The following is a 576,716-nucleotide window of genomic DNA, read 5'->3' as shown; positions in this document are numbered from 1 at the left end:
AAACAAGTGTATGTACTCTGGTCAAAAGTGTTTATTATTTCTTCAATATACTATTTTTTTCTCTCTCATAAGAACTGAATAATTTATTAGATTGGTCAGGATCGAGCCATGTGAGCTTTGTTGATACACCAATGTAGTATTCAAGCAGAACCTAAAGTGCATAGGATCAATAAAGTATTTTTCGTTAGTACAAGATGCAATACATTATAGTAATATTTAATTGATGCTTATGATATGAATACATGCGATGACACCATAAAAGCCTTTCTTAATTTCCTTGCCCTAGTTCTGTCGCTTTAATGGTTATAAGATCGAAGAGCATTAACTTCCAGGCATTTAGATTCTAATACAATGTCTATTAATCCAAACACAAAGAATAAATACGGTAATGAACAATTCATTGTGCAAGGAAGCCATTAGCTAAGCTTATATATATAAACTCTGTATTAATTTTTGATCTGTGACACCTCTTTTTATTACAGATGGAAATGGTAGACCGGCGACGCTGATCCAATGATTCGTTTTTACTTATGGATAATTATATTTTTCATCTGGTAAGTAAATCATCATCTACTTCTAAAATCAATGTTGAAATAATATTTTGAGTTGTTTTTGCTTGAAGAAGAATAATCAAACAAAATACTTATGCTTTTGACTTCCGTTATGTAACTGTAGGTTTAATAAGTTTTTGGTGAAACCAGAAGTATAGCTCGACAAGATGATCACTGGAGCAACCGGTCGACAATGTTGCCAATAGAAAATAACTAAAGGACGCACATAACCTAGCTGAAAGTGGCTAATCCTAGCTTGAAATACAACTAAATTTATAACTAACAGCAGGGTTGTTTTGTTTAAATAATTGATTTTGTTTAAAACGCATTTTATATAAGTTTTTAACGTTTTGTTTTAAACAGGTATACTATTAAGACTAATTTTAAACATGTTTATTTTTATTTTATTTTATTTTTGTAAAAAATCATCCAGAGAAAGAAAATTGTCAAAAAGTGACCCCATTCACAAGGTTGTTTTCTTCCCGTGGGAATGTTTTGATTTCTCGTGGCTACAGTAGGTCAATGTGGTGATCTACAATTTATTTGGTCTCCTTTCTCCCCTTGTTTCTAACGTTTATTGTATTGTTCAAATGCTTATCAGTTAACTTGCGAGAAAGTGTCCTAATTGAAGATTGGCCTACTTGTAGAAATGATGTTGGAAAATAAAAAGAAGTATCTTGGAAACAAGTTTTTGTGTTGTATTCAGAAAACAAAACAAAGCGCGATATTTCTTATCACATCATTGCCGAAAGTCAGTCTTATTATATCCGCAACCCAGTGGCGTAACTAAAGGCTTAAAGGCTCCCCTGCAGACAGCGTGGAGTGGGGCTCTGTCTCTACGTCCACCTTCACGATTTGGAGCCCCCTAATGGCTTGGGTCCCTCGTAATGCGAGATCTGTGGGGCCCCTAGAACATTATTCTTTACTTGACAAAGGAACCAAACATATTTCTCAAAGCTTTGCACATATTAAACGATAAACACCAATGCAAATTCTCTCAGGTAGTAACGAGTTATTTCTGATATGTTCGGAAGGCGATGTGCTTGGTGCTGAAACTTATCTCTATTGTGTATATGTTAATTACTTAAAATAATGAATGAATAAAGGAAAGCCCCTTAGACCGACCACAATATTTGTAGCCTCTACATTCCTAATACAACACTTCCCCGAAGAAAGGAAGCAACCCTTTAAACGGGTAGACGAAAAAAAAGTACTTGGTGCTGAATTAACACAGAAGTAACACGCAAAAGTAATAGTCATTTTGTGTTGCTTCAACACCTCATTTTTTTACAGTGAAGGAAAAAATTTACATTAATGAACAACGCACTAAATCTGACTCTGGACAAACAAGAGTTACCGAAACCAGATTGGCCGTACCTTAACGCGTAGGCGAGAATGATGCAAGTTAGATAACATACGTAATTTACTATTGTGTGGCAATGAAAATACTGTACAAGCAGAAGAGTTACAAAACTAGCTGGCCATATTTCATGTCAGTTCATATCTTTCGAAACGAGATTTTGGTTAATAAAGATGTTCAACTACTACCAAGAAGAATTGGCTAAAATTTGGTAGTGACAGATGTGGAATTAACCGAAAGTGTAGCTAATAGCTAAACCATAATTTTACAAGCTCATTAGTGTATGGAAATGGCTAGATTTAACCATAAAATGCTACTAGCCCATCACATAACACAAGTACTAATAATTGGTTTCGAGAAAATTTTCAAAAGTTTACATTATCTTTTATTGTTTTCTTTTAGTGAGTTAGTAGTTCGTGTGTGTTGTAATATTGTCTATATGTGTATTGTATGTTAATTTTATATAACTGTTTTTTTTTTTAAAAAAACTTTTCCTTTTGAGTTATGGGTTGAATAAATTTTTTTTTAAAAAAAAGTTAAAAAGACCTGAGATAGGCTACAAGAACTCAGGTCCGAAAGCCCACCCCCTAAATAGGGAAGGATAAACAGAAAGAGAAGAGAGAGAGAGAGAGAGAGAGAGAGAGAGAGAAAATAATGAGAGAGATTAATGATAGCATTGGACAGTTGCATCTGCCAATAAGTCCAAAATAATTGGCAAAGGCATGAGTATAGTGGTGGAAAAAGATCAAAAGATCACATAACCAAAATAAAGAAAACAATAGCTAGAAATGATTCGTTTCCCAACTGTCCTAAGCAAATGCAATACAGTGTGTTAGTTTAATCCTTTAATTGGCAAGCATTGATAGCATTACCATTAACATATTTAGTTTGCTTTTATGGTTGAGCTATGTTTTCCTGATCATAATTTCATAATTTTTAAAGTATTTTTGTACTTTGGTTACAAAATACAGAGTGTTTATTTCAAAGCAACATTGCCATAAAATAGGTCTTATGTGTTGCTACTGAGCAGCATTGCCCTATTACGGTAAAATATCATAAGAATATTTTCAGTGATTAGCAGCAGTTTCGTTGAAATATCTTCCTACAGAGCAAGAACCCACAAATAAAAATATTAAAAAGAGAGCTTTCGCTGAACATAGGAGAAAGAGCTTCTACAATATGAAATTTGACTGTCCCCTGTTGACGAAGATTAGAAATAACTAAACAAGCGACCCGCAAATCTTATATATAAAAGAGAACGTACAAAATCCTTTGTTCCCTCATCACGCTAATACGGCTGAACCAATTTCTTTTATTTTTGGGGGGTTATTAGGATTTGGACCCTAGATGGTTTTTATCATATCACTTTAATTTTTAATTACCAGTGTCTTGAGATAATTGACCATTCAAGTGTCCATAACGTACAAATCCTTTGTTAGTTATTCATCATAGGTAAAAATAAACGTATTTATATGCAACCCGCATGACCGTGTCACTCGGCGGGTTAACATAAATGACAGGCGCTATAATGTTAACATTTACTGCAATCACTTGAAAGCGAAAAAGTAAAAATTATCTAAGTAACAAAGTTTATTGCGTTCCGGGGTGACCGCAGCGAAGCGGGGCGGGTTAACATAAATGACAGGCGATATAATGTTAACATTTAATGCAATCTTCTATGGTTTTTATCATATCACTTGAAAGCGAAAAAGTAAAAATTATCTAAGTAACAAAGTTTATTGCGTTCCGGGGTGACCGCAGCGAAGCGGGGTGAACGCTGCTAGTCATATATATGAATATTGTAAATGCCTATTAAATGATCACTGCCCAGACAACACGTACCTGTACGGCACATGTGCACTTTCCATGCATAAGCCGTACATGTGCACATGTTCATTTGTGTGGATAATGCATACATACATAACCCGTGCTTAAGCCGTACATGTGAATTTGCGTGGATGAAGCACACATACAGAACCCGGGCAAGCGCTCATGTGCATTTGCGTGGATGAAGCACACGCACAAAACCCGTGATTAAGTCGTCCATGTGCACAAGTGCACTTGCATGGATGAAACACACGCACACAACCCGTGACTAAGAAGTGCAAGTGCACATGTGCATTTCCATGGATGAAACACACATTTATATAATCCGTGTATAAGCCGTTATATGCACATGTGCATTTGTGTGGATGCTGCACACGTACATAACCAGTGATTAAGAAGTGAATATAGACATGTGCACTTGCATGGATGAAGCACACATTAATATAACCCGTGCTTAAGCCGTTATGTGCACAAGTGCATTTGCGTAGATGAAACACACGCACATAACCCGTGATTAAGAAGTGCACATGCACATGTGCATTTGCATGGATGAAACACACATTTATATAACCCGTGCATAAGCCGTGATATCCACATGTGCATTTGCGTGGATGAAGCACACGCACATAACCCATGATTAAGTCATGCATGTGCACATGTGCACTTGCATGGATGAAGCACACATTTATATAGCCCGTGCTTAAGCAGTTTAGTGCATATGTGCATTTGCGTAGAATAGGCACACGTACATAACCAGTGATTAGGAAGTGCATGTGCACATGTGCATTAGCATGGATGAAGCACACATTTATATAACCCGTACCTAAGCAGTTATGTGCACATGTGCATTTGCGTAGATGAAACACACGCACATAACCCGAGATTAAGAAGTGCATGTGCACATGTGCATTAGCATGGATGAAGCACACATTTATATAACCCGTACCTAAGCAGTTATGTGCACATGTGCATTTGCGTAGATGAAACACACGCACATAACCCGAGATTAAGAAGTGCACGTGCACATGTGCATTAGCATGGATGAAGCACACATTTATATAACCCGTACCTAAGCCAATATGTGCACATGTGCATTTGCGTAGATGAAACACACGCACATAACCCGTGATTAAGGAGTGCACGTGCACATGTGCATTTCCATGGATGAATCACACATTTATATAATCCGTGCATAAGCCGTTATATGCACATGTGCATTTGCGTAGAATAGGCACACGTACATAACCAGTGATTAAAAAGTGCATGTAGACATGTTTACTTGCATGGATGAAGCACACATTTATATAACCCGTGCTTAAGCCGTTAAGTTCACATGTGCATTTGCGTAGATGAAACACACGCACATAACTCGTGATTAAGAAGTGCACATGCACATGTGTATTTGCATGGATGAAACACACATTTATATAACCCGTGCATAAGCCGTGATATCCACATGTGCATTTGCTTGGATGAAGCACACATTTATATAGCCCGTGCTTAAGCAGTTTCGTGCATATGTGCATTTGCGTAGCATAGGCACACGTACATAACCAGTGATTAAGAAGTGCATGTGCACATGTGCATTAGCATGGATGAAGCACACAATTATATAACCCGTACCTAAGCCAATATGTGCACATGTGCATTTGCGTAGAATAGACACACACACATATTCCGTGATTAAGAAGTGCACGTGCACATGTGCATTAGCATGGATGAAGCACACATTTGTATAACCCGTACCTAAGCCGTTATGTGCACATATGCATTTGCGTAGATGATACACACGCACATAACCCGTGATTAAGGAGTGCACGTGCACATGTGCATTTCCATGGATGAATCACACATTTATATAATCCGTGCATAAGCCGTTATATGCACATGTGCATTTGCGTAGAATAGGCACACGTACATAACCAGTGATTAAAAAGTGCATGTAGACATGTTTACTTGCATGGATGAAGCACACATTTATATAACCCGTGCTTAAGCCGTTAAGTTCACATGTGCATTTGCGTAGATGAAACACACGCACATAACTCGTGATTAAGAAGTGCACATGCACATGTGTATTTGCATGAATGAAACACACATTTATATAACCCGTGCATAAGCCGTGATATCCACATGTGCATTTGCTTGGATGAAGCACACATTTATATAGCCCGTGCTTAAGCAGTTTCGTGCATATGTGCATTTGCGTAGCATAGGCACACGTACATAACCAGTGATTAAGAAGTGCACGTGCACATGTGCATTAGCATAGATGAAGCACACATTTATATAACCCGTACCTAAACCGTTATGTGCACATATGCATTTGCGTAGATGAAACACACGCACATAACCCGTGATTAAGGAGTGCACGTGCACATGTGCATTTCCATGGATGAATCACACATTTATATAATCCGTGCATAAGCCGTTATATGCACATGTGCATTTGCGTAGAATAGGCACACGTACATAACCAGTGATTAAAAAGTGCATGTAGACATGTTTACTTGCATGGATGAAGCACACATTTATATAACCCGTGCTTAAGCCGTTAAGTTCACATGTGCATTTGCGTAGATGAAACACACGCACATAACCCGTGATTAAGTAGTACACGTGCACACGTGCATTTCCATGTATGAAAAACGCATTTATATAACACGTGCTTAAGCCGTTATATGCGCGTGTGCATTTGCATAGAGTAGGCACACGTACATAACCAATGATTAAGAAGTGCATGTACACATGTGCACTTGCATGGATGAAGCACACATTTATATAACCCGTGCTTAAGCTGTTATGTGCACATGTGCATTTGCGTAGATGAAACACACGGACATAACCCGTGATTTAGAAGTGCACGTGCACATATACATTTGCATGGATGAAACACACACTTATATATCCCGTGCTTAAGCCGTTATGTACACATGTGCATTTGCGTAGATGAAGCACACGCTCATAACCCGTGATTAAGAAGTGCACGTGAAAATGTGCATTTGCATGGATGAAAAACGCATTAATTTAACGTGTGCTTAAGCCGTTATGTGCACATGTGCATTTGCGTAGATGAAACACACGGACATAACCCGTGATTTAGAAGTGCACGTGCACATATACATTTGCATGGATGAAATACACATTTATATATCCCGTGCTTAAGCCGTTATGTACACATGTGCATTTGCGTAGATGAAGCACACGCTCATAACCCGTGATTAAGAAGTGCACGTGAAAATGTGCATTTGCATGGATGAAAAACGCATTAATTTAACGTGTGCTTAAGCCGTTATGTGCACGTGCGCATTTGCGTGGATGAAACACACGCACATAACCCGTGATTTAGCTGTGCACGTGCAGAGATACATTTGCATGGATGAAATACACATTTATATAACCCGTGCATAAGCCGTGATATCCACATGTGTATTTGCGTGGATGAAGCACATGCACATAACCCGTGATTAAGAAGTGCATATGCACATGTGCATTGTCAGGGATGAAGCACACATTTGTATAATTCGTGGTTAAGCCGTTATGTGCACATGTAGATTTGCGTAAATGAAGCACACGCACATAACCCGTGATTAAGGAGTGCACGTGCACATGTGCATTTGCATGGATGAAAAACGCATTAATATAACACGTGCTTAAGCCGTTATGTGCATATGTGCATTTGCGTGGATAATGCACACGCACATAACCCGTGATTAAGAAGTGCATATGCACATGTGCATTAGCATGGATGAAGCACACATTTATATAACCTGTGCTTAAGTCGTTATGTACACATGTGCATTTGCATGGATGCAGCGCACGTGCATAAGCCTTGCATGTGCATGAGTGCATTTGCGTGGATGAAGCACACATTTAAATAACCCGTTCTTAAGCCGTTGTGTGCACATGTGCATTTCCACAGCTACTGCACATGTGTATGACACATTCACAATACCGTGCAAGTGTATTTAGTTTCATTCTCCTAATATTTACAACATTAAATATGGCTATAATAGTATTTTTAATTGAAAGTTCAATTTTTAAAAAGTTATTATATTACTCATTCTAAATAAACAATATAATGTAAATTGCATTTTTCGAAAGCTTAAGTACATTCGAATAAATATTCAATCAGATAAGTGTAAACACTATAAATAGGCTCTCTCAGTAGCATAAAGAATTTGCAGTGTTCGCTTTGATGAAATAAATGACGTGAGAACCGGATAGACATGTGTCTGATTATATACATACAAAAAGATATGTAAATATAATAATCTTAATAAGATTATTATTGTTTGCATGTAAAATATTATTTTTCTCTATTCGTTATCAAATTAATTTTTATTTCGAATCGCGCATACGCACTTGTTGGAGCTGTGTTGTGTATTAGCCATGCGCGCTCATTTGTTTGTGTGGTCGGGTTGGGTACGAGCTGTGGTGTGGTGGTGTTTGTTCCATGTTGTTGAAGGCGAAGAATTCAACATTGTATTATAATCAGGTGAGTGATGAAATTAATTTTAGTGTGAATTTGTAACATTTAATAAAGCACCAGTTTAAACAATAAAACAGGCGTTAATGTTGCCGTATACACGCATCCTGTTCTTCACAAGCAGTATTTATTAGTTGACATTTTATGTTTTTGGAGGGGACAGATGAATAGAATAGAATATTTTTATTGTCGTTAAACAACATTTGTTGCAATAGACAACGTCAAGAGAGTATACAAAATATATATTGAATATATATTTTGAATATATAGGTATATAACTAGTCACTTTTTATTTTTTAATTCTTTCTCAAATTCTAAAATGCTATACACAGCTGTTTCAATGAGCCAAGATTTACAGTGTTTCTCAGTTTCTATTACACATACCACGAATTTCTGTAGGTAGAAGATTATACATCTTCATCGCAGTGTATTTATAACTCGTTTGTGTTTTACTTAACCTGAAATATGGTGTATCGAGGTCATCTCCGTATCTTGTGTTATAGCAATGAATTTTATTTCGGGTACTTGATATTTTCCAAGTTTTCTTTAATATACATGAGACAGCTATGGATATACATTGAAGGCACTGTCATGATTTGCATCTCTTTAAAGAAAGGTCTGCAAGAGTCATTATCACGTAGTCCCTTTAACATGAAATAAATTATGCATACATAACCCTACATTTATGAGGGTGAGGTGAGGTGATTTTGAGTTTAACGTCCCGTTCAGCAGCGAGGCTATATGAGACGTGGACCTACTGATCAACGTGGAATCCGAACCACATGAGCTCCCGCCGGGACTCGAACCCGGGTCTCCCACGCCAATCCTACATTTGAAAGGAGGTAGTGTTCCAAGGGCAGAACCTCCGTGATAATTTACAATCACAAGCAAGGTATGCTAGTATCATTACCAAATCCAGAATGGGAATTAGGGGTAATAGTTAAAATAGAACCTGATAGTATGCATGTATTTTTCTTGAGCCATCTTTTAAGAAAGGTATAAAGGCATTACTCGAGCAAACGGTTCTATCAAATTTACACGCATTTATTGCATTTTCCGGTTTCTTTTTGCAGAAAATGTACTAAATGAGGAGCTAGTGCATAAACCACGAACCAACTTGTCTAGGTGGCCACTAACAAGCACGAATGCTATCTAACCGAATCAGGGCAGGAGCGCAGCAGGAGGCCCGAACGGAGCAAAGGGGTGCGTCCGTAGGGAGCAGGCGGGTCAGCAACAAGGGCATACGCATAAAAGGGGTTGGTGAAAACATACATAAAATATCTGCAATAATTTTTACCTTCAAAAACACTTATATAATAGTAGTAATTCTTAACTTCAAAATGGTTTCACTGCTTTCCCGCGTACAAATAGTCTGCTCTGAAGGACAAATAGGAGAAATTCGTCTGCTCTGAATTTTTACTTTTCTACATTTCGCACAGTAGATTGTAGGTTTCAACGTACCATGACGCTTGTAAAACTATAATACGACGCTCTTTATCACACAATTCTTCGTATTAAAATCGTATGCTTACATTACATCTATCGCAGTCGTCCATTGCTAACACGAACGGAACATTCCCGCCGTTTATTTTCACCTTCGCATTCTTGTATTCTTCCGCTTCAGTAAATAGTTACATGTAGAATACGTTCACTACCATTGAAAATGTATTTCAATATGATATCCACTGACAGAAATTACTTATATTTACACTCTGCTTCTTTTACGAAAAGTATTTCACCTCGTATTTTACCTATAAATTTCGTTTTCGGTAGAACCGTCTGCTCGAGTGAGCCCATACAAGCATTCTGAAGACCTTACTGCAACATGCAATATTTAAAAAGAATATCTGAATATAGCTCGAATTGATACAGGATATGGCTTAAGGGCAACTCTTTACTGTAGGTCACACATGTAACATCTCCACTGTGACTTACTTCACAAAATATAACTCTGCGAGGGAAGGGGGTTAGAAGACTTATGGTAACTCTTTACTTTGGGTCGCTAGTAGTAGGGCGGGTCAGAAGCCCCGCAGGGCTTGTTATGTTCTGTTCTCAAAATTAGTTGAAGAAATAGTAGTAGTAATAGTAGGGCAGATTAGACGCGACTAAAGTCACTCTCACTAGCTTGGCTCAAACAATGGAGCACAATGATAAAAAAAAAAAAAAAGTTTGTTTAATATGAAATGTCTTACAAATTAGAAAGTATGTCTTCGTATATATTTTATTACGCTCTTGTAACTTTTAAAACAATAGACACGAAGCACTAAAATTTTGCACCCTTAAAATATCGGCAAGGAACAGAATTTGACATTGTAGCTTATACCACCGGACTAACAGTGTTACCAACCCAACATAAAGTTACATTTTTGATGTGGCACTACGTCAGCTTATTATAAATTTCAAATATACATAAAAAATGAAAACATTCAATTCTGCATTTTTTGTTCAGTGTTGCAAACTAAAGATGCTACGATGTCACAATAAATCCGAAAACATCCCAATTTTGGTGGTCTGTAGAACCGTAACAATGGAAGTGAAATGGGTGGGGCAGTGCACATCGGAAGTTCGTTACTGTAGAATTCTATGATCAGGATATGACGTCTTTCTAATAAACAATTAAAAGCAATTAAAAATTTGACCATTTTCTAAGGGCTTTATTTCGAAAAAGTGTTGAGATAAGTATCGTTGATTATTTTATGCCGTTTACAGCAATTTGATATATTAAACCGTTCCGGAGATATAATGATTGTTGTTAAATTTGACAATACATATGACGTAGTTGCAAGAGTTTTAAAATGAGCGTTGCTTGTCTTAGTTTCTTTGACACTTAACCAATAGCTTTTGGCAGCCGTTACTAATACAGGTTCTTGCGATTTCATGATTTTTAGCAGTATTGCCAACTTTAACATTATTTATGATATTTCCCGAACGATTAGAAATATACAATTGCTGTAAACGGCATTATGATCTTCAGATACTTTTGGAAAGAATCTACGTAATTAGATGTGATACTTATCTCAGCACTTTTTCGAAATAAAGCCCTTTGAAAGAAGTCAAATATTTAATTCCCTGTAACTTTGTTTCTGTTCATTAGAAATGTGCCATATCCTGATCGCAGTATTCTGCAGTAACGTACTTCCGACATGCATTGCCCCATCCGTTTCACTTGCGTTGTTACTGTTGTGGGGGTTTCCATGGCGTTTTTTTTTTTGTGACACTGTAGCGTCCTTAGTTTGCAACACTGAACAATAAGTACGGTATTGTGTTTTTATTTTGTATATGGGTTTCAAAATTGTAATTACCTGAGGTAGTGCTATTTGAAAAAAAAACTTTATGTTGGGTTGGTAACACTGTTAGACTGGTGGTATTAGCTAGTATGTCAAATTGTCACCCTGCCGGTATTTTAAGGGTGAAAAATTTCAGCGCTTCTTGTCTATTAGTTTAAAAGTTAACAAGAAATGAACCACCCTATATCTACCAGGGAGTACAAATTAGTTCAGTTACAAAAGATGTCTCTGGCTGTTTCATAGTGACAGTTTCTTTCGGTGGTTTCAGAGAGGTTAGACATCTGTCAATACTTTTCAGTTTATAATGCTTTGTGTTTCATGCAAAATCCCGGTTTGTCACTGTGTTGAATATGGGAACGTCTGTGTTAACTGAGCAGCATTTGCGGGAGGTGTTAAGTTTTCTGCTTTAATTGAAAGAAAAGTGCAGCAGAAGCGCATCGAATGCTTGTAGAACTTTATGGTAACAATGGTCCAACTGATAAATCATGTAGGGATTGGTTTCGACGTTTCAAGAATGGTGATCTCAACGTTGAAGACAAGCCTCACTCTGGACAGCCCTGACAAGTCGAATACAAATAATTAGATTGATTACTCGATGAAGATCCGACTCAAACGCAAGAGGAACTTGCAGAATCATTAGGAGTTACGCAACAAGTAGTTTCCGTATAACTGAAATCCATGGGAATGATTCAAAAGCAAGGCAGTTGAGTGCCTTATGAACTGAAACCGAGAGCCGTTGAAAGGCGATTTTTCACTTGTGATTCAAAGACAACAAAAAAAGGGTTCTTACATCGGATTGTTACTGGGGATTTTATATCGCATGTCAATCGCTGCCGTTGACCTCAACATCAATGCCAAAGCCAAATATTCATGGTTTCTAAGGTAATGCTGTCTATCTGGTGGGACCAAAAGGGTGTTGTCTACTATGAGCTGCTACAACCTGCGATTTCATTACGGATGATTGGTATAGGCTACAATTGATTCGTTTGAGCCACACATTACGAGAAAAACGGCCGGAATACGAGCAATGATATGGACAAGTTATTCTTCTGCATAAGAATGCTAGGCCTCATGTCGCAAAAGTTGAGAAAACTTACTTAGAAACCTTCAAGTGGGATATTTTACCGCACCCGCCGTATTTCCCGGACATTGCTCCTTCTGGTTACTGGTTGTTCCGACGGATGCAGCACGATTTGGCAGGTCACCGGTTTACTTCTTTCGCAGGAATCGAAAATTGGCTCCTAACTTCGATCCCTTAAAGGACGAGATTTTTTTTTTTTTTTTTTTTTTTTTTTACATGGAAGGCGAGAATTGCCTGAGAGGTGGGAAAGGGTAGTAGCCAACGGTGGACAATACTTTGATTAATATGTTTATTCATTTTGTTTTGAAATAAATGCATTTTTAATACCCCCCCCCAAAAAAGGGAAAAAAACGAACTAATTTGTACTCGCAATATATACATATAATATATTGGGAAAATGTATAGTATATTCTTTGGTGATTGTTAGATACATTGTTTTTTCGTTCCCTAAATTTTATGTTCTGGTGAAATCATTAAATTTTGATGTTCAAACATTAAAAGGTATGGAATACCGTTAAATGTTCATGTATTGAACATGCGCTTTTCAATATGACAGGGTATGAAAAATTGTTGAATGTCATCTTCCATGTATTGAACATGCGTTTGTCGTAACAATTTTGTATATCTAATACATTATTCTGTATTCTTCAGGATGTTGCAAGTTGACAAATTCTGTTGTTCAGCTGTTGGAAATGGTATCTGATCTCAATGAGAAGATAACAAGAATAGAAACAAAAGTAGAGTTCGTTCTTGGAGGAAAGTCTTCATCAGATGAAAACTGTGATGAAGGATTTGCAGTACTATCGGGTCTCCCACTTACAACAGATGCTAGTTTTAAAGAGTTCGATGCAAACATTGGGGACAATTCTAAATTTCAACGGAAATGTGTAAGTGTCTTTTAAAATTGTTTAAACTTATTATTTTTTAAAAAAATGTTTGTGCATACTTACAACATTTAGATCTTTTGCTAGCTGTATCTAACCCATCCAAATATAAGAAATTGTTTCATGGCATATTCGTTACGGGATGTACGCAAACCTGGACCCATAAAGTGGAGGTGATCTATATATCTGCGGAAAGCTTAGGTCAAGGTTTGATCAAAACCAATCACCAAAAATGGGGTAGTCTCACGCATTTCGTTAGGGGTCGCTACATAACTAATTTCGGTAAAAACCTATAATTGACATTTTGAAATGTTTCGCAGTATCTCTGGATGTCTAGTTAAATAATGTTTTGATTGCTTATTATAGGTCGCCATTTCAAGGAATTTCGTGGATTTTCACCATTCTGTCCTGTCTAGAAGGATATGGAGCTTCTAGTAACTCAGAATTTCGATTGTCTTTCATTGACTTTCAGTGGAAATTCTGAAAGTTCCAGAAATTCTTGATAAGTTTTCAAATGTTATCAAATGGGTTTCTTTTTCTCACTTTTGATGTTCATATTTTAGGATTTATGTTTACTAATGAATGTATAATTTCATATATATCAACATAGTCATATGCACATTTTTTCTAGCATCTGCAAAGAAATTATATCCTGAGTGTTCGGAGGAGCAAATCAGGGAAGCGATAAGCGATTGACTGCACCACGCCAAAACAAGGAGGTCACGAAGGTACGTATCACCTCTGATGTTTGGTTTTCATGTATTCCTAAGCCTTTATTTTAACATTTACATACAATTTTACAGCAGTTTTCAAAATAAGAACGGTTAACAAGTGGTCTCCAAGCTTTACATTCTCACTATGATCTACATCAGAAGTCGGCAGCAGGGCGGACATTTTTGCATACTTCGGAGGTAGCGGGCAAGGAGGTGCGGAACTGTGCTTTTACCTTGAAGTATGTGCGAGTAGCTAATGGAGTGTAAAATGTGTTTGCTCTCGTAGGTAATTTATAAGCAGTAAAAAAAAAAAAAAAAAAAAAAAAAATCTGACGCAGTCATTTTTTCAACTTTATTCTCTATAATTTATACGCACCTATTCTCAACGTGTATATTAACGCTCTCCAGTGGCGTTCTCATTTCCAAAGGCGACACTAGAACAAAACTGGGCGATTCGGGGGTGTTTGAGATTTCATGATCTTTAAAACTTTTTCCTTATTGTGGGAAAACGATTATGTATTTTACAAACTATTAGAAGTTTATAGACTTTTTTAATAAGTTATATATGACACAAACAAACTTTTTTCTTTTTTTTAAAGGTTAATATCGACGGAAAAGAGAGGAACATTTCATTTTTTTTTTTCGTCTTGTACAGTGTTCAACATAAATATCGGAACTCGACTACAGTCTTAAGATTTTATTTTATGCAACACATTTGAAATCAATGTTCTGCAGGTTGCTACATAATCAATCTAACCTTAAACTAACGCCTGATAGGCAGGTAACCAGCGAAATATTGATTTGAAATGCATAAAATAAAGTATTGTACTATTATAGAGTTGCGATATTTATGTGGAACACTGTACCATCTGATGATAAAAAGAAATTGACTCATTGATAGTAAAAGAAATGTTTAAGTATCTTACTAGTATTGTTTAAATTCAAAATTTACATTATGTTAGTTAAAAAAAAACTTTACGTCAGGATTGCAACGCTGAGTTAGGAAGGAGGATAATCCGATGTCCCGTCATTGCACTATGCGAGTTGCAGGCACCCAGACAGAGAATATGGATTTTGCCGATCGCTTATCTAGGATATAGGGTGTTTCTTTTTCTTACACAAATTTGCCACGTTGTTTTCGAATGTTTTGGGTTAAATTTTAAGCAGTACGTAGTCTTCCAGTGTCTCAGTATCTAGTAACATGACTTGAAATATGAATATCTAAATAAATTTATTAATAATGCTGTTGTACTTGATAGCATTAAGATTTATAAACTTGTTTCACTGTGAGTCATATAAGTCATGGGCAACTGACGGGAAGTCCGTCGGATCTGAACCCCCATAACTTTTAATTTGTATGAAAATAAATATAATTTCAAGGGCAGATACGTAACTTATTTGCATTTCATACTCTAAACCATCCTCGGACGCTCCCAGAGAGGAATACAGAGTGCACTACTGTATATACTTGTATCTTGAATAACGTGGTAGAGATCAGCCAGTTATATACAATTGATAATATGGAAAAGGCAACGTTTTTCATTGGTTGTTCATGCCACAGAAATAAATCTTTTTCAGCTTGCTTGCTTCTCAGAATATTGTTTCTTACTTTCAACCCACTTCCTCTAGCTTAGGTAACAGCAAAACTTCCATTTGTGCTAGATCGTTATGCGTTCCCTCACAGCTTTCGTCTTCATTTTGAACTTTTCAGAAGGCATTCGAAGTGTAGGATTCGATCATCCGTGAACATTCACCTCAATTTCTCTACCAAATTCACTTCTCATAGTTCTTACTGCATCCAGTCTTCAGTTTACTCTCATCCTTCACTGTCCGTACGAATGAGCACGTGGTGAACAAGCGTGCTCATACATTTACTCCTGTTGTAGTAGTAACTCAGTTTTATGTGTACTTAAACCCACACTTGTCAATGTCATTCAAGGTCAGTGCATTTAGTATCATTTACTCATGAGATATTCTACCCGTGTTTTCAACACACGTTTGCACAGGATTGCCACCTGTCGATAAAAAGTCAGCCTCGTTTTCAAATTGCTAATTTAAATACTCTTACTGGAATTGATTCAATACCCTAAGAAATCTTATTTCAGAGATGCAGATGGTGGTGATTTATTGAGCTTAAATGATAGTCTTTAGCTTTGTTTCTGGAGAAAATGGTATGGCATGTACAGGTATAATTTGGATGCAGCATATTTAAATTCTTAATCTCAAACTATGCTAAGAATATTACTGTGATTTAGTTTAAATAGATTGATTTAGTGTCTGCACTTACTGTATTACTTTTAAACCTTCTCTTTACAGGATGCAGAGGACTGAGGCCAAGGAATTATCGGAGAAAGTAAATTAAAAGAAAAAAAACTACAACCATCTTGTAGATTACTTTTTATATTTAATAAGAAATAAATGTATAGATATACATAATCAGTTGTTATCAATGTTGTAATACCTACTATTTCCATAAAATTACAGCGGAGTTGCACCAAGTTACGGTTAATAGAATATATAAACATTTTTGCACTTGGATTTTTTTAAAATCTAATTTAACTTATGATTGAGTTTACGCCACTTTGCTTTATCATGCATATATTTTAAATCTGAAATAGCTCCATGAAGGCTTTTGATAAAATCATATTATGTAAAAGCTATGTTTACAAACCAAGCATTGTATTAAAAGAAAAAAAATATATGCAAACTACAACTGTTTATAAGTTCAGAACCTAATTATTCAGGCAAGTACGAGTTTTTTTCTTTCTTAATATTTTCAGTATCGTATATAGGGCTCGGAAGTTAAAGACAGTTTTTCCCAAGTGCCCGAAGGTAAGGAACATCATAATATATGTTCATTTTGGGTCATTTTAGGCCAGGAAATGCTTAGTTTTAAGACATATTTAGCTTATTGGTCCCCATTACCCTTGAAGTCTTAACAGCTGGTTTTGGTACTTGACCTTTTTTCAACTAGTTTTGCTGCCCATTCTCAATTAGAAACTCTTAAACATAGTTTTCTGTAGTAATCTAAATAAATTTCATTCATCTCTGACAATAGGAACCCTTGAATGACTGAAGCAGGTATAGTAGGTATGACCAGACAGTAGATGCTTGCGAAGATTGCCCTCCAAAGTAGTTCAAAATGAACAACAGCAGAAACAAGGCGATGAAAATGCAAATTAAAAGTTCTTTTTTTTTTTTTTTTTTTTTTGCTGTGCAACATATCACCAGAATTTTGTATTATTTAAATATTATACACATTAAGTGTATCATTATTGATTTTATCACATTTTAAGTACTTTTTCCAAATTTTAGATCATTTTCTGAATATGTTTAGGCTTTTTAAATATATTTTTAGGTAAGGTCTTCAACTTCCAGGCCCTAATGGTACGATACTCAATATGCTGCATAGCAAAATGAAAAGTCTACAATAATATATGTGTAGGAACAAAGAAAAATATTGTCTAAATGCTCGTGACAGTGGTTTGTTAATATATACGCTACTGATAAACAGTTTCGACAGAGTACCATATTGTCTCGTCTTCAGGTGACGAGAATATGCTGTAGCTGCCGTTTGAGGGGGGGGATTGGAATCTAGAACTTTGAGATTACTGGCCTGGAACGTTAATAATGCAGTAGAGTAGTGCACGAGTCAGTAATTTTGGGTAAGTATATAATTGCTTTTTCGTTAGATGTAACTCTAAGTTACTTTTCAAGAAGACGTTTACAATGTTGTATTTGAACTGCGTAAGGCACCAAATATATAAACTCCTTTTTTTTCGTTGCATCTCTAATATGCTTTTACATCATCTCTACACTACGAGGAAATCACCTGTGTCCTACATGAAAATCATCTGGGTACTGAATATAAATCATTTCTGTCCTACATGAAAATCCTTTGGGTACTGCGTGTAAATCACCTCCGTCCTACATGTAAATCACATGTGCACTACATGTATATCTAATACGTGCTACGTGTAAATCACTTGTGCATGGCGCAGGTACTGCGCACGTGAAGATGTTGAATAGGACCTGTGACGCTTATGTGCATCACATGTACAGGCGTGCATTTATACAGGTGATGCACATGTTGCATTCATACAATTGTGCATGTACTACGACCAATTCACCTGGCTACTGCGTGTAAATCAACTGTGTGGAAGGTGTAAATCACTTGTGCAGGACGTGTGCATGGCACAGGTATTGCGCACGTGAAGATGTTGAATTGGACCTGTGACGCTTATGTGCATCACATGTACAGGCGTGAATTTATACAGGTGATGCACATGTTGCATTCGTACAATTGTGCATGTACTACGACGAATTCACCTGGCTACTGCGTGTAAATCAAATGTGCGGAAGGTGTAAATCACTTGTGCAGGACGTGTGCATGGCACAGGTATTGCGCAAGTGAAGATGTTGAACAGGACCTGTGACGCTTATGTGCATCACATGTACAGGCGTGCATTTATACAGATCATGCACATGTTGCATTGGTACAATTGTACATTTACTACGTGTAAATCATCTCTGTCCTACATGTAAATCACATATGCACTACATGTATATCTAATACGTGCTACGTGTAAATCAACTGTGCGGAAGGTGTAAATCACTTGTACAGGACGTGTGCATGGCACAGGTACTGCGCACGTGAAGATGTTGAATAGGACCTGTGACGCTTGTGTGCCTCACATGTACAGGCGTGCATTTATACAGGTGATGCACATGTTGCATTCGTACAATTGTTCGTGTACTACGACGAAATCACTTGTGTACTACGTGTAAATCAACTGTGCGGAAGGTGTAAATCACTTGTGCAGGACGTGTGCATGGCACAGGTATTGCGCACGTGAAGATGTTGAATAGGACCTGTAACGCTTATGTGCATCACATGTACAGGCGTGAATTTATACAGATGATGCACATGTTGCATCCGTGCAATTGTACATGTACTACGTGTAAATCACCTCTGTCCTACATGTAAATCACATGTGCACTACATGTATATCTAATACGTGCTACGTGTAAATCAACTGTGCGGAAGGTGTAAATCACTTGTACAGGACGTGTGCATGGCACAGGTACTACGCACGTGAAGATGTTGAATAGGACCTGTGAGGCTTGTGTGCCTCACATGTACAGGCGTGCATTTATACAGGTGATGCACATGTTGCATTCGTACAATTGTTCGTGTAGTTCGACGAAATCACCTGTGTACTACGTGTAAATCAACTGTGCGGAAGGTGTAAATCACTTGTGCAGGACGTGTGCATGGCACAGGTATTGCGCACGTGAAGATGTTGAATAGGACCTGTGACGCTTATGTGCATCACATGTACAGGCGTGAATTTATACAGATGATGCACATGTTGCATCCGTGCAATTGTACATGTACTACGTGTAAATCACCTCTGTCCTACATGTAAATCACATGTGCACTACATGTATATCCAATACGTGCTACGTGTAAATCAACTGTGCGGAAGGTGTAAATCACTTGTGCAGGACGTATGCATGGCACAGGTACTGCGCACGTGAAGATGTTGAATAGGACCTGTGACGCTTGTGTGCCTCACATGTACAGGCGTGCATTTATACAGGTGATGCACATGTTGCATTCGTGCAATTGTACATTTACTACATGTACATCACCTGTGTGCTACGTGTAAATCACCTCTGTCCTACATGTAAATCGAATACGTGCTACGTGTAAATCAACTGTGTGGAAGGTGTAAATTACTTGTGCAGGACGTGTGCACTGTACATGTACTGTGAACGTGAAGATGTTGAATAGGACCCGTGACGCTTATGTGCATCACATGTACAAGCGTGCATTTATACAGGTGATGCACATAATGCATCCGTGCAATTGTACATGTACTACGTGTAAATCACCTCTGTCCTACATGTAAATCGAATACGTGCTACGTGTAAATCAACTGTGTGGAAGGTGTAAATCACTTGTGCAGGACGTGTGCACTGTACATGTACTGTGCACGTGAAGATGTTGAATAGGACCTGTGACGCTTATGTGCATCACATGTACAAGCGTGCATTTATACAGATGATGCACATGTTGCATCCGTGCAATTGTACATTTACTACGTGTAAATCACCTGTGTGCTACGTGTAAATCACCTCTGTCCTACATGTAAATCACCTATGTGCTACGTGTAAATCCCGTCTTTCCTACATATAAATCATCTGGGTACTATGTGTAAATCACCTGTGTGCTACGTGTAAATCACCGCTGTCCTACATGTAAATCACCTGTGCACTACATGTAAAGCGAGTACGTGCTACTTGTAAATCACCTGCGCGGTAGGTGTATATCACTTGTGCAGGACGTGTACGTGTGCATTGCACATGTGCTGTGCACGTGAAGATGTTGAATAGGACTTGTGATGTATATGTGCATCACATGTACAGGCGTGCATTTATACAGATGATGCACATGTTGCATCCGTGCAATTGTACATGTACTATACGGATACTGTACGTGCACTGTGCTGTCTGGGTGAAGTTATAATTCGTGCGGATAACGCAATAGAATGCGATGTTGCTTGAGAGCAACAGTTCCAAATAAAGGGTTAATAACTCCCCGCAATATCAACACCTCAGATGTTAAGTCATTGTTGTCGATCATAGTGGTTCTGTGGTTTGTGCGGACATGCGTTGTCGTCCATGAACACAAAAGTTTGGGCTCACTGCACCACGGAAAGGGTACACATATCCTATCAGGATCTCGTTACAATACCGTTCTCTAGTAACGAACCTGGCTGCAAAGATGTGCAGGGGTATACATCAGTTGCTCATGATGGCCGCCCGTGTACTTGTATGTACTTGGGTCAACCAGTGTAAATTTTGTGCGTTACTTAAAGACAGAAGAAAGCTACAGAGAAAGATTTGTATTACCTGTTAACGTCTAGCTTATGTTTCGTCTACTTCACGGATAAATCACAAGAATTGATGAAGCACTCATTGTTTGTTTAGGTCTAACTTATCCTGGCTGGTAGGGATGTGCACGAGACAAGATTTAAGACTGTCTCGTCTTGAAGATGTGCTGTGAAAGTGATGTCTCGGCTCGAAAAATGTATATTTCTCTATTGGAATAGCTGTGTCTCGACTCGGATTTTGTCACGAAAATTCTGTCTCGACTCGTCTCATGCGCATCCCTACTGCCTGGAGTATAAGATATAAAATACAACTGACTGTGGTACGTCACCTCTGTATTTCTCGCTTTACCCAATTTGACCAATCATAAACCAAAGCACTTGATATAACAGTCCTTTGTGGGTCTGAGCCGCTCCAACGCCATCTGTTAGCGATCGGTTTAACTATGCCCAGCCTACCAACTAACATGTGGTCGGTCAGCACGCTATATCGCCTTATCTCTAACAAGTGTGTCAGGAACTTTCTACATTTACTGGCCGTCACGTCTTTTATTCACATCACTCCCCAGTTTGCCTCACGACGCTGAAAATTGGGAAGCACCGTCCGGGAATAGAACCCATAACCGCTCGGACGTGAGCTCAACTCTCTAACCGCTAGGCTACTCTGTCCTCCAATTTTGACCAATCACATCAACACAATATTGGCTATTATCCTTTGTCAAATAATAATAATAATTAATAATAATAATAATAATAATAATAATAATAATAATAATAATAATAATAATAATAATAATAAAGGAATAATAGTATTTTATACTATGTATGGTATTTGACTTTGATGTTCAAAATTTTTGTAGCAACCTCGAAGGTGATACTGAGAAGCTCTTTAGCTTTGTGGATGATTACAGTAAGGAGAGACCTCCCACCAGAAATGGTAAGTACTGTATTGCGCTCTTCATTATTTAAACAAATGGCACGGTAATTTCAGTGGTAGAAAGTCACACGGCACACATCGAGTTCATAGGCGAGAAAGGCCCACAGACTTTCAAGTTAGAGGAGACTCGTTGGAACTGTACCATCTCGTGGGGATTTGCTGACCTCCAGGTTCGAATATTATGAGTGTTCACATCGTCACTTTAATGAAATATCGATGCATCACCGAGGACGACGCTTCATCGTCATGCAGCAACATTGCATTTGCGAAGTTGGCACGTAAACCGTAGTCTGTAAGTTTTTAAAGCTTATAGCAGCTACAAATAATAAGGACGTAATTGTAAGCGTCTTCTTGGAATCCTCCACACAGACGGTTGCAGTTGCACTGTAACTGCAGATTCAGTCTTTGCAAAATGTAAAACACAAAAAGCTTTCTGCTTACTAGTCGCCATCTTGACTACTGGTACTATCTAACGGCAGACAGAGTAAACAGTGCATGCGCATGCGTGCGTACAAAATTGTTTGAGCTGCTCTTTCGTTGAGTTGAGTTGATTTTGAGTTTATCGTCCCTTTTCAACAGCGAGGCTATATCAGACGTGGGCCTACTGATTAACGTGGAATCCGAACCACATGAGCTCCCGCCTGCTCTATTGTTATAAATGCAAGTTAATTGTAATAAACACTACACAGCCTTAAAACTCCGATATTCATTTTGAAATACCCTGTATTTTAGTTTGTAATGGAGGATAGATTATTCATAAGTTGTCTTCGAGATCTTTCGCCTCTCTTCATTGCACTATTTTTCTCTATAATTCTCTGTTTCTTTCTTTTTCCTTTATTTTCACTTACTTGCATTTTACCATCCAGCTTCTTTTGTCTACAGACATAACTACGGAATATTATACAAAATATTTTATTTTATTTACCATTATTCATTGTGTTTACAGCTTGCTAAAATCGCTTTCAAACGCTTTCTTTGGTTGCATATTCATAAGTTGTAATGTTGATGCTAGCTTACCAGAGATAACAGACATTTTTCATTTTTAAGGGCGTAATAATTCATTTTATATAATCCTCTGACAAAAAAATCGAATTTCATTTTTGTGTGTGCGTGTGTGTGTACGAGGGAGGGGACAAAAATAACTTGAATCATACTCCTGCCATCATATACTTGTAGTACGAGGTTGCGCCACTAGAGCGCTGTGGTTATGCCGCCATGTTAGGAATATTTGATATTGAGGTATCTGGGATCCTCGTTAAAGGATTATTTATGTTTGTCATAGACCAGTCATGGGCGAATGGGGGCAAATGTGGCTCCCTGAAATATTCTATCCAGGGCGCGACATAGTTCCTAATCTGACGAATGAAAAGGAGAATAGAGTTACTTCGAATAATTTGTATTAGAAACAGACTAACAGATGAGATCAAAGAAAAAGTGTATTTCAGTTCGAACAAAATTATGAGCAACTTCAAACATTAGTAACAAGGACTTAGCACCGCAAGAATTTTGTAAAATGTACCATTGTATTTTTAATAAATTAGATTGACCAGCCTAAAGTTTTTTCACCTTTTCTTTGGCTCTGTTCTAAAACAAATTTGCCCATAACTATTATAGAGAACGAATAGAATAAATGAAACGAGAAAAACCAAGAAAGTGAGAGAGAGAGAGAAAAGGCTATTGGGTAGGCTAGAAGAAATAGGGCAAAGTTTAAAGAAATATGTTAGCCTTGTTCCATGAAAGCTTGGGGTCCAAGTGTTCGTTTCTGAGTTTCTTCTAGAAAGACATCGTCCTAGTGCTCCTCTGAAGTTCCCGGACTTTTAAGTTCGACAGGTACACTCATGTCCAAAATGATTGCTGCATATCTATAACTGTCTTCTTGTAAGAATATAATTTGATAATGATTTTTGCAGGGTACTTTTAATACTGATACTATGTGTACAATCGGGAAATGTATATCTGTGGTAAATTTCATAGGAAAAGAATTATAAATACAAAGATTGGAATGAGTAAAATAAAATGTTGCTAATGGACAAGAAAGTTTTATTTTTGTTTTATTGTTCTTATTTACTGCTCTTTTGACATGAAATTTGCCACATACAGCTCTTTGCCGATTATACACATACTAACATTATAAGATATACGAGGCGAATTTTTTTAAAAATCAAATTCTATTCCTACAAGAACATATTTATAGACATGCGACAATAATTTTGGACATAAGTGTACGTGAGGGAGCTTAGTGCATGACCAACTTACTGGAACATTTGGTTTCTACAGAAGTTCCAGTTACCTTCTAGGAAAGTTTCATTTGACTTCTAGGAAAGTGAATTCTAGAGAAGTTCCGGTTGGACAGAGCTACTACAGTCTTCGGCCCACTGATTCCTGCCAACAGATTCGAGTCTTGAAGTTCAGTGGGTTACAAAGATTTTTTTTCCAACTTCCATTGCTTAAAATCTCTTCCTTGTTTGTTGACAATGTGCTGATTATGACTAAATATACACATGTTCGAGTTCCCTAAGGATTGTTATAATCATCATCATCATGTGTATTCTGCCATTATTAGCAGGTCACTTGCCGCAACTGAGAACCTTCCGTGCTCCACGATCATCCACTGACCTCTTCGTCTTCACGTACGATTTTTCTGTTTTGATATCATCCATCAATTGTGACCTTCTTCACCTTCTCCCTCTCTTTCCTGTCATCACACCCTCTAAAACATCCCTCATGATACAATTCCTTCTTAGCCAATGTTTCAACCAGTTTTTCTTCCTCTTCTCAATAATATTTAAAACTGTTCTTTTCTCCTTCACCGTTTTCCATTCTACTCAACTAATTCTCTCCATTCTTCTCCACGCCCACATTTCGAAAATTTCCAGTCTTTTTTTTATCCTTTTCGTGTAATGTCCATGTTTCTGCCCCATACAGTACAATATTCCACACGACGTCTTTTTCTCAATTCTTTTTTCAAGATTCCACAAAACAGGCTGTTCTTCTTCCTAAGGCTTGTTTCACCATTTCCATTCTTGCTTTTATTTCATGTTCACACTTCATATCATTACTAAATAATACTACCTAGGTATCGAAAACCAGCGACCTGTTCTATTTTCTTCGCTCCTATTTCTATACTTGATACCGATCACTGCGTTCCAATACTTTTGTCTTTCTAACACTTAGTTTCATCCCATACTCTTCACAGTCCTTCTTCAATTTTTCTAACATTTTATTGATTTTCTTTCCAAATTCGGCCACAACTGCCATATCATCTACAAATCGTATTCCGTATACACCTAATCATACTACCTCCTACCGAAATGCCGTCTTCATTACATAGTCTCCTGTTTACTGTCTCTTCTAGATATATATTAAACAATCTTGGTGAGAGACAGTATCCCTGTTTTACTCGCCTCCCAACTCTCCTCTGTCATTTCCTTCGCTATTCTAACAGTTAATATTGGTTCATATATACGTTTCTTATGAACAGTGTTTCTTCCAGACATTTTTTTAAAGAGAGGCACTGCCCCATGGAGGAGACCAAAATAATACATCTATAATATAATAATAAATAGAATAGTATCAGCAGTGCCCCCGGAATACTAAGTGTGTCCCCCCCCCGCAACACTTTTTCTGAAAGAACGGCTACTCATGAATCTTTGATCTTTCCATTCCAACCCAACCTTCTTTGGAACTCCCAACAACAATTCGTAACTAATGCGATCAAAAGCCTTTTCTAGATCAATAAATACAACATACACCTCTTTCCCTTTCTCTATTATTATTAGGTCAGTAGAAAATATTATTTGACATTTGTTTACCTGTGTAACTATTTACCAAATGTATGTGTTAGTAGACAATGAAAAGAAAAGTATACACAATTCCTCTTGACAAGTGTCTGTATGTTTGAGATGCAAGCATAACAAATATGTGTAATTAGGTCATTGATTCTGTTCTGAGGTGAGTACACATACATTAGATATCCCAAAATAATAATGCTTGGAATTAGAAATGGATATATTTACAATACCTTTACCAATCTATTAACTTATAACTCGTAAACAAATTACAGTAACCACATGCAGTTACCTCTGAATTTTAAAGTAAATGTCGGAAAATAATTTTGTCACAGTGTATCTTGTTAGGTTCTCTCCCTAAATGTAAAGAGAACTGAATCCATGATATTTCTCTCGTTTGCTGTATAAACCTCACTGTCGGTGCATAAAATAACAAAGAAAGTTAATGAAATGACAAAGAAAGTTAATGAAATTGTAAAAGATTGATAAAATTGATTTAAAAAGTTAATGAAATGATAAAGAAATTTAAGAAAATGATAAAGGAAGTTAATGAAATGATAAAGAAATTTAAGAAAATGATAAAGGAAGTTAATGAAATGATAAAGAAACTTATAAAATAGTAATGAAACTTATAAAATGGTGAGGGAAATTTAAATGTAAGTTAACAAAATGATAAATAAAGTTAATAAAATGGTAAAAGAACTTAATAAATAATAAAAGAAGTAAATTAAGTGATAAAAGAAGTTAGTAAAATAGTAAAATAACTTAATAACGTGATAAAAATAAGTAAATAAAATGGTAAAATAAGTTAATGAAATAGTAAAAGAAGTTAATGCAATGATAAATAAAGTTAATAAAATGGTAAAATAAGATTTAAAATAGTAAAATAAGTTAATGAAATTATAAATAAAGTTAATAAAATGATAAAAGAAGTTAATAAAATGGTAAAATAAGTTTAAAAATAGTAAAATAAGTTAATGAAATTATAAATAAAGTTAATAAAATGATAAAGGAAGTTAATAAAATAGTAAAGGAAGTTCTTTAAACTGTAAGAAAGTCGATAAAACAGTAAATGGTTATTTATGGGCAGCACTCTTTACCACGTTTGTTATATCTCATCATTTTTGTAAAATGTTAAAGTAAATTGATAACTTTTTTTTTCTATTTAGGTCAACCTGTAACAGTGTACTTGCAGATTACAGTGTATCAACTGGCCGAAATTAACGAAAAGAATATGGTAAGTTTCCACAATCAATTAACATATTCGAGTAAACAGTTAGATCTTATAATAATGATTTTCTTTGAAGAATTCCTTGTACTCGTATTGTTCTCTGGTTTCTTCAACCCTAATTGTAAAGTATAGATAAACATAATAATAGTTTAGTATTGAGAACAAATTTTGTATGCGGAGAAGTAGAAGCGGCAATTCATTTAGAAAATTATAGATGAAATGTTCATTGAGTTTTAACCCATTCTGTTCTTATAACATCCATGGGGATATCATAGAAACATATCCTTTATTAATGGTTGTATTTATCCTGAAGATGATGAAATTTGTTAGTGGATGTAAGGCAAGACTTAGTTCTACTATTTCTCCTTAGGTGGCAGCACCTTACTGACAGAAAAGACAAAAGAAATTTATAGTCTCAGTAGATGACAGATCTAAGGAAGCATTCAATTACAACACACACAAATGTTTGTTTTGACGATAAACAATTAGCAACTTCGAGATCGGAAAAGAAGAAAACCATTTCTTTGATCTTCGATCAGTGTTGCCAACCTAAAGCAGTATAAAATCCCCTCAGAACATCAGAATTTTCTCTGTTCTGTCCAAAAGTTCCACAATGCATATAATTGTTTTGTCAGTAATGTGAAGGGTCTCCTCACACGCACACAATAATTATGAGCTATATATTCCGGATAGTCTTTTTAACAGTAAATGAAACCGCTATTACAGCACACACATAGAAAAATGGCACTTGAAACGTAAGGGGTTCATATTCCTGTTCAACACGCAGGTTATATGAAATTTAGGCTTATTGTTTTTATTATGGAATGCGAACTATATGTAGTCCAATGGTGGCTCTTATGAAAATCACATCGTTCAAATTTCAACACTACATTCTAAGAGAAGAAAATTTACCTAATATTGAATATAGTTGTTCTCGGACAATCATCCAGATGAATTCTACGTCGTCCAACGTTTTTGAGAACCGACAACATTGTTCTCATTTTCAGGGTAAAGTATGAGAGAGCAAAAGCAGAAATCTTTTTTATACAGGTGTTGGCAGGAAGAGAGCGTAATTTGATTGGTTAATGGCGACGACTAATAATTATCAGTCTGTGCCTTCAACTGTGATTGCCTAGATGACTGGATTGTTTAGAAGTCCTGATAGGTCGTTATGTATACGTTTTCTTCCAATGAGGGAAGGAATCACGACACCAGAAAGCTTCAGTTCTCATTTCAATTATCTGATGTTTTCATTATTGTATTCAACGATTTAAGGCATTAGCGTTCTCCCCTCAGATTGTAGAAATACAATTGCAATATTTAACGATGTGACTTCCTCAAAAGTTGCCATTGATACAATCCTATCACACGAAGCTATGACTTGTAAATGGAATCTTGCATAAAGGAACTGTGATCTTAATTTTCAATTTCTTGTTAACATGGTGACAAGATACAATGCTTGTAGTGGTTATTGGTTTTTGTGACGGACAGCACCTCTTTCCAGACCAACCACTTAGAGGTCTGCACGGGATCAGTCCGAGCCCGCGTGCCGGACTCGGGACTACAAAGCATATGTCGCTTCGGGCCCATGCCGGACTCGATAAGTTAATTTTTAAATAAACAATCATATTTCTCTGGCCTTTTTGGACCTAACTATGTAAATATACTATACAACGATACATATTGCACCGTTCTTTCTGGAGAACTTTTAAAACACAACTGCAAAATTAAACATCTAATTCCTGTAAACAAAAATGCAATTTTACCTAACGTATTAAGTTTCTGTAATTCGGGATTTATTTCCGGCTTATTTGATTATAACACAAGCTCGGGCCGGGCTCGGACCTACATGCTAAAACATGTTTCGGCCGCGGGTCAGGCCTCACATTATAAATTCACGGGCAGGGAAGGACCCGGGCTAAAAATTCCAACCCGTGCCGACCTCTAAACCATCCAACAATCTCCTCTGCGGAACTATCTATGAATGATTCGTATAGTAACGGTCTGTAAAATAGCTTTGCACTATTAATACATATTTCTATTGAAGTACCGGTAATGTATGACTTGTAAACCATTGCATTTATACGTACAGTATCCTCAAAAAATTTTCGCTAAACACTAACATGTAGACGTGAATGTAGACATTTTTGTACGTCCAAAAATATCACTTTTTAACATCTATTGTGCAAGTCATTTGAAGGTTGTATTACTTTCAGTGATATAATGTACCATTACAAATAATGGAATTTTTGTTTGAGGGGTCCAATAATTTTGGAACCCACTGTACTATTTGATTTTCTAAATATAACTTCGATCCGTGTAGTATATTCTATTTGTCCCTAATTCGAACCAAAATTAATGTGGAATCTTTGAATAATCTAGTAGAAAATATATTTTGGGGAATAATATCTTTATTTATACATTATTTTATTATGAGTCCCGTATATGGACATTTCAGATGGATGAGTATTGAAATTATCATCTTAATGCTATACGAAAACATAGGTCCGCAATTGGCCAGAAATTCTTGAAATTATCCACGGCACAATAATTTAGACCCCCTTCGTCCCTCTGAGATGCCCATATCCTACCAAGATCCGGTTTTATCGTTTTTGCTATTTTTCATTCGCTTTATAATTTTCCACCGCCAAATCTCTCTGTTCTGATTGAACTATTTTCTGACGCTCTCATATCAAGGCGTGATAATCCTTATTCTCAACCCGGGCAAGCACCAAGCCACAGCACGTATTTTCAGCTCTTCAAATTTTGGGATATTTAGCAGAAAAAGCAGCAAAAAAACTGGTAAAACTAGATTTATTTAAGAAATGAACAATTGAGGAAGCAGAAGGGAGCCCGAAATAGTTAATTTCAGCAGCAAAACAGTGAAAACAGTCAGAGAATATTAATATAGAATTCGATTCCGAAGACGCCATGTTTGTCGATATGAATAATTGTGGACAGGAGCAGCATTAAAGTGCTTGGATTTTAGTGTTGCGAATCTTTAAGATCTAAGTGTCGGTATTTTAAAATATTTAAATTTCCCTTTCACCCCTCCCAAAGTTCAGTTTACGGTTGCGGCAGCCTGTCCATTTATATATTTGGGTAGTGTATATATTTGTATATGTAGTGCATGTGATTTTTTAACATGGCGGTATATAATTTTACTGTAGTTACGGTAATTATTATTATGGTAGTGTAAACGTAAAAAAGGGGACTCTCATTTACTCCTGAATTGACTCAAGCTTCCAACCGAAATGGGTTGAACGATTATTCGTTAGGGTTCTTCCCCGTCAGGAAAGGGACCCTTACCATTAGCAGTTTTGATATGTCCTTTCATTGACATTAATAGTATCCTGAAAACATTATTTAGTTGGTAGAAGGGCTACTTGGCTCTAATTATTTCGCTTTTTAGATCATAGAGCCGATTGAATGAAATTCAAAAATCTCGCTTGGTTCATATATAGTTAAATGATGTGATAATGTGTATTAGTATGTATCAGTATTTGCTTTCTTGGATATGTGGAATGCAATGTGCATGTGTATAATTGAGTATGTAGATTTTTAGGAGTAAGGTGTGAATGAAAGTATGACATATTTATTGATGGTCAGTGTATTGTTGTTTGTTTACTTATCTCTTTGGTCCGTCATAATAAGTACGTTACTCCTCAGTGAAGAATTTCATATGGCTTATATTTAACGATAATAGTGCAAAAACATGATTAACAGTGCAAAGAATATTCAGTCGTGAACAGGTTGTTTCCGTACTACTAGCGTCACCGCGTCCGAATTCAATATTCTTCGTTCCTAGTGTTCTGTTACTCTAATACTTAGTGATCTGGTTTATACGAAATTGACCTTTCCTTTACAATTAACTATGAGTAAATATTAGTTTAGAGCCATAAGAATGGATTTCTAGGTAACTCACATTGCAAGCTACCTTTCTGGAAAAGCACGATCATTTATATAACTTAATAATCAGAATATTAATAATAATAAACTTTACATTCCCACTTAACTCGAAGTTTTGTCTATATGGCATTATTTTTGTCGCCAGGGTGCATTTACGAATCATCTTTATCCATTGCTTTCTGTGAGCAATTGCATTGTTGACAGTTTTGTGATATATAGTTGCATGCTTTTCAGAACATTGAACTTTCATTGCATACAGGATAATTTCGAAGCCGTGAAGTGAATTATACTGTAGTTTGTTACGAAAGAAATTCATATCCAATTCATATAGGATCACACGTGTTAATTAATGGATTACGGTAATTGCTGATCTTAGTGTAGTTAGTTAGATTGCTTTGAAGTCTTGGGCTTATCGAGAAAGTATAGGGTGTCTAAAAATAAATCGACGTCGTAGAGAAAAGTAAATATATATAAAAGAATAAATCAGAAATTATACTATTGATATGTAAATGTGTATAGTAAAGAGTATGATTAAATAGTAGGACGCCCATGTGTATATGTGCCCAGTGGTAAAGTTTGCCACGAAGTATACATTATATATATATATATATATATATATATATATATATATATATATATATATATATATATATATATATATATATATATATATATATATATATTTCTTAGTTCATTAATTCTCACGTAAGGATTTTATATGCGAGTGGTGCGATACGTAAAAACGATGGATGGTATTTTCACTTAGTGGCTTGACATTTCCATAGTAAATATACCGATTAATTGATCAACCGGCCTGACAGTACAAACAATAGCAATATAGCAAGCGATCCCAGATATTTCGCAGTTAATCACGTAACAGAATAGCTGTTTGCAGAATTGGTACAGTTTAAATATATGCATTTGGATTGCATCTATGATAATACTCTGCAACTTTGAATTTTTTCACGTCACCCGACTAAACCCGGTTCATTATTGCTTGTAGAGGTGGCGAAGTGGACAGGAACAAATAATCTAGTAAATCTATTACAGCAGACTCTTATAATACCGTACCAAGGCGTCTAACCCCAATACCCATGAATTTTCACTTCTTTTATTTCTAGTATATAGTGTTTGAAATTAGTTGACGCATCAACGCTTGCAACCTTGCGGATTGGTAGCTACTAATAATATTTGTCGGACAACTTCCTAGTACAAAATCTATTTTTTATTTATATTTTTCGTATTTGGCAAGTCTCTGTTAGGATTCGTTTTGTTTCGTCGACTTTACTCTAGTTTTCCATACTTTCCTCGGAACTCTTCTCAGTTTCTGAGGAATCGGAAAATTTTTTATATAGAAATTCTAAATCAGAGACCACACCAACTTTCCGGTAGTGCCGGGGTCACCCAGGTCTCAGCGGGATACAACGCAAAGCGAGATTTCCATAAAGCCATTATCTTTGTAGAAATTTCGCTCTAGACACGGACTAGCTGTGGGTTTGGAGATATTTATTATCTTGGGCTACGCATTTTAGTAGGCCACTTTTTCCGGCATATAAAAGTATATTTGGCTGTGAAAAGTTTGTATGTTTCAATTCGACCACTTATCTTTGTAGTTTTAGTGTCCTAGCTTATTTCTTTGGCGTCGCTTCTCTCTCTCTCTCCTCTATCTATTCCTCTATTCTCTTCTTCAAGATCATTTTTAATTTTTAACCTCCCCCCCCCCCGCGAGTTTTGAACTTGACATATATCAATCATTTAAAATGTATCATTTGAACCTGAGTTACCAACTGAGACGTAGCGAGACATGATTCGTAGAGGTATTCATTGATGTGAAGTATGAAGTAAATGTTTTCCACCATATTGACAGACTGCAATAGCGAGCGATAGTCCGGTCTACGATTGATTTTTCTTTCGTTTCCTTCCATCATTATCCGTATAAAACCTTCCGTCAAATTATTAGCTATTCGTATATTTGTTTCCATTGGTAACGCTGAAGGTAATGGTTGTGGTTCTTTGGGCCCAAGAGTATTATCAATATCTTTAGCTTCATTTAAATCTATATTTTTTGTGTTTACGTGCCTGCCTTGTACATCAAATGATCACTATTCTAAATAGAATACTTGAAAATGTGAATTTTATCGTTATGCGAGGGAAATTGCGTATATATATATATATATATATATATATATATATATATATATATATATATATATATATATATATATATATATATATATGTGTGTGTGTGTGTGTGTGTGTGTGTGTGTGTTGAGATATGAATATGTGTGGGATGTGAATATAAAATTGAAGTACAGATGGTGATCAGAAAAATGGAAAGACCTGAACGAAATTGCAACTTACCAGATTAATATGGTGTCGGGCCACCTTTCGCCTTCAGAACAGCCTTGATGTGACGTGGGATGGAGGCATAGAGGTCGTGAATGGTAGCAAGTGGAATTTTACACCATTCCTCGTGCAGGGCTTCGGCCAGTTCTGTGAGAGAGGATGGAGGTGGAAATCGTCGCCGGAGTCGTGTTTCCAAGACGGACCACAGATGTTCAATTATGTTGAGATCTGGGGAATGGGCGGGCCAGGGGAGGTGTTGAACTTCATCCCGATGTTCCTCAAGCCACGCTGCAACAACGCCAGCTGTGTGAATGGGTGCATTATAATCCTGGAAGATGGCGTCATTGTCCGGGAAAAACATCCGGACCATAGGATGCAAATGGTCTCCTAAAATTGCGACATAATCGTTGGCAGTGATTCGTCCGCTAAGTGTGACCACAGGACCCAATCAAAACCATGATATGGCGGCCCACAGCATCACCGAGCCGCCGCCATGTTTCACATTTGGGCGGAGACACTGCAGATCATAAGCTTCTTTGGGCGTTCTCCACACATAAACACGGCTCGTGCTTGGGAATAGGGTGAGGGATGACTCATCCGACCTTATCACACGTTTCCAGTCCTCAACGGTCCAATGGCATTGTCGCGGCACCATTTGCGGCGTGCGAAAGCGTTATGGTCCCTGATGAGCGGTTTGGCCCGTGCAACACGACCCCATAAGTTCATGTCATGTAATTCGTGGCGGACTGTGATTGTCGAAACAGGGTGGGGGAGGTGCTGATTGAGTTCCTCCGTCACTTGCTCCGCAGTGGCACGACGGTTCTGTGTGACAATGCGCTTTAATACCCGGCGTGACCTGTCACTAGTGATTTTCTTTCGCACAATGTTCCGCTTCCCCGATGTGGTTTTCCCGTGTGTTGTGTAGGCCGTCATCACCTTCGACACTGTCCCACGCGACACACCTAACACAGTAGCCACTGCCGTCCCACTCACTTCACATAACCGCACACCAACAATTGTCCTCTTTGAAAATTTGAGAGGTCTCCCATTTTACACTACCTCCGTCTGCTGCAGCCACTGGATACTGCTGTTCCACTGCGCCTGACGAAGTATGGATACCGACCTAACACACCACGACCAGCGGTCCGGTGCTGCGGGCGCTACGACACCACTGCCAACCCATATATCTGACGTGTTGCCAACTATAGGTGTTTCCATTTTTCTGATCACCATCTGTAAAATGTATAATGTTGAAGTGAGTAGTTAATTATGTATAAAGGGTCTTATTACATTGCCCCGAACAGTCCTTGGTTGCCACGGTTCCGAAATATCCGATAAATATAAAATGTAAATGTTAGAAAATACCGCCGCATGTTGGATATTCTTTTCAATCTGTGTAACACTCTTGAGCAACATACGTAAGAATAAACATTAGCTGTATTACACTAACTGAATGCAGCATGGGTTTAAGGCAGGTCAACGTAACCCTAATGTATTACTAAATCTATCCTCAGACCAGTAAACTGAAATCCTACTGTATAATTACATTCTGATTCCATTCCTTCTGTACAAATCCTAAAACTCAACCAGTGTTTCCACCTTTGTAATCGTGCTCTCACCGACGAAGATCCTCCTAAACTTGAGAAATTCTCGTTTTATATATATATATATACATGTGCGAATTTAACCATAAATGTGCTTATCCTAAGGTATAAGGCAAGAGTAATTTAAACCTGGTCAATGAACTAATTAATCAATTGGAATGACCAGAGAAGCAAAATAGTCGCCGTGATAGTAGAGACGAAATTTTGTCCTTGTAATCCAAAAGTGGGAGAAACGTAGTCATAAGTATACCTACAGACAGAATATATGTTGGTTACGATTAGTAACCTAATCTCGTATGTGTATACAAAAAATTAAAGTAAGGTGAAATGTTTGGACACCAGAAAAGGGAGCTTTGATATTTTGTGATATTAACGCTCATCGCTAACTACGAGACAGGACTCGTAAATTTACTCAAAATCTTTATGTATGAGAAAGGACTCATTCAACCCTCATATAAAGTTTTTTTCTCTATTTCTTCATTCAGTTATGATCTTGTAAACCATAAGTACCATATGTTCCAAAACTTTAAGTGAAAATATATATATATATATTCACATGTAGATTGATACATTCATATGTATGTTGATTGCATGTTCATAATAATTTGTGTCTAATTCTAAAATAAATGTAATATATGTTCACCAAATTGTAGTTAGATGGTTTCTTTTAAAACTATTATTACCCATGTTAATACGCTGTCCTGTATGTATGTGAGTGTGTGTGAATGAACAGCTAATTTAGTCTTAAGTAGTAGGATTTAATATTGATTTACTGTGATAGTATTCATAATAGTAAGTGTGTAATAGCATCTCATGTGTGTTAGTGTATGAGGAAGGTTATAAAAAATAACCGATTCTAAAATAGTTTAAATCGGCTCTAGGAGAAAAGCCAAAATAACAGGATGAGCCAGGCTAAAGACAGTCTTCTCAGAAATCTTGAAACTTCTATTTGTGGAATATATATTACTTTAATTTTTTTCCTTAGCTGATTCAAATGCATGTTCGATTTCCATTTTGGAAGTTCAAATAGTGGATACAGATTATTCAACATCTGGAAACAATAGACAAACAATTAAATTAAAACTTCTCGTCACTTGGGCTGGGTTAGGGCAACTCCCACTTGCGTAGTTGCCAGGATCCAGGTCAGGGTCGTATGAGGGAATAAAACATACCGTTTTCTTTCACAATTATTTAACTTAATGTTTAGGTTATGTTAGCTTTCGCCAATTATAACAGCCCAAATATTACGGTAGTTGAAGAAAGAGAAAAAAATCAGTTCAAGCATGCGCAACGAGTTTATCAAAAAAATTTCAGGTTCTTGTTTAGTGGCTAGTCGAAACGAAAGAAGACTCAACGTCGTTAACTTAAATTGAATGCAGAAAAAAAAATATCAAACTTACATATGCTTAACTCTATGAGCAGTATTCGAAATTATAGAATTGAAATTTTGTCGTGATTGTTTATTTGTGCCAATCAGTCAACAGTTACATTGTAACAAGTATCAGGAACAACAGAATAATGTTTGTTAAATATTTGCCTACATCGCAGTATGTTCAAACAATTACGATATTATGTTATTACATTGACTTAATATAAACATTGTATCAATTCTCACATTTTAATATCTTTTATAATACATATTCAGTTCTTGATCACTCAAAACTAACGGTCCATATGCTCTAATTATTCATTTAACAAAATGACATTATCATTACTAAAATTATTACTAAATAGACGTTCACTATTTATAACCCTGTAATTCATTTGAATGAGGCGACAACATAAGCCCTACATGACTGCTACTACATTCTCATTGTACTTTAGGACAAGTAAGTAGCATATATCAACCGCACGTAACACTTCTACAAAAAAAACTACTATTAATGAGATGAGATATTTACAAATGAAAAAAATGTTCTACTTCTAATTCTCTACGACAGGGTATACATATCTTATGAGAGATTGGAACGTCATTATCAACATTATTATCACTTTTGACTTCACAATATAATGTCATTAATTTTCTAGAGCAATAAACACATGATAAATTTCAGATTGTGTGTAAGAACGACAAATTGAATAAGCGTAAGTACGTATATGTTTATAAAGAAAGTTGAACATCAGTCAGCTATGTTGACTTCCGATGAGGCAAATATGTAAGAAATTCCATAACGCGTTGATGGCATCTTTAAACTAAATATGTGCCCAAGACAGGGTCTTGCACGAAAGCATATTCGAACAATATTTTAAATATAAAAAAACTACAGCTGGAGGTTAGCTGAAATCTGCACAGATCAAGTATGCACTCGCATATCATGAGACAACAACAATGAAAACGGTACATTTACTATCCTAATTTACCAAAATCCTTTCACATTTAAGATCCAAGATATATACGAAATCTTGTTCAGAATATAATTTCTTAACCTACATAAAGCCCTAACCTACGCAATTGAAATACATGTTTTATATATATATATATATATATATATATATATATATATATATATATATATATATATATATATATATATATATATATATATATATATATATATATATATATATATATATCGCGAAACAAAATAACAGGACATTATTTAACAGTAATCACACAATCAGATTTCCTAACCTAACAATCGAAGTAGATGCATATTATGGGACACGTTCAATTTGAATCTTACCTAACCTAAACAACTTAAACACATTATTAATGGGGCACACGTTCAAAATGACATCTTAGAGTGAAAAATCTTACTTAATCTAACAGTTAAAAAGAAATATCTCACAAGGAAAATATTAGAGAAACCTTAATATCAAGTGGTGCGCTCAAAGTAAAGTTCACCAACAATTTTCAATGTTGATCACATATGCTTATGATATCTTTTTATTGAGTGGAAACGAGATGAGCTGTCTAAACGCGTAACGCCTTTCGTTTTAACTATACATATTTATTTCGAAGCACTCCATTTGGTGAATTCGTGATTCTGTTTATAATCGGAACAAGAAGAAAATAAAATAAAATGGATTAATATTACCAAGTTAGTGGGGGTTCCTACAAAATAGTCCTCTCGGTCCTTGTCACCTGGATCTCTGGCTTCACAGGACAGGATAGGTTAGCAAACCTATTTATTCACACGTCGAAACTGATCTCCTCGGGTATTAGTCCCACGTCCTATTAAATATGGGACCTTGGTTCTAGTATCCGATGAAATGAACTTCAACAACTATACTTCCTGCCCATTACTTCATATCACTCGTAATGGCGGAAGTAACACTCGATGGCTTTTGGCCAAAACTTGTTTTAATGAATTTTTACTTCGGTCAGACTCCTCAGTGTTCCTTTTCTTCCAAAATAACTCAGGTTAAGACCAATTAGCAATTTATACTAGGTTGACTTCCGAAAGTTTATACTTTTGATTACGAAATTTCTAAGTTTGAGGAGCTGACCTAAGCCATCGTTCTTTTTACACTGTATAACGGCGTTTCACTGCGTCATCATTCTCGCATCACCAGACCTTAATAAACGTGTTTTCGATATAAGATATGTGACTATGACTGAAATAATATTTATAGTCATTATACATCAATACCGACATTTAGCCTCCGAAATAAACTAATTTAGGTCTTAAATTTAATATTCTAATCCTGTGGATTCTAAATATGATAAAATTTTCTTCTCACCTATATCCGCTCGGTGTTGTTGATACAATTTCTAGGACAACCAGTAATTTTCAACCCGCCTATGGTAGCCATCTTGCTTAACAGCGATTGCTTGACAGCGATTCGAATGCCCTCTCGTAGCGATAGCCAAAATGAATAACAAATGAACGCCAGTTTGATTAATAAATGAATGCTGTATAACAGCATAATTACACCAGATATTAGGTAACTTTTAAACTGAAATTTAGTAGTATTTAGTATATTTATGCTAGTTGTCCTAAGAATACTTCACAGTCTGCAAATAGACTGTTGCATGAGTTGAAATAAATCGGTAATAACTGGGTTTTAAAAAAAAATAGAATTTTTCGAATTAAATTTTCAGATGTGTTTACGTGCATATCTCATATTAAAATTTTGAGTACATTTATCCTTCTGTGCCATGTCTTTTGCTAACAATTGGAACGAATTAACATTAAAATTAATATAAACTCACATAACAAAACTGGGCACAGTAATACTATACGGAAACCAACTTCAACCGGTAAACATTGCAATACAGGAGCCAACTTAAACACAATGTAAACAACCGGTAATAATCGGTCTGTTACAGGAACATGTGTCTCTTTCGGATCACTTCAGAATTGATCCTCAAGTAATAGCATTCGAATATGAATTACCTCTTAATAACTATTAGAGTTTCTTCACCATATTCCCATATTTATCTAGTAATTCCTTTTCCTCTAAATTCGTCTACTCTTCCTCTTCTCTCCTACCTTCTTCTTCTCCTTTCTCACTCTTTCTTTTCCTATTCCTAATAAAATTGAAGAGGGGTCGTGACTGGGAGTTGTCGATATAGACACGGTCATGAAAATTGCTTTGATGTTTCTCTTCGGAAGTCCGATATGAATTAGTAAATCCTGTAACAAGTATCTGAAGCTAGAATATTAAAATTTATTTATTTTAATTTTATATTTTGACTGAATTATCAAAATTATAAGATTACAATTCAAAAGATTAGCGACACAGCATTCTACCTTTCCCATTCATGACGTTTTCTCTTCAGTGGCCAGAAGCTTTCCGGGAGTCCTATGTGATCAATGCGTTATTTAATTTTTGTTTCTTCTTTGTAATTTTTCAATAACTTATCTAAAATATATCATTAAAGTTGTTAACTTACATAATTTTTCTGTCTTTTTCTAAAAGTGCTGGAAATCTAGTAAAATATTTAGTAACTGTGAACTTTTAAATATTCATAACAGTAATAATAATCTTTCTTACTCAGAATATGAAGCTGAATTTATATTTCTACCTTCATTGGCAAGACTTTGGTGTTACAACTCCTTTAAAGAAAATAGGTCTTTCATATGAGGACATGAAGAATTTCTGGCGGCCTAGAATTGTTGTATTAAATATGGAGACAATGGCTACTAAATCTGGAATTCACGACATGATTTATTTTTTCATCACAAAGGACCACTGGGTTGAATACTTGTACGGGTAAGTTAATTCATTTTAATTTCATACTTCGTTAGATTAATGTTCATTGGAAACTTTAGATGCACGTGAAATGTAATAAATAAAAGTGAAATAACAAATGATAAACATTATTCTTTATAGACATCTTAACCCCTTACCGCCTGCCGTGCCATATATGACACATTCCCTTTTTTTCACTTTAGCTTTTGTGTAATTTATCAAAGGCGCCAATTGACTGTTTCGTCTACTGTGTGAGATATTGACGTGTATGAATAAGAGATTTTGGTGTCATCTGGAATGTTCTTTGTGAGTTGTATTAGGCGGGGAAACATTGGCATGTGGTTTTTGTGAAGCAGTGGATTTTTATCAGTGAATATATATATATATATATATATATATATATATATATATATATATATATATATATATATATATATATATATATATATATATATATATATATATATTGCGAAACATTGTACGCACTTTTCCAAACAAAAAATATTACATTCAAAATAACTACTTTGAGATGTATTTCCAACAATACAATCTTCGTTTTGTATATTCGTATCGAGGAATGTGAAAAAAACAACGTATGTGCCATATATGTCACACCATGCGTTTACAGGTACTTTTATGTTCTTGAAGTGCGGAAATGACAACTACTATAGTCGTTCTGCAATTCTGTTACAGCAATGGATCCAGGGTTTTTTTTTATGATGGACGTTCATCAGTAGCTGTTAGAGAACTTCCAAATGGTGAAGACAGTGAATTATCAGATTTATCCGAAGATGAATCAGCACTAGATCCAAGAAATACCAATATTTTGTTATTGAACTTAGATGAAGATTCTGTTGCTCCTTCCTCTGAGAGGATCGTCATACCCAATTCCGATGATGCAATGAATTCAGACGTTGATGAAGTCCCTCTCTGTCTCATAAATAATTTTCGGGATAGGAGGTCTACGTCATAGAGCAATTTGAAAAGCACCAAGCGGAGACCTAGAAACATGGAAAAGTCCCAAGAAGATGTAAAATTTCAAGGACCTCAGAACTTACCTGAAGAAATAAAACAGCTATAAACGCCTATTGAATATTTCAAGTACTCTTTCATTGATGAGATTCTTCATTACGCAGTTGAACAGTCAAAGCTATATCCAACGCAAGTTCGGCCAACAAAAATGACTACAAATAAACTTGACAGCTTATTGTGTGGTTTTCTACATGCCAATCATTCAACTTGCAGCTACTAGACATTACTGGAACGGAAGGCTTGGTCATGATGAGGTAAATCAGGTAATGAGTTGTGATCGGTTTGAAGAGACCAAACAATTTATTCACTTCAATGCCAATTCAACTTTTATTCCTGCAGGAGAACTTGCCCGTGGCATACTTTATAAGATTAGGCCTTTTCTTGAACAGATACGAGAACGTCTGGGAGAAGTCTCCAAAGAAGAATTCTTGGCAGTGGATGAGCAAATCACTCCCATAAAGTGTAGATCATCGATAAAACAATATAACGCAAAGAAACCTCATAAATGGGGTTATAAAGCATTTGTTCTGAGTGGAATTTCAGGTTTCAGTTTATGTTTTCGAAATATTTACTGGGGCTTAAAGTAATACTATTCCTACTGCAGCTCTATACTTAGGCGATAGTAGTAACATTGATGTTTGGTTGACTCAGTCTGTACCTCGAAATATAATCCACAAAATATTCTTCGCAATTGGTTTACAAGTGTAACCTTAGAATTGTATCCCTGCGCACTTATAGGAAAGTTTACCTTACTGCATAGTGTGTCATATATGGCACGTACTTATTTATCGTTGTAATTAAGTGGAAACTCTAAAAATTCAAGTTCCCATATGTGGATTTTCAATACTGATTATTTTTTTTAACTAAAAGAAAAAATCATGCGGAAAGGGGTTAATGTATTCAAAATACATTGTGTATCAAAAAGAACTTTACAACTTTGAAAACTCATATTGGTTTATTTATTTATCTTACAGACATGATTTTGGTGTCATTTTGTAGCAAAATATTTCAAGTTTTGACTCACGTAGTACTCTAGTTCAGAAATAAGCTACCGCAAGCGCTAGCGGCGGTTGCAGCAAAGATGACTGCTTTCACTGATTACACAGGGCCGCATAGGTTCTGTTGTTTTTATAATTTTGGGTGTTTTATATGCATTTGAACATGCTGAAACCGAAACTGGCACTAGTTTTCTCATATCACGTAAGAATTTCTCACAATTCACGATTTATATATGTTGATTGCGGTATGCATGTTTAAGCGTAATTCAATTGATTGACGCTAGATGTCACAAGTACGTGATGAAATTGTTCAGGCAGTAATAAAAATGAATATGTTTTAAATGTAAGGAAGTTTAATTTAATTAAATTAACTAAAATTTTGTCTGCATGAATATTTAAAATATTTCTATATCAAACCTTGTTATCTCACTTCAAATAAATTTCATATTTAATTACCGCAAATCTTAGATGTGCTCTAATAGTATGAAATGTTAATATCGTAAGTTAGTTCTCTTTTGTAGTTCGTTGAATATTGTGTTGCCATGGCACCTCGTGGTTGTAAGAATAGATCATTTATTTTGTTCAATCTGTGGTGAATTTGTTCCACACAAACAGACAGAAAATTTGATTTTGTAAGAAGGGCATATTTCGCATACTTCCGTATGGAACTTGGAGATCAAGATAAATAGTGGACTCCACACAATCTGTGTACATCTTGTGTGGAATCGGAACGGAACTGGAGAACTGGAAAGCGGTCATCTATGCCATTCGCAGTACCAATGGTGTGGAGAGGACCCAAAAACCACAGCAACGATTGCTACTTCTGTTCCTATGAAATTGTAGGACACAATACTCGAAACAAGACAAATATAGTGTATCCCAATATTCCTTCTGCAATGAGACATGTGCTGCACGGCCTAGACTTGCCTGTTCCGACACCTCCAAGTCTTGAGTTTGTAAGTGATCCTATTGTGTTCGTACAGTGATTCAGTGGAAAATAGTGAAATAGAAGATGAAGTTTACAACCCCCCTAGCTGATCTCGTGACCCTATACCACTCACTCAACGCCAGCTCAATGATCTAGTTAGAGACATAAATCTGTCTAATGAATCTGCTGAACTTCTTGGTTCCAGACTTAATGAAAATAACTTGCTGGCTTGTGAAACATTTTCCTGGTACAGATATCGGGAAAAAGAATTTGTGTAGTATTTCTCAAAAGAAGGTTCTGTCGTGTTTTGTTGTGATGCGTCAGGTTTGTTGATCAAGTTAAATTTCCCTTGCCTTTCTAATGATTGGAGATTATTCATTGACTCGAATAAAACAAGTGTAAAATTTGTTCTGTTATATAATGGAAATAAGTTGCCTTCAGTTCCTATTGCTCATTCTGTGTGTATTGCTCCCTTTTGTTCACGCAACGGTTTGATAGTATTTGTAATGCCACGCTATCGATAGTGATCATTATGACAGGCGATAGGTGACATTTACTAAAGCCCTTGAGTCGCCACTAGAAACATTGTTCTAGAAAGATATACTTCAACGCATCCAGATTCGTTGAACGAGTTGACCTTACCCCAGAGAGCAGACATAAGAATGTACAGACCTTTTGTGTATAAGGGTAGTTGGTTTAAAGGATTATGACATGAAACATGAACTCTCTATATGCAAAACATGAACTCTCTATATGCAAACATACTTAACTTCTGAAAACAAACAACAAAGTAGTTTCAAATTTTATGGTTTATATTTGGTTTCCAAAATAGTAAGGTCCAATAATGATCAATTACAATAACTAAAACTTTTCCTGAACTGACAAACGTATTTCAAACTATGTCATAATTTCATTATTTTCCATCATCGTCATTAATCTTCAACTTTAGATGTTGGTCATGATCATAAATAATTGGTTAGACTTCTTTCTTCGATGACTTTTCAGATGTATTGACTTCAGTTAGTTAACTTTCATGAATTATAAATTAAAATAATTGTGTTTGTTATCTTGTAGCTTAATATATATAAAACAATTATTGAGTTGTTTAGATTCCTTAATTATTTTATCATTTCACTTATTTATACATTCATTTCTTCGTACGTAGCTCCATTATTTATTTATAAATTACTTATTATTTTCTTATCTTATTCTTCATATTACTCACTTTTCATATTACTTATTTTTATCATCGCTACAGATTACAATTACACAATTAGACTTGCACTTCCTTTCATGAAAATTCATAAAATCCATATTTATAAAAAGATCTCATCGTTTCAGAAGGTTTGGCGTTTCTTCTCCAATCAACAATTAACTTAATCGTCATTTCATGACTAAAATTATAAGTAACGTCAGACACAAACATCTATGTTTTCTACGAAATATTGATATCAAAATTTAGACATTTTTATTACTAGTAAACACAATTAAATGTCCCACATTTGAGAATTATTAGTATTAGTTTACGTATACAGAAATTTAGATTTGGCTTCAAGATTTAACTTAATGCATTATGAAGAACATTTGGGAGAAATCTGTGGCAGGATAATCCTGCCGGAATTAGCTGGTTATTCCTGTTTCATTATTACTCTCACTTATGCCAACAAATAAATATTAATCTAATTTGTTATAATTATTTTATAACGTTTAAAACGTATTCTAAATACTTATTCAGATTCGTATCCCTTTTGTGACTTCAGAAACATAATCAAAATCTAAGAAATTGGATTTAGAATTCACTTGCTAAATTACCTTCTTACTTGTAGAAGATTTCATATATATTCTATCTTAATAATTACAATTTTTTCTTCTTTTAGCAAATGTACATTGGCACCAAAATTATTTCACATTGCCAATCACTAGTCTGTAACCTTCGGTGCAGGTTCAGATTTCCTCAACTAAAACAAAATATAATTAAACTAACAAATAACATTGAAACATAAATAATAAACATAACTGTGCAAGTTAAATATACATATAAGCACCATTAAACATCAGTGACCTGAAAAATTGTGATGTAAAAGCGAAAGCTGGAGCATCACAGTTTTCCGCCACTGCCAAAAAAATTTTATCTGTCGATAAAATTTTACGTGAATAAGTTATTTGAACTCCAATTTCATAAATATGAACAAACACATAACATCTCATCACAGCACTATTTCTGCTTAGTTTCACTACTATATAGAGTCCAAGATTTTGCAATGATAAATTTTAAATTCATTATTTACAGATATATTTACAATATTATACACATATCCACTAAATTTAATTAGTATTTACACAAATTCAAAACTTCATTATGTTTGGATGAATCTTTTTTTTTCGAAAGTTTAGGTTTGCTTCTTCGTATGTCTTTAACTTCTTTCTTTTCTTTCTTACCATTTTCTTTTTATTCCAATACTCTGCGATACAAAGCATCTCAATTTGTTCCATCCTTGTTTTCTCTTTTCGCTTCATTTCTACATTTCTTGATTCTTTCTTTTTTCTCTTCCTTATTTTTTATTTTCTTAGTCTCTGTTGTTTTATATGCATTTCGGACTCCTTCCGAAATCTCATATGCTTATACCTATGTTTCTTTTTCACTTCCTTCCAAAATTCGTGAATTTTCAAAATCTGATTGGTCGATAGTCGTCTCCGTGTGTCCTTTCTTCCATTGATCATCCTTCTGATACATTTCTTTTTCCTTCTTTTCCAAGCAAAAAGAATCCTAGAATTTCTCGTTATCTGAAACTTGGGAAAACCATATGTATATCTGATACCTGTAGATGCACTATCGTGATCTCTCTGTTTCAGTTCATTATTGGACGAGTAATTTTCTTTGGATTTTTCTTCCATTACATATTCCTTTCCTGGTATTTGACCTATTTTATTCATTTCACATTCGCTTTTAGTCACAGGTGTGGTTTTTTGATAATTCTCTATTTTATCTTCTTTGCCACATTCTTCGATTTCGGCTTCTTTGGGTTCCATTTCTTTGTTATCATCTTTCCCACGTCCTTCCATTTCGCCTTCTTTGACTCCCATTTCTTTCATTCCAGATTGGATTTCTTCGACTACCGTTGACGGGAAAGTATATAGTTGTCTAAATTCCTTTCTCATTTCTCTCCTGAATTCACTTGCTTCCTTTATCATCTCTTTAGTGGAAACTTGCACTTCGCACTTTAATTGAAGTAATTCTCTTAATATTATGTCAATTTTTTCTTCAATCCCTATTATTTGTTTAGTCTGTTTTGATGAAGTTCCGAGTTTCTCCACATCTGTACTCTTCTGCTCACATTCTCTTTTTTTCTCACTACCTGATTCCACTTTCTCATTACTCTGTTTCTCATTTTTGTCTTGTTCACCATAACTAGATTCACTTAATCGTTCATGATTCGTATTACCACTATTATTAAGAGTATCTGTTACAATGTCCTTATCGCACGTAGAAAGTTTATGGTAGTTGACACTATTCACTTTAATATTCATTTCAGTTCTTAGCGTCATTGCTTACATATCAAATACATTCATAACCCGTTAGGATTTCCATAACAGCTTTATACTCCCAATAGTTCACTTCAGCATTGTTACAGCGTTATTTATCACTTCGTAGCAAGTCTCTCTTCTTATTGTCGTCTCTCAGGGCTACGGTGTTCCTCTTTCACATATCCTGGCTGGGTCGCCATTTTGTATTGCTCCTTTTTGTTCACGCAACGGTTTGATAGTATTTGTAATGCCACGCTATCGATAGTGATCATTATGACAGGCGATAGGTGACATTTACTAAAGCCCTTGAGTCGCCACTAGAAACATTGTTCTAGAAAGATATACTTCAACGCATCCAGATTCGTTGAACGAGTTGACCTTACCCCAGAGAGCAGACATAAGAATGTACAGACCTTTTGTGTATAAGGGTAGTTGGTTTAAAGGATTATGACATGAAACATGAACTCTCTATATGCAAAACATGAACTCTCTATATGCAAACATACTTAACTTCTGAAAACAAACAACAAAGTAGTTTCAAATTTTATGGTTTATATTTGGTTTCCAAAATAGTAAGGTCCAATAATGATCAATTACAATAACTAAAACTTTTCCTGAACTGACAAACGTATTTCAAACTATGTCATAATTTCATTATTTTCCATCATCGTCATTAATCTTCAACTTTAGATGTTGGTCATGATCATAAATAATTGGTTAGACTTCTTTCTTCGATGACTTTTCAGATGTATTGACTTCAGTTAGTTAACTTTCATGAATTATAAATTAAAATAATTGTGTTTGTTATCTTGTAGCTTAATATATATAAAACAATTATTGAGTTGTTTAGATTCCTTAATTATTTTATCATTTCACTTATTTATACATTCATTTCTTCGTACGTAGCTCCATTATTTATTTATAAATTACTTATTATTTTCTTATCTTATTCTTCATATTACTCACTTTTCATATTACTTATTTTTATCATCGCTACAGATTACAATTACACAATTAGACTTGCACTTCCTTTCATGAAAATTCATAAAATCCATATTTATAAAAAGATCTCATCGTTTCAGAAGGTTTGGCGTTTCTTCTCCAATCAACAATTAACTTAATCGTCATTTCATGACTAAAATTATAAGTAACGTCAGACACAAACATCTATGTTTTCTACGAAATATTGATATCAAAATTTAGACATTTTTATTACTAGTAAACACAATTAAATGTCCCACATTTGAGAATTATTAGTATTAGTTTACGTATACAGAAATTTAGATTTGGCTTCAAGATTTAACTTAATGCATTATGAAGAACATTTGGGAGAAATCTGTGGCAGGATAATCCTGCCGGAATTAGCTGGTTATTCCTGTTTCATTATTACTCTCACTTATGCCAACAAATAAATATTAATCTAATTTGTTATAATTATTTTATAACGTTTAAAACGTATTCTAAATACTTATTCAGATTCGTATCCCTTTTGTGACTTCAGAAACATAATCAAAATCTAAGAAATTGGATTTAGAATTCACTTGCTAAATTACCTTCTTACTTGTAGAAGATTTCATATATATTCTATCTTAATAATTACAATTTTTTCTTCTTTTAGCAAATGTACATTGGCACCAAAATTATTTCACATTGCCAATCACTAGTCTGTAACCTTCGGTGCAGGTTCAGATTTCCTGACCGAGGGAACGTGAGCTGGGGTTAGACCGTCGTGAGACAGGTTAGTTTTACCCTACTGATGCGCGATCGTCGCCAATTTTGTATTGCTCCCTTTTGTTCACGCAACGGTTTGATAGTATTTGTAATGCCACGCTATCGATAGTGATCATTATGACAGGCGATAGGTGACATTTACTAAAGCCCTTGAGTCGCCACTAGAAACATTGTTCTAGAAAGATATACTTCAACGCATCCAGATTCGTTGAACGAGTTGACCTTACCCCAGAGAGCAGACATAAGAATGTACAGACCTTTTGTGTATAAGGGTAGTTGGTTTAAAGGATTATGACATGAAACATGAACTCTCTATATGCAAAACATGAACTCTCTATATGCAAACATACTTAACTTCTGAAAACAAACAACAAAGTAGTTTCAAATTTTATGGTTTATATTTGGTTTCCAAAATAGTAAGGTCCAATAATGATCAATTACAATAACTAAAACTTTTCCTGAACTGACAAACGTATTTCAAACTATGTCATAATTTCATTATTTTCCATCATCGTCATTAATCTTCAACTTTAGATGTTGGTCATGATCATAAATAATTGGTTAGACTTCTTTCTTCGATGACTTTTCAGATGTATTGACTTCAGTTAGTTAACTTTCATGAATTATAAATTAAAATAATTGTGTTTGTTATCTTGTAGCTTAATATATATAAAACAATTATTGAGTTGTTTAGATTCCTTAATTATTTTATCATTTCACTTATTTATACATTCATTTCTTCGTACGTAGCTCCATTATTTATTTATAAATTACTTATTATTTTCTTATCTTATTCTTCATATTACTCACTTTTCATATTACTTATTTTTATCATCGCTACAGATTACAATTACACAATTAGACTTGCACTTCCTTTCATGAAAATTCATAAAATCCATATTTATAAAAAGATCTCATCGTTTCAGAAGGTTTGGCGTTTCTTCTCCAATCAACAATTAACTTAATCGTCATTTCATGACTAAAATTATAAGTAACGTCAGACACAAACATCTATGTTTTCTACGAAATATTGATATCAAAATTTAGACATTTTTATTACTAGTAAACACAATTAAATGTCCCACATTTGAGAATTATTAGTATTAGTTTACGTATACAGAAATTTAGATTTGGCTTCAAGATTTAACTTAATGCATTATGAAGAACATTTGGGAGAAATCTGTGGCAGGATAATCCTGCCGGAATTAGCTGGTTATTCCTGTTTCATTATTACTCTCACTTATGCCAACAAATAAATATTAATCTAATTTGTTATAATTATTTTATAACGTTTAAAACGCATTCTAAATACTTATTCAGATTCGTATCCCTTTTGTGACTTCAGAAACATAATCAAAATCTAAGAAATTGGATTTAGAATTCACTTGCTAAATTACCTTCTTACTTGTAGAAGATTTCATATATATTCTATCTTAATAATTACAATTTTTTCTTCTTTTAGCAAATGTACATTGGCACCAAAATTATTTCACATTGCCAATCACTAGTCTGTAACCTTCGGTGCAGGTTCAGATTTCCTCAACTAAAACAAAATATAATTAAACTAACAAATAACATTGAAACATAAATAATAAACATAACTGTGCAAGTTAAATATACATATAAGCACCATTAAACATCAGTGACCTGAAAAATTGTGATGTAAAAGCGAAAGCTGGAGCATCACATGTGTCACTGAAAAAAACATATGACAATGTGCAATTTATTCTTAATAAAATTAAATACGATGTACATGGTTCGGTGGTGCGTGGAGATTTGAAGATTTTGAGCATTGTACTTGGGCAATATGGTGGGTATACAAAAATACCATGTTACATCTGCGAGTGGGATAGTAGGGCACGAAATGACCACTGGGGAAGGAAACAGTGACCATTACGGAAAACACTGAACGCGGGATAAAAAAACATTATTCAACAAAATTTAGTCAGTCCTGAGAAAGTTATACTTCCTCCCCTTCACATAAAATTAGGATTGATGAAAAAATTTGTTAAGGCATTCCACAAGGAAGGCGAATGTTTCAAGTTCATATGCAACAAATTTCCTGCACTTTCATGTGCCAAAGTGAAAAAAGGTGTCTTCGTTGGCCCAGACATTAGGAAGTTAATGAAGGATAAAAACTTCGAGGCAACAATGACTAATGCTGAAAGGGATGCTTGGATAGCATTTAAAAGCGTGGTGGTAAGCTTCCTGGGGAACCACAAAAGTGCTGATTACAGAGAAGTTGTTGAAAATATGTTAGTTAAATTTCAAGAACTGGGTTGCAACATGAATCTCAAGTTGCATTTTTTGCATTCTCATCTTGATTACTTTCCACCAAATCTCGAAGATTAAGTGAGAAACAAGGCGAACTGTTCCACCAAGAAATGAGGGATATGGAGAAAAGGTATCAGGCATTTTGAAGTGTTAGTATGATGGATCACTACTGTTGCACATTGCACAGAGAAACTTCAGAAGAAAATCACAAGAAAATTAGGAAAGCTTATAAGAGAGAGCGTGCTAAAAAATGTGAAGAATAAGTATGTTATATGACTGTGTTGATTTCCATTTTACAACATATATATTTGTGTATATATATATATATATATATATCCATATTATATATATATATATATATATATATATATATATATATATATATATATATATATATATATATATATATATATATATATATATATATAGTAATCTGTATGTGTAGAGAATCTCGTATTCTTTTCTTTGTCTGTCTGCATTCACATTAAACAAAACATGTTCAGATATTTAGTATAATAAGCTCTTTAGTCTGATAGAAGATAAGAAATAAGATATAATAAAGCTGTATTGAATACGAAAGAAGGCCCAAATTTTGACATTGATTTGTAAGAAAACCTCACGTGACAGGGAAAAATGAATTCATTATTCGTAATCAGCTAGGAACAAAGAATTAAGTCCACATATTAATCAAAAAACAACATGAACTTTTTTTCAATTTGCAGCCCTGTGTTATGAACGTGCTAGCTGTGTGTTTTCGTTTGAAGAATCCAAGTCTGCGACAACTGTGCAACGTAATTTTCGTACAAAGTATGCTAAAGACCAGGGCTGGATTAAAGAGGGACTGTAGCCCCGTGCCTCTAGATGGATAGGGGTATCTATTCTGATCAAAATGTCAACTGGATATCTAAAAAAGAATCATAAAGATACAATCATAATCGTAAAATTAAATATGAGCAAAAATATGAAACATACATCCCTTCACTTTCCTACTATGCTGCCACAGAATAGTATTAGACGAAGTCAGCAAGGGTCACATATTTTTTCTAATCCCGGGCCTTCAAATGGTTTAATGCGGTCCTGGTAAAGACCCTTTACCAGTGGCATAAGTGTATTATTAAAACTTGGATATTCGGTAAGGTACAAAAAGTCTTCCGGTCGTCCCTGTACATCTGAAAACATTGTAGAGCAAGTGAGACTTCAGATGGGATGTGTGCTGCATCACAAATGGAACCCACATCGAACCTCTTTAGGTATAAAGTAAAAAGTTCATGTATTTTGTTGCAAAATGACACCAAAACCATGTCTGTAAGCTAAATAAACAAATCAGTATGAGTTTTCAAAGTTGTAAAATTCTTTTTGATACACCTTGTATGGTTATATAGGGTTGGTATATACGTAATATGTCAAACGGCTAGAGATGAAAGTGGAATACGAAAATGTTTAGAGGACAAATCGAATGGAACGTTCTTCATGTTCTACATGGCTCCCTATTATAGGTGCTCTGAGGTCACAAAAATTTTAAATAGGAATACGCTCCAAACGAAGAACTCTTTTCTACAAAAGTTGCTTGTTTTTCATGACCTGGAGAGACGCATTCTCATTTAAAATTTTCGGTGACCTTTCACTGTCTCATTGTGCGGAAAGCACAACGCTTGATTCTATGTCCTTCGTCACATATTATTATGTCATTTTTTGTTTATCTTTTTAATTTTCAGTCGTTTGTGATTATATACGTAAGTACTAAACATTTTATCTGTCTGAAAAAGAACATGGTAATTTCCTACATGGTGTTCCACACGATTTTTTTCTTACAGGATTTATTTTTGCACTATTTTTTCAATGATGTGTCTGAGGACATACCTGGTCATTTTAAATTTAATGGTAGTCGCCTAAGGCTCCATGATAGGGGCTCTGTGGTGAAGTACAACGCTCCATTCGATGCACTCTGTAACATTTTCTTACTTCATTTTTTTTTATTATTCTTTATGCCCAGCCGTACTTCGCGTTTCATCTTAAGTATCCGATTCTTTAAACAAAGCGTATTTGACTTTTACCCGTGAGAAATACAATATCACACCTGTAAATTTCAAGTCATAATTTTCTTCAAAGTAGGTCTTTGATAAGTGCACACATTTGTTCCAATGTTCCTTCCATTGTTGGAAGCAATTTTGTAAATTCTCTTATAGTATTGCTAGCACGTACCGGTACCAAGTCGTGTTACGCATAATTTCTTCCTTACTCTGAAAGAAGCTACCTTTCAGTGGAAATTAGCGCCTGAAGAAAACCTAAAAGTCACAGAGACTCATGTTCAGTGAGTAGGGATCTTGATGCGCCTGAGGGATTTGGTGTTTGACCAAAACCTCTTGAACTTGATTATAATCTGTGCTGGAGCATGGTCATGATGGACCTTCCGAGTTACAGAACTCCAATGTACCAGTTTCTTGCGACAAACTGCACCCCGAAGACAGCAAAAGACCTTCTGGGTAGTAATGTTAAGTAACTCTTTGACTCTCTGGAGCATACTCCTAATGCACTACATCATTGTGGTCAAAAAGCACAGTTAGCATGACTTTGATTTTGTTCTTGGCCCTTTGAAGCTTCTGAGGACGAAAGGAATCTTCAAGAAACTGGATCATACTCAGAAATCCACGTTTCGTCTCCAGTAAATTGATTTCAGAAAGGAAAAGAAATCCTTAATTCGAACATTCCAGTAAATCTATTGCCACTTCAAACTTCAATTGTCGCTGCTCTCCTTTTGTTCAACTGTGAAACGCAACAATAATACCAGCAACATAAACAGAACAAACACCACTGTGCACTTAAAAATAAATTTCTAACACAAATAAATTTCCAATAAATTTCTAACTTTATAACACGCTGACCGTGAGAATGGATTCATAAATATCCTAGTCAATAACCATTCGTCATATCTCGAACGGGAGATAGATTAAAAACATTCTAGATTGAGTTGTTTCTTTATCAACCTGTTTTCGAAATTTGAAGAAGAGAATGAGTATTTCTTGGATTAAGTAAGTCATCTTCTGAAATTCACATATTTAATTCACACTTAACAGATCACCGAAATGTGGTCACCTGTTCAATAATGGATTTGACCTTGCTGACAAATGAATTTTGTGGTAATGTAGCACGCACTCTGGTACTGCGTAAGAACAAACCTAGATAATCACTGAGTTGTGAGAGTTGGTGCATGGTTGGGAAAACTCCAAGAATTATCAGTGTTCGGCGAATATCAGATCGTCATTATGATTATGATTATTTTGATTTTTTGTAGAAGAAGAGTGGAGTCGTGGATGTTATTCAATCACCTAAATGGCTGCACTACTGTGGTACTCGACAGTATCTCTAGCAAAAGTGTATCAAAACTGGTGTTAACGAGGTAAGTGAAAAACTACGCCAACAAAACTTAAAAAAAAATACAAAAACAAACATTGGGATGAGCGACGTATTGAGCTGTTAATATGAGCTTACAGGCGTAGCGCAATGAAGCAGTTTACGAACCAACATAAATCGAAAACATATTCTGTATAAACATGCGCAATACATCCACACTTGCGACCTATTTCAAAAGGTTTCCAATGTCAGTCGTTCGTGAACTTGGTTTAGCAACACCGACGGCTCGATTGGTGCAACGAACATCCGAATTGGACGACAGAAGACTAGGAAAAAATCTACTGGTCTGCTAAGTCAAAATGCATACTCCACTCAGTGGACAGATGCGTACGGGTTTGCGCAAACCTATGAGGAACTACAGTTTTCGTATAAGGCGTCAACAGTGCAAACCGGTGGATGCGCTTTGTATATGGTGTAAGGTATGTTTACATAGCAAGAACTAGGTCCCCTGGTGGTTGAAGATGAACGTATAACTGGTTTCCAGTATTGCGATCTCATAGCAAAGTAGGTACGTTCCTCCACTTCTTTCTTTTATGGCAATGGTATCTCCCATGACGATAACGCACCTAGTCTTGCATATATCAGAAATTCATTATTCTAATAAGATATTACAAAGTGTGGTAACTATTCATGTTATATTTGTTTTACATATAAATCATCTAGGTCTGTATTTAAGCAACCTCCTGGACAGATATTAAATTCAGAGGAACCCAAACAGGTTAAGCTCCTGCAATAATTTTACAGTAGGAGCAACTTCTTACAAAATCGCTGAGTGAAAACTAAATGCCATCAGTTTTAAATAGTTGTACAGTGTATAAAAACACGTATTCTGCGATAGTAACTTTAAAAGCATCATACATCTATGAGGTGTGAGTACGAGTTTTATTGATATGTGTTACTTGCTTCTGTTTGTCTCCCTCCGTATGTTCTATGTATAGAGTGTTCCCTTAATACTTAATTTATACTGGGATAAGGCTAAATGATATAAGGTATGTTCTCATGTCAAGATAACATTTAATTTTCCTCCCGCGCCAATGATGATACTAGTATGATTAGAATGTAATCTCTGCTCCTTGTCAAAAGCATGTTTTTCACTCTTCATAGAGACGCGATATTTTAAAACCATTTTGTCTTATTTCAGAGTTATTTTGGTTCTTCCTTGTCCTTTTGATTTTGAATATTACCCATTTGATATTCAAATATGTGATATGAATCTAACAATGCGTAAGTACAATATATTTTATTTATTTGGGAAATACAATTAAAATTAATCTTATTACTTAGAAGCCATTCACAACATTTATTTAAGAGGCCTAATCACTGCGAAATTAAAATACCGCTAATTTTACAGTAATTATGTGAATCTTCAAATAGATAAAAGATAATCGAAATGTGAAACAAGAGCGCGCTAGACAATATTATTTTGCATGAGGTACCGTTATCACGAGTCACCTAGTAGCTTTTCGTTTACAGCCATTTAGAAACGCAAAAACAAATGCCGATTTTTTTTAAATGACTGGATTTCGAAAGTAGATAAGTGAGTCGTGATAACAGTATCTCATGTAAAATAATATTGTGTAACGAGCTCTTGTTCCAGTTTTCTATTATCTTTTATCTGTTTGAAGATATCACATAATTACTGTAAAATTAGCGGTATTTTAATTTCGCCATAATGGACCCTCTTAAATCATGCTGTCACTTTATCAATAATCCGTATAATTAATTATTTTCTTGTATAGCTTAATCTCATCACCAAACAGAAGATACTTTGAGAATATGATTCACGTGAGAGATCATTTTATAAATTATAGTAAATACCTGAGATATCCAGATCTTACTTCAAACATAAATGGCTTTGCCTATATGAGTACGTAATAAAGTCTTTATGACCAGTGGCGTATTTAGGATTTTGTTTCGGGAGAGAGCTATGCACAACACGTGAACAACCACTTATACAAACTCCGCCAGAAAAATGTATACACTGTTTTAAAAAAGAAAGCCTATACCGCAGTGAGGGGTGACTTTGAACAAAAATGGAGAAAATCTTAGGGTTCAGTGTTTGACACAGATGAACCTGTTACAAGAAAATAAAAGTTAACTGGTGCATTTTGTGTTTAGTATTTTCTTGTAACAGGTTAATCTATGCCAAATACCGAATCGGGTACCCTACCGAATCCTAAGATTTCCTCAATTTTTGTTCAAAGTCACCCCATCGGTCGCAGTCACTCTTCACTACGGTATATCATATTTCTTAATTACATTTAATTATTGTTCAAATATGTGTTACAAACCTTCAAGTAAACATATGTGTACATTAAATATTCAAAATGTTGGCCGTTGGCGGCCAAACACCTAACAGAGTGACGAGCGGTTGCTGCACGACTTGTTGCGTAGGCGTTCTTCCCGATCTTCCTCTGTGAATATCCCAAATCGTTCTATGCGCCTCAAACTTGTCAACAATGCGTTTGATTGTTAGGCGCTTGGTGGTTGCAGTACCAAACTCCCCTCTCCACTGACGCTGCATTGCGATGGCATTCCCAAACCTGATAAAACACTTTAAAACGTACTTACGTTACTCGAACATCAAGCGTGCTCTTGCCATTTTCTTATCTCACTAATTGTGCTGACAGTATTAACATATGTTGAGCGAAAAACGTACTACAACATAATTTTAACTGAAAACAACGGACAATGCCGGTATCTGTTGGGCGAAAAACCATACTACAACATACTTATTTTTCATAACAAATTGTCAATGCCAGTATCCTGATACAGAAAGGCAAGTAGTATATACATTTTTGTGACAGACTCTGTATTTTCGTTTTGGATGCTGACAAATTTTAATGAAGTTGTACACATAACAAATTTATTTCAGGGGGCTTGAGCCTAAATACGCTACTGTTTATGACCATTTAGGTAAGATACTATTAACTTTAATAAGCGGAAGGTTAAACAAAAAAAAAAAAATGACAAATTTTGAAGTGTGATTTGTGATTTGTTTTCGATAGTTTACATCTCTAAAATAAGGTGCTTATTGACACGTATTTATTAAGAATTTTTCTTTCATTTGGTATCATGAATACTGCTTAAGGCTTGGTTCTATTACGAGTTGAAATCCTATGCATAAAACCAATTTATAAGAAGCAGTGCATGTTTAAACGACACAGCTTTATTCATTGTAAGTATTAGGCTATTTATTTATTTTTGATTATTTATTTATTTATTTTGTATGTAGGTGTAGATGACGTGAATCTTGCACAGCTGAAATGGTCTAACAATAAGCCAGTGACATTTGACAAAGACAATAATCGAGGAACATCCGAACAGCTTCCAACATATAATGTTCAGCTTTGCCCTTTACCGGAGCCATTTATCCGCTATGGAAATGCTGGTAATTATGCACAGAATACATATTTTATTTCTAGTAAATTAATTTATCGATATTACTATGGTTTTTCCTATTATCATTAAATTAATTTCTCTCTTTCAACTTACAGTGAGTTATTAAATATATTGAACTACCGTATATGCTGGCGCATAAGGGGCACTTACTTCGTTTCAGAATAAGGCTCAAAATTGAATAAGTCTTAGACTAGTTTTAGACGGAAACATTTATTGTAGCATTTCTCGTAGTTGGTGTGCTGCCAAAAATTTCATATAATAATCTATGGCATCAAAAGTATGTGGTGTTTTTAAACGGTAGCATTTTGATAAGCATCTGTTGTAACGTAGCAAACAAATCACTGGAGAAGAGCACAATTATGGCTCCGAAATTAAGCGAAAGCTATAGTAATTGTAACAACAATTCTCGCCATATTAAAAAACGAAAATCACAAAGAAGTATGTGCGCAAAGGGCATTCCTACTCCAACTCATTTTTCTTTATTACAATTCAATTTCCCACACAAAACAAAGAGCACGGATATTTGGCATAAAATCTTTCGCTTCTTTTTAACACACCATGGCGCTGCAATCGGACCAGAAATGCTAGGGAAAATGCTACGGAATAGAGCAGGTTCTATCGACAAGAAATTCCATAGGATATGCCATGGCATGGGAAATGCTATAGCATTTGCTACTTTACACGATAGGATATCGATGATACGATTTTTGCTACGATAAATGCTTCCGTCTAAAACTAGCCTTATACACTGATTTTGAGATTTTGATTATTTCAGTTTCATTCACTGGTGGATCCAGCGAAGGGTGGTGGGTGACCGTCCTCCCCCTCCTGCACTACTTTATTCTGATTTGATGAAGTCCTTATTTTCAGTCATACATTAACCGTCCACTAGATGATCCGCTCCTTGCAACCTTGTGTGTCATATTTTCGAAAGCAAAAACCCATATACAGTATATGTACTGTACATGATTCCTGGGTCTGAAAAAGGACAACGCATATGCCAAGTGCAACCGAGCGCGTCTATAGGTTGCGGATAATGAACCAATCCTCAGATATCGGGATTAGCTGCAAAATAAACATGCATCCATATTGAAAAAGCAGTCGCAAATAGTTACGGCTAAGGGAAACAACCTCAACAAAAATACCTGCTCCTCCAGGTTGAGGGGTTGAAATCAGGTTGGTAACCGGTTGTAAAAAGAATTGTCAAATCAAATATAGATCGAAAAGGGAATAGAAGTTAGAAAAATACTAGGGCGTACTCCAGAAGAATGCGAGTACCGACCGCCTTAAGGCCGTGAGAAGTGAGCAAGAGCTAGCCCTTAACAGTGGATGGAAGGGGCTAAAGAAGCGAGTCCAGAAATAGTAGATCAGAGTAGAAACGCGGAACATCGAGACCTTGACAGGTTTGGATTCACGTGTTACCCAAAACGCTGTAAGAGAAAGAGTACGCATAGTATACATCCAGAAGACTAAACGAAAGGGTTCACGATTAAAGCAAATAGAAAATGGATACAAGCCTATATACAACAGAAAAATTACATTAGGATTGTCTTGGATAAGAATATGAAGAAGGAATTGGTGGACATGAAGTGAGAAAGAGACAGAATTATAAAAGCCAAGCCCGTGCTAGGAGAAAGAGAAGCCTTGAATGTCAGTGCCTATGCCCACAAGTTGGGTTAGATGAGGAAACAAATAAAGAATTTTGGCTAGTACTCTCCAGAATTGTTCGTTATATGAAAAGCATATCTTAGTAGGAGATCTAAATGGGCGTATAGGACGATCAAGATCATGATATGAAAGAACACATGGATGATTGGAAGACAGGAATGATGAACGTGAAAACATATTAGAAGTGGCAGAAGCATATCACCTTGCTATTCTGAATATCTTCTGTAAGAAGAAAGAACACATTATTATATATAAAAGTGGAATCTCAAGGTCTTAGATCAACTACATCTTACGGAGGAGAGGAAACATGCGTCACGCAAAGGCCTGCAAAGTAATGCCAGGTGATAGTTTAACGGAGCAAAACCGCCTCGTACTAGGCGATATTTGCATAAGGGAAAAAGTAGGAGGATTACGACAAATTATTCCTGTTCAAATGAAGTGATGAAAACTAAATAGCAGAAGTGCCAAAAAATCGAAAGGAAACTACCACATCGCAAGTACTGCAAATGAAGGAAGAAGAGGGGCACGTGGAAGAGGAATTGACAAGATTACCAGGACTACTCAAGGAAACAGCAAGAAAAGTTTTGAAAGAAACAAAAGGGCAAGGTGTCATTAATAAACATGGTAGTGAAATCAAGAAGTCCAAGTATCTATGAAGAAGAAAAAGTAACGATACAAGAAGTAATAGAATTCGAAAAATCAAGAAGACCTGAAAGATTACAAGGAAACAAAGAAAAACGCGAAGAAGGCAGATAGTGTATCAAAAGTCAAGGCTTATGATGGGTTATTCAACAATTTGGAAACAAAAGAGGGAGAAAAACTACTTACAAGTTACAAACTTTCAAAGGTAAGAGAGAAGGAAAATAACGTATGTGTGCTGCATCAAAGATGAAAATAACGAAGTTTTGACAAGTGAAGAGATCCAGAATCTTCTTAATGAAAATAAATGCGAGAATCTATTCATGAATCAGAGAGTTGTTCGGTCTGTGACTACGGTAGCAGTGGAAAATGCCATTGAAAAGGTGAAATCTGGTAAAGCCCTAGGACTGGATAATATCCGTACCAAAGCAAGAAAAGTTTAGATAAAGAAGCAGTGCAGTGGTTTATTCGACTTGAGTATTGGAAACAGGAAATATGCCCAAAGAACAGAGAAGTAGCTACGTTGTACCGGTTTTCAAAAACAAAGGAGATTTGTAAGAACGATGTAACCATAGGGGACTAAAGCTTATGAACCATGCTTCGAAGCTCTGGGGAATAATGATAGAAGCAAAATTCAGGGAAGAGATCGAAATAACATAGAACCAAGTTGATTTTATGGAAGGACGTCGACAACGGATTCAATATTGGACGAGCTCGCACTTAGAGTACTGATGGAAATGTTAGAAAATACCAAAAGAATCTAGTTTTCATCGACCTCGAGAAAGCGCGTAATATAGTGCCAAGGGATCTTATTTGGTGCGCACTGAAGAAAAGGTGTGTCCCAAACATTTACATGTGAATAATCCAAGATATGTATGATGGATGTTGAGCAAGAGTGAGGAGCACGTTGGAATAACAGAAAAGTGCACAGTTAAGGTGGAACTTCATCAGGGATGAAGTCTGTCCATACCTTTTTGCAGTTATGATGGACGAGCTTACACGGAATGCCCAAAAGTTAGCACTTTGGAATATGCTATTCGAGGACGACATCGTGTTCGTGAGTGACCAACACAACATTGCAAGAGAAATTGGAAACCTAGAGAGGAGCACTGGAGTGAAAAGGGCTTAGAACTAATAAAATCAAGATTGAATGTTTAGATTTCCGTTCAGCAAAAATGTAATCGAAAATAGAAGAATAAGACCATTCGGTTCATTGCTACAGGGTACAAGTTCACTGTAGTGATAATCACAATCCGCCGCGATTCATATTACGTGGATTTACGAGGTCGGGTTATATGGGTGAAACCACTGATAAGGAGCCATAACGTTTAGCACGACGCCAATGGTGCGCGAACATGGAACTAGGACCGCAGATAACTGGAAACATGTGAAATGGCAGGTGACTCAACGTTCATCTTTTTTTTTTTTTTTTTTTTTTCAAATTACGAGCCCTGTTTATGATAATGCGCGACACACCATTCCAGGAAGGTAATGCGCTCCCTCACACACCTGGAGCTATTGTGCCGTTGTTTGAGGAACATTGGGATGCATTTGAGCATCTCTCCTAGCTTACCCTATCTTCTGCAGACTTGAACATAATTGGATATTTGTGACCTGTTTTGAAGACACGAATTGGACATAGACCTCCGCCTACATTTTATCTCACGGAGCTGGGATGTACACTGCACAAGAATGATGTAATTAATATTCCACTTGAAGCCAATAACAACCTCGATGACTCCATTTTAGATCATATCAATGTTATTCTGAGGATGAGATGGTAGTTAAAGGCCATATTGCTCTTCTAAGTTGCATTTTTTAAGATGTTTTCTTAAATTGATAAGTATACAAAGTCTGTCCGAAAAGTAAAGTCCAGTAATGTGCAAATCCTTGGTCTTAATCTCGTGGACGATAGTTTTTCGCATATTCAACATGTTGGACACTAAACGAACACTCATTCAACGGTGTGTTTGCAAAAGTTGTTTCACACGAGTTCCATTTTCGTTGTTTGAGGAGGTTGACGGGCATCCAGTGCGGGCGTCGTAATCGACCTCTTTATAGCCTACCAAAAACTTCTTGTATCATTTGTAGACTTGCCTTTGTGATAAACACTCATCTCCGATGTCCTGATGAACCATTGGAAAAGTTTCCGCTACAGACTTGCCGAGTTCCACACAAAACTTGATCACGTAGCTTTGTTCTAGTGAGCGACAAGTACAAGAGACAGAACGAAGATTTATGAAAGCGCCTGTCTATCACCTCCGAGAACTCGGACACAACTCAGCAAAAACTTGCACGGTATTTAACTTACACTACTATCGGTCCGAGCGGATAGAGCACGCTGCAATGTACAGTCGCTTCAGAATATAATGTATGGCATTACTCTCCGGGTAGACCTTGTATGTATGTATACTTCCAGTTTGAATATAGTCTATAGTATTTACGCATGATATACCGCATAAATAAATCTGTGTACCACTTCAGCTCTTTTAGTGAGGTGAAGCGATACACATCTTTCTTCCATATTATTTGCTATATATATATATATATATATATATATATATATATATATATATATATATATATATATATATATATATATATATATATATGTACGAATGAACATGTAACGAGTGGTTATGACAGCTTACTCTAAAATCAATCGAAGGTGTCCAAAATTTCCAGAATATAATAGTATAACTCGATAAGCTATTAATATATTCTTTCACAATTTAAAACTGTATCACTCTACCCCCGTTTACGATATTAATTTTTCCACGTTCTCGTGTCGTACAAGTTTTGTCTCTTTTTCTCACAACTTTGGAAATTGGAATTGATTCCCTTGTTCTCTGAAAGCCCAATATAAGATTTGTTAAGTTAAGTTGAATTTCAGTTTAGCGTCCCTTTTCAGCAGCGAGGCTATATGAGACGTGGACCTACAGATTAACGTGGAATCCGAACCACATTAGTTCCCACCGGGAATCGAACCCGGGTCTCCCGCGCCAAAGGCGCGTACGCTAACCGCTTAGCCACAGAGGAGCTCTAATTTGTACCGAGCTCTAATATAAGCTAGCAGTTAGCACTCTTGAGCGATTCCTGGTTTGAATCCACTGGTGTGCCATCCTTGCTCAGACTTTTCCAAAGTTTTCCTCAATTTTATCAGCAAAAAATACCCGAATGGTACCTTTAACTACAGACTCTAACTAACAAGGAAACTTCTGGAGAAATCACTCGCCTGCAGAGAAACAAAGCATGGCATTTGAAAGACTAATTCTACTAATTACGACAAGCTAACCAAATTCCTGTACGATTGAGAACTCTTCGAGAGATTCAACTTGGAAGTTTATGTGAAAAATGAGTATATGAATATTTAAACGCGTTAAGTACAACATTACTCGCAACGAATATTGACGTACAAATTGAAATATATCGGGAGTAACAGAAGAAAAAACTGTTTTGCAATAACTAACAGTTTTGCTTGTTAAAATTAGTCATTCTACTGTCCACAATAATGAAAGGTTAGAGATGAAAATTAATCACTGTTGTTCTTGTGTTCTATGAAGAAATTACGCGGGCCAGTCTTCCTTGCACCATGAACATTTTATATATGTGCAATTGCGTTGCATCCGTCAAGGCAACAGTTCGTATAACAAACGCGAAAAGCAAATTCGACAGGTGATTCAAAAGGTATATAATTTGTTATACGTACGAACTCTTCTCTACCGTACAGGAATTTTATTAGCTTGTTGTAATCAGCATGAACTGGTCTTTCGAATGTCACGCTTAGTTTCTCTGCAGGCGAGTGCTTTCTCCTGAACTTCCCTTGTAAGTGTAACTTCCTTCTCCTTCCTTCCCCATTGTTATTAAGTTTGTTCACGTAATACATACTGTTTTCCTTTTCCAGGCAATTTCTCCAGATTAACAACTAGAATTATACTTACAAGGCAACTTCCAAATTACATCCTGTCAGCCTATGTTCCCAGTTCAATATTTGTAGTTGTATCCTGGTGCAGCTTCTTGGTTTTGCCTGAAGTAGTTCCAGGAAGAGGTATTATGATAGTAACAAGCCTTCTGTCGCTTATAACCATGTTTCAGTCCAACAGGTAGGAACAAATTATATTTATTATTATACTCTTTGACCGAGGCAGGTTATTTTTAATGTAGACCAAATTTAAATTTTGGGGAAGATTGCTTATTGATCTAAATATTCATGTCTTTGTGTATTGAAGGGAACAGACAAAAGATGTGCCAGTCAGGCATACACACACACACACAACAATAATAAAAGGAAAGGGATGCAACAAGAAAAGAGAGAAAGAAGACAATAACCGGTTTGAATATATCACCTCCATCAACGAACCTAACTTTTGATCCTCTGTATTCTACCCAAATTTAATGGTAATCCATCAAGTAACTCTTTAGGATATTTTGTGTCTCGGACGGACCGACATACAGTTTCTGACTCCCGGACGGACCGACACACATTTCTTGTCTTCCAGACGGACCGACACACACTTCTTGTCTCCTAGACGGACCTACACACATTTTTTGTCTCCCAGACGGAACAACACACATTTTTTGTCTCCCAGACGGACCAACACACATTTTTTTTGTCACCCAGACGGACCAACACACATTTTTTTGTCTCCCAGACGGACCAACACACATTTTGTCTCCCAGATGGACCGACAAAAACTTTTTGTCTCCCAGACGGACCGATACACATTTTGCGATACGCATACACGTGTTGCAATCTCTAAAAGCTAGATGTTTTCCGAGCAAATAGAACTGAACAGTTCATAAATAGTACAAATTAACTCTTTATTTAGTAAATTGTCGATCTTCAATTGTTTCTTTCGTAAAAACTAGTTATCACTCTTTCCTGTACGAGCTAGAGCCTCGCTATTTCAAGTGTGTCCCTGTTGGCGCTGCTGTCGATGTGTTTTCCCCGTACCTCCCTCGAAAGAGGAGGGGCAAGTTGCTGTGGCCGACAACCTTCAGTAGTGGGTGCGGACATGGTTGCCACACTAATTATTTCACCAACTTCGCTGCGCTTACTGTCTTGTTAGCCATTCTAAGTAGCCTACGATCTTCACTCCTCAAGACCAAACAACTGAAACAAATTGGCAACAGAGGTCATTCACTTCTTCCCCCAAAGCAAAGGGAAGATTACCTCCGTGAGAGGGCAATGGGTGGGTGGCAGAAGTATGTTTCACATATTTTCCGAGGGCATACTCGAAATAGAAAGTCTCTAGCTATGGAGATTTGTTCCCAATTTATTGACGAACAATAGGGCAGATCGGGGTTGATTGACGAACTGCATATAATTCCTTCATTAATTAGCATAATGAGCTGTTGCTGCTGTCATAAAAGAGCGATCTATGGATGCAGCTGCCACCTTCATATGGAATTTGTAACTTGCGGATTATGGCGTCTATTAGATAAAGAGTGTTCTTGCCAGTCTGAAATATTTTTTTTTTTTTTTTTAGTTCTCCGTTAAATCACAGAATCGTCAGTAATTGGAGTACAGAGGTAAGTAATATAGCATTAGTCAGATCTGAAATTTGTTTTTATGGATATTCAAACAATAAAACGTACATGCCAAACAATTGCTGAGTAATTACGACTTTGTTGCGCAACATGGACTTGCGGTTAGTTGGCGTATAGCATTTGGGGTTGGTTGGCAAGTGCGCCAAACAACCCCGTGTGGAATTTTATTTTATTTTACTTTTATTGTTACATTGTTTCTTTTATTGTTATGTTGTTTACAGTTCTATCAATCTTTTACTTCTATGTTATAGAATAGCATGCACGTATTGGATTACTGTCAAAATTTAGAAATCGAGATAAGACTGTATGCCGGACTCTGCATTTTCTGAATAGGCCTAATTCTCAGGGTCAAGAATATTTTGTATGTGGTCTTTTGTTACAAAAATAGAGGCCTAGCTATTGCTTTTTCTTTCTTTGTGGAAAGTAGGAAATAACTGCATTTCTAGATAATTCAGCTAAAACATATCTTAGTTTCTCTTAGCTACCTTGTAAACAGCGGGAAATAAACTACGTTTCTTGATAGTTCAGTTATTTTAATTACATTTTGAAACAATATGAAGAATTAACTAACCTACACCAAATCATATTAAAACTGATGCGGTTTGATAATCTTGTAGCTTTCAATGTCATGACAACCAAGCTAGAATGAAAGAAAGAAGTTTTCATATTTCATAATGCTGATTCTTTTAAATGTTGTGAATAAAAGTTATTCCAAACTTCAAATAGCCTACTTCATTGCAATATATATAAAATAGAATTTAGAAAAATAACGTTTATTTATAATAAATCCAATTTTTGTTTGTGTTTTGCTCCTATTTAAAAAGTATGCCAACTAGCCTCACAATATCAGCCAACCAGCCCCTTACTAGGGTTCAGTTGGCATACTCCATTTTAAAAGAAAGAAAATTTTATTTCTCGAAAAAACTGTAAGCAACAAAACAAAAATAAAAATTGAATTTATTAGAGGAAACATTGGTCTGTCCGTACACATCCATTACATTGCAATACAGTGCACCATCTGTTCATAAAAAAAAATTTTAAAAAATGAAAAGTTCGCCAACCGGCCCCGGTTTCCCCTATATGTAGCATGGTACATCATTTTTTGTAGGTAAGTTGTACAAACTGTGAGAAACGAAAATATTACATTTTAAATAAGATATGTACCACTATAGAAGCCTTGAAGCAGACAAAATATTTGTTACAGTGGAACCTGAAGACGTAAAAGTGATATTTCTCTTTATTTTTTGCAGTACTGAAACACCTCCATCAGTGCATATACAGTCTTTAGATCTGTGGATAGTTACATGTATAATATTTGTATTTGCCACATTAGTTGAATACGCAGTGCTGTTACTTCAATCAAAATTTGAGAAGAAACCGGAGACGAAAGCTGTAAGAATAACAGCACATAACGCTTTCACTACGCTTTATCCACGTCAACAAATGGAAACAGTTAAGTATAAGCAAGGATGTTATAAATAGAGGATGTGCCCATCTTCATCCTATTAAATCGATGAAGCCAAAAAAAAACCGAGCATCGGCACGTCTTATTGGCTACTCTCGTATCTGCCATCGTCTGATTGGCTGCTTTCGTTTCCGCTATGATTGTTGGCTCAAAACATTGCAATCTTATTGGGCGGAGTGGGCAGAGTAGGGGTGGCGAAACTGTGACGTATGGCTTCAAGATTTTGTTGTAAGGGCAGATCCTCTATTTTATAAGATCCTTGAGTATAAGACTATTCTACTTATCACTGCACTTCTTTCAACCGCCAAAATTAAGACAAAATTGTAGAAATTAAATTATTAAACTTACTGAAATGTCCGTTATCCGGAAATAGAAGTTAGGTTTATGGGAAATATTTAAAATCCTTCTTTCTCTTAGGCTACCAATTTTAATGAATCTGAAATGATTTTTTTAAAAGAAAAACAACATAATATCGCTTCTTCTTACCCAGTGTTTCTTCCAGACATTTAAAGGGGGTACTGCTTCCCCGGAACTCTGAAAGTGCCCCCCGGAGGAGATCAAAATTATACGTCTATAATATAATAATAAAATGGTATGATACCAACAATGCCCCTCCGATTACTAAGTGTGTCCCCCCGGAACATTTTTTTTTTTTTAAGAAACACTGTTCTCACCTATGCAGATCAAGGATGAATTTGGACTTAAACGGCAACGATATTGTCATTATTCATCTCAGTGACCTCGAAAACTATGATTGGATACTAATATCTGTCCTTTTCGATTACTTTTACATGCCATTTCCTCCTCTCACTCTCCATACCGATAAGAAATAAATTGGACATTATCATTTTTTTTTTTTTTTACATTATTTTTACATGTCATACCCTTCTTCATAACTTCCCGTCCCGTTGCGGAAAATGAGATAAAAACTAAGTTAGGTCGATTCATGTACCAAAAATCACAAGATTGGATGCAACGATCTAGAAGTTACATTACATTCATTTTCATCATTCATTATTACATTCATATCTATTTAAGTAAATTGTTCCTATAGAGTATAGGCAAACATTCTTATATTCATAAGGGCCGTTCAACAAATAACCGGAAAAGTTATATAAAAAAAATACAAAACTTCACCAAGTTTGTGCTTCTTTATTTTTTGGTGGTGCCCTACAACTATTATCAAATGGGCCTGGCACGCCTGCCTCGCGAATGGAATGCTGCAAATCAGTGAAACAAGATGGCGGTACCCTTGCATATTTTCACCGACGTGGAGTAGCGGAGTGCCATTAGATTTCTGTTATGTGAAGGGTTGAAACCAATCGAAATTCACCATCGGATGGTAGTGCAATATGATGAAAGTTGTTCGAGTCGAACACAAAGTATACGAGTGGGCAGATAAGTTCAAACAGGATGTAACAAGTGTTGAAGATTCGGCATGCTCAAGACGCTCTGTCTGTGCAGTCACGGAGGAAAACATTGCGGGAGTTGATGAGTTGGTGTTCGACTCAAACAACCTTCACCATATTGCACTACCATCCGATGGTGAATTTCGATTGGTTTCAACCAAAATCTAATGAAATCTCTGCTGCTTCAAGTTAGTGCAAACCTGCAGGGATGCACCACTAATTCCCAGTATCCCTTCGCGACGCAGGCGTGCCAGGCCCATCTGATAATAGTTTTAGGATACCACCAAGAAATAACAAGGAAGCATGAACTTTCTTAAAGTTTTGTAATTTTAACACAACTTTTCCGGTTATTTATTGAATGGGCTTGCAGTTCTGTTTAGTGTAACTACTTTTTTTTTTTTTTTTTTTGTACAAGTAAAATTTTTATTTCGTAAGAATGGTATTTCAGACCCTCTCTTTGTTCTCCAGCATTTCTACTATTCTCAAATTCAATTTTAATATCGTTTTCTTTTTACAACTATTTTTTTTAAGTGTTTTAGGTGGGGGGAGGATCATAGTATTTGCGACTACAATATCCTAGTGCTAAACTTTCAAATCAGAAGGAAAGTAAAATGTCATTATTTTATTGGAGTTGAGTATATAAAAACCGTTTCTTTTTTTTTAATATTTATTTTTGTCTGTAATATATAGAAAGGGTGTCCCATAAAGAATGCGGCTTTTGAAATGCTCACCATTTCTGGTCTAGTAAGTTGGGAATACTGAACCTTACATGATTTTCACTTGTTGTCTTTATCAAGGATGTTATAAAATAGAGGATCTGCCCATACGTATCTTCATCATATGGACTTACTGAAGCCTAAAAAACATCTGATCATCGTCTGAGCCGGCACGTCTGATTGGCTACTCTCGTTTCCGTCATGATTGTTGGCTCGAAACATTGCGATCTTAGTGACGCGGAGTGGGCATAGTAGGTGTGGCGAAGCTGTGACGTATGGCTTCAAGATTTTCTTGTATGGGCAGATCCTCTATTTTATAATATCCTTGGTCTTTATAGTTAACTAGTTACGGAGCGCCGAATAGCGCATGATTGTCGTCTATTTTTTGTACAGGTAGGAATTCTACTAACCATAAAGATAGATGAAAGTCGTGTAATGTTCAGTGCTGCCAACCCACTAGACCAAAAATGGCGGGCATTTCAAAAGTTTTTTCTATAGACTTTTAATTAAATTAAGCAGGCTTTCTCAACCTATTTCATTATCACTATTACACAATACTAAAGAAGTGATCTGTCGTAGCAGCTTATGAAATTAGTAACTTATGATCGAAGCTCAAGATTCACTACTACACTTACTTGTACGTAAATTGACTGTAAAATGCCTGCAGATATTATCTACTACCAATACTAAAGAAAACACATGACACTACTTATATTGTAAATTACACTCTCAGCTTCTACATCATATTTCCACTTTATTTCTCCATTAAAATCCGACTTGGTCTCTGTTATGACCATTACAACTAATACATAAACACCTCACATTAAGTGAATAACCTCTGAATCATGACCTCTTTTTTTATCAAATCCTCTTGCCAGCGAGCCCCCATAAATAATTTCCAGTTTGTAATAAGTTTCTTGATTAATTATTGTTGCTTACTGCTTATAGTTTTACATCAGTGCACCCTTCGTTTTGCATTCTACGTTAATCTGCAGTTTTTGTTTTGTTTGAATGTTTCTTGTGTTTTAATTTCTGTTTGTATTTTATTTATTTATTTATTTATTTATTGTATTTTAATCTGGTATTTGAATGTTTCTTGTATTTCAATCTGTAGTTATTATTGTATTCGAATGTTTTTTGTATTTTAATCTGCAGGTTTTGTTTCAATGTTGTTTTTTTTTTTTGTATTTTAATCTGTAGTTTTTCGATGTGTTTGAATGTTTTTTTTTTTTTTTTGTATTTTAATCTGCAGTTTATGCTGTATTTGAATGTTTCTTCTATTTTAATCTGCAGTTTTTTTATTGTATTTGAAATCTTTTTTTTTAATTTTAAGTTGCGGTTTTTGTTGTATTTGAATGTTTCTTGGTTTTTAATTTCAGTTTCTATTTGAATATTCCTTGTATTTTAATCTGTTTTTTTTTTTTTTTTTTTTTGTATTTGTAGGTTTTCTGTCTTTTAATCTGCAGTTTTTGTTTTATTTGAATATTTCTTGTGTTTTCATTTGGAGCTTTCTTGTGTATTAAAGTTCCTTATATTTTAATCTGCACTTTTTTTTTTTATTTATACAGTACTTTTCTAGTATTTGAGTCTGCAGTTTTTCACCAGTTTAATTGCTCTTCTCGAATTGTTCTTTAATAATTTAAAATTTTGTTTTGTATGTTTTGCTGCCTTTGACAATAAGTATAGAAATAAAAAATATATATATTAAAAGTAATCTTTAAATATATATGTTTCACTAATAGATCCTAATTGCATTTACCTTTTTCGCCTCTGTTCGCGACGCCCAGGTTGAGAAACCCTGAATTAAGATATAAATCAAACGTTCTATATTTAATTAAAAATAGCACAAATATAAAATATGAATACATAAACAAAACGTCTTGTATAAAAAATGTTAAATATAATGAATGGCATAGTCAAGTTTATCAATTTTATATATATATGTGTGTGTATATACAAGATATTCTACATGATTCATTATTTCATATTTATTTCAGCCTCCAAGACGAAAAGTTCAAATAAATGCACGTGTAACTTCAAAACTTCATTCTTGTATGAAAAGAGTTCGTTTTGCCGTTGGATATCGTTGCAAATCATCAAAATGGAATAGCATAGATCGTATATCATTTATTCTTTTTCCTGTGTGTTTTGTAATTTGTTCGGTAGCCTATTGGGCAATAAATCTCTCTAGACGATCCAACATTCTTGCACTAAATATGTGTACGTAATACTGAAAGAAATTTGGAATACATTATGTAAATAAAGTGATTCATAACAAAAATGTTTTTTTTGTGTGTGTGTGTGTGTGCGTGTGTGTGATTATTCTGTATCATAAGTGAAGGCTTGGTATAGATATACCACATTGACTTGAACACCTACTATCCATTTCATAAAGATAGGCCCCTGACTTGGCGGTGCTGCCGTGACGTCCAGTCAAAACTTATATTACATTGTCGTACCTCGTTGGAATTGTTGGAATGTTGTCTTTTCAATACTTAAGACATACAAATTTTCTTTGTACTGTGTAGTGAGAAAAAAATAGAAATTAATGAAAAAGTGTGTATTTTTTCGTACTTTTTTGGTAAATCAATGTTTATAGGACTATATCTCGGAAAGGAGATAACATGAAATAATTTCCTGTGCACCATATGTAGATGCATATGTTACCTGTAAGTTCTGAAAATTTCATCACTCAACACGTAGTAATTTTCTTGTTATTCAGTAAAAAGTGAGACATCATTATCTCTGAATTGCTGCGGTGTATTAACAATCTTAAAAAACTTTTAGAAAGATCTTAAAGTAGCTTTTTCAACCAAACTGTTTTGACTTGTTTTAAAAGATAAATAACCACAAATATGACATTATGATTTTCTCAGCTTTGCGCCCTTCGCTATCGCAGTTTATACGGAGTGCTACGTTGCCACATTTTCCTGGCGCGTATACACTCTCAGACGGACGGGTATTTAAACTTGTCACGCACACTGTCCGGCACTTTTTAGAGATATTTTTAAAATTTTATCTCCACAGATTTTAAACCAATTTCTTAGAAATTAACAGGATATACAGAAAATGTGCCAAATGTTCAAAATTAGAAAAGCAAACTCTTATTTTGTTTGGATTTGCATGTGATGGTCTTCGAAAATTTGTTGCTTTTTATCAGTTTTTCACTTACTGCACGCAGTACAAAATACACTTGCACAGAAACAAATACAAGCATAAACTTTATTATATGATACAACCTTAGTTGATATGTAATATTGAGTTTACACTTCACAGAAAATCTGTTCCACCACTTGACAGACATACTAATAGCTCTTGCGTAGTTGATTTGTAAAACCGCGTAAAGCTGGCTTCCGTACAAGGCTTATGTGAATAATTAGTGTAAAAATTTCCTTGTTTTTAATTAAAGTAAAACTCTTTCATTTAGAAAACAAAGATTTTTGTTTTAGTATTTTTTTCTTTTTCTCAATCTGCTGTTTTGCGTATTGATTCATAACTTTTACTACTATTCCTGGGAGAAGCTCATGTAGTTTGGATTCCACGTTAATCAGTAGGTCGACGTCTCATATAGCCTCACTGCTGAACAAGACGTTCAACTCAAAATCAATTCAACTTTTTTTTTTTTTTTTTTTTACTATAAAACTTCATCGGTAAAAACAGCTGAAACACTTTATATGCGGAATACTCTGTAGATAGCCCAGCATTTTGATCAATTTCCGGGATACCACTAAACAGGGGTATGCATTTACTTGAATTTTATCGCTCCAAGCTACATCAGAATCTGTCTTTGAATAGGAACGACACTTTTTTTCTCTCTTTCCCGGCGCAGCCTCAGGTTCACTTGAAACAGAGTTACTATCTTGTTCACTCCCAAATACGCCACTGAGCACAGAATAATCAATGTCATTACTATTCATTACTAACTCATAACCGTCTGAGTCGGAGTCATTCATCAGTTCTGCAATTTCATTATCCCTAAAAATTTTGTCTCTTCTTTTTGTAATACCACCGCTCGTAAAGGAATATCCATATATATATATATATATATATATATATATATATATATATATATATATATATATATATATATATATATATATATATATATATATATATAATAATCAAAAGCCACGACATATACTAAGGAAAATATAAATGCCTATTCGTCCGTCTCATTGCAATGAACCCATATGGTGTGAGTGCATGTCTAAGTTTTTGACGCCTACGAATTGAAGGGAAGTGTTGAAGACGTAATCAGTGCAACGTGATTAGACCCAAATACAGCCCTCGTCACCTACTCATTGCTTTGGTTTTTTTTTTTTTTTTTCGTTGAAAGAAAACAAAGGACCCATTCTGTGTTATTGTACATTCGGCAGTGGAATTGATCGCAGAACTTAGGTGAACACGTGATTGCCAAGGATACATTTCTTTTTAACCTTTAACATGTTCGTAAGCTGGAAAGTGTGTATACTGATACAGGATCTTGAGGTAGAAATGGAGCCATTGTTAATAAGTATACAGGAAGATAACAGGAGAAGCGATGAGTCAACAAACCCATTACGAAAGTGAATGAAGTAAATAGATGAGTTTTCGGATGTTTTACTTCAACGTTTTATTTCGATTAAATTGAGATGTGTAATGCATTATTATTATTTTTATGATGTTGTGAAAGGTTATAATAAATACTTTTTCCTATTACATTCTTATGAAGTAAGCTTCGCGCTACAAACTTCCTGAACGCGACAACACTGCACGACAGCGTTGCCGCACTTCCACTTACTGTATGCTGTTTCTTCATATAAGCGCGGGGAATTTAAAGATTGGGCTGCAACATGGCTCACCGCTTAACGCAGAGAATATGTTGAAGTAAAAAAAAAAAAATTAAAAAAATAAATACTCTACCAACTAAACCTTTTTATGTTAATAGTTTCAAATATTTGGAACACTAGACTTCCAAATTTTCGAACAGTGTTTTGTACGTTTCTCTAACTACCATGGTAAAGGAGATCAGAGCGTCGTGCATTTGTTTTAATTACACAAAAAGTATCAAGTGATGAAAATTGAACTTTTCACAACTTACAGTTAATGGATGCATCTACATATTGTGCACAGGAAATTATTTCACGTGATCTCTTTTCTGAGATATAGTCCTCTAAACATTGATCTACCAAAAAAGTACGAAAAAATACGCACTTTTTCATTAATTTTTATTTTTTTCTCACTACATAGTACAGAGAAAATTTTTATGTGTTAAGTATTGAAAAGACAACATTTCAGCAATTCCAACGAGGTACGACAATGCAATATAAGTTTTGACTGAACGTCACGGCAGCACCACGAAGTCAGGGGCCTATCTTTATGAAATGGATAGTAGTCTTCCGTTCCAGGTGCTGCTATCGGCTGAAGGAATTCCATTCCGTTTCGCTAAGGCTCTCTCGCTTAGCAACAGCTGAACCCTTATTGGCTCAATGCGTGGGTGTGTCGAGGGTCTGAGCTTTAGTTCGTATTTTTGCCACGGCTCAAAGACATTTTGGCAGCACTTTAGTTGTAGTAAAAGGCCATATTTTGCTATTTTTGCAAGAAATTGTGAATAAATGCCATCTATTTGTAATCTTTGGCCGTATTTGTCATTTTTATGGTTGCTTCTTTAAGTTTTGCTTGCCTTTCTACCGGAAATATAAGTGGCATTGCTTGCCCATATCGTGAAATGCACTCTTTCACCAGTGAAATGTGGAATTCAACGCTCCTCATCAGAGCGGATTAATCATTGTAAACCACCAAATACATGGAAATGAATGAATTCAAATGTTCTTACCTTTTTCAATTATGATTCTGACACATCCAGATAAATGCTTGAAGGTCAATTTCAGGCCTCAAACACATCTTAACACATAGATTTATGGAATATTTTATATATACAGGATGTTTCAAAACAACCCGACAACGTTTGGGAGGTGATTCCTGACAAAAAGTATAGACCAATCTGGATGCACAATGCTTCCTTTCGGAATTAAGGCTGCCAAAAACATGAAGAAATGAACTTTAAAGGCCCATAGCTCCAGAACTATGGGATCTACCGTAGTCGGGTCAAAACTTCACTTAGGAACTAGTATGTGCCCTATCCAAATATCCAAATTTCAGAGTCCTGCGGCACTTCCATAACAATTTTTATAGAGGTAGTTGGTGAGTACTTCAAATTAAATACCCGTAGCCGAACTACCTCTACAAAAATTGTTGCGTGAGTATCGCAGAATTCTGAAACGTGTAATTTTGGATAGCGCACATAGTAGTTCCTAAGTGAAGTCTTGATCCGACTACGAAGGTATCATAGTTTTGAGCTATGGGCCTTTGAAGTTCATTTTTCCATATTTTTGCTAGCCTATAACTCCGAAAGGAAGCATTTGTGCATCCAGGTTGGTCTATACTTTTTGTCTTATCTTGGTGTCAGGAATCACCTCCCAAACGTTGTCGGTGTTGTTTTGAAACACCCTGTATATATATTTCATTGATGCCAACATAATTGTCTATGAGCGAGGAGTAAACGACTGAGTCTTCAATAAACTTAAAATTAATGCTAATTGTTAAATTTTGTTACTATAAAATGCATGTTAGTGTCAAAATGATTTATGGAGTGACTTCTGAATTTCAAAAAGCAAGTGTCAAGGAAAGAATTGACTCTGGTATTAAGATTTAAAAAAAAAATCAATAACAGAATTAACGGAAGAACGTCCAACTTCCAAATCGTTCCACGACAGATGAATGAAGTTTATCTACTTTAATTACGTTCAGTAGAAGATTATGACACACAAGTGTGACAGAAATATTAAAGTCCCCACAAAGTGCACTTATTTTCATCAATACTTCCAACATTCTTTCAATCAAGGAAAATGCGTGTTTGATAAACGTAGACGATCGCAAATTTTGATTAATTCACTCATACATTGGAAAAATTGACTGATATACACTGATGTCACTGTTTTCATTTTTTTCTAACTTTGAAAAAAATGTTATTAATATAGTGTGGGAAATTCAAGAGCAAAATGGGAATTTCTCCTCCTCAAGATGGGATTTTATAACGTTTCAGGTTGGCATCACTGAATAGTGAACTATCTACTGTATGGCATGAATGCCTTATTAAGTGTCAGACTAAGGTGTGCCTAATATGAACTGAATTTTTTTATAGTTCATTAGGATAAGTTGCCCATTGTGGTGCTTTTGTGTTGGACACACGTACTTGAGCAAAGTCACTCTGTTTACTCGTGCACCACTAGCAGATGTAATTTTCCGACCAACAGTACGCTACACTTCAACCCGGAGCAGTAGGTCTGAAGGCCACACAAGTGTGTTTGTGCTGGTGCGTTTGATCCTTCTACATTTGCAGATATAATGTGGTCTCTTGAACAGAGAATTAAAACTGTGTTACTCTTTAGTGCTACGAATCGTTCATACAGTGCAACAGCACGGTTGTTGCATGAACAAAAAGTGCGCAACCCGATTAGTGTTTCTTCTGTATGCCATTTATTACTCCCCAAAGCCATGAAACTCTAGTGCTGCTACGGAGGAGACACAGATACAAGTGCTGGCGGAACAGACTGTGCATCCTCAACAGTCCATAACAACGGTGGCTCAAACGTGCGATGTCACGCAAAATGACCCACAGAATCTTAAAATAACAAACCTTCCATCCATACAAACTACGTATGGTCCAGGAGTTAAGTAAACATGATCCCGATATGCGTATTGAGTTTTGTGAACAGATGTGTGAGACATTGGCGCGTGAGACCATTGTGCTGACAAACAGGTGTTTCAGCGATAAGAGTACGTTATGAGCCAATGTCTAGGTCAACAGACATAACTGCCGATACTGGTATGACACAAATCCTCATGAATTTCGTGAAGGCAACACGCAACATCCACAGTAGCTGAATGTATGGGTATTCTTCGGTAATTACATAATCGAGCCCCTCTTCATCGATAAAATATTAACAGGTGAGAAGTACCTGGCGATGCTGCAAGAGTTTATTGTACCGTAGATTGTGGAGGTAGTGGAAGAGAATCCGCAAAAATTTGGAGATATTTCGCCTGTTCTTCAGCATGATGGCTGTCCTACCCATGTTCACCGCCTTTTACGTGACTATTGAGACAGTGTGTTTCCGCGACGATGGATTGGTCGTCGCGGCACCATTGAATGGCCAACACGTTCGCCAGATCTTGCTTCAACCGACTTTTTTTGCCGGGGCTATTTGAAGACTATGGTGTTCCGCATACAGCCCAACAGCATTACGAAGTTGTGTCAACGCATAGTTGATGTCTGTCATTCCATACCGATAATGACTTTGATCCGTGTTCGAAAGGGGTTCGTCCAACGTTTACATTACTACCAGGAGGTAAGAGGTGCACACTTCGAGCATCTCCTGCAGGAATGTGGTATGTCCCAAACGGTACCATGTTTGTCCCTGCTTACAGCTTTCCAATGTCTCATCGGCCGTACTTTATGGATGGCGGCCATGTTGGCTAGAGATATGCTAGCGACATGCAGTTTCCAGAACTAGTCTATACACGTGATTACCTTTCAAACGAGATACTACACGATGCGGGTTTGGTATTTAAAACTTTGGAGTTATCCCCTGTAACCCCCTTGGGCCTCATGCGGGATCTTATCAACATAATGTTGTATTTTATGTTTTTTGAAGTTTACAAAAGGTTTCATGTTTCTATTTGCCTTGGTTTCTTTAGGAGATGAGCCTTAGTGTTGGAAAATGAAATCTTTAAGTTTTACGGCCAACGTAAACCGGTTAGGCTACAGAAGACGGTGATGATGAGAGATGAATGAAATGGTGGAATGAAGAAAGTGGGAGGAAACGGGAGAACACCGAGAAAAACCACGAGCACGGTGTTTATCCACCACAAAGTCCACACGGCGCGAGCTGGGATCGAACCAGGGACCCCAAGCACCGGAGGTGAACACTACCGATGAGCCACCGGGCCCCCCTGGGCCTTAGTGTTATTCGTGGAATGCACTGTATATATTTGTAATGACTCATTACAAACTTTCAGCGGTCCCCAGCAAGATGTGGTTCGTAGCCGAGACTTAATAATAAAAAGATACCCTACCAATAAAAAAGTGATTCTGTAGGTCGTTCTGATTGAGTATCTGAATTTCCTGAAGATTTCCGATGCGGCTTTACAGTTGTTTGTGGTTAAGGCAATAATGGAAGACTTTCTCTAGATAAAGTGGACTAAAAAGGCTGACGTCACTACAGCTTACTATGAAAAGAACACGATAAAGTCACTTAACTGCCCCGATGTCCCATCCTTGTATGGCAACGACACACTTTGTGTTGTCATTCAAGTACAAGGAGTCCAGTCATACGGCTAGGTCAACGTTGATGTACAGTCAGCGACAAGTTCTTTTCGTTTGATTAAATTAGTTTTGCAAATAACTTCAGAATAGAAGGACAATTTGAGCAGTTTTCAGTAAATTAAAAAAAAAAATCTGTATGTTCCAGCCATATCAACGTTATTGCCAAAATACATTTTCCAAACGCAAAGAACTTTTGTTGCTGACTGTACAGGCAGGCGATTGCATGTGAAAGGGGAATTCATGCAATCCATTTTACAGATATACCTGTGAAATCTCCTCATGCCTTCTCCATGGGTTTTTCCGGGTTGCCGTCATTGAAATAAGCTTTGAAGAAACGACAGGCGTTCGAACTCGATGGTCTTTCAAACGGAATCGATTTCTCGAAATGTTCAAGCCAGTCTGCTTCACTGGAAACTCGGGCCGCGGTGACTCAGTAGTAGAGCGTTCACCTCTGGTGGATGGGGTCCCTGGTTTGATCCAGCTCGCGCCAAGTGGAATTTGTAGTGGACAAACACCGTGTGCTTGGGTTTCCTCGGGGTTTTTTCCGTTTCCTCCCACTTTATTCATTCCACCATTCCATTCATTTCTCATTGTCTCCTTTAAGGTAGCCAGCATAACCGTAGGATGTACAATTAAAATATTTCATTTCATTTCGTTTCAAATGCAGAGCGATAGCTAATAGACAGCAGCGGCGTAGCGTAAGGGAACGCCGGTATGCCCGGCATCATCTGTTGATAAGAAAAAATGCGTATTTCATTATATATAAATTGTTTGCTTGTTATTATCACAATTATTTCCACTGCAATGTTCTGGATGCCCTCTCTTGCCTTACATTGACAAGTTGAACCTACGCATGCGCGTCACTCAGATGCACATTTTCTGTCTTTTCTCTTGTCATATGCTATGTTCCTTGGGCATTCAGGCCAACTGCAAGCAAAGTTCCGGACTCAAGATTACAAATTTCTAGGGGCGACTTTTTAAAGAACGAGATTGAAGTATGATATGCGGAGAAAGAAGCTGCCCACGAGAAAGAAATAAAGGGAACTATATGGAAACAATGTTCATACACCAGCGGAGCCTAGTTTTCTTGTCACACGGTAGTGGTAAGAAGGAGCTGAGGTTTTCGTCTGCTTTCTGTCGAATGCGCATGCCCAACTACTACTCTCTTCATCCCTTGCAACTCTACATTTTGCTTTAGATATACGCTGGCGTATTCAAGTATTTCCAACTCTATATATCTTGAACTAAGTTATAGTTTCTGTACAGAACTTACGAGCGCTAACATCAAGGAGATAGAACAAAACAGAAATGGTTAATTCAATGCCTTTTTGAAGCATGCCGGTTATGTAAATAATAGACTGGAATAGTGGTGACGTCAATTCCTCTCCGTTACCATGGTGATCGTCATTTTGTTTTCTATACAAACGTGAGTGTGTAAATGAGGTGTTGTGTAAACAATGGCTGTGAAATTATTTAAAATTTTTAAATACTTTGAGAACGAAGTAAAGTTGGTGGAAAAAGGCGAAAATGCTTTTGAATCAAATCACTTGTCTTCCGTAATGTTATGGTAGTGAATTTAAATATTTTAAAGGCAGAATGAAGGCAAACGTGAAGAACTGAAGTAGAGGTAAGTTTGTATCCATTATTTGTTAATATAAATGCTTCGATATATTGCACAGAAGGGAAGCAAACCTTATGTAAAGATCGTGTTGATTTGTCTGTATCATATAATATTACAATTGTGTGTTCTGATCGAATCATATTTGCTCATTTATTTCCCTTAGTAATTTTACGTTTACGATTAAGAATTTTATGTTGCCTACAGAATATCGAAAATCTTTAGTAAAGAATTCTAGGATATTGCTTGTTCCATTTCTGCTCAATTACATTAATGTTTACAATCAAATACATAACATATCATCATTTATGCGTTATTTCTCAGCCTTCGCTCGTGTTTGTATAGAAAATAAAATGGCGATCACCATGGCAACGAAAAGGATGTGACGTCACACTATTTCAGTCTATAGTATAAAATAGTTATGCTTTAATCGTAATTGTAATCCTAATTAAAGGCAAACTATTAATCTTCATAAATATATAGTATGTCCAGTGGCGTGGCCAGAAACTCTTTGAGGGAGCTCACACACACAAGCATAAATATAAAGCATTCTGTAGAATCACGGTCACCAATCTGGTAGACCAAGAAAGCCAGTACTCCTCGCCCCTCGTAAGGATTGCTTGGGGCCTTCAGTCACTGGCACATATCCCGGGGAGATGAGGAGGACATGTCCCCTCCAATCTTGGAACAGGGCGGCTGTTCCCCCAACTATCCGATTTGAAATTGTGATGATTTGTATCCAACTGCCACAAAGGAAAGCAAGATGAAATTGACGTCCCTTGACTTATTTTATTTTTAAAAAGAATCGTATTCTTTAATATTTCATTGTCATTAATTATTGTTAGTTTCTTTGCAGCTACTTGTTTAATTCCTGTAACGATTCCTATAATGCTATTGTGATTATCATAATTTTGCTTAAATAAGAGTATTGTTACGTCATACATAGTTGATTTTCTTTCATAGTTTTGGGGAAGTCATTATTTATATTATTACAAAACAAGTGTCCTAAAATTTTAATGTGGATCATTGTGGATGAGTAAATAGAAACATATCAATTATAAATATGCATGTATTCAGATTTCAGAATGTGTTCACGGTACTGATACGTATTAATTTCATTTACATCGCCTGGTATATAAAATACAACAATTCACCTCAGAAATCAGATTAATCTACCGTAATATGAATCTCATCTCCCCTCCCCCCGAATGAGCCTCAAATATGCCCTCCTCCCTCAAATCTGCCTTCCTCCCAATGTTGAAGACAACTCTGCTCCTCTGATCCTCCACAGCATTGTTTTTCAACTTCATAAATATTTTGAACATTGCTTTAAAAAATGGGAACGGTCTTATCCGTTCCCCGAACGTTGAAAACAGATTTGCGCCCCTGCCTTCAGTATCTGGATATCTGACAACGAAATACATACTCAGAAACAGGCCCCCAGAGCTGGTTTAAGTGTTTTCTATTTACATCTTCAAATGATATACGTATACACTCAGGCCCATATTCACGAATGGGCGTCTGAGTTTCGGACTCAATATGACAAATTTCTAGAGGTGACTTTTTAAAGAACGAAATTAAAGTATGGTATGCGGAGAAAGAAGGTGCCCACGAGAAAGAAATAAAGGGGACTATATGGAAACAATGTTCATACAACAGCGGAGCCGAGTTTTCTTGTCGCACGGTAGTGGTAAGAAGGAGCTGAGATAATTGCTTATTGGCTTCTAACGTAATCCACGCATTTGCTTCTGTATACCCCACTAGACCACCAATTAGGGGGCCTTCCCCCTAAATTTTTTAATAACCCTATATTTCCCATCGGTATAGCTATGTATTGCCGATTTTAGTAGTATTGTATCGCACAAGTGACTAACTTTGGCATCCCCATTTCGGAATACCACGCTATACGCTACTGATAGACAGGGCTTCTACATAAGAGCAGAACGGCTGGTAACGTTACAATATTTCTTAAGCAAGTACAAGTAACAAGTTTGTTACCATAAACATAAAACAATCTTACAAGGAACGGAAATGAACCTGTCATCCGGACATCCGAATCAAACCTAGTCCATTCGATAATCATAACAAAGATATGTTCATGCACCCAAAGAAAAAAAAAATCCATGGGCAACAGAGTAAATCCCTGGGGTCGATTAATCCTGTTAGTATAAGCTAGTATAAGTTATAAAATCGCAGACTCGCGCTAAAATAACTATTGCATCAACATTGTTCATTGGAAAGTCATGGTTTATTGTTCATTCTCTTCAGCATGAAACAGGCTTTCCAGAGGTGCTATGTATTGGGGACCATAACGTACTTGAACAAGCAAAATTGGGAGAAATCTCTCCTATCAACTTTGGATCTCTCTGGAGTAGCACCAAGTAAAAACACACAATCCAAATGTATCTCCAAAATACTATAGGGGTTAAGAAATAAGTGTATTAAGTTTTGTGTTGTTAGATGGAATAGATATGAGGGAAAAGGTTGAATACCAATACACGTTTATTGAATGGACCAGGTTTGATCTGGATGTCCGGATGACAGGTTCATGTCGTTTCCTTGTTAGTATCCTGTCGTCTTGATAGCGCAATAATCGTTACCTGATTTTGTTAGTTCAGAAAGAAACGTTAAATAATCCTGTCATCCTTGAACTGATACTTGCTTCAACTTTACGGCACTACATTAGAGTTAAAATTGCGGAAACTACTTCAAACAATGAGTAACATACAATGTAGTACGTTCACATGATGATAATAAGTGTATATATCTGTTTATATTTTCTTTATTAAAGTTATACAAATATCACTGACATGGGAATTGATTTTGAAGGAATGCACACAAGTATTTAACAGAATTAATTGACACAAAATATAAGAAAAATCTGGTACGATAAATACAAAACTAGAATGGATTTGAAATATTATGTACGAATGACTGCTCAGAATTAAAAGGAAAAAAAACTTATACAGTAAAACATCGTTAATCCGGACTAATTGGGGAAAGTTGACCTGATTAACGAAACCTGATTAACTGAACAAACCTAAAAGAACAGTAGAAAGTGGATTAAAACTGTTTATAGCAAACAAAACAAGTTTATTATGGTGTATTTAAAGGGCATAGGCCTAGATACGAGGGTAAGTCAACTGAAAACCATAAAAGTAGAAATAAAAATCCGCATATGGCGCCAGTGAGCTGTAAGTTAGCATGTCTGTTTACGATAGTATGCCGGATGTCTCCTAGGTGGCAGCAGCCGGCAGATGCACAAACACCGGCGCAACAACAGTTCCAAAATGGCAGCCCCACTAGCCACATGCACCAGCGAGGAGCAGCGTTCTGTGATTCGGTTTTTGCGAAGTGAAAGTGTGAAACCGATTGACATTTTTAGTCATGGATCGGCACATCATATTGTGAATGATGTTCTCCAGTTTCATAAGGTGCAAGTTGGGTGCCCCGACAACTGACTCCTGAGCTGAAACAGCGACGTGTTGATGAGTGCGAAGACCTTTTGTGGCGTGCTGAACGTGACGGTAATGCCTTCCTGTCACGAATCGTCACTGGTGACGAAACATGGGTGCATTACCATCAGCCTGTAACAAAGCGAGCGAGCAAGGAGTGGCGGCAGGAAGTTCCACTCCGATGAAGAGGTACGCAACGCGGTGCACGAGTGGTTGCGCCGTCGCCCAAAAGACTTTTTTTCTGCAGGTATTCAGGCTCTTCTGAAGCACTGGCGGACTTGCATTGAACGAGGAGGGGACTATGTTGAAAAGTGATTTACTTCTGTACCCTGTGTGACCAATAAATAATATTTTTAAAAAAATAATTATGGTTTTCATTTGACTCCCCCTCGTACATACACCACTACTGTATTGTAGAATACTGTTTTCGTTAAAAATGGTCAAATGCAGTACAGTATTCTTAATCGTCACGAAGCTATCTGACAAATGTAATTGTTAACTTCTAGATGCATTTAAAACCTTACTTTTTTTTTTAGACTACACGAAATTAAGATTCATAGGGGTCCGGATTAACCTTGGTTTATTGTACTTAGCATTTTCATCGAAACTGTGAATGATAACTTATTTCTTTCTAAAACTGTATTAGACAGGTGTACTTGGTAAATAACTCTCATACATCTCTGAAAAAATATTTTGTTCAATATTCATATTTAAAAAAGAACATAACAAAAATGTAATACGACAAGGAGCCCGAAAATACCTTTCCCCAGACGACTGTCGACAGAGGTGAGGTTACAAGACCAAAAATAGCATGTGACATTAAAGATCAGACGTACACTTATTTTTTCATGTAAGTACCACGTATATTGAAATGTTTGTCATACCAGTCTACAAGCTTCAAAAACCTTTCAAGGAAAAATTCAGGGCTCTGCATACGAAAGAAGCGTCGAACAGCTTCTGTGACTTCAGCATTGCTTCCAAAACACCTGCCGCCGAGAGTTTTCTTCAGTTAGAAGCAGATGGAAGACACTGGGTGCGAGATCAGGACTGTATGGTGGATGGGCAGTGACTGGATTGGCAACAACATCTGTTTTGACATCACATTATGAATTTCTGCTCCCGATACTCCACGTGCCCATTCATAGCGGACAACCGCTCGTACTTCCTCTTTTTACCACGACGTCGAAACGCGCATTCTCTGCATAGCTACCACGCTCAGACTCAGAGACTCGTCTCCGCTTTGCGCAGGCGCTCTGACGGCCCCATCTGGAGGAACGCAGGAGAACGATACACACTTGTGTCTGGGAGTGTTGCGCGTGCAACCGTTGTCTTGTTTTACCAATTGCTGTTCGCTTTCCTGGGGTAAACGAGATGGGAAACTTATTTTCGGATTCCTCCTCGTCCTTATTTACGAGTAACAGAAACAAGTGACTATTTCATTCGAAACCTTTATAAACAAAGCCCTCTGCCTCCTCTGTATCGCAACAATGAGTGTCACCATTATTTGAATCTTCAGTTTTATTTACACATTCTACCCACCGCCTAAAAGCGCAAATACAAATACAGTGAAGAGGCAGTTTACAAACCTTGCTGGGGTAACAGAAAACAATAGTTGTTATAAATAATTATCGATTTATATGAACATAAATATTTACCTGTTATTCATAACATCATAAAAACATGTTTACGTGAATTTTAACCCTACTTTTCTTTGCACCCTCGATGCACACAATAAGTGGGGTGCCTATTTCTTGTTACAAAAGGCGATCTAATTGTGTTCACCCGGCCTATTTCTTGTGTTCACCTTCGCAGGTAAATTTCCGTACTTTAAGAAGTCAATCTTATCTGGATTTAAAACTTTCGTTTTCATTACGGAAATTTATGTGAATTTAGTGAGTTACCAAAATAAGACTTTATCTGTACCTATCGCTCTGTTTTGTTAGGCATTATTGAGTGTATCCTATCCTAACATTCTTATATTGTCTCAAAAGTGTAGCAAGAAACTTATTGGTCAACCATGATATTGCTACCATTAACCTAATGCATGCAATTTTCCATTACCAGCCATCTGTTTAAGTTACGCAATATCCGGTGTAACGTTTTCTACTTGGTAAAAAAAGGAATGAGAGTTAAAGTTACTGTGGATAAAATAAATACAATTTTGAATAATTTTACGTGTCCAAAAAATGGTAGATTCGCCCTATTTTCAGACAATCGTTCACTCTACAAATAAGTTTATGCAAATTCGAGATTCACGTAAGTCACTCTCTTACACCAGAAAATGAAAGATCCACCCCATTTCATTCCTCAAACATTCAACCTAGAATTGCTCCCTTTAGACTACAGGATAATGATAATATCCTACGATAGAAATTAGTGAAGAAAAAAAAAAAAAGTTCAAGGAATGGCAATCCTCTTAAGAACAATCCTGGGAAAAGCTCGGTCAGACAAGTATTCGAATTCAATTCACTAACGTATTAGAATAAAACAGAAAGTTACCAGTAAAGTAGTCAAACTTAATTCAGATTTAAAATGTTCCCTGAAAACATTGAAATAAAACACAAAAGTCTTCTGATCACTTGCACTGCTAATAGCTCGAACTTCGATCTCTCGCTTTAAGGGCGGAAGTCTTACCGAAGCGCGCACAAGACATTGAGTGGCAATGTTTCTAAACTTATTAAGCCATTGATAACACTATTAATTTCCTCTGCTGCAGTTAGTTCAGTCAGTTCAGAACACCTGCCAGGTGACCGAGACTCGAGTCTTTGCCAGTTCACCGAACAGATTATATTTTTTTTTTACTTTTCCGTTGCATATACGAGGGTGATTCAGAAAGTAATGCCTCCAAGCATGGCCAAGAATATTGCAAACACTCTGAACTGTTTATCATTCATGCATTCATGTTTAAGGTATAGAATATCACTTGTTTCACCTTCCTATCTCTTCTCGTTCAAGAGTAATGGAGCAATCCATGGCATTCAGTGGTGACATTCGGTTGAAAGAGCGCGCTGTCATTGAATTTCTCACTGCGGAAGGTAGTGCGTCCAGGAACATTCATCGTCGGCGACGGGTCGTAAATACGGTATTACGATCCGGAAACAAAGCGTCAGTGAATGGAGTACCGCCGCACCTCCTCTCCTCCGTCAAAAAATTCGAAGTTGTCCCATCTCTAGGCAAAGTGTTGTTGACATTTTGCCTCATCCTGCCTATAGTCCGGATCTTGCGCCCTGCGACTTTTGATTATTCCCCAAACTTAAGGATCACTTTACGAGCCAACACTACCGCTGTGATGCAGAGATGAAAGCAGTAGTTCGACAATGGTGTCACCAGCACCCACAACCATTCTTCGATGACGGCATGAAAAAGCTTGTTTCGCGTTGGCGCAAGTGTGTTGCCCGTAATGGGGACTATGCTGAAAAATGACGCCACTATTTGTAGCTGACATTACACGCTTTCCAATGATAGCTGCATCGGTGCCATCTGTCAAACACAAATATAGGTATCACCTTGGAAGCAATACTTTCTGAATCACTCTGGTATATTAGTATTATGTGAAAATAAAGTAACGTATTCATCCTAACTTGTTTTTGATATACATCCAGATGGATGAAGAAGTAACGTTTCATCTTTACTACTTACTGTGATTGGCAAACTGTTTTTCATCGACATAAGTAGATATCAAAAATAGATCTTATAAAATTAGTTTAGAACACATATGTATGTAGGTAAGAAACGCTGAGCTTTCGAGCCATAAGTGGCTTATTCTCATAGTATGGAGAAGAAAATCTACAAAGCAAAAGCGTCTATTGTGCTGCCAAAATGTCTTGAGCCGTGGCAAAAATGCGAACTAAAGCTCACACCCCGACACACCCACGCGTTGAGCCAGTAAGGGTTCAGCAGCTGCTAAGCGAGAGAGCCTTAGCGAAAGAGAGTGGAATTTTACCAGCTGATAGCAGCGCCTGAAACGGAAGACTAGGTGTCAAGTCAATGTGGTATATTTACAGTCGCTTGATTTATTATTAATGGTGTTCAGCGTCCCTCTTGAGCAATGAGATTACATGTTACGTGGACCCACAGCTTAAGGTGAGTGGAAGCACATGAGATCCCACTAAGGAACTAAACCAAGATTATACGCCAAATAATGTTAAACCATTTACACGCGAGAGAGCCCTAAGACGCTCGGTCATGTGCCATTAGTCAGTCTATTAAGAAAGAAAAAAAAAAAACTATCCAGGACCGTTAGGAAAACATAAAAGAGACTACGAAGAGGGAATACGGTCCGACCGATGAAGGAATAGCGACAGCAAAACATCAAACACAGAGTATTTCAAAAAGAATGATCTAATTTTGAAAGTTCATATGTATTGATAAAAACATACTACAAAAATAGGACAAATTGAAAAATACTCACAAAATCTTCATGTTTTAGCTATGCTATTACAAATGTTCTATGTGCCCACCAGAAGCAGCAGGAACAACATCTAGATGATAGCTAAATTCGTCATAAACTTAGGTCAGCGAGGCAAAATTGGACTCTTTACCTTTGCACAAGCACCCTGTTTCTTCAAATTGGCGATATCAATGACGAATATTTTGGGGTGCACGCGGATCAATGCCGAAACACCGTCGAGAAGCACGCTGGACCGAAATCACTAACTCCGCCTTTGCAGCACACAAAACGCTTTCTGTTGAGCGGATGCCATCTTACTTCTGCCTGACAGCAAACTGAGGAGACGCACTGACTGACATCTAACAACGATTTTCTGTAACTCTAGGGCACGCCCATTCAAACAATACTCATTTCCTTGCGGGCATGTTCCATGTTCCGTAATTATTACCGTCCAAAATCAGGTCATTCTTTTTGAAACACGGTGCTTGCGGGCATGTTCCATGTTCCGTAATTATTACCGTCCAAAATCAGGTCATTCTTTTTGAAACACGGTGTATAATATTAAATATAAAATAACTAATGCAACTCGATTCTCAAACATGAATATTTAATTTGTGTGATTTATTGAAGTAACTGTTTGTGGTTCGTATAGCTAAAAGTTGTCAAGCTACCCTGCCTTCAATATTAACTTTTCCATCCATTGGTCTGTTTGTGCCTCTAAAAGAACTGTTTTTCAATCCAAGTTTCTTACGATCTTTTTGCTGTATTTCACATCAAGGATCGCCTTTCGATATATACATAAATAAATAGCTTATCACTTTAAAATGTAATTTAAGTTATATATGTAGTACATTAAATAAAATTAAAATCCTTGCCTGGTGTACTTTCAACTTTAAAAACAAATTACAATTAAAAACAAAGAAGAAAACTTATATTTCGTCCAGTTACATTTCGTTTCACCTTCATTTTCTTACAAAATATTCTGGTGACGTCTGATTATTTCTTTCAACAGCCAGCGACAGAAGTTTCGCTCTCAATTCAAAACAATACATTTGGGGAAAATTCAAAATTTTCAACGTCGGAAACGAACGCAGAAACGTTAACGAACAATATTAGGGCTTACTTTCTCAGTTTTCCAAAACAAGATACATGGATACATTTCGAACAAATCTTAGTCCATCCTCATAGCATAGTGCATGAAACACAAGCTAAGTCAACTTAATGTATTATGAGCATCCACAATGTATTACCAAAATATAGCAGCTTCCTAGCGTTCTGTCTGACAAGTTTCCCGACTAGCTCCAAGCACCATAGTTGAAATATGAATATACCATGCAAGCAGAAGCTTGGAGCAGTATAATACAGCAAGAAGGCGCTATTTAACGATTGGAGAAAGTAGTACAGGTAACTCATGAATAATTCTTGCGCTCTCTGTTCTGTTTTCTGTAACTTTCGTTCTTTACAAGACAGTATTCTTCTTTGTAAATGATGCAAATGCATGAACTACTCGATTTTGTAACACGTAAAGAGTGAAAAAGTGATTGACTGGACTAGGACTCGAACCCGGAACCTTCGGCATAAGGTGTCGATGCGTTAACTACAACGTCACCCAGTCCGCTCCCCAGAACAGCCATCCACTCTCTCACTCTCGAAGTCGGTGCCCTCCACTCGGACCACGTGGGTTGTACCACAGACCCCCTACTGAGATTGGACAATCATGTGTCCTTATACCCCAACACCTTATGACGGTTGTGATTTCATATATCGTCGTTGTGCCTCGAAGAACCGCTATGTGACATTTTTTTTTGTCGAAAATGAGTTATGTCGTGCAAATAAACCTGAAAGCAGTCAGGCAGCGTCTCTTTTAATGTGAGAAGTGAATATTCAATTGTTTCGCCACAATAATGAAAAATTAATAGATTGAAATTAGAGGTTTCAGGTTGTCATCACGTACGTACTGATTAATGTATACAAATCCTCTATGTGCTTATAAAGGCGCAAAAGGTGTTACGTAAACACAAAAATAGTAATATAATACTTTTGAAGCAAGCTACAACAATTTCCAGTGCATAGTATACACTGAACCAATTTAATTATATTTTTCAAGTGTTTCCGTGTACTGTATTTGGCAAAATTTTAAGAGTTCGAAATGTTTTTTGCTTCTCCTCAAAAGTTGTTGTTTTAACACATAGTGATTCTTCGAGGCGCAGCGACAATACACTAATGAAACGAGAAAACAACCTTCTTTTAATTTTACACACCAAATCCTCTATAGGTGCGAATCCCTGGTCCGAGTTCCTGTCCAGTCAGTCACTTTTTCACTCCTTGTAAGTCGTTATGTAATTCCCACCTATAGAGGATTTAGTGTGAAAAAAAAAAAGGTCGTTTCCTCCTTTCATTAGGACTCGATTTTAATGCATTGATTTCTGAAAGTTAGTCCCACGGTTCTGCGCTGTATGCAAATATAATGTAATTTTTAACGTCCCACGATTCTGTCTTTGTAATCTTTAACGTCCAATGATTACACCTTTTAGGCTAAAGGAGTCAGATCATTAATTAGGAAAAAATTGTTGGAATAACAATGTGGGAGGAAATGGAAGAACCCCGAGAAAATCCATGGACACGAAAACTGTCCACCACAAAGTTACATGGTCTGAAAACCTGGGAACAAATCAAGGACTCCACCATACATTAGATGATAGCGCTCTGCCATATAATCCATCATGCCATCCCGCCTACTTTCTTATCAGGGTGTCTACTAAAATTTCAAAATAAAATTTCGTAACCTTTTCTTTGCCAAACCATAAAATTTCGTAACATTCTCAAGAGTGAATTTGGGTACGAATTAGAGCGAACTTTCGTGCAAGCGATAGAAACGTGCGATTTGGTAGCGTATAAAGCCGACCATAGACATTTTTGGTAGTGAATTTCGATGTTTTATAGAACACAATTTTCTAGTATGTACTTATATTTGTACACATACCAAAAAAGACCCAAAAGCTCAATTTTGTGACCTTTTCTTGACTTTCATGACAGTTATCTGATTCCGTGACTTTCGTGACCGATAGACACCCTGTTTATGTAAAGGAGACGATGAGAAATGAGTGGTAAAAGGATAGGGCATAACACATCCCGAACGGGATTCGAACCCACGATACATACATACACAAGAAACATGCAAGATACTTCAATCGCAGGCTGGTCTGGTAATTGCAGTATGCGATATGTTTCCTTTTAGGGTTCCCAAGGCTCTGTATGGGTATGAAATCAATTTCGAACTCTGGAGCGAATTCGCGCCATGCTAATTCTAATCCTATTCTAAATATATATAAAACTACACAAACTGAAATAATATAACGGGTACATCCGCCTGACGTGGAAAGTTGAAATTTGACGTGAATGTAGCTTTTCGGGACTAACTCACAGAAAAATTGCTAAAAGTGAATATTTTTTAATTTTTAGGGAGTCTAAAGGGGGCATGAAGAAATTCCCCATGCTATTTAAATAGGCCTTTTTATGGACCCATAATATCATGTTTCAAGTACTTGGAATTGGAATAAAAACTTGAAATTCGGTATGCTTGTACGTTTTCGTTAGCATTACCTAAAAAAAATCACCAAAAATAAAAATTCCCAACTGTAGAATGGTTTTATGGAGAACTGAAAAAAATCTTCCCATGTTATTTATATAGGACGTCTTCTACACCCCAAAATATTTAGGTACTTCCGGAGGATTAAAATGATGAAATTTGGAATAATTGTAGCTTCTGGGACTAATCCACAGAAAAGAGTGCCAAAAGTCAATATTTTTAGTTTTTAAGGGGCCTAAAGAGAGGATGAAGAAATTCCCATGTTATTTGAATGGGCATTTTCTTGGGATATAAAATATTATCTTTTAGATAGTTGAAATACGAAAAAAAAAAAAATGAAATTTGGTAGAATTGTGGGTTTAAGTGCGAGGCCGTGGCCGAGCAAACGCGGGGGACTGGGGGGCGGAGCCCCCAGCTAGCCTTAAAATATATACTGTACTTAAATTATCAAATTCAAAATTTAAATTTCTGATTATGAATTCCGAGTTCGACGGTTTGGGTCGGCCATCACTGTTCTCTCTCTTTTTATAAAACAGAGGTACATTACCATCTATTTTCTTCTGGTTTCTCTTTTGTGTTCATTGATAAATTGGTGAATGGGTTAATTAAAACTTATACTTACACAATCAGACTCGGATTTTTAAGTTCAAATACCTCCCATTTGTGTGTGTGCGCTTTATTTTAACAACCCAAATTTTCTAACGGAGACAAATAATTAATGAAAGTAAAAGACCCATGAACGAATTGGTGAAATGAGGATGTGGAAGAAAGGGAGAATCCTGTAAAAACTCATGGATACGATGTTATTCGCCACAAACACGTGGGATCGAACCAACGATCTCTTTGCATCAAAAGTGCGTGATCTACTACTGAACCACTGTGTTTCCTCCTCTTCCCCTACAATTTGCTCCATCATGATGGTGTACGTCCCCATCAGGGAACATGTACCGAAGATTTGCACACTAACTACTCGGATCATATGAGAACATATAATTATATATATATATATATATAATTATATATATATATAAAAAAGAGGAAGAAAAAACTTTTGTCGCTGACTGTGCGGAAACGACTAGAGTAGTAAATGAAGTAACCATAATAAGAACCAATATAAATGCATATAAAAATGGCAGTGATCAGGGCTCGAAAAATCCCGGGCGCCAGGTCACCTGATTTTCAGGACTGGTGTCTTAGGTCAGAACAGATTTTTCCGAGGAGTGGCAGTGATTGAACTTTACCTTTTTTTTACCTGTTCACGTAAACAAGTGGCAGACAAAAGGCAATGATCATGCCCTTGCATGTTGCTGTTGGAAATGGAAATCCACGAGACACTTGCGAGGAAATCCTCTCCCACACGCAGGACACGCAAACGGTTTTTGGCCCGTGTGACGTCGCAGATGATCTTGCAACGAAATTTTTTGCGTAAACGTCTTGCCACATATTGTACACGCATAGGGCCTGATGCCTGAATGAATCCTTAAGTGAGGTCCTAAATTCTTCTTATACCGAAAGCTTTTCAAACACAACGGACACTGGTAGGGCTTCTCCTTTTTAACATCTGTACGATTGAGTTTTTGCAGCTCCGACAGCCGTATACTATCACCACCACCAGGGTCCACTAGGGACAATGATGAACGGTTGATACCCAATGAACGTTTCGTCTGCTGCACTAGTATCTCACTTTGGTTTTGTTTCACTGACACACCACTTAACATCTCACTATTTCTCACCGGATTCTGGGAAGACCTGGAAAGTAATAATATTGAAAACAGACATGATCAACATTTTTTTACATCAATACACTCGCTACAAATGAAATGAAAGTGAAACGGTGACAAAACTACTAAAATTTATGTAAAAAAAAAAATATATATTTAACAGGGTGTCTACTGAGTTTCATTTTCAAAATTCCAGTATTTTTCCCGTATATTCAGCAAAATTCCAGTATCTAATACAATGATTTTTTAAAAAGTTCTTTAGGAATAATCACTCTGTTGATGATTTCAGGTTTGTAATTGTTTTACCATCAGAAGAATATTTTATTTTTAATAAATTTAGTTAACCTTGATTTTTTGAAATACAATGTTTTTTTAAACATTTTTTTAAAGGACCACCCAACTCCTCTCACAGCCATTGCTTTAAATGTCTAATTACAAAACGTATACAACTCTTGCTTTGGAAAAATTTACAATCTCAATGGCAGTGGCGGCGGTTGGACGTTAAAAGTGGGAGGGGGGGGCAAGATATGATCTGAATATTTGTATTTCAATCTTAGTTTCTCTGGTTGTTTCTAACACTTTGTTTAACGAAAGGTTGCATAACCAATAGGATAGTATCTTTTTCAATTAAAATACCGTATATCGTATTTTATATTCTATTAAGTAAATTGACAAGAGCAACGTAAGTGGGTACTAGTCCTTTGTACTCTTAAACAACGAAGGTGTAAGAACAGATTTGATTCCTTGCTCGTGAACATCTTAAAATTCTGTCTGGAAAATTGTGTGATCAGATTATTTAATAATAAATTTGCAAAACAAATAAATAGAAAGGATAATATTAATCATTAATGAATAATAAGGCTTGTTTTGCAAAAGTTATATTGAGACTGGGGATTAATGAACAACTCATATTTTTAATTCCATACATGCTATTAAATGTATGTTATTACTCTTAGAAAATTAAATACTTTAAATACTATGCTAGGACTTTAAAGTAGTATTTGCTTTTGCAGCTTCCCGAAACATGTTCGTTTCCATTACGTGCAGTTTTCACTTTTTTGGAACACATCAAAACACAACAATACTTAGAATCACTCCACACTCCAGTTATACAAAATAAACCCAAACCTAGAGTTGAGTTCACTAAATTTAATTGTCTATACACTCGCACACACTGGCGTCTCTGGCATGTAAAATTTGGGGGTCGGACATCAAAGAAAGTGATTTAAATGGTACTACCTAGCCCAACCTGTTTATTAACTTCGATTCCATTTGTTACCTTTCTGCTTACCTTCACGGACCCCCTAAGGTATATCAAGAACTCGATTACAAACGTTGCACAGCCTGAATATTATATTCCAAATAAATATATTTATTATTATTGATATGATATTCTGTCGTTAATAAATAAATTAAATTAGAATAAAATATTGAATATTTTGTACTTCAAAATATTGGGGGGACGCGTCCCCCTCGTCCCCCGCCAGAGACGCCCGTGTTTGCACACCCCTAAACACACCACTTCAACATATATTACACTGCAAAACAATGAAAAAGGTAGAAGTTCTTTCTTATTACTCTCTATTTAATCAATATTATTTTTACTACATAGAAGAAAATATATTTTAGGAACTGTCAATTTTTGTGTAATTAAAGAATAACTTGTGAAATACTTTTCTTTTTTCTCCGAAATGTTCTCTCAATTAGTTTCAAAGCGGCTGACTTACATATCAACCCCTTGTAAGAAGAAGTGAAAATATGCTGGAATTGTTGTGCTCCAATAGGTTAATTTTTGGGTTATTTTCCGCCGCAATTAAAACGCAATTCCTGTAGCTTTCTTAACTCCACGGGAAGACAGCCAATATGTACTCACGCAATGGCAAATATTATATGATACCATTTTTTCTATGAAACAGTAATACATACAAAAACTTCACATTTCCAAATGAAACTATATACATTAACGGGTTACTTCAAAAAAGTTGGGGGGCCCCCCTAATCGCCGCCCATGCTCAATGGATACAAAATTGTTTCTAAGACTATTAAAACAATTACCAAAAAGTATTGTTTATAAATTATAAGTTTCATTATTTTTCCAGTATGTGGATCAAAATTCCAGTATATTTCCAGTATAAAAATTAAATTCCAGTATTTCCAGTAACAGTAGACACCCGTTTTAGTATCTTGTAAACAATAATTTTCTGGTGTTATTTAGTTCCTCCCCCAAATCACTTGGTTGTGACTCTGACCCACTTGGTAGTGATTACGGTTCGTTATTTATAATTGTGATGACTATAAATACAGTGTGGACATATGGCATAGAAACTATAGTGCATAAAACACAAACGCACTTATGCTAGGAGGCCACTATAAAACACGAATGCTATCTAACTGAGTCAGGACAAGAGTGCAGCAGGGAGTCCGAGCGGGTGCGTCCGTAGAGAGCAAGCGCGTCAGCGATGGTGGGTATACGCACAAACGAGGTCATATACAATGGCACAATATAAGTCATAGTATCTGGTCCGGAGCCATCGACATGTCTGAAGGAGATACTAAATGCCATCCTAATTTTCTTGCATATTATTGACATACGAGTATATGGCATTAAGAAAAAAGAAAAGAAAAAAGATAAAGAAAAGAAGATACAATTGCGGTTATTGTTAACAATAATTAATCTTCTACCGTAAACAGAATTTGTTATTGTAACATCAAACTCCATAATCAGTCAATTTAAAGAGGTTCCCCTCTAAATGATAGATGCTTTTGTTTCTACGTCAATAAACCAGCTTTCAACCTATGACGTCATTAATGGAGTGAAAGAAACAAGGGAAGCTGGAAAGGAAGTTTCTTTCATTATAGTTAGTCAGCTACATAAGATATCGATTAGTAGTCATGAAAAATATGTACAAGGGAAATTTTATGAAGGACCGCCGGTCTATAATCAACGTTTTCTGAAAACACATGTGCCTAAGAAGGCAATAACTATTTGCCGAAATGTTTACATTTAGATAATCTTGAGTACTTTTAGGGTAAGTATTTTTTAATGAGTCTTTAATGTTCTACTTTACTGTCCAGCTATTACACCCTATACACTGAAAGAAATTAATAAGAAATATATTACATTATTTAAAATATATATATATATATATTGTAATGACAAGAGGTTACGACCTATACACTTAAAAAAGAAAAAGAAAAAGAAAAGAAAAACCGTAAGAAAACGAAACAACAACTAGAAATTAACCGACATCTTTCATTTAACATCCTACACTTATGCCGCGTATAGGTCAATCCACACGAAGTGATCCAGTGAGGATGCCTGACCATTTTGAATTTTTATTTTTGGATCAAAAGATCCAATACATTTCAGGCAAATATTTTTTTTTTGTACGTCCCATATCTGGAGAACAACATATAATGCAGCCAAACCCAAAACCCAAACTATTATATAACTAGTATAGTGTGCTTATATATATATATATATATATATATATATATATATATATATATATATATAAAACTCGATTTAGAAGCCGTTCAAAAATTTTGTGGTCCCTAATCTAAAAAATCCAAAATATTTCATTCAATCAATTATTTTCTTGTACGCCCATATCTGAAGAATAACATATAATGTAGCCAAACTCAAACTATCACTTAACTCAGTATGATGTGCTTATTCCGTAAAAAATACGAAAACTCGATACAGGGGCCGTTCAAAAATGTTGTGGACCCTGATCCAAAAAATTCTATATATTTCATTCAACCAAACATTTTCTTGTATGTCTTATATCTGGAGAACTACATATAGTGCAGCCAAACCCAATCACTTAATTGACTATGATGTACTTATTCCGTAAAAAAAATACGAAAACTCGATTCAGAGGCCGTTCAAAAATTTTGTGGCCCCTGATGAAAAAAAAAAAAATCCAATATATTTCATTGAATCAAAAATTTTCTTGTACGCCCCATATTTGGAGAACTACATATTATGTAATCACACCCAAAGTATCACTTAACTCAGTATGATGTAGTGATTCCGTAAAAAGTACGGAATCTCGATTTAGTTATACGCGTAACAATAACATTTTCATCCTAGTCCGTTTGTGAGTGACGGCAATTTTTGTCGCGCAGCGTGTGCCAGTTAGTGATTTTGCAGACATTAGTGTACATTTGTATATCTTAGAACTGGATTATTCAAAAACACTGCATTTCCTTCACGATTTTCTCTTCTTCAATTTTCTCTCTTAGCATGAAATGCCTCAACTGAACCCTAATTGAGATAATTATTTTTCAATATACAGGGTTTTCATAAAGTCTGGACGGATTTAATTCGCTTATAATTTACATAAAAATGCTCATATTGAAATCAAATAAAGTGCAAACGGTAGCGGAAGGATTAAATTTTTACCTGTAATCTGCACCAGCTCAGTTCATTCACCGCCACACCTCCAACTGGGCGCAGAACCGATTAATGATCCATACAGTGCGTTTAAATGTAACTTCTATTTTTGCACATTAGACACAATTATCTGTTCCCTGAATGAAAGATTTCAACAACTGAAGCAGCACAGCGAAATATTTGGGTTTTTGTATGACATCCATCCAATAACGGACAAAGAGTATTTACTAAAGTGTGGACCACTATTTACGCTGAGAGTGAATTCCAGCGCCGCCTACGCGAATTTGTGGACGTAAATGGCGCCCAGTTGGAGGTGTGGCGGTGAATGAACTGAGCTGGTGCAGATTACAGGTAAAAATTTAATCCTTCCGCTACCGTTTGCACTTTATTTGATTTCAATATGAGCATTTTTATGTAAATTATAAGCGAATTAAATCCGTCCAGACTTTATGAAAACCCTGTATATCTTTACTTCCGAATTTACTAGGTGAAATTTAGTATTAGAAATGAACAAATACCACATTTTCGACCTGAAGTTTATATGTATAATGAAGGGTTGAAATATCAAAGTTGATTTTTCTTATTATTATAAGTATGTATGGTCCTATATTTATGGTTAATAGTTAGAGTAAGAACATTAATAAATACTTCCTACGATCTCCGTGAATTTTTAAAATTTGAAATCTTGTAGTTATTGCAAAACTTGAAGTATGATACCTCTAGTGGATCACGGAATAAAATTTTCATTTACGGGTATTTATAGAATATGCATCTATATACAGACAGCCATAGTAAAAATTTTAACTTTGATATTCAGCTTTAAACACAATTATGAATTTCCAAAAATTGCACGGAAAACTCATGCTTACGCCACTTTCAACCATTTGTTTTTGAACTAAATACTTTACGAGTTTGAATCATAGCCCACACTGTTTTAATTTATTATTTCTATTTTAATGTTGAATGATTTACACATGAAGAATAAAACGCGAGTCACCCATCATTCAAATAAAAAAAGTTAATTTTGAAAATTAGAATAGGTAAAATTGGTAGCCAATCATCAGAAATAAAAATAACGCATTAAAAATAGTAAGAAATAAAAACTGCATAAATAAAAATAGAACAGATTGGGGAATAATAATAATAATAATAATAATAATAATAATAATAATAATAATAATAATAATAATAAATTAAATTAAATAATGAAGTTTTTTTGTTGACGTGGAAATCACCGGGTTTAACATGCCAATTTGTAATAAATAAAAAAAAAATGCGCAATGATTTATTATCTTTTCTTGGCTAAACTGTAAATAAGCAGGAACTTGCAGTATTGACATTCCGATCAAGAAACTTCGGTTTGTACTGTTCTAGCACCAAAATGGAAAAACTTTCTTTTTAATATATTTAATTTATTCTAGCTTAGCTATTAGCTTAAAAATTAATTTTAAATGTAAACAAACAAATGTCTTTAATCCATGAACCGTATAATTTCAGATCCCGTATTCAATTAACAGGAATTACGGTTTCCAAAAAGAAAATTCATGCATGTAAATTTAGTATTTTCATGGACAGTTCATAACTGTATTAAATATTACAGGAAAATAGCTCGCATTACATTTTATCAATCTTCTTTCCGAAATCCTTAGATTTCTATAAAAATCGTGCCCTTCCCCCCCCCCCACACACACAAAAGTTGTTACCAATTGAGCTCTGCACCTTCTAAGGTCGATCCTGCCACGAGAAAACACACGGACATAACGTTGTCTATTAAAAATTCCTATGCTCTGGAATAGAACTACAGACCCTTTTACCAGAAGTGGGCGGTTTAGCACTAAGCCACCATACCAAGGAAAACTCTTATAGGAAACAAGGTCCCGGTGGGCCACTGGTAGAGTGTTCATCTCTAGTGCATGGGGTCCCTCTTTTGATCCCAGCTCGCGCCAAGTGAACTTTGTGGTGAACAAACACCGTAAGCATAGGTTTCCTCGGGGTTCTCCCGTTTCCTCCCACTTTCTTCATTCCACTATTTTATTCAGTTCTCATCATCACCGTCTCCTTTAGTCTACATGGCATAAGCGTGGGACGTAAAACTTAAGAGATTTCATTTCATTTCTTATAGAAAGCACACGGACAGAATGTTGCCGACCATAATGTCACATGATACCGGACAGAACCAGAACTTCTGTACAACACAGATGAGCGCTCTACCATTCAGCTACTACGCTCTCGTGCGCAGAACAAAAACTACCTGTGTCTTACAACTAAAGTTAGATATTTACACGTAAATTAAATACTAAGTACAATTTTACTTAAACACTTACCTTTTTTCTTGTACTGCAGTATTACAATGTTGTTCTTTGGTTAGTTGAGCATTCTGGTATGTGTCACCGCATCCAGCACGTACACGGTCATTTCTAATCGTATCTCTATAGTCCACTTTACTTGGTTCCGAACCTTCATCACATGAACTATCAGAAACTAAAATAATCTCGTCCTCCTCCTCACGTAGCCTTGTCTCGACCAAATCACTAGGTACAGTTGACGATGATGTATTTTCTATGGATCTAGTTTTTTCTGAACCGAAATTACGTACATTGTGTCTACTTCTATTATGATTATCATTATTATTTACAGATGATATTTCATAACTTGTATTCAATTCTTTGACCGGAGAGGAAACTTCCCTTTTAACAATAGGACAGTTCGTATCCAGTTGTTTTGTTGTGACTATCAAATCAACACACTTTGGTATTCTTGATAAGATATGTTTTAAATCATTGGACTCCTGAACACGTTTGGTCATACTTCCATTCTCTATATCGTGTTTATTATGCTCGCTAGCAGTTCTTGTCGATGATACAGCACTAAAATTATTATCATTACTTCTTACCGAAGTACTGTCACTTATTTCCGTACTTTGGGTACAATTCACACTACTTACAGGTTCGGTGGTCTTTCGAGTAGATTTCAAATTATTTTCTTCTTCAGGTTCTACCTTAATATTTGGTCTCAAAGTTAGCTTATTACAATTTTCGATCTCTGCAAAAAGTTTAGTGCTCAGTGAAGCTCTCTCCGCAAGCAACGAAGTTCCCTTTTCCTGAAAGAAAGAATGAGATATTGAAATTACGAAAATACATTGTTAAAAGAAACATGACTTCTTGTGCAACATTATACTTCAAAATATTTACTAATGGATACCGCAGGATACGTAACATATAATCAAAATGTTCAAACTCACTTCTTGAATCGTTTGCAATCTTTTTTATATTAGTGTATTATGTCGGTTATCAATGTAACCTTTATCGTCAATTATCAACTAAAAGCGTGACTCATTTGCTGGAGAAATTATCCCTCAAAAGCTCAAATAATCGGCATAAGTACAATAAAATCTAAGAGAACTTCATATAAAAATCTGGAAGACAATAGGTGGAAACCAGAATCTCTATTTCCAACTGCTAAGCGATTCTTTACCAATTGAGATAACGACGATAAGTTTGTTTTTCCTGTGGTTTAGCGCCTTATTCCTCCAATTCTACTTGACGTTACTTCTTGACAATTTGCAGAGTAAAATCAATCGCCCAGCCAGGAAGTTTACAGTTCGAGACCCCCGCCCCACAGTAAAAACAACATATTTATCTGTGTAATTTCATCTAAACCTGTAGTTTTCATTATCTTCAAAATTAAAAGAATCAACCACCCATTTTTCTCCTGAAAATATACAGGATTTCTCAAAAGTCCCCTGCCATAGGGTAACTGTTATTTTTAGAGCTACAACAAAATGTAAGGGAGGAAACCGTCTCCAAATTTGACGTTTTTAATCTAAAATGAAGTTTTTTTTTTTTTTTTTTAAATCGGACGAGCCATTTGAGCTATACATTCTTTATGCACCCAGTTTAAATGAAAATGCCACGTTGCCATTTATCTAGGGCTAGGGGAGGGAAGGACGGGACGAGAGGTGGACAAATTTTGTTAAGAGTATGGTGAATCAGGGTATATGTTTGAAATAGGGGCTGGCCATCAACACGTTTGCATAACAGACAGTAATTTCCTTCACTTATGTTGTACACGTAAATGGCAACGTGGCATTTTCATTTAACATTGGACGCACAAAGAGTGTACAACCCAAACGGCTATATATATATAAAAATCTTTCACTTTAGATTGAAAACATCATATTTGGAGACAGTTTTCCCTCTTACATTTTGTTGTAGCTCTGATAACAATAGAATAACCCCTATGTCAGGGGACTTTTGAGACACCCTGTATATGCAAGTTAAAAGGGAGGGGATATAGTTCTGTAAGCCAGCTCTCATGGATAGGAAAAAGTTTATTGTATAAGAACTGATTTTGTATGATAATCTGTATACTTGCCAACTGTACCGGATTCGGATTCAAGCCTTGTCATGCACAACCATGGTGTTGTATAAGGAAGCCAAACACTGAAACTCAAGACATTCTCGGTCGGTAATTTGATTGGTAAGAACAGTTTTCTCTTCTTTTTTAAGGGATATTTCTACTTTTGTTTTACAATTATAGGGCCAGTAAGGGTAATTGTGAGACAGACTTCACAACTTTTCCACGTTACTCAGCTTACATTAGTTTTGAAAGCAGTTAACCTAGGCAGCAGTTTATGGTGTCAATAGAGTAACAATTTGCTGCCAATAAATATCCTGTCATGTCATAAGTTGATGAGTAAATGTTAAATTAGTGCTGTCTCATAATTTCCCTCCAAAAGGGTAATTATGAGACATCTGTTGTCGCCAGGTTTCTGTATGTGATAACAAGGTATGAAAGAGTCCAATTGTGAGACTTCGTTATTTTGTATTTATTACATAAAGATACACAAATATTTGGCTGAGTTACAAGAAAACAGATAAGAAAGAAGCTGGAAGTAGCCACTGATGTTATTCTAACATTTTTGTGAGGTGACTATGATAGGCCCACAAGCTAAAAGCCTATATTAGATAGTTTCAGGTTACAAAACAGGTTTATGAAACAAATTTAGACCAAGTTCTGGGCTGTTCACTAAAAACAACTTAGGCTACTTCTATTTCTGTATGTTTTAGTATATTGATATGCAGCCTAGACTATTTTCAACAAAATAATGTAGGTCTACAAGTTACTACGAAACAAGATTATAGGACTACCTAAACTACAGAATAGAGGTTTTTTGAAACTTAACACATTAGGAGACAAAGACAGATTCCAATTATTTCTCAAATACAATAATCTAGCATGCCTCTCATAATTACCCTCCATATAAGCAAAATGTGATATAAATGATAAAAAATTGTAACTGAAACGGAAGCTCAAGGGACAAATTCAACTTAAGCTATAACTGCTGACTTACCAGGCTTCAACCAACACCCACTGATTTCACAACAGTGATATTACTGCACGAGTAGATATAAAAGTTAATGATAGGATTTTAAAACTCAAAACAAATACTTTTGAACGAGTTTGTTATTTAAAAAAAAAAAAAAAAAAATCCAAACCTTTGTAAACTGAAATTTAAAAATGCAGACAGAACACTCTGAAGGATTTTACTAAATGCCTGTGCTCTTAATTTGTATTTACTCTACAGTGGATGAAGATCAGTGAGGGATATCTCATAATTACCCTCCACAGGCAGTGTCTCATAATGACCGTCACTGACCCTAATCGGTAATTGTTTTTGCTTTGCAGATACACATAAGTGATAAGTTTTCTTAATTCGCATAATGTGCCATACGTGCCAAATGTATTACCTCTAAAATGTTGTGAAAACAAAAATCAAATAAAATACAAACTTACTAAAAGCATAAGGAACTCATAATACACTTACCGCAGGAAGTGCTTCATTGCCCATCGTCAATTCTGTTAATGATATCAATTGGTTAAGCATGCTTTCTGATTTATGGCATGTATCCCGAAAATCCTGAAACTCGGTTAGCTTTTCCACACAAGGATAACAAATATATTTTGGTAGATTATCATGCTCTGATACCTGAAAAAAGAAATAATAATAATGATTATCGTTCATGCCAGTTGTATAGGTCAACTAACATTATTCACCCATGTTCAAGGATAGTGTAAAATCTAGTGCATGGTAAAATTAGAAATAAAAACACGATAGGTACATTATTACTTATTTAAAAAGAAATATGGCGGCCAAGATATGTTCATAGCAAAATATTACAATTCATTAATTTTCAGAAGAGGATAGGTGTAAGTACTGATTTACTGAATTCTGACTTCAAGTGCTGAAGTTATCCACAACAAAACTCAATATACAGTATTCATTGCAGCGTGTGTTGAAAAACTAAGATTCTTTCATTCATCAGTTTCTCTAGAAAATTTTGTAAAATATTTGCACTTATGAAAACTATCACGTAGTTAAGTATTGAGCCTTTTGCTCATAAGATGGTGTTAGTGCTCAAAATCTCAAAGAATATCAATTCTGTTAAATTTCAAAGTTGGTCATCAGTTTCTAGCAAAATTTTGAAAATTTACTGGGAAGAAATGGATTTCGTTAAAAACATGGAACTATTTGGCAAGCACAAGGAACTGCTTGGCGCAAGGTTACCGCATGGTTGGATTGTGAGATAAAAAAAATAATACTGGAATAATACAGTTTGCGAAATAATACAGAGATAAGGAAAAAAATTTGAAACTGTGCGCAAGTTATAAACTAATAAATCTTAACAACAAATTGAAGGAAGTGTGGTAAGCAAGTAACAGCGAAGCAATGTGGAGAAAGCTAAAATTTTCAATGTAACGGTGTCGCATGATGAAAGGCGCTAATGACGGAAGACAGCAACGAACGGAACACTTTTTGAGGATACTCGGGTTCATTCGAGCAGACGGTTCTACCAAACAAAAAAATTACATGTAAAATACGATGTGAAACTTTTTTTTTTTTTGTGAATGAATGAGAGTGTGAATGTAAGTAATTACTGTTAGTTCACAGCATAGTGAAATAAATTTTGAATGAAAGTATTGTACGTGTGTGCTCTTCCACTATCCTCGTTTATGCAAATACCCTCCGTCGCTAAGGCGCCTGCTCCCTACGGACGAACTCCCTCGTTACCACTAAAGCCCCCTTGCTGCGTTCCTGCTCTGACTCGGTTAAATAGCATACGTGCTTTTTTAGTGGTCACCTAGTACAAATTGGTTCGTGTTTTATGTACTGTAGCTTTTATCCCGTACGTCCACACTGTATTTATATTGAGCCCTCCCGAAGTCAATCTCGAAGTAGTAATGGAGTACTCAGTTAGTTCATGCTCTGCTTAAAGAAATACAAAATTCTATCCTAACATAAAAGTGTAAAAAATATGTTTTATAATTTGGTAGAACCGTCTGCTCGAGTAATGAGTCGTGCTGCATGCTCATTTATCTCTTGCTTAACATATCCTAACCTTATGGTTTATGTCGAAAATCAGGTGGAAAAACAAATTCGAATACTCTTTCACCTTTGACATGCCCTAGTTCGGATCCCAGGTATCCTGTCCTTCACTTCTTGAAGTTTAACATACCAAGATTATTCTCCGATAAACAGTGATCTGAGTGATAAAGTTACATAAATCAAATGAAATGAAATGAAATCTTTAAGTTTTACGTCCCACGCTTATGCCGGTTAGACTAAAGGAGAAGGTGATGATGAGAGATGAGTGAAATGGTGGAATGAAGTGGGAGGAAACGGGAGAACCCCGAGAAAACCCACGAGCACGGTGTTTGTCCACTATAAAGTCCACACGGCGCGAGCTGGGATCGAACCAGGGACCCCAAGCACCGGAGGTGAACGCTCTACCACTGAGCCACCGCGCCCCCACTTACATAAATGAAGTTGGAGGTAATGGGTAAACCCCGAAAAAACACACGCACACAGTTCGTCCAGCACAAAGCCCACTTGATGTGAGCTGAGGTAGAACCAGGGAACCTATGAATAATGATGAACCCTCTACTATCGAACAACAGCAACTCGTATTCCGTCCTTCATACTCTAGGACAGCGTTTCCCAACCAGTGTGCCGCGGCACACTGGTGTGCCGCGATTGGGCCGCTGGTGTGCCGCGAAAAAATCGAAACAAATTATTAATTCTATACGAACCAAATTGCAAGACAGGGGAAAATGTATATTTATATTTCACATTACTATGAACCTCTACTATAAATCTACAATTTTAAATTTCATACTGTGTTACTTTTCTGTACATTTTTAATGTTGAAAAACGTATTTATCATTGTCATGACCATTATTACTTCTTTATTGTTGCAGACTATTTCGTAACTTGAAATTTTAACATATCATTCAATAAATTCAACAAAGCAAGCATGCATACAAATTACCTACATTTGTGTTTTAGAAGTATAGGAGATTTGTTTATTTGTTCGTTATTTAGTGATCTTCCCTTTTAGTTAGAGGTTAGACACAGTTTTCGAAAGAGAAAGTGGATTTTTAAAAACCCGAGTCCTCTATTTCATTGCTATTGTTTTCTATTTTAAAATTAGAATGAAAAATAAGTATAATGATTTAGCACGGGGGAAAATCAGTGATCGAGCTTTCTTCTCTGTAAGAAGGAAATTAGTAATCACATTAAAATACCACGGTAATTATATATATATATATATATATATATATATATATATATATATATATATATATATATATGGGTGATTCCACGAAAAAGGGAAATTTTCTGTCACGGGCATTTCTTCAAACTACTACTAGAAAGAATCGCCTCATTTTTATTTTGTTTGGTAGTAACGGTCACAAAGTAGGTATGCCATGTATAACAGTTTGCAAATATAACACGAAACATACGTAAAAAATTAATTATTACCCAATTTCTCAACACCGTGGGCTGTCACAGACTACAGTTGACTGATTTTAATCAATAAATTACAACTGAAGTCGCAAATCAAACATCATTTAATGGTAATTAAATGGAAGAGAACACTTCAATGTTTCGGTTTTGTGGAAAGTAAAACTTTATAACGATTATTTTCGAAAGCTTGACTATGCTTCGTTTCTGTCACCTCTATTTCGTCTCAACTCCATGGCAATAGAAAAAATTATCATTGCTCTCAACAGATAGCATGGTCGTCCACATTGGCAACACCCACAAGAAGACAAGGCAGATATGTTTGACTGAAGAATAGAAAAAGTTGTGTGCATGTGTTAAAAGCTATAGGAAAAATATTTTTGTGTGTGGAAAGCAGGTGCGTATATTAATTGATTCTCAACACCATGGTATTTATTACTAATTGTATTTGTATGGTATATACCTTCTTTCCCTTGAGGAACCTACGCCTTAACGTAGGAAATTCGTACACAATTACTCACATGTACTGGTTAAAAAGTGGGCCGGTAAATATAAATTATATTCGATTTTCTCAACTCCATGGTTCTCAACTCCGTGTCCACCTGAAAACTAAGGAATCCACGGTGTTGAGACAAGTTCACGGAGTTGATAATCCTATAGTGTTTGTTATGCTCATGCTCTTCCAAATATTTGTTCTTTCAATATATTGATAGAAATAAAGCTCGTTTATGGTCTAGTGACTAGTATGCTCGCCTTTCGTGCGTGGGTCTGGGTTTGTTTCCCGGTAGAAGCTCAAAAATTAATGGTGTTTACTTCGCACAGTGAGGCAATTGAAAAACTCACTTGAGCAGAGATGTACTGAAACCTGATCGCGCAGACCATCGCAACGGTCGTAGGAGCCGAAACGCTGACCACGTGTCATTCACACTCAAAGGCCGGCTGGTGGGTCCCATTCCATTTAAGGAGTGTTTCGCGGAAGTTTAGATTTGGGGCTGTAAGGTCCCTGTAGGTAAAACTTCAGTCAAGTCAAGATGGATGGTATCTGTTTTTAACTTATTGACGTCTCAATCTTATGATCAGCTAATTGTTTTCTTTTCAGGGTCTGTCAAAGAGTCTGAGGGCAATGTACGGACAGTCAATTTTATAACGCGGATCGGGAGGAATTTCTCCTGGCCTACTAAACCTGACGTTTAAAAAGCGTTGGCAGTTGTCATTCTGTGTAGAGTAGAACAGCCCTTCCCTGTTTCCTCAAGACATTTCCTTCATTGGAGTGGAAAATGAGGGCTACTTAACAAAGAACATCGAATTATCCAAAGAAAACAAATGATGAGTGCCTTACACTGTCATTTAGTGTGCATTATACAGGGCGTTTCAAAACAATACCGACAACGTTTGGGAGGTGATTCCTAACACCAACGGTATTGCACTTTCGACGTGTTGACTTGATCACACAGAGAAGACAGACGGTTTACATAAGCTCATAAAACAGATGAAGTAGACAATAGACAGGTTTAGTGACTACTTCATCTGTTTCGTAAGCTTATGTGAAAAGTTTGTCCTCTCCATATGATAGTCAACATATTGAAAGCGCAATAATTTTTCAATATTCGATAAGTGTATGTGTATTTCTTTTTTTTCTTATTTACGTCACATATTCATATATATATATATATACAGTGGCGGATCCAGGATATGATCAAGGGAGGGGCTAAACCATAATTTGCCGTTTTATCCAGTGTAAAGCAGAATTAAAGCTCATTTTATCCAGTGTAAACCTGAGCGTCAAGGGGGGGGGGCTATAGCCCCCCTTGGATCCGCCCTAGTATATATATATATATATATATATATATATATATATATATATATATATATATATATATATATATATATATATATATATATATACTCAATTTTGGAACCTTCATTAGATATATTTTCATATGTTTGCAGTATTTTTGTATAACAAATTACGTGTCATCTAGTTTGTTAAATTTTATTCAACATAAGGAGAATAATTCTAACTTACAAAAACTATTGGAAAATTATTTCAATTTTTATGTAAATTATAAGCTTAATCACTTATAAACCAAAACTTATCACCCAGATGTATCACGTTTCTCAACTCCACAGCAATTTTCAACTCCGTGTTAACTAATCTCAACTCCGTGACTTATGGTCTCAACTCCGTGGGTGCTGAAAAGTTTATTATTTTTTATTTACTACACCAATAACGATTCAGCTCTGCTGAACACCTAATTAAGATGTACTTAGTAGTAGTAAGTGCATGTGATATTTTTATCGAAATAGGCGACAATCAACGGAACAAAAATTTTCCAAGTGAAAATTTCCCTTTTTCGTGGAATCACCCATATATATATATATATATATATATATATATATATATATATATATATATATATATATATATATATATATATATATATATATATGGGTGTGCCGCGAGAATTCAAGTTACACCTGTAGTGTGCCGCAAGTTGAAAAAGGTTGGGAAACGCTGCTCTAGGAGCTGCATCACTACGAAAACACAAGTTTAACCCAACCCATGTCGCATGCCCACTACAAGCACTACTGTATCTGAGTCATGTCATGACAGAGAGAAACTAAAGACCCTACATGTGGTGAGTCCGTACGGAGTAGGTGCGTTAGCGATTGTGGATAAGCGAACAAAGGAATTTCCATTTTCCAATTACGGTTTGTTTTCATGGTTGACATTTTCTGTCTCCGTAAGGACACTAACTCCCGCCCGATGTCAACGCCAATTCGACCCCAGGTACTAATTGTAACACGAAGTAGATATAAATGAATACCAATATTTAGAGTGAACAACTTGAAACTTAAAGACAGGAACTTCGTGTAAGCATACAAGTGGAATGAAATGTTTGTGTAAAATACATACAAGCAAAGATAAACAGTTCAATGTCTTCTGTACAATTTCTTTTCGCTGACCGTCTTCACAAAATATATGCAACTTCATTTTACTGTTTACTAACGACTTCAAGCAAAATCTGCATAATGTTCCTAGATTTTCTCGTAATTCTAACACAGACGTTGTCATAATCACAATTTTTAAGTTCCCGAAGGCACATTTATATATAATACTTTTTCACTTTTTGTCAATCGTAGAACTTCAATTTTTATTCTAAATAAAACAAAACTTATCTCCACGCAAAGTGATTTTAGATATTAGATAATGTAAACAACTAAACACATCCCCATCTTCTTCTATTCTTCATCTTCTTCTTCCGTTCCACTTCCACTTCTGGGGGAGGAGACGACCCCCCTCCTATGTTCCAGCAGCGACGCCTTGAATGTAGGAGCAGCAATATATATTCCATCTAGAACAACAACATTTAAGTTACCCATCAATACAACAATATTTGAAGGAGAAGCATTTGCCAACCGGCAAGCATTATTATATATTAAAAAATATAAAATAATAAAAAAATCTGTTATTTGCTCAGATTCGTTAAGTGTGCTAACAGCATTGAACTCTATTTACTGGAACAACTCTACAACCTGGAGCATTCTGAATATTAAATATTTATATCTTAACATGACTGAAAATAATTATAAAATTTATTTCACTTTTATTAAGGCTCATGTTAATATTGAAATAAATAGTAATATAGATAATGCGGCGAAAACAGCATGTATAGGAGGAAAACCAACGCATATAAAATTATCATCCAGAAATTATTTTAATCTTATTAAAGAATATCATAAGGATGAGTTAAACAAATGGTATGATAAACAACAACCACTGCCTGGTGAATTTTATTGGTTAATTACTACTCCTCTTCAAAATTCAATGAAACAAAATATTAAAACATGGACTCGTCGAGAACTTATAATTTACTACCGCCTTATTCTTGGAACAGCGTTATCACCTCTAAAACTATTTCAAATAAGGAAAAAACCCACATATCATTGTTGGTGTGATAAAGGAATAGGAACTATTAACCGTATCATTTTTGAGTGTGAATTGTTTCAATTTCTACGTCCTCAGCTATTAAAACAATTATATTCTTATCTTGGATATGCACCTTTTTCCTATAAATACATATCGGCAACTAACAACTGGCTACCAATCAAAGCACTAGTACATTTTTTCGTAAAATCTGGTATAAATATTTAAAAAAAATCACTACATAATATTTACTAATGGATTATATGAAATACAGTGAAGCAATATGCAACAACAAGAATTCTAGAAAACCTTTTTATTCATCTTTTTACTAATCCAGATATCAATTACGACACAGGAAATCCTAATAAAAATTGCATTCACAGTGAAAATAGATCAACAGAAACAGTAATTCAAAATGGGAAATATATTACTTTATTGAAAATTTATGCAATTTGTTGTTTATAAATACTTTTTGGAAAATGAATAACGAATTTATTTCACATTTATAGCACACACTGGTGAAAAACCTGGTGCGCCCATAGAACACTGATAATAGTGTAAAAGACAAGACAGACAAGACGCCTTGAACATGGGGTGTAGTAAGAAAGGTAAGTGCAAGTGTAATTTACGGAGAAGGTTAGCTTAGATTAGGAAGTCATGTAGCGCAGGTAAAGATAATGGGGGCTGCTGTCAGTGATTAAAGATCAAGTTTATTAAGAAGAAGAAGCTGAAGGAGATGATAAATCACTGTGGAATTATTAATGGATAGAATGGTGCACACCGGCATTGGACCACAACCAAGTAACTTCTTTCGTTAGAAGAGATATTCTTAGTTAAAAAAAATATATAATTTTAAATTATAGACACGAAGAACACTGGGACATTAACAAAAGAGTCAAGTCGGCCAAGTCAATAAAATAATCTTGTGCAAGAATTGATTACTTAATAAATTGATAAAAATTAATGAGCAATAAACTGCGAAATTTTCTCAAGGAAGAACCAATTTGCCTGATTCCCAATAAATTAATGTAAATTGTCTTATGTATACCTTATAAAGGAGGATTTTTGTAAGAAAGTCACCAAGATCGAAAGTCACAATCAGGAAAAGAAAATGTCAAAGATAGGGAAAGCTTAAAATCGGGAGAGAAGTTCAGACAGAGAAAGAGGGCTGCAGGCCGGTAGCCAGCCCAGAAATGTAGGAATGCTGGTAGAATTTATAAATAATCGAACCATATCATATTTTATCATCATATTACAGTTCATTTTGAAAGCCTACCGTCAAAATTTTAGGGGGTCCGTAAAAATTTAGAGAGGCCGTCCCCTTGAATCTCTTGGAAACGGGCCTGGAGGGCTAATGATACAGATGGACAGAGCCAAAAGTCAGAGAAAAGTGGGAAGTGTAAGATGTAAATGAAAAGAGTAGAAAAAAGATAGGGAATGTATGTAAATGTAAATGTAAAAAAAATGTCAGTGTACTATAGGTATATAGAAGTCCCATTCAACTCTTCCTCATCTCGCACAAGAGCATCACATGAAGAGTTCACTAAGGTGGACACTGCCGAACTGCCTGGTAATTTTATCCTTATACTGAAATGAACCCTTTATGCAATTAGAATTAGTATGTCGCAGCAATAATAGCCAAGTCCTCTATTACACAGGAATTGATAAAAGATGAGGAAATTCTATTAGACTTGAAAATTATTTGCATTAAATAAAAACGAGGTCATGACACAGCAAGACTAAGATTGCGGGAGGTGAAAACCCATGTTAATAGAAATTGTCATAGAGTAAAACCATTGTATGATAAGAAATATTGAATCCAACAGAAAATAACGAAAAAACAGAACTTTTATTAAACAAAAAAATCTGTACTAAAACTGGAGTTCGAGACAAGACCGTTTACCCTGACGCCATCTTGCCCCGATTCTCCCCTTCGGTATCTTCTTGAGGCCGGGAGAGTAATGTTCCCGGAAGTACGAACGTAATAAACAGTTCTGATTGGTTGACGTTATCCATTTCTTGCCATGTAGCATTCAAATAGCAGAAATCAAACGCTTGCTGCTGTAGGCCTTCGAGGTCAAGCGTGCTACCGCTATGTGCTAGTAACGAATATAGCTTTTGACGTGGATTCAAACCTGGCCCAAGGAAGTTTTTTTTAATTTTTTAAAATTTTCATAACACTTTTTTATTGAAATAAGATGAAAATAATACTCAAAAAAGTGATTTCTTACTTTTGTGCAGATAAGTAGTAGTAGTAAAAGTAGTAGTAGTAGTAATAGTATGTAACGCCCCATTGTAAACGATTCTACAATTGTATTATTAGTACAAGTTATTACTTACCTCTTGTAATCCTCTTGTATTTGGCAACCCTGCCGAAGCATCATGTTCGCGGGTTCGCGCAAGGGATTCTGGGTACACGAAGAAAAACATGAAGACATCATGGTATGATTAAGTTGGTGCGCGTTGATAAACTATGTCAAATCTCTAATTTACAGCCGCCATCGTCACGTTTAATATTGTGTGTGCTTCACTTTATGCCTCAAGGAACTGTTTCACAGGTTTTGGCAAGTGTGCCACTATTTAGCATAGTATGAAATTCCGAATGTAGTTGGGATATACATATTAGCCCAGGCTGCCACGTGAAGCATCTTTGTGTAGGTGCATGTTTTAAGTTGGCTCTGTTTGGTTGCTTCTGCATATTCGAATATCTAGTGAATAACATTCTCAGAGTGGACTGCTCACCATGTTTTTCAGTGAGCCATATTTTTGCTAGTAGTCAGAAATGATGTATCTAATGTCTAACTAAATTTCTTAGCAGCGGGCTCCCCCAACTCATTCGCAATGTCCGTGAAGCGCATCAGAAGTAAGTACTTTCCTCATCAGTCCTATTCAGAAATATCCGTGCCTTTATGTAGTATGGAAACATCAGGAGTTTATGGTAAATTTGCCAGTGAAAATATGACATTCCGGAAGTGGAATCCAGAACATTGTCATCATTGTGATTTATTCGAGTGGCAAGTACGGATACAGGTTTATCACTCGTTCCTGCTAATTTTGCTTGTGCTGTTTAGCCATTTAATCGTACGTAATCTGGCGACTTATGTGATCCAGTTCTCCCGAGTGACGATTTAAGAAGTCAAGAATTTAGCATTCTCCCAAGAAGTTGGAATGGAACTTTGTACATAGGCTTACAGTTTGAAGTGTCTATCCATAAGAGTTAATATCTACACGTTTAAGTTTCATCAGTACACTATTTGTGTCTCTTACGAAGCGTTCAATTAATATGTCCTCAGTAAGATGTTATAGTAGCGCCACTTATTAGTTAAATCTCCGTGGACATTCATAATATATATACTGTATCTTCATGGTCTGTTATATTGTCCAGTGAACGTCATGGATTGTCAGCATCAGGATCGGTGTGTTTACTTTTGGCGACGGTGCCCCCCAGCTCTGGCCTGTCCAGATCGGGTTGTGTGCAAGACGAGGAATTCTCTTCATGTCTTATCTTCTAGACGTTATAGCTTAAGGGAAGTTCTCCACAACAGTGATCGGTTATTCTGTCTCAGTTTCTGTGCATCGTATGCGTTTTGAATATCAGTTAGTGTGTATTTCTTTTGTGTCCAGTTGGAAATGTGTTCCGTTAATAGTGCAAGTGCATTTATGAAAGGTATAGCAGTCTCTGCTTGTTTACACCTGTCAGAAGGGTAAGTACCCTGTGTTGTGAGTGCCCGCCTTCGTAGCAGGCTGACCATAATTCTGCTTTGTACAGAATTATCTTTTCTGTTGCTGATTCATTGGAATCGTAATTGCATAGCGCCCGTATGTGGATTTGCTGATGCCCACCTTAAGAATGTAATTTCGACGATTGTCTGTTTGCACTAATCAATGCTGTAGTAAGCTGTAGGAACACCACTACTTATATGATCGCCTAGTTAACTGCTGTGTATTGAATTTATCACTGTCGGAAGCAGGAGTGTGCTTTCAGTATTTAGGAGACACCTGGCCGTCTAGCACAAGTTGGTTCAATATGTTATCCTTTTGTTTCTCCACTTAAAGCTAGTGTGACTTTTACTTTTATCAGCTTATATGGATCACGTTACCGTCGCTTTCTTTCAAGTTTTGTCCAAATATGCCACTACTTGACGATTACATGGGTTTGTTAGTCATAGCATCACGTCTGTAGAATTATGATGCTCACTTGTATCTAGCATCCTGATCAACACTGGCGTTCAGCAATACATTGTCGGTTTTACTTATAATGTCTAATATTTACATTTGTTTAATTTGTCCACCCTTTTATTTTCACTAATGTCCTCATTCATTTGGGACGAATCACTTGTCTTATGTTTACATACTATGTAGCGAGAACCCATCTAGCATGATGTTTCTTTGGGGTTCCTTACTGTTATGGTGGTTACTAGTAAGTGCATCATATTATACTTCTGAGTATTACATAATTAGTGTAAACCCGACTAGTCGTGGTAAGTAAGTCTACGTTTGCTCGAGCCATTTATCCTATTATCTGTTACTGTCATATTACTCGTTATGCAATTTTATAAATATATATATATATATATATATATATATATATATATATATATGTGTGTATATGTTCCAATATTTTGTTTTATGTGAGTGTTGAAACCCATATCATTATTTTCAATTGCAGTATAGCAATATGATGGGTGTGAATTTATTCAGTTAAATAACTGAGCAAGTCATTAAGTATAACAATGCAGGGTTATCTCAGAAAGCAATCACAATGGTATCTTCAATATAATTTTGGTGTAATAATTGGTGAGCTCCCTTATCCTAAATCTGTGAATGTTCTTAAGTCAAATAAAATGTTGCAACACCCTACCATAAGTGTTATGTTTTGCGAAATTAACTCTGCAGCCTTGTATTTCAGCTCTGGCATTCTCATAAGCTTCAAATAGGTAAGGAAATCACAGCACAAGGGAAGGGCTGTGTTCTGTGCATTGTCTCGCACATGTTGGATTCGTTTTACCGTTGTACTAAAAGTTTGTTTGTTTTTTTTTCTTTTTCTCGTTCTTTTATTAACGCATTGATTTAGCGCAATCTCATGCAGTGTTAGCATCTTTTGCTATTCTCTCCTGTGTTCTAAGTAGATCACAGGTGGCGACCCCTTACCATATATTTATCCTCTCAGTGCTCAGGCACTGGGCAATCAAGCTTAGCTGTAGCCTGCCAGGGATTGGGCCCTCTGGGGCGCTACAGCGGTTTGTTTGTTTTTGGCGACCTGATCGCCAGGATATCAGCTGGTACCTTTTGATTTTTCTTGTGTTCTAGTGATTTCTATTTTTATTTCTCTATATAGAATTTTGTTGGCATCGTATTGCAATCTTGTTTATCAGTATCTTGTACATTTTGTATACTTCTTAGCTTCCGAAGATGGATACCGTCATCTTTGAATTTTCCTAAAAAAAAAAAAAAAAAAGTCTTGCTGTCTTAAGTTAACTTTCATCGTAGGTGAGGTGCAGCGCTCTTTATTGACATTGTCGGATTGGGTTGGGGACCCGCATCATATATCAGTGAAGTAAAAGTCAATTGAGTGTCTAACGTCAAATAAACTATTTTTTCAGTGTATCCTTTTAATCTTAGTGCATGTGTTAAACTGTTAGTGCCAGAATGAACAAGTCTAAGAGGAAAGCTCGTCAGTGTGGCCATTCAGGCACTTTATTAGAGTGTACTTCCTGTAATACTTGGTACTGCAAGCGGTGTTCAGGATTAAGTGAAGAAGCTTTCGCCGAGAAAGGCAAGCCCAATGTTTTGTGGGATTGTAATTCTTGTTTGGTACAATCTCCCAATTTAGTAGATAATACTATTGAAATAGATGATTTAAACACTGGATCTTTGGTAGAGAAGAGTCAAAGTGGAAGTAGTAGTGAAGTCGGTGTTGCTTCTAATTTTTCGGATCTTTTAGCGCAGCTCACTACCCAAATAAACTCTATAAAAGTGGTTGTGACAGAAGAAGCCGTGCAGCTGAAGTCAAAGGTGATTGAAGAGACCACGCAGCTAAGGTTGCATGTAGCCAACGAAACCTCCCAATTGAAGGAAGAGGTTTCGCAGGTTAAAGCGACAGTGATTAGTGAAATCTCTGAAGTCGTAGAAAAGGAAATGTCTGAGCTGAAGGACACTGTGGATCGTCACATTAAAGAGCAGGATGCTCGTATTGCAACCTTGAGTAACCAATTGGAAAATAATACGGCGGAATTGAATCATCAATTGGAAATGGTGAACGAGAATTTAGCCTCTCAAGAAGAAACCTTGCTTAATTGCCTAAGGGACAATAGTATGTGTAAGCGTCAATTGGAAGCCTTGTCTACCCAAGTGAAAGAAATCCATCAGACCAGCAACTCCTGTCTAGGACTGCGGGACGAACTCGAAGCCTTGAAGGAGAAGGTTGATAGCCTTTTTGACCAAGATTACGACGAAGAAGTGGAAGAGCAAAGTAACCAGCTCAATTCTGATGTTGTTAGTGTGGAGCGTAGACACTTCACAGACTTTGAAAGATTTTTAGGTCTTGTTAAGCCTAGCACTTGTGAAGGTAGTAGCCAATCTGAAATTCCAGTGGTTGTTTCTAGTCCTTTGATTGGAACTACTTCAGTAACCACTACTTCTTGTCTTCGCCCTGCCAAAGTCAATCTGTCCCAGGTACAGCATTTCTTTAACAATGCTAGTTGTGTTTCCACTGCTTCTGCTCATGGTATGCCGTATAGTCATTGCACTCATTCCCAGCCTGGTCATGACAAAGGTTTGAACGGTCGGAAAGCTGATGGTTTTCCTAGTTATGAGCGAAATAATTTATTCAACCCTTTTCTTTCTCAAAATCTTAAATCACGAAATGACTTGCCTTGTGTCTCGTCGGTCAGTGTTGGTCATGGTGACTCTGCTTACCCAAGAACTTCCACATTGGAACCAGATGTCCCTTCATTCTTATCTAATGGTTGTCCACTGTCTAGCATTAATGGTAATAATAATAATGGTCATGGTCTAAAATCTTTGCGTTTGTCAGACTTAAGTCATTTCCCTGAATTTACAGGTAATGTGTTGGAAATTTCCCCACTTGATTTCTTGCAACAATTAGAACAGAATTTTAAGTTGTTGAATCTTGATCCCGAATACCAAGTGTTAGTCGCTATGAGAGCTATGAAAGATTCTGCTGCTTGTTGGATTTCGCAGGTCTCAGATCAAATTCATTCATATCATGACTTTAAGCGTCTTTTCTTGTCCCAGTATCTAAATCCAAAGGTTTGTAGGGCTCAGTGGAGATATTTGTTGTCCACCAAGTATAACCCCAGCATTCACGGAAAAGCTTCTGAGTTTGTGTGGAAACTTTCTAAAGGTTTAAGGATGCTTAAGAATAACATGTCACAAATAGAGTTAGTAGATTATCTAATTGACACATTACCCCCAGAGTATCAATTCACCTTAAGTCAAGTAGAAATAACTTCTGTTTCTGAGCTCGCCGAGCGCTTAATGAGACTTGAAGTTCCCGACAAAACCAAGTTACTAAACAGTCCTCTAGTGTCTTTAGAGTCACTTAGTTTTAAGCGTAAAGCAGGTAATGATAACGACACTCCTGGTAAGAGTAAGAAACGAAATGTACATTTTGATGTTAACCTTGCTACTACTATGATCAATGAAAATAATAATGAACAAGGTAGTTCTGGTGCTAGTTCTAGTTCTGAAAATAAAGTAACCACTAAAGAGAAATGGGCTCAAGTGGGATATGCCAATGTAAAGGATTACTTAGGCAATAATCCTCCTGGTAATAGCAACAACAACAGTAATAACAATAATGTTAATTTTAGACGTAATAATCGAAGAAGATTTGGTTTTGGTAATCGTAACAATAACAATAGTAGCAACAATTTCAACAATAGACAGAGTAATTTTAACAACAGGCAGGCTAATCGTAACATTAGAAGAGTAAACGTTAGAAATAGAAATTCCAGTAGAAATGCTAATAATCAATCAGGAAATTCTTGTGAACAGGCTGACCCTATTACTTCTTGTTGTAATTGTAGTCATTGTCCTAACTTTAGAAATAACCACGAAAGTATGGGTGTAAATTCACAAACTGTCTCTGAGCCTTATGCTCAATGTAATGCAACTTTAAATTAACAGGGCAGACTCCTGATCGGTCGCCTGGAGCCCGCCAAGATTGTAGTCAGCGACCAGACGCTATATTATCTAACAGAACTAATGGTACCTGGTTTACTCAGTCTCCTCTTCAAGTTTTCTTTATTTTAAATGAAAATTCTCATGATAGTGTTAATGAAAATAGTGCTTTCGTAAAGTCACCTTACCTGTCAGGCCAAATAGCCGGTCTATCTCTATCTTGTATAATCGATAGTGGTTGTGAGGCTAACCTTTTGAGTTATGATAATTGGAAAAGGATTGTAGAAGTGTTACCTACCGCCAAGCTAGTGCCAGCTAAGCATGTAACTTTGCAAGCGTTCGTGGGTGATAATAAACACCGAGTTAAAGGTCAGAAGACTTTATACCTGGAATTTTCTGGTCATGTTCTCGAAGTTCCTTTCTTCATTGTGGAAGGTATGAAGTCAGACGTTCTCCTAGGAACTCCTTTCTTGAGTAAATACAGCTGTGTTGTGGACTTTGCTAACCGCATTCTTTCCTTCAAAGACTTAGATGGCAAGCCAGCCAAATTGAACCTGAATTCCCTATGGATAAGTTCAGTGGAACCGGAACCTTTAATACAAGAAGTGAACCAAGAAGATGATTATTTGATACCGATAAGCGAAATTCGAGATACCATCCTGTCCAGAACTGACCTAACCGAGGACGTTAAATCCAGATTAGTGGATCTGTTAACTCGTTACAGGGAGTTATTCTCCGAGCGGCCTAGACCAGTAAAAATAAAGCCTCTGAAGATCGAGCTCACTGATAATGAGCCAGTGGTGTGCAAGCCATACCCGATAGCCTACTCAATGCGAGAACCATTTAGAAAACTCTTGCAGAAATGGCTGGAATGGGGAGTAATTGAAGAAAGATTGTCACCTTATTTAAACCCTGTGCACTGTGTCTACAAGGCAGACAAGCAGTCTATTAGGCCCACATTGGATTTAAGATGTCTGAATAGGAAGGTAATATCTGCTAATGTGCGTGTGGAGCCCATACAGGATATTTTAGCTCGCCTTAAAGGTTCTATGGTGTTTTCCTCATTTGATTGTAAAGATGGATATTATTGTCTACCCTTAGAAGAAGAATCTTATGAGAAGACAGCTTTCTTATTTGAAGGAAGACAATATTGTTTTCGTTACCTTGTGATGGGACTGAAATCTGCTACAAGTCTGTTTCAGTTCGTTATGAATAGTATCTTCGACCTGTCCACAAAACATTTTGTCTCTTGTTATTTAGACGACCTTCTTTGTTTTTCACCTTCTATAGAACAGCATCTTAAGCATTTAGAATTTATTCTATATACGCTAAACAAGTTAAATTTCTCTTTAAATTTTCGTAAATGTAAATTTCTGTTTCCCGAACTGTTATTCCTAGGACATATCATATCTGGCCGAGAAGTTAAAGTCAACTCCAAGCTGAATGAAACTATTAGAAATTTTCCTGTGCCAAGAACTCGTAAGCAGTTACGTCAATTTTTGGGCATAGCCAATTGGCGTCGCAAATTCATTAACAATTACGCCGAATTAACCGAAAATTTAGTGCATCTTCTACGCAAGGAAGTGAAATTTCAGTTCGGCCCAAGACAGCTGAAAGCTTTTGAACTATTAAAGCAAGAGTTAATTTCTCCTCCTGCCTTAGCATTGCCTGACATGGGTAAAACTTTTCACATCTTTTCAGATTCCTCTACCATAGCCATTGGCGGATATATTGGTCAGTACGAAGGTGACGAATTTAGAGTTATCTCTTATGCCAGTAGACGTATTAAGCCCACTGAAATGTCCTTGTCTATTTTCCAGACAGAATTATTAGCAGTCGTATTTCTGTGTGAGAGATTAGCAGACTATATTCTGTGCATTCGTAGAGTGTACAGGGGGCAGTCTCGCACATGTTGGATTCGTTTTACCGTTGTACTAAAAGTTTGTTTGTTTTTTTCTTTTTCTCGTTCTTTTATTAACGCATTGATTTAGCGCAATCTCATGCAGTGTTAGCATCTTTTGCTATTCTCTCCTGTGTTCTAAGTAGATCACAGGTGGCGACCCCTTACCATATATTTATCCTCTCAGTGCTCAGGCACTGGACAATCAAGCTTAGCTGTAGCCTGCCAGGGATTGGGCCCTCTGGGGCGCTACAAGTAGTAGTAGTACCAGTAGAAATAGGATTAGTAGTAGTAGTAGGAACGAGTTAGAAACTCCGTAGGGCTCGTTTTTCTCCACCTTGACCCCCATTATATAAATTTTGTGACCAACTTAAAACAGCTGGCTAGGATAGCGCTTAAAATAGATAGCTAGAGTAGCGCGCGAGAAAACGAACTTTCGGGAGCATTACTCTCCCGAGCGGGTCGCATTTTCACCGATCCCAAGAGGTTCATTCAATACATGGCTGAAGTAGCACTCTTATTGGCCACGTTCCGATGACGTCACAAAGTATCAAGTTCAACCTGCGAGTATGCTTCTTGCTTTCGTTTTACTGTTTAGAGTGAGAGAGAGAGTGTGTGTGTGCGTGTGTGTGTTTAAAAAAAAGAGAGAGGAGATTTTCAATATTATTACTTCTGAAATACATTGCATTATAATTCTTGATTTATGTTTACTTTTTACGCGGTACAAATATATTATCCTTAAATAAGTATCCTGACGCTGGCGTCCCGGGCAGTTGCCTGGTATGCTCAACCTTTGGTGTTTGTGCTTGATTCTGTGTAGCCGTAGTATGTGGCAATTGTGCTGTGTCTCATGATAACACTTTTTAACTCGTTTTACTACAGATCTTATAGGTCATAGAATTTGTCGTTATGTTGAAAACCTGTTTTGCAGGGGAATTTTATTTATAGTTAGTAAATTTAGTACATGTAATATAGAACTGGTATCGTATTAATACAGGAGGATCAATTTCTTAATCATACAGTGTTGTAACCTCGACGAGTTAACAGTACTGCCAATAATTTGATACGCAAGTGTAATAAACTGTGAGCGAAGTGAGCAGGAATTTTTATTCTTGCCATGTTTGGAAATGAAGACCACGAAAACTTAGGGCTCCATTTATATAATTTGCTTCTCTTTTACTAAAAACTTCGGGCTCCCCCTAATATACCGAAACGTTCTGAACCCGTAGGCAATGCCTACCTTGCCTACCCTATTGCTACGCCACCGGGAGGACCCCAAACAAACGTGGAAGTAGATGAAACTTTTCTCGCACGTAGGAAGTATGACAGAGGCCGCAAATTAAAAGAGAAAACAGTTATCGTATTCGGTATATATGGTAACGAAACCAAACGAGCCTCAATTTCAAAGTGACCAATAACCAAAAACGGTATTATGGCCATATATGAATATATATATATATATATATATATATATATATATATATATATATATATATATATATATATATATATATATATATATATATATATATATATATATATATATATATATAAAACGAGAAGCAAATCAATCATCTCCGAGTTCGCTCCTCATGACCTCACACAGTATGAGTAACGTGAGATGTACTTTTAAAAATGTGACAAGTATTTGTTAAAAGGTGCTGAATTTGGTACAATTGTATCAAGTGTGGCAACACTGTCTTCTAATCAATCTGGGGGCATTTTCGCGGATCCCAAGAGCTTCAGATATCCTCTGATCTGATTGGCCGATACAGATACGACATCACAAGTCATGACATATATATATATAGCACAAAGTAAACGCTAGCTGCTGTCATCACAAGAAGAGATGAAACTCACACAGGAAGAAACCACACACACACACTGGTGGAACCTAACACACAGGTGAAAACCAAACACAACCAAGAAAAAACTCTAAACTCCGGCCCTTCTCAGGATCACAAGGAACAATCAGGCACCAACAGAACCCAAGACGGCAAGTCCCAATCAGAAGACAAGAAGCAAGCACCAAACAACCAATCAGAAGCCAGAAATCATTCACCAAGGAACCCAGCAAAGAAAGGACCAGAAAACAAGAATACAGCTGCCACTACAACAGCTACAAATTCTAACCAATCAGAAGCAAGCACCAAAACAAACGCCAGCCAATCAAACAGTTCCAGAGGCAAAACAGAAGACGAAGAAGAAGACTCCTATATTTACATGCGTAATTAAAGGCTATCCCATAAACAAAGAAATAAAGGATCTTGATGCTGAATTACACAATCAGAACATCAGTTTCAGTAACCTCATCAGAATCCGGTCAGAGACTAGACCCACAAAATTAGTGAGGCTTTTCTCAACTAGTCCAGACGATGTGAATAAACTAATCGCATATGGCTTAAAATCTGGAGGAAGAACATACAAAGTGGAGCAATCAAGAAGCCAGCCGCGTCCCACGCCCTGCTGGAATTGCTACGAATACGGTCACATGAAATACCAATGCCCCAACAAGAGAAGATGCCATAGATGTGGAAACACACATGAAACCAGCTGCAACCTCCCAATAAACAACAACTTTTGTGCCACTTGCAGAATACAAGGACATCGAACCGGAAGTAGCAACTGTCCCGAAAGGCCAAAAACTTCTCAAACTACAAGAATGAAGCTCATCTTTGAAGACAGACCCACAAAGACCGGCTCTTTTCAGGGACAGAACACAATTCAAGAAGAATCAGACAGCGCAGCAGAACAAGAAAAAACCGGAAAACCACTAACCTCAGAAGAAATAGAAGAAGCAATTGACCGGGTCACTCACAAAATAATAAAATGGGTCACATCCATCTTAACGATAACAACACCTCCAGAACAGGCAACCAAGCTCACAGATACAATAGCCATAGCCACCAAGAAGATATTCAACCTGTCAGTAAACGCACTGTCCACGACCACAGGGCAGCTGTACGTAACAAATCCAAAGACAGTTGCAAAGAAGTTACATAGCAGGGGGACCGGCAGAAGACCAAAAGAAAAAGCCAAGGAGGGAAGATAGCCAGCCGTCACCCGCAAACCGATGATGACTCACAGCACCGACAATGGACAACGATTTGAAAATTGCATGTTAAAAAAATAACAGATGCCCCACTAACAATACACCTCCCCATTACAGACAACACAGATATGTATCACTAATAATTCAGATAGGTTTTTAATTTAACAGATAAGACATTAAGATAGGATTGTAATGTAACAGACAAACTAATAGATTATTAGTACAGACATGTTTACATGGATTTTTGCCACCCCTTCTCAGTGTGGTTTTGCCATGTAAATAGCCTAATGCATGCAGCATGACCGATACTGGGGTTTTTCCCCCTGGTTTCCAGGTTTTTATCCCTCTATCGAATCACAAGATGTGAAAAAAACTTCTCGCGCTTTCCTATCTTCTTTTTCTTACCCTTCTTTCTTTCTATCTACACAGTTAACAGATTCGCGTGTAAATGTCTCCGTATAGATAGAAACCGCGCAACACACCCACCGACACATGCTTTAGGTTTACTAACGCATGCAGGAGGAGCACGTAGATATAGGTTGGTGCTTCACTCACGGGGCGAGCTTTCTTGCTAAGGGGCCCTCTGTATTCTAGCTTTTCTGTTTGTTTCTGCTAGCTGCTGTCGGCCCTGGTGGCCGAGTGAGCTAGCGTAACATGTTAGTAAGGAAAATCGTTTTTGGCGTGGGTTCAAACACAGCCTCCTGCCTAAGGAAATTTTTTTATTTTAATTTTTTTATAACACTTCTTTTGTTAAAATAATATTCAGCGACTGATTTAACGATTATTTTTTTAAAAAAAGCTTTCATTAAAATAAGTTTGCCGTTGTACTATACAGATCCATAGCAAAAGTAGTAGTAGTAATAGTAGGTGACGTCTTGGGTACGTGGCCAATAAGAATGCTACTTCAGCCATGTTTTGGCTTAACCTCTTGGGATCGGCGAAAATGTAATCTGGGGTAGAATGTCCTCCGCTCTTTCCCTTTCTTTGGTTGTCTGAGTTCAAAATTGTAACCTATGGCGGGAGGCGTAAACATAGTGTTACCCGTAGCACTATGTTTCTGAGTTGATACATAGAATAAAGGAAGAACAAAATACTTCCTTATTATATTATTTTAGTTCTTATTAATATGAAAAATCTTAGAAGTATCCTACTATTCTAAGAAGTATAAAAAATAAAAAAGGGAAAGGTAGAAAAAAGATAATAATGTTTAAGCCGTGTCAAAATACAATGAGAAAATGAAAATGAAATATTTGAGTTTTACGTCCCACGGTTATGCCGGTTAGGCTAAAGGAGACGGTGATGATGAAAAATGAATGAAATGGTGGAATGAAGAAAGTGGGAGGAAACGGGAGAACCCCGAGAAAACCCACGCACACGGTGTTTGTCCACCACAAAGTTCACTTGGTGGGAGCAGGGTTTGAACTCAAAATGCAATGCGAGTTTGTAGTCATTCATTCTACTTACACCTCCACGGATACTTCATTGGATCAGCTTCCTACATTTTACCATACATTGAGATTTTTAGGCGTAGCGCGTCCCTTCGAGCCTTAAAAGAAGAATTTTTCTTTTATTTCTGTATATGAGTAGGGAGCTTTTGCGTTGCTTTGGTGTGCAAAATTTTACAAGAACTTATGTGGAATGTGGCCCCTAGTTGATCCGTATTGCAAGAGATAATATATGACTGAACAGTGTATAAAACAATCGGAGGTGAATGGTTGCCTGAGGATTTCGTGGTTTTCGATAAAATATACATACTTGCGATTTATTGAATATCGCAATGAAAGTACAGTGAATTAGTAAACATTACCACTAATATGATAGAGTAGTTGCTGAATCTGTGGTAAATATAACAGGTAAAGTTTGAAATATGGTCATACCGCCCCCCCTTTTGTTTTTGTATTTACATATAAAATTGTATGTTTACTTGACTACGTTCATGATACAATTTAATTATCAAAAGTTTGATGTGAGTAAAATTTAATTTCTTTAAACCCACTTTATTTGGCATCTGATCACGCGTAGTTTAGTCACTAATACTCTTGTGGCGCGAATAGTCCCAGGTTCGATTCCCGGTTGAGCCATTCTGTCATAAAAGTGTAATTTTTTCAGTCCAGCTATTCTGAGTAAGGTTTGCTTCATTTACACGAGGCCAATACCGCAATAGCACCTTTTGTTTTCAGGGCGCTTTCATCGTTTCTGTTTTTTTCTTCCTTCGTATTTCCCGCGGGGAGTGTGATCGCCGATGGATGTCATCCCTCATACGTTAGGGTTAATATGACCATAGCTATCGTAACCTCAAAAATTTAATCCTGATCCTAATCCGGTCGGTATCCCCGTACTGGTTTAATTTTGGCGCACCACTATAAAGAATTGTTGAAAAATTATAATTCTTTTACTCATTTCGGTTATACTTAAGGAGCCGCGCTTCCCATTTAGGAAAGAACGAGAAACGCCATACTTTTAGGAATTATTCATTAAGTATCTAGCATGTTAAAAAGTAGGTAACAGAGTGAGTTCTAATTAGTTAATTAGTGATTCGAAATCAAAGAAGATGTGTGTGTATTCCGCTCTCGTTGTGTTTTGAAGTTTGTTTTGCCCTTGTACATAATGTATGAGTATGTGTGGGGGCAATTGAATGCATATCGCATGTTCCGTGCACGTGGATACTTCTTACTGTTGCACTAGCTACAAAATTGATTCTATTTGATATACAAGTGGTAATAAAACACATCAGAAACCCAGATCTCGCTGTATTCTCACTCCATATTGGAGTGTGAATACAAAATGATCTTTGTTTCTTATGTGTTGTATTACCACTTGTACATCAAATAGAATCAATTTTCTAGGTAGTGCAACAGTAAGAAGTATCCTCGTGCACCGGAGATAAGAAGTAGCTGTTCTTAAGAATTACCTCTAACCGAGTTAGGGTAGGGCAAAGCTCATGGGCTCATGCAGGTTTGCGTCCGAAGAGAGCAGGCGCGGAAGCGAGGATAGTGAAATAAAGTGGGTTTTGGCACTACATTCAAATGAGAACGATCAGTTATATGAGTGTAGATATTCTTTTATAAGCATGCTCTCTTCTCTAACGTAAAGGAAACCTTATTAGGTAGTTATACTCAGGTAGAGAATGCTTTTGGTTCCCTTGTGGGTCAGACGAGAACTACAAGCGTATCACGTATAGCACTCTTTACGCTTAGGTTACTACAGTTGTAATCCTATCCACTTGCCTTACATATTCCTCTTTCTTTATAGAGTAATGGTTTCTTGGGTAATGGTATATACATTTTCAATTATTTCTCTCCTCAAAAATGAACTACCACTAGAATACCAAAAATAATGTATGCTTCAGTAGTATGTAATTCTCCAAAGAGAAGCACTGCACTCTGTACACACATCTCAACAGCTTCCCATGTTTAGCCATTTTCTTTTAAGACGCTGAGTTACAGTAGTTGTCACACTCGAATCTTGAGGAATTAATTCTCTGTGTTATACAGAAGACGTGATAGACCCAGATTCTTAAACTGCTCGTGTTTAAAACCTTTTAGCAGATTAGGAATGAATCCGCATGATGTGCATCATGATCACAAAATATATTGTTTTCTTTGAGAGTAGTAAAAGGTATACTAGCGTAGAGTATCATTTAGAGTGTACAGATTTTGTACTATAAGTGCCAACCAAATTTCCAGTTTTATTACGTAATAGAGAAATAATTTAAGAACATAGATGTTATTATTTTTTGTATTACCTGTTTACATCTCTTTACGGGTTCTAATGTTATAACGAAATTTGTTATTTAATATATATTTTCTGTAGCTTTGTCTTCTTTTCAGCTACTTGTAGTCGTTCCGTCATGGGGGATGGAAGTGGTGGAGGAGAACGAGTGATTCTTGCTACTGGAGGCTATGATCATACTATCAAGTTATGGCAGGCGCATACCGGCGTATGTCAACGAACTGTGCAGCACACAGATTCAGTATCCTTGATTGATAATATTAAGATCTCTCTGAGTAACATAAAAATTGACATTGACACTGGTATAGTAATCGCATAGGCTAAATATATGAGGGATATTTATTATAAAGTAGAAAGAATACAGTAACACACAAGAGGTCTGGCGAGTGAATTAGTCTTTTTTGTACGATCCAAAGTTACATACTTATGCCATCGATGTACTAAATGTGGGTGAAAGTTCTGTAACTGGCTTGTCCAGGGAGTCTTTCGCTTTAGAAATAACATCTTCGTTATCGAAACTCCTTTTATGCAGAGATTTCTATAATTCTTGAAAAGGGAGAAGTCGATTGTCACCTTCGCATTTGCACTCGAGCAAATGAAAGGGTGCATATTATATCGGTTGCTCATATGGCGCGTGGAGTATTAATGGTGGTTTCGTTTATGGAATTAATAATCAGAATTTGTAAATGTTTCTTATATTAAGAAAAACTGATGTACAGATAATACTTACAAGTAAGGGGAAAAAAGGCTAGATGCTCAACTTAAGGTCCATTGCGCCAGCCGTACTTCTTTACTCGTGTGGTCTAAATAATTACTGTATAACACCGAACGTAACTCTCTCTGCACTAGAAGTTCCATGACTGTCTTCCGGTTGTAGCCTCTGCCGATCCTTGCTCCATTTGGCCTTGGCCTTCGGTGCAGCTGCTGCTGTTGTACTGGAGATTACTGGAAACGAAGAAGACTACTCTTACTCTCTTTCGTGATTCTATAGCCCCTTGGCCGATCTCTGTGCTGCCATCTGCCGGAAAAAGCTGAGGAACTCTCCAAAGACAATCAAGAAAAGACAAGACGATGTGGTGGCTGTCTACCACACGATAGATGCGATAAGGAATGAATGAATAATTGTATTTTACTGAAAACGTCAATATCGAGGCTATTTGTCCACGTGACGTGTGATAAGATTTGATTTGATTTTCAGTTCAACGTCTCTTTCAGCAGCGAGGCCTTATGAGACGTGAACCTACAGCTTAACGTGGGATCCGAACTACTTGAGCTCCCGCCGGGAATCGAACTCGGGTCTCCGATGCCAAATGCGCGTACCCTAACTGCTTAGCCACGAGGGAGCCCCATGCGATAAGAAAAACAATATATACACAGGGTGGTTCCAAAGTCCCGTACCACCCCTTTTAAAATCCGCATGAATGTATTTATATTGAACTTGATATAGGAAATATACAACAGGGCTAGAGGCACATCTTTTGAATGATAGTTCGCGGACGGCCGCCACATTGAATTTCATTTTTTTTTTTCAAACGATAGGTGGGTCATGTGATACATGACCTTAGGCTACAATTTGCTCAGAATGCCAAATATGAAATCAGATTTCAAGTATCTTTATTTGGTGAAGAGTTATGGACAACGAGAATTGATGTTTATCTGTTACACAATGTGCTCCACATGTGACACAGAGTGACGTTGTGGATAACGCTGATTGAATCGGCTACTACTGCACGGGCACCTCTCCCATCTCACAATTTGACGATCTGGATGCATTTCTGGATGTTATTAACGGCATGGTTCATCACCTGCAAAAAGAGGAACAGTCACTTATAAAGAGGAATAACTTCTCACCTAATACAGATACGTGAAACATGATTTCAGATTTGACATCCTGAGCAAATTCTAGCGTAAGGTAATGTATCATATGACCTACCTATTGTTTGAAACTAAAAATTGAAATTCAAGATGGCGGCCGTTCACGAACCATCATCCAAAAGGTGTGCCCCTAGTCCTATTGTATATTTCCTACATCAAGTTCAATATAAATACATCCATACGGATTTTGAAACGGGTGGTAAGGGACTTTCGAAACATCCTATATATATATATATATATATATAATTTACGTAAACAATATGAAAACTTTAACGTATTATGATAGAGGCAAAGTCCGGAAATATTTATTAAAACTGCATTTATGTCAGCTACCCCAAAAACTAATCAAATTATAATTCAGGTGTGAGTTTGTGGGTAAAAATATATTGCTAACCTCTTTTCAGAAAACTAACTGTCTTTGTAGAGCTATATTCCGTTGCTTACCTTTTCCTTTATATCATAATTCATGTAATTCCCGTAGTCTTTCAAATATTTTTTTTCTTGTGCCTATATACTTCTCTTTTTATGTACTGAACTCTTTCTATCATATGAAACTAGCGATTGAGAACACTGGTAAATAAAATTCAACTGTGATTTAAAAAAATGAATTAAGTGTTTCTATTAGTTTTTGAGCTGCTGAACTTGGAGCTTGAACCCTTAGTTTAGAAAAATGTCAGTAATAGTGAAACAAACGAAAAGAATAAAGTTTGATTGATTGGTTGTCTCTATAGCCTTGTTGTAACAACGAGATATGAAAAGTAACAGAGGTATGAAAAGTACTATAGAATGAAAACTGTGACGTAACATAGTATTAGTCCTTCTAAAAATTACTTTTTAAAAAAAGAAAGAAAATTTTAGAGTTTCACTTAAAAAGGAAGCTTCTGCTCCTACCCTAATTACTTTAGATTCATGGCTCGTGCATCATTAACCTTGTAATGATTCGTGCTTTCAAATGATAGTCGCATCATACACATGCTTCGCAATCCATAAATTCGAGGTATTTCTGAGAAAATGGCACTGTATTCAGTCCAAGTGCAGTTGGGGAACATGACATGTAATAGCGAGGACGTCAGATCTTATACGGGCTGTATGAGTAACAGTTGAGTACGGAATAAGTAAGACACAAAACCTCAGCGCATCCAGATGTGTGGACTACTCCATCTGTGAAATCGTGCAGGCACAGGCTTTCTAAGGACCAGTATTAAAAATGTACCGTCGTTACACGGATTCGGGCAAAACCACCGCTGCCAGGTCAACTGTCATAGTGTACGACATATTGATGACAGGGGTGTCGGCTAGCTTGGATGGTCAGAGCGGATAGAGAGGCCACAGTGCAGAAGATCATTCATCAATTAATGCTGGACATGAACGACGTGTGAGCAACCATACCATCCAGAATCACCATCTCGTCATGGGGTATAGAACCAGGCATCTCATCAGCCCTTGCCACTTCAGCTTAACACCCGCCACAAGGCACAATAACACATGGGCAAAGGAACACCACCATTGGACACTTGCAGTATGTAAAAAAAGAGGTATACCAGTTAGTACACGCCGATCGGCAGGTACAAGTGCGTCCTTAACCACATGAAACAATGGGTCCCTTTAGCCAACAGAATACAGTTCAAGCCGGTGGTGGTTGCATGAACTCCGTTTACGTGGGATGAAATGGAATCCCAGCTATATCTGACAACGTTCCTCACCGATGAACGTTACAGGAACCCGCTGAAAGATCATCTTCACACTTTTGTTTACTTTGAACACACTGCAGGCGACTTGTACCAACAGCAAGACAATCCTCGAGACTGTAGTTTCTCAGTTGCGGCTTACTGGTTCGATGAGTATTCCACGGATGAAGATGCTTGCCTGGCCCCTGGAAATATATAAACTGGAGATCTGTAAGTCGGGATTTAGAAAACCTGGAAAAGTCAGGGAATTCGTGCTCGCCAAGTAAGTGGGAACATAACCTGATGAAAATATATGTAAAATTTATATAATACAATATAGAACTGACATATATAAAATACTACCTAGTTTATTCTCGTCCACCTTAGTAATGTTTCTCCATTGCTGATGTTTTATTGAAATTGTTCAATATACTCACATCATACGCCCCTCAGATTTACTGGATAGAAATCCAGGTAGCTATGCGAGAAATGCAGTTTCAGAGACATGTTGCATCCATGCTTTTCATATCTGTTCAGTAAATTGTCTCCTTAATTCATGAATCGTAACACATGCGTGTGGTATTATTCGACAACCTGAGGACAGTGACGTACTAGTTACGAACCTACGATAATTAGGATACGACCAGGAATGTATTTTTTTACATTTCAAAATGTAGTAATGTATTTTGAAAAGAATGCTGTTTCCACACCTACTAACTGTACCGTACTTCAATGAAATTGACAGAGACATAGTTCAAAACATGTGATAATGTTTGAGTTCTTGGTGTAGATATATCACACTGGGGATCCACTAGCGCGCCCAGATTCCTAACAGTATTTTTTTTTCGGGAAATTTCCCGAATTTTTCCAGATCATCTCAATTTATGGATCGTGAGATATGTGAGAATTGTACATATTTAAAACGATTAAAATAATGTTGTTTTGTACTCCCGGCTTTTTTTACTTCGAAGATCTAACCAAAATTTGATTCAGTGGCACAGTGGTAGAACACTCACCTGCAGTGGCGTATTTGTGATTTTGTTTCGGGAGGGGGGCTTTGGCTGTAAATGAAAATTCTGCTAGATATTTTATTTACTTTACTATAGTAAGTAAGATTTCGGGGAGCTTAAGCCCGGAAGCCCCCCCCCCCTTAAATACGCCACTGCTCAGCTGTCATGTAAAGGATCCCATAGGCGGTAGACATCTTGGATTTTCTCGAGATTCTTTTGTTTCCTCCCACAGTTTCATTCCACCAATTCTTCCATAATGATTCACTTTCATCAGTCATCAATCTCTATTAGACTATCAGGTGAATAATCGAGAAACATAGACATTTCATTTTCCTTTCAAAGTTTCACGTTTAAATTTAGTTATAAGTTTGTTTTTAATGAGGTGGTGCAGGTTCCTACATGCCTTTACGACAACATTTTAGATCCAATGCAGCCACTTAAGGTTTATCCGAAAATTCCTATATGTTTTGTGTGTGTCACAGGTTTCACCAAAATAATAATAATAAAATAACATTCTAATACAGGAACTAACTAAAAGTTTTATGTGGTTTCAGTTTCTAACCCTTTTTTAAATTCCTTAACCTTTCCACAGCAAGTGAATGCGCTCGATGTGACTCCGGATAAGCAACTAATAGCAGCTGCAGGTAAAGAGACTCTCCATTTTTGTTAGATGCTTAAATAAAAATAACATCTGACTAAACAAACACTTTATTAACAATCTATATTACAATTTCGGTAATAATATGCCATTGCCTTCATCAAAGACAATGTGTCCTGATGAAGGCAATGAGATATTCCCGAAATTGCATCATATATTAGATAACTTTTTTGAATAAGCCAGTGAGATAATGCTAAAATTGTAACAAAGATTATTAATAACTGTTTGCGTAGTCAGATTTTATTTTTTATTTAAGTTTATACTTAGTTCTAGAGCAAGAATAAGCAATATTAATGGTAGAATCTACTAAAGTTCTTTCGTTCTTTATTTTTTAAGATGCATTTTTATTCGTAAATTGTATCGGAAAGAAGTGTCAAAAGATTTATATATTTTTAAAAATTCTTTTGTAGGATATCAACACATCCGCATGTATGATTTAACGAATAACAACCCGAATCCTGTTATAAACTACGAAGGCGTTCCCAAGAATGTTACTGCTGTGGGGTTCCAAGAGGAAGGGAAGTGGATGTTTACTGGAGGAGAGGATTGCAGTGCACGAATATGGGATCTCAGGTGGGATACACTTCCTATATATTATGTAATGATTTTAAAAAAATGTACCATAATTATAAAAAAAAAAAAAAAAATTGTCTTTGAAATTAAAATTAAACCACTTAGCACATTGACTTGGGGCCTAGATGGTGCCTAGATCAGCTAGGTGAGGCGTGATCAGCATATAGGCTCCAATCGCAGTTATTTGTGGGTTTTTAGGCTGGGATTCAGTATCTCTTAACTCAAACAATTTTCAATAATTACGACATGATGCTTGATCAACATCGAAATTCTGTGGCTTCACCATGGTTCGAATCCGAAATCACTTGGCTGCACGAAAGCAGTATCTTTTACACTATAGAATCAGAATTATGAGGTGACATGGATTTCATACGGTAGCATCCCTTCTTGCACGCAAGCTTTGTGCAGAAAGGAAATTATCTCATGTTTTGAAAATGAAGACGATTTATTAATACCAGATATTTTTTTTTTTTTTTTGCGAATACTTAATATTGTAAGGTTTCACGTGCTAGTGTTTATAAACAATCACACGTGCTCCTGTTTGTAAACATCAATCACATGTATTTACGTTGGAGTACTACGCCTCACGTTGGATTACTACAAGAAGCAGACGACGGCTACAAGTCATATGACGACATGAGAGCAGCAGCAGCACCGCCGCTGGGAGTGCCTATATAGTGAAGAGGATTCGACGGACAGTCACCAGTCTTCGATTGGTCTCTCCTCCTCTAGCTTGTCTGGAGCTGTAGGAGAAACTCAACGTCAAAGCCTCTAGTATGCTGCCGGACACTTGGCTTTTCTTCCACCTGACTTGGCTTGCTCGGAGCTTTGTTGGAATTCCAACCACAGTTGCTTAGTCTGTTTCGGGCTCCGTGACTCTTAACCACCACACTGCTTGCTGCGGAGCTTTGGGGTTTCCTACACTACTCTACCTAGGTTGCCCAAAGTTCTGTAGAGATCCTGATTCAAAGCTGCAAGGTCTTGGGCTACCTTTTTTACTACGCATTAGTAAAAATTGTGTTGTAGATTTCTGTAAATACTGTTGTTCTTAGAGGATTTTTATAATAAACGGTAGTGGAAGTCGATTCCGGATTCTGATTTACTCTACCTACCCCTTCAAAGGGAAGAACTTTTACAATATAATATCGACTTTTTATTTATTTTTTCTTTTTAACTAAAGTTACTTTGAAACATCTTTTAGTTAGGATTATTTTCCCCTTTTGTTTTGTGACTGTTTTCCATCTTGTGCAATAAGGGAGAAAGAAAGAACTAAAAAGTACGATTCATGAGAGTGTGGTTACTTTCAGGAGAGTTGTTGTTGAACATGCTTTTAAAGGTGAGGTTAATTTATGTCCTTGTCGCTTTAACAAATTTTAAGCTGTGAAATAAACCTAATTTGTAAGTCTTAAAGAACAATCACAAAAGGGTCTTTCCTAGTAAGATAGTGAAATCGGCCCTTGATCCAAATTGGGTCGCTGTTGATTCAAAAGATTACCCTTGACCTAAAAGTACCTCAAAAGCAATTTTAACCTCCTCCTCTTACCGAATTATCGTATCATACATGCTCAAAATTGAATATTTTTTTTAAAAATTTTGGTGGAGGTGGTCGAAAAACTTAGAAAGTTTTACAGATTGTAGATACTATCTAGATGTAAATGTGCAAATTTTTTTTTCAAAACCATCGATGCGTATTTTCTTTTGCGTGTTGAAAATTTCAAACAAAATGTAGAAAAAAATGGGGGAGACACGTCGCTGATTTTTTGGGAGTGATTAAGGAAAGTGAATGATGATGGAAGAATTGGTGGAATGAGAATATGGGAGGTCCCGAGACACGATTACGATGTTGTCCACCACAAACTAACTTAACTGGAATCGAACCAGGGACTTGCCGCGTCAGAGGTAAGCGCTCTAGAGACCTAGACGCAGATGGGAGGACAATATTAAGATGGTTTTCGCAGAAATAGGAATACAAAGTAGAAACTGGATCCAGTTGGGTAAGGAAAGAAGTCTATGGAGAGCTTTTATAAATGCAGCATTCAACCTTCGAGTTCCACAGGCCATAGAGTTAATTAATTAGAGGGTGAAGTCACTTCTTACCTTACTAATTTTATTCCTAGTCGATAGCATAATTACGAATCCTCAAACAAAGTATATGGATTCCTAATTAAAATAGAATGTAATTTTTTGAAATTTATCTTGGAAAATTATTGGGATCAAAGATGATCTAAGTTTTCTGAATACTAGTTTTGAAGTGCTAGGACACATGAAGATCCAGTAGTAAATTACCTTTAAAAGTAACAAGGACATAGAAATCACTACTGCAGCCTGACAGTTTTGATCTTGGGTTATCAGTTCAAATATCCTGTTACTTCTTTTGTTGAACGGGTATTTTATAAACACTTACCTCTAAGCGTACTAAAGTTTTGTAGAAGTTACAAATTGTTTCAGTTCGTCAGTTTATTGTTGTCAATTCCTCAGTATCAATGGAAAACTATTTGAATCAGTAGTTTTAAAATGATCATGAATCAGAAAAGTAAAATAGTGAGAAAATAAATAAATAAAAAACTTTAATTTTTGAAAATTCTGATAGACATGAAATGATCGACCTGCGTTTGAAAAAGTAGAGTTTTCTTGTCATTGTACGAAGTGAACAACTTGGTCTTCCAAAATAAATAAATAAAAAGTTGGACTAAAGCAAAATCGCCATTTTCTGACTCATAACCTTTTTAAAACTACTGATTCATTTAATCTGCTGATTCCATTCGAACTGCAAATTCAGGTGCTTTTTTCAATAGTTCTGAAGATTATTCTATCTATTATCTGCGGAATCACAATATTTTACGTCTTGAGAACTTTAGATTGATTAAACTAAGTTTAGATTTAGTGAGGAGGTTGACAGTCGTTCGACAAAACTGTTTCGACGTCCGTCAGTAATTTTAACAAAATCATAGACTCTCACGTTGGGGTTCTGGCGACCTCCCTAATTATCACAGAGTCATGATTCATACACCATTGGAAAGCTTATGGACCGCAGATTCCAATGAGGGAATATTTATGCAATTCCCGCCATATTCGTAGAAGAAGAAGGAGAGGAAACAAAACTGTTCTGAAAATGTAAATTAATCAAATTCCCCTCCCCCTTTTCCTCCCCATATAAGCAACAAGTACACATACAGATTATTATCATGTAGTGGCCTACTTTATTGTTTCACATATCAATTTTTGTGAGTGTACCTCCAAGGTGGGCATATCCCCCAAAAATACCTGTTGAAAGAAAAACAAAAAACGATCTTTACCTTGCTCCCCATCCCGCTGTGGGACCCCCACATACGTAAAATGCTCACCGGCAGAAAGCTACATCCTTCAGAAATACATAGGTTTAAAAATCAAACATCGTGCCTTAATTAGGGGCTGAGTTATTGAGGTTTAAATCCCGGACGCAGCAGATACGTCAGTGGGCGGTTAAAGGTTAAAGCTTTCTACAATTTTTTAGGACTGTTATAAGTAAGTTGTTAACTATCCTGATACTTTGTTTAATGTGTTGTTTCTAGATCTCGAAATCTTCAGTGCCAGAGGATATTCCAAGTGTCGGCGCCTGTGAACTGCGTATATTTACATCCAAATCAGGCCGAGTTAGTTGTTGGTGATCAGAGCGGAGTGATACACTTGTGGGATCTTAAGACCGATCACAACGAACAGCTGGTATGCAAACTAGTGTCCGTTTCTCGAAATTTGTATTTGCAGTCGAGTACAATTTTATGTTATTGTTAGTATATATGTATGTATGTATATATCCTGGATATCATATTCCTATTATTCTGTGTTATATTTCTTAATTGTATTATTTCATTTTTTGAAGGTATTGTTTATAACCAGGGTGTCTACTGAGTTTCATTTTCAAAATTCCAGTATATTCAGTATAACTACCAGCAAACTTCCAGGACCTAATACAACGAATTTTTAAAGTTCTTTAGGGATAATCGCCCTCTTGATGATTTCAGGTTTGTAATTATTTTACCATCAAAAGAATATTTTTTAAATAAATATAATTAGCCTTGATTTTTTGAAATACAATGATTTTTTTAAACATTTTTTAAAGGACCTCCCAACTCCCCTCACAGCCCTCCACTCCACCCATTGCTTTAAATGTCTAATTACAAAATGTACACAACTCTTGCTTTGGAAAATTTTACGGTCTCAGTGGATACAAAATTGTTTCTAAGACCATTAAAAGAATTACAAAAAACAAGTATTCTTGACAAATGATCAGTTTCACGATTTTTCCAGTATGTGGATCAAAATTCCAGTTACATTTCCAGTATTAAAATTAAATTCCAGTATTTCCAGTATCAGTAGACACCCTGATAACGTACTGTTATCGAAGCAGAAGCGAATGCACTAGGGGGCAAAAAATTCGATAGGACAGCGTGTCAGGATTGTAAGAGCACTTAGATGTACAGTATACAGCAGGGGTACAGTATACCTTTTTCATATTCATATTTCAAGACAAAAATGTTTTTGAACACCCATGTTTTGTCACTGTGATATTGGCAGCTTATGCTGCTTTTGTTGTCTTTTCAGCTGGGTCGTATTTTCCGATAATTAAATCCAGTCAGGATTGCCATTACTAACCACTTCATATTATTCTTCCATTACCTTCTCGGTATGTGGGGCCACAGTAGCTCAGTGGTCCAGTGCTTACCTTTGGTGTGAGAAATTCCTAATTCAATCCTCGGCTACGCAAGTTTGTGGTAGACAACATAAGTGTCGGTGTGTTTTCTCGTGGTTGTCCCGTGGGACGTAAAACGACAATTCAATTTATTTTTCTGCTTAGCAGAGTTCTTCCCACCTACTTTCCAGTCAACAACAAATTTTCATAATATTAAAAGTAATCAAATCAATACAATAAGAAGAACAGATAATAAAACATTTAAATATGTAGAAACTGCTATCTTTCTCGGAGTTAAAATATTTAATAACTTCAAGTGAGAACCACATATAGAACATGTAAGAAGTAAGTTAAGCAAACTGTGTTATGCAGTTAGATATATAAGAAATACGATTAATGTAAAGACAGATAAGTGTATATATTACTCAAATTTTTATTCTATTTTATATTAAAATATGGTTTGGTGTTCTGGGAAAATACACCTAAAATATGGTCATCCTTAGGCTACAGAAGAAAGTGGTAAGGATACTTGCAGGAGAAGAATGGAACTCTCCTTGCAGAAATGTTTTTAAGGAACTTGAAATAATGACTCTTCCCTCAATGTATTTGTTCGAAATATTAATATATTTAAAAAAAAATATAGTAGTGAATTTATTGTTAAGAAAGACATTCACTTGCAGACACAGAACATCAGTTACTCACAAAAGTACTCTATCCTGTATAAAAAATCAAGTCCCTGTGAACAGCTTTAGAATCAAGCTTAATAGGTACTTGATAGAACAATTCTTTTACTCTGTGGAAGAATATTTTCAAAATATTTTCAATTCATATTCGTAAAATTAAATGTATAATAAGATAAATTAGTGAATCTAGAAGAATCCATATGTAATTATTGTACATTGACAATAAATTGACATGTCAAATTCCGTTGTATGACGATGAACAGATGCAATAAATTATGATTATGAACCCCTTACCAACATTATGGGGCACATTGTCATTCGTCTTTGTCCCTATATAATTTGAGTGCTAGTTACAGAAGAACTAAATATCTATTTTTAATTAAATCATGTTCCAGTAGTAGTCTTTTAATATTTATGTTTCTTTTGTAGATTCCTGAAGCAGAAGCGTCGATTCAGGATATAGCGATTGACCCAGAGGGGTCGTATATGGCTGCCGTAAATAACAAGGGTCACTGCTATATTTGGAGTCTTTCCGGTGGAATCGGCGAAGAACCTACAAAGCTGAATCCAAAGCACAAAATTGAAGCGCATAAACGTTACGCTTTAAAATGCAGATTCAGTCCTGATTCGACGTAAGTTTATTCGTAAATTCTATCCATGAAACGGCAAAACAGCGTTTTACTATATTATTATATATGAAAGCTTATGTAATAATGAAATGTTCTTAAACTTCCCTGATTCCAGTTCATTCCATGTGTTCTTAAGAATTTTTTGTTCTGGAAGCTACGATTGCTTGAGCAAAAAAGGAATACTGGTGATTCCTGTTAATATGAGCTTTCCAATATTTTCTCTCGTAGTTTTTGTAATCCTTAAATGTTTCATTTTACATACTCCCGGAGAAAGTGTGCAAATGCTTCTAGACGAAACCTTCAGAATATTATTGAAATTCAGATTTATAGAAAATCCCATACATAGTAATCATTAAAGACCAGAAGTTATGGCAAAATAAAACACCAGAAATGACAGGCAAAATGGCAAAATAAATTACCAAAATTGCTGTAAAAATTGCAAAATAAATTTCAAAAATGTGGTAGAAATGAGCATATTCGTATTACTTTTAAGACTTCGCCTTACGAGGGAAGGACACGAAATCACTCAGAGATAATTGCACCAAATTTGGTGTAGGAGTAGGTAATGGGAATAGAAAAGAACGTGTGGAATCATTCGTTTTGCAGGCATTCGGAATCAGAAATAATGGGCCTTACAGTTCAGGAGAAGTATGGCCTCTCAATCAATGTTGATGAAACAGAACCTTTCCTCGCTGTTACGACCAATGCAAAAGAAGTTAAATGAAGTAGAATGAAAACAGAAAAGATGAGCTGAACAGAAAATGCGCCAATGTCTGACCTCAGTCGCACCAGGAGAATGCCGAGATATCTGTTTCAGACATCTGTCTCATCTGTTTCAGACAACGTGTGTGATTTTCTTTAGCATATTTAGTTTTTGAATACAGTTCCTGGTACTGTGTATGCCTGTTTTACTTTTTAATGCGTCTGTTAACAATTGTTTCATTATGTCAAGAAACAGTATATAACTCACTGTACGGTATATTAAGGTTAACTACGGTATTTTCTAATCTTGTTGAGACCAATTTGGAAGATAACTTTACAAACATGGCATGTGTGTAGACAGTCAAGACGTTCTGTCTCATGTGTGCTAGGCAACAGAAGTGAAACGCTCGTGTTCATTTTGTGTTCACACTATTAAAGTGCAGTGTTTGTGAAACCGGTGTGAGTTATATTTGGAGACTTGAACGCGGTTGCTACGAGGCTGTTTCTGTCCAATACATTTTGCTGCTTTCTAGTGGTGATTAGACCAAATTCAAATATCTCCTTTATCCTTTGCATTAACATATGTGTGTTAATGAACAATCTTGTATGTATTCAAACTGTTATTTTTATAATGGCCGTTCACAGTTGTTCCCATTTTAAACATCGCTAATCCCGAAATATGTATTTAAATTTGCTTCACAAACACACAATAATTTAATTTTGGTGGGCGCCACGTCGTAGATATCAAACACAAGTACTAATGAAATCAGTTAATATTGGCGGGTTCAAACGTTTAATACTTGTGTACTGACAGCGTCTTATCATTTCGGTCCCTTCCCTGAAAAACTTCTGGCGACGCCCATGATTAATTTCTGTATATATTTTCTTTATTTTTAAAATAATATAATTTCATTAAGCTAACTAGTGATGCATACCCAATTGGTAACGGCAAGGGCAGGACAGTTGATAGAATTAGGATCCCGGCATTCGTCTGGTGGGACTGGAGGCGGACATTGGCGCATTTTCTGTTTAGCTCTTTTTTTTCTTTTTCATTTTACTTTATTTAACTTCTTCTGCATTGGTCACAACAACAAATAAAGGCTCCGTCTCATCAATATCTGATTGACAGGCCATACTTCAGAACTGTAGGGTCCATTATTTATGATTCCGAACGCCTGCGAAACGAATGGTTCCACACTTTCTTTTCTATTCCCATTACCTATTCCTACACCAAGTTTTGTGCAATTATCTCTGAGTGACATCACGTCCTTCCCTTGTTAGTTAAACTAATAACTACGCAGATTATTAAAATTAGAAGCAAAATAATGATGAATAAAATAATCATTTGCAAGTATTACTAATTTAATTCCTGATCTTGAAATTATGAGAAAACAGGATATATATCAAATTAAAAGAAGAGGTACATAGTACATAAATATTAGCAGTTTTTGTAGCACAGGAAAAGTTTAACAGAAATAAGCTTATGTGTGCGTCTATGAAAAAGAAATATCTAACAAATGATCAGAGATAAGCCTATCTTAGCTATCGGGAAAGCAGTCCTGGTACACAGCACATAGTTCACTTCTTGTTACATGAAAACTTTTTTTTTTCTTTTTTAAATTTTTAACTGTAAGGTTATATCGCGTGTCTGCTAAGATTCGTTTGAGACGCGAAAACGACCTTTCAGCATCTATTGATGTGAGACGAGCATATTTAAAGCACGCGAAAAAAATGGGCTTCAAACCCATATCAACTGTGCTCTCACCATCCAAAACTTTAGCATAGTGAGAGAGGAACAGTAACTGACAGAACAGCACCAACAAACAAACAAAATTCCTTTAACTGGAGAAATCATTTGTCATCGCAGCATCTGCTATCTTTTATTCTTTCCAGGAATTTGTGGGACTCAGTTGGTCAATAATTCAGCCCCTAGGGCGAAGCAGCTAGAAACCTTAAATTCCTTATCTCACTGAAAAGAACTCCCTCGTGGCTAAGCGATTAGCGTATGCGCCTTTGGCGTGGGAGATCCGGGTTCGATTCCCGGCGGAAGCTCATGTGTTTTGGATTCCACGTTAATCAGTAGGTCCATGTCTCATATAGCCTCGCTGCTGTAACTAAAATAAACTCAACTCACAGTGTGACAATTCGTTCTGCTCTATCAGTGTTAGCAACATCACATGCATTTCCCAATGCAAGGAAAAATTAAAAAGAAGAGGCAGTCAGGAAATGGAAAATATGGCAATTAATTTAAGAAATTGCATTTATCAAAGTTTAAAGAAAAATGGAAAAATATGGCATTTTGCCATAACTTCCACTCTTTAGTAATCATTCTGATGAAATTCAGAAAAATCGTTTGAAAAATCGACATGAAGATAGGAGAAAGAAAAAAAAATAACTTCTGTGAAACGAGATTTCTTTTTAATTTTGCATTTTTCGATTTGAAGCTTTAAAGTTCAGATCTAAGTTTCTGTACATTTTTATAAGCAGAAATTTTTTATTTATGACGTGTAGTATTATGAAAATGTAACTATAATAGAACTAGAATACGCTTAGTAAGTGTTAAATTGTTATTTTCAAGTACTATAGTGTTTCTGAATGATCAGCAAGCTTTCGATTCCAATTTTTGTTTCTTTTACGGACTAAGAAAGATTGGTTTTTAAAGTGAAGGCAAGAAAATCGGAATGCGCGAAAGGTTAATAACTTGATGTAAAATTGTACATGTCTTCATTTCTTTAAGGTTTTAACTGCCACAATGATTTTTTTTTTTTACTAAAACAATTGATTACATAGTGTGTTGCCAGATATTGTATTATGGATAATTCTGTTTAACGTTTATTACAAGTTTAAGTTTCTTAATTGCGGAAAGAAGTCAAATAAAGTGTTTTCAGATATTATACGAAGGATGATCACTCCATAGCAGAACATGCCGCGATCCGCGATATGATCACAGGAAATTTGCCGCACCTGTACAGAAAAATTGCCAGAAAAAAAAAAAGAAAAAGAAAACGAACAGAAAAGTATGAAAACATGAAAACATGCCTGCTGTGTGTAGATGTCTTAAATGCACAGACGACTCGCATAAATATAGTTTGAACTGATTTTTACGTCGCGTAAAACATATTTTTCACATGTGTTTCTTCTGCGGAAATTTTTTTACTTACAAAAGCTCATCGCAGAAAGACAAAGAAAGTTTTGCCATCGGGGCTGATCAGAAAGTAAAGTTCCAACGCTTGCAGTGAAACGTGTATACATTATTTCATACAATCAATACAGCCAATAGATAGTACATACATTAGTTATTTTTCGACATAGTCTTCACATTGGTTGAGGCACTTATCACATCGAGGGATCAGTTTGAAGATTCCCTCCTGTTAAAGTTATGTCCTAGCGTGTTCAACCATGGTGTCACGAAGTGTTTCACCTCCTCGTCTGACGCAAAGCGACGGCTTCCTATGTGCTCCTTCAAGTGCGGGAACAGGTGAAACTCACTTGGAGCGAGGTCCGGGTTGTAGGAAGGGTCTTGGATCAGCTGCTCGTCTGTGACGTTTTCTCTACCAGCTGCAAATTTTTGACACCATTCTGCGACATGTTGACGAGACATCACAGTCTCTACGTAAACCTCTTCCAGCTGTCGGTGAATTTCAGCTGAGATTAAATGTTTCGCCCACAGAAATCGAATAACTGAGCGCACTTCTTCGCCAGATCAGTTTTCCAAACGAGTCGCCATTTGTGTTTACATACAGCTAGGACCATAGGTGGCAAGTGGCTAAAACTGCACAGTTGCTGACTGCATGTATTAAAATTACCACCCACTCCTCATTTCTCTATAACAGACGAAACTTCAGAAATATCGGCCTTGTAATCTTAGTTTCTGATCCTCCTTCGTATTATGAAAAATTCTGTTTAACGTTGATTATAAGTGTAATTCTTAATTGCGGGGACTAGTCATTATGCATTGATTTTTAAAGCAAATCTTGATTAAAAGTGTTTTGCGAAAGTTTCATTAGGTCCACACCACATCAGGTTTACGATGGGACGTTAATTGTGAGCATGCGCGGAGCGTAAATTTCTTGGGGAAACCAAGATTGCTATCACATGTACACTCTTCCCCACGCGCTTTCTAAAAATATCAAACCCCCTATTTTACAGACTCCCTTTTCTGATATTTTGTCAATATTAGGAAGCTCGTGGGAGGAAATGTATAAAGAAGCGTAATTTAAGTGTCCAGTCTTATTTAGAAGGAAACTGACATGTTTCTTAATTTATTTGATAGGCTTCTTGTAACTACCTCAGCAGACCAAACGGCACGGATATGGAAAACAGCGGACTTTTCGTTAGTTCAGGAATTGAAACACGAGTTGCAGAGATGGGTATGGAACGTGGCGTTCAGTGCTGATTCTCAGTATATTATAACAGGTTAGTAGGTAGCCATTTTCACTTGTTATGCAAGCCACCTCATTAAAAGTTGTGCCCTGTGTAGAAATGTGCTTTGACGTAACTGTTCATTGCCGAAACAGAATTGAATGACTTCTACTTACGTTTCAGGAACTGCATTAATCTATATGATATGCAAAAGTCGTAATTTTTAATCCTGCAATTAGGGGAGCATTCCGACGACTATTAGTTCCAAAAAGATGGCGCATCACCCTATTTGTACAGGAAATCAGATGTTTCTTCAATGAGGATCTGTCGTACGCTGGATTGGTCCGTGCTACTGACAACGTTCAATCATATCAAAACTGGTCACCCAGGTCGTCCTACTTTACTTCGTGCAATTTTTCTTGTGAGGGCATGGGAAGGATACCAATGCCACAAGCTATGTCAGGTTGCAATGTCGTATACAGAGTGATTATAATTAAAATCCCACTTTCAAAATGCTGTAGAAAAAGATCCATTGGTCAGAATGACTTCAAATTTGAGGTGAGGTGAGGTGATTTTGAGTTTTACGTCCCGTTCAGCAGCGAGGCTATATGAGACGTGGACCTACTGATTAACGTGGAATCCGAACCACATGAGCTCCTGCCGGGAATCGAACCCGGGTCTCCCACGCCAAAGGCGCGTACGCTAACCGCTTAGCCACGAAGGAGCTCTGACTTCAAATTTGAGCTGAACATATTTGGAGAAGGGACAAACTACGGCATAAGTAAAAAGTTCCATACTGTATTAATAGATGGCGTTGTAAGCGGCATACCGAAAGTGGATTCGGTAACAAGTGCTATTTTTAATCGAAATACGGCGGCTTTGGCATGAGTTGCACATTAAACCAACTGTACTGTTCAGTGTGCATGATTGTTTAGGTTTTGTGACGAAAGAAATAACTTCCAAGTCATTCAACAGTTGTGGTACTGTTAGTGAAAGCCCATCCACTATGGCAAGGTCGTACCACATTGGATGGGAAAAATCGGTTTTTAATTGTCCTTGGGCTAAAAACCGCATAAAAAGCACATACTGATTCGGTGGATGGGCTTTCACTAATAGTGCCACAACTGTTGAATAACTTGCAAGTCATTTTTTTTTTTTTTCGTCACAAGACCGAAACCATCATGCACATTCAACAGTACAGTTGGTTCAATGTGCAACTCATGCCAAAGCTGTCGTATTTCGATTCAAATGTCATTTGTAACTGAATCCACTTTAGTTATGCCATTTATTGATACACTTTGGAACTTTTTTTTCTTATGCCATACCGTTTCCCATTTCTTCAAGTATATTCAGTTCAAATTTGAAGTCATTCTATTTTTTTTTTTTTTTTACAGCATTTTGAAAATGGGACTTTATTTATAATCACCCTGTATTTACTTCCATCGAATCCGTATATATAGACATGCTAGTCGATGTATGACAAAAATTTGACTGTCTTCCGGATATGAATCGCGTAACACGATGCTTCCATATTATATATGTAGTATTTCTTATACACCGCATAAATTTTGAGATTTTTCCAATGCATTTTTCAAATATAAATAGTTTCCTTATGGTGTTTGTGTAGAATTGTTTCATTAATTTATATTTTCTTTGTATTAAAAATTTCAAACGTCAAGCCACTTAATATATAATTTAGTGCTAGAAGCAGCTTGTAAATTTAAAAGTTAATACAAAATTGCGACAAGCACTTGATATATTTTACATCTTTAAGGAGTACAATTTCTACAAAAAGAAGAGATCAGATAATGAAACTAGCATTTTCCTATCTACCTTTTGTTGATACTTGACACACACCCTGCCGCAAATGGCTTAATTATGAGCGGTTCTTGATTTTAAAGGAATGTAAGAATAGAATTGATGTGATGCTCATATGCATCTGGTAAATTAAGATTGCTGCTCTACGAAGAAAGTAAATGTCGACTGAAAGCAGGAAATTCGTGTTACTATTCAGTTCAAAATCTTTTGTTCTGTTGAGAAATTTGAAGCTTAAAATGTATAAAACGATAATCATGCCTGTTGCCTATGGTTGCGAAACGTGGTCGCTTACTCTGAGGGAAGAACACAGGCTGAAAATATGTGAGAATAAAATCCTGAAACGAATATTCGGACCCAAGGGAAACGGGAATGGGGAATAGCGGAAACTTCATAACGAGGAACTGCATAATTTATACCATTTATCAAACATTGTTAGGGTCATCAAATCTAGGAGGCTTAGGTAGGCAGGTCATGTAGCCAGAATGGAAAAGAGTAGGAACGCTTTGAAAATTTTGACTGGCAATCCAATCAGAAAACGACCATTAGGAAGACCTAGGCGCAAATAGGAGGAGAATATTAAGATGGATCTAGGAATACAAAGTAGAAACTGGATCCAGTTGGCTAAGTATAGAAATCAATGGAGAGCTTTTGTGAACGCGGCATTGAACCTCTGGGTCCTATAAGCCATAGAATTAGTTAGCTGTCGGAATTGATAGTATTGTAAGGTGATTAGCTTCATTTGAGGCTAAATTTGTGTTACGTAGGTTGGACCCAAAGCAGCCAACATTGCGGAGGATATCAGTGTCACGTATGTATAGTAGCTTCTGTTATCAAACTAGCTCTGCAGTTGTGTTTAATTTATGTTTGCTCTGAAAGTGAAGTGACAGTACTGAGAAAATAACGATAAAATGTGTAACGTGTATAACTTAATATTTGAAATGTAATTTTTGTTTTCATGTAATAAATTTATTTATTTATTTATGTATATTTAATGTGTATTTATACACATATTTATGTATAAATGTATGTATATTTACACAAGATGCTTACAAGATCAAGAGAAGAGTTTCATGTAGTTATTTGGAATTGAATATGCGTAACATTGGCAAACAAAACTGAGCCAGTCCAAAAATGTTTTATTAGGCTACTATGGCATAAAATGAATAGAGATTACTACTCACGTAGTTATGAATATTGGAAATAATTTTCAGGATTAGAGGCATTAAGTGACAGGAGAACACTTATGGAAAGAGATTGTATTCAGGAAATACTAGACAATAGATATCATAGTGAATACTGCTTGCGTAATATAGTTATAAGGATACCAATATATAATACGAGAAATGGATCAATATTAATGCCTTTGAATCCAAAATGTGTAATTTTAAGAATTACCAATTCTTTTAATTTATTTTTATCAGTACAGAAGCATGAATTTTCGAGTTTGACAAATATTATTTGTAGTATCTTTCACGATGTATCTGTTTTGAGACTAAAAATGTTTGGTATTAATTTCACAAGGAATTATTAATCGATGCTATTTTATTTTATCATTATGTTTTATTGTTTCAGTAGGTAGGTTACATTGTATCCAATGTGTGTTTATTTTTGTCTGATAAGGTGCTGTATTTTTGCCGTTAGGCCGTTCATAGCACAGAAATAAATATTATTATTTCATTTCCAGCATCTTCTGATGGCACGGCTCGATTGTGGAATGTGGAAACAGCGACTGTAGAACGAGAATACAACGGACATCAGAAAGCAATCACCGCTCTCGCTTTCAGGGATGAAATTTTGTGAGAGTGAAGGATATTATATTTAGAAAACGATCGGTAGAACAAAAGGACAGAAAATAAATACATTCCTATTGAGAATATGGACATATAGTAGTGATGATGTTGATATTAATGATTGATAAATTTATTTTATCATGGATATGACTGAAGAAAATGTTAATAATAATCCTGACATAGTGTTTATTTGTACTTCGGAAAGCGAATGAGCAGTTAATGTTTTCATTATTAAGAAAGTTTTCCTATTTTCGTGTTTATGAATATAAGTATGCTTACATTTGTTAATGTACTACGATATGTAATGTCAGACATTTATGGAACCAAAGCCGAAGATCCAAGCAGAAATGCAAAAATTAAGCCTAAGTCCTGTTGCTTCTGCTGATGATATGTTATTATTTTGTACATATATTTCTGCTGTGTTGAATGTACGTATATTTAATAAGTTAAAGACAATTTGTGTATTTTTCTTTATTTGAAACTAACATATGCTCCTGCGTGTTACGTGGACAACATTTATAATTTCTTCCTCTCCCTGCGTCGCTTAAACCCCTTATACCCCCCTTAGGGGCTGCATTTCGAAAAAATCCCGTTATTATCTACAAAGTTAAAGGTAAGAAATTAGCACACGCGTAATAGTTGGCGAACGATTACAGCCTAAAGTGCAAGAAGAACATTTATGCAAAATTTCAAAATTCTACGCGTGATAGTTTCAGTTTGTAGCGAATGGCAAAAAATCATTCAAGTCTTCGTATTCCTTTAGGGGCCTCATTTTGCAAAATACTGTCTCGTCTGCAGCGTAAAAATTAAGGCGAAGATCCGTACGAAATTTCAAGATACTTTAACTCGCTAAGTTTTGCAGATCTCTCTCGCGAAGAAAGAAGAAAAAAAAAAAAAAACTTTATTCCTCTCCCCGCTTAGGGGCCCCATTTCGCAAAATAATGTTTTATCTTCAGCTTAAAAGCTCAAAGGAAACATTTGCACCAAATTTTAAGATTTAAACCTCAATAGTTTCAAAGATTAAAAAATAATTAAAATTTATAAAAAATCAAGCCCCTTGTCTTTCTTCAGGGGTCGCATTTCAAAAAGCCTTACCTTATCTGCGGGTTAAGGTGAAAGGAGGACATTAATGTAAAATTTCAAGTCACTATGCCTAATAGTTTTTAAAATCTAGCAAATGAAATAATAAATAATTTAAGCCCCATTACTCTCCCTTAGAGGCCCCATTTCAAAAAGTCCCGTCTTAATTTCAGTCTAGAGTGCAAGAAAAAAAAAATATACAAAAACTCAAAATTTTACGCCTGATAGTTTCGGAGATTTGACGAACGGCAAAAATAATAATTCAAATCCCATTATCCTCCCTTAGGGATCACATTTCGAAAAATCCCATCTTATCTACAGTCTAAGGAGAACATTTATACAAAATTTGAAGATTCTAAGCATAATAGTGTCTGAGATCTGTTGATGAATGAATCAGTAAGTCCGTCAGTGGGTTTACTCTTTTATAGAAATAGATTAAGATAAAGAAAAAGGATGTGTTGTTTATTGAAAGCTAAAGAAAGAGAGAGAGTATCATTTTGGAGTAAATGGTGTTAATAAGACACAAAGAGTGGACGACTGGACCAGGACTCGAACCCAGGATCTCCGGCATACCGTGCCGATGCCTTAACAACTACGCCACCCAGTCAGTTTCCTCCTTTTGCTAATATATGTGAAGTTATAACCGTCGAAAAAGGTGTTCTCAATATATGAACACTGGATTGTCCAAGCACACAGCAGCTAGGCTGTGGTACAATCAGCGACAAAAGTTCTTTCCGTTTGGTAAAATTTATTTTGGGAATAACTGTGGAATTGTAGTCCGGTCGGTAAAACGTTCATTTCTGGCGGAAAACTATACGTCACGACATGGGCTGTGTGGTGGGTGGTTTTTTCCCGTGGTTCTCTGGTTTCCTTCCCTATTTTGCATTCCTTTCGTTCTTACATCATTAACTTGGTAATTACTATCGTTAAACTAATCAGTTAGTTAATGTTTTCTTCTAATTGTTCAGATCTTTTTTTTTTTTTCTCTTCAGCCATAGGTTGGTGGGTTACATGGAAATTTTTTAAAACTTTTCTCTCCCTTGGGAGAGCTATTTTATGATAAGGCCTCATTGCATCTAGATATTCTATTCTTGGTCTTCCTCTTCCTGGTTTTCCTTCTGCCTTTCCCTCTATCAGTACAGTGATCCAATCGGAGTACCTAGTAAGATGGCCAAGCATGTTGTCTCTTCTTTTTCCTATTATCTTCATGATCTGTCGTCCTTTATTAGCTTGCTTCCTTTAGTACGTCTTCATTCCTTTTCCTTTTGGTCCATGCTATGTGCAGCACCACATTTCAAATGCTTCCAGCTTGGATATTTCAGCTTTTCTTAATGTTCACGTCTCTGATCCGTAAAGCGCCACGCTCTATACCAGGGTCTTTAATATAAATGGTTTACGAATGTCCAGCGTCACATTTCTTGATGTTAGTAGTCCTCTTTTCCTATCGAATGCTTGTTTAGTCTGCGCTATTCTGGAACTTACGTCTTTGTTACTTCTCCCGTCTTAAGATATTAGACTTCATAAATAGGAGAACGTCTTTATGTGTTCGATTTTCTCTCCATCTAGCCATACGTTTGCCCCTTCCTGACCTGCTCTTGTGCACTTTGTGACTTTGGTTTTCTTCTTATTTATCTTCATTTTGCATGTTTTTTCCCAGTTGTCCGTTCAAAAGATATTAACAAGAAATCAAAAACTTCACATTTTTGAATTCAGCTGCACTTCATAATTCCCATACAACTATTCTTGGTAAAAAGCAGCATGTCTGAAAAGAATACGTGTGTTAACTAAAGAAGAAAAATAAGATCAAATCTTTATTTTATTGAAAAGACGAAAGGAAAAAATATAATTTTGTTTTGAAAATATCACATGAAACATTAATTAGGACGTCACATGAAAACATTATTATATATGTACTCACTGACACAGATCCGTGTCAAATACAGAATAATAATTGTAGTCATTTATTTATTTATTTACAAGCGTTGGAACACAATTTCACACACACGCAATATGTATTTGTTGTACTAGGCATATGCAACTATACTTTTTTTTTCCTTTTTTAATATGAAAAGAAAATGCTGTAGGGTAAACGGCGTTAGCAGTCAGCCATTTAAGGATGAATTGTTTTTGTAAAAATTTTTACATGTACAATATCTTAATAGTGCGTAATTGAAAAAAATGAAGACTGGAGGGTACATATGTAATATCTTCCAGCTGCGAGATTGAATTACCCAGTCTGGAAGAATTTTTCGTTATTACACGTAAAAATTCATTAGTCAGCCTGCCTTGTTGCTCCACAATATTGTGTTCTGTATATTGAAAAACAATCTATATATTATATTTATACAGTGAAAAAAAAGTTATTACATCTAAAAGTAATAAAAGTGGTTTAACCTTCTTATAAATGAATTGTCTCTCTCAATTAATATGAGAGGCATTCAGTTGTAGCTTGTTATTACCACAATATTAAGTACACATTTAATCGCTTTCAAAATTGACATCCTCGAAACACACACATACAGTTGTTCTACCGCTCCTGCAATTGTGGAAACATATCGACGAAAGACTTCTTTTGGTGTCTTCCGAAGTTCAGCCTTCGCGTTAGGTTTGATCTCTTCTACGTTGGCGAAATGAAAAAGGTCCATTTTTAGCTTTGGAAAGAGCCAAATATCCGATGGCGTTAAACTGTTTTTAAGGCTATCAAACTCTCTGAAATCAGATTTTCCCCAATTTGCACATGAACTTAATAATTACGCGTTGCTCGATCTGTGAAATTTCGCCGACTGATTACTACACACACTTCCTTTCAGCTACACTACTCGTACACTGCCTGTTATGACCTGTTCACATTTGTCAAGTTCATAATTAGCCAACGTAAGGACTGCACTGTATAAGATTCACTGCGATTGCATCACAAATGTCAAAACTACATCATTTCGGGAACGTTTTGACTGCCCCTCGTATATAACTTTGCACACACATATCATCATCATCATCATAGGTATTCTGCCCTTATTGGCAGGTCATTTGCCGCAGCTAAGCTTCCATGTTCACCTCTTGGTCTTCACGTATGATCTCTGTTTTTATATCATCCATTAATTGTACACACTTGTGGCAAGTCACCGTGCTCGTGGGTTTTCTCGGGGTTCTCCCGTTTCCTCCCACTTTCTTCATTCCACCATTTCACTCATCTCTCATCATCACCGTCTCCTTTAGCCTAACCGGGATAACCGTGCGACGTAAAACTTAATGGTTGCATTTCATTTCATTTACATGTGGCAAGTCTTATGTGCGAAAATTCTTTCTTCTTCAACCCGACGAAATGTCAAGAGAATAAGTACTGAGGCTGGTTATAGAAAGTCTATTTATCCAAGTTATTTGTTTCCTAAAAACCTACGATAGCATGGCCAACTAATGGAGGATGGCTGACCACACGCATTTACCCTTTACTGAAAATACAATCTTTATATAATATTCGAACTGAAAAAAAGATTGAAATAGTACATGTTATTAAAACATGTTAAACTAATCATGTATTTTGTGGGTATAAACACTAGTCTGATACATATATGCACAAATTAACATGGCAAAAGAAAGTTCATTTTAATGCGTAAAACATTCGTCTAGTGTATATAAGTAAAAACAGTAACAACTAATATAACACCGAATTGTTTACAGGTAAAAACAAAATGAAGTTCAGATTTAAAACCTAATCGACTGGCGCCTGGGGATCAAATCTGAGTCTCCGGTTCGCCGTGTTAATGTATTCAATATAATGATTTAATTGGTAAATTCTTTATTAAGCCGAAGACCCAGGTGTGATTCCCGCTCCAGATGTACATTTCACTCTGAATTTCAATAATTTTTAAAAGGAACGTAAATACTACAGAAACTATAATGATACGTGGTAATTAACTGTTAATTGCAAAGAGACTTATGCCTAACGAAATCGTATGATACTATACTTATATCTTATTTCTGTTTTGAATAGGCTTCCGCTTAATAGAACTTTTTCCATAATGTAACTTAAATGTAACACCAATTATAGACTGGTGGAGTCAGATAACTGTTATTCATGGTGTACTAGTCATAAAATCCTTTTAAGTAATTTGCTGGTTCAGCGAAAAGTTTAACATCGTTTTTCAGCAGCAAGGCAATATAAAAATAGACGTGTTTTAACCCTTTTAATTTTTTTTTTTTTTAAAGGTAAATTATAGACTTTCAGTCAAGGAGCTACAGCATCATCCCTATCTACCCTAGGATCATGGTTCATACCTCATTCTCTTCAGAATAGAACATACTTTCAAACGGTACCATTCACATTTCCATATCATGTCCCTAAGGCGGGAAATTTTGAGAGAAATCGGGATTTTATTCTGAAAAAAAAATTGAGTCCCTCTGGAGCCCGCCCTTTGTGTTAACACACAACCTCAAAATCAATTGAAAAATACTAAGAGGCGTACTAAATGTATACACAAAATTTCAAGCTTCTATCTTGAATAGTAAGGGGGAGGAGGAATATTTACCAATAAGCCCACCATGCACCTTACCACGCCATGCCGTGAGATTACCTCAAAGGATCCGGATGTAATATACAAAAAAAATTCCTGAGACATTCCTATTTATCCTAGGGTCATGTTTTGTACCTCATTCTCTTCAGAATAAAACAGCCTTCCAAACGGTACCATTCACATGTCTCAATCATGTATCTGAGGCGGGAAAATAGGCGATAAAGGGATTTTGTGTTTAAAAAAATGTCCTTTTGTTTAGACCCCCGTATATTAACGCAAGATCTTTAAAAAATATGAAAAATATTAAGGAGTGCACTGAATGTGTATGCAAAATTTTGGTCTTTTAGGTGCATAAGTAAGCTCGTCAAAAAATAATAAAAATAGGCATAACAAAAAAAAAAAAAAAATATTTTTAAAAGTAATGACGTCATGATTCCCTATGTTTCAACGCAGAAAGCCCGTGGAGCATGGAAGTTTCTCAGTTGTGGCAAGAGACACCTACCAATAATGGCAGAATACCTATGATGATGATGGATGTGAAGATTTTCAATACGAATGTGGATAGACGCCAAATTAAACACCAGTAACTATCTGAACTGATGGAAACTTTTTTTTAAAAAGATGAAATAAAATAAAATAAAATGATGCATTATAAGGCTAAGGAAAAATATAACAGTCTCGAGAATACTATATTATGGAAGTTGACGAAGTGTGCAGCTTGTAATAAACTTATTTGTGCATTATTTTTGGTGTACCCGGCTCAGACAATTTAATCCCTTTTTATTTTGAAAGGCTGCTATTTTTAAACAAATAGTGTATTTAATCATTGTACGTTCTCGCAACGGAGTAGCAGCAACGAGCAGACGAAGCAGCTAGTGGTCTTGGCAATCAACTGCAGCCAATTACAGTCGTACTTGTGCTTACGTCACTATGGTAAGTGGGACTCACGTGAACAGTGAGAATAAGGAGAAAACTGCGTGACGTAGCCATCATTGGGCGCCAACTCATTCAGCTGGAAGGAGGACTACACACTCCCTGCGACGATTAATCAGTATAATATGTAGAATTGCAAATATCCACTTATATTTTAGTAAATAGTAAACATCCACATTTATTTATAGTCAAAGTATTATCCGTTCTTGTGAAGCAATGTAAGTATAGTACTAACATCAAATATAAGCTTTATTCATGTGTATCATTGACGTTATTCTGACCCCGATACTCTCGCCTCATGGTTGTATATGGTACGAAATACGTATTAATGTTAGCAATTATTGTGATCAGTTGTTTTTCGATCAAACCAGTGGCGTAGGGAAGGGGGACCCAGAGCCCCCCCTTCCCCCAAAGAGGTCCGACAATGTACTTTGATGTTTGTAATTTTTTATACATTTTTATGTTTATATATATTTTTTTTGTTTGTAATTTTTCTATATGTAACTATAACAGCACTTGTCCCCCCCCCCCTCCCAAACACACATCCTGGCTACGCTACTGGATCAAACGATGCTGAAATTTTGTCCTATTCGTAAGTTTAAGGTTGTTATTTGAATTTTCGCCTATGTATGGTTACGGGTGAAAGACGCTACTGCTGTGTGATAACTTGTTTCATCGTTAACGCTCGGGTGAAAGGTTCGATTAATGACTATCTAATGTAATGTTCGCTCTACCTGGATTACTATCCTATGGAGTGAACATCACAAGCTAGTGAAGAGAACTACTCTGAGGGGAGGGGGGTATTAGCATTGTTTTACTTCCGTTTTACACAGCCTTAATGCTGAAAAAAAGATGTTAAATTTCATCAGTTAGTCAACTAAAGTTTTTTTTTTTTTTTCCTGAGGACTTTTCTATGACAGGAAGCTGTTCGAATATGCCTCGCAAAACTTAATTTTTTGTTATCTAATAATAAATAAACAAAAAAGGAAAATCCTGTACATTGGTCATACGTTTAGTGTCAACACTAAATAGAAACACGCACATCACACAATGTGTCTCCAGAGAACGTCGTCACACTTTATAAACAGTATAGGATAACATTCATGAATCTTAACGAAACAAGAATCGTTAATGATATCCTAATATGCCAACAAATAATAGGAAAATAGAGTAACATTAATACAAAACACAATATAGTATTTCATAATAATCCACATCGTACATAAAATTTATTTCTCTATAGGATTAAGAAGAAACTATACAAAATATAATCTAGAAAAAAAGGGCACTTCAAAAGCAATAAAGAATACAATCTTTTACTATCTCAAAACTAACAACTTTGTTTCTTTACGTATCTTGCACAAACACATTAAAAAAATAATGGCCCAAAGTTTACCGTAGCTGAATGCTATTGTAGAGTTGTGTACAACATGCTGTTTTTTTTTTTTTTTTTTTTTTAAATCTATGGTAAGTTAAGAAAATAATTACAGTAGAGTTCCGACAACTCGGCCTAATGTGAACCGAAGGGTGGCAGAAGTTGTGAAAATGCCGAGTTATAGGGAATAGGGTTAAAAAAAAAAAAAAAAAGAGTACGAATGTTTTCTCAGAAAATACGGTACTGTACTTGTATGTATGGTTGCTTGAGAATGCAACAGAAAATAAACTGCCCAAATACTCTTAAACACAGGAAAAGTATGTACAGGGTTTTCATAAAGTCTGGACGGATTTAATTTGCTTATAATTTTCATAAAAATGCTCATAATAAAATCAAATAAAGTGCAAACGGTAGCGGAAGGATTAAATTTTTAGTTGGCAACACTGTTAGATAAGCGGCAACTCTGAACACGTTGAGAGAGGGAGAGGGAGGGCAAGGCCAATTCTGGTGTGTCGAAAGTTCACCAAAGAGTTCAAAAAGCCGGCACCGACTGAGAGTGCAATCCGAAAGTGGCATGCTAAGTTCTTGGAGACAGGAAGCATCCTGGACCGTCCTCGAAGTGGGAGGCCGCCAACATCGCCTGCAACAGTGAGCAGAGTAAGGGTGAGCAGCGCCGCCTACGCGAATGTGTGGACGTAAATGGCGCCCAGTTGGAGGTGTGGCGGTGAATGAACTGAGCTGGTGCACATTACAGGTAAAAATTTAATCCTTCCGCTACCGTTCGCACTTTATTTGATTTCAATATGAGCATTTTTATGTAAATTATAAGCGAATTAAATCCGTCCATACGTTATGATGGCATAGATCATTTCCTATACATGAAAATGAAATTACTGAATACGCACTGTACGGTAATTTACCTGATAAGATAGACCTCAGAAAATACCCGGCAATGACCTTGAGCGGGTCTTCGCGCGGTTTTTTGGCCCTGCCAGGGTGTAACTAAGTTATCCGGACTGCCAGGTTATCAAGTACCGAGTTTTCGGAATTCTACTGTATACTTTTAATGATTTGTACACCGCGAAATTAGGTCTATACTTGAATTATAGCAATTCAATAACAAACGGTAATGTTGAAATGTATAGTTTTTTTTTTTTTTTTTTTTTTTTTTTTTTTTAATAGCTATCCACTTTTCTTTTTGAACAGCCCTGTTTTCTAGGCATTAAAAAATATGAATCTACTTTGGCCATTTGAGATCCTTATTTTAGCATTTTAAGATGAGAGAATATGGCCTTTAAACAAGGTCGGGTAGCCACTTTTTTAACAAGGTCATACAATTTAAGATCACAGAAGAAAAAAAAAACTATGAATGTCACAAAAGTGTAAGAATAGATAACAGCTACATCTGTGGGCAGTTTTCGGTACTTTTTTTTTTTGGTTGAAAGTTGCAAAAGAGTTGGTCTCCATTTTACATTATTATTACGAGGGGGTACTGTAAAGTTTTAATTATCACCAGGAAGTTATTAAGATATGATGATGAAGTTTTGTCAGTGTTACGTGTGGTTCTTATGTGCATGATGTTAAAGAAATTAGCTCCTAAGTATTGTTGTCTTTTTTTTACAGGGTGTGCCAAAAGTGACCAAAGTGCACGATGGATAAGATTATGAGGCTCGCAGTGTGATAAAATTTCCTGCATTTCAAGGGTAATAAATTCACGACGAGACGAAGGCTGTGTATCGTGATGATTGTCCATCTTATGACACTATTGTAAAGTGGAAAAGGAAATTCCAAACTGGTCGTATGTCCCTCACAGACGACCCAAAACCTGGAACACCATCCCTGACGGACGATGTGGCCACTGTGAAGAAAGTAGAGTGTTTTATCGTCTAAGACAAACGCGTACCTATCCAAACAATTATAAACCAGACCGGTCTCAGTTATGGTCGTGTGTGGAAAATTATCCATGACGAACCGTACATGTTTAAGGCATCTGCGTATTGTCGACAAAGTAAGGACGTGTGGCTTCCAGCTATTGCAGCATCCGACTTAATCTTCCGAATTCGCACACAGTTACTTTTTCTTGTTTCCCACAAATGAACAATCCGTTGCGTAGTCGCCATTTTGAAAACACAGACGACGTCGTTTTTGAGGTGAAATAGTGATTTAAAGCACAATGTGAAGACTTCTAAAATGACGGTATTCGTCAAGTGAAAGAATTCTGGGAGAAATGTCTAAATCTGGGTGGTGACTGCATAGACAGGGGTTAATAACTACAAATCATAACATTCCCTGTATCCTGATTTTTTTTTACTATGATAATTAAAACTTTACGATACCCCTTCGTATTTAAAAAAAATCCAGTTGTGTTACACAGGACTTCAGATATTACAATGTTGTTTTTTAAACGAAACATTTAATCATACAAGCACAAAACATCATGGAAGTAATCATGTTATCTACAAAACTGTATTCCATCCGAATACAATTTCTTACATGTTTAAAATAGATAAAAATACTTCAAGAGCAGTTTTCTTTAAGTTGCAAAGAATATGATTTTATTTAAATAACAGAGAATTGTATTTCATTATAAAATTACTAATATAAAAAATAAACAATTTACATAAAAGTACACCAAACCCAATAACAATCATGTAGGTATCCTCGATTACGTTAATCTACAGTAAGCTTCAAAGGCAAATCTCCCTGTGATTAGCATTCGTTCCCTAATGACTTACAAATACATACACAAATCGCATTGAACTTTATTACAACTTAATATAAGAAGTGATTTGATTTCACTTGCTGTGCTATGCGGGGGAAAGAGCGAGCGGGAGACGGCCCCGGGCGCCGAAGTAAGTGGGCGCAAAATTCGGGAGGATAAAATTACTTGGAATATTTTAGGTCAACAGCAGTATTTTTCAATCTAATATTTAATTTGAACAGGGTCAGATTTATACTTTTTGTGTCCCTAGACACTTCCTAAAAGCGCACCACCCGGCTATTTATACCCGAATCACTGGGGAGGGGGAACTTACTTCATCGCTATTCTTGAGGAAGATTTTGATGCCCGCAATTTAATCACTTTTACTACAGTTTCGCGGCTGGTCTGTCGACCTCACTCACTTATATGTACGGGGGCGCTGATTTTCCATGGCACTGCACTGTTTGACTTATTATTCTACAGCATCTAGAAATTACATACAAGTATATTTATGAAAAAAGAATTCACTTTTCAACACTACTGCGTTTGCGACTTTTAACTTCCTCATTAAGTTGTTTACTCTTGGACTTAAATGTTTCATTTAGAAAGCATAAACAGAATCGTTGTGGATTAATAGCTTTATTATTTTTAAGCAACATCCTGCTCAAAGAAAATACGGAACTTCATTATGGAGAACACCAGAACTTCTAGAATACTCTTTATTTGAACAGGAATAAAGTTGAATAGAAGCTTTTCTTTGATGAATGGTTTCGGTGTTCACAAAGAACTATTATTGGTCAAAGGTAAAAATCTGAAATAGGGTTTTGTAGAAATCTCAGGTTGCGGATTAGACTACATTATAGAATTAATTACATATGATAAGATTCATCTGTGAAGTAAATTTCGAAGTCTAATTTTTCTTACACAACACATTATGGGACACAACACATATTTGTAATGAAAATCAAAACTTACACATTACCGGTACACAGCAAAAAATGAGGTGCTAAAATAACACAAAATGACTACCACTTTAGCGTGTTATTTGTGTGATAGTTTAACACCGAGGACATCGTCTTCCGAGCGTTTCAACAGTTACACGAGTAGCAGTTCTGTCATCTGTTGTTCTTATGTTCTACCATATAATAACAGATACGAACAGTAGATGGTAGCAATGCTATTCATGGAACCCCTGTTGTCAGACAATTCAAAGGTTTACAAAACTATTTTCGTGACAGATTACAGAAAACATGGTACGTTATTCGTTATTTGGCGTAAATGCCAAATATACTGTGTGAAGCTTTGATCATAGCAAACAATAAAATCCAATGCAAATCCTCAATGCCAGTCACTAGTTATTTCTAATATGCTCGGATGGCGATGTCCTCGGTGTTAAACTAACACACAAATAACACGCTAAAGTGGTAGTCATTTTGTGTTATTTTAACGCCTCATTTTTTGCTGTGTAACTGTAAGTTGTTCTATGTTGTTTATTGCATGATTTTTCTCGTTTTCCAAACTCAATGCGAAGATGAACTTAAGATTTGGAAAATGCTTTGTCCTAGACTTCACTCTTATTTAGAATTGTAAGAACGCTGCTCATGTTGTATACAGCTGAGAAATAAGACCTACTAGTGGCTAGCACGTGCGCTTCGATTCTCGGTGAAAAGCGACCTTAAACTTCAACAGTTGATAAATAATATATAATGTCACATGTTACTCATTACATACTACTATTTGTCAGATATAAAAAAGTCTTAGGAAGCTAATCTACTTTGAACTATATTTCGTATGTACTCAGGCGCTATACTCACAAAATTTTTACTTAAAAACACTTATAAACAAAATAAGGTTTCATAAGGTATAAAATCAAATTGGACGTATACTTAAAAGAAATGGAATGGTAAATGGTATAGCAAAGAAAATGTTTCACAATCGTGGGAGTCTTCTGCTCAAGAGGAAAAGACAAATGTGCTTGGGAAAGAATTATACATTACAGGTACACAAAAATACATAATTCTCTTTTTTTTTTAAAAAAAAAAAATCATTCACACATTATATGTACATAAAATATTAGGCCAAAATTTGTTTTGAAACGCACGGAATACACATCTATCCAAGACTCACTTCTAAGCTCAGAGAACTAACTACAGAGTTTAGACGTGTGTCTTTAAAAAAATATATTAGGCCACTTTTGACTCCCCTGTTCCAATATGATACAATGTTCTGTTTAGGGATGGACAAAACCGGTTTTATAAAAATTAGAAACCGAAAAAACCACTTTTCTCCAAACTTGTTTTGCTTTTTTTTAAAACCGGTTTGGTTTTAAGAAAACCAAACAGGTTTTGAGAAAACGTTTTTCAGTTTTCGAAAACCGGTTTCGATTTTTCTATATATATATATATATAAAAGTTTTTTGTGTCCTCCACTAATTCTGTTATCCAACTTGGAGATTGCATTATCCAATTTCAACAGGTTTACCGTTTCTAATCTATTTCTTTTCAAAATTTCTATCAACTATTTACAACTAATCTTAATAAGCATTCAAATGAAGACGGCATGCTTTGGACCATCTGTTGATTTGTACCATGGGAATTAATTTTACGTCCTATTCTATATTTACTGTTATGTGACCGATATTATCTTCTGTTTCTCTGTAATTTCTTCTTCAGCTCTCGATTCTAGGACCTGGTTATCTACGACTACAACTGTCTCACTTTCACTCCTAGAAACATCACTACTTTCTTTTTCTAGTTCGGTTGCAGATATATCGCTGTCTATTTTTATGTTTGAGATACCACTGTCAACAGCCGTTTCAGATTGAAGTTTCGTTAGCCGTGCACGCTCCTTTGCCTTCTCACGATTTGTTTTTATTAAAATTCTGTGGCCTTCGCAATCTCTGTTCTCCGAATAGCACTTCACTTTGCAACAGGCTCTGCACAGTTTCTGCAAACATTTCAAGCCCTGGAAAAAAAAAATATTTAAGAAGTCAATAATGTTTTAGTAGAAATGAACTCTCACCACATGTGTGAAAAATATAAATAAAAATGCATTCCCAAAAAATGCATGGATCCACTTACGAGCTGCATTCAAGTTACAATACCTCCAATTATTTTTCTCAGGACTGATAACACATAAACACGTACTGTTGGTTTTAAAATACGGGACCACTTGTTGTCAATGCGTCACAGAGATGGCAACACCGAACGGTACACAGAACTCTAGCGGGAGCGGTGAGAATGATGAATGTTTTTTATCCTTACGAAAATGGAGAACGTCTAAGTATCAAAAACAGTTATCAGTCTCACCGCTGTACAAGTGTTACAACTATTGCATTTTAACACAAAGAGTGAAAAAGAGACTGGCTGGACTGGTGAGACTCGAACCCGAAACTTTCTGCATAAGGTGTCGATGCGTTAACTACAACATCATTCAGTCCGCTCCCCAGAACAGCCATCCACTCTCTCACTCTCGAAGTCGGTGCTCTCCACTCGGACCACGTGGGCTGTACCACAGACCCCTGCTGTGATTGGACAATCCTGTGTTCTTATACTCAGCACCTTATGACGGTTGTGATTTTATATATACTAATGACAGGAGGAAACAACCTTCTTTCTATTTTACACACCAAATCCTCTACAGATGCTAATCCCAACTTTTTTCACTTTTTGTGTTAGAATTCGTACCTATAGAGGATTTGAAAAAAATGAAAAAAAATGAAATCTTTGAGTTTTACGTCCCACGGTTATGCCGGTTAGGCTAAAGGAGACGGTGATGATGAGTGATGAATGAAATGGTGGAATGAAGAAAGTGGGAGGAAACGGGAGAACCCCGAGAAAACCCGCGCACACGGTGTTTGTCCACCACAAAGTTCACTTGGCGGGGGCTGGGATCGAACCCGGGACCCCAAGCACCAGAGGTGAACGCTCTACCACTGAGCCACCGCGGCCCCTATAGAGGATTTGGTGTGTAAAATAAGAAAATGGCTGTTTCCTCTTTTTGTAAGTATATATTGCATTTTAGTTACAACTATTGCATGTTTATAAAGCCTCCTCTTTTCTTTTGAAATTTTTCCAGCTATACTTGCTGCTTTTCGCAATTTCGTCAGTCATTTTTGACTGTTTATTTTGCTATTAATTCCACGCTTTACTATGCAGAGTATTAAGAGAAACAAAATTATCTGCAAAGCACAATTAGAAATCGAAATAAACATTTTCAACTCTTTATTACACTAGAACTAAAAATCCCAAAATCAATTTGGACAATGGCAATCTTGACAAGAACTGAGATTGTGCGATCAACAATTTCATTCAAAAATTGTGTCAGAGACAGTGATGTCAACAATACCTAGAAATTATTTTCACATACATGCTCAAAGGTACTACGTAAAAGAACTGGTCTTGGGCCTTGGGAACAGATAAATTGTTACATTCTGCGTAGTGTTTTTTCAACAAGTGATATGGCTCTTTTTCAGTTTGTGTTTTAATAACTGTTTGTAAAGTGAATTCACGATTATTAGTGCGTGGACTATCCAGCTTGCACATTATGAACGATATTATTATTATTACTTCAGTAAAGATGTTCGAAAGATTCGAACGACGAGATATTTCGAATAGTGTGAACCGAGCTTGCACAACCAGCACCTGCATACCCAGCAAAAAATTGAAGATACGTTTATGATTTTTGATCATTGTGGCAGATCAATAAACATTTTTGATTGCTTCTGTGTTACATTATTCGTGCCGTTTTGAACCAATAATGGAGAGTTTGTTGTATATTTGAGTGTTAAGAAGTTACGTTGGCCAACTACATATTCTTCAAATAGAATAACTTACGTTACAGTGAGGTACTAGAAACCAACAAACATACAGGCGAGTTCTCGGACTTCTGTGTTTAGCGTTCATCCAGTGAGAGGAAGAAAACAAGAGCCGCTCTTGAAATATACTGAGTGCTCATTGAAGTGCGACCACTCTTCCACACAAGAAGGCGTGGCCAGCAGCCGAACTGATAATATGACCATCCCAACTTGGAGTATTGCAGAGAAAGAACACACTCAAGGCTACATGTTGGCAGACAGCACACTACAATGGGAGGTAGGCAGGATTTATCTGCATTTCACAAGGACATGATTGTGGGCATCCGAGCAACAGGTATGTCAATACCCAGACAGGAACACTTGGATGCACCCGTTCCAGTGTAGTGAAGGTGTACAAGGAGTTGCGAGGAAATGAGGTAACGGCCTTCAAGAGACGGAACTACAGGGGCGTACGAAAGATCACACCGCAACGCGAGCGTCGAGTCAAACGGTTAGTGACAACAAACTGAACCATCAGTGTCCAGGAATTACGTGACCAATACAATAGAAGATGCAGAACACCCATATCCCACACAACTATGCGGCATATACTGGCACGCATGAAGTTCCACAGCAGACGACCCACTCCTCACGACCAGTCACTGCCGACTTGGTGGTGATTGGGTACGGGAGTACCTTAACTGGACTGCGAATGAAAGGAAAGGGTGTGTTTGTCCGATAAATTACGGTTTGTGCTACACCACTCGAACGGGTGCCAACAGCAGGAAGCTATTGATCCCTCGTGCATGGTGCGTACTGTACAGACAGATGGGAGTGGCTATGGTTCGTGAATGCTTCTGTTGGCATGAATTGAAACCGTTGGTGTGCATGGACTACAGTGTGACATCCGTTGTGTATCTGCAGGTGTTACAAAAAAACACGTACACTCTACAATGCAACACTTCTACCCACACGGAGTTGCAGTATATGGATTGACCCCATAACTCACCGGATCTTAATCGTATCGAACATTATGCGATGTTGTGAAACGAGCTCTTCGCGCCATGACTCCTGCACCGACATCAGTGGGCTCATTGTGGGATGTTATCAGGAATATATAGTGTCAGATCCCGGTGGAGACATATCAGCAACTTGCAAAATACACGCGACGCCGTGTCCAGACCGTCCTTCGAGCAAAAGGTGGACCAATAAAGTATTGAGTACGTGGTCGCAATTTAGTGAGCAATAGATGGTAATGTAACATATAAGTATTTGAAGCAACTCTAGCTGAATATATAGCTTTACACTCAATACCAGTAATCAATATAGACCAAAGGTATCCATTTTCATAGTATTAACATATAACACACACGTATCGAAAACAATAACTCAGGACACATTCTGATTGCAATTTTCAATAATTTTGACTACAATTTATAAACAAACACTAATCACAAAATTGTATGTTAAGTATTGATGAAACACTTTCTGCCCAACTTGCCATTAATTGTAGACTGAATATAAAGTCCGTGCTAAGTGTCAAAAATGGGAAAGTTCGGTTGAATGTAAAAATGTGGCCTGCGTACCTAACAATACTCAGTGAAAAACTGGCTTTCTAGTCATCACTGTGGAAGTAGTTCAAATAATCCCCAGAAGAACACGTGTGCCTATATGTCTCATCAGTTCTAAAGTAACATCTTGGCTGTTTACTTAATATGTTCGTTTTGGCACTTACCACGGATTTTATATTAGGTCTACAATGGTAGCAATGGCAACTTTACAGCTCAAGAGTAAAAAGTAGTCATAGCATTATGTTAAGGTGTGGGAAACCCTGGTTTGATTCCCGGCGGGAGCTCATGTGATTCGGATTCCACGTTAATCAGTAGGTCCACGTTTTATATAGTCTCGCTGCTGAAAGGGACGTTAAACTCAAAATCAACATTATGTTAATAATAATAATATATGATACGTTTTATTTATTTCCTACTATCCAAATCTCTCAACATATCCACCTCATTCTTTATGAGATTCTCTCTTGGGCTCTTAGTTCCCAGGTAGTACGAAAACCACTTGGCATAACAGCCTATTTGAGGGCCTAAGTCGCTCCAACGCCATCTGTCACCGACTGGTTGAACTACGTCCAGCTTAGCGACGAGCACGTAGTCAACGCGCTGTGTCGTCGTGTCACTAACCAACGTATCGGGCGCTTACGTCTTTTATTCACGTGACTCCCCAATTTGCCTCACGACGCTCAGTGCACGCCGAAAGTTGGGGAATCGAACCCGGGACCACGTGCACGTGAGTCCAACGCTCTAATCACTAGACTACCGTGCCCCACCCAGGGAGTCCAGTGACTATTTTACGTATGTCATTCTGCGTTATCTCAGTCTTTCTCTTTTTCTGACAATTAGATACAGAAATCTTTTTCACAACAACACTATAATGGCAAGACTTACCAAAGGATTCGGGCAGTTGACACACTTCTCCACTCCTTCTTTCGTCCTGAAATTCTTGTTTGGATATCTTTGAAGTTTCTTCTGTTTCTTCTTCGACAGATTCTTCCAAGCGTCTGTGTCACCACTTTCTCGAGGACGCTTCTGAGCTAACAGCTCACAATTCTGAAACAACATAAAAATAAAGTGGTAAAGTACAATTCACAAAACATTTACATATTATAAAAATACGAATGCTGACTAACCTTTAATAATACAATAAAAGAGACGTTACATTCTCTAATGTGGACTTACAAGTTCAATGGTATTGTTTCCTGGTATCTCAAAAATCTCTTTTTTACAATGTCTCAACATTCGTCTTTATAGAAGCGAAAGTAAAACTTAATTCTTGTACTACCTAGGTATTTGCTGTAACGCGCACTACCAAGGGGGGGGGGTCATTTTGTACCCACCTTTTAAGATTAAATATATATCGCAAAAGAAACACATTAGAAACTCACAAAAATATACAGAGACTGACGTGAACACTACACGGAATAAGACTAATACCTATTTATTATACTACTATTTAGGAGTGACACTTCCAAATGTCAGTCACATCTCCTACCAACTTAAAATAGCAAAATTTATGAGGCACGCTAACGTTCAATTTGCACCACCGTAAGGTATACGCTTTAGCTAAACATGTTGGACAATAACTTTTTTTTTTCTTACAATTTTAAGGAAACGTTTAGAAGAGTAATTACTAGGGGCATGATTTTTTCGCACTAAGAATTTGAAAATTTCGCGTTTCGTTTTTCATATTTCGCGTTTTGTTGCATTTTCCAAATAAAATTCGTATTTTGTCCCTCTCCTGGAAAAAAATATTTCCTGACATTTTTACAATTGTTCCTTTTATTCATAGATCACTACAGACATAAAACATTAATTACCTAAGAACAAAATACAAAATGAATATTTCAATTAACGTTGTAAATTTCACTTATAGAAAATTTTATTTTTTAAAATCAAGCTGAAGGAAAATCAGTAAGTAGGAAAGTTTTGCTGTCATCAGAAAACACATTTTCTCTATAGTCGTGACCGAAGCTCCCCCAAAAGCACCGTTCATACCACATTCTACCGTTCCGTCAGCGGAAAACTGGCAATTTTAAATTAATGAAAACGTATTTTTAAAATTTCGCGTTATTTCGAATATTTTTTGCAATTTCGCGCAAAACTGCCTATTTCTCATTCTATCGTACAATGGAAACCAATGAAAATACACACAAGATATCATAAACGTCAATAAACTGAAAATTACTTAATTCTGAGGCATTTCGTTTTATCGCACATTGCGAGGGACTCGTGCCCCTAGTAATTACAAAAAAAAAAAAAAAAAAAAAAAAAAAAAAATGTACTGGGCACAACCCCCTTCTCCATTGGTAGTGCGAGGGTTAATTAACAGATTATTGGAATATTTTTGAATATGATTGTCTAATCATAGAATACGTTATTAAGAGTATAAAGCGGGAAGAAAACAAGAAGTGGTTACGTTCTGCCTTTATTATTCGATAGTACCTTATAACATTCACAAGAAAACTATTCACTTAGACTTTCAACATATCTAAGAAGGCCTGCTGGATAAAACTTACATTTTATGCCCTTATTGCTGCTCTAGTGGCTAACGTGTGCGCTTTTGGTATATGGATCTCAAGTTCGATTCCTGGTGGGAAAACCTTGAAGTTTAAACGCTTCACAGTGGTTCAGATTCCACCTCAAACTGCAGCTCCACGTTTTATATAGTTTCGGTGATGACAGGGACGCTGAGGTCCAATGCAACCAACCGAGCAAAGTTATATTTTTGGAAGTTCTATGTTTGATCTACGTACATGAAATCTGAGATTTACGGAATGAAGATACGAGGGAGGATCAGAAACTAAGGTTACAGAAGTTTCGTCTGTTATAGAGGAATGAGGCGTACGCAGTAATTTTCATACATGGAGTTGGCAACTGTGCAGCCATCCGCCACCGATGGCGCTAGTTGTAGGTAAACATAAATGACGACTTGTTTGGAAAACTAGTCTCACGAAGAAGTCCACTCAGTTGTTCGATTTCTGTGGGCGAAACATGTAACCGCGACTGAAATTTACCGGCAGCTGGTACAGGCTTACGGAGAGAGACTGTAATGTCTCGTTAGCATGTCACAGAATAGTGTCGGAAGTCTGCGGCTGGTAGAGAAAACGTCACCGAGGGGGAACACAGTGGCCGACCCAGCACAGCATCAACAGATTTGAACACAAGTCGCGTAGAGGAGCTCATTCAGGACAACAGAAGGATTACGTTACGGCATCTGATGGCAGAATTGGGCATGTCGTTTGAATGCGTTCTTCACATTGTGCACGATATTCTGCAGTACAGGAAAGTTTGTTGCAGTGACAATATGGCTGAACACGCAAACACAGGATTTTTATCAGGAGGGAATCTTCAAACTCATCCCACGAGCCTCAAGTGCCTTACCCGGTAAGAAGACTGTCGAAAAATAGCCTAATGTATGCAGGGGCGGATCCAGGACCGACTTCTGAGGGGGGGGGGAAGCGATGGGTTATCATACTGCTACTTTTAAGAGCTCCAAACTTTGGGAAGACTTTTATTTATATATATAAAATAAGAAAGTTTCCTCTTCTGCGGGGGGGGGGGGGGGCGATTGCCCCCTGAATATATGTAATATACGTTGGCTGTATTGGTTATATGCAATAATATGTACGTTTCCCTGCAGGCTTTGTAACCTTACTTTCTGATTACTCCTCGTATATTAAAAATGATTGTAACAGTTTTCTTTTATCAAAATAACTGTAAAACGTAATATATCAAGATCTGAACATTGGAGATTTCTTTAACTAGGAGCGATTCCCTCTTTATACACAAATGCTTCTAATAATAAACAAACTTCAAATAATCACAGAACTTGATAAATCATAATAAAACATCGAAAACAATAAATAATGATACAATACATATTCGGTTCTACATAACTTACGGTATGCCAATATTGTAACTGATAAATCTTTTGGTTCATGGGGTCCAGGGTTCAATTCTCGGTGGGAAAGCATCAAGGTAGTTCGGATTTTATCTTAAACTGTAGATTCACGTGTAACATAAACCTTGGTGCTGAACACTTGGACGCTAAACTTCGACAAAGAGCAACAACTGATATATGAACTTTTTACAAAACCTAACCTCTCCTTCTATTGAGAAATACAGGGGAAGGACAAAAATATGGAAATACCTGAAAAATCGCACATTACCTTTATTAATAGCGGAGTAAGACCACTTTTGGCACGCAGAACGGCCTGCAGTCGAGGGGGAATGCAGAAATATTGGTCGCGTATGGTAGTCAAAGCGATATTGTACAGTCCGCAGCAAAAAACCTGCAACATAAGCATGTAAGTTTATTATGAAACGACAAAGTCATTTTCTCCAAAATCAGTGTGCAGGGGTGTGCAAAACCAGCGAGGACTCAGAGGTTTCTCCTGGCGTGATTCGTGCCAATTAGATGTTATGTTGATTCCCTGGGCTGTTAGGCGTAGTTTCACAATAAACTTACATGCTCATATTGCAGGACTGTACAATTCTTCTGCCTAAGCAAATGCATGTTGTAGCGAGCTCGCATTTTGGTCTCCAAAACTGACCAAAGGACTCAATGATATTGAAGTCTGGCAAATGTGACACTTCATCTTCGTGCTCATCAAACCAATTTTGGGCGATGTGAGCTGTATGAAGAGGAGCTTTATCATCTTGAAACACAGCATTACCTTCTGGAAACAAAGTTTGCACCATGGGATGCAGCTGAACACAAAATGGTTACGTAGTCCTTGGCAGTGACATGTCCATGCAAGGTGATGATGGGTCTGGCAGAATACCAGGATATAGATGCCCAAATCATCACTGAACCACTGCCATGCTTCATTCTTGGTAACAGTCTGTATCGTACGCTTGTGCTGGCGTTTTCCAGACGTAAACCAGGCCAGCAGTTGGGAACAATGTAAAGGAAGACTAATCCGACCAGATGACAGTCTTGCACTGCTTCCTTGTCCAGTTTTTATGGGCGTGGCACCACTGTCTTCGTATTGCAGCATGGTCAACAGTTACGAGTACTTTGGGAATTGCTGATCTGCCATAAATACTCTGCTTGTGGAATTCTCTTCTGTTTTTACGCCTACAGGGTTTGTGAGTACTGTATTCAGCTCAGCTGTGACTTTTAGCGCCGGTGCGTCTCTCTCTGTTACGCAACACACACTTGCGTCCACACTGGTGCCTCGCTGATGCGGTTTTTCCGGAACACTCGTAGGCAGTAATGATCTTGAAGACTGTGCCTCTTGATACACCAAACATTTTTGCTACTTTCGTCACGGAAGTTCCCAACATACATACACCCACAATTTGCCCTTTTTGATTCTCTGTCAGCTCAGACATGATTCACGATAAACTGCAGGGACCGGTCGCTGAACTGTAACTGGCCCATCTGTTCGATTGGCCAAGTTGTGTATCTCACATGATGTGGCGTGACAACAGCGACACCTATCATTCAGATGCAAATCGTGTTTGAAATGGCTACCTCTTTTATACCAGTGTTTCCATATTTTTGTCCATTCTCTGTAACTTTAGGATGTGCTACTTTTTTTTTTTTTTTCCTTTACATTTTCCATTTTAATATTTTCACTCCCAACACGCACTAAATTTGGTTACAAAAAAAAAAAAAAAAAAAAAAAGCTGATAATGAGTATGAGGTTGAAAAAGAACAACCCATAACTTTTGAAATTACATCTAACCATTACCTCTTTTTCAGCCTCCCCATTGGACACTTGCTTTTCTTCGTTACTATCACAGTTTCTTTGTCTCTTCTCTTGTACTTTCTTCAGATGCTCTTCTGGTGACATACGAATATACGGCTGACAAATCCACGGCGGAAACGTAGTTGCTGTACCTACACCTACAAATAAATAAACATAAAATAAAATAATTAAAACATACTACACTAAGCATACTGTTACATGTGAACACAACATAACCTTCAAACATCTGAAAATGAAATGAAATATTTCAGTTTAACGTCCCACGATTATGCCTGTTACGCTAAAAGAGACGATTATTAAGGCAAGTGAATTGGTGGAATGAGAAAGTGGGAGTATTCTGAGAAAACCCACGGACCACAAACTTACTACGTCGGGGATCTAACCAGGGACCGCATGCACCGGACGTAAGCGCTCTACTACCCTTTTCAAACATTTGATTTCAACAATTTACCAACAAATCGACAACAGTTAACCGAATAAATTGTTGAAGTTCGAGCTCCGTCAATACTGTATCTGAAGATTAATTAAAACTACCCTTATTGATTCAAACGTCTTTAGCCAGCGTACGTACATTAGCAAAAATGAAATAAAATCTTTCAGTTTTACGTCACACAATTATGCTGGGTAGACCCCCCCCAAAAAAAAAGTGATGATGAGAATGAATGAAATGGTGGAGTGAAGAAAGTCCGAGGAAAAGGAAATTCACGCACACGGTGTTTGTCCACCACCAAGCCCACTTTCCGCGAACTGGCATCGAACCAGGGACCCTACACACCACACGTGAACTCTATTACTGAGCCATTGCGGCCTCTATGTATACTAGAGACAGAAAAGTTAGATTCGCCATTGGAAATTTGTATTCTGTATAAATTAGTTATACAGGGTGGCCCAAAAGTAGGTATACAGTACTGTGCTGATCAGCCCATTGCATTTTATGTCATTTCTTATTGTTATCCATCAGGTAGACTTAGTTTCTTTATTATTTGTTCTTAATGCCTTGAGCTTGGAACAGTCGAAGCGAATCAACCCATAAACTTGATCAATGCAGGGGTGTATACCTACTTTTGGGCCACACTGTAGTGTCATTTTCTGTTTGTTTGGCACTACTATCTTTTCCCACTTTAATAAAAAAGATATTAAGTTTTTACTCTGGACAGCCAGTGTAAGAATATTTTCCTTTGCTACATTCCAATTTTTGACTGCTATAAACTCCACAAAATATGAGGGATGGGAATGAGGAACTGAGTTCCGTCGAACAATGTTTAGCAGCCATCCTTCGCTTTTAGAAGGTATTCTGAATGGTAGTGTGTTACTTTTCATGCCAATTACCAGCGCCGTAACTTAGATTTTTTTTCTGAGGAGGCAAGCACTAATACGCATATTTGGCTTCTCTAGAAAAGTTGTTTTTCTAATTCTTGGGCCCCCTCTTTCCATCTTTCTCTTACTCTTTATGGGCCCACGAAGCCTGTGGGCCTTCCCGTACGGCAAGGTCTGCGGGACCGTTAGTTGCGCCCTTGGGCCTTTTTCACACATGACAAATTAATTAAGGGGACAATATTGATAAATTTCAAAGCCATACACATAAATATTATTTCTAGGGCCTCCCTAATTTTACTGAAATGAGTTCACGAATCATTTTTGTTTTATTTACCTTTTGTGTGCTGTTCTGTTTATGTAATATAGTGAACTTGTTTGATGTTTCATTTATAATTTCATGTTCGTATCGTATATGAAGTAAGAAAATTTTGTCTTAAAATGGGACCCCCTCAAGCGGCGGGGAGCTTTCCTGGGGGGGGGAGCAGTTGCCCCCTGCCCTGAGAATTACATTTTTTTTTTAAATCACAGAATGCAAAGAAATTCATATTTACATCGATAAGATTGTGAAGAAAAGAAACTTTATGTAAGTAAAAGAAAAAAGTAGTTGTACATATGAAAATTACCAATACCGAAAATTGTGGAAAAATCATATATTTCCAATTACGGTGTTTGCTCAGCAATGCAGACAGGAAAGGAACCAGGGTCTATAAAGAACGAGACATCCAAGAAAATGAACAGTAACAACGTTCAGAGTAAGCATCCGTGCAGATATTATCCAACTAAGAGTAGAATTAGTGTCTGTGTTTACAGAAAAATTCATACTGAAATCTGTCGCATAACAGTAAGAAAACCTTTGTTCAATGCAACACACATGAGGAAAAGATTACAGAAGATTCAAGACACACATTGGAGCACAAATGACTGGTATCAAACTCTTTGGACAGTTCTATATAGATTTAAATAATTTGAATGCAATCGCCCAACCGCTACCAATAAATCTGTCAACTCCCAAAGAAGTAGTAAGGAAAGCATGTTTCGTTCCATTAGTAAAGCACGATGTGCATGTATGTGTTTTCAGAATAACCACATTGGATATTTATCATGAGTGAAGCTAATACCAAGGGAAAAAAAAAAAATCATAGTACAGAGACAGGTGAAAATCAAGATATAGTTTTAATAAAGAATGGATATTTGTATTTCTTTAGAATGGAAGCAGCTCTTCAATTCTGCTGAAGATACTACCTGAAAGTTCTCAATTTTGCACAATGAAGAGCCTTCGTACTGTTATGTCCATGAGTTCCACAATTTTGGTCTGTGCAATATCAGCCTATGCGTCACACAGCAAGGCTTGAAGGTGTGCCTTGTTTTCAGGTTTCTTTTCATCCGTTGTACGCTCCTATTCATTTTGAACCACTTGTGTTCTAATAAGGTTCATATCCGGGCTCTGGCCACCGCCGTTTCTGGATGTTGTTTTGTTCATGGCAGCTTTGGTCGGTTTGGTACTGTAACATAAACTGAGAGATAGTCTGTGACACCTGGCCACTGGGAAATAGTGGTACCAGGCTCCGTTTAAGGATGGAAACACAGTATTCCGCAGTGACAACCCCATTACATTTAATAAGCTCTGAATGACCTGTCCACCAGACGGCTCATATACAATTACAGAAAAATACATTGTCGCGCAAGTGGCTGGACACAGTTCAAGCTAAATTCTTGTCTTTAACCCTGCCACACCCATACCCTTGCATTGCCTGAAAACTGCGCAAATTAGAACTTACGATGGAAAATGTTCCGAATATTTGCTACCCGCAAATGAGTTTCCGTCGAACTGCCGTTCCATAGTAGCGCAATTTATGCAAATAATTCATCACGAATCTGTGACACACCTGCAGGAATCACGGACGCTACGCTACAAGGGTTGTTTCTACACTATCCTTGACATTCCGAAGACAAATCTGGGACGGCCCAGCTCGATTTAGACGTAGTAGCAGTTGTTCTTTGCCTTTCTCGTGAGATCTCCACTACGTGATTAACCATCGCAAGGAAAGTGTTAACTTGCAGCTTTTTCATACAGGCTGACATCAAAATTTGCACGGTCGACGATGTGGCATCTCTGGAAGTTGCATAGTTCAATAGTTTTCATGCGTTGCGACATGTCTCCCATTCACGTGCATTGTTCTACAAGCTAGAAAAGGCCTACAGCATGAAATACATTATAGATGCCGTAACATGTACATATGGCGTTTAGTAGGAAATGTATCCATTACATCTCTTTGCTTTCATACCACAGTATTCCACCTGCACTAAGATTCATTAGACGAGGTTCCGTCCTGCAGAAAAATGAATCAAAACAAACTTCTAAACTGTGACAGAAATACGTGATGAAGAAAGAAACAAGGAATGTTAGAGTCTTAGTCCACCACGAACACTTAAATTATCCACGTTGAATTAACGTGTTATCCCATCGTTTGGCTAAGCAACCTTTATATACATTTGAGTTTTAGTGTATTATAATGATTAAATACTCAATATTTATTGACTAACTACCTATAATTTAATTTCAGCACAGATATTTGGAGTGTATATGTAAATTTTAAAGTAAATTACAGTATTTTTTCTATATATAAACAACCAGCTTATCAAGAGGTCTTATTTCAATTATAGAACTCTTGCGTCTAAAGTAAAAAATGTATTTATAAAGTGATTCGATTTTCATAATGAGTGATTTAACCTGGTGAACAAGGACACAGAATAAGTCGTTGAAACTATGCAGGAAAAGATACAGACGCAATCAATGAAGTAAGTGTTTCACTTCTCTCCTTAACAATTAGATTTAAAATATGTTAATTACCGTTTTCAAGGGTATACGAGTATACAGTTCCTTAGACTAACTCATGGATAAATGGTTAACGCTTTTGAATTTGGTGCTCATAACCCAGATTCCATTTCCAACGAAAAAAAAAAACAAAAATTAGTTATTATGATCTTTCATTATGCTGTAGGTTTGTGTCTCATACAAATAGTTAATAATAATAATGATAAAAAAGGGAATTAAGAAAGGACAAAATATATATATTTTATCTCAACTAAAATACTAACCTGGATCAGGTGTCCATACTTTTAATCCTTCGTGATACGGAAGATACCGACTTTTTAATCCTGAAACCATTTTTCGGAAGTCATGTAATGAAGAACTTTTAGCTAATTCTGCTCTTAGATCATAATTTTCCGGCAAACACAAACTGTAAAAAAAAAAAAAAAAAAAAAAAAAAAAAAAAAAAAAAAAAAAAGTTAATCACGTTAATATGTGCATAGATTGATCTAAAAATACTATCACATTTTGGAGAGTTGTCATGTGATAATGTGACGAAGTATACAAATGTATTTTATTTCATAATTTGCTAACAAGGAATACTTCCCAACTGTAAAAGAGTTTACGAAAGCTAAAGTGGATTTAATACATTCCTTGAAGGTGTAACTTTTTATAAATTGCAGCTGTTAATAGTAGCAAATACAGAGTGTCTACTAAAATTCCAAAATGAAATTTCGTGACCTTTTCTTTACCAAGTCACAAAATTTCCTAACATTTTCAAGAGCGAATTAGGCCGAATTTTCATCCATGCGATAGAAACGTACTTTGCTTCCGATTTGGTAACGTCTAAAGCCGACCACAGACATTTTTGGTGGTGGATTTTGACGTTTTAAAGAACAATAGTTTCCAATCTGTACTTACATTTGAACAGTTAAAAAAAAAAAAAAAAAAAAAAAAAAATCGTGACCCAAAACCTTAATTTCGTGACTCTTTCCGTTACTTTCGTGACTTTTCGTGACTTTCATGGCCGTTTTCTGATTTCGTAATTTTTTTGGAGCTTTCGTGACCGATAGACACCCTGAAATAACAAAGTTAGGACGCAGTAGGATCTGCGAATCATATGTAATTCTACATTTTCTGAAAAAAGGTATTTATATAAATCCAAGTATTTTCTAGTGCCTGTAAGTAATTACTATGAAACTTTGGTGGTGCAATTGCTACTGTACAGGCTATCAATAACTGTTTTTACCAATATCGTAAATAAAAGAGTATAGCCAACTCAGCAGAAACTATTCAAATGTACGTAAAAACTTGAGTAACCCGGTTCCCCACGGTTTTTTTCGAAGTATGAAATATCGTTTCGTGTACAAAATATATATTCTGTTAGCCGTCATATACGCATTCTTTGCACCATTTGAAAACACATAAGTTATGGCCGACTTGGCAACGCTGCATTATTTATGATAATAATGCTTGCGGACAATTAACATACTGTATACAGGGCTCTTATAAGTGTTTGTGTTATGCAAAGAAGTGGACGGCCGGCTGTGAGCCCAAATAGGATTGCCGACAGCCTGGAGAGAAGTCCAAGAAAATTGATTCCGTGGCGGTCGCAGGAGTTGGGAATCCCTCAGTCAACAACGCGCAAGATAATGCATAAACATTTGAAAGTGAAACCGTACAAGATTAAATGTGTGCATGAACTGCTAGAAGATCAAGACCCGAGACTGGAGTTCTGTGAACTGACGCTGAAACGACTGGATGATGACAAGGAACTTCTGCAGTTTCTCAAGCTCTCAGATGAGGCAACTTTACATGTTTCAGGGAGGGTAAACAGATACAACTGTCTTGTTTGGGGAACTGAAAACCTCATGAATATGAAATGCACGAAAGAGAGAGCTCGAAAGTGAATGTGTGGTGTGCCGTATCAATGGACCACCTCATAGGCCCGATTTTTTCAACGAAAACACTGTGACAGGTGAGACATATCTTCAAATGCTTACAAATTTCCTGATGCTCGAATTGGTTAGGTTGGGAATCACGGATCGCATCCACTACCAGCAAGATGGAGCCCCTTCACATTTTGCACAAGTCGTCAGAAACTACCTTCACCGTGAGCTACCTGCCAGGTGGATTGGGCACAGAGACCCCCCCTTGCCGCCCCCAGGTCCCTCGATTTGACACCCTGTGACTTTTGGTCATGGGGTCACGTTAAGACACAGGTGTATGCGAAAAAACAAAGGACTTGCACTAATCTGAAAGCTAAGATTAGTGAATAATTCATGACATTTCTGATGACCCCAGATGGTATAGCATTCACGGATTTCGCCGGAGGTATGGATGTCAACGGAGCCCAGCTGGAAGTGTGGCAATGATGGCGGCGGTGTATCTATGAATGATGATACAAAATGTAAGTCCCAATGAAGATCTTAACATTTATTTCACTGCAATATCATTATTATTATTATTTTTTAAAAGTTTTAAGCATTTGTTTTTATAGCAAGGACTTTATAACAGCCCCGTACTATGTCACCAAAGTTTCTCATTACTTTCTAATACTCATTTGAAGATATTTAGATAATTATTATTATCTGAATTTGGAATCCGCAAACCTTGTTGCGTTGTAACTTTGCTATTTATAGCTATTTAGGTTACTAACTTCACTTGTCAAGTTTTTAAAATCCATTTTATAATTGGAAGAGAAAATATTTCTTGTAGAGTTTAGGCATTTAAGTTATTGAATCATGTTTAATGGGCGCAAAACGATTCTATTACCAAGGATATGATATAATATGATTTTTGATGTACAGGTTGTGGCCAAAAGTCTGAACTGGGCTAAATATTTGAGAGAAATTGTAAATGCAGTCGATCCGAAGTCAATTGAGATCAATGTTGGTGGGAGGGGGAAACATTATGACGTGGTTAAGGTTCGCCATCTTGGAATCAAGTTGTTTATTTTAAATGACCATATCGTCGTGTGACACACTAAACAATATAGTTGTGTGACATATTAAACAAAAGGGTAATTTCGATTATTTCCTCTCGAGTTAACATTCCGTCCTACTTACAAGAAAAAAAGAAAGAAAGAAGTTTCCGTTCATACAATGCTCCATACATAACAAAATTTAAGTTTAAAAGATAACATAACCTATCCTAAATCCATTCACAACTTCAAAACCGTTGGAGATTTGAAAAAAAATAACTTTCTAGTTGGATTTTTCTTTGAACGACATGACCATGTTGTCATTTAAAATAAATAAGTTGATGCCAATATGGCGGCCACCAAGATGGCGGACAACAACCTTAACCACGTCATAATTCTCTCTTCTTAAAATATGGAAGGGGTGTGTTGGCCTACCTCTTAAATTTACGAATTGTCAAAAAAAAAAAATACAAATTTGGAGCCCAATGTGTAACTGTAAATTTATTCCACCTAATATATATTCTTTGGTGAATTTTTATAACCTCGCGTGGCCAAAATCTCGTCGCCCAAAACTTCGTGAGCCAAAATCTTGCCTGGTCAAAACCTCGCCATTCAAAACCTCGCGGACCAAAAACTTGGGGAATGAAACCTTTTCTTAAAATTTCTCAATTGAGTTTCTTAATATGCAATTTCATATTACAAATAATAATAATAATAATAATAATAATAATAATAAATAATAATAATATACAAAATATCGTGTGCATGGGCTTTCTAGGGGTATTCCCGTTTTCTCCCACTTTCTTCATTCCATCATTTCCTTCATCCTGATCATCTACGCCTCCTTTAACCTACAGGACATAATTGAAGGACGTAAACTCAGATATTATTTCATACTTTCATATAAATATTATTCGATTTTGCTAGAATTTGCTAGGGCCACAGTCAGAAAGAAATAAAATCAATCCCAGGCTCAAACCCCATCTATGTTGAAAGTTTGATCGAGCCCGGTCGGGTAGTTCAAGAGTTATTAAGTCACAAACGCAGCCACTTTCATTTTTATGTGTTTCTATATGTCTCCCCCCTCCCCTCCTCCTTCCTGTCAAAATGAAATTATAAAAAAGCATCCCAGGCGGTAATCTGGTTTGTGTGTCAAATTCGATTGAGATTGGTCTCGTGGTTCAAGAGTTATTAAGTTTTATTTATGTTTTTATATATATATATATATATATATATATATATATATATATATACATATATATCCCTCTCCTCTTCGCTGTGCCGTCAACGAAAGGTGAAATTACAAAACACATCCCAAGCCCAAACCTCATCTATGTTGAAAATTTGATCGAGATCGGTCGGGTGGCTCAAGAGTGAAGTCACATAGACAGTCTCTTTCATTTTTATAGATTTTTCAAAGCATGCGTTAGAATTTTTGTCATTATTTTAATGCAATTATGTGTTATTACAAAATATATACACATATAGCAATATATGGACATTCTACATTGAAGAAATCGTCATGACGAGGTTTGATACTGACGACATTTCTTCCCAGGCGAGATTACGTCCCGTGTAGTTTAGACTAGGCGAGATTCTGTGTCCCGAGATCAGGACCGCGAGGTTTTGGCCAGGCGAGATTTAGGGACACAAGGTTTTGGCCCGCGGGATTTTGGCCAGGCGAGGTTTTGTACCCAAACCGTTGAGTACAGGGGTCCATTCTCTTTCATAGGACATAGGAGGCATTGATACTCGCTCCACAAAATTCGGGAGGGGTGTGATGGTCCACCACCTCTTAAATTTAAGAATTGTCAAAAAATTAAGATTTGATAAACGTTTTCTAGGACTCGAATATACAACTTTGTAAATTTGTAGGGTTCATCTTGTATCCTTCTACGATTTTAAAGAGAGTCAAAATTATACGTTACTAACAGGAGGGAATTTGAATTTGGGCGGGAAATTTGAAATAGTATGAGGGGGGATTTAGAATGTATTGTTGTCCCCAAGTCCACTAAGGTGACACTTTACTGCAAAACATCATATGGATTGGTTTCTTCTCTTGAATACGGCACAGTAATATGATACACTCCTTTGAAATTTTGGGAGGGACCCTGCTCTTAAATTTTCGAAATTGTCAAAACTAAAAATTGGTAAATGGTCTCAACGTAGGTCTAACGTATATAATTTTGTAAATTTAGATGGTCTACATAGTTACCTCCTATGGGTAAAAAACTGCAAGAAAATTCGAATTTGGGAGGTTACTTATATTCTAAGATGTGACTTTTATTGTTAAAATACGATCATATGAATGAATACATGGTCTCATTATGGTTCATTGGACATAAGTAGCTTGAGACACACTTTTCAAATTTTGGGAGACGTACATTTGGCCTAATTACGTCGGAATTTACGAATTGTCAAAAAATAAAAATTCGTAATTGTTCTATGGTCGCTTACTCTGAGGGAAGAACATAGACTGAAAGTATTTGAGAACAGGATCCTGAGAAGAATATTCGGACCCAAGAGGAACGAGAATGGGGAATGGCGGAAGCTTCATAACGAGGAACTACATAGTTTATACGATTTACCCAACATTGTTAGGGTCGTCAAGTCTAGGAGGCTTAGGTGGGCAGGTCATGTAGCTAGAATGGAAGAAAGTAGAAACGCTTTCAAAGTCTTGACTGGTAGACCCATAGGAAAACGACCATTAGGAAGACCTAGGCGCAGATGGGAGGACAATATTAAGATGGATCTTGCAGAGATAGGAATACAAAGTAGAAACTGGATGCAATTAGCTAAGGATAGAAGTCAGTGGAGAGCTTTTGTGAACGCGGCACTGAACCTCCGGGTTCCATAGGCCATAGAGTTAGTTAGTTAGTTAGTTCTCTAGGACTTCGAGATATAGGTTTGTAAATTTGGAAGGTCACGTTGATTCCTTGCAAGGTAAAACATTGCCACAATTTATTTATTTATTTTTACCTTATCTAAGATAAGAGATTTTATATCACATGATCATATGAATGAATACAGAACATAGTGTAATGTCATTGGAGAAAAGTTACCTTTCGTGAAATCTGATTGGTTGATCTAAATCTACTCCACTTCTCTAACTTCAAATTTTGGGCTTTAAACCCAATAGGTAACTATTATGACCTACTGAAATGTATTGACAATGTTAAGTAGACGCTGAACCTTAGGATTATAGTTACCACTTACAGTCTAAGGTCATTGATGGAAAATTTCAGGATTTGAAACCTGACAGGTAATCGTTAAAACCGATTGATACGCAACAAAAATAATTTCAAACTTTGAACTTAGTTACAACTTAGTCTAAGGTGATTTATAGAAAGTTTTCTTGGTGCAATCTGATTGGCTGCTTACCCTCAAATCTTTCTCTAAGTTTTTTGGAAAAAGTTTGGAAATTTTTGTTTAAAATTTAGTTTGAAAATATGTTGACTCTTTATAACTTTTTGATACGTAACAACAATTTCACACTGAACTTTAGGTACAACTCATAACCTAAGGTAATTGATGGAAAGTTATAGTTAATGCAATCTGATTGGCTGATTAGTTTCAGAAGATTTTAAATTTTTTGGTTTAAAATTTCAAAAAAGTTTTGAAATTTTTTGTTTAAACTTTTTTTTTATCACTGTTTTAAAGCTTTCTTGTACTCATTCGAAAGTTTTTGAAAAACTCGTATAATTTTCTTTTGATCCCTGTTTATAAATTTTGTTTCAACATTTTTGTTTAAAATTTTTTCAGGTTTGAAAGTTGTTGTACTCATTGAAAATTTTTTAAAACTTTCTTTATTAAATGTTTGTTTGAAAATTGAGTTTGTTGAAAAGTTTTTTAAAAATTTTTTGTTTAAAAACTTTAATTTGAAAATTTTATTAAAAATTTTTTGTGTAAAATTTTGTTGTAGCTCACTGAAAAAAATAAGAAAATAGCTTCTAAAGATTCGATCCGCTTTCACTATTTCGTCAACACGCGTAATGTTGTCCCGTATCAGCAAGGAACGATGTCGCCCCGATCGCTCATTGTCCTTCTGATTTGTTTCCTAAGTCCCTGGACATCCCTGCACCACCACTGCACACCTCAATGTTCATTTGGCGTGGACGTCTTGGGCTCTCCGGCCATTTTTGGTAACTGAACATATATATATATATATATATATATATATATATATATATATATATATATATATATATATATATATATATATATATAATATAGGGTGTTTCAGATAAAACGTCCAGTGCTTATAAATCAGAAACGGCTGAGAATAAAAATATGAAACAAAAACTGAGATAGAAAATGTCACAGGGCACATCACATGGTGTTGTTGTGGTGACCCCAGAGCCCTCCTTCAAAGGGGCCCAGGGGCCAACTTCAAATTTTCAAATGAGAACATGTATTGAATCATACCTCATTCAATAGTCCTTGAAAAACGACATAACTTTTGTAGGAAATAATTTTCGATTTGAGCCACCGTTTTCAAAATGGCCGCAAAAAGTGGATCCTGTATCAGATAAAACGTCCAGTGCTTATAAATCAAAAACGGCTGAGATTAACAAGATGAAGCAAGAACTGAGATAGGAAAATGTCATAGGGCACATCACATGGTGTTGTTGTGGTAACCCCCAGGGCCCTCCTTCAAGGGGGCCCACGGGCCAACTTGAAATTTTCAAATGGGAACATGTATTGAATCATACCTCATTCAATAGTCCTTGAAAAACGAAACAACTTTTGTAGGAAACAATTTTCGATTTGAGCCACCGTTTTCAAAATGGCCGCAAAAAGTGGATCCTGTATCAGATAAAACGTCCAGTGCTTATAAATCAAAAACGGCTGAGATTAACAAGATGAAGCAAGAACTGAGATAGGAAAATGTCATAGGGCACATCACATGGTGTTGTTCTGGTGACCCCCAGGGCCCTCCTTCAAGGGGGCCCAGGGGCCAACTTCAAATTTTCAAATGAGAACATGTATTGAATCATACCTCATTCAATAGTCCTTGAAAAACGAAACAACTTTTGTAGGAAACAATTTTCGATTTGAGCCACCGTTTTCAAAATGGCCGCAAAAAGTGGATCCTGTATCAGATAAAACGTCCAGTGCTTATAAATCAAAAACGGCTGAGATTAACAAGATGAAGCAAGAACTGAGATAGGAAAATGTCATAGGGCACATTACATGGTGTTGTTCTGGTGACCCCCAGGGCCCTCCTTAAGGGGGCCCAGGGGCCAACTTCAAATTTTCAAATGAGAACATGTATTGAATCATACCTCATTCAATAGTCCTTGAAAAACGAAACAACTTTTGTAGGAAACAATTTTCGATTTGAGCCACCGTTTTCAAAATGGCCGCAAAAAGTGGGTCCTGTATCAGATAAAACGTCCAGTGCTTATAAATCAAAAACGGCTGAGATTAACAAGATGAAGCAAGAACTGAGATAGGAAAATGTCATAGGGCACATCACATGGTGTTGTTCTGGTGACCCCCAGGGCCCTCCTTCAAGGGGGCCCAGGGGACAACTTCAAATTTTCAAATGGGAACATGTATTGAATCATACCTCATTCAATAGTCCTTGAAAAACGAAACAACTTTTGTAGGAAACAATTTTCGATTTGGGCCACCGTTTTCAAAATGGCCGCAAAAAGTGGGTCCTGTATCAGATAAAACGTCCAGTGTGTCGCAGCTCCAGTACGCGAGCGGTCACACGTGAATAAACAACAACATATTAAGTTTCTCTTAATCTTTAGCTGCAGACAGATCCGGGGATGCAAGTACCTTTAAATAATCGAGACGAATTATCTTGCCCAGTTTATTGTTTAATGAAGTTCAAAAAGAAAGAGGAAAGTTACAGTTGAAGTCCGTCGGTTAATTTAGACTTACAATTGCCGAGAAAGAGATTGACCGACGGACTCCCGAGTTATACAGTACGACGTGTGTCTATGAAGTTACATCGGTTTTTGAAGACACATCACATTTATAGTAAATGCTAAAAACGTGACAAGTTTCTGCAACTTACGTCAGATCTTATGACTATTTTGTACTTTGGCCATTAATGTTAACTTTCCATATACACCCTTTTGTGCACCCTATACTATAGCTGCGTGCGCATATAGACTCTAAGTATTTTCCCTTTTCGTACACGTTTTTTGTTATATTAAAAAAAAATTGACACGTTGATATTCAGTGCTTAAGTCCTCATCACGTGTAAGGCCTGGTGACCATTTCCTAACAAACATCTCCAAAAATCTCTTTCATATCCTGTCCTGAATTACCCCTTTCACTTTGTCTCACCCTTGAAGTCTCTCCTACGATATCCAATGTTAACAGGAATTTTCCATTGAGAATGTTCTATCATTGGGATTTAAGAATACAAAAAAACACACATATTAAACAGACGAAATAAACGAAACGTACATATATACAATATGAACAATTGGTAACTTCTCAATTAAGAAGGGGAGATCGGCCGTCCTTTTAACATCCCATAGCATAATTAAATATGATTAACCAACAACAACAATCACATAATATTCAATTAAAGAAAAAAAAGGAAAATACAATAATAAGATGTACGGCTGTGACAAGTGCTTATAGGCCTACATCAAAAACGGCTGAGAATAGAGAGATGAAACAAAAACTGAGATAGGAACGATGATAAAACATATCAACTGGTGTTGTTGTGGTGACCCTCAGGGAACTCCGTGAAGGGGGCCCAGGTGCCAACTTCAAACTGATACAGGACGTTTTGCGGCCATTTTGAAAACGGTGCCGCACATCGAAAATTGTTTCCTACAAAAGTTGTTTCGTTTCTCAAGGACTATTGAATTAGGTATGATTCAATACACGTTCCTATTTGAAAATTTGAAGTTGGCCCCTTGCAGGAGGGCCCTGGGAGTCACCACAACAACACCATGTGATGTGCCCTATGACATTTTCCTATCTCAGTTTTTGTTTCATCTTTTAATTCTCAGCCGTTTCAGATTTATAAGCACTGGACGTTTTATCTGAAACACCCTGTATTTATCGATTTTGCATTAAAACGTATTACATACTCGGAAAAGTAGGTACAAAGACTTCTCGATTTTCCTTCGTATAACTCTATTATTTCACTTGTAATTAGAATTTTTTTTAAAACTCTACATAGATAATACATCAAATTTAGAATCAATAAAACGAAAAATGAATTACCAATGCTGAAATATTTTGAAAAGATGCCCCCGCATATACGAAGTAGGACAAGGGTATTCTTCTACCAGGTTCAGGTATTCCTCTGCAATTTCCCATACAGGAGGATTGGAACTTTCAAAGATGGCAGGATTATAGAGATTTCCTTCCGCAGACATCACACCATCCACTCCTGTTTCTGCTAGACAGCGTTTCACATCATCTAGGCACTGAATATTCCCGTTGGCAATGACTGGAATTTTTACATTCTGCCTGGGAAAACAAAAGAAACAATGTGTTAAATACCTCCCTAAGTAAATCTGGGTAATTCACAAGCAACTCTTGAAATGTTACCTTGCAATTTTGCGTTGTATATTTAAAAAAAATGTGTTTTTTTTCTTTTTTCAGTAATAGGATATTCAGAATAGGAGTTGTTCAACTACAATTAATTTATATTATCAACTTTACTTGAGCTCATCATTTTTTAAACTAGGCGCAAGCAGAAGTGAAAATGACAACGTCTCTTCATTCTTGATTTCAACCCCAAGCAAAAATATGTATTTGGGGAAGCCTTGCCAAATTTCATTAAAATTGGAAAAATTTTTACAAAAGTTTCGTAAAACAGACATACAATAATGCATGTCGTGTCGAGTAGTATAAACTCGCTAAAGTAATGATGAATTTATTCAGCTTTGGTGCTGGAGACCGGAGTTCGATGCCTGGTGAGAGTATAGCCTCAGTGTTCAAAGAGACTGTTAAACTGAATCATCCACCCAATCATCAGAAATATCCACTTTACAGTTGAAACACAGTAACCACGGTACCACTACACTAACAGCATATATGGTTGGCCCTACGTAAAATAATTGAGGAGTTTGATGCAATAAGAGCGTAAGTCTGAAACATGCAGTTGGAGAAAAACGATGTTGAACATTTTTAGTGTATTTATTTTCTTACATAAAACAATGTAATATGCAGGATTTTATTCCGATATTGAATTCAAAAGTTACCAGGAGGCTAACCAAGTGTGGCAAAAGTCACAAATGCGTTTGATGCAAAAAGGGCGTAAACTCGCTTACGCCCTTATTACATCAAACTACACACTTGTCGGCATGATAGCGAATCAGTAAATTGAAAAAATAACAAAAAGTTAAACAATACGTTGGCCCTATGAAGAAAAAAAAAAACTTTGTAAATCCGTGTTACACAAAACTTTTGTTGGCTATTGCTTGGCAACTCTGTCAATTGATTGGCTAGCCTATCTTTTTTCAATGCTGGCTCTACTGTTTGTGCTGCTCCTGCTAGGGTAGCACTATGCCATTTTCCTATTTATATGAAGACAATTAAAACAATTAACACAAATTGTTAGGGATGCGCACGAGACAAGATTTGTGTCTGTCTCGTCTCGAAAATGTGCTGCAAAAGTGATGTCTCGACTCGAAAAATGTATATTTCTCTATTGGAAGAGCCATGTCTCAACTCGAATTTTGTCAGAAAAATCCTGTCTCGACTCGTCTCGTGCGGATCCCTACAAATTATATCCACTACAGCTACAAATTTCTATTATTCATTTTTTTTTTCATACTTACTTGACAGCCCTTATATGCTCCCAACTAGCAATTCCTGTCAAAGGTCCTTTTTGGTCACGTGTCCGTCCATGCACAGTTAACATTTGGCAACCAGCAGCTTCAAGCATTTGTGCGTATTCGACGGTTCGCCCAATATCTTCAAACACACGGATTTTGCAAGTTACTGGAATCTGTAACCGCTGATGGGCTTTGCTAACTAAGAAAGAAATAATAAAAAGAAACCTAATTAGAACATATTCCTATGGGATTGAGTGAAAAAATGCATTAGTCCACTACGTTAACAGATACCACGATTGTTCCGATAATGTAAAGGTAACTAATCAAGTTCTGCCGCTTTTTGTGGAGGTCGGTGTTCAATTGGCCTTCACACCATGAATTGAATGCGAATGTTGATAAGACTAAGACCAGTTGTTGATGTGGGTATATCCAACATACTACCTGGTTATGGCAGTTCAGTTATACTGTGAACTTGCGTAAGGGCAGAATGAACATGGGACCTCCATACAGCGTCAGAAGGGCGTGTATGCTGTATGAGTTTAAAGTGGGGTCAAACGCAGCTGCAGCAGTGATGCTAGGTCCTCAAGGTAAAATTTCCCTCAGCTATGCTAAAAAATTTCCCTGTTAAGACAAAATTTCCCTAATTTTCGTTCACTATATATATGTATCATTGTATAAAGAGAGCATTACTGCGTGATAATGGATTATTATACTGTGTTCCACAACACACATTTGTGTTTTTGATCTTCTATTATTACTTCAATGTTATCTCCCGTAAAAAACCTGGGGGTGCGGATATTCACTCAAGAAGTACGTCCGCTCTCTTGCACCAAGCTAACGACGCCTCTGCTTACGGGAATTTGCATTCGCGACCTCACGCAACAAAGACTTCCGAATCCAAAGCATTCAGTTTTCTTGAATACTTTTCCTTAAAAATATTTAGGAGCTATTATCAATGACAAGTTACTGAAATCAAATTGTTAAAACTAAGAAAGGAGACGCGACGAAACGCCAACGAACCACAAAATTTCTCCCCCAATATATGTTAAATCGCCTATATGCGTGATTTGTTTACATTTAGCTATCTAGAAAACACTAAAACAAAAACAATTTTTTTGTTATGCCTATTTTTATTAGTTCTTAGCACCTTTTGCACCTAGAAGATTAAAATTTTGCACACACATTCAGTGCATCCCCTCAGTATTTTTCATTTTTTTTCAGATTGCTTCGTTAAAACAGGGGGCTTCAGAGGGGCAAAAAGGTAAAAAAAAAAAACATATTTTTTTTTAAAAAAAATACCTTTTCTCATGATTTTCCCGCCTCAGATACATGATGGAGACATGTGAATGGCACTTTTTGAAAGTCTGTTCCATTCTAAAGAGACTGATGTACGAACCATGATCCTAGGATAAATATGAATGTCTCAGGAAATTTTTATATTACATCCGGGTCAACTGGGATATTGTGGGGATGGTCTTAGCTCATTGGTAAATATTTTTCCCGCCTTTACTAATCAAGATAGAAGCTAGAAATTTTGTACACACATTTAATACATCCCTTAGTATTTTTCAATTGATTTTGAGATCTGCGCGTTAATACAGGGAGGTCCAGAGGGGCTCAAAATAATAATAATAATAAAAAAAAAAACAGAAAAATTCCGATTTCCTTCAAAACTTTTCCCGCCTCAGGGACATGGTAGGGAAATGTGAATGGTACCGTTTGAAAGGGCGTTCTATACTGAAGAGAATGTGGTACGAACCATGATCCTAGTATAAATAGGGATGATCCTGTAACTACTTGACCGAAAGTCTGTAATTTACCTTTAAAAAAGCCATAATTTAAAAGGGTTAAATATCCTCCATTATGCTGCTGTAGTAAGCTGAACTACGTAGTCGATAAAACTAATACAACACATCTTAATTATTATATCAACAAATTTTAAAGGCGTGAACTACAAACATTGATCATTTGCACTCCCTATAGGAGCCCCATGGGCTACGAGAGACGGGAGGATTATACGCAAACATTATCTGTGTATCCATCCACAGCATGCAAACACGCGAAGTTTCTCCCATGTACTATACAAGTCCTGTTGAACACTAGTTGCTAGGCATGAGGAAACAACTCTGTTTACATACTGTTAAGCTGGCGATCTCTTTAGCTCGGCAACACGGGCTTTTCTTTATTATTTAACATTTTGATTTTAATTAAGAAATAACAGTATGTTTTATCTTTCTTGTCACACTATAACACGAAACAACATTTAATTACTGTATTCTGAAGAAAAAAACACGAAAAACTAAAAGAAGCAAGGAAAATCCGCCAATTGATAGGAAAGAAAAATAAGAAAATCAATAGATGTAGTGAGTTTTCCAGTTCCAACAACTTGTTTGTAGAGCTCTAAAGAGATTTTTTCAACGACAAAATGAATATCTAGGTAACAGTGGTAGCAAAACTGTTTTTGAAATCATAATAGTTGTATTTCGTGAGAAAATCGTTTACCGTTTACGCAGGGTCAGCCCTAGGCAATTTACCGCCCCGTGCAATGGTATTATTTGCCGCCCCCATTCATCAGAAAGAATAAATCTTGAAGGCCACGATTTCACGTATGTTACCCATCATGACATCGAAAGGAAGGGAAAGAGCAATCGCACTCAGAAAGACCTAAACACTACAAATACAATCTCGTTGTGTCTGTTTTCATCTTAAATAATAATCTGTTATGATAGTGAAAGATAAAGCAAACACACCTGCAGAGGAAAGACGGTAACCTTTTTCATAGAATTCAATATCGAGCTTCAATTTCAATATATCAGTTAGCAATTCCAGTGCAACTGGTTCTTTTATGTTTATTTCTTGATTTTCCTTCTACATCTGTTAATTAAAAAAAAGTTTCCATTTTCTTGATGATAAGGAACTTGTCTGTGACAAAGACAAGACTAGTTTTCACATCAAAACTGTGATAACTAACTAAATGGAACAGGTGTTCATTACTGTTTGACAACTGCGTTCTCGTATTTGGCAACAATCAAGCAATTCATGCTAGAATTTATTTGACCATTTGCATTAGCACTGTCCATGTGACCTTGAACTAATATGACCTAAAATTAATTTATGAATGTACTATTCAAATAGAATGTAAGCTTAGTAAATTTAACTACCATCATCATGAAGCCTGTTTCCAACAAGAAATATTTATTTTAACCCTTTATTTTCAAAGAATGAATTTATGAAGAGAAAGAGTTTTCAACGTCAATTGACTATACAGTTTCAGCGCGAATGAAAATCCTGGAAATAATTTAAACCCCTGTCCTTAGATGGCTTGGAAAGTTCATACTAAAAGATGGTTTTCTTCTAAATCCACTAGGCTGCACGGAGAAGAGAGTTAAAACTGAGGTTTCACACTGAAACCACTGGGCCGGAAAGGGTTAAATAATATAGTCATGAGATTTTATCGCTCCTCGAAAATTACCGCCCCGTGCAAATGCATGTGTTGCATATATGGTAAAGGTGGCCCTGCATTTTTGTATATAATAAAACTTCAGTTGGTAAAGCGTTAGGAGCAAAAGACACATTTCACGTCACGGAGAGGCGGAGAACAAATCTGTCTGTCTTTCTATATTAGAGGTCTGCACGGACCGGAAATTTTAGCCCGGGCCCGATCCGGCCCGTGAATTTATAATGTGAGGCCCGAACCCGGCTCGAGCTCGTGTAGTAATCAAATGAGCCCGAAATAAGCCTGAATTACAGAAACGTAATAATTAACGCAAAATTGTATTTTTATTAACAACAACTTGAAGTTTAAATTTGCAGTTGTGTTTTAAAAGTTATCCAAAAAGAACGCCCAATAAATATCGTTATAAAGTATATTTACAAAGTTAGGCCCGCAAAGGCCCGAGAAATATGGTTGCTTTTTTAAAAATTTACGACCCGAGCCTGGCCCGGGCCCGAAGTGGTATATGCTTTGTGGGCCCGAGTTCGGTCCGCGGGCCGGGTCGGGCTTAAGCCCGAGGGCTCGGTCCGAGCCCGTGCAGACCTCTAATCTATATACATAGCATTTCCTAAGGCTGTTATAATTTGTGAGGGGAGACTGCTCGAAACGCAATACCAAGTTTCCTATTTCAAACATAATAAAACGATGAAAAAACGAAAAAAGTAGTTCTGTGATTAATTAAGTTATTACCGTTAAACCAATGTCATGCAAAAAATAAAATAAAATAAAATAAAATAAAATAAAATAAAATAAAATAAATAAATAAATAAATAAAAAAATGTTGGGATTTGTCAGAATCCTAACCATTTGTATCTTTCCCTACAACAACTGTGGAGCTGGTAGTTCGATCTCTGTGCAACAAGGCTCACAAACACTGGTTTATTACGATTTGTTATCAATACAGTGAAATCTCGTTAATAACCAGTTCGAATTAATTTAAATAACCTTTAAAACGCTAGAAAGAGCATTCAAATTACGTTTATAGCAACAAAGCACGATTATCATGGTGTATCTAAAAGGCAAAGACTTAAGTACATATACTACTATTATACTGTAATATACTACCAACTGTATGATATAATTGTACTGTAGTGTACTGTATTTACCAACAACGGGCAAATGAAACGCACAATTCTTAACCGTTACGGAGTTACCTCATGCCGTAACCGTTCCGGAGCTATTCCGTGGACCACCAATGGGCAACTAGCGACATTTCGCCAAAAATTGACGACCCTGCAGCGAAGATCCGCAGTGGCCCCACTTCTGTTTTGAAAATTATACCACCAGTGGCCCACCAGCTGCAGAAATACGACGCAATGATAATGAACCACAAAATTACTCCTCCAAAATGTTAAATCCCCTATACGCGTGATTTGTTTACATTAAGGTGAGTTTAGAAAACAATTTTAAAAAGTAAAAGAAAAACACGCTGAGGTGGGATCGAACCACCAACCTTACGAATACTAGCCGTATTGTGTTGTTTAATATAAATTTGATAATTATATTTGAGTATAATTAAAGTCTCAGTCTCAGTCTCAGTCTTGTCTTCGCGGGTTTTGATTTGTTGAAGTGTCGGGCTATTGCCCCTGCCTTCCATTTCTTTTGTGTCTTCCTTGGCTTTGTTTTCTGACGTATATGTGGTGGTGGAGTCGCTACTGTCGCGCCCTCCTGTGTTTTTCCCTGTGGCTGGTTTGTTGGTTTACGATTCTCTCACGGGGGTCGTGGCATTCTGTGAAGTCTTCTTCGTGGGTTTGCATTTCCTATTGCTCTTATTGTGGGGTTGGTTGAGAGTTCTTTCTTTCTCCAGAATTTGGTGGATTGATGTCGTCTAACTTCCTCAAGCAAAAACTCATTTAAACATAAAGGCAATAGCAACACTCTTTGAAAACCAGATATTTCATCAGACGTATAAATCTTTGTAAACAACTTGGTGAAAGGGAAAGTGTCTTACCACAATCATATAAAAGGACTCACTTTTAACAACAAGTTATGATTTGGAAGAATTGACGATTCGAGTTGATTCGACAACCAAGGTTCTTCAAAAATGGCAGCACACTCTCCTGGTCAGTAAGTTGTCCTTTCTATCCTAACTGCTAATTTGTTATGATGACATTTGCTATGCCAGATTGTTGGTAGGTCTTCCAACAACAGGCTTCACTTATACTACTGAGCATTTAGATTTTATAATTTGTGTGATTAAATAGTACATTTGCTTTGAGAATGCAAATCTCAAGTTGGCTCCCATTTGTTAATGTGTTTGTGTAAAAGATATCTGCCAATGCTAAATGCACATATATATAAATAATTAAGTAGTCTCTATAACTGTGCCTATAATAGCGAAAAGGCAGAATGTGACTTTGTATTTTATCTGTTTATTATCAATATAATAAATCTGTTAACAGATCCTATCCATTTCATTCACAACATAATCATATATAGAGAAATAATAATATATATATTTTTAAGAGACGAAACAGTATGTTCTTCCGACTTCGCCACGGAAGCGATGAAGAAAACATCGCTTGTAGAGGGATAAATCGTTGTAGTCTTTTCCATTTGGCTAAGTACAGTGTTCCTTTAACCTTGTAAATTTAACGATAACCGTTTGAGATAAGATAAAATGCATTCGCCATGTAATTTTATAACAAAATGACACGCATCTATTTACTTTATTTCATACTTCTATATTCACTTTCTAATGATCGGCGTTAGTTGCCATGCAAATTCACAGAATTATACACACTCATCTCAAGATTTTCACTTCATGATGTAGATGGCGGGGTTACTCTTGACTCCCGGAGCTCACTTTAGGAATAATTTGTCAGCTAAACAACCGTATGCACGTGACAGGCGATAGTTCGTGTCGATCCCTTCGCGATTCTCCGCGACGAATCGAAGGAGCGCGAACCAAAATAAAGTCCTCGCTGCTACGCGGTGGTAACTTCAACACCCCGACTCTAGATATCTCACTAGACGAAACCCTGCCGCCAGTGGCACACTAGCGGCAATCCTTCGACGCGTCGCTGTATCGACGTTCGTCATTTAACGGCAAGTGGGCCACTAGGTGTTGGCGACGTTTACGGCATGGAGTAGGCCTATGTAACGAATGCGATTGTTGTCTTCTAGCCACATTTAAAAACCTTGCGTTATGCTTTTCGTTGTCTGTCCGGATTAAGCGGAGTTCAGCTTATCATAGTCCAGATTAGCAGTGTTTTACTGTACCAAGTTTTGTTAGGGAAAACCTGTAGGCTAACAAACATACGGAATTTACCAAATAGGATTTTCATCTGAACTTTATGTGTATTCCTATTTTATATATAACGTACTCATTTCTCGTAAAAGGTCCCAATCATCCTGCAAAAATGCACCATAATGGCCTCTGCGAGCAATTGCTTGAGGACAGCCAAGATTCAAATCTACAGCATCACAATGTCCCTCAGCCAACAATGCAGCTTCCAAAAGAACATCAGGATCGTTAGCGCAGAACTGAAAGAAAAAGACACAAAAGGATGAAAGTTGTAAATAATAGATTCATTCTTCAGAATAAACATTGATGTAAAGTTTAGAACACTGATTCAAGTCAAATAAGAGCAACAATTTGTAATTAACAGCTTTCAAAAACTATTGATGTACGAACAGTAATATAACACCGATTACGGAAATACTAATGCAATGTACCAAGTCATATTTATTGAATAATTTAATAAAATTAATATATGTAGTATTTAATTACCTTTCTGAAGACCGCGGTGACTCTGTGGCAGAGCACAGACATGGCATGGGTCAATGAAAACTGGACACATGATCCACTGACCATGGGGGAGGGGGAATCAGAAAATACTACAAGCCATTACGCCTATGTAGTAATGAACGGGTCTGCACCCGAAAAGACGATAAGTAATTGTAAAATACTTCCACCTATATTTTCAGAAAAAATGATGAAACTAGATTGTTTCATAAGAGAAATAGTATAGATGAAGTGACATAGTATACATAATATTTTCATGCTACGTCACTTATTTCCCTGTTAAACAAGTATAGTTTTATTGAAAAACTAGTTGAATATAACCATGCTTCGCACGGGGGCTGTATTTGGAAGTCAGCGCCTGTGGGAGTATCACAATTGATCTCAGTGACCGCGAAAACTGGATTTGATACCAATATCGGTCATTTTGGGCTATTTTTTTTTACATGTCTCGGTATCTTCCACCCCCCACCCCCCGCTGACTCCCGGCCCGCATACACTTGTAACTAAATTTGCAAGTCATTGCTAATGGAAGTGTCACCATTGATTTCAGCCACCGCGAAAACTATGGATTTGACACTAATATCGGTCATTTTGGATTACTTTTATGTGTCTCCGTATCTCACCCCCCCCCTGGTGACCCCCGGCCCGGAGCCGAATAGCGTGAATTTGGAAGTTAACGCGATCGGAGGTTTCACCATTGATTTCAGCGACCGCGAAAACTACGAATTCGACACTAATATCGGTCATTTTCTACTAGTTTTACATGTCCCGGTAAAAGCCCCCCTGAGACCCCCCTGATTCGAATTTTGATAAAATCGTTTAACTTTGGTCTGGAGCTTGGACCAAGGTATTTGTGACTAAAATTTGGTAACTCTCGGTCAATTTGTCTGGTTCCCAAGCCGGTTCCGGTAAACGACCCCTGAGACCCTTTGGTTCCAGATTTGAAAAAAGGGCTTCGTCTTGATCTGGGGCCTGGGCCAAGGTACCCCTGACCAAAATTTGGTAACTCTCGGTCCATTCGTCTGATCCCCAGGCCGCACACAGGCAGACAGACAGACAAACACACAAACAAACTCTTTTATATTATTTATATTAGATGTCTATAAATTAATGTTGAGTTATGACCTGGTAGACCCACGTGTGGATGCGCCCCTGACACTGCAAATAATAAGTGTAATATTATGTTTTCGTTTAACACGTGAAGTACAGGACAAAAATAAACGTCCAAACATGCTGTAAAAACTAATGACGATTTTGGTCGTTTATTTTTGTCCCCTACTTTAGCTTTGAAATATGAAGGAATAATCTGGCAATATTGCAGAGTATGTCAAATGATTTCCACCTGTCTGTATTAGCATCATACAAGGTTTCACCTTTATATATATTACACGAAACATTATCAAGATAGGGATTATCGTTTCATTCAGCTCGCCCACCAGTGGAAATATACGAAAAAAAAAGGAGAAAGTCCTGTGCTCACCAGACTAAAAACATTTTGTGATTGACAAAACAAACAAACAAACAAAAAAAAAGTTATTGGTAGACTTGGAAAATAAACAACAGAAGTAACACGAAACCTCTTATGTTTTTTTTCTCTTGGGGTAAAATAATTGGTCTTAAACACATTGTATATGTACACATACATACTGTACATACATATATACACACACAGACACACACACACACACACACACACACATATATATATATATATATATATATATATATATATATATATATATATATATATATATATACACACGCTCTCAAGTTGACCAACGGCAGATAGGCTCACCTCGCTTTGTATTACTCTATTGTAAAATAATACCTTATACACATTAATATATTGTGATTGCTATATACCTGATAAGAAAATTTGGGTTTTTAACATTAAAGTGGAAAGAGATGTTAACAACGTCGTTGCGACTGTAAAATTGTGAGATGGCTATCAGATGAGAAGAAAAAGTTAGAATAAAAATCATAGATCACCGATACTGAGATTATGTTTTTCATGTGCATAACTGCCGACGCGAGGAAAACATTGCTAAAACGTGATAACGTGTGGCGGATGCGTGAAGATGAATCATACCTGCGTGTGGGATGACTTGAGAAATATTTCTTGCTGCACCTAAACATTACACTTTATCACGTAATCACATTTAATATGCTGCTTGTTTTCATACAGGCTTATCAAGAAACAACAGATAAATGATGAATTATTGAAAACACTGAATACAAAACTTTTTTTCTTTGCGTACGACACTTAAATTGCTTGCGTGTGAAGGTTACTAGGCTTGGTACAAATGGTTTTCTCGGTTGTAACCGAGCGTTGGTAAGTTACCATGACTAGTTAACCGACAAGCTCCAGTCCGTCAAAGCCAAACGCCAGAATTATCATTAAAGGCTTTCGTGACAAACGAACCAAGCACGGAAATGATACCTTTGCACGTGTTCAGCTGTAAAAGAAAAATACATGAGATTATAGACAAGAATAAAAACAATATACAAAAGTGTATGAAGTTCCTGTTCAATGATTTCAAATAGTTTCCAATAGAAATGAATATGCAAATATAAAGTATCTTCGGTTCATTTATTAACAAAGTTTCATTTATTTGCACCGATATGAGGTTAGTTGACACTGGAAATATCCTTCATGTGAGGAAAACTAAGAGGAAATAAATAAATAAATAAATAAAAGCAAGCCAGGAACTATTAATTATGCAATATGTCCCCTTTATTTTCAAATTCCATTTTCTTTCCAGATCTATTTCCTTAATGCATTAAGAAGCTACCCAAAAACGATATCACATGAGTCTTTTCATACTAAAAAATTTTGGACCTGAATCTACGATGGCGGTCTTCAAGATGGCTGCAATCATGATACTACAGCAATAGATACGATTCTACCTCCATTACTCCTATTAAAGACATGGTATCACTCCCTCATGCCGTTCCATATTTAAAATATACTCGTACCTTTGTTTCAAATTGTCTAGGCCCTATTATAATACACTTGAGATCGCTTGAGGCACTATTTGATACTATTTAACTAAGCTAATTATTCTCGTGAGTTACTTGGATCTGATATGGAACCATTTTAGCGGGTGAGATTCAAAAAGACTTGAAAGTCGAAAAACAAGGACCATTCTTTTATATATATATATATATATATATATATATATATATATATATATATATATATATATATATATATATATATATATATATATATATATATATATATATAGGGATAGACAAAAAATATAAAAACACTTCATACAGGATACTTAAGTTTGACCCTCCACTGTACAACGCGTGTTGCAGTTGCCGATAGTTTTTTGTTTGTTTGTTTGTTTGTTTTCAATGTGTCATGTGGAGGCCCGTCAGCAGTAACCCGTTCCGTCAGCAGTAACCCGTTCACCTGTGAGTGTCGTGGTGTGAAAGTGGTGCGGTAAAATGGGCGACCTGACATACTTCCAAAGAGGCATGATCGTTGGTGCCCGTCTGGTTGGAGCTTCAGTGACAACAGTGGCGAACATTGTAGGGGTATCGAAAGGCCTGTGTCCAATGTCACGAGGGCATACACAATTCATGGGCAAACGGCGTCTGCAAAGAATAACAGTGGTCGAAAGACAATCCTGTCAGATAGAGACCGGAGGGCATTAAGACGGGTTATAGCAGCTAAAAAGATTACCACTGCAATGAAAATTACGTCTGAACTCAATTCCGCGCTAGAGAACCCGGTTTCATCGAAAACAGTGCAACGGGAACTTCATAAAATTAAAATTCATGGCAGGGCCGCTATCGCAAAACCCCTGGTCACAACAGTAAATGCGAAGAGGAGCATCCAGTGGTGCAAGGACCACAAGGCGTGGACTCATGTGCAGTGAAAACACGTAATGTGGTCCGATGAATCGACCTTGACCTTATTTCCAACAACTGGTCGTGTTCATGTATGGAGAACACCGTCGCAAGCCTATGATACACACTGTCTGCTCCCAACTGTAAAGCAAGTGGGTGGTTCTGTTACAGTATGGGCAGTGATATCGTGGTTTTCCGCAGGTCCAATCATAGCCCTGCATGGAATGATGAATGCTAAGGCGTATGAGGCCATTTTGGGGGACCAGGTTCTACCCATGGCTCAAATATTGTTCCCTGATAGTGATGGCATCTACCAAGATGATTTGGCACCCTGTTACACTGCAAAAACGGTAAAATCATGGTTTGAGGTGCATGACCAGGAGCTATCACACCTCCCTTGGGTCCCACAATCACCAGATCTGAACATCATTGAGACATTGTGGTCTGAGTTAGAAAGGCGTGTTCGGTCTCATTACCCTCTACCAGCATCCCTTAAGGAACTGGGGCATGTTTTGAAGGAACAATGGTACAAAATTCCACACACCAAGATACAGGACCTATATACGTCCATTCAGGGATGTAGCCACGGGGGGCACATCGGGGCCAGGCCTCCCAAATGATTTTCTGCCCCCCCCCCCCCCAAATGACAAGCTTTTAAAACATTATCGTAAGATTACCTCGCTTCAGTCATTTAAAAATATCAAAGTTTACATATAATTAATAATTTATGGTAAATTATTTCCGATCCTTACCGATCGAAAAATAGTATGGTATGGCCGCGCCTCCATTGCTTCCGAATGCGAACTGCGAATTCATGTGCCTCTACTAGATCCGAAGTTTTGCGAATGCGAATCAAGTTGCAATGTCTCTTTCAAAGCTTCAATGTGAAATATTTTTGCTTGAATGTATTAATGTTCGTGTATTAGTTAAATTTTCATATTTTAAAGACAAAACAAAGAAAAATATATACCTTCCGATCCAAGTTCCTTGCTTACATCTGCCCATAATTTGTTCACGACGCGTCGTTTGTTGTAATGTGGATGAGCTTGGTTTCACAATGTAACTTTATCAAAAACTCAATTTATTAAAGCATCAACATCTATTTCCATCTTCATTGGATCAAAAGATCCAATATATTTCAGGGGGAAAAATCTTGTAGGCCTTATATCTCGAGAACTACATATAGTGTAGCAAAACCAAAACTAATAATTTACTCAGTATGGTGTGCTTATTTCTTAAAAAAATACGAAAACTCGAGTTAGGGACCGTTCAAAAATTTGGTGGCCCCTGATTCACAAAATTCAATATATTTCGTATAATCAAACATTTTCTTGTTTGCCCCATATTTCCAGCACTACATACAGCAGCCACGGCGAGCAGATTGTGGAAACTCTCCTCGTGAACGCTCACGAGCATTCTACATGCAAATACCGTTGTTCGTACTTCGTGCATCTTCGGGTTTCGTCCTTAGAGGAGCGGAAGTGTTGTCAACCTTGGCGGTAATCACTAGCTTACCAAATAAAAAAAAGTATGTATGGTAACTGATTGCCATTTAGTGTAAAGTGTTTTCTACAATGTGGTAACCGTTAACTATAGACAACACAAACTTGTAACAGCAATCAAATGATAAACTATGTAAGACCCTTTTCTTCTTTTTTTTCTTCCCTTTTGTTAAAGAAGGATGTGGTGGAACCAAACCATCGCTTACATTTATAAAAATTTGCTAGTTTGTCCAATGGAAAACCAGTTTTCAATATATATATATATAATCAAGTTCTTAATCCGAGTGTGGGTTTGTTATATTATGTTGTTTCGCTTTTTAGGAAAAGAGATAATCTGTTGATACGAAAAAAAAATACTATAGCACTTGTTTGCAATTATTTAAGTATTATCTCCAGAAAATTAGCTTATGCATGAATGTGTGTACAAATAAGCTTAGCAAGGGGCTGGTTGTGGAGATTAGAAGCCACTATTACACTATCAATAGGAAGAATAGTATTTCTTACTCCACTTTTAAAGTTACTTTGATCGCAAAGAATTAAACAAAATATTAAGAGAGACAAAGAGATTTTACATTTTTAAGAGTGACCATTAGTGTTTTTTTTTTTTACACAAGGAGTGTTTTTTTTAATAATGAAAAATATATTGTCTCTGGCTGGTTGCTTGCCGGTGGCTTGCTAAAAGTGAAAAAGAATGTTAAATCATATCAACGACTGAACCTACACGCTTGTCTTTCTTCGATAATTACTGACTGATTTCGAAAGTCACAATGTTGTAGGCCTACTGTAACAGCGTAAACTCGGAAGGAAACGTTCCAACTGCATGATACGAACAATTATTCCCAATGTCTTGAACATGAAACGTGGGTCGCACGGATAACGCTTAAAGTGGGCTGGACTGTACTGGAATTTCCTTCCGGCAAATTAGTGTTTGTTCGGAACTCAGTTCTTCTGTGTAATTGTCTCTTAACAACATTTGAACATTTTTTTTAGATAATAATAACTAACTAACTAACTAACTCTATGGCCTATGAAAGCCGAAGGTTCAATGCCGCGTTTACAAAATATTTCCATTAACTTCTGTTCTTAGCCAACTGGATCCAGTTTCTACTCTGTACTCTTATTTCTGCACGATCCATCTTAATATTGTCTTCCCATCTACGTCTAGGTCTTCCTAGTGGTCTTCCTCCAATTGGGTTTTCAGTTAAAATTATGAAAGCGTTTCTAATTCCTTCCATTCTGGCTACATGGCCTGCTCACCTGAGCTTTCTACATTTAATGACCCTAACAATGTTAGGTGAGCGGTATAAACTATGCAATTCCTCGTTATGAATTTCCTCCAATCCCCATTTTCATCCCTCTTTGGTCTGAATACTACTACTACTACTACTAATAATAATAATAATAATACGCATTATATTATTATTATTATTATTATTATTATTATTATTATTATTATTATTATTATTTTCAACCTCCCGTCGTTCTGCTATCCATCTAGCAACGAAAGGCGTTTACAACTTAGAAAACGTGAAGCGAGTGACAAGTTACAGACCAAGTGCTAATGTAATACAACGTCACGAATTGTGTAAGCAAGCTAAAAGGGTCTGAATCAATTCGTTTCCGACTTTTGCAGTCGTTTTTACGTCTGTAAGCTGACATGTTTAATATTAGTTTCTTTCTTTCTTTCTTTCTTGTTCATTTGTTAGTTACTTCAACGCTAACTGTAACCTCTATAATGCGTCTTCCTCGACCAAAAACCGTACCAATTTTATTTCCTGCAGTGTTTTCGCGTCACTGCTTTCGAAATGGGCAGGGGGAGAGTACACCTGCACATCTCACGCTTGCGTCTGCTCAATGCTTCAACATCGTGCGAATTTCTGACCAGGCTTGGCCGTAGGTATTTTGCCATCATGTGTGGTTGGCAACACTTATCGGATGCAGTGGAAGGGGCGAAGCTACCTGTACTCACCTGTACTTGTCTCCGCTCGTGGTCGCTCACGCTTCGGCTCCGGGAGCCAGTTCATGGACAGGCCTGACATACAGTGTAAGTGTAGTCAAACCAAAACTAACAATTTACTCAGTATAATGCGCTTATTCCGTAAAAGATACGAAAATTCGATTTACGGGCTGTTTAAAACTTTTGTGGACCCTGATCCAAAAATATCAATATATTTCATTCAATACAAAATTTTCTTGTACGCCCCATATCTCGAGAACTACATATAGTGTAGCCAAACCCAAACTATCACTTAACTCAGTTACTGAAAACTCGATTTAGGGGTCGTTCCAAACTTTTGTGACCCCCAATCCAAAATCCTACTTATTGGCCAAGACCGCAATCTTTTGACGATTTTTGAGTCATTCCTAAAATTCTTGGCCACGATCGCAATCTTTTGATCCATTTTTGGATCACTCCTATAATTCTTGTTTTTATTTATTTTTTTTTAAATCTCCGCACCTCGCAACGCCATCTGCTTTCACGCAAAACAAACTTTCTTCTCTCACGTAGCGCTGTATTCCTCTGCAGACTCTACATTCGCACGAATTGGGACGAACAATCCCAGCATGTTGGGATCGTTCGCATTCGCATCTTTTCGTTGGTTTACGCAATTCCAGATCGGAACCAGTCGAGGCACTCCAATTTATTTACACGTGCTGGGAAATTCCCATTCGCATTTGCAATCGCATTTGGAAGCAATGGAGGCGGGGCTCACCCACATCTGCTTTAATCAATTGATCTAGTGCTCCTGTGCGGATTGTCCAATATGAAGCATGAAAATATTTTATATAGGCTATTTTAAAATAAGTGTCTATTTATGCCAACACAAGAATTTGCATCGTGAACGGAAACGTGACCACTGAAGTTTCTTTTAAAACAGGGCATATCAAATTCCTTTGACATGAGAAAAGTTCTGTTTGGCAACAGTGGTTTTTCAGTAGTCCACACCGATAAGTTTATCTTGGGCACAGGAAAAGGCGACTATGTCTTTGTTAAAGTATTTTAAGGAAGAAAGCAAGAAAAGCAGCTCAGAAGGTAATGCTGCAGCTGCAAATGGAGAACAACAAAATGTGCAAGTTTTTACAAGTAAGAAAAATAATTTAGAGATCCAGTGTCCTAGTGACTTAGGGTTAGAGAAACCCGTACAGCCAATGCTGTCCTGTTATCTAAAGTCGGAAATAGGAAACAGATCGCGCTCGTTTCCCAACAAGTGGTATGACGGAATAGAATGGTTGGAATATTCCATTTCTATTGATGCTGCATTTTGTTTCCCTTGTAGGCGCTTTAAGAAGGGCGTGGATAGTGTGTTTACTTTAAGTGATTACAAGGATTGGAAACATGCTTTGAAGCCTAACAGGGATTTTTTCTAAACACGAAGGTTCCAAAACCCATAAAGACGCTGTTGTTGAATTGAAAGAATTGCAGTTATGGGCTAAAAATAATGCAAGTATTTCCGTACTGGTTAACGAAAAGCAACTGGAGAAAAACCGATATTATGTTACAAGTATTTTTGATGTAATTAAATTTTTGGTAGCAAATGAACTTCCACTAAGGGGTAAGCTGGATACTTACCGGGAGTGAAATCTTTTCAGAAGATACCGATGAAAGTAAAGTTTCGGGTATGCTTATGAAACTTTTTGAGTATACGTGTACAAAGGACAAAAATCTTATGGAAATCATGGACACTATTCCACAAAATGCAAAGTACACTTCACCACAAATTCAAAATGAAGTAATTCAAATTACTGCAGATATAGTTCGTGATGACATTGTGCACAAGGTCAACAATTCTGATTGTTCTTTTTATACGCTGAAAGTTGACGGTACAAGAGATAAAAGTGGCATCGAAAATTTATCTGCTGTCTTACGATTAGTTATCTCTGGCAGTGTAGAAGAACATCTTTTGGACATGGTGCAGATAACAGATTTAAGTGCAAGTGGAATTGTGAATGCTGTTTTGGGGCTTTTACGCAGTGTAGGTATCGATGAAAGACAAATTACAAGTCAATGTTATGACGGTGCAAATGTTATGGCTGTGAAAAGGAGTTGTGTACCAAAAGTGCTACAGGATACTATTGGCAAGACAATACCGTATGTGCATTGCTTTAACCATCAACTTCATTTAGTGATCATCCATGCATTATCAAGTGAAAATTCTATTAATCAGTTTTTCAAAGTATGTGATGCTCTGTATAACTTTTTCGTTAACCTAATGTTGCAGGAAGGTACAAGGGAAAATCTCTGAAGCGTCTTCTTGAACAACGGTGGACAGGACAGCTTGCAACCGTCGAGGCAATCATGTCTTGTTACGAAGAGATAATGATGGTCGTAGGAAATGACTCGCAATGTGATGGAGTACTCAGTATTGAAGCTTCAGACTTATTTCAGAAAATGCGTGAACCTAAATTCAAATTTTTGTTATTTTTTGTAAAGGTTTTGCAATTATTACAGCCGGCTAATGCAGTGCTTTAATCACAAGCAATGGATTTGACTGCTGCTACTCAAGTTGTAGAGTCCGTCGCGGAAGAAATTATTGCTTTGAGAAAGGAAGAAGATTTTGAGAACATAGTAAAAGCAGCTGGACTCAAATGCAGTGATGATATATCAGAACCAAAACTTAAACGTAGTCGTAAACTACCTTCATCTTTACATGACAGGGTCATTTGTGATTATGCTGTGGAATCTGCCGTAGATTGTAATGGAGGTACTGAGTACGAAGAATTCAGAAGAATATATTACCATGTCATTGATTCTGTTTACGGTGAGTTAAGTGCACGTTTTTCTGAAAAGAATGCGGAAATTTTCAGAGCTCTCTTTTCTTTGGTGTGTGTGCGCAATACATAGTACTGGTTTCCTTCATCCGGAGAAACTAAAGCCTTTATGTGATTTACCAAACAATGGTTTGTCGATTTGTCTTGAAGAAAGGTGAAATTATCTGATTTGTCGATACATAAGTTAACGAAAATTGCCCATGATTTTAAAGAGGCATTTCCCTGTATTTACAGCTTGTATGCCGCAGGACTGACGTTCGGTGCTTCGACAGCGACGTGTGAAAATTCATTTTCCACATTGACACGCGCACTCACACCACATAGGCGTTCGATGTTACACCGTCGGAAGGCGAACTTAACTTTGCTTGCGTTTGAAAGTGACTTATTGCAAAATCTCTCTCCTGAGAAGTTTTTGAAACGGTTCAGTGAAAAATCAAGGAAGTTGCAGCTGCTTTAACTCAAGTGGTTTAAAAAAAAAAAACTATGAACTTTTTATACCTCAGTTTCAATTACATCCTAATTGGATGGAAAAGGTTTAGGTAATGAAACTATATTATTCCACACCATTTATAATTTTATGCGTGTAATTCTTCTTTACATTTTTGTTAACATAAAGTGCATAATAAACAAATGGACTTTGAAAAATACTTCTTTTTTGTGACAGCAGATTACACAATTTACTGTGATTTATGTTTGACAGTTTGAAGATAAACGTTCTAACAAGGAACTATAAATACCGCCATAAAACAATGGTACTAAACTGATTTGTAAGTACATCATCTTTTTTATATACTGTAATTTTTGTTTTAAAAATATTTATCAGATGAAAACGTTTTTATTGTTTTTCAATTTAGATTTTTTCTTTTTTTGTGAGGACAGGAAGTGAGCTATAGCTATTAATAGAATAATTATGGTGGTTTTTAGTAACAAATAATAAATGAAAATTTTCATCAGGAAAATTCATTCACTCAGAGAAAATAAGTCATATGTAGATAGGTTCTGTCTACAAGGGCTTAATTTGAAAGTCATGAACAAAGGTATAATGTTTGGACCGGCCGTAGTTCTTGGTTAAACATAATAAAAACTACCTGATACATACTATTTATGGCGAAAAAGCAAAATAAAATTTAAAAAAAAAGCTGAAGAAAATAGTATTTTGAGTTTACCGGACGGAAATCAAAATTTTCCGGTTTTTTTTTCAGCCCTCAAACTAACTTGCTGTAACTCATTTTTTTTGGCTTTGTACATTCAGCTGCTCCCCCCCCCCGAAAAACGACGGGCCCCCTTAGATATACCTGCTGGCTACACCCCTGCGTCCATTCCACATTGGATCCAAGCTGTTTTGGACGCAAAAAGAGATCCCACACCATACTAAGTATGATTTTCACACTTTTGCAAACGTTTCAGATGTTTTGTCCAACCCCTGTATATCTTGGGGGTCTAAAACACGCGACTGTGCTCAGTGGGATTTATACTATATGTTCTGTACAAGGATGTGTCATAATTCTCATAATATTTCCCAACAGGAGGCGCGTACGACGTGATCCATCGCAAGTAGAAGGCCAAACTCGCACACGAGATACTGTGGCAAGCGGACTGTTTAACACGGGGGCCGTCACTCCGTCAGTATCTTTAGTAAGTTTTCTGTGGAAGTGATGATGAGTACCCAACAACGTCTGATACGTGAACTGTTGCAAGGTGCAACCAAAAACTTTCATGTGAAAGTGCAATGAACCAAAGCACAGTAACTCGCTGGTTCTAGGAACTTCGTGCAGATTCTAAAAGTGTCGAAGAGAAGTCAAAGTTCGGCATCTAGAGGGTACCCAATTTTGAGGTTATATGACATGCCTTTGAGGAAAATCCATTCACCAGCACACGGCGATTGTCCACCCAACTCGATATGTTCCATTCCATTGTAGTGCATCACCTTTACGAACTCGGTGAAACCATCAGGAAATATCGCATTGCACCACACGAGTTCACCCCAGCTCAGGTCCAGGTAAGGGTGGACGTGTGCAAAATGTAAAATCTGTGCGATATGCGTTTCCGGAAGCGGACTGTCACGTGCGACAAAAATTCGTGTTTTTCTGAAATCCGAATGTGCAAAAACAATGGTTGAACAGGAGGCAACTTCCACAACCAGTCATCAAACTGGACCATTTCGAGCCTAAGGTCATGCTGTACAAGCGATAGAACTACGAGTATTTCACTTCAGCGGTCGTATTATCAATACTGACCTTTATTTCGAACACTTGGAGTAGATGTATGATGCAATATGCCAAAAATGTCCTGCATTGGTGAACCGAAAGCGTGCCCTGCTGCAACAGGATAATGTAAGACCACACTCGGCTCGAAAAACGTACCAAAACTGTAGAAACTTGATGTTATTAAATTGAAGACACAACCGGCATATAGTCCTAACTTCTCTTTCAATCCATGGTGCACTTCCTGAAATGAGATGATTCACCATCCACTACGAGGTGATTTCTTTGCCCCTAAAGATAATACGTAGTATGGACGTGGAATCGAGGAACTAACAAGAAGGTGGCTGCAGACAGTCCAACACGACAGGCTGTACCTCTGATGATAAGCTGCTTTCACTGTACTGTAATAAATACAGGTGTACTGTGTACCAGAATAATACAAGATATATGACCCTCCTTTTGCAAAAAGACGAAGGCATAATATGACCTTTAACCTCTGGCAGTAACGGACACAGAATTTTGGTAATGTGGACGCAGGTTGGGACAGAACAGAGAGAGTAAAATAATAATTCTAACATGTACGTAATACATACGTTTATGCACATATTTAAAGATTTAAGATTCGGGTTAGGAATTGTATTTCTGGACATTGCCAGTACCTATGAGCTTTTAAAAGTCCATCACGTGTGTAGAATGACGTCCCTCGGCGACTTCATTACCCGGCGAAATGAGGAAGAAGGAAGCGGCCTGAACCTTTAGGTTAGGGGACCACATTAGGTTAGGGGACATTTTCTTGATGCGAATGAAGCATGGCCATACATGCCGCAAGCTCAGAAATCTGATTTCTAATTCTAATCCACACCAAATAGTAGTAATTTTTACCTGTTAGGTACTTATCTTGTACTGTGCCATGCGGGGCTGCCACATCGTCATATCTTGATCGGGCCCTACCGCCGAAACAAGGTCACGGAGATTAAAAGCCATGTTTAGTTTTCGTCTTCCTTTTATATCTAAAGCCTGAGACAAACATCTTGGCATTTCAGCTAAACGAATAAAATGCAAGCTCTGGCGCGACGTTGTGAAGTGGCAAAGATGTGTGGCTATGGCTAAGCAGACAAACCATAAAGCGATCAGGTGGCAGGGGATAGACGTGGATGTGTGCAAAATAAACGTGCCAATACCGCTGGCCTCTCATTTGCTAGCAGCATTTAAAGGGAACTTGGAGCGCCGCCTTCAAATGCCAAGATGTTTGTCACGCCGTTTAGCATTAACCTCCGCTGAACATGGGCGTGAGTTTTGGATCACCCAATATATATATATATATATATATATATATATATATATATATATATATATATATATATATATATATATGTGTGTGTGTGTGTGTGTGTGTGTGTGTATGTATGTATGTATGTATATATAACGAAACTAATCTTCCAGTAAGGTAGAGAAACAGAACTCATTTCCGTCTACTGAAACTAGATCTATCAAGACGTAACTCTCCGTTACACAGGTTTTATACGCTACCTTTTTCCGAAGTTAACCGAAAAACAGATCAAATGTAGGAGAAAGCGTAAGTAAGATTGAGAAGAAATGGGAGAAAGTGAGATTGACGAGAAAGAAGAGAAAAAATAAATATAGAAGCTAATCGTGCTCCTTACTATCTTCTCTGAAGCCAAAATCAATAGCTGAGAGAGAGAAAGAGAGTGAGGGCACGCAGCAGCCGCCCACTCTAGAAACTTTCAGTTGTATGTATCTGTATGTGTGCTCAGCCACAAACTATTGAAAATCAAAGGACGGTGCTTCCCAAACCCCAACCCCCCCCCCCAAACTCCTGCAGCTGCCAGCAGCGCTCTCTCTGGGGACTCCAAAAGCCCTTTCACCGCTTCCCATATTTCATTCAAAGATGGATTTTTACAACAAAGAAACGAAAAAAATTAAGGAATTTAAAGGGAAAATATTTATCCCTAAGGAGAATGCTCTTCATTCCACGTTACAAGTTTCGCAACTTCTTAAAACATTTTAAGCAAGCCTTCTTTAAATAAGACCATGAGTTTTTTTCAATTTTTTTTTAGAAAGCTAATTTCTAGAGCTTGTTTCAATCTTTTTTTCTTTCCTTTTTTCTCCTTGTTTTAATATCGGTTCATCTGAATCTAATTTCCATCTATGTGAGGTTTGGGAGTTGTTTCTGGTAAGTTTGTATTCCTAGAAAATTATGTAAGTATAAAATACTGCCATACCAAATAAAAGACCACACAAAGCTCGGGTCGAAAATAAGTTCCCGTTTTAAGTGAGATTTTTGCGCTCTGTCACATACATAAGAGTCTTCATCCCGGCGAAATTAAAATACCGCTAATTTTACATTAATTATGTGATATCTTCAAATAGATAAAAGATAATCGACATGTGGAACAAGAGCGCCCTAGACAATATTATTTTACATGAGAAACCGTTATCACGACTCACTTATCTGCTTTTGATTTCGAGCAATTTTGAAAATCGGCATTTATTTTCGCGTTTCTAAACAGCTGAAAACATAAAGCCACTAGGTGACTTGTGATAACGGTACCTCACGCAAAATAATATTGCCTAGGGCGCTCTTGTTCCATATTTCAATTATCTTTTATCTATTCTATTTGAAGATATCACATAATTACTGTAAAGTTAGCGGCATTTTAATTTTGCCGGGATGAAGACCCTTAAGTATTCTGCCTTTTGGCAGGTCCTGGGACTAATGAGTTTTATTTATTTAAGGTTTTGGCCTGGAAATCTTTCTTCCACGTTTCTCGATCTTCAGCTTCTTCTTTTAACTCCAAATATTTTCTTTTTTTCCTCAAATAATTGATCAGTTGTATTCTTCTTCTTCCTATTCCTCGCTTTCCTTCAATGGCGGTGTGAAGGGGAGAATTTCTTCGCTGGATGTGTGCAATCCAATTGGCCTTTCAATGAAGGATGTGGCTAAAAGCGTCTTCTTCTCTCCTATCCCTTTTAAAACATCTTCGTTTGTTACTCTCTGTTCATTTTATCTTCTCCATCTTCTTCCAAAACCACATTTCGAAGTTCTCTAAATATTTCTTCTCTAACTTCCATGTCGAAGCCTCTGAACCATATAGTACTCTACTCCATATACAACATCTGACCAACTTCTTCTTTAGTCCAATATTAAGGCTGCTAATTAAGAGCGATCTTTTCTTGTTGAATGTTTCTTTGGCCATGCAATTCTTGACCTGATCCCTTTGGGCAGTAAGCGTCTCTCGTCGAAATATTTCCCAGATACTTGAAATGATCGACCTCTTCAAGTTCTTTTTGTTCTACTCTGACCAGTAAGAAAGCGTTCTCACGCGATATTCTCATTACTTCCGATTTTTCGATGTTGATTTCCATTCCATATAGTTTCCCAATGTCAACTACTTTGTCAATGATCTCCTGTACATCTTCTTCGGTTCTAGCTATAATAACTGTATCACCTGTATACCTGACTTCGTTAATAATCTGCTTTCCAAGTTTGAAGTCTTAATTCTCAATAATGCTTTCTTCATTAAAAATTCAGTATAAATGTTGAATAATTGGGTCAACATACTACATCCTTGTTTGACCCCTCTTCCAATCTACACACTATTGGTTTCTCCTTTCAAGCGCAACTTCACTCGTTGCCCTAGGGACGGCTGTGAATGAGCCATTAGTCTCTCTAGTAGACCCGGATTTCTTTTAAGTATTTTCAGAAATGAAGCGCTTGGAGGATAAAGATGTTATGTTACATTTTTTTTTTTTTTAATGTTGCATTCTGGCGGTTCATGCACATGTTATATGTTAATCATGCCACGTAACACCTTATTTAGTGAGTCCTCGTCTGGGTGCAGGATTTAGAAAGGATGAAGGCGGTATGTTAAGAAATAAAGTTGTGAATGTCAATTTTTCCGTCATATTCAATTTGTTACATAACCCCTTTATCCTTCAAGCGCTTCAAATGTGATCCAATGGACCCGATCGAAAGCTTTTTGGAAGTCGATGAAGCACAAACAAAACTCTTCCTAAGTGCACTTAAGGACTCTTAACAACTCTTTCATGTTCAGTGATATCGTTGATCGTGACTAACAAGGAAGATCATCTCAGTGATCCACGGCGATTTCGATGAAATTTGGCAGGCAGATACTAGATACGAAATAAGCAAATACACGTTTATCGTTTTCTGCGGAAAAACGTTTCTTAAGGCAAAAGCTCCCGCCCAAAAAACTGAAAGTTGATGCATATGCTGCACTACAAACAACGTCCTTGTTTTTTTTTTTTTTTTTTTTTATTTCTCTATGAACATTGAATTCATTTTCTTCTTCCCCTTTTCTTGTTATTGGCGTTTCCGCAGCGATAATTTTCCGACGAAGGCTCGTGACCCTAGTAACGCTTTGCCAAGGATAATATGAAACAGGTATTCGTTTATTTTAAATCTACTATTTCTCTGCACTATAGCATCACGCGTTAGTAAAAAACTTTAACATGACATTAATCTCACGCGAAAAGTCTCTGAACACCGCTGAAAGTGTCTTTGTAAAAAGCTTCTGTAAATGTTGCAAATTTGGATTCTTCTGGACGCCTGACCTGAAGCTTAACTTTATCTTTGCTAAAATTGTTTAACTGGTGCCTCGCGGAAGCAGCCCACTAAACGCTGTTGTTCCAAACATTTAATCGCAGATCGGCAATTCCTTCTGCAAATCATGGCACAAACTGCTTGATCTTGATCAAATTCTCACACAACAGCACACTCAAGCAACGATGAGAGCAAAAATTTCAAACTATGTGGATAGTCCCGGAAGTACGCGACCTGACGTACAGATGGCGGTAGTTGTTTGAAAAACTACGATGGTCGCAAGTACCAACCTTATAAACCTTAAGTTTGAAGTTTGAAGACACTATGTTGTTTAATGTTTCTTTGGCAGTCATCCATAAATTAGTAAACATGAAAAAATGGGTCATCGTTATGTGATACAATATTTTCATTTAAAAAGTCTCAGTGAAACTAATATCAAAGCCGAGCTAGAGTCTACTCTGAGGAAGCCTGCTCCTTTGTTTACAACAGTAAACTATTGGGGGAAGTGTTTAAACGAGGCCACACGTAAGGGCGCCGATTTCTGTGTAACTTTGAGGGTCCCATTCAGATGTTGCAGACGAAAGTCTAAGAAAGCATATATATATATATATATATATATATATATATATATATATATATATATATATATATATATATATATATAGATAGATAGATAGATAGATAGATAGATAGATAGATAGATAGATATGAGGATTTTAAGACATGTTGGGCCTTATGCAGAGTCAATCTGACGCGTGATTAGAATCATACTAAATAGTTCGACTAACATATGTTTCGTGCAGTAGTCAGGCCTTTAGCATGACGCTAATCATTCTTCAAAACGACTCTGCATAAGGCGGATTGAATTCAAATTATGCCGAATATTGTATATTCAAAAGAAATACATATAACAGTCAAAAATGCATATTCATAAAAACACATGGAGCCCACATGAGCATTGAAGGGCCCGGGCCTCCTCCCAGGATCGGCGCCCTTGACCACACGCACTACAAAGACGAAGATCGCAGTGGTTGACGAAATGAGATGACTACGCCAAATATGGAGAAGAAAATCCGCAAAATGGTATTGGATGACCATCGACTGCAAATGCGCGAGCTAGCAGACATGGTAAGCATTTCAAAAACTGTTGTACACCGCATATTTGGACATGAGAAACTGTAAACGACATGAGTACCATGTTTGCTCACAATGAAACAAAGACGGCGTCGTGAGGATGTTCAAATCGAGTGTTTGGCGATGTTTCACAGTAATTAGGCCGAATTTTTGCATCGATCCATAATCATGGATGAAAGATGTGTCCATCATTTCACATCTGAGAAGACGGAACAATTAAAACAATGAACTGAAAGGGGAGAAACGGCTCCACAGAAGGCGAAGACAGGTCCATCTGTTAGCAAAGTTGTGCCGTAGTTTCTTGGGATACGCGTGGAACAATTTTCATTGATTACCTTCAAAAAGGAAAAACAATCACCGGCGAACATTATATAAACTTATTTCAGTGTTTGACTGATGAAATCAAGAAAGAAAGAAAAAAAAAACAGCCGCATTTGGCGAAAAAGAAAGTGTTGATTTATGAAGACAGTGCTCCAGTTCACATATCCGTTATCGCGATGGCCAAAATCAATCAAAATTAAAGTTCGAAATGCTTCCTCACGCACCCTATTCGCCAGATTTAGCCCCTAGCATTTCTCTTCCCAAACTTGAAAAAAAAAATAGCCCAGTGGTAAAAGATTTGCTAACAATGAGGAGGTGAAGTCTATTTTGAGTAGCTCGATGTTTCTCACTATAAACAGGATATCAAAGCTATTCAACATCGCTAGGAAAAGAACATCGGGCTAAAAGGAGACTATGTTACGAAATAAGGATATTTTTTGGTGACTTCTTTTGTAGGTTTCTAAATTTAGTGGTTTCTTTGTTAGGTTAGGTACTTTTGGGACTGTTCTCGTAACACTAAAGAGGAAAATGGAAATTGGGACAGATTAAGAGAGAAAATTCTCAAAGGAACCAAAAAATGAAAAATGGTTCTGGAAAATTATCTCTATTTCCAACTGAAAGTAATATTTGTCACGTCGGTTACGTTGGAAGATCTCATTTTTTGTTGTAAAAGAAAAAGTACACACCTAAATTTTTTTTAACCATATGTATTATTAACTGTAGTTATTTTCCACCTTCAACCATCTATATAAATTCATGATCAGCTCTCTTCTAAATACCACTAAGAAAAAAAAAAAGTTCCATACTGCAGTTACAACACACCTAGTACCATCCCCCGCACAGGAACAGCTGTGCTTTTGTTCTGCAAATGATCTGAATTTTCTCCGCATTGCGTTCTAAGCACTGCACAAATGTTTTCAGTTTAGGAATTCAGTTAATATAAAGAATGTACACCATGAAAATCCATTCAAATGGAGACTACTTATACGTGTGAAAAAATCCTCCCAAGCAACATCATCCCGTGTTTATCATATTACCACATGAATCGGTAATTCGGAGAAATATACTTCCATTTTAACACAGAAAGGGAACCACCATGTAAGTTCTCTGGTTTCTCAGCAAGGGATAAGCATTAGGAAAACTTCTATAGCAAGCTTTGAAAATACAGCAGGCAGGGCTATTGTTTCTGTAACGTTCAAAGGAAGAAGCTTCACAGATACCTTTCTTTTTCATCTTCCAAAATGAACATTTTATACACTGATAGGATTAAAAGAAATTCAGAGATTACTTAAGAGCCTGACACACTAAAAATAATACAAAATTTACCATTTCCCTTTAGCTTGCTTATTTACAAGTGAAAGGAGATAATGAAATGCAATTTACCACAACCTATATAATGTTATTTTACAACAAAAAATATGAACCTGGCGAATTTTCAGTGTTGCCATCCACAGAAATTACAGTGTTGCTAGAATAACATTTCCCCCAAAATCTAAGTTAAGACAGCGACTAAAGATAGAATTAAACTGCATTTGATTACGTATCATGTTGTTTTGTTATCCTGTGAACTACTTTTTAAATAACATTATTATTTAATTTTAATAACTGTATGTTAAAACTATTTTGTTTATTACAAACTAAATACAACTATAATTTAAAAAGTAGTTCACAGGATTCCAAGACAACATGACGCGTAATCAAATGTAGTTGAATTCGCTCCATTAGTCGCTGTCTTAACTTAGGTTTTTTGGGAAATATTATTCTGCAACACTGTAATTTCTATGGATAGCAACTGGGCCGGATTAAGGGAGAGGATTAGGGGAGCTACAGCCCCGGGCATCCACTCTGATCCAAATCTCAGTTGGCTATCTAAAAAGAATCATGAAGATACAATCATCATCATAAAATAAAATACCACCAAAAAATGAAACATATTCCCTTAATTTTCCTACTGTACTATCACAGAAATGTATTAGGTGAAGTCAGCAGGGGCCACATATTTTTTCTAGCCCCGGCCCGGAACTCCAGATAGGTTAATCTAGCCATGGATAGCTGAACACTGAAAATTCTTGAGGTTTATATTTTCTGTTGTAGGATAACATTATCAAGATTGTGGTAAGTTGCATTTCATTATATCCTTTCACTTATGAATAAACAAGCAAAAGAGAAAGGGTAAATTTTGTATTATTTTTTTAGTGTGTCAGGCTCTTAAGTATACCTCAGCATTTTTGAAAGTGTGTTTAGCGGAACCTGAAATTTCACGAGTCAGTGAAAGGGGGACGAACAAAAGGGTAGATGGGTAAATTTACACACCACTCCCGAATGTCAGACAGATAATAAGATTAAAACGTCTAATATAGGCGTAACATTTGCTCGCACATGCAATACGTGAACTTTATTTAAGGTTGTACATATACCATGGGTCGAAATTTCCTATCGTCATTGGCAATCGAATATTTTAGTTCGGCACGATGTATTTAACCTTAATTTTGTTTGCCTTGGAATTGCAAAGAAAACATGGCGACATAGTTCTCTGATATGGATACTGGATTGTTATCTGCAATTACGTGCCCTGTCTTGCTTTGTCCCCTATCTAGCTATTTCTTGCATAGATGGGTGCCGAATTAGCGAAACCGACGAATAACTGATAACACTTATTTTTTTTTTTTTTTTGTATTTACATTACACCCAGGCGCGCACTCAGATTGTTTTTTTTTTTGGGGGGGGGGAGGACTCCAATACAACGAGCCACTATGTCTTGTAGTATTAAACGGTCTCACCTTATGGCTTCGCAAATGCACCTTCGGTGCGGAAACCACACTATCGATGAATGTTCGGATTCCACACAGAACTATAGATCCACACAGTGGCGTATTTAGGGGGAGCTTCTAGGCTTAAGCCCCCCCGAAATCTTACTATAGTAAAGTATATGAAATATCTTGCAGAATTTTCATATTTTCAGGCAAAGTCCCCCCCCCCGAAACAAAATCGTAAATACGCCACTGGATCCACATATTATACAGCCTGGCTGTTGGAAGGACAGTTTAAGACCAAATCAACCAACTAACACACTTGTTATTGAAAATAATATTTTAAACATCATGATGTTTCGAATTACGATTTTTAAATACCGGTACTTTGATCTGAACTGTGCTGAAATGCACTGCACATATTCTATATTATTTTCCCGACGAAGTTTACAAATAATATAAGCATTATGTTTTTACCTGTACAATTAGCGGCCGATCCTGAGGACACGACGCGAGAGCTTCCTTTCTGTACCTGGGGTCCCTGATGAACACTGAACTATGCAACATTGGAGTGTAGCAAAGCTGGGCGCCATGGCGTCTACTTAGTACACGCCATGCCAGCTCACTCGCATCGACCATCGGAGCCACCACAAGTTGAGGAGAGCCCAGCACATCTCGCCAGAAATCGTAACCTGTTTTCCTGGGAACCATTGTTCCTGCCTGCAAAAATACAAATAGAAACATCCTTAAGAGTACTGTTTCACTAGAAAGTAATTATTGTAACATTAGACAAAATAATTTAAAGGGGTTTCGCTGTTCTTTTTCATATATGTTACCTAAAAAACTGTAAAAGACTAAAAAAAGAAATAACATACACGTGAAGGTCATGCATGCTAATCGGAATTGTACTGTCTTAGTTTTAACAATATGACAGCTGATTTTCACTAAGACATTAACAGTCAGCTTACATATGAATACCCTATCTAGCAATACAAATCTCCAATTTTAAACTCTCCTGTAAACTCTCATTCGTTAGATACTGCTCACCGTGACACTCCTAACACTTTTGCCAAAGAACGCATTCACTTCGTTTTGGCCTCTTTAAAACTCAATGTATATACAGTGTTTTGGATATATACAAGGTGGCCCTTTACTGACTATAGTATTTATAATTCTGTACAAAAAGTTTCGATATGGCAACATTGTGTAGGCTAAGAGTGGATATAACGGTGAAGATGGAGTATCACCATACTATGCCATTCCAGTGCGAGAGTGGCTGAATGAAACATTCCCGAACTGCTGGATCGGTCGACGGTGGTCTGTGGAGTGGCCAGCTCGATCTCCCGATTTAACACCACCCAAATTTTTCTTACGGAGGGAGGTTTAAAGGAAAAATTGTATCAACATCATACACAATTTGGTCGAAATACAGGAATCTATCACAAAAGGGTTCCACAAGATACCAATACGGGTCTTTCATGCTGCTTGTGACTACGTTGCTCTTCGTCTCTAGGCATATATGGATTTGGATAGTATTGGTGAACCATGCCATGAGAATAGAGATTAAAATCTTGTAAAGAGATGTATAAAAGTAATGCGTTTACGTTCAAGTTATGTTGTTAGTTTCTTTAGTGCAGTCTTTGAAACCTCATACACATAATTGCGGGCCACCCTGTAGATAATTGGTGATTGCAAACTTAAAGTTTTGGACTTAGTGAAATGAAGATATTCCACTAAATTACGATCGATAAAACCTACATAATCTTTATGAAATTTGATATGGAGACAAAGGTTGACGAGTTTTGTATACAATCGAGCATAAGATAAAATGTTACGGTATATACATATTTTGTTTCCAAGTTACTGACTTAGCTTTCTACCTAAATGTTGTACAATGTTGTGCAGATCTTTGGTCCTCGAGTTATTAGAAATCGAATTGGGCGTTGAATTCACTTGAGCCCAAATATCAAGTTTGATATCCAATAACTGAAGAACCAAACGCCTGCACACCACAGTATTTCGCGTTCATATTAAGCTTGTTAAGTTTACCAATATTGTAAAATTCTACTGAAGCAGGTAGAAAGTAGACCAATTATACACGGGAATTGATTTTCTCCCACAACCAGTTTTATTATAAAATTTTCTGTTTAAAAACAGTATAACACAGTTTTACTATACAAGTATAAAATTCACTAATAATTTAGGATAAGGGGTGTACCAAGGAAAAGGCAGCCTAGGAAAGGATCTCCACAGACTTCCACGCAAACTACAGGGGATGGACTTAGGATTCTCAATCCTCCACGCAAGCTAGGTGGTTGCGATTAGGAATCCCGCAGAGCTCCAGGCAAGCTAAGAGAGGACTTTGACCAGCCGAAGACACACAAAATGTGATGGTCCTGTGGATTTTATAGCTGCTCCTCCTGTGTAGCGGTGTCACTTATGTTCCTCCTCCATCACATGACTACTGGTGGCACTGTTCTTGTCGTAGTCTGCCTCTTATACTAATCTGTACTAGAGACGCGCGTGATGCTGTTTATGAATACAAACACGTGTTGATTGTTAGTAAATAGAACTATGTGCGAGATATTGGTCAAATGGAGACCGTGAAAATTGGGAAGCACTAGCTCAGAATCCAATTGGGACCATGAGGAAATGAGTTGAGTCGATTTTAGTTTAGCGTCCCTTTCAGCACCGAGGCTATATGAGACGTGGACCTACTGATTAACGTGGAATCCGAACCACATTAGCTCCCGCCGGGAATCGAACCCGGGTCCCCATGAGGAAATGAAAATGAAATTAAATCTTTGAGTTTTACACCCCACGGTTATGCCGGTTAGGCTAAAGGAGACGGTGATGTTGAGTAATGAGTGAAATGAAGAAAGTGGGAGGAAACGGGAGAACCCCGAAGAAACCCACGCACACGGTGTTTGTTCACCACAAGGTCCACTTGGCGGGAGCTGAGATCGAACCTGGAACCCCAAGCACCAGAGGTGAACGCTCTACCACTGAGCCACCCCCCCATGAGGAAATGAGTCCAACGCTCTAAGCACTAGGCTGGTGCCTCCTATATTTGAAAGACTTAGGAAAAATTTAGCTTACAAAAATTATAAATTCAGATTCTATTTTAAATTTTAGGTCTCGTCTCTCTAGTGGCGCCCTCGAGATGAGACGAGAAATGTTCACGTGTGTCGTCGGCAATACTAGTTCACTCAAGACGTAGATATCAAAACACTGTTTCAGTGTTACATGATACGTAGTATAAACACTATAAATTGATAGTGATTGTGCGAACACGATGAAGAGTATTTATCACCGTTTAAAGATATACAAGTCATTACAAAATATATTACAATAATGAAAATGGTTTAAATGTTGTTATATCACTCTCTTCATGGACCTCTCGTGACGCGGAAGGATTGTGGTAACTTCTAGATGAAATTCTGAAAAATCAAGGTATATTTTTTAAATACAGGGTGTTTCAAAACAACACCGACAACGTTTGGGAAGGATTCCTAACACCAAGATCAGCCAAAAAGTATATACCAACTTGAATGTACAAATGCTTCCTTTCGGAGTTATCGGTTGCCGAAAATATGAAAAATGAGCTTTAAAGGCCCCAATCTCCAAAACTATGGGACCTACCGTAGTCGGGCCAAGACTTCACGTAGGAAATAATATGTGCGCTATCCAAAACTACATGTTTCAGAATCCTAAGGTACTCACGCAACAATTTTTTCTAGAGGGACTTCGGCTACGGCCATTTAATTTAAAGTACTCAGAAACTACCTCCATAAAAATTATTTCGGAAGTACCGCAGGATTCTGAAACTTGGATATTTGGATAGAGCACATACTAGTTACTAAGTGAAGTCTTGACCCGACCACGATAGGACCCATAGTTTTGAAGCTATGAACCTTTAAATTTCAGTTTTTTAAAATATTTTCTGCAGACTATAACTTCGAAAGGAAGCATTTGTGCACCCAGGTTGGTCTATACTTTTTGTCTGATTTTGGTGTCAGGAATCACCTCCCAAATGTTGTCGGTGTTGTTTTGAAACACCCTGTATAAATGTACAAAACGAGATCACACGAAAATTTTTTTTCGAGAATCGAGACGAGACATAATTTTTCAAAAATCGAGACAAAAGTTCTACAAAATTTACAAGACTACAAGAGACAATATTCTTCACTCATTTTTGAAAGCAGACAAGCTTTAAGTTGTAAGCAGACAAGTGAAAGAAATTAATTACCTAACCTGACATTTTAAGACATGCAGGAACATAGATTTAAAAAAAAATCGTGCAAAATAAGGAACCGATGTGGAACACACGAATACTATCACTCAGCCAATAATTAAAACGGAAATGAACGAACGGTGGGACGACGGAGTGCTAATGAGCTGAGTGCTGACGTCTGCGGCCCTAATTAGAGGTGATTGACGCATTGATAGACTCTCATTAAACACTGGGACATCAATTTGTCTTCTATTTCCAATCCTTGGCGGCCTTTGCCCTTCCAGCACAAGTGAGCGGCCAGTTGAAGGAAAAGGACATCGATGCATATGCGAACTTCTCGTTTCATTAAATACACTCAAAGGCTGTTTAATATTGCTCAACTGCACGTAAACAAAACGTAAATGAAGCGAGAACAGCAGGAAACGTTCACCGAAGACTTTCCAGCATGACACGGAAATTTAAAGCGCTTTGGCTGAAGCAAAAACGAGTGACAAAAAGGTTCTATATGGTTTGATACATAAAACTGAACTTAATTATAAAGACAAATTATTTATTATGGCATCTTATTTATTAGCATTTCATAATACAAAATTACCTTATAGTCTAGGAGCTAATGTCTACCAAAAAATTTTTTTTCGCTCAACCGGAGGTACATCTAAGATTTGACACCACAGTTTGGTAGAATCGGTTATATATAAACACCCTAGGCAGTATGTCTCGCCAAATTATGGTATCACTAATTTCTTGGACGCCATTTTGTGTTTTGATCACGTGACTTCGGTCACATTCGGGAGTCGTTGGCTTAAAATGTGCATAACCCCGGCTAGAATTGAGCGATTTAAATAATTTTGGCACTAAATGAAAGAAAATGAAGTGTTCTACTACATTTGAAGCCAACAAGTTTCGAACGTGACCGAAATCACGTGATCACGATCCAAAATGCTCCGATAAAGTTGATGACACCACAAATTGATGTTACATCTAAGGTTTGACACCACAGTTTGGTAGAATGGTATACGTATGAACACTCTAGGTAGTATGTCACGTCAAATTGTTGTATCACTAATTGTATGGACGGCATTTTGTATTGAGATCACGTGGTTTCGGTCACATTCCGGAGTCTTGTGTTAAAATATTCATAACTCTAGTCAGAATGGACCAATTCAAACAATATTCACACCAAATGAAAGATAATAAAATGTACATTCTTGTCTGTGAGGCACGCAGTGCACCGTCAAAGTGTGACCCTCTACCTTGATTTGCTATTGCGGTGTAACCCCTATTCTCTAAGGGAGGGGACGGTGGCTCAGTGGTACAACGTTCACCTCCGGTGCTTGGGGTCCCTGGTTCGATCTCAGCTCGCGCCGTGTGGACCTTGTGGTGGACAAACACAGTGCTCGTGGGTTTTCTCGGGATTTTCCCGTTTCCTCCCAATTTCTTCATTCCACCATTTCATTCATTTCTCATCATCACCGTCTCCTTTAGCCTAACCGTGGGACGTAAAACTGAAAGATTTCATTTCATTTTCTCTAAGGGAGTGGAATACACCCACTGCGCAGCCAGACCGAAGTCCTGAGTGGATACAAATTAACCTATTAGTCGACATAATCCTGGTGGCAAGACAGTAATTCCCATGCTGAACAAATTACAGCAGTTTAATATTGCATGGAGGTAGTGTCTTGCAGTATTGGAACCCTTCTCAACAAAAATTTCTGGGTGCGCGCCTGATCTTGATCAAAATTATGGTTGATCATATCATCAGAATGAAGCAAACCTTCGTAGAACTAGATATTTTTAATTATAAATTCCCCTGCGCTACAGCTCGTGAAAGACTATGGTGCTTACGAAATGAAAGGTAGAACTATACTTTTAATTTCATGAACGAGACCAAAAATTTTTCGAGTCTAGTAGACAACATAAGTTCAGCGAAGTGTTAGATCTCAAACACTGTTTTAGTATTACATGCTTCATAGTATTAAAACTATAAACTGATAAAGTGATTATGTGAACATAATAAAGATCATTTATCAGCGTTTAAAGATACGCAAATCATTACACAATATACTCCAATAATAATCATGGTTTAAATGTTGTTACATCACACCCTGCGTGTACCTCTGGTGACGCGGTAGAATTGTGATAACTTCTAGATTAAATTAAAAATAAAAAAAACGAGGCATAAATTTTATAAATAAATTTGTCTACAAAGCGAGACGAAACGATAAAAGCTTTCCGAGATTTGAGACGAGTCGATAAAACCTTATTTTTGTCTTGTCTTGTCTCGTCTCGTCTTGTCTCATCTTGTGGAAAAAAGCTAGTCAATGCAGAGAATCCCATCGCTGTTTTCCTTGGTTTATTGAACCAAATTTCGCTGCCTCTTTATTGAAACGGGTTCTGAATTGCTTAAGAGTCTTAATCACTGTGAAATTAAAATACCGTTAATTTTATACTAATTACGCGATATCTTTAAATAGATAAAAGATAATCTAAAAGTGGAACAAGAGCTCCCTAGACAATATATATATATATATATATATATATATATATATATATTTTTTTTTACACGAGGTACCGGTACTGTAATCACGAGGCACCTAGTAGCTTTCTCTTTGCAGCCATTTATAAAAGCGAAAATAAATGCCAATTTTCTAAATGACTGGAAATCGAAAGCAGATAAGTGAGTCGTGATAACGGTATCTCATGTAAAATAATAATATTGTGTAGGGCGCTCTTGTTCCACGTTTCGATTATCTTTTATCGATTTAAAGATAGCACATAATTACTGTAACATTAGCGGTATTTTAATTTCGCAGTGATAGGGTTTTTTAAACGCGCTGGACGAACGCTGAAACTAAGAGGTAATAAATCAGATGAAGTCAAAAAGATTCGAAATTCAAATAAGGTAAATCCACCCGTTCTGAAGTACAAACTAAATTTATTTGGAAAATATACAAAAGTTACTTCCATTCATACTACAATTTGATCGCAGCGGTTCCACGGAAAGCATCTATCGGAAGAGTTCATTAAAAAAAAAAAAAAAAAAAAAAACTTTTTTCCTTTTAAATTCAATTCGAAGGACTAATTCGATAGTCAGGAAGTTTGCCGACACCTCCCAACTTCCTCTCTCAGTGGAAGGGACTAGCTTTGAGAGAGAGAGAGAGAGAGAGAAGCAAGACGTAGGAACAGAGTTAATAATGTTTGAGGACGTGATCACGAAGTCTAACAAAGACCACATATCGAATAATATGCAGTCTACTGTACGGTGAAAGCTCTCCTTGGTAACTGTGTGACAACCGAGAATTCTTTTATATATAAAAGCCACATCTAACTTTTGCTTCAAAAGTAAATTCTTTCATTTCTTTTCTTTCATAGAAAAGTTTGTGCTTACATTCTGCGGTCTTCATAGCTTTAACTATAGAGTCAACGTAGGGAAACTTTCCACAGAAGTATAATGCAAAGTCGCAACCAGTCGTTTCCCGATTGCGAAAAAAGTTGGACTTTCATTGATTTTTTGCAAATCTATATTATATGTGCATAAAAGCAACTATAGTGATCGCGCGAAATCGTGAAGCTTCACTTGCAAGGGAAGGTCGGGAGGAAACATTGCCTGCAAAGAAAATAAGCATGCCATTTGAAAGACCAATTCACGCTGATTACAACAAACAAACAAAAAATTCCTGTACGGTTGAGAACTTTTCGAGAGTTCAACGTTAAATGCACGACTGTGCCAGAAGTATATAACAGAAGTATTCTCTCCCATGACAAAGTCTGATGATTTGAACTTGCTACTGCTTGATCACTGGGGTCTATTCACAGACAAATTGTCCATTGCAAGTTGTATGATGGATGGCAAAGACGTAATGGTTGAGAATATACCAAAGAACTGCACACGTATAACCATTTGATGTTTGTATTCCAACCAATCAAAGATTATGGCAAGAGATTTCTACATAGTATGGAACTTCATCCGGACGTTATGATGTACCAACAAAATGATCAAATAAAGTTTGAGTCCATGCTAATGAATCAGTTCCGATCACCGCGATACATATGATTGTTCCATAAGGCAGGTTATCGAACAAATTATATACCCTTTGAATCACCTGTCGAATTTAGTTTTCGCTTTGGTTATGCGAACTGTTCTTTTGATGGATACAACGCAATTGCACATATAAAATGTTCATGGTGTACGGAAGTCTTCTGTCTGCGTCAGTTCCTCATAGAACAGAAGAACACCAGTGATCAATTTTCAACTCTAAGCTGTCATTATTGTGAACACCTATAATGACTAATTTTAACTAACAAACCCGTTAGTTATTGCAAAACAATTTCTTTTTTCTGCCACCTCCGATATATTTCAATTCGTGTGTCAATATTCGTTCCTAACAATGTTGTACTTAACGCGTTTAAATGCGTATATTCTCATTTTTTTTTTTACATAACCTTCCAAGTTGATTCTCTTGAAAAGTTCTCAACCGTACATGAATTTTATTAGCTTGTTGTAATCAGCATGAATTGGTCCTTCAAATGACATGCTTAGTTTCTTTACAGGCGAGTGTTTTCTTCCGAACTTCCCATGCTAGATCTATCTATTTTAGCATCTAGTAGAATGTGATATCATATCTAGTTCTCCACGAAAACAAGTATGTCCGGTCGTCTTATGACAATCACATGCAGTATAAAATCTTATTTCCGAAACCGCCACTGGAAATTCAGAAGTTATGCCCACATAATTTAAATACGAGGCGCGTTCGGAAAGTAACTTCCGATTGGTCACTGTGCGTGAAATAGTGGGGCAGCGCCACCATCTTTGCACAGGCGGGCGCGGTAGATCAGTCTGCATCCAGCTGTGGAAGAGTAGAGATTGTCTGATCACTTTTGTAGCGTCTTAAAAATGTGTGCTGCAATAGAAAACCCCGCCAAGTGCGAGGTGCAACCTGTTATATGTTTTCTTACGGCAAAATCATATTCATCAGTAGCTATTCATCGGAAACTTCGTGTCGTGTTTGGAGTAAGTGTAATGAGTGAAGGAGTTGTTCGTGAATGAGTTCGTTCATTTAAAAGTGGACGAACACACATTCATGACGAAGAGAGGAGTGGCAGGCCATCCGTGGTCACTGATGAACTCATTAAGAAAACTGATAGAAAAGTTCGTGAAAAACAACGTTTCACAATCTCGGAGCTTTCCGAGGAATTTACACAAATTTCCATGACTGTGTTATATGATCTAGTGACACATAAGTTAGGCTACAGGAAATACTGTGGCTCAAGGCACAGGAAGAAAATTGTTATGCTGATGGAATTTCTAAGCTAGTGCAGAGATATGATAATTGTTTGAATGTTTATGAAAACTAGGTTGAAAAATAGAGCAAAGAAGTAGTTTTCAGATGTATATAATAATTTCTTTTTATTTACTTTGGTGTTTCTTTTTTAACCAATCAGAGGATGCTTTCCGAACGACCCTGTACGTGATGGCACGCTGACTCAGTGGTAGAACGCTTACTTCTGCTGCGTCGACTCGCTGGTTCGATTCCCGGGTAAGTTTGTTGAGGACAAATTGCATCCGTAGGTTTTCTCGAGGTACCCCCGTTTCCTCCCACATTCTTATTCTATTGATTATTCCATCATCATTGACTTGTCTTAACCTAAAGAGCATAAACGTGGTACGTTAAACTGAAAGATTTCTTTTAATTTCCAATTAAGTGCGTTTTCCATCGTAATTAAGAAGTTCCACACTCTACTCCCAGTGGTGACCTATTCAACACTACTCACCTCCCGGATCGCCCCTTGCTTAAGGAGGTAGACTACTAAATATTTTTCAAAAGCTAACCATTTTTCTTTTTCCAGTTTTTCGTAAATGAAAAGAGATAATGAAATGTAACTTACCTCAGTAATAGATAATGTTATTCTACACCTGAAAATACGAATGGGAAGAATTTTCAGTGTTGCCATCCATAAAAATCACAGTGTGACCAGAATTTGATTACCCAAAAATCTAGGTTAAGGCAAACACTAGAAAAATGAACTTAACGGCAATTGATGTCTTAACATACTGTCTGTGTTCCTTGTTAACTACTTTTTAAATAATATTTGTATTTATTTTGTAATAACTTATTTATTTTGTAATAACGTATGTTAGTTATTACAAAATAAATACAAATATTATTTAAAAAGTAGTTAACAAGGAACACAGACAGCATGATAAGTCATCAATTACCGCTGAGTTCATTTTTTTAGTCGCTGCTTTAACCCAGATTTTTGGGTAATTCAAATTTTGGTCACACTGTAATTTCTATGGATGGCAACACTGAAAATTCTTCCGATTCGTATTTTCAGGTGTAGAATAACATTATCTATTACTGAGCTAAGTTACATTTCATTATCTGTTTTCATTTACGAAAAACTGGAAAAAGAAAAATTGTTACCTTTTGAAAAATATTTGGTAGTCTGGCCCCTTAATTTGGAATAAATTCGTGCTATAAATAGTATCAGACTGAAGTGCCCGAATCAAATTTCCTAATTGTGCAGTGACCTCACTTTAACAAGACAAGAAAAAAAATTCAAAATTTAATTTATTTTGATTTCTCAAGTATCTCAACGTTCCTTCCCCTTTCTCTTTTACTTAGAGAGGAAATTAGAAGAATTCTGACATCCTGAAGCCAGCCATCTTTTTTTTTTCTATTATTCTTTTTCTCTTGTTCTGTTTGGAGTCACGCGGACAAACGGTGCTCATTCAATCAAGACATGCAAAGAACGAGGGCATCGATTTCGTCGTGGTGCAGCAACACAAGCCAATAACCTTACGGCTCTTCTCTAAATGAACAATGAGACTCTAACGAAATCGAAACTACCTATACAAGTTTCAAAAGACGGTGTACTCTACACACACACACATACACAAGGAGATTCAGCAAAATTAATTGTTATCATGTTTCCTGCAGTGCGAGCGAGCGAAGTTCTCAAATCTCATTACTTTCCTTCTCTTAACGAACGCTTTCTGCTCTGAATCTTTAAATACGAATGTATTCTTTTGTTTCAGCTAAATTTAAATGAGTTGTTTTGGGAGAAAGTCAAGCAAAAGAAAAAGAAATTCTAAAATAAAAAGAAATTCTGAAATACAGAAAAACAAGAAATTCTGAAAAACAGAGAAAACAAGATTTTACCAATAAACTCAAACGAATTTATTTTCAAATGATGACAGCTAGCGTCCGCCGTTAGCCTTTTCACAATTCCCTAAAGTTGTTTCATGGTTGCCACCAGGGGCGGATCCAGGACGGACTTCTGGGGGGAGGGGCGGTGGGTTGTAATACAGCTACTTAGAGCTACTTTTAAGAGCTTCAAACTCTGATATGAGTTTTATTTATATATAAGGTAAGAAAGTTCCCTTTTTTGGGGGGGGGATCGCCCCGATCGCTTCCCCCTGGACCCACCTCTGATTGCAACATTTTGACGTTTGGACCATCTGTAGATCAATCATTTTCATTATTTTTACCACCAATGAAATGAAATGAAATATTTCAGTTTAACGTTCCACGTTTATGCCCTGTTAGGCTAAGGGAGACGGATGATGATGAAAAAAATGATGGAATGAAAATGTGTGAGAAAACAGGAATATCCACAGAAAACCCACGGACACGATGTTGTCTACCACAATTACTTGGCCTAGGATCCAAGCCGGGACCTTACGCACCAGAGGTAGCACCTTACCATTGAGCGAGACAAAAAAAAAAAAAAAAAAGAATTCTCTCGTTTTCGAGACTAGGATCGAGACGAGACAATTACCGTGAACAACAGTTGTTCACCCAAATCTTAGATCTTTAACATTGTTTTAGTATTACATCATTCAGAACAAAAACTATCAACGTTTGAACATGGATAGTATCCATTGGATACGTCATTATACAATATACTCCAATAATGAGTTTGGCTTAAGGGTCTTCATCCCGGCGAAATGAAAATACCGCTAATTTTACAGTAATTATGTGATATCTTCAAATAGATAAAAGATAATCGAAATGTGGAACAAGTGCGCCCTAGACAATATTATTTTACATGAGAAACCGTTCTCACGACTCACTTATCTGCTTTCAATTTCGAGTCATTTTGAAAATCGGCATTTATTTTCGCGTTTCTAAACAGCTGAAAACGGAAAGCCACTAGGTGACTTGTAAATACGGTACCTCACGCAGAATAATATTGTCTAGGGCGCTCTTGTTCCATATTTCAATTATCTTTTATCTATTTAAAGATATCTCATAATTACTGTAAAATTAGCGGTATTTTCATTTCGCCGGGATGAAAACTCTTAAATATTGTTAAATTACATCCTTCGTGTACCTCTCGTAACGCGGAAGAATTCGGGTAACTTCTAGACGAAATTAAGAAAAAAGACAGGTCATACATTTTGTACATGAAACGAGACAAGAAGAAGTACGGTGGCTCAGTGGTACAGTTCTCGCCTCTGGTACGTGGGGTTCTTGGTTCGATCCCCGGCCATGTAAGTTTACGGTGGACAACATCGCATCCGTGGGTTTTCTCAGAGTACTTACGTTTCCCCAACATTTACATTCCACCAATTCTTCCATCATCATTCACTTGCCTTAATCATCCGTCAACTTTACCCTAACGGGCATAATCGCACGACATTAAACTGAAAAGATTTGAAAGAGACCAGAAAATTTCGAGACGAGACGATAATAAATTTTCCCAGAATCGAAAGGAGACTTGTACAAAATGAACGAGAACGAGATGAGATTTGTATAAAAATTTACGAGAACAAGACGAGACTTATAAAACATTTACGAGAACAGGACGAAATTTGTACAAAATTTACGAAAACGAGACGAGACTTGTACAAAATTTACGAGAACGTGACGAGACTTGTACAAAATTGACGAGAACAAGACGAGGCTTGTACAAAATTTACGAGAACGAGGAAAGTTGTACAAAATTTACAAGAACGAGAGGAGACTTGTACAAAATTTATAAGAACGAGAGGATACTTGTACAAAATTTAAGAGAACGTGACGAGACTTGTACAAAATTTAAGAGAACGTGACGAGACTTGTACAAAATTTAAGAGAACGTGACAAGAGGACCTTCTTTTTTGCCTGGTGAGCAACACTTGTTTTAACAAAAATTGCACAATGGTCGGCGCCGGTCTTCTGCCTTCAGACAAGCTTTCTAGACAAAGACAACTGTACAAATACAACTTTAATTCAGAGATTTCAAATCATGAAATATGCACAGGAAGTCTGTAAGATAAAATTTAAATGCAGGAATAAATTTCATAACACAATGACACTTTTATATATGAAAAAAAAAGTTTCTTAAAATACAAAAGGAAGTTTGTTTCGAAATATACGTAATAAAATCACATTTTTGAAACCACAAGATTGTACTACACCAAACAGTCTAAATTAAGCACTCTATATTCCATATGCAAAAATTACTGTTCAGAAATACCTCCTTTTTATCTTCTCACGCACAATGCGACCAAAATATTTCTCCTCCAACCCTTTCCTCTTCTAGTACGCTTTCCAAGTCTTTTTCCATTTTAAGAACATATAATTGCTTCAGGCGTGATAGCTTTATCACGTCATTTATAGTGGGAAATATTGTTTCGTTGTGACGTCATGTCTCTGGTTGCCATGACAACATTAAGAACTCGGGCACATGTATGAGTTTGTTTAACATACAAAAATGTGACTAAGAGGAACGTACGCTATTTCAAAAGAACAAGAGACTTCCTTGAGATTAATTTTTGTTTAATATTATACGTGAGGACGAAACAAAACAATCTAGTACCTATATATTAAAATGCTTGGTTTATATGTATGTGGTCAGGAAAAGTTTACATATTTGTGGTTAAAAAAACTGTTTATATGTTTGTTGCCAATCTTTTCGACACCGATTTCTCGATAACCATAGGCTCTAGGAAGATGCCGTTTTCACTGATCGATTCCAAATTTTGTGTACATTGTTCTGTTCTAGGGTCGCGGTGGCTCAGTGGTAGAGCGTTCACCTCTGGTGCTAGGGGTCTCGGGTTCAAACCCTGTTCCCGCCAAATGAACTTTGTAGTAGACAAACACCGTGTGCTTGGGTTTTCTCGGGGTTCTCCCACTTTCTTCATTTCACCATTTCATTCATATCTAATCATGACCGTCTCCTTTAGCCTAACCGGCATAACCGTGGGACGTAAAACTAAAAAAAAAATGGTTCTGTTCTAACTAGATATTTTTAGGAAATGGCCATTATTTCTTTATTACATTTTTAGGGGTACACTGGAAGTATTGAAATTTTCAAAAGTAAAGCATCATATCCTACGAGTTATATATTCCAATACCACACATTTGTATACGGGGTTAATATACCTCTTCCGCGTTTGTTTCATGGATAATGAAAAACGAAGGATAACAATTTCTCCAGTCTAAGATTAACCTTTATTGTATGGAGTATTTTCCAATGAAAACCATGTATCAGCGACATTATAATTAATTGTGTATGAAATGTATTTCCTTCTTACATACGCCATGCAAGAAGAAAAAAAAACACAGATCATACATGAATCAGAAACTGCAACCGAAAGTAAGCTCAAATCTTGCAAACAGTGAAGATATTAAAAAAAAAATAATAATAATAATCTGAGAAATCTCCCCTTTATGGTACACCTTGCCGATTTTTTTTTTTTTTTTTTTAACAAGATGTCCTTCATTTGTGTCTGTAAATGGATAGGTACAGATGTTATGAGGAACGATAAGGATATTAATGTTTATATGTGAAGGATGCATTATGCAGAGAGCGCAGGTCCTAGTATAATGTTATACAACACACACACACACACACACACACACACACACACACATATATATATATATATATCACAGTAGTTGAGAAATTAAGTAATAGCTTGTATAAATGGATAATAGATTTCAACAAAGATCCGCGCAATGTCCAACAGCGTTGTTCGAGGACTATTTTAGAATAAGGTGAAATATCCAAATGATGGATAATACAGTTGGATAATATAATTCGATTTTTTTTTTTTTTTTTTTACATTTCCTTGAACTCTCTATAACACTCAATGTTACGAGGGCCGTTCGGAAAGTAACCTCCGATTGGTTAAAAATGAAACACGAAAGTAAATAAGAATAATTTATTACAAACATCTGGAAACTACTTCGTTTCTCTATTTTTCAACATAATTTCCATAACACATTCAAGCACTAGCTTAGAAATTCCATCAGCATAAATATCTCCCGCCTGTGCCTTGAGCCAGCCTGTGACCGCATTTTTTAGTTTCTCATCATCACCAAAGCGCTGAGATCCAAGCCACTTCTTCATATGCATGAAGAGATAATCATCACTGGGTGCCAAGTCTGGGATAGGCAACTTTTCCATCAATTTTCTGAACGACTTCATCACTGACCACGGATGGCCTGCCATTTCTCTCTTCGTCTGAATATTTGTTCGTCCACTTTTAAATGAGCGAACTCCTTCACTCATCACACTTGGTCCATACGCGACACAATGTTCCCGATGAACAGCTACTGCCGAATATATTTTTTGCCGTAAGAAAGCGTACAACAGCTTGCACTTCATACCTGGCGGGGTCTTCTACTGCAGCACACATTTTCAGGCGCTACAAAAGTACAACGAGTGATCAGACAATCTTCACCCTACCACGGCTGGATGAAGACTGATTTACCGGGGGCGCGTCTGTGCGAAGATGGTACCGCTGCCCCCACAACGTCACGCATAGTGACCAATCAGAGGTTACTTTTCGAACGCGCCTCGTAAAATAACCTCTGTAAATCGAATGTTTAAAATTTACAACCTCGATAAGTTGAATTTTAAGGGTTATATAATCATAATTAAAAACTTCGGTAACTCGAAACTTTCATATTTGCGAACCTCTACAAGTCGAAATTTACCTCTGTAAGTCGAATTTCTCTTGATGTGACCTTGAGAACTCGATAGTTTTACGTAATTTTCACTGTTGACAATGTGTACTGTAACTGTGTTTTACTCATGTCTAGACAATGAAAGTCCCCTCCACCTGTTTCTAGGTCTATTGTTTCGGAACTTTAAATTTAGAAGGTGTTATGTTCGTAATTTAATATTTAATATTAAAGAATGCATGTTTGTTTCTTATATGATCATGTTAAGATTCAAAAGAAATGTTTCTTAGTTTTGAATACAGTTCCCACCAAGAGTCGAGCCCGGATCTTCGTAACCATACAACCACGAAAATTTCGTAAGTTTTACGTCCCACGATTATGCCGACTAGGCTAATGGAGACGGTGATGATGAGAAATTAATGAAATGGTGGAATGAAGAAACTGGGAGGAAACCGAAGAACCCCGACGAAACTCACGTACATATGTTTGTCCACTACAGGTGTCCACGCACACGTGTTTGTCCACCACTTGGGGATCGATCCAAGGAGCACCAAAAATGAGCGTTCTACCACTGAGCCACCGCGGCCCCCATACAATCACAAGGGGACTCTGAAATCAGTGTCAAAAGTGCTATTAAATTTCTTATTGGAACTCTTGGAACAGGTACAAATAATAATAATAATAATAATAATAATAATAATAATAATAATAATAATAATAATAATAATAATAATAATAATAATAATAATAATAATAATAATTCTGTTGCATTGTGATAGCAAACACACTGTTCTGACGCCCTATGTTCAACCTTAACCTAAAAATTAAAACCTTTCTACGATCAACTTTTCTTGGTCACAGGATTTTTCTTCGATGGACGTTTTAAGTTCATACAACATGCACGAATAAAAAGAAAGAAAGAAAAAAGGCCAAACATTAGCTTTTAGACAAACACGCAATTCCCATTCTCGTACCTGGCTCGATAATGCCCACAAGGAAACACACAATTTATTTATTTTCTGTTATTATATTAGTTGAAACCTTATGACAATACAGGCAAAAATCAATATATGTAGATTCGAATATAGACATAACACTTAGGCTCTCTTTTGTAAATCCTAACCAGTCCGGAATTTTAACAGCCAAAATATTTAACAAAACTGAATGAAATACCACTTCATCTGACTTATTGTCATGCAGGTATCTTTTTATCAAAAGAAATGAACTCGTTTTTCCAAAATACTAGTTTCCGGAAATTCTCTAGACCGTGATTGAATTCAGGTATAGGTGTTAAAGATAACGTTTATGTCTATTTAGTATAAGACAACAAGAACAATGGTCCGGTACCTTATGATAACAAATCTTGTGGCCAGACTTGTTTAACCCTCTTAAGAGGCCTTATCACTGCGAAATTAAAATACCGCTAATTTTACAGTAATTATGTGATATCTTCAAACAGATAAAAGATAATTGAAATGTGGAACAAGAGTGCGCTAGACAATATTATTTTAGATGAGAAACTGTTATCACGAGTCACCTTGTAGCTTTCCGTTTGCAGCCATTTAGAAACGCGAAAATATATGCCGATTTTCCAAATGGCTGGAAATCGAAAGCAATAAGTGAGTCGTGACAACGGTATCTCATCTAAAATGATATTGTTTAGCGAGCTCTTGTTCCACTTTTCGATTATCTTTTTATCTATTTGGAGATATCACATAATTATTGTAAAATTAGCGTTATTTTAATTTCGCCGTGATGGGGCCTCTTAAGGAAATATAAAGTTTAAAAGTAACAAAAATAGTTTAATTCATTGAAATAATTATTGTGATAAGTTAATTGAACTGGGACCGCAATATTTAATTGTGTGTTTGTTACAAGGTTATTTTCGATCTGATGTGATATGATTTTCAATTTAGCGCCACCTTCACCAGTGAAGTTATATGAGACGTGGTCCTACAGCTCAACGTGAAATCCTAACCACATAAGCTCTTATCGGGAATCGAACACGGGTCTCCTACGCCAAAGACACGTAAGCTAACCGCTTCGCCACGAGGAAGCACTAAGTGATTTCTGAAAACTAGTATTTTAGGAGCACAACTTCGTTATTTCTTCTGATACAAAGACTTCTGTGTAAAAAGTCGCTGAAGTGGCACTCTATTTCTTTATGTTAAACCTTTTCATTGGTACCATCGTAACAGCCAATGACGACTCAACTCGTCATGATAATTTTGCTTGTATTTGCAGTCTGACGACTACGTTCGTCATAATAAGATTCGTATTGGGCGTGATGAATTAATACGTATTTCCCGTAGGATGTAAAACTCAAATACGTATTTTTAACAAATGTATTCCCCATTCAGATGCAACTTTCTGATTTGGAAACTCCCCGGTTAACAGGCCTTAAGAGCCAGAAACGTTTAGGAATCACAAGAAAAATTCAGTTTAACGTCCTACGATTATCTGTTAGGTTAGTGGAGACGGATGATTTAGGATTTGAATCATGATGGAAGAACGTGGAATAAGAAAGTGGGAGGAAACAGAAGGACCTCGAGAAAACCTACGGACATGATTTTGTCCACCACAAACTTACTCGGCTGGTGATCGAACCACAGACCCCATGCACAAGAGCTAAGCACTCTACCACTGAGTCACCTGCGCCCTAAGAATCACAATGAGGAAGATAATAATAATAATAATAATAATAATAATAATAATAATAATAATAATAATAATAATAATAATAATAATAATAATAATAATAATAATAAGTATTCTGCCATTATTAGTATTTCACATGCCACACCTGAGACTTCATGTACCATGGTTTTCAGCTAACCTCTTTGTCTTACGTAGAAATTTTCTGTCTTAGCACTGTCTATTAACTGTAGTCTCTTGAGCCCCTTCCTCTTTTTCTTTCCACCATGCCATGTAGCACGTTTCTAACTACAAAGTTCCTTCCCATCCAATATCAGAACAATTTTCTCTTCCTATTTTTAATTACACTTAAAATTATTCTTTCTCCACTGTTTCTAAAACCTTCTCATTCGTTTCCAGTTCGACCCAACTATTTCTCTCCACACCCACGTTTCAAAAACCTCCAGTCTTTTCTCATAATGTCCATGTTCTTGCTCCACAGAATAAATCCTCCATGAAAACACATTATGAGCCCTTTTTTGAACTTTTTACTCAAGGACCACAAAGTAGACTTTTCTTCCTCATAAATGCTTCTTTTGCCATTTCTATTATTGCTTTTACTTTATACTCGCAATTGATGTCAGCACTAGGTGTGCCCCTTCTGGCATTGCTGTCGATATGTGCTTTCCCGTACCTCCCTCGACAGAGGAGGAACAAGTTGCAGCGGACCCTCACTGAGGCCGCGATCTTTCAATTGTTGGATGCGACAATGAATTATTTCACGGACATTTGGTCTTGTTACCCATTTTAAGTAGCCTACGATCTTCACTTGTCAAGACCAAGTGACTGAACGACAAATAGGCAATACAACTGAGGTCATTCACTTAAGGGAGGATTTCCTTCGTCAGAGGGTGGCACGGGTGGGGTCGAAGTATGTTTCGCATATTTTACGACGGCGCACCTGAAATAGACAGGCTCTAGTAATAGCTACTACCCAGGAATAGAAAACTAGTTGCCTGTACAACGTTTTTCCCTTCCTATTTTATATTTGCCATCGACCGCTTCATTTCATTCACCATGGGCTTTGTTGTTTCTAACGTTTATTTTCATGCCATATTCATGCCGGAGTTTTTTTTTTTTTAATTTTCTAATATCTTATTGATTATATATATGTTGTTTCAAAACAACATCGACAACCTTTAGGAGGTGATTCCTGGCAGCAAGATAGGACAAAACGTATAGACCAACATGGGTGAACAAATGCTTTCTTTAGGATTAATAGGCTGTCGAAAAGAATGGAATTTAAAGTTCGGTAGCTCCAAAACTATGGGACCTACCGTAGTCGGTTGAAGACTTCACTTAGGAACTAATATGTGTGCTATCCAAAAATGTTCCAGAATTCTAACTGTAAGGTACTCATTGGACAATTTTTATGGAGGGAATTTGGTTTTGGGCATATAATTGAAGTACTCACCAACTATATGTATAAAAATTGTTGTGTAAGTACCGCATGATGCTGAAACATGGATATTTGGATAGGGTACATACTAGTTCCTAAGTGAAGTCTTGACCCGACTATGGTAGGTCGCATAGTTTTGGAACTATGCACCTTTAAAGTTCAATTTTTTCATATTTCCATGAGTCTGTATAGCTTAGCTCACGAATCTCTGCCGCAATTCTAATTCTTCGTTGCCGTCAATCGCGGCAGAGATTCGTGAACTAAGCTCTAACTCCGAAAGGAAGCATTTGGGCACCCAGGTTGGTCTATACTTTTTGTCTTATCTTGGTGTCAGGAATCATCTCCCAAACGTTGTCGGTGTTGTTTTGAAACACCCTGTATATTGTCATTAATATGTAGCACGAGAAAAATGAGTACAACAAATCGTTTGTTTTATACGACTTTTACCTTGAATTACGTTCGTTGACCGTGCCTGGTGGATTCTTTGGAATACTACTTCGAAGGACTCTAGATGTCACTGGTTATGTGCTTTTTGGACTTGACGTATCTGTAAATTCGAGGTAAAGTACGTATAAAATGCACGATATCCATTTTTCTTACGCTATATCCTAATAGGAATATATATGTTCATTCAACTTCCTATATGAAACGTTTACATGTCTATTAATTTTCTTTTGCATATTTTAGAATATTTCCCTTCGTTCCGATTTACGTAAAAGAAAAAAAAAAACGTCATGACTGCGTTAATCCTCGTATAAAGATTTTACCAATAATCACGTCAAAACTATGAAATGACAATGAAAACTGCAACTGATAATGAAATATATGTACAACTTACCTCTGGTGCGTCGGGTCCCTGGTCGATCCTCGGCGAAGTAAGTCCAGTTTCCTCCTACTTTCTCATTTCATCAAAATTCTTCCATCATCGTCCACTTGCTTTAATTATCGTCTCCATTAGCCTAAAGGGTATAATCGTGGGACGTTAAACTGGAAGATTTAATTATATTTCATTTTTGAGATAACCCTATAGAAAATAATCTGCGGAGGGAGAGATCACAAGATCTGGGCGGCAAGTTCACCTCATTTCTCGATAGAATGCGTTCAGGGAGCTTATCATGCAAAAGTCCAGAATAATATGGTAAATTGCGATAATGCTATGCGTTTTTGAATTGTGAATCTATCCTTGTTACTTGTCACAGACTACGGCACACAGCCTTCTCAGTGTAAGCTCGACATTTCAGTTAGTGTTGTCAGAAGATGATTTTAAAGGTCATGTTTTTGGCAAACCTATATTTCAACTCAAAAAAAGTCCTGACCGTGTAGGATGGAATTCTGCCATTTTGTTTGTTTGTTTGCTCAAAGTTTAAAGTCCTTTCCACTACCAAGTCTAAATTATGTTAGATGTGAACTTACAATTTTGGGGATTCCAGCACCAAAGGCAAAGCTGTCAGAACTCCAACCACCGATACATTTAGCTCATGAAGTTCATTTCTGAAGTTCTCTCTTGATTTGAATTTGAAATAAGAATTCAAGCTTTTCTGATGTCATCATGACTACAGTTATTTTTGGGTAGAAGCCTGTCTATCTCAAGTGTGCCCTCGGAAAACATGCGAAACATACTTCGGCCCCACCCTCTGACGGAGGAAACCTTCCCTTTGCTTAAGAGTCTTCATCCCGGCGAAATTAAAATACCGCTAATTTTACAGTAATTATGTGATATCTTCAAATAGATAAAAGATAATCGAAATGTGGAACAAGAGCGCCCTAGACAATATTGTTTTGCGTGAGGTACCGTTATCACAAGTCACTTATCTGGTTTCGATTTCGAGCCATTTTGAAAATCGGCATTTATTTTCGCGTTTCTAAACAGCTGAAAACGGAAAGCCACTAGGTGACTTGTGATAACGGTACCTCACGCAAAACAATATTGTCTAGGGCGCTCTTGTTCCATATTTCAATTATCTTTTATCTATTTGAAGATATCACATAATTACTGTAAAATTAGCGGTATTTTAATTTCGCCGGGATGAAGACTCTTAAAGAAAAGAAATGAATGACCATAGCTGTGTTGCCAATTTGCCATTCAGTTGTTTGACCTTGACAAGTGAAGATCGTAGGCTACTTAAAATGGGTAACAAGACAGAGCACAGCGAAGTCTGTGAAATAATTCATTGTGGCAGCACTTCCGCATCCTACAATTGAAAGATCGCTGCCGCAGCAACTTGTTTCTCCTCTTCCGAGAGAGGTACGGGAAAGCACACATCGACAGTCGCGCCAGAAGGGACACAGTTGAAACAGAAAGGCTCCAATCAGTCAGGTGAATTCCACATCGTACAACGTTCTTGAGAACCGACAACATGGTAAAGTATGAGAGAACACAAGTCAAGTCATTGTCTGTTTTCCATATAGATAATGGATGGATGTATTAGCTATATGCTACTTTATCCTAGTGAAGTTTTTGTATATGTGTGTGTAACAGTCGTGACAGTTAAAGTGTTATTGTAATAGCTGTGATTTTTTTTAATTACTTTTGTTTTGTATATTATATAGGTGTTGGCAGGAAGGGGGGTGGAGTCTGATTGGTCAATGGCGACGTCCAATCAAGCTCCGTTCCCTTCCTGCCATCACTTCTGTTTATGAACTTTCATACTTTACCTTGAAACAATGTTGTCGGTCACTGATATGGCTGAGTGACGCTGACGGTGGAAATGACAATCCTGAGTGGTAGTTACTTTAGCCAATCAGGTTGTCTGTAGTGGCCCTCATAAGGGATTGGTCCTCTATATAGATACATCATAGTTAATTGAAGAACTCGGTAATCATATCGATGAATATAGACATCTTAGTAAACATGTCTTTTTCTTCCTTAAATCTTGGCATATATTTCTTAAGAATTGGTAGTAATCTGAAAAGATGGAATTCTTTCAATAACTGAAGAAAGTGTTTGAAGGAATTGGTAGTATTATCTTCTGGTACTTGATTGGATGAATCAGATTTTGGAAGAGGAGGCCATAAGGTCCGGTCTTCTATACTTGAAGAAGTCTTGGTAGTATGCGAGGTTAATTGGCTCTTAGTGTATTATCAATGCTCCACGGAATCAGCGACAGTTGCAGATTCGGACCATCAACTCAAATTTCATTTCACTTCATATGAAATTCATGTCAAATACGAGGCAGGGGCTTAGGTAGCCCGGAACTCACACTTGATTAAGTTGTCATATACCGATTGCGATTGCGAACGTTGTCGATTCTTGAACGTTGGACGACGTACAATTTACCTGACTGATTGATTTGAACTTGTATTAGACTAAGCTAGAAAATAAAATATGAAGGTAGACAGCAGTGTGTATTTTTATTCCACCCAAACCAAAATAAATGCATTTCCCACTAAGCTTCTTGATTGGATTGTCAGTTTAACAACTAACTCGAAGAACTTCGTTAATCAGGAATGAGCAAATGAAATTAAGATGGATAAGTTCAACTTGTTCTGTTATTTTTTTGCAAGGGAAGGAAAACGAGAAAATAGGACGATAAATTACTGCACATGGAGAGAACAAACAAAGTGCAAAAGATAAATAGGTTGCCACGTGAATAAACAACAGCAGGGAACGGTCAAAATGAGAAGTAATCAGTCAACCGGGATAAAACAGCCCTAACAGTATGCCTGCTGCCCACACTTTTGCTTCTCAGAGGAAAACATACGCACGTAGTCTGCTCTTCCCTTCGTCCCTAACGATAACCGCACCGCTAACGCCACAACAAATTAGCAACACACAAACACAAATACATTATAATTTACTCTCTCTCTCTCTCACTCATGATCACATTATTTACTGGTTTGTCCTACTTAACAGTTCAACCAACTACTTACGAGTAGGCAAGTTTATTTTAATGAGAAAAAGCAACAGCGTCATGGCGTACCCCACGTAAAAGAGTTCGGTTTAGCTTTTGCCATATCAAACTGAGGAGGCGAAATTTTATGACAGAATTTCTGTTTAATTTCATCTATTAAGTTATCAGAATCCTTCCGCGTCAGGAGAGGTACACAAAGGGTGTGCTATTTATTATTAAATATTCCTTGTTGGAAACAGACTTCATGATGGTGGTAGTAAAATTTACTAATCTGATCTTCTATTTGAATACTAGATTCATAAATTATGTTTAAGTTGCATTAGTTTAAGGTCGCATGGACAGTGCTAATGCAAATGGTCAATTAAATCCCAGCATGAATTGCTTCGTTGTTGTCAAATACAAGAACTCAATTCTCGAACACTAGCGAACAATTGTTCCATTTCGTGAGATATCACAGTTTTGATATGAAAACTAGTCTTGTCTTTTTCACAAACAACTTTCTTATCACTGAAGGTGGAAACAAGTTTCTTTTTTAAAAAAAATAACAGACGTACAAGGAAAATCAAGAAATAAAATTAAAGGAGCTAGTTGCACTGGAATTGTTAACTGATATATTGAGATTGAAGCTCGATACTGAATCGTATAAAAACGGTAACCATCTTTACCCTGCAGACATATTTGCTTTATCGTTCATTAACATAATAGATGATTATTTACAGAACAAAAACAAACACAACGAGATTTGTTTAGGCCTTTCTGAGTGCAAGTGCGCTTCCCTTTCCCTTCGTTGTTCATAGTGGTGTAGCGTACTGCAAATCGTTGGCTTTTAAGATTTGTTCTTTCTGAAGAAATGGGGAAAGCAAATGATGCCATTCCTTGTTTAATAGTTCAACAAGTAAAAATTTCACAATGTCCAAGATCGATTTCTGGATGCAATGTTTGTACAGAAACCACATTAAGCAAAATGCATTTCCATTTCCGTACTGCTTACGAGTAGGCAAGTTTATTTTAAACAGAAAAAGCAGCAATGCCACTGCGTACCTTATGTAAAGCAGTTTGGTTTAGTTTTTGTCAATCAAAGTGAATAAGCTAAATTTTACTAACCCTAGTCTTAACAATAGCATTTTATCTGAAAATTTAGTGTAGTTCAAGATGAATGAATAGACTTGTTTGAAAATATAAAATAGTCTGTCGAGGAAAAAAAAAACATTTAGTTTCATTTTATCGTTCTATTCCACGGACAGATTAGTATTTTGCATCCTGAGAATTACACTAACCCGCTAAGCGTAACAGCACTGCGGGTAGTCTATCAAACAAGGATATAATCCATAATTATTACCATCTGGGGAAGACGTGGGGAACTGATTTTTGATTGTGCTTATTTTGGGATCAACTGAGTGCATCATCTTCATCAATAGACTCGGTACTTAACTTTTGTCCCTATAAATCCTGGTCAAAATTGGTGTTGATCCATCAAAGTAGCTCTTGAGATTTTTGTGTCTCCCGGACGAACGCACGGACATACATCCTAATATATATAGAGGAGTTTTGATAACTCTAATTCCTTAAAAATAATTATAACCTTTCTTATTACTAAAAAAAAGTTCTTGATTGACTTTATCAAATTTTTACTGAAGTGAACACTACAGGGTGATCCGGAAGTGGGCATACCCCCTTTTAGTTTCAACAGTATTGCGTAGTTATGGTAGAATGTCTGCACACAGTTACCTTGAAGTCTTAAGAGTCTTAAGAGTCATAAACATCCGTATGATCACCATCCATGTCGTAACAGAGCTGAATTCTGCGCCAAGTTCTCGCAGATGTTTTGCGGAGATACTCCGGAGTCGTTACGGTGAAGGCGTGTTCCACAGCTGCTCAGCTGTCTTACGATATGGATGGTGATCATACCGATGTTTATGATTCAAGGTAACTGTGTACAGACATTATACCATAACTAACAATATACTGTTGAAACTAAAGGAGGGGTACCCTCTTCCGGACCACCCTGTACACTTACAACCTACCTAATCAACTGTCATTTTACTTTCTTATACAGAGTGGCCTAAAAATCATGAGAAGGATATAACTTTTTTCATTTATCATTAGTTTCCATTGATATTTCACAGACTTAAACACCAAAGATCGGAATTTGTTTACACTTATGTGTGGAATGTAATTTCAGGTATGTGTCCGCCAATATGGACCTCACACATACAGAACCTGTGTAGCACACGATTCATGACAAGGGTCCTAGTGTCAGAATTTCTGCACGAATATTATCCTTAAGCTGCCTTTTTGTGGTTTGTTCACATGTACTTTGTCCTTCGGATAGCCCTCGCAAAGGAAATAATCAAATGAAGTAAGATCAGGCGAACGGGAGGGCCAGTTTACGTCAGTGTTTCTCGAGATGATATGACGGTCGGAAATGGTCCTCAAAAGCCCAACTGAGGCTCCTGCCGCGTGTGATGTGGCTCCATCTTGTTAAAATCACATTCCCCGCATCTTCTCCACCGCACAATAGTCTCAGTCATGTTTCTATACCGATCTCGGCCCAATGATAGTTCTGACGTAATGCCACACCACACAGTACACTTCACAGGATGCAATTCGTGCTCATGCATGGCGTCTGAGTTTTGAAATGTGTTACGCAGGGCTCGTATCTGTGAAGCCCATACTGGTGGAGACCCACCTGAGATTACAATATATTCCACAAATAAGTGTAAATAATTTTCCCATCCTGTGTTTCTAAGTCTGTGAAGTATCAATAGAAACTAATGATAAATAAAAAAAAGTTATTCATAGCTATAACCCCTTCGCGAATTTTGGCCCACTCTGTAGTTCAAATTAATTTCAACTGGTTTCTTCTATGGATTTTGTTTTAATTAGTAAACTTTTATTTGCAATAATAATAATAATAATAATAATAATAATAATAATAATAATAATAATAATAATAATAATAATAATAATAATAATAATAATAATTAAAAAAGCTAATAGAAATGAATGAGCCCAAACTCTTCAGTCGGAAACCAAAGGTCAGCAGAGGAAATTATCTTGATATACATGTCCTACTAGGCAACTGAAGGCATACTTTCTTATATAGGGTGGTCCAGATTTGGTGAAGATCAGATGAGTTTTGCAGAACACGTGAGATTGATGTTTTAACAAAGAGAAATCAAGTGAAGAACGAAAACAACAAAATCAAACTTCTAGTGCAGTGATCCATCCTATCAAAATAATAATAATAATAATAATAATAATAATAATAATAATAATAATAATAATAATAATAATAATAATAATAATAATAATAATAATAATAAAGATAACTAATCATTCTAAGGGATAGAATTGCAAATGAACTCTGCTAAATGACAGGAAAAAGGATCAAACTATTCCACTTATGGGATATGGACAGACACATTTTTTACACATCATCTAATTATAAGCAACCATCATTTCTTGGTTACTGTGCAGGTTGCATAGAAGTTAGGGAATGTTATAGATTTTTAACGGAATACGAATAACCACCGTTAGTCGTGAAGATGTTAACGGATTGACTCTATTAACAAATTTGAGCAAGATAATTGCAGTAAAAAAAAGCTACTTCTTATCCTTGTATTATAGGCAACCAATACTTCTTTGCTACTGCGCAGGTTGCATAGAAGTTAGGGAATGTTATACATTTTAAACGGAATATGAATAACCACCGTTACTCGTGAAGATGTTAACGGATTGACTCTATTAACAAACTCGGCTGCGATCATTGCAGAAAGAAAAGCTACTCCTTATCCTTGTATTATAGGCAACCAATACTTCTTTGCTACTGCGCAGGTTGCATAGAAGTTAGGGAATGTTATACATTTTAAACGGAATATGAATAACCACCGTTACTCGTGAAGATGTTAACGGATTGACTCTATTAACAAACTCGGCTGCGATCATTGCAGAAAGAAAAGCTACTCCTTATCCTTGTATTATAGGCAACCAATACTTCTTTGCTACTGCGCAGGTTGCATAGAAGTTAGGGAATGTTATACATTTTAAACGGAATATGAATAACCACCGTTACTCGTGAAGATGTTAACGGATTGACTCTATTAACAAACTCGGCTGCGATCATTGCAGAAGGAAAAGCTACTTCTTATCCTTGTATTATAGGCAACCAATACTTCTTTGCTACTGCGCAGGTTGCATAGAAGTTAGGGAATGTTATACATTTTAAACGGAATATGAATAACCACCGTTACTCGTGAAGATGTTAACGGATTGACTCTATTAACAAACTCGGCTGCGATCATTGCAGAAAGAAAAGCTACTTCTTATCCTTGTATTATAGGCAACCAATACTTCTTTGCTACTGCGCAGGTTGCATAGAAGTTAGGGAATGTTATACATTTTAAACGGAATATGAATAACCACCGTTACTCGTGAAGATGTTAACGGATTGACTCTATTAACAAACTCGGCTGCGATCATTGCAGAAAGAAAAGCTACTTCTTATCCTTGTATTATAGACAACCAATACTTCTTTGCTACTGAGCAGGTTGCATAGAAGTTAGGGAATGTTATACATTTTAAACGGAATATGAATAACCACCGTTACTCGTGAAGATGTTAACGGATTGACTCTATTAACAAACTCGGCTGCGATCATTGCAGAAGGAAAAGCTACTTCTTATCCTTGTATTATAGGCAACCAATACTTCTTTGCTACTGCGCAGGTTGCATAGAAGTTAGGGAATGTTATACATTTTAAACGGAATATGAATAACCACCGTTACTCGTGAAGATGTTAACGGATTGACTCTATTAACAAACTCGGCTGCGATCATTGCAGAAAGAAAAGCTACTTCTTATCCTTGTATTATAGGCAACCAATACTTCTTTGCTACTGCGCAGGTTGCATAGAAGTTAGGGAATGTTATACATTTTAAACGGAATATGAATAACCACCGTTACTCGTGAAGATGTTAACGGATTGACTCTATTAACAAACTCGGCTGCGATCATTGCAGAAAGAAAAGCTACTTCTTATCCTTGTATTATAGGCAACCAATACTTCTTTGCTACTGCGCAGGTTGCATAGAAGTTAGGGAATGTTATACATTTTAAACGGAATATGAATAACCACCGTTACTCGTGAAGATGTTAACGGATTGACTCTATTAACAAACTCGGCTGCGATCATTGCAGAAAGAAAAGCTACTCCTTATCCTTGTATTATAGGCAACCAATACTTCTTTGCTACTGCGCAGGTTGCATAGAAGTTAGGGAATGTTATACATTTTAAACGGAATATGAATAACCACCGTTACTCGTGAAGATGTTAACGGATTGACTCTATTAACAAACTCGGCTGCGATCATTGCAGAAAGAAAAGCTACTTCTTATCCTTGTATTATAGGCAACCAATACTTCTTTGCTACTGCGCAGGTTGCATAGAAGTTAGGGAATGTTATACATTTTAAACGGAATATGAATAACCACCGTTACTCGTGAAGATGTTAACGGATTGACTCTATTAACAAACTCGGCTGCGATCATTGCAGAAGGAAAAGCTACTTCTTATCCTTGTATTATAGGCAACCAATACTTCTTTGCTACTGCGCAGGTTGCATAGAAGTTAGGGAATGTTATACATTTTAAACGGAATATGAATAACCACCGTTACTCGTGAAGATGTTAACGGATTGACTCTATTAACAAACTCGGCTGCGATCATTGCAGAAAGAAAAGCTACTTCTTATCCTTGTATTATAGGCAACCAATACTTCTTTGCTACTGCGCAGGTTGCATAGAAGTTAGGGAATGTTATACATTTTAAACGGAATATGAATAACCACCGTTACTCGTGAAGATGTTAACGGATTGACTCTATTAACAAACTCGGCTGCGATCATTGCAGAAAGAAAAGCTACTTCTTATCCTTGTATTATAGACAACCAATACTTCTTTGCTACTGAGCAGGTTGCATAGAAGTTAGGGAATGTTATACATTTTAAACGGAATATGAATAACCACCGTTACTCGTGAAGATGTTAACGGATTGACTCTATTAACAAACTCGGCTGCGATCATTGCAGAAGGAAAAGCTACTTCTTATCCTTGTATTATAGGCAACCAATACTTCTTTGCTACTGCGCAGGTTGCATAGAAGTTAGGGAATGTTATACATTTTAAACGGAATATGAATAACCACCGTTACTCGTGAAGATGTTAACGGATTGACTCTATTAACAAACTCGGCTGCGATCATTGCAGAAAGAAAAGCTACTTCTTATCCTTGTATTATAGGCAACCAATACTTCTTTGCTACTGCGCAGGTTGCATAGAAGTTAGGGAATGTTATACATTTTAAACGGAATATGAATAACCACCGTTACTCGTGAAGATGTTAACGGATTGACTCTATTAACAAACTCGGCTGCGATCATTGCAGAAAGAAAAGCTACTTCTTATCCTTGTATTATAGACAACCAATACTTCTTTGCTACTGAGCAGGTTGCATAGAAGTTAGGGAATGTTATACATTTTAAACGGAATATGAATAACCACCGTTACTCGTGAAGATGTTAACGGATTGACTCTATTAACAAACTCGGCTGCGATCATTGCAGAAAGAAAAGCTACTTCTTATCCTTGTATTATAGACAACCAATACTTCTTTGCTACTGAGCAGGTTGCATAGAAGTTAGGGAATGTTATACATTTTAAACGGAATATGAATAACCACCGTTACTCGTGAAGATGTTAACGGATTGACTCTATTAACAAACTCGGCTGCGATCATTGCAGAAGGAAAAGCTACTTCTTATCCTTGTATTATAGGCAACCAATATTTCTTTGCTACTGCGCAGGTTGCAGAGAAGCTAAGGATCACCGTTACCAATGGATATGTTAATAAATGGACTCCATAAACGAACTTGGCCAAGAAAATCGCTCTAGTTTTGTACTAAAAAAACACAATTCAAAGTTTAGCTATCGTGTGGAGTAACGGACGAACCTACACACTCACAGAGTACAATTTCACGAAGTTCCACTTTGTGATCCTAATAACTACTAGACTATCACATTTGGAGTTTCTTCTTAGAATACTCAATTCTTTCTGCCGGCATGTTGCTAAAGGTGATAATCCGATCCCTGGCAATGGATCAATTTCAACATTGAAAATTAGATGTCATCCTTCAGTTTCCGACTTTATTTCATGGATATCGGTTTCGTGGCGGTTGCATAGATCCACAATACACTCACAACAGGGGCGCAACCACAAGGGGCCCACGGGTCTTCCAGACCCACCCAAAACTTCCTAACTCAACATACATTTGTACACTTTTTGATTAAAAAATACATTTGTTTAACAAGGAAATGACTGATGTAGCATGAAAATTTCATCTTACACTTTATCTCTACTAAGACATTCTAGGTCTATCATTTTCTTTCTGAAAATATAGGTGGAAATATTTTACAATTACTTATCGTCTTTTTATGTACAGAATAATACTCGTTCAATATTACATAGACTTGCAGTATTGGATCCCTGTCAACAAAAATTTCTGGGCGCAAACCTGACTCAGATGATTAAAACCGCTCATAAAGACTGGGACATGAGCAAAACTGCATATCTCTTAATGTATTAGGCTTTGCAGGATAATTCGTTAACACCATATTGTTTTTCATATAGAAGGTTAAGTTGATCTTAAGATTTCTTTCTTTTGGTACTGGCCAGAGTGAGTTGAGTTGCTTTTGAGTTTAACATCCTGTTCAGCAACGAGGCTATATGAGACGTGGACCTACTGATTAATAATGTGGAATCCGAACCACATGAGCTCCCGCAAGGCATCGAACCCGGGTTTCCTATGCCAAAGTCGCGTACACTAACCGCTTAGCCATGAAGGAGCTTACTAGTCAGAATGAATTCGAAGCAGCTGTGATCTGGGTTACTTATAATCACAGGGATTTCTGTAAAAATATAGAACAGTTCAACAGTTGTAGGTTTCAAATGTGATCAAATTACAGCTATATTCTTTATTTTAAGGTAAAGAACAATTATTAAGATGCCTTTATACTGGGAAACACTTTTAAACTTCTCTGAAAAATTTTCAGCCCTATCTGGATAATCAATACGAGGACAGCTTTAGACATAATCTCGCAGCGATATTGTTCCCATTGTCCCTGTATAAGCTACCGATTGTGATGCTGTCTACAGATAGGATTATCAAATAACGTTTGAACTGATAAAAGTATACTGAGCGAAAGGAGGGCGCTGAAATAAGTGAGAATTATTGCTCTTTATGCATTGAGTATTCTGTATTGTATGACAAAGGATTACGCTAAAACAAACAAAATATGAATATTACGACTGTTCAAACCGGGAAAGGTATGTCAGCTCAAAAGGATATAAGTTGCAGACCTACAAAGAAGCCATAAAAAAGATTATATTGCCTCCTAAACAAGGAGACTGGCGTAAAGTACATGTCCGCAAAGGAAGCTAGGGAAATGACATAACTGAACACCGAACTACGAATTTTAATGTTTTTTTAAAAGAAAAAAAAAAACAAGTAGCAAGGTCACATGTACACTCCGTGAAAGAGTTTGGTTTTCATGGCATATTTCTTACGCAGCGTGAATACTGAAACCGGAAGTGGCAACAGTTTTGCATTATCTCTGGTTTTAGTAGAGGAATAAGAGTGAAAAAATGAAAACCAAAGGAAATCTTTCAGTTAAACGTCCCACTATTTTGCTCTTTAGGCTAAAAGAGGTGGATGATTAAGGCAAGGGAATGATGAATTAGCGGAATAAGAATGTGGGAGGAGATGGGACTACCCTGAGAAAACTTACGGACATGATGTTGTCCACCACAAACGTACTCGACCGGGGATTGAATTACGAACCCCACGCACCAAAGCTAAGCGCTCTACCACAGAGCCTCCGTGCCCCTTTTTCATTGTTTATTGGGGATGGCACGATGACTCATGTCAGAGCTCTTACCTCTGCAGCGTGAGGCCCTTGTTTCGATCCCCTACTAAGTAAGTTTAAGTTGAACAACTTCGTGTCAGTGGATTATCTCGGAGTACCGCCGTGTCCTCTCACATACTCATTCCACAAATTCTTCCATTATCATTCACTTGCCTTAATCATCCGTCTCCCTTAGCCTAAAGGACACAGTCGTGGGACGTTAAACTGAAAGATTTCATTTCATTTCATTTCTTCCATTGTATTATCAAAATCTAGATTTATTTTTATTTTTACCCTAGTCATTTGATCATTTTTCAACGACAAATATGTGTAATTAGCGACCTACCACGCTGCAATTTTTATTTTGAAGTTTTGTTGGAACCTTACATTACAAACTCCTGAGATCACCCATGTAGTACAGTATTTAAACCAATTAACTGTCACAATGTCACATTTACATTTGCATTCTATACTCCCACCAACGCAATTAAGTTGAAAGCTCGTAACATAACTTCCTCTTTTGTTATATGATACAGGTGGGTGTCCCGCCCCGGGTCACCTTGAACAGTAATCATGACATAACGTGAACGCTCTAGATTTTGAAGGGCGCTTGAATGAACCACTTGCAAAAAGCGTAGACCGCTACTTGAAAAACTGTAACCAAGGACGCGTTTTGCGATACATATCGATGCTGTTCTATGTATCAGGCTACAGATATATACATTTGTATCTACCTACATATTTTCATAAATGTATCACAGTATATTATGTAACTAATATGTGTGTCTTTAAAACGAAAGAAAAACGGAAAGCAATAAAATAAAATTTTAAAAAATAAAACAAATTGCGCTAAACAGTAGAAAATAATTCTGTTTTAAGGATGTATTTATTCCTAACAGGATATATTCTATTCCTGATTTATTTATTCCTGGGGGAATAGCTCTCATATACTGTCCATAGTTTAGAGAACGCGGAGGTTCAATGCCGCATTCACAAAAACTATCCATTGACTTAAGAGTCTTCATCCCGGTGAAATTAAAATACCGCTAATTTTACATTAATTATGTGATATCTTCAAATAGATAAAAGATAATCGAAAGTGGAACAAGAGCGCCCTAGACAATATTATTTTACATGAGAAACCGTTATCATGACTCACTTATCTGCTTTCGATTTCGAGCCATTTTGAAAATCGACATTTATTTTCGCGTTTCTAAACAGCCGAAAACGGAAAGCCACTAGGTGACTTGTGATAACGGTACCTCACGCAAAATAATATTGTCTAGGGCGCTCTTGTTCCATATTTCAATTATCTTTTATCTATTTGAAGGTATCACATAATTACTGTAAAATTAGCGGTATTTTAATTTCGCCGGGATGAAGACTCTTAAGTCCTTACAATGTCAACTGGATCTAGTTTCTACTTTGTGTTCCTATTTCTGCGAGATCCATCTTAATATTGTCCTCCCATCTGCTTCTAGATATTCTTAGTGGATGTTTTCCGATTGGATTCCCAGTTAGAACTTAGAAAATGTTTCTACTTTATTCCATTCTGGCTGAACTGCCCACCTGACCCTCCTATACTTAAATGACACTAACAATGTTAAGGGTCTTCACGAAATTAAACTACAGCTAATTTTAGAGTTTTTCTGTAATATCCTCAAAATAAATAAAAATATTGGAAAAGCAGAAACGTAGTGAACTAAACAATACGATTTTGCATGTGATACCGTAACCGTTATCACAACTCATCTATCTGCTTTCGATTTGCAACTGTAAATAAATTTAGCATTTTTTGCGGATTCTGTAAATAGCGTTTCTACTTTTCGATTATTTTTATTTGTTTTGAAGATATTACAGAAAAACTCTAAAATTAGCGGTAGTTTAATTTCGCTGTAGTGAAGACCCTTAAACAAATGGTATAAATTATCCAGTTCCTTGGTTTCAACACTGCCCATTCCCGTCTCTCTTGGGTTCAATATTCGTCTGAGGATTTTATTCTCAAATAATTTCAGTCTACATTGCTCCCTCAAAGTAAGGGGCCAAGTTTTGTAACCACAAAGCACAACAAGCATGCTTATCGTTTTAGATATTTTAAGCTTCAAATTTCTCGACGACAAAAGATTTTGCCTCTCATATACACAGTTAATTTGTAAATTCGTTAATTCTCATGTAAATCACGTGATTACAAATGAGAGCGCCCCCCCCCTTGCTCTTTTTTGTCATGCATATTTTTTTAAGTAATTTTCTTGAAAACAGATTTTTTAAAAAGATTTTAGTATGTTTGTTAAAAGGCTTTGAAGAAATCAGGTTATAATTTTTTAAATGTGTTTTGAAAAATCATGAAAATCTGAAATCTTGTTCAAACTTGTGAACTAGACAATCCCGCTTTACTCAAGAGTAAGTTGGGCTGCATACGAAAATGATTGATATCGATCTTCAAAATTAAAAAGAGAACAAAATTTAAAAATATATATTGAAATTAATAAAAATAATAATGGAATATTGTGTTGCCATCTGACTTAATACTGCTGTGTAAAAATTTCGTCACTGTATAACGTCGGGAAATGTATTAAATTAGCATTGCAAGATTTGAGAGCACGGTTGAATCGTTTTAAGTTAAAGAAAACCATGTGAAATAATAATCATAATTTAAAAAGCAAGGAGATTGATTTTGTCATGATTTAACTTGATGATAATTTATCTGACAATCTCTGATGTAAACAATACTTCTTACTCAGTGCGACTATACGCAGCTTTAAAAACTAAAAGGATAATGCGTAACTGGAAAGCCGAAAAAATATACGCCATATTGCATCTTTTTTTTTTTTTTCTGAAGTAGTTGTAGAACCTGATCTTATTACATCCAGTGATGGGACGGATCACTGTGACCCAACCTGGATAGATCCGTAGAGCCCAATAGGTCTGGTGACAACACAATATCCCATAACGTCCGAGTCACGAAATATCAGAAAGACCAGTAACATGGACAGATAAAGACGTACTTGACTTCGTGACTCGGATAGATCAGTGAAAGGGACAAACCGTAACTTATTAGATCTTGTGACTGAGACAGACCAGTCACCCGAACAGACCGTGATCCATTAGAGCTGGTAACTCGGAAAGACCAGTGACATAGAGAGAGCATCACTCACTAAACCTGGTGGCTCAGAGAGACCAGTAACCCGGAGAGATCGTGACCTACTAGACGTGGAGACTCGAACAGATCAAAGACCCGAAAACTACGAAACTTGTCATACACACGGAGATCTCGAGTTTTTAAACTTAATTCTATCAAGTATGATACTTAGCCATTGCCTTTCCTCCTGTCTCTCTCTCGTCACTAAATATGACGTGTGTTCAAAAGAAACCGAACTTTTGAAATAACGCGCCAACCGACAGATGAAGCACGCTACGTCTACCTACCGCACCTAGCGGTAGGTTTAGACAACAAACTGCCATTTACTTCGTTTCGCTATGCCTGTTAGCCGTCGAGCTACAGCCGCTAAAGTGAGCGCGTGTACAAGCCGTACGTCGGATTCATGATACAGTGACAGTGAAATTTTGCTACAAACTTGTCAAAACATTTAGAGAGACATTTCCATTGCTTTTCAATTTATTCAGGGTCTCTTCGTCCAAAAAGCAAGCATCACTCGGTCGAACATTCAGGTGATGCTGGTTGTGTTTATGGATTGGAAAGGCTTTGTCCATCATTAATTTGTATCACGTGGTCAGATGATAAACAAACAGTTTTACCAGGACATTTTAGCGCGGTTGAGGAATATTGTGCATGGGAAGAGACCTGAATTGTGAGAAAACCAGACTTGGATGATGCACCGTACCAATGTGGGTACTCATGCTTCGCTCCTCATCCGCAGTTATCTGGCAAAACATCAGGCTCCCCTTGTGCCCCATCTGTTCTATTCTTCAGATCTAGCCCCAGCACTATTTCCTGTTTTTCAAACTTAAAATCACTGTGAAAGGATATCGTTTCCAGAACATAGAGAAGATTCAGGATAATGCGACAAGAGACCTGTGTATCATCCCAGAAAATGATTTCCAGGAGGTTTTCCAAAAATGGAAGAAACGTTGGGAAACGTTGTGTCAGTAGAGGGGAATACTTTGAAGGGGATAGCGCTTAACATGTATAATTAGCAATAAAAGTGTTATAGCAGAAGTTTAGTTTCTTTTTGAACCCACCTCGTATCAGGCCGGTAGCCAGCCCAGAAATGTAAGGGGGGCGGTAGAAGTTAGCGGGAACCCGACCCAACCTTATTATTGTTCATAACCATATTATAGTTTCTTTGCAAGCCTACCGTGTAAATTTTAGAGGGGGCAGTGGAAATTTAGGGGGGTCCGGGCCGCCCTAGCTGCCCGTGGATACGGGCCTGCCTCGTATATCATTTTTCTTCTCTTCTGTGAACATAAACGTGAGCAAATTTGGGATCAGTTTAGAATTAAACTTTTATGAATTGTTGATATACAACGGAATTGAATGAATGAAGAAAGAACATTAGAGAACACCTTACTTTTCGGAAACGAAGAACAAAAGCGCCTGCCAGACAGTATCGTTGATTACACAAACATATTTGTAATTGATGTTCGTAGCGTTTGTTAAGACATTTCATTTTCCAAAATACAAAAAGGGTAATGGGATTGAATACTTTGTTATACAGAAATTGCTAGAATGGATTTTTTTTTAAATATTCTCCTTTCTCCACTCAACGATTCAATAGTGTTCATGCGTTTCGCATAGGAGACCTGGATCTGATTCCTAGTACAGGAGTGTATCCCACTTAAGCTGAAAGTTTGCATCTTAACAAGATCTATTCTCCAGGATGATAAACTCCGAGCACCTAGGTTAAATGCATTCGTAATTAAAAAATAATGTCACATCGGCAAGGTCAATATTCGTGTTCGAATGATGAATATCATTAACTCGGTATAAAAGTTTGCAACAACACTATATATAGTAGACCCATGACTACCCAGCCTCCGTATTATCCGGTTAGTTTTCTTTCATCGTAATTAAATCAGGAAGGCAAGAAGTTGCATTGGCAACACTGCCAAGGCATTGGAAACGGGCGTCTGCGATTAAGCAGTCATCTACTAAGAACTTTTTTCAAAAACTAAAAACTCTCAAGTTTTGACTCTTATTCTAGGGGTACCCTTTCATATCTGTGTCCTGTAAAATCAATTTGAGTCAATTTTCCTAAGAATTAGACCTACGATTTATGTTAATGTTTTGTTTATGTTTCCTGCATTTAAGTTAAGCATTACAGAATTTATGTTAAAATGTGAACAGTTTACAAATACTGTATGTATTCTTTAACTTACTTACTTAACGTACGTATATATGAAACTCCGGCCTATTCGCCTTTATATCTAATATAATTTCGGCTGCTTCCGAGTCTGTCCGGGTCACCCAGTCTGAGAAGAGAGACTCAGACCCGGCTGGTCCCGACAAAAGCTGATCCATATGACCCAGCTATCTCCGTCGTCCGTACTATCACACACATATATAAGAATGAAGGGCACTAAAACTGATTTTTCGGGTTTTAGAAAAACGAAACCTGTTTTCAAAACGTCCACCGGTTTTTAAAACCGGTTTAATTTTCTACTAAAACCATGTTTAGGTTTTCTTACAAACCGGTTTCGATTTTTAAAACTCGTCCGGTTTTGTAACGGAAACTTTTTTTGCTCTTTCGTTAACTTGTTTGGAAAAGAATACTAGACTATAAGAAGATGGAAAAATACCGGTTTTGGTGAAAATCACATTAGTTTCAGTAAAAACGTAAAAACTATTGAAGTGAACATGGTTTCGGTGAAAAATCGAACCAGTTTTTTTTTTAAAAAAAACTGTTTCAATGAAAACCTGAGAAGGTTTTTCGAAAACCGAATAGTTAAAAAAAACTATTTCAATGAAAAGCTAAACCGGTTTTTGGAAAACCAAAACCAGTTTTGGTGAAAGACCAAACCAGTTTTTGAAAAAAAAAATGTAGATTCGATTTTTATAAAAATCGGTATTTCTCATCCTTTAATATATGTGCACAGACCGACAAAGTAGTGAGGAAAAAGTTCAATAAAATAATGTAAGGAAACGCACTCTTCCTCCTGAAATCTCATATCATGAAACATCTCATGATCGCTGATATAAGCAAAAATCTGTACGAAACCGGTACCGCACGTCTTAAGTCAGCATTTAAGATATATATATATATATATATATATATATATATATATATATATATATATATATATATATATATATATATATATATATATATACACGAGTCTTTGTCCTTGCAGCGTTATTACCTACTCCTTACAAAGCACTGGAAGCACTGGATTTAAATTCTACTAGCACTTTGTAGGATAGAACTCCATTCAATTTTACCCATATTCAATTCTATGAGTCGTTGCAGGCAATCTGAGGAATCAATATGTTCATTTCTAAATCACACACGTTATGAATTCCTTACCACAACCACGAACGAATAAGTCCTCTCCATTTCCTAGATTCAAAGACCATTCCTCGTTCCGATGACTCAAACGTTATTTGAATAAGTATCTACATCTGTGGGAAAGGGCTGAACGACGTTTCTGGAATACATTAGAGCTACTTACATTCAATAAAAGACATTATTTTGCAATGAAGACCAAAGCGATTCTCCCAATACAGCGGAGCACATAGAAACTGCTTTTAGACGATGTCTCTAATTAAGAATATTTCCATTACACTCTCTCTCTGTGTGTACATGAATGGTGGGGAATGTATGTGAATTCTAAAGACGAAGAGGATATTTTTTCTATCAATATTTATACACATTTCACCCCTAAAAAATAAATACAACTTAAGCTCTAATCAGATAATTGTGTAACTCTATTTCAGTGAAATTCGGAAAAAATACGTTAAGTTTAAAAACTTCGATATATATTTTAAAAATCAGAATTCCATCACATTTTAATAGATTTTCAAATACAGGGTGATTCTCTCCCTACAGAACCCAATATCACAAAGTTCATGCTTATACCAGGCGCGCACTTAGAATTTTTTGTTGGGAGGGGTTCAAAGTTTTCATGGGGAATCCAATATGTCTGTGTAGCATTAAACCTGTATTATTCTGTACCTGAAAATAACAATAAGTAATTGTTAATAACTGTCACCTACATTCCCAGAAAATCTGACAAAACTAGATTATTTTTATAAGAAAAGAAAGAGTACAGATGAGACGTAAAATCAAATCTTTAGGGAACATTAACTATTTCTCTGTTAAACAAATATACTTATGTTAAGAAAGTGTAAAAATATTATTCGAGTTACGAAGTTTTGGTAAAAGAGGTGCGGACATGGTTGACCCCCTCCCCCTTGTGGGTGCGCTCCTCACCACCTACATCAATACATAGCTTGATACCTAATAAACACCCCCCCATAGGACAGAATCTGTAAGTGTAAAAACAGTTGTGTCCAGGCAAGGTCGAACTCGACGATGTATACATCCACATGTTGCTTGCAAGTTCTCCCTGATCGTAACTTAACGTTGAAAATCCGTTTAACCTCTTAACGTGCAGATTTTCAACCGAAAGTTGTTCCATTTTTTTTTTTTTTTTATTACTTTATTACAATATTCACATAAGAACATTATAAATGGTGGTGATAGTGTTCATTGTTGACCGGCAAGACTCGTAAATATTTCTTCACCAGCACTATCTGGTGGAAACATAAAGAAACATTAGTAAACGTGTATATTCGATCTTTTAAAAGAAGAACGGATAAACGGAAGCTAGGACAAGTATACTCGTTGTTTTAAGTTTTCGATAAAAATAAAAAAGACGACTATACTTGTCCTTTTACGTTAAGTGGTTAGAATTCTTGTACAGTATGAGGACTGTTGCACTCTTCCTTCTAAGGCAACCCGCAGGAAAAACAAATGCTACGTCAGAACAATTGGGTGGCCACAACTACTTCGAAATTAATGGTTAAAAAAAAAAACTCAATTTCAGCAAGACTTTAATAAAAGACATGCCACGTAGCATTATCTTGTTAAAGTAGCCCTTTTACAGTGCGTTCTGAACCAATGGGAATATAAATCAAGCGAGAAAACCAACCAGGGGCTTGTCGGTCTGAGTACACCAGATCCCACTCAGCTACAGAACCTTACTGTGCATCATAAATATCAGCCAGGAGAAACCTGCGCAACAAATTGTTCGTTCGTCAGTAAAAAATAAGCCGCTACTCGATCGGATTGTGGCGCGTGCGAGAAGTGGAAAGTGGTTGGACGTTAAGCGACTACCAACTGAAATATCAAAACCAAAGTTTCAGGACGATGTTCTCCATATTTTAAACTCGTCCTTCGTTTTACAGCTATTCCAAAATGATGAGAAATTCATTTCGAATTATTCTTTAACCATGACATTAGATTCTTCAATGCAGAGATCTATTCGGCGTTGGTTTTCAAAATAAGATCGAAACTGTAATGAAGTAACGCAGAATTCTAGTTATACACGTATATCGTGTCCACTACCAACTCTTTTCAAGTATGTGGGGGGAGGAGCGACTTTTATTGGTCAAAATGCTCTACGTACCGTATTACTATTGTATGTTTATAAAGTTTATGGATGTTTTTTTTGGTGGGGGACATTATGTCTATATCAGTATAACTATATTTCAAAAATATTAAGAAAAATTCCTTAATTTAATATTGGTATGGATAGAGAAAATACATAATAGCTTTTGTTTTTTAACTAACTGAAGGCTACCAGGGGTTCTTTGAAACCAGGACGAACAATTACAGCAGACGTGTATCGTCAAACATTGAATAATCTGCAACGTGCCATCCAAAATCAGCGGCAGAGATTGCTACGCTCTGGAATTCTTCTGCTCCATGACAACACCCGCCCACACGCAGCTACTCGTACAGTTGAAACAATTCAAAGATTTCGATGGGAACTATTAAATCCCCTTACAACCCCAATGCTGTCACCAGCGATTTCTCTTTATTTCTTTCTTGCATCTCAGCGTTTCAACGACAGTGAAGTGCTCAAGACATCACTTTTGGACTGGCTGCACTCTCAGGCGGAACCATAGGGTATACGGTAGCTTGTGCCACGCTACCAGAAATGTATGGAGATTTATGGTGACAATCTCTAAAAATAGCCCAGGTATGTATTTGTATTTCAATCACAATAATTTCTTGTCCTATACATATATTTTTTTAAATATCGGCACCCTCTCTTTGACATGCGTCTCGAATATTCTTCATCACAGAAAAATACATACGACAGTACCACGTTTTCGTGCCTAGAACGGATTAATTGTATTTACACATTAATTTCAATGGGAAAAATAATTTCGGTTTACACATATTTCGATTTATGAACATGTTACGGAACGGAAAAAGTTCGTAACCCGGGAGTTCACAATATGTCTATAATTTACACTTATTCAACGTTCTTAACTACTGCGTGTGACATGTAATAATTTAAGCTTTATTTTTTTCTGTCTTTTCCTGGACTAATATTCAATCTAGCAGAACTATACAGACAGACCATACCACTTGTGGTCGGCGAACCACAGTTTAAGAAACGCTGTTCAAAAGCTAACAATTTTTCTTTTACCAGTTTTTCGTAAGTGAAAAGAGGTAATGAAATATAACTTACCTCAATAATAGATAATGTCATTCTACACCCGAGAAAACGAATCGGAAGAATTTTCACTGTTGCCATCCATAGAAATTACAGTGTGACCAGAATTTGAATTACCCAAAAATCTAGGTTATGGCAGCGACTAGAAAAATGAACTCAACGGCAATTGATGACTTATCATGCTGTCTGTATTCCTTGTTTATTACTTTTTAAATAATTTTTGTATTTTAATTCTACTGTTTATTAAAAATTATTTATTGTGTACTTTTTATTACAAAATAAATACAAATATTATTTAAAAAGTAGTTAACAAGGAACACAGACAGCATGGTAAGTCATCAGTCGCCGTTGAGTTCATTTTTCTAGTCGCTGCCATAACCTAGATTTTTGGGTAATTCAAATTGAGGCCACACTGTAATTTCTATGGATGGCAACACTGAAAATTCTTCCAATTCGTATTTTTGGGTGTAGAATAACATTATCTACTATCTATTATTGAGGTAAGTTACATTTCATTATCTCTTTTCATTTATGAAAATCTGGCAACAGAAAAATTGTTAGCTTTTGAAAAATATTTAGTAGTCTGCCCCCTTAAGTCTTTTCTTACACACACATAACACACTTACAAAAAAAAAAAAAAAAAAAACTCGCCCTCTTTTGTGGCAAAATTAAGATTTCAGGCTGTGCTCTACGATTGGAAATGTCTCGGAGTCTGCATACGAAACACCACAAAACGACCCATGCAAACGGAATTAGAAACAGGGAAATAACGATATAGAAAATGTTCCTCCCTTTTTATGGCTAGATACTTCTCTGTTTCGTTATACACTTTTGTTTCTGCTTAGGCAGAAAAACGCTTTTAGTTCTGTACGTGGTGGGAATACCTTCTTAGTTTATTTAAATGAACACCTTTTTTTCCCCCTGCGCATCGCTCGTTTCCTTTTTTCTCTGCTCGCTGCTGCATCGCTTCAGGGGTGCAAAAACGCACGTGACACGTAACTCGGTCACTAACATTCCAGCACTGCTTACTACTGCCACGTTCAATTTAGTTAACCTTCTTGCTGTAGTAATATATACGATGCAAGATACAGCACGCAAGCACGTTTAAAGGCATTAAAACTGCAGTCTTTTCAAAAAAAAAAAAAAAAAAAAAAGCCATTTCACGCATCTTTTTTTAAAATCTGTTATTACATACTTTATTCAACAAGCCTCTTCTGTTATCAATTTTGGTCAACTTTTCTAATCCATTTACTACGAACTTTGTATGTATGCTTATTCTCGATGACATAAAAATCAACATTATCGTAAACTATCTATTCTAAATTTCCAGCATCCTACTGGATCTATGTGTAAGGCATTTTTCCCCATCTTATCACTGCCAGTAGTTCACATGAAAAAAAAAAGTAGTATAAAAACACTTGTGCCTTCTGTTTGTAAGGGGAGCCCGGGTTCGATTCCGGTGGGGGTATATTCGTCAGACATAAACAAGTGTATTAATTCGAATATTACTCTAAACCAGAGGTTCTCAACCCTTTTTGACTGGCAGCAGGAGGTGGAGAAAGCAGTGACTGACTTCTTTGCCTCTACGGACAAAGTGTGGTATCGACTGGAACCTAGGAACTGGCAGGAAGGTGGCTGCAGACAGTCCAACGCGAGGAGTTACTATATACTCTGAATGCTAACTTGATTCCATTATACTGATACAGATATGTTGTGTACTAGAATATTGCAATACTGATTATCGTATAAAGCGCGCATATTCAAATTTCAATTGTAGAAAACTAGGATGCGACTTATATTTGCGAGTTTTACAAAAGTTATTATTATTATTATTATCATTTAGCCCAATACGTTCCAACTTTTTCCAAGTCCTTACTAAAGTAGTAACCACTTGTAAAAGATTTGCAACTTTTCTAGAATAAGGTACTATTCTGTTTCTTATATATAATAATAATAATAATAATAATAATAATAATAATAATAATAATAATAATAATAATAATAATAATAATAATAATAATAATAATAATAATAATAACAACTTTTGTAAAACTCGCAAATATAAGTTGAAGTAGCTTGTAAATTTCTATGAACACGAGGAATCCATAAATTAGATAAATTCTGAACCCTTAAGCATAAATTATTTTGGAAATCTTGACTTAATTATGGAATGAATTTGGCTTATGGCATTAAACAACAGAATAACTACCTCACTTGTAGATGCACTCGAGGCATCAGCGTGCTGCCCTTAGGTATTCGCAAGAAACTTGTTAGTTATACCCAGGGTGGAAAAAAATCATGATTTTTTTTAAAAAAATCATTTTTGTTGATTTTTTTGATTTAAATCGATTTTTTTGATTTAAATCAAACCTTTCTCCTCGTATAATACAAGTCGCGAACTGAAGAAAAAGCATTAGGAATTAGTATTAAATGCTAATTATGCCATTTAAGTGAAAGTATTAGGGTTGAATTTTGAATTATCCCCAATCGTTAACCTATATCAATCCCAAACAATGTTTCTTAACAATTTTAAATTATGGCTCTTTTTAAAGGTAAATTATAGACTTTCAGTCAAGCAGCTACAGCATCATCCCTATTTATCCTAGGATCATGGTACATACAACACTCTCTTTAGAATAGAACAGCTTTTGAAATGGTAACATTAACATTTCCTTATCATGTTCCTAAAGCGAAAAATATTGAGAGTAATCGGAATTATTTTTTTAAATTTTTTTTGATCGCCTCTGAATTCCCCTGTGTTAACGCACAGATCTCAAAATCAACTGGGAAATACTAAGGGGTGTACTAAATGTGTGTACAAAAGTTCAAGTTTCTATCTTGAGTAGTAAGGGTGAGGAAACTATTTAACAACGAGCTAAGAACATCCTCACAATGCCCCAGATGACCCGGATGTAATATAAAAATTTCCTCCGACATCAATATTTATCCTAGGATCATGATTTGTACATTCTCTTCAGAATAAAACAAATTTTCAAACGGTACACTTCAAATGCCTCCATCATGTATCTGGGGCGGGTAAATCACGAAAAAAAGGAATTTTCTGTTAAAAATATTTTTAAAAAATTTTTACCTCTGTGGACCCCTCCCCCTCTCTTAAGGCAGAGATCTGAAACAAATCTGAAATATGCTGAGGGGTGCACTGAGTAAATGTGCAAAATTTCAATTTTGTAGGTGCAAAAGTAAGCCCGCGAAAAATTATATTCCCCAAATACGCCAGATTCCCGTATAAAACAGAATCTCAGGTAACAGTTTCCTGAGACATCCCTATTTATCCTAGGAGCATAGTACGTACATCGTTTTCTTCAGAATAGAACAGCCTTTCAAATGGTACCATTCATATGTCTCCATCTGAGACGGGAAAATCACGAAAAAAAGCTATTTTTTGTTAAAAATATCCTTTTCTTTAAAACATTTTTGCCCCTCTGGACCCCGCTGTTTCCACGCAGAGATCTGAAAATATTAAGGGGTGCACTGAACGAGTGTGCAAAATTTCAGTCTTCTGAATGCAAAATGTAACCCGCCAAAAAGTAATAATACGCATAACAAAAAATATATTTTTAAATTTATGACGTCATCACGCACTATGCCTCAACGCAGAAAGGAGTGAAAGCATTATGTAACGTGTTCTAAAATGCCTCAAATCTTGAAGAAAACGAAGTAAAGAGCCTTATTGGTACTTTTTTAATCGAATAATGAAGATTTTACCCTATCACCTAAAAACAGGTGATATAATTTAAAAGGTTAAGCATTACGGAAAAAGTACAGCAACGTTTATCAAAATGACACTTTTTATCACAAAAGTTACTGATATTTGGCAGGGGCCTATTTTTAAAAACTCAGAACTACCTTGTGGCATGAAATACATAAATTTCGCCTAAATTTATAAAATTAACAAACAAACAAAAAAATGGAGAGGGGATAGGACCCTTCTAAATATGCCATATTATCTGGGAACAAACAAACAGATACGCACGACTTCGTCTTAAATGTCGATGGTGATTTCCCCGTTGGAATAGTTAACGATTTTAAAACCCAAACCCAATGTTACGAAAAGAAGAAAGCAGGATTAGCCCGCTACCTGTTCAAAACGGGATTTTCCCTAATCATCCTCTGCATGACACTTCTTTTCATGCTATACTGTACATTTGAGTCTCATTGTATTATGATTATTAACTTCCATAATCGAAATAACAGAACAGAAACGGAATTTTACTTATTTTCACTTTAAATTAATTTATTTCGGAATTCGATTTAAATCAACGATTTTTATTTAAAAAATCAAGTGATTTAAATCTTGATTTATATCGTGATTTAAATCACACTGATTTAAATCAATCCACCCTGGTTATACCACATTGACATTTTTTTTTTTTTTAATGGCACGTCTCTCGCTTTGAATTTTCGTTTCTGTAATTCTTCTCATAACGATTGATATGTGTAATGAAGTAACTCTAAAGTGCTAATAGGATTTTTTTTTGTAGGTTTTGCATGTACATTTGTATATATTTCGTACGTCATTAATTTCATTGCGTGTGATTTAGTGACTGAATTGAGTAAGTCAATGCCGTGGCCATACAGAGCGATGTCTCATACCTGCCACTGTTTTCTTCTAATTCAGAAATAAAGAAAACGTGAAACTGTGGGATACAGAAAGGAGGATAGTATCGCTTGTTAAACCAACATATTTAATATATATATATATTTATTTATTTATTTATTTATTTATTTATTACTGACTTTTTATTGTTTTCAGATAATGGAATACAAAATATTCAACATTCTGGTTCAGATGTATATCATCAATACCATTCGAACGAAGGAAAGATATATAGAAATTTTTTGTAAAATGTTAAAGATTGACATTACTATTCATATAAAGTACAATTTTTTGTTATTTGCTTTCATAACACAAATTTTGATGTATTCTCTCATACTGAAATAAATTATCGAATATTTTAAATTGGTTATTCATATTGAGAAAGAACGAAAGAAGAGAAAAAATCTTACTTTTCTGTTTAAAACACCTCATTGTACTAACATATGCAGCACCTCTACGATATTACAAACTGATCGCATCTCATTATAATTATACGAAACATGATACAAGAAAATGACACACAAGAAGAATTACAATTCTCCTCCTATAACAGCATTATATTGAATTCTATGACTCTAACATTCAAACTGTTCCATTAAATAAGTTGGTTTAATGAGCGATACTATCCTCCTTTCTATATCCCACAGTTTCACGTTTTCTTTATTTCTGAATTAGAAGAAAACAGTGGCAGATATGAGGCATCGCTCTGTATGGTCACAGTATTCACTTACTCAATTCAGCCACTGAACCACATGCAATGAAATTAATGACGTACGAAATATATACAAATGTGCATGCAAAACCTACTTTTAAAAAATCCTACCAGACAGCACTTTAGAGTTATTTCATTACACATATCAATCGTTATGAGGAGAATTACAGAAACGAAAATTCAAAACGAGATATGTGCCATAAAAAAAATGTCAATGTGGTATAACTAATCAGTTTCTTGCGAATACTTAAGGGCAGCAAGTTGATGCCTCGAGTGCATCTACAAATGAGGTAGTTATTCTGTTGTTTAATGCCATAAGCTACATTCATTCCATAATTAAGTCAAGATTTCCAAAATAATTTATGCTTAAGAGTCTTCATCCAGGCGAAATTAAAATACCGCTAATTTTACATTAATTATGTGATATCTTCAAATAGATAAAAGATAATCGAAATATGGAACAAGAGCGCCCTAGACAATATTATTTTGCGTGAGGTACCGTTATCACAAGTCACCTAGTGGCTTTAGGTTTTCAGCTGTTTAGAAACGCGAAAATAAATGCCGATTTTCAAAATGGCTCGAAATCGAAAGCAGATAAGTGAGTCGTGATAACGGTTTCTCATGTAAAATGATATTGTCTAGGGCGCTCTCGTTCCACATTTCGATTATCTTTTATCTATTTGAAGATATCACATAATTAATGTAAAATTAGCGGTATTTTAATTTCGCCGGGATGAAGACTCTTAAGGGTTCAGAATTTATCTAATTTATGGATTCCTCATGTTTATAGAAATTTACAAGCTGCTTCAACTTAATAACGCTGTTGAAAGAAAGAAGAGATAGAAACGGAAGCTATTCGATGTTACCATCATTGTTCTAGAAGACTCTGACAGATCTTCGCCTAATTAAACTACATCAGTGGAGAGACGATCAAAGAAGGTTTTGAGATGTGTGACGCCGTACAAAATGTTAACCTAACATTTTTATATCCATCACCTTCAACACATACATAAAATATTAAACACAGTCACTCAAGGTTACTTTGATAATGATTCTTATGATGGTAGCGTTGAAGTCGGCATATTGGTTCTAGAAATTTCGATTTTCTGATCGTCTAAAAATTTACGAAAATTTTGGGTTACCTGAGTTCTAGTAACTTAAGCACTGTTGATTAGCTCCAGGACTCAACCAAATTCCACTCCCGTTTGGATTTGATTTTCGGTCGGATCCCGCCGCTAGTTAACAGATCTTCTTGTTCCGTGATGCCATTTCAACTATGGCTGGCACGAACGTTATTCACTGACGACCGTCCACAAGAGGTTCATATAATTTAGCAAAGAGGATTATTTATCACCAAAACGTAGTATAGGTTATTTCTAAATAAAATTTTTCTACAGGGTTGGCCGAAAGAAGCGATTTAGCTAGATAATTTCTAAATTCCGATCACTCTGCGTCGTCACGGTAGGTTTAAGTAGACGGGTTGCTTTCTTTCCTCTATATGTGCACTTGACATGCTTACCCGCACATCAAGCATAATATATCACGTCCTAATACAGTAGAACCTGGATAATTCGAACTTCTGTAATTCGAAAACTTCTTTATTTCGAATTTTTCTCTTGGTCCCTAGAATTTTATATACAAACAATGCTAAAAAAAATCATGGTTAATTCGAATTATAATCTGGGTAGTTCGAAGTTTTTGCCGTGTAAATCTAAAAGGAGGTCAAGTCATCGGGTCGGATTTCTCTGCAAACAAGCAAAGATCTCAGCATTTTTTGAAAAATGTTGATTTTTTTGAGTCTCATGACAGTTATTTGTCTATTAATACAGTAATATTCTTTTCTGTTTTTATGATTTTTTTCAATGTTCATGCATAATACAGTGTTAGTGTATGTACGTACGTATTACAGTACAGTATTTTAGTTCATATTGTATTAACCTATGTTTTTTTTTCTAGTTTTACAATGAGTGTATGGTACTTAAAACACTTATTATTAGCTCCAATAATGGTCTTTAAGTTAAAACCTGAAGTTTGATTGTTTATTTCAACCATTTACAAAAACTTTTCTAATTCGAATTTTTTATAATTCGAATTTTTCTACTGGTCCCTTGAGGTTCGAATTATCCAGGTTCCACTGTAATAACAAATGTAAACATCGTTACCCGCTCGCATTTAAAAACTTGTATTATTATTATTATTAAATATATATATGAATCCTAAAAATTTAACCTTCTAAGTCGTAGAAAAATTTATTTATTACTCTCATGTAATCTCGTCATGCAACTCAATTCCATCGTCATCTCGAAACAAAAGAGTAGCGTAATACTTGCAATAGTACAAATAAATGAAAAGCGAAAAGGAAACGATAGTTATAATAATAGTTTAGCCTCGGTTCCAGCAAGAATCACATAACAAAGACTGCAGGAATATTACCGGATAGATTTAAGAGTAAGTACTATCAATCGCGAAGCCAAATTAACTATTGACCTGAAATAATGAAATTTTAAAAATAACTACATGTAAGTGTACGTTTCGTGTAGCGGGATAACTCGTATTCATATGCATGAACATGGTGCCATGTTATGAAACTAGTATATCATGCATGCTGAAAAGACCTTTTAACACTTTACTCCTACGCTATTATGACAAGAGTGTCATTTGGGGGGGGGGAGAACTGCTCCCTGAGTAAGAAACATATCCTTGTTTAATAAATTTTAAAACGTAAAACACTTAAGTCAGTGGAGAATCTTACTCCTCCTCCTGAAAAAGAAGCTAAATGACGCAACTGTACTGTGACCCTAAAGAGAATCGAGTTGAGCCTACTGTGTTTCTTCTTCGATTTATTCATAATAGGATTAGGATTAGGAATTAATTTCTAGGATTTCGGCAGCTATAGCCATGTTAGCCCGTCACTACGATTAGGATTAGAAATTAGATTTCTAGGCTTTCGGCAGCAATAGCCGTGTTAGCCCGTCACTAGGATTAGGATTAGAAATTAGATTTCTAGGCTTTCGGCAGCTATAGCCATGTTAGCCCGTCACTAGGATTAGGATTAGAAATTAGATTTCTGGGCTTTCGGCATCTATGGCCATATTAGCCCGTCACTAGAATTAGGATTAGGAATTAGATTTCTAGGCTTTCGGCAGCTACAGCCATGTTAGCCCGTCACTAGGATTAGGATTAGGAATTAGATTTCTAGGCTTTCGGCAGCTATAGCCATGTTAGCCCGTCACTAGGATTAGGATTAGAAATTAGATTTCTAGGCTTTCGGCAGCTATAGCCATGTTAGCCCGTCACTAGAATTAGGATTAAGAATTAGATTTCTGGGCTTTCGGCATCTATGGCCATGTTAGCCCGTCACTAAGATTACGATTAGGAATTAGATTTCTGGGCTTTCGGCATATATGGCCATGTTATCCCGTCACTAGGATTAGGATTAAGAATTAGATTTCTAGGCTTTCGGCATCTACGGCCATGTTAGCCCGTCACTAAGATTAGGATTAGGAATTAGATTTCTAGGATTTCGGCATCTATGGCCATGTTATCCCGTCACTAAGATTAGGATTAGGAATTAGATTTCTAGGATTTCGGCATCTATGGCCATGTTATCTCGTCACTAAGATTAGGATTAGGAATTAGATTTCTGGGCTTTCGGCATATATGGCCATGTTAGCCCGTCACTAAGATTAGGATTACGAATTAGATTTCTGGGCTTTCGGCATCTATGGCCATGTTATCCCGTCACTAGGATTAGGATTAAGAATTAGATTTCTGGGCTTTCGGCATCTATGGTCATGTTATCCCGTCACTAAGATTAGGATTAGGAATTAGATTTCTTGGCTTTTGGCATCTATGGCCATGTTAGCCCGTCACTAGGATTAGGATTAAGAATTAGATTTCTGGGCTTTCGGCATCTACGGCATTGTTATCCCGTCACTAGGATTAGGATTAAGAATTAGATTTCTGGGCTTTCGGCATCGATGGCCATGTTATCCCGTCACTAGGATTAGGATTAAGAATTAGATTTCTGAGCTTTAGGCATCTATGGCAATGTTATCCCGTCACTAGGATTAGGAATTAGATTTCTAGATTTTCGGCACCTATGGCCATGTTATCCCGTCACTGGGATTAGGATTAAGAATTATATTTCTGGGCATCTATGGCCATGTTATCCCGTCACTAGGATTAGGATTAGGAATTAGATTTCTAGGCTTTCGGCATCTATGGCCATGTTAGCCCGTCACGTGTGAGAGAACACGTCCTGCGGGAACACACCGTCCATGGAATCGGGGAGGAAGGAAGCGGCCTGGGGCCATTATATTAGATACCATCCAGACATTTGCCTGGTATGAATAAGGAAAACCCAGGAAAACATCACTCAGAATAGTTTCCCATTAAAAGCTGTTACACTTTTTCGACAAAGTGTTCCCACTGGGAATCGAAACCAGAACCACTCGCACCAAAGGTGAGAACCTTAGTGACTACGCTACGTGGGACCACGCCATTCATAATAGTAACACTAAAAAAACTAATACTATAAAAAAACTGTGTCAGTCTGGATTTTAGTATTTCAGGCGAAGAAGCTGTAACGTGATTATGGATGCATTAAGAAACATCTTCGAGGGAAATTAAATTCTTTGGACCGAGATCTATAATACCATGATCCTGACAAAGCAAAATCTAATAATCTGTAAGGAGTAACTGAAATCTGTTTTCTTCCTGTTACAAAAAAAGCGAAATCAAATGGTACTAAATCCATTAAAGTATTCACCAGCAGTTCTTCTTACTTAAGCTTTGACATTAAGTGACAGTATGAACATTAATGAACTCCAACGCTGAAAGCAGTAAAATTCCTTTCATACCTTTGAGTAAAATACATTGTGAAAACCTTTTCGCAGACAGATACTCCCTAAAAGCTGACTGAAATAGCTCATGGAGTGTAAATAACCAAATGAAGTTTGATTTGAAAACTTCTGTACGGTTTTACGAGAGAGACCCGCGCTGCTACGCATTATACAAACTGCAATAAAAAATGAAAAAATAATAATAAAAAAAAAGTCTTCGTTCGACACTCAAGTCAGCTATCAGCAGTCGTATATTTGGAGCTACATAACAAATGAGGTGATTTAGTGGGGCTTTAAAATATCATTCGCTGACGTCATCTGCAACGAGGTACGATCGTAAACCATCCGCCGAAAGCGATTCTCGTTCGTCTCTCTCGCTCGGTGTGGTTTTATTGTTAACCCGTGATCTGACGCGAAATGGAGCAGTGTGTAAATCACAGCCCCTTACTCTCATTCTTTTACGATTTTTAAAGTGGGAATTGCTACATAATTGGTTAAAACACTAATTAATTATTGTCATTCTATCTATCTATTATATATATATATATATATATATATATATATATATATATATATATATATATATATATATATATATATATATATATATATATATATGTGTGTGTGTGTGTGTGTGTGTGTGTGTTGTTTGTAGATAATATGGATACGCATTTAACGAAAGTTTGCCCCTGTTGTGTAGGTAACCAACATAACTTTAATTTAAGAAGTGTTGCCTAATCAGTTAGGAGTTTGTTAAATTTATGAAAGACATCTCCTCAACCCCTGGGCTATATACTTCTCCAGTATTTTCCCAGGTTGTGAGTCATATGTGTATCAAGTTTAGTTGAAATTGCTCTAGGCGTTCCAGAATCATGTTGAAACATACATTCACACATATATACATGTATATATAAAAATGAAAGTGACTGTTTGTAACTTAATAATCCTTCAACCAGCCAACCGATCTCGATCAAATTTTCAACATAGATGAAATCCGGGCCTGGATTTTTTTGTCATTTCACTTTGAAGGTACAATCTAGAAGAGAGGGAGGAAGAGATATATAAAAATAAATTGACTACATTTGTGACTTCGACCTCTTGAGCCATCCGACCGAACTCGATCACATTTTCAACATAATTGAGGTTCGGGCCCGGATGGGTTTTATTATTTCACTTTGACGACGCAACTTAGAGGAGGAGGAGGAGAGATACATAAAAATGATCAGAGTGACCAATATTAGTGTCGAATCATAATTTTCGAGGTTGGTAAGATGAACAGCGATACTTCCGTGTCCTTTTAAATTCATATTCAGCCCCGCAACTTGGGGAAGAGGGAGGAGGAAATATATAAAAATGATCGAAAATTACCGACATTTGTGTGGAATTCATAGTTTTCGGGGTCGCTGAAACGAACAGTGCACTTTCGATACCGTTTAAATGAAATTCAGCCTTTCATGTCCGAAATGAAACGTATTCTTTCCGTGCAAAGAACGGTTATTCTACTAGTATATAATAAGAAGAAGAATAAAGGAATATTAGAAATGAAAATGAAATGAAATCTCTGAGTTTTACGTCCCATGATTATGCCGGTTAGGCTAAAGGAGACGGTGATGATGAATAGTGAATGAAAGGGTGGAATGAAGAAAGTGGGAGAACCCCGAGAAAACCTACGCACACGGTGTTTGTCCACCACAAAGTTCACTTGGCGGGGGCTGGGATCGAACTCGGGACCCCAAGCACCAGAGGTGAACACTCTACCACTGAGCCACCGCGGTCCCAAAGGAATATTAGAATTTGTCTAATCTTTAACTCATAAAATTATAAAATCAATTATTTCTATAAGCTATGCCTATTTGGGATTCTCAACTACAATGGATGACACGCAATTCATTGGAATTTATTTTTATTTATTTTTATTTATTTATTTATTTTGGACTAATGTTTAATCTAAGATAACCTGGAGGACTACAGTGTGAGAAATGCTTATCTAAGTTATATATTGTGCTTAGACTGGATTTTGAAGAAATCTGATTGAACAATTGTTTTTGAAATTTGCATTAAAACTACTACGTATGTGGCTGACTACATAATAGACATAGTAACACAATATCTTACTCGAACAAAGAAAGTAATTATTTGCGTAGTATTTAGACTTTGTGTTAGTCTAAGTAAGCTAGTACATGGACTAAAAATAATATGATTAGCTAATATATGCAAATTAGCAGCTTACAGTAACATGTTGGGCACTTGTGACTAGTACTTATTCTAAAGTTCTTGTTAAAAAACAATCCAAGCTCATGGAGTTATCCTTTTCAGGAAATTCAATCAATACGCGATACGTAATAACAGCATATCTCGATTATAATATACTAATACGAAGTTTAATCTATATGCACAAATGCCAACGATCTTAGCTTGTCAGCATAGCTGAAGGTCATAGAAGCAGAGGACCACGCAACCACGCCTTTCTTCTCCATCTAGGAAGTCAAACACACGTGAAGGTCAGGGATTGTTCTTCAGTCAGCTCGCTACACTATATAAAGTCACCGATCCACGTTCGAACTATGTACTTCATCGAAGTCTCACACAACAATCACTAAACATGAAGGTTTTGGTGAGTAGAACTTTGTGTCAGTCTTATGTTATATCCAGACCAAAGGATTCTCTAATTTCAGTTTAGAAAGCTCTCTCGTGGGTATATGATATAATTAGCGGGTTTCAAAATTTATACCACAAATAGAGCATCTCATGAGCTACTTGGTATATGAACTGTTTATTAAAAATAACCGGACACGTCCGCTTGTGTTCTCGAAAATTCCGGTTTTAAGGAAGCGAACGCGGTCAATCTACATTTTAATTTAGCACATTGTATTCATAAAATGGTGGAAGTACGGAAACGATTGGACCGTTTGAAATGAATGTCTGAACAAAATTAGCACTAAGGTTGACTGGGTTTTCATTATTACACTTCTACTGAAATGAGGTTCCAATATACCATTCAAATCTAGGATACTTAGATATAAAATAATGTGTAAATGTATCCGCATAGAAATGAAATATTTCAGTTTAACATCCTATGTTGACGCCCATTAGGCTAAGAAAGACGATGATTAAAGCAAGCAAATGAAGATGGAAGAATTAGTGGAATGAAAAAGTGGAAGAAAACGGGACTACTCTGAGAAAACCCACAGACACGATATTGTCTACCACCAACTTACTCTGCTGGGATCGAACCAGGGACTCCACGCACCAGAGGTAGGCGCTCTACCACTGAGCCACAGTGACCCCGTCTTCGCAAAGAAAAGAGGTACCTTAAGCACCAAATTTGGTAACAGACAGACCTTCACCACAGCTAATCATACAAGTATTTTCCCCTTCGATTTTCGGATCGCGGGGCGAGGATCGGAAGGACAAAAGTTACACACAATTCTTCTTTGATTACTTTTAAAAACGCCTCGCCTATATGTAACCCGCATTGTCTCGTACTTTCGCGGGCTTGTATAACAACAGGATAAATACCCTGGAGAATAGAATAGTTGTGTAAACTTCTTCCTTCCTCTGTTGTTATCCAGAGTTTTGGATTAAGACTGGACAAAGACAGGTGCTCAGAGCTAGTATTTGCCATAAAACTATTCTTCCTGTGCTGAGGATGGGCAAGCTAGGGCAAAATCGATACATAGCTACTTATGAAAAAAAGAACTGTGGAAGAAAACGCATAAGCATCAAAATTTTTAAGGAGGAAATTATGTATGTCATGTTTTAAGTTAAGATTGTTAATATTTCTTTTTGTGAAATACGAAAAATAATCCTTATACAACTTCCGAGAAAATCGTCCGAACTAAACTCATCCCTGCCAGTAAACTACCCCTTTAGAACTATTTTCTTCAAGAGCAATAGATTACGCAATGTAGTTATTGACGCTGGTGATTATACCTGAGCCATTCTTTTCAGCTCAATGATTTATATGGGGAAATATCTATCTGTTTTCTTTGAAATAAACTGGACTTTCAGTCGTCTGACTTCTTCTTTAAAACTACTTAAACATCCCTTACTACCTGAAAATTAAATTTTGTTACACATAATTTGGATATTTAGTAATCAAACTTGCGTAATATTAAATTTATGTAGGAAAAGAAATGTCTTATAAGGATCGCAACTTTAGAAATGCCTTGCCATTAGTTAAATCCAGGGCTGTAGACTTTTCTTGCTCTCAATCTGTAGTTGATTTGATTCTCTGAATTTAGTGTCCCATTCAGCAGCGGTGAATCTACAGCTTAAACGTGGAATCCGAAGCACATGAGCTCCCACCGTGAATCGAACCCGACCCTCTCACGCCAAAAGCGCGTGAGGGATCTCTTAATCTGCAGTTCAATGTTGCATTTACACCGCTGTAACACTCCTCACACTCGTCCTTTCTGTACCAAAGCTGCGCATATCTCTAGAGAATCTGGGAAGTTCATAACCCAATTTACAGAAAAGATGCGACTCAAGCCTTTTCTGTAATCGCCGATTCAATTGAACCGATGACTACAGAAAGAATCTAAGTCACATTTGAAATTTAGTTTATGAAGTGTTTCATTTCTCTAGGAGTATACACAACTTTGTGTACAGGAAGGGTAACTTTAGAATGTGTTACAATGGTGTAAACGCAACATTGAACTATAGGCTGAGCGCAAGAAAAGTCTGCAGTCAGTGCCGCATTCCCCACTAGCCGTGTGCCTAGAGCGCAGAATTTTTTAAGGACATAAGATTTAAAACTTAAATAATACTTTAAAAATTTGTTCGTGTGAAAAAGTTAAAAAAAAAACAATCAAGAGTAAATAGAGGAGAGGTAGCTGTACCATCTAGTGAGTGGTATTTAATTGTAATAAATTGTTAATTCACTAATTAAGCATTATTGAATTAGGTTTTAAGTTAGGGATGAAAAGGTGGGGAAACATGTAATTATTAGGGACGCCGAGCTCCTAAATGCGGCACTGTCTGCAGTTCTGGATTTTAACAATTTTTCTTTAATATCTCAAGGCTACAGAAGCTCAAGGACTTAGGCCCTTTCTGCAATCACCGATTCGATTACAATATTACACATATATATTTAAAAAAAAAAAAAAAAATTGGGCCTTATTCAGAGTCGTTCAGACGCGTGATTAGTACCATACTAAAGAGTTCGACTAACGTGTTTCCTGCAGTAGTCAGGCTTTACTATGACGCTAATCATACACCAAAACGACTCTGCATATGGACCGTTATGTTTTTCCTACCATGATCTATTTAACTGTGTTGAACTGTTCTTAATCTATTGTCTATTTGTCTCTTAGGCTGTTCTTCTCTTGGCTCTCTTCGCCGTGTTGGCTGTCTCAGCTCAAGAAGCCCCCAAGGAGAACCTGAAACCCGCCGAACAGCTCTACCTCGGCTATGGCTACGGTTATGCTGCCTACCCAGCTCTTGGCTACTACGGTGGATACTTGCTCCGCTAAAGACAGATTCCATCAGGCTTCTTAAAACTCTTAGGAGACCACGAACTCTTTCCACTCCAACACAATTCTCAACTTGCTTTCTACATGGTTATTACGATTAGGCACTACCGTCATCCATCGAACAAAAGTGTACCGGTACATCAAATGAACATCTTAAAATATATAAAATAAATAAACTTTAAAATATATAAAAATTTATTTTATTTTTTTAAGTTTAGCACTATATATTGTCACCTTTCCTTATTTTTTCCCCATTATTTTTCATATACTACTATACACTTCTATATGATGCAAAATCAGGACTAGAGTGTGCCTCACAGTAGCTTATCTTTATACTGAACAATAAGTACTGTCATGTCCAAAATTATTGTCGCATGTCTATAAATATGTGTTGTAGGAATATAATTTGATAACGAATTCGTCCAGTATTTCTTATAATGTTGGTGTGTGTGTGATGGGCAAAGACATGTAAGTGGCAAATTTCATGTCAAAAGAGCAGTAAATAAGAACAATAAAACGAAACATTTTATTTTACTCATTATAATTTTCGTATTTATAATTCTTTTTTTATGAAATTTACTACAAATATACATTTTCCAATTATACACATAGTATCACTACTAAAAGTACCCTGCCAAATCATTATCGAATTATATTCTTACAAGAAGACAGTTATATATATGCGACAATCATTTTGGACATGAGTGTACATCCCAGGAGTTGTACTACACTTGCAAGGAAACATTCTGTCGAGATAGCAAAGTTGCAACTCCTATTTCTCCAGAAAGAACTAACCTTAAAAGCCATGAATTTAAGTATGGCACCCCACAACGAAGGCGAGGGAAAGAACACTCGCACTCACAAAGGCATAAATACTACAATCTTGTTGTGTCTGCTTTTTCTTCCTTAAATAATAATCTATTATGTTAATGAAAGATAAAGCAAACACACGTGCAGAGAAAAGATGGTAATCCCTTTTATAGAATTGAATATTGAGCTTCAACCTCAATATATCAGTTTGCAATTCCAGTGCAACTAGCTTTTTTATCTTTATTTCTTTATTTTCTTTCTACATCTGTTTTTTTAAACTTGTTTCCACCTTCAATGATAAGGAATTTGTTTGTGACAAAGACAAGACTAGTTTTCATATCGAAACTGATAACTAACTAAATGTATTTGACAACAATCAAGCAATTCATGCTGGAATTTGTTTGACTATTTGCTTTAGCACTGCCCGTGTAAGCTTAAACTAATGCTTACCCAAACATGATTTATGAATGTAGTAATCGAATAGGTCACCTTAATAAATGTAACTACAATCATCATAAAGTCTGTTTCCAAAAAGAAATATTTATTTTAAATAATATAGTTTTGACAGATTTTGCTGCCCCGTGCAAATGCAAGTGTTGCCAATATGGAAGTGCCGGTCAAAACAACAGTACTAATGCAACTTTTTGCAACATGACCGCGCCCCGGTTTGGCAAAAAAAAAAAAAAAAAAAAAAAAAAAAAAAAAAAAAACTCCCGCTCTTTATTAGAACTTCCTAAATAACTAATACTTTCTGACCAGAGTAATACACTTATTTACTAAACCTAAAATATCTTGTTTTAGTTTAATAGTGGTAACTTCAATTAGATTTTTCTATTTTGGCAAAATTATAGACTCATATAATTCAAGGGCCTGCGGTGGCTCAGTGGTAGAATGTTCATTTCTGGTGAATGGGGTCCTTGGTTCAATAGCAGCTCGCGCTATGTGAACTTTGTGGTGGACAAACAGCGTGTGTGTGGATTATTTCGGGGTACTCCCGTTTGATCCCACTTTTTTCATTCCACCATTTCATTCATTTCTTATCATCGCCGTCTCCTTTAGTCTAGCCGGCATAACCCTGGAATGTAAAACTTTCATTTCACTTCATTTTCATTTTTCACATAGTTCCTAATTAAAATAGGATGACAATATATGCAACAGCGGTTAAAGTGGTTCAGGATTTAGATTTCTGGGCTCTCGGCATCTTACGGCCCGTTACGTTTGAGGGATGACATCCCTCGGCGAGCACACTATCCGGGGAAAGGGAAGGATGAAAGGATTGGGAAAGGAAGGAAGAGGCCTAGGACCTATAAGTTAGGTAACACCCCGGCATTTGTCTGGTGTGAATGAGGAAAATCCAGGAAAACCTCATTCAGGGTGGCCGGCCTGAAAAAGCTGTTAAACTTTTTCAACCGAGTTCCCCCACCGGGAATCGAACTCGGAACCGCTCGCACAGCAGTTAAAGTGAGTTTCGAACAACTATTTGAGTTTTGTCAATATTTCTAACACGGTTTGAATGTGCGAACGTGCTTATAATATTAAATCCTTTGAAATATAAAGGAGATCCTTTGAAATATAAAATGTGTTTGGATTAGGCCTACAAAGCAATTTTCTATAAATAATTTCGATACGTTATTTAAAGTAAAATTAGGGGAAATATATTTTTCACTTTGCAGTTTTCGCTTTACCTTCTGTTGCTAAGGAGTGTATTCTTTTTTTTTTTTTTTTTTATCTTGGTTTCACTTAGTGTATGCCTATACGAGGGCACGTTTTCGATGCGTTATCCCCCGTAGAGAATGCAACCTAGATGGTTACTCGGTAATTTTACTTTCGCCACAGTTATAAACCATACTGTGAGTCAGCCAGTGTTTCAAGGCCTTACTGCCATACCCTTATTCTCATTTATGCGAATCACGAGAAATAACCCTATTGTGTTATACAGACTTTTCTGTGATTAGCTAATTTTTCGGAATTTCCTTTTTTTTTTTTTTTTTTTGTTATACACACAGTTTATAATAGCAGAGTTCCAATACTCTGCACTAGGGATGGCCACATTTTTTCGAAAAATACTTTCTCGAAAAATGGATTTTTCGAAAACGAAAAACGAAAAATTTTTCGAAAAACGAAAAACGAAAAATTTTTCGAAAAACGAAAAACGAAAAATTTTTCGGAAAACGAAAAACGAAAAATTTTTCGAAAAACGAAAAACGAAAAAATTTTCGGAAAACGAAAAACGAAAAATTTTTCGGAAAACGAAAAACGAAAAAGATCGAAACAGAAGGAGATGGAACACGAAGGGACGAAACGAAACTGATGAGAAATTTGAAGTTGCGAAAAAGCAACATTTCCTTCCCTGCCTGGTTTGATTGAAGTTATAAACAAAAGAAAAGAAACGCATCATTACATACAGATAAGCTTTACTCCCTGACTGAAATTGAATAGTATCTTATTTCGCTGATGCGGCGTGTTCTAATCGTAATAGCTATTTGAGACTGCTTTTAGCTAGCTATCTCGTACTCGCCTTTGTTGATACGGTACGTGGTTTCGTATTCGCTGTGACTGAATATTTTGGTAACAATAAAAGATTGTTGTTTAGAGAAAGGACACGTGTCCTACGATATCAACACTTCTGATATGTTTATTGGCCTAGTGGGAGAAGCATTAGTTCGTTATGAGGAATACCCAACTGAGTTCATTATATCAGTTACCAACGCAGAGCTTGTTTCGAACTATATAAGATAACTGCAAGAAGAGATATTTTCGGGAAGTATTTACAATGGGAAAGTCGAATATATGGGAACATTTCACTCGTAAAAATGATGGTGTTTCTTCAAAATGCAATTACTGTCGAAGTATTATCCACAATCGAAATTCAACGACTGGCTTGTGGTACCATTTAAGATCACGACACGTTGGTGTTATACAGGAAACATCAAGATAGCAGTCACTGGAAGAGATTATTGAGGCCGAGGGTGATCCAGAGATGGAGCCACAAAAGAAACAGAGGTAAGTGATTGTACATTGGTGTCATCTGAATCTTCTAGCCCCCTCCCCGAGTGGGGTAGATAAGATTTATTTAGAGGATACTCGTGTTTGACACTCTTAGAGTAAAAATAAAAAAATAACGTGACACGAACACACTTAGTGGACTATTTATCTTTACACTATTGTAACTTTTAGAATAATATAAAAAAAAGGCTGAAATTTTGTTACAAACTAAGGATGCTACAGTATCACAAACATCCACAAAGATCCAGGCCCGTGCTGGCTTACTAATGAGGGCGGTGGACAAGTCTACCAAGAGGGCGCTCATACAAACGTGATTACGTTATATATATATATATATATATATATATATATATATATATATATATATATATATATATGTGTGTGTGTGTGTGTGTGTGTGTGTGTGTCTGTGTCTTTTGGAAGATTTAATTCCTGTCTCCAAGATAAAAAGAAAAGTATAGACCAACCTGGGTGTAGAAATGCCTCGGAGCGATGACCATCCGAAAATTTTCGGAAAAATGCAAAAACAGACATACTACAGAACAAAATGTCGGATTGAAATTGGGCAAAAGTGAATGTCCATTATTTTTAGTCATAGATTCCATTAGTGTACAATCGGATAAAGTGCAGTGGCGGTGCAAGGGTGGCTCCCAAAGAAACTGGGGGAGCACAGTTATCTTCAATATTGGGAGACGGGCAGATTTAAGGCTTTTTTTGGTGGCGAAGGGGCAGATGAGACTCAGATGAATCTGCTTTCTGAGGTGAACATGTATATTATATATCAGGCGATGTAGATGAAATAGTGGTAAATATCAGTATTACAAATCAGTGCCATGAACTTATTCTGAAATCTGAATACATGCATATTTGTAATTGGTATGCTTCTACTTAGACCGCATTAAATTTTAGGACACTTATTTTATAATAACTTAAATAATGACTTCCCAAAACTATGAAGAAAGAAAATAAATTATGTATGACGCAAGAATACTATTATTTGAGAAAAATGATGATGATCTCAATAGCATTATAGGAATCGTTACAGGAATTAAATAAATAGACTAACAATAATTAAAGACGAATTTAATGTATTGAAATTGGGGGGCAGGCTCCCCATTTCCTCGGGATTTATGCCCTATCTACAGCTGATACAATTTTCCAGCATGAGGAGAGGCACATATCCTTTTCTGACACTTATTGCAATTTGTGTCCAAGTAACGGGAGCTGAATTAATACAGATTGGTGTGACGTAAATACGCCAGGATACGAAGTTCAGTTTGAAATATGAAAGAATACGATTCTTTTTTTAAAATGAAACAAGCCAAGAGACATCAATTTCATCTCACTTTCCTTTGTGGCAGTCGGACACAAATCATCACATTTCTCCCCCAAAAACACATTTCAAATCGAATTATTAAGGGGACAGTCCCCCGTAGTTCCAAGGTTGGGGACATGTCCCCCTCATCCTCTCGGGATTTGCGCTAATGACTATATGAATTTACTATATAGAACTGATATACAGAAGGACAATTAAAACCACTTCCCTCTAACGTGGTGTTTCGCAGGGTGCTGTATGCGCGGGACGCACTGCACCCTTCACGGGTTCTTCACCCACAGTAACAGCATGTATTCATTTTATAGAACTAAGCCATACAGAAAAATAAATAAAACCGTTTATCTTTGATGTTGTTTTGCAAGGGTGCCTTGACGGGTTCTTTTCCAACGATAACAGTATGTATATTGTATAGAACTGTGCCATACAGAAGCACTAGCGGATCCAGAGGTATCGTTTGGAGGTGCGGTTCGCTTTCTGGAAGATGAGATAGCCTAAAAGTGACCAGAATTTTAATTTGCAAAAATGGGACACATATGAATCCGGGGCTGGAGAGAAGGGGGGCGTAAACCTGATTCTCAGATTATATTTTGTGACCCGATTTTTTATTATTATTATTATTATTATTATTATTATTATTATTATTATTATTATTATTATTATTATTATTATTTTTATGAAAGTATATTCTTTCTCTAGAGTTAAATTAAATACGAACTTCCGTTTCGGAGGCGTGGCGGTATCATAATTCACTTCACACTTAGTCACCACAATATATCAGATGCACTGTCTTGCACAGTACTTACACAAAGTACTATATTGTCGATTGCATTTATATGTCACCTGTTATCTGCCACGAGCCTCTCCCATATCTCCTCTGTGTATATAAATATAGCTTCCCTTTGTTTCACTAAAGTGATCGCAAGAAAACATGAAGTTTGATATAACTATCAATTTCATTATCCAATAGAATGCCTTGACGTTCGTCGACCCCTATCCATGACATTTTTTTTTCACTGTCTCTCTGATCTGATCTTTGATCTATGGCGCTATGGAAAGAACATTTCCTGAGGGCAAGATGTTGGATTTCCGTTACGTTTCGTTTTGCTAAACTCAATATTTAACCATGATTTCAGTTTATCAACATTATTGACATTTTCTTAAGTGCGCGTTAAGATTGCGGCTACATAAGTCGTACCAAAATCTTCTGATGTATCAAAGATGAAGAAAACATTTCTATGATTGGTATAGAACCCAGGATTCACGAGGAGTTGGGGAGTCATTGATAAGCCTTGACGTTATGTGTGCATGGAATAGTTCATTTCTCAAGAAAAGCTCCCAACTATACTCAATTGATGCATTTAAAGATGAATGTGTAAGGAATTCAATTTCTGGTACATTCAGGAATTTTTAACTTAAGCAGGAGAGAGCAAGAAGACAAATATAGGATACTATTACAAAAGTGTAGACCTCTATACATAGGGTATTTTGATTTGTTGCTTGAGCTTAACGTTCCATGGTAGTGACATGACGGCTAAAGGAGACGTGAACTTATTGATTGTAATGGAATCCGAACCACATTTTTCGTTGAAATGTACCCTCAACGGGAATCAAACTGGGGACTTTAAACACCGTATAGGGTATTTTGTCCGAATACTCTGCTTTTGCAGTGGTATAATTGAGTATGTAAAAAAAAAAAAAAAAAAAAAAAGACCAGACGAGGAAGAGGGTGTTGGAAATTGGCTCTGTTAATTAATTTCTTAAAAGCAGCATTTAGAAACATGTATGCCTACAACAACAATAAAATTATATTATAGTAGCCTTTACCTAGGTGGGATTTCGCTCCCAGACCCCCAATTTGTTCGGAATACGGCCCTGTACAATGTAGAAAATGCTTCTACGTGTATTGTGGCACAATATTTTGCGTTCTCCCTTCTGTGTCTTTCATATACATATAATTGAATCGAGCTAAAACGCTGTCACGAAATTCAAACACCTCGCAAGGCATTTTAGTCAACCCTCACCTATTTTTTTTGCCTTTCTACTGTACGTTAAGTGGCAAAAAATGCTCAAATACATGTTTCATTATTTTAAATGAATAATCAAATTAGCAACTTTCATGTCTCTAGCCGTAAGGAATCCCGAAATATAGGCATCTTATAATAACAATAATAATAATAATAATAATAATAATAATAATAATAATAATAATAATAATAATAATAATAATAATAATAATAATACAAAACGCTGAAATATATATTGAATTGTTTTAAGTGAGAAGTCCATATATCTAATCCCATGTTTCTAACCTTCAAAGATTCTTAGATATTGATATCTTATTATGATAATTGCAATCCCCGCCCCCTTTTCTTTACACCTCTTTTCCCCATTTTACTGAAGTATCAAAAAATGTTGAAAAGCATTATTTTAAATGAGAAATCAAAATCAAAATTTCAGTTTTCTAACCTTAAGGGATTCGGAGAGATGATCATCTTATTAAAATAATTCCCACCCCATTCCCCCTTCCTTTCTTTGAATTTCCCAAAAATCCTTCCTTAGTGATACCTTAGATCGAAAATCTTATCTACTGTCCGAATTTCAAGTTTCTAGCTTAAGCGGTTTGGCCTGTGCGAAGATCAGGACGACTTCTTTATATATGATTACAATAACAGCTTGTAGCTTGTATTATTTCCTAAGAAAAGATGAAATGCCATTAAAAGTCACAATGAATGTTTCCGTGTTGAACCCCAAAAGTCACAGTTCTTTGTTGATGTAGTAGCTAGCGGACATACCTTTGATAATTGATGCATGAGGTTCTGTGGTTTGATACAAGGTAAGTGAACATAGAACGCACTGCAGTGGTTCAGATCCAACTTTAAACTCTAGTTCTCGTTCTGTAAAGCATCGCTTTTGACAAACGACATAAATACATATCAATCAATCAACCAACCGAAAAGTCTCCTTTTAGATTCAGAGAGCTTTTCGGTAAGGAGCGCTGAATATTCTATATTTCTCTTTATTCAAAGTAAATGTAATTGAAGATTCGGGTTTTGAATCACACATCATTTTTTTCTAGGATATAATTTTAAAATATACATTTTTAGTTCAAAGAGTGATCCATCTTTCCTTCTTCCTACAGCTGTTCGTTCAACGAATAAATCATTCTCGCTCGTTTGCGGCTTATGGTGACAGTCTCAAGGAACTAGGGACAGAAGTATTCACAATTTAAATATGTCTGTATTAAGTACCATACATTTTGATTAGACTCTGCTAGGCTTGTCACACAGATTGGATCGGCCAGATTGAAAAGACAATATTTTTATTTCCGAAAGTAAACTGGAAGTAAAATACCTTTGGGGGAGCGGTCGCCCCCTCCGCCCCCACGTGGTCGTGGATCCACCAATATACAGAAGAATAAATTAAACTTTTATCTTTGATGTTGTTTTGCAAGGGTGCCTTACGTAAAAGGCGCACTGTACTCTTCACGGTTTCTTTACCCACAGTAACAGTAAGTATTTATTGTATAGAACTGTGTCATACCGCAGAATAAATTAAACCGTTTATCTTTGATTTGGTTTCACAAGGGCGCCTTATATAAAGGGCGCATTGTACCTTTCACGGGTTCTTTACCAACAGTAATAGTATGCATTCATTGTACAGAACTATGCCATACAGAAGAATAAATAAAACCGTTTATCTTTGGTGAGGTTCCGCAAGGGCGCCTTATATAGAGGGCGCACTGTAACCTTCATGGGTTTTTTACCAACAGTAACAGTATGTATTCATTGTACAAAATTGTGCCATACAGAAGAATAAATAAAACTGTTTATTTTTGATGTAGTTCGCGAGGGCGTCTTATGTAAAGAACGCGCTGTATTCACCACCAGTTCTTTAGCAATAATAAATGTAAGAATTTATTAGATCTATATATATATATAAAAGTTGTACCTTTATTTATAATGAGATGTTTGGGAGGGCGCACCGGAACATGTCCCGGTGGGCCAGCACGGGCCTTCAAAGATCCAAATGTTTTAGGCTTCTATAATAGTAATAAATAATAACTTGGACGGGGCATGCACATCCACAGCACATTAGCACATTACATACTATGATCATGATATGATTTATTTCAAATAAATAGGTACAAAGTTGTCATCATAGGTATTCTGCCATTATTGGCAAGTCACTTGCCGCAACTGAGAAGCTTCCATGCTCCTTAGTCTTCACGTAAGGGATTGAAAATTTGACTTTTTTTCCAGAAAGATTTTATTTCGATAACTGCTTGGATGAGTATCATATCCAACAACATAGAAGGTTTTCAACGGACGTAAAGATCATAATGCAGTTTACAGCAATTTGATATCTCAAACTGATCTGGAGATGTGATACACATTGGTAAAGTTTGCAACACTGGTTAAAATTATGTAATTGCAAGAATTTATTGTAATTACAAGTACCAAAATCTGTTTCTGTAATGTTATAAAAGCAAAGAGAATCAAGATACATTACGAACAATCCCCAAATACGTCATTTTTAGGAGTATCACTATCAGTATTCACGTTTTTCATATCTCCTGAACGATTTGAGATATCAAATTGCTGTAACGGCTCCGAGAAGTTTACGTCTTTTGAGAATCACCTACGTGATTAGACGTTCTGTTTATGTAAGAAATTTTTCGAAAAAAGTCTAATTTTTAATTTCTTGTATTCATTCGAAATAAGCCATGGTCATAGTATTCGACACTAAGGTATTTCGGGTTTGCATTTCACTGTCCGTGTCACTTCTTTTCATAGACAGATCCAGGGGGGGAAAGGTTATTCACCTCCCTGAGTTTCACAATCACCAGTGCTGCAAAAGTCGGTGAGAGAGAAAACAGAATCTTTCACTACCTTCTTTCCTCACCGTTGAATTCGTCCTGAATCCGCCTCTGCTTTTATTAATACTATTATCAGGTTTCTAAAGTTTAGATGCTTGTCATATTGCAGCGTCCTTAATTTGCAACACTGAATAACAAATTTGTGTTGTAAGGTTTCGTTTAATATTTAGATTTGAGATATGTAATAACATGGCATAGTGGCGTTAAAAATATAACTTTATATTATGTTGGCAACACTATTAATTTGTTGGTACTGCAGAGTTTATTAGACAGAGTTCCCTTGTCGTTATTTGCATCTTACAAAATTCCAGCCATTTTTGTCAATTAGTTTCAAAATTACATGGGCGTATCAAGATAAATGGCCCATCTCAAATTTTTATACTATAAAGTGGAGAAGTTTCATATAATATAAGCCTAATTAATCATTTTTTTCTTTCTTTAAATGTAAAATCTCAAATGATTGTTGTGTTTTCTTCTTTTAAAGAGACTCAAAATATTTTTCAAGTGAAAAGAAAACATATAAATAGAAGATTCGCAATCTAGTTTTTATTTTAAGCTCAACACCTTGCAAATGTGTTCCGATGATGATGAGGATATTGGTTTTAGTTTAGCGTCCTACTCAGCTATAGAGACGTGAACTCAGCATAACATGAGATACAAACCACTTAAGCTCCAGGCTGGAATCGAACCCGGTCTCCCGAACCGAAAACGCATACGCTAAACATATAGTCACGAGGGACCTCGAATGGGGCTGCGTAACTAAGGGAGATGCTGATGAGCAAAATAATGGATGAAATGGTGCAACGCTATGAAATGAGGAAACGGGAGAACCCCGAGAAAACCCACGAGCACGGTGTTTGTCCACCACAAGGTCCACACGGTGCGAGCTGGGATCGAACCAGGGACCCCAAGCACCGGAGGTGAACTACCACTGAGCCACCGCGCCCCCATAGGAAATTGTTCAAGGTTATGTACATACAAAGCTCAAGCGACTGAGACATTTTCTCAGGTCAACATGTTCTCTCAAATTATGAAGTATTGACTGTATCCTATCGTCAACTTTCATATACATGGCTTTTCCGTTCTTTTGAGTAATGCTCAGCATTTCCATTCTTCTGAAAACATGATTACATATAGAATCTTCCCTCAATAGTCTTCACAAGATTGGAAATGTGCAGGGGTTCTGGATAATATTTTGTTTAAGCATTTGTGTCAGTCTTCTACTGCTTTATTTGTTCGATTCCTGTGACTGCTACAATTCCAACTTTCCGGAGAAAAATTTCGATTTTCCAGCCATTGCTCCGTAATCATTGAAGACATCGACTCTTCGTCCAATCGGACAGCCTCCATGTTGATCAACAAACCATCAGAAATATACTCTACGGGTACTAGTGCCAGTGTTGGACACATCCGGACGTGACTGCGAATCTCTTTAATCTTGAGATTAGGGATGGCCACATTTTTTCGAAAAATACTTTTTCGAAAACTGAAAACGAAAAACGAAATTTTATTCGAAAAACGAAAAATTTTTCGAAAAACGAAAAACGAAAAATTTTTCGAAAAACGAAAAATTTTTCGAAAAACGAAAAACAAAAAATTTTTCGAAAAACGAAAAACGAAAAATTTTTCGAAAAACGAAAAATTTTTCGAAAAACGAAAAACGAAAAATTTTTCGGAAAACGAAAAACGAAAAATTTTTCGAAAAACGAGAAACGAAAAATTTTTCGAAAAAACGAAAAACGAAAAATTTTTCGAAAAAGCGAAAAACGAAAAAACGAAAAATGAAATTTCCGAAAATCGAAAAACAGATTTTTCGAAAAAGGCCATCCCTACTCTGCACAAAGCATATTCCAAGCACCTGTTTCTTGCTAAAATCCCCTTGCCTAGCAACATCTATCCTTTTTTTTCCCTTCTTTAGACATATTTTAAGGCAAGTTGCCACGCTACATGATCTTGTAGCTGTCATTAAAAAAAAATCTTGAAAACCTACCATATTTCTCCATGTAAACATAGTCTTGAAAGGGTCATACAACATTTTTTTTTTTTTTTTCATCTTGCAAGGAGCTGAACCATGTGCAACTTTTTGGGTCGTCTTGCATGCTACCTGCTATCTCCCTCCCGCTGACATAAAGGAATAAACCAGTTTCATTGTTTCCGAAACAACGGATTCTTTTGGACAGGGAGGGGAAGTGCGCGAAAATACACGTTTTTAATGAGGAGGTTCACTATTTCTCCACTAGAGTGCAGTGCTGCATGGTTGGAGATATATTTCTTGCTTGTAGGAAGTTGTAACATGTAAACAGTAAATAGAAAGATCGGGTTGCAAGGTTTCTTTTATGACAGCTACAAGATTCATTTAAAATGGAAAAGTGGTCTTACTGATTCTGAAACAGCAGGTAGTTTATTGTTACGAAACGCACCCAATACGCTCGAACCGACGTATTCTGCGCGTTGTGATTAGCCATCCACATTTAAATACATGGTCAGCATAACGCGTTACGAACGCATGCTATAGCCGTGCACTTACACTCTACTTCACAATGATAATGGATCTTGTTTAGAGAACTGCTAGAGTTCCTCTGGTTATTTGTGTCGTATAAAAGCTCCCGTTGAGAAACCACAAAATATTATAGATACACGATTCTCCAAATGTGAAATTTCATGCCTCCCACAATATCTATAAAACCGGAACGCTATTCCCAATAAATTGCCTGGATATTCTTTGAACAGTCGTCTGACAACAGATGTAATCTTAAAATCGACATAGTTATTCTCTAGAGGGTTTTTTTCTTTCTCCCTTTTTAAATGGATGAACTGATGTCTGCCGATGAAATATACGTGGCCTGTTTCAATAAGTTGCAAAACGAACAGAAACAGCAAAGCGAAACAGCTCTTGGCTCAGGGCCAAAATCTTTTCCTCTTTCCTCCCCTTCCCCCTTTGCCCAGCCTCCAGCAACGATCTTTGGATGGAAGATACGCAGGGAGCCACAGAGCTTCATCTGGGCAGCATCTTCTCTATTCTCTTTCTCCTCAGATGACAATGTCTCGTTAGAACAAGAGAAACAGCTCCAATGCTCACTACAGCATAAAGACTTCATTATTTCCGGCTCTATTTACACAAATAAGCCATTATTCCTCATGGCATACTCACATAAACACATCTTACTCAGACGGAACTTCTGCATTTCATATCGTTGCTTTCGAAATGGAATTTCGATCGACCATTGAGATTAAATCCCCCCAAAAAATACACGCATCACTAACCAAATAGGTCATATATAAGTAATAATGCCATATTCATCCTAATGTTGCAGTAACTAACTCCCGACAGAAAATACAGTTTCTTTTAAAACAAGAAAAAATAATGACCGTAGATAATCTGTAGTTAGCAACAGGCAGTTTGAAATTACAGTAGCCCGATGTTTCATATTATTTGAGAGAACAATGAAAAAAGGAAGAAAGAAAGAAAGAAAAGAAAAGAAAACCAGAGCAAAACGTAAACTGTTCTTATGCAAAAGTACGGGACAAGAATAAACGTCCAAAAACGCCATTAGTTTTAATCACATTTTAGGTCCTTTATTATTGTCCCGTACTTTACTAAGACAAACACACTATCTGGGGGAGGGGAAGACGGAAGAAAGCGTCCTGAGGCCTGTATCTTAGAGAACACCATTCCAGCATTTGTCTGATGTAAATGAGGGAACACTTCCCTCCTGATGATGGCTGGCCATGTAATGTGTTACATCTTTTCGACTGCGTGACCTCTTCCGCCACTGGAAATTGAACCCGGGACCACGGTTAGAATGAAGAAATGAGACTAAAACAAAAACAAAGCACTGGGTGCTCTTCCTAAGGTTAAGGGCTGAAGGTTTTTTTTTATGGGTATTAGAGAAGTGGTTCTCTGGCTTCCAATTCTTTTATATACTTTCATTTTTTCCACTTTACTCCACCTGATGGAAGGCAATAATCTTCGAACCAGGGATCCTACGCACCAGATGTAAGCGCTCTACCACTGAGCCACCATGCCCCCCCCTCCAAACTATAATATAAATTTACATTACACTACAGTAGTTGCGTCTAAATCTTCGGTCTCTTGTAATTATAGATTAATAACGTTCTTAATTACAGGTTCTTTCTTTCTTTCTTTCTTTCTTCTTTTTTTTTTTTTACATTTAACGAATTTATTTGCTTATTTGATTTTTAATTTAGGGCCCCTTTCTGCAGTGAGGCTATATCAGACGTGGGTCTACAGCTTAATGTGGAATCCAAACCACATGAGCTCCTGCCGGGAATCGAACCCGGGTCTCTCACGCCAAAGGCACGTACGCTAACCCCTTAGCCACGAGGAAACTCCTTATTTATTTATTTACCGAGTTTGTCCACCAACTATCCTAAGCTCCATACCATATATTTTAAGTAATTATCCGAGGACTTCGTAATGTACAATGGTCTCGCAGATAGCGACACATCTATTAGCTTCAAGCAGGCAAGTAATAGTGCACGTAGTTACATCTATGAGCGTAAAGGTTTACTATTAGAGAGTAACGTGATGCACTAAGATGTTTGCCGTTTATTATGACGAATTTCCATTATGCCACTTGTCTTGCTAGAGCCAACATTATATATACTAGGGTGGGCCGAAAAGAAAATCTTTTTTGAATTTCGATTGGCCGAGTTGCGGAAAAGTTGCCTCGAAAAAATGAAATGAAATCTTTAAGTTTTACGTCCCACGATTATGCCGGTTAGGCTAAAGGAGACGGTGATGATGAGAGATGAGTGAAATGATGGAATGAAGAAAGTGGGAGGAAACGGGAGAACCCCGAGAAAACCCACGAGCATGGTGTTTGTCCATCACAAAGTCCACACGGCGCGAGCTGGGATCGAACCAAGGGCCCCAAGCACCGGAGGTGAACACTCTACCACTGAGCCACCGCGCCCCCAAGTTGCCTCGTGTTAGTGGTAGTCAACATAGAAAATTTGGATTTTTTGGGTCAACCCTTCCTTTGCCTTATGAGCGTTGAATTTTTTTTATAGCTGCGGCTATGCAACTCGCATGACACTACGAAGAAAATTGAGCTGCACAGCTATAACCTTTAGTTCTTTTTTACACTGAAGCTCTCTGGGGCTCAAAATAAAACGTAAGAGAAAAGCGAGATGCGATATTGTTTCAATCAATTCGACTTAAAACTGTATTCTTGTTTCAATTCATGTATATATACAGCGTTAAAAATATGTTGTCAATCTTACTTTGCACCTTTTTTCACGTACAGTATATCGTGAACAATTTCTTTTAGACCCTTTTATATTATAAGGAAAATTTTAATCAAGTAATCTGATATAAAGTAATTTTGAAATCGGCTGTGCTATAATAGAAAATATATATTTACCTACAACATTATAAACGACTTTAATAATACGTAAAGCATTGTTTTATAAGAAGTCGGAAACATTGTAATTTTGTACACAGTCCAATAACGATCAGCAATACCTTTTGGATATTTACCAAGCCATTTCAGAAGGTTTGTGTTCGTCAGTCCTCCTGAAGAAAAAGCCTGGAACAATTTGTCATATCCCGATAGTTGACGACAGCTTCTCGTATTCTCAGATTATATATTAGCACCGAAAATTCTGAAGCAGCATTTCGTTGGCTTGCACAGTATGTCAGCAAAGTATCTGCACGGGTTTGGTTTGAAATAAAGCGAAATTCTTCTCTCACCAACGGGACGCGACACTTGTAGCTACTCGCTCGATCTGCATTCTTTCTTCCAGAATAATTAAGAAGAATTATGTATACTCTGATTAGTTAAAACGCTTACTTGTTCATCCGGAAAACTTGTTGTTTGGCATCGATCATCGACAGGAGCCAGGACATTCGAGTTTTAGGATGGAGAAGAATCAAAAAGTGTTGGTATAGAAAGAGATTGAATTCGTTGTTCCGAAAGTAAATTTAGACACAAGTAAATATCATGAGATGATCGACTTGTTCTCAACCGACGTCATTGAGCCACCAATAACAAGAGAAGTTTCTTCGGGCCACATAGAAGAAAATATTAAAATGGCGGCTACAGTTTTTGAGGAAATTCGATGTTTTCCGTGCCATACGCAAGCGCTAGAGAGGATGACAAAAGTAGTTGCCGAAATGTCAGCATCAGTGTGTGGAGCGGCTTTATCAGGGTAGAATTAGAATTTCGAAAAATTGAAAAAGTTTGACTCCAAGCAGAACTATCAAATGTAAATGAGCAAAAAAAAAAAAAAAAAAAAAAAACCGGAAGCAAGTGGGTCTCGGCAGGTATAACTCGATTTGCAGCTATCTCATCGTGATGGGTTCTGAGGAGTTCTTCAGTGTATGTGCCGAAACGAGCTAAAAGCTGCAAGGGAAGGTTTACCAATAATTTTTCATGACTTACTGTATATTCGTATGTGCTTTGAAAACATCAATACAATTTATTCGTCTAATTGATTATAATTTTTAACCATATTGAAATAATATTGCATCTCACTTTTCTCTTGCGTTTTATTTCTAGCCTCAGAATGCTTCAGTGTGAAAAACAAGCAGAGTTATGTCTGCAGAACAATTGAATGAGTGAGTTGAAAAAGGTACACATTCCAGAAAATAGGCAAGCTAAACTGGGATGGTTATATTCATTTTATATGGACCTACACCGCTCGAAAGAAAGAAGGAACGCATTCATTAATTTTAGGTCCTCTTTACTGAAGTCTCCGGGAATGTATGAGAGAAAATCGAACATATTTCTGGAATGTGTTTCTTTTTCAATTCACCCATTCAATTTTCTTTGTACTGTCGTGAGGGTTGCATAGCTGCAGCTATAAAAATAATCAAGTACCATGAGGCAAAGGAAGAGTTTAACCAAAAAAAAAAAAAATCAAATTTTCTATGTTGACTACCACTAACACGAGACTACTTTTCCGCAACCCACCCAATCGAAATTCAGAAAAAAAATTCGGCCCACCCTAATATATACGTGGTCTGTACAACAACGCGAACTGAGCTAGTAGGGTGACCTTGGACTGAAGTTAGACACGGCGAAGGAGTTCGCAGTGAGTTAGACCATGACCATTTGCTGCTCTGTTGCCAAGGGACCCACTGGAGCGGCAGTAACAGCCAGATCGTCGGGGCGATAGTACATCCAGAAGTGGCATTGGTTTTGTACTATCCTGTGTTTGTTCGTGTCGACGATGGATATTAACGAACATAGAACAAGAATGAACATCACATTTTTGCTAACACTTGGAAAAGGCTCTCAGGAAATTAATGAAATATGGAAATAACGCACCGAAGAAAACAGCAAGTATAGGCAAGGCCAGGACGACCGTCGACCTAATGTGTTGAAGGCAACATTAAACGTGTTCAATCTCTTTGTGTTTTCCGATCGTCGATTAACTGTCCGCAAGGGCGCCGATTTCTCTGTAAATTTGGAGAGACCCATTCAGATGCAGAAGGCATATATATATATGAGGATTTTAAGACAAATTGCATTCAAATTATGCCAAATATTGTATATTCATAAATACAATATTGGGGCCCCCATGAGCTTTGGGGGGCCCGGGTCCCCCAGGATCGATGCCCTTGACTGTCCGGATGATTTCCGATCAACTGATCATCTGTGCACACGATTTTAAGAGAATATTTCAAGTTGAGAAAATAGTGTTCAAAAACTGTCCGAAAGTTGCTAACACCTAACCAAAAGCTACGATCGAACATAACGCTATATCACCCTCCCTACTCACCAAACTTTGCCTCCTGCAATGTCTTTCTCTTTCCTAAATGTAAAATGGAAACGAGGGAAGCGGCACCGAGACGACTTGGAGGCCACGTGAAACGAGAAGGCACCTGTAGAGCCTGACTTCTCAAGACTTCCACGAATGTTTCTAGGAACAGACACGAAGGTGGGACAAGTGTATTGCTACAAATGAGCAGGACTTTGAACAGGATAAAATTGACGTATTCTAATATTGTAAAATACAGTTTTTATGACATCAGTTCGCGTATTTATTGGACATATCACATATATAAAAAGTGGATCTGAAAAGGTAGGGGGACGCATGACGTCACACTGTCCTCCATGTCTATCTTTGCCCATTGTAATTTTTAGTAAATGGGATGACGCCATAGATATTTTTTGGAAGTGGGGTCTCCTCACTTTAACCCATATATATATATATTCACGGACTCTGTTCAACTCAATTTATTAAACTTTTGTCTGTGATTGCATTTTTGGTTCATTACTCTTCAAATGACTTTCAAAGAACAATGAAAACAATTGGAATTTCAAAACTCAATTGTGATTAATTAATGAATCTGTAAAAACTGCTATAATTCTATCTTTGAATTTGTTTCCAAATATTGAAATCATGTACACCTTGTCTCAAAAAGGTTGAGCGCATTCTTTATTGGTGTTTTGAGGCAAAAATTTTCTAAGTCCAGCTTCGGGTATCTTCGGGAAAAAGTAAGCCAGGTTCGAACCTCCAAGCCAGCCTTTGCAATCGGGAAAAAGTTTGCAGATGTGTTTTTCTTCTTTTAAATATAATAAGACTTATTACCAAGTGTTTAAAAAAGCAACATTGATTGAAATACTTAATGATACAATATTTCGAAACCTTTTATTAATATGAGCACATGCTTGTTTGTCATTTAGCTTTCTATACGTAATGGAACATTTAAATACGTTAATGAATCTTTCCATATGTAAAAGAATGCTCAAAGTTAAGAAATAGAACATAATTATCGCCTGAGTACTAAAATAAAAGTCAAAGTAGAACAGAAACAGCGTTTGTAATGGATATGAATGTCATAATTATCTTGAGATCCGTTATACATCGCTAGAAGCTTAGTTCTAGAAGTCCTTGTGTTAGCTCATTGGTAAGCTGTCGGATTTCAAATCATAAGGTTGTGAGTTCGAATCCCATCTGGGTCAATACATTTTTTAAAATTATATTTTCCGCAATGCATGAAAAATTATATAAAATAATTACATTAAAACACATAAGTTGTTTATATATAACATAATAATTGCAGAACATAGTAATTATTATGTTTAAAATATAACATCTGAGATAATTTTCACAGTAGGTCGGTATTATATATGAGGATGTAAATACAAGTTAAGAAACTCGTTGAATAGCAATAAATAAATCATGTAGTGTATTTATTTGCAGCTATTTGTCATATAGAGAGTAATTCTCAACATTCATAATATAGAATGTCATTTATGTTCTTGAAAAGTTATTCGATGCATAAACAGAGGGTATAAACAGAGAATCCAAAGTCGGAACGCTCGCAAAAAAATTCATGAACCCCAAAGGTCACGTGAGCAGACTGGAATTGTCCTTATGAAGCATGCCACAGCAGAAAGTCTTTACATAGATTTTCAATTCAATTCCTGATATATGCTTTTGCAATGTGGAAGTGGTGATGCCTTGAGTCGCCCTCTCTCGCTCGCTCACTCTCTCTTTATTTATACAGAATATAAAAGTGGATTTATGTGTGTGTTTCAACATAATTCTGATATATCTAGAGCAATTTTAACTATATTTCTTACAGTCTGGAAAAAGAGTACTGTCGGGATACATATCAAAAATGCTAGAAACGGGTCGATATTATTATTGAATCCATAGTTTCGTGGTCGCTTAGGTGAATAGCTCTACTTTCAATTCAAGTCCAATTAAGCTCCCATTAGCACCCAGGGTGGTTACGTAGCGACATAAAGATATCGAAATCAACCGATATTAGAATCGAATCATAAGTTTTCAGCGCCGCTAACAGTGCAGCCTTTCCCATTAGTCCACATTAGTCCCATTGCCAAGAGGGCAACATATTTGCAGAGTGCAAATTTTAAAACTTGAATAATATTTTAATTTTTTCCGTATGAAAAAGTTAAAAATCATGAGCAAATATACTATTTCACGAACAATCCTCTTTTACTATTCTAATATGTTTAATAATAGCGTAAGAAATGTAATAGTAATTCAGAACATGTTTCACAGTTGTTATTTTTTCTTACATAGTTGTAGCTGTAGCATGTAGTGAGTGGAATTTAACTGTAATAAATTCACTAATTAACCATATTCGAATTAAGTTTTATTTTTAAGTTCGGAATGAAGGGGCGGAGAAATATGGAGTTATTGGGGGCACCGAGCTTTTCTACATTTTACTTTCAAGATCTCCATTTTTCTTTTGTCATTTGTTCCTAATAAAAAAAGTTCAGTCACTTTTGGATTGTCATAGGATAGTAGGAGTTGGATTTTGGGATGCAGCCTGTGAAATTCTAGAGGAGCTAACTGCTTGAAAAAATATTTTTGAATCATCTGTAACATATGAAATAAGGATATGTATCATAAAAAATTGGAAGTAACTATGTCTGCGTAATCATCACGGTCAAATTGCAAAGTCAAATGAATTGACGTTTGGTATATAATCAGGCTCCAATCCCAACTGGGAAGTTATCATACGCGTGTCACTTTCATTATAATACATATCCTTAGGGGGAGTAGAAGTCCGAATTTTTGCGAAAAATTTAGTATCTCACAAGCCGTTCAACTGAGAGCTGAAGTTCAGCATATAACTCTTTATTAAAAATAAAGAGAATATGCCCTGGTATTTTTTAAAATTGTCTTTTATGAGCGGGGGGACGGGGGTGCATTTTCTATATATTGGAAATTGGTAGTAGGTTGATTTGTAAAAATAATCGAAAACGATTGATATTAGTTGAGAAAAAAATTGAGTAATGCAAACTAAAGTTCTTTTTGAATTTTATACCCACTGCTTTCTATTTATAATTGCTGAAGCTGGTGTTTAATATATGGAGCGTTCCGAGCATAAGGCAATCAAGCCATAAAGTTAGAGAAAAATGGCCATAAAATTTGTATTCTAAACTTAATTACATGGGCATTTCCAATTAGTACGGCATGCTTAATTATATAGAAAATTAGTTTCTCTCTCTCTCTCTCTCTCTCTTTTTTTTTTTTTTTTTTTTTTAACGTTGGTCTACTTTTCCTTGATTCGAAACTTTTAAATTTGACCCTATTTTCTACTGAAATGTGTCTGTAAGGCAACAAAGAAATAATTACATATGATAAATTTAAATTCATTTTAATTCGGAAGATGAGAAACACTTTGCCATTATATATCGTAAAGGTCAGACCCACCAGTATTGTAACAAAGAGGTGCTTGAGCCAATGACGGTAGAAATTCAAACTCCGATAAGTGATAATTTCACAGTCTTGTTTTATTACAACTGTAATCTCTTTAGTCAATGGAGAGGAGGACGTGGGTCATCGGTCAGAGTTGATGTCGATGGGTTTTGGTGGGTCGGAGTTGGTCGCAATGGTTCAGAGTGGTTCATAGTTGGTGGTGGGTCAGAGTGGATCACGATGGTTGATGGGTCAGAGTGGGCCAATGGGTCATTTGGGTGGTGGGTCATAGTGGGTCATGGTGGGTCGTGGATCAAATTTTCATTGACCCACACCATCTCTGGTTAAAATTGTACTAAAGATAAGAGGCACCGAAGATGCATGTCGGCTATTATGCTCAAATTTTGCGCATGGATAGTACTCCACCAGAAAGCAATAAATCTGAAACGGTTCACGGTATGACCTCCTAGAACTCGAGATGTAGGGGTTTGTCTGATTGGCTAAATTAAGACGTCAATGATTTATCCTTCAACAAGCAAGCTTTTTATGATCGTTTCCGTGGGGAAGTCAGAAGAACACGTGCCTAGTAATCGTAATATTGATAGTTCGCGTCCACCCCGGGGTATTTGTTTAGTGTTTTTTTGACTCACCTAAATATAAACAAATCACAGATATAGGCAATTTAACATATTTTGGGAGAGTAATTTTGTGGTTCGTTGGCGTTTCATCGCGTCTCTGCCAATGGTAGTAAAGTTTTCAAAATGGAACTGGTGCCACAGCTGATCGTCACTGCGGGGCCACCAATTTCTGGCGAGAGGTTAATAGTTGACCATCTGTAGTCCACCGACGCGTACAGCTTAGGGTAATGAACGATGTCCTTGCCTTGTAGACTTCATGACTACCGACGTCGGCAGTCAACTAGCTTTTAGTATTCCTTTACTAACCATCTATCGTTCATGTTTGTACACGGTGTTGTAATAATAATAATAATAATAATAATAATAATAATAATAATAATAATAATAATAATAATAATAATAATAATAATAATAATAATAATAATAATAATAATTATTATTATTATTATTATTATTATTATTATTATTATTATTATTTGTAGTAACAGTAGTATAATTGATGATAGAATAATTATTGTCTATGTATTGTCTAGGTAGGACTACACACAGGATTTGGCTCGTTTTGGTTCGACTTGACTCTAATCCGAGTCGAGTTGGAAGATATTTTTCGCGCCGAGTCCAAGAGTAGACCTCAAAGATGTCTGTTTCGAGTCGAGTCGAGTTTCAAAGAAAAGTCGTTCGTGCCCATCCCTACTAATGAGAGCTTAATCGGAGTTAAGCGAAATTGAAAGTCTCACTATTTATCTAAGCGACCCCGAAAACTATGAATCTAATATCGATCATTTTCTAGCAATCTTTTATATGTATCCCCCTCCCATTCACCATAGGTAACCCGACAGCACTCTTTTTGAAACTATAAGAAATGTGGTTAAAATTACTCTAGGCCAGTGGTTCTCAATCTAATTCCTATCACGATCCCCTTTTATCACACGCTCTTGCCAGCGACCCTTTTATAATTTGTTTTATAATAAGCTTGTGTGGGATTTTCAACATACCTATTTCTATAATAGTAGAATCCTTTTTTTTTTGTTTGTTTGTTTGTTTGTTTATAGTGAACAGTGCCATGGAAAATCATTGCCCGGGGCGAGAGTATAGTACGATGTCACCGTATATATGAGTGACGTCGACAGACTAGCTACGAAGCGCCACCATGGTTGGCACGAAGCTCAATAACATTTTCAAAATAAACCCTACCTTTCCTTAATTTTGAGCACATTTTATTACGTTTTTCCTTCTATTTTACACATGTGCACATGCACTTTCCTAACTTGAGTAACACACTTCCTCCGAAATGTGTGACCCCTCTTTTCGGCGCCCGGCACTGACAGTGGATACAGTAACTGTAATATCTATATTCCCAACGACGAAGGTGCTGGTTCAAGATGGATGTTAAACTCCTTCATTGAAGAGGCCATTAACGTATCCGATCTAAGCCCACAACTTCTTGACCAAATAATAGAATGATCATGCGACAAGTCTTTGCAACTGGTTTTCTGTAACGAAGACTTGGACAAGTTCTGCCTGATGAGGAGAGAAGAATATCCTGGTCTGGTGATTGCTGCTTTAAAAGTAATAATTCCATTTGCTATATCGTACTTGTGCGAAAGTGTTTTTTTTTTTTTTTTATGGTAAACATTAAAACAAAGATAAGAAATCGTTTATCAGTTGAAAACGGCTTGATAATATTCGTCATGAAGATTGAACCGGGCATTGCTGCACTAGTGAAATTACACCATGCTTAGGTATCTCATTAGGTTTTAATTTTAATTGTATTTCAATGTGCAGGTTTTGTTTCATGTCTATTTTTCTAGTATTTCTATATACAGTTCTCATTAGTTTTATATCATACCTCTTTGATTTAAATTCATTTTTAAACAACTTTACTAACTAACTAACTCTATGGCCTATGGAACCCGAAGGTTCAATGCCGCGTTTACAAAAGCTCTACACTGACTTCTATCCTTAGCCAATTGGATCCAGTTTCTACTTTGTATTCTTATCTCAGCGAGATCCATCTTAATATTGTCCTCCCATCTGCCCCTAGGTCTTCCTAATGGTCGTTTTCCGTTTGGTCTTCCAGTCAAGACTTTCAAAGCGTTTCTACTTTCTTCCATTCTAGCTACCTGACCTGCCCACCTAAGCCTCCTAGACTTGACGACCCTAACAATGTTGGGTAACCGTATAAATTATGTAGTTCCTCGTTATGAAGTTTCCGCCATTCCCCATTCCCGTTCCTCTTGGGTCCGAATATTCGTCTAAGGATCTTGTTCTCAAATATTTTATACTTTCACTCTATTTCTTCCCTCAGAGTAGGCGACCATGTTTCGCAACCATACAGAACAACAGGCATGATTATCGTTTTGTATATTTTAAGCTTCAAATTTCTCGACAAAATTCGCGACGACAAGAGACTTTGAACCGAATAGTAACACGAATTCTACACCCTTTGAAAATGTTCAGTAGACTTATTTTTTATTGTTCTTTACAGTGTGTATAAAAAATAAAAGTATGCCTATCAGAACAAAATTAAAAATAATATTTAAAAATAATTTCTGGTATTAGAGTCTAACTATATTTATCTCTTCCGCCTATCTTCGCGATCCCCTAGGGGCCGCGACTCCCAGGTTGAGAAACCCTGCTCTAGGCATACATGAGTTATGATGGAACATACATACATACACTTTTATATGTATAAATGCAGATAAGAGAGAGTTGAGAGAAAGCGATTAAGGAATTACCGCTCTCAATCTCTTCCCTTTACTTTTGCGATTCGTGAATTTCTTACGTGACAGTTTGGGGCTAGCTAGTTTTTTGTCTTGAACCACGATCCGATTTTCGATATGCTCTACCTAAATGCTGTAATGCGAATATTGAGAAGTTATCTGCGATGAAAGTAGCTGCAAATAAATAGATTACATAACTTATTTATTGCTATTACACGATTTTTTAAATTTGTATTCAATATTCACACATAACACACCGACGTTCTGTGAATACCTCAGATGTTATATTTTAAAGATAAGAATTACTTATGTCGTGAAATGATATGAATATATATATTCAACTCATATATACAACTGATGATATGAAAATATATATACAACTGATGAATTGTAAAGTAACTATTTTACATAATTTTCATGCATTGAGGAAAGTAGAATATCATAAAGGAATCTCACCTGAACGGGTATCGAACTCACGATTTAACGCTCGGTGGTGTACCACTGAGCTAACATGACCGCTTTTCGGAAGCTGCTTCTGAAATATAACTGAGCTCATACGTAAATGCTCTTTTCCGTATGAAAATCACAATGACGAAATTAGAGTGTGAATACATAGTCTCGAAATATTGTTTCATTAAGTATTTCAATCAATGTTACTTTTTTCTACACTTAATACCATTTCAACATGTCTTATTATATTTAACAGAAGGAAAAACATATCTGTACATCTTTTCCCGATTACTAAGGTTGGCTTTGGAGGTTCGAACCAGCAGCTTTAGTTTACTGTTTTCCGAAGACACCCGAAGTTGGACTTCGAAAGTGTTCGTCTCAAAACAGCTATAATCATATCGCTCAATCTGTTTGGTATATGGTATATGTTTTCATACGTGTAAAGTCAGTATAACAATTCATTCTTTAAACAGCTTTTCGCATGTATTAATATTCCTTTATAAAAACTGTTTTTATTATTATTATTATTACGGCGCACCATTTTCAGATTTCTTTCGCGAGTCGTTGACCAAGTCGTTCGCCACCAGCGTTGCCAGACTCACAGCTCGGAATTATTCCAAAACCTGATCGAACTTATGCTAGATTCGGTCAAATTATGCTAGATCCTCATAATTACTAATTCAGGAGTTAAAAAAAAAAAAAAAAACAAAGTTGAGATACGATAACGTAACTTAAAATACACAGAGAGCAAGAATGCATGGATAGAACTCAATACTTCACGCACCAAAATTTTAACTCAACTAAATTACTGCAGTCGTTGCCAAACTCAATGGCGTATATATCGTATAAATGAATGCAAGGTTTTTGTTTACATATTTTGAAAGAAAATTACTTCGCAGCATAAGCGGAGTTGGGAATCGTCTGCTGGGGGAGGGGCAGATTTTTGGTCGGTCTCGGAGCTGTCATTTCAGGAATAAATATGATCATGAAGTCAGAAGTAAAGATGGTTAAGTTGTCAAAAAGTTGGGGGGAGAATGGCCCCCATAGCTCCGCCCATGCCTCGGAGTTAAAGGATTAGAAAACCCTGGGTGGAGCCGCAAAAAAAAAAAAAAAAAAAAAAAAAAGCCCAAAGCCGTTCCGAACTTACTTAGGAAAATAAGACTGCCTGTATGGTTTACCGAGTGTATGAATCAATGGAAGAGAATACATTTCTGCCGTTCTTTTTCTTCCCACGACCAACTTCTCCAGGTTTTACGGCTTTTTGATAACTTGCTGAAATTATGCTAGATTTGGGCAGGATGCTAAAAGCAAGATGCTAGGTGCTAGAGACATGCAAATTATGCTAGATCTAGCATCATTATGCTAGATCTGGCAACGCTGTTCCCCACAATAGGCGTGTCGTGCAAGTAACCAATCACACGTCAGGTACTAGCTTTTACCTATTGCTTTCTTCTCACAGCTCAGAACATTGGTAACTATGGATAGACGTACAGCAGTAATTACTTTATGGGAGTTGGAAGGTTATTCTGCAACTGCAGCTAGCAGGCGAGTAGGTGTCCCGGCCTCTACAGGAAGGCAATGGATTCGGAAATATGGTGCTACAGGTCAGACTGGTAATTTACGTTCTCTTGGTCGTCCGCATGTGTCAACCGAAGCCCAAGATGCGAGATTAGTAAACGAAGCCCGGTTAGACCCACTAAGGACGTCTAGACAGATAAGGGAAGCTTCTCTCTTTCCTGGTAGTAAGCATACAGCTCTGCGAAGGCTTCGTCATGCTGGGTTACGTGACCGTGTTGCTGCCGTGAAGGAAAAACTCTCAGACGACCACAAAATTTACCGTCTCGCGTTTGCACAGGCGAATGTGGGTCTCAATTGGGAAAACGTAGTTTTCTCAGATGAATCCATATTCACAACATCAAAGGAGGGACGCCGTTTTGTGTATCGTCCGAGAGGCACCCGATATGACCATGGATATGTGGCTGCTTGCAATCGCAGTGGCCATGTATCTATTTTATGTTGGGGTTGGATTTCCAGTCGCGGAGCAGGACAGCTTCATAGAATTGCAGGACATCTGGACAATGCTCAGTACTTAGACATTATCAGTAATATCATGGTGCCATCTGTTTCAGCCTGATGGTGTAATTCAGTTCCAGCAATACCAGTCGCCAATACATAATTCCCGTGTGGTTCAGGAATGGTTCGCAGGGCACCCTGAGATTGATTTAATCGACTGGCCGCCTCGTGGAGCAGACCTCAATCTCATGGAAAATATGTGAGCAGAAGTGAAGCGTACTCTAAGGGAAAGTTGGCCTGAGGCAGATCCACCAAGAACTCAGGATGACCTGTGGCATCTTGTTTCCGAAGCATGGCTGGAGGTAGGGGAAGAAGATAGATTTGTCACCCATGTAATAGATTCCATGCCCAGAAGAATGGAGCGTGTAATAAATTCAGAAGGGTCTTGGACACAATATTAATGACTCCGCCTTAACTCCCGAAAACAGACCTTTTCAGGGCTACCTAAACGCTTCTGAAAATATTTCTAGAAGTAAACCACTCCTTGTATCCGATTTCTGTGCAATCCTACTAACAAAAGAATGATAATTAGCTGTAGGCTTTGAACTCAAGACCTCTTCAGTGGCAAGTCCGTACTCTACCAGTGAGCTAACATGAACACGCAAACCTAACCTGAAGAAACACGACTTTCAATGCTCATATACTTTGCAAATGTTGTATTCAACTTGGGATATTCTGCAACACACACACACACATAAACAAAGCGAAAGAGAGAGAGAGAGAGAGAGAGAGAGAGAGAGAGAGATGAATACACAAAAGCATATTCAACGTATTCGAATGAGACTCTAAGTAACGACATTCCGTTCTAAAGAGAATTTGTGTTTCTTCCCGTGACGTTAAGGGGATCGGGAAAAGCTATGTGTCTTGAAGCAGGATACGACTTTGGATACTCTGTTTATACACTTTCTATATCCGTAGGAATATACTGTATTTCACGAATATAAATAACATACTGTAATGAGAATATTGAGAAGTTAAATCTGTATGACAAATAGCTGCAAATAAATACACTACATAACTTATTTATTGCTATTAAACGATTTTCCTAACTTGTATTTAACATTCTCATATATAATAACGACCTACTGTGAAAATTATCTCAGATGTTATATTTTAAACATAATAATTACTATGTTCTGCAATTATTATGTTATATATAAACAACTTATGTATTTTAATGTAATTATTTTATATAATTTTTCATGCATTGCGGAAAATATAATTTAAAAAAAAGTATTGACCCAGATAGGATTCGAACTCACAACCTTATGATTTGAAATCCGACAGCTTACCAATGAGCTAACACAGGGACTTCTAGAACTAAGCTTCTAGCGATGTATAACGGATCTCAAGATAATTATGACATTCATATCCATTACAAACGCTGTTTCTGTTCTACTTTGACTTTTATTTTAGTACTCAGGCGATAATTATGTTCTATTTCTTAACTTTGAGCATTCTTTTACATATGGAAAGATTCATTAACGTATTTAAATGCTCCATTACGTATAGAGAGCTAAATGACAAACAAGCATGTGCAAGGTTTCGAAATATTGTATCATTAAGTATTTCAATCAATGTTGCTTTTTTAAACACTTGGTAACAAGTCTTATTATATTTAAAAGAAGAAAAACACATCTGCAAACTTTTTCCCGATTGCAAAGGCTGGCTTGGAGGTTCGAACCTGGCTTACTTTTTCCCGAAGATACCCGAAGCTGGACTTAGAAAATTTTTGCCTCAAAACACCAATAAAGAATGCGCTCAACCTTTTTGAGACAAGGTGTACCTTACTCAAGTCATTTTGTAAGTTTATGCGTTGACCAATATGATGAAAAAAGTATATTCATAAGTACAGTACAGCTCACAGATGACGAGAAGAACCCTAGCAGATGTAGGTATGGGCTCTCCCGCTTTTCGCACGGGGGTTTCAAATGACACCACGGAATAGCACACAGACAACTACCCAGAGTAACAGATGACATCTAAGTATAGACCACACCTCAAAAACCGAAAATGGACTTGACCGTGTCGTTGACCTTTACCCGTTACCCTAATTTTATGATTCTTCTCGTCATCTGTGAGCTGTACATGTAGCTCCTATTTCACCACGAGCACAGAAGTCCATGACCTCAGCACTAGTCGAAAGTCAAAACTACTTCGCTTTTCTAAGTTGGAAGTAGCTGCGACGAAACTTTCAAAAACATCGTTATCAACATTTTCGAGCCAATCTCACCATTATAAAACACAGGTAATTATACAATCTCACTATTGTATAATCTGCTAAATTTTCCTGCATTAAAATCATTCCTCCGAAACCCTATTCTTTCATTGCACCATAAACAGAATGTTCATGAATAGTGATGTAAGAATTATCGGTGTCTACATTTCTGAGAAAAAGTTAGTTATTGCTATAACTACGACACCTCTCGCGTACGGCCCGTTCTACGTTAATCATACATAACACATAGCATACCCGCATGGTGGAGGCGCCGGGTAAGGATCCCGGAACATCTCGGATATCCATTTAATGTTATGTTTCTATCGAATTGCAATATGGAAGGAATAACGTCATTGCCTTCCCGAGAAAAGTTGTAGTGACGTTTATGTGGAGTTGCCAGCCTGATTACTCGTGGCTCGCTGAGCGCAGTAGACGGTTGAGGTTGAGTGATCTTGCTATGTGTAAGTTAGGCAAATCTGAAGGGTGGTGATTGGCTATCCTCTCACCACACTCCCAGTGACGAGCAGGTACAAGCGCGGGAAGCCAACGATGTTATACCTTCTGGACTATAGCCACTATCTATGGAAGTACGAAGTTAATTATTTGTGAATAAATTATTTGTATTTAAGAATTATTCCAAAAAGCATTAAAATAAAATATTAGGTTATTTTACACTTTACATTAATTTTACTATTTCATAATAGAAAACATACATATTCATTTTAGCAGGTACTCACGTAGTGCAGATATATATAATTCGACAATGATCCTAGACGTAGAAAAGTACTTACCTGAAAAGAGAGAAATATAATTATAAGGTTAGACAAGAATAATCAATGGAGTTTATTATAACATACTAGATAAAATATTTATTACTCTTAGTGTACAATAATCAATGCAATCATATACTGTACTAGTGCACGAATATGAGAATATTAAATACTGAATGTAAGTATGAATGGAATTTTAATATACTAAATATAATTCAGTGAATAAATAATATAACAATAATATAATAATAATATACGGTTGCTTAAGATAATGATTCAATATAGTAATAAATATAGACACGAAGCAAGAATTAAGACTACTCAAAGAGAGTCGTAAATATGCGTTTGTTACTTTAAAAAAAAAAACTTATTGAGTAAAAGAAAACAATTCTAAGAATTAAAAGGTATTCCCAAATTGCTGCACAGTTGATTAAAAGAAGACATGAATTTATTACAGTGTAGCGCAAAGCGCCAACTCGGGATGATATATCGCAGTTGGATTTTAATATAAAGATAACCAAGAAAGTTCTGTCGCTTTTTCACCCATCACCTTCAAACTCATATGTCACCTACGTCATACCTGGAAGATCAAAAATAGTCCCCATCAGCATCGATGACCTTCTGCCAACGTTCTGGAAGGCCATGGATTCCACCGCGGTAGAACTTGGTGGGCCGTGAAGCGAAGAAGGTATCAAGTGTATTTTGCACCTCTACTTGAGATTTGAACTGGCATTCTCTAAGGTGACTGTCCAAGGAATGGAGCACATGATAATAGAACGGTGCAATGTCCGGAGAGTATGGCAGTTCCAATAGTGTTTCCTATCCAAGGCGTAGAATGGTGTCCCGGTCATCCTAGCCACGTGGGATTTAGTGTTATCCTGTAACAGGAGGACCCCTTTGCAATTTAGAAGTGCTGGCTCCTGAGTTTTGACTTTTTCTTGAACACGGCTCAACTGCTGACAGTGCACACCTGCAGTGATGCTCTGACCAGCTGGTAGCAGTTTCCAATGCACGATGCCGCGAGCAGTCCACCAAACACAGAGGAGGACCATCTTCTGGTTCAGTGCCGGTTTCGACTGTTTTGGAACCGGTTCATGGGATGCTAACCACTGATGACGGCGCCGTGGTGCTTCGTACAGGACCCACTTCTCATCACATGTCAACACCCTCTCCAGAAATGCTCCTTCCTCAGACGAGGCAGTAAGGAAACACAGGTGTCCGCTCGCGTTGCCTTCTGGCCCGGAGTCAAATCATGTGGGACTCATCGACCCAACTTGTAGTGCTTCGCAAGTTGATAGAGGTGCTACCGAATGGTTTCTCCACTCACACTGAATTACAGTCCCAGTGTCTCAGTGTCTCACATGTCTGGCCAGTGTTCGCCTCAACTGCTGCTTGAAGATCTTCATTTTGTACATGTGTTGGTCTTCCGGTACGTGGTGTGTCTTCGAATGTTTTGTCACCGTCCGTAAACTTGTTAAACCACCGCTGCACTGCCCGTGTCCTCACGACACCCTCACCAAAGACCTTGCATATCTTCAGCCCCGCTGCAGCGCCGTTTGACCCCAGTTTGAACTCGTACAGCACACACACCCTTATGACGCTCTGTGGAGGTCCCACGTTTACTCTGTCTTCACGCAAGTTCACGGTGTACCTGAACTACCGCAACCAGGTAGTAGTTGAATATACCCACACCAACAACTGACCTTTGCTTTATCTCCATTCGCACTCACGATGTGAGGGCCAATTGGACACAGATCTCCACAAAAAGCGACAGAACTTTATTGGTTAACTTTACAGTATTAATGTAATAGATCAGACTTGATTTTGCAGTTAATAAGTCACTACTTTTTATGATCTTGACAGATATATTTTCACGATTATAGATAATATTTTACTCCTGAATAGACTTACAGCGCTCAAATATAACAAAGATATGCCATACTATGACAAATAATCTCCTAGAATAGAGATTATTAATTATTTAATAAATATGACAATTTTAACGGTATCAAAGCTATGACAAGTTCATAATTACTATGATAGATACATTAGTAGATTATGATTGAAATACTAGAACATGACTACTTAATCTATTCTTGATATTTAAGCCAAATAATGAATTAAGATAGTGACTACTATTTAGACAAAATAGAATAAGTACGGAATTGGATGATATTCCACTTAAATTTGACAAACTCCATTTATCTATTGGATAAGTCAGCGGATGGTTTGTTAAATCTTCAAATAAACTCGACTGTAAGAGCATTAGAACCTCAAATTCGAATATTACGCTTACTATAATTGTCACACTAGCATTACTAGTAGTTCTTATACTGGGTTCTATTCTGACGTATGCCAAGGTAGTGAAATTGTTAAATAAATATAAGGTCAAACACGAAAACTAAGCATTAATCACTATCGGGTAGACTTATTATATTATTCAGTAGAGAATGAAAAGAAGATATTTATCTTTCTAGTTTGTTTTAATCCGAACGAATGAAAATGTACTTTTTTAAAAAAATCATTCTGGTGTTATGGTTTGGACTGCAAGTCAGTCCGCAGTTTTCTATGCACCAAAGGCTTCAAGAGAAAGAGGAAATGCCTTTGTTTTTAGGTGTCCTGAAAACCGTAACGCCCGAATGAACGCGATTTATATAGTAATCTTGGATTGTTAAGGAGAAAAAAAAGATACAACTATACAACGCTATTCTCCACACTAATACCATGTGTTTCTCATAAAATAACCAATTTAATAAATTATTAAATCGTCCTTATTGTCTTTCTGTTTGAAACTCAACATTAAAAATAAATAAATATACATATATAATATTGTGCGAGAAATTATCCCGGCATGTTTTGTGAAAAAATATTCTGCTTTGTCATTTGTAATCTTTGCTGAATTTCTAATGATAGTTCGATTTCTCGATTTACAGTGCAATATTAACTTTCATAATTATAATAATAACAGAAGAAGTGTCGAATACTTTTGTAATTTCGTAGTTGTAAATCGTTTCCCGATTTATTATCCTACTCTTTATTTTGATAATATTTAATGTTTCATATGGTACGCATCGCGTTTCACACCACTCATCCTATCTCCCACGCATTACGAACCGGAGAATGTGTAAAATCTTGATTTCGAGACAAATGACGCTTAAAGTCGTAACTTTTGTATTATTACTGAAAAAATATTAGATATAAACTTAATGGAAGCTTCATACGTTATCAAAACAAAGTACAAGCTAGTCCAACATAAACAGCAACACAAAAGTGGCAAAATTTTGCCCATTCGCCGGTACCTGACGCATAGGAGTTGGGGTATTCGCCAGTTTGTAAGAACATTGACGCAAATGCAAAGATGCAAAATTAAGAAGCCGGAGGAAAGAATTAACGAAAACATCTACAACAGACATTTAACTGAGCCACAGGCAACAAAAATGGACCACCACACCTATACTGTGCTGTTTTAGTGTCCCAGCTAAGTTGGTCATAAGGTGAGGATACAACAACTAGGTCGCACGAAACTCAAAAAACATTTTAATCAGCAATAGTTACCCCATTCCTATTTTAATTACTAAAAATTAAAATATTCCCTAATGAGTCTCTACTTAATACGATCATGAAATTTCATACATAAATGAGCGGATACTTAATTACTGATAACAATTACTGAACTCTTATTAGCCATTAATTAGTGACAGAACAAGCCAAAAGGACACCACAGCTTTTTTTTTGTTACGCTCTCTACTTCTTTATCTGAATCTTCTTAATATCATAGTAACAGTGAACATGATAGTTTCAGAGTGTACGCTCTATAATATTTATAAAAAGCTATTGCCTTAACTCATAGTCCTTTGCAGAGTGCAAAAAAGTTTGTGTCCTCATAATTTTAAAGTCACATTTGCACTCTCAGATTTCTGGGGAAAATGGAAGACCTACAAGTATTTACTTGTTTATTTAACAGTTAATAGCTCACTTTATAAAGTTGTTCATTGTTCTTGCATTATTCAATTTTTAAATACACTACAATGATATTAATAAATTTATATTCCCGAGGAAACAGCTGCTTGACATAAGGTAAAACTGACCACCCACTAGAAGAAGAAAAATTAGATTCAAACTAGTGCTGTTACAATTATTCCAATATTCGCTCTTCCAATAACTATTTGAATAACTTTTCAGCTGATGTTCTAATATCCAACTATTTGTTTTCAATAGTCACATAATTAATCGTTACTCGAATAATGCATATTATTCGAATACGGAATAATCAAAGAAACCATTATTCTGATATTTCAAGAATAAATTATTTGAATTTTAGCAGCACAAGTTCAAATTATGCCGTTGCCGGGACAATTCCTGGACATGAGTCCTATAGAAATGTACTTCTACAACCAATATCGCACACATGGTCACATAAACCCGCAAACAAAACAACAGTTATTTCAGGCACTCTGTAACGAATGGTACCAAACCGACATAAGTTGTTATCAATACCTTAGTGCAGTGGCGTATTTAGGGGGGCTTCCGGGCTTAAGCCCCCGAAATCTTACTTACTATAGTAAAGTATATGAAATATGTTGCAGAATTTTCACATTTTCAGGCAAAGCGCCCCACCCCGAAAATTAGCAAAGCCCTCCCCGAAACAAAATTGTAAATACGCCACTGCCTTAGTGGATACTATGTCACGAAGGGTTGAAGCTTTATGTCCTGTTATACGTAGTAGCTTCACTCAAAATAACTTTGTTTCCTTTCAAACGAATGCTGCCCTACAAGAGTGGGTTCTTTGAAATTCCTTCCCAACTAGTGTTTCCCATGAGACGAGGAATGTGTCGTTATCATCTCGAGTCTCGTCTCGAAAACAAAGAGACTCATCTCCCTTCACCTAAAAGGCACATAAGCGCGGGACGTTTAAAACTGAAAGATTACATTTTCATTTCATTTCGAAAACAAAGACGACACTCGAGACGAGAAGTACATTTTTCAATTCCAAAAGAGAGGAGAAAGCTAATAATTCTTGTGTCGCTTTCGAAATGAGACGTGAAATTTTTCAAGTCAAGTGGGTAACACTAGTTCAGCCAAGTCTTAGATGATGGTGATTATTATTATTATTATTATTATTATTATTATTATTATTATTATTATTATTATTATTAAGTATCGTCGCTACGCCTCGAAGAACGCTATGTGACACTTTTGTCGAAAATGAGTTATGCCATGCAAATAAACCAGAAAGTTGTCAGGAAGCGTCTCTTATAATGACATAAGTTAATATTCCATTGTTTCTCCACAACAATGGAAAATTATAGATTGAAATTAAAGGCTTCTGGATCTCATCACGTACGTATTGATTAATGTATACAAATCCTCTATGTGCTTATAAAGGCGCAAAAGGCCCTACGTAAACACAAAAATAGTAACATACTACTGTTGAAGAAGCTGCAGTAATGTGCAGTGCATAATATACGCAGAATCAATTTTGTTACATTTTTCCAGGTGTATTTGGCAAAATTTTTAAGAGTTCAGAATGTTTTGTGCTTCTCCTGAAAAGTTGTGGTTTTAACACATAGCGGTTCTTAGAGGCGCAGCGACGGTATTCTGCCTTTCGGCAGGTCCTGGAACTAATGAGCTCTCTTTAAATTTCAGATTTGGGCCTGGAAATGTCTCTTCCACGTTTCTTGATCATCAGCTTCCTCTTTAAACTTCTAATATTTTCTTCTATTTTTCAAATCATGAATCAGTTGTGTTTTTCTTCTTTCTATTCTTCGCTTTCCTTCCATCTTTCTTTCTATGGCTTATGAAAAAGACAATTTCTTCGCAAGATGTATTCAATCCATTTGGCCTTACTACGAAGGATGTTGTCTAGAAGTGCCCTCTTCTCTCTTATCCGTTTTAAAACATTTTCGTTTGTTACTCTCTCTGTCTATTTTATCTTAGATCTCAAACACTATTTTAGTATAACATGATTGACAGTATAAGAACTATAAACTGACGGAATGGTTGTAAGAACATATTAAAGACCATTTATTAACTTTAAAAATTATGGTTTAAATGTTGTTATATCACACCTTTTGTGGACCTCCCGTACCGCAGAAGAATTTTAACAACTTTTAGATTAAATTAAGAAAAAGATCAGAGCATAAAAATCAGAACATAAATTTACAAAACGGGACAAGAAAAAAAATTCGAAAGGGGACGAGAATATACTTTCCGAGAATCAAGAGGAGACGAGAATTCGATAAAAAAGAAAAATGAAAAGAAATCTTTGAGTTTTACGTCCCACGCTTATGCCAGTTCCGCTAAAGGAGACGGTGATGATGAGAAATGAATGAAAGGGTGGAATGAAGAAAGTGGGAGGAAAAGGGAGAACCCCGAGAAAATCCACGTTCACGGTGTTTGTCTAGCACAAAGTCCACACGGGGCGAGTTGGGATCGAACCAGTGACCCCAAGCACCGGAAGTTAACGCTCTACCACTGAGCCACCGCGCTCCCTCGATAAAAAAGATTTACCTGACGAGATTTCTCGTCTCGTCTCGTGGCCAAACACTAGTCCAAACTATTTTTTCTCACTCTCAAAATTTACATTTTACTTCATGATACTAGTTAAGCAATAAAACCAACCTTAGATATTGGAGTGACCTTAAATCTAATCACTATTTCCAGAGCATACCAAAGCAAAATCAAGAGGCAAAGTCACAGTACGGTTACTATACTCACGTATGAAGCGCAGCTTCGATTTGCATCATAAATTCGGCAGATTCAAACTATTCTACAAACCAAGTAAATGAATTCAAAGTTTATAAATGTCTTTCCTCATTCGTTCCGCGCCTTTAACTTTGATTTTCTTCTGGGGGGGGGGCAAGCATTAATACGTGTATTTGGGCTTCCTACAAAAGTTGTTTTTCTAATTTTTGGGACCCTTCTTTCCATTTTCTCTTACTCTTTATGGGCCCCCCTGCACGGCAAGGTCTACGGAGCCGTTAGTTTCGTTCCTGGGCCCGTTCCATGCACAGAAGATTATTTAAGGAGAAAATATTGACAAATTTCAAAGCCATCCGAATAAATATTATTTCTAGGGCCCCTAATAGTACACGTTTATTACTGAAATGGGCCCACGAGTCATTTTTGTTTTATTGTCCGTTTGTGTGATGTTTTGTTGATGTAATGTAGTGTACTTGTTTGATTCTTCATTTATAATTTCACGTTCTTATTGTATATGGAGTAAGAAAATTTTGTCTTAAAATGGGTTCCCCTAGAACGGCCGTGAGCTTCCCTGCGGGAACAGTTGCCCCCTGCTCTCCACAAATTACGGCCCTGCATTCGTTCATTGATACAAATACCCAATGCTATTTTAAAAACTGATCGTCTTTGATACGTTTCATTATATTTAAACATACACATCCCCCTTTTAATGATGACCGATTCAACTGTTTTGTAATATGTAAAACTTTGTCAGACAATCAATGTGGCGTGACACAATGTTACACGTGGTGTTTTACAAACGTCAATATTATTTAAGTTTATTACAGAAACGGTAATAGCCCTCCTCAGGTCATAAAACAGTAAATGCAAAAGTACAAGTTATCGATTTGATCACTATTTGTATTGTATAGATTTTGCATACAAAAATAAAATGAAATTACATATTTAATTTAAGATCTCATCATTATGACCTTTAGCCTAAAAGAGACAAATGATTTATACAAGTGAATGGTTATAAAAGACCAGATGGAATCCTGTATGAAATGCAAGAACCCCGAGAAACCCCACGGACACAATTTTGTCCTGGTTTTGGATATGTAATAAATGTTGTGCACTTAACAAATTCTGTAAATATACCAAGTCTTCTATGGCCGTTTTAGCTGATACTTATTAATAACGAAGTATGATTGGAAATCCGTGTAGTCGTTTTCAAGAAAATAGTAGCAGCTTATTTTTACCCTAAGTACGCGAAAGCTATCTTTACTTGCGAATGTAGAGGAAACTTTTGAAAACTTTTCTGGTGAATCCCGTATAAAAACGTTATCCTGATCACAACATGTTGAATGGTATGGCCTCCAGATCTCTGCATACGTACAGAAACAGTAACAGAAACAGAAAATTTATAATTAAGGACGCCCCTCAGGAAAGCCCGCGTCCTGGACAGTGAGTAAGGCATCAACCAACATTCTACATGCCTCTCCTCCATGCTGTTAGTAGCCTATAGCATTTGTCGTTGGGGGTGTGTGTACCGCGGCCTCTATCTTAAACGGAAGACATTTACACGCGAATCTGTTATTATGTGTAGATAGAAAGAAAGAAGGGTAAAATAGATGATAGGAAAGCGCGAGAGAAGGTTTATTATGTTTTGAGAGAGGGACAAAAAACCTGGAAACCAGGAAAAAACCCCCTATATCGGTCATGCTGCATGCATAAGTATTTACATGGCAAAACCACATAAGAAGGGTGGTGAAAATCCATGTAAAAATGTCTGTATTAATAAATTAATAAATTATGATTTTAATTTAAATTACAAAAACCTATCTGTATATGTTAAGCTATCTGTGTTGTCTGTATTTGGGAGGTGTTTTGTTAGTGGGGGATATCTGTTATTTTTTTTAACATGCAATTTTCCGTATCATGGGCCATAGTCTGTGCTTGAGTCATCATCGGTTTGCAGGTTGCAGCTACGCCCTCCTCTGTGTTTCTTCTTCGCTGCTTCTACTGCGTGTAGTTTGAGGATGTGCTTCCGGACTGCTTTGGATTTCATTGTTGAGTGCGGCTACTTTCTCCTTGATTTTTTGTGCATATGTTGGCTTCGTGATGTGAAGGTGTCCTGTTGTTGTAGTAAGAGCGTTAATTGTTTTTCCAAAAACTTTTTTGGTGGCTATCTGTATTGCGCTTAACATCCTATGGTGTTCCTTCTGTGGGCTTGAGATGGTCAATACTGTTGTAAGCCAGGTTATTATTTGGTTGGTTGCTACTTCAATTGCTTCTTTTAGGTTTTCTGTTGTTGCGTCTGATTGTTCTGGTTCTATAGCTGGTGGGATCTGATGTTGGCTGCGCTGGTCCTGAGAAGGGCCAGTGGGCCTGTCTGGTCGTGCTTCTGTTTCAAAGATATGCAAATAGATGGTTTATATACGAGGGCCATCCCGAAAGTTGTACCCGTTTGCGCCGCATGAAGTGCTGACGACTCGGGGAGCCGCTGGGCAAGGTCAGACCGCGTCAGTGGCTTGTCTGCCTGCTCTGTGCGAGGTTGCGTGACGCTAACAGTGTCTGTGTTGTGTCTGTGCTCGTTTATAATGATTAAATGAATTGAGAACCCCGCCAGTTGTGAAGTGAGGGCCGTGATTAAATTTCTTAATGCACGAAACGTTCGACCTTGTGAAATTCATCGCCAATTAAAGGAGGTGTATGGAGACAATGTGATGAACGAGTCGTCTGTTCGGCACTGGTGTCGCAACTTCAACCTGGGGAGGGGGAGTACACACGACGAGGAGCGTTCAGGGAGACCATCTGTCATTACAGACGAACTGCTGAGGTCAGTAGACGAATGCGTGAGGAACGATCGGCGCGTTACAGTTGAACTCTGTGAACATTTTCCCATTTTCATCTCTTTACGAAGCTTAAAGACTTTCTGGCGGGAAAAAGATTTGACAGCGATGAAGAACTTAAACGAGTCGTGACTACGTATCTCAATACGCTGGCGGCGGAGGACTATGACGCTGGATTACAAAAACTCGTCACACGGTATGACAAATGCCTCAATTTGCTTGGTGATTATGTGGAGAAGTAGTGTAAAGCATGCTCTTTCCAATAAAAATGTGTATATTTGTTAATATGTACTACTGTGTCTTTATTGCACAAACGGGTACCGCTTTCCGGATGGCCCTCGTATATAATGGCGCTCACGGACTAGAGAGCAAGTCAAAATAAAGCGAAAGAGTCGTGAATTGCACTATGTGGCAACGTTGCAAATGAATCTAGAGTGGATCTAAGAATCCATCAAACAGGTATATCGATTCTTTCCAGATGGCAATTAAGATTGATAGTCGTTGACACTAGCACCACCTATTAGTGTAATAATCGATATAACTATTTGATGAATTCGTAGAATAATCCTAATGGTTTCAAGTTAATCTACGACATTGCTACATAGTGAAAGTTTTCATTCCTTATAACGGCTGAAGGAGACTCCGTTATACAGCATTTTCGTTTTATTTTTACCTGTAGAATAGTGCTCTGTTGCCCTTAGGCGCCATTTTTAAAACACCCATCACTTCTTTGACATGTGAAGGCCAGAGAAACTATATAAATCCTTTGAAATTTTGATTGATTACAGGCTTTCCTTCACCCTATACTCACTCGAAGGTGATAAATAATGATAAATTACGAATAACCGCTGAATATACTAGATATATAATTTAGGTCTAAAAGGACATACAAAATGTGCGCTTGAAAACTTACACAATACATTTACTACAACATACGTCAATGCAACATAATCAGATAAAGTTGCATACAAAGCATATTCAAAAGCATAACTTATCTGATTAAAAACTTACGCAAACATGCAGTTTAAAACGTATTCCTTATTAGTATGGAAATCTGCAGCTTCTATGTTAAACACACTATTGTGCGCGATAAAGCAAAGCTCCATTCGCACTTTTAAAAGCAATTCATTATGAACCGGGTTCTTGCTTAGCTATAATTCGCGTGAGGACATAGTTTATGGAAAGACCAAATAAACACGATACACAGAATAAGGTGACATTCAGGCAATATCATTGCATGAGGCGAGAGCTTCGAAATCCTTTACAAGGCAAGAAATCTTTTACTTGGTTACTTGATTGATGGTTCAATGCCATCCATTACATATTTGACGCAATTTCCGGAGCTGTGAAACCACAAAGTGATTCATCATGCAGTAAAGCGTGTTGGTTAACGTTTTGAAATACCGGGTGTATCAAATGTCCGGGGTCATAGGTCAACCGGGGAAATCAGGGAAAATAACTTCAATGTTGGGATAAACATTTTTGCTTTGTTGATCATAAAGAAGAAATTCATTTTACATGCCATACTTTTTTTTAACAAAAGATAGACTGACCAAAGCTTAAAACCCACTTTATTTTAAATTATAATTTTAAATAAATAAATAAAGTGGGTTTTAAGCTTTGGTCAGTCTATCTTTTGTTAAAACAATCAATCCAAAGCCATGAATAGTCTTACTATGCCATACTTATAACACATATCATATCATTACTTAATCACATACATACACTTTTTCTAATTAAAAAAAAAGTTTTTAAAAATGTACAAAAAGTGCAATTACACATGTATCGAAACGTGGTCCTTTTACTATTAACATAAGCGGTACTTCAAGGACTCCAGCTTTGAGGTTAAGTTTGAAAATAGTTCAGCACTCTCAAATTGATATAAAAAGCGCAATCACAGAAACTTATATGGAAGCGTGGGCATTTTTTACTGTAGTGGCCGCCACGACTCGTGAAGCTTGGACTTTACACCAATCATAGAACTGCTTTTCCTCACGTGTGATGCATCGGAAGAATTTTGGAAGATTCTTGGAGCTGCCTTCCGAACGCACACTCGAAAGAACGTCGAACAACAAAAGTGCACCACTAAGGTTGCCAAACTTTAAAAAAGCATGACAAACAAGCGACAAAAAAAAAAAAGCACTTAAAGAACTACAACGGGAACACTAAAAAATTATTCGAATTAAACGACAACAATAATAGCAAAAATATAAAACAATGGCAACAAGAATGACAATAAAACGGAATTTAGCGGCAATCCAACAACACTGCATTCTCAGAAGATGTTCTCCGTATAGCGTGAGAAACGACACTGGCAAAAATTTCATGGATAGGGTTTGACGACCGGGACACACCCTAGCGTTCTTCTCGACGCTGAAATTGGGAAATCTAGGTCAAGCTTCACGACTCCTTGCGATCTCGGATGTCCTTTATTTTTTTTTTTTTAAATTGATGTGACTTCCCTCCCGAGACGCAACTGCTGACGGAACATACTGTTTGAGGGATTTCAATAACTATTAGAGGCTCTGTACTCCCATTGCATCTAGCATTTAGATTAAGTCAGTTGGCGTTAGTTTGAATTAAAATTCAGGGTGTTCGTCTTCCTTTTAACAGAACAAAATAAGTTAACAGCAGCAACGGAAAGAGTTCTAAAAGATTCCCATTAAAAGATTTAGAATCGTTTTCTTCCTTTCTAGACAACTGTTGTTAATAAATCTATATAATCCCCACCATCTCTTACAGGCGATTTGTAGTTCTTTTCGAAAAAAAGAGAAAAAAATATATTCTAAATCAAGAAGCATTCTACGAAAAGCCAGCTAACAGCGGAAGCGTTGTTTTAACCCGGAATTATTGTAATCATGCAAATTTCTTCCTTGGAATCACAACTCGAGATTGCTTCCTGACGTGCAGTGAGAGAATTAACTACGGAAGAAGAAAGCTCCTTCCGACAGATCTGACAAGCCATTCGACTTGGGGCGAGAGTTCGAATGGTTGTGACTTGTTAATATTGTGCTAAAGAATCTTTGCGCATGTAAGATTATCCCACATTTTCTTCTTCTCAAAATAACAATAAAACAAAGGACATTAGAATACAGTGTTCTAATTTTGGTTCCGGTGAGTGTAAAGAACAATAATTGATATTAGACAGCAATATGTTTCAATTAAATTTCTCATCTATTTCGATGGGAATGCTAATATTCCCAACAATTTAGCCAAAATCATTTCGCTACTTGGCCAAGAAGAGGTGAAATTTACTGTAACATGGAATCATCGTAAACCAATAGCACTGCTTGGCTCCGGATTAGACAAACGTGTTGGGAACACTGTGGCTCAGTGGTAGAGCGCTTGCCTCGGGTGCGTGGGGTCCCTGATTCGATGCCCGGTCAAGTACGTTTGTGGTGGACAACACCGTGTCCGTGAGTTTTCTCGGGGTGCTCCTGCTTTCTCCCACTTTTTCATTCCACCAATACTTTCATCATCATTCAATTGCTTTAATCATCGTCTCTCTCAGCCTAAAAGGGCATAATTATGAGACGTTACAGTCAAAGATTTCATTTCATTTTAGATATACATGTTCCATCATGAACAGGGGTGTCCACAGGCGGGTTTCAGGGCAAAGGCTACTCCATGAAATTTTTCGAGAACACGAAATTTTTCATTGAAAAAGGTGCAATTAAACTTTAATTATATCATAATTATGCCTTTAAGAATGCTAACCATAAAGGAAAAATGAAATGAAATCTCTGAGTTTTACGTCCCACGAATAAGCTGGCTATGGTAAAGGAGACATTGGTGATGGGAAATAAATGAAATTGTGGAATAAAGTGGGAGGAAACGGGAGAACCCGAGAAAACCAACGCCCACAGTGTTCGTCTACCACAAAACTCACTTGGCGTGAGGCGCGGGTCGAACCAAGGACCCCACGCATTAGAACTGAACGCTCTACCACTGAGCTACCGCGGCCTTAGTAACAATAAAGGAGACCTTCGAATGAATAGAATTTTAAAATAAGCAATTGCCATAAGAAAGATTGCATTTCCTCAAAATTTGAAAGGACACACAGCGAAAGGTGTAAAGCGAATATAGACGGATTCTATTGAAAAAGAAAAGGGCCATCGGTCAACAAAGAAAGCAACCTCCTATGAAAAATCAGTGTAGGATCTCATTATCTTTTTTTTATGAAGAGAGGGCGGTCTCTACTACCTTTTGCGAGGAGCAATGGCAAATTTAGGGAGGATTGCGTCCAACCATTTGGAGGATGGGTACGACTAGTCAAAAGTGCCGAATAGTGTATGACTACTTACCAATTCTGATACCCAGCATACAGACAATCCTCCCGAATCCGAAAATTTCATTTCTTAAAGGCATGGGTCCGGGTGTGCGTATGTTTGAACTTTTATTCATGTAAAGTCCCATAAAATACGCAACTTTTGAAATGCCCGCCATTTCTGTTCTAGTAAGTTGGCAGCACTGAACATTACACGATTTTCATCTGTTGCGCTTGTGGTTAGTAGTCACTCAGCACTGAACAGCGCACGATCGTCACCTGTTTTTGGTCCAGGTATGGATTGGAACGCTTCACGACGGAACAGATTGTTGTCACACAAATATGGTGAACGCTCCGTTCTTACCCGTACAGAAAACAGATGATCATACACTATTCGGTGCTCTGTCACTACTAACCACAAACACAATAGATGAAAATCGTGTAACGTTCAGTGCTGCCAACTTACTAGAACAGAAATGGCGGGCATTTTGAAAGTTGTGTTATTTATGGGACACCCTTAAGTTGAAGGGCCTATTAATCCGTCTTTCCTCAACCCCATTAAATATGGATTTTGACGAGCCATATTTTGTACAGTAGTGAACGTCTTTAGAAAAAAAAATAATAATGATGCACCTTTGGTAAATATCAAAAGATGCATTTAAAGCAAATCACAAGGATATCTTACGGTATGTGGCTGGCCGTTACCAAAAATACGAGATCAGCTGAATATCCTTCGAAATGAAGTTCGTTTACGCGTAAATAGGTGGATGGCTCGTTGAAGTTCAGCGTATACTCTTTGAATGGTCATTATTGTCATTGTTAGATACCTATTACTGTCAATATGTTTATATCCACTCTCATGTATAATAATATAAATAGGTAAAATAAACTATCTATATTATATAGTACTTATGTACCCAGGGTCGGATCCAGGATTTTCTGAGGGGTGATTCACCAAATAACAGCCAGTACATTTCAATTAAATTTGAGTTTTTTAAATGCCTTTAGACATCTGTGATGTGAATGAGGAATTGCCCTGGAAATGCTCAGTGTCTGATTCGAATCCATTTCCTTCAACCTTCAGAAAATTAATTAAACTATTATTTCGTAACACTCGCTACGCGGGGAGGGTGCGCGTGCATCTTTGCACCCCCTAAATCCGGCCCTGTATGTACCTTCTCTAGTTGGATATTGGATTATCCCCTCATATTTGTAAACAACATGTGCTTATCCACGAAGATCGTCAAGCAGCCGACAGAAGTCATTTACGACGAAACAATTAAAAAAAAAAGCCACGAAGGACCCCTACAACCTTTATACAGGTTCCACCTCCAAAATACAGCTATAAAAGAGCACGTCAGGACCAAGGAGACCACAAACTACAATATATTCTAGTCTGTGAAAAAGGCATTAGTTTCAGTTCATCATTCCTAAAGTGCTGCCAAAATGTCTTGAGCCGTGGCAAAAATGCGAACTAGAGCTCACACCCTCCCACGCGTTGAACCAATAAGGGTCCAGCTGTTGCTAAGCGAGAGAGCCTTAGCGAAAGGGAGTGGAATTCCTTCTGCCGATAGCAGCGCTAGGAACGGAAGATAAGGTGCCAAGTCAATGTGGTTTATCTATACCTTTCTCTTCGCGCTGCTCTAAACAGTAGAGGCTCCCTAACCTTACCACTTTGCTGCACTGGACAGGATGTTCATTTTGTCTCCACGCTGCACTAGGCAGGAGACACCAACCCACCTCCACGCTAGTTCGGGCAGGAGGTTCCCTTCGTCTCCGCACTGCACTGGGTAGGAAAATGAAATGAAATCTTTAAGTTTTACGTCCCACGCTTATGCCGGTTAGGCTAAAGGAGACGGTGATGAATGAAATGGTGGAATGAAGAAAGTGGGAGGAAACGGGAGAACCCCGAGAAAACCCACGCACACGGTGTTTGTCCACCACTCCACTGGGTAGAAAACACCTACCCACCTCCGCGCTGCTATGGACAAGAAATTCCTAACCGTTAATCTCCAAGACTTTCGCGCTGCTACAGACAAGAGGTCGAACTTTATAAAGAAAACTATTGTTTAAAAAACTACTTATTTGTAACGTAGTATATAAAAAACTTGTATAAAACTTTTTAAATAAAAAAAGTAAAGGGAAAAAGCAAACCGTGTACTGTCTCTTCTTTTTATTACAATATTCTCTATTCTGCTGATAAATAAACGTTTTCCAACCCGGAATTGAACCCAGGCCGACGTGTATCGTTGTTAGAATAGTGTTAGTTCTTACGTGCTAACAAAATAATAACAATAAACATGCACTTACTTATGAATTTGTTTTTCACCATTATTCTTAACTTCAAAACTTAAAAACCAAAATAAGGACATTTCCCTAGCTTTCTTTAAAGAAAAAATCCACTTCGACATTTTTCTCTGTTTTAATGAGAATGCCATTAGAGGTAATTACGACTGGACGTTACGCAAAGCAACGGAGCGAAAAAAAAAATCTGCAATGTGTTTCAACTGTGTTGCAGATGGCTCATTTGCATGGAAAGCATCCTATTTAAGCCTGATACAAAACTAACGCCAACAGCTACTCGACTCGGAAGCTTGTTGTATACTTCTTATAGAAAGAACACCGGGGGAATAATACCATGTTCGCTGGATAATGTGAAAACTCCAGGAGTGTTTTCCCATTAGCGTATCGACCTACCGAGGTTTCTCAAATCAATGCTCACTATACGATAATTTTCCCTTTCTTTTTTTCTTTTTTTTTTTTCAAATAATGTGTGTTCAAAATTGTTCCACTTTCTTTTTTCGTTTTAAATATATCAGTTGAAAAAAAAATGTTGTAAACTGGACTATTTTCATAGCGTTATAACAAGTTTGTAAGTGGAATGAATACCAACAAATACTAACCTCTTAATGAACTTCTTTTAGTTTAGACATGGAATATACGTATCTACTTTTTCATCACGATGATTTGTTTCCATGATTTCATCACAATTTAGCTCTTTTGTTCACATAATGAACGTTCATAAGGGGAGTCATATATGTAAAAATTAAATTTTTATCCCTTCAAAGTAACGAAAGAAAACTTAGCTAATTCTTATATACAAGAATTAGAATATTAAGTACTTTTTTCCTCTTAGGTTAGTGATGGACTGTATAACACAAACGCTGGTTCGTTCTGTAATAGTTCGGTTTAATAATATTATTAATATTTCTTACAAATCCCGAGTTAAAATAAAATGCACATTGAACACTACGATGATGCAACTATAGATTACGCGCTCTCTCTCACACACACTGCTGCTATACACAGTTTCAACAAGCACTTATACCTTGCTTCTTCTTCTCCTACAGCTAACGAGTTACATTGAGCAAACATCTTTAAAGAAAACTATACATTGTTCGGCGTAAGCTCTAAACTGCGATAAACAAAGCCACGTGAAACTAAATCTCGCTGATTTGCTGTTGTCCTACCGACGCTTGTACTCCTCCGCAAAATAGTTCATGTGATTGCATTATTACTTTTACTATGAAGCTTCATATAAAACTGCTATATTATTATGAATGACAAAAATATAATACTGATTATCTAATAATACTGCAATCGAGTGTGGCTAATGAAACAATATAAATAAACACTAAGCATGCGCAATAATTATGGCGCCAACTCAACTGTGGACGGGTGTTCTGCTTTTAGTCTGAAAGATGACTGGCATGAATCCCGGTTCCGCGAGTGTTGTGGTGAAACACCAACAAGGCAAACCTTTACTCACTAAGTAACAATTGTTTACCAGCGAAATTCAAATATATATTTTTAAAAATCTTTCGAGTTTTTTCTTTCTTTTCTGCTGCTGCTGTAAGTATCTGGCTGGACAACACGAGACAGTATTGTCAAAATGCACGTGCATAATTTGCTCCTCCCCGTGGGGAGTGGGACTGATACATCACTAGCCAATCGTATTTGTGACAAGCGGAAGGATACAAATATTTTGTTTATCGGAGTTTAGAGCTTACGCTGAACAATGTATAAACAATTTAAATAAACAAGTTAGGACTAAACAGTTAGTCTGAAGCGAAAATGAAGTCTTTCAGTTTAATGTTCCACGATTATGCCCTTTCGGACTAAGGGAAACGGATAATTAAAGCAACTAAATGTGATGGAAGAATTGGTGGAATGGGGAAGTGGGAGGAGACGGGAGTACCCTAAGAAAACCTACGAACACGATGCTGTCCACCACAATTTGACCAAGGATCGAATCAGGGACTCCACCAACCAGAGGTACGCGCTCTACTACTGAGTCAACGCTCCCCCAAGATTTTTGAGTTGGGACAAATTCTAGTGGGTGGCTCAGTGGTAGAGTGCTTACCTCTAATACGTGGAATTTCTGGTTCGATCCCCAGACAAGTAAGTTTGTGATGGACAACATCGTGTTGATGGGTTTTCTCGAGATGCTCTCGTTGCTCCCCACATTGTCATTCTACCAATTCATCAATCATCATTCACTTGCTTTAATCATCGTCTACCTTACCCTAAAAAACCATAAAATGGGACGTTAAACTAAAATATTTTATTTCATTTTATTACCATTTATAATTATCAATAAATATGGCTTGGTTTCATTTACTAACATCAACCTGCAGCCTAAATTTTCAGGTAACACTAAACTGTAATCCTTTAGCAGTAATTTCACGAGTGACTATTAATTTTTCTTTAAGTATTTTGTTTTGTTCTCGTGAGCTGAAATTCAGAACAACATTTTGTTTAAAGTAAAATGCTTCCTTAGCAATTAATTTGTCAATAAACCCTGCACTATTGTATTGCTTTCTTCTTGTCTGAGAGGAAATTATTATTATTATTATTATTATTATTATTATTATTATTATTATTATTATTATTATTATTATTATTATTATTATTATTATTATTATTATTATTATTTCACTGTTCCTTATCTGATATAGCAGGCATTATAGAATTTATAAACGAGGGTAAGCCAAAAATTATCCGCAATTTTGACATATCTTCTTACCTTGTTCATACTGACTTGTGTTCTCGTTTATTTTATTGTTATGCTGTTGAGGTCGTGCTATGAAAGTGTGATCCTAATTTCTCCATTTATCTTCCTTTTATTGCAGATAGATCATAACCGCTCCATTAGAAGTTTGCACCAAAAAGGAACAACGAGCAACGATCCGGTTTTTGTGGTCGTAAGGTGTATCAGAGGCCGTAATCCATTAAAGACTTTTGGCACCATACGGGAACCGTGTCTTGTCGCAACGGAGTATCTACAAGTGGAGTGAAAAATTCTAAAATGGTTGCAGAAGTATTACGCACGAGAAAGGAGCCGGACGACCATCTACGGCCACAAATGATGACAGCATTGACATGACATGGACGCGATATGATTCTGTTAGACAGACGAGTGACTATTGATGAAGTGGGACATCGTCTGGAAAGTAGTCATGGTTCCTGATACATCTTCCAACTACAAAAACCGGATCACTGCTCGTTGTTCTTCATTGGTGTAAATTTCTAATGGAGCGGCTATGATCTATCTGCAACAAAAAGAAAACAAATGAAAGAATTAGGATCAAACTCACAGAATATGGCCACAACAGCATAACAATAAAACAAAAGAAGACAAATGTCAGTATTAACAGCGTAAGAAGAGTTACGTCAAAATGGCGGATAATTTTTGACTTACCCTCGTATATGAAATGAAAATGAAATATTTGCGTTTTACGTCCCATGATTATGTCGGCTAGGCTAAAGGAGACGGTGGTGATGAGAAATGAATGAAACGGTGAAATGAAGAAAGTGGGAGGAAACGGGAAAACACCGAAACCCCCCCCACACGGTGTTTCTCCGCCACAAAGCCCACTTGGCGCGACGTGGATGGTGAGGGGCGTGCCAAGTTTTACCTCAGTGTATTGAAAGTTTCTCAAGGGAATCGTGATTGATACCGGATAAGGTTTCGAGAAGAAGTTGGGAGGTACGTAAGATGGACAAAAACATAAAGATGAATGCTACCTATTTTCAGCAATCTATCATAAAAGCAACCATCGTGTATCAACAAGAACTATTGTCCGTTTCAAAACATAAGAGCCTTGTCTCACACCACTACCAAAAGGGCAACCCAACCGTTGTTACGGCGGTGGTTTGTGTATGTTGCCAAATGTCCGATGTCATTAGCTAGAAGGAGAAACAAAAAAGAAAGAAAGAAAGAAAAAATTAAATCTTTGAGTTTTACGTCCCATAGTTATGTCGGCTAGGCTAAAGGAGACGGTGACGATGTGAAATGAATGAAATGGTGGAATGAAGAAAATGGGAGGAAACGGGAGAACCCCGAGAAAACCCACGCACACGGTGTTTGTTGACCACAAAGTTCACTTGGTGGGAGCAGGGTTTGAACCCGGGACCCCATGCACTCTCGTACCTATATAAATATTTTCTCTATGTGCTTTCTGCAGGTTTGTTGTCTTTCGTATTGTGAATCTATTAGGTTCATCTCTTCTTTCTGTTTGCTTATCACTGTGATGTCCAGACTGTTATATTATTATCATTATTACATCACTGATAGGTCGCCTGTTACTTTTCATTTTGATACAAGAATTTTCGTCTTTAATATGGTTCATAAACTACAAACTTACACTTCCTTCGCAGCTGTCTTGCTACCACACTTTCTATTATGTCTTTGGTATTACAATTATTTGTTAAATAGTATTAATTAATTAGTCTCCTTCCTCCTTTGTTAATATCTCAAATTTTGTTCTTTTCTTCTCTACTGCTGTTTGATACTTCCTCATAGACATTCCGTATCACCCAATTAATCTTCTCTATTCTTATGCATACCCACACTTCGAATACCTATAATCATATTTCTTTGCTTAACAGGATTTAAAATCCCAGTTCACATCCACATTCATGAGTCTAAACACGTTTGGGTTCAACCACAAGAAAATCAGTGGGACAATCTTCAAATTTGGCTACTTTCCAAAAGTTTACCAAATCCAACAAAAGGAGGCGCTAGTGTATGATAGTGTTACACTTCTGCCATATGTTGTTTTATTCATTGGACTATTTGTAAGAACGTTAAATATATTTCAACGTGTAAATAGATATGAATCTTCGCCACAGCAAAATTAAACTACCGCAAATTTTAGAGTTTTTCTGCAATATCTTAAGAACAAATAAAAATAATCGAAAAGAAAACACGTAGTGCACCAGACAATATGATTTTGCATGTGATACCTTTACCATAACTCACCTATTTGCTTTAGGTGTGCCGCTATTTACAGAACCCGCAAAAAGCACTACATTATCGACAACTGCAAATCGAAAGCTGACAGTTGAGTTGTGATAACGGTATCGCATGCAAAATAACATTGTTTAGAACACCACGTCTTTGCTTTTTGAATATTTTTATTTGTTTTTAAGGTATTACAGAAAAACTCTAAAATTAACGGTAGTTTAATTTCGCTGAGGTGAAGACCCTTAAGATGGTGGTACAAACTCGTCACTTGCAATAAGCTCGACTCAGCGGATAATTCGAACAAAGCAAACTAAGGAAAGTCAGAAGCTGGATACAGTAAGTTTTCAAAAAGAACCCTGAAATATAAGCTTACACGAGGAGCAATTAAAAAAAAATACATTCTTTATAAGTACTGCACAGTACACTCTTAATTACCCCCGCGATCATTATATGGTTTCGCGGAACAACTTCGCTGGTTTCTGATAATGCAAAGTTTGATAGATCACTTGCTATGATTCAGCAGGAAAGTTTAGTTAAAAGTTACACAGTGGAGAGGAGGAGGTATTGGAAGAAACGCTAATGATGGGGAAGGAGAAAAGACGCTTTTCGGGAAGATCCTTGCTTATGTGAGCTCTTAAGCTCTAGTATCCTCTTTGAAAGATTTTAAAAGCATTTTCGCTACATTGGATATTCTTGTTAAAATTTAATAAAAATACCGCGTGAAACAAAAAATCCGTATCTTTAACAGCAGAAAATTTCATGCGTAACGAGGGCGAACTAAACAAACGCTCGTTTCCTAAAAATGCACTCTAAAGGGTCAAAATAATCGCCTATTTATTCCCAAACTATATTTTCTAAGGGACAGAGAAACAAATTCCACAAACTATACATACAAGCATGAGAACTGCCTGTCATAGAGCTATTTGGCATTATTACTTCACGAACAAATCAAATGTAATATCCGAGCGTTCAGATTGCACGTAACTTTTACTGAGTTCGCCTTTATTATCCGAAACACCTGATTATGTGTTCCTAACGTATTGTGAATTACCGAACCTTGTCCGTTATTTGCACTCCTCTTGCCAGGCGTTAGCAAGGATAATGTAAAGTTCTTCTTAGGTAGAGCAAATTATATTTCAAAATCGTTTTCTTCTAAGTTATACAAAATCCTCTTTTCTATAAACAGTATGAAACAAAATTACTCTAATATAAATAATCCTTTAATAACTGGGTAGAAAAGGTATTCCTAGGCTCGAGCAACCTAGGAAAGAATCACCACAGAGCTCCAAGCAAGCTACATGGAATGGATTTAGGATTCCTAATGCTCCACGCAAGCAGAAGGGAGTTTGAAAGCCCCAAAGCTCCAGGCAAGCTGGGTGGCTGAAGTTTGGAAGCCCACAGAGTTCCGAGCAAACTAAGTGGGTAGGATAGGAGGCCCAGAGCTCGAAGCAAGCTACGTGAAGTGGATTTAGGATTTCCAATGCTCCACGCAAGCAGAAGGGAGTTTGAAAGCCCCAAAGCTCCAGGCAAGCTGGGTGGCTGAGGTTAAGAAGCCTACAGAGTTCCGAGCAAACTAAGTGGGTAGGATAGGAGGCCCAGAGCTCCGAGCAAACTAGCTGGAGTGGATTTAGGATTCCCAATGCTCCACGCAAGCAGAAGAGGGTTTGAAAGCCCCAAAGCTCCAGGCAAGCTGGGTGACTGAGGTTAGAAATCCCACAGAGTTCCGAGCAAACTAAGTGGGTAGGATAGGAGGCCCAGAGCTCCAAGAAAGCTACGTGGAGTGGATTTAGGATTCCCAATGCTCCACGCAAGCAGAAAGGAGTTCGAAAGCATCAAAGCTCCAGGCAAGCTGGGTGGCTGAGGTTAGGAATCCCACAGAGTTCCGAGCAAACTAAGTGGGTTGGATAGGAGGCCCAGAGCTCCGAGCAAGCTAAAGGAGTGGAGGTGAGCAGCCAAAGACTGATACCAAATGTGTAAGTCTTCTTGGTTTTATAGCTGCTCCAATGTGGCGGTGGCGCTGGTGGTCCTTCGTCACATGACCAGTGGTGTCGCTAGTGTGCCTGTCGTCTGCCACTGTAGTAGTTCGTAGTGGGGCGCACATGATGTTCATAAATACAAACACATGTTGGTTGGTAAATACAAACACATAAATACAAACAGAACCATGTGCGGGTTATTACAATATTCCCCTCTCTCTCTCTCTGAACTTAGCAATCAGTTCGTCTTAGCTCCAATGAACTTTGAGCATGGCCAAGCACGGCATTACCCACATCATTATTTGTGACGCTTACAAAAGATTTTCATAATATACTTATTAACAAACTGCAGTTCTCTACATACTACTGTGCGATAAAATGAACTTTAATTTACGGAATCAAATATAACTACAAGTACCTAACGGACAACACTCGTACCCAACAATACATAATTTCATTTGCCCAGGAAAAAAAAAGTTCCGAACTAACGCAGAGTTACCAAATGTCGCCAATTATCTCCCCTGTAACTGAGAATATACATGTAAATACTACTTACTCTACTACCGGAGAAAATTGAACACATCACTTACCACGCGGTATTTTCTTTAAGACTTCCTCATTACACAAATGTCTTGATAGTGAAATTAGCTGAGGCAGAGTGGCAAAGGCAGCGTCAAGAAAATATTCAAGGGTAACTTTCGAAACAAACAAAAAAAATCATAGAAAATGGCGTGCCTTTTCTACGAAGTTTAATAATTACTCCTATTGTCTGGGACTAGGGAATCAAAGTTACGGATATCGCTCACTTCTTCACTGCATGATATCATTAGTTATATTATAAGTATGTTGCTATTACTATGTGGAACATTGGAAACAAAAACATTTTAATATGGATTTTCCTGCATTATTCAGCATTTTATTTGACTTAAATTCAAACTTATTTACATCCTCGATAGTACCGATTAATTACAAAAGCGTTGGTTCCACAAGCACAGCTTTTAATTATCATCATTTACAGTGATTGATCTTATAGGCACTGTCTCTTATCTCTTTGCAACAGCATCAGGAAAATATTTCCATTTCTTGCACTGCCAGTATATTTCTTCCTGTAATGTGATATAATGTTTGCATTTCCTGGTATTGCTAATAGATCTCTTCCTGTAATGTGATATAATGTTTGCATTTCCTGGTATTGCCAGTAGATCTCTTATATGTTGCTAGTAGATCTCTTTCGACAATGTACCATACGATGTAATATTTCTATTTTCTTGCATTGCCAATAGGTCTCTTTCGATAATGCAAGACAAAATATTAACAATTTCTTAAGCTGACAAGAGATTTCTTCTTACAATGTACCACTGCATGTTTTTGAGGCTTTTATGTTATACTAATACAGCGTAACAACAACCAAAACCTGGCTCTTTCGTCGCTAAGCAGTTAGCGTACGTGTCTTTGACGTGAGAGACCCAGCTTCGATTCCCGGCGAGAGCTGATATGGCTCGGATTCCACGTTAAGCTGTGAGGTCGTCTCATACAGCCTCGCTGATAAAAGGGACGTTAAACAGAAAATCAATTCAAATAAATAAAACCCAGTTTCTTCAATTAACGAAATACGTGTTCGATAAGAAGCAATCAAATAAGGAATTAAACTTAGATCAATTAATCCTCATTTCAGAAGAAAATGCAAAATCTGCTGAAGTTATTAAAAACAACAAAGTTTCAACATCTGCATTAATTACCGCTGGATATGAGCATATTTAAAAAGAGAGCAGTAAGAGAAAAGAACTAATTTTCCTTCTAATTAACTGCTTAATTACTTTTTCTCCAGATTACCAAGTTCTATTTAGCGGCTCAATGACTCTAATTACTCGTTAAGGAAACTTCTTAATAAAAAGCTCCGTTTCTAGACTCACAAAATCTCGTTTATGTTAGTTTTAAAGTAAGCGTTACGATCTATGCAGGTTGCATCTTCTACTGAATCGAGTGCTAATCTTGCAGATCATGCAGGGATATTATCAATTCCAACGTGAGAAATGTGAGAGTAATTTCCTCTTTCTCTAATTTCCTTTAATTCTTAGCAAACTCCACGATCATAGATTAATTAAACAATCGCTGTTTCTTTCCAAGTAAACAGACGCATGTCTAAATCGCACAGACGACTTTAAAATACATGCAATAATAAAGGAAGAAAAAAATGCATGTTTTCAAGGAGTTTGGTTTATCAAAACTCATATTTACCCTATCTGTCCGTTCCTCCTTCCGTCCGTGAAACAAAAAGGAAAACAAAACTCCTTAATATATTTACCATGTCTGTCCTTCCGTCCGAGAGACAAAATGAAAACAAAACTCCTTAATATATTTACCATTCTGTTCGTTTGTCCTTCCGTCCGAGACAAAAAGGAAAACAAAATTCCTCAATATATGTCTCTCCGTTTGTCCTTCCGACCGAGACAGAAAGAAAAACAAAACTCCTTAATATATTTACCCTGTCTGTTCGTTCGTCCTTCTGCCCGAGAGACAAGAAAAGCACACAAAACTCCGTAATATATTTTACCCTGTCTGCCCGTTCGTCCTTCCGTCCGAGAGACAAAAAGGAAACAAAACTCCATAGTATATTTTCCTTGTCTGGCCGTTCGTCCATCCGTCCGAGACAAAATGGAAAACAAAACTTCCTAATATATTTACCCTGTTTGTCCGTTTGTCTCTCCGTCCAAGAGACAAAAAGAAAAAACAAAATTCCTTAATATATTTACCATGTCTGCCCGTTCGTCCCTCCGTCCGAAAGACAAAAAGGAAAACAAAACTCCATAATATATTTACCATGTCTGTTTCTTCGTCCTTCCGTCCAAGACAAAAAGGAAAACAAAATTTCTCAATATATGTCTGTCCGTTTGTCCTTCCCACCGAGACAGAAAGTAAAACAAATCTCCTTAATATATTTACCCTGTCTGTCCGTTCGTCCTTCTATCCGAGAAACAATAAAAGCACACGAAACTCCTTAATATATTTTACCCTGTCTGTCCGTTCGTCCTTCCATCCGAGAGACAAAAAGGAAAACAAAACTCCATAATATATTTCCTGATCCTTATCACCCTTTCCGCTCATTTCCGTAACATATTGTGATAACGTTGTACACGTGATTGGTCCATTTCCGGATGTTCTGCTCTCTTCTCATGGGTGCGTTCTACCTCATTGAATTGCGTGGACTATGGGTAGTATTTCGTACATTTAAACTTTTCCGATATCTCTTCTCGTTATCGTTATCGCTATATTCCACATAATCTCATTTTGACCCCATTTTTATGCCCCTATTTGACCCTTTCAATGTGCTTGTTGGCCGATATATATATATATATATATATATATATATATATATATATATATATATATATATATATATATATATATATATATATATATATATAAAAGTGTCTCTTCTTTTTCGATGTTCTTTATGTCTATGCAACCTTATCACAATCGGCGTGTTATACCTGGGTACCCTGCCTTGTTAGACGAATATTTAGTGTTTTGGGACTTAATGTTGTCTCTTCGTCAGAAGTTTCGGTGTATTCTACAGAGCTATTTAGTTCTGCAGACACAGATAAGTCATTCTTTCGTATTATTTTAGTATTTTATATTTGTTTAACTCTGGAAGACACCGGGCTTCTTACCTTGTATTGTTTATGTAGCCAGAACGTCCAGATAATAAATACTTCATTACGCAGTACTCTTCTTCATACATTAAATCATTAAAGATTAACAATTACATCATTATCGTGTTTTCTCTACACTAACAATGTTGAAATCGCAAATGACTTGTTTTTACCACTTCCGTTCTGCATATAATGTTAACAGAAAAGATAGAACCTATTTTTAGGACGCTGGATCCATTTCAAAAGACTGTTTCTCGTTGTCTATGATCGTTTCTGCTCTAAAATGGACGAATAGACGAATATGTACCTTGCTATTAGACTTCCAATAGTTATGAATCGCTTAGCATACGGATTACTCGTAGAACCAACAATAAGAAAAATTCTCAAAATGTTCACAAACAGCTTTTCTCGAAAATGCTTTCTGATTTGTTTCAATCAGTAATGTCAACCCTTGCAAAAAAAAAAATCCCATTTTGTGGAATTTTCTGACTAAATTCTCGGGAAGGGGTAAAGGGAATTTTCGTTGCAATTGGCAGCAAATATGAGATATTTCATCGACACCAACAAAATTTCTCTATGTGCGGAAAGTAGACCAATGGCCCTTCAAAAATCTGGAAATCTGTGTACTCATCAAATTCTGTTACCGGAAAAAGCATGCTAGTAACGCGAGATTCTCAAAAAGCAAGCTCCAAGAAATGTAAATCGTGCTTCAGTATTAAAAAAAAAAAAAAATACAAATAATGTAACTAACGAAGAAAAATAAAATGTAATATGAGAAACAACAAACTTCGAAAACGTATTATACATTAGACTGAAGAATAAAGTTCTTCTAGATCAACTTTACGTTTATTTGAATATGATGACAGAAAAGAATTATATAAATGCTGAATCCTAAGGGCAAATATATTCGTTTTCACCATTTTCAACTCTTTCTCTCTCTCTCTTTCCTTTTTATTTATTTATTTATTTATTTTTGCATAGTAGCTCAGTGCTAGAGCACTTATCTCTGATGCGTTGGAGTCCCTACTTCGATCCCTGCCCAAATAAGTCTATGGTAGACAATGTCGTGTCCATGGGTTTTCTCGAGGTACGCACATTTCCTCCCACATACCCATTCTACCAATTCTTGAAATGAAATGAAATCTTTGAGTTTTACGTCCCACAGTTATGCCGGTTAGGCTAAAGGAGACGGTGATAATGAGAAATGAATGAAATGGTGGAATGAAGAAAGTGGGAGGAAACGGGAGAACCGCGAGGAAACCCACGCACACGGTGTTTGTCCACCACAAAGTCCACCAATTCTTCCATCATCATTCACTTTCTTTAACCATCGTTCCCCTTAGCCCAAAGGACATAAACGTGGGATTTTAAACTCAAAAATTTCATCTCATTTGATTTTCAACTCTCTCTTTCACTTAAGCAAAATAGTTATTCATCAACTACTTCGTAAACGTATACGATCGAAATTTACAGGTAGCATTGAAGAAAATGTGTGACATACATTAGTCTTATTTTCCATGTTTTTTTTTTCTTAAATTTTGTAATTAGTATAATGTGGAAAATTTAAGACTAATATGGAAATTTCTGAATCTCTCGAGATGATAGTTTATAATGTTTGAGGTTGTATCATTGGTTTCAATTTATAAACATAACAGTAACAATGATAACGAAAACGAACCCAACTTTTTAAAGCATTACTAAAACGACAAAGAACCTACTATTAACGTTCTAAGAGCAATGTTCAATTTATCTCATGGTCGACACTGTTGCAAAATTACATCCAAGTGTCGACAGGGCGTTTCTCTCTTTTTGGTTTTCAATTATTCTGATTAGGGTGGGTTCTCCGCTGCGAAATAAAACAGCTTTTTTTTCTTTTTTTTTTGACAAGCTGGGTGTGGTTCCACTGCAGAAAAATTAAAAAAAAAAAAATACATTGGGTGGAAAACGAAACAGAAAGATTTCTAGATATCACAGTCTGCTCTCCCATTACAGTTTCAGAATTACATTTTCTGGTGCTTCTCAAACATTTTACTAACAAGCAAAGGGTACGATATCAGGACTCGAGTTGCACACTAAGAGTTATATATCCTTAAAGAGCATCAAGTAGTTAGTTAATTTACCAAGTTATTAGCTGCAGTCCGCCATAGCTACGGTTCGCCAATAGGGGAAAAAAATGGGACTTCAAAGGTAACATGGGAATCTATGACAAACACAAGAAAGAAAACGTTTTCCCCCCGTCTTTGCTCCGTATTCAATATTTCGGAAAGTGAAATAGCGATTCAAGTGACATGTTCAAATCACATAGGTCATGTGGAAAGTAGAAAACATCGAATGATCCAAACAGAAGCAGTTTGTATCGTCATCCGCAAAAAAAAGTTCGCATATACTGTAACTTCCACATTTTCATTAATAACTCGCTCTTCTGACTATATTATCGCTTCTTTGTGCTTTCCTTAACAAAGCAGTGTAATAATGCATAATTATTTATTATTTTAGAGAAAAAATAAAGCAAAATAAGAAAATTATAAGCAAAAAACCTTTAATCTTATGAAACCTTAGTGTGTCAAATAATTACACGAAGAATATCCCGTGGGAAAAAAGAGGGAAAATGACACAGGTATTAGGAAACACTCACTAACATGTGAAGCTATTGAACAGAAACATGAACTGAAGAGTCAACTACGTATTTCTGCGTTTAATATGCAATTCACACTTCATGCACAGTTCCAATATGCAAAATCAGTCAATATCTTCAGTTGAAATTACTGATATAGGGAGAAAATGACTATTTAAAACTTCAGGTGTGAACGTGCGCTTGGAGCGATATATGAGCATTATTACAACATATTTTTTCATGAGTTGTCTCGGTGGTCAAGCGCGTTTAGTAGTGCTCTTGAAAGTCTAGCATTGGAGGGCGGCAGTTCGAATCTGCCTGCCGGTAGTTTTGATTTTTTTCAACATATGGAAACATTCCTTTAAATATAAAGTTCTGCTTTGAAGTGCTCGAAAAAAAAATCAGATGAACTATCACGTTCACCCTGTCATCATTTATATACGAAGACGCTAAAATGAGGAACGTTAACATTGTTATAATGGGAACAACTTTCTGATTTGAATACCAACCTTAAATCACACGTCCAAAATGAAAATTATTCACGTTCTGATACCTATTGTAATATACAGGTGTGTATATATAGAGAAAGAAAGAGAGAGAGAGAAAGTATAAGAGAGAGATAGAAAACAATATATGCTGTTATTTTAATTACAACGTAAAAAGTTATTGCAATTCATAATCTGGATTTTTACAAAGCGATTTCAACGCTTGAAGCGACTTAATATTCATAAAGCATCTTTTTTTTGAAGTGTCGCAAATAGTCCGATGCTTTGTAATATGTGCCAAAGAAATAAATGCATGTTTTTAACAGGATAGTATCGTCTACCTTTTGCTTCAGTTGATGGTATAAAATAATGTTGAGTTGATTTTAACATCCTTTTCAGCATCGAGGCTATATGAGACGTTTACCTACTGATTAGCGTGAAATCCGAACCACATGAGCTCACACCGGGAATCGAACCGGGTCTCTTACGTCAAAGGTGCGTATGCTAACCGCTTAGCTACGAAGGAACTCGGTATGAAACTAGAATAGCACACATTACCCCATATTATTTCACCGAAAGATTTCTGTTTTATGATCAGTTAAAATAGTATTTCTGGACACCGTAGCGAAAAATGTATTTGCTTTTTCAAGTAGTGTACGAAAAATACAAAGAATAAACACGGTAGAAACGAAACCAAGAAATGAATTCAAAGTAAAGTGCTTTGCCTCTCTCGAATAAATCACTCAATGTATTACAAGTGCATATCTCGTGCATTTCCAGTAGAATTATTAAAACGCGCTGGCTTTATAACTTGGCTGTGTGTCTAGTGGCTGGCATGTGTGTCTGTGGTGTACAGGGTACCGGGTTTGATTCCCGGTGGGAGAACTTTTGGAATTTTAAATGTTCTCGACGTGTCTGTGTTTGTGTTCCTATCATTCAACGTTACTGTAAAACGTGTATAACCGAGTAGGAAATATATAGAAATTACTGATAAGGGGAAAGTAGACTTTGGTAAGTGAACTTCGGGGCCGCCTTTCGCGACGTAAATTAAGAAGAAAATAAGTGGGTTTAGCGAGGCGCTTGAAATTACAGTAATGATTGACGGTTCGGTTCCCAGTCCGGTTTTCTTTCAATATAAGGATATTTTATTTTTTCTAAATACAACGTTACATTTTTAACATTTGAATTGTTTATAAAAACAAAATCAGATAAACTGTCAGCTTTCAAACCTCTGTCACTTTTATTCACCATCTGTTTGTATACGAAGATGACGCTATGGAAATGCTAGCACTACCAAAGTTCAAATAGATTTCTAAGTTAATATCAAATTGAAAACACACGCTCAAAATGAGAATATATGTTTCTGCTTTATATGTATAGTTCAATTATACCAAACAAAATCCGCTTCCCTTTCCCTTTGGCGGTAGGGGTAACTTTAAAATTTTAAAGTGGGACCCCCATTTCTTATTGGACATTTCGATTCTCCAGAGAAAACTGACTGATTTCACCCAGAATTGAAAACAATTCCTTCACGGATAGCACTTTAATCGATACGGGAAAAGGAGGGGTAGCAAAACGTTATGAAAATTTTTGTGTCAGATCCGTGCTCTGTGGTCATACAGTTAGCATACTGGACTGCACAGTCAGAGATCCTGATTTCAATTCCTAGTAACCCTAGGGGAACACCAAATGAGTACATAACAAGTAGTGACTATTTTCATGAATATATGCATCATATAAAAATCGCTTAAAGTTTGATACTAACAAGGGACATCACCCAATTGTCCGGCTTCGATTTCAATGGATTTTTTCTAGCTGATAGAGGACATATATGTATTATTTGTGATGACAGAAATTTTTGCCATCATGCATGTTTTCTATTTTTAATAATTTTTAGGAGTTGTGATGTGGTTATTAGAGATTACTGCAGAAGTCCCTTACTAACCTTTGTAAACGGAGCGTTAATGCAAGAACAACCATGTAGATACATATAAGGGCTAGGGAGAAGTTGTACGGTAGGTATGACCTTGACGGCAGCCATCTTGAAATCCGCCATTTTGAATTAAGGTCAAGTTTTTTAAATGGGAACAGGATAATATGATACATAATTTCGGGCTAAAATTTAACCAGGAAGACAATGGTGAAGCTACTTCTGAGATACACCCATTTGGGGAAAAGTTACAGGCATTTAGTTGTTCACTTACTACGTGTGAAAGTCCCTTACCTCCGCTTCTAACCCGCGTATTAACGATAATAAGTGGATAAAAGCTTCGGTAATACATATTATGCCTAGAGGGAAGTGATACGGTAAGGGTATCCTTGACGGCAGCCATCTTGAAATCCGCCATTTTGAATTAAAGTGAAGTTTGAAAAATGAAAACCATAACATGAGACACCTCATTTTAATAGCAAATTTTCCCAAAAAGCCAATGGTATGCTTATTTTTGTTCTATAGTTAACTAGTATCAATTTAGAACTGCTTCTAATGTGTACCAAACGTCCATTATTCGATCTTTCAAATTGGCAACACTCCTAATTTTCACCCCATGTTTTAATATTCCAACTGGCACTTTGCAATTGTTGCCATGGCTCATCTTTTCTAAATTCATTACATTTTTTTAAGAGTTGCGATTGTCAGTTCATGAATAGTGTTGGGATAAGCATCCAGCAATCTTTCTGAATTTTGAAGACTTGCAATGTAACTATTTAATTTAAACGAGAATGCATGAAGGGCCTATGTGACGTAAAGAAATACAAATGGAATTATAACAACATGGTGTTATACGAACACAAAATTATCAGGAAATGTAGCCTACATGTTGCGCAAACGACAAACAATAAAATATTTTTAATAAATACAACTTTAAAGGAACAGCAGCAGTGATAGAAATTATCAAAGAGGCCTAATATGACTGTTCCCAAAACATTGTTTGCGCCACGAACATAATATGAAAACAGGTAACTTGTTTATAAAGAGGTGTAAGTTAATTGAGTTCCCGATCAATAGAGATTAAAAATCTTACAAACATGAATCATCGACAACAATAGCTACAAAACGAATGCCGTTTTTGTCTGACTAGCTAAAAAATTGCCATAGAAAATAAATAAATACATATACAATAAAGAAATAAATATAGAACAAAACAAAAGACCCTTGATTTACACAAAAATCATATTTCGCTTTCCTTTTTGAAGTGAATTTTCATTTGATTTTTCGTCTCATCTACTATACAAGATACGTCTTCGGTATTACCTGAATGCAAAGTTAGAGTTGTTTCGTTGTGCATTGATTCATGTCAGTAAACGAGTTTTCGAAGGGCAGGTATAGGAAATAAATAATTACATGGCAAGTCTTCAAAATTCAGAAAGATTTCTGGATGCCTATCCCAACACTATTCATGAACTGACAATCGCAACTCTTAAAAAATGTAATGAATTTATCAGTGGTGCCCACCCCCCTCATGTCCATGACGCACCCCCCTCAATTGTCTATCCGTAGGTGTACTTCCATGAAAAAAAATATTTTCTATTAATTTTTACACCTCCTCAAACATATTTATATAGATTTTTAACCCCCCCAAATATTTCAATGACGCAGTTTGCGTCATAGCCCCCCCTTGTGGGCACCCCTGAATTTATAAAAGATGAGCCATGGCAACAATTGCAAAGTGCCAGTTGGAATATTAAAACATGCTGTGAAAATTAGGAGTGTTGTCAATTTGAAAGATCGAATAATGGACATTTGGTGCACATTAGAAGCAGTCCTAAATTGATACTGGTTAACTATAGAACAAAAATAAGCGTACCATTGGATTTTTGGGAAAATTTGCTATTAAAATGAGGTGTCTCATGCTATGGTTTTCATTTTTCAAACTCCACTTTAATTCAAAATGGCGGATTTCAAGATGGCTGCCGTCAATGTCATACCTACCGTACAACTTCTCCCTAGCCCTTATATATATCTACATGGTTGTTCTTGCATTAACGCTCCGTTTACAAAGGTTAGTAAGGGACTTCTGCAGTAATCTTTAATAACCACATCACAACTCTTAAAAATTATTAAAAAAATAGAAAACATGCATGATGGCAAAAATTTCTATCATCATAAATAATACATATATGTCCTCTATCAGCTAGAAAAATTTCATTGAAATCGGAGCCGGACAATTGGGTGATGTCCCTTGTAAGATATTATTATTATTATTATTATTATTATTATTATTATTATTATTATTATTATTATTATTATTATTATTATTATTATGTTACATATTACTTGAGCTTATAATTAGGAAGACCTAGGCGCAGATGGGAGGACAATATTAAGATGGATCTAGCAGAAATAGGAATACAAAGTAGAAACTGGATCCAGTTAGCTAAGGATAGAAGTCAGTGGAGAGCTTTTGTGAATGCGGCATTGAACCCCCGGGTTCCATAGGCCATAGAATTAGTTAGTTAGTTAGGAGGGTAAGTGTGCCTAAAGTCAGCCGTCTCCAGTAGTCAGCCATTTTTCAGTAAAAAGCATATTAAATAAACATACAGTAGCTTGTTATCAAACAAATAATCAATTACAACTTAAATCAGAGCTCCAGTATTCAACCTCATTTGTTCTGGCCTGGTGTGACTCCTCGTGGTAGAAAAGAAAAATTATCATTTGAGGTCTGCTGATGCAAGTGAGCAAAGTGCGCATTTTGTTAATAAAAAAATAAGGAAGAAGCTTTATTTCAAAGTTAAGTTAAAATTATATTATTGTAAAATAGTACGAGTTATTGCTTTCTTCTATGCATGAATGTATCGTAGCTTATTAAAAATTCGTGGTTTATGATACAAAAGAAGATATTGCGTAGAAATAAGAGGGCTGACTACTGGAAATGACTCTTCACTTCAATTTCCAATGGACAGCCCCCCATTACTTTCAACGGACGGCTACTGGATACATATACTCCAGTAGTCATCCACTTATCATTCATTCAATTTAAATGACACATGACATACAACTAAGACACTTAACTAATACGTAGAAGACTTTTCTAACGATTTAATGAAAAAGTAACTGTTATGATGTCACTAATTGCATCATACAAGTATAATACAGTTATAAAGTACGGGACAAAATTAAACGATCGAAAATGCCATTAAAACTTATGACGATGTTGGTCGTTTATTTTTGTCCCGTAATATCAGTCTGGTATTGTAACCATTTCAATTCTTGTATTTTTCTAGAACTGAGGGAAAAAGGTTAAGGATTTATGGCTGGTCTGAATTATTTCTCTAAAATTTAAAAAGCACAGGTAATGAGTATTTATTTTACCCTAATCAAGGGCGCCGATTTCCCTGTAAATTTGGGGGTCATTCGGATGCGGAAGGTTAGGATTTTAAGACAAATTGCATTCAAATTATGCCAAATATTGTATATTCATAAATACAATAGGGGGCCCACATAAGCTTTGGGGGCCCGGACCCCCCGGCCCTAGCAGGATCGACGCCCTTGACCCTGATCATAGCTTAGTCTTTTAATCTAAGGTAGCTATGAGGAAGTAAGGGTTATCAATATCTAATTGATTTATTTTTTTAAATTACTCCGCACAATGTCGCGTTTCTGCACGTTTTTAATTCCAAGGCTGCAATTGCTCTTCAACTATTATTATTATTATTATTATTATTATTATTATTATTATTATTATTATTATTATTATTATTATTATTATTATTATTATTATTATTATCTGTTCTTATCTGCTCTGTTCCTAGAGTTGCCTGATTGCCGAAACAATACAGAATAATCATAAATATTTACATTCTAACTCACTGTGAGCGTGAGGAAAATATGTCTAACAGTTTAAGAACGCGTGATTTAGCGTTTCTTTCAACCAGTCCAAAGACATCTACTGGAATAGACTCAGTGTCAGATGTTTTTGCAATCAGGTGCGTTGAGGATACTCTATCCAAAGAGTCTTCTTATTCTACACTAATGAACACATATAAGGCTATTGTTCTGTCCGAAGAGGATCGATCTGCTATCAGTAGATACTTGCTAGTGAAATGTTCGATATCTTAGTCCTGGAACATACCACATTTTAGCAATTGGCCGTCTAGAGCCTACAAATATATCTTCGATATCAGAAATAGACGTTACGTCTGACTCAAACCAGGAAAACAACATATCCGTTATGGCATCTTGTACTGAAGCGAGGCAAGGTGAAAGGTCTGCTTCTGTTTCTACAGTCAGTAGAGCCAGAAATAACTCCATATGATCTCAGAAGAAAATCAAAGAAAACCTTCGTAAAATACTTCCATATCATCTGGCTTTGATTAGCATCTTTTCTGGCTAGCTCCAATCAAAAACAAAACTACCAAACATGTGCCCAGAGAAAAAGTTCAAAGTGCAGTATCCTCCCAAGCATGGAGAAATTATCAGATGGTAAAGAATGAAAAGAAAAGAAAACTAGAAGAGGAACGTCTAAAATGAAAAAGGGAGAGAATACAAAAGAAAGGAAAAATTTTAAGTCAAACAAAAAGAAAAGGACTGTCAAGCCAAGTAGCACTAGTAGTTAAAAAGACGAGACGCAAAAAGTTGTTGAAATGCCGTCTAAGGCCTGAAGAAGAATTCATAAGTGATATTGAGAACGATACACTTAAATATATTGGGCGTCACTTTTGTGATCACTGGTACCACTTAAAATGCACATGCCTCAGTGAATTATCGTACGAGGAACCTGCTAAACAAGTGCTTATGTGTCCTGAATGTGCTTAATGAACTTCATATTAAAGGGTTAATGTCATAGCTAAATATAAATATCAATGTAAATATAAATAAGCCTATATATTAGTTTTAAATAGGCTAGTCTAGGCCGAGGCACATTTTTCTTAGTTTATGGTAAATGTCATACAAGAAGTCTTTTTTCCTGTATCGCAATATATTTTCCACCAGGCCTGCTTCTAGCCACAGAGGTTTGGGGGGGCATAGATATGTTAGGGGGGGCAAGTCATTAAAAATCTCTTACACATATCTAAATTGTGTTTTTTGTGTTGAGGTCTGGAGGGGCCACGAATAGTTTAGGAGGGCCAGGCCTCCTAGCTCCCTCTAGTTGCGGGCCTGTTTTCCACGTAGTTTTTCTTTGTAGGAACTCTGAGTGCAATATATATGTCCCTTAATTTGCTACTGAGGAATTGATCTCTAAAATTCCATTAAAAAAGTCAATTCTATAGTGTGGCTGAGTACTGGTTAAAGTAATGGCTGACCTTTGGTTATCATAGGCCAACTACTGTTTTTTTCAGGGTTTCTGGTATTTTCTTTTTCCTGTGTAATTATTTATAAAAGATTTCCTATGCGAGCTACACAAACGTAAAATTTAAACACTGTTCTTTCTAATGACATATGCAGTAAAAGTTATTAGTAAAAAATGATTTTTTTATACTTTAACAAAGTTGAAAATCTCCTTAAATGGTCGACTACTGGCACATTTACCCAATTACTTGAGATGCAAACTATAGTTGCAATTTTTTGAAGTAATGTTGCCTAACTGGAAAGTAGAACTTTACATATTGTTTTGTCTGTGAAACATATGCTTGTTTAGCTTTATTTGAAAGTGTTAATTTTGCCAAAAATATTGAACGTTGGAAAACCGCAATAGCATTTCCTTATACGGGCCAAAAAAAAAGAGAGCTGATATTTCTAAAGGAGGCAATCGTAATAAAAACGGATAGGAGATAAACATAAATCAAAAATGTTATGTTGAAAACATTTTCATTGATTTTGTCTTCTGCCTCAGGCACTGACAAGGTCAGACAAATATTGTCTATTACGTTTAAAATTGCCTAAAGGAAAGTTGAACAGAATACCACAGATCTTATCACTCAGTAATCAGTTGTGAAGTGCTCCCTTGTAGTCAAACAAGCATGTCCAGAAGGCTCCAGGCAGTCATCGATGTAGAAGGTCATTGGACCTCCTATTAGACACTTATATATAAACAGCCCTTTTCAGGGCTACGTATTCCCTTCCTTTTTTTTTTTTTTTTTTTTTGAATGCCAATGAAAATGTATCTACGTCACTTTTACCGTCACTTTCAATGAAAATGAAAAAAAAAAAAACAACAACAACAACATAATAGCAGTGGACAAGATTCGATCGTGCGAACTTGTGTATTGTAATCTCTCACTTATCCCCTGAGCTACGAAGTAACACATAGATTTTTTTTTTTGAAAAATATATTAGTAGTTCATAACAACACACTCTCTTTTTATGTAATTCATGTGCCCCTTGCTGGTATCGATGGCGTGAAAACAAATTTCTAAACACGGTCGGACACGTGCACACACGTTTTAAATAAGGAATTTATGTATCATATTTCACCTCACAAACGTGAGAGATTCTATTTTTGACATACATTTTAACCCCCTCTCTTCTGTTTGGATACGCATTTCAATAAAAATGGCGTGACAACAACCCAGTCCGAGGTAGGTGTTAACTATGTTAATAAAATTCATTTCAAACGGTTCAGCCATTTTTCGTTATGATAATACGTTAAATCATTTCGTTATGATAATACACAATTCATATAACGTGTTTTTAATTTATATACTATGCAAATATAGGTTAATAGTATTGTTCTGTCTTGTTATTTATTTATTGATATAAAATTGAGGTGTTACGTTTAATGTTTAACAATACCTAGCATTTACCATGTTATCAACCGTGAAGTAGCGAATTTTGTGTCTAATATTTATATTATATTCAATTTAATGTGTCACGCTAGTAGCAAATTAAGCATAAATGCGAAAACATTGTTTACTTTCAGTTCTCAAGAGAATTTCTTTCCTGTCTTTCTATTATTTTGTCAATAGCTTACAAAACACTGGCATCAGACTTTTGCAATTATATTTTTTAACGTTTTTCCCATAAACTCCCCTGAAAATTTAACCTGAATCGACCCTTACGGGGAATCGAACCCGAGACTACAAGAACCAAAAACACTCGCGCTAGCCACTAGACTTTTTTATTTTTATTCCACGTTAATTAGTAAGCCCACGTTTCATATAGCCTCGCTGTTGAAAGTGTTACGTGAATATAGACTAGACAAAAATTAATTATTGGTGTCTATTTCAGGATCACTCAGTATTATGTTTTTAAGTGTTAGAGTGTTACAAAATCCAACACTTTTCAGTGCCTTATTAAACAACTTATTTAAAAAAAAAAAAAGTCTTGAATGTGTATTCACGGATAAAATAAGAATAAAAATCACTATTAGAAACAAACATTTGCAGTAAAAGGAAAAGCAGAAACTATTTGTGTAATAAAAATGTATATCTTTGTCAAAATATTTGTGACTTGGTGTAATCTATATTCACGTAACATTCCACCACTAAAAACATGCTACTGAGTGATCCTGAAATGGACACCAGTAAAAAATTTTGGTCTAGTCTATATTCACATAACAAAAGGAACAAGAAACTAAAAATCAACTCAACACTACTTTTATACCACCAATAGCAGCAAGGGGCAGAAGATACTATCCCGAAAAAATGCATTTATTCCTTTGACCCGCATTGCAAAGCATCGGACAATTTGCAACATCAATTACAAAAGCTTGAAGAGAAAGAATCTTTATGGACAATAAGTTTCTTACATACAATATTCAATTATAAAATGCCTACTACTTATCTTTCTTATTTAATTTATGGGGCGCGATGGTTCACTGGTAGAGCGCTTACCTTTGGTGCATGCGGTCTCTGGTTTTATTCCGTCCAAGTAAGCTTGTGGTGGACAACATTATGTCCGTGACTTTTCTCACAGCATTTCCTTTTCCTTCCACTTTCTCATTCCACCAATTCTTATATCATTTTTCTTACTTTAATTATCTTCTCCCTTAGCCTAAAATAGCAGGATTCTAGAACACTGGTCCGTATACCAATTGAGTGGTGATGAAGAAAGCAATCAACCTGGTTAACCTGCCTTCACTCGCTATCGCTTGCTCGACATTACTATATGAATTGTGTATTGAGATTTGATAAAGGAAAGAACCAAACTGGTTACTAATCCAAATTCTCCTCTATGTGAGGACCAGCAATCTAGAACCTTCCCGCCTAAAGGGCGTAATAGTGGGATGTTAAATATTTCATTTCATTTTATAATTTAATTTAGCTCTTCCACATAATATTTTATCTAATATAATAACAAAATATTATCAAGTGCTCGCAAAGCTGGGAGCGATCTCGGACTCTACCGTAATGTGCGGTAATCTTATTAAATATGTTTCACTACTAGATCAGTTGTTGAATGTTTCATAATGCTATACTAAATTCCATAAACATTCAAGCGAAATAAGTAAAATTGATGAGATTGACAATTTAAACCGCACAGTATTGCAAAGCTGGCGGTGTAAATATTTACTCCATTACGCAAACTCTGTTTCAAATACAACCATTATTATACAGTTCATTTTCATAAACTTGTTCTTATAGCAACTATATCATTTCCTATTTAAATTCAATTTATAGATAATTTTGTGTTACATATCAGCTGATACTCATGCTATAAACTATACAATAAGTTAACATTCGATGTAAATAAATAAGAAATGTATAATGTTACAGATTCTGGAATTGCAATTTAATTCAATTTTAAACTGTATACATTTTCTATATGATTGTTTAATTTACTTCATAAAAATCCAGATTATGATTTACACTAACTGTTTTAATTAAAAATACAAGCTTATACAGGGTGCGGGGAAAGTCCCGGAACGGTCCAATATCTCGCGAAATATACAGATCAGCAAAACAAAAATAACACATGTTAAACAGTTTTGAAAAATCTATCCAATGATACCAAACGCAACCCTCCATTCCCACACGTGGGGTAACTTTAAAATTTTAAATGGAAATCCCCATATTTTGTTGCACATTTGGATTCTTCAGAATAAGTAACAGTGATTTGACCCAAAATTGAAAACAGTGCCTTCACGGATAGCACTTGAATCGACACATAAAAAATGGAGGCGGTAAATCTTTATGCAAATGTGGCCTCTTAGTGTCGAGCTCTGGGCCATGCGGTTAGCGTACGGGACTGCGGCATGAAAGGTCGTGAGTTCGATTCCCACGCAGAGTAAAATTTTTATGTGATTTTTTTACCCACACAACGAATTCATACATTTTAACTTCCATAAAATAATGCATTTGTCCATATTTATTAATTTGCAAGAAAATACAAATTGTGACAAAAATGGCTTATTTTTGTTGTAAATAACCCTACTACTAAGAACTACTTCATAAAGCTACTTTGCAAAACAATTATCGATATTGTATTCCATGTAACTTCATCTTCGCACACACTGTTTTCAATTTTTGATCAAATCACTATCACTTTTTCTGGAGAATCCACATATGAAATAAGAAATAGGGGTTCCCATTTAAAATTTTAAAGTTATCCCCCGTAGTCCCCAAGGAGGTAGGGATAGGTGATTGTGTTTTCTGTCATTGGATAGCTTCTTTAAAACCATTTAACATGTGTTATTTTTGTTTTGGTGATATTTATACTTCGCGAGATATTGGACCGTTCCGGGAATTTTTCCGCACCCTGTATACTGTATTTTATCTCTCTCTTTCGCACTCTCACTCTCTATATTACAACTGAGTGTTGCAATAGGTATGAAGAACATGAATAATTTTCATTTTGGACGTATGGTTTAAGGTTGGTATTCAGATCACAAATCTGTTCTCATTATAACGGATGTGGTATTAACGTTAATAAGGATCGTTAACGTTCCACATTTTAGTGTCTTCGTATATAGCCTAATTGATGAACATAGTGAATAAATGTGACTGAGCTTTGAAAAGTGATTGTTAATCTAGTCTTGTGTTTTTAAGCACTTCAAACTAGACATTTATATTTTAAAAAATATTTAACTATATTGAAAAAAAAAAGCGTTTCGCACTCAGGCTCGAACTGCCACCCTTCGGTTCTAGAATTTCAACAGTATTGCTAAACCCGCTTGGCCACGCAGGCATGTTACGAAATAACGCGTTCTGATATTAGAAATAGACTCGCTCCAAGCGCAGGTTTACACTTGGAGTTTTAAATAGCCATTTTCTGTTTTTTTCAGTAATTTCAACTGAAGATATTGATTGATTTCCCATATTGGAACTTCACGTGAAGTGTGAATTGTATGTTCATCTCAAAAATACATTATTTTCTGTTCCTTCAATTTTACGTATTTGTGAGTGCTCCTAATACCTGTGTACTGTATGCAGTGAATTTCCCTCGGGATATTCTTTGCGTAATTATCTGACAGACTAAAGTTTCATAACAATCACAGTTTTTTGCTTATAATTTTCTTATTTTGCTTTATTTTTTCACAAAAATCATAAATAATTATTCATTACTACACTGCTTTGTTAAGGAAAGCACAAAGAAGCGATAATATATTAAGAAAACTGAGTTATTAATGAAAATGTGGAAGTTACAGTATATGCGAACTTTTTTTTGCGGATGACGATACAATGTGCACATCTTACAAGAACTAACAAAGGCAACGAGCTTTCTGACAAATTTGTTCCTGCGAATGTCACATTCAGGAAGAAACTGATCCCGGCTGGATGCACAAGATTAGTGCAGCCTTGGACATGTACTTTTTCCATCCTTCCAAGAGCTTTGTGAAATTCGTCACTGACACAATTCCAGGATACGAACATCTGGCAGCGTGACAAGTTCTTGAATCTCTAATCGCTTACGCTGTATCAGTTCTGTGCTCCCTTGTTACGCAACATGGTTCGATTTGCTTTCTAAAGAGCAGGATACTGGATATCGAACCTAAAGCATTCCAAACACCCATTCAGTACTGCTTCGACTCACTTACCACTGAATGTGTTATCACTGCGAGTCGATGACCATTGTAGAATGTGCTCATTGTAAAAACTGCTTTTGTTTGGATCTTTCGATCCTTTACACTCTCCACATCAACTACATGGCTTGAACATGTCATTCGAATCGCTATCTCAACTTCCCAAATACATAGGAGAAACGGGAGAAACGATTTTTTTTCTTGTGTTTGCCATAGGCCCCAATGTTAGTTTTGAAGTTCACTTTCTCCCTATTGGCGGACTGTAGCTAATAACTTGGCAATTAACTAACAATTTGATGCTCTTTAAGGATATATAACTCTTATTGTGCAGCTCAAGTCCTGATATCGTACTCTTTGCTTGTAAGATATGAATGTAATCTATATTCGTACTTCGCACTTCATTTTCCTTAAGCTTATCTGTGGCTATGTGGATAGCGTACGCGCCTTTGGCGTGGGAGATCCGCATTCGATTCCCAGCGCGAGCTGATATCGATCGGATCCCATGTTAAGCGATAGATCCATGCCTCATATATTCTCGCTGCTAAAAGCAACGGTAAACTCCAAACTTAATCAAATCAAACATACTCTTCATATTTATAATGATGTTTTGTCGTCTCCAAGTCGCATCGGGTCTGACTGATTCCAAGTCGCATCGGTCTAATAGGTCACGGGTCTGATTGATTCCAAATCACATCGGGTCTGGAAGGTAAAGGCTCTGACTGATTCCAAGTCACGGGTCTGATATTCCAAGTCACATTGGGTCTGGAAGGTCACCGGTCTGACTGATTCCAGATCTTCCGGATCACGAATCACTGTTAGCAATACTGTTTGGACAACGGGCTGTCTGCTCTGTATACTGCTTGTTGTATTTATTGAAGGTGAGAAAAGCATTGTGACGTCCCATCACAAGGAGTTGTCTGTCATAAAGTTTTAGCTTTCAGCACTATACGGCACAAAATAAATAAATAAATATTGACATTTCTAATACAACGGTACTAGTTAAACGAATTCTAGAATACATGCATTACAACAAATTCGATCGTTTACAGCATGCCCGTATCAATTTCACCTCAAATAAATGGCATGGTACTTGTAGAGCACCAATTTTTAGATTTACAGAGACATTCGTTTTTCAAAATTTTCTCAAAAATTACACATGAGGTTTTACACTCATTAATACCATTTTTTTAGCTTAATAACATCTATTAATTAGAATATATCATTTCTTAGGATTTGTTTCTTTGTTAAACCTATTATAATACAAGGTAGGCCATATTTACATTTAGAATACTGGAAATACTGATACATGTTCCTTTCACTGCAAGGGAATCGTCGCGATGTTGATCACCGTTGAAATTTCGTATATCGTGGAGGCATTCTTCAGTAGTGGAAACTCCATCATCACAGCACAACGGCGTTTGAAACAATTTAAGAAACGGTAGCACCATCCCGAAAGGTCATACTGTGTACTGTTCACAACTTTCGTCAGTCTATAAATGCGAAGAAAACAACGGTTCCCTGGGAAACCTCGTTCGTTGCGTAGTGCAATAAACATTGACCGTGTGACCAATCTCCAAATGTCCAATGAGGTTAACTCAGCATGTCGTCAAGTGCATATTCTACGTACCAGAGTGCGGCGAATCCGTAAAAAGAACTTACAATCGTATTCATACAAGCTACAGATGATGCATAAATTGTTCAAGCAAGATAAGGTTCAACGAGTCACATACTGTGATTGGCTAAACAACAAAGATGATGGCTTTCTGGAACACCTATCACTCCGATGAAGCTTCTATCCACCTCAGTGGTTATGTCAATGAACAAAACTATCGATTCTGAGCTAGACAAATCTCCACTGTCGCATAAAACGCCACAGCACAGTGCAAAGGTTACTGTGTGATTTATATACGTGTGTGATAGGTCGCTAAATTTTTGAGAATGAACACAATGACACCGTCAGTCACTGTTGAGCGGTACAACACAATGTTATGAACATTTTTCATTTCCGAAATCAGACGGTTTGGCCTAAAGGAGATATAGATGCAGCAGGATAATGCCACCAGTCATACTGCAGTAGTGTCAATGACAACCCTTTGACGACACTTCCCGGGGCGCCTCGTCTCCAGATTCGGTTATACTCATTGGTCACTTAGATTCCCCGATCTGACTCCACCGGACTATTTCTTGTGGGGTTATCTAAAGAAGAAAATGTACACCGTAAAGACTACTACCATCAATGATCTGAAGGACAGCATCCGAAGTGAAACAAAAGTTATCCCTGCTAAAACCTAGCGTCAAACTATGATGAATACGATTGTTGGGACCAAAGAATGTTCTCGTCAAAGTCGTGCCCATCTAAGGGTTTTAATGTTCAAACACTGAACACAGTCCAAAACTCCCGTCCTTTGACAATGTGTTCCACATAGTAACAAAGGTTGTGTTCAACATGCCCTAGAAATGCATTTTAAATATGTCCCATCCCGTATTGTCAAATTTATTTGTTGGATTGTGGCTAGAAATATTTATACCCAGGTTTTCACGGAAGACATTTCAAATTTCGAGTCAAAAGAAACAAATAAAAAAAAAAAAACTATAAAATAAGGGAACAAAATCGTCCGTCACTGCTATTATGATATTCTGAAAAGATATGACGACGTGTAAACAATAACAAAGAAAAAGGAAAAGCAGAAACAAAGATAAAAGGAAAGAAAGAAACAATTTTTGTAAGCCATAGTTATTAAAAACTCATAAATCTACTGAGTAATTGATACAGACATCTTGGTCTCGTGACGCATTACTAGCTCTAAACGAAATATTCTCCAGCCATTTGTAAAGCTGTTTCATTCAGCAACGGTTTAAATATTCATTGCCGCGCTTCTCTCAGTAAAATATTCAATCCATGTCATATCTGAAGCGCTCTATCCGTGTTTCTTGTTTGTCTCTGTTAGTGAAACATGAAATTCTTGCTCTAACATCGCTTAGTCCACATGTTCCCTAATCGTTTAATGATTTTAATTCACAGACAACGCTCTCCCTATATAATGTCCGAACTCTTATGGGGTAATGTTCTATGAATAATTTATAAACTTCCTATTCGATTTTTTTCCCTCTCCACAATAAATACGAGGAAAAATTGATTTTGTGTCAACACAAACTTTGCGAATAATCTGTAACAGAAAAATGTTTGCCGTTCTTAAGAAGGAGCAAGGGTGATTCACTTAGTACTAAGAAGTCTGGTTACCAGAACTCATTTATCTATTTACTCAGTCTATCCGTTTGTGGCCACTCATACATTTGGGGAACATAAAATCTGTCCATGTGTGGCCACCCGTCCGTCCGGGGGATGTATCTCAGACGAAGGGCCACCCGTCAATTCGGAGGACATTTTTGTCCGTGTGTGGCCACTCGTTCGTCCAGAGGACATAAAATTTCTGTCCGTGTCGCCACCCGTCAGAACGGGTACTCAAAATCTGTCCATATGGCCACCCGTCAGTCCGGGGACACAAAAGCTCTCTCCATGTGTGGCCACTCGTCCATCTTGAGGACACAAAAGCTCTGTCCATGTGTGGCTACCCGTCCGTCTGGAGGATATATCTCAGACGGAGGGCCACCCGTCCGTTCGGAGGACATCTTTCTCCGTGTGTGACCACTCGTTCATCCGGAGACATAAAAATCTCTACCCGTGTGGTCACCCGTCCCTCCGGGGACACAAAATCTGTCCATGTGGCCACCCGTCAGTCCGGGAACACAAAAGCTCTCTCCATGTGTGACCACTCGTCCATACTGGAGACACAAAAGCTCTGTCCGTGTGTGGCCACCCGTCCGTCTGGAGGACAGAAAATCTCTGTCCGTGTGTGGCCACCACTCGTCCGTCCAGGAACACAAAGTCTGTCCGTGTGACCACCCGTCAGCCCGGGGACACGAAATCTCTGTCCGTGTGTGGCTATTCCTCCGTCCGGGAACACAAAATTTCTCTGTATGTGACCACTTGTCCGTCCGGAGAACATAAAATCTCAAGAACAACTTGATGGAACACCATGAATTTTGGTCACGATGTAAAGGCTCAAAAGTTAGAAATCGACTTCGTTGATGGAGATGATATTCAAACAAGAAGTGCTAGAAATAAACCGTTAATCTCTATTGAGCTTAAACGGTAATAGATAGCGAGAAGCGGTTTCCTGCAATCGATTAGTCTAAGCGTCCCAAGAATACATGTCATCTCCATCCTAAACTCTCTATTTTGATATAAAGGGTGTCTCATAAAGAACGAAACTTTTGAAATACCCGCCATTTCTGTTCTAGTAAGTTGGCAGCACTGAACGTCCAACAGCGTATGATCATCATTGTCAAATATTCACAGTCTCTGCGCAACATTCACCATATCTGTAGTAAGTTTTCGCTATGATAACACGCTGTTCTGTCATGAAGCGTTCCATTTCTATCGGTATAGAAAACAAATGACGACCATGCGCTATTCGGCGGTCCGTGACTACTAACTTACAATGATAAAATGTGAAAATCGTGTAACGTTCAGTGCTGCCAACTTACTAGAACAGAAATGGCGGGCACTTCAAAACTTGCGTTCTTTATGAGACATTCTTTAGATAGAACAGAAACAATAAGATACACCAAGAAGAATTTTTAACATCGATGTAGCGTTCTAAAAATAGGTAGGCCTATCATCCTCTTTCTTAACCAACTATTCAAATTGGATGTAGCAAAAATTAATCACTTTTAGTTTTAACTTGATCATTATAGAGTAAAAACGGAAGTAGATGGTGTGAAACGGTTTAAAGAATGAATATAGTGTCACAAGAATATATTCCGTCTCCATTCTGATGTCTCTACTGAAACCAAAAGTGGTAAACCTACGATGTTACACAAGATTTTTGTGTGTTTATTCACTTCTTAAATACATCAATAAGTATTACTACGCTACACGCATTTTTTTCTCGTGGTCTGTGCTATTGTACACTGATGACTATTTAGCTTGGTTGAGATACTGAGTTTGACATACCTGATCTAAAGGGTCCACAAAGGCGAGAGAGGTAACGACTACACTAGCGCAGGGCCATCTATGAATGCTTGAGTTTGTGCCAAGTGGTATACCAGTAATTTCATTGATTGATCGCCTCTAGGATGACTTGTGGCTCGCGGACAACGGTTTGAGACGCTGAATTAAGCTATTTAAAGAATCGTCAGAATTATGTTAGTAACTTCCGAATTCAAGCAATACGCGCATTATCATGAGTGTTCTACCATTACTGCTAATGTCAGGAAGTCTAGTTGTTAGCGCAAAACATTTCTGGTACATGAAATTCTGGGTTCGGTTCTCAGCAGCCGAACCTTGAAACTTGAACGAAGTACGGTGGTTCACCTTAAAATAAAGGCCCACGTCTGATATAGTCGAGGCGCTGAAGAGGGACGCTTATATTTAATCAATGAAATTACTGGTATACCACTTGCCACAAACTCAAGCATTCATAGATGGCCCCGCGCTAGTGTAGTCGTTACCTCTCTCGCCTTCGGTGCAAGCGGTCCCAGGTTCGATAAAATAAACTTTCTCGACCAGCCATCCTGAATGAGATTTTCCTGGGTTTTCCTCATTCACACCAGGCAAATGCCGGGGTGGTACCTAACATCTAAGTCCCAGGCCGCTTCCTTCCTTCCCTTTCCCCGGATAGTGTGCTCGCCGAGGGATGTCATACGTAACAGGTCTAAAATGCTATAGATGCCGAAAGCCCCGAAATCTAAATCCTAAATCAGAAGCATCCGAAGTCCTCACCCAATCCATTCGTCTTGGCATAGCACTTTTTTTCTTTGCTTTAATGCCGTTCTTTAATTATAACCTCTTTCGCCCTCTTTCTCATGCTCCTTTTACTGTACCTTCTATCACGCCTTCGGGTTACAGTTTCTTCTCAGTTCATGTTCGAATAAGTTTCTCATTCCTTTAATTATTCTAAACTTAATCATTTACATCTATTATCCGTTCTTTAAGCCTAAAAAAGGGCACAATCATGAGAAGTAGAACTTAGGATTCAACTTCATTTCGTTTCGAAACGGGCTTAGAATTCACACAGCTACTAAATACCTATTTTATCGGAGAAATGATCTCGTAAAAGCGAACGCCAAGACGAACATTTGACGAAGAAAGAAAAGAAGATAAAGTAATCGCAAAAAACTCAGTGCCTTCTGGAAATATTCCCACGAAACCAATCGAACTACTCTAGCACTTTTTTTCTTTTTCTCTAGAGGATGGACAAGGAGTCGCCATGGTCAAATACAAATGGAACAGAGAAATGTATTTGAGAGCTAAGAAGCTTTTGCCACCTAAGAACCGTATTTTTCTCAGATTCTTAAATGTCTCTATTTACTTATCTGAAAGCATAACTTTTACAGCAATATAAAAATAAAGACAAAACATGAAGTGTAACAATACATTAAAAAATCATAATGTCCAACTAGATGTAATGTACGACGCAGAGAGAGGTTTTTATGATTGGAGAAGAGACAGGAAAACATGGGAAGAATCATCATCATCACAAGCATTCTGCCATTCTTGGCAGGTCACCAAGGTGCGAATTGGCGGGGGGGATGACAGGGATTTCCCCCCCTGACAAAAATCTTTCCCACCCTGGAGAAAGAAAATTTTATCCCTGGCAGGGATAACTTTTTCCCCCTCTGGAGTATTTTTAAGTGGACATAAAGATAAGTAGGTCTACTTTGCGTAGCTAACCTAAATATTACTTGAGTGAAAATTTATGAAAGATCTCACATCTCAACTGTTTTGTACTTGTTAGTATATATATATATATATATATATATATACATATATATATATGGGGGGACTGGGTGCGCATATGGGTGAAATTCATCCCCCCCTGGGAAAATTTTTCAATTCGCACACTGCAGGTCACTTCCTGCAAAAGACAATGAGAAGCTTCCATGCTCTACGGTCTTTTGCTAACCTCTTCGTCTTCACGTACGATTTTATTGTTTTGATATTGCCCATTAATTGTAGTCTCCTTCGCCCCTTCCTTCCCTTTCCTTCCACCATACTCTCTAGCACTTCCCTCATGATACAGTTCCTTCTTAGCCAATGTCCCAACCAGTTTCTCTTCCTTATCTTGATAAATATCTAAAATTGTTCTTTTCTCCCCTACCATTTCTAACACCCTTGAATTCGTTTTCAGCTCGAACCATCTAATTCTCTCCATTCTTCTCCACACCCACATTTCAAAAGCTTCCCGACGTTTCTCATCGTTTCTGCGTAATGTCCATATTTCTGACCCATACAACACAACACTCCACACGAAGCATTTTATGAGTCTTTTTCTCAACTCTTGATTCAAGGTCGCACAAAATAGTCTTTTCTTCCTCCTAAAGGCTTCTTTCGCCATTCCTATTCTTGCTTTTATTTCACGTTCACACTTCATACCATTATTAATAATGCTAACCAGGTATCCAAAACTAGTCACTTGTTCTATTGTCTCCCCTCCTACTTCTACATTTGTGACCGACCGCTTCGTTCCGATCACCATGGCTTTTGTCTTTCTAATACTTATTTTCATCCCATATTCCTCACAGCCGTTCTTTCAGATTCCGTAACAAGCATCATATCATCTGCAATCCTTATATACTAATCATTCTATCTCCTACTGAAATACCGTCCTCATTTTGTAGGCTTTTTCTTACTATTTCTTCTAGATAGATATTAAATAACGTTGGTGAGAGTATATTATGGTAATATGGTAGTATAAAGGGAAGATAATAAGGTACGAGAAGGGAATAAACAAATGTTGGAAAGTGTACGCGTTGACATGGTTGACCACCGTACCTACGAAACTATCGACTAGGCTATTGACATTTTTGGTTGCGTATCATCATTGCTTTCATAAACATTAGGTTCACTGTGTGGTCTTTTCTCTATTCGTGTGGTTTATTGAGTACAGAGCAACTTTGCAAAAAGACAAGTTGTAGAAGAAAATATGAAATGGGATTCAGGGCACAGTGAAGAAGTCACAGGTTACTGACGCAATGTCGAAGAAAACAGAGGAAGGAAGATGTGAAACCAGGATAGTACAAAAGAAGAAAAAGGTTACAAGGAAGCTCAATAATGAATTACGATGGAAAAACTGCGAAAATAGGGAAATACATTAAAGAAAGTATAAGACTTGAAAAGAAAGATAGAGCAGACAGATATGCATAAAAGTATCTAGAACTTACATTAGTGATGATACATCCGAAGATAGGAAGGAGAAATGAGGCATTATAAAATAAGAATGGAAAGATAATCAGTGAGGAAAAAGAAGTGTGTGATAGACGGAAGTAATATATCGAGTAACTGTATGACAGTAGGAATTCATCGTGTAGACTAATGCTGAGGTTCAAAATCTTTAAATGAAAACGACAATACTGAGATGAATTCGAAAAGTATTTCTGGACATGACGAATGGAAAAGTAACTTGAAAGGAAAAAGTACCAACACGTGACTAATTTTAGATACTTACGTAACATCATTAGTGAAGTTCTGATATTTAAATGGAAAATAAAAGCAAGGATAGGAATGGTGAAAGAAGGCTTTACGAAGAAGAAAATCATAATCAGTACCGAATATCTGAAATGTGAATGGGAAATAAAAAGAACGATAAGAATAGTGAAAGAAGGCTTTACGAAGAAAATCATCATTGCCTTACCTAAAATGTGAATTGGAATGTAAAAGGGAAGAATAGGAATGGCGAAAGGCTTTACGAAGAAGAAAACTCGTCATTACGGAAGATTTGAAATGTAAATGGGAAATAAAAGCAAGGATAGGAGTGGTGAAAGAAGCTTTTATGAAGAAAAAACATTATTATTACCGGTACCGAAAATCAGAAGCATGAATGGGAAATAAGAGCAAGGATAGGAATGGTGAAAGAAGCTTTTACGACGAAGAAAATAATCATCATTACCGAAGATTTGAAATGTGAAAGGAAAATAAAAGCAAGGATAGAAACGAAGAAAGAACTCTTTAAGAAGAAGAAAAGCATTAGTAATAAAGATTTGAAATATGAATGGAAAATAAGCAAAAGTACTGCTGGCGAAAAAAAAAAGTCTTTAAATAGAAGAAAAGCATATTTTGTAGGTTGTTAAATAAATAATTAGAGACAAACGTTACATTAGTGGGATGAAAAGCAACAGGAAGTTTAAGAAATGTGAGATTGAAGATGAAATAGAGAAAATTTGCTGTACGATACGAAAATCTAATGAGGATGAATTAGAAAAAAAGTTGGGGAAAGAATAGTAATACCGGAAGTAAATTGAAAAAATAAAAATAAGTTGTTTTTAGTAAATCTTCTCGGGCTATCAACCAAGTGAAGGTATTGACATACAATGTTTCGAATGGAGACATCGCATTCAACTTCAGTGATTGTAATGACGAGACCAGAGACTTGAGCATATATATATATATATATATAGGGACTATTTAGGGACAGAACTATGAATGGGTGCTTGTGATTGGCTGAGGAAAATGCTGGCTCCTGATTGGTTGTTGTTGTGGTTACGAGAAATGGCTTTGTTGAATATATGTTTTTGTTCTTGAAAAGGGCCAACCAGATAGGGCTGAGTTGAAATCCACTGTCTTTATTCAGACTGTTCCTTTTCCATGAGATAGCTGTGGCTTTGTTTATTGTTCTGTCGTAAAAACTGCTGCACTTAGCTACTACGAGTATGGTGGAGTCTCTATATACACATGCTCACGTCTCCGGTCTCTTCATTATAATCCTTGCAGATGAATGCGATGTCTGCATTCGAAACGTCGGATGTCAATACCTTCACCTGGCTCATAGCCCACGACGACTTAAAAAATCACATCGCCAGGAAAAATTCTTTCTTCAATAATTATTGGGGTAAAAAAAAAAAAAAAAAAAGAGAGAGAGACTGACTAAGGATGTGAGAGACGGTATGGAAGGATGCACAAAGTATTACAATTAATGGACGATATCACAGAGAAAAAAAATCATTCACCAAAACTAAGGCATTAGCGACGAACTGTAACGCATACAACTTGCTAATTTACTGCAAAGTGGCCTCCTAGTGAGGTGATAATGATGATAATGTTGTTGACAAATTTCTCTGAAATTTTATAACATCCTCTTAACTTTTATTTCAGATCCCACGATAAAAAAAAAAAAAAGAAAGAAATTTTAAAACAGATATCCATTTTACTTGTGCCTGTATCAATTAAAGTATTATATTGCATAAATATAATGTAAAATCATGATAATAAAATATTTGACACTCTTTATGTATACAATCAACTCTCTCTAACCACCATAGACGCGCGAAAAAAAAAAAACAATTATCCTTTAACCATTCACGATAAAAAAAAATACATATCGTGCATTATATAACATATTTTCAAATACCTTTGTTTACCCTTAAACTTTAATCTTCTGGGAATACAAATATGTTAACATTATCACATCATGCGATCTCTCGAAAAGTTCGCCATAATTCATTTCAATCCCGCCTCGCATGCTGCAGCTCTGCAGTAACAGGATTACTCAATTTTACAAAAGGGGAGAAGGGAAGCTGCACATGAATCACATTTAAGCTTATTACAAAACAATCACAACAAGCATGGAAAAAGCTAGTTCATTACATTATTACTTTAAATTAGATTGTATAAATGGTATTATTTGGGTTATGCTTGGTTAATAATATAAAATAGTTACCTAAATTAATTTCGATAAATACTTGTAGTTCTCAACCGGAGATACGCAAACCCTAAGATTACATTGTAACATGCTAAAAGTATGCTCCAGTATACTCAAGTGGTTCCAGGTCTAGTTTCTCAGTGGGAGAATAGAATTTTCTGTGCTGGGACAGAATTATAAAGCAATCAGGAAGAAACTTAAAGAGACTAAAAACACCGATCTAACAAGCCTGAAATAATGCCGTTTGAAGTGATGCATTACTACTTTGGAATAGATTATGGGATAGTGTTAAGGGCCGCAGTAGCTCAGTGGTAGTGTGTTCACCTCTAGCCTGTGGGGTCTCTGATTCGATCCCAGGTCGTGCCAAGTGGGCTTTGTGGTGGAGACACACACATTGTGCATGGGTTTTCTCTGGGTTCTCCAGTTTCCTCTCACTTTCTTCATTCCATCATTTCTCATCATCACTGTCTCCTTTGGCCCACACGGCATAACCGTGGGTCGTAAAATTAGATTTCATTTCATATTGTGTAGCATTGCCATAATTCATTTTATGGCAAGAAATTTCTCATTTTGGCTCAAAAAGGAGGCGAGAATCGATAGGATTTCTTAAAATTCGAGACAGGATGAAGCATTTTTCGAGTTTTTGTGAATAACAATACTTCACCCAAGTCTTAGATCTCTAAAGACGGTCTTAGTTGTTACATAATTCCTAGTTAGAAAATTATACTAAATTGAAAAAGTGATTGTACAAGCACAATGAAGAGCACCTATCAACGTTAAAAAAAAAGTCATTACACAATACACTACAATAATAAGTATGGTTGGAATATTTATATCATACTTTTTTTTTTACAATGTGGGAGGATTCTGATAACTTCTATTGACGAAGTTAATAAAGAAATTAGGGCATAAATGTTGTACATAAATTACTAAAAGAAGATGAAAAATTTTCGAGACGAGACAAAAGTATTTCTTGTCTGAGAATCGAGACGGGACGAAAAAAACTATTTCTTGTCTCGTCTCGTGAGTAATACCACCACTGTCTATTCACTGGATTGACCCCATACTTTATTACCTTACTTATTTATAATTGGTTTCAGATACAGCACTAGGCCATTTTACCACTGTAACATTTTAACATTTTGATACCATAACAATTGAATAACAATTTGAGTTGAAGATGGTACAGCACAACAGCAACATTACAAAACTAGCTTATTTATAGAGGATCTGAAAGTATACTCATTTGAATAAACGTGTACAGTTTCTGGTAACTGATTATAAGTACTGACAATTCGGTTTAGGAGGGACCTTTGGACAATATTAACTCTCGCCGCTGGAGTGCAAAAGAGGTTACTAGACCGTGTTGGTAAGCGGGTATGCGAAAATTGATTTGACTTAGTAACTGTTCACACGATATATGGATATTTACAATTTTTTGCACAAATATTAGGTCAGAAAGTTTGTTTCTCACTAGGGGAGGTTTGATACTGAGGGATTTTAAAACGTCGTTTTTTTGGAAATGTTCGCAGGTGAGGTACTCGGTAGGATACAATCGCTAGAAAGAAATTAATTACGGAATTCAATTTTTTTTTTAAACTGAGTAGGGCAGGCCATAGATCAGACAGCAGAATAGTACTCAATGACTAAATCTCCACTTATCATAGAATAATGCCATGACTTATGCATGCTTGAGTTCTACACTTAGAAACACAATGCTCTGAGCAGAGTCCACTGATAGAAAGGATAATTAGATTACGTCTGATACATGGAGAAAAATCCTGCTACCCAAATTGATCGTACCCACATATTTCCGCAACACCAATCCTTTTAGCTCTGCTTACTTGAATTTCTCCACATTGATCTTGAAACACCAGGCAGTAATCCACAGGCAGTACCCGTACATACCTGAACTCCTTTACTCAAGTTCCTATTAATCTATCATGATATTCGAGCACTGAATACAAACGCACTTTCGCCTTTACTCGCACTATTTGAATTTCTTCACGTTTTGAGATCCAAGCAAGAACATCATTATCTCTGTAGTTTATTTTATGAAATTTAGAAATTTAATAATTATTTTAATAACTGTAATAACAGAGCTGAAAATGCTCAGTGATAAAAGAGACCGTGACCTCTTACTGGTGCATTAGGTGCCTTAATTACAACTTCCGGACTCACTAAATGATTCCACCTACATGATCCTTCGCTATTCTTCCTAGCAATGCTAATTACGCTAATAACTATAATCCAATAATGACGGGACGTAACTCGTACAGTAACCTAACGAGGCCTCCATATTATTCAAGTAACAATAGGTTTTGTTGTTGATGTTGCTGTTATTTGTCTTTTCCTAATTATTGACATACATACTTCTAATAGTCACATAGATAATTCTACCAGTCACATATGCAGGGAAAATCAAAATGATGGACCCAATTTCAGAAATGTATTATGTGGAATCTAACAGACATATGTTATTGTGAGACATGTCTATAACATACCATAACATCCCTATAATGGACTGGCCTGAACAGAGTCCTGACTTGAATCCTATAGAACACCTTTGGGATGTTTTGGAACGCCGACTTCGTGCCAGGCCTCACCGACCTACATCGATACCTCTCCTCAGTTCAGCACTCCGCGAAGAATGGACTGCCATTCCCCAAGAAACCTTCCAGCACCTGATTGAAAGTATGCCTGCGAAAGTGGACGCTGTCATCAAGGCTAAGAGTGAGCCAACACCATATTGAATTCCAGCAGTACCGATGAAGGGCGCCACAAACCTGTAAGTCATTTTCAGCCAGGTGTCCGGATACTTTTGATCACATAGTGTATATTGGATCTCTTGATCCAAAAATAGAAGAAAATATTGAGAGTTAAAAGACGAAGCTGAAGATCGAGAAACGTGGGAAAAACATTTCCAGGGCACAACCTAAAAAACTTCCCACAGACAGGATACTATAATAATAATAATAATAATAATAATAATAATAATAATAATAATAATAATAATAATAATAATAATAATAATAATAATAATAATAATACGAAACACGGAGACGAATTTACGTGAAAACAAAGATATAATATACGTCGACTAAGGATAATAGTAGAGGATATTAGTTAAGGATAAACTGTGTGATGTAAAGTTGAGAAACACAGCAGCAAGAGTAAATATATACAAAACCAACTGATGCACGTGTGAACTAGAATGTGTTATACGTATAATGACACATGATTTACCTATAATAAGGTAATGCACTACCATATACTAAATTACAACTCCTACACATTCGCCCACGCGTGTAATGTACACAGATACACTCATTAAATTGTAATTAAAATGAAGAGCAACTTTAGAAAAGTAGGCGTGTGCTTATATGAGGAATCTACACGACACCCACATTATTAACTGCTATCATTGCAATTCGAATACATAACAACGATTAATGATACTCATATAAAATATTCGCTTCAGAAGTCTCAGTGTTATAATGTAAGTCTTTTCTTGTCAAAGATGTAACTCTGCTCGAAAGATAACCATTTTAATGGAAATCATAACTTAAGTCATTTTTCTTGTAGAGATTTTATAGCTGCATGTTGATAAAAAAAAGGGGGGGGTAAGCCACAACTTTTAGAAAGTGCTCCATCACAAATGGAATTTTTTAAAAAAAGAAAAATGTTGAAAAGATGACTTACTTTGAATACCAAATGTTGTACATAACACTGATTATATTGAAATTCACAGGCATTAAATCTATCATTTACAGGAAACATAAAAAAATACTTTGTTTTTATTTTCGCAACAAGGAAATAAATTCCATTACAAGTCCATAATTCTTCATAACTAAATATGTTAATGAAACATGATGGCAACCACTTAGTCACAGGAAAGAAAAGTAAATATATTTGCATAGTACTTTTGCACCTGTCTTAGTTACGATTTGTTGTTTAATTTCAATTATTAAGCAAGTCATTTTGCAATTATTCAACTCTGTAACACTTTCTAAGAGAACTTTTGTTCTTGTTGTTGCTATTACTATATCGCTTCCTAAAGTTTAAAAATACTTTTGTGAGCATGAAATTTTTGAACGAAAAATATGATTTTTATTATAACAAAGACTACCAAAGGAAGGATATAAGGGGAGTAAGAACCAGAGATGGGCATTTTTGCTAACCCTCACTCACCCTCAACTGACTCACTCACCCTCAGCCACCATCACCCATAGTTGACTCCCTCACAGTCACTCTCAGCCACCCTCACCCTCAGCCACAATCACCCTCAGTCGACATTCACCCTCATCCTCAGCCACCCTCAGTCGACTCACCCTCACTCTCACTCACCCTCAATCGACACCCTCATCCTCAGCCACCCTCAATCGACTCCCTTACCCTCAGCCACCCTCAATCGACTCCCTCACCCTCAGACACCCTCACCCTCATCTACCAAAATAAGGGTGAGTGAGGGTGAGGGCGGCCCTCTTGAGGGCAAAAATGAGTGAGGGTGCCCATCTCTGGTAAGAACCGTCTCACCCGAATTCTCAAAGGGAGCGCGGTAGCTCAGTGGTAGAGCGCTTATCTCTGGTGCGTTGGTCCCTTGCGCGTGGGGTCCCTGGTTTGATCCCGGGCCATTTAAGTTTGTGGTAGACAACATGGCGTCGGTAGGTTTTCTCGGGGGTTCTCCCGTCTCTTCCAACTTTCTTCATTCCACCGTTTCATTCATTTCTCATAACCACCGTCTCCTTTAGTCTAACCGGCAGATCCGTGGGACGTAGAACTTAAAGATTTCATTTCTTTTTTTTCATAAATTTACGAAACTAGACAAAAAAAGAATTTGAGACTAGTCTAGAAAATGGATTCGGATAATCACGACGAGACGATAAAGAATTCTTCCAGAATCGTGACGAGACAAGAATTTGATTTTTTTTAAAAAAAAGTACCAAACGATAAAATCTTATTTCTCATCTCATGGACAACTCGACCAGCAATCCCTCATAAGTACTTTTCGGTTTGTAATAAGTTTCTAGATTATTATTCCTTATCGCCTACAGTTCTGTACAACGGGGATTAGATACGTTTCCGGCCTAACACAGTAAATGACCTCATATTTCAAAATACTTATAGTATGTTTTGTAATTATATTTTAGAGGATATTTGAAAAAAAAATCCCAAATGTATTTCAAATACTTCTCTTTTGATGCAGATTTGATGTGACCATGACGGAGCACATTGTGACTTTTACCAAATATCAGAAAAGAAAATGAAATGAAATCTTTAAGTTTTACGTCCCACGCTTATGCGGGTTAGACTAAAGGAAAAGGAAAAAAATGAAAATGAAATCTTTGAGTTTTACGTCCCACGGTTATGCCGGTTAGGCTAAAGGAGACGGTGATGATGAGAAATGAATGAAATGGTGGCATGATGAAAGTGCGAGGAAACGGGAGAACCCCGAGAAAACCCACGAGTACGGTGTTTGTCCACCAGAAAGTCCACACGGCGCGTGTTGGAATCAAACCAGGGACCCCAAGCACAGGAGGTGAACGCTCTACCACTGAGCCACTGCGCCCCCAAATATGAGAAGAGAGTAGTCATCAAATACCCCTTCCCAAAGAATACGAGAGCGAAGGAAATTTTTGATGAATTGACACACACAATGCCCAATGACTGTCCTTCATATAGCACAGTGAAGTCGTGGCTGCCGGAGTAAAGGATGGGCAGTAGGAGCACCAAAGATGAGGAGAGATGTGGAAGATCTGACCGTGGAAACTGTGGATCGTGTACACGATATGATATGATCCTCGCAGACAGACGAACTGGTCTTTCACGTATTGCAGACACCCTAGGGATCAGTACGAAGCATGTGCATTACATTGTGCATAAAGAACTTGATATAAAAAAAAATGTCGGTAAAGTGAATGCTCAAACTCCTCACAGCTGATCAAAAGCGGACAAGACGGAACTGTGCACAGAGTGTGTTGTGCCGTGTTTCAGTGAATGCTTCCAAATTTATTTTAAAAAATTGTTATTGTTGATGAAACCCAATTATATGTGTATGATCCCGAGACCAAAACTCAGTCTATGCAGGTGTCATAGTGGGTCACCACTGCCGAAAAATGTCACAGATAAAAATCCGCTGAAAAAGTAATGAGTGTAATTTTTGGGGGGTTGTGAGGGGGGGTATACTGAGCGAACATATGTAAAAAGACACTACATTGAATGCTGAAAGATATGTAAATCTGCAGGAAAAAATGCACACGACATAGAAGGGAAAGAGGCGAAGAAAACTGTCCAAACGCTTTGTCTTCTTGCAAGACAATGCTCCTTGTCACAAACCAGCCATCGCAATGCACAAATGGTGTGAATTGAATTTCGATATCATTGACCATGCCCCTATTCTCCAGATGTGGCCCCCTCATCCTATCATCTTTTCCCAAAACTTACGATGTACCTGAAAGGAACTGAATTTAGAGACACTAATGACGTCATAGCAGTTGTAGAGCCATGGTTTGCTACACAAGACAAACTATTTTATTGTCGTGGGATAGAATTGCTGCAGGATCGTTGTATTAAGTGTGTCAACCTACAAGGCAACTACGTTGAATAAAATGTTACCACTGTGTACCTGGCGTCATGTTTTCACTCCAAGATCAGAAACTTACCTAACTCACTCATATGTAGGTAAGTCTTATCTAGGAATAGGAATAATATATAGTATAAGAATAAAAATATGTGTATTATAATAAGAAATTCAAAATAATCTTTAAAAATATATTTACTAGTGCGTTGTATTAAGTGTGTCAGCCAACAAGGCAACTACATTGAATAAAATGTTACCACTGTGTACCTGGTGTCATGTTGTCACTCAAGATCAGAAACTTACCTAACTCACTCATATGTATGAAAGTCTTATCTAGGAATAGGAATAATAGTATAAGAATAAAAATATGTGCATTATAATAAGAAATTCAAAATAATCTTTAAAAATATATTTACTAGATTATAATTACATTTATATTTATCACCTCCTTTACTGACCTTTATGTATTGCTGTTACGATCCCCTACGGTTAAGAGATCCCGTTATATACAATAGAATTTTGGAAATACTGTGGCTCGGCAGTAAGCGTTCACCTTTAGTGCGAGAGGTCCATGGATCGATCCCAGGTAATGTGAGTGAACCCTCATTGGCACGATTTTTCCATTACAGTTTGTATTATCTAGAATTGGGCCACGGACCTTTCTGCACGACAACTTCACAGTCTACCCCTAAGATGTCGTATCTTTAGTTTAACGTCCCACAATTACTCCCTTGAAGCTAAAGAGGAGGAAGAGTGGATGATTATGAAAGAATTGGTGAAAAATGAGAATGTTGGAGTAAACTTGTGGTCTTTATGTTATCCATCGCAAACTAATATACTCTGGAGTCGAACTAGGGACCTCACATAACAGAGGTGAGTGTTCTACCAAGTGTCTCCGTTGAGATTGTAGGGAGAAGTATAAAATCAAAGAAAACAATTACGGATAAATAAAATATCTCAAATTAACGTCTTATGATCATGCCCTTTTAGGCTATGGGAGACGATGATTAAGGCAAGTGAATAATGATGGAAGAATTGATGAAATGAGAAAGTGGAAGGAAACGGGAGTAGCCCGAGAAACACTAAACACGATGTTTTCCATCACGAACTTACCTGATCAGGGATCGAACCAAGGTCCCCAGGCACCATAGAAAAAATGAAATCTTGAAGTGAGTTGATTTTGAGTTTACCGTTCCGTTTAGCAGCGAGGCTATATGAAACGTGGACCTACTGATTAACGTGGAATCCGAACCACATGAGTTCCTACCGGGAATCGAACCCGGGTCTCCTACGCCAAAGGTGCGTACGCTAACCGCTTAGCCACAAAGGAGCTCCATGAAATCTTTTAAGTTTTACGTCCCACGCTTATGCTGGGTAGGCTAAAGGAAACGGTAATGATGAGAAAAGGAGGAAATAGTGGAATGAAGAAAGTGGGAGGAAACGGAAGAACCCCGAGAAAACACACCCACACGGTGTTTGTCCACCAGAAAGTTCGCTTGGCGCGAGCTGAGGTCGAATCAAGGACCCCATACACCAGAGGTGAACGCTCTACCACTGAGCCACCGTGCCCCCCCCCCAAAAAAAAACTTGGAAAATACTTGTTGCTGCTGCTGCTGCTGTTTAAACGTAATCAAAAGCTATTGTTCACTGAAAATCATACACTACCTTCCGTTCGCACCTGACGCAACCATCACAAGGGATAAAGTACATAAGGGACTGTGAAGCTTCCTTGTGAAAGAAGATAAATAAAATATGTTTGTAATGAACACAGCTGCTAATCCCTGCCCTAACGATTTAATGGGAGGCGATGCCTCTTGACAGCACAATTCAGTGAGAAAAAGAGAGAGCAAAAACCCAAGATAATGAGCCAAAGAGAAAATATGTCGAGTGGAATGAAAACTGGCTCAGCGCCAACATGATTTACATACATAGTAGGTGATTATACGTCAGTAGATCATGATTTAGGTTGCAGCGTATTTAGTTGTGGTTTTAATTTTCTCTCCCCCAGAACAACAAACAAGGTCCGCTGGCGTCAAATACACGACCACCAGGAAACACGTTTTCACAGCATTTTTTTCCTTTCATTCTTTCATCGGTCCTTCCTCTTTTTGATTTGTCTGTGTGTGAAAGGGAAACAGAAAAGAGAAAGAGACGGGAATGAAAAACATCAGAAGCAGGCCTGTAGCTGGCTGTAAACCAACCACAAAAGCGTTTTCCAATATCAATTTAAACCCCCTAAACAAGGTTTTATTTTTGCACCTTCATTTTTCCCGTAGGAGATGTTATGATACACAATAGTCACAGTTCACTATAATGCCTTCTTAAAGCGTTTGTCATTACTTGTTGACAAGACTAATTGACAAGACACATACCATAATAAAACATATAAAGCAATAATAATAATAATAATAATAATAATAATAATAATAATAATAATAATAAAGCACTTTCCTGGATATTGCAAATAAGCTATAGAAATCTGTAATAAAATACTCACAAGACATCTTAAAATGAAATTACGCTATTTTCTTTATTATGTTACGAAAAAAAAAAAAAAACAACGTTAAACTAACATATTCAATTTGGAGAATGCGATGACAATGTTGAGGAAAATGAAAATTAGTAGAACACCATTATAATGGCATATATAGGGTTATTACAAATGATTGACCGATTTCATAAATTCACTGTAGCGTTATTATTGGGCATAATTATCACAAAACTTTACAGATGTATTGAAAAACTAAAAAAGATTTATTTTGTGTGTGTGTGTGATATTACAAGTGCTCCATATGTGCCCCCTATCAGTTCTGCAAATGTCAAGTCGATAATCAAGTTCCTTCTAAAGCTGTTGCAACTATGTTCAAAGTTCAAAGCGTCTGACTTTGTCATCAGGCGCCAGGGCTTGCAGCAATTGCAAGCGGAAAGGCTTCTTTCTGCTTTAATCGTCTCCGTAAGATCTTCCAAACGGTAGGCTGTGCATGTGTAATGAGCAGCTCTGCTTGCTCTGTTCGTCGACTTCTGTCGCTTTCGTGGAAAACTCACTTGCACGTGCTCAACCTTTTCTTCTGTCAGTGTAGACCGACCACTTGATTTCCTCTTACAGAGGCACCCTGAAGCTGTAAACTATGCATACCAGCGCCGAATGCACTTAAGAGTCTTCATCCCGGCGAAATTAAAATACCGCTAATTTTACAGTAATTATGTAATATCTTCAAATAGATAAAAGATAATTGAAATATGGAACTAGAGCGCCCTAGACAATATTATTTTGCGTGAGGTACCGTTATCACAAGTCACCTAGTGGCTTTCCGTTTTTAGCTGTTTAGAAATGCGAAAATAAATGCCGATTTTCAAAATGGCTCGAAATCAAAAGCAGACAAGAGAATCGTGATAACGGTTTCTCATGTAAAATAATATTGTCTAGGGCGCTCTTGTTCCACATTTCGATTATCTTTTATCTATTTGAAGATACCACATAATTACTGTAAAATTAGCGGTATTTTAATTTCGCCAGAATAAAGACTCTTAAGTTGGGTTGCCAAGTTAGAAAATGTAGCTGTCATAAAAAAAAAATCTTGAAACCCTATCATATTTCACCATGTACACATGGTCTTGAAAGGGTCATAAAACATTTTTTTTTCCATCTTGCAAGGAGTTGAACAGTGTGCAACATTCTCGGACGTCTTGCTTGCTACCTGCTATCGTCCTCCAGCTGACATAAAGGAAAAACCAATTTCGCCGCTTCCGAAACAACGGGTTCTTTTGGACAGGGAGGGGGAGTGCACCAAAATACACGTTTTTAATGAGAAGGTTCACTGTTTGTCTACTAGTGTAGTGCTGCACAGGTGGAAATACCTTTCTCGCTTTCAAGAAGTTGTAAAATCTAAACAGTAGATAGAAAGATCGGGTAGCAAGGTCCTTTTTATGACAGCTACAAGATTCATGTAAAATGGAAACGTGGCCTTAGACAGTTGGTGGATCGTTGTTCAACTTCGTTCGGAAATGTCGCTTCGCTGTTATAACAGATTAATCTGAATGAAACTCGAACAGCGTCTCTGCGCCTGTCGCCATCTTAATAAATGCTCACTGCTCCACCCTCGTGGCTGAAATTAGAAACGAACCTGCAACTCAAACAAACTTTTTAACTTTTTCAATACGTCTACACAGTTTAGTAACATTTTATCCAAAAAATACTGTGAATTTATGAAATCGGGTCAATCATTTGTAATAACCCCATATAAAAATTATCATATCTCCCTATATAAAAGAAGTCCTGATTAACTGGTTGATCACCGCCTAGGCGCAATGCTTAAGCTAGAAACTTGAAATTTGGATATGACATACGATTCATGACGTAAGGTACCACCAAGGAAGGATATTTGAAAATGAAATGAAATTCCACGATTATGGCCTTTTGAATAAGGGAAAACTATGATTAAAGCAAGAAAATGATGAAGAAAGAATTGGTGGAATGAGAAAATGGTAGAAAACTGGAGTACCCCAAGAAAACCCAAGAAGGACATTTGAAAATTCGACATGGAAGAAGGTAATAAGATATACTAATGGCGGTTGTAATACTATAATAAGAACTCTTTAAAGTGAGAGAAATGAAATTGGGTATTTAGACTTTTCATTTAAAATAATTAAACATGTTTTTCAGCGTTTTCTTGATACAGTATTCGACCTAGAAGGAAAGAAAAAGTTGTGGGACTCGAAATTTCCCTCATTCATATCAGGCAAATGCCGGGATGGTACCTAAGATAGAAGTACCCTCCTTCCTCCTCCAATCTTTTATTCCTTCCCTTTCATCGGTTAGTGCGATCGCCAAGGAACGTCAACGCTCATAACGTGAAGGATTAATATGGTTATAGTTGGCGAAAGCCCAAAAATCTAAATCCTAATTCTACACCAATTACTCGATTTTATATTCGAGGCACGCAAGCATTCTCCATCAGCAATTGAGCTCAGAACCACATCCACACACATTTGCTACTCGGTCACGAAGGGAGTCTGGTAGGTTTACAACTTTCGGAGCTTTATGCGTAGAAGCGTTTAACTAACATTTACTTGAGAATTTTAGTGCCTTTCCGTAAATAACAATAACAATAATAATAATAATAATAATAATAATAATAATAATAATAATAATAATAATAATAATAATAATAATAATAATAATAATAATAATCACGGAGACGCAAGTTTCTCGGACTCCTTGCATTATAAAGGATTATCAATAAGTTTTCAAATGAAATGAAAATTAAGTTTTACGTCCCACGATTATGCCGGCTAACCTAAAGGAAACGGTGATGATGAGAAAATGAATTGAAATGGTGAAATGAAGAAAGTGGATGGAAACGGGAGAACCCCGAGAAAACCCAAGGATATGATGTTTGTCCACCACAAAGCTTACTTAGCGCGAGCTGGGAGCGAACCAAGGACCTCATGCACCAGAAGTGAACGCTCTACCACTAAGCTACCGTGGCTCCATCAATAAGTTTTATATACCGAGCCGTTGAAATAAGAAGAAAGAATGAATAAAAGAATTTGGATGCAAAATATGTATATCTGAACTTAGAGATTCACAAGACGAATGCTTTAATCTCAAAATGCAAATGAAATGAAAATTAAGTTCATATTACACCAAGACATTTACTACGTGCGAACACCAACTCGGATTTAACTGAAAACTAAACCATAAAGCACAGTTGGTGCTCGCTGTGTCTTTTGATGCAAAAGACTAGCTGCGGAGGCAACAGCTGTCAGAGTAAAGCTCAACGACGCCCAGAAGGAAAAGAAAGAAAGAAAGAAAACAAAAACATCAATGGTAGTTGTAGAGATGGGGGAAGAAAAGCGTTTGTTAAGTGTTCCTGACAGATGACATGGTTTCTCCTTGATTCTCCTATTCTCCAGACTCCTGGCTTTACATCACAAGCAACAGTTACATGTTGAACAGTAACCATCAATCAAAGGACGTAACGAACAAATGGTTTCTCTGTAAATTCCTAAGACTACCATTATGTTGTTTCTGTTAATAATAATAATATGAACAAAGACGAAAATAATTTTGCTAAACACAACACAAACATAAAAGTTGTGTGAAGCGGATCCCATTATATTTTGTTACGCCGAATTGTGAAACTTCAGAATGACTGACCGTCTCAATTATGTTTTATGGACGAAAAAACGTGTGTTCTCCCTAGTCAAAATCGCTCGTTTTTCGCCCATAAAAAAATTTGACAGTCAATCGTACTGGGGTCTGAAAATTTGGATTAGGCATAACAAATACATCTAATCCATACCCTGGGGTAGAGACCTGCACGGGCCGAATTTTTCGGCCCAATCCCAATCCAGCCCTAATGTACCCAGGCCCGGCCCCAAAAAGTTTTGGAGATTTTCAACCCGAGCCCGGCCCGGCCCGATAAGTTTTTTTTAAATTCTTGGCCCAAGCCCGGCCCGGCCCGGGCCCGATAAATTTTAAAAGTTTTATTTTGTAACATTTTTTACGGGCACACTTCTTCAACGTTTGCCTTTATTCTAATTATCATTTAACGAAATCAATAATTATTAAAGAATTGCAATTAATCGGCCCCAGCCCGGCCCGACCTGAAGAGAAATCAGTGTCGGCCCGCCCAAACCCAGCCCGGCCGAAAGAAATAGCAGAGTCGGCCCGCCCAAGCCTGGCCCGTATAGGTCTCTAACCTGGGGTCCGCTACTCATAACATATGAATCAGTCATTGCGAAAAGGCCGTATGTCCATCCCCATTACATTTTCATTTTAGTGCAAAGTCGAGACGTATGCAAAGAAATGTGCATCCTCTGCGAAAAGACCAATTGTCTGGTAACATTATGTTACATATCCTAAACTATTGTCTGAAGAACATCGATGTCATTGTACACGTCGAGTTTGCAATTCATTTTTTTCTTTCTTCTCAACAATTTATTTGGTGGTTTTATGGGCTTTTCGAAATGACTGATTCATTTATTTTCTGTGTGTGACTGTGTAATTTCAAGGCGACAGACTAGCATCGCTGGTCTACTAGTTTCAATAGCATCGAAATTAAGCACCGCTGGGTATGGTCATTAGACCTACTTGAATGTCGAGCGTCGTGAGGACGAATTGGAGACACTGAACTTCGATCATAAAAACTAGCAATAGTAGCGATGGTAGTCAAAGTGTGCTGACGATACATTGTTCAAACTTAAAAATTGTCATCGGTTGTTCGCTTTAAACCATTCGAGTAGTGTTGCTCACAAGACAGGAAATGAAGGGCACGGTGGCTCAGTGGTAGAATGCTTACCTCTGGTGCATGGGGTCCCTGGTTCGATCCGCGACCAAGTAAGTTTGTGGTGGACAACATCGTGTCCGTAGGTTTCTCAGGGACTCCCGTTTCCTCCCACATTCTCATTCCACTGATTCTTTCATCATCATTCAGTTGCCTTAATCATCCGCCTCCCTTATCCTTAATTAAGGACATGTTAGCGGAACTCTGAATTGAAAGATTTCGTAATACTAAGCATTAAGTTAAATAAAATTTAGTTTGATTTGAGGATCCCTTGCTAAATGTTCAAGTGCCTCCAGGGGTCCGCGGACCACATTTTAAGAATCACTGGTTTAAAGAATGGGAAAAAAGAGTTTTTCGCGAACGATTTTTTTTTTTTAAAAAAAAAAGCAGAACGTGATATTCTATTGTATTTTGCTTAGAAATACCTAGGAAAGCTGAAACTCCCTTAAAGAATATGTATATAGGTATCTTACACCATAAACAAAATATAATCTTTTTTTAACTTAGCTACACCGTAACCATAACCTTCTTATAAATAAGCTATTTTTCATAAATAAAATTACTGGAGTAAGCAAAGAAAGCGAAAAGCATTCTTTCGTAACAGAAGCGACCACACCCTGGCGTACCTGCAACCCACAAAAGTTCGTTGCTTTGAAGGTGGCGGCGAAGTCAGGCGTTCTGGGAGAGAAAGAAACAAGGATCACAGGCTCCGAAGAGAGGTGAATGAACAGATACAATCCGAAATATATTTGTTTCCCGTCTACCCACAAAGCTAAGAAAAGCTATATGTATATTACACGAGAAAACATGTCAAATATCTTACTCTGATGGAGTAGACGACGACAAGAATCGGGATATAGATAAGATTTTACTAACATTCTATTCTGGGGAAGTCAATTTAACGTAAGAACATACAGTAGTTCCAAAGAGGAAAAATAATTTTGTAGTTACGAATGAAAAAAAAAAAATCTTTGTATATGTTGTATTTTCATATAGCAGCACAACCTTTATCTTAAACTACAATAACAATAGTCAGTGGCGTATTTACGATTTTGTTTCGGGAGGGGCTTTGCTAACTTTCGGGGGGGCTTTGCCTGAAAATGTGAAAGTTCTGCAAGATATTTCATATACTTTACTATAGTAAGTAAGATTTCGGGGGGGCTTAAGCCCGGAAGCCCTCCCCCTAAATACGCCACTGACAATAGTATACCTTACGTAATTTATTCTTAATCTCTTATATCCTAAGACAATATATTCATGTTTTCATGAGGTGGACTCCAAGAGAGAACTTCCAAAGCTATAAAAGGTATCTTGTAAGGGACAGTTTCTTCAGAGTAATGCATAATGAACACATACTTTAAATAATAATCTTAACTGGAAAATTGATAAATCACATCGCTCAACACGTGTCAGTATAAGTTACACGTTAGGTAGTATTTTTGCTGGAACATTGTTGCCAGAATGCGCTATTTTATTTTTAAAAAAATGTGTTATTACCGAATACGTAAAAAAAAGGAGACTTTACAACTGTCAACGCTGCAAAACAACATGTAGTTTTTGTCCAATCCGATAAATATAGATGCTTACTAAACATTTACAATAAGAATTACTAAGATAAATTCTTTTTTTCTGTTCTTCGCAAATGATTATAAGCAATTTGTAAACTTTGTGAATTACACTTCTGGTCATTCAAACCATTACTAAAATTCAACGTCACGATATATCTCATTAATTTTATTCTCAAAATATCTCCATAGACAATGATAACTTTTGTCACAAAAATCATGTCTCTATCATTCTCAAGCTGCCTTCACATTAGGATCTTCTAAGCCGCTCATGTGAACCTATAGTGTGAAGGCATTGAATACTTCTGAGCCGCACAAAAGATCGTGATACCAAAATGGCAGTTATGCTAGAGCCAAAGAAGCTACAGGTTGAATCTTGGCGACAAACTGGAAGAAAAAAAAAGTACAGAATAATGTAGATTCATCCTATAAATCGATCAAGATTGGAAGAACGTTCTTTTTACAGGCCGTCGACTAAAAGAAAATGAATGAAAAGTTCTCAGCTACTTCAGGGTGTCTATATTTTCGTTCGACGAACTGTGTAACAGTATAAAATGTGCATTTAATCAGAATGGCACAAAAATGAGAAAATACAATACTCATGCAATAGAGAGACCAGCTGTGACATTAAGGTAAGAATCTAAATTGGTTATTTATAATAATTATTAGGAACACTTGCCTTTTGAAATCAGTATTTTTTTTTATTACAGATAACTCAAACATTGTCATTTTCAAGAAGGAAGGTTTATGTCAAGTCTAGTGTACTGCTTATGTAGGTTAACACTGATGATGGACTCAACTCATATTCAGAGAAATGATGTTGCATTAACTGAGGGGATACGATTGTGAGAGGAACGTAATTATCAAGGTGCGTCACTTTGTGTTTAACTTCTCTTTATAGCACCGATGCTATATGAGACGGAACCTGCTATTTAAAGTAGGATCCGAACCTTTACACGGGATTGTATTTGAGTGAAATACCCCCACAAGGAATAGAATTAGGGACAATTCGTTAACAACTGTTCCACGGGGAAGCGTTCTACTAGAAAGCTTATCTTATCCTTCAAAATACTATTCAGTCTCTTAGATACTGTCCTAACCATTTTTCTTAAGTACTTTCAAAGTTGTTAATTTCAATGTTCTCTTCTCCTTTTTCAACACACTGCACATTATTTTTTAAGTTCAACCCACGTAATTGTTCCCATTCTTCTCTATACTCGCATGTGAAAGGTTTACATGCAAGGTCTGTAACTGTGCGAAATCCGATATTAACATGTAAGCAGAGGGAACCACTAGTGTCAGTGTCAGTGACAGAGTAGTTTCCTAGCAAGTGGAAAAGAGGAATTCGATGCCCCTACATTTTCGGAATTACGAGGGAGGATCAGAAACTAAGGTTTCAAGGTCGCTATTTCTGGAGTTTTGTCTGTTATAGAGGAATGAGGAGTGTGCGGAAATTTTAATACATGTAGTCAGCAACTGTGCAGTTTTAGCCACTTGCCACCTATAGTGCTATGTGTACGTAAACACAAATGGCGACTCGTTTGGAAAACTAGTTCCTATCCCACGAAGAAGTTCGTTCAGTTATTCGATTTCTGTGAGCGAAACATGTAACCTCGGCTGAAATTCACCGGTAGCTGGTACAGGTTTACGGAGACGGTATGTCTCGTTAGCATGTCGCAAGATGGTGTCGAAAGTCTGCGGCTGGTAGAGAAAACTTCACCGACGAGGAGCACAGTCGCGGACTCAGCACGGCATCAACAGATTTGAAAACCGCTCGCGTGGAAGAGCTGATTCAGGGCAATGGAAGAATCACGTTACAACTTTTAGCTGTTCCCGCACTTGAATGAGTGCGTAGGAAGTAGTTGTTTCGCTTCCGACGAGGAGGAGAAGCACTTCGTGACAACGTGGCTAAATACACAAGGACAGGATTTTTACGAGGAGCGAATCTTCAAACTCATCCCACGATGCGACAAGTGCTTCAACTGATATGAAGACTATGTTGAAAAATAACCTAATGTATGTACTATCTGTTGGCTGTATTGGTTGTATGAAATAATATATACACGTTTCACTGCAGGCTTTGTAACCTTACTTTCTGATCACCCCTTGTATTAAAACAACGTAACGAATAATACTGAATGTCAACCAAATACATTAAGTGGCTTTCCCAAAGTGAGCAATCATAAAGCTAATAGCAGCGGTATTCCACTATTCCGGGTGGGACCATTTAGAAAAGATCGCAATCCAATTACATTCAACAAGCTAATTCAATTCTCATTTGGGAGAAATGATGAAACGGCTACACCTATCGATTAGAACTCATGCAAATGGGAAGAACCAGTGTGCTTCAAAAGAAGAGAACATGACCTCCAACCGTCAATCAGAGTCTGACACTTCTCGAGTTGAACACCTCTTCAAACGATTATCTATCTCGAATGAAAAGGGAGGGGAAAAAAAAGAACGGAAACTGCTTAGAAAAGGGGAAAAACTGGAAAAAAAAATCTAACAGAATCACTACGTATTTTTATCTGAATATAACAGACAATCTATTATCAGCACTGACACTTCCGTTGTAAACTCTCATTTTTCTCCTCAACGTAGTTGTTCTGGATGAGAAGAAGTGCATACATTACCACTGATGCTCATCCGGTCGGATAAAATCTATTTCCTAGTAGAGTACGTTTCATTCCTCACGCACCAAATCATATCCAATTACGAAAAAGCGTTATGTACGATATACTTGTCAAGAACATATACCCAATTTTTATTTGTTAAAAATAAAACAAAATGGTCTTCCTTATCACTACTACATCATATGTATATTTTTCGATTTTTTATGTGTTTGATAGGAACATCAAAGACATGGCTTAAGAGGCTATATCACTGCGAAATTAAAATACCGCTAATTTTACAGTGATTGCATGATATCTTCAAATAGATAAAAGATAATCAAACTGTGGAACAAGATCGCTTTAGAGAATATTATTTTGCATGAAGTACCGTTATCACTAGTCACCTAGTAGCTTTTCGTTGGCAGCCATTTAGAAACGCGAAAATAAATGCCGATTTTATAAATGGCTGGAAATCAAAAGGAGATAAGTGAGTCGAGATAACGGTATTTCGTTTAAAATAATATTTTCTAGGGAGCTCTTGTTTCACTTTTTGATTATCTCTTATCTAGTTGAAGATATCACATAATTACTGTAAAATTAGCGGTATTTTAATTTCGCAGTGATAAGGCCTCTTAATAAGCCACAAACCCACACCATTGCAACCATACTGAAGATCCCACCTCTGTCTTAGTACCTAATGACCTCTTCTGTCTTACTTCGAGAGACGCCACGCAACGACATTCAAAATGGTACGTCCTTCTTTTCGTTCACATAATATATATATATATATATACACAGAAAAGAAATATTTGATTAGACGTCCCATGATTATGCTTTTTAGGCTAAAGGGGTGTCTTCCCGTTCTGACTAATCTTTCGAGACGGGGAGTTCTGTGCAGGAAGTTTTCTTTTCTAAAGATGTTTTCTTTAGAAGTTCTAACAGATTATGTAAGAAGAATAACTATGTTTTCAAGTCTCATCATAAATTTCTGACGTTGTTCTACTTGGTCTTCTCGAAAAAAAAAAAAAAAACATATCTAATACTAAATAAAGAACTAAAAATACTGAATGAGTACAAAACGAAGTGCTAAGCACTGCTAACGTAGATTTCGTTTGTTTTGTGTTCGTTTCGGTTACAATGTCACAGGCACGTAGCCAGGATTTCGTGAAGGGAGGGGGGGGTCCGTGACACGAAATACTGTGGTCATCATAACAGAGGAACGATCATTCTAAACTATTTTACTGGAACATATATTGGTTAGTTCAGCCAGGATTTCGTAACGGGGAGGGGCGGGGGGCGTGACATGAAATTCTGAATGTCCAGGAGCTCGATCAATCTAAACTACTTTATTATCAACATATATTGGTTTGTTAGGACAATAAAATGAGGATATGTTGGTAAGTATTTTAAAAACAAACTATGAGAAATCTCGAGTAAAAACTGTCAATAATAATAATAATAATAATAATAATAATAATAATAATAATAATAATAATAATAATAATAATAATAATAATAATAATAATAATAATAATAATAAACGTACTGACAAATATTTTACAATATTTACATCCTTCCTCTGTTCATTCCAATTAACAATTTTCCTTTCATTATGACCCCAACTATTACAAAAGTACATATTATTCACTATTATAAAAAGAACATATTCAATTATGTCTTGTAAAATATTTTACAACATCTGCGTTCCTCTCTCTGTTGAATCAAATGTTAACAGAACTTTCCATATAAATTTTTGTTTTTATTACTCCGACAACTATTGTCTGTTCCAATGATAGGTTAAAGAAGCAGTAGAAAATTGTTTTTGAAATAACATGTTTGATACTGCAAGGATGCGATGACGAAAATTTATGATTAAAAATGTCCACGTTGATACACAACGGTACTATACTTTCGGAAGCTTGAAATCTCCGTTGAAATCCCCCTGACTAGTAGCAGAAATTCTGAAAATTCCGTAACTTCTAGAAATTCTGAGAATTTCGTAACTTTTCTAGAAATTTCAAATTCCCTGACTCTTCCAGGTTATCTCGCCACCATGTATTTCAAGTAATACAAATCTCCTTATAAGACGCGATCCTTCTTTTTCTCATTTAATTTTTTATCCTTCCTTATTTTTTTTCATTTCTGGTCTCGAAGGGGGGGGGGTCGGACCTCCCCTTGGCTACGTGCCTGAATGTCAAACGCTTTCTTACAACTGAGTCAATCAATTTTTCACTTCCCTGCAGTTATTATTATTTTTTTAAAAGATCTCATTCATCTTTACTAAAGTAGAAGCGAATAACAATGCTAATAACAGTATTGTATCATAGAAATTTTTCCGAGAACAACAACTAGAATAACATCTAAAATGTATAATGAAACTTGCAGGTATAGTTATTCTTCTTACAGAATCTGTCAGAATTACAAACATATTATTACGAATGCACGACAAACTCCAAGAAAAATCCTGACTAAACGAACAAAATTCAAGAGATAGAATTATAGGCGCAGCATTAAAAAAAAACTAATCATTTTTAGCCAATCTGTCCTTTTATTATAACATTATTACGTTTTATTGGGTTTTAAGTATTTTAAAAAAAAAAACACCTTTTTTTCAGTAAATTGAAAAATTACAGATAAATTGAAAATTGTTCAGAATATACGTCGTGTAACAATTGAAGGAAAATACTGATCATATAGGGTGTGCACTGGCAGACCCAATATATACTCCTATTATTCTGTCACTTGGATTTTGTCGGTCTCGTCAGAATTTTGAGTTTTGTCTCTACCTTCGTTATTACATCCATTATATACGCGAGTTTCGAAATGCATAAAAGCACGCTAGGAGTCAAGCATTTCGATGCTGCATTTCTTTTTTAAAAAATCCCTCTTTGCATCAAATTTCCTGTCTCCAAAGATAAGATCATTGAAAATATTGTCTATAAAGTGATGGAGGGTCTTTAGGCAGAATGGGAATGAATCAGGCTAAAGGATACGAGGGAGTACTGGGAAGTCTTTAGCCTTGCCCCGTTTCAGTCCGACTTCAACAAATTTTGTTTTGTTTGAAAGCTACATGTTAGTATATGTTTGTGACCCAAGATCAAAGCACTGGGACTAATGGACCTCTTTTTGTTGCAAGAGAGGAGTGAAGCTCAGCAAGTGGAGTTCAATATTGTTAAAATTAGAGCAGTCATCAAGCTCCTCTTCTTCCAGGGGAAGTCTGCGAAGACTATTCATGATTAGATACAACAAACAATGGGGGTCAACTCCTCGTGCTACGCCACTGTTAATGAGATGGGTTGTCCAACTTAGGACAGAACATTTTGGCATTGAAGACCAAATCCCGCTCTGGGAGGCCTTCCACAGTGATTGTGCCCGAAACAATTGAAAAGATGCATGAAATAATTTTCTCAGACCGACGCATTATTGCTAGAAAGATAGCAGAGAATCCAGGCATCTCATTTGAACACAGTAATGCCATTATTCATTATCATTTTGACACAAGAAAAACTTTCCGTCAAGTTTTCGCAAACATGTCCAAAAGTTTGCATGCAGACCAAAAGCATGCAAGAGTGCTTACTTCCATAAATGTCTTCAGCCATTTTGAGGAAGATGCCAAGGTTGCTCTCATCTCTGCGGATGTCCTTGTTCTTCCGCGTGATGACCAAGAGAGAGGGTACTCACCTTGTTCCTTGCTTAAATACCCTCCGGTATTCCCTGTTGCCATCTACCGGAATGCCTGAGAGGAACTTTCAAAGATATTGTAAAAGGGGTGGTTGATGTGATAGCGCTGCCCACCAGACATGTCAGGGCGACTTCATATCTCAACACTTAGCTTATAAAAATGCAGTTGTTCGAGTGTCTCAGACATCAAATCAATGCCGACAAGCTATAACAGTTTTAAAAAAAATGTGCACGTATTTGTTTAATGATTTATTGAAGCTTAGCGTTCTTTTATAGCGCCGAGGCTATATAAGACATGGATATACAAGGTATGATCATGGGGACAGCGTAGGCCAGTGGTTAGAGCGTTGGATTCATATCCGCGTGGTCCCGGGTTCGATTCCCCAACTTTCGGCATCCACCCTGGGGAGTCACGTGAATAAAAGACGTGACGGCCATTATATAAGTCTAGAAAGTTCCCGATACGTTGGTTAGCGATAGGGCGACGCGTTCGTTGCTAGGTTGGAAGTAGTTCCCCCAGTCGCTAACAGATGGTGTGGAGCAGCTTAGGCCCACAAATCTTACCGTTACGCCAAGTGCTTCGGTTATATACAAGGTAAGATTAAAAAAGTACGGTGAATGTAGTTGCACAGTGCCATCTAGCGATGTTGTATCCATTTCAAGAAGTAAGTCCGGTAGCCTAAACCTTTGGTACAGTTAATATCGAGTTTGAACGAGTTGTGACATGTTCCAGAGGCAGAAGACTGAGGACGTGTTAAGAGTGTCTGACGCGCGCCATCATTAAGTTTTGTTCTAAGCTGCAAAAAGTGCCAAAGAATCCACGAAACGTCAAAAACAGTGTATGGCGATGAAGCGGTGACCCTGAAAACTATTTATAACTGGTATGAGCGATTCTAAAGCGGCAAAATGTCGGCTTAAAATGAGCAACGATCGACACGTCCTTCGACGTTAAGAACATGAAAACGTACAAAAAGTGACACAAATGATTTGTTCAAATAGGCGAATGACTTTTTGAGAACTTTCTGAAGAATATCTCGTATGTATCTGTAAAAAGCATTTTAACCGCCAAATAAATGGGCAAATGGCTTTCTTCTTCACCATGAAAACGCGCCTTTTTTTGCCGAAAAAATATTCCTGTCTGTCCACATTCGCTGTACTCTCCAGATATAGCACCATGCAATTTCTGTCTCTTTCCCCAAATGAAAACCGTGCTTTAAAGGAAAATGTTTTGACACCATTTCTGACACAGAGAGAGTCAAACAGAGAGGCTAAACATCCTTCCGAAAGAAGAACTTCTAGAAATACTTCCAGTGATGGATTCAACGTTGGGATAAGTGCATTGGTAGCCAAGGACAGTAGTTTGAAAGAGATTGTAAGTCAAATTCCATGTAAGCTTATTACTTTGTTTCTAATAAAATTAGTCACCGTACTTTTTGATCACACCTCTACAGTTAAAGAGTCTTTATCGCGGCGAAATTAAAATACCGCTAATTTTACAGTAATTATGTTATATCTTCAAACAGATAAAAGATAATTGAAATATAGAACAAGAGCGCCCTAGACAATATTATTTTGCGTGAGGTACTGTTATCACAAGTCACCTAGTGGCTTTCCGTTTTCAGCTGTTTAGAAACGCGAAAATAAATGCCGATTTTCAAAATGGCTCGAAATCGAAAACAGATAAGTGAGTCGTGATAACGGTTTCTTATGTAAAATAATGTTGTCTAGGGCGCTCTTGTTCCACATTTCGATTATCTTTTATCTATTTGAAGATATCACATAATTATTGTAAAATTAGCGGTATTTTAATTTCGCCGGGATGAAGACTCTTAAGATTGAATTTGAACCACCGTAATGGCATCAAATTTTATGCTGTCTCACCGGGAATTGAACCCTGAACCACGTGCACCAAACGCGTGCTAGCCACTAAACTAGCGGGCAGGATAATGTATATATATTTTACTGGTTTACTGGCACGTGTATATCCCGGAAAATTCTTGTAAAATCCGGTTTCTCCTCGTCCTCCTTTCAAGTTGTCATTTTTCAATGCTTTCATCAGGAATAAATTTTGACTCTTTGGCTTTCCTGCGACTTATAAGTATTTGTCAAGAGTAGGGATGGCCACAAAGATCCGGTTCCAGACCTGGATCCGAAAGCCCCCCAAAGACCCATAAAGGAGGCACAAATTTCACCTTGAAAACACTGCAAAGAGGACCATGCACTTGTGCCCTCCCCGCCCAGACTCGCTTGTGCCCCCAGAAAAAAAATTTGGACCACCAGTGTCTTTTTTTTTGTTTGTTTTTATTTTGGTCCACCAGTGGGTGTTTAACCAAATGAGTTGGCCAGTTTGCCTGTTTAACCATTGAGTTTGCCAGTTACCCAGTTTATTTAGCGAAATGAGACTGCGGCCGCCGCCTGGGCGCCTGCCTGTCGCTTCCACCATTTTATCTAGCACACTGTTCGCAGCCTTCCAACAGCTCGGGTTTAGCGTAGGGATCGTCACAAAGTTTCAGTTCCAGACTTGGATTCGAAAACCCGGTTCCAGAACCGGATCTTGAGAACCGGTTCTAGACCTGGATCCGAAGAACCGGTTCTAGACCTGGATCCCAAGAACCGGTTCTAGACCTGGATCCCAAAAACCGGTTCTAGACCTGGATCCGAAGAACCGGTTCCAGACCTAGATCCGAAAAATCGGTTCCGGAACCGGATATTCTAGAACCGGATCCGTTCAGACCCGAAAACCGGTTCCAACAAGAACCTGTTCTGGCCATCCCTAGGAAGAGAGACTCTACAGCTTCTAAGAGAGTCAATGATATATGTAACAAATGTGACGATTATTCAGTAAATTCCTAAAGGATTCATGTTACTCCTATATACACACATCGAACTGTCACTTACAGCGAGTTTTCCACATAAAAAGCGCAACGTATCAAAAGGAAAACAGAAAAGAAACGGCCAAAGTTCCCCATTTGATGGTATTTATCTTACTGTAGTGGCAGATAGCAAATGTATGCAAATGTTAAAACAAGACTCAAAGCGAGTAGTCCTTTTTTTTTTTCCTTCTTCGTTTTGCAACGTCTCTCTCGGTCTCTGAGTATCAATACTGCTTGCCAACCTACGACGCATTTAAGATTCCGATGTCGTCATCTATCGATTGACAAGAAAAAGGCAGCCACCGGGATTCCATTCTGCATGCTCAAACTGCCACCAAAGTAGCTTGTAGCTCTTTAGCAAATGCTTGTAGAACACCATCAACGCTTGTTTCTAATGAGGAATGGACAGGAAAAACACAAGCATTGAAGCGAGGGTTAAAAGTAGGCGGAACACTTCAAATGATTATAGTCATTAGCTTAGATAATGAACATCTTAGTCCTTTTCAAATACTGATTCCTACAATTTATACGGAGCATTTCTCAAGTGACTTAACGAATTTAAGGTCATTTGTCAGTTTCTTTCCCGACATCTCCTTTCGATTAATCTTTGTGTAATTCAAAACATCTAAATTGTTTTAATGTACTCTGTGTACCTCTTGAATAAATGTAAAATCTGATCATACCAAACATTTATTACGAGGGCTGTCTAGAAAGTCCCAGACGTTTTGGCCTATTGCGGCAATGGGCGGGGCTAGAGTCGCCATCGTGGTGTCAGAACGTTGTCACATTCAGTGCGCATTCAGCTGTGGTAGCACCAGGAATGTGACGCTCTTACTGTTCTTTCTGTGACGTGTTACAATGTGCACTGCAATAGAAAATCCCGCTTCTTGTGAGGCGCGTTCCGTGTTTCGGTTTTTGTTGGCAAGAAAAACACAAGACAAATTGAAATTCATCGCCAACTGTGTGAAGTGCACGGACATGGGATAATAAGTGAAAGTGTTTTTTTTTTTTCGACAACGCACGTCCACACACGGCCAAGCGTACGGGAGAGCTCTTGGATGGGAGGTGTTCGATCATCCACTATACAGCCTAATGACTACCACCTCTTCCCAGTGATGAAGACATGGCTCGCTACACAACGCTTTGATACTGATACTGACATCGAACTGCATGTCGGTGTAAGCCAGTGGTTGAAATTGCAGGCGGCAGTTTTCTACTGCGACGGTATTGGAAATATTGTGCTACGGAATGAAAGTGCCTTAATTTGCATGGCGATTATATGGAAAAATAGCCTAAGAGTGTACCTTCAAATGTATATAATATAATTAGGGGCACGAGTTTTTCGCAAAAAGAATTTGAAAATTTCGCGTTTCGTTTTTCATATTTCGCGTTTTGTCGCATTTTCCAAATAAAGTTTCGCATTTTGTAGCTCTTGTGGAAAAGAATTCTCTGATCAATGGTTTCTTTTATTCATAGATCACTATAAAAATAAACCATTAATTACCTAAAAACAAAATGCACTAAATATTTCACTTGACACTGTCTATTTATAGAAAATTATATTTTTTTCATATCAAACTGAAAGAAAATCAGTAAGTAAACTTACTATGAGTAGGAAAGTTTTTTTCTCTGAAAACACATAGGCACAAGTTACATTTAAGCATTCAATATAAGCATGTTACATGTTTCCATATTTTCCCCTTCATTGTTGTACGTTTGTCACTTATCATCACCCCATACTTGAAAAAAAAAAAAACTATCACAATTGGCATTGCTTGTTGAAAGCCACACATATGTAAGTGTATTTACAACAAACTTCAAACAATCATCACTTCGGAACTCCCTATGCAGTTGCGATGGTGATAACTAACGGGTAACATGTTCCCCATAAGCCGTGTCCGAATCACCAAAATGCACAGTTCATGCCACGTTCTACAGTTCCGTCAGTGGAAAACTAGCGTTTTTAAAATAATGAAAACATATTTCTAAAATTTCGCGTTATATCGCATATTGTTAGAAATTTCGCGCAAAACTGCCAATTTCGCGTTTTATCGCGCAACGGAAACCAATGAAAATACACACAGAATATCATAAAATGTCAAGAAACTGAAAATTACTTAATTCTGATGCATTTCGTTTTATCGCACATTGCGAAAAACTCGTGCCTCTAAATATAATTTGGTTTGTTCATTCTGTTACTTTTTTTAAAATTTCAAAACGTCTGGGACTTTCTGGACAGCCCTCGTATTACTAATATTTGTAACGGTTTCGCAAATAGGTCATTACCTTCATCAGAGAGATAATAATACGAGGAATGATCGAAAAAAGGTTACAAAGCATAGACACTTTATGTTATTCACTGTAACTTAACGAAAATTGTATTTGTAGATTAATAACATGTCTTAGTGAGGTTTGAAGAGTACGGATTCTGATCACGTATATCCGAGAAACGGACATTAAAAATGATGACAATCCGTCAAACACAAATAAAGGTATCACCTTGGAGTCATTGCTTTCTAAATCCATCTCGCAGTTTTCTGAACATAGACAAAAATGATTATTAAATGCAATATTAGGAATCTTTTTGTATTTTTTAATTATATTTATTTTGTACTGTTTTTTTTCTAATACAAAATTAAAACAGTGGGCACGGTAGCTCAGTGGTAGAGCGCTTACCTCCGGTGCGTGGGATCTCTGGTTCGATTCCCAACCGTTGATAGTGAACCAGGCCCGTATCCAAGGTGTCTAGAACCCACCTAAATTTTTGCTGGCCCCCTAAAATTTTCACGGCAGGCTTGCAAATGAACTATATAATACGATGATGAACTATAATATGGTTGGGTCGGAAATCCCCCTAACTTCAGCCGCCCCCCTACATTTTTGGACTGGCTACCGGCTGTAGTGAACACACATCGTGTCTGTGAGTCTTCTCTGGGTACTCCCAACTTCTTCTACATTCTCATTCCAATAATTCTTACATCATCATTCACTTGCCTTAATTATGGTCTTCTTTAGCCTAACAGGCATATGCGTGGGACGTTAAACTGAAATATTTCATTTCATTTTTACAAAATTATATATATATATATATATATATATATATATATATATATATATATATATATATATATATATATATATATATATATATATATATATATATATAATTTGCATTAGAGTAACATAGTGGCTAATACTGAAATGTATAAAACGATTTGCCACGTTGAGCATATGCTAACATAGTTTTCTACTATCTGGATAATTGCAGTGTTTATTTGGTTAAAATACCCATAGCATAAACGAAGATGGGAAGCCACAGATTGAGAAATTCCTCTGAAGTACCACATTTTCAAGCAGATCATTCCACTTCATGACTGATTTTTACTGGAACGGATTTAGTATTACAAGCTTTAAGCCGACCATCTTTTCCTCCCTACCGACAATCACCGATTTTTTTGTCACTTTCTTCTTTTTATTTTCCTTTTACCGTCATTATGACGACCACTTTCGTATTTCGCCATCGTCGTCATGTGAAATGCTTATAATGTCGTTCAACAGTACGCAAGTAGCTTACGTTAAATGACACGAACTGATGAAGCACACGGGCAAATCCGTTTTTTCTTTTTCTTTTTTTTTTCTTTTTTAAGTTCGTCGAAAGATTCTTGGAAAAGGCAGTTAAGCATGACGCTTCCGACCGATGCGATGTCCCTAAGCAATAATCTTATGACAACCAGCAATCCTGCTTTCACCAGGAAAATTCCTCTGTGGCGAAACGAAGAGCATCAACTAGAGAGTAAAGAATTTTCAAAAAGTGGCAGCTCTCTAAAATACGACCAAATGCGGTGACCATCTTTTTCTCAAGGGATGATTTTTCTTTCTTTCTTTTAGTACGGATGAGTCAAGTTATTTCGTTACTTTCGATGACAACAAAAGTGAAAGATTCCAAAAGTAGCATTTGCGGTTCTAAACAGTATCGTTGATACGTAATGAAAGGATAGTTCGGTATACAAATTACATTTGTATTTATACAATACGGTTTCTTGTTTTTTTTTTTTTTAAACGTTTAGTTTAGTTATTCATGAAGTTTTTTTTGTTCAGAAAATGAAAAAAAGATCACAATTTTGTATTTAATTATAATGTAGGCCAACACAAAGCGTAACGATTGCAAGTTCCATATGATGCACATTTCTTAGAGTCCACCGGAAATAAAGCTGGAAATATTGGCTGGAGAACGTCATGCTTGAATCGTTCATTGCATTGTTCCAGTTATGGTAGCGTTTGTAGAGTATCCTGCGAGTCTGTAAATTTGACAATTATCCCGATGTCTTCGAACATGTTTTTCTTTGTTTTCTATGAACCAGTAATTATACAGTCGAGTCTTAAGCACTTACATTAATAAAGTAATTGCTTGTGGTATTTGTAAACTGATTTAGAGGATCCTTTATAAAGGCAAGGTTAGGAATGGGGGAAAGAAGATTTTTAGGAGGAAGAAAAAGACTATTTTCTGCAACCCTGAACAAAGAGTTGAGAAAATGACTCATAAAATGCTTCGTGTGAAGTATTTTACTGTATGGGCCAGAAATATGGACATTACGCAAAAATGATGAAAAACGACTGGAAATTTCGAAATGTGGGTGTGGAGAAGAATGGAAAGAATTAGCTGGGTCTAAAGGAAAACGAATGAGAGGGTGTTAGAAATGCTGGAGGAAAAAATAATCATTTTAGGTATTACTAAGAGGAGGAAGAGAAACTGGTTGAGATATTGGCTAACAGGGTTGGCAAAAACCATGGTTTTTATTGAAAAAAAAAACAGATTTTTTGGTTTAAACCCGGTTTTTTGGTTTAAACCAGTTTTTTTTTTTTTTTGGTTTAAATAATTTGCTCTATGTATTTATATCACATATGGACAGAAATAAGCTTGTTTCGCTTTGGTGTTAGTATGCAACAACCGGGTTACGCTAGAAGGGGTCACATAAGCTTAATCCAAACCGCTTCTCGGCTTACATCCAAGAGAAATTGTCCTCCATTTGAACTCGAAACCGGGACTAATTGGCCACAAATGCGATACGTCTGCCGACTCACTCACGAAGGATTCCTGATAAAAAAAAAAAATACGTTGGACTGATCTTTATATATTTGTTAATATAATCGTCAACAGTCATTTCAGAAGGACAAAAAGATAAACAATTGCACAAGTGGAACCATTATACAGAATTACATATGGACAATTTCAAAGTACTACAGAGCACAGAAGAACTAATTTAGTCCAAGTCAGTTCACTACGACTTTTATTAGTCCAAGTTAAAGAAATATAACGACTTACTTTGCATGCGAGTAAGAAAAATGAATAAAGATACGAATTATTTGAGTCCACTTTGGGTCTGACCCATTTATACATAAATAGTTACCAAAGATTCTTGTGATTTCAATAATTGCCTCTCGTGGGGTTTGTATGACCCCCCTCCTTAAAAACGTACGGCATTTCGATGAATTTTATCAATAGTAAACATTATTAAAACGAAACAATGTTTAGAATTTTCCTTTGGTTGAATAACAATAATGACAAACTATAAAAAATCACAAAAGATACATCCATAAAGTTACATAAAAAGTTGCTTTTGTAATATAATCTCTTTGAGTAATGAATGGGGAATTTAGGTCTGAATATAGTACGAATAATATATGGGAGTGAAACGTGATAACCTACAAATGTGTGTTCATCAAGATTTTACGAATAGTTACATTTTTACGAATATTTTTCGTTTTTTGGTTTACATCATTTATTTATTTATTTATTTATTTTTATTTTTATTTTTATTTTTATTTTATTTTTTTATTTTTTTAAACCAGCTGGTTTAAACCAGTCAACCCTGTTAGCTAAGTAGGAATTGTATCACTAGGGGACGTGCTAGGCAGTATGATAGAAGGAAAAAGAGAGAGGAGGTTAGGGAAACTACTATTAATGGACGATATCAAAACAGAAAAACCGTACGTGAAGACGAAGAGGTTAGCGGAAGACCGTGAAACATTGAAGCTTCTCAGTTGAAGCAAGTGACCTGTGACGAAGATGATAATATCAGTGATACCATCTTATACTCGTTAACACTTCCGTCTCTAATACAAAGTAACTTTGGTGCACAGGGTCCCAGAAGTTCGATTCCCATTAAAAGAGCACTGAATGCATTGCGGTGGTTCGGAACCCACTTTAAATCGTAAATCCACGTTTCATTCGAGCCTCGGTGCTGAAAAGACGTTAAACTTTAACAAAGAAACAAACAGCACTTAAAATAAAAATTATTCTGGCAACAAAAAACAACAGTAACAAGGAGAGACTCTATAATTACATTACATCCTCCTTTGCTTGAGTTTTGCTCCTGATCTCAAAATCTTTAGTACGTAAATCACTAAACCCATTTCAACAGAACCACTCTTCTAGACATTATATTTTAGTTGAGAAGTTTGGGTAGTCACCTCAAAGAGATCTCACTGTACTTGCGAGGGGGTATCAAAACTTTGTGCAATCACCTAAAAGAAATCCACTAGGTAGAACTCTGATACTATAATGATAATAGTCCTTGTCTACGTAGTCATCATGCCTAGCGACACATTTTTGTCAGCAGTTCTTCACTCTCCGAGAGCCCGTTATATAAAAGTTTACAGTTTGGCTTTGAAGCCACAGTTCAACCTCAGAAATTGCGTCATTCCTACTGTCAAAATTGCGTTCCCTGAGAGGACGCTTCACTTGTAAGAAGTCACTTGGTGCTAGGTTCAGTGAGTATGAAAGTGGGAGAATATTTAATATCCTAATTCCACTGCCTTCATCATGGATGCACGGGCGAAATGAGCAGGTGCGTCGTCTGTCAACAGCAGCACCTCTTTTGTGATCAATCCACGACATTTCTCCTTCAGTTCCTCTCGTAACTCAGTCAGGAGATGGGAATAATAGGTACTAGTAATAGTGGTTGGTAATCTGTCATGATGACCCTCTCGCAGTCCCAGAAAACGGAAAGCATCACCTTGACGGCACGCTTCTGCATTCGTGCCTTTCTAGGGAGGGAGAGGAAGGGTGTTTTCACGGTGATTGCACGAACATTTTGACACTCCTCGTATTTCGAAATCCCTGCAAAAATTCCCAAATGAAAACAACTGAAAGTGAATGTTACTATTTCTCTAATTAGAGTATACAATTGTGATAAAAGTCTGTGTTTAAGTTATTTCCAGATACACAGCGTACCAGCTTTCTATACAAGTAGAATCGAGTTCGATTCCCAATAAGAAGTATAAAGCCTCAAAACCCTAAATAACAATTCGAGTCTACTTTTAGCAAGTAGCTTTGGTTTTCGTACAGTCTCGCTGCTGAGAAGAGACAAACTCTCAATCAATCAGAAAGAAAATGGCTATAATGTGATTAATTGCGGGAGCGACCTCAAGCTGTGAGATGTCCTTGGTTCTTTCGTTTCTTCCCCCTAATATCATGAACTGTTTCTTATCAGTCATACCTGTAGCCACAATTACTCATTTCGTGGTTGCTCGGAGTTTAGCGTCCTTTTTCGGCAATGAGGCTATATGAGACGTGGACCTATATTGTAAGATGGAATCCGAAACATCGTAATGCATCGAATTTCAAGGCTCTCCCACTGGTAATCGAACTCTGAACCCCGTGTATTAAAGGCCCGCGTGCTAGCCACTAGACCAGCAGGTAGGACTTTATTCAGTTTCTTGTACAATTGGTAGATCTAATCCTAATTCTTAACCATTTCTTCAATCCAGCTTCCAAACACACTGAAGTCACCAATCAGAAGAATCGAGCTATTTTGAAAACAGTTACGGTACTTTCAATTTGGATAAACAATACATCATAACACTCAATGTTAGATTAAGGTAGCAAGTGCACTACACAAATAAATATTGTTTACTCCCCTGTGCTTATTTTCACTAATAAGAAATGCGCACCTAATAAGCAATACATTTTGTACTTGGCCAAAGCAGAGATAAGTACTCCACCCCGACACTTTTATTTGCCAGTTGTGACTGTGTTACGATCTTGCCTTAAACCAATGGGAAAGAAACTACGGCTGGTCTACTCAGGATAAAGCTCTCAAATAATTCAAGATCGGCTAATATTTTCTAAATATGTACTTACGAAGCTTGGGTAAATCCGCTCTCAGAAGAATCGATCCGCTGTAAAAATAAAAAGGAAGAAATATTTTATAATATTAACAAAATTCTCACCACTCATCTTTCTTCTAAAAGTTATGAAAGTATTGTATAGAAATAATTGTAGCTTGAAGTAAAAAAAAAAAAATCAAACATTTCAAACAAAATTTACCCCTACTATATTCCACTTAAGAGGTCCTATCTTGGCGAAATTAAAATACCGCTAATTTTACAATAATTATGTAATATCTTCAAATAGATAAAGATAATCGAAATGTGAAACAAGAGCGCGCTAGACAATATTACTGTACATGAGGTACCATTATCCCGAGTCACCTAGTAACTTTCCGTTTGCAGCCGTTTATAAACGCGAAAATAAATACTGATTCTCTAAGTTGCTGGAAATCGAAAGCAGATAAGCGAGCCGTGATAACGTATCTCATACAAAATAATATTGTCTACCGAGCTCTTGTTCCACTTTTCAATTATATTTTTTCTATTTAAAGATATCAAATAATTACTGTAAAATCAGCGGGATTTTAATTTCGCCGTGATGGGGCCTTTTAACGGGTACAAGTACAGTGCTTTTCAACGAGAGACAAGTGGCTTTATTTTTTATTTTAACAAGACAATTTTCTTCTCAGATATCCTTTCGTATATCGGCATTCAATTTCAATTAACTCGCAGGACAAACTTAAGTCAAACGAGAAACAAAATTAAATAAAAATGTCTTGTTAATATTACAAATAAGCGTTCGAAACTATCACACACTACAAGAAGATAGTGTGTATTTACTAGTAGTTCTTCAATTATAGTAAATAAATGAAACAAGAGTTTTACGAATGATCAAAAAAATGCACCAAATGATTGCGATCTTGGCCAATAATTAGTTTTTTGGATCAGGGGTCACAAAATTTTTGAACGGCCCCTAAATCGAGTTTTCATATTTTCTATGGAATAAGCACACCATACTTAGTTAAGTGATAGTTTGGGTTTGGCTTCACTATATGTAATTCTCCAGATATAAGGCCTAGAAGAAAATTTTTGACTGAAAATATATTGGATCGTTTGACCCCTCTTCCCCCCCAAAAATATTAAACAGTACATGATGACAAAGTTACAATTTATTACATATTTTCTACAGTACATAAATCCTCATTAAAACATGAGGTACCAACCACTTTTTACATAAAAAAAGAAAAAAAGAAAGTACACTAACATAGTGTACAGTGTTTACAAAACCATTTTCAACTATAAACTCTGCCATTTCACAGGATTTCTGCTTTACTTTTGTGGTAAAACACAGCCGCATTATTAATATATGTCAACGATAATATATCATCTATGAACAATAGAAAACACAACAAAACCACACACTGACACAACAAAATATACAATTTATTGACAAGTCTAACTTTGTAACACTACGTTTTTTTTTTTTTTTTTTAACTAGAAGAGAAAAAAGTATGATCACAGTTTAATAATACATCAAATTGATGTTTTTTTTTTCTTTCTTAATTATGAACATTCACAAAAGCTAACTCTCACAATACTCTCTAGATTTCTTGACTAGAAAACATCTATAAAATAGTTTTCACATTTACAACCAACAATGTATATTTACATATGTTCAGTATTCCTCCCTGAACTCAAACTAACTTTGAGAGACCAGTTCCATGTAGGTACTACGGTTTTCAATAGTCAGTATTTTTCGACAAAGTCACGGTTCAGAAATATGCACGCCACTTACATTTGTAATATTTCTAAAACATTTATTGGCATAAGTTCATTTCCAAAACATAACGTATTCAAATAACACTCTTGTCTGAAGGACACCATCTCTAATATGATTTAATAATCCTATACAGGATTGTTAAATTCCCCTAACAACGGATTACTTACGTGAAGTAGTAAGAGCATGAAATAGATGGTTCTGAATCTTCCCTGACAAAGGATGCCATGTTTGGAATGAAATATACAAGATAATGTTTACAAGTACTTTGGGAAAGGAGATGTAGTAACAGAAATCTTTCTACCTTTTGAGATTAAGAAGCGTAATCATTGCAAAACTAAAATACCGCTAATTTTACAGTAATTATGTAATATCTTCAAATAGATAAAAGATAATCGAAATTTAGAACAAGAGTGCGCTAGACAATATTATCTTGCATGAGGAACCGTTATCACGAGTCACCTAGTAGTTTTCTGTTTGTGTAGCCATTTAGAAACGAGAAAATAAATGCCGATTTTCTAAATGGTTGGAAATCGAAAGCAGATAAGTGAGTCATGATAACGGTATTTCATGTAAAATAATATTGTTTAGCGAGTTCATGTTTCACTTTTCGATTATCTTTTATCTATTTGAAGATATCACATAATTCCTATAAAATCAGCGGGATTTTAATTTCGCCATGACGGGGTCTCTTAAATTTTTTTCAGAAATTTCCTACGTAATTTCGTAACAAACGTCCATTACGTAATTTCAGATCTGATCTTCTGTTCTAAAACCATTCATCAAACAGAAACCATATTACACCAGCAAGTATACATTTCAATTTTACAATATAATACAAATTAATATTTTTTTAAAAAAATCACTGTCATTGCTATAGATATATTTCAAAATGAAATCATTAATTGTCGAAATACGTTTTCAAAATGAAATTAACAGTTTGGTTTCAAATGTGTTCTTAGAACTTATCAATGAATATTGCTAATAACACGAATTTCATATATTGAAAAATTGATTTAAACATTTTATGTTTTCTAATATATAGGGCTATTCAAAAAGCGCGACGGTTTAGTTGCATCAAACTATGAACTTTATTTTTCAAAAAACACTAACAAAATTCATAAACATGTTCATCACACATTCCGATTTTTGGTATGGTGAATGACGTCGGGCATATGATCTCTACTGTGCTGGAATGCAATAACTGTTCGTGAAATTCGCTGTGACAGGCTGACAAGTTTCCACTTGGATTTCGCCGACTACTATGACGACGCCCAGGACTTTTAATGTTCACTGTTGAACCTGTTTCAATGAACTCTTTCTTAAGTCTGCGAGTTGCTGATTCATTCGGTTCCTCATATCATTCTAGAACCGCGCGAAGTCGCTTAATAGTTGCTGCATAACTTTCTCCGTTTTGATAGAAAGTTTTCACAATTAGCACACGTTGCGCTATAGTAAATTTCTCCATTGGTAGACAGAGACTGAAGATATGCGAGAAATTCAAATTAAGGCAACAATCGGAATGTTTGTGGGTAGAGCAACAATACAAAACAATGTCGGCAACAAAAAAACAAAAATTTGCCAGACGATCTAAAAACCGGCATGCTTTTTGAATAATCCTATATATAATACAGTGAACGTTTATTGCACAGTACGATGAAGAGTAGCCATCTATTGTTTCATACCAAACTACTTCTTAACTTATACACAAATTAGCAGGTGAAAAACTTCAATGCCTTTTCTTTTTTCTTCTGTTTCGTATGGCCACGGAAAGTTGTATTAAAAATTATCTTAATTAAGTGTCATACTATGCAGGTGTGAATTTTCACGAGCAGTAAACAATTAATAACAATAATATTTATATCTTTATGGTTCCATGGAATGAGGACAAAATCACGTACGTGACCAACTTAAATCATTTTATTGTACTTATATCTATATTCACATACACTATTATTTTCTTTTTATAACATATTTATCAACCTTAAACTTCATTAACGTCTTGTAGCTCTTAATACCTGTAGACTAATTTTAAATATTATTTTCCAATGATATGATGCGCAATAAACCATTAAAAAAAAAAGAGTTTGAAATCAACTGAACTCAAGCAAAGGCTACCAAGGAAGCTAGTACCGCTGAGCCGTAGGACCTACACGGAAGATCATTCAACAAGTCAGACTGAAAGTTAAGTTCTTCAAATAACCTAGAAGCTGCACTAGATCTGAACTTGAAGTACGTAAGGCTTATTTATAATAATAATAATTATTATTAATGTTCCCTTTTGTATATCTAATTGGAGGACGTTGTACAACTTATGTAAACAAAGTTCTTTCGTCCGTTTAAGCCACGTAATGCAATATTCTGTTTAACAACGGAGAACTGCTGTAACACAAGTGATCCGATTATTGTGACAGCAGATCGTTGTCGATCGTAATGTTGTTAAGTGGCGATACCATTATCAATTTACTAATTAACGAGAGGGCATTGTATACGCTCATCAATACATAACGTAACAACAACGCTGGCTGACAACTTTTTTTTCATAGCGTACTTTGATGTGTACATCAATGAAACATCCTAGTTAGAGAGAAATAATTATTAATTAACAAACTGATATTAATCTCAAGTAAAATGACCGTTATCATTCTCCAAACAATTTTTGTTATACTTTGTAAATATTAATGAAACATCCCATTAGCACCATTACGTAACAAAGCTATGATACACACATGTTAACTTTGATTGACATTTGAATACCTTCCATTATCAGGAGCAGAATTAGGAATTTTAATATTTTGAATTGTGTTCACAAAACATATTATAGTCCGAAATCAATATTTAGTTTAAAATATTTCTACTTTCCTATGTGTACTAAAGAATGTGTTATACAAATACGTGTTTTATTTAGATCTATTTGCTAAAATCTTTGAATAATCAAATTCAAACCCATACTCGCTTTGATAAAATAATTTTTCAATGAATTGGACAATAAATATATAATTACCTAAGTTACCTTCTGTCTAAATCACAGAAGACTATCCAAATATCTCAAATGACAGTATCAATTTTCGTAAACGACACAACCTATGTAACAATGATATGACTATTTTGTAATAAACTCCGATACTTAATATTTACTGAGTCACTTCATCATTTATAACAACTTACGAAAGATAAACAAAGAATTTCTGCAAATCGACTCCAAACGGGAAGAGAAAAATAAGGCAACCAAAAACAAGTTCGCAAAATGATGTTTGCTTGGAAGGTGGAGAAATATTAGATGGAAGTCTCAGAAAAGCAAACACTTATTATTAGTAATCTCTATTACAGTTTCGGCATTATTTCATTGCCTTAATCAGAAACGCAGTCTGATATTTCGACAATATCTCATTGTTTAAATCAGAAACGTTACTTGATATATGATGTTATTTCGGCATTATCTCATTGTCTTAATCAGAAACAGTATTTGATATATGATGCAATTTCGGCAATATCTCATTGCCTTATTCAGAAACATTACCTGATATATGATGCAATTTCGGCATTATCTCATTGTCTTATTCAGAAACGTTACCTGATACATGATGCAATTTCGGCATTATCCCATTGCCTTAATCAGAAACATTACCTAATATTGTATGATGCAATTTCGGCATTATCTTATTGCCTTAATGAGAAACAATACCTGATATATAATGCAATTTCGGCATTATCTCATTGTCTTATTCAGAAACGTTACCTGATACATGATGCAATTTCGGCATTATCCCATTGCCTTATTCAGAAACATTACGTAATATTGTATGATGCAAATTCGGCATTATCTTATTGCCTTAATGAAAAACATTATTTGATATATGATGCAATTTCGGCATTATCTTATTGCCTTAATGAGAAACATTATTTGATATATAATGGAATTTCGGCAACATATCATTGCCTTCATCAGGTGAGATTTCCGAAACTGTAACACAGATTACTATTAATAACTGAATGTTTTGATCAGGTTTTATGTTTAAGCTATGCGTAATTCCTAAACTAAAATAGCAGTATTATGAGTAACATATATGAAAACGATTCTGGAATACTTTCAAGGATTTAAATATGGCCGAATTTTGAGGAAAACTGAAAGAATGATAACCGAATAGATTAACAATTAACTTATTCAACTAGTAATCAGGAAATCCTGTTAGTTATACCGGCTATCCAAACTTGAGCTATTCAGAAGTTTCTAATTGCTTTGCTGCACTATAATAGGTAACATATATTAACTTTTACTTAAGTACAATGTGAGTTACTTTTCTTTCCCTTATCAAGAATCTATGAATATATTTATTGATGGCAATCTGAATATATATGATCCACCCACACACGAATTTTAATTTGACATTCATCGATTCTACTTTGTATAGAATTATTATGTGATAAGACTTTTAAAAAAGGAGACATTTTTTAGATTTCATAAAAAGATTTACCACTCGACAACTCTTAATGGTATAGCAAGAAATTATAATTTGTACAACGAAACTTTTACAATAACCATTACGTTTCTTTCCTTCACGCTTACAGTTGGATGTGTTTTGTTTGTTTGGAAATTGAACATTGTAACAATATTAACACTATCAACTATTTACAAAAATACATATATGCACGGGGTCCTGGGTTCGATTTCCTGAAGCAAGCACTGAGAACACATGACAATGCGTTGTACTCCACCTTAAAGTGTAGCCTTGAGAACGTGTGATAAATTTGTAATAATAATAATAATAATAATAATAATAATAATAATAATAATAATAATAATAATAATAATAATAATAAGAAGAAGAAGAAGAAGAAGAAGAAGCTGAAGCACTTATCTGTACCCCTCCCAATCCCAAAATGAGGACATTTTCCTAAAAGTCCGCCCGGACCGTTTTTAGGGCCCGAAAAAATATTTTTTTCAGTTTAACGTCCCATGATTATCCTCTTTAGGCTAAGGGAGAGGATAATTAATGAAAGTGAATTATAATGGAAGAATTGGTGGAATGATATGGGAAGAAACGGGAGTATCCCAGAAAACCCATAGTCACGATGTTGGCTACCACCAATTTACTTGAGAGGGGATCGAACCAGGAACCCCATGCACTACAGATACGCGCTCTACCACTAAGCCACCGTGCCCTCCCTAAGGTTCCAAAAAAAGATGACATGTTTAGGTAAAAGAAGAGCTCTGCTAACCCTAGCTTTGTACGAAAATGGGAGCAATGAACAGCGAAAACGAAAGTAGTTAGAAACAAACAAAATCTTGTCTCGCAATCCAAACTGTATTTGAATTTGATCTGCGGATATGCCACGGATAAAAAAAAAAAAAAAAAAATACCCACTTATTTCACTCCTTAAAACAGAACTGAAAAGAAAACTTCAAAACGAAAGGTTATTTTAATCATTTTTTTAAAAAGAAGTGAGTATTAGCCAAGTGTGAATTTTATAAACAAAAACATCTTCAACTTATCCATGCACAAAACACGCCCCTCCGCGAGTTTCTCTTGACTCTCGCAAAAAGACTCGTTGAATAATTCATAAAGCTCTATATAAAAGTTTATTAGAGACGCACGCTACCGCCAGTGACACGCCATTCGAGAGAAATAGCCTTGAAGAAAACGAATATAACCTCTTTGCAATCATTTACGTCAATCCGATATTCTTATTACATACTCAATAAGGAGCTTTACATACATTAACATTTTCACTCAATTGGGTCAAAGACCAAGCCTCTTCTGCTTTCAACTGTCAAAAGTTCGTGTTTCGCAAATATTTAATCACAATACGCATAGCAACTAAAAATTTAGCAGATATCAGACATGAAGATTAACAAGAGCAAATCTAAAATTATTATATGCGTTAGAAAACGAACCGAACCAGTTGCGAATGCTCCAAGAGCATTGCCAGAACGAATTTAAAAAAGAACGGAGAGATGGAGCGGGAAGGATAACTGTGATTATTCCTACATGTAAAAGTAAAGATTTTTGTCCGCATCTTCTCTTTCTCGCAAACATTCGCAAAATCGTCTCTTTGTGACTTACGGTTCCCGAGATATGGCTCCTTAAAGCTCCCGAAATCGGAACTATTTTGGCCAATATCTGAAGAACGGTGGCCAGTTAGCCAGTGGCCACCGGTTACTATTGTTACCAACATGTTCCCCATTCTCTTAGGTGTTGATCAACACTAAGATGATCTCTCTTTGATTTACAGTTCCACAAATTTGGTTATTTAAATCTCCCGAAATCGGAACTATTTTTTGACCAATATCACAGAAACGGTAAGCCATAGAGAGATAATATTGGTATTAATCAATTCCTAAGAGGATGATATTTTGGTATCAATATTAATTGGTGGCCACTGGCCAAACCAGTGGCTAGTTGGACAGTGGCCATCGGTTACTATTTGGTACCAAAATGTTCACCATCCTCTTAGGTATTGATCAACACCAATATGATCTCTCTATGACTTACGATTCCCGAGATATGGATCCTTAAATCTCTCGAAATCGGAACTATCTTTTTGGCCAATATCTCGCGAACGGTAAGTCATAAAGAGATGATATTGGTGTTAATCAATGCCTGAGAGGAAGGTAGACATTTTGGTATCGATATTAACTGGTGGCCACTGGCCAAACCAGTGGCCAGTCGGACAAGGACCACCGGTTCTATTTGGTACCAAAATGTTTACCATTCTCTTAGGTATTGATCAATACTAATATCATTTCTCTGTAACTTATGGTTCTTGAGATATGGCTTCTTAAATCTCCGAGATTCGGTCATTTTTTTTTAACCAATATCTCGGAAACAGTAAAAGTGATGCGAAAAACTCCTTCACTTTCTCAGGTAGTTTTTGATGTTCTATCGAATGGAGGACTCAAAATTGAAAAAAAAAATCGCAAATAACAAACAGGCACACACACACACACACACACACAGAGAGAGAGAGAGAGAGATAGAGAGAGAGAGAGAGAGACATAGGTAATTCAGTAACGAACTTCTTAAGTTCGTTGAAAATTAAGGTCAAAATGGGAGATCACCTGGGAGAAGAAGTGGGAGGAATTCTATTACTTACGCAGTAAAATAACAAGTAGTAACGGCTACAAACAAAATGTAAAAACCAGAATAGCTCAGACGAAGAAGACATTTGAAGAAAAACAGAAGCTTCTAACCAGAAGCATCGGCATAGAACAGAAGAAAAGGTGACGAAAGCATATGTGTGGTTATGTGGCATTGTATGGATGTGAGATATGGACATTAGAAGAAGAGAAAAAAAGGAAAATAGAACCTTTCACATGTGGTGCTATAGAAGAATGATGAAAATTAGATGGACGGACAAGGTGTTAAAATAAGAGAGTATTGGAAATAGTAGGCGAAGAAAGAAGTATATTGAAGAATATTTCGAAAAGAAATGATAGGTAGGATGATTGGACACATTATGAGACATGAAGGAATCGTGTTTATAGCTATGGATAAAATTGCGGAAGGGAAAAATATCTAGAGGAAGGCCGTGATTCAAATATTCAAACCAAATAATACAAGGGATAGCGAGGAAAAGATATAAAGAAATAAAAAGTCTGGCCCAGGATAGGGAAGAGTGGTAAGCTGCCAAACAATAATGCAAAATATAGGGAAGAAAAAGTGATGGAAGTCTAGGTCAGGAGAGGAAACAGATGAAAGCTATATCAAACAATAATACAAGATGTAGGGAAGAAAAGTACATAGAAATGAAAAGTCTGGCTTAGAATAGGGAAGAGTGGAAAGCTGTGTCAAACAGTAATGCAAAATATAGGGAAGAAAAAGTACATGGAAATGAAAAGTCTGGCTCAGAAAAGGAAGAGTGGAAAGCTATGTCAAACAGTAATGCAAAATATAGGGAAGAAAAGTACATGGAAATGAAAAGTCTGGCTCAGAAAAGGAAGAGTGGAAAGCTATGTCAAACAGTAATGCAAAATATAGGGAAGAAAAGTACATGGAAATGAAAAGTCTGGCTCAGAATAGGGAAGAGTGGAAAGCTGTGTCAAACAGTAATACAAAATGTAGGGAAGAAAAGTACATGGAAATGAAAAGTCTGGCTCAGAATAGGGAAGAGTGGAAAGCTGTGTCAAACAGTAATGCAAAATATAGGGAAGAAAAAGTACATGGAAATGAAAAGTCTGGCACAGAAAAGGAAGAGTGGAAATCTCTGTCTGACAATAATACAAGAAGTAGGGAAGAAAAAGTACATGGAAATGGAAAGCCTGGCTCAGAATAGGGAAGAGTGGAAATCTCTGTCTGACAATAATACAAGAAGTAGGGAAGAAAAAGTATATGGAAATGAAAAGTCTGGCTCAGAATAAGGAAGGTGGAAAGCTGTGTCAAACCAGTCAAGAGACTGCTGACCCGAGAAGATGATATCAGATCAATGTAACATAGTTTCCTTAGCTTTAACGTAACGGAACTATTCTTTGCAAGTGAAGACCAAGAAGATGTCAGGTATTATCATTTACAAAAATTGACAACCTTACACCTGGTTACCGTATGTACCTTTAGTATGCAGAAGATCTGGCTTCAATTCCAAGTGGGGGTTCATGTGATTCGGATCACACATTAAGCTTGTAGGTCCCTGTCTCATATAGCCTCGATGCCCAAAGGAACACTAAATTCCAAATCAACCTATCATAATCACCTGACAAGGCAGAATGAACCTCTAAGCCCTATATGGACGAGAATACGTGGAAGAATAAACTCAGCCTCCACTGACCCCGCTGAGTATCGAACCGAAACTCTCCAAATCATAGTTACATCACCATCAACTATATCATAGCAGCTCTGAGTATATGCGTACCATCATCAATTTAATATTCTAGTTGCAATTAATTCTACATATTTAACAGAACGTCAACTTCAACGGAATGGAAAGGATTTTACTTTAACGCCCCACGATTATGCCCTTGCAAGGGGCGTCATTTGGGGAGGGCAGGAGAGATAACTGACCTCTCTGAGTTTAAGAAATACGTATGTTTCAATCAATTCTGTACTAATATATTCATTAAAAACATGAAACTCTTTATGTGGGTAGATAATCATGCCCCTCCTCTCCCCAAAGCAAAATATGAAATGACACTGCGGCTCTTTAGGTTGGAGAAAACGAACGATTAATAGGGTTGCCAACAGTTTGGTTTTGACCTCCTCGTCCAGTGTCCGGTACGACCTCAAAATGTTAAAAAAAAATGTGTTAATTCTCCCTCTTACTAGTCCTATTCTTTGTTCTATTCAAATTATATTTTAATTCCGTGGAAAGTAGATTTAGTTAAATCTGGATTCTAAAATGAACCACATTTGCCAACCGGCCGGTCATGATCATATCGCAATTCAGTTCCGCAACGAATATGTTGTTCCGTTCGAGTGTTGTTGCAAGATCGCAGTGATGCCAATTTGGCTTATTTTTAGCTAAATCTAGCATATTTGGAGAGACATTTAGCCATACAAATATACGAAATGCTTACAGCCTTAAATATAGCTTATTTATGAAACTCTTGCTGTTTTTGGCCTTTCTTATTAGCCAATCTAAAAATATTCTTTTCTTTCAAAATAAACGCATGGACGTTTTTAGTTTAGAGTCCCTTTCAGCAGCTAGGCTATATGAGACGTGAACCTAACTGATTAACGTGGAATCTGAAGCGCATGAGCTCCCGCCGGGTCTCCCACGCCAAAGACGCGTACGCTAACCGCTTAGCCACGAGGGACTCGCTCTTCAAAATAAAGTATAAACTTGAAAAATAAGCCTATCTGTCATGTGCCGACTCAACCAGAACTGGAATAAATAAACTTAGTAAATGGTTCAAAAGTAACTTAAGTTATCAAATTCCAACTCCAAATCGCTCAACTTTATGTGATGTAACCACTTTCTGGTTGTTTACACTTTGGTAAGCGATGATGACACAATCTTAAAGAGTACACGTACTCCAGGAGGTGTCGGGTATTTCCATGTTCAAAAGTTGGCAGCCCTTAAGATTAATGATACTGAATATTTCCAAAATAACTGGTGGAATGAAAATGGGGGAGAAAACCAGAGAATCTTCAGAAAAACACACGGGCACGATGTTGTCCAGCACAAACTTACATGATCTGGATTCAAAACCAGAGATGAACGCTCTACCACTAGTCCACTATATCCTCAAAATCAATTTTAATATCAAAACTATAACAATAAATAGGACTGAATGGCTAGAGGTTGTCATATATAGGCGCCATGTAGTTTATGTAGTTAGAAGATGAACACTAAAATGTTATGTGCAATATAAATAGTTTAATAGTTGTTGAAATTGGATAATACGTAAAAATAAGTGTAACATCTAAATTATTGATCTAATTAACATGTGTTTAGAGGTGGAACATTAAATAAAGGAATTTATTAAGTCTCAAATTGTGTAGTCACGTGTAGTATTATAAAATAGTGGACTTGGAAGTTGAATACATAACGAAATATCGTTATAAAACAGAGTTATATCCGGTATAATATAAAACTAAAGCCTAGCAGTTGAGCTTAGTAAGAAATGAGCAGAACAGAAAATTCGAGGAAAAAAGTGAGAATTCATTGTCTATGAAACATTAGATTACAGCAATAACATAATTCACCACAGAAAATAACATGCAAACAAATTTCGCTGTAGAAACAATAACGAATCTAAAAGTAAATACTACTTTTTTTAATTCTACGTAGGGATAAAATGAAGTCAACTTTTATCATATGGTGCAAAATGCATGCGAAAGGGAAAACGACATGAGAAATCTGACCTTTTTTTTTTTTTTTTTTTCAACTAAGATATTTGCATGACGTTCACGCTAACCACTTGTAATTTACGTATATTCCACACACGAAAAATATGTAATATAAATCTACTAAAAAGAATAACGCCACCACATGAATTCTGTAGCTGCTATTTCGTCGACCTATATGAAACCAACATCAGAATGAAAATACCGGGTAACATGATCCAAGTAGCAAAACTACAATATTTGTAATGTTCAGTTACGCCATTCTTTGTTGCGTAATTCCTGAGATAATGAAGAAATTTACTCCATTCTGTGTTTATGGCAACTAAATGAAATTACATTTTTCCGGTAATGTTTAAATAACATATACGGGGAAATATCTGTTTAAATAGCACGTATTTAGTTTTACGTTTTATAATAATGGTCATACACGTGAATGGTACACAGAATAGTCCTTCATCGGGAATCGAACCCCGTAACCCCGAGAATAGTCATGGGATCGAATGTTAAGTCAATCAAATATTGAAATAAGCTTGTTGACTTGTTACGACGAAAGGGGCTTGAGTTGAGATCTTGTGTTTTGAGTTCTTCTGTAGCACTGGTTATGAAGGTCGAGAATCAGGTGAGCACCGACTGGGGCTCGACCGGGCCCGGACTCCAAAGAGCTTACTAACATACATTTGTACATTTTCTGAATAAAACTATACTTGTTTTAACAGGGAAATGATTGATGCAGCATGAAAAATTTATCTTACACTTCATCCGTACTCTTTCTCTTATAAAAAACCATCTTGTTCCAGATTTTTTTCTGAAAATATAGGTGGAAGTTTTCTACAATTACTTATCGTCTTTTCAGGTGTAGAATAATACCCGTTCAATACTACACAGACGTAGTGGCTTGAAGTACCCTTCTAAAGCTTGGACAGCTCCTAAGAAAAAATTCTGGATGCTCCATGAATCGTACTGAATTCTTCCGATATATCACACGTAAGACAAATCAGTTATATGATTGGTATACACCCAGGCTTCACGATTTCGTTACGGTCACTATAATCCTAACGAAACTCACGCTCACTCAGACTGGAACTCTCCTGAGCTAGGGTTCGACATCCTCGAACTGGAGTTTAACGTCCCTTTCAGCATCGAAGCTATATGAGACGTGAACCCACAGCTTAAAGTGGGATCCTTAACCACATGAACTCTAACCGGAATCAAACCAAGGTTTCCCATGTCATAGGGGAACACACTAACTATATAGATACGAGGGAGCTCTTTACGAATAATAGGGTGGAGAAAGTAATATTGAAGTTACAAATGACAAACAAAGTTTTCTAAACTGGGCAACCCTTAAGTCAAGATAGAGACATTAATTGAAGACCAAACAACAACAGGAATGCAATTTCAGGAAGAAAAAAAAAAAACTGACCTATGACGGCAGAACATATTATGACAATGTTGAGTTTTTAAATTTAGTCAAATATTGTTCATTTTTTTTTTTCAAAAATGATGGAAAGCAGAAGACTTTTAAGAATTTTAATGAATATAAAGTAATGCCTGAAATGCCTTTCTCTACTAATAAAATACTACATTATTTCACAACTTTTGCGTCTTACAAACTAGCCATTTCTTACATACGTTGAGTTGATTTTTAGTTTAGCGTCCCTTTCAGCAGCGAGGCTATATGAGACGTGGACCTACTGATTAACGTGGAATCCGAACCACATGAGCTCCCGCCGGGAATCAAACCCGGGTCTCCAACGCCAAAGGCGAGTACGCTAACCGCTTAGCCACGAGGGAGCTCATTTTCTTACATACGTATAAGAAAGCACTGAATACAGTAGAAGAGCAATAACCCTACTTATGTTCATAGTCTGTTATTTTTCAAAACGCAACACTGCAGCCCTCATCACTGATCTAATGGCTGGCGCATAAGCGCCTTAGGTGTACGAGGTCCCGGGTTCGATTCCCGGTAGAAAAGCATTGAATATATTACGGTGGTTCGAATTTAATCTTAAACTGTAGGCCCACTTCTTAGATAGTCTTGGCACTACAACAAAAACACACGCAAATCGTTAAATAAATCTCTCTTCACATATACTTGCCATATGTCTAATAACATTTCTTATTTAATTGAAAGAAGAAAGTGAAATTAACCTCGGATAAAAGAGTAACTGAAATACTTCAGAGAAAGCTGGAGCAAAAATAAATAAAATAATGACGGAGCTAAACCATTTTTCTTGATAGAAAAATAATGATTCCTACTACAAAATGCTAGAATAGAGGCCTTCCACATCAATTAATCAATAGACAAACACTGTTTACTTCAAAATTTGGAAGTATTTACGTAAATTCTTACCAGATTTACTGGTATTGAGTATTATGACATTTTTTCTTTAAAGTACATTGATTTATATTGAGATTTCTTTTTAATTAATGGAATTTAAGGATGTGATTTTACTATTCCAGTCCCTTTCACAGAAAACAGAAAAACGACATCGCATATAAATCAATACAGTAGAAACAAATATGGGCGCATATATTTAACGCCGTTAAACAAAATTTGTTGAGAAGTTCGAAGAAAACAATTTGTTTTATCACCGATAGATAAGCTGAATATATTACATGTCTGCCTCTACTGGAATGAGAATGGCCATGTTTATAAAAACCGTAAAAGCGGTTTGTAGAAACCAGTTCGGTTTTTCACGGAAACCGGTTTTTGATAGGAAACCGAAATCATCATCATCGTAAGTTTTTTGTCATTATGGACAGATCACTTACGGCGACAACTGAGAAGCTTCCATGCTTCCACGGTCTTTGTCTTCAAGTACGATTTTCCGTTTTCGTACCGTTCATTAACTGTAACCTCCTTCGCAACTCCATCTGTTTCTTGCCATTGATACCTTCTATCACGTACCTCATGATACAGTTCCTTCTTAGCCAATGTCCCAACTACTTTTTCCCCGTTTCCAATTACATCTACAACTGTTCTTATCTCTCTTACTACTTTTAACATCCTCGCATTCGTTTTCCGCTCGACCCAGCAAATTCTCTCCATTCCTCTCCACACCCACATTTCGAAAGTTTCCAGTAGCTATCGCTTTAACGTAATGTCCATACTTCTGCCCCATACAGTGCAATACTCCACACGAAGTACTTTATAAGTCTTCTTTTCAATTCTATATTCAAAGATCCACAAAATATATTTTTCTTCCTCCTAAATATTTCGTTCGTTATTCCTATTCTTGCTTTTATTTCAGGTTCCCACATTCAAACCTGTTTCGATAGAAAACCAAACTGGTTTTTGATAAGAAGAAAAACAAACCGAAATTTAAGCCGAAACTGGTAGTAAAAACAAAATACCGAACGGTGTTCTGAGTTTTCAAAAACCGGTTTCGGTTTTTCTAAAAACAGAAAACCATATTTCTTGTGCCCACGAACTTTTTACCGTTCTTATTGTTAAAACTGATATTTTTCTGTTTTAATTCTCTACAAGATAATATCAACGTGTATAAAGATCAACAACAGATCAATGTAAATAACGAAAAACAACTCCCTTGTCTTTCATACTAGCCTATATGTAAATATACATTTTAGAATTATACATAAATCATGGTTTTCCTACTCCTGAATTTTATTTGTTTTTAAGCTGCTTATCTTACTTCGTAGAATCCTTTTTGCAATCCCAGTCAAAAATTATGTTAATTTGTTAACCCACAGTCAACGGAAAATAGACGCACAACTAGCTCGAGTTTTAACGCTGCTGAATATCTGAGCAATATTGGTCCTTTTACTCCAATGATTTATGATCAGGAATTATATTTCTATTTCGTTCAAAATGGACTGGAATTTTTAATTATGTGATTTCACTAATTCCTTCTTAAATCTATTTAAACGCCCCTTTCAAAATGAAATCTTTCTGTATATCGTCCTACGATAAGGGGGACAATGCTTAAGGTAAGGAAAGTGAATAATGAACGAAGAATTGGTGGAATGAGCATGCGCATGTGGGAGGGAACGGAAGCACCCCAAGAAAACTCACACGGACAAGATTATGTACACCCACAAACTTTCTCAACCGGGGATCGAACCGTGGGCCCCATGCACCAGAGGTAAGCGCTCTACCGCTAAGCCATCGAGCCCCCAAAACGTCTTTTATTTCATGAAAATTACGTTTTCTTACACGGGATTAATATTAAATTTACATATCAGGCAAATTCATTTTGAGAAAGAAAGGGGCGTTCCAACAAATCTAGGAGAAGAAATAATAAAAAAAAAAGAAATCACATCAACTAAATTCCAGTCCATTTAAAAGAAAACAAAAATAACTTCCCATTATAAATCAATGGTTTAAAATCAAAGATGGCGAAGGTACTCCACAGTGTTAACATTAACTTAACAGAAGCAGTAACTACTTAGTATATGAAACAACTTACTGTATCTAATAGTATAACCACAAAAATATGATTAAAAAAAAAGACAAAATGTTTGGATTTTAAATGTATGATGACTTCAATAAAATTACTTCAAATAAAATCGTTATTTTCTTCCGTTCTCATTAATTTAGTATGGTTAACGCAAACACAAGCATAACGCATCATTACTATGATAAATTCTAACCAACGGAATTGGAAAATAACTTATCTTTAATATTTCACACTACAGAGAAACATATCCTACTTAGCATTTTTAAAATACACTCTCTCTGAGATTTTTTTTTTAAATCGAACATGTGGTATCACAAATACCATATTAAATGTCTGAAACTGTTTTTTTTTAATGGATTTTTCTTAAAACTCAAAGAAAGTAATTATTTCAACTGTACTCAAAGTATGACTCTCTGATCGTGAAACATCATAAATAAGTTACGTATCAATATTCTAATTTGCCTTAATTATTTATAATTAAGACAAATTTTATATATTGATCCACCTTAAGACTTTACTCAAGATTCACTTTTTTTTTACTGAATTTTCTAAATGATAACGGGATAACAAAATGTATGTAACACTAATTCGAAATACGACTAAAATTCTTAACACACAACTTCTACAGTGGTTCTTAAGCATTTTTATATAGTGAACAAAAAAGAAAAAAAAACCTGCTAATGAGGTTTGAGTCGAAGAAATCTGGAAATATCTATTTAATTTAATTGCATTAGTGGATGCACTAAAGACATTTTTATCGTTCGCTATTTACAATTCTTGTATAAAATAGAAGACAAATTCTGACCAAAGCATATATTATTTAATAAATAACATGTTACAGCTTCGGCAAAGTATTTTATAGTCGTCTTAGATTTGATTTGATTTAAGCTTAACGTCCCGTTCACCATAACGAGGCTATATGAGACGTGGATCTACTGATTAATATGAAATCCGAACCGCATGAGCTCCCGTCGGGAATCGAAGCCGGATCTCCCACGCCAAAAGTGCGTACGCTAAATGCTTAGCCACGAAAAAGCTAGTAGTCTTAGAGAACGTATTTTATAATGTTTCTGATGAAGGCAAAGATACCTTGCCGAAACTAAAGATATTATTTATTAAATACTATGGTCAGAATTTTTTTTTTATTTTATACTAGAAGTTTCAAAGCTGGAATGAGTGATATTCATTATAATTCTTATCGTTTATCCTTCTGTTTTTCATTGAGTAAAAAAAAAAAAAAAAAAAAAAAAAAAAAAAAAAAAAAAACAGTGGTGGAGAAAGCCTTAAGATGTTTGTTTAACACTTGATCAGGTATCAGTGTGTGGGTTAAGCTTAGGCTTACTGAACTCTTACTTATGTATACTTATTTCGAACAATATTATAACTTGTTTTGGTACTTGCCAACATATTTTTCTTGTTTAAATACAGAGGCACAGGACTATAAGAGGCGTGAATTGAGAATCATCACAAATGTTGGTCCACTGTTGATGGCCAGAAGCCTCTCCTGTCACCTCGTATGACAGTCACTGGAGGTAATGAGTGGTTTCCCCCTGCTTTTGGCATCCTGAGCACTGTATGTTGAAGAGGATGAGGTTGAGGATCAGGAATACTAGCTGGAGGCTCAACCTCTATCGTTTCGTCCTCCACTGACACACTGTCATTTGGAATTGCGCATTCTGAGGGCCTTGGAACGTCGCACAGAGGTGTTGTTGGTTGAGACGAACTGAAACCACCATTCGGAGACGAGGTTCGATGATCAACATAGAAAAGGGTGGGATCCTCTGTCGGAGATTCAATTGGGGTAGTGGTTTTGCAGCCACCAGGGTAAGTACTCACTGTGTACACTTCACACCGACGAGGGGATGTGGGGTTTGATAGACCAGTCTCTCGAATGGGAGACAGGTAGGGAGATACACTTGATTTTCTGTTCTTCTTGTGCGAGCGTTTACCATTCTCTCCATTGGTCTGGAGGGCTGGGAGCTGAGAGAGCGATCGACCTAACTCTTTCAACTCAGAAAGACTTCTTCGTCTGACAGCAGGCAACTCTGGAAGAATTGGCACTTTGGAAGGTGCTTCTTTCACTTCTACATGAATGGTCCCCTCTGTGGAGTCTTGTTCATGATTACTTTCATGTTTTGGTGAGGATTCTTCCTCTGGTTCCACCGATGACACAGGAGCGTCGCCAACGCCTTTATCTAAGTTATCAGTGCTTCTGGACTCCAATTTGCTCATCGGAAGTAGCAACGTCTCTTGAGACACTAACGGCTTAATCTGATTAACATGAGAGTCCCTGTCCCGACAAACACCAAAGATTCGTCGAAGAAAATAAGGTTTCCGTGCACACAGACGTCGGCTTCTTCGCTCGGTTTCGGTCTTTGGAGGTAACCAATTGGTCAGGTCTGTCTGCGGAGGAAGAGACTGAGGAGGTGGGGGTGGTGGAGGTACAGGGGTAGAGGGTCCTGTGTCTGTTTGGGGTGTTGGTGCAGGGTTCTGCTGCTGGAGAGCTATTCCAGATCGAGGACCACCACCGGAAAGTCGGTAACTTCGAATATATTCGTATGTAGTAATACCTAAGACAGAAATGTATACATGGAATACACATAAATGAAGTAGAAGAGCAGCAGTTAGGGCTGCAAGAACACCACAAACACCAACAATCACTAGAAACACTATATCACTGACGTTGAGCAAAAATAAAGTGAAGGTAGGAACTTCATCCTCGAGCGCTTCTTCCGTAGCGTTCGTTTTCGCAAGAGAAAATTCTTCCCATGGCGCCAACCATGATCTGTCCGCATGATACAACACCAATTCCGCAAGAGATAAGCCCAAAATTGAAAGACAGGCGCCGATGGCTGACACCACGCACACCAAAAAAGCATGATAATTTCTAGCACCAACACAATGGTTTAACCATTTGCAATGATGATCAAATCGGTCCACACATTTATTGCACACACTACAGTGCTTCGTTCGAGGACTGGCAATACATATATTACACAAATGACACCTCCCGTTTTCAATTACGTGTGCATGTTTCGAGCGGTCAAATTCCGGAATAGGTCTTTGGACTTTCAAGGCTCTGAGTTCGGGATCTGCAGGATCCAAAAGAAGCGCTGTCAAATGTGATGAATAATGAATACAAAATAACGGTGCCAATACACTCAACAGCGGCATCCGCAACGCACTCCCAAGAGCTGGAACCAAAATAAGGAATGTGGCAATAGTAAAGCCGAAAAGTACCACCCACCCTACTACCTGTTGTGGGTGCAACGGAAGTTGAAGGCCATGGACCCGTCGCCACTTTCGATATTCGGGGGCAGCCAAGTTATTCTGAAAGGAGCAACACTTGACGTGGATGGCATCGTCACTCATCACGGCAAGAAGCCATAACTGCAGCTAAATCGTCGCCAACAGTCCACGCCGGTCCCTCCCACAACTCTACGCACCAGCAGCATCAATGCCTCGACGCTTTTGTATCTGTCAAGTAGAGCGAATCGCACGATTTCAGACAAGGCCGTCGCTCGAGATTTCTCCCAATGACCACACATAGGAAGAGTTACGTCCACATGCATGACGACGATCGAATCAGGTCACTGGGACGATCCCCTCATAGCGGCTCTTTTACAACAAGCCATGCTTCGTCAGGGTTTACCAACACTGGAATGCCAGCGTATCGATTGGAATGCGACCAATAGCTCAGCGAGAGAGAAGCTTCGGAGCTAGTCGTCCGTCTTCGGCAACAATCGGAAGCAAGAATTGTATTTCTCACACACTCACGCACGTACGTACACGAATTGGGATTAGTGAGGAGAAAGAATTCTCTTTCTCTCTTTTATGAATCACAAAATGTTTTCTCATTTGATTCATTTACTTTAATCAATTCTTTGACTTACTCATTCTTGTCCCTTTCCCTACCTTCCTCACACACGCACACAATAAAGTACAATAAAACGCAGGACTGTAGTCTTTCGAAATTGAAACCAAAACTTTGAGTTCGATCCCCAGAGGTCATTCATTTTCGCATAACATACAATAATTAAACAACAACAATAATAAAAATAATTTTAAAAAACTTCAAGATAATATTTTTTTTATGAATGTACTCCCGGGTTTCCACGATCAATACACGTCAAAGTCTTGTTTTATTTTATTTGTATCGAAATCTCCAGATTAACAATTTAAGAATCACATAGTGACACATCTAATAACAAAATATCATCATCATCATAGGTATTCTGCCCTTATTGGCAGGTCACTTGCCGCAGCTGAGAAGCTTCCATGCTCCACGTTTTTCCGCTAACCTCTTCGTTTTCATGTAGAATGTTGCGGTTTTGATATCGTCCATCAATTATAGTCTTCTTAGCCCCCTCCCTCTCTTTTCTACCACCATAACCTCTAACGCGTCCCTCATAATACAGTTCCTTTTTAGCCAATGTCCCAACCAGTTTCTCTTCTTTTTCTCAATAATACCTAAATTGTTCTTTTTTTCCTCTACCATCTCTAACACCCTCTGATTCGTTTTACGCTCGCCGCGGTGGTTCAGTGGTAAAGCGACCACCTTAAAGGCATGGGGTCCTTAGTTCGATCCTAGCTCGCGCTAAGCGAATTTTGTGGACAAAAACCGTGTGTATGGATTTTTCCCGGGGTCCTACCACTTTCTTCATTCCACCATTTTCTTAATTTCTCATCATCACCGTCTCCTTTAGCCTAGCCGGCAAAAACGTGGGACGTAAAACTCAAAGATTTCATTTCATTTTCGTTTTTACGATTCACCCAGCTAATTCTTTAATAAATATAATAATAATAATAATAATAATAATAATAATAATAATAATAATAATAATAATAATAATAATAATAATAATAATAATAGCGAAACATACTGAAATAAAATCGGATAAGCCATATATTTTAAAGTTTGTTTTTTTTTTAATTCTTAATAGTTTCAAAAACCGCAAACTTTTTTAAAAATGAATTCAAACTTCATATTTTCAAAAAAGTACTCGAACCTTTAAATACTAGTTTTTTTTAAAAAAAAAAAAAAATAAGTCCTGTTAGTCGAAAAAGTAGATTGTCTCTGTCCCAGAGTTAAGCCGTTTTGGCTAAAGAAGGCAAATGTTTAATGAAGGTGAATTGTTATGGAAGGATTGGTGGAATGAAACTGTGGAAGGAAATGGACCAATGTGGTGTGATTGGAGTTCAGTGCGCCAGATCTAAGGCGCTCTACCACTGAAACGCCGTGCCTTCCTATTTATTCATACTTACAAGTTCATAAACCAATACATCAATAAGTAAAAAACTGAAATTGTGCACTCGTCTTTAAGAAATCGTTATTATTGAACGCAATTTCATTTTGTATCTTTGCGTTTAAAAAAATAACAGTGTTGTTTGTATTGATATAGATGTAAAAGAAAATGTTTATGGAGAAAATTGTAAGTAACAATTTCTGATATTGATTGCACACGTGTCGTGTAGGCATGATTCACAGAAGTTGATGGACCGTGTGGGTTGGACAAAAAAAAGAGAGGAAGTGTGCTGTAGTGCAATTACTCGTAATTGCGCAGATACAGTATTTCGAATGGTGTAGGAGTGGGAGGCATTCTTGTGCGTCATTCGTATTAGTAACCATTTATGGTTATAAGTGGGAGAACTTGGTAATGAACTAAAGAAAAATGTTTTTGCATAATTTTTGTTTCTCGTGTGCGTGCTTGCTGTGTTTGTTTGGGTATGAAACGCACAGTCATCGTTTGTATCATTTTCCAATATGTTTTCTTAAAAAAAAAAAGAAAAAGAAAAGAAAAAAGACTCCCTCATGTCAGTATTTGCTCTTGTACAGACCACGCCAAAGAAACTGATACAAGATTTTGCCATTGAAATTGCTACAACACGTTGGTTTGTAGCTGGATAGGCAACCCAACTTACGTCCTCGAGTAATTAGTTATGTGTGATTTTCAATTCTTCCCGCTCTCCTTACCTTGTCTAAAACAGTCTTCGCCAATTCATTACTGCAGTGAAGTAACATAGTCCTTGAATTAGGAGAGAAATTCGCCTCGAGCGATTTTTTAATCGTTTTTTTAATCGAGCGTTAACTAAAAATGAAATCTTTAAGTTTTACGTCCCACGATTATGTTGTCTAGGCTAAAGGAGACGGTGGTGATGAGAAATAAATAAAATGGTGGAATGAAGAAAGTAGTATGGAACAGGAGAATTCCGAAGAAATCTATGCATACGGTGTTTCTCCATCACAAAGCTCACTTGGCACGAGCAGGAATTGAACCACGGGCCCCACGCACTAGAAGTGAGGGCTCTACCATTGAGACACCGCGACACCCTAGAGCGTTAACTAAATGTAAAATGGTTCTGTCGCGTTTGAGAAGCTATTTCTGAACAAAGAAGGTTTGTTCTCAGAAAGACAGTGTTACGTGAAATATGAACTCAAGAAGAAATGTAAGTTACTGCTTACAGTTACTAAACTTATCTGTCCATTCTGACCAGCGTATGCATTGATTCTTCTACTTCACGAAATTACAATCCTCCTCGGAATATGGGTGCTGTCTAATCACTTGTTTCTCCAACTGTATCCCTCCCTGTCCCCATATTTCCCTCCTCTTTTCATCTTCCTCAATGTTGAGTTGATTTTAGTTTAGCGTCCCGTTCAGCAGCGAGGCTATATGAGACGTGGACCTACTGATTAACGTGGAATCCGAACCACATGAGCTCCCGCTGGGAATCGAACCCGGGTCTCCCACGCCAAAGGCGCGTATGCTAACCGCTTAGCCACAAGGGAGCTCCTTCCTCAATGTCGTCCAACACGAAATCACATAACCTGGTATCAAATCTCAGCCATCGTAACTCCCTATAGGTTTGTTGCTAGTAGGCTATGGACATTTGAGCAGGAAAAACAGGAAAAATAGGCCTAGATACAAAAATCAGTAAAAGAGGAACTAAAAATTGACATATAAAATAGCCAGCACTCCGTAACTAAATGAACATTTCCATGTATCTAATTACTGAAAAAGGAATTTAATCATTAGAGAACACTCGCTTCTTTCAGTACTTTTTTTTCTCTTTTTTAAAGTGAATACGTTCAACGCCGGACCAGAGGCGTAGCTTGGAATCACACGCTATCTAGAAAGAAGATTCTGATTTTTTGGCTGATGCTTCGCACTTTTAATTAATGGGTGGCATGACCATGCGAACGTTATTTTGCAAGTTTAGGGCTCTGTGCCCGCATTACAGACCTTGAACCCCGCAAAACCTAGTGCCGTCATTGACAAATTCCATAGATTTCAAAAGGGGCATCCTTCTTGTTTGATGTGATGTGCAGTCTTTGAAGAAGGGAAAGAATAGAAATGAATGCGTTTTTGAAATTATGTGAATATTTTGTGACAAAAATTTTATTTAGGTTCAAAAATGGAATTTAAGAACAAATGAACAAAAGAGATATAAACTGGTAAATATAGTTTGCTTTTTTAATGTTTTCCGTCCCTTTTCAGCAGCGAGGCTATATGAGACGGAACTATCTAAATGTGAGATCTTAACCACATTCCCTCCTACCAGGAACCGCACCAAAGCAAAGCAATTCGTTCGTTTTAGAAATTTCGTGCAGGTTGTACAAATATCGAAGATCAGAGAAGGTCCAGCCGTCTCATTGTTACGGATTTTGAGATCTTACGGCACGCCACTGAGGAAAGTCAACCCGCGTGTCACACCAATTCGGTATGCCCTAGTCCAATGTAAAGTATTGCCTTCACGAACCCGGGAAGACCATAAGGAGCTGCCGCACTCTGCTACATGAGTTGACCCCAGCTCAGGCTCAGAGGAGAGTAGATGTTTACCGACAACTGCTGGCAGATCCCCGTGATGTACGTTTTCTAAAACGGATTGTCACATGCGACGAAAAGCGCATGTTTTTTTTTTTTTTTTTCAAAAATCCGAATGTACAAAAACAAGGGCTGAGCAAGGACAAACTTCCACCACCACCGGTCATCAAACAGGGCTGTTTTTGACCATAAAGTCGTGCTCTGTGTGTGGTGGAACTATGAAGGGGTAATCCACTTCAAGCTCGTACCCAACAGTCGTACCATCAATGCCCACCTCTGTTCCGAACAATTGGAGCGAACATATACTGCACTACACCAAAAATATTCTGCAACAGGATAATGCGAAACCACAGTTGGCATATAGTCCTGACCTTGCGCTTTCCGATTAATACCTGTTTCGGGCCTCCTCATTACCCGAACATCACGATGGTTCACATCCATCAGGAGGTGGTAACGACTTTGCCTCAGGACAAGACGGTGGCTATCAAGGAACTGGCAGGAAAGTAGATGCAGACAGTGCAACACGGGACACTATACTTAAAATGTTAACCTGCTGTCATTATACTGTAACAAATACAGGGTGTCTACTAAAATTCCAAACTAAAATTTCGTGACTTTTTCGTGACCTTTTCTTTACCAAATCGTAACATTTCCTAATATTTTCAAGAGCGAATTTGGGTGCTAATTAGGCCGAATTTTCATGGATGCGATAGAAACGTACTTTGATTGAGATTTGGTAGCGTCTAAAACCGACCATACGACATTTTTTATGGTGAATTTTGACGTTTTATAGAACAAAATTTTCCAATCTGTACTTACACTTGCACAGTTAAAAAAAAAAAAAATCGTGACCCAAAAGCTAAATTTCGTGACTTTCATGACCGTTTTCTGATTTCGTGACTTTTTCGTGACTTTCGTGACCGATAGACACCCTGAAATACAGATAATGTGCACCACAATATTGAAAGACTTCTGACTCAACTTCATAATGATTTAATTAATTTCACAGTATGTGTTGTCATTTTATTTGTGTATCTGTACAAAATTTCACTGATCTTGAAACCTACGTTCTGGTAACATAATAAATGATAAAAGTGGCCAGCAACATTTACCTGGTAATATTTATGAACTCAAGTACAACAGACAGATCTTGAAGAAAACTGCATTTTTATCACTTGTGTATTGTTTGTTCTTCATCCCTACCTAAAATGAGGGAATTAGGAATTGGATTTCTGGGCTTTCGGCATCTATGTCCATTTGAACCTATCACGTATGAGGGATGTCGTCCCTTGGCGATTATACTTCCCTTGGAATTGGGGAAGGAAGGAAGCGACCTGGGACCAGGATATTAGGTTCCATCCCGGCATTTGATTGATGCGAAGAGGTAAACCCCAGAAAAATCCTTATTGAGGATGACTGATCTGAAAAAGCTCTTTCACTTTTTCGTCCGAGTGCACGCACCAAAAAATCGACCCCGTGACCGTTCGCTCCAAAGGCATGACCATTAGCGACTACGTTAAGCGGAGCCACATCCCTAGCTTATGAATACTGCAAAGTTCGGTGATGCAATAAAAAAAAAACTAGGAAACTTGTGAAGTACAAACTCACTAATATGTTTTATTCACTGCACCCCAGTTTATTGCACTCAATTTTTACTGTTAGTACATGATAATACTGATTTGCACTTTCGAGCTGAGTACTTGGAATATGGCACGACTTTTCGTGCCGGGTGCTGCTGTTTTAATTATATTTACATTGTTTTTCATAATTACCTTGAAATTTGAACGCAAATGTAACGGAACTCTAATAGCTGAAGAAGTAATAACTTTTACTCTAAGTAGAGCAAACAAATGCAGAACGCGAGAAAGATGTTGATAGTAAAAGTGGATCAATCACGCTCTGGTGAATGTTATTAAAACATCATAAATGAACGAGAAATTGCTTTTACGTCTGTTTATAGCATCAAACTAACCAATGAGTAACGTTCTCTTGAGATAAAGTATAAATATCTCAAAAGTACGAGATCGCAGTAGATGATAACCTCTTCTTATTAAAAATAAAAATAAAAACTGTTTTACAAAATAATTTCTACAACTAATAGAGCACCATTACGACCCACGACTATTTTGATTTTAAAATAACTGACACAGAAACAAAATGAAACTGATAATGAGATTTTTGATAGCGGGAGAGAAAACTGGCCCTTCATCGCTGGTTTTAGAGATGTTTTTATACGGACACACTGGATTTGCATAAGGTTCTTTGTTAAACACATGGATTTACATAAAGCTCTTTGTTAAACTCATGGATTTATATAAGGCTTTTTCTTAAGTTCATGGATTTACGCAAGGTCTTTGTTAAGCTCATGGATTTGCAATAAGGTTCTTTGCTAAGCTCACTGAGTTACATATGGCTCTTTGTGAAGCTCATGAATTTACATTAGGTTGTTTGTTAAGCTCTTGGATTTACATAATGCTCTTTGTTAAGATCATGGTTTTACGTAAGGCTCATGGATTTACATACGGCTCTTTAAGCCCATGGATTTATATAAGGTTCTTTGTTAAGCTTTGTTAAGCTCAATCAATCAAGGTCTACAGCTATGCCAAGTTTCGCCAAGATGAAATGAATTGGAGCAATTTGTGAAGTTATTTATTTATTTATTTATTTATTTTTGCCAAAATTTGACATAAGTTCAAACCTCTCTTTGATAGCCTGTAACCTGGGAATAAAAGGTGTGCAGAGGAAAATATTTTACACGTCCAGCTACGTAAAAAAAAAAAAAAAAAAAAAAAAAAAAAAAAATCCACACCACGCCACATTTGGTCAAGGTCGGGTAAGTTCTATACAGTTGTTTCTCTTCGTCTTTTCTCACTTATGTGAGGTGGACGTTTCTGATCAGCCTTCTCCATAAAGCTCTGTCGCGGAATTCTTTCCCCGTTAAACCTTTCTCCCGGAAGTCATTCATAACCATATCCACCCATTTCTTTCTTGGTCTCCTTCTATCTTTCTTCCCATTCCCTTCCACTGCCACCACTCTTCTGACCACGTAGTCGTTTGTTCTTTATTATTAGATGGCCATATCACTGCTGCCTTCTCCCTTGGATCTTCTTAGATATCACTAACATCTTCGTTGTTCCCTTTACTCTCTAATTGCACACAAAATATACTAGCCTTCAAATTGATTATTTTATAGTAAATGAAGGACGACGACACGGTACGTTAGGGTTGAATTTTATATAATTACAAAAAAGTCATTCCATAATTGAGAAATATATGCAACACCAAGAGAAATTAAGAAACGGAACTTGAAGAATTTGTCTACTCGTTATTATTTTTTTTTTTTTTTTAAATTACAAGCATAATGCATTTCCTGCAATTAATCTACTTCCTAATTCTTCGTTCTAAGTATTTAAATAGATACACTTTCTCTTCATTACCATTATTTATTAAAATACTTCCGTTGTTTCAACGTTGTTAACCATGTCCCAGATATTATATTATTATTAACGAATAATTCCATTATGTTTAAAAGTCCCAGGATTAAAACTGAAAGAGGTATTTAGAGTTCTCCGTATTTAAAGGTAGTACTGTAAAATGAGAACGAAAAATATAAACAAAAATTGAATTACCGAAAGTATTCTTTAAGACAGTTATTTCCGAATGGATGCTGGGTTAAGACAGTTATTTCCCATTGAATGCTGGATTAAGACACTTATTTCCGATTGAATGCTGGGTCATTTCCGATTGAATGCTAGATTAAGACAGTTATTTCAAATTGGTTGCTGTGTTAAGACAGTAATTTCCGATTGGATGCTGGGTGAAGACAGTTATTTTCGATTGGTTGCTGGGTGAAGACAGTTATTTTCGATTGGTTGCTGGGTTAAGACAGTTATTTCCAATTGGATGCTCGGTTAAGAAAGTTATTTTCGATGAGATGCTGGGTTAAGACATTTTCGATTGAAATGAAATGAAATGAAATGAAAAAACGTCATTTTCCTTTCCCCTTATGGGGGGGGGGGGAGATGGACCTCTAGCCAATGGCTACTTTGTCCGGTGTGTGTTTTACTTTTTGATATGTCTTTCCCGCTTGCATGAGCGAAAATTGTATCATTAGTCAGCACATTTTGGTGAGACAAGGGTATGGCCAAGTCCAGCGTAACAACAACCAGATTTTTTTTTTTTAAGTAATTTTGTTTAGTCGTTAGTTTTTAGTATTTATTGTGGGTGCGTATGTTTTGGTAGGTGTTGTTTGGTTAAGGGGGGGGGGGGGTATTGGAGGCTAAGTAAGGGTTAAGTTTGTCTTTTAAGGTTTTGTTTGTATAATTATTATTAAGGCAGTTTGTTCTTTAGTAAGTGTTGTTTTTAGTAGTAGTTTTCTGGGTTAGGTGATTGTTTGTGTGTGGGTGTATTTTTTTGTGTTGTTGTTGTTGTTTTATGTGTGTGTTAAGAGTATTTATATGTACTCGTGTTGATGTCTTGTGTTGTTTGTCAGCCTTTAGCGCATGTTTATTAGTTGTTGGAGTCTGGTTCGTGGTACTGCAGTCGCTCTTCTGTCATCTTCTGTGAAGTTGCGTATGAAGAACTGCTTGTCTTGTATGTTACTTGAGTAGTCCTTTTTTAGTCTTGTAATTACGTCCTGTATGTGTTCCAGTTTTGTTAAATTGTAGAGTTGCTGTGCTGAGCTTCTGAAGTCATTGAGTATTAGCTTGAGGAAGTAGCATTCTGTTTTCCTTAGTAGTTTTATATTATCTTCGCTGTATAGACAGTGGCCGTACAGGATAGGACGGATTAGCGCTTTGTAGAGATGGAGTTTGCGTTGTAGGTTCAGGGGCGTTTTTGTGATTATTGGTCGGAGCATGTGAATTGCTTTTACTGCTTTCTTCTTAGTTTCTTTTATGTATGGTTGTAGTGTGAGATAATGGTCCAGAGTGATGCCTAAATATTTTGCTTTTTGTATTGGTGATATTTGTTGGTCCCCTATTTTTATCTTGCGGTGTTTGTCTTTCCTGGTGCCCACTCCGTTTGGATGGAAGATGATTATTTGAGTTTTAGAGGCGTTTAGGGTCAACATCCATTTTTGACACCATTTTCTAAATATGTCAATTTGTTTCCGTAGTCTTTGTAGTGTGAGGTGGGATGAGTTGCTGTGTGTCCAATATGCTGTATCGTCAGCGAAGAGACCTATCTTCATGTTTTGGTTTTGTAGGACCGGTGTATCGTTTACATAGAGGATGTAAAGCAGAGGAGCAATCGTTGATCAATGCGGCACACCTCTGGAGATCTCTATTGGCGCAGACGTTTTGTTGTCAATGCGGATGCATGTCGTCCTTTGATGCAGGAAGTGGTAAACCCATCTGATTATTGTTGTGGGCAGGTTCATGTTTGTCAATTTATAGATCAGGCCGTCGTGCCAAACGTTGTCAAAGGCAGACGATAGGTCCATGAACGCCGCTCCTCCCCGGAGTCCTCTTGACATGTTTTTTTCTATGTCGTTTATGATCCTAAGTACCTCGTCAATCGTACTGTGTTGGGGTCGGAACCCGGCCTGGTGAGGTTCGATAAGGTTGGTTTCTGTTATATATGTGTGCATCCTGTTTACAATGATTTTTTCGAGTACTTTGGAGATTGTTGTGGTGAGGGATATTGGGCGGTAGTTATCAGTTAGGGTTCTGTCTTTGTTGGGTTTGGCCATGACGATGGTTGTAGCCTTTTTCCATTGGGTAGGGATGTAGCCGGTTTAGAGACTGGCAGAGTATAGGGAGGCTAGAGCTTCGTATAGGGAGTAAGGTGCTTTTTTAAGGGCTTGGTTGGAAATATTATCCAGGCCGGGGGCCGAGTCCCTCCTTTTCTTGATTGCGAGTTGTACCTCTTGTGCAGTAATGGCAGCCAGTAGCGCCGCAGTGTTGCCAGGGTGTGCGTCTGCAAGGTCGGCTTCTGTGATGTCCTGGTGGTGTTGCAGGAATTGTTTAATTCTTTGGGCTCTGTTATGGATTTGTTTTTGCTGTCTTGTTTGGGGGGTATGTGCCCCCCATTTCTTCTGTAGGGCTTTCTGAAATATTTGCAATTTATCTTCTGTGGATGGTGTTTGGTTACCGTCTAGTGTGTCTGCTATTGATCTGGATTGTTTGTATTTTTTAGATAAGCGGGCTATTGTTTTCCAGTATGCTTTTGTATTTTCTTTGTACAGGGAGTTTAGTTTACCACAGGTTTCTGCCAGTCTCTCTTCTCTGAATTGTTTTATGTCTGATTTGATTTCGTGTTGCAAGACGTTTATATGAGTTTTTGTTTCCGGTCTGTGGAATTTATTGTAGAGCCTTTGGAGTTCTCTTTTGTGTCTTATTTTCTCTAGTATTATATTTTGCGTGGTAGGCGCTCTTCGTTGACGTCAATTGTAGTTATTGGGATATGGATTTCCATTCCAGTTTGAATTGTGTGAACGATGTGATTATTCAGGTCTTCTATGGACTTTGGGTTGTTATTTATATTGAAATTATTAACATTGGATTGTATGTAGTTTCTGTATCCATCCCAGTCTGCTGCTCTATAATTCCTAATTTGCCGGAGATTCCTGGTGATTTCGAGATTGTTGAATTCCATGACAATTCCTGAGTGGTCTGATGGTAAGTCGTTTACGATTGTGACTTCGTGTCGTGTTTTGTATAATGATGGGGTTACTAGTATCTTATCCGGGTTGGAATCCTCTTCCCCCGGGTGCCTCGCTGGTCTAGTAGGTCCTGGTAGTTTGATGCTCATGTAGTTGTTATTGGTTAGGTATTGTAGGAGATGTTTTCCATTGTTGTTAGTGAGGACGTCACCCAGGAAGCGATGTTGACTGTTTAGGTCCGCCATAATTAGGAGGTTTGGGAGGGTTAGCAGGTGGTTGAGGAGGGGGAAGCAGCGCTGTATGGGGTCTCTTGGTTTGTTGTATAATGTTGCTATGGTGATGGGTTGGGGGATGGAAATTTCTATTATGATGGGGGTGATGACGTTATTGGCTGGGTTGCTGGGTATGGGTAGTTTCTTGTGGGGAAGGCTGTTGTGAATGAGTATGGCCGTGCCTCCGCATGAAATGCCTCCTGTTGCTGTAGCTTTGTCGTTCCTAACGCATTTGTATCCTTGAATGTAGAAAGGAGTTTTGTTATTTAGTTTTGTTTCGTTTATTATTGCTATGTCTATATTGTTGTCCTGGAGATAGCTGCTGAGGTCGGTATTTTTGTCTTTTATTCCCTGGATATTAATAAATAGAATTTTAAGTTGTTTTCTGCGTTTGTTGGCCCTCGATGTTACTTGTCTATTGTTGTTCATGTTGTCCGGTTACCATTTGTTGTGTGGTTATATCAGTTGTCTTTTTTGGGATGTTTTTATTTTGAACTATGTCAGAATATTTGATGCAGATATGGCCTTCTTGGGAGGTTAGGGCGTTTATGCGCTGTTGGAGAATTTCTTTGCTTGCCTTGTTAATGGCTGTTTCCAGCTGTGTTTGGGTTTCTCTGGGTAGAGCCATTTTGAGTACTATTGTGACCCAGGGGAGTATTTTATTTGTGGCTTCTTTTATGGCTAGTTCTATTGTGTTCGGCGAGCTGTGTTCTTGTGCTTCATTATTTCGTGTGGTATCGCTGATTTCTTCTGGGGAGGTGTTTTGTATCTCTTCTTCTTGTGGCTGCGGTGAGTCGTTATGGATGTAAATTTTTGTGATGGTTTTCGCCTCGTTTTTCTTTGGACGTTGTGGGCATGTGCTACCTCCGGTCCTATGTCCTTCTGTTTGGCAGGTTGCGCAGTAATTTTTGGTGGTTTTGATGGTGCATGAGTGTGAATCTGTCTTGTTTTGGCCGCATTTGTAGCATTTTCTTTCTTCTTTGCATTCTGTCCAGACGTGTCCGTAAGCGTAGCATTTACTGCATGGGAGGGGGCGAGCTTCGTTTTTTGAGGCTTCTACTCTGTATCGAGCGCAGTGGATTGTGACCCCATTTGTTATGAGATCGTTTATTTGTTTCGGGTCGGTGGAAAACAGCCTGAGCAGTGGGAGATATTGATTGTCGTTTCTCATTCTTGTGATGTTGGTGAATGAGATGTTTTGGTTTTTGAGGTCTTGTTTTATACCTTCTATGTCAATAGAGGTGTGCACACCTTTTATGACACATGTGAAGGTGGCCTTTGCTTGCTTTTTTTGTGTTTCAGGGGTTTTCCTCTCATCGGTGTTCATCCTGGCGTCGGCACCGAAGTGACTTGCCGTGAATTTGTTTATGAACTGTTGTTTGTCTGGTAAGCTGTTGAATGCTAATCTGAAGGCTTGAATGCTCTTTGCGTAGTAAATGATGAATTTGAGGTTGGGTATTTTCGCTGTTATGGTTTGCTGTATAATCGATGGGTCGTGGTACTTCTTGTCAATTTTCGAGATGGTGATGGAGTGAGTTGTCGGTTGTTTGGGCGGTGTGGTAGGGGTTGGTCTTCTTTCCTGTTCTTGTTTGGCAGTTTCTTCCTGGCTTGGTGAGTTGTGGACTTTGTTTCCCGTTGTTTGGGTCCTTTCTTCTCTTTTTTTCTTTTGTTTCTTTTTTCTGTTCATCACCTCGTGGAAGTCGTTCTCGGAGCTGCTTCCGGTGATGGTTTCTTCCTTGTCGGTGTCCTCTTCTTCGGTTTGGGATGGGGAGGAGTCTTGGGCGTAGGAGGAATTTTGGTTGGGGGGGGGACGCATGTGGTTTTTTCATCTTTTTCGGTTTGTTTTGGTGGGTGAGAGGATTGTGTTGGTTTTGGTTTGGTTTGGGTGGGTTGTGGTGTGGTGTTTGGTGGGTTTTCAGTGCATTGGGTTTTATTGGTGGGTTCGTGGGTTGAAGTTTTCCCCTGTGGGGTGGTTTCACATTGTAGGATGGTCATCTCTTCTCTGGCTTCTCGATCCTTGAGAGTCGTCTTCTTTTGTTTCTGATAGACTCTCTAGGTTGGTGTAACGACTCTTGCCTGTGTCGTTACATGGTGTTTGTGCTGGGTATCTTACTTTCATTCTTAGTTCGTTTCTTTGCATGGCTATTGGCTTGGTGTTGTGTGTGAATTTTTTTTTATTTATTTAGTTATGAGATGTGAGTGTTTAGTTGTGGGGGATGGGGTGAAGCCCCAGGGGTGTTATGATGTGTGCTTGTGTGTGTCAGCGGTTGGATGGTGTGGCTCTCCTTCGTATAGCACCGCCGGGTATCCAGAGGCCTTTTGTGAGTTTTCTTGGGGGGGTCCCTGAGCCAACCGCTGTCTTCGTCCCTCCTGTAACTCTGTTGGTTTCTTTAGCCCCAGACTGTCGGCAAAGCCTGTACATGCACCAGGGCCAGAGCGGATCTTGGTACCTGGGAGGGTCGGGGCAGTAGAAATCAGCAGAAGGATACAGGCGGTTGTTAGCTGTCTATCGTCAAAGTCAGCTGGGTTAAGACAGTTATTTCCAACTGGATGCTGAGTTAAAACAGTCATTTCCGATTGGATGCTGGATTAAGACAGTTATTTCAAATTGGTTGCTGGGTGAAGACAGTTATTTCCGATTGGATGCTGGGTTAAGACAGTTATTTCCAATTTGATACTTAGACACGAAACTGACGTTAGTGTTACCCACGAGACAAGACGACATGAGAAATATGGTTTTCTCGCCTCGTAAATTTTAGGGATGTCTCGAATAATTTTTCTCGTCTTCTTTTGTAAATTTATGCCCTATTTTTCAATTTAATCTAGTAGCTATCAGAGTCCGTCACGAGAGGTCTACGAAGCATGTGACACGACGTGTATTTTAAAAAACAAACTAAATTTTGTTGTTCTTGCTTTATTGCTCATTACACAAATTTTCAATCATTGCCTCCTACAAAGTACTCCATTCTATTGTTAATATATCGTTGTCAAAGTTTCTTCTTATTTCGGAGCGCTTGCTGAAAATAACTTTTTGCGATGGCATGCAGTACTATCGTCGCATTTTCCGGAATTTTCTCTGTGGACTGAGTACAATGTTCTTTCAAAATAGTTTTAAGTTTAGAAAATATAAGAAGGCCTGCAGGAACCAAGTCCGGAGAATGGAGTGCGTGGAGCACAACGGAAGTGCGATGTTTTGCCAGATAATTTGCAAGCTTTTCACTCAGGATTTGATGGTAAGGTTCTACATTTGTTCTAACGTCTTTTCAGCAATTTCAACAAGTTAGTCGTGTGTTGACGTGGAACGTCAACCAGTCCTTGGACCTTCGGGCGTCGAATTTCTCCCTTCCGTTAAATCCTTAAATCAATCAATCATAGAGGTACATTCGGCTTTTATGGTTGGTTGAGCATTTGAAGTGATTCCGTGGAAGTTTTACGCACAATATCACACAAACACGCTGTTCCTCCAACTTATTCATTGTTGCTTTCTTCACAAATCCGACGAGCAGCTTATGCACGACGTCACTTAATCAGTTGTTACTCGATAACTAACGCATAGATCAGAACCCAACAAAAAGAAACTTTTTACTAAGATAGACCGCTATGTGCGCCAGTAGCCAGAGCACGTCACCTGCAGCCGTTGTCCTTCTACTTAAGAAGTTCGGTCTTTTCTCAAACACACCTCGTGTAACATATTTATTATCGGAGCATATTATGTAGTGACTTGTGCATCTTTAGACGTAAATAAATTATTATCATTACGTTCCTACACTCACTTTATCAATTATAAATACTATCAATAGTTTTATACTCTCAATTATATAGCACTAAAAAACCTGTTTGAAATCTAATTGGGCGAACTAGTGTTGCCTAAAAGACTAGTGAAATTTCTCGTCTCGTCTCGAGTAGTGTTTCCTCTTCTAAGCAACAGTAGCTGGCGTTGATAAACTCAGTGGTAACAGGCAAACAAGAAGATTGATTGCGGAGTCGATTATGTTGTTGACAGACTACTCCTGAATCCATGATTACCCATATATTGTGAACACTTGTATTTTATTCCCCAATCTTTACTCTACCTATTTTTCAAAGACATTTCTGTTTTAAAAGCATACAGTGTGGCTCGTTGAATATGAAGCTGCGAATATAAGAATAATTAATGTATTGTATTATACGGAGCAGGAACACAGACTCTGAAATGACGATGAAAAGTGATTAAAGGCATTCGAAATGTAACTGTAAGTTCTGGAGAAGAATGAAGAAAGCCAATCACAAAAGTTATGACCAGTAAAGAAGAAAATAACAATGCAGGTCAAAAACGTAGCAGTGTCATAGCGTATACCACGTAAGAAAGTTTGGTTTTGAATTTTTAGGGCGTCAGCAATTTACTTCCCCTCACATTTCAATCCCCATTCTAAAAGCTGTGTGTTTGTGGAGTATTTCTTGTTAGACGTGTTACCTTAATAATGTGTGTACCCCTTGCTTATATACAACCCACACAACACTATCGTTAGAAAGGTTGCCTAATAGCTAGTGCTTTAAACCCCACTGCCAAAGCAACACAAGGGAAACGATTTTTGATTTCCATATCTTCGGATCAGCTACATGGATCACTCCACCAACGAACTTCACTCGTATCTTTTGACCTCCACATTCTGGCCAAAACTAATGGTGATTAAGTAGTTCTTGAGAGTTTGTGTCTCACGGACGGGCAGAGAAACTATAAAGGAGTTTTTATATATAAATATTTGCATATATGTATCCAAACAGTATGACTACTAGGCAGGTCGGTATCTAAGTATTTAACAAACCTAGGAGAAAAAAACTACGGGCACTAATTTGTTTGTTTACAGTATAGTGTTCAAGATACGGCCACGTCGATTTCCACTGACATGAGCCACCATCAATGGGGCGGGTCGTACAGAACTAAACGCACTTATTATGCTGGGAGCCAATAGGATTCAAATGAAGTGAATTGAAATTTCTTGTTTTATGTCCTTTATGCCCCACAGTTATGCCTTTTAGGCTGGTAATAGATACGGATGATTAATCAAACTGTGTAATCAAATATACGGTAGGATGAGAATGTGACAGGAAACGGAAGACACCCAAAAAAAAACACTCGGACATGATTATGTCTACACAAACTCGCGTGGCCGTGGATTATCAGGAATCCCTTGCACCAGACCAGAGGTGAGCGCTGCACTACTGAGCCATCGTTATACCCTCCAAACTTTCAATTCAATGAAAGAACCAAAAATACGATAAATTTTCACCAATTAAAGAAATTTTGACTTCCATAGGAGAGACAAACGGAGGTGGAAGGTTTTTCAGTTCCAACAACAGATCCCTCGTGACTATATGGTTAGCGCTTCCGCTACCCTTGGTGCGTGTGGTCCCTGATTTGATTCCCATCCAAATAAATTTGTGGTGGACAACATCGTCTCCGTGGGTTTTCTCGGAATACTCCCGTTTCCTCTAACTTTCTCATTCCACCAATTCTTCCATCATCATTCCCTTACCTTATCATCACCTACCCTAAAGGGCAAAATCGTCGGACTTTAAACTGAAATATTTCATTTCATTTAATATATGGTTAGCATATAAGGCTTCTATGGTACGGAAAGCTCAAGTGGTTCGGGTCTCACGTTAGTTTTTTTTTTTTTATTTATTTAGGTTTATTTCCCGCGATCGATTATCTCCTTTAGCCTAAAGGAGACGGAGAAAGTGAGAGGCAACAGGAGAAACCCACGAGTCCATCACAAACGCACTTGGCCTCGGATTAAATCAGAGTCCATCGTACCCAAACCAAACTCTATAAAGTCTAGGTCGACGCTGAAAAGGGGCGTAAAACTCGAAATTAAGCCTCATGATTCAATAAATGATTTGCACTTTTGTGGTTCTAGAACTACGAAAATCAAAATGAAACCTATCCGTTTACTGTCTCACCAGTATGCCCTTTATGGTACGGGAGACGAACGATTAAGGTCAATGTTGATGGAAGAGCTGGTGGAATGAAAATGTGGAAGGAAGCGGGAGTACCCCGAGAAAAATCACAAACACGGTGTTGTCAACCACAAACTTACTTGGCCGGGGACTGAACCAGGGACCTCTGGACCGAAGATAAGCGCTCTACCACAGAGAAATTGTGCCGCATCTCGAACTACGAGAACAATACTGAATGACAAAAATACTTTAGTCAAAAGATTAATACTGACAATAACAACTGTACTCGTGATAGTGGCAGAACAGTGAGAAAATAAAATAGAGAAAGGTTTAAAAAGAGTGCAACAGGCGTTTAGCAGTCAACTTGAACATGAAGATCAACATGAGCAAAACAAAGTTTATGAGCTAAGTCTGAAATCGAACAACGAGAAAAACGAAATCACCTGGTGGTAGAACTGCAGTACTTCCACTACTTCTTAAAATATTGAGCGATAATAGGTGCAAACAAGATGTAAAATGAAGGATAGGTTAAGTGAAGACATATGAAGAAAAACAGAAGCGTCTAACCTGAAGCATCCATACAGAACTGAAAAGGCTGATTCGAGTAGCCCTATATGTGTGGAGAATGGCATTGTATCGATGTAAGGCATGGACACTACAAGAGGAAAAACGGAGAATTGAAGCCTTCGAAATGCGTGCTATAAAATGATGCTGAAAATTAGATAGGTGGATACATGAAAGGGTATTGGAAATGGTAGGAGAAAGGAGTACACTGAAAAAAAAAAAACTTTGAAAAAAGGAGATAGGATGCTTGAACCAATTATAAGACATGAAAGGATCACGTTAGTAGCTATGGAGGGAATTGTAGAACGCAAAATACATAGATCAATGCCGCAATTGAAATATACGGATCAAATAATACAAGATATAGGGAAGAAAAACTACATGAAAAGTCTAGCTCAGGATAGGGAAGAGTAGAAAGCTACGTCAAACAATTATACAAAATGTACGGAAGAAAAGTACATCGAAATGAAAAGTTTGGTTCAGGATAGGGAAGAGCAGAAAGCTATGTCAAACAACCATACAAAATGTCGGGAAGAAAAAGTACATCGAAATGAAAAGTTTGGTTCAGGATAGGGAAGAGTTGAAAGCTATGTCAAACAATAATACAAGATATAAGGAAGAAAAAGTACATGGAAATGACAAGTTTGACTCAGGATACGGAAGAGTGGAAAGCTATGTCAAACAATAATAAAAGATGTAGGAAAGAAACAGTACATGGAAATGAAAAGTCTAGCTCAGGATAGGGAAAAGAGAAAGCTACGTCAAAGATGTAGGGAAGAAAAAGAACATCGAAATGAAAAGTTTGGCTCAGAATAGGGAAGATTGGAAAGCTATGTCAAACAATCATACAAGATGTAGGGAAGGAAAAGTACATGGACAATGAAAAGTCTAGCTCAGGATATGACGAATGGAAAGCTGTGTAAAATAATAACAATACAAGATGTAGGGAAGAAAAAGTACATGGAAAGGAAAACTCTGGCTCAGAATAGGGAAGAGTGGAAAGCTATGTCAAACAATCATACAAGATGTAGGGAAGAAAAAGTACATGGACAATGAAAAGTCTAGCTCAGGATATGACGAATGGAAAGCTGGGTAAAATAATAACAATACAAGATGTAGGGAAGAAAAAGCACATGAAAAGGAAAACTGTGGCTAAGAGTAGGGAAGAGTGGAAATCTGCGCGAAACCAATCCAAATATTACTGGAAAACAAGGAGAGAGGAACAAATGTATCGAAAATGCAACGGTCAGATTTTGTTCATGAACTAGAACTTTAGTTATTTACGTGCTGAAAAAAGATAAACTTACATTTTATGTGGGAGCATAGACCTACGCCATACATGATTTATATTTCAAGTAGAAAGAAGTTATTTTTACACTTTTTCTAAGGTTTCTTTTTCACACTTATTGACACGGTACAGAAATAAGAGGTTCTATGAATAACTTTCATTCATAGTTTATCGTGTTAAACTTGCAACATATTGGCTCCAACAAAGGGGAAAAAAAGCCAATTCTAATTTAGTAAAACAGAATTCACACTTGGCTCTTGAAGCAGAATGTTTGAAGCTAGGATAAAAGTCATGTAACCGTACTTTTATATCAAGATAAAAATGTGTTTTTTTTTTTTTTTTGTATCTGTTCCTTTGTTCAAAATAGTATTATTGTCGTACCCTGTTAGTCTGAGTTTTCGAAACCCATCAAATTCACCTGATAAGTTGAGTAGCTTTCAGACACAAATATGATGGTAGACAATTTAAACAAAAACAAGGTGAGCTTTACAACTTTGCATCCAGAATCGAACCCCGCTGCAAACTGCTAGCACCATGTCATATACATTGAAAACTCATTTTGAAATAAAATCTTCAGTTTCAACTATACTCTTTAGAATAAAGGTGACAAACGGTGAATAAAATAACTAATTATGCACCTATTCGTGAAATGAAGGTAGTTTAGGAAAAGGAAGAACCATTAGAAAACATAGGGGCATAATGGTATACCCTCACAAACAGATCTAGTCTTGGCTCTATGTAAATCGAATCACGGACCCCGGCAACGCTTCATCATTAAGGGGCTAGACTACTAAAAATGATACAAATGCTAACCATTTTTCTTTTGCTCGTTTTTCGTAAGTAAAAAGAGATAATGAAATGCAACTTACCACAATAATAGACAATGTTATTCTACACCCGAAAATACGAATTAGAAGAATTTTCAGTGTTGCTATCCATAGAAATTACAGTATAGCCAGAATATGAATTACTCAAAAATCTAGGTTAAGACAGCGAGTAGGAAAATGAACTCAACGGTAATTGATAACTTATCATGCAGTCTTGCTTTCTTGTTTACTACTTTTAAAATAGTATTTGTATTTACTTTGTAATAAACAAAAAAGTTATTAAAATTAAATATTAATATTCTTAGGAGATTTCGTAATGTTTAGAAGGTAAATATGATAAAGTGCCAAGATAGAAGTCAAGAATACACTTTAACAATAACACACATGAGTCCATTTATATTGTTACTGTGAATTTGTGCCTGTAATTAGAGTAATTCGAAGCTAATTGCAGGCTTTTTATGTAACGGCATACGATACTGCCATCTGTTGGCGAAATCGGGAAAGACATATTTCTCGCGGAAGGATATATCATCTCGCGCAGGTCTTCTGCTTTGACTTTATGCGGGTGGTGTAAAGTGGCGGTCGGCGCCAAACTCGATTTGAGAGTGGAGAGCTGAGAGCGGGAATTGGGAAGAGTAAAGCGTAAACCATGCCACCAGAAAGGAAGAAAGCGAGATTGTTTTTGTCTGCCAAAAAAAAAGAGAAAAAAACGAAGAGAAAATTTAATAAACTGGCATAAAGAACAGAAGCAAAAAAGGCAAATATATTCTATAATACCTTTTTGTTTTCTTATTATAGACTAAATATTTTTTCAACTTTGTAGACAATTTTTACCGCTAACAAACAAATGTTAGATATTTGTTTTATTCAATTTTATGTGTACGTTTGTTGGGTGAGAGCGGAATCTGGGACCTAATAGTTACCATTTACTATACTTTGTTATGTCCCTCATGTTCTCCTTCCCCTGGCTAAAGGTTTCGTTTTACCAGTGTAAATTTGCCCGTATTCTCTATCTCTTGTTTTCATTTTCGCTGCTTTACCAGTTTGTTATTCTCTATCAGTATAGTCCTGCCCTTCGTGTTTCTTTACTTTCTTTGCACCTGTTATTCGATTCCATCTTGTTATTATTATTATTATTATTATTATTATTATTATTGTTATTGTTATTATTATTATTAGATTGAATACTGTGTGAAGTAGCGTCAATATAATGTCGTAAGTATGTGCTATGAAACTAGAGATGACAGGTTCCAGGAACACAAACCCTGACAAGAACATAATCTTTTCACGTAATTATCCGCACCCCATTGTAGGTAGAGTTCTTTAGAAATCTGTCTGTTGCAGAGACCCTCATGTGTGAAATTCCGGAAAATTTTTATGTAATTTCTTCGATCATCACTTTCTAACCCTCATTTCAAATGGTTCGCATATTATATATATATATATATATATATATATATATATAAATGTATATTGTATATGCGTCTATGTGTGTATGCTTCTTCGACAGGCAATTATTATCCTCCATCATTATGTTCTGCCGCTGATTCTCGGTTTGAAAAAATGAGAGGTAGAGAGAGAATCGTTAGCTTCAAAAATGCATTACTGATTTTACTACTAGCCTTCAATAGTTATCCACATTGAAAGGGCTTATAGCTTCAACGTTCGGCAGAATTTGCAAAATGAAATGGACGACTTCTTGCCAAAGTATAATAAAATTCCTTTTATACTCTATACCAGAACCGCTGCAATGATGTATGGTATTGAGAAGGAGCCGTTTGCTGTAGAGCAGTTCGAGGCAGAATATGGAATGAAGGTAAATCCCATGGTAGTAATATCTTATTTCTACCATGGTAAATCCTTGCGGATTATTCATTGATGCCGAGAAGTGCTATTTAGGCGCAAGTCCAGATGGTATTATTGGAGTTGATTCTGTATTAGAAGTAAAATGTCCGTCTTCAGCAAGCTCCATGACACCAGAAGAGGCAGTAAGAACCAAGGTTACATTTTGCATGATAAATCCTGATGGTAGCATGTGTATTAAAGACAATGACAACTTCATGTACTAGGTTCAAGCACAGTTACATATTACTCGCCGAGATTATTGTTACTTTGTCTTTTGGACACCAAAAGGAATGCTGGTGCAAAAAATTCTTCGTAGTGACAAGTTCTGGGAAGAAAAATTGGAACAGCAACTTCAGAAATTTTATATGGAATGCTTGCTTCCTGAAATTATCGATCCTCGCCATACAAGGAACTTAAAAATTCGAGATCCCCAGTACATTATTGATGTTAAGCAGGGCCGTGCCGTGGAAAATCAGCGCCCGGGGCGAGAATATACGACGGCGCCCCCATACATATATTCCAAGCAATTTTTCCTATCTTTTTCCTTTTTTCTCCCGAATTTTTCACCCCCTTACTTCGGCATCCGGGGCCGTCCTCCCGCTCGCCCCGCCCCCACGGCACAGCCCTGATGCTAAGAATAAGAAATAAAAAAAACAAAAAGAGTAGAAGTATATATATATATATATATATATATATATATATATATATATATATATATATATATATATATATATATATATATACAGTGGCGGATCCAGGATATGATCAAGGGAGGGGCTAAACCATAATTTGCCGTTTTATCCAGTGTAAAGCTGAATTGAAGCCCATTTTATCCAGTGTAAAGTTGAATTGAAGCCCATTTTATCCAGTGTAAACCTGAGCGTCAAGGGGGGGGCTATAGAACCGTAGCCCCCCCTTAGATCCGCCCTTGTATATATATATATATATATATATATATATATATATATATATATATATATATATATAATATTGCATTCTGTAGAAAGTACGTCATTTGTATTTAGAATTAAGTTTTCTGCAGTAAATTGTGTAGAAATGATACTATTAAAGGCGTAAGTACCATTTGAAACGCTACAATATTTTAGTCGAAATACGTTGTTATAGTGTTACTGAAATTCTGTGTTTTTTATTTATTGCATGTACAGGTTTTGGTGTGTAACCTTTTTGTATTGTCTTCACATATTTATATGAAGACTTTATAAAATATTTATTTTAAAATTGTAGTCTAAGCGAGAGCTTCTGTAAATTCGCATTGAACATTCGGGTTCCATAGGCCATAGAGTTAATATATTGAATGCTTGGATTATTTTTAATTTTATAGTGCAATAATTATTATATTTCATGTATGCTTTATGCTAAATTATTTGTTGAAGTTACTAAAGTTTTTGGTGTCAAACAGAAAATATTAGTAAAGTAAGAAATAGTGGTCAGGTTTTAATGTTATTTTATGTACTATTATTGTTCGTCCTTCATTTATTTTTTTAGATCAGTCAAAAGTATAGTATACATCGTACGCGATCGATCAAACTCATCTAATGAAATATCAAGTTCAACTTCCCACGATTATGCACCGAGGCTAAGGGAGACGGTGATGATGAAAAATGAATGAAACGGTGGAATGAAGAATGAAGAAAGTGGATGGAAACGAGGGAACCCCGAGAAATCCCATACAAACGGGCACGCACCACAAAGCTTCCTTGGCGAGCGCTGGATCTCACCAAGTATCACAAGTGTGATGTGAACGCTCTACCACTGAGTCCCGCGGCCCCAAACCCATCTAATACTGACTAAACTTGACATGGTAGTTGAGCTTGACGAGAATAGTGTGTATGTAATAATATGGTGTGCAATGCGTTGGCTTTCAAGTTATGGGTCACCGAAGTTGAAATTTCGACTTAGTTAAATTAATTATGTTGTTGTTTCAGTACCTACTTATAATGAAGCTGTTAAAATCGATGAGGGACGATATTTCTTCTGAATAGCAAATTGACTTTTTTTTTTTTTTTTTTTTGCTTTGTGTAAAAGTTGCATTCGTGAAAAATGTGTTTACGTCGTAATTACGTAGAAATGTTAGATATTTGCAACTTTCTAAAGACTAAAATATTTTAGTAGGAATTTTGAACTTCTGGTACTCATTTCTTATCTTTTATTTCATTAACTTTTATGTATATTTTGTTTTATGAGTTGGGGTTGTATCGTCTCGAAAAGATGTGAAAGTGAAAGTTTTTTTGGAAAGTTATCTTTTTCTATTGAAAGAATTCTGTCCGTCTAGAATATGATAATGAAAATTTTGTCTCGTCTCGTCTCGTAGGGAACATCGTGCTATATAGTGTTAGTAGAAATTTTTGGTACGCTAATATGCCAATTGTTGATAGCTCCTGATTTACATGCAGTATTTTATATAATGTTTGACAATAAATATTTAGGTATAAGAACGGTTGACGTGTAGAAACAAACTGGATATCAATTGGTAATGAACTCGAGTACAATACTTTTTGTGATGTGTGATTTCCATTATCGCTATTTTGGATAAGAAGGTTATAATAATAGTTTTGAACTTCTACAAGAAAGGAGGTATATAAAACAGGGAAAGAAAATCAATCCTAATTGAAAAAATGGAAAAGTACTGTAATTACATCTAGGGTGCTTATAACGGAACATACTTTTTTTCTTTTGAAAATTGTATCGTTCATTTCTTAGAGCGGGTTGAAAATTGCTACTGAAGAATAGACAAATAGGTTCAATAAACAAACTTTATATAAAAAGGATGTTCTATATGTAAATAACAAAACATCTGTAGAAACTGGAAATGTCTTCGTGTAACTCCTTTCAAAAATATGTCCTTTTCTTAGAATTATAAATATGCTAGGAGAATGCCTTTCTTTGCATCTACCAGGTCAGACAACACTGCTCCCGCCAGCAAACCCACAGTTCTAGCATGATACGCCAGGTGACATCACCGAATCAAAAATGTCGGATGTAAGGCGAACAATCTTTTGTATATCCATTTGTGTGCGCTTAAGTGTGTATTATACAAATTTCGTGGCTGTATGCTGAATGATTATAAATACGTTGGTAATAACAATGGAAAAACATTGAATCAACCTACGTATCCCTTCAAGTGGGATTACTCAAAACTCCATCTTAGTCTGCATAGAGAACATTGTACAAAACTTAATCTTTCTAAGGCAAGCCTGCAATTAGGGGCCCAGCCTCCTAAATTTTTTGGCTCCCCCAAACTACAATGCATCCGTCCGATGTTGATGCAAAGAGATCTAGAATTATTACCATTGCCCCCCCTAGCATATTTATGTCCCCCAAACTTTAGTGGCTGGTTACTGGTCTGTTCTAAAGTATTGAAATTCAGAAAAATCGGTGTTACCCAAAGTCTAGTCTAGAATCTGAGGACAACATCTATATCAATTATCTGTACTAAACCGAACTGTTTCGGGGATCTGACGCCGAAAGAAGTGCTATGGCGTTTTCCCCCCACAGAGAATTTCTATAACTTTGTCTTCTTCTAAACCTTGGGAGGTTCACTCACAACATGTACAAAATTTTAAGTTCCATGCCTGACATAATATGGGAGAACAAAAAAATGTTATTTTCCCCTTAGAGGTTGAATTTCGCGAAATCCCGTCTTTTAAAAGCCAGGGGTGTTTTTGAGTAAGGGTGACATTTACTAACACTGGGAATCTAATTCGAGTTATCGCACCAAATCCAATATTCAAGCATACCTCATCTAATTAGAATTTCAGTCTCCTTGAGAAAATGGGATTTTTATATATTGCATATGGAATCTCACACAGTTAATAATGGCGTTAAACACCTCGCCAGCTTCTAATATTCTCACATACTGTCGCCAAGGAACTTTGATCATTCATTCTCAATCTTACCACTTATTAGAGTTGATGAACTTGATTGACTTTCTTACATCTCGGTTGTTTTTGAGCGAATAATAGTACCGTAATACAGACACACAAAAGAAGTAGTCTGTTCCGAAGATAAGATCTATGTATCCCTAATGCTTATTGACGCGATCTGACGAGGTGTATCGACACGATTATATTATATCTATCACTCCTGTAATTTTTCTGATCCATGTATTCCTTTTCCTGTATCTGCGAGTTATTGAATAAAGTAGAGAGATAATTATTGATGTACAGAAAGAAATTAGCTATTAAAATTTATTAGCAGTATATTATATTCTTAGTCGACTTCAAGCTTGAACCCTGAACCAGTGTCGGGTTGCCAAGTTAAGAGCCCTTGGCGCGGGTCCTTAAAAGTCCCATATATATATATATATATATATATATATATATATATATATATATATATATATATATATATATATATATACAGTGGCGGATCCAGGATATGATCAAGGGAGGGGCTAAACCATAATTTTCCGTTTTATCCAGTGTAAAGCAGAATTGAAGCTCATTTTATCCAGTGTAAACCTGAGCGTCAAGGGGGGGGCTCCTTGGGCCCTTGGGTCGTGATCCCTGTGGGGCTCCTTGGGCCCTTGGTAATCGCTAAGTAGTCAACGTGGCCAGTCCAGCACTGTCCTGAACCCAAAGCACTAATCTACATCCAAATAATTACGCAAAATACACATATACGCACACACAAAAAGAAACATAGCTACAAGACAATACACTTCAAATTCAATGGATATCCATGGGAAACAGAAGAGAGGTTTTCTGATGTGTCTTTCTAAAAACGTAAAAAGAAAAACAACCCCCCAAGGCGAGGCAATAAGTCCCTTTCCACCGCTGTGCCTTATGTGTTCTCCTTCCCTTTTCCTTCTCCTCCCCTTCCCTTTCTTTGCTTCCCGATGTGCTTTCAATAATGAACTGAAGGCCACTGACATGGGAGCTTGGGAGGAACCGCGGTAGGAGGAACTATTTTTTTCTTGCGCATCCTTGCCATTTCATCAGTAGCGGTGCGTCCCATGTGCAGTTTAACTTTTCCTTTTGTCGATAGATGTCTCACAAGAGAGTGTGCTGAAATCCTATCTGTGATCCATCGCCTTAAGTCATCGCGAATCACCAACAACGTGTTTTGTTTCTAGTATTAAATACCTTTATTCAAAATTGGTGCAATTTAATTGATATTTTGTTCTGGGGTCCCAAAAACATGAAATAGAAGCATCTTCCCATTTTCTTCTCGTGTATACGTCGATGATATTGATGCATGAAGCATGAGGTCTCGAGTTCGATTCTAGGTGGGAGATAAAATTGAATGCATTACAGTGATTTGGATTCCCTCTTAAATTGTAGTCGAAGGAAGGTCCGGCTCCGGGTGATTTGCCGTCCGTGCAATGGCGTCATTCTCCGGTCCCTTTCTCCAGAAGGAACAAATCTTAAAAGCATGATTTTAAGTATGAACCATCACGAACAACGAAGGGGAAAGAAAATGCGCTTGCACTCAGAAAGGCATAAACACTACAAATAGAATCTCGTTGAGTTAGTTTTTTTTTTCTTAAAACAGAAATCTATTATGTTACTGAAAGATAACGCAAACACACCTGGTAATCCCTTTTATAGAATTCAATATCAAGCTTCAATCTCAATATATCAGTTTGCAATTTCACTGCAACTAGCTCTTTTATCTTTATTTCTTGATTTTTCTTCTACATCTGTTAAAAAATTGAAGAAAAAAACTTGTTTCTACCTTTAATGATGGACTAGTTTTCATATCAAAACTGTGATACCTAACTAAATGGAACAGGTGATCGCTACTGTTCGAGAATTGAGTTCTTGTATTTGATAACCATCAAGCAATTCATGCTGGGATTTGTTTGACTATCTGCATTAGCACTGTCCATATGACAAACTATAATGTCACCTAAAAAAAATGATTTGTGAATGTAGTATTCAAATAGAAGGCCAGCTTAGTAAATTTAACTATCATCATTATGAAGTCTGTTTCCAACAAGAAATATTTATTTTAAATGATATACCTAGGTAGTCATGACAGATTTTGCCGCCCCATGCTAATAGACGTAGTTAGTTGCACATATGATTTAACCGGCCCTGGGCCCAAATTTTATACACCCTAAGTGCTGAAAGGGACACTAAACTCCAATCCACCCAACGACAACCAAGCTAGCAGTATACATACATCTTACGTATGTTCATTTGTCAATAACTTTGTTAAGAAATAATCAATTTTACAACAGTTTGCTTTACTTAGAGCGAGCGCAATTCTATGTACGTGGGTTGTTCAACATATGTTTCCCTAAGCTGTAAAAAAAGAGATAGAAATAAGAAACGTTTATAAACTATCCATACATATGTAGATGGGTCCTTTTTCACCTATCCACATAACTCCCATTGAGATTCAGGCATTTGTCTCCCTGTTGCACCAGTTTGTTCGAACCCTTTGCAGAAAATCAGGACTCTGGCTATTTGGCACTCTCTTTATATTCCGCTTCACTTCTTCATCACCAATTGACTAGCACTTTCCTTACATTCCGTTTCACTTCTTCATCACCAATTGACTAGCACTTTCCTTACATTCCGCTTCACTTCTTCATCACCAATTGACTAGCACTTTCCTTACATTCCGTTTCACTTCTTCATCACCAATTGACTAGCACTCTCTTTATATTCCGCTTCACTTCTTCATCACCAATTGACTAGCACTTTCCTTACATTCCGTTTCACTTCTTCATCACCAATTGACTAGCACTTTCCTTACATTCCGCTTCACTTCTTCATCACCAATTGACTAGCACTTTCCTTACATTCCGTTTCACTTCTTCATCACCAATTGACTAGCACTTTCCTTACATTCCGCTTCACTTCTTCATCACCAATTGACTAGCACTTTCCTTACATTCCGTTTCACTTCTTCATCACCAATTGACTAGCACTTTCCTTACATTCCGTTTCACTTCTTCATCACCAATTGACTAGCACTTTCCTTACATTCCGCTTCACTTTTTCATCACCAATTGACTAACACTTTCCTTACATTCCGCTTCACTTTTTCATCACCAATTGACTAACACTTTCCTTACATTCCGCTTCACTTCTTCATCACCAATTGACTAGCACTTTCCTTACATTCCGCTTCACTTCTTCATCACCAATTGACTAACACTTTCCTTACATTCCGCTTCACTTCTTCATCACCAATTGACTAGCACTTTCCTTACATTCCGTTTCACTTCTTCATCACCAATTGACTAGCACTTTCCTTACATTCCGTTTCACTTCTTCATCACTAATTGACTAGCACTTTCCTTACATTCCGCTTCACTTCTTCATCACCAATTGACTAGCACTTTCCTTACATTCCGTTTCACTTCTTCATCACCAATTGACTAGCACTTTCCTTACATTCCGCTTCACTTCTTCATCACCAATTGACTAGCACTTTCCTTACATTCCGCTTCACTTCTTCATCACCAATTGACTAGCACTTTCCTTACATTCCGCTTCACTTCTTCATCACCAATTGACTAGCACTTTCCGTACATTCCGCTTCACTTCTTCATCACCAATTGACTAGCACTTTCCTTACATTCCGCTTCACTTCTTCATCACCAATTGACTAGCACTTTCCTTACATTCCGCTTCACTTCTTCATCACCAATTGACTAGCACTTTCCTTACATTCCGCTTCACTTCTTCATCACCAATTGACTAGCACTTTCCTCACATTCCGCTTCACTTCTCCGTCGGACAAATTGGTGCAAGGTGGGAGACAAATGCCTGAATCTCAATGGGGATTACGTGGAGAGATGAAGAAGGACCCATCTACATATGTATGGATAGTTTACACATGTATCTTAAAAATTAAATATTTTACAGCTTAGGAAAACATATATTGAACGATCCACGTAAATTGATCTAATACCTCGGTTAGTATTTTACGCTCGCTCTTACAAGTCCTACTGCAAAGAACAGACTTCACAAAATTGCAAAGGCAAACTGAATTTCGTCAATTTTTTCGAAAGTTAATCTTGAAAAAAGTCGTCCACCGCTGCTCAGCGACAGAAGCAGTAAAGCAAACTTGGCTGTCTTTACAAAATCCGTACAGAAAAACTAATGCAGTCAGGAACTGTAATCCAATCAAAAGTATGCACTGCGCGAGAAAACTTCTCGAGTGATTTCTTTAACGAAAAAACGGGAGAAAAAACACATATGTAACTAAAAAAAACCGCCGTAACGAAGTTTGCATTTATCGAAGAGGCAGAAGAAGCATTACAATTTTCGGTTTCCTGATTCTCGCCTACATTTCTACTGATAACATTGCAGCACTCACGTTGAAAACAAGAAGTGCTAGCGAGAATCTGTTAAAATAAGTGTTCTTTGAGATATGTAAAATTAAAATTAAGTATTCCAAACAATAAAGATGTTTCTCTAACACAAGCTGTTTTGTTTACGAAGTGCTCGGTAAGTACTCTCGAAAAAAAAGGGGGGAGCATCATTTGTGTGTGAATTGAGAATTATCAGATTCGATGCCTCAATACAAATTATAAACACATGGATAGACACAAGTAAATAAAAATAAGATATTTCATTAGTTTGTGTATGATAATTCTATATGGGCGTATAACCTACCCCATCTCCAATATTAAAGCATTTGATAACCAGTGATGGGACGAACTTCGTGATCCGGGAACTGAGAACAGTCCACCGGCGCACTCACGGGAGATGCACTGGGTCCGGACCCCCTCTTAGGGATGCGCACGAGACAAGATTTGAGGCTGTCTCGTCTCGAAAATGTGCTGTAAAAGTGATGTCTTGACTCGAAAAGTGCATATTTTTCTATTGGAAGAGCTGTGTCTCGACACGAATTTTCTCAGGAAAATTCTGTCTCGACTCGTCTCGTGCGCATCCCTACCCCCTTTCCAAAACTTCCTAATTCAACATACATTTGTACACTTTCTCTATAAGCTATACTTGTTTAACAGGGAACTGATTGATGTAGCATAAAACTTCATCTTACATTATGTACTCTTTCTCTTATATATATATAAAAACAATCTAGTTCCATCATTTTTTTTTTCTGAAAATACAGGTGGAAGTATTTTACAATTACTTATCGGGTGCAGAATAATATCCGTTAAATATTACTTATACGTACTGACCTATAGTATTGGACCCTCAAAAGCTCAAACCCCTTTCAACAAAAATTTCTAGCTGCGCGTCTGGAGCAGTCAGACCCAGACCCCACCAGGCTAGGTTACCCAGACGGTTACCCAGACGGACCCGTGGTAACGCAACATCGTCATATGTGCCGCAGTAGCACAACGGTAGTGCGCTCACCTCTGGTGCGTGAGGTCCATGATCTGATCCCAGCTCCTATCAAGCGGGCTTTGTGGTAGACAAACATCGTTCTGTCTGTCTGTGTCTGTGTGTGTGTGCTCGAGGTTTTTCTGTTTCTTTCCATTTTCATCATTACACCATTACCATTACTGTATTTCTTAGACTCTGTACATAATCATGTGAAGTTAAGCTAAAACGAAGAAACTTTGTTACACACACATAAAGGATTAGGAATTAGAATTCTATGACCATGTTAGCCCGTCACGTATGAGGGAAGACGTCCCTCCGTGATCATACTATCCGAGGAAAAGAAAAGAAGTGGCCTGGGACTTGGGTTAGGTACCATTTGCCTGATGTGAATGAGGAAAACCCAGGAAAACCTCACGCAGCATGGCTGGCCTGAAAAAGCTCTCACACTCTTTCAACCGTATGTCCCCACTAGGAATCGAACCAGGGATCGCTCGCACGTCACACACATAAAGGTATGTATGAGACTATGTTCAAATAAGGGGCTGTGAACTTGTAAAGTCTGTCCTTTATGATTTTCTCGCAAAGAATTGACAACAAAGAGAGAAGAGAAATGGGTCTATAGAAACATACATCAGTTTTAGTGGCATATTTATAGATTGGAATAATATTAGCCTGTTTCCAAAGTTGAAAGAAATGCCTTCTGTAAAACCTCTATTAAATAAAAAATCCAAAGGGTAAAGTAACTGACGAGGCTATATTCCGAAGGAAGATTGAATGTATAAATATAATCAGGTCCAAGAGCACAATGGTCAGATAGAGCTGACAAGAAGGACTTGACTTCAGCGGGCGTAATAGAAATCGAGGATAGAGAGTGCGAGCATACAGCTTCAAGAGTAGAAAGAGGATTTGGTACCGTCTGAGTGGAGAAATTTCTGTAAAAATAGTCATTGAATAATTTAGTTCTGTGTTCTCCAGCATAATTGACGTTCTTGGCTATACAAATTCTCCTTGAATTAATGAGAGACCAGAAGCTGTTAGGTCTCAAACAAAATAAGTTTGTGATGTTGGAGATATAATTATCGTACTGTTCTCTAAGTAGGAACTTGGCGTATCGACGACTTTGCGAGAAACTATTGTATGTAAACTGGTTTGGATGTTGTTTTCCAAGTGACGTGCGAGCTTCTTGTTCTTAAGAACAGACCGAATCTCAGGTAGAGATTAGAGTAGAAAGCGAAAATGAAAATAAAATCTTTGAATTTTTCGTCCCGCGGTTATGCCGGTTAGGCTAAAGGAGACGGTGATGATGAATAATGAATGAAATGTTGGAATGAAGAAAGTGGGAGGAAACGGGATAACCCTGAGAAACCCACGCACACGGTGTTTGTCCACCACAAAGTTTACTTGGCGGGGGCTGGAATCGAACCCGGGACCCCAAGCGCCAGAAATGAACGCTCTACCACTGAGCCACCGCGGCCCCTTTAGAGTAGAAATCGAATATACTCTTGCGACGCTTAATTGATTGAAAACCCCTTATCTCTATTTATTACGGTTTTTACTTTATAACAATCACCGCTAAAATAGGAAGTGGTTGATTTCCGCCGCTTCCGTGTTTTAATAGAGAGAATAGAAAATGAAAAAATGAAATGAAATCTTTAAGTTTAACGTCCCACGGTTATGCCGCTTAGGCTAAAGGAGACGGTGATAATGAGACATGAATGAAATGGTGGAATGAAAAAAGTGGGAGGAAACGGGAGAACCCCGAGGGAACCTACGAGCACGGTGTCCACCACAAAGTCAACACGGCGCGAGCTGGGATCGAACCAGGGACCCCAAGCACCGGAGGTGAACGCTCTACCACTGAGCCACCGCGCCCCCCTAATAGAGAGATTAGAATAGAAATTAAATCTTTTAGTTTAACGCCCCACGATTATGCTCTTTAGGTTAAGGGGACGGACGATTAAAGCAAGTTTATGATAATCGGAGAATTGGTGGGATGAGATTGTGGAAGGAAACGGGAGTACCCTGAGAAAACCCATGGACATGGTGTTGTCCACAACATATTTACTTAGCCGGAGATTGATTGCAGAAAATACCATTTTCATTCTATAACGATTAAGAAGTGCAATGGACTTACGATATTTCACACTGTTTATTGTTTTTGTATTTGTAAAGTACGTAGGTGATAACCAGTGACTAGTGAACGGGAATAAAATACATAGGCAATCATTTAAACATTTTATTGACATATACAATCCAAACTAATTAAGTTTAAATTAACGCGAACATATACACTGTTCGCAGTAACCAATCTATCGTTCTATTTTTAAAGAACAATACGAACACACACAGCGGCGGCAACGCAAAACCATCCTGCCATCTTATGTTGGAAAAAGTGTCTTGCTCATCCGCCGTACAGTCCCCATCTCGCGCCTAGTGACTTTAATCTCATTCTGGGTTTGACGAAGGGTATCGTGGAAGGTACTTTGGAACTAATGGCGAAAGGAAAACAGCCATAAAAGATTTTGTTTTCTATGGAAGTCACATATTTGTCCAAGTTTTATTTATTTATTTATTTATTTATTTATTTATTTTATGGTATTTCATATTTCAGTAAGTAAATTGACAAGAGCAACGCAAGTTGGTACTAGCCCTTTGTACTAAACAATGAAAGTATAAGAAGAGATTTGATTCTTTGTTAATGACTATCTTAAAATTTTGTCTGTAAAATTGTGTGATCAGACTATTTAATAACAAATTTGCCAAACAAATAAATAGCAAGAATAATATTAATCATAGCAATGAATAATGAGGCTTATTTTGTAGGAGCTATATTGAAACTGGGGATTAATGAACAAATGCCATTAAATGTATGTTATTACTCTGAGAAAATGAAAAAAACAGCAAATACTACAAGCATATGCTACGACATTTAAAGAAATACGCAACTGCAATATTAACTGTTTTGAATTGTAATTAAAACGCAATCCCTGTAGCTTTGTTAATTCCACGGGTAGACAAATAACCAACACGTACTCACGCAACGGCAAACATTATATGGTATCATTTTTTTTTCTATGAACCAATAATGCATAGCCAAGGCAAGAGGGGAAACTTATTTCCCAACTTCTCCCATAACATTATTCGCTTTATTATTTCTGGCGCCATGGCCTGCGCGATATGCTGAAAATGTTGCTATTAATACTAACTTGATTTCTAAACGCGTTTAATTTTAATAATCTGAATTGCAAAGTATTGTCTGACATGAAAAAAAAAAAAATGGAGCCACCTTGACTTAGACGTATATAACTAAGAATATTGGAAACTATGAAACACAATTTCGTTCATATACAATATACCTAATGGAACTCATTACACCGTTCAATTTCTCATTAACATATACACAGTGAACAGCCAAATGTGGTCACGCAGGCAAAACTCCATATCACGCAACGACAGACACGCTGATTGCTTCGTTACTTGAGAAATTAACAGCAGGGATTTAATTTGCAAGCTTCTTTCAGCCTATTATAACACTCTCATTTCCTGCCAACCAAAATAGGCAATAAAAAAACAAACTTACTTTTTCCTTCTTAATCTTTCTGTTCGTTATTAGTTTCCAGATTCACTGACTGACTTCGTTCTTTTTTCTTTCTTTTTTTTAAATATAATAATAAAACTGTCTGCAGGCTATACTCGTAGCATGCCACGCTGGATGTCCAATTTCCAGCCAATGTGCAAATTACATGGCACAACTTCATAACGAGAAGCACAACAGAAATCTTTCTAAATTGGAAAAAGGAATCGCTAGAGGTTGGGGGAGGGGGACTTAACCGTGGAAATACAAACTTAGTGTGCGAAAATTTCTTCTCAATATAAAGATTATTCAATATTACATTTAGAAAATACTTTAACGAGATGATTTTCCAGCAGCGCTGCCCATCAATTATTTGTAATTGGTTCAAAATTAGCAAAAAGTCACTTGGTAGACTTGCTTTTTTTTTTTCTCCTTTCAACGGATTTTTTAAAACACTTAATTGGTATACTAAAGTGCTGCCAAAATGTCGTGAGCCATGGCAAAAATGTGAACTAAAGCTCACCCTCGACACACCCACGCGTTGAGCCAATAAAGGTTCAGCTGTTGCTAAGTGAGAGAGCCTTAGCGAAAGAGAGTGGAATTCCTTCAGCCGATAGCAGCGCTCGGAGGTGTCAAGTCAATGTGGTACATTTATAAGAGCATAAACCTTTCATCAGAAACTCATCAGATCTTCACTAAATCCCGAATGCAAGTAGAATGCAGGGAGGTATGGTAACTCAGTGGTAGAGCGCCTACCTCTGGTGTAGGGATCCTAGTTCGATCTCCGGCCAAGTAAGTTTGTAGCGGGCAACATCGTGATCGTGGGTTTTCTCGAGATACTCCCGTTTCCTCCCACATTCTCACGCCACCAATTCATCATTCACTTCCCTTAACCATCGTCTACCTTAGCCTAACGGGCATAAACGTGGGACGTTAAACCTCATTTCATTTTATTGGATCAAAAAATCCATATATTTCAATCAAAAACTATCTTGTAGGCCTTATATCTGGAGAACTACATATGGTGTAGCCAAACCGAAACTATCACTTAACTCAGTATGTTGTCCTTATTCCGTAAAAAATACGAAAACTCGATTTAGGGACTGTTCAAAAATGTTGTGGCCCCTAATCCAAAAACTCATTATTGGCCAAGATCACGGGCGCCCAAAGGGGCAGCGTGCCCCCCCCCCCCGTGGCCCATGAAAATGTACACGTAATATAGCAAACCACGTATATTAAATACCAGAAATACCAGACATAATATAGCAACTATGGAGATGGCCCCTAGAAATCTCTCTTCGGGGGGCCGCGGTGTCTCAGTGGTAGAACGTTAAACTCTGGTGCTTGGGGTCCCTGATTAGATCCCAGCCCCAGCCAAGTGAACTTTGTGCTGGACAAACACCGTGTGCTTGGGTTTTCTCGGGGTTCTCCCGTTTCCTCCCACTTTCTTCATTCCACCATTTCATTCATTTCTCATAATCACCGTCTCATTTAGCCTAACCGGCATAAACGTGGGACGTAAAATTCAAAACCTCTCTTCGGGCACCCTTGGCCAAGATTGCAATCTTTTGATGCTTTTTGGATCGTTCCTGAAATTCTTGGCCAAGATGGCAATCTTTTGATCCGTATTTTTTTGGGGGGGTGAGGGGGGATCATTTCTGAAATTCCTGTTTGCAAGCAGAACTCCGCTTTCTGAACACAAATATAAAATATTATGCACTTAGAGTGCTCATCAACTCAGATTCTACTTTCACTTTTGAGGGACGAGATCGTTAAAAAAAAAAAAAAAATGTTTCATGCCTCTACATGCCGAAAAACTTACTTTTAAATGTTTGCTTGTTCATAATGATATACAGGGTGGCCCATAGTTATGCACATGATGTTTCACAGACTATGGTAAAGAAACTAGCAACATAACTTGAACGTAAACACACTACTCTCATACCTTTCCTTACAAGAATTTTAATCTATGTTCTCCATGGCAATCCACCAATGCACCATTAGAATCGATACATGCCTGGAGACGAAGAACAACGTTATTACAAGAAGCTTGATAGGCCCGTACTGGTAACCTGTGGAACTCTTCTGTGACAGTCACGTAGTTCGGCCAAATTGCGTACGTGATGTTCATAAACTTTGTCCGTTAAAAGACACCATAACAACCAAATCAGATGGTGTTAAATCCGGAGACCGAGCTGGCCACTCCACAGACTCAGATCCACCGATCCAGCGGTTCGGGAATGAATCGTTCAGCCACTCCCGCACTGGTATGCCATAGTGTGGCGATGATTCATCTTCTAGGTCCAGTGGCCGTTATCCCCATTCTTAGGCTACACAGTGTTGCAATATCATTTTTATTTCAGAATTACAAACACTACTGTCAGTGAAACATGATATACACAATTATGAACCACTTTGTATGTACACTTGCTTAGGGGCCATACCATTCAATGTATCTGCAACAAATTTTAAATTTAAGCTTAGCCTGAAGAATCATGTATATACATGTGCTATTACAAATTTTCTTCCTACCCCAAAATAAGGGTAGTTAACTGAAAGGTGAATATAAAAAAAAATGTGATTTTCTCCAAATGGCTTTAATGACCATTATATTTTAATTATACAGGGTGGCCCAAAAGTAGGTGTACATTAGGGTGGAGCGAATTTTTTTTTCGGAATTCGAATTTGGATAGGGGACAAAAGTTGCATCATATCGTAGTACTTTACCATAGAAAATTTCAATTCTCTAAAATATTTTTTAGCCGGGGCGCAAGGGGCTTTAAATTTGAGATTTTGCAAATCAATTTCCGTTTACTATGTAACTATTTAACAAATCTTCGCTGAAAATAGACTGTAAAGCAGTGTAAACCTTCTGAAATTCGTTCCTTCGAAGTGCCAGTATTAAACTTCGAGCCTAATAATTACACCGAAATGATAAACTGGAATGAGTGTAACATTATAGAACTGCCAATACTGACTCATGAGACAGATGAAAAATTGCAAGAAATCTGCTCTTCAGAAAATACAAGTGTTGATATTCCTGAGTTCAAATGTCATAAGCAAGTAGTGGTAAGATTAGTGAAACTTCTTTCAGTATGTGGGGCACGAGAGAGCGATTTCTTTATTCGTTCAATGCCTACTTTTGAGACAAAGCCGCTGTATTTTGCAGAAAGACGTGAACGAAACTTATGAAACATTCAATCTAATGTTGGCGGGTGGGTGGGATTGAACTCGACAGCAGCCACCTCTTAATGGTGAATTCTGGGTTGATGTAGTCTGTAACATAGAATATCAACTTCGGTAGCTTTAGAAATGCATCTCGTCGCAACAGCGAATCTTAACACCCTCAAATTACAGTCTACTTCAAGCGAAGAACTGTCGAATAATTACACAAATACACAACAAACATTTATTTGTTTACAAAATCTATGAAACTTAAGCCCCGGCTAAGAATATTTTAGAGAATTGAAATTTTCTATGGTAAAGTACTATAATATGATGCAACTTTTACCCCCTATCCAAAATCGAATTTCGAAAAAAAAAATTGTCCTCTTCACTCCACCCTAGTGTACACCCCTGCAATGAACAAACCTAACATTCTAGTTTATAGGTTTATTTGCTTCGGCTGTTCCGAGCTGAAGATATAAGTAAATATATATATATATATATATATATATATATATATATATATATATATATATGAACAAATAGTAAAGAAACTAAGCCTATCTGATGATTAAAAATCAGAAATTGTATAAAAAGCAGTAAGTTGATCAGTACGGAACTGTATACCTACCTTTGGGCCACCCTGTACAGTATTTAAGACCTCAATATTTCATTAACAACTCTACTTTGTGGGTATAAGTCCTTTCTCTGGGAAAATTCAGAAGGGTAGTTTACTCTTGGGGGTGAGGTCTTTTCGGACAATTTCCTCAAACACGACTCAAGCAAATCTCATTACATGAGTGTTTCATTAATAACCTAACAATATGGCATACCTCATTACTAATGAAAAATGCACATGGGGTAGTATACTCCTCAGAGTGAATCTTTCCCAACTAATTTCTCAAAAACGTCTCACATTTCATAAGCATTTATAATAATCCTACAGTACGGCATATAAGTAAGTGCGGTAGTATTGGTTTCTTGCGGTATTGGTTTAAAAAAAAAAAAAAAAACGATTCGAGTGATTTTATTCATATTTGATAAATACTTCATTATTAACCCTATAATTCTACTGTGTATATCCATTTTCGTGAAAATATTTAAAAGCGGTAGTTTACTCTTGGGTGTAAGCTTTTTTTTTTTTCGATTTTCTCAAACACGATTGAGGAGGTTGTGAGAAATGAAATCTTTACGCTGAAAGAAGTCCCAGGTTTATGCCAGCTAGATTAAAGGAGACGATGATGATGAGAATTGAATGAAATGATGGAATGAAGAAAGTGGGAGGAAACGCGAAAACCCCGGGGGAAACCACGCACACGGTGTTTATCCACAAAGCTGACTTGGCGCGAGTTGGGATCGAACCAAGGACCGCATGCACCAGAAGTGAACGCTCTACCACAGCCAGAGCGGCACCCAAGGAGGTTCATAAATAAATGTCTTACTGATAAACTTAAATGGCGTAAGTAATTACTTATTTACAGGGTGTCTATTAAAATTCCAAAATGAAATTTCGTGACTTTTTCGTGACCTTTTCTTTACCAAGCCATAAAATTATGTAACATTCTCAAGCGCGAATTTGGGTGCGAATTAGGCTGAATTTTCATGCATGCAATAGAAGTGTGCTTTGCTTGCGATTTGATAGCATCTAAAGCCGACCATACACAACACGTTTTGGCGGTGAATTTTGACGTTTTATAGAACAAAGTTTTTCAGTCTGTACTTATATTCGTACCGGTAAAACAAAAATCGTGCCCTAAGAGCTAAATTTCGGGACTTTTTCTTAACTTTCATGACCGTTTTCTGATTTCGTGATTTTCGTGAGCGATAGACACCCTGAATTTAGATATCAACACGGGGTGAACTTTCTTCGGACGAAGTATCTCGTAAATGCCTATTACAATAATTTTGCTTCATATTTCACAAATAAATACGTCAGTAATAACTGCAGCATAATATAATTTAGTTTAAGAAATTGGACCGAGAATGTTTGGTGCTGTTGGCCGTACATTTTATTACTTTCGAGGGATAATGGGAGAGAAGAAAGAACAGTAATCATTAATAATAATAATAATAATAATAATAAAATTGTTGGCCCTTACATGTGCAAAAGATCATTTCTGAATATCTGTCCATCTGTTTGTCCGTCCTGATGTGGTTATGTTCACTCGTCTACAAGCCACACCGTTCATCGTACTCGGATCAAAGTTAACGGTCGGTGATTGCTTAAGTTCCTTTGCAGCGAAGGCTCAAAGGGGGCCTTCTCGTATTGAGAGGCAAAATATTAATACAGGGTTATTACAAATGATTGGCCCGATTTCATAAATTCACTGTAGCTTTACTATTTGACATATTGTCATAAAACTTTACAGACATATTGCAAAACTCAAAAAGTTTTTCTCTGTTGCAGGTTCGCTTTTGATTTCTGCAACGAGAGCGCAGTAGTGGGCATTTTTTCCAAGATGGCGACAGACGCAGAGAAATCCGTCTGTCCTAAGAGTGCAAGGACACTTCCGAACCAAGTTCAACGAAGATTCACCAACTGTCAAGTCCATTGGACAACAGTTTACAGCTTCAGGATACCTCTGTTAGTGGAAATCAACTGATCGGCCTACAGTGAGAGACGGTTGAGAGCGTGCGAGCGAGTTTTGCACGAAGCCCACAGAAGGCTCAACATCTCACAACCTACCGTTTGGACGATCTTACGGAAACGATTGAAACAGAAGCCTTACCACTTGCAATTGCTACAAGTCCTGATGCCTGATGACAAAGTCAGAGCTTTGAATTTTCATCACAGTTGCAACAGCTTACGGAAGAAGATGGGTTTTGTGAGAAACTCATGTTCAGTGATGAAGCAACATTTTTTGTGAATGTCAGTAAAACAAAAACAAAAAACCTTTGAGCTTTTCAGTATGTCTGCAAAGTTTTGCGACAATATGTTTAAAAATAAAGCTACGATGAACTTATGAAATCGGGTCAATCATTTGCAATAACCATATAAATAAGACAAAATAGTAAGGATGTTAATTTTTTTCTATCGAAATTTGAATACATGTAATTCCGTCCAATATTTAATACTGGATTATTAAGGTAAAAATAATTTAGTTTGGTGCAACAAGCTTTTCGTTTACATAATGTTTCGGACAATGAATGCTCGTTATATTTGCTCTTCGACTTACTGCGACGCTGCAAAGACATTCACATGATTCAGATTTACGCTAGCCAGTTAGAGGTGTGAGAGTTAGAACAACACAGAACAAAATAAAATGAAATGAAATCTTCCAATTTAACATCCGTCCCACGCTATGCCTGTAACCCTAGGGGAGACAAATAATTAAAGCAAGCGAATGATGACATAATGGTGGAATGAATATGTGGAAAGAAACGGGAGTAGCCCCCAAAAAACATACGATGTTGTTCACTACAAACATACTTCGGCGGGATCAACCCAGGAACCCTAAACCAGAGGAAAGCGCTCTACCATTGACATTAATTAATTCATTTTATAAAATATCGCCTACTAAAAAGCTGGGTAAGGGGACGCGGTGGCTCAGTGGTAGAGCGTTCAACCCCGGTGCTTGGGGTCCTCTAGTTCGATCACAGTTCGCGTCGTGTGGACTTTGTGGTGGACAAACACCGTGCTCGTGGGTTTTTCCGGGGTTCTTCCATTTCCTCCCATTTTCTTCATTCCACCATTTCATTCATTTCTCATCATCACCGTCTCCTTTAGCCTACCCAGCATAACTGTGAGACGTAAAACTCAAAGATTTCATTTCATTTTTCATTTCAAAAAGCTGGGTAAGTCAAAAAGAGAAATGCGTTCTAAGAAGTAGAAACTTAAAAATACTTAAAATTCCTTGACTTATCCAGGTTTTTTCAGCTTTCCATGAAATTCCGTGAGTTTTCCACAACTTTTTTTTTATGAATAAGAAGAATTCCCTAACTTTACCAGGTTTTCCTCGATTTTCCAGGTCGGTGGGAACCCTGTCCAAAATATGCACAAACCACTACACAGAAGTGCAAGAAATTTGGTACACCAACCACTGCAATAAAATCAGTGCAAGAAAACTGAAAGAGGGAGGGAATTATAAGATCAAGAGGAAAAGCTGTAAGCGTAATTAAAATAGAGCGTTGTAATGCTGTGGACAGAAAGGTACTATAATAGACTAGGAATGCAATGGATATACCCGATTGCAGTGAAATGAGCTGAGCGAGCTTAAACTACGTAATCAGGAAGCGTTTTTCGGTGATTATTCCTCGATGGTACATCGGATTTTTGACTTCGACCTATGTTGTCACTCAGCACGACATACTCTATCAGCGTGCTAAGTTTGGTTGAGATCGGCCAAACGGTCTAGGAGTAAGCGTTTTTCGGTGATTATTCCTCGATGGTACATCGGATTTTTGATTTCGACCTATGTTGTCACTCAGCACGACATACTCTATCAGCGTGCTAAGTTTGGTTGAGATCGGCCAAACGGTCTAGGAGGAGTTCGCGGACAACCAAACGGCTAACCCGAGTATAAGAGCTTCGCTTCGCTCAGCTCAATAAAAAAAAAAAAAAAAAAAAAAAAAAAACGGTTTACGACGAGTAAAGAATAAAAAAGTTGTTGCTTTTGTAGACAGAACTCATCAGTAATTGTAACACTTCATTCAACCTGGAAATTCAGAAATATATCGGTTATATTATGTCAAGATTCGGAAAGGTTTTAAAGTCTATATATTAAAATGCTACGTTTATATGTCTGTGGCCAGTCCTTTCAACAGTGAGTTCTCGGGAACCATAAGCTCTAAAAAGATGCCGTTTTTCATTGATCACTTGCAAATTTTGTGTAGATTGTTCAGTTCTAATTGAATATTTAAAATAATGACCGTTATTTCTTTATTACATTTTGTAGGGGTACATTGGAAGCAGGGTTGGCAAAAACCATGGTTTTTATTGAAAAAAAAAAAAACAAGTTTTTTTTTTTGTTTAAACCCGGGTTTTTTGGTTTAAATAATTTCCTCTATGTGTTTATATCACATATGGACAGAAATAAGCTTGTTTCGCCTTGGTGTTATTATACAACAACTGGGTTATGCTGGAAGGGGTTACATAAGCTTAAAGCGAAGTCCAAACCGCTTCTCGGCTTACATCCGGGAGAAATTGTCCTCAATCTGAACTCGAAACAGGGATTAACTGGCGATACATCTGCCGACTCACTTACGAAGGACTCTTGATAAAAATACGTTGTACTGATCTTTACATACTTGTTAATATAATCGTCAAGAGTCATTTCAGAAGGACAAAAAGATAAACAGTTACCCAAGTGAAACCATTATACAGAATTACATATGGACAATTTCAAAGTACTACGGAGTACAGAATAACTAATTTAGTCCAAGTTAGTTTACTACGACTCTTATTAGTCCAAGTTAGAGAAATACAACGACTTAATTTGCATATCAGTAAGAAAAGTGAATAAAGATACAAATTATTTGAGGCCACTTTGGTTCTGACCCATTTATACATAAATAGATGCCGAAGATACCTCTTATTAAATGCCTGTTGTGGTGCGCCCCCCCCCCCCAAAAAAAAAAGAGTACAGCACTTTGATGTATTTTAACAACAGTAAACATTATCAAAACGAAACAATATTTAGAATTTTTCTTTGATTGCAATTGCATAACAATAATAACTATATATACGGTGTATATAAGAAAAAAACACAAAAGAAACATTCATAAAATTATAAAAAGAACAAAAGTTGCTTTTGTAGCATAATCTCTTTGAGTACTGAATGGGGAATTTAGGTCTGAATATAATACGAATAATATACGGGAGTGAAACGTGATAACCCACAAATGTGTGTTCATCAAGATTTTACGAACCCTTACACTTTTACGAACATTTTTCGTGTTTGGTTTAAACCAGTTGTCTTTTATGAAACCATGGTTTAAACCAACCAACCCTGATTGGAAGTGTTGAAATTTAAAAAAAAAATAAAACATCACATCCTACGAGTTATACATTCCAACACCACACATTGGTATACGGAGTTAGTATGTCTCTCCGGCGTTTGTTTCATAGCCAAATGATAATGGAAAACGAAGGATAACCATTTCTCTAGTCTAAGATAAATCTTTATTGTTTGGAGTGTTTAGCTCAATGAACACCATATATCACTGACATAATTAATTGTGTGTGTAATGTATTTGCTTATTACATACTGCATGCAAGAAGAAAGAAATCACTGATCATACATGAATTAGAAACTCCAACTGGAAGTAGGCTCAAATCTTGCAAACGGTGCGAAACATTGAAAAAAATCTCTCCTTTATGGTACCCCTTACCGATTTTTATCAAGACGTCTTTCACTTACGTCTGTAAAGGGTCATGTACAGATGTTGTGAAGAATGACAAGGAGATTCATGTTCATATGTGAATGATGCGCTGTGTAGAGAGCGCAGGTTCAGCTAGTAGGTAAGAAAAAGGAAGAAGAAAAAGAAAGTTTGTCTTTTAGTAAACATATTCTCAGGTCACAATCTGGTGATGCCAGAAGCTAATATTCAGTTAGAAAAAAGTATCCAGTAGGAAAGTAGGATACACACAGAGTAAGGGGTTAAAAAAAATTGAAAGAATAATGTGACAACTATTCAAAATATCTTAAAATAAGTTACAGAAAAAACTTTAGGGTGTAGGGATTAGAGCAGAACCAAGAAAACGTCTGTTACGGAAACAATGTTGAAAATATTCAAATCCACAACATAAGATGGATATTTTTATTTATTTATGAAAAGGTATGCCGGACGTAATCCGCATTACATATTAAATTCTATGTAAAATTCTGTAGTTGAAAATTTTATTAATAGATTAACAGTAAATCTGTTTGAAATTCGAATTTTATTGTAAAGGCACACGAGAAAGATGTAGATACTTTCGTCTCGTGCACATTCATGTCCTTTTAATAAGGTGTGCAATATACAAGAGTATAACATACACTTAAGTTTCTAATTTACAAGATTTCTTTTACAATGAGTAAAATACATAATACAGCATGTGAAATATTAGGCAAAGATGGATATCTCTGCAAGAGCTGCATTCATCTTTTCTATCTAATCTAATGCTCCTACCAAATTTCCTAATCCTATATGCCACTGGGATTTTTTTTTTCTTTAACTTGTCCCCGACTCCTACAAAGGTTGGCGTCCTACTGCATCTCCTAATTCTCCTACTATATCTTCTAATTCTCCTACCATATCTCGTAATTCTCCTACTATACCTCGTAATTCTCCTACTATATCTAGTAATTCTCATACTATATCTCGTAATTCTCCTACTATATCTCGTAATTCTCCAACTACATCTGCTAATTCTCCTACTATATCTCTTAATTTTCCTACTACAATTTACTGTGTTCAAATGCACATTACCGCACTACACTGTTTCAAAATCTCTGTCGCCTTCGTCAGTAGCATTGGAAAACTTATATAGAAGTTTTATTTCTCAATTCTAGGAATTCTATTTTGCACCTGTTTTCGTGTATGCAATTGACCTAGGTCTGAAATTTTTTTAACGTAAATTCCATATACTCGAACAACTTTTCTTTTGAACGATCTACTACTCCAAATACTTACGTATAAGATTATATATATATATATATATATATATATATATATATATATATATATATATATATATATATATATATATATATATATATATATATATATATATATATATATATTTCAGCTTATAACTCACTCGAAATTTCTATTAACCAAATGTTAAACGGTCATAGGTATATTCTTTGTGCTTTTAATTTCAAGTCATGAATCTTTCAATAACTTTTTGACCTACACTAGCATTAATCGATGTAGAAAAATTTAGATTGTTAATTTTTTTACTAATAATACTAGCTAAACTTGCGCTGTCTACCGAGCGTATCATTTACATATGAGCATGAATCTCCTTGTCATTCCTCACATCTGTACATGTCCCTTTACAGATACAAATGAAAGACGTTTTGATAAAAATCGGCAAGGTGTATCATAAAGGGGAGATTTTTTTCGATTATTTCTTCAATATCTCACACCTTTTGGAAGATTTGAGTCTACTTCTGGTTAGAGTTTATAATTCATGTATGATCAGTGTTTTCTTTCTTCTTGCATACAGTATGTAATAAGCAAATACATTACATACACAATTAATTATAATGTTGGTGATATATGGTGTTCATTGGGCAAAACACTCCAAACAATAAAGATTCATCTTAGACTGGAGAAATGGTTATCCCTCGTTTTTCATTATCATTTAGCTATGAAACAAACGCCGGAGAGATATAGTAACCCCGTATATAAATGTGTGGTGTTGAAATGTATAACTTGTAGGATCCTAATGCTCTACTTTTTTTAAAAAAAAAAATTCAGTATTTTCAGTGTACCCCTAAAAAATGTAATAAACAAATAATGGCCAATTTCTTTAAATATTCAATTAGAACTGAACAGTCTACGAAAAATGTGCAATCGATCAATGAAAACGGCATCTTTCTAGAGCCTATGTTTCCCGAGAACTGATTGTGATAGGAATGGCCACAAACATATATAGTTTTCTTGACCATAAACATACAGTATAAACCTAGCATTTTAATATATATATGATAGATAAATATGCGTCAAATCATATTCCTAAATAAATAACTTCCTGTTAGTTATTTGGTTAACGTACTAGGGTTTGATTCCCGGTGGAAGCTCATGAGATTTGAATCCACGTTAAGCTGTAGGTCCAAGTCTCATATAGCCTCATTGATGAAAGGGGCGGTAAACCCCAATCCCACCAATCATATCCTTAAATAGGTGTGTTGTAGTTAAAAGAAATTCGAAATGTTGCTAAAAGTTCGATTTTATGATGCAAAGGCGCAGACAGAGAGAAGCTCTACATCGAAAATATTAATTAATATTAAAAGTGAATTGTGTTTTATTGGTCATAAACTACGAATTTTAAGCCAGGACGTTCCCGAACGGAGAAGTTTCGCCATTTTCGCACAACCCTAGTACGTAAAACTCATTTTCTTCCAATATTGTACCCATACCTAATAAATTAGCTGGTATTCCTGTCAGAAAACACTACAGAAACCGTTCAAGTAAACCAAGTAAAAAGGAGCTGTTCCAAAAGTGTCCAATTTTCCCGTGTGTCGCGCGCATACAATTTGATATGGAAAAGGTCGTGGCCTAAGACCTGCAAATATATACAGTGGTGGCCATAGCTCAGCAGGAACATGGCTAAAAATGGGTCAACAATACAATGGAAATGCCCATAAGGCGAGCATGTTTTTGACATATTTTGTTTATAGTGCCCAAAAGAGGGGGCGTGCTCCGTTGAAGTTATATGAAAGTGAAACTACACATTGAACTCTACAAGCAATATGAGTTTCATTGCATTCGAGCCTGCGGAACAGGGTAACAAATCGGGTCAAGTGGTTAAAAACGAACAGTTGTGAGCAACGCCGCATGTTTCCTGGGGAGAAAGGGTTGCAAGCGTGAATATTTGGGCCCCTTTCCTTTGCGCGCCCTAGTCTTGGACCGATGAATACAATAATATCGATTATACTGTAATGTATATTTATGACAAGTAAACCGGCAATGAAGTTTGTGGGGATAAAACAGGCATTTATTACCTCTAGTGAAATGAAATGAAATCTCTGAGTTTTACGTCCCACGGTTATGCCGGTTAGGCTAAAGGAGACGGTGATGATGAGTAATGAATGAAATGGTGGAATGAAGAAAGTGGGAAGAAACGGGACCATATTTAACACGAGTAAATCGGCAATGTTCCCGCTGAGCTATGGTCACCAGTGTTTATATGTACAGGTCTTAGGCCACGACCTCTTTCCACACCAAATTGTATGCGCGCAACGCAAACGGGAAAATTGGGCACTTTTGGAATAGCTTATTAATCAAACACTTGACACCCATAATAGTGAGATGTTATTATGTGTCAATTTATTTCGTTTAGTATTTAGATAAAAATTTGTTACACTGTTCCCACATAACCAGCTATTCTCGTCTGGAAACCATTTTGGACGATTGTTTACGATACGGATTTTTAATGCAACTCTGATAACCAATTTACAAACATACAAATGCTAACAAAAAATACAGATAATATTTTATTTACTCTAAATACATCACACTAAATACAAAAAAAGAAAAAAAAAGAAAAAAGAAAAGAAAAAAGAAAAGAAAAGAACTTACCTTATCTTTGTGCGAAAGGAAGTTTTCTCCGTGATATTGAATACAAAGTTTATTGAGCGTTACTCAAAATCTTCAAGCTGACATCTGTAATAAGAAGGAGAAAGAACCTTAGTGTCAGATTACAACTTACGAATTATACACCGGACATATTATATATTAACATATATTTGAGTAATCTAATTGTATAAGTATGTAACTGTTCTTGAGTCGCCAAATTATTCAACATTTACAATGAATGTTTTATGAAGAAAGCATTAATGGGAATTGGGATTTCAAGACTGGAGGGCACGTCATTAACAAGATTAGGTATGCAGATAATACGGTTGTTATAGCTAGAAACGAAGAAAGACTACAGGAGATGATTGACAAAATAGTTGACACTGGGAAACTACAGGGAATGGAAATCAACCTCGAAAAGTGAAAAGTCATGAGAATATCCCGTGGAAACGAGCCCTTACAGGTCAGAATACAACCAAGAGAATTTGAAGAGGTCGAGAATTTCAAGTATCTGGGAAGTATTTTGACGAGACGCTTACTACACCAAAGAGATCAGGTCAAGAATTGTGTAGCCAAAGAAGCATTCAACAAGAAAAAATCACTCTTAACTAGCAACCTTAATACTGGACTTAGGAAGAAACTGGTCAAGTGCTATGTATGGGGAATTGGGGCCTTGTACATTACAGAAGTTAGAGAAGAAAAAGCTAGAGCTTCGAAATCTGATGTTGGAGGAAAGTGGAGAAGATAAAATGAACAGAGAGAGCAACAAATGAAGATGTTTTAAAACAGATAGGAGAGAAGAGGACACTTCTAGCCAGCACCCTTCGTTGGAAGGCCAATTGGATTGGACACATCTTGCGAAGAAATTGTCTTCTTCATACTGCCATAGAAGGAAAGATGGAAGGAAAGCGATGAATAGGAAGAAGAAGAACACAACTGATTGATGATTTGACAAATAGAAGAAAATATTGGGAGTTAAAAGAGGAAGCTGAAGATCGAAAAACGTGCAAGAAATATTTCCAGGCCTAAATCTAAAATTTAAAAAAAAAGAAAGAAAAAACTCATTAGTCGCAGGACCTGCCAAAAAGAAGAATACTTAATAATAACAACTGTTCTTAGAAGTCCGAAGCTATTTTAGGTCTATGCACACTGAATCCTGTTATCTTAGCACCATTCTCTTGGGACTTGCAATTTCATATAAGCCATGTTTACTTTGCAAGTTGACTTTTTATGGAAATTGTCACTTACCTTATTTATTTATTTATTTATTTTTTTAATTAAAGGAAATTTTTTTCGTAATATTAAACAGACAAAAAATACTAATATGCGAATTCAAGGCGCACTATAATATCTTGATTCGTATGTTTTCAATGTTAATTCACTTCTGCTGCATGACCATCTAAATGGAACATATGATTGCAGAATTCTGCAGAAGACAGACAAAAAGTTTTTGAGGAAGATTCAACTCAAAAACTTTCTTAACTAATAACAACTAAAACACTAACTAACTCTATGGCCTATGGAATAGGGTGGATCGAAAAAAACTTTTTTTTAGTTTCCGAGTTGCTATACCGCGGAAAAGTTGTGGTTAGTGATGACTTGAAAAATAAAAAAGAAAGTGTCGAAATCGGTTAATATCTTCCGATCGCGCAAAGCGTCTGAAAATTTTTAAAAAGCACGAAAAATTTAATGTTTTCGTACTTTTTATGAAAACAAAATACTCTCTTATTTTTAATGCTATAGTGAGAAAACATTACAACTAGTAATATTTAATAAGAACAACCCATGTTTTATGTTTTTAGGGAGTATCTTCCGATCGCGCACGTGTGAGAAACCTAACAAGATTCCTGTCATTGAGCGAAAATTCTTATATCTTCAGAGGGAGCATGGATTAGGAAAAATTAGTGCTTTGGATCGGAAGGAGACATCAAAGTTGAAATGTAGACTTGAAAGAAGAAGCTATACTTTAAATAGAGATAGCCCTGATTGTTTACTTGTGGAAGAGCCAAGTTGTTCAGCCGAAGTGTTTTCTGAAATTGAACCTGAATACAAACCAAATGACTCTGAGAAAAAGGAATCTCCATCTCCATGGCAGATGAGAATTAAACTAGGAGCTACAGCATTAACCTACGATCGATATGGAGTCAGTGACCATGCAGGTTCTGCTAGAGCACCTAGTGTGCTAGAAGATTTTGGTATAATAACCAAAGCAGATACGTCTATGGTTATTGAAGGTGTAAAATTAGAAGGGAAAGGAGCAAAATTAGAAGTGACTTGCAAAACAACAGTGAAAATGATTTAGATAAACTGCGTGGTCTTTATTTTGATGGAAGAAGGGATGACACCTTGGTTATAGATAAGATTGAATCCAAACAATTTCGTCGTGTCGTGCTATTAAGGATTACCATTAATCGCTCATCAAAGAACCTGGTTCTGCATGCATTGGCCATGTGTCGCCGAGCTTTGGATCTGCTGAAGACATTGTATCTTGCCTTAATGAAGAAGGAATTTTAGTGGAAGACTTGGATATTATCGGTTGTGATGGTATTAATACAAATACTGGCTGGAAAAATGGTGTTATTCGTCATCTTGAGATCCATGTTGGGCGACCTCTGCAATGGCCTATTTGCCTACTCGATTTCAATGAATTACCTTGTCATCTTTGAATGTCATCTTTGTCAACATTTGGATAGAGGAACAGTTGGCCCCACAACATTTTCTGGACCAATTGGAAATAATCTAAGCGGGTGTGAGAAACTGCCAGCGATAGATTTTCAACCAATAGATTGTGTAATTCCAGAAGTTGACAGAAATTCTTTGAGTAAAGACCAGAGATATCTTTTAGATATATGTCAGGCGGTCAAAAGTGGCATATGTCCAAGTGATTTATCAATTCGTGATCCCGGACCACTTTCACATTCCAGATGGCTCACTTGTGCAAATAGAGTTCTCAGACTATACATAAGTGAAGCAAATCATTCAAATTGAGTTAAAAACCATAGTGACTTTCATTTTGAAATCTTAGATGCCAGTGTGGTTTGAAATTAAAAACAGCAATACCTTCATAAGTGGACCCATTCATGTATATAGAACAATTGAAACATCTCGATACTTGCCTGACAATTTGAAGCAAGTTGTTTTCCCCGTCATTGAAAAGAACTCGTTCTTTACCCACCCCGAAAATCTTTTAATAGCCATGATTTTTGATGAGAGGAAGCACATTAGAGAACTAGGGCTTATAAGAGTGTTGAAAGCCAGGCAGTCTGATTCGAAAGGAAAAAGCATCAGAATCTTCCTTACTCCAACTGTGAATTTTGAAGCCTCAGATTACATTGACATGATTGACTGGAGTGAAGCCAAGTATTCTTCTTCACCTCTTCTTCGAAAAGCTTCAAACGACAACATCAACTCTTTCACTCAACGAGGTGAAATACCAGATGGGGATATCAAGAAGTTCCCCTGCCATACGCAAGCCGTGGAGCGATGCGTGAAGCTAGTTACAGAAGTTTCGCTCAAAGTATGCGGATCCAAATCAAGAGATGGCTACATCAGAGCAACGTTGAAATTCAGATCTTTGATGCCTGAGTTCAGAACAAAATCTGACTATAAAATCGCTTCAATTTTGTAAGTCTTTCAAAAAAGAAAAACAAATTTAAATATGTAAATATTGTAAATAGTACACACCTTTTATGGCTGGGTGGATGGGAAGAGTGTGGGTGGAACTCGAATTGCAGCCTCCTCCTCTGGGTTGTTTTTATCTATAAAAAGAAGCGAATAGCTGCACATTTGTGTTAGCTTTGGAAATTATATGTAATAACCTTGGAATTCTCTCATTAAAACATTAAACATTATAAAACATATTAGAACGCATGTTATCAAATCAGCACTATAAGGCATTAAAAATATCGCAGTTTATAATTTTTGATTTAAAAAAAATACGAATAACAGATATTTTTCTTAAACTTCATGGGCTTTGCGCGATCGGAAGATATTCTCTAAAATCATAAAACAACTGTTTTTATTATTAAATAAGGCATGTTGTAACGTTTTATCACTATAGCGTAAAAAATACGAGAGTATTTTATTTTAATAAAGAGTACGAGAAAATTAAGTTTTTCATGTTTTTTAAAATTTTTCAGACGCTTTGCGCGATCGGAAGATATTAACCGATTTCGACACTTCTTTTTTTATTTTTCAAGTCATCACTAACCACAACTTTTCCGCGGTATAGCAACTCGGAAACTAAAAAAAAGTTTTTTTCGATCCACCCTACTATGGAACCCGGAGGTTCAATGCCGCGTTCACAAAAGCTCTCCACTGACTTCTACCCTTAGCTAATTGGATCCAGTTTCTACTTTGTATTCCTATTTCTGCGAGATTCACCTTAATATTGTCCTCCCATCTGCGCCTAGGTCTTCCTAATGGTCGTTTTCCGATTAGTCTTCCAGTTAAGATTTTGAAAGCATTCCTACTTTCTTCTATTCTGGTTACATGACCTGCCCACCTGAGCCTCCTAGACTTGATGACCCTAACAATGCTGGGTAAACCGTATAAATTATGTAGTTCCTTGTTATGAAGTTTCCGCCATTCCCTATTGGGGCCTTCCAAATGAAATCGACCAATGATGGTTGTGATAAAATTTAGTTTTTTATATTAATTTTTTACCTAAGTTTGTACCACATATAGGGAGTTGAAAACGGGCATTCATTTATTTTTTAGCCGCGCAAGTTTTGTTGTAGCGGCCACTTTGTATAGGCGCCTGAGCACATTTTGAATTTTTTAGTGCATTCCGTTAAAAGCTTTAACTTTTTAGGTTTTAAAGATAATGAGTTCAAACCAAAACCATACGAAAGATTGTGGAATGGACAATATTCTGTATTTTATGCACATTGAGACGTACTTCAGAACGTCGAGAAAAGAAGCTCTGAACATTGAGGTTGGAAACCTAGAAATTGCAATTTTGGAATGTACATTTTGAAACGAAATAAATAAGACTCACATTCAATTCTTTGTCTACATAGATACTAGATAATAGACAACGTCCTAAACAAGTTTCAGATCTGAGAACTATATACTTGATTTTTTGGAAATTTTTAAACATTGCGAATTTTCGAAAATTGTGTACTTTCACCATCAAATATCTCAGGGAGGACAGGAGTGAACTTGCGATTATTCATCAAAAAATTGTAGTTTGTTTAGTAATGAATTTAGCCTATTTGCAAAGCATCAAAGATTGAAAATTAGGTGTTTGTTTGTAAGAGATTTTTATTATCGTACTCTGGTCCAGTGTAGTGCAACTAGTCTGTAAGTGCCCGGGTGTGTATTGTAGTAAATTAACGTGACTGTAAATGTTGTAAATTCCAAAATGAAGCACAAGAAGATCTATCCACAGGCTAGAGATCCTGTATTTCAATATTTCAAGAAAGTCCTCTTAAAGAATGCATACGTAAGGGGGGGGGGGGAGCAGGGCCTCAAAGAGGCACGTGAAGAACTTATTGCATTTCCATTATATCTCAACCAATCAATCAATGATTTAAATAGCATTCGACCTTGAGAATGGGTACATAATTAAAATAATCCGAAATATTGGGAACTATAACAGAATACATAGGAATATAAAAAGGGTCAGTACAATTTTCAATTTTGTATAATGTATTCCATACGTTCTATTAGTAAATTAGTAATTGTTATCTAATTAGCAAATAATACTAATCAGGGTTGGCAAAAAACATGGTTTTTATTTTAAAAAAAACAAAAAAAAAAACGGTTTTTTGGGTTTAAACCAGGTTTTTATGGTTTAAATAACTTGCTCTATATATTCATATCATATATGGACAGAAATAAGTTTGTTTCGCCTTGATGTTATTATGCAACAACCGGGTTATGCTGGAAGGGGTCACATAAGCTTAAAGCGGAATAAAAACCGCTTCTCGAGTTACATCCGAGAGAAATTGTCCTCCATTTGAACTCGGAACCAGGACTAATTGGCCACAAATGCGATACGTCTGCCGACACACTCACGAAGTAATCCTGATATATATATATATATATATATATATATATATATATATATATATATATAAAGTTGTACTGATCTTTATATGCTTCTTAATATAACTGTCAAGAGTCATTTCAGAAGGACAAAAAGATAAACAGTTGCACAAGTGAAACCATTACACAGAATTACATATGAACAATTTCAAAGTACTACGGAGTACAGAAGAACTAATTTAGTTCAAGTTAGTTAACAACGATTTTTATTGGTCCAAATTAAAGAAATACACCGACTTAATCTGCATATCAATAAGAAAAGTGAATAAAGATACGAATTATTTGAGTCCACTTTGGCTCAGACTCATTTATACATAAATAGATACCAAAGATACTTATTTCACTAAATGCCTCTCGTGGGGTCTGTATGACCCCCCCCCCCCCCACACACACACACAAAAAGTACGGCATTTTCGATGTATTTTATCAATAGTAAACATTGAAACGAAACAATATTTAGAATTTTTCTTCGATTGCAATTACATAACAATAATAACAACTACAAAAAATCACAAAATAAACATTTATAAACTTATAAAAAAAAAAGTTGCTTTTGTAGTATAATCTTTTTGAGTAATGAATGGGGAATTTAGGTCTGAATATAATACGAATAATATACGGGAGTTAAACGTGATAACCCACAAATGTGTGTTCATCAAGATTTTACAAACACTTCCACTTTTACGAACGTTTTTTTTTGTCTTTTGGTTTAAACCAGTTTTTTTTTTTTTTTTTTTTTAAGTAAAAAACAGCTGGTTTAAACCAGCCAACCCTGATACTAATAGCTGAAATTTAGAAATTAGCAGAGCAAGCTGAAAGCTTTTTTCAAAAAATTGTATATTTGGAAGTTCATTCTACTTTGTTTTAATATTACTGAGTAACTACCCACTAAAGTAAAGATTTACTTAATTAAAGCACTACTAACGCATTTTTCAATTCTTAAAATTTCCAAAGAACCAGAATATAATAAAAGACAAATTTTGACCAAAGCATATTTTATCTAATAATTAAATAATAGCATTATAGTTTCGGCAAAGTATCTTTACCGAAACTGCAACGATGTTATTCATTAGATAATATAGGGTCGGTGAGGGTAATTATGTGGCACTGCCTGTGGAGGATAATTATGAGACACCCCTCACTGATCTTCATCCACTGTAGGTAAATACAAATTAAGAGCACAGGCATTTAGCAACATCCTTCACAATGCTCTGTTTACATTTTTAATTTTCAGTTTACAAAAATTTGGATGTACCAATTCCTTTAACAAACTCATTAGAAAAAAAAAATGTATTGAAATTTGAAATCCTATCATTAACTTTTACATTTGCTCGTGCAGTAATATCACTTCACTGTTGTGAAACCAATGGGTGTTGGTGGAAGCCTGGTAGGTCAACAGTTAAAGGTTAAATTGTATTTGTCCTTTGGGCTTTCGTTTCAGAATTACATTTAGAAAAAAAAAAATATCATTTTGCTTATATGGAAGATAATGCTAGATTAATGTATTTGAGAAATAACTGGAATTTGTCTCTGTATCCTAGTATGTTAAGTTTCAAAAACGATGTACTTTGTAGTTTAGGCAGTTCTATAGTCTTGTTTATTAGTAACTTCCAAAATTGTAGACCTACATTTCCACGCCTTGAAAAATCCACTCGCCTGCTCGTCTGTGGCGAGTAGTTTTTTTTTTTTAATATTTGGCGAGTAAAGACATTGTGACTGCAAAATGCTCTGACTAGTTTTTTTGCAGTATATTGATATACAAGCAAGATTTTTCAAGCCTTGTGTATTATTTTGTTCAAAATAGCCTAGGCAGCATATCAATATGCTAAAACATAAAGAAATAGAAGTAGCCTAAGTTATTTTTAGTGAACAGCCTAGAACTTGGTCTAAATTTGTTTCATAAGCCTGTTTTGTAACCTGAAACTATCTAATATAGGCTATTAGCTTATAGGCCTATTATAGTCACCTCACAAAAATGTTAGAATAACATTAGCAGCTATTTCCACTTTCTTTCTTAGTTATTTTCTTGTAACTTGGCCAAATATTTGTATATTTGTAATAAACACAAAATAACGAAGACTTCTTTGTCTCACAATTGAATTCCTTCATACTTCAATATCACATACAGAAAGCCGGGGAGAACAGGTGTTTCATAATTACCCTTTTAGAGGGAAATTATAAAACAGCATTAATTTAACATTTACTCATCAACTTATGACATGACAGGATATTTATTGGCAGCAAATTGTTACTCTATTGGCATCATAAACTGACGCCTAGGTTAACTGCTTTCAAAACTAATGTAAGCTGAGTAACGTGGAAAAGTTGTGAAATCTATATCATTATTACCCTCTTTGACCCTATGTTTTACTCAGAATGTGTTTTTTATTATATATAAGAAGTTCCAATGCTAGAATGAGTGGTACTCAAACCAGAATATGTTATTAGGTTTGCTGCCAACTTATGCTTGTTTTAATGTATGTTATATTTTCATTTGTTCAAACTATTTTTGTACCGATACATTCAGCAAACAAAGTTATCACCGGAATAAATAATATTTTATTTATCTACATAATTTGCATAAACTAAATGAACACTTTAAAGTAGCATAATTTAGTTATTGCATCGTTGTTTTGCAGCTCCCGTTCAAATGCTTAAGGTGAGTTTTATGACCTCTATGCCTATTGTCTATTCCTTATGCTTTCTTACAGGATGGCTGATTAGCCATGTGGAATACAATTTACAGTGAATGTAGCTTTCTCTGCCTTGGGTAATTGGTAAAAAATTTGAATGCTGTTATTAATTTGTTTTACATCCTGTCGTTTACTGTGACTAATGAATATACCTCTAAGTTTTCCAAATTGTAGCCCCACCAAAGTAAAACTGCACAAAAAATAACTGTAAATGTTGTTTTAATTTAAATTACTATTAGTACTGTTTTCTTAACGTGCCGCTCTTTTAACAAGTAGAAATTCCTTCGGTTCATCATTTAGTATATAGTGGGACAAAAGTTTATGTGAATGAATTACCCCGCTGGCAGAACTTTCTTCGTCTTTCTGCGATGAGCTTTAGTAAGTCAAAAATTTTCTGCAGGAATTCCAAAATAAAAAAAAATAAAAAAAATCAAGATGATACTACCATGTTTTTATTACGGCGTTACATGAAGCATGGTAAACAGTTTTCAGCGTATCCGTAGTTCGAGTTACAACCTGTGATGTCACATTTTTTGAAAGAGTTTTAAGAAGCAGATTTAAAATATTTATGATACGATACACCGTATTTTGTAATGAGAGCACCTTTAAGTATTTTTCTTATATATATATATATATATATATATATATATATATATATATATATATATATATATATCATGATGAGGGTCCATTTAGGATAATGTATGTAAGCTGATCTGTTGTTTCAATATCATCACTAAATCCATCCTTTCTGCTGGCCTTTCCTTATTCATATTAGTAAACACTGAAACCCAGCTTTCACATATGGCTTCAGACAATGGTATACCCAAACAAAACATCATTAGCTTTACTGCAATAGAGTACTTCTCTCGGAAATCTGTTACTGCAACTTTAAAGAGAGTCTAATTCAAAAAAAAAAACTTTCCTTCATTTTTTGAGCTGGTTTCTAAATCCTGCATAGATTTAATGAAAAGCTTGTATTCAAAAATAATCTATCCTAATCTATATCTATCAAAACTTGAAATGGGAATGTACTCAGAAACTCAAAGAAGTTTGAAGGAGACGGAAAGTCCTTCTCTGCTTGCTCAACAGAAACATTACTTCTTACAAAAGTTAAAATATCCAAATTAAACAAGAATTCTGACCTAGATATTATCTGTTTCAAGAAGCTTGCGTCAGCATCAGACTCATGTGTACAAACTTTAAATTGTTCCAGAAAAGAATTTAAAACTGTTTGTATTCTTCAAAAACGTGTGGTGTTTAGTCATGTTATATCAGACGTGTTATCATTAAAAAAAAAAAAAAAAAAAAAAAAAAAAAAAAAAAAAAAGATTTTAGAATTTTTGAACTGATGGGTTGGTCCATTAGTAAACTTTTCTCTTGACTATTTTCTTTTCTTTTTTCTCTGATACGGTAATTCTTCTGCAAGGGCGTGCTAAATTTTCTGAGATCACATCGCAGATCGCGGCATGTTCTGCTATGGGGACTGTGACATATCGTGTTTCAGTTTTATCGATTTATACTAAAATAAGGAGCGTCAGTTGTTGAAATTGTGTGAACGTCATTGTCTACTAAACATCCGAACAGTTTATGGAAATATGGAAATAAATTCAAACTACAGAAAAGAAGAGGAACATCTAACCAAACCTAATATAGTACATTTTAATATTTTTTTGGATAGCATTTAGCATCTCCCCAAAGCTATGCAACACATAAGCCACGCATTTTATGACATATAAAACGTTTTCCCACTGTCGTCGTTCATCCACCGCCACTGACCCGCCTCCTCCCTATGGACGCACCCGTCGCTACCCCTCGGACCCCTCTGGTGCGCTCCTGCCCTGACACGGTTAGAGAGCATTCGTACTTCTAGTATCCACCTAGCACAAGTTGGTTCGTGTTTTAGGCCACTAGTTTTTATGCCATACATTCGCACTGTACTCCTAAGAATAATTACTACCAAATGAGTGAGAGTCAGTATTCACAACCTAGTACTTTGGGGCAGAAACTAAACAATATATCCTATTTTTCAATTTCGTGTGGTTTGGCGATACACCAGTAATGACAAGTGCAGTGTTAATAGTGTGAAACCGTGCCAAGTACTATTGAAATTCGTATAACTGCTAAAATCGACTCGTTTTCACTACCGTCGCTTAGGTGTATACTCACCGACACGTCTGCTCCCTTCGCACGCTTCCCCTCGCTATCGTGTGAGCCCACCAGCTACGTCGTGCACTGACTCGGTTAGATAGCATTTGTGCTTTTTAGTGGTCAACCACGAAGGATTGGTTTGTTATTTGCACTATAGTAATTATACCATACATCTAGCCACCGTATGTATACACAAATCGTAAAAGAATTGCAACATTTCAAATAATACTTCTTGTGGCCCCCTTGAATTTTTCTATACTAAACGGGTTAATGTCATGTTGCCCAGGTCAAATTGTTTTGAGAATAGGAAGGAAATTAGTGAAATACTTATAATTTTTGGGTTAACTTCACAACGCCCGTTCCAGCTGGCATACCCACTCAGAAACGACAAGTTACACAATGGATCAACACTTCCCTAACCTTAAGCTAACCCGTTCGTACCCCTACCCTATTTATCCTTATCTTACTCTACTCTATCCTACACTACTTTACAATATCCTTTTACAGCAGCCCTACTTATGGATGTGCAGATGGAGCGTGTATTGTAAAGCTTACCCCCTTATATGTAGAACAGGAATTAGGTACCCTTATTTTAAATCAGGGTGGAAAAAAATCATGATTTTTTAAAAAAAAATCATTTTTGTTGATTTTTTTGATTTAAATCGATTTTTTTGATTTAAATCAAATCTTTCTCCTCGTAAATTACAAGTCGCGAACTCAAGAAAAAGCATTAGGAATTAGTATTAAATGCTAATTATGCCATTTAAGTGAAAGTATTAGCATTGAATTTTGAAAAAAAAATGAAATGAAATCTTTGAGTTTTACGTCCCACGGTTATGCCGGTTAGGCTAAAGGAGACGGTGATTATGAGAGATGAGTGAAATGGTGGAATGAAGAAAGTGGGAGGAAACGGGAGAACCCCGAGAAAACCCACGAGCACGGTGTTTGTCCACCACAAAGTTCACTTGGCGGGGGCTGGGATCGAACCCGGGACCCCAAGCACCAGAGGTGAACGCTCTACCACTGAGCCACCGCGCCCCCCGATTGAATTTTGAATTAATCCCCAATTGTTAACCTCTGTTAATCCCAATCATTGTTTCTTAACCCTTTTAAATTATGGCTTTTTTTAAAAGGAAAATTATAGACTTTCAGTCAAGATGCTACATCATCCCTATTTATCCTAGGATCATGGTTCATACCTCATTCTCTTCAGAATAGAACAGCTTTTGAAACGGTAACATTCAGATTTCCCTATCATGCCCCTGAAGCGGGAAATTTTGAGAGAAAATGTTTTTTTTCCTGACTTTTTTTTTTTCAAATTTTGATCCCCTCTGAACTCCCTTGTGTTAACGCACATTCCTCAAAATGAACTGGGAAACACTAAGGGGTGTACTAAATGTGTGTATAAAATTTCAAGCTATCTTGAATACTAAGGACGGGGAAAATATTTAACAATGAGCTAAGAACATCCCCACAATGCCCCAGATAACACGCATGTAATATAGAAATTTTCTCAGACATCTCTATTTATCCTAGGGTCGTGATTTGTATATTATTCTCTTCAGAATAAAGATGATTTTCAATCGTATCATTCAAATGTCTCCATCATGCATTTGGGACGGAAAAATCAAGAAAAAAGAGATTTTCTGTTAAAAAAAATATCCTTTTTTCCTATTACCCCTCTGGACCAACCCCCTGTTTTAAGGTACAGATCTGAAACACTAAAAAATACTAAAAGGTGCATTGAATAAATGTGCAAAATTTCAATCTGCTAGATGCAAAAGTAAGCCCGCGAAAAATATCCCCCACATCACCAGATTCCCTTATAAAACAGGATCTCAGGCAACAGTTCCGTGAAACATCCTTATTTATCCTAGGATCATGGTTTGTACGTCATTCTCTTCAGAATAGAACAGCGTTTCAAATGGTACCATTCATATGTTTCCATCTGAATCACGTTTTTTTTTTTTTTTTTTTTTCATTTTTCCTTTGGACCTCCCTGTTTTCACGCAGAAATCTAAAAACATCTGAAAAATACTAAGGGGTGCACTGAACGAGTGTGCAAAATTTTAGTCTTTTGAATGCAAAATGTAAGCCTACCGAAAAATAATAATAGGCATTAAAAAAAATATTTTTTTAAAAAAATTTATGATGTCATCACACACTATGTCTCGACGCAGAAAGGCGTGAAAGCATATGTAACATATTCTACAGTGCCTTCAGTCTTGGAAAAGAAAACGAAGTAAAAATGTTCATTGGTACTTTTTTAATCGAATAATGAAGATTCGATTTTTAATAGGATAAAAATATGTAATATAATTTAAAAGGTTAAGCATTAAGGAAAAAGTATAGCAACATTTATCAAAATGTCACTTTTTTTTCACAAAAGTTACTGATATTTGGTAGGGGCATATTTTTAAAAAAATTAGAACTAGCTTGAGGCACGAAATACATTAATTTCACCTAAAGTTATAAATCTTTAAAAAAAAATCGGAGACGGGATAGGACCCCTCTATATATGCCCTATTATCTGGGAATAAACAAGCAGACGCGTACGCGAAAGAATTTTCGTCTCAAATGTCGATGGTGATTGTCCCGTTGGAATAGTTAACGATTTAAAAACCCAAACTCATTGTTACGGAGAAAAGAAAGCAGTATTGCTCCGTTACACGTTCAAGACGGGATTTTCCCTAATCATCCTGTGCATGACACTTGTTTTTATACTATGCTGTACATACTGTACATTTGAGTCTCATTGTATTATAATTATTAACTTCCGTAACCGAAATAATACACCAGAAACGGGATTTTACTTATTTTCACTTTAAATTATTTTATTTCGGAATTTGATTTAAATCAGCGATTTTTATTTAAAAAATCAAGTGATTTAAATCTTGATTTAAATCGTGATTTAAATCAGACTGATTTAAATCAATCCACCCTGTTTTGAGTATTAAGTACAAGGATACAAATGCTAGTATTTCATGTTTGTCAAATACAGGTTAAAGCACGAAAAAAATGGGATAACTAAGCTTCTGCTCTATTCTATTAAATTAGTAAATTCACTGTAGCTTTACGTTTTCTACTTATATATATATATACAAAAAAGGAACAAATTTAACGAATGTTACGAAATAAAGTTAAAATTTGGGAAACCAATCATACGAACTAAATAGCCTGAATTATTCCATACCTATTTAATATCTGTTGGATCACAATACTATTACACAAAACTGTTCAAATTGTCAACACTTTAAACGGACAACCTAGCTATTTGATTTTTCCTTGTATTTGTTTACATAAAAATAAGTTACACCTTCACATATCACTACACGTCACGATAAGTTACGGATATCGCCATAATAAAACAAATGCAACCGTATTCCGCGGCGGAAAAACAAAACAATACATAGAAGCTCCTTTCGATCAGAATAGTGATGAAGAAAGAAAGAAAGAAAGAAATTTTTGTATATAGTTTTTAATAATTTTGTAATAACTTTTATACATTATTATTTGTATTATGTTTTTAGAAGGTATTTCATAATGGGAACAGTAAGTATAATTTAATTTTCTTCTCTACAATGAAATATACTATCCCAGTACGTAATACTTCAATTTTAGGATGGGTGCAAGGCGTAAATAGTATTGATTCTTTTGAACATTTAGCAACTATTATTATTAATTCACCTACCGTACTACCCTATTTCATGAGAACTTACATATATTCATGACATATGAACTTCTTTTAGCAGGAAATTCAGTCTTACTGCCTTAGAAAGTGTTTCTTAAAGGAGGAGTTGCATTAATAGGCGCAGTTTGAATTTACGAAAGCTGAGTATAAATACAGTGAGTGGATATATGACATAAAACACAAACTAATTTAAAAATCAGACACGAATGCTATCCTACTGAATCCGTGCAGGAGCGCAGCAATGACTCACGCGAGAACACTTCCGTAGGGAGCTGGCGCGTCAACGATGGTGCATAAGTGAGAAAGGGGGAGGCACATTGATACATTGTAGATATCTTCGGATGGCATTTAGTATCTCCCCCAACTCGTTTCATGGTTCCAGAACGGAGTACCTTGTTTTTGTCTAAATTGTGATAACGGTAGAAGTACAAGGGCCCTTGGGGCTTCTAACTCCCTTCGCTAGCTGTCCCTAGCTCAGCTATATTTTGTAAAGTAAGTAACACACTATAAATTTTATATGTGCAAGTTTGGGGGAAATACTAAATATCAGCCAAAATATGAAACCGTATTCCCTTATTTTTCGTATGTGTACGTAATTGCGTTCGCTTCAGATTATTTGTTTATGCGCCATTGGCATCGATTTTGAAAACTTTGGGCGGGCTCTTTTACCCCGAAGAACTTGTTGCCCACAGAAAATAAAAAAGCTCGTATTCATTAATTTTATATGTAACTATCTACCTGCCAAATTTTGTTGAAATTGGCTTGGATCATTATGTTGATGTTCCTTATCACTCCGCCCTCTGATCAGCCATAAATTTTATTACTCTCGAAATCGGTGTTCTGCCACTTATACCATATGGACTGTACTACAACTTCTGAGTTCCTTCGTGGCTAAGCGGTTAGGCTACGTGCCCTCGGTGTGGGAGACCTGGGTTCGATTCCCGGCGGGAGCTCCACCATGTGGTTATGCTTAAAGTTTATCCTTATTTGGTGTGCATTGCGAGACGTTTTGTATCTTAAACATAACCAACTCTCTACTTGTGATAGAAGAGTTATACAGCATTAATTAAACTTGATAATTCTAGTCATGATTAAAAAGATACAAGCCTCAAATGTATGACTGATTTAATGTTTCTGATTAGATGTTATGTGGTATTTGTAAATTGGTGTGTGTGTAGAGACATTCTTGGCAGTTGACACAGTTCTTAAGCACATACTTGCGTTTCTTATTGAAGTTATCGTCCCACAACAGTCACTTCAGTTCCAATCTCAGCGCAAGTACTCAATATCGTGGAGATCCAGAGAAAAGCCTGTTATTTGATAAAACAGTCACTGTTTCCGAACTAACTATGATGTTCGTAGTCTGAAGATAAAATGTGTTTCCGATTTTCAAGTTACATCGAGACAGCTAACTATAATATATCATCTTCTAACACACCAGGCTAACCCGGAAATATCGTGAGATTATATACTATTACTTTTGCTGAGGTTCTTACCCAAAATGCCCGTCTTTAGGACGTAGAACTACGCTATCGAAAAAGTGACCCAGAAAATCGGGTTCATGTGCAAGACGGAATTTGATTCAAAGAAATCTGTCGACGCGAATTCGCAAACAAAATTACATAATAATTTTTAACATTTTATAATAGGTGTTTGACTTGGAATTATGTGAAGGAATCTTTTCCTTGTTTTGTTTATCTTCTTTCACAATTAAAGTTAATTTGAAACCAAAGTATAACAGAAATAAAAAGTTTATAACTGCCTGGTTACAATGTATTTCGGATTCCACGTTAATCAGTAGGTTCACGTCTTATATAGCGTCGGTGCTGAACGAAACATTAAACTCAAAATCAACTCAACTCTACTACAACTTCTGTTGCGCTGTAGCAACCCAGGGTACTGTGATAGTTACAGTGGCTCAAAAAAAATGATTGTTCACCTGGCGCTGTGAGACAAATGAATAGAAATAACCTATTTTACATAGCTTATATTACAAGAAACTGAAATATATATTATGTCAGGGGATCTTATAAACAAAATATATTGATTTCATTCCTTTACACAGAATCAGACCTTGAACGTAGAAAGGAAACACTTTCATACATAAACTTAAGAGTCACGAAATTATTCGTACATTTTGTCCATTTACAAATTTGGAAAGTTCATTAGCGAGTTGCGAACCCGTTTCTTCTTGTCACCTCGGCTAGTCTGTTTGGTTAGGTTGGCATTGATTGTACCAACTTCTTTGTTACATTGGGTATAATCTTAAGTCACTCTACTTTCAGGAACGTCTTTAGTTTTGTCAGCTTATTCGGTTGGCGCTGCTGCTCATTCTTGTCTAATTCCCACCATAGATTTTCTATGGGATTGAGATCTGGTGATTGAGAAGAGGTTGCAAGAGTTTTTGGTGTGTTATACAATAACCATGAGCGCACAATGTAAGTGGTATGCTTGGGGTCGTTGTCCTGCTGAAACCTGTAGAACTGTCCAAGTCCTAAATTTTCTGCACTAGACTTCAAGTTTGTCTTCAGTATGTTGAGATATGCAAATTTGTCCATTGTTCCCTCAATAAAGTGTAAATTTGCTACGCCAGAAGCTGCCATGCAGCAGCAAACCATGACTGATCCTCCTCCATGTTTTACTGTTGGTCTAGTGTGTTCCTTCTTAAATTGTGTATTAGGTTTTCGCCAAATAATTTTGTGGCAATTGGATCCATACAGATTAAATTTGCTCTCATCACTAAATATTACGCTATTCTAAAAGTCTTCGGAGTATTGCTTGTGCTCTAGAGCAAATTAAAGCCTTTTGGATTGATACGTCTTGTAAATATAGGGCTTCTTCGGCAACTCGGTCATTGAATCCAGCTTTTCTTAAAGTTCATCTCACTGTTTCTGTGAAAAGGGGTCTCCCGATGGATGATGCCACTTCTGTTGTTAGTTTAAGTACACTCTGACGAAGATCCTTTTTCATTTTTAAAATGATTCTTCGTTCGTCTCTTTCATTCAATATACGTTTCCTCCCTCGACGAACTTTATTTCTTATCCTGCCCTCGTACATGAATCTGTTGACAACTGCTTGGACGATTGAATGTGTTCTCCGCTTTACTTTTGCTATAGTTCTTAAAGATTTGCCCTCCATAGCTAGTTTACTAATTAATCTACGTTCAGAGTGTGTAGTTTCACTTATTGGTGCCATTGTACTGTACTTTATTCGTGTTGCACTCAACTCAAATACGTAGAAGGACGTGGATAACCTACTATTGTGCTGCCAAAATGTCTTGAGCCGTGGCAAAAATGCGAACTAAAGCTCACACCCTCGTGTTGAGCCAATAAGGGTTCAGCTGTTGCTAAGCGAGAGAAAGTGAGTGGAATTCCTTCAGCCGATAGCAGCGCTTGCAACGGAAGACTAGGGATCAAGTCAATGTGGTATATGTGTAGTACAGTGACTTACTCCTTTTAGATTTGATTGTTTTCATCCTCTTCCTTCAAAACGAGTTAAATGTAAAGTGTACGATCAATTCTGTGACTGTCTTTTGTACATGGATCTGGAGAACTCACCAACAACTGTAGACATGGAGGACAATAATGTGTTATACTCACACAAATGGGTCTCAAAAACATCAGTTCCACCTCAATAACTGCAAACGCGTAGACGTAATGACGAGTAATGACTTACGCGTTCATATTTAGAAATTAGTAGGGTGTACGATCAATTTTGTGAGCCACTGTATATTACAGAAGAGCTCTGATGGCTAAATTATTACGGTACGTACAATATAGAGAAAATAACTTACTCTGTACCACACCAACTCCTCTATAGGTGCAAGTTCTGTTATGTACAAAGAGTGAAGAATTGCACGACTGGATGGTGAGTTAAACCCAGATCAGGCTTACCGTGCTGATACGTTAACCACTGTACTACTACGCATTCCTTCTGGAACATGAACTCTTGTCTTACTCATACCTGTTTAATGTGTAGCGCTAACCATCCGTATTGTGTAGATTGTAATCCCATTGAGTATTCGGCACATTCTAGTAGCATATTCGGGCTATGTTTAGTTGAAGAGGTGCAGAATTGCGTAAAAACTAGAAGATTTATAGAAGAAATGAGTTGAAGTAACGGAATTATTATTGATTTCTGTATCATTTAAGAATGGAGTCGTACTACACGTTGTAGAAATGAAAAATGCAAAATGCTGTAGAAACTATATGTACTTACCAAAAGCGCACTAAGGGAATACGAATACAAATATGCAAGTAGTTAGCTCTATAATGACCACAAGCTTCAGCAACTATTATAACAGAAAGCAGTAGATACAAAATGCGAAATGCTGCACTTTTTTTTTTTTTTTTTTTTTTTTTTTTTTTTCAATTAACACTCTTTCAAATGTGGCTGGAGGAGATGAAATGTATTTTTGGGACGCTTAATCGATTGGAGAAAACCGCTTCTCGCTATCTACGAGGGTCATTCGGAAAGTAAAGAACGTTTTGCGCTAGCGCGTGCGCGTGTTCCCCCACCCCCGCTGCCGCTGGATTATTGACCAGGGCATGCTTTAGCCTCAGTTTGGCACCAGCTGCGATCCGCTACGGTCCGTTATTGTTTCTCTGTGCGACTGTAAAATGTGCGATACAATTACTGATCCCGCCAAGTGTGAGGTTCGTAGTGTGATAAGATGTTTGAATGCAAGAAAAGTGCGTCCGATAGAAATTTATAGACAAATCACTGAGGTGTATGGAAATGTAATGAATGAAGCATCAGTTCGTAAGTGGTGCATTATGTTTAATGACGGACGGACGAATGTGCACGATGAGGAACGCTCGGGCCGGCCTTCTGTTGTGACTGACGAACTCAAAGGAAGAATTGAGCGGAAAATTCAAGAGGATAGGCGATTCACTATTGATGGGCTGCACGAATTCTTTCCTGAAATTTCAGTAGTGATGATGAACTTAAGGAAGCTGTTAGTGATTGGTTCAACAGTTTGGCGGCAACTGTGAACTGTGTATGCCGAAGGCATAGAAAAACTTGTACCACGATATGACAAGTGTTTAAATTTACACGGCGACTATGTCGAAAAGTAACTTAAGTATCACATAATTAGTATGTAACACAAATTTCGCCTTTGTATATCAGTTATTAAAGTGTTTATACAAAAACGTTCTTTACTTTCCGAATGACCCTCGTATTATAGTTTCGGCTCTACAATGGTAACGTTAAAACCGTGAATGATTGATTTCTACCATTTCTAATGGGTGGATCACTTCCATAACAAACATCCCCAAGATAATTACTCCAGCTGTCGATTGCAAGAAACAAAATTTAAAAAATCACTTTCGTTAAGAGTTGTCGTGCGGAGTAACGGATGGACGGACGAACATATTAACATTAAAGTATTAGTGTAAGTTCCACTGTGTGATCCTAATAAAGATATAGATATATTTTAACATATTGTAGTAATTTGCGTAGTACTGTATGATTTAATCTATATACGTGTCATTTATTATTAAAATTTTACTGGCAAGTAATACTAGAAGTTCTGACCTAAAACACGTTAATCACACTTATTTTCTGTAAGTGTATATAATTCCTTTAATAGCCAACCCCTGAAACAAAATACTAAAATTATTGGATTTGCGTGAAATTTGCCTACTTTTCTTTGTTATTGAAATTTCCCATTCACTTTTCTTTGTTAAAACAATTGATGAAAAGTCGCGTCTCTCTATGCTGATAGGGACTGAGCTTGATCAAATTCGAGATTGTCATTATTTCATCTCAGAGTCCTCTTAAAACTATGGATTCGACGTTAATCTTGGTCAGTTTGAATATTTTTACTTTTCACTTCCGCCCTTCCTCTCCTTCCATGTCGATGGCTAAACTTAAACTTGAATGGTTTCAAGATTGTCAAGCAGCAACTCCAAATGCTATGAATTTGACATTAATCTCGGTCAATTTTGACATTAAAATTTTCTTTCCCCTTCCCCTCTTGCCGATGGGTATAAATTTCCACTTGAACTATTTCGGGAAATGGATCTCAGCGAACCCGAAAACTATGGGTTTGACACTAATACCGATCGTTTTTGATTATTTTTAAATATCAACCCACTATCAGTTTCCCATACAAGGGGCCGCGGTGGCTCAGTGGTAGAGCGTTCACCTCTGGTGCTTGGGGTCCCGGGTTCGATCCCAGCCCCCGCCAAGTGAACTTTGTGGTGGACAAACACCGTGTGCGTGGGTTTTCTCGGGGTTCTCCCGTTTCCTCCCACTTTCTTCATTCCACCATTTCATTCATTACTCATCATCACCGTCTCCTTTAGCCTCACCAGCATAACCGTGGGACGTAAAACTCAAATATTTCATTTTTTTTCAGTTTCCCATACACAGAAAATGACCCATACATGACACGTTCGTTTATTTTTGGTAAAGAGTGAATATACTAAATTTCAACTCTCTAAATTGAACGACTCGTGAGATACTCAATTTTTGGCAAAAATTGGGATCCCCACTCCCTCCTTAAGATATGTATTGTAATGAAAACGATATGATAACATCCCAGTTGGGATTGGGGCCTAACGCTATACTGTCATTTCATTAGGCTTTGCCATTTGGCCGTGATGATCACGTATACATAGTTATATTCATTTTTTATATAATAATTCATATATTAGAGGTGATTCAAAAATATATTTTTTCCAGTGGTCAACTCCTCTAGAAACGCGTAGGATGTGCATCGAAAGCCAAGTAGTAAGTCCTGTTGCTGTTATTTCAATTACAAATATCAGTATCCAAAAGTGTGTAAAGTTCTTTTTTCACCTAATTCTTTTTTACTTATCTCAGGTAAGTAGATAGAAATAAATTAAAAAGGAAGAAAAATGGAGGCGTTGAAAGTAGAACGTAGACAAATTCACCAGTGTTCAAAAGATGCTGTATACAATGGTCTATAATGCACTGAACAGAGTGGGTCATGGTGGGTCAGTGAGTGTCACTCACTCTAGTTAGTGAGTTTCTAAACTATGACTTCCAAAGAAAGAAAGAAAAAAGAAAATAAATGAAAAACAGATACAGTAAACTAAGAAGAGCTGAAAATTTAGAAAATAAATAAAAGCAACCAGTAGGGTTCGAATCAGGTTCATAAGTTGATTTCCAATAAAAAGAACGAATTAAATATGCACGACTTTTTTGTACGATTTTGTTTGAGTTAAAAAAAAAGTGTTTTCTTTAAGTAAACAGTTTTCTGCATTTGTTAAGGCACTATTTTGCTTTTAAACTAACATTGCATGACGTAAGGAATAGGGTCTGAATATTTCAAACAGCAAACAACAAGAATTGTTGGAATGCTTCACAATTCTTCTTTTCTTATGACTTCCCCTATTACGTTGAATGTATTGTTGCCAAGCTCACAATTTTACGGAACTTAGAAAAATCCAGGCGCGCATTTATATTTTGGAGAAGTGTACAAGATTGTAACAGATTAAACCAAACGCAAGTGAACTACCTATAAGCGGTTTTCATACTTTTTCCATATTGGCGTTTTTGTACATTTTCCATGAAGCGAAAACCATTTATTTCATGCAGTTTTCTATCAGTTACACCAAATTATAACAAAAATAAGCAAGTTTTGCGCCTTCTTTACGTTATGTATTTCTATTGTAAAAAATATTTTTAATGTAAGTAATTGATTATTTGTTTGAAGTAATTATAGTAGCAGTTCCACCCAACAGTATTAATAAAAGCGTACACATCTTAAAATCCAGATGCTTAAAGATGTATTTCGCATGTCTTTTTTTTTTTTTTTTTTTTTTTTTTTTTTTTTTTTTTTTTTTTTTTTTTACTACCTGGTATACGGCTTTTAAAAATGCAGTAAACTACCAGGAAGCTAGAATTTGCATAACCATATAAGCACGGAAGCGAAAGTGTTAAATTTATATACAGTGGTATGGACTGAACAAGAATTTTTGAAATAACCCCCACCCCCACCCTTCCAAAAAAAAAGTGCATCAAAAGATTGCGATCTTAGCCAATAATTAGTTTTTGGATCAGGGGCCACAAAATTTTTAACGGCCCCTAAATCGAGTGTTCGTATATTTTACGGAATAAGCACATCATACTGAGTTAAGTAATAGTTTGGGTTTGACTACACTATATATAATTCTCCAGATATAAGGCGTACACGAAAGTTTTTGATTGAAATATATTGGATCTTTTATTGCATTTTTGAATCAGGGGCCACAAAATTTTTGAAAGACCCCGATATTGAGTTTTCATATTTTTTACGGAATAAACACATCATACTGAGCTAAGTAATAGTTTGGGTTTTGCTACATTATATGTACTTTTCCAGATGTAAGGCCTACAAGGGAATTTTTGACTAAAATATGTTGGATATTTTGATCCAAACACTAAACGATCAACGATAGAACATTATCAAAACTCTCATATCATTGTTATTGTCTACAGTTTATTATAAACTACAATTAAAAAGCTACTATCTATCGGTATTTCCACTATTTGTCCAAAAGCGCATTATGTGATTATAAATACCCCTCAATAATTTTAACTCTTAATTTGGAATAAATGGGCGGTTATAGTCCAGTAAATATGATATTACGTTTACATCAATACAAATAAGTATAGAATAATGATGGAATATCTGAAAATGTGGTCGCTGGAACTCAATTGGAATGGCGTTTATCCAGTGCGTGGTTTATCGGGATTCGCCATTAGTTCAGAGGCCAAATTCTTCTCTTGTTCCGTTAAATAAGGGGCCGCGGTGACTCAATGGTAGAGCGTTCACCTCTGGTGTTTGGGGTCCTTGGTTCGATACCAGCTCGCTCCAAGTGAGCTTTATGGTGGACAGACACCGTGTTCGTGGGTTTTCTTGGGGTTCTATCGTTTCCTCCTACTTTGCTTCATTCCACTATTTCATTCATTTCTCGTCATCACCGTCTTCTGCCTAGCCAGCATAATCGTGGGATGTAGAACTTAAAGATTTCATTTTTTCGTTAAATTATATATATTTTACTTGAACACATTTTCAACAGATCAATTGCTTTTGTAATTTAAAATATATTCGAAATAGATTTTAATATCCATCTAATTGAATATCAGTTATAATCATTAAAGTGTTTTAATTGTTTTTTTACTTTTTCTTTTCAGAACCTTGTGCAAGTTCTCGATCTAGATGATACATTATTTTCAGTACAGAAATGTTACACAGGATCAGGGACTAGCCTAACATGTTATTTTGGAAAATATGTTCTAGTTCCAGTAACATCTGGAGTGAAGTACTTGTGTAAACTTTATCCTAAGAATTGTTTATCCAGTGACTTTTGTGAAATTGACGGAAGTGTTGCTGTGTTTGGTAACAACGAGAAAACATCAGAGCATTTCCCATCACAACAAATCTTTAAAACTAAAGGATATGCAGACATAAATAACATTAAAGAAGTTCTCTCTGTAAAGACGTTAGGCAGTGTGGATGTTACTTTAGTTTTCCTAGACAAAAAGGAGACACGAAACTGGAAAAGTAAACAGAATATTCTGCCGGAATGTGTAAAAGATATTTTAAAAATGTATATAGTAACAAAAGATTGTGTAGTGTTTTTAAAGAATGTAATAAAATATTGTGTACTAGGATTGTACTCGATAATTGTTCACGATGTGGATTGTCCAAGTAATTCTGCTGGCAGAATTGTTTCACACTCTGTTGTTAACATTAGAAATATTTTATCCAAAGATGATTTCTTTAAGGTTTTGTATACCCCTAAAATATTTGACCTTAGTGGACTGGAAGAAACGTATCATATCTTAAGTGAAATCGTTAAGTATGCTACATGTTTTCAAATGACAGTAGCGAACTTAGGTACAAAACCGTGCAAGCATGTTGTTCTCATCGGGCCACCAGGATGTGGGAAAACTGCACTAGTTCATAAATTGGCAGCGGATTTTAGAACTCATTTGTTAACTATTCATGGATATGAAGTATGCCGTCCTTACCCAGGGCAAACAGAACGCGAACTATCCACATTTTTCGCCGAAGCACAAGAATTGTCCAAAGATAATGTGTGCATTCTGCTACTTGATGAAGTGGACAGTCTGTGTTCTAAACGAGAGAGCAGCCAATCGCATACTAAAAGGATTACTACACAGCTTCTGATGCTTTTAGATGAATCCAATAAATACAAAAATCTTGTCGTAATTGGAACAACCAACCAGCCACAAGCGTTGGATGCCTCTATCAGAAGACCTGGTCGTCTTGAAAAGGAAGTAAGTAATGTCCGTTTTAGGATTTTTATATTATATGTAAAGACCGAAAGTTATGGCAAAATAAAACACCAAAAATGGCAGGCAAAATGACAAAATAAATTCCCAAAATTCCTCTAAAAACGTCAAAATAAATCCCAAAAATAGCACTTTATGATGTGGCAGAAATGAACATATTCGTTTTACTTTTAGCTAGGGGCGAACTAGCTAGGAGCCTTAAATTCCTTATCTCACTGAGTGACAATGCATTCTGCGCTATCAGTGTTAGCAACATGACATGCATTTCCCGTTGTAAGGAGAAATTAAAAGAAGAAGCAGTCATGAAATGGCATTTTGCCATAACTTCCGCTCTTTAATTATATGTTGTGGATGGCGCATAATTAACGCTATGATCTCAATAATGAAGATCATTTTTTTGTTTTGAGAGATCGTTAATGTTTGTTATTGTTACTGTTTGCAACATAATGTAGAAAAATATTTACTTTATGTTTTAAAGGTAACATCCGACAAATACTAGCCTTTCTTAGCTTCGACCTGACGTGTTCTGTCTAGAGCATTTTCCATGATTGTCATTAAAATTTCGGGTCCTAACGCCTGAATTTCCCGTCGAATATTTTTACCTTAAGCTTTTGTGTGTCTCTAGGCCTATACCCTAGCTGTCAGTCCCCCCCCCCCAAAAAAAAAAGTATCCGGTCGTTATGTCTGACGAGCGTGAGGCTCGCTAAAATGAAAAAAAAAAAAAAAAAAAAATCTTGAAATTGTTCTTTCTCCAAAACTTTTCCTCAAGTGTACCATAGTTTGTCGAGCGATGTAAGCGTTGGCTCCATCCCCTTGGAACCACGTACCTCGATTTTGTTCTACTGTTTGTGTTAAATATTTCTGAAACATTGATGGCCTTCCCCAGTAACCATATTTCCTTCGTTGTTTTCAAAGAAGTATGGCCTAACGATCCTTTGCAAGTAACCCCACACCATTCTGTACACCTTATTGGATTCAGTTGACGTTCAATGTTGGCTCTTGGATTGTTCCAACGTCATATCCTGCAGTGTTGTGTATTCATGTGACCGAATCGAAAATGGTTGGATATTCAGCGAACAACCTTTGGTATTATTATTAATATTATTATTATTATTAATAATAATAATAATAATAATAATAATAATAATAATAATAATAATAATACATTTTATTGCAGAAACATCTGAGAACATCAAATGTATTGCAATCGTCAGAAATAAATAGTTAGAAGTTGAAAATTTTAGGGTTACATATATAACATACCATAATATAAACAAAGATCACTGTATAACAGACAAAAATATTTTAACTATCAATGTTGAGTTCAAAAAATTCTTCAACACTGTGTAACAATTATTAATAAATAATTTCTGTATTTGTTTTTTAAAAGCCAAGTTCTCTTAAAAATATAGGAAGAAAATTATAAAATTTAACTGACATATAGTAAAAGGTTTTTTATGTCTTACTATATTCACATCTAAATAATGCTAAACGGTTTCTAGTTTCTGTTTCTAGTTTGATATGTATAAGAGTGCCCTAATTCAATGTAAATATCATTGTTTCTCTTGATGTAAAGCAAACATTGATATATATATATATATATATATATATATATATATATATATATATATATATATATATATATATATATATATATGAAAATTGCAGGTACTGTGCACGATTAGGGAGATCGAGGATCAATTTTACACATATCTTTTGTATTTTCAATAGGCTTTTGATGGAGGACTGAGGAGGAGGAGGCTTTTGATGACCCGAAAGTATCGTGCCACAGCTTAAATGACTATGAATTTGCGCATAATAAACCGTTTTAAGTACCTTTAAACTTACGCACAATCTTAATCTACGTATTAGATAAACTCCTTTGCTAGCTCTAGATTCCACTTTAAGGATATGGGCATCCCAGTTCAAATTATTATTATTATTTTGTTACTCAGATAGAAAATATTCGCTACCCGTGTTTAATTTTTACCAAAAAACTGTGTATTTGTATAAACAATTAAAAGTGACTTCTGATTTCGTTTGCATCATTCTCTTTTGTTTTAGATCCGTATCTCTGTTCCAACAGAGAGAGAACGAAACATGATATTCAAATCTGTTTTGAAGAACCAAATAGAAAATGTCAATGAAGAATCCGAAGCTAATCTTACTCTTCTGTGCGAGAAACTGGCTGAAATGACACCGGGATATGTTGGAGCAGATGTGGAACTTGTTTGCCAAGAAGTTGCTCTGAAACAGTGGAAACAATGTGGGAAACTGGTAAGACTTTAGAATAATAAAATAGTTATTTTTACCTGGAATGCGTATTTATTTATTGTCTGCTGCGATTTCATCCTCTTGATTTTTCTGAGAATTCTTCAGACAGGTTTTCTCGTAATGTCACCGAACTACTACTTTTTACATCCCTGTGATTTACAGAAAATCAAATTTTACTTCGGAACACAAGGAACATAATTCGGAATAAAGTTGTGAATATCAAATCATGTAGCAAGCGGTACTGAAAACATAAGCAAACACCGAGATCATATATATAATTTTCATAAAAATGCTCATAATGAAATCAAATAAAGTGCAAACGGTAGCGGAAGGATTAATTTTTTAGTTGGCAACACTGTTAGTTAAGCGGCAACTCTGAACACGTTCAGAGAGGGAGAGGGAGGGCAAGGGTCAGTTTCTTACCAAATTCCATCCATTGTTGTTTTCATTGTTGTTTCAATGTTGACTGTTAAAAGTAAGTTGTAAGCTGAAAGTGGCATGCTAAGTTCTTGGAGACAGGAAGCGTCCTGGACCGTCCTCGAAGTGGGAGGCCGTCAATATCGCCTGCAACAGTGAGCAGGATAAGGGAAAGCATCATCAACAGCCCACGCCTACGCGAATGTGTGGACGTAAATGGCGCCCAGTTGGAGATGTGGCGGTGAATGAACTGAGCTGGTGCAGATTACAGGTAAAAATTTAATCCTTCCGCTACCGTTTGCACTTTATTTGATTTCAATATGAGCATTTTTATGAAAATTATAAGCGAATTAAATCCGTCCATACTTTATGAAAACCCTGTATATATATATATATATTGCTTTAGTCAGTCACTTTTTACTATTACTGAAACGCTCTCTGATAGACGGTGTCTTACATTGTCTTGCATTCTTCAACCAGAACATGTAAATTTTCGGGATTTCCAAATCAAGACATTGCCACGTAAAGTTGGGCCATGTGAGAAGCAAGGTATTCTATCCCCCTCCCCGTAGTTGTGGGGCAGAATTTGGTTTATGACGGCATCGGAAGTATCACTGTTTACCTCAGCGACTCCGAAAACTGTGAATTCGACACTAATATCGGTCATTTCCGATCATTTACACACACACACACACACACACACACACACAAACATATATATATATACAGATGGTGATCAGTAAAATGGAAACACCTGTAGTTGGCAACACGTCAGATGTATGGGTTGGCAGTGGTGTCGTGGCGCCCGCAGCGCCGGACCGCTGGTGGTGGTGTGTTAGGTCGGTCTCCATACTACGTCAGGCGCAGTGGAACAGCAGTGTCCAGTGGCTGCAGCAGACGGAAGTAGTGTAAAATGGGAGACCTCTCAGATTTTCAAAGAGGGCAAATTGTTGGTGCGCCGTTATGTGGAGGGAGTGTGTGTGGAGTGGCTACTGTGTTTGGTGTGTCGCGTGGAACAGTGTCAAAGGTTATGACGGCCTACACAACACACGGGAAAACCACATCGGGGAAGCGGAACAGTGGGCGGAAGAAAATCATGAGTGACAGGTCACGCCGGGTATTAAAGCGCATTGTCACGCAGAACCGTTGTGCCACTGCGGTGCAAGTGACGGAGTAACTCAATCAGCATCTCCCCCACCCTGTTTCGACAATCACAGTCCGCCGCGAATTACACGACATGAACTTACGGGGTCGTGTTGTACGGGCCAAACCGCTCATCAGGGACCATAACGCTTTCGCACGCCGCAAATGGTGCCACGACCATACAACTTGGACCGTTGAGGACTGCAAACGTGTGATATGGTCGGATGAGTCATCCTTCACCCTATTCCCAACCACGGGCCGTGTTTATGTGTGGAGAACGCCCAAAGAAGCTTATGATCTGCAGTGTCTCCGCCCAACTGTGAAACATGTCGGCGGCTCGGTGATGCTATGGGCCGCCATATCATAGTTTTCATTGGATCCTGTGGTCACACTTAGCGGACGAATCACTGCCAACGATTATGTCGCAATTTTAGGAGACCACTTGCATCCTATGGTCCGTATGTTGTTCCCGGACAATGACGCCATCTTCCAGGATGACAATGCACCCATTCACACAGCTGGCGTTGTTGCAGCGTGGTTTGAGGAACATCGGGATGAAGTTCAACACCTCCCCTGGCCCGCCCAATCCCCAGATCTCAACATAATTGAACATCTGTGGTCCGTCTTGGAAACACGACTCCGGCGACGATTTCCACCTCCATCCTCTCTCACAGAACTGGCCGATGCCCTGCACGAGGAATGGTGTAAAATTCCACTTGCTACCATTCACGACCTCTATGCCTCCATCCCACGTCGCATCAAGGCTGTTTTGAAGGCGAAAGGTGGCCCGACACCATATTAATCTGGTAAGTTGCAATTTCGTTCAGGTGTTTCCATTTTTCTGATCAACATCTGTATATATATATATTCTCCCTCCCCCAAGTTGCATCGTCAAAGTGAAATGATAAAAACCATCCCAGGCCAAAACCTCTTCTATGTTGAAAATTTGAACGAGATCGGTCGGGTGGTTCAAGAGTTATTAAATCACAGATATAGTCACGTTCATTTATATATATGTATGTATTGCCGTACGTGGAATTCGTAATAGTTTTCGGAGCGCGGTGGCTCAGTGATAGAACGCTTACTTCTGGTGTGTGGGGTCCCTAGTTCGATCCTAGCTCTCACCAAATGGGCTTTGTGGTGGACAAACACTGCGTACGTGTTCTCTCTCGGGGTTTTCCCTTTTCCTCTCACTTTCTTCATTCCACTACTTCATTCAGTATCATCATCACCGTCTTCTTTGGACTCGAAGCACAATTGTGAGACGATAAACAAAAAACTATAATAGTTTTGTCTTTGGTCCCTTACTAAATGTTATTTCAGTGGATATCGCGGTGCAAAAAGTATATTGCCGAAATCCTATCATTTTTTTTATTTTGGTTACTTATAATATGATTCCATTGTCTGTTAAGACCGCCTCTGTCTATTTATTTTTTCTTTCTTTAAAGTTTAACATCCCACGATTATGCACCAAGTTAAGGGAGGCGATGGTAATGAGATGGGTGACAATGGTGGAAGGACGAAAGTAGGAGGAAACGGTAGAACCGCGAGAAAACCCCCACACACAGTGTTTGTCCACCACAAAGCCCACTTTGCGGGGGTAGGAATTGAACCAAAGACCCATGCACCAGAGGTTTATCTAAATTCAATTTATGGTCCTTTGTGTTAATAAAATGAGATCATATGAATTATATTATGTAATTGGTAATAAATTATGTTTTCTGTGATAGTTCTTCGTACATTGCCAGCTGTTTTAAATGATGTCTTGTTTAGGGAAGGCCAATGTTCGAAGTGTTAAAAGAGCAGAGGCGGTATGTTATATTACGATTTTCACTCGACATACCGGCTATCTAAATGTTGAAATACAGTGACGGTATGTTGTCTAAAAGATTGCATTTCTGTTTACATAATGACTGAAAATCATTGGAGAGTTTCTCTGTCGTTATGGGGGAAGGAAAGGAGACATAGAGAGACTTTTATCCCTCGCCAACAACTTTCTGAAAAAATAAAATAAAATAAAAATATCCCCTTATGTTGTATTAGAGAGAATTATGCACGAAAGTGTTTTTATCTTAACAATTTCGTGCGGGGAAAACTCGCGGACCCCTCAGTCGATTGAAGGACATTTCAAACCCTTGAAAGATTCGCCCCCCACAGCAGACAATCTCTAAATCCACCCATACTCAAAACACGATATTTATATGCATTAAAACAAGAACATAAACACATACATAAGAAAGAAACAATTCAGTATGGGACATCAAAATATAAACTAGATGAATTTCTTTGAAGACACCTCATTTTAAAAACAAAAGATCGGAAAAAGATAACAAAAATGTCTTTGTTTCCAACTTAAAAATTATTTCTACTTTTTTTATTTTTTTTAATTAATTTATTTATTTATTTATTTATTTTTTTACGTGCAAAGCTATTCGTTAATTACTGTGTATAAAAATGGATTTATTAAACGTATTTAGCATCTACCGTCTAGTGACTGTATGTCTTGATCACTGAAAAACCGGAGGCGGTATGCCTTCATCACTGAAAAAACAGACGGTATGGCATACCACCGCATACCGTCTCACTTCGACCACTGGGGAAGACAGATCTTACTATAATATTACGTGTACGTTACTGGAAATCCTAATCATATTTTTTAAAAAGTGAGCAATTTCCTCTCCTCTTCTCCTCCTCTTAGTAAGCCTTGAAGTAACATAACCTGGTAGTCTTAAGTAAGGTTAATATAGAGTTTGTTCATAATTTCTTCCGGATTTTAGAACTACCTTTTATTTCTGTATACTTTATTACATTTAGGATATCAACTCATCTGAATCTCTTGAAGAATGGACACAGAACTTCAAAGCAGCAGTAAGTCAATATCGTCCTGCAGGGCTTCGAGAAGGATTTGGAACTGTGAAAGCTCGATCCATGAGTTTATCAGATATTGGCGGATTAGATAGTATAAAGCAACAATTAAGAATGGCAATTGAATGGCCGTTACTTCACCAAGATGCTTTTAAAAGATTAGGCCTACCTCGGCCAAAAGGTATACCCTTTTTATCTGAATATTTCCTAATCATTATTATATTGCTGGTGTACAATACATTACATATTCAGTAAAATAGTCATTTGTATCTACACAGTGTGTTTCATTTTTTTTATTTTTCTTGCTTTTAATTGATAATTCGTATTAAAAATTGCATCATAAAGTTCTTCCCAAGTTATTACATTCTAAAAGTAAAAAATTTTTTTTCTAGGTCACTTTGCCAAATTATTTTATATACACAGTATGTCGGAAAAATAACGGAACTTTTTAAATTAAACAAAGTGAATTAGGTATTTTACCAACTGTAGTTTTTCATTCAAAATACATCCCTTCCGCATTAATACACCGCTGAGCACGTTCAACCAATGCTAGCATAGAGTTTTTAATGTTCTTTTTCGGAATCACCTCAGTGGCCCTCATCACGGCAGACTAGGCGTGTGTAACATTGTCATAAAGTGTTCCTTTCATGGCCAATTTTAATTTTGGGAATATAAAATAGTCACACGGCGATTAGTCAGGCGAATTCTGAGGATATGGAAGCACATAGATTAGTTTTTTTTTAGCCAAAAAGTCACTAACTGCGACTGTTCTGTGACATGGTGTATTGTCCAACTGCCTGGCTCTCGATACTCGGGCTTTACGTGAACAATTCGCTTCCACAAGCTCTCCACCATTCACCATTAACAGTTTGACCCTGTGGAATGAGTTCCCGAAGTACCTTTGAAATAGTAAAAATAAAGCAATATTGTCTTTTCACGTGACTTTTGAAAACGATTGTTTTTTGCTTTTGGAGAACCTGGAGACTTCCACGTAGCACTTTGGAGTTTTGTTTGCGGGTCGTACTTGAAGCACCAAGTCTCATCACCAGTTATAATCGATTCCAGGAATATTCTGTTCCGTCTGGCTGTTTTAATCAAGTACTTGAAATATTCAATGCGAGCAAGTTTTTGGTCGTCAGTTAAAACGTGCGGAACAAATCGAGCACAGACTTTCCGTTTCTTTCAGTTCTTTGTCAAAATTTCGTGAATCATGTCTTTCGTCGTATTTAATTCCTCCGTCATCCATCTTACAGTCGAATTAATGTCGTGGGCGATCATTTTATGCACTTGTTCCACCAACTCATCGCGAGTTTTGTTTTTCGGTCTGCCTGGCTTTGGGTCGTCTTCCAAGGACTCAGGACCGTCCTTAAATCGCGTATACCACTCGAACATACGTGTACGAGATAAGCACTCATCACCATACACTTGTTTCGTCATTTTCAATGTTTGCGTAAATGTTTTACCCAGCTTGAAACAAAATTTAATAATGGCTCTTTGCTCCATCGTGTTTGTGACGAAGTGACACCAGATACACTCACTTTTCTTGCTATAACTTGACACTCCGTTAATTGGTTCTCATGATTGTGGTCTTGTTTTGTTGATGTGGTCTTGTGTTGTTGTGGTCTTGTGCTTCAATATGTTGAGCTAATGGTTATCTGTAAAGAAAAAAAAAAGTTCTATTTCTTTTCCGACATGCTGTGTAGATCTCCATGAATCTAATATTTCTCTTTACGAGTATCACTAGAACATATACTGCTATTTCAGATACCTTTGAAAAGTTATACACTCTAGGCTTTATATCTCTTTTGAGTTCATAGCAATGACTTTGTCGAAATATTATTGATCAACTACTAAGTTAAATTCAGGAATACATCTAAAGTTTAGTCTTTTTTAGTAGTTAATACCGATTTCAGTTTCCTAAAATCCAATTTCTGCGTCCTATCTAATGTGCGTAATTTCTTTCCGAAGCTGCAGTCGTTATTACTCTTGTAATTGGAAAAGAAGTTCGGCAGAGATGTCTTTTACAACTGTATCTAGTACCTATCTAGGAAAAGACGGTTTTTGATTTGATTTTCAGTTTAGCGTCCCTTTTCAGCAGCGAAGCTATATGAGACGTGGGCTTACAGCTTAACGTGGGATCCCGTCAGGAATCGAACCCGGGTCTCCCACGCCAAAGGCCCCCCTACGCTAACCGCTTAGCCACGAATGAGCTATAGGAGAAAGCGACGAACAGTCTATGTAGGAAAGACACTATTTCGACAGGAAGTAAAAGGATTAAATGTATACGACAAAGTTGACAATGTTCCCCTATTATATAAGATTTCTTCAAATCTGAAAAATCGGGAAACGACATTTGGTCAGAGGAAGTCAGGGAAATTTACCAAATATATATGTTACGAATAAAGAAGCTGAAAATAAGTTACAGCAGGCTGCTAGTGGGTAGAAAATGCATATTTTGAAAATAATAATATTTTTTAAAAAATTTTATGAGTTATTCGTTTTGTAAGTAATTTGCATAAGTCGATCGTTAATATGTAACTGAACATTCAATTGTAATTCCGTGTAATCAATATACGTGGACTACGTATATTATTATAGTCCATAAAAAGCAGATGGAATTAAAACAATGGAAATTGAAACACAAATATTAAAATATGATATAAACATTTGTAGGAAGATTTATATACACATTTCTTCGTAACTAAACATTAAATTGAATATTATAAATTACCTGAAAAGATAGAACATAAAGGCGAGGTATGGCAAGCTATGAAGGTGGAGGAGGAGGTCGGTAAGAATAGTTAGGGAAATTTTTTTTATGAAGTCAGAGAAATTAAGCTAGGATATCTGTAGAAACCGTGTTATACTAGAGTTTCCGTCTTCGGTTTAATCTCTTGTCTCCAGACTTGATTTAACTTGAGAGCAGATAACCCTCATATTTTAAAAACAATGCCAGCAAAATGTTATTTTTCATCTTATATTTTTCGCAATTTTACCTCAAATTTGGTTATGGTGGTAGGAACGAAGTGGTCTGTGTGAAGTAGAGCTATGAGATAATAATAATAATAATAATAATAATAATAATAATAATAATAATAATAATAATAATAATAATAATAATAATAATAATAATAATAATAATAATAATAATAAACTTACCACTGTTTTCTCTAACTTCTAAAGAGTAATAAACGAATATTTGTATTATTCTACTAGTAGAGAGATTTGATTGATTCCAAAGCAAACAAACTCGTTCTCAATATACGTTCAAAATAACGAAATATACATTTTATTATTTTTTTAAAGTTCTCTTATAGCTAAAGCGAACTTTAGGCAGCAGGAAATCAACGTGTTTTAGACAGTATGCAGACACACTTAGGAATCGTGTCAATCGTTTTTACGTCCTTCAAATTTTGCTTCCCGAATAGTCAAACCACTCTCAACCTTTTGTTTCGTCATTGAAATCTTGGTCACAGAGACTAAAAATAATAGTAAAAGAAGTGAATCCATTAGGATAGTAAAAAAGAATAGATTCGTTGGGTAAGAGAAAGTGGAGACACCTTGTTCTGTGTCTTGCTGCGATTGTGATCAGATCATTTTTCACATCGAACTACATCGTCACGTGATGAGTGAATTGCCGTAATGCATAGTGCAGGGTGGCATCGAACCGACTGACACATTTCAAACTTGAATATTGCGCAGGCGTAATAACTTATATTGGTTGACGGAATGGGAACCGAAATAGGAAAGAACACCACGTTATATAGTCAGTCGCAGTGGAGCATTGAAGCGCAGAACATTATGTTACTTCAGTTCGTACAGGGTGACGCGAAGCCGACTGACACATTTCAAAGTTGAATATTGCGCAAGCGCAGTAGCTTGGAATGGGTTACGGGTGAGAGATTGGAAGAGAAAAGGATCGCTGAACAATGTGTTTTCAGGGTTTGTACTTATTATAAAACGAAATCAGTCATTAAAATGCAGAAAATGCAGACATTTGATTGTTACCTGACATTACACTAAAGGTCCATTGTAACTGTTGCAGAGTTCTTATAAAATGACATCCTATCCACTTTCCATTCCCCAGCCGCAACCCACTCCAAGCGCCTGCGCAATATTCGACTTTCAAATGTGTCAGTCGGCTCCACGCCACCCTGTATAAAGGTGTCTGTACACTGGTCTTTCCCAATGAGTTCATTTCTTTTTGTTTGCTTGATATTTGTGTTCTTTTGTTCCTATAGTAGTCTTACGTGAAAAGTCCCTACGGAATAGCCAAAAGCGTGAAAGTATGAAGATTACTCAGGAATCAAAATTTGAGATACGTGAAACAATGTACTTTAGTTGCACACAACTTCGTTTATGGTAACTAAACCGTACCCGTAGAACTAAACCGTAACAGAAAATAAAGCAAGTAAGTCATTGCGTGTTACAGTTTTGTTTGTTATACGTTCATAACTTGTAGGTAAATTATTTGGGTGAATATTAAAAAGTTTTTTATTTGTTTGTCTGTTTTTTTCAAGGTGTGCTGTTGCATGGCCCCCCTGGATGTGCTAAAACATCATTGATATGTGCCTTAGCAAATGCGACAAATACAACGTTCCTCTCATTATCTGCTGCAGAGCTTTACTCGCCGTTTGTTGGGGATTCAGAGAAGGTAGTTGCAGAGCTCTTTCAAAAAGCTCGTTCCAATGCACCTACAATTCTCTTCATTGATGAGATCGGTAAGTTAAGTACTAAATGATATCTGATTTGTTTAATTAGAAATCATGGTTTGTTATTCAATACCTATTTAACCACTTGCCTTATTAACCGAGTATACTCGGAATCCTGTTATGTATAATATATTATTAACCCGAGTTTACTCGTAGGATCTGTAACAAAAGTTTGCATTTTTCTGCGAACCTGAGTATACTTGCTACAGAGTTAACTCGAGATAATAATGTTAAGATTTTTGTTAAAGGATTTATTACGTCATAGCACCATCAATTATATATTTTGTTTCAACCGTTGCTAGTGGCATCAAGTGTATATTCCAAAAAGCAAATAAAAAAATGTATAAAATAGGTAAAATCTTTGTGACTAAAATATGTAAGGCAAGTGGTTAATGTATTCCATTTAATATTTAATAATTTTGACTTTTCCTGTTATCAGATAAAGAGCGCGTTGTTCGATTCCTGGTGATGCACTGTGTATTTGTGTTGAACCAACATTGTGGTGTAGTTGTGGATCTACTTGAATTAAGAGGTAGGAAACTCTGTTCTAGAAAACCAGAAATAGTGGTGCTGGAAGTCGATGCATTGATTCCACCTCATCCTTGAACATGCTCCATCTGTTAGGATAGACAATGAAAAAACAAAAAATAATTTAGTCAACTTTTCACTGGAAAACATAAATATATTCATAAAAAACCAATATATATATATCAATGTGGTAGAATTCGTTCGACTGGGCGCTAAATCATCGGACGCACGGCTGTAAAGACTTGTCTGTCACTGCGAAAGCATTGGCCGGCAAAGCGTTCCTTTAATGAGTTCAAAAGGTAAAAGTGTTGTGGTGCCAAATCTGAACTGTATGCTGAATGTATAAGAATTTCCTAATTCCAAGACGAGTTCTTCGGCACAGAGTAGCTCGTAGATGATCCAGACTGGTGTAATATGCAGCACTGTAGACGGTTTATCTCGTTACTGAAAAATCATTGAGAATCACACTCTGACTGTTCCAGAAGACCGTGAACAAAACCTTTCCTCTGGACAGCATTGTCTTGAATTTGTTAGCTGTGAGCGAATTTCTGTGATGCCGGGTTGTAGCATCATTTTTTTTCTTTTTTCGAGAAAATTTGTAGATATAGAAATGGACACTGTTCAATAACCACGCTGCATATTAAAATGAAGCTGATTCTGAAGAATATACAATCAAGCGTTTCAATACGGCATTACCAAACGACACAATATAGTATAGTTTAACGAAATATAGGTCCAAGATTATGATTAACTCTTTAAAATGTACTTTTTTAACTGTAATGTTATTCAAAGATAGGACATATATCAATCAATCAAGCTGAACAAGATGAAATGAAATCTTTCAGTTCAATGTCCTATGCTTACACCCTTTAGGCTAAGGGAAACGTTGATTAAAGCAAGTGAATGATGATGGTAGGCTAAGGGAAACGTTGATTAAAACAAGTGAATGATGATGGTAGGCTAAGGGAAACGTTGATTAAAGCAAGTGAATGATGATGGTAGGCTAAGGGAAACGTTGATTAAAGCAAGTGAATGATAATGGTAGGTTAAGGGAAACTTTGATTAAAGCAAGTGAATGATGATGGTAGGCTAAGGGAAACGTTAAAGCAAGTGAATGATGATGGTAGGCTAAGGGAAACGTTGATTAAAGCAAGTGAATGATGATGGAAAAATCAGTGGAATGTGGGAAGAAACGGGAGTACCCCGAGAAAAGTCACGGACACGTTGTTGTCCACCACAAACTTACTTGGCCAGACATCGAACCAGGAACCCCATGCACCAGAGGTATGCGCTCTACCACTGAGCCCTCCTAAACAAAATGACATACTTGAAGGTAAATTGTTATGTGTACTTTTTGAGAAAATTGATAAAAACGAATTTTTATCGTTAAAAAGTTTGCCGTTCGTTGTAAATTAGATGCAGTTAATAGTTTTTATTCTATTGGCGTAGATTTTTTATTTATTTATTTAGTGTATATGAAAATATACGCTGCTAAGTAGCAGATTGTACGAGGGAGAGTCAAAAACTAAGGTTACAAGGCCGATGTTTCTGGAGTTTCCGTCTGTTATAGACGAATGAAGAGTGTGCGGTAATTTTAATACATGGAGTTGGTAACTATGCAGTTTCAGCCACCTACGGCGATAGTTGTAGGTAAACACAAATGGCGACTCGTTTGGAAAACTAGTCTCGCAAAGAAGTCCGCTCAGTTATTGAAATTCTATGGGCGAAACATGTAACCGCGGCTGAAATTCATCGGTACTTAGTTGAGGTTTACGAAGAGACTGTAATGTCTCGTCATCATGTCGCAAAATGGTGTCGAAAGTTTGCTGCTAATAGAGAAAATGTCACCGACAAGGAGCGCAGGAGCCGACCTAGCATGGTATCAGCAGATTTAAAAACAGCTGGGACATCATCGACCATCCTCCCTACAATCCGGACCTCGCTCCAAGCGACTTTCACCTATTCCCGCACTTGAAGGAGCACCTAGAAGACCGTCGTTTCTCTTCAGATGAGGAGGTGAAACAGTTCGTGACAACGTGGCTGAGCACGCAACGACATGATTTTTTTTACCAGAAGGGAATCTTCAAATTCATCCCACGATGCGACAGCTGACTCAACTGATATGAAGACTATGTTGAAAAATAACCTAATGTATGTCCTGTCTATTGGCTGTATTGGTTGTATAAAATAATATATACACGTTTCATTGCAGGCTTTGTAACCTTACTTTTTGATTACAGGCTTTGTAACCTTACTTTTTGATTACAGGCTTTGTAACCTTACTTTTTGATTACAGGCTTTGTAACCTTACTTTTTGATTACAGGCTTTGTAACCTTACTTTTTGATTACAGGCTTTGTAACCTTACTTTTTGATTACAGGCTTTGTAACCTTACTTTTTGATTACAGGCTTTGTAACCTTACTTTTTGATTACAGGCTTTGTAACCTTACTTTTTGATTACAGGCTTTGTAACCTTACTTTTTGATTACAGGCTTTGTAACCTTACTTTTTGATTACAGGCTTTGTAACCTTACTTTTTGATTACAGGCTTTGTAACCTTACTTTTTGATTACAGGCTTTGTAACCTTACTTTTTGATTACAGGCTTTGTAACCTTACTTTTTGATTACAGGCTTTGTAACCTTACTTTTTGATTACTTATGGTATATATTGTTATTTGGTGTATGTACTAGTAGAATTAGTGGTCATACTACTTCCAAGTTACTCATATCTTTGTACAAAGATTAAAAAAAATATTTGCTGATGGATGCTATAGGATACATGTAACTCTATCCATCACGACTCTGGAACTCACTAAAGAAATAATTAAACTTCTGACCAGAGTATATACACTTGTTTATTAAAAACTAAATTACAGTGTAACGGTTTCGACAACTTAACGTTGTCTTCATCTGACACTAACTCTGATGTTAGTTACTTAGAATCAGGGGCGGATCCAGGATCGACTTCTAGGGGGGGGGGTTGTCATAATGCTACTTTTAAGGGTTCCAAACTCTGGGATGGATTTTATTCATATATATAAAACAAGAAAGTTTCCTCTTCTGGGGGGGAGGGGGCGATTGTCCCCCTGGATCCGCCCCTGCTCAGAATTAGTGTCTGATGAAGACAACGTTAAGTTGTCGAAACAGTTACACTGTAATTTAGTTTTTGATAAACAAGTGTATGTATATACTCTGGTCAGAAGTGTTCAGGATTCATGTCAATGAATTATATTTAGCTCAGTACTTTTGTATCTGGCTCAATGGAGATTCCGTACCTTTGCTTGCGTGGGGTTTCTGGTTCAATCCCCAGTCAAGTAAGTTTGTGATGGACAGCATCGTGTTCGAGGGCTTTCTCGGAGTACTCCCGTTTTCTCCGACATTCTAATTCCACCAGTTCTTCCATCATTCACTTGCTTTAATCATCCTTAGCGTAACGGCCATAGTCGTGGGACGTTAAACTGACATTTCGTTTCACCTACATTTTTATCCCTGTTTCTCTTAAATAATTTTGTTAATTCTTCTGAATAATTTCGAAGCTCGCTGAATTCATTTTCAACGTCTGCTACGAACTTCAAATTGTTTCATTTTCAAAGGTTCTTACCCTTTAAAAATTACAAAAGCGCAGAATCATTTGAGAAACAATATCTTGAGTATTCGTTTCTGCACTTTAAGATATATATATATATATTTACAGGCTCACAACGTTAAAAATTAAATAAATTCAAGTTTGTACCCGTAACATTTGTTGAGAAAGGTCCCAGCAAGCTTCGAAATTATTAATAAATATTAGTAGATATTATTTACGAGATGCAAAGGTAAGCTAAGTATAATTGACGACAGAATATGTTTAGAAAGAAATTAGAAAACCAGAATACTGGAACGAAACAAGGAAACTCAATAAATATTAGTGATTGTAATGAACTGCTTGTTTTTTATAGATTCACTGGTGGGTCAACGTGAAGATAGGCAGAAGGGGGTCCAAGAACAAGTTCTGTCCACTCTGTTGACTGAAATGGATGGAGTTGGAGTTCGAATAGATTCTCTTACTTCAAAGCAAATGGTCTTAGAAGGACAAGCAGTCGATGCTCAAATCAAGGTAGGTTTCTTTCATTTGTACCTAAAGGTGCCTTACTATGGAAAAATAATCGTGTTTGTTGACTTTGAGAAAAAAATCAAACCAACTTCGGAAATGACAGCAATGTTTAGTAGGATATTAATTTACCGAATCCACAAGCATAAGTTATACCGTCCTGAGTTCAGTGCACCAATCAGGTCTACGGAATCATTGGTTAGTAATGACCATAAATCAGAATTGTGAAATCATGAACAATTTACAAAAAGAAATGTAAAAGGGGAGGAATAGACTACTACAAGCTGTTACTGGGTTTGATTCCCTTTTATGTCTCTGTACAATCTCGGGAAAATCACAAAACGAGAATTACATTGTAATGCTACTCTTTCTGGAGTGTTTATATTTGTTGGCTGATGATATGTCAGATCATAAATTGATTACTTTCATCAGCTGCAAGCATCGGATTGTAGACTGCAGATACGTTGCACCATACAGGAAAGTCACACCAGGAGAAGAAAACAGAAAGCATTATAACATATCAGGAATACTTATGATTGCAAATCTACCAAAGATGAAAATAAAATACTTCGAGGAATTTTTGACACAACGGATCATTTTTATTTAGCTCCAATAGGTTAAGGGGCGTATGCAGTTTCTAATACGAATTATGATTAAATAATAAGAAGTGAGGCGCTTAAGATACACTTAAGAAAATGCGTGACATACAATTCATGTTTACATTCGTCATTAGCCATCAAGTGCCTAAGGAGAATCCTCATTTTACGTATTCAATACACATAATTATCACAACTATTATTTCATATCTTTATTCATTGATCCAGTTAATCAAATATTTATATCTATTTTAATTAATGCTCTTCGTCGCAGGACATATCATATATGATCTCGTTTAACAACATGAAGCCCATCAGACATGAAATTACATTAACGGATAAAGTCAACGCATTATACAGCAAAGGTGGCCATTTTCCACTGGGCTCGCTCGGGCTCGCGCTCACCTGTCTCAGCTGGGCTCGCGCTCACTCGCGCTCGCGCTCACTTCTCTCAACTGAGTTCGCACTGACTCGGGCTCGCGCTCATCTCTCTGGACTGGGCTCGCACTCACTCGCGCTCGCGCTCACCAGTCTCAACTAGACTCGCGATCACTAGCGCTCGCGATCACTTCTCCCAACTGGACTCGCGCTCACTCGCGCTCGCACTCACTAATCTTATCTGGGTTCGCACTCACTCGGGCTCGCGCTCATCTCTCTCGACTGAGCTCGCACTCACTCGGACTCGCGCTCATGTCTCTCGACTGGGCTCGCACTCACGATCACTTCTCCCAACTGGGCTCGCACTCACTCGCGCTCGCGATCACTTCTCCCAACTGGGCTCGCACTCACTCGGGCTCGCGCTCACTTCTGTCCACTGGGCTTGCACTCACCCGGACTTGCGCTCATTTGTCTCAACTGGACTTGCGATCACTAGAACTCGCGATCACTTCTCCCAACTGGGCTCGCACTCACTCGCGCTCGCGATCACTTCTCCCAACTAGGCTTGCGCTCACCCGGGCTCACGCTCACTTGCCTCAATTGGGCTCGCGGGTATATGATGGGTATAAAGAGGTATTAAAATCTAGACTTTGACTAGCAGTAGGCCTAATTCAGTAGAAAATAGAGCTATTAATGCTATATATCATTTGTCAGATATAAAAATAAAATAATAAAGATGTTGCAGGGTTTAATGTATTAAACGTGGGCGGACTTTGAGGAACTTGAAATAAAATGCTCCTGATATTTAAATCTGGGCTTTGACTACTAGTAGGCCTAGTTTCTCAATAGAAAATAGGCTATATGACTAACGTCATATAGGAGTTATCAGACATCAGAATAAAATATTAAGAGTGTTGCAGACTTCAAGTCTTAAGGCTGTCATCACACTTGCAGACCAATACTCATTAAATGAATCTCTTTCTTATTTACTAAGATCAAAACAACTTATGAACAAAAAAAAAATAAATAAATAAATAAAAAGTTTAGTGTTAGTAAATACGAAAGAAACTTGTTTGAGTGTTTGTCTGCAAGCACGACGGCAGCATTAAGAAGCAAAGCCTATCTGAGTATGATGATTTCGTAAAATTAAAAAAAAAAAAAAAAAATCACCAGTCCTGTTAGCAAGAAAATTCTATTATGTAAGTACTCATGCCTTATCATGAAATTATTTTAATGCAGTTGATGAATTGTCAGGCTTATAAGAAAAATTTGGTTCGAAAATTTCCAGGGCCAAAATTAGGCTTACTGTCACCCATGCTTCACACATTAAACTTGCAACATCCCTATTTTATTCTATCTGATAACTGCTATACGACATTAGTAGCTCTACTTTGTACCGAGTTATTTGGCCTATTTGTAATTGTAGTCAAAAGCTAGATTTTAATATCCAGGGCATTTTATTACAAGTTCCTCAAGGTCTGCCCACGTTTAATACAACGCAACTCCGCAACGTCCTTATTATTTTTTTTTATACCTGATAGATAAGTCATGTAAGATAGTAGCTACATTTTCTGCTTAGGAAGTAACTAACACCTGAATTTCAATATTCGGTGAATTTTATTACAAGTCCTTCAAGGACGCTTATGTTTGCTATCGGTGAGCTTTTGTCCATCACTGTAGTATGAGACTGTCGGTGAACTTTTTGCCGGTGAGCTTATGTCCAACACCCACATTACGCATAGATATCTCTTGTTTTTAACTAACACAAAGATTCTTAGGTTTTAATTTTTTATTTATTTATATTTTTGTGAGAAGACAGCTTTAGAAGTAAAATTAGAAGTAGAAATTTAGGGAGACATTACAGGTATTCAACATTTGTGAAATTACAGAACTTATAATAACAAGAGCTAAACGTTTCCCGAAAATCTGCTAAACGTTTGGTAAAGGAAGTAACAGGATCTGATATCAGTGACTCTAAGTGTTTGTTAAAACCATTTTATAATAAAACAGCTACCTCTGCGGAAGCTAAAAGCAAACCAAAAGGTAAAAGGGAACTTTATCTGATCCCTTTATATCGGTTTGAATGTAACACAACGAAATGATAGTACTTCAGAGGGTATTGAAATGTCAATGGTCTCATAGGCTCCAGTAATACTTGCAGGAGTTCCGGCCTATCCTACAGGGATGTGCTAATCAAAGCACTAAAAATTAGAGATTTTTGAGAAATGTTGGTAGTGTATACCTCCAGAGCAATAACTTATATAGAGAGAAAAGGGAAAGTAGAAAAAATTTTCTAATTTTTTTAAAATGTACTTTTAATCGGAGGGGGGTTGTAAGAGAAGTAACACAGATAAAAATTTAAATACTTTTTGTTGCTTCAAACTAAAAGAAGAAAACTTCCCTACTATATTAATTGTTGTATACAACAATCAGGACCGGACTTCAGCGGATTGGACCGATTGTTCCCAGTTGGGTCCCGCGCTAGAGTGTAATCTACTATTCAGTGCCGTCTTAGCAGCATAATGTTCCCCTGTGGAAACCAGTGTGGCTCCTATGACTAAATTCTGCAAATAATACATGCAATTAATACATTCTGCTCGCGGGTCCCTCTGCCAAGTGATCATCATACTGTTAGATGGCTCTGTTACTCTTGGCTTGTGAAATACAATAACATATTGTAATACATGTAGATCCATGAACATAAACAAGGGAGCGTATAGCCTGGCTGTTGGCCTCTATCTAGAATTTCAGGGAGTGAATAGTTTGTATTAACAAACAAGTAATATTTTCTAAAGTTAATTCTGGAGTAGTTTCTTTATTTCTTTACGTTTCCAACTTCCGATGAAAAATAGGCCTATTAAGAGATATGACACCTCAATGAATACCAGGATGATATAGTCTTAATTAGATTTCTTTACTTGTTTTTCTAGAACCGGGAGTCCCACAATAGTGTTCCCATTCGTGCCTGCATCTTCTAAGTCCATTAGATTACTTTTTCCCCTTACCTTGAAGCAAGAAAACTTTAATTTTTTAACTTTGTGACTTCCCTCAGGAGCAACCAATACTTTTAATTATGTATTTGAAAGGATATTGTCCTGCTAAAATACATTAAATATGAATATTTCTTAATTTAGGCCAAGTTTAAGAGTATTAAAACTGAAAATTTGAAAGTATGCGTTGATTATAGCCTGTATTTTGTTAAAACAACACCAAAGAAAATTAGAAGTTAATGAAAGCTCAATAAAGATGTTTATGAATGAAATTTACGTCATAACATCAGTTTGAGTCCAGCAAGGGTACCTTTTTTGCGTTGGCCTTTTCATGGGAATGCACTTCTCAAATATGTCATAAATTACTTTATAGAATTCTTCTACTGCTTTATTTGGATCCGTATATTCGTTTAGATATTGCCAATCTATTCTCGCTAACTCATTATAGAGATTATCATAATTTTCTTTTTTAAAATTGAAACCAAATATGTTTCTTTTGTTTTTTATTCTAGATGATTTAACATGCGGAAAGCTTATACAAATAGATGGGTCTTAATTATCTTCTTTAATTAATGGGTGTGGTTCTCTTATTACTGTTACATTGGAAAGATTACTTATTACTAAATCTAATGTTCTCCCTAAGCTATTTGTAACATTATTGAGTGATTCCATGTCATGATATAACATAAAATGATAGAGACCTCAGAGGGATTTACTCGTTGACTGCAGAAAATCAAAGTTTGTTCCAGTTATTTCAGGCAAATTCATATCACCTACAAGGAGAATAGTGCTACCTATCGTACAATTACTTTCGATAAAATGATAGATGTGAGTTTGGTTCAAAATACACAACACAGATATAAAGCGGTTTGTAATTAACCATAGTTTTCACTAGAATGCCTTCTGGGTTCTGGTCAGTAACAGTCACTTGACTCACTTCCAGGTTCTGTATTGCCAGCAACACCCCACCCCCCTTGCTTTACCACTTGTATTATAGTCCCTATCTTTACGATACACTAGGTATCTGTTATCGAAATACTCTGAATCAAAATAATCACAAGACAACCAGGTCTCTGTTATTGCTACGATATCATAATTGTTCAATGAAATGTTGCTGGAAAACTCACATGCTTTGTTCCTAAATTATCTCGCATTCATATAATACATTAGAAAATTATCATTTTTTGCGTTATCTACAACTCACTTGCTGTCATTATTACATAACACATCATTGCACTCACTTTGAGAAGTCTTACCTTGTAGAAGGTCATTCTCCCTTGTTTGTCAAGGGATGCTTCTTCCTCCAGGGCGTGGTTGACTTCTGCCCCTTCGAGCTGCATTCATTGTTTGTCTCAAAGCTGGAAACTCTTCATCACTCACCCCCACAGGCTCTGCAGGTGATCACACACTACAAGAAGCACCTGCAACTGCTGAATTTTTTGAAGCGTCTCCATTGTTCACACTCACTGAACACACACCAACTGTATCACTTAGATTTTTGTCATCTGTGTTTCGTAGGTCCTCGATAGTATAAGATTTCCCATCAATATACAACTTATCGAATTGCATTCTCACCCTTTGTCCGCGTGCCTTGGCTTGAACCCGGTATTCATTGAATTCTCTTCTAATGGCTCTAATACTATAGGAAAAATCCTGACTTATACGCACAGGTGTCCCCTTGGCACGATATGCATTTTTCAGTATGGCCTCTTTCCTTTTGTAGTATGCAAATTTAACAATGATCGGTCTATTTTTGCCCTTACTCATTCTGTGAGCTCGGTCTATATCAAGCGGGTTCAGTTCAATTTGGAGTCTGTTTTTAATAAAAGTCAAACAACATCAAAATCGAGTTGTAACCAGGGGTAAAAATTGATCTGAAAAGGTTGAGGAACGCATGACGTCATGTCATCCCTTGTGCCTATCTTTGTCCACTATATTTTTTAGGAAGTGGAGGGACGCCACAGATATTTTTAGAAGTGGGAGATGACGTCCCCCGTGTTTTCCTTCACTTTTAACTCTGGTTGTAACAAACGACAAGCCATCGTTTCAAGGTACGGTAGCTTTCGAAAAAGGACTTTAATGAAAGGAGTTTTTTTTTTTTTTTTTTTTTTTTTTTTTTAATGTTGAGTTGTTATCTTTCTTTTTTTAATAGCCCATTGACTTATATGAGGAAGTATTTTTCTTTTAAATAGACGAGATTTTACTCATTCAATTTTAATAATTTCTTCTTCTGGCCTATTTAAGGGTTCCTTGCTTTAAAAATATTCAATGTTATATTGTTTTAGTTTTTATTTATATATATTAAAATTACATAATACAGTTGTTAAATTTCGCATAGAATACATTTAAAGGTCTCAAGAAGAAGTAGTCAGTAAAATTAACTGGCTTAAATTCTTTGTTTCCTCATATAAATTAATGGGCTGAATAACCATTATGATGCAAGTTATCAACATTCTTAAGAGCTACTCTTGTTTATTGGGATTTAAAGAAGCTATAATTAAATAATACATAATTATTTCGCTCGACTTTTCTATGAACGCACAGCTTCATTAGTTGTTAGTAAATAAATTTCCTACTTCGCAAGGTCAAGTAGTTTCCTTATTCTATGATCTCGCACACACACACACACACATACAAAAAGCTTGGGTCATGTAAGTTGTTACTAAAACAACAAAAACAAATACCTGCCTCAAATATCATCCTCTCATAATAGCCATGAAAAAGTCGGTTCTCTATCGAAAGGTGTTTGAAGTCCTCTGGACAATAAAATGACAGCTCAGACCTCAAGAATGTGATTTTTCATTTTGTAAAGTTGTTTAATTCTTCCTTTACAATTCTGCACATGGAATGAATTTCCTATTTTTTGACTCTAAAGCAAATTAGTCCAAGTGAGTGTGAAGTGAGCGCGGGCTCGCACTCAACTGAGCTCGCACTCCCTCGGGCTCGCGCTCATCTCTCTGGACTGGGCTCGCACTCACTCGCGCTCGCGCTCACCAGTCTCAACTGGACTCGCGATCACTAGCGCTCGCGATCACTTCTCCCAACTGGGCTCGCGCTCACTCGTGCTCGCACTCACTAATCTTATCTGGGCTCGCACTCACTCGGGCTCGCGCTCATCTCTCTCGACTGAGCTCGCACTCACTCGGGCTCGCGATCACTTCTCCCAACTGGGCTCGCACTCACTCGCGCTCGCGATCACTTCTCCCAACTGGGCTCGCGCTTACTCGGGCTCGCGATCACTTCTGTTAACTGAGCTCGCGCTCACTCGGGTTCGCACTCACTTCTCTCGATTGGGTTCGCGCTCACTGGGGCTCGCGCTCACTTATTTCATTGGGGCTCGGGCTCACTCGGGCTCGCGCTCAATTATAAAACGATCAAATTTCAACTGTCATGCAAAGAAAAAGAATAAAAATAGGCATTAATTTCAGTATCAATTTTGCCAACATTACAATGGTGCAAATAAATTTAATGTCATCTTTTACTTTAGAGATTAGATTGATCAGATAAAATCACATAAAATGCTGTAATGGATCAAACAGGTCCATTACAACATTATAGACCTGGAATAAAAATGTATACTAGCGTAATGTGAAAACACCAATGATTATTGCATCAACATTTAAAAACAAAGAAGAAAAAACTTTATAATAATATTTTTGGCGCTTAGTTGCAATACGATTTACACTTCACTCACTTTTGCAAACACTTTTAAAACTAGAAAAAGGTTCACTAATCATTGTGTGGGTACGCGGTTTTCATTTTGACGCGACGATATTTAGAAGCACGAAGCGAGACACAGGATAGATAGCGATGACAGCATTGGGAGAGAATTCTCTACTGAACATAGATTTGTATTTGAAACAGACGAGCTTCCAAGAAAATAGAGGCTCCCCTTGGGTTGAAGTTCTCCATAAACGTCTTGCAATAAAAAGAAAATAAAATTTTTCGAGTAATTTGTCCTATAACAAATCTGTGTTCTTATATATTAACTGTGGCGCTTAATTTCATTTAAAAAACACTGTTTTTTGTGTTTCTCGCTATGTACCTCTTCTTTAATACCTTAATAACAACAAACAATATGGTTTTGCCAGTAGACCATTTGATAGTCAAAAGATTATTAAACGAATTAATATTTGCTTTCGCAGGTACTGTAGCTTTACTGGAATACCGCTTTTTGTGAAATTCCTAAAGTAAAGTAGTGCTGGGTTTGGTCCAAGGAAAGATTAGCAACCGTTTGAAGCCACGAATATTCCAATTATATTTGTTATAATTTATGGCTCTCAGTAGGTTTTCCATGTTAGCATATATCTCCTTCCAGTGCACTGCATAACCGATTGGTTTGATGGCATTGTTCACTAACACAGTTTTCAGACTTAGTTTTGATGCGTCTATGTATGAACAGCCGCCATTGATCAGGACTATGTTTTATGTTAAGTTTACTCATACTGTGTCACCTTCCACTGACAAATACTCTTTCAGGGGCTTCTGACTTATCCGATACATAAACACTTTAACATCTTCAGAAAGAGCTCTCCACTGCTTGAGTTTGAATGCCAGTAGTTCTGCGCCACTTTTTAACAACTGCAGGTCCCTTACAAGGTCATTTAATTCATGTTGAGTGATCAAATGGCGAGTAGATGATGATATGGTGGTTGTGGAGTCAGAATCAGTGGATGGCGAGAAATCTGCAACAGGATTTGACATACCTGGGTCGACTTTGTCCGCTTCTTGCTCTTCGTCGGATAAAACACTGGAGTAAGATACGGGAGGTTGTGGAACCTTTAGTTCTTCAGAATGTGTCACAGGACGAATAGCTGAAGGGATATTGGGATAAGTAATGGTCCTCTTTTTCTTTTTAGATAGATCTTTAATTGGAGGAACCATATAAAAATAACAGTTTGAAGTATGATCTGTCGGCTCTTTCTATATCATTGGAACTGCAAACGGCATGCCTTTTTATCATATAGCCAGTCCCGCAAGTTTGTAGAACAAGTATTACAACATATATGTGGTGCCCACTTCTTGTCCATTTCTCCCACTTTACACCCAGAGTACAAGTGATAACTTTAACCCAGTATCTCACCACGACCACATTCGGGAATTCTACTACGAACATACAATTTGTGGTAAACGTTTTTCATAGTTGGCGTGAAATTTCTCTTTTGATTAGCAAATGTCACTTCGTTAAAAACATAACAATTTGTTCTGCGCCGTTAACACATTTACGAGAGCGACATGTTTCTGCTCAGTAGAGTCATACGACGATAAAAATAATAATAATAACATCACACACACACAATATTTCACCACGACTATGTCTGAGATCGCAAATTGTAACTACAAAACAACCTTACACAACACGTTTTCTCTGTCAAACTCTTCAATACAAACTAAACCGTGGTGTAGTTGATGTTTCTTTATCAACGATGAAGTGCAAACAATAAAGATAGCAATAAAGCTAACCGTCAAACAATGGAAGTTTATTGAAATAAACAGACAGACCATGTTGCCACGAACTCTTAATTTGCGCGCAGGAGCACATCTAGTGATAACGTATTTCTTTGAAACCCGAACCTATCTTCAAAAACTAATTTCATATTCGTTTTCAGCACCCTAAAATTACTAAGTATTGGTTACTTTTATCTCCGAAACATTTTCACTGTTTGTGCACTGTTTGTGGGCCAATGTCATGCTAACTGTTGAGCACATGCTACTTGTAAACAAAATAGAAACGAAAGAACTAATAGCAAAATGTTTCCTACTTGCCTTAGTATTAGCCCAAAGAAATTTTGTGAATGCAATGTTTGATATTCTCTTCAATCATACAATTTTATGTTCAAAATACATGAAATACTTCACTTTATGGCCTTCAGAAACTTAAAAAAAAAAAAAAGACTGTAATGTATTTATGAATTTCTTTATTGTCTTAAGTATACATAGATGTAATTTGAAGATAACAAAATAACTTGATTTATTGTAACCTTTTATTTTTATATAAAGCTTTGTTACGTTAAAATTCAGGATTTTAGATATCCAATCTCAAGGTATCCAATAGGAAATCTGAATTGTTAATGTTCACAATGAGAGCGTATCATACATTAAAATAAATAAATACCTACTATATTCTCATTTAATCCAAATTGTCCAGTTTTCTTGAATATTCAATACTTTTAACTACATATTTTCAGCTTAGTATTTTAGAGTATAAAGGCAGACAGAAAAGTGTAATATAATTTACTTATGTCCATAGCAGGGATATATCTTTGAAATTTATTCAGGGAAAAAAAAAAAAAAACTTAATTGATGAGATGCGTAGACACTCACTTCTCGGATTTCTTGTAGTTATCGCAAGCTTGTGATCCTTCATTGACTGCGTATTCAGCTAGTTGCCCTGATAGTACTAGCTTCGTTGCGGTTTCAATATCTCTGTGTGTGATTGTCTTCCGCCCCTCTTTCTTCATGAGTTCAGACGCTTCTTTAGCGATGAGTTCAAATAGGTCACACACAAAGCTGTCCATGACGCCTACAGCATTCTTGGAAATTTCCATCTGAGGATGCAGTAATCTGAGAAGTCTGTGTATATAGGCGCCAAAGTTGTACATTTTAGATCCTTTCCCTGTACTTCCAGGTTTCCTGTTCATATTTGGCATGATTCTTTCTTTGTACGGGAGTCACAGGTCTTTAAGGTTAATGGACAAAATAAACCTAAAATATAAAATAATAATTTTTACTATAGTGTTTCCAAATTTAAAAGTATATTTTGATAGCATGTCATAGACGCATGTAATGCATTAAAATAAAGATATTCAAAAATGAACTTAAAAGTTTAGCTTCAGATACCTTCAGTTCAAATTCAGTTCAGTGGCCATATTTGAATACATTTATTAAGAGCATGATAATCATAGTTATTTAGAGGCATTACTTCGTACCGTAAACTATAATATTGACTGCTTTGACCCAGAGCATGCGACACTCAAGAAGTTGTCGAAGTCACGAGTCTTTTACTTCCTAATACAGCCCTTGTGCCTTCGTTACCTATATCGAGAGAAGGGGGGGGGGAACTTTACCTTATTTTTACTAGGTAATATTTTGATAAAATCCATTTTACTTAATTTATCTGGGTTAGACGTGGCTTGTGTTCTTTTAAAGTTTGTTCTTTTTTTTTTCTTTCTTCACTTTGTATGTGTAGGATGGCCACGAAATCCATTACCCCTATTATCTGAAACAAATTGAACAAATATTCTTTGGAGTAGTTGTTACTGGTAATGTAATGTGCAATGATTGTCAATGGCAATGATATTTTCATGTGATACTTGCTAAACCTGCGCTCTCTACATAGCGCATTATTCACATACAAACATGAATCTCCTTGTCATTCCTCACATCATCTGTACATGACCCAAGTGAAAAACATCTTGATAAAAAACGGTAAGGGGTACCATAAAGAGGAGATTTTTTTCGATTATTTATTCAATATCTCGCACTGTTTGCAAGATTTGAGCCTACTTCCAGTTGGAGTTTCTAATTCATGTATCAGTCTTTCTTTCTTCTTACATATATTATGTAATAAGCAAATACATTACATACAAAATTAATTATAATGTCAATGGTGTTCATTAGGCAAAACACTCCAAACAATAAAGATTCATCTTAGACTGTAAAAATGGTTATCCTTCGCTTTTCATTTATCGTTTGGCCATGAAACAAACGCCGGAGAGATATACTAATCCCGTATACAAATGTGTAGTGTTGGAATGTATAACTCGTAGGATATAATGTTTTACTTCTTTTTAGAATTTCAACACTCCCTGTGTACTAGTAAAAATAAAGAAATAACGGCCGTTTTAAAAATATTCAATTAGAACTGAACTATGTACATAAAATTTGCAATCGATCAGTGAAAACGGCATCTTTCTAGAGCCTATGGTTTCCGAGAACTCACTGTCGAAAGGATTGGCCACAAACATAAAAACCTAGCATTTTAATATAGCGATCCAAGGAATCAGGTTTCTGCAAGATAGGGCACCTGCCTATTATGCCATTAGAGTACACGAATATCTCCATGAGGTGTTTCCTGGACGCTGGATTGGTCGTCAGTCATTTATGCTGCCAGCACCACTTGCCTGGCAACCATGAAACTCAAATCTCACCACATATGGCAGTGTACTGTGGAGATTCATTAAAAAAAAAGTAATTTGGCAAAACAACGTTATGGTACGAGTGACGAACTGAAAGATGCTGTGAGACACTTTCACTCATGTTGCGCCAGCATTGCTTCTAAAAATGTCTTACAGAATCTTGCTGCGTATTAACCCTTATCATGAGAGTGACGGTTCACAAACTGGTCGCTTGGATCAGTAATGGTTTATATCACATGAGAATATTACAAACTCTATTGTAGGGCCTACATTCAGGCGCGCACCCAAATTTTTTGTTGGGAGGGGACCAAACTCTGAGGGTGGGGCCCAATACTACGAGCCATTACGTCTATGTAGTATTAGACAACAAGTAATTGCAAAGTACTTTTCGAGAAAAAAAAAGCCCCGCCAAGTGAACTTTGTGGTGGACAAACGCCGTGTGCATGAGTTTTCTCGGGGTTCTCCCGTTTCCTCCCACTTTCTTCATTCCACCATTTCATTCATTACTCATCATCACCGTCTCCTTTAGCCTAACCGGCATAACCGTGGGATATAAAACTCAAAGATTTCATTTCATTTTTTTTTTCAGGAAAAAAAGATAGAAATGATTTTTTTTTTTATGAGAAAAAGAGTATAGATGAAGTGTAAGATCAAATTTTCATGCTATATCAATTATTTTCCTGTTAAACAAGGATTTTCTCATAGAAATGATTTTTTTTTTATGAGAAAAAGAGTATAGATGAAGTGTAAGATCAAATTTTCATGCTATATCAATTATTTTCCTGTTAAACAAGGATAGCTTTGCTAAAGTCTCGTTGTAAACAAACATATATATCTTACTCACGGCTGTCTCACGGTTAAACTCTTTAAGCTAAAACAAACGGGTGATTAATGGAAGTAAATGATTGTGAAAATATTTTTTGTACTCTCTCATCGGGAATCGAAGCCGGGATCACTTGCAACTAAAGCACATAACGCTACCCGCTAGACCAGAAGGGAGAACTGTGATTGTTGTGATTTGAAGCGGAAAAGGAAACGAGAGAAAAAATACCATACAAAATAATTCGCCTCAATACTGGAAAAGGTATGTACAAAGAATTGATAACCTGTAGAGAAGAAAAAACTACATTGGAAACGAATTAATGTTAATGTGTTTTAAAATATTTTTTAATGTTTAAAGATTTTTTTCTATTTAAGACAATTAGCCTATGGTAACAGCCATCTGATGTGCACTTCGAGAGGTGATGCGTCATATCAAAAGAAGACAAGAAGTTTTCTTGCATGGTCTGTTCATGTGCACGTCTTTCTGTTCCGTTTCAGTTGTCATGATCGGAGTTTTGATCCCAAATTAACACCTGTGTCACTCGTACGCGACGCGGAATTCGACAACGTGCAAGAGGACTTTTTTCTTCTTTTGTTGTCACCAATCACCTCCCGAAGTATGTGCACATCTTTCTGTTCCGTTCCAATTGTCAGGATTCGATTTTCGATTCCAAGTTGGCACCCCTGTCGCTCTTACACGACGCGAAATTTGACAATATGCAAGAGGACTTTTTTCCTTCTTTTGATGTGACGAATCACCTCCCGGAGTTTGTGCACATATTTCAGGTTCACCCTGTATATTTCGATTTTTTTTTTTTTTTTTTTTTCATATGCGACATAAAGAGAGAGTATGTACACAACTGCTCCGACACAAATTTCATTGGATTCAATTTATCCTTTTTCTCTTGTTGAAAAAAATTATGAACACGCAAGAAATTTCTCGTAAAAACAGTATCTCTGCAAACACTGCCATATGTCTGACGTTACTAATAACAACGGAATTAATTCACAGTCTTGCTTCTGCACAAATCTATCAGATGCATAATACAATTATTCTGTCCTGTAGTACCGTCTGCGACAAATGAAAATTGCATTCTTTTTTTTATAATCGTATATATAAAAAATGAATGTTTGTGTGTTTCTTTGTCCAATGTACAAATCCGTATCATTGATTTGGCATACTTCAAAGTAATTTTATCGAAGAGACCGCAGGCTATATAGAACTTTTTTTGGTTCTAAGTGGTGGTTTGAAATTTATGTAGAAAAAAAACTTTTAAAAATAAAAAAGTATTAGGAAGATGAAATTCGGTATGTAAACCCATTTTTTAAAACAAGTTGACATACACACATGACTTATAATCTGTTAAAAAAAAAATGGGAGTAAGATACCAATAGGGAAGGGAGTAACCTGTTAAAATAATGTAAATCGGACCGATATTATTTTCGAATCGCAGTTTTCGAAGTCATTGAAATGAACAGTGACACACCCGATATCGTCTAAGCGCAAGTTCAACCTTCACCGACATAAGGGGGGGGGGGGGGGGGAGAGAGAAAATATCCAAAATAATCGAGATTAGTGTCGAACTCTAGATTAGTTTTCGGAGTTGCTATGATGATCGGTGACTTCCCAATAACATGTAAGTCCAAGTTTAGTCAATAATGTGCATGTTAGCTGACTCAGGAATGACAGTGGCGCCGAATGCGTTGCTTGTTATTTATTCTAGTCAGGTCCTTATTTTCTGACGTGAAAGCGGACATTTTATTTGCACCAAGTTAATACTAGTTGATATAATATTTTTTCAGCTATTTTCATACATTTTCACGGGCGTCACTGTTGGTTATCTATTCTATCCAGTTCTTTATTCTCAAATGTTGTGCATGAATATTTTTCTCCTCGCGTGAAGCCAGAACTTTGTAATCTATATATATAAAATATACTTCTTTTGTCAATTGCAATGCATGCAGTACCCTAATGAAATTCTTGGGTTAAGTTCCAACGACCAACTTCGGAACTTAACCCAAGAATTTCATTAAGTAACAATACGGAAGTTGGTCGTCCGTTTCTAGCAAAATTTTAAAAATTTACCGGCAAGAAATGGATAATTTGCCCATTTCCGTGCTTGATAATATGTAAGGAGAGCAGAAATTGTGTTTATTTTTATATATATATATATATAAAGCGGTTATAAACATGGAACTATTTGGCAAGCGGAAGGAACTACTTCGCGTATGGTTACCCCATGGTTGGATTGCGGAAAAGTAACGAAGATTTGTATTCTGAACATGGCTGCAATTACAGAGACGCTCCATTTGGTATCCTTACGCCGAGACGAGAAGTTACTCTCTATTAATTTTAACAAAATGGGTCAAAACTTCCCAGTAGATGTTCAGCTGAAGGGATCCAGAAGTACATAAAAAAATACAAAATTTACAGAAGAAATGAAAGATGTTAGTACTTAGACCTAACATAACCTAACCAAATCTAACCTAAACTAAACTAACTTAAACTAATCTGAACTAACCTAATATTAATAAAATTAAGCGAAATTCTATCATTTTTTTCGAAAATGTAATCTAACAAACTAACCTAACCTAATCGAAACTAACCTGAACTTACTTAAACTAACCTAATGTGAACAGAAACTACCGAAATTGTAACATTTTTTTAGAAAAAAAAATAGCTGGACCCCTTCTGCTAAACGTTGTCTAACTTCCCTAACCCTAAGCTTAGCCCAACCCGACCCGACCTTACCTTACTCTACTTATCCTTACCTTATTCTATCCAATCTGTTCTACTCTATTATACCCTTTTAAAGAGGTCTTAAAAATTCATGATTTTTAAATTTTCATAGTTTTTATTACGTTTTCTTGTAAAAACCAGGCCAACAACAAACTTCGGAGTAAATGCCAAATTCTTAACCTAACTCTTAACAGTTTTTCAACTGACATTTTAAATCACATAGAAAAGGAACAAAAAAAAAAAAAAAAAAAAGGCCTTCGGACAGAATTCACAGACATTTTTAAATTAGTCATTGATAATACAATATTTCCAGTAGAAAATGGAATATGTGTCTTCTGGAATGTTGTTAATATACAAAGAAACTCTGAAAGAAGTTGCGAAAATGAGAAGGAAATTTAAGTATTGATAAAATCAAATTAGAAATATATTTATACTTACTGATGAATATAACCTGAATACGATAATGATTATTCTGCAGGCAATCAGCAAAAAAATTGACTTAAATTGAGTTTTGATATTTGCACTCCTAACGTTGAGAATACAACTTATTTGATGTTGCTAGGCACATGACGCTAACAATGAAGGAAAAATTGCAACGGTATCACATCAGTAACAATACAAAGTATTGTTGTGAAGAAGAAAAGCTGTTATTTAAAATTTTACAGAATTGTTGGCGTTTAACGGAAGCTTGTTTTTAAATTTTTGACCAATCGATTAATCTTATGAAGTCTAACAAGTCATTTTCACCTACTGCTATCTATGATCTATGATACTATCTATGATCTAGTATCTATGATCACTTACTAGTATCTATGATCTATGATACTATCTATTATCTATGATCTTGTATCTATGATCTATGATCACTTACTAGTATCTATGATCTATGATACTATGATCTATGATCTATGATACTAGTAAATAAAAATCGTCATCAGTAATTTTTCGACAAAAACTATTGTGTGTAAACTTAAAAACTGATGCTGCGCGGTAACCCTACCGCGTATTAAAATGAAACTTATTGTGAAGTATACTTTTATCGATCAGTTGTGTTCTTCTTCTTCCTATTCCTCACTTTCCTTCCATCTTTCCTTCTATGCCAGTATAAAGAAGACAATTTCTAGGCAAGATGTATCTAATCCAATCGTCCTTGCTACAAAGGATGCAGGCTAAAACAATCGTCTTCTCTCCTATCCGTTTTAAAACATCTTCGCTTGTTACTCTCCCCGTCCATTTTATCTTTGACATCTTCCTCCAACACCACATTTTGAAGTTCTCTAAATATTTCCTCTCTAACTTCTGTAATGTCCAAGTTTGTGAACCATAAAGTTCAATACTCCATATACCTAGGTATAGCACTTGACCAACATCTTTTGTAATCTAGTATTAAGCCTGCTAATTAAGAATGATCTTTTCTTGTTGGATGCCTCTTTGGCTATGGGAATTCTTGACCTGATTTCTTTGGTGCAGTAAGCGTCTTTCGTCAAAATACTTTCCAAATACTTGAAATTATCAACCTCTTCAAGTTCTCTTTGTTGTAGTTTGAGTTGTAAGGGTGCGTTTCCCTCGGGATATTCTCATCATCGATGATAAAAAAAAGAAGAAGAAGAAGAAAATATTGGAAGGTAAAAGAGGAAACTGAAGATCGAGAAACAGAAAAGGATCATTTCCAGGTCCAAGCCGTTAAAAAAAAAAAAAAAAAAAATACTTATAAATTGGCAACCAAATTAACCCTGAAATTGATTGGCAACCATGATAATTGGGTTGCAGGACTGATAATGCTCACAGGCGTGTTTCTAGACTACCGAAGAGTACTATACAAATTTTGGGGGAGAGGTGTGTTAAATCGTATGGAAGTTATTGGGAAAAAGTTTATTTCGCAAACAGTTGGCAACACTGACTAGGATAATTTAACTTATCTTCTCAGTGCTTGGATGGCCCATCACAATTTGTGTATATATGAAAATAGATGTAGATAAGCTTTCTAACAAAAAAGATTCATTGAAATATATGATGCGGATTTTGAGAAAGGTTTGATTTGAAGTTTACAAAATGGCGGTCTAGATTTTTTCTCAAAAAATGTTAGTTTCAAATGACTTTATAAATTTTCTAACAAATGATTTTATAAATTTGGTTGAACCGGAGTGGAATGACCTTTACTGGTAATAATAATGCTTTCATCAAACTTTTCGTTGTGGCATTAAATGAAATGAAATTTTTAAATTGTACGTCCCACAGTTGTGCGGGTAGGCTGAAGTAAACAATGATGATGAGAAATGAATGAGATGGTGGAATAAAGAATATGGGAGGAAACGGAGAACCCCGAGAAAACCCACGCACACGTTTTTTGTGCACCACAAAGCTTACTTGGCGCGAGCTAGGATCGAACCAAGGACCCCATACACCAGAGGTGAGCCCCCGCGGCCCCAAGACGACAGTATGATTGTGCATAGTAAGTATCGTATGGTGAACGAGATAAGAGTCCATTTATGCTGAACTCTTTAAACTTTAATTTTAGTACAATGATAATGTTGTCCAAAGATGATACATATATTAATCAGAACATCCCACGAGCTGAACAAAGTGAGATATTTGAGGACAAATACTCATGCGCAGTTTTCATGCGCACTAATGTTTATGGCGCCAAACAATTTGTCTTTCGTTTGCCAATAATAATTGACAATTTTATTCTGCTTGAAGGGAGGCATGGTGGCTCAGTGGTTGAGAGCGTACCTCTGGTGCGTGGGGTCACTCGTTCAATCCCCGCTCAAATTAGTTTGTGGTAGAGTCCGTGGGTTTTCTCGGAGTACTCCCACTTCCTCCCACATTCTCATTCCCTTCCATCATCACTCACTTGCTTTAATTATCGTCTCCCTTAGCCTAACGGGCATAATCATGGGATGCCTACTATCCATTATATCTACTGTTATGTATCTTCTTCTAACGATGACACAAATACTACTAACAGTAACGCACACAATCCTAAGAGTTTCAACCATATTTATAGGGGCTTGTTCACCAAGTTTTAAGTCATTCCACGTACAGGTTTATACAAATCCTGAATACTACTTGCTCTTCCGAGCTTTCGACTCTCTATTGGAGTCTTGGTCACGGAGAATATAAAAACAGGAGAAAGAAAAATAAAAAAAGATCAGGGCAAAATAAATAAATGGACTTACCAGGGTAAAGCAGTTCTGAAAACACTTTGTCAAAAGCCAAGGTCACATATCAGAAGATGGAGACGCGATTTACAATATGGCGGAGTTATCAGAGTATGAGAATGCGCAAATTAATTTCGCCGTATTGCAACCCGCGTCCCCATCATTTGACGTGGGATCTTAGGTTTCGACAAAGTGTTTCCAACGGTTCTCTCCTCTGGTAAGTCCGTTCTTTTTTTTTTAATTTTTTTTCCTAATATTCAACAAACTTAAAAAGTTCGTTACTGAATTCTCTATGTCTGTGTGTGTATGTGTCTATTATTTGCAAATTTTTCAATTTTAAGCCTTCTATTTAATAGAGCATCAAAAACTATCTACGGAATTTTTCGCGTCACTCTTCTCGATCCTGAGATATTGGGCAAAAAAGATCCCATTTCGACAGATTTAAGCAGTCGTATCTCGGGAACCGTAATTCATAGAGAGATCATATTAGTGTTGATCAATACCTAAGAGGATGGTGAACATTTCGATACCAAATAGTAACCGGTGGCCACTGGCCAACTGGCGACCGTTCCCCAGATATTGGCCCAAGAAGTTTGGATTTCGAAAGATTTAAGGAGCCATATCTCGGGAACCGTAAACAATAGAGACATGATTTTGCGATTTCTTTTTTTCAATTTTGAGCATGTATCTTCGCAAAACAACATATCGTAGAACGTTTTAACAGAACTCTTAAACAAAACATGTGGAAAAAATTTAGTACTGAAGGAAATTATAAATAGATATATGTATTACAAGAATTCTTTAATGAGTATAATAATAAAGTACATAGAACAATTGGTATAAAGCCCATAGAGATTAATAAAAAAAATAATTAAGTTCGTTCTGGCAATCCTCTTGGAGCATTCTCAGTTGGTTTTATTCTCCATTGCCAGGACTCTAGGGAAAAGTTGAAAATTCGAAAGTGCAAGTAGTATTCAGAAATTGTATAAGCAGAATTGTAATTAGAATTCCTAAGCGTATCATTAGAATGTCTCAACTTTTAAGTCACTCACATGAAATCGAATCACTTGATAAATGCATTTTGCAATTTTTACGCTAAAGATCTAAACTCGAAATAAGACGTCTTGATAAAATGGTTATTGATCTGGAAATGCGGCGATTTCTTCCTGAAAGAACTGAAGATGGAACGATTCTTCTGTACACACTAATAATGTGAGAGTCCTATAATTTGAGAGGCTCGTAGGCCAAGTTTCTTCATTTCTTGATGTAACTTATTCACTTAATTTGGAAACTGTGAAAAATTGATGTGTATATCTGTAAAGGGAATTACCTGGTAAACAAGATCACACTATAATTGGTTAAAACTGTAAAGTCGCACAGGCGCAATCAACAAAGTAAGTATTTCTCTTATCACCTTAAAAATTAGGTTAAACAAGAGGACAAATTTTCGTGGTGACAATGAAAATGAATGTACTGGCTTTTGTGTTTTAGGTTTTGATGCTAACGTTTCTGAAGCTGTAACTCTTTCATTCTCAAAGTTAATTACGCTGACGTTTACGAAGTCCCATCTTCTCCCATTCTAAAGATCGGTCTGCTTCATCCTCAATGCTGATGATACTAACATTTCCGAAGTATTATCTGCTTCAAGTCTCAATGTTAATTATGTTTCCATTCTCCATAGATAATCTATGGGTCTATGAAAAAAATCTATGGATAACGGATAGAGCATTTTCAAAGCTCTGTCTGCTTCCATTTACAAAGCTAATAGTGATAACGTTTCCGAATCTGTGTCTGCTTCCATTCTCAAAGCTAATGATGCTAACGGTCCCGAAGATCTGTCTGTTTCATTCTCAATATTAATGATGCTAGTATTTTCGAAGCTTTAACTGCTTTCACTCTCAAAGCTAATGGTCCTAATGATTCCGAAGCTCTGTTTTCATTTATAAAGTAGATTATGCTAACATTTCCGAAGCTTTGTCTGGTTCCATTCACAAAGTTAATAATGCTAAAGATCCCGAAGATCTGTCTGTTTCGTTCCCAATGCTAATGATTCTAGAGCCTGTCTATTTCAGGTGTCCCCTCGAAAAATATGCGAAACATACTTCGGCCCCACCCCCGCAACCCTCTGACGGAGGAAACTCCCCCTTTGCTTAGGGAAAAGAAGTGAATGACCTCAGCTGTGTTGCCAATTTGTCATTCAGTCGTTTGGTCTTGACAAGTGAAGATCGTAGGCTACTTAGAATGGGTAACAAGACAGAGCAGAGCGAAGTCGGTGAAATAATTCATTGTGGCAACGCTTCCGCATCCAACAATTGAAAGATGTCGGCCGCAGCAACTTGTCCTTCCTGTTTCGAGGGAGATACGGGGAAAACACACATCGACAGCAGCGCCAGAAGGGGCACACTTGAAATAGAAAAGCTCTAGTAAAGGGTTACTCAAAAAGCGCGCCGTATTTAGATCATCTGGCAAATGTTTGTTTTTCGGTTACCAACATTGTTTTGCATTGTTACTCTACCCACAAACATTCCGATTGTTGCCTTCGTCTGAATTTCTCGCATTTCGTCAGTCTGTGTCTAGCCATGGAGCAGTTTACTATAGCAAAACGTGTGCTAATTGTGATTTTAAAAAAATCAACGGAGAGAGTTATGCAGCAACTGTCAAGCGGCTTCTCACGGTTCAAGAGCGAAATGAGGCACCGAATGAATCAACAGTTTCTCAGGCTTATAAAAAAGTTCATTGAAACGGGTTCAACAGTGAACATTAAAAGTCCTGGACTTCGTTGTTGTGGTCGTTCTGAGCAAAACATTGCGGTGGTCCGTTACAGTGTGGCTGTTAGTCCAATGAAATCGACGCCCTCTCCCAAGTTCTTCAGTACAGAGAATTCTCCAGTATGATCTTCATTACCTGAAATCGGAATGTGTGATGAACAGTTTATGAATTTTGTTAGTGTGTTTTCAGAAAATAAAGTTCATAATTTGATGTAACAAAACCGGCGCGCTTTTTGAATAACCCTATATTTCCGAAGCTTTATCTGGTTTCACTCTCAAAGTTAATGGTGTTAATGATTCGGAAGCTGTGTCTGCTTCCATTGTCACAAACTAACGGTGCTAACGTTTCCGAAGCTTTGTAACTGCTTCTGTTTTTCAAAATTGATTGAAAATGGCAGCAAATAGAGCTTCAGAAAAATTAGAAACTGAAATACAGACAAAAAGTTAAGAACGAAGTAGCTATCTTACACAGTTTGTGTTCGTTCCATGGATCAAGTAACTGTGACATGGCTTATTTACAAAATAATAACTTGACGTATTGCTACTATCATAAAGATATCTGCGTTACATGTTATCATTTATGAAACATATGCTAAATTGGCCTTTAATGTCTTTTTTTTAGGTTTCCGACAGTGTTTCCAATGCTGGAGTGATTGTCGTGGGAGCCACCAACAGATTAGACTTGTTAGATAGTGCTCTGCTGCGACCAGGACGGTTTGACAAGTTAGTGTATGTCCCTCCGCCAGATGCTGCTGCAAGACATGATATCTTGAAAGTACTTACAGCCAAAATGCCTGTGGAGGGAGTAAACTTCATGCAGCTTGCCGAACGTACTGAATTTTTTACTGGTGCAGATCTCCAGAATCTTTGCAGGGAAGTAAGTATAGTCAATCAGTTCTCTTTAGATCACTTAAAAAAAAAAAAAAAAAAAAAAAAAAAGTTATGTATTTGATTCTTCTATATTCAAAGCGAGAAATAGTCATTTTATTTTACAGATCATATAACTTAATAGTTTTTCAACTTACAAAAATTATTAAATGAAATCTATGACAGGTAATAAGTATAACAAACTAACCAACTGCCTTAGCCTAAAGGATATAAACGTGAAATATTAAACTGAAAATTTCATTGTCATGTTGAACTTTTATTTCGTAATACCTTCAGGATATGAACTTTTGAAACTTAACGGAACATAATTTTGCTCTCTGTTTTTCATTCTGCAGCATCATATTTAATATTCCGAATTTCGATTTAACAATTATTTTTTATTGAGATAAATTATATATAAGGATGTTATAAAATATTCTTACGCTGAATATAGCATTATACAGGGTGTTTCAAAAATGTAGCATTTATTACAAATAACTTACAATTATAAATAATGCATCAAATGAAAGAGCAACTCAAACAAGTTTTGTATGCGCACGCATGCGCATGCACTGTTTCCTCTGTCTGCCGTTAGAAAGCGCTAGTGCCAAAGATGGCGATTACTGAGCAGAAAGTTTTTGTTTTTTTTGTGTGTGTGTGTGTTTTACATTTTGCAAAGACTGAATCTGTAGTTCAAGTACAACGTGCTTTCCGTATTAAGCACAGTCGCAATCCATCAAGTCATAATAACATGGTATCCGTAGATGATATCATCAGTTTGAAAACTCTGTGCAAAGCAAAGAGTACGGGACGACCAAGAGTGACTGAAGAACGTGTTGAACGAGTGAGAGAGTCTTTCACGCATAACCCCATAAAATCAGCAATTCAGAAGGCTACTCGTAAATTAGAAATTCCAGTGACATCTGTGTGGGAAATTTTAAGGAGATTGAGGAATTTAAGGAAGAGGATTGAAGCAGTTGTTGCAACAATTACTCCAAACACGCTGATCAAGATTTGGGAAGAACTCGCTCATTGACTATATGTGTACCGTGTGATGAATTTGTATTTGTATTTTTGTATTTTAGAAAGATGCATGATGTACACCTCTGATACTTGACAATATTGTATGTTTTTTTTTCTGACAACTGTAATGCTTACATGAGAATTTCTCATGCTTTGTAAGCTAATGAAGCAGGCAAATAAATGAAATGAAATGAAATGGTGCTCACATTGAACACTTGTAGCAACAACTGTTTGAGTTGCTCTTTCATTTGAGGTATTATTTATAATTGTACGTTAAATGTAATATGTACTACTAAGCGTTAAAACCCCCATGCTCATTTTGAAACACCCTGTATAGGAATCTGTTACGGTAAAACAATAATTCGATCTTTATCTTCTGATTGAGCTTATAATCGGTACAACTATTCAGTTAAATCCAACTAGCAAGAGGTTTGTTTTATTCAATTCAGTATGTCACGTCATAATTAGCTTGGCTGTACACTATTTTCCAAGATATACAGGGTACTTTAACTAATATACTATTGGCTTAATATAATCACATATCTAAAATTGATTAATTGATTGTATACTATGTGTGCCGTTACATCCACAAAGAAACATAATCAGATCAATCAGCACCAAGCTTCAAATATCCTTTTGGAAAAACAAAATAGTTTCAACAAACGTATACCTCCAATATAGTATATACGTATTTGCACAAAAGTTCAACCACACGAGCAAAACAAAAGACTAAATAATAATAATAATATTCGACATACCAATCTAGTAAGGGATGTTCATAATTTACAATGTGTTTTACCATCTTATCACAAAGAATGGTTTTAACTTCAAAGTCGTTGGACAGTTGAATAGGTGTGCAAACATTCAAACACGTGTTCCTGTATTGTTCATGATTCATATATTATTTTGACTTGCAATAAAATGAAAATACGTACATTTATGATTTGAAATTCGCATTTGTTGACACTAAAGTCAAGCAGCGTAATTCCATGTATTTAATATTGTGCCTCAATTGGCTCTGGTCATTGGTAAAGGTGTTTATTTCAGTAAATCCAAAAAGTTGCCCAACATACATTTGTTTTTCTTTTTCAATGTCTAAGTTGTGTGAATATTGTAGCTACGTTGTCAGGTAAAATATCTGTTTGAATCTTTAATAAAATAAACTCAATTTGTACACTCAATCTCATTATGAGAAGAATCGATTTGTCAATGAGCCATTCCATGTGAAATCAACCAACTTTTTAGGAAAAAAAAAAAAAAAAAAACTCGTCGTCTCAGAATTGGATGAAACTTTGTGTTCATGTAGGCCCCTATGAGAGATGATCATGCACCAAATTGTAGCCCTGTATCCCCTGCAGTTTCAGAGTACAGGGTGATTAAAAGTGGACAAATTTTATGTTTTTTGTAGAACCTTGTTAGTTTCAACTGGTCATATCTCCCGTAAATATTGAGCTAGAGAGAAAAATAATATACTATTTTGAAGAGGAAAGAATAGGCTACAAGGTATGTCAGAAGCATGTATTTGAAAATCAAATATTTTCCGGGAAATCCCGGGAAAATTTTGGATCAGTCATATCTCAGAAAGTGCCCATTTGATTTCCTTGAAATTGGGTACCAAGGTTGCCCCATATGTCCGCCATAAATGTGTCAAATGTCAACTTGAGCCAAGAATGGGCCAATGAATTTCGTGTGATCATGTCGGGAGAGAGACCTGGGGCACTAATGTGGCAACTTGCCAATTTGTCAGTACAGGTGAAATAAGGTGTAACTAACCTAGCAGTAATGTTTTTCTGGTGCAATCTGTAATTCAGTAATCCTGCGGGGATCTTTGGAACATAGAACATTCCATTATCAATCGTAGTACATTGCTTTGATCTAAATATGTGAACATTCTAGAAGGTTCTAGAACCGTCTGGAACATTCTAAAAGGTTCTAGAACCGTCTGGAACATTCTAGAAGGTTCTAGAACCGTCTGGAACATTCTAGAAGGTTCTAGAACCGTCTGAAACATTCTAGAAGGTTCTAGAACCGTCTGAAACATTCTAGAAGGTTCTAGAACTGTCTGGAACATTCTAAAAGGTTCTAGAACCGTCTAGAACACTCTGAAAAGTTCGTTACCTGTATAAAAAACAGAGGACATTGACACTGCATGCCAGTAAACTCTTAGCTCTAGACTGGACAACAAGACTCTGCAAGTGTCTATATAGTGTTCAAGCATAGCTATTGAGATCACAGTGACTATACAGCAGATTTCCGAGTGTCAGTAGTGGATAGTCCCGTGTTCCAGGTGCAGCATTAGCTGTATCTGTGTGCATTCAAAAGCTGCATTGCTGCTTAGGTGATTCCACTATGTCAGCATTGCCACACCTCTACTGTGCCAATCCATTTGGCAGTCATAGCAGTAAGGTGAGGGTTGGACTTCGTCCGTGCAAGCGTGGATGGTAGAACGGGCTCCACAACTCAAAGCCCAGAGTCTGAGCAAGGTGTGCAACAAGAGCATGAAAAAACTAAGTAATCGCCGTTCCAGAGCAGCTGACGTACGTAACGGAATGTTCCAAAAATCCCCACAGGATTACTGAATTACAGATTGCTCCAGAAAAACAATACTGCTAGGTCAGTTACACCTTACTTCACCAGTACAGACAAATTGGCAAGTTGCCACATTGGCAACCCAGGTATCTCTTCTGACATAGTCACACGAAGATAATTGGCCTATTCTTGGCCCAAGTTGACATTTGACAAACTTATGGCGGACATATGGGGTTATCTTTTTATCCAATTTCAAGGAAATCAAATGGACACTTTCTGAGATATCACTGATACAGAATTTTCCCGGAAAATATTTGATTTTGAAATAAATGATCCTGGCATATCTTTAGCCTATTCTTTCCTTTTCAAAATGGTATATTATTTTTCTCTCTAGCTCAATATTTACAGGAGATATGACCAATTGAAGCTAACAAGGTTCTATAAAAAAACATCACATTTGTCCATTTTTTCATCACTCTGTACACTGAAACTACAGGGGGTACAGAGCTACAATTTGGTGCATGATCATCTCTCATAGGGGCCTACATGTACACCAAGTTTCATTGAAATCTGCCACCATGAGGTTTTGGGCTTGGTTGGTTTCACATGGGATGACCCCAAGTGGAGTCTTTTAGGGGAGTATTTTGTCGGAAAGAAAGAAAGGGCTTTTGTATCTTGGGCTATTTTCAAACCAAATAATATTCTCAATTACTTATGTTTCGATTCAAGTTTCTTTATGTATTCGCTTACCTGGTCTTAAAACATGTTTTCTTCATTCGCAGGCTGCTCTTCATGCTTTGACAACTAAAGGAATGGATGCTAGTATTATACAAGAAGAGGATTTTAACATTGTTCTTCAACATGTTCAGCCGTCCCTATCCGAAACGCAGATCCAGTGGTATTCCAAGTTTCTGAGATGATATAATTTCAATTTTGTACGAATGTGAAACAGTCAAAATGAAGTGTCAGAATGACTTTGTATCATTAAAAGAATTGTTTATTGACGAACTTGTTACAAATTATGGTAGTCACATTCCGACATTTTATCAGTTTATATTCAGTACGATGCTGAAAAAATATACTGTGTCCTTGGCACAAAATGGAGGCAACCCCAAATATTATTTCCTATGCTCTACAATAAGTGGAGAGCCACTCATTTTTGTACCAATCTTATAACGATTTTTTCTTCATCACGCATGACTTATAGTGATAAAGTAACAGAATGAAACTACTTTTGAAAACAAGTTCTTCAGTTCCTGTTTACTAATCATTAAATATAAACCCACTATATATTCGGGATTTAAAGTTATTAAACCTTCCCTACTTTTTGTTTTGTTCTATTAAGATGTGCTCATAACTTAAGATATTTTCTAGATCCGTTGAAAACAGTTACGGCGCTCAGATAATATTGGTACTTTAATGTCTCCTGGCATCATTGAAATATGTGGCTTAAACTCCATCCAAGTCGGACATACGATGTAATTTATTCTGGCTGTGGAAGTCAGAATGGCAAGAGGCGTTTGATAAAGCGTTTCTGACTGTGTGTTTCGTGCGAATATCTCACAGTACCTAGTAGTAGGCGTAGATTACGAAGAGATCAGATCTAAATTAGATTAAACATGACCGGATGATTGACACCCAGAAGGACAGCTAATGTTAGAGGTAGGTTTTGTTGTTGAATATGGCCAGTATTATCATTTTAAGGCTGTGAGATGATCTTAGGGAGGTAAACATTTGATGATAGTGTAGATGTGTTGTAAGTGGTCGAAGACATCACAACATCTGCACTAGCTAAATGAGTATCTTGCGACACACCCTTTTGTATCACAAGCTACACGAAGCTGCTGTAGCAACCTGCGACGCTGGAAATTGATTTCCGTCACGTAACATTATTACTATATTCGCCTAACACGATGTACTATACATAATATTTGGACCCAAGTATAAATGAGTTTCGTTTCTAAAAGCAGTTCTCGATGTTTGTTCATCTGGTGCGCCCAACGGACAGGTTACTGTCCATCCAATATTGTTGCACTCATTTTTGAGGGTCACTAGAAATTATGAATATGCAAGAGTTCGTGTCTTGGGAGCAATCATATTGAGAGACTGTGGAGATGTCAAGATGCAACAGTATATATGGATCTGCATTCCGTTTAATGGACGACATTTCTCCTGATTCGCTTGTTTCAGGAATATCTGAAGCACGAAAATATCACGTCTGAAGCGGCTGTCTTTCTTGCCGAACTTCAATCCTACTCTGCATGTCCAGGTATCCCCTTGGCTACAGGACGACAGTCTTAATTCCCACTACAAGTCATTACAGGTATCCGCAAATAGTACTTGTGTACGAATGGGATGCGTTGCCACAAAATACACAATATGGAGGAACTCGTTGTGTAATTTATATATCGATAAGTGTAGCTTCACTGCATATTAAATGAATTTGTTCCCACAAATCATATAATGTGAATCAGTGGAGAGAGACTATACAGGTTAAGTGTACCACAATCTTCATGTCCAGTGTTACTGTACCATTTTAACTTCTCAGTTGGTCTTAGATCTTTCCCACACATCCGGACATCATAAACACAAATGTTTGATCATTTTCAGAGTATCTTTCTAACATATACATATGTGTGTAATTTGATTTATTTTTACTTTAAAAAAATGTGTTTATTCATTTATTTTATGAATATTTGCAGTCAACATCCAAGACAATTAAACTCTTCGTCTTTTTAATTGAATTTATAAAAGCTATCTACATTAGTATGTTTACATAGAGCAAATTACAGCCCAGAATCGTTTTCTCGCCTTCCAGATTTTATTACAAAATTCAACTATAATACAAATAAGTAGAAATTCTTTAAATGTTTGGATAAAATAGGTTTCTCCCTTGACCTGACGGTCTCGGGAAGGATTCCTCACGAAGCAAGCTACGTGAGGAGAGGTAGGATACTCAATGCTCCACTGCAAACAGAGAGAGAGAGAGAGGTAAAAGTCCCCACAAGGCTCCACTACAAGCCAGAAAGGAAAAAAGGCCTAGGGCTCCACTGCAAGCTAAAGACTTGGGTTGGGTAAAGTTTTTGCAAAGTTCACTGCAAACTGAGGAAGGAGATTTGAACAGCCGAACTTGTCGCTGAAATTCTCTCGGTTATATATTTGTAGATGCTCCAGATGAGGCAATGGCACTATTATTCCAACGTCGTCACATGATCAGTGGTATCGCTGGTGACTCTGCCATCTGCAGCGATAGTAATCCGTAGTAAGACGCACATGGTTGATGTTTGTCAATATAAGCACATGTTGGTTGTTTGTAAAAGGATAATATAACAATACTATCATTGTGTAGCCAGCAGGTTTGTGTAGGAGGGGCCCGTCTTTTTTGAGGGGGGGGGCCAACTACAATGTACAAAGCGAAAAAAATGTGTTGCTGTTAGTGTTTTTAAGGCCTGAAAGGAAGGAAAATTTTGGTTTCCTTCTGAAAAACTAAAAACACTATTTTAGCTTCTTCTTCTTCTTCTTCTTCTTCTTATTATTATTATTATTATTATTATTATTATTATTATTATTATTATTATTATTATTATTATTATCCATAAATTATATTCAAGATAGTTTTTATTATGCTTAATCAAGAACTACTACCCCGGATCAAACGCTATACTTTTGTGCATAACTATAAAGGTAACCAAGAAAGTTCTGTCCATTTTCGTGGAGGTCTGTGTTTAATTGGACCTCACACCGTGAGTTGAATGCGAGTGGAGATACGGCGAACGTCAGTTGTTGGTGTGGGTATATCCAACATACTACCTGGTTGTGGCAATTCAGATACACCGTGAACTTGCGTAAGGACAGAGGGAACATGGGACATCCACACAGAGACATAAGAGCATGTATGCTGAACGAGTTCAAATGGAGGTCAAACTCCGCTGTAGCGGGACAGAAGATATGCCAGGCCTTTGGTGAGGGGGTCGTGACGACGCGGACAGTGCAGCGATGGTTTAACGAGTTTAAGGACGATGACGGAACACCCGAAAACACCACGTGCCAGAAGACCAACACATGTACAAAGAGGAACTGGGACTACAATTCAGTGTGTAGAGAAACCATTCGGCAGCCCATCCATCAACTTGTGAAGCACTACAAGTTGGGTCGATGGATCCCACATGTTTTGACTCCGGGCCAGAAGGCAACGCGGCAGTCGCCTGTGTTTATTTACTGTTTCGGAGCCATTTCTGGACAGGGCATTGACATGTGATAAAAAGTGGGTCATATACGAAGCTTCACGGCACCGTCGTCATTAACATCCCATGAACCGATTTCAAAACAGCCGAAACAAGCACTGTTCCAGAAGAAGGTCCTTCTGTGTGTTCAGTGCATCGTGCATCGGGAACTGCTACCAGCTGGTCAGAGTATCAATGCAACTGTGTAGTGTCAGCAGTTGAGCTGTGCTCAAGAAAAAACTCAAAACTCTGGAGCCATCACTTCTGAATTGCAAATGGGTCCTCGTTTACGGGACAAAGCTAAGTCCCACGTGGCTAGGATGACTCAGGACACCATTCTCCGCCTTGAATGGGAAACAATATTGCAACCACTATATTTCCCGGGTGTTACACCGTCCGATTATCACCTGTTCCATTCTTTGGATAATCACCTTAGAAGACGCAAGTTCAAATCCCTAGTAAAAGTCCAAAATACACCTGATACCTTCTTCGTTTCATGACCCACCAAGTTCTACCGCGATTGATTCCATGGCCTTCCAGATCGTTTTCAGAAGGTCGTCGATGCTGATGGGGACTATTTTTGATCTACCAGGTTAGGTGACATATCGATGTTCGAAGGTCGTGGGTGAAAAAGCAACAAAACTTTTCTTGGGTACCTTTATATTTAAATTTAAGACCTTGTATACAGGACCTATCTACACAACATTGATTTTCTTTGAAATTTCACTTAATTTGTTTACGATTTCCTGACAAAAATATTTATTCGTGACTGGAAAAAAAAAACAATTATTTTATTACACTGAGTAGAAATAAGAGAGAGCGAATGAAATCCAAATTGAATAAAAACATTATTTCTCACCAAATTTTCCATCCTCTATGTCTTTTAAAACACTTGTTAAAGCATATAAAAATATACTGTACTTACAAATCAGTTTAATACCTTTGTTTTATGGCTGTATTTGTAGTACCTTGCTAAAACGTTTGTCTTCAAACTGTCACATATAAATCGCAATAAATTGTGTAAACTGCTGTCACAAAAAGTATTCTATTTTTCGATCGGTATAAGGAAGAAATACTATACTATTTTTCGATCGGTATGGAAAAACATTTCTCCATACTAATGTACCGTAACTTGCTAATTGTCAATAAACTTTGTTACTTTTAAATGAATGAAGCAAGATAATTTTACTATAATGTTTTGAAAGCTAGTAATTTGGGGGGCCAGGAAACCATTTGGGGGGCCTGGCCCAGTGTTGGGTAAGTTACTTGTAACAATGTAACGCGTTACAAGTTACTTTACTTTCCCTTAAAATGTAACGCGTTACTTGCGTCAAAAAAGTCACTTACTTTACTTCGAAAGTAACGCGTTACTAACGCGTTACTTTTAGGTCCGAAACTTTGAATATGTGAAAAAATCTTTTTACTTCAGTTTTATATACTACTATTACTACCGCTATTATTATTATTATTATTATTATTATTATTATTATTATTATTATTATTATTATTATTATTATTATTATTATTATTATTGCTGCATTTGAATGGAAATGATAAGAAACGCAGGTGGTTTCAACAAAATTATTATAACAACACTGTGTATAGACATGAAAGATAGGCGGTTTATATATGAATACTAAAAAGTAGTTGATTACCAACCTCGGTAGTCGTGAAGTCTAGGAGTCAAGGACATTGTTCACGAGCTTCTGAATTTGGGTTGGGGGTCTAGGTTGAGTATTGGGACTCGAGCCAAACATTGTTAAAAGTTATAGGGCACTGGCCAAATATCTTCAAAACTGCTCGGCCCGAGTTTTGAATTATCAACGACTCGAGCATATCGGCTCACAGCTCATTCACTATCGACCCAAACCAAGAAGTGAGCTGAGCCAACAGCTCACCCAACCGAGTCGGCTAGAGCCCTTCGCTCAGTTGAGTCGAACCGAGCAGATGGCTCATCCCAACCAAGCCAGCTCGAGCCGATGGTTCATCCCAAGCGAGCCGGCTCGAGCCATCGGCTCAGTTAAGCCGAGCCAAGCTAAGCTTGTTATAAAAAAAAACTCTTGTAGTCTCGCTATCGAGACGAGACGAGATGCGAGCAGTGTCCCCTCTCGTGAGCAACACTAAAAGTATTCCATATTACTGCTTAGCTTACATTTCTTTTAGCTTTCGCTTTCCAGTGTGATCACGCCATGATTTCAAAACGAGTTAAAACGAGCGAGTCATTTATCGGTCTCGAAACTCGATGCCAAAAACAGTGAATCGTCTCGGAACTCGATTCGAGAATATTACTTTTGACTCGACTCGAAACTCGACTTGGATTCGAGTCGAGTTTTAGCTTGACTCGTGGCCATCCCTATGCGTTAGAAAAAATGGTTGCTTATTATTATTCTGCTAAACTAATTATATAATAATAACAATGTTGTTATGTAAAATCAAAAATACAGAATATAGAGAAAAATTACACTACAACTGACAAAATGAGAACACATGAACTGGGAGTGAATCAAAATTTGCCAATAACTCTAAAATCGATACATGCTTTTTAATGCTAGTTGTTCCAAACTCTATAATCAACTGGATTTTAGGATATGCAAACTGATCTAAAAGAACTAATATTACATACTATCAACATTACATCAATAAAGTAGGCCTGCTCATCAGAACACAGTTTATTCATATTAACTCCTTACTGAATGTCGTTAATTATGGCACCCTAGTTGTTGATAAATATTTCCCACCGGGGCACCACTTTACTTTTAAATTCTGTTCACCATCATCTTAAGCTTTTAAGAAAAAGTATTCTTTCAAATGTTCAAACGATAAAATATTTTCGTTCTCCATCTCTATAAAAACAACACCAATCAAAGTAAAATAGACTACCAGTGCCATTGCACTCGTAGTTCACTCACTGAATGTATTGATTTGGAGCTGTCAAAATTTAAGACAAAATATTCCAGGTGCTTGCAATCAGTACACATGATTTCCCTGAGGCTGTCCTCATCTTCCAAAAACAAGTGGCACTATATTTTGTTATGTTAATAAACAAATCAAAATGTATCTATGAATTATTTGCAAGCCTACCAACATGAAGTTCGTAAGGCCAAACGGGAAAATGCACATCGAGATTTCCCATTCCGCCTTCCATTAAGATGAAAAGTGATAACAGGTTTTACATGCAAATTTCATTGCTAGAGGTCATAAGGCAAAACGGGAAAAGGCGAACAGTGCAGGAATTGTTGGTCACTGACATCCTTCATGCTCCATTGTTCCATTCTGAGAAATTCACTTACAGGAAAGAAACATTTGTTTCCGAAAAAATATATATACATATATTGTAGTTACTCATCCGAAGTGTAACGCGAAAAAAGTAACGCAAACTAGGTACGTTACTTAAAAATTTGTAACGCGTTACCGTTACAGTTACTTTGGAAAAAATGTAACGCGTTACTAAGAAACGTTACTTAAAAAGTAACGCGTTACTTGCGTTACGTTATTTCCCAAGACTGGCCTGGCCCCGATTGCCCCCCCCCCTTGGCTACACCCCTGAATACTATATACTACTATATAACATAGCACTGAACACTGAATCGGGCTGTTTTAAATTAAGAGAAAATGATTAAATGTATTTGAGTATAATAAGTTGGAATACAAATGAGACATGAAAGCATTTACTTGTTTGTGAATTTAAGTCACCAAATAGAAAACACTGTTGCACAGAATAAATAAAACAGTGTTACACCAAGAAAGAAAATTATCACAATGTTTAATTTATAAAGATAGAACTTCCTTGCGTTTGCATATGTCAATTTCAGAACTGAAACGTCGCATTGAGGAAGAAGTTGCAATAATTCCCATAAATATACTGCAAAGAGTAATGGATGACCTTAGCAAGAGACTTACTGAGTGAGAGACTTCCAGCGAAATAACGGCTGTCATTTTTGGTTAGTAATATGTTTGGTGCAACACCTTTCTTTATTTTGTGCAACACTGTTTTCTGTTTGATGATATAAATTCACAAGTAAGTAAATGCTTTAATTTTTAGTATGTGTTTCAAATTGTTACACCCAAATAGATTTCATTATTTCCTCGTAATAACGTCTTAAAATACCCCGATTCACTGCCGCACCCTGTATATGAATTTCAATGACTCAACATTTTTTCAAAGTCGTCATAACACTTGGTGCACAGGAGTTAAGTTTAGTACTGTACAGAAGAATTTTCTAGGAGGATATAGTAATCGAAATACTGGTAATCGAATATTATTTCTATATATGTGGAACATACAATTACTATTCTTTGTATTGTAAGTGTTTTCCTCCACTTGAAATGTGTTTTTGTTGCTTGCTTCTTTCTCAGTCACTATGTACTGGCCTTCGCTGACTTCTTTCTCCTATATATGCTATGTCAGTTTTCCGTTCTAATTATTGACTGCCCCCTTTCTATACAAAGGTACTGAAGGTTAGCCGCAGGCGTACATTGAATTCTTCCAGTCACATACATAAAAAATTTATCAAAATAGCTGACAATGGCACATATGCAATGATGAACTGGACTGCTGTGTTTACTTTTAATTTTTAGTTTTTCTATACAGTGAAATCTCCCTTAAACACCTTCATAATACGAATAGATATTTTTATATTGGCAATAAAACTATATATTATTATTATGGGATAGAACGATCGCTTTTATGGACATGGGCAGCTCTCTTTTTTGCCAGCATTGTAGTATTCTCTTTAGAACGGATAGGAATTATCATTTCACACATATTAAGCACAGAAAGTACTTTCTGTATTCTGAAAATTAATCATTACAGAAGATTAAAAATTCCTTCCCTACAAAATGTCTTTGTCATAAGACCTGGTGACCTTGTGTACCACCACACCCAATTGTTACAAGCCAAATATGAATCTATTCTTTTCTCTGTCCACAAAAAAAACTGCTTTCTGATGGGAATCCAGAAAACTTTCAATGAATGAAAAGAATAGCCAGTTTTATGGCAAGAGTTCTATGCGGAATTTTCCTTTCCTGATAAATTCACTTCTTTTTGCCATGGGATTTGTATCTTCCGCTCCAAATTTAAAAATATTGAAAAAAAAAAAAACAATTTGTTTTATGACACTATATTTACATTATACTGTATACTGCATACAATTACCTGCTCCATCTTGGTATATAGTTGATATCCTCGCCTACGGCGCGGAAAGCCAAAGTTCCATTCCCGGCGGAATAGAATAGAATAGAATAGAATATTTTATTGTCATTGAGCTTTACAAGCAATAGACAACGTCCGAATGAAATATACATATAGATACAGATATATAAAATACAGATACAGATATATATAAAATAATCATTACATACAGACAATCAGTATTGGTTAATATTAAATATATATATAAAATAATCATTACATACAGACAATCAGTTATTGGTTAATATTATTATGAACAACCTAATAATATTTGAAATAAAGTGATACTGCAAACTAGGACACAATGTCTTGACATTCACTAAACTCTTGAATTGAGTAAAATGGATTCGTTATTAACCAGTCATATAACTTTTTCTTAAAAACCTTAAATGGCAGCTGTTGTATGGAGGATGTTAGTTTATTAAATAGCTTTGGTCCTATAACTAAATAACTATTTTTGATCTTCGATAATCTAGTGAAGGGTATATCAATTTTCTTACACAATCTAGTATTATATGTATGTACTTCATCTCTGAGTGTCATGTTTGCCAGGTTTTTCTTAGTGTAAAGTAGCACTTGATAAATATATACATTAACTACTGTCATTATCTTAAGCCTGATAAATAGTGGTTTGCAGTGTTCTTTATCATGTGTTCCAACAATAATCCTGATGGCTTTCTTTTGCAAAACTAGAACATCATGTGCTTGGCTACTGTTACCCCAAAGCAAAATCCCATATCCAATTATGCTGTGAAAAAATGCAAAATATGAATTCCTCAGATACTCATAAGGAACTGTATCTTTCAATTTTCTTAACAGAAAGAGCACTCGGGAGAGCTTTGTACATACATATTTGACATGTTGTTCCCAGGTTAGTTGGCTGTCTATATGTATACCAAGAAATTTAACCTCAGATACATCATAGTTTCCTCTATCATTGCAGTGATTGAGACTAAAGGTTACTTTTTTTGTTTTATCTTGATTTAGCACAAAACCATTTCTTTCAAACCAGGTCGCTGCCTCTCTTAATGTGCCTTGAGCTTCTATATACATTTCTTCAAAGCTTGTATTTATGTTAAGTAGCGTAGTGTCATCCGCGTATAGAATTGATGTGGTATTAGTATTTAGAGGCAAATCATTTATCATTATTAAAAATAGTACCGGACCCAGAACAGAACCCTGCGGTACCCCATATTTCACTTCTAAGATGTTTGAATACATGTTGTTAACACTGACTATCTGTTTACGTTCCTTTAAATAGGATTTTACAAAGTTTAAACTGCTACTGTGGAATCCGTAATACGCTAACTTATCACATAGAATTTTATGATCAACACAGTCAAATGCTTTACTTAAATCGCAAAATGTAGCTAGAGCAAAACCCTTATTTTCAAAAACTTCATATATTTTTTTCGTTAGTGATTCTACTGCATCAATTGTGGATTTCCCAGATCTGAATCCAAATTGAGCTTCTAGAATTATGTTTTGTTCAGTCATATATTTATATAGCTGATCTTTAACAATAGTTTCCATAATTTTAGAAAAAACTGGAATAAGGGATATTGGACGGTAATTAGATGAACACGATCGATCTCCCGTTTTGTGTATAGGAATAACTTTTGCTATTTTAAGTGCTTTGGGAAAAATACCTTGAGAGAAACATTTGTTGAAGCATATTGCAAGGGGTTGTGCAATTTGATTAATTATAGCTTTTATAAGGTTGCTCGATATGTCAAATATATCCTTACTGTCCGAAGTTTTCATTTTTTTAACTACTTTTATGACATCTTCAGGGCTAACATGGTTAATAACAAAAGAACTATTAAATGGAGTATGTTGACTTAAATTCTGATACATAGTTACATTAGTATCTGCATTGTTTTTCTTGATTTCCTCTACGGAAGTAACAAAATACGTGTTAAGAGTATCAGGCGACAGCGTAACATTATTATTGTTATTATTATTACTATTGCTTACCTTGTTGATTATCTTCCATGCAGTTTTGCATTTATTTGATGATAATTCAATGCAATTTTCATTGTATGTTGCTTTCGCTACCTTTATTGCAGATTTATATTTACTCCTTTGAGACTTATAAATATCACTGGATTCACTAGTCATTTTATTCTTATATATATTATAATACTGCATTACTTTATCTTTCATGGCAGAGAGTTCTGGGGTATACCACGTTCTTTTACCTAACTTTGTTTTCTTTGATGAATTATATCGGACCACCCTTTTAGGCACACACATATCAAAAATATTTAGAAACTTTGTTAAAAAAAGATCAAATGTATCGCTGGCATTTAAATTATCATACCTAATGTTTACTTCCCAGTTTATACACGATAATTGTTGAATGAAACTTTGCAAATTAGTTTCTGTGATGGGCCTAGTTGCTATAAGTTCGGTGGCGGGAAAACTAAAGTTGCAGGATTCTACTTTTGTTGTACTTAGATTGACTAGCAGGGCATCATGATCTGAGAAAGGAAATTGACATACATTACTGGTTAAATATTCCGTTTTTACATTGGTAAATGCATTATCTAAGCACGCTGTGCCTCTAGTCGGTTTACGATTAATCACTTGAAGATTATGTTGTCTGAGTAGATTAAGTAACTCATGGACAGTTCGTTTGTCAGTAGTCACATCAAAATGTGCATTTACATCGCCCCCTATTACTATCTCATAATTATGCCAGTTGCTGAGAAATGCCAATAACTTCTCCAATTTTTCTAAAAAAATATTTGGATTACTATCAGGAGTTCTATAAACAGATACAATTATTAACTTGTACTGATCCAGAAAAATTGCAGTTGATTCAAATTCACGTTCAGTATTAAGAAAAGTTATATCTAATTGACGATATTCTATTTGACGATATTCTATTTGAAGTTTGTGTGGTTCGAATCTCACAAGCCGTAGGTCTATGTCTCACATAGCCTTTGTGCTGGAAGGGGCGCTAAACTCCAAATCAACCAATTACCGCATGAGCTGTGAGTAATGGAAATTGTATAATTCTTCTGTAATGAACAGCTCTCATTTACAGGCAAATAGTCATATCCTATCGGATGTCTGTTATTCACAAATTTCGCTGTATTTATTGTGGCATTGAACTGAAGCTTCCAGATGTTCCGGTTTAGCCGAAACAGTCCCAAATTTGTCATTTGTCTCGATGAAATTGCTCGGAACTCAACCACTGTTATGTACACTCGTGTCCAAAATGATTGTTGCATATCTATAACTGTCTTCTTGTAAGAATATAATTTGATAATGATTTTTCAGGATACTTTTAATACTGATACTATGTGTATAATCGGGAAATGTATATTTGTGGCAAATTTCATGGGAAAAGAATTATAAATACGAAAATTAGAATGAATGAAACAAAATGTTGATAAATGGACAACAAAGTTATATTTTCGTTTTATTGTTCTCATTTACTGCTCTTTTGACATGAAATTTGCCACATACATGTCTTTGCCGATTATACATATACTAACATTATAAGAAATACCGGGCAAATTCGTTATCAAATTATATTTCTACAACAATATATGTAAACATGCGACAATAATTTTGGACATGAGTGTACATTACTGGTTAAAACTGGGACCTGTACATGTTAACAGTATTAGTTGAGCATGATCTGTGGAACAATAAAGGTAAAAGTAACAGTTTTCTGAGAGGAGATCATTTGTCGACTTTCCGCCCCCATTATAGCCAGTCAGCAACAGTGCAGAGAAGAGGGTTTAATTATCCGATGATATGCCCAATAGCCCCCTGCGGTATGTATTCAGCAGGAAGTTGTGATAACTCGGCTCCAGACCGCTTGAATTCCCAGTACAGTGTGTGCTATTAGTAGCAGAATGACAGGACAATCCTTCAAGGGCGAGAAAGAAGTATGATCATACGAGATGGTACCTTAAAAGACATCATTTCGAACATTATTCGGAATCTACTGCGGGTATTGCCTCACAGAGCTTCACATCCAGGAGAGGTTCACAAATGGCAAAAAAAAAAAAAAAAAAAAAAAAAAAAACTATGTGAAACATACATCGCAGGGGACAAGTGGAAATGAGTATGTATCTTGAACAGTGGCGAAGGATGATACTTTCAAGAGGGTAGGCCCACTGTTATAATATTAATAATAATACCTGCGTTACTTATATCATCTTGAAACTAATTCCAGGTGTCAGTTTTTCTTCTCATCAAATATGTTTATTGCTTTCTTCTTGAAAGCTGTATCCTTCAGTGTTCGTTTTGTAGCGATTGAAGCTAACACACTAACAAGGAGAAGGCACACTTTGGTAAGTGAACTTCGGGGCCATTTTTTGTGAGGTGGTAGTGCACATTTAAAGAGTTAATATTACAAACTGGGAGAGCGCAAGGGCAAAAATGACGGAGAAAAACCGTCTTAAAGATTTCTACTCGACGCATATATCGTACGACGCGCAAACTTATCAAGTGACGGCGTGACAGAGTGAGAAGAATCAGCGACTCAAGTGCAAAGGGTCCCGGGTTCGATTCTCGTTCGAGTCAAACTTTTTTCTTGTTTTTTGCTTCAAGCAATATAGTTGGCATTTGTAACTATAAGTGAAATATTAATTCACCGTATGTTTATAATGAATAAAACAATATAAATTTTCAATCACTTGTAAATTCTTTTGATGTTCCATGTTAACTAGGAACAAAATTTAATCTCTTCAGTAAATATTATTGTTACTGCAGTCGTTGTGGTAAAAAAAAAAAAAAAAAATGTTCTTGAAGCTTCGTGTTTACATCTGTTGACAGTGTGAGAATTACAAGGGGAATGAGGGGAAATCTGCTTTGGTTATAGCAACATCCAGTATTAGCAAAGGGGATTTCCCTCCTTAACTCCTTTGTAAATCGCACACTGTCAGATGTAGACACGAAGCGTCAAGAACATTTATTACACAACGACTGTCGTCAAGGGCGCCGATCATGGGGGTCCAAGCTCATGTGCGCCCCATGTATTTTTATGAATATGTATTTTTATTGTTACATGTATTGTTGTATGTATTTTTTATGAATGCCCCCCCCCCCATTTACAGAGAAATCGGCGCCGTTGACTATCGTAACCATAATACAACTCGTGATATCAGTATATTGAAAAACTTTGTCTCATATAGGATTCTGTAAATGAGAGCGATTTATAGAAAAAAAATGTTGCTTACACTATCTCAGAAACACATTCTCTACTCGATCCTAATAAACACAACGAGTCTGATTTCGTATTGGTTTGCGCCAACGTAACGAAATAAAGGGGAACTAATTTCCGATAATAGGCGTAACACCTTTACAATTGCTTGTTCCAGCTTTTGCGTTGCGTTAGAGTCCGCAAAATTAAGAAAAGTTTGTACGGAATGGTGCCCACATTCTCTTGCTCTATTTGTTTGACATATCGAATCGAAATTGAAGGTCTCGAGAGAAACGCTTTATGTAGAAAAGAAAGTCGATAAGCAAGCACTGAGGCCGGTCTCTTCGCAGGTTATTACCAACACCTTCTCTCGTGGGAGTTTCTGGGTAGCTTGGAGGTAGTTCTACTGCCGCCTGAGACACTGCTCGATGAGCCTCCCAGCAGTGGTGCTAACCATGATTTATTTATCGAACGATAAAATATTTTTTCGACTTAGAAAATTATCATACATTCTGTGTAAGGAAAATTAATTAATTATAAATTATAATTTCTGAAAGTAAATGGGTAGGCCGGGCCTCAGGGCCTACCACCCTTCGCCACTGATCTTGAATGAGGGGTGGCTCTACCTAGATGAGACTAACAGAGTTCAATCCGTTTTCTACCGCAAAACAGATTATAAGATACGTTCTGACTTGTTGCACTGCAAAGAATAGTTTTCCAAGGTATTTCTGGTGATGGCGGGGTTATTGCAACAGGGAACGCTGTAACTCATCGAAGTGCCTCCAAAACCAAAGTCAACGCCGCTTGTATCTTGGAGACCGTCATGGATCATCTGTAGGACACATACCCCATCTGTGCGATGACGAGACCATAAATGTATGGATTCACATAGATAAACCATGTCACTCGATCTTCCCAGTTGTTCTACGCAAGGAAGGCAGAAGAGAGAGGAGTTCGAGTAACCTCATTTTTGTTCACCCATGTGAAATCCCTGGTCGCCTGACCAATGAACTACTGTGAGCTCGGGCTCCTCAAACAGACACCTGCTCAATGCTGTCCCATGCCTTGCATGGTCTTCGGAAAGTTGTATTGCGAGACATTGCCCTTCCTTCGCATTATACACAGGAGTTTGCTACAGTGGAAACTACACTAATGATACTAGACGTTGTGATAAAAGGATCAGTGTCAAGGTGAAAGAAAGAGCTTACACGACCGTAGTGAGATCCGCAATGCTATAGACCAGAAACTTGGAGAGTCAAGAAGGCGCGAAAAAGAAACTGGACATGATGAAATGACAATAGTCTGATGGATGTGTAATGTTACCAGATTAGATAAGATTAGAAGCGAAAGAATGAAAGGTAGCGTTATAGAGATTGAGGTGTCGAGAGAAAATTACAGTGATATGGTCATGTTATGAGAAGAAATAATGATTAATTATGTTGGAAAGAGATTGGCCAAGTGGAAATAGGAAGCAAAAGAGAAATAATAGGATAGATGTGTGACTACACATTTAGAAGAAAAAGTCAATAAGCAAGATGAACGAGAATCATCAAAAATATCTATACTACGTAAGCAGGAAAAGGGAAAGTAAAATTTGCGCATTTGAGTAAATACAATACTGTACCAAGAATTTGACAAATGACTAGCAAATCGTGGTTATATCCCAAGTATGTTATAAAATAAAGGATCTGTCTACAGAACAAAATCGCGAAGCCATACGTCACAGTTTCGCCACCCCCACTCCGCTCACTAAGATCGCAATATTTTTAACCAACATTCATGGCGGAAACGAGAGTAGCCAATCAGACTTGCTGGTTTTTTTTTTCTTTTTCTTTATTAAGTTCATAGAATGAAGATATATATATGGGCAGTAGGGTGATGACATTTATGCAACCTCGTTTCCCTGTAACGTAATTTGATGAGCTTTCATTCAAGATTAGAGGAAATCTCACTTTCAAGACGGTATGATGAAAAAACCTCACGCACAAAATGATTTTAAAATTGTTATTTATCAGCTTTTTTGCCAATTTTTTGGTCAATTTAGACAGATACAAAATTGATCATAATCTTTAGAATCACATATATACAATATTACATAGAGTTATCAAACATACAAGAAAGTCAATTATTCACTATAATGTCAGTAGACAGGATGAATCTCAGTGGGAGGTTGCCCTCTTTGCGGCAGGAGTCATACAAATCTTACAAAACTTTGATCTCATGCTCTCAGCACTGGTTGCTTCGGGGAATGTTAATTGGAGATTCATCTTTCAGGTGAGTTTTCAAGCATTTGAGACTTGTTGGGTAGTCACTCAGAGCTGCAGATAGTTCATCAACATCTTCAGCATGAAACAATCGAATGCTGAACCAATGGTCAGTCCATAAATAGGAATGAATGAACAGATTTTACGCAGTCAGTTCCGGGTTTCAGGTATCAGAATAAACGCAAGAAGGACTAGAATGTCACAAGAGTTCCAGCGTGCATTGCTATGTTTGGAATCTGTTGAAACTTCACGAAATGGATGTCACTCCTCTCAGTGAAGTGACGGAAGACACGAGCAAGGTAGTAGAAAAACTTCGTCGTCTCTCCAGCTGCATTTTCCTTAGTCTCAGTTTTACCATTGCTGAAGGCTGCTTTCAATTTATCATATTTGCTCATCGAATCGTATACACAGAAGTACTCGATGTTTGGTGATTTGGTCGACCCATGTAGCTCATCGTCCATGACCACGCGAATAACGCAATCCAGCACAAGGTGTTGGCAACTGAAGAACTTGGGTTTCGAGTGACTTTTCTGTTCAAACATTTGCTTTTCTTCCCGATACTCATACTTGTTGTATCGGCAGCAATCATAGCAATTAAACTCCACAAGTTGGACTCCTCTAACACATCCTTGAGTCCTTATGCGATTCTTTGAGCTTTTCCATCGTTCAATTTGAGCGCAATCAACTTTTTTTTTTTTTTTTGCTTCATTCTTGAGGACCACGGCCAGATATTCAGAGCCATCAATGCGTTTGCCGTCAAAGTGTGTGCTCACCAAGTGTTTCTTCACCTGAGCAGCTCTCGTGTAGATAGCCTTGTGGATTGCTGACTGACATGGGGTTGGGATTTCAATGCCCTCACAAGAAAGCCGGCGACATACTTTTACTGATCCTTGAGACGACAGCTTTGAGCTTGTAACAAGGCGTCTTGCAAATGCCTGCTGAGTTACTTCTTTCTGCTCGTTGATGCTGCATTCTCATTCTCCCAAGGGCTCTTTTCGCTGTTGTCGGATGAGTTCGTGCTACTTGCGGAACAATAAGGTGTTGCTGACTGGTAAGTGTCGACATAGTCGCTTCCATTGCCTTCCTTCGCTTGGATGAATGGATGGTTTTTGCAATAGCAGGTTTGCCAGTGGAATAACCAACCTGATCCTTACTTTCAATTTGCAATTTGTAGAGGTTCTTGTCCTCGTCGCACATCCATTCGGCTTTCACTTTGGTCACGTCAAACAGTTCATTCAATAAATAGAAGTTTTTTTTTTTTTTCTGCAGCGCATATAGTCTTTCAGAAGGTTTGCTAATTTTGCAAAAATACCTTGATCAGATACATGCAGGAAGTTCAATGTTTTGCTTCATAGGGCTTTAAGTTCCACAGCAATTATATCGATGCTCTCTCACCGTTCTTCGGCTCAAGAAATTTGAAGCGTTCAATGACGTGGTTTTTCAGGGGTATGTGACTCCGTTTACTCAAGAGAGCTTCATAAATTGCCGCGTTGCCTCTTCTTGATGGCGCTTGAAACTGGAGTGAGTTTTGTCCAGGTTTCCTTGTTCTTCTCCGTGTTAAAAAAGAAAAAGCTCTTCTTGAGCTACATGTTTTTCTACTCAGGAACTCAAATAGAAAAGGCATTAACGCATATATTAAATACGTAACAAATTAAAGAAATTGTTATTGAGTTTTCATATTGTTATTGAGTTTTGTTGTTTAAAAACAAGCAATTCAAATTTTGTGGGCAGTAATGCAGATTTAGAAATCTTTTGCTGAGCAAAGAACAACACAAAGAAATTGAAGTCCTTACACCGAATAAATACGGATTTTGATAAGTTATAATCCATTTCCATGGACCGTAAGGAGCTATATGCCTCCTCTCTTGTATATTTTTTGCTCTCTTGTATATTTTTTTTTTTTTTTTTTTTTTTGGCCAAAGGATTCCAAAGGCTTCTTTCTTGGCTTCTTTCGAGTCTCGGGCCTGCTTAAAATTCTGAAAATTGGGCCTAAGTTACTTTCCAGTTTTCATCATCTGTGTGTCTCCGTATTTGTTCGGTATAAGGACCTCAAGCTTGTTCTGTTGAACTTTGCTGATCAAAAGATTTCTAAAACTGCCTTACTGCCCCCAAAATCTGAAATTCAGGGTGGGGATGGGGACAGTTGCCCTCCTGTCCCACTGATGCCCCTATCTAGCGACTGTGATATGAAACTATCTCACGCCCTTTCACATGGTTTTAGTTACATTTATTTTGGACTCTTAAATGCAAAGATATTACGTTTTGAAATAGAATTCATTTGCTGAGCAAAACTGAACTTTATTGAAAATCGGTTTGGACCCATTGTGCTCTGAACGCCCCAAATATCACTTTTCTTCAATAAATTATTGACTCGTTACATTGGCTTACAGAAAATATTCTAAAGTTAGCACAATATGAAGTGTGCTTCAAACATTACTTTTCGAAAATTTATTATTTTAAAATAATTTTATTAGCAGCAGTATTCTGAAATAGTAATCAAATTTTGCAACAAAAATCTCATCCGCCTCCACGAAATGCGAACTTAGCCCCTAATGGCATAACTTTCAGAAGCGGTAACTCCGAAATGACTTGCTTTAGTGCTAAAAATAACCGCACAAGCGTATTTCTGGTAAAATTCTAGCCTTAAAACATGTAACATGACTCTCTTTGCATTTGAAATTTCGAATACTAAGCAAAGATGTCCGCAATGATGCTTGATAACACCATTTGATGTGTCAGACCACTTCCAACTTTCATCATTCTCCCTCAATCCGTTCTCAACACACAATGATGGTGAGGACTTTTGTTTTGCTATGTATATTCATAGATTGTGCGAAATCTCCATAGTAGGTAGATTTAAAATCTATCTAAAAAGCTTATTACAACGAAGAAAGTACTTATGAGAGTCACTGGGAAGAGGGTGTAATAATAGGAGGTCGTGATATGAAATAAGTTGAGAATTACTAATCTATACTGAAATATTCTGTACCCAACACAATGTAGTCTTAACCAGGATAAAATAAATGAAAGGATCGGTTGCAAGAGCATAAAAGTCTGGATAAATACGTTATTACATGATTTTGAAATATGTTTAAAATCATGTTTTAAACTGTTCAAAATGATTAAAACGTTTTTTTTTTTCGTGTGTGTTTTAAAACATTTTGAACACCTTTTTCATGTTTTAAACACGTTTTGTTCTTTTTTTTTTTTTTAATGTATTTTTTCCAACCCTGGTGCACAGTGACTTACATGTCTAAGAAGGAAACTGAATGGCATGACTTGACGTCTGTCTTTTTATTCCACTTTCTTCCGAGTAAATAGTAGCTCTGTCTGAAGAGGAAGTATGAATATAAAGGGCTTACTAAAAGGACAAATGAAGACACAAGAAATCATAAAGGAGTCACCAATGGTCGTCATGGTAACGCATTTAGCGTCAATATCCACTATTGTGCAAGTGAGTAAAGATGTTGAAATTTAATCGAACGTAATGTTCAGTCTCTTTGAGTGGGTTTTGAAATGAATTTAGTTCGTCTGTACCAGTGGTTCCCAATCTGGTGAACGTGAGGAACGAGCAAAGGGGAACGCAAATTATATCAGAAATGCTCTATATTCGTAATAATTACAAACATTATGAATGCTATTATATAACAAAGTATTAAATGAAATAGTGTACAGATAAAGTAACTATTGAGTAAGAACTATGGTTTCATTAAGATCGTAGGCGTAAGAACTATGGTTTCATTTGAGCCTACTTCCGGTTGGAGTTTCTAATTCATGTATAACCAGTGTTTTCTTTCTTCTTGCATGCAGTATGTAATAAGCAAATACATTACATATACAATTAATTATAATGTCAGTTATATATGGTGTTCATTGGGCAAAACACTCAAAAAATAAAGATTTATCTTAGACTCGAGAAATGGTTATCCTTCCTTTCTCATTATTATTTGGCCATGAAACAAACGCCTGAGACATATACAACCCCAATATACAACAATGTGGTGGGGGAATGTATGACGCATAGGATATGATGCTTTAGTTTTTTTTTTTTTTTTTTTTTAATTTCAAAGCTTCCAGTATACCCTTAAATATGTAATAAAGAAATAATGGCCATTCTTTTTAAATATTCAATTAGAACTGGAAAATCTACGCAAAATTTGCAATCGATCAGTGAAAACGACATCTTTCTAGAGCCTCTAGTTTCCGAGATCTCATTGTCGAAACGATTGGCCACAAACATATAAACTTCCAGAAACATATAGTTTAAAAGGACTCCAAATATGGCAGCATAGTTCATTTGCATTGATTTTGGAGAAGGTTTATAAAAATACAAAGGTTTTGAACAATAATTTTATATCATAAACTTTGTGAAAAAGATATAGTTAACTAATTTAGACTATTTAAAGTACAAATACTTATAATGTTTGTCTCTGTTAAACGTGAAATTACACATAACCGTAAATGAAAGATTTGAAAGCTAAAGTTATGGGTTGGAGCTCAGGCGCCTTTAATTGCTATTGTAGCATTTTAATAGATAGATACGTTTGAGGACGTTTATATGTTTGTGGCAAATCCTTTCGACAGTGAGATCTCGGAAACTACAGGCTCTAGAAAGATGACGTTTTCACTGATCGATTGCAAATTTTGCGTAGATTGTCCAGTTCTAACTCAATATTTAAAAAAAAAAAAAACATGGCCATTATATATTTATTACAATTTTACGGGTACACTGGAAGTGTTGAAATAATAAAAAAAAACAACTAAAGCATCATAGCCTACCTATTATACATTCCAACACCATATAATTGTATATAGGGGCTTCGTATCTCTCAGGTGTTTGTTTCATGGCCAAATTATAATGAAAAACGAAGGATAACCATTTCTCCAGTCTAACAAGGGAAGAGAGGGAGATTATATATCGAAGTGGAAGATGGTTCATATACCAATCGAAAGCACTAATGACACCTATTATGAAACTGTAATAAAAATTTTCCGAATGCATATACAGTACGGGTTATATGAATATACAGGGTGTCCAGAAAGTCCGTTGCCACCTCTAGAAATTGCAAATGTGAGACAAATGCCAAAACAGGAAAACGCGTTTATCATCATTTGAAGAGTACAACGCATTAAAGTAAAAAGTGTTCTCCCAGGGTCACTCACAGGGTCCCAGGCGGGGTCCAACTCAAAAATTATAAATGGTAAGAGGATCAAGTAGCATATAGTTGGAAAGCTGTTGGAAAATGAAAGAAGATGGAACATGTCTTGATTCTCTAAAATTACGGCCGGACAAAATGTCAGCAAAAACGTCATTGTAAAGTCTATATGGCCACTCCGAAAAGCCTGAAACGGTGAGACAGATGTCAAAACAGCAATTCGCTTTTAGGTCCCCTAAAATGATGAAATATTCAGGGGTAGTGACGCACCCCGAAAGTGCCAACACAAGATCTACTGAACGCTGGGATGTTGCAGCCCCAACATCACAGATCCGCCGCCAAGTTTCATGGTTGAAGGGAGGCCTGCGGATCACATACTTCTTTGGGCGTTCGCCAGGTCCATGTTTAGGTAACTGCTATTCGAGCACAGGGCGGCAGAATTTAGGGGGCGGCAAAATTTTGGAACTTTTTTAAAGATTCATAATAAAGTAATATTTAAAATTAGCAACCCGCAGAGTCCTGCGCAAGCGTGAGGAAATATGTTAATGTGTTTAATTTGTTCTAATTACAGTAGTTACTAATTATCTAGCCTATCTGATTATTTTTAAAAAAGACATTTTCTCCCACCCCCACCCCAAGATGTGAGGATGAACTTGAACATAATGAAAACTGATACCGTTAAACTCAGCGACCTCGGAAACTATGAATTCAACAATAACATCTTTCGTTTTCGATTACTTTTAAAATCTCGACCCCTCCCTGGGGAGTGAAGTATGACCTTAAAGTTGAATTGGATTACAACTGTCACTACTCATCTCTGCGACCCCAAAAACTATAAATTCAACTCTAATATTGGTCATATTCGATTATTTTTAAAATGTCCCCGTGTTATTCTTATAGAGAATTTACACCCTATATCTCAGCTCAGGTGTGACCTTGGGATCTGGAACAATTCATTTGGATCATTTCTCTGAGAACTTTAAAACATTAAAATGTTATGTTTCTATCTATTATGGTTCTCGAGTTCAAAAGCGCTTCAGACCAACAGATAGACGTAACTTATTGTATTATTAATATAGATGCTATTAAACCATTACTGACGGTGAATAATGTAATCAATTATTTTTCTTATCAGTTATCACCAATAATTATTGGTGTCACAGTGGCGTCTACCATTGAAAAAATTAGGTAATGTAAAATTACGTTGTAACTTGTAATACCTAAACTTCTGCTCAACAAGAACTGGTATGTTTGCAAAATCACGGCTTATTTCCTTGTTTGAGACATAAGTTTGTGCGGGGGGAGGGGGAACGGGCGGAAAATTACTTAGAACACAGGGGCGCACAATATATAAATACAGACCTGGCGTTCGCTATACATTTCGTAAATTTGGATGGTCCGGCTTGTTCCCTTCCATATGTAAGAAAATGCTAAATAATACGTAAGCAATAGGTTTTATCGTGTACTAGTAGGCACGTAGCCAGGATTTCGTAATAGGAAGAGGGGGGGGGTCCGTGGTGAAATACTATGGTTACCACACCAGGGACTCGATCATTCTAAACTATTTTACTGGTAACATATATTGGTTCGTTTAGCCAGGATTTCGCAATGGAGGGGAGGTTGTGACATGAAATACTGTGCCTTCACACCACGGGCTCGATCCATCTAAACTATTTTACTGGCAAACATACCCATATTGATTTGTTAGGACAATAAAATGAGGATATATTAGTAAGTATTTTAATAACAAACTATGAAGAAATCTCGAGCAAAAGAATATAAAAATAGTATTGAAAAAGATATAGTGTTCCGAAGTCATTTGAACTCCGTTCTTCTTGTCTTCTTTTTTTCTTCGTTTTCGTATCTTCGTTTAATGTCGTCAAAGATAGTCTTTCGGCAGTAAAGACATCCTATAAAATGGATTAGTTTTGCCGCGAAATTGAACATTTCTTTAACAAGTAACTGGAATCTATGTTGCCAGACTCATATTATTGGTGATTGTGGACATTTCTTAAGTTCTACCTGAGTCTATCTGATCGAACCGGTTTATCAATGGTCATTTGTAGTCCATAGGAGTAGTAAGGGCCTGACTATAGGAAAATTTGGACTTTGACCCCGACCTTTGTGACGTCATAGGTCAAAGGTCAATGACCTTGGCCCAGGGTCAATGACCTAGGGGTACATAGGACCACCCCCTCTAAATTTTGGCAGGGGTACCATGGCCCACCCCCTAAATTTTGGCAGGGGTACATAGGACCACCCCCCTTAAATTTTGGAAATTGCCAAATCTAAAAATTGGGTGTGGTAGCCTAGGACCATAGTATGTACCTCTATCAGTATTGGGTGTCTATGTCGTTCCCTTTCATGGGTATAAAATTGCCAAAAAAGTCAAATTTCGGGGGTTTTTGATCTAATTTATCCCCTTGGATGAGGTGTTATTATCCTATATAGTTATATGGGCATATACAGGGGTCCATTCCCTTTCATAAGACATGGGTATATTAATGCACCCCTTGAAAAATTTGGGAGGGGTACCTTGGCCCACCCCTTAAATTTTGGAAATTGACCAATTTAAACATTGGGTATTTTAGTACTGGACCCTAATATGTATTAGGTTAAATTTGGGTGGTCCACCTCATTCCCTTCTAGGGGTACAAAATTGCCAAAATATAAACGTAAGCAATACGTAGTACCACGTGTTTGGTTTTTGGTCGATTTTATCCCCTTTGATGACGTGTTATTATCCTATATAGTTATATGGTCATGTATAGGGGTTCATTACCTTTCATAAGATATGGGTATATTTGTGCACTCCTTTAAAAATTTGGGAGGGGTACTTTGGCCCACCCCTTAAATTTTGGAAATTGCTCATTTTATATATTTGGTATTATAGTACTGGACCCTAACATGTATTATAATAAATTTGGGTGGTCCACTTCGTTCCCTTTTAGGGGTACAAAATTGCCAAAATATAAACGTAAGCAATACGTTGTACCACGTGTTTGGTTTCGACCCAAGTTATCCCCTTGGATGAGGTCCTATTACCTTATATGGTTATATGGTCATGTATAGGGGTCCATTCCCTTTCATAACATATGGGTATATTGGTGCACCCCTTTAAAAATTTGGGAGGGGTATCTTGGCACATCCACTCGGTTTTAGAAATTGTTTAATATAAGCATTTGGTATCATAGTACAGGTCTTCAATATGTACCACTATAAATTTGGATGGTCCACATCGTTCCCTTTTCATAGGTAAAGAACTACCAAAAATCAAATTTCGGAGGTTATTGACCCCTATTTAGCACATTATATGGGTATGTACAGAGGTTTATTACCTTTATATGTTTATGTTCCCTTTTTAAATTTGGGAATTATCAAATAACAAAATTCGGTAAACGTTTTCTAGGACCCGTTGGTATTCCTCTTATGGCCAAATATTCAAAATTTAAAGGTTATTGACCGGCTTTATTATTGAATAAGTACAGGATTTATTACTTTTTTCATAAGACACAGGTGTATTTGTGTACCAATCTTAAATTTTGGAAGGGGGTACATTTCTTATTGTCATATCAATAATTGGTAATTGGATAGTATCTCATTCATTGGGTAAATCATTATGATCACGTGATCGGTTATTAACCTATGACGGGATTAGGAGTCCAGGACATTGGTACATTGAAACTTTGTAGGATAATTTGAGAATTGCGTCATTGGTTTTGATTATTCCCGCCAAATATAAACGTAAGCAAGACGTTGTACCACGTGATTGTCCTTGATGAGGTAGTGTACAGGGATTCATTTCCTTTGTTGTGGTACTTCTTAAGTTTGAGTACATTAAACAGTTGGTTCTACTCAGGTAAACAATTGACGGACATTATTGACCTTATTGAACATATAATGATATGATTAATTCTAAGACTTAGGTATATCAAGAGAAGTATTCTTTAAATTTGGGAATGGTGATAAACAGAATTTTAACATAAGGTGCGAAATTTGAAACAATACATTGAACTTTAGTCACAGCTCATAGTCTAAGATCATTGGTGGTGATTGATTTGAAATCTGATAGCTAACCTTATTGAATCTTATGACTCATAGACGAAAGGCAATACATGCTACAACACTGGCAAAGTTATTGTTAATGCAATTTGATTGGTTGATCACTATCTTTCCTGCAATCTGATTGGTTGATCACTATCTTTCGTGCAATCTGATTGGTTGATGAGTTTCAAATCTTTGCTGCATTCAGTTTTAAGTTTTGTTTAACATTTAAAAATCTTGGTTTCGTTCAACATTTTGCACTCACTGATAAATATGATCAAAACCGTTTATTTGTTAATCGAATAGTTAAAAACCGGATAAAGTTTGACGGTTAACCGTGAAACGTAAAATTTTTTGAAACTTTTTGTTTGAAAATTCTTGCTTTCAAATTTTTGTTTGAATTTTTTGTTTCAGAATTTTATTTGAAATTTTTTCTGACAACTTTTGTTTCAAATTTTTTTTGTTTAAAAATTTTTCGTTTGAAATTTTAAAAAATTTTTCGTTTCAAAATTTTGTTTAAAATTTTTTGTTTGAAAATTTTTGTTTGAAATTTTTTTTGAAATTTTTTCGTTTCAAAATTTTGTTTGATTTTTTTTCGTTTGAAATTCTTTTGTTTGAATTTTTTTCGTTTCCAATTTTTTTCGTTTCAAACTTTTTTTTTCAAACTTTTGTTTCAAAGATTTTTGTTCGAAATTTTTGTTTGAAAATTTTCGTTTCAAATTTTTGTTTGACATTTTTAAAAGTTTGTGCACTCATTAGTAAAGAACCGGAACTGTTTAGAACTAAAACCTCTGGCAACATTGTGGTGCTATAGTACACATCAGAATATGGGGTTGTACTTGAAATGAAAAAACACAATTCATTGAAATGGATCATTTTATTACACTCCACATACATCCATACCAGATAGTGGTTCTGGATATTGTCGATACAATGTATTTTGAACTTCGTGCACTAGTTTGTCTTTAGCATATAATTTTAATTCCAATTGAAGTCTTTTAAGGTCTATTGCAATATCAATTGGTGGAAACTCAATGTCCATTTGATCACAAATAAACTGTTTATCAATACAGGTATGCACCCACGAACGATGTTGACAACCATCACAATATCTAGATACATGTTGAACAATATGCATAACACATTTTTCAAAATAGTACTTTTTCAGGAATATACTTGTTTTGTTGCACACTTCCACTGCATGTTTCACACACTGGAATACGCTGATGAATTTGTTCCATTCCGTTTGCGTTAGATACACCATGTTGCGAGGGACATGGAATGTACTCTTTTTTACGTAACAGCACCATCTTTTCTTCGAGGACTGTACGCAGCACCACTTCATGATTTGAGCCTAATGATTTGACTATGGTCACATTTAGCTCATCATTCATTTGGTCGATTCGTGCCATTCTTCACAGGTCAGTTGTACACCAAATTGTTCTGCTTTGCCCAATCGAATCACTGGTTCAAATGTTCTAGCACTGATACCAATCATCACATGTTTTGTTTATTGGATAATAGCTTGCGAAGATGAACTCTTTATCGTTAGAAGTACACATCTTTCCTCCTGAAAAGCACTTGCTCAAATGATTTCGTGGGATGACACTGTATTTGCTGGTTTATAGTTATTGCTGACGTCATTGGTAAAGAATGTGCTGACGTTTGAATTCATGGTTTCATCACAGTTGCTGACGTCATGCTGACCAACCAAATTCATACAACTATGTTTGACGTGCTGACGTTTGAATCACAATTGCTGACGAATCTGGCTGTGTACTAAATTCAAGTTGATGACTTCGACCCAAGAGTCTTTTATAACATAAAGATACAGATCCAGTATTTAAGAAACGCAGCAGTTCTTCTTGTTTTGATGTTTCCATGGGTAAATATCTTGCTGGTAAAATTATATTCTTATCATTTTCAAGCTTCACTACGATTCTTAATCCAAACTTTGTAGGGATCATTTGACTAGCTAAGATTCTAAAGGTACATTCTGTAGTAAATCAGTAATCTTGGTAAATGATTTCATCACATCACGTGTGGTTAGAAACTTCAGACAAGTAGCCATGATGATGTTATCATGAATACTAACTCGAACGATGATGCAAACTGATGACGTTGCATTATCATGTTCTGACGTGTACCACAATGTTGCCAGAGGTTTTAGTTCTAAACAGTTCCGGTTCTTTACTAATGAGTGCACAAACTTTTAAAAATGTCAAACAAAAATCTTTGAAACAAAATTTTGAAACGAAGGTGCATTAATATACCCATGTCTTATGAAAGGTAATGGACCCCTGTATACGCCCATATAACCATATAGGGTAATAACACCTCATCCAAGGGGATAAATTAGGTCAAAAACCCCCGAAATTTAAATTTTTGGCAATTTTTTACCCATAAAAGGGAACGACATAGACACTCAATACTGATAGAGGTACATACTATGGTCCTAGGCTACCATACCAAATTTTTAAATTTGGCAATTTCCAAAATTTAAGGGGGGTGGTCCTATGTACCCCTGCCAAAATTTAGGGGGTGGGCCAAGGTACCCCTGCCAAATTTTAGAGGGGGTGGTCCTAGGTACCCCTAGGTCATTGACCCCGGGCCAAGGTCATTGACCTTTGACCTATGACGTCACAAAAATTTTTGCTGACTCGACTAGATATAACGGGGTCCCTACTACTATAGGATTGGCATGGAACTAGATCGAATTTGGAATGCTCTGTTACAATTATATCCATTTTTAACTTACCCCCTCCCACGTTTCCTCCACACAAAACTCCTCATAAGAAAAAGTAACCAAATCTCTTGCTGTAGCTTTTTATTTTTAACGCTGATTCTTCTTTTTCTTTTTATTTCATTCTTCCTTATTTTTTTTCGTTTCTGGTCTCGAAGGGGGGAGGTGCGAACCCACCCCTTGACTACGTACCTGATACAGCTCACAGATGGCGAGAAGAACCCTAGCAGAAGTAGTGTGACGTAGGTATGGGCTCGACCACTTTTCGCACGGGGGTTTCAAATAACACCACGGAATAGCACACAGATAACTACCCGGAGTAGCAGACGACATCTAAGTATAGACCACACCTCAAAAACCGAAAATGGACTTGACCGTGTCGTTGACCAATCCCCGCTTCCCCTGTTTTAGGGTTCTTCTCGTCATCTGTGAGCTGTAGTAGGTTAGTGATCTAATTTACCTTCTTTGATTAAGCTTTATTTATGATTTGGTCCAGGTGCCTTTTTTCAAATTTGGAAACCATATTTGGTAAATATGAACTCTTTCCTTCGTTTTGATCGTCTTAAGTTAGGTGAAGTCTTATAAGTTACTTATGTGTATCTGAAAACTTTATAGTGTTTAACAGGTACTTGGTCTAAGGTATTCTTTTAAAAATTTTGGAACCAAATTTTGTAAATATGCATTTAATATTTACTTTTATTAATTCAAACATCTTACATTAGATGAAGTCTTATATGGACATTATCTTAAGGGATACTTATTACTTCTTAGTATACTTACCATTTTAGGATCCAAATTTATTGGTGATTTTAATATTTTGTATTGAATAGTAAGAGTATTATTATTATTATTATTATTATTATTATTATTATTATTATTATTATTATTATTATTATTATTATTATTATTATTATTATTATTATTATTATTATACGTTGACACATATTGTATCATTTTTTTTAAATAGGAAAGTGTTCTGACGTTACATTCAAATATTTTTACGTCTTCAAAGTATAAATTTGAGATTTGGAACCTGATAGATAATCATTAAAATCAATTGATATAGAATGTGGTATCTCTTGGCAAAATAATCCGTGAGCAGTTTCGTATTTATTTAAGTATCTGCTCGATGGATCTTATAACGATATTTTTTAATATGTACGTACATGTTGATATGGACGACAATCCGTAGCGTATGATATCATTTTCTTCTATGGTCAGATCCGAACATTTAGTTTCTTAAGTTTTGTGGCCAGATATGTACAAATATGTTTTTCTATACAGTTCAAATATAATACACAAAGAACCCATTAATAGTGGATGTATTTTCAATTATAAAGAATATTTTGTAAAAATTAAAAGGTAAATACAGAAAATGTTTGGAAAATACATCAGTTTAAATATATTTTATCTTGAGTGTTATCATTGAGTATTTAGTGAGTAAACTTTGTATTAATTAGTTCCAGAAATTCTGATATAAGTAACTTGTAACTCTGGGCAAAGTACTTGTTATAGATATATTAATCTCTCGACTAGTGACCTTTCCAAAAACAGAAATGAGTCACTTGATTCCAGGAAATTTTGACTCTGTACCACGAAAACCAGGAGGACTTATTGACAGAGTAACTCAAAATGAAATATTATCCATCACTATGACCCAGAAACTAAGACCCACCCAAAGGGACAAAAGTATACTTCCTTACCAACTCCAACGAAAGGTTGTATCATATCTTCAGTGAACAGGAATATGGTGACAGTTTTCGGAGACCAACACGAAGTACTGATAAGTTTCCTAGCGAAGAGTACTACAGTTACAGGGACAAACTATGCTTCACTGCTGCAGTAATTACGGAATTCCATCAAAACCAAGAGCTGTGGAATTCTAACCAAAGGTGTCTGTAGCCTTCAAGACAACGCTCCAGGGCACAAATCGCATGTTGTCTGTACAGAAGCATAATCCTGCAGGTATGAAATCCTTCCCATTCCCATATGCTTCCGACCTTGCATTATGTCACTCCTTCAGAACCATGAAGTTATTTTTGAAGGGAAAGCAATTCCAAGAGGACAAAATGCTGACTTCTGGAGCCAAATCGTGGGTTCTGTAACAATCTGCGGATTTCTACAAACAAAATATCTACAAGTATGTAAAGCGAGGATAAATTGTGTGTATGGCCGTTGGAGGTTTTTATATAGAGAATAATGTCTGTTCATTTCATTCATCTCAGTCAACGGCAAGTGAGTCAATGGAAATCTTTAATGAAAATTCTTCGTAACAGGCTGTAACGATTTTACTTACTACAAGACGACCCGCTTGAGAGAGTAATGCTCCCGGAAGTACGTTTTTTTCGTGCGCTACTCTAGCCAGCTGTTTTACGCGCTATCCTAGCCAGTTGTTTTAAGTTGGTCACAAAATTTATATCACGGAGTACAAGGGGAACAAAACGAGCCCTGCGGGGCTTCTAACCCGTTCCTACTACTACTACTTATCTGCACAAAAGTAAGTAAATAACTTTTTTGAGTATTATTTACGTATTATTTTAATTTAAAAAGTGTTATACAAATGTAACAAAAAATGTAAAAAAAAATCTTTCCTCGGGCCGGGTTTGAACTCACGTCAAAAGGAACTTTTGTTACTAGTAAATAGCACTAGCCCATTTTTTTTTTTTTTTTTTTTTTTTTGTTTAAAAGTCAACTGACTCACCGAACGTGTTCCAGTAACTTACTTAACTACTTATATCTATTTTTACTTGCGTTACTCATTTTTAACTTGCTTTTTCCATTTACCAAAGCGACAGGGACACGAACACACAAATATCGAGGACAGTTAAAATCACAAAGGCTCTCCCACCGGGAATCGAACCCGGGACCCCGTACACCAAAGGCGCACGTGCTAGCCACTAGACCAGCAGGGAGGGCACCCCACTAGACCACGAAGGCCGACAGCAAGAAATGGATAATTCTTTGATTTCTGCTATTTAAATACAACGTGACAAGAAATGGATAACGCCAACCAATCAGAACTGTGTGTTTCATTCCTACTTCCGGGAGCATTACTCTCCTTAGCTAGTCCTACTACAAGTTAGTTGGCTTGAAAACTTAAAAGTAAAATGCAAAAATATATAGGGGCACAACGGCTCGGTTGTAGAGTACTTACCTTTGGTGCGTGTAGTCCCTGGTTCGATCCCCGCCAAAGTAAATTTGTGGTGTACAACATCGTGTCCATAAGTTTTCTCGGGATACTCCTCTTTGCTCTCAGATTCTCATGCCACCAATTCTTCCATCATCATTCACTTGTCTTAATGATCGTGTCCCTTAGCCTAAAGGAAATAATCGATGCACGTTAAACTGCGTGATTTCGGTTCATTTTTTTAAAATTGAAAATGTGTTTTGTGCACCCTTGAACTGGGTCTCCATGCCTCACTTTGAAAAGTATTACTCTAAGGCAGTGGTTCTCAACCTAATTCCTATCGCGACCCGCAATTTATAGATCTTGCCAGCGACCCCTCATAATTTCTGGCTTGTAATAAGATTGTGTGTGATTTTTTTTTTAATATACCCATTGCGGAGATTTCACGATATCCATCCATTTCTATAATAGTAAAATCCATTTCTTGTATGTAGTAGATACAATATCTTCCCTAAAAGCCAATGAATTAAAACCAAATTTGGTCAGTTCATTCATATTACACATATCGAATCCGATCCGTCATACTGTTTCAAAATGGAAGCCGCTTCGGGATCTCATGGTACAATTTGTACCATACGGGTGTTTCATGATACATTGCGTTATATAACTCTCCTATTTGAGTTTTTTCGTCCGGGTTTTCTTGTTTGTTTGTTTGTTTTTCAAGTCCAGAGGCATTGTAGAAGACGTTACGTATGGTTTCACACCTTCCTGCGTCGAGACATAGGAGGTGATGACGTCATAATTTTAAACAATATATTTTCTTTTATTAAGCCTATGTTCATTATTTTTTGGCGGACATATTTTGGAACGTAGAAGATTGACATTTTGCAGAAATATTCAGTTCGCCGAGTAGTACTTACGAGATTTTTTTTTTCAGATTTCTGCGTTAGCAGAAGGGGGGTCCAGGCGGGCAAAGAGGTAAAAAAAAGGATATTTTAACCGAAAAACCCCTTTCTTCGGGATTTTCCCGCCTCAGATACATGATGGAGACACGTGAGTCGTACTGTCTGAAAGGCAGTTCTATTCTGAAGAGAATGATGGGTGAACCATGATCCTAGGGTAATTAGGAATGTCTCAGGGTATTTTACATAAAAAACTAACTGAGTATTTTAATTTTTCAGGGGTTCGCCACTTTGAATTATGTCATATTGTTGTAAATTTCATGCATTGTTGTGTATGTGTTCAGTATCACCAAAAACTCTTCAAAGCAAATTATTTACATCAGGGGTAAAAGTGGATCTGAAAAGGTAGGGGGACGGTAGGTAGCGGTATGACGTCACACCGTCCCCCTGCCTATCTTGCCCATTGTAATTTTTTAGGAACCTGGGGACGCCGTACATGTTTTGGAGGTGGGAGGAGGGCGTTTCCCCGCGTCCCTCAGCACTTTTATCCCTGGTTTACATTTAAAATTTAGAAAACAATTAAACTCACACCAAAGATCTACCTGCATTGTGACGCGCTTGCTGGAAAAAAGACTATTCTCTCACTCACATACGTATCTCATTAGATGTCAATTTTAATTGTATTCAATATGAAGGCATTGTTGCATCTGTATTTTTCTGGTATTTCAATATGGAGTTCTCATCAGTCTCATATCGTACCTCTTTCATTTAAATTGATTTTTATACAACTGTGTACCTTTTGAAAATGTTTAATAGACTTATTTCTTGTTGTTCTTAACAATACGTAACTTATGTATAAAAATTAAAAAAATATGCATGTCAGAACAAAATTCAAAACAATATTTAAAAACTGAACAATATCATAATAATAAATGTTAATTGCACTTATAATCATAGGTACCGACTTTGGGGGGGCAAGACACTTTTGCCCCCCCCCCCCCCAATATTTATAGGTAGGATCCACACCTCCCAATATAATCCAGTCGAGGAAGAATTACCAAAGAGGAGCAAGAATTTCTGTCGTGCTTTTAATTCAATATAGGAAAATCCTTTTTATTCGATAGCAAACGCCATTTTCAAAAACGTGTTTAATGGAGCACTGAAGCTTCAATCAACACTCTGGCAGCACTGATATGGCAAGTGAAGATCAATGTGGTCTCAATCTTGCAGTGAAGTTCCCAAATTTTGAACTTGAATTTGTCTTTAAAACTTTAGGCAAATTTGCATTAGGTCGTGAATTTGGAAGCAGCAGAGTGAATGCAGCTTACCGAGAACTGGAGGAAGGGGGCCTTCATCAAGCAGTTGATAGAAAACGGCTGAATACGATAATATATTTATTCAGTCCCCCCCCCCCCCAATATTTTCTTCAAGTCGGCTCCTATGCTTATAATAATGTGAAAGTGATTTCAGAAAATGTTATATATAATATCAAACTACATATTGTTTTATAATTGTTTATCAAATCTTTTATAATTGATTCAAATCACTTAGTATTGTTATACTATATTATGAATATTTTAACGAAGAATAATTAATTCTACTCGAAGATTCTAAGGACAAGATTATAATGTACTAATGTGCAAGACTATATTTGAAGGTATTTTCCGGTGTTAGATTCTAATTACATTTATCTCTTCCGCTTATCCTCGCGACCCTCTGGTTAAGAAACCTTGCTCTAAGGCTAAGATGACCCCGACATATTAGGCAATATTCTAAGCGGAAGAAATATATTGATGAAAAACGCACCCAACCTTGCAGTCAGGTGTTGAAAAACCGATATTCTTGATTCGTGTATGCCATAATTATGTAGGCGAGTTGTATTATACTAGCTTCTACAGCATTATGCTTATGTGACGAAACTCCCTTAGGAAAATTACGATTATTCCTGACGCGTGCGCAACAATTTTTTTACCCCGCCCATTTATTGGTTTGGTGGGAATTGAAGAATATTTAGGCAGTGTCATTTGTATTGTCTGTTCAACAATTAACTGAGAAGACGATCCATCATTGTTGCTGTTATATCGTACCATTCTAGTTGGAGCGAAAGAGAAGTTGGATCAACTATTTGCCAACTGAAGTTTTTGCGTGAAGTGTGAAGTGTCAAATACAGTTTCGAAGTTTGTGTCCTAGTATTAAATTGCAGTGATACTAGAAAATATTTCTGTTCTCTGAGGGATAAAAAAATATATACTGACTATATTTTGTTTTACTATTGTTGAAAATTCTGTATTTGCTGTTAAATATTTCCGAAAAAGGTCATATTTTGGTTCAGAGAAACCAGGGAAAAACAGTTTACAGCGCTCTAAACTTGGGATTAAGACAAAAAATTCTCAAATAACTCAATTCTCTTGAAGGTAAGTAGAATAAAATATTTTACTTGATAGGAATAAATTACAAAAATATCAAACTTTAAAATATTAGATCTATAAATCCTACTCATTTAGTTTTTAAAGAATCGCCTTTAAATTTTCACCACAAAACACACACACTTAATCTACCGAAATTAAAATGAAAGTGATTTTTGTGATCAAATCAGAGCAAAACATCTGAACTATTCGAAGTGAATTTTTAAATATAGCATGGCTAAATATAAATCTAACCATTTTTACATGTTATTTACCCAAAAAAGGATGTACTTCAGCTATCAGCCAAATCTATAAATACATTCGAAGTTGCCAGTTCCTGGTCGTTTGTGGTTAGCGGTAATTGAATGCCTTTGAAGTCAAAACTTCAATTACATTATAAAATAGAGACAGAATGAAATATAGTTTACCATTTTGCTAATCCCTCTGCATGTAACAGTACTTCCATTACTGCATCACAATCTATCCTACGTACCATCGGCGCTAATCTGTCTTCAAGATTGGGGGAAAGGGTAAGATCGTTTCCATATTTTTTTAAGCGATGTTAAAATATTTATGAAGTTAAAAAAAAAAAAAACAATGCTGTGGAGGATCAGGGGAGCAAAGTTGTCTTCAACATTGTGAGGCGGACAGATTGGAGGCTTATTCTGGGGGGAATGAATATGAGACTCATATTCAGTGTTTCTTTCAGAAACAATGTTCAGGGGGGCACACTTAGTATTCAGGGGGGCATTGTTGATAGTATTCGATTTCTTATTAGTCTACATTATAGATGCATTATTTTGGTCTCCTTCGGGTGGCACTCCCAGAGCTCCAGGAGACAGTGCCCCCCCCCCCAAAAAAAAAAAAAACAGGTCTGGAAGAAACTGCTCATATTATGGTAGATGAATCTGATTTCGAAGGTGAACCTGTTGTATATTATACAGCAAGGGACATCAATTTCATCTCACTTCCATTTGTGGCTGTCGGACACAAATCATCACATTTCTCCCCAAAAACCACATTTCAAATCAGATCATTGGGGACAGTATCTATTTTTCATCATTTTTTAAATTATTATACCATTTGATTAAAATTCATATCCTAAGGACAGGAAAAGTAGGATTTAAAATTGATGCCAAAATAAGAACATCTTGCGAACTCCTCGAGCTAGGCACATGGAATTCGGAATATAGTCTAAACCAGTGCTATTCAACCTTTTTTTCTCGCGTACCCCTAGACACAGTTCGCCATCCAATTGTGAACCCCTGAAGTTGTTTAAAATAAAATTAAATCGAAATGAACTTATTAAACTTAATACACATGTTCTGTTGATTAAAAAGGGGAACAAATAGGGACCCAACAAAAAGACTATCAGTGTACCAATTAAAAGATTATTTACAAGGTGATAAAGTGCACATCCGAAAAAATTAGCATGGGAAATTTCAAAATTTTCTTCAACTATGATTGGAAATATGCTTATTTTAGGGTTACGTACCCCTCAAGACATCTTCATGTACCCTTAAGGGTACGCGTACCCCCGGTTGAATAGCACTGGTCTAAACCTCTTGTTAAGCAAGTTGACACGTGTCCTACAATTTAACTTCTAAGGGAGGGAGATAAGCAATTTGTCGTATGCATGAAATGAATAAAGTGAGAAAAGGGCTGCCTCGATTGAAATGCGTTTTCAACATCACTTGGGTCGAACTGCGTTTTTTTTTTTTTTTCTTATTCATTCATTTATTTCTCTTTGATTCACACACAAAATTAAGTGGGAGGAGTCAAATATACCTTTCAAATATTTTTCTTTAACAAATTCTTTCCACACGAAGAACAGAAAGAAATTTAAAAAAAAAGAAAAACAAGAAAATTAATAAAAATAAGTGTTTTTTTTTTTTCACAATATGAAACTATAGTAGACTTCCACACTATGTGAATTTCCAATACTGAAACTTGAAGTAGTACATCCGCAGGGGTGTAGCCAGCAGGTTTGTGTAGGGGGGGCCCGTCGTTTTTGAGGGGAGGCCAACTACAATGTACAAAGCCAAAAAAATGTGTTGCTGCTAGTGTTTTTGAGGCCTGATAGAAAGGAAAATTTTGGTTTCCATCTGAAAAACTAAAACACTATTTTAGCTTATTATTATTATTATTATTATTATTATTATTATTATTATTATTATTATTATTATTATTATTATTATTATTATTATTATTATTATTATTATTATTATCCATAAATTATATTCAAGGTCGTTTTTATTATGCTTAATCAAGAACTACTGCCCGGGACCAAACGCTATACTTTTGTACATAACTATAAAGGTAACCAAGAAAGTTCTGTCGTTTTTCGTGGAGGTCTATGTTCAATTGGACCTCACACCGTGAGTTGAATGCGAGTGGAGATAAGGCGAACATCAGTTGTTGGTGTGGGTATATCCAACATACTACCTGGTTGTGGCAATTCAGACACATCGTGAACTTGCGTAAAGACAGAGGGAACATGGGACATCCACAGAGCGTCATAAGAGCATGTATGCTGAACGAGTTCAAATGGAGGTCAAACGCCGCTGTAGCGGGACAGAAGATATGCCAAGCCTTTGGTGAGGGTGTCGCTTGTCGTGACGACGCGGACATTGCAGCGATGGTTTAACAAGTTTAAGGACGATGATGAAACACCCGAAAACACCACGTGCCAGAAGACCAACTCATGTACAAAGAGGAACTGGGATTACAATTCAGTGTGTGGAGAAACCATTCGGCAGGACATCCATCAACTTGTGAAGCACTGCAAGTTGGGTCGATGGGTCTCACATATTTTGACTCCGGGCCAGAAGGCAACGCTGCAGTCGCCTGTGTTTATTTACTGTTTCGGAGCCATTTCTGGACAGGGCGTTGACATGTGTTAAAAAGTGTGTCCTATACGAAGCTCCACGGCGCCGTCATCATTGGTTAGCATCCCATGAACCGATTTCAAAACAGCCGAAGCCAACACTGTACCAGAAGAAGGTCCTTCTGTGTGTTTGGTACTTCGTGCATCGGGAACCGCTACCAGCTGGTCAGAGTATCAATGCAACTGTGTAGTGTCAGCAGTTGAGCTGTACTCAACAAAAACTCAAAACTCTGGAGCCATCACTTCTGAATTGCAAATGGGTCCTCGTTTACGGAACAACGCTAAGTCCCACGTGGCTAGGATGACTCAGGACACCATTTTCCGCCTTGGATGGGAAACAATATTGCAACCACTATATTCCCCGGGTATTGCACCGTCCGATTATCACCTGTTCCATTCTTTGGACGCCAGTTCAAATCCCTAGTAAAAGTCCAAAATGCACCTGATACTTTCTTCGTTTCACGGCCCACCAAGTTCTACCGCGATGGATTGCATGGCCTTCCAGAACGTTTTCAGAAGGTCATCGATGCTGATGGGGACTATTTTTCATCTTCCAGGTTAGGTGACATATCGATGTTCGAAGGTGGTGGATGAAAAGGCAACAAATCTTTTCTTGGTTACCTTTATATTTAAATTTAAGACCTTGTATACAGAACCTATTTACACAAGATTGATTTTCTTTGAAATTTCACTTAATTTCTTTACGGTTTCCTGACAAAAATATTTATTTATTATTCGTGACTACAAAACATAATTATTTTATTACACTGAGGAGAAATAAAAGAGAGACCAAATGAAATCCAAATTGAACAAAAGCATTGTTTCTCACCAAATTTTCCATCCTCTATGTCTTTTAAAACACTTGTTAAAGCATATAAAAATATACTGTACTTACAAATCAGTTTAGTACCTTTGTTTTATGTTTGTATTTGTAGTACCTTGTTAAAACGTTTGTCTTCAAACTGTCAAATATAAATCACAGTAAATTGTGTAATCTGCTGCCACAAAAAAGTATCCTATTTTTCGATCGGTACAAGGAAGAGATACTATACTATTTTTCGATCAGTATGGAAAAACAATATTTCTCCATATTATTAATTGTCAATAAACTTCGTTACTTTTAAATGAATGAAGCGAGATAATTTTACTATGATGTTTTAAAAGCTGGTCATTTGGGGCCCCGATGGGCCTCCCTTGGCTACACCCCTGTACATCCGTAACTACTGGTTGCAGTAAATTGATAAGATCAAAGATAGAACCAGTTCTTTGGACGCTGAATCCATTATTAGAAAACCATTGCTAGCTTTATCTTACTGCTTTTGTTCAATGAAGATAAGGGTTGAAACCGGGAATCTATAATTTGAACCACTTCTGGTTTCAATAGGTAGTTAAAGGGGAAGATAGAACCCATTCTTGGGAAGCTGAATCTATTGAAAAAAATGCATCTCGATATCTTTTACTGTTTTTTGCTCTACGGAAATTAGTATTGAAACAGGAAGTTGTAGTAAATGTCACCCAGTTCCGGTTTTCGTAGAGTGTTGTGGGTTATGATACTAAGTTTTCTTGACACCCTGAAATCGACTGCAGAAATCCACTTATCACTAACTAAAACTACTTTTGTTCTCTGGCGATACATGTTGAAACCGGAAATGGTCAATTTGAACCACTTTCTGTTTGAATGCAAGGTTAATGCAGAAAGTGAAACTATTCTTCGGACGCTGAATCAATTGCATCCTGATATCTCTTACCGTTTTTGCTCTATGAAAGTCAGTATTTCAACCAGAAGTACTAGGAAGTTTCAATCACTTCCGGTTTTGGTAGAGTGTTGCGAGTTGTGACAATATGTTCTTTTGAGACTCCAAATCGACTACAGAAAACCGCTTATCGCTATTTATTACCATTTTTGTTCTATGGCGATAAGTGTTGAAACCGGAAATGGGTAATTTGAGCCACTTCCGATTTGAATAGAGGATCAGCGAACAAGGTGAATAAAGGATTAGTGAACCTACTTTTAGAATAATGAATCGATTACAGAAAACTCCATCTCGATATCTCTTACCGCTCTCCTCTGTAGAAATTAGTACTGAAACCGGAAGTAATATTAAATTTGAACCATTTCTGGTTTTCGCAGAGTGGTTTTGAATAGCCATGGTACGTTACCATGAGACACTAAATCTTTAAAAAAAAAAAAAAAAAAAAACACTTTCGCTAGCTGTTACTGTTTTCGTTGTATGGCGATAAACATTGAGAGTGGTAATGACTAATTGGAATACATAACTCGTTAGTTAACAGGGGAGATTGAACCTATTCTTGGGACGCTAAATCGATTGCAATTTCCCAAAAAAAAAAAAAAAAAAAACGCATTTCGATATCTTTAACTGTTTTTGCTCTTATATCTGTTGACAGACGGAGGGACGAACGGACAAAGCCGTTCTGTAAGACTTCGGACACTTATGCATAGCACAGTTTGGAAGTCTAAAAGGAATAGTAATGGCTTATTAAACTTCCAAACTATGTTATGCCTAACTGTCGGAAATCTTATAGAACGCCTTTGTCAGTTTGTCCATTCGTCTGTTAACTGTTATTTAGCGTCCCGCGAGTAGGTTCAATCTCCTCCATTAATCCCAAGGATGTTATAAAATAGAGGATTTGCCCATACAACAAAATCGTGAAGCCATACGTCACAGCTTCGCCACACCTACTCTGCCCACTCCGCTCCACTAAGATCACAATGTTTCGAGCCAACAATCATGGCGGAAGCGAGAGTAGCCAATCAGACGTGCCAGTTTAAACGATGCTCGGTTATTTTCTGGCTTCATTGAGTTCATATGATGAAGATACGTATGGACAGATCCTCTACTTTATAATATCATTGATTAATCCTTTATTCACAACGGATGTCCTTCAAAGTATCCATTTCCGGTTTTAACGTTTATCGCCGTAGAACGAAAATGGTAACAGATAATGAGAAGTGTTTTTTTGCAAACAATTCAGCGTCTCAAAGCAACATAGCAGTAGTATCCACAATACTCTATTAAAAACGGAAAGTGGTTCAAATTAACAATTTCCAGTTTCAATACTTATCATCATAAAACAAAAAATGGTAATAGATAGCCACAAGTGGTTTCAATCGATTCAGGGTCTCAACAGAGCATACAATTACAACCCATAACATTTTACCACGAGCGGAAGTGGTTGAAAATTCAGTATTACTTCCGATTTCAACATTGATTTGCACAGTACAAAAATGGTAACAGATATCGAGATGGATTTTTTGCTATCGATTCATTGTCCCAATAATAGGTTCCATCTTCTCTATGAGAGCTCTATTCAAACCGGAACTGGTTAAAATTTACCATTTCCGGTTTTCAACATTTATCGCCAAACAATGAAAACAGTAACAGATAGTGAGAAGCGGCTTCTGCAAACGATTCAGCAGCTAACAACATATCATGACTATCCACAAAAGTCTACCGAAACCGGAAGTGGTTGAAATTTAGTAACATTTCCGGCTTACTTCCGGTTTCAATACCTATTTCCGTAAAGCAAATACGACAAGAGATATCAGAATGCAGATTTTTGTAATACATTCAGCTTCCCAAGAGTATATACCTCCTTCTTTGAAAATCTATTCAGTCCGGAAGTGATTTAAATTAACGATTTCCGGTTTCAACCTTTATCGCCATAGAACAAGAAACAGTAAAGCATAGCAGATAATGTCCTTTTGATATGGATTCAATATCCTCATCCGAGGAACAGGTTCTATCTTTGATCCTATTAATCTTGAATTCATATAGTTTGGAAATCTACCATAATTGTACACTGTGAAACGAAATTCACTTGATTGAGGACCAAACAATGCTACGCATAAATGTCGAAGGTTCTGTAGAATGGCTTTGTCCTTCCGCCTGTCCGTCTGTCGGCAAGTATCAGAGCAAAGACAGTTAGAAATATCAATATGTGTTTGTTTGCAACCGATTCAACGTCCCAAGGATAAATTCCATCTTTTCTGTTTATTCTGTATTCAAAGGGAAGTGGTTCAAATTAGTCATGTCCGGTCTTTAACGTTTATCGCCATAGACTGAAAAATGGTAACAGATAGCGAGATGCAGTTTTCTGTAAACAATACAGCCTCTCAAGTCCACGTACCATAACTCTCTCAAATACTATCAAATCTGAAAGTGGTTCAAATTTAATATTACTTCCGGTTTCAATACTGTTTTCCTTAGAGCAAAAACGATAAATGGTATCGAGATGAGTTTTTTCCCATTGGTTCATTGTTCCAAGAATATGTTTCGTCTTCTTGGGTAACCTTGTACTCAAACCGGAAATTGTTCGAATTAACCATTTCCAGTATCAACACCTATCGACATAGAACAAAGATTGGGCTTGTATTACATTATTGTGCATAATTTGCTGTGTTAGTGATAAAATAAACTTTTGATTTCCTGAATTAGCCTTGGCAAAAATATTCCTGAAGAAGATTTATCCAAAGTCAAGGGCGCCCATCAGGGGGGAAGCAAGGTGGGGCGCTTGCCCCCTAGAGGAAATTGTACATCAGAATATCGAACATCCAATAGAATTTTTACATTAGTTACAGCAAAATTTGAAACTATTTTTGAAACGTCGCTTCCCCCCCCTTGGAAACCACAACATGGACGCCCTTGTCCAAAGTCGAGACTAAATTACTTTCGTGCGCGCAAAATCCGTAGATTTGCCTCACTTCATGAAAATTATGAAGCAGCTATTCAAAATAAAATTTTCAACAAAGGTTTGGTTAATCTAAAGGTATTTGATAATAAACATACACGTTCCCATTGCAAAGTAATAACTGCAAATAGCCGTTTATTGCTTAAATTAAGTTTATTTCTTCAAAAACAATTGAGAATACGTATTGTATAAGGATGAAGTCATTTGCTTCCATTACCATTTGTGTACAGAGTCTGACGACAGTGTAAATGGTAACGCGTGATTTTTTTCTCTCTCTTTTTTTTTTCTTTCGTATTTACACATCAATAAGAATGATTTCGTTTACTGAGGAAGAAAGGTGGAATCAATATCACACACATGAGGGCGTGAGCGTTTGTCCTTCATGAGTGTAGAGAAGACATTGAATCGATTTTAATGATCTATCTGCTGCCATTGCTCTTTTTATGAGGACGAAGAAATGTGAATTATGCTCATTTTGTGTGTATGACATGTTGTAACAGGTTTTTCTTTCCCAAAAGTGAATTGAATTTTGCTGCTGTTTGGAAAGTTGAATATGAATAGAAAAGGATGAAGCCTGGGCACGGTGGGTCTAGCCCTTCCCTCCCCCCCAGTTTTTTGAGTGGCAATAAGAACACAGCCTCACACACAATAAGATAAAAATTGTGTGTGTGTGTGTGTCCGTCTTGGGAATTAACGTAACGCAAGTAACGCGTTACTTTTTAAGTAACGTTTCCTAGTAACGCGTTACATTTTTTCCAAAGTAACTGTAACGGTAACGCGTTACAATTTTTTAAGTAACGTACCTAGTTTGCGTTACTTTTTTCGCGTTACATTTCGGATGAGTAACTACAATATGTTTTTTTTTTTTTTTTTTTTCGGAAAGAAATGTTTCTTTCCTGTAAGTGAATTTCTCAGAATGAAACAATCGAGCATGAACTACGTATGTCAGTGACCGACAGTTACAGACACACAGAGAAACAGATAAGTTCGTAGTGCCACTTGCTGATTTTTTGAAGATGAGGACAGCCTTAGGGAAATCACGTGTACTGATTGCAAGCACCTGGAAGATTTTATCGGATATTTTAACAACTCCAAATCAATACATTCAGTGAGTGAACTAGGAGTGCAATGATACCGGTAGTCTATTTTACTTTGATTGATGTTGTTTTTATAAAGATGGAGAACGAAAATATTTTACCGTTCGAACATTTGAAAGAATACTTCTTTCTTAAGAGATGAGGATGATAGTGGACAGAATTTAAAAGTAAAGTGTCTGAAGTGCCCCGGCGAAAATATTTATCCACAACTAGGATGTCATAATTAACGATTTACAGTAAGGGGTTAATATGAATAAACTGTGTTCTGATGAGCAGGCTTACTTTATTACTAGAAAATAGTTTGCTGATGGTATGTAATATTGGAGTTCTTTCAGATCAGTTTGCTTATCCTAGAGTCCCGTTGACTATAGAGTAATATAATGTTTCTCTATATTCTGTATTTTTAATTTTACATAACAAGATTATTATTATTATATAATTAGTTTAGCAGAATAATAATAAGCAACCATTTTTCTAACGCATAGGGATGAGCACTAGTCAAGCTAAAACTCGACTCGACTCGAATTCAAGTCGAGTTTCGAGTCAAATCAAGGGTAATATCCTCGAGTCCAGTCGAGTTTGATAAATGGCTCGTTCGTTTTAAGTCGTATTGAAATCATGGCCTGATTACACTGGAAAACGAAAGCCATGAGAAATGTAAGCTAAACAGTAATATGCAATACTTTTAGTGTTGCTCACTAGAGGGGACACTGCTTGCATCTCGTCTCGTCTCGATAGCGAGATCACAAGAGATTTTTTTATAACAAGCTCAGTTCAACTGAAAAGATGGCTCGAGCCGTCTCACTTGGGGTGAACCAACGGCTCGAGCTGGCTTGGTAGGGATGAGCCATTTGCTCGGTTCAGCTCAACTGAGCCGAGTCGTTTGGGTGAGCTGTTGGCTCGGCTCACTTCTCGGTTCGGGTCGATAGTGAATGAGCTGTGATCCGAGCTGCTCGAGTCGTTGACAATTCTAAACCCGGGCCGAGCAGTTTTGAAGATATTTGGCCAGTACCCTATAACTTTTAACAGTGTTTGGCTCAAGCCCGAATACTCAACCTAGACCCTCAACCCAAATTCAGAAGCTCGTGAACAATGTTCTTGATTCCTAGACTTCACGACTACCGGGGTTGGCAATCAACTAGTTTTTTTAGTATTCAAATACAAACCGCCTATCTTTCACTTTTATATACAGTGTTGTTATAATAATAATAATAATAATAATAATAATAATAATAATAATAATAATAATAATAATAATAATAATAATAATAATAATAATAATAATAATAATATAAGTTGTAGTAGTGTCATTGATAATAATTATATTGTCTATGTAATATACTTGAAGAATGTAGTCGAAACTACACACTGATTTGGCTTGAGTAGACTCGAAACTCGACCCCAATTCGAGTCGAGTTGGAGGAAATTTTTCGAGTCGAGTTCTCGGGTCGAGCTCAAAGATGTCTGTTTCTTAGTCGAATCGAGTGTCAAAGAAAACTCGCTCAAACTCGCTCGTGTCCATCCTACGAGTAACGCAGTATGGCATTTTATCAATGTTACATTATATGAAAATGTTCCTATATCAAGTAGAAAGTTGTCCTTGCATTTACGTAAAGCGATTCAGAACAAATAATAATAATAATAATAATAATAATAATAATAATAATAATAATAATAATAATAATAATAATAATAATAATAATAGCGGTAGTAATAGTAGTACGGGAAATTCAAGTCATATTTTTTACACATTTTTAAAGTTTCGGACCTAAAAGTAACGCGTTACTTTCGAAGTAAAGTAACAGTTACTTTTTTGGGACAAGTAACGCGTTACTAACGCGTTACATTTTAAGAGAAAGTAAAGTAACTTGTAACGCGTTACATTTTTACAAGTAATTTACCCAACACTGGTGTGTGTGTGGGTGGCTATGTAATTAAGCTATTATTTATATATTTTTGAAAGTTTATCGTAGCGTTGCCTTTTATTCTGGATTGGAAAATTTTTGAAACATTAGATATACTTTCAGTTGCAGTTCTTCTGTTAAGCATTGTATAAAACAATATTTAACGTCCACAATGTCAACATCTAATCTAGCCATAATGTCCAATCGGGAGAGAGTTAAGTTAGAAACTTCTGCAGGACCCATCAAAAATTGTAAATCAATTTGCAAACACAGGCAATCGAGGAATTAGTTCATGAATGGATCACGACTATGTGTTGTGTCACTGCATGCTGGTAGTAAAATATAAGAAAATGAAGTGAGAAAGCAACAAAGATGTGTAATATCTCTTATTTTACACGAGAAGCAAAAAATTATTGTTACAATTTCTTGCTATTCCTTCTAAAGTTTTGCTAAATAATATAGGCTATATTATTCGTAATCGAAAAAAAAAATATTTATATAAAATTCTTCAGTTGCAAACAGTGTTGTAAAGGCCTGGAAAAAAAAAACGGAAATTTTGGAGAAAAAGCCAGTTTTTTACCGGTTTTTCCCGAGCTTGGAAAAAAAACGGAAAAATTGGGAAAAATGAAATTTTCGAATATTTTACTATATTATGCTTTTAAAATGAAAACTATTTTATATTTACTAGTTTACAATTAAGATCATTGAGTAGTTATGTTTCTTGTATTAGAATAGGGAAATTTAGTGGCAACAAATATATTTGCACCACTCCATTAAAGTTACCACTCGTAATATAGACACATTTAAATAATCTTAAGTAATCTTATAAAGTTACCATATTCTGCCAGGGAAGTGTTAAAATAACGGAGCCAGAATTATGTCAGTCAGTACCAGTATGTTAAAATTAATTATATATTTTACGGAGATACGTATCTTCCTTGTGCTGTGTAAAATTTCCGGAAATTTTGAACCAATTACAAAAAATCTTTGGTTCGGAAATATTGGCAAAACCCGGAAAATATAATTTAAAAATTATTTATCCGCCTGATGCTAATCTTATTTGCTGTAACGTGTCTGCAGCAACGTATTTCGCTAGTAGGAAAAATACTTAAAGCAACAGCTTTTAATTTTACTTTTTAGTTTTCTGAATTGTGATAAAAATCTCTCTTTATTATTTGTATATTTTTTGAACAACTTAAAAAGAGAGATGACCTTATTTACATATACACACATACACCGTAAAAGTGCGTAAATTTGAGCAGCGACAAATATATTAAAGAATTTAACATGTGAAATTTCCGTTCGTTATTATTAAAGACTAGCATAATACCCGTTCTTCGCACGGGGAGAATACGTTTCATTTTGTGTATAAAGGGCACCAAAACTGTCATCAATGAACTTAGGGACCCAAAAAGCTATGAATTCGACACTAGTATAAGTTATTTTCAATTACTTTTACATATCACCCTCCCCCATTAGAAATACTAATTTGAGCTGAATTTGGATTTAAACGGAATCGAAAGTGTCACTCTCCATCTCAGCCACCCCGAAAACTGGATGTGACACTAATATCGGCCATTTTCAGTCATTTTTATGTATCACTTTCTACTCAAGTTGCGGGCCTGAATTTGGATTTAAACGGCATCGGAAGTGTTACTTTTCATCACAGCAACCCCAAAAACTATATATATATACCCTCTCGCCCGCTCCCAGGTCAGGCGCTGAATTAATCCATATGTAAACGGCATTATAATGTTCATTTCAGCGACACCGAAAACTATGAATTCGGCACTAATATCAGTCATTTTCGATATTTTTTATATATCACCTCCTCCCTAAAGTTTCGGCGTTGAATTTGGATTTAAACTGCATCAAAAATTTCACTGTATATCTCAGCGGTCCTGGAAACTATGGATTCACACTAATATCGATCATTTGCATCATTTTTATATAGGGAAGGTAGGATAGTATCGGACAGCGTATAGTATCGGACAGTGTATAGTTCACTATTTTCGGAACAGAATGGCGACATTCTTTAGCCACGTGTTAGTAGTTCTTTGTGAGGGAAGCGTGGCTCCAACATTCTGAGATAGTATGTTTAAAGGTGTACATGTGGTGCGACGATTTGTAGTTTTTGTGCGGTTTGTGGTTGCACGTACTTAATTTTGTCGGCTAATTACAGAAACAAAGGTAAGTGAAATATGAATTTAAGTAGTTGTACATTTTTCTTGTGGTTTTGTATCCTAATTGGCATCATATCATTGCCTTCATTGCAAGACAAATTATTTCAAGACTCTTTATTATCATGCATTTTGGTCGGGTGGTATCGGACAGGGTGTTGGCAGGCAATATCGGACAGTAATATTCGAAGTTTCGATGCGAAATCTTATAGTTTTCATGTTTTTCAGGTAAAAATGGACAAAAGGAGAGGTAAATGGTCAGAAGAAAATATGAAAACAGCAATTGAAAAGTGATAAGTGGTGGGATGAGTACAAGAGAAGCAAGTAAACAGTCTTCCGTCCCGAAAAGCACTTTAGATGACAGGGTAAGATTTCTTTCCTTGGGAAAAGAAATTCAAGTAAAACCGTCAATGGGTAAATTTCAAAACACTTTTACGGATGAACAAGATAAGTTACTGTATAATCTTGTCAAAGATCTGGACAGCCAGCTGATGCCTCTCAACAAGAAATAATTTTTGAAACTAGCATGCCAGTTCACTGAACACTTGAAACTGAACCATAAATTCAACAAAAATAAAGGACTAGCCGGGAAAGATTTTTATTATTCTTTGATGAAGAGACATCCCGATTTAAGTTTGAGGTGCGCGGAGTCCACAAGTTTGCAGCGGGTTATAGGATTCAACAAGGAGCACGTTGGTATATATATATATATATATATATATATATATATATATATATATATATATATATATATATATATATATATATATATATATAAATATATATATATATTTTTGACTAACTCTCTAAACTTATGAATACATATTCTTTTAAACCATCGAGATTTTTAAATGCTGATGAAACTAGTGTGTCAGTAGTTCATGAAAATCAGTTAAAAGTTTTGTCTATAAAATGGAAAAAGCAGGTAGGGAAATTAACGTATGGAGAAAGAGGCAAAGACGTAACAATTCTGCTGATCTTAAACGCGTCAGGTGATCAATTTATCCCTCCTCTGTTTGTGTTCCCAAGAGTAAGAATGGACAAAGAACTTACGAAAGATGCTTCCGAAGGAAGCCGTATTTGATGCTCAATTAAGTGGTTGGATCAGTAAGGAAGTCTCTGAAATTCGACGGCGAAACAAAGGCTTATTCCATAATTTGTGGAGAAAACTTTGATGAGGACTGGATACAGTGTAATTCGTGCAAAGGTTGGGCACATGAAAACTGTGCGTGTCTTGAGGGAGATGCATTTTATTATAAATGTGATATTTGCAGTACAACATAACAATCTGCAGTTTGTAAGGTATGTAAGAAGACATGTAAGGAATCTAAGAAGGTAATAACCGATCTGTCCGATATAACCCGCCAGTTTTTTATATCTTGAAAAATTAGACTTTTACATTTTTTTTAGTTTCTCTAAATTTTGTAGTAAAAGTGAACTATGGTTTATAGTGTTATAAAGATATGTATGAGGATTGCATATATGAGGTTTTTATTTAATTTCTGATTATCATAAAGTTGTTACATCACATATTCCTTAAGTGTCCGATACTTCCCGACCTTCCCCTATCTCGCTCCTCCTCCAATTTGCGGGGATAAATTTTGATTTAAACGGCATCGAAAGTGTCACTGTTCACCTCAGCGATCCTGAAAACTATGGTTTCGACACTGATATAGGCTATTTTCAATCATTTTTTATATCCACCCTTCCCTACGTTGCGGGCCAAAATTTTTATTTAAACAGTATCGGAAATGTTACTGTTCATCTCAGCAACCCCAAAAACTGTGGATTTAACTAATATCGGTCATTTTCGATCATTTTACATATCTCCTCTCCCCTTCCCCCAAGCTGCAGTGCTAAATTTGAATTTAGGCTTCTTTGGAAATGTCACTGTTCATCTCAGCAACCCAGAATACTATGGGTTCGAGACTAAGATCGGTAATTTTCAATATATATACCCGCATTTCCTTCCTCCAAGTTGCGCCTTCAAAGTGAAATGGTAAAATCGATCTCAGGCCTGAACCTCGTCTGTGTTGAAAATTTTTATCGAGATCAGTCTGGTGGTCAAGAGTTGTTCAGTTACAAATATAGTCACTTTAATTTTTTTATATATAGATAATTTGTCGTACTAAAAAACAAGTATTTGTTTACATACAAAATTTTGAACATAAAGTTTATATAAAAGTCTGCATTTGAATATTAAATAATAGTAATTATATGTCTTAGTGCATGAGTATTAGTGAAATTCTCCTACTGCTCTTTCTTTTAAGACACTTCTCTGTCTTGCTTGGTCGGGGAACGAAACCAGGACCCTTACGCATTAGAGATAAGCGCTCAAGCACTGAGCCATCGTGCCCCTTCAACTATATTGAGAAATGATCTTCCTTGCTTAATTGAACTTTCCAATCAAAGCTTTCATTTCAACGTTTATCCTATTCTGTCAACAGAAATTGGAGGAAATCTAACATTTCCATTTTCGTGCAAAGTACAAAAATTTCACAGATAGAAAGAAGCAGTTTTACCGTTAAAAAAAGTAGTTAATACACTAAAAACAGACTCAGCGTCGACTTCATTCCTTTGTTGCATTGCTAGAAATATATTTCTACTGAATACTTTCGGTTTCAAGATTGATCGCTGCAGAACAAAAACAGTAACTAAGTCAGCAATGTCTTTCTGATGTGGATTCGGTATAGGGATGCGCACGAGACAAGATTTGTGGCTGTCTCGTCTCGAAAATGTGCTGTAAAACTGATGTCTCGGCTCGAAAAATGTATATTTTTATATTGGAAGAGCCGTGTCTCGACTCGAATTTTGTCAGGAAAATCCTGTCTCGACTCGTCACGTGCGCATCCCTAATTCGGTACCCCAAGAACAAGTTTTATCTCCACTTTGATTCCTCTATTGAAACCGGAAATCATAGAAACAATGATTTCCGGTTTCACCGCTTATCAGAATAATAAAAGACGGTAATAGATAGCGAGAAAAGCAAATTTTCTGACATGAATTCAGTACCGCAAGAATAGTTTCATTCTCCGTCCTAAGTCCTCTACTGCAACCCGAAATGGTAGTAATCAAGGGCGCCCCTCAAGGGGGCAAGGTGGGGCGCTCGCCCCCCTAGATGAAATTGTACTTTGGAATATCGAAAACCCAATATAATTTTTAGAATACTTACAGCAAAATTTGAAACTATATTTGAAATGTCGCTTTTTCTTGCCCCCCTCCCTTCGAAACCACAACATGGGCGCCCTTGGTAGTAATTTGCTATTTGTACCGGTTTTAATATTGATTTCCATAGAGTGAAAACGGTAATAGGAGATGAGAAACATTTTTTTTAATAACTTCAGTATCCGAAGAATACACTTCATCTCAGCTACATTCTTCTACAGCTATATCATACAGCTATTAGATGCAGCAAAAATTTCACTTCGAATTCTGAACAGAAGGTTGTATGGAAGAACAAATAAAAAAAGTTCAGGAGGAACAAACACTTCGGATTCAGGAGAGGTAAGGGCATAAGAGATGCAATTTTATTATTAACGGTGATCGGTGAAAGGTTCATAGAAAAAGTGAAAGAGGTGTATGTTGTATTTATTGATCTAGAAAAGGCTTTTGACCGCGTGAATTGGGATTTGTTAGTGGGAGTTCTAAAGAAGGTTGTGTTAAAATGGAAAGATCAAAGACTCATAAGAAAGTTACATGTGAATCAACAAGTAAATGTTAGAATAGAGGAGAAAATGACAGAGGAGAGTGCAATCGGAAGCAGAGTTCGACAGAGATGCTGTCTCTCTCCAACATTATTTAATCTCCATCTAGAAGAGATACAAAAAAAAAAAAAGAGCCAATAATTAGGACGACATTTCAATAGGAGGTAGAATGATTAAGTGTATACGACTTGAAGATGATATGGCAGTTGTTGCGGAATCTGAAAATAAAATCAATAAGATGTTAGAAAACTTGAGAAGGGGCTATGAAAGAATATGGGACAAAAATAAATGTTAGAAAGACAAGACCTATGGTAATTGGGACGAAGTGGTCGCTTTCAAATATAGGAGTGGAGAAAATAGGACAGGTGACTACTTTTCGATACATGGGTAGTATTATTAGTGATAATATGAAGTGTGAATATGAAATAAAAGCAAGAATAGGAATAACGAAAGAAGCCTTTAGGAGGAAGAAAAAACTGTTTTGTGGGACCTTGAATAAAGAGTTGAGAAAAAGACTCATAAAATGTTTCATGTGGAATATTGTTCCGTATGGGGCAGAAACATGGACATTCTGCAAAAATGATTAAAAACAAACTAGAAGCTTTCGAAATGTTGGTATGGAGAAGAGTGGAGATAATTAGCTGGTCGAACAGAAAATGAATGATGTCTTAGAAATGGTGGGGAAGAAAAGAACGATTTTATACATTATTAAGAAGAGGAAGAGAAACTGGTTGGGATATTGGCTAAGAAGAAACTGTATCACGAGGGACGTGGTATACGGTATGATGGCAGGAAAGAGAAGGAAGGGGAGAAGGAGACTACAATTAATGTACGATATCAAAACAAAAAGATCGTAAGTGAAAACGAAGAGGTTAGCGGGAGATTATGGAGTATGGAAGCTTCTCAGTTGTGGCAAATTACCTACTAATAATAGCAGAATACCTATGATGATGATAATGATATTCTTCTATTGACACCGGAAATAGTAAAAACGGTTTCAATATTGTTTTCTAAATGGTAATAATTGTAAGATAGCAAGAAACTATTCTTGGGGTGAATTTAGCGTCAGGCGGTATGGATTCGGCGTCCAACTTGGAAGTCTACCGTAGTTTCACAACTGTGAAACT

General features: G+C 36.7%; 6 protein-coding genes and 2 long non-coding RNA genes across 12 annotated transcripts; 5 read left to right on the top strand and 3 right to left on the bottom strand.

Moving 5' to 3' along the window:
• The first annotated feature begins 8,154 nt into the window (after positions 1 to 8,154).
• LOC145681395 (uncharacterized) lies at positions 8,155 to 16,540 on the top strand. Its single transcript, XR_014130766.1, has 4 exons — positions 8,155 to 8,236; positions 13,247 to 13,482; positions 14,111 to 14,207; positions 16,509 to 16,540. It is a non-coding gene; the product is annotated as an uncharacterized LOC145681395 (long non-coding RNA).
• Positions 16,541 to 21,913: 5,373 nt separating this feature from the next.
• On the top strand, positions 21,914 to 66,682 carry LOC145681692 (glycine receptor subunit alpha-2-like). Its single transcript, XM_081753311.1, has 7 exons — positions 21,914 to 22,025; positions 26,983 to 27,050; positions 39,849 to 40,063; positions 55,083 to 55,165; positions 57,177 to 57,332; positions 63,555 to 63,753; positions 66,451 to 66,682. Exons 1-7 carry the CDS (start codon positions 21,914 to 21,916, stop codon positions 66,680 to 66,682), a joined length of 1,065 nt encoding a protein of 354 aa, XP_081609437.1.
• Positions 66,683 to 82,526: 15,844 nt separating this feature from the next.
• On the bottom strand, positions 82,527 to 109,387 carry LOC145680218 (uncharacterized). Of its 3 annotated transcripts, none has more exons than XM_081750533.1 (4): positions 109,050 to 109,387; positions 103,154 to 103,315; positions 99,651 to 100,426; positions 82,527 to 92,955 (listed from the first exon to the last, which is right to left on the bottom strand). In XM_081750533.1, the coding sequence occupies exons 1-4, from the start codon at positions 109,206 to 109,208 to the stop codon at positions 92,496 to 92,498; spliced, it is 1,557 nt and encodes a 518-aa protein (XP_081606659.1). In that variant the 5' UTR covers positions 109,209 to 109,387; the 3' UTR covers positions 82,527 to 92,495. The 3 variants fall into 3 exon arrangements, with proteins under 3 accessions (XP_081606659.1, XP_081606660.1, XP_081606661.1); XM_081750534.1 differs by lacking the exon at positions 109,050 to 109,387 and adding an exon at positions 108,767 to 108,864; XM_081750535.1 differs by lacking the exon at positions 109,050 to 109,387 and adding an exon at positions 108,611 to 108,732.
• A 15,444-nt stretch (positions 109,388 to 124,831) lies between these two features.
• On the top strand, positions 124,832 to 147,781 carry Lst8 (MTOR associated protein, LST8). Its single transcript, XM_081750532.1, has 8 exons — positions 124,832 to 125,010; positions 126,988 to 127,130; positions 132,034 to 132,085; positions 132,510 to 132,672; positions 136,224 to 136,374; positions 138,454 to 138,656; positions 143,629 to 143,771; positions 147,220 to 147,781. The coding sequence occupies exons 2-8, from the start codon at positions 127,008 to 127,010 to the stop codon at positions 147,333 to 147,335; spliced, it is 951 nt and encodes a 316-aa protein (XP_081606658.1). The 5' UTR covers positions 124,832 to 125,010; positions 126,988 to 127,007; the 3' UTR covers positions 147,336 to 147,781.
• An 8,588-nt stretch (positions 147,782 to 156,369) lies between these two features.
• Positions 156,370 to 471,220, bottom strand: Dus1 (Dihydrouridine synthase 1). 2 transcript variants are annotated; one of them, XM_081750530.1, is made up of 11 exons: positions 471,073 to 471,220; positions 456,988 to 457,071; positions 388,633 to 388,670; positions 214,668 to 214,910; positions 192,642 to 192,801; positions 185,826 to 186,021; positions 184,261 to 184,509; positions 174,422 to 174,564; positions 169,988 to 170,142; positions 165,177 to 165,338; positions 156,370 to 160,889 (listed from the first exon to the last, which is right to left on the bottom strand). In XM_081750530.1, the coding sequence occupies exons 4-11, from the start codon at positions 214,899 to 214,901 to the stop codon at positions 160,551 to 160,553; spliced, it is 1,638 nt and encodes a 545-aa protein (XP_081606656.1). In that variant the 5' UTR covers positions 214,902 to 214,910; positions 388,633 to 388,670; positions 456,988 to 457,071; positions 471,073 to 471,220; the 3' UTR covers positions 156,370 to 160,550. The 2 variants fall into 2 exon arrangements, with proteins under 2 accessions (XP_081606656.1, XP_081606657.1); XM_081750531.1 differs by lacking the exon at positions 388,633 to 388,670.
• Positions 269,527 to 272,716, top strand: LOC145680217 (uncharacterized). The gene is made up of 2 exons (XR_014130621.1): positions 269,527 to 269,662; positions 272,364 to 272,716. It is a non-coding gene; the product is annotated as an uncharacterized LOC145680217 (long non-coding RNA).
• Positions 406,870 to 409,157, bottom strand: LOC145680214 (uncharacterized). The gene has a single exon (XM_081750529.1). The coding sequence runs from the start codon at positions 408,950 to 408,952 to the stop codon at positions 407,045 to 407,047; it is 1,908 nt and encodes a 635-aa protein (XP_081606655.1). The 5' UTR covers positions 408,953 to 409,157; the 3' UTR covers positions 406,870 to 407,044.
• A 63-nt stretch (positions 471,221 to 471,283) lies between the features above and the next one.
• On the top strand, positions 471,284 to 529,281 carry LOC145680213 (uncharacterized). 2 transcript variants are annotated; one of them, XM_081750527.1, is made up of 9 exons: positions 471,284 to 471,431; positions 478,261 to 478,308; positions 480,721 to 481,830; positions 483,910 to 484,122; positions 488,494 to 488,725; positions 493,065 to 493,265; positions 497,725 to 497,882; positions 520,092 to 520,346; positions 524,671 to 529,281. In XM_081750527.1, exons 1-9 carry the CDS (start codon positions 471,423 to 471,425, stop codon positions 524,806 to 524,808), a joined length of 2,364 nt encoding a protein of 787 aa, XP_081606653.1. In that variant the 5' UTR covers positions 471,284 to 471,422; the 3' UTR covers positions 524,809 to 529,281. The 2 variants fall into 2 exon arrangements, with proteins under 2 accessions (XP_081606653.1, XP_081606654.1); XM_081750528.1 differs by lacking the exon at positions 478,261 to 478,308.
• Positions 529,282 to 576,716: the final 47,435 nt, after the last annotated feature.

This window comes from Thermobia domestica, chromosome 3 (genome assembly GCF_964235325.1).
Source record: "Thermobia domestica chromosome 3, izTheDome1.hap1.1, whole genome shotgun sequence".
NCBI classification, from domain to species: Eukaryota; Metazoa; Arthropoda; class Insecta; order Zygentoma; family Lepismatidae; genus Thermobia; species Thermobia domestica.
This window is presented reverse-complemented; position numbering and strand designations above follow the sequence as displayed.

Bases quoted from the DNA above. Each gene is read 5' to 3' on its own strand.
- Lst8 (XM_081750532.1), top strand. From the start codon at position 127,008: ATGGGGGATGGAAGTGGTGGAGGAGAACGAGTGATTCTTGCTACTGGA. The intron at 132,086-132,509 runs GTAAAGAGACTC...ATTCTTTTGTAG, and splicing joins GCAACTAATAGCAGCTGCAG to GATATCAACACATCCGCATG. The intron at 136,375-138,453 runs GTATGCAAACTA...TTTCTTTTGTAG, and splicing joins CCGATCACAACGAACAGCTG to ATTCCTGAAGCAGAAGCGTC.
- LOC145680218 (XM_081750533.1), bottom strand. From the start codon at position 109,208: ATGACAACGTCTGTGTTAGAATTACGAGAAAATCTAGGAACATTATGC. The intron at 103,316-109,049 runs GTATGTATTTTA...TTCTTTTTTCAG, and splicing joins TGAACTGTTTATCTTTGCTT to GTATCAGAGCATGATAATCT. The intron at 92,956-99,650 runs GTAAGTGTTTAA...ATTACTTTCCAG, and splicing joins ACTGCAGTACAAGAAAAAAG to GTCTTCCCAGAATCCGGTGA.
- LOC145680213 (XM_081750527.1), top strand. The intron at 478,309-480,720 runs GTAAGTCCTGTT...TTTTCTTTTCAG, and splicing joins TGTGCATCGAAAGCCAAGTA to AACCTTGTGCAAGTTCTCGA. The intron at 520,347-524,670 runs GTAAGTATAGTC...CTTCATTCGCAG, and splicing joins TCCAGAATCTTTGCAGGGAA to GCTGCTCTTCATGCTTTGAC.
- Dus1 (XM_081750530.1), bottom strand. From the start codon at position 214,901: ATGGTTCCCAGGAAAACAGGTTACGATTTCTGGCGAGATGTGCTGGGC. The intron at 192,802-214,667 runs GTAAAAACATAA...TTTTTCTTTCAG, and splicing joins ATCGGCCGCTAATTGTACAG to TTCTGCGCTAACGATCCTGA. The intron at 184,510-185,825 runs GTAAGTATGAAA...TTGTTTTCCCAG, and splicing joins GAGCATATAAGGGCTGTCAA to GCAGAATGTAAAAATTCCAG.
- LOC145680214 (XM_081750529.1), bottom strand. From the start codon at position 408,952: ATGAGTGACGATGCCATCCACGTCAAGTGTTGCTCCTTTCAGAATAAC.
- LOC145681692 (XM_081753311.1), top strand. From the start codon at position 21,914: ATGGTATTTGACTTTGATGTTCAAAATTTTTGTAGCAACCTCGAAGGT. The intron at 40,064-55,082 runs GTAAGTTAATTC...GTCTTATTTCAG, and splicing joins TGGGTTGAATACTTGTACGG to AGTTATTTTGGTTCTTCCTT. The intron at 57,333-63,554 runs GTAATTATGCAC...TTCCTTTTCCAG, and splicing joins TATCCGCTATGGAAATGCTG to GCAATTTCTCCAGATTAACA.